This window comes from Ranitomeya imitator, chromosome 4 (assembly GCF_032444005.1).
Source record: "Ranitomeya imitator isolate aRanImi1 chromosome 4, aRanImi1.pri, whole genome shotgun sequence".
Classification (NCBI taxonomy): domain Eukaryota; kingdom Metazoa; phylum Chordata; class Amphibia; order Anura; family Dendrobatidae; genus Ranitomeya; species Ranitomeya imitator.
In genome coordinates this window covers 196930175-197506890 of record NC_091285.1, presented here as the reverse complement: position 1 = coordinate 197506890, position 576716 = coordinate 196930175, and the positions used below count along the sequence as shown (strand labels likewise).

The following is a 576716-nucleotide window of genomic DNA, read 5'->3' as shown; positions in this document are numbered from 1 at the left end:
TTACAGTGGTAACCAGGGTAAATATCGGGTTACTAAGCGCAGCCCTGCACTTAGTAACCCGGTGTTTACCCTGGTTACAAGTGAACACATCGCTGGATCGGCGTCACACACGCCGATCCAGCGATGACAGCGGGTGATCAGCGACCAAAAAAGGTCCTGATCATTCCCCAACGACCAACGATCTCCCAGCAGGGGCCTGATCGTTGGTCATTGTCACACATAACGATTTCGTTAACGATATCGTTGCTACGTCACAAAAAGCGTGACGTTGCAACGATATCGTTAACGAAATCGTTATGTGTGAAGGTACCTTAAGCCCAATCTTCCTTACAGTTTGCAACTTTATCTCTTCAGGTGGCTCTTTTCCTCCTCAGGCTCTATCCGCTCACATTACAGTGCTACCAAAGCCTGATAAGGATCTCTCCCTGTGTAATAATTATCGCTCAATATCTCTGATTAACCTTGACGTTAAAATATATGCAATGATGATTGCAAACAGATTAGGCCCCCTTCTTCCGAGTTTAATAAACCAAGACCAAGTGGGTTTTGTCCCAGGTAGGGAGGCGCGAGGTAACACCATACGGACCATTTCACTGATAGATCGAGTGGGGCGGGGGGGGGATCCCTTGTGCATCCTGTCGATTGATGCCGAGAAAGCTTTCGACAGGGTGCACTGGGAATTTTTATTCCAGGCCCTGAAAGGGATTGGCTTAGGAGAGAATATGCTCCATAGAATTATGGCCTTATATACCTCCCCTAGTGCTCAGATAAAGGTCAATGGCACCCTTTCTGATGCGTTTGCAATCAGAAATTGCACGAGGCAGGGGTGGCCACTTTCCCCTCTCTTGTACATCTTAACGATGGAATATCTGGCTACTGCAATACGCAATAACCCCTCTATTAGGGGAGTTGAGCTGCGATCGGAGGAGCATAAGTTGGCACTTTTTGCCGATACGTTACATCCCCGTTAACCAGCTTACCAAACATTATCCTAGAGTTGCAGAAGTTTGGTCTCTTAAGCAATTTTAAAATGAATTCTCATAAATCTGAGATCCTTAATATATCACTACAATTATCTGAGGTGAATCGGCTGCGTGCCTCCTTTCCCTTTAGGTGGCGCTTTGATTTGCTTACATATTTAGGAGTAACAATAACAGCGAAAATTTCTGGACTGTATGACACAAACTTTAAACCTGCATTACATAAAGCGGAATTAGACTTAGAGAGATAGAGATAGCACAGACTTCAGTTGTCCTGGTTTGGTAGAGTTAGTGTAATTAAAATGGACCTATTGCCTCGTCTCCTATATTACTTTCAAACAATCCCATTATATTTACCTGCTTCTTTTTTCTCGCGTCTTAAGAAGGCAATCACCCGATTTGTTTGGTCGCATACTAGATCACGTACATCATACTTTGTATTAAGCAGATCTAAGCAAATGGGGGGAATTGGACTACCAGATTTTATGGTTTATGGTCGTGCAGCAATAGGAACCTGTATCTTAGATCTATATCACAGTAGGAATAGCAAGAAGTGGGTTAATTTGGAGGCGACCCTCAAATAACATTATGGAACGCAAGGGGAGGAAGAGAGGGAGGGCTTTGCCTGCCCTTTATGACTAGAAATATGATCCTATTTATTCGGCAGAGCGGCGGGCGCCTACAAACCTCAACATCCCTTGGACCACTCACCCCAATATACGATAACCTTAACTTTCCTGCGGGGCTTCACAGGGAGACCTACCTGAACAAATGTAGAGCTTCAAGACCTATAATATATGACTACTTAAATCAAACTGGTATCAAACCTCTACAGGATATATACCAAGGGGAGGAGCCTCCTACAGGCACTTGGTTTTTCTATGAACAACTGAAAAGTTTCATATACACAACATCTAAACAAAATAACATTGTAAGAGCATTGACACCTTTTGAGAAACTTTGTATTGCTGGGGAACCTCCGGTCCACATGGTCTCTTTATTATATAATCTTTTCCAAAGGGGTCAAACCCCAACGCACAATTTTCCAATATTTTTTTCGAAATGGGAGAATGACTTGTGGATATCTTTATCTCAAGAGGAGAGGGACAAGATCCTATTATTTACTTTTAGGTTCTAGTTGTCCTCTGTGTCACAGGAGAGGAGCTATAAGATCTTGTCAAGGTGGTATAGATGCCCTTCCTTGGTACATACTATGTTCCCAGTGATTCCAGATACATGCTCAAGATACGCAGAGGAAAAGGGAACATATGTCCATATCTGGTGGGATTGTCGGCCCATGCAGAAATTATGGATGTCAATTTTTGATCTCTATAATAAACTATCTATTCATAAGGCCCGGCACACAGCAGAATTAGCCCTCTTGTCCTTATGTGACTTGTCGATATCTGGGTTTAAGAAGAACCTCCTCAGACATTTCCTGACGGCTACTAGGAACTTGATTCCCCGGTATTGGAAACAAGAAATATCCTCCTCATGTTCTGAATTTGTTGCAGAACTTAACGATATTTATAGAATGGAGCAATTGATAAATCAGACTACCGGGGATCCTACTAAATTCTGCAACACTTGGGCTCCATGGATTGCATTCAGAGAAACTCCAGACCTCACATGTAAAGCGCCATGGAACAAATGGCGCTATAACAATAAATAATAATAATAATAATAATAACTAGATATATGGCTATCTAGACCCTGATCTATATTTGGAATAGCTTCAGATGTTTTTACATTCTGAACACTGTTTATCTAATATAACCTGCTTCCATGATCTGAAACCAAATTCATCAATTTACCATCTTCTCCACCGTTGGGGGGGGGGGTTGGGGCTCACCCGAGGAAGGGAATCCGGCTCTCCTGTACCCAATTACCTATACTATATCTTCTTGTCCTTATCTTTATTCTTCTCTTCTTCTCTTCTTTCCTCCTTTCATTGCCTTTCCTTCTCTCAAACTCTCCTCATCTTATATGTAATATCTACTATTAATATATGTAATTTAGCATTTGGAGTTACGAATAGTTTTTCTGATGATTGCCTATTATAACAGTAACAACCAACGTTATTAAACTGGAAAAGAGTTAATATTGGCACTGGTCAATAAAACTTTGAAATTGTTGGGACACTAACTTTACGACAGAAATGTAGACTGAATTCTATTTATTAGACTGATTGTGTTCCCACTTTATTTCATTTCTGTATTGTTTATTTGCTTCAATTAACATGATTTAAACAAAATATGGTGATGCAAAAGTTTTTGCAATAAAAAACTTCTTTTGGTGTGTGACAGCAGCTAAACTTAAAAAAAACTGATATAAATCTGTTATCACTGTAATCGCACCAACCTGACGAATAAAGTCATCTAATTGCTTATACCTTACGAGAAACAGCACAAAAAATAAAGCCAATTCCTCACCTGCTGTTGATTTCTTCTTTTTGCCCCCCAAAGATTGCAGTAAGGTTCAGATCACATTTATCCTGTGCTCTACGCTGAGCGCTTACTCCGGGGTTTCTGTGTAAATCTCTGAAATACATGAGTCAGACAGAAACCCTGATGGAAGATTCCCTATAATGAGGCAGATTGGGTAAATAAATAACGTATCTTTATCTAGCAGTGTGCGACTGGCGAAAAGCCTGCAGAGGTACGCAAACGTCAGTATTTACCAGTAATGTGAAACGATACATTTCCCTGATGGTACACTGGGTGAACATGGTGGAGTCTGGGACATCACACATTTTACCCACACCAACAAAAGCGGGCCCAACTTCCATCAGGGTTTCAGTCACCTCGTATTTCAGTTCCTGTCTCTCCTCCTCATCATCATCATCAGCGGAACTAGTCTCCCCATCACACCTTAGCTGGGAGCTCTGCAGCACTGCCTTGGCAAAGCGGCAGCACGCTCTGCTGAAGCTCATATGTTTAGGTGAGAAAGCTCACAGCATAGCTGTTGAAAGGGATAAAAGACCAGACCAATCAGTGGCTCTCCCCACTGAACCTCCAACCAGGTCTGGTTGTGTGCGATAATGGGCGTAAGTTGGTGGCAGCTTTAAAGCTTGGCAAGCTGGTACACGTTCCATGCATGGTACACGTGCTGAACTTGGTTGTACAGTGGTTTTTAAAAACATACACTGACTTGCTGGACCTACTTGCCAAGGTACGCCGTGTCAGCGCCCTTTTACGAAAGTCATCTAAGGCTTTCACCGGTCTTTCTTTGCTGAAGCAGTGCTTTAATTTGCACCGTCACTGACTGATTTGTGATCTGCCCACATGGTGGAATTCGACTTTTCATATGTTGGGAAGGCTTAGTGAGCAGCAGAGGGCAGTGGCAGAATTTCAGCTTAACAATGCCTGTCAGAGTAACACTCAACCCCGACACACATCAACTGGGGAGTGGGTGTGGATTGCTGACGTACATGAGGTTCTTTAAAACTCTGAGTACTGCACCAAGATGGTGAGTGATGATGATGCTATTATCAGTGTAACCATCCCGCTGCTCTGTCTGTTAAAACGCTCGCTGCAGAATCTCAAAGAAGAAGCTTTGAATGTCAAGCAGGTGGCTATGGAGCAGAGGGGACTCCCAATTCGAGCTTCATGCCTGTCCAGCATGGATGGCCTGAAGAGGAGGAGGAAGAGGCAATGCATCGTGAGGACTAAAGGATGGTTAGGGCTCATCCTGGTGGGGACACTGAACATTTGACTCATTGTAGTCTGCAACACATGGCACAGTTGATGTCCAGATGCCTTTCCCAAGACCCTCGCATGAAAGACATTTTGTCCACCATGAAATACTGGATGTGCACCTTTCTTGACCCATGGTACAAGGAGAAATTTCCATCTCTCATATCGGAGGTAGACGTGCCATTTTCAGTCCATGCATGCCAGAGGGCCGTTGTTGAAAACTTCCTGAAAAGATTACCCTCAGACAACGCTGCTGGCAGAGGTTCCCGATCTTTTCACCCACAAGGATTACAGGGGAGGGACACACACACCAGGTGCAACTCGGGGGGTGAATGTCCACCAACTGGGCCATTTTCATGAAGCCGTCACATCAGCAAAGGCTATCTGTGGGTGTAACTGTGATAAAGAGGGAGAAGTTGACCAAGATGTTAAAGGAGTACTTAATTGATCATACCAGCGTCCTTCCTGATTCTTCAGTGCCACTTAACTATCGGTTGTCCAAGCTGCACACTTGGCTCAGCCTCTCCTTGTTCTCCTTGGAGGTGCTGCCATGCCCTGCCGCAAGTGTGTTGTCTGAGCGGGTTTTTAGTTCAGGCGGTGTAATCACAACTGATATGGGCACACACCTGTCAAAAGAAAATATAGACAGGCTGACTCTTCTAAAATTGAACAAGAGTTGGATTTCCTCCCACTTTGTAAGCTCTACGTATAACAGCAGCACAACGTAAATGCAACCCAAATGTTTTTTTTTCTGCAACAAGTACTTAGTGGTCATATACAGTATATACCCCACTTGGGTAATGTTTTTACATTTTGTGAAACCTTTGAACATTGTGCAATGGTGAAACTTGTATTGCCTATCTCTAGCAATTATAATTACTGCAAAATGTATTGTGAGGTCCCCATCACAGTCTCTTTCAGCGTGTCTGATACAGACCCCTTGGGTAATTTTTTGAAAACTTTGTACAGTACATTGTGCAATGGTGAAACTTGTACTCCCTATCTCTAGCTATTCTAATAACTGCAAAATGTAATGTGAGTTCCCCATTACAGTCTCTTTCAATGTATTTGATACAGTCCACTTGGGTAATTTTTGGAAAACTTTGTACATTGTGCAATGGTCACATTTCTACACTCAATCTCTATAATCTCTTCTATTATTATAATTTTTTTATTGTGTTGCCCTTCTCATGGTCTCTTTAAGCATGTATCTGGGAGCCTGATGTTGATTTTTGGGTCTGTACTTCGACATTGTGGAACATCAATGCATTAGTATGTTCCACACACTTCTTCAGTTTTCAGCCTTACACAGAATAATAATTTGAGGAATGAAACATGCTCTCTATATATTCTGCTAGTTTGAAAATTTTACCTACACATCCTTTTTTTTATAAAAGGAAATTCAACATAATGCCTGTTAGCATACGCCATATAATGCTGACATATGCAGCACCTGAGTAGGTAGGTGAAACACCTGTGTGCAAAATCTATGTCTCAGGGTGAAACCATTGGCCCTTCCCCTATTTTATGTCCTTTCCAATCTACTGTCCCGGAAGTAGGTGCTTATGCCTCTTGCCCACAACCTGCAGTTGCACAGACACAACAGTCAGCACCTACGTCCAGTTCGTTGTCCCAGTGCAGTGTTCACTTGTCCCTTGTCAGCATATATGTCTCTTCCCAAATTGTTACGTAGGGTATAGATATTTGTTAGAAATTTACATTGTCTGGTGCTGGGAAAAGACTATTCCTGGCCTTTCCAGGCTCCTAAATTAGACTTGTGACTCTTTATTGCTTCCTTTAAATTTTCTACATTTGGTAAATAAAAAAATGGTGGTGGGGTATTGGCCAGTTTCTGTACATTTTAAGCATGTCTAAGAGACTGAGTTCATATGCTCCACAGACCTATTCAGGCCGCACCCTTACACATATTGTAACATGGTCATTGGCATACTAAGGCCTTTAAATGTGCTCTGACTTTCACCTGGGTAGACCTAGTCACTAGGGTTGAGCGACCTTGACCTTTTTAGAGTCGAGCCGTGTTTCGCGAAACCCGACTATCTTAGAAGTCGAGTCGAGTGGAATCGGCCGATTATCGCGAAAAGTCGGGTATCGCCCGAAACACGAAACCCAATGCAAGTCAATGGGGGAGCATAGTCGGCAGTGAGTGGAGGCCAGGAAAACACCTACACTGCCCATTTTAATGGCAAAAACATCCATTCTTGTTAAAGAAGCTTGTCAATCGTAATTTACCTTATAATAATTGGAAGGCAGTTGAAATTGGGGGTCATTTGGCTAAAGTTGTGGGGGGTAGGGCTGGTTCAAGTAATTAGTGGGCCCAGTAAATCTGGACCACGTCACGGCAGTGGAGCAGGGAGAGGTAAGTATTTAAACTTTGCAAGTGCTGAGATCCTGAGCAAGCAGGGGGGGCCCACTCGTTGGCATTGGCACTGGCACAGGGCCCCTCAAAGTACAGCGGTGTGTTTGCACGGCGGGGGCGCCTCCCACCGGCAGCAACACTTTTGCGTACTATGAGAGGCCCTGTGCCAGTGACGTCGCCAACTAGTATTCCTCCCCCCACCTGATGAAGGAACCTGCACTTTCATCTGCACCTTCCTCTTTGTCCCCGTGTAAGGTGGTATGGTATGCGGGAAGAGGAACCTGACTTTCAGCAGGGTCACAATCTTGCTGTGTAGCGTGCACAGGGAATTTTGCGTTATTGGTCAATGTACCAGCAGACTCATCTATCACTGGCTGGGCAATGGGCAGGATGAGGAGGAAACACAAATACAGTATAAGCCCAAAGAATAAAGTGGGCTAAATGCAGTTCAAAATTGGTAACACAGGACTAACCAGGGGGCATTGCAGTGGAGGACAACTGGAATGAGAGGCTGACACAGAGAGTAGGCCCAAATCAGTAAGTAGTCGACATGCAGTTCAAAATTGGCAACCGTAGTAAACAGGCGGCCCAGCTTTGTTCAGTTGAGGAGAACAGCAAGGAGTGGCAGACACCGATAGTAGGCCCCAACCCAACTAGTAGGCCAAATGCAGTCTAACATTAACAACTACTTAACAAGAGCCTGAAAATGGAATTTCAGGACAGGAAACCAGGAGAACAGCAAGGAGTGGCAGACACCGATAGTAGGCCCCAAACCAACTAGTACGCCAAGTGCAGTTGTTCCATTTAACTACAATTTAATGAGAGCCTGAAGATAGAAGTTCAGGAAAGGCAACCTGGAGAAAACCTTGGAGTGGAACACACCATCTCTCTACACCCCATACCCAATTTGTAGGCCTAATGCAGCGTAGTTTCCAACAACTACTAAACGAGAGCATGAAGATTGAAGCTCAGGAAAGGCAACCTGGAGAACACCTTGGAGTGGAACACACCATCTTCTACACCCCATACCCAATTTGTAGGCTTAATGCAGCGTAGTTTCCAACAACTACTAAACGAGAGCATGAAGATCGAAGCTCAGGAAAGGCAACCTGGAGAACACCTTGGAGTGGAACACACCATCTCTCTACACCCCATACCCAATTTGTAGGCCTAATGCAGTGTAGTTTCCAACAACTACTAAACGAGAGCATGATGATCGAACCAATGGCGATGAAACCTGGGGAACACCTTGGAGTGGAACACACCATCTCTCTACACCCCATACCCAATTTGTAGGCCTAATGCAGCGTAGTTTCCAACAACTACTAAACGAGAGCATGAAGATTGAAGCTCAGGAAAGGCAACCTGGAGAACACCTTGGAGTGGAACACACCATCTCTCTACACCCCATACCCAATTTGTAGGCCTAATGCAGCGTAGTTTCCAACAACTACTAAACGAGAGCATGAAGATTGAAGCTCAGGAAAGGCAACCTGGAGAACACCTTGGAGTGGAACACACCATCTCTCTACACCCCATACCCAATTTGTAGGCCTAATGCAGCGTAGTTTCCAACAACTACTAAACGAGAGCATGAAGATTGAAGCTCAGGAAAGGCAACCTGGAGAACACCTTGGAGTGGAACACACCATCTCTCTACACCCCATACCCAATTTGTAGGCCTAATGCAGCGTAGTTTCCAACAACTACTAAACGAGAGCATGAAGATCGAAGCTCAGGAAAGGCAACCTGGAGAACACCTTGGAGTGGAACACACCATCTCTCTACACCCCATACCCAATTTGTAGGCCTAATGCAGCGTAGTTTCCAACAACTACTAAACGAGAGCATGAAGATCGAAGCAATGGAGAGGAAACCTGGGGAACACCTTGGAGTGGAACACACCATCTCTCTACACCCCATACCCAATTTGTAGGCCTAATGCAGCGTAGTTTCCAACAACTACTAAACGAGAGCATGAAGATCGAACCAATGGCGATGAAACCTGGGGAACACCTTGAAGTGGAACACACCATCTCTCTACACACCATACCCAATTTGTAGGCCTAATGCAGCGTAGTTTCCAACAACTACTAAACGAGAGCATGAAGATTGAAGCTCAGGAAAGGCAACCTGGAGAACACCTTGGAGTGGAACACACCATCTCTCTACACCCCATACCCAATTTGTAGGCCTAATGCAGCGTAGTTTCCAACAACTACTAAACGAGAGCATGAAGATTGAAGCTCAGGAAAGGCAACCTGGAGAACACCTTGGAGTGGAACACACCATCTCTCTACACCCCATACCCAATTTGTAGGCCTAATGCAGGGTAGTTTTCAACAACTACTAAACGAGAGCATGAAGATTGAAGCTCAGGAAAGGCAACCTGGAGAACACCTTGGAGTGGAACACACCATCTCTCTACACCCCATACCCAATTTGTAGGCCTAATGCAGCGTAGTTTCCAACAACTACTAAACGAGAGCATGAAGATTGAAGCTCAGGAAAGGCAACCTGGAGAACACCTTGGAGTGGAACACACCATCTCTCTACACCCCATACCCAATTTGTAGGCCTAATGCAGCGTAGTTTCCAACAACTACTAAACGAGAGCATGAAGATCGAACCAATGGCGATGAAACCTGGGGAACACCTTGGAGTGGAAGACACCATCTCTCTACACCCCATACCCAATTTGTAGGCCTAATGCAGCGTAGTTTCCAACAACTACTAAACGAGAGCATGAAGATCGAAGCTCAGGAAAGGCAACCTGGAGAACACCTTGGAGTGTAACACACCATCTCTCTACACCCCATACCCAATTTGTAGGCCTAATGCAGCGTAGTTTCCAACAACTACTAAACGAGAGCATGAAGATCGAAGCAATGGAGAGGAAACCTGGGGAACACCTTGGAGTGGAACACACCATCTCTCTACACCCCATACCCAATTTGTAGGCCTAATGCAGCGTAGTTTCCAACAACTACTAAACGAGAGCATGAAGATCGAACCAATGGCGATGAAACCTGGGGAACAGCTTGGAGTGGAACACACCATCTCTCTACACCCCATACCCAATTTGTAGGCCTAATGCAGCGTAGTTTCCAACAACTACTAAACGAGAGCATGAAGATTGAAGCTCAGGAAAGGCAACCTGGAGAACACCTTGGAGTGGAACACACCATCTCTCTACACCCCATACCCAATTTGTAGGCCTAATGCAGCGTAGTTTCCAACAACTACTAAACGAGAGCATGAAGATTGAAGCTCAGGAAAGGCAACCTGGAGAACACCTTGGAGTGGAACACACCATCTCTCTACACCCCATACCCAATTTGTAGGCCTAATGCAGCGTAGTTTCCAACAACTACTAAACGAGAGCATGAAGATTGAAGCTCAGGAAAGGCAACCTGGAGAACACCTTGGAGTGGAACACACCATCTCTCTACACCCCATACCCAATTTGTAGGCCTAATGCAGCGTAGTTTCCAACAACTACTAAACGAGAGCATGAAGATTGAAGCAATGGAGAGGAAACCTGGGGAACACCTTGGGGAGGCAGACACCGTTAGTAGGCCCTACCAAAGTTGTACACCCAATGCAGTTTTAAAATTCCTAGAGGCTGAAAACAAGACTATTGACGCTCAGCTTTTTTCAAAGGAACACAGCTGAATTGAGTGGCGCAGACAGACACAGGTAGTAGGACTCAAACCAAAAATGTGGCTCACTGCAGCAGAAAAAAGTTACAGGGGTACACAAGCTGCAGTGCTCTGGGCAGTGGAGGACAATTTCAATAGTGAACCGCAGACAGACTTTGTACGCCTACTATTAAAAAAAGGATGCTCTATGCAATTATAAATAGGTTCTAGGGGTACACGGGCAGCAGTGGTGTGGTCAGTGGAGGCCTAGTGGAAGGAGTGACCACAGACAGGCATCGAAGGCCTAAAAAAAAAAAATTGGGCTGGCTGTAGGCAATTTTAAATTGGTTCCAGGGGTACACGGGCAGCAGTGGTGTGGTCAGTGGAGGCCTAGTGGAAGGAGTGACTGCAGACAGGCATCGAAGGCCTAAAATAATAACACATGGCTGTAGGCAATTTTAGATTGGTTCCAGGGGTACACGGGCAGCAGTGGTGTGGTCAGTGGAGGCCTAGTGGAAGGAGTGACCGCAGACAGGCATCGAAGGCCTAAAAAAAAAAAAATTGGGCTGGCTGTAGGCAATTTTAAATTGGTTCCAGGGGTACACGGGCAGCAGTGGTGTGGTCAGTGGAGGCCTAGTGGAAGGAGTGACTGCAGACAGGCATCGAAGGCCTAAAATAATAACACATGGCTGTAGGCAATTTTAAATTGGTTCCAGGGGTACACGGGCAGCAGTGGCCTGGTCAGTGTAGTAGTAGTAGAAAGAACGGACCGCAGACAGGCATCGAAGGCCTAAAATAAAAAAATTGGGCTGGCTGTAGGCAATTTTAAATTGGTTCCAGGGTTACACGGGCAGCAGTGGTGTGGTCAGTGGAGGCATATTGTAAGGAGTGACCGCAGACAGGCATCGAAGGCCTAAAATAATAACACATGGCTGTAGGCAATTTTAAATTGGTTCCAGGGGTACACGGGCAGCAGTGGTGTGGTCAGTGGAGGCCTAGTGGAAGGAGTGACCGCAGACAGGCATCGAAGGCCTAAAATAAAAAAAATTGGGCTGGCTGTAGGCAATTTTAAATTGGTTCCAGGGGTACACGGGCAGCAGTGGTGTGGTCAGTGGAGGCATATTGTAAGGAGTGACCGCAGACAGGCATCGAAGGCCTAAAATAATAACACATGGCTGTAGGCAATTTTAAATTGGTTCCAGGGGTACACGGGCAGCAGTGGCCTGGTCAGTGTAGTAGTAGTAGAAAGAACGGACCGCAGACAGGCATCGAAGGCCTAAAATAAAAAAATTGGGCTGGCTGTAGGCAATTTTAAATTGGTTCCAGGGGTACACGGGCAGCAGTGGTGTGGTCAGTGGAGGCATATTGTAAGGAGTGACCGCAGACAGGCATCAAAGGCCTAAAATAATAACACATGGCTGTAGGCAATTTTAAATTGGTTCCAGGGGCACACGGGCAGCAGTGGTGTGGTCAGTGGAGGCATAGTGGAAGGAGTGACCGCAGACAGGCTTCGAAGGCCTAACATAACAAAAATGTCAATACAATGGTATTGTCAGTGGCAGGCATTGAAGGATGTCAGCGCATAGACTAAACATTGGTGGAGCTGTGAGATAATTTTGCAAGTGGTAGAGCACTGTTTGAGCTGGGGGGGGGGGAACTGTCTTGTGGCCGGCGGTACAGGCCCAGGGCCCCTCATATTACAACGGTGTGTCTGACGTTGGGTGCGCACCACCACCGCCAGAGACACTTTATTGTACTAGGAGGGACCCAGTGGCAGTGCCGTCGACCAAAAGCGGGCACACCCACCTCTTCAGACAAACAGCACTCTCACGGGTGCTGTCGCCAAGTGTCGATACCACGGCCCCGTGTGGGGAGTTTGGCCATTTAGTGAGGTGTAAACATGTCGTATGCTGGACAATCAGGTGCAGAAAATTACGAGATTGGAAAAGGCATTCAGAATAGTCCACAGGCAAGACCTTTTCATAGGAAAGCTAGGTGTCAGCCGGGCAAGGTGGGGCAAAAGATTTCGAAATCCAGTTGTGGTTCATTTTAATGAAGGTTAGATCATCTACATTTTGGGTAGCCAGACGAGTCCTTTTTTCTGTTAGTATTGAACCTGCAGCACTGAATACTCTTTCTGATAGGACACTAGCTGCCGGGCAAGCAAGCTCCTGCAATGCATATTCTGCCAATTCTGGCCAGGTGTCTAATTTTGATGCCCAGTAATCAAATGGGAATGACGGTTGAGGGAGAACATCGATAAGGGATGAAAAATAGTTTGTAACCATACTGGACAAATGTTGTCTCCTGTCACTTTGAATTGATGCTGCAGTACCTGTCCTGTCTGCGGTCATAGCAAAATCACTCCACAACCTGGTCAGAAAACCCCTCTGGCCAACGCCACTTCTGATTTCTGCCCCTCTAACTCCTCTGGTCTGCTGGCCCCTGCAGCTCATGTGAGAACGATCACGGGCGCTGTGTGCAGGGAATGCCAGAAGCAAACGGTCAACAAGAGTTGATTGTTTGGTTGCTAATATTAGTTCCAAGTTCTCATGTGGCATTATATTTTGCAATTTGCCTTTATAGCGAGGATCAAGGAGGCAGGCCAACCAGTAATCGTCATCGTTCATCATTTTAGTTATGCGTGTGTCCCTTTTGAGGATACGTAAGGCATAATCCGCCATGTGGGCCAAAGTTCCAGTTCTCAAATCTGCGGTTGTGCTTGGTTGAGGGGCAGTTTCAGGCAAATCCACGTCACTTATGTCCCTCCAAAAACCAGAACCCGGCCTTGCCGCGCCACCAATTTCCAGTGGCCCCGGAAAAGCTTCCTCATTAAAAATATAATCATCCCCATCATCCTCCTCGTCCTCCTCCTCCTCTTCGCCCGCTAACTCGTCCTGTACACTGCCCTGGCCAGACAATGGCTGACTGTCATCAAGGCTTTCCTCTTCCTCAGCTGCAGACGCCTGATCCTTTATGTGCGTCAAACTTTGCATCAGCAGACGCATTAGGGGGATGCTCATGCTTATTATGGCGTTGTCTGCACTAACCAGCCGTGTGCATTCCTCAAAACACTGAAGGACTTGACACATGTCTTGAATCTTCGACCACTGCACACCTGACAACTCCATGTCTGCCATCCTACTGCCTGCCCGTGTATGTGTATCCTCCCACAAAAACATAACAGCCCGCCTCTGTTCGCACAGTCTCTGAAGCATGTGCAGTGTTGAGTTCCACCTTGTTGCAACGTCTATGATTAGGCGATGCTGGGGAAGGTTCAAAGAATGCTGATAGGTCTGCATACGGCTGGAGTGTACGGGCGAACGGCGGATATGTGAGCAAAGTCCACGCACTTTGAGGAGCAGGTCGGATAACCCCGGATAACTTTTCAGGAAGCACTGCACCACCAGGTTTAAGGTGTGAGCCAGGCAAGGAATGTGTTTCAGTTGGGAAAGGGAGATGGCAGCCATGAAATTCCTTCTGTTATCACTCACTACCTTGCCTGCCTCAAGATCTACAGTGCCCAGCCACGACTGCGTTTCTTTCTGCAAGAACTCGGACAGAATTTCCGCGGTGTGTCTGTTGTCACCCAAACACTTCATAGCCAATACAGCCTGCTGACGTTTGCCAGTAGCTGCCCCATAATGGGAGACCTGGTGTGCAACAGTGGCAGCTGCGGATGGAGTGGTTGTGCGACTGCGGTCTGTGGACGAGCTCTCGCTTCTGCAGGAGGACGAAGAGGAGGAGGAGGGGGTGCGAACGGCTACAGCCAACTGTTTCCTAGACCGTGGGCTAGGCAGAACTGTCCCAAACTTGCTGTCCCCTGTGGACCCTGCATCCACAACATTCACCCAGTGTGCCGTGATGGACACATAACGTCCCTGGCCATGCCTACTGGTCCATGCATCTGTTGTCAGGTGCACCTTTGTGCTCACAGATTGCCTGAGTGCATGGACGATGCGCTCTTTAACATGCTGGTGGAGGGCTGGGATGGCTTTTCTGGAAAAAAAGTGTCGACTGGGTAGCTCGTAGCGTGGTACAGCGTAGTCCATCAGGGCTTTGAAAGCTTCGCTTTCAACTAACCGGTAGGGCATCATCTCTAACGAGATTAGTCTAGCTATGTGGGCGTTCAAACCCTGTGTACGCAGATGCGAGGCTAAGTACTTCCTTTTTCTAACCATAGTCTCATGTAGGGTGAGCTGGACTGGAGAGCTGGAGATCGTGGAACTAGCGGGGGTGCCGGTGGACATGGCAGACTGAGAGACGGTGGGAGATGGTATTGTTGCCGCCGGTGCCCTAGATGCAGTGTTTCCTACTACGAAACTGGTGATTCCCTGACCCTGACGGCTTTGGCCTGGCAAAGAAACCTGCACAGATACTGCAGGTGGTGCGGAAAATGGTGGCCCTACACTGCCGGAAGGGATGTTGCGTTGCTGACTAGCTTCATTGGCCGAGGGTGCTACAACCTTAAGGGACGTTCGGTAGTTAGTCCAGGCTTGCAAATGCATGGTGGTTAAATGTCTATGCATGCAACTTGTATTGAGACTTTTCAGATTCTGTCCTCTGCTTAAGGTAGTTGAACATTTTTGACAGATGACTTTGCGCTGATCAATTGGATGTTGTTTAAAAAAATGCCAGACTGCACTCTTTCTAGCATCGGATACCTTTTCAGGCATTGCAGACTGAGCTTTAACCGGATGGCCACGCTGTCCTCCAACAGGTTTTGGCTTTGCCACGCGTTTTGGGCAAGATACGGGCCCGGCAGATGGAACCTGTTGCGATGTTGATGCCTGCTGCGGCCCCTCCTCCTCCGCTTCAGAACTGCTGCCGCCTGCACCCTGTTCCCCCAATGGCTGCCAATCGGGGTCAAGAACTGGGTCATCTATTACCTCTTCTTGTAGCTCGTGTGCAACTTCGTCTGTGTCACCGTGTCGGTCGGTGGTATAGCGTTCGTGATGGGGCAACATAGTCTCATCAGGGTCTGATTCTTGATCATTACCCTGCGAGGGCAATGTTGTGGTCTGAGTCAAAGGACCAGCATAGTAGTCTGGCTGTGGCTGTGCATCAGTGCACTCCATGTCAGATTCAACTTGTAATGGGCATGGACTGTTAACTGCTTCACTTTCTAAGCCAGGGACGGTATGTGTAAAGAGCTCCATGGAGTAACCCGTTGTGTGGCCTGCTGCATTCTTTTCTGTTGTTGTTTTTGCTGAAGAGGACAAGGAAGCGACTTGTCCCTGACCGTGAACATCCACTAACGACGCGCTGCTTTGACATTTACCAGTTTCACGAGAGGAGGCAAAAGAGCTAGAGGCTGAGTCAGCAAGATAAGCCAAAACTTGCTCTTGCTGCTCCGGCTTTAAAAGCGGTTTTCCTACTCCCAGAAAAGGGAGCGTTCGAGGCCTTGTGTAGCCAGACGACGAACCTGGCTCCACAGCTCCAGACTTAGGTGCAATATTTTTCTTCCCACGACCAGCTGATGCTCCACCACTACCACTACCCTCATTACCAGCTGACAATGAACGCCCCCGGCCACGACCTCTTCCACCAGACTTCCTCATTGTTTTAAAAACGCAACCAAACTAACGGTATTTGTTGCTGTTACACAACTTACACTGTGAGCTATAACTTCAGTATGATTTAGCTACCCCTTTACAGGTGAGTGAGACCACAACGAAAATCAGGCACAATGTTACACACTCTGTTGTTGGTGGCAACAAATGAGAGAGATGCCACACACGCAGGACTGTCACTGAAGCACAAATGTAAATATTAATCTCCCACTGATTTGATTTTTTTTTTTTTCAGGGAGACTTTAGGAAAAAAAAAATAATAGAATAAAATGATTTTTTCAGGAAGAATTTAGAAACCAAATAAAATAAAATGATTTTTTCTGGGAGAATTTAGAAAACAAATAAAACAAAAAAAGGCTTTCTATGGCCCACTGAGTGAGAGATGACGCACACAGGAGTCAGGAGTGGCACACAAGCCCAGAGGCCAATATTTATCTCCCACTGATTGATGTAGTGATTTTTTCAGGTAGATTTTGGAACCCAAATCAAGCTAAAAAAATAATAGGCTTTCTATGGCCCACAATTGGAGAGAGAGAGAGAGATGGCACACCCAGGAGTCAAGACTGGCACACAAGCAGAAAGGGCAATATTAATCTCCCACTGATTTGATTTTTTTTTTTTTTTCAGGGAGACTTTAGGAAAAAAAAACAATAGAATAAAATGATTTTTTCAGGAAGAATTTAGATTTTTTCTGGGAGAATTTAGAAAACAAATAAAACAAAAAAAGGCTTTCTATGGCCCACTGAGTGAGAGATGACGCACACAGGAGTCAGGAGTGGCACACAAGCCCAGAGGCCAATATTTATCTCCCACTGATTGATGTAGTGATTTTTTCAGGTAGATTTTGGAACCCAAATCAAGCTAAAAAAAATAATAGGCTTTCTATGGCCCACAATTGGAGAGAGAGAGAGAGATGGCACACCCAGGAGTCAAGACTGGCACACAAGCAGAAAGGGCAATATTAATCTCCCACTGATTTGATTTTTTTTTTTTTTTCAGGGAGACTTTAGGAAAAAAAAATAATAGAATAAAATGATTTTTTCAGGAAGAATTTAGAAACCAAATAAAATAAAATGATTTTTTCTGGGAGAATTTAGAAAACAAATAAAACAAAAAAAGGCTTTCTATGGCCCACTGAGTGAGAGATGACGCACACAGGAGTCAGGAGTGGCACACAAGCCCAGAGGCCAATATTTATCTCCCACTGATTGATGTAGTGATTTTTTTAGGTAGATTTTGGAACCCAAATCAAGCTAAAAAAATAATAGGCTTTCTATGGCCCACAATTGGAGAGAGAGAGAGAGATGGCACACTGTTGTGAATTCTGTGGCTGAGTTCACTTCTGTGGTCACAAGTGGTATTGCAGTCTCTGGGCTTCCTCCCTCAGGTGTTTTGGTGAGCTCGTTGGCTGCCTTGCTATTTAGCTCCACCTGAGTCTGTCTTCCTTGCTCCTTGTCAATGTTCCAGTGTTGGATCTGAGCTACTGCATCTTTCCTTGGGCCTGCTGCTCTGCTAGATAAGTGCTTCTAGTTTGTTTTCTGTTTTTTCTGTCCAGCTTGCTATTAACTTTTGCTGGAAGCTCTGAGAAGCAAAGGGGTGCACCGCCGTGCTGTTAGTTCGGCACGGTGGGTCTTTTTGCCCCTTTGCGTGGTTTTCGTTTTAGGGTTTTTGTAGACTGCATAGTTCTCTTGCTATCCTCGCTCTGTCTAGAATATCGGGCCTCACTTTGCTGAATCTATTTCATTCCTACGTTTGTCTTTTCATCTTGCTAACAGTCATTATATGTGGGGGGCTGCCTATTCCTTTGGGGTATTTCTCTGAGGTAAGTCAGGCTTGTATTTCTATCTTCAGGCTAGTCAGCTCCTCAGGCAGTGCCGAGTTGCATAGGTAGTGATAGGCGCAATCCACTGCTGCTTATAGTTGTGTGAGGATAGATCAGGTACTGCAGTCTACAGAGATTCCACGTCTCAGAGCTCGTCCTATTGTTTTTGGTTATTGCCAGATCTCTGTATGTGCGCTGATTACTGCACGCTGTGTTGCCTGATTGCCAGCCATAACAGTACAAGGAGCCCCCTAATGATTCCCAATAGAGGGAAAAAAGAAATCCTGACATCATTTTTTTTTCTTAGCTCTGTCTTCAGTCTTTTTTTTCCCCTAGACATTAGAGTGCTTCAGGACACAGCTGTGGACATGGATATTCAGGCTCTGTGCTCCTCAATGGATAATCTCGTTGTAAATGTACAAAAGATTCAAGATACTATTGATCAGAAATCGATGCTAGAACCAAGAATTCTGATTCCTGATTTGTTTTTTGGTGACAGAACTAAGTTCCTGAGCTTCAGAAATAATTGTAAGCTATTTTTGGCCTTGAAACCTCATTCTTCTGGTAATCCTATTCAACAGGTTTTGATTATTATTTCTTTTTTGCGCGGCGACCCACAGGACTGGGCGTTTTCTCTTGCACCAGGAGATTCTGCATTGAGTAATGTTGATGCATTTTTCCAGGCGCTGGGATTGCTTTACGATGAGCCTAATTCAGTGGATCAGGCTGAGAAAAATCTGCTGGCTTTATGCCAGGGTCAGGATGATGTAGAAGTATATTGTCAGAAATTTAGGAAGTGGTCAGTACTCACTCTGTGGAATGAATCTGCACTAGCGGCTTTGTTCAGAAAGGGTCTCTCTGAAGCTCTTAAGGATGTAATGGTGGGATTTCCTATGCCTGCTGGTTTGAATGAGTCTATGTCCTTGGCCATTCAGATCGGTCGTCGCTTGCGCGAGCGTAAATCTGTGCACCATCTGGCGGTATTGTCTGAGAGTAAACCTGAGCCTATGCAGTGCGACAGGACTATGACTAAAGTAGAACGGCAAGAACACAGACGTCTGAACAGACTGTGTTTCTATTGTGGTGATTCTACTCATGCTATTTCTAATTGTCCTAAACGCACTAGGCGGTTCGATAGCTCTGCCGTTATTGGTACTGTACAGTCCAAATTCCTTTTGTCCATTACCTTAATGTGCTCTTTGTCATCGTATTCTGTCATGGCGTTTGTGGATTCAGGCGCTGCCCTGAATCTGATGGATTTGGATTATGCTAAACGTTGTGGATTTTTCTTGGAGCCTTTGCGGTGTCCTATTCCGTTGAGAGGAATTGATGCTACACCTTTGGCCAAGAATAAGCCTCAGTACTGGGCCCAGCTGACCATGTGCATGGCTCCTGCACATCAGGAAGTTATTCGCTTTCTGGTACTGCATAATTTGCATGATGTGGTCGTGTTGGGGTTGCCATGGCTACAAACCCATAATCCAGTATTGGATTGGAACTCTATGTCGGTAACCAGCTGGGGTTGTCAGGGAGTACATGGTGATGTTCCATTTTTGTCTATTTCGTCATCCATTCCTTCTGACATCCCAGAGTTCTTGTCGGACTTTCAGGATGTATTTGAAGAGTCCAAGTCTGATGCCCTACCTCCGCATAGGAATTGTGATTGTGCTATCGATTTGATTCCTGGTAGTAAATTCCCTAAGGGTCGTTTATTTAATTTGTCCGTACCTGAACACACCGCTATGCGCAGTTATGTGAAGGAGTCCCTGGAGAAGGGACATAGTCGCCCATCGTCGTCACCATTGGGAGCAGGGTTCTTTTTTGTAGCCAAGAAGGATGGTTCGCTAAGACCGTGTATTGATTACCGCCTTCTTAATAAGATCACTGTTAAGTTTCAGTATCCCTTGCCATTGATTTCTGACTTGTTTGCTCGGATTAAGGGGGCTAGTTGGTTTACTAAGATTGATCTTCGTGGTGCGTATAATCTGGTGAGAATCAGGCAGGGAGATGAATGGAAAACGGCATTTAATACGCCCGAGGGTCATTTTGAGTATCTGGTGATGCCGTTCGGACTTGCCAATGCTCCATCTGTTTTTCAGTCTTTTATGCATGACATTTTCCGTGAGTATCTGGATAAATTCTTGATTGTTTACTTGGATGACATTTTGATCTTCTCAGATGATTGGGAGTCTCATGTGAAGCAAGTCAGAATGGTTTTCCAGGTACTGCGTGCTAATTCCTTGTTCGTGAAGGGATCAAAGTGTCTCTTCGGTGTGCAGAAAGTTTCATTTTTGGGGTTCATCTTTTCCCCTTCTACTATCGAGATGGATCCGGTTAAGGTTCAGGCCATCCAGGATTGGACTCAGCCGACATCTCTAAAAAGTCTGCAGAAATTCCTGGGCTTTGCTAATTTTTATCGTCGCTTCATCTGTAATTTTTCTAGCATTGCCAGACCATTGACCGATTTGACCAAGAAGGGTGCTGATTTGGTTAATTGGTCTTCTGCTGCCGTGGAAGCTTTTCAGGAGTTGAAGCGTCGTTTTTGCTGTGCCCCTGTGTTGTGTCAACCTGATGTTTCTCTTCCGTTCCAGGTCGAGGTTGATGCTTCTGAGATTGGTGCAGGGGCGGTTTTGTCACAGAGAGGTTCTGGTTGCTCAGTGTTCAAACCATGTGCTTTCTTTTCCAGGAAATTTTCTGCTGCTGAGCGTAATTATGATGTGGGCAACCGAGAGTTGCTGGCCATGAAGTGGGCATTCGAGGAGTGGCGTCATTGGCTTGAGGGTGCTAAGCATCGCGTGGTGGTTTTGACTGATCATGAGAACCTTACTTATCTTGAGTCTGCCAAGCGCTTGAATCCTAGACAGGCCCGTTGGTCGTTATTTTTTGCTCGTTTTGATTTTGTGATTTCATACCTTCCGGGCTCTAAAAATGTGAAGGCGGATGCTCTGTCTAGGAGTTTTGTGCCCGACTCTCCGGGGTTATCTGAGCCGGCGAGTATCCTCAAGGAAGGAGTCATTGTGTCTGCCATCTCCCCTGATTTGCGGAGAGTGTTGCAGAAATTTCAGGCTAATAAACCTGATCGTTGTCCGGCCGAGAAACTGTTCGTCCCTGATAGGTGGACTAGTAAAGTTATCTCTGAACTTCATTGTTCGGTGCTGGCCGGTCATCCAGGAATCTTTGGTACCAGGGAGTTGGTTGCTAGATCCTTCTGGTGGCCATCTCTGTCACGGGATGTGCGTGCTTTTGTGCAGTCCTGTGGAATTTGTGCTAGGGCTAAGCCCTGCTGTTCACGTGCCAGTGGGTTGCTTTTGCCCTTGCCGGTCCCGAAGAGGCCTTGGACACATATTTCGATGGATTTCATTTCTGACCTTCCCGTTTCTCAAAAAATGTCGGTCATTTGGGTGGTCTGTGATCGCTTTTCTAAAATGGTCCATCTGGTGCCCTTGGTTAAATTGCCTTTCTCCTCTGATTTGGTGCCTTTGTTCTTCCAGCATGTGGTTCGTTTACATGGCATTCCTGAGAATATTGTTTCTGACAGAGGTTCCCAGTTTGTCTCGAGGTTCTGGCGAGCCTTTTGTGGTAGGATGGGCATTGACCTATCTTTCTCCTCGGCCTTCCATCCTCAGACTAATGGCCAGACCGAACGAACCAATCAGACCTTGGAAACATATCTGAGATGTTTTGTTTCTGCAGACCAGGATGATTGGGTGTCATTTTTGCCGTTGGCTGAGTTCGCCCTTAATAATCGGGCCAGCTCGGCTACCTTGGTCTCTCCATTTTTCTGCAATTCTGGGTTCCATCCTCGTTTCTCTTCAGGACAGGTTGAGTCTTCGGACTGTCCTGGTGTGGATTCTGTGGTGGACAGGTTGCAGCAGATCTGGACTCAGGTAGTGGACAATTTGACCTTGTCCCAGGAGAAGGCTCAGCTTTTCGCTAATCGCAGACGCCGTGTGGGACCCCGACTTCGTGTTGGGGATCTGGTTTGGTTATCTTCTCGTCATATTCCTATGAAGGTTTCCTCTCCTAAATTTAAACCTCGTTTTATTGGTCCGTATAGGATTTCTGAGATTCTCAATCCGGTGTCTTTTCGTCTGACCATCCCAGACTCCTTTTCCATACATAATGTATTCCATAGGTCGTTGTTGAGGAGATACGTGGCACCTATGGTTCCATCTGTGGAGCCTCCTGCCCCTGTTTTGGTGGAGGGGGAATTGGAGTATATTGTGGAGAAGATTTTGGATTCTCGTGTCTCTAGACGGAAACTCCAGTATCTGGTCAAATGGAAGGGTTATGCTCAGGAAGATAATTCCTGGGTTTTTGCCTCTGATGTCCATGCCCCAGATCTTGTTCGTGCCTTTCATGTGGCTCATCCTGGTCGGCCTGGGGGTTCTGGTGAGGGTTCGGTGACCCCTCCTCAAGGGGGGGGTACTGTTGTGAATTCTGTGGCTGAGTTCACTTCTGTGGTCACAAGTGGTATTGCAGTCTCTGGGCTTCCTCCCTCAGGTGTTTTGGTGAGCTCGTTGGCTGCCTTGCTATTTAGCTCCACCTGAGTCTGTCTTCCTTGCTCCTTGTCAATGTTCCAGTGTTGGATCTGAGCTACTGCATCTTTCCTTGGGCCTGCTGCTCTGCTAGATAAGTGCTTCTAGTTTGTTTTCTGTTTTTTCTGTCCAGCTTGCTATTAACTTTTGCTGGAAGCTCTGAGAAGCAAAGGGGTGCACCGCCGTGCTGTTAGTTCGGCACGGTGGGTCTTTTTGCCCCTTTGCGTGGTTTTCGTTTTAGGGTTTTTGTAGACTGCATAGTTCTCTTGCTATCCTCGCTCTGTCTAGAATATCGGGCCTCACTTTGCTGAATCTATTTCATTCCTACGTTTGTCTTTTCATCTTGCTAACAGTCATTATATGTGGGGGGCTGCCTATTCCTTTGGGGTATTTCTCTGAGGTAAGTCAGGCTTGTATTTCTATCTTCAGGCTAGTCAGCTCCTCAGGCAGTGCCGAGTTGCATAGGTAGTGATAGGCGCAATCCACTGCTGCTTATAGTTGTGTGAGGATAGATCAGGTACTGCAGTCTACAGAGATTCCACGTCTCAGAGCTCGTCCTATTGTTTTTGGTTATTGCCAGATCTCTGTATGTGCGCTGATTACTGCACGCTGTGTTGCCTGATTGCCAGCCATAACAGCACACCCAGGAGTCAAGACTGGCACACAAGCAGAAAGGGCAATATTAATCTCCCACTGATTTGATTTTTATTTTTTTTCAGGGAGACTTTAGGAAAAAAAAATAATAGAATAAAATGATTTTTTCAGGAAGAATTTAGAAACCACATAAAATAAAATGATTTTTTCTGGGAGAATTTAGAAAACAAATAAAACAAAAAAAGGCTTTCTATGGCCCACTGAGTGAGAGATGACGCACACAGGAGTCAGGAGTGGCACACAAGCCCAGAGGCCAATATTTATCTCCCACTGATTGATGTAGTGATTTTTTCAGGTAGATTTTGGAACCCAAATCAAGCTAAAAAAAATAATAGGCTTTCTATGGCCCACAATTGGAGAGAGAGAGAGAGATGGCACACCCAGGAGTCAAGACTGGCACACAAGCAGAAAGGGCAATATTAATCTCCCACTGATTTGATTTTTTTTTTTTTTTCAGGGAGACTTTAGGAAAAAAAAATAATAGAATAAAATGATTTTTTCAGGAAGAATTTAGAAACCAAATAAAATAAAATGATTTTTTCTGGGAGAATTTAGAAAACAAAACAAAAAAAGGCTTTCTATGGCCCACTGAGTGAGAGATGACGCACACAGGAGTCAGGAGTGGCACACAAGCCCAGAGGCCAATATTTATCTCCCACTGATTGATGTAGTGATTTTTTCAGGTAGATTTTGGAACCCAAATCAAGCTAAAAAAATAATAGGCTTTCTATGGCCCACAATTGGAGAGAGAGAGAGAGATGGCACACCCAGGAGTCAAGACTGGCACACAAGCAGAAAGGGCAATATTAATCTCCCACTGATTTGATTTTTTTTTTTTTTTTCAGGGAGACTTTAGGAAAAAAAAATAATAGAATAAAATGATTTTTTCAGGGAGAATTTAGAAAACAAATAAAACAAAAAAAGGCTTTCTATGGCCCACGGAGTGAGAGATGACGCACACAGGAGTCAGGAGTGGCACACAAGCCCAGAGGCCAATATTTATCTCCCACTGATTGATGTAGTGATTTTTTCAGGTAGATTTTGGAACCCAAATCAAGCTAAAAAAATAATAGGCTTTCTATGGCCCACAATTGGAGAGAGAGAGAGAGATGGCACACCCAGGAGCCAAGACTGGCACACAAGCAGAAAGGGCAATATTAATCTCCCACTGATTTGATTTTTTTTTTTTTCCAGGGAGACTTTAGAAAAAATAAAAAATAAAAAATAAAAATGATTTTTTCAGGAAGAATTTAGAAACCAAATAAAATAAAAATGATTTTTTCAGGGAGAATTTATAAAACAAATAAAACAAAAAATAGGCTTTCTATGGCCCACTGAGTGAGAGATGACGCACACAGGAGTCAGGAGTGGCACACAAGCCCAGAGGCCAATATTTATCTCCCACTTTTTTTTTTTTGTTCCAGGGAAAATTTATAAACCCAATAAAAAAAATAATAAATAGGCTTTCTATGGCCCACTATCTGAGAGAGAGAGATGGCACGCTTAGGACTGGCACACAAGCCCAAAGGCCAATATTAATCTCCCTTTTTTTTTTCAGGGAGAATTTATAAAACAAAAAAAAACAAAAATAAATAGGCTTTCTATGGCCCACTATTTGTGAGAGAGATGGCACGCTCAGGACTGGCACACAAGCCCAGAGGCCAATATGAATCTCCCACTTTTTTTTTTTGTTCCAGGGAAAATTTATAAACCCAATAAAAAAAATAATAAATAGGCTTTCTATGGCCCACTATCTGAGAGAGAGAGATGGCACGCTTAGGACTGGCACACAAGCCCAAAGGCCAATATTAATCTCCCTTTTTTTTTCAGGGAGAATTTATAAAACCAAAAAATAAAAAATAAATAGGCTTTCTATGGCCCACTATCTGAGAGAGAGAGATGGCACGCTTAGGACTGGCACACAAGCCCAAAGGCCAATATTAATCTCCCACTGATTGATTTATTGATTTTTTCAGGTAGAATTTAGAACCCAAATAAAGCAAAAAAAAAAAAAATAGGCTTTCTATGGCCCACTGAGTGAGAGATGGCACACACAGGAGTCAAGAGTGGCACACAAGCCCTGAGGCCAATATTTTTCTCCCACTGATTGATGTAGTGATTTTTTCAGGTAGATTTTATAACCCAAATCAAGCAAAAAAATAAATAGGCTTTCTATGGCCCACTGAGTGAGAGATGGCACACACAGGGATGGCACTCTAGCAGAAATGTCAATCTTAATCTCCCACAAAAAAAAAAAAAAAAAACAGGGAGTGTCCAACAATTACTATCTCCCTGCAGTAATCTCAGCCAGGTATGGCAGGCAGCAATAAGGAGTGGACTGATGCACAAATTAAATAAAAAGTGTGGACAAACAAAAAAGATAGCTGTGCAGAAAGGAAGGAACAAGAGGATTTGTGCTTTGAATAAAGCAGTTGGTTTGCACAGCGGCGTACACACAGCAATGCAGCTATCAGGGAGCCTTCTAGGGCAGCCCAATGAGCTACAGCGCTGAGGGGAAAAAAAAAATGTAGCTTCCACTGTCCCTGCACACCGAAGGTGGTGTTGGGCAGTGGAAATCGCTACAGCACAAGCGGTTTGGTGGTTAATGGACCCTGCCTAACGCTATCCCTGCTTCTGACGAAGCGGCAGCAACCTCTCCCTAAGCTCAGATCAGCAGCAGTAACATGGCGGTCGGCGGGAACGCCCCTTTATAGCCCCTGTGACGCCGCAGACAGCAAGCCAATCACTGCAATGCCTTTCTCTAAGATGGTGGGGACCAGGACCTATGTCATCACGCTGCCCACACTCTGCGTTTACCTTCATTGGCTGAGAAATGGCGCTTTTCGCGTCATTGAAACGCGACTTTGGCGCGAAAGTCGCGTACCGCATGGCCGACCCCGCACAGGGGTCGGATCGGGTTTCATGAAACCCGACTTTGCCAAAAGTCGGCGACTTTTGAAAATGAACGACCCGTTTCGCTCAACCCTACTAGTCACTCTCTGGGACATATCCTGTAATTACTTAGACTTGTGCAGATTTGTCAATGTGCGTAGACTTGTGCAGATTTGTCAATGGCACTCTTGTCTCTTTCCCTTGAGAAGGCTTGCTTCCAAGTAAAATGAGGTTTGTACATGTTCCTGACATGGGTTTCAGGCCTGACAGACTGACCACAATACAGGCTCTCGCTTGCATACATTGTATTCAGAATTTAATTCAAATGGTTTTGGTGTCTGATAGAATCCAATTTACTGACATTGATCATACAGCTCACCCATCTCCTGTATTATATTCACCTTACAGCAGCTTCACCCCCTATGACAGTTGCTCCAGTAGCCAAAATTAACTGTGGAGCTCACAAAACTCAGGTTTCACGTCACCTGCGGGCCCTCTGAAAATATCAAGAGAGGGCCACATAATGACATGGTAGTGGACGTGGTAGTGGTTGCGGGCGAAGCCCAAAATTCAAATGGGCATGTTTTAGCTGGCATTGTAAACTCATGGGGAATATGTATTCCACTATTTAGCTAAAAATTTTGAATGAAGGAGGGATCTCCCAAATGTGGGAGTGAGAGCTCTCCCAAATGAATGATACTGGTCCACCTGAGGGCCCTTCCCAAACTCAGGTTTCACGGCACCTGCTGGCCCTCTGAAAATGTCAAGTGCGGGCCGCAAAATTACGTGCCGGTGGATGCGGTGGTGTTGGCGGGCGTAGGCCAATTTTCATATGGGCATGTTTTAGCTGTCATTGTAAAGTGTTAAGGAATATGTGTTCCACTATCTAGCTAACAATTTTGAATGAGGGAGGGACCTCCCAAATGTAAAAGGAAAAACTAAAGCCAAAACACTCCGTGTGAACATATGCGAAAGGTGAGGTATAATTTTTTAATTATATTTATTATTTTTTTAATTTTGCGTTATGTACATGTAATTATGAAGGAAGAAATGTAATTTTTGGCATTTTCCCTTTAAAAAAATTTAGGTTGCATAGATGCCGATACAATTGAAAGCAATAATGGAGAGGAGAGAGTGTCAGATGACGCTCCCCGTCCCATTCGTCCCCTCTGCCTCTGCCACAGCCAGTGTGGGATGACATCACTTCATCTCTCACCCGCTGTGTGTCTGGCAGACGGCAGTGCAATTGCTGATACCAAAGCAGAGCTGGAATTAGCATGGGAACGAGGAGTAGAGGTGAGTATTGTGTTTGATTTTTTTTTATATACCAGAGATTCCTGGTTGAATTATACCCTATGAGGGGAGGGGTAGCATTATACCCTATGAGGGGGGGCAGCACTATACCCTATGAGGGAGGTGCATTATACCCTATGAGGGGGGGCAGCATTATACCCTATGAGGGAGTGCATTATACCCTATGAGGGGGCGTGCATTATACCCTGGGGGAATAGCATTACACCCTATGAGGGGGTTGCATTATACCCTATGAGGGGGGCAGCACTATACCCTATGAGGGGGGTGCATTATACCCTATGAGGGGGCAGCATTATACCCTATGAGAGGGTGCATTATACCCTATAAGAGGGCAGGATTATATCCTATGATGTGTCAGCATTATACCCTATGAGGGGTGCATTATACCCTATGAGGGGGCAGGATTATACCCTATGAGGGGGCAGCATTATACCCTATAAGGGGGCAGCATTATACCCTATGTGGGGGCAGCATTATACCATATGAGGGGGCAGCATTATACCCTATAAGGGGGCAGCATTATACCCTGTGCGGGGGCAGCATTATACCCTATAAGGGGGCAGCATTATACCCTATGAGGGGTTGCATTATACCCTGTGAGGGGGCAGCATTATACCCTATGAGGGGACATCGTTATACCCTATGAGGGGGCATCATTATACTCTATGAGGGGGGTGCATTATACCCTATGAGGGGGCAGCATTGTACCCTATGAGCGGGTGCATTATACCCTGTGAGGGGGTAGGATTATACCCTATAAGGGGGCAGTATTATACCCTATGTGGGGGCAGCATTATACCCTATGAGAGGGCAGCATTATGCCCTGTGAGGGGTGCATTATACCCTATGAGAGGGCAGCATTCTACCCTATGAGGGGGGTGCATTATACCCTATGAGGCGGGCAGCATTATACCCTATGAGGGGGGCAGCATTATACCCTATGAGGGGGAGCATTGTACCCTATGAGGTGTGGTGCATTATACCCTATGAAGGGGAAGCATTATACCCTATGAGGGGGCAACATTATACCCTATGAGGGGGGTGCATTATACCCTGTGAAGGGGGCAGCATTATACCCTATGGGGGGGGGGGACTGCATTACACAATATGAGGGTGCTGCATTATATTCTGTGTGGGATACATTATATTCTGTGAGGGCTGCATTATATTCTGTGGGGGGCTACATAATACTATATGAGGGGGCTGCATTATACCCTATGAGGGGGGCTACATTATATTCTATGGGGGGCTGCATTATACCCTATGAGGGGGCTGCATTATATTCTATCGGGAGGCTGCATTATACCTTATGAGGGGGTTGCATTATACTCTGTGGGGGGCTGCATTATATTCTATGAGGGGGTTACTTTATATTCTATGAGGGGGCTACATTATATTCTATGGAGGGAGCTACATTATACTATATGAGGGTGCTACATTATGTTCTATGAGGGGGCTATATTATTTTCTTTTCTCAAGAATGATTTTCTCTGGTGAGCCCAAGGTGCTCCAGTCCGACACTGAACCCCTTCATGACCTTGCTATTTTCTGTTTTTGCACTTATTGGCTTTTTCCCCCTTCTTTCACAAGCCCACAAGCCATACTTTTTTCTTATTTTTATCCCCATCAATATAGTTTTTTGCTTGATGAGTTGTACTTTTGAATGGCACCATTGATTTTACCACATAGTGTACTGGAAAATGGGAGTAAAATTCCAAGTGCAGTGAAATTGCAAAAAAAGTGCAATTCCACAATTTATTTTTTTATTTACCATGTTCCCTATATAGTAAAACTGACCTGGCAATATGATTCTCCCAGGTCAGGACGAATTCATAGATACCAAGGTTTCTTTTTCATTTAAGTGGTGAGAAGAAAAAAATCACAATTTTTCGGGATTTGGTGCTGGGTGAGGGATTATTTTTTGCAAGTCGAGCTGACATTTTTATTGATACTATTTTAGGGTAGATACAATATTTTGATCTTCTCTTTTTGCATTTTATTGCAATGTTGCTCTGGCCAAGAAAACATAATTCTGTTGTTTTGATTTATTTTCTCTTCATGCCGTTTGCTGATTGGATTAATTGTTTTTAGATTAGATTTTGATTAGGCATTTCTAAAAGCAGCGATACTAAATGTGTATTTTGTTTTTTGGTTTGTTTGTTTTTTTCACATTCTACTAACTTCCATAGTCCACATAGGACACTTGAAGCTGCGATATCTGATCGCTTGTTTTTTACATAGCGCACTGCTAGTAATAGCTTATGAACACTAGCCAAGGGCCGTCGTTCACAGAAGATTCACAATGACAGGCATAGGGGTCATCAGCAGACCCCCAGCTCTCATGACATCCCATCGCCACACAGCATTCACGTGACAGGGGCGCCAATGTGCAGGATTAATGACGCACTTCCGGACAACTTGGGTTAAATCCTGCTGTCGGTGGTGTTAACGGTAATTGATGGCTGATTAAGTCAGCCATCAAGTGAGGTGAAAGAAGTGGGCTTTGCCAATCAAAGGCAGGCACACAAACTTTGATGTAAACATGTGTCAAAGGTCAAGAAGGGGTTAATGTATAGCTATTGAGTATCATGGTTTCTTTAGGTCAGTCATATATTGGTTTTTTTTTTTGGTCTCTTACAGGAAATTTATACCATGGAGCTTGTACTGTTACACAACTCACACTTCCTACAATTGTTTTACAGAAGGAAACATATAGTTTTGCAGATTGGACGATTGCCAGGTAATAAACTGCATGTCACTGTTTTTATAAAAAAAATAAAAAACATTTAATAATACAATACAATAACATTGGTTTCTGTATATAATAGATGCCACAGCGCCATGCCAGATCTGTCACACTAGTGCCATCTGACATCGACATTTACTTGCGCCATTTTTTGGTTCGAAAACAGAATCTGTGTTGAAGGCTTCATAAACAGACGTGAGCATACAATAGCTATTTTGTGCAACATATTCTATAGCTTTACATGGAGGAATGCATTAGGGATTCTCTAACTAGAGCAAAATTCCAGACTTGGAGCGACAGTCATTGTGCACAGTACCATATGCATTGCTCATACTTGTTGTCTAAAGACGCCCCCGAGATGCCTACACAGCAGGACCCCCACCCCCTCCATAAGTGACCCCATTTTTCAAACTACACCTCTCATTGAATTCATCTAGTGGTCTGGTGATTATATTGACACCACAGGTGTGTTACAGAACTTTACTGGCCAGTGAAGAAAAAATAATTTACATATTTACCACCAAGATTGTGTGTTAGCCCTAAGTTTTACATTTTAATACTGGGAAATCGGTAAAAATGGCACCAAAATGTGTCCCATAATTTCTACTGAACTCCATATGTGGATGTACCGTACTGCTTAGCCATATGGAGAGACTCGGGGGGACTGAGCGCTATTTGTCTCCTGGAACGCAGATTTTCCTAAGAATAGTTTGCAGAGCCCCTAAGTGCTAGAAAAGCAGAATCTCCCCTCAAGTGACCCCATTTTGGAAATTATACCCCTCTGAGAATTTATCTACAGATGTAGTGATGATTTTGACATGGGTGTTTTCCAGAAACAGGCAGCAGTGGATGTTACTGAGTGAAAATTGCAAAATGTCGTTGAAGTGACCCGTACCTTATAGTGACCAGTATGTTATGCCCAGGCCGTGATTCTGGAGACACACACCCGTAAATTAGGCGGGCTCTCATCACCACAGAAATGTCAAACATGTGGGCGCTAAATATGGTTTAGGCTCACTGAGACTCAGTAGCGAGGTGGCATTTGGATTTGAGAGCGTAGAATTTGCTGAATTTGGGGGGCTAGGAGCTATTTAGCTTTTCCAGAGCCTTTGTGCTACCAGCAACATGGAAATCCCCTATATTTCCATTAATAGAAGACTGGCCTCTGTGAGTGCTTGCTTTTTTGTGTATTGAGTTGAAGCTTTTATTGGGAACATTTAACGTAGCATTTATGATCACATTTATCCATCCCTCTATGCTGATCACTTGCTTTGGGGTTTCATCTAAATCTCTGAGTGAAATGATTCAGGTGAAACCCCCAATGGATCCATTCACTATAATGAGGCAGCAGAGTTACTCTGGACTCTGTCTGGCCTCTGTTCAGCAGTGTCCTTCTTTTCAGAAGTGCACAAAACTGTGGCCACTGGCCCCTTTATTTAATCCTAAAAAGATGGACACCGCCAGATCACAGGTCCTATGGCATCCACAGTGCCTCCATATGCCTCATTATAAGGAATCTTCCGCCGGGGTTCTGTATGAATCACATATTTCAGAGATTTACACGGAAACTCCTGTGTAAGGGCTCGGCGTAGATCGCAGAATAAATGTGAGCCGAGTATTAGCATTAGGCCGGGGACACACACAACGTATAAAAAGACGGTCCGTTTTTGACGGACGAGAATCGCACAAATGTTCCCAAAACAGTGATCCGTGTGCAGTGCGAGAATGCGATTTTCTCGCATCAAATGATCCGTGTGACATCCGTGTGACATCCGTATGGCATCCGTATGGTGAGATTTTCTCACACACTTGCAAATTGAGCAAATAATGGCTGAGCCTTTCCTGTCACCTGCCCAATGCCTAAGAATTTCTCGCAAGTCACACTGATGGTCCGTGTGCTGTGCTATTTTTTCTCACCCCCATAGACTTTCATTAGCGATTCTCGGCCGAGAAACGCTGACAATCGCAGCATGCTGCGATTTCACTCGGATCCTGAATACGGCCGAGAAGATATCGGATGATGGGAGCTGCCCCATAGATTAACATTGGGACGAGTGCTATGCGATTTTTTATCGCATTGCACTCGTCCGTATTACGGTCTAGTGTGACCCCGGCCTTACTGCGATCTTTGGGAGGCAGAATGGAAAAATCAACAGCATGTGAAGAATTGATTTTATTTATTTTTTACACCATATAAGTAATTAGGGCACTTTATTCTTCGGGTCGGTGCAGTACTAGATTTATATTGGATTTTTATGTTTGGCTTTTTATTACTAGTTTTTGCATCAGAATATTTAGACAGCTATAATTTTTCCATATTTTGGCCAACTGAGTCATGTGAAGGTTTGTTTTTTGGCGGGACAATTTGACATTTTTATTGGTATCATATCGGGCACGTGACATTTTTTGATCGCTTTCTATTCTGATTTTTGGGAGACAGAATGAACAAAAAACAGCAATTCAGGAATTGGTTTTTGTTTTTGTTTTTTTTTTCATACCATTCCACGTGTGGTAAAATTAATAAGGCAGCTTTATTCTTCGGGTCATTACGATTACAACAATACCTCATTTATATTTTTTATGTTTTGGCGCTTTTTAAAAACTATTTATTATTATTTCTAATTATAGAAAAATAATTATTTTTGCGTCACTTTATTCTGAGAGCTATAACTTTTTTATTTTTCTGCTGATGGAGCTGTATGATGACTTGTTCCTTGCGGGACAAGATGACGTTTTCAGCGGTATTATTTCTATTTATATCTTTTTTATCACGTTTTATTGCACTTATTGTTTGGTGGTATGATGATAAAGCATTGTTTTCTGCCATTTTTTTCTTTTATGGTGTTCACTGAAGGGGTTAACTAGTGGGACAGTTTTATAGAGCGGGTCGTTAAGGATGCGGTGATACCAAATATGTGTACTTATATTGTTTGTTTTTTTATTTCATGTATTTATTGGAAAAATATATTTTTTTTGGGGGGGGATTTTTAAAAAATATTTTTACACTTTTTAAATTTTTTTTTACCTTGTCCAATCCTGGGATATCACTGTATAGTGACAGCTCGTTGATCTGATACTCTGCAATGCTTTTGCATTGCAGAGCATCAGAGAAGCGTCTGACAGGCAGGGAAGGAGGCGTCTGAGGTCCTGCTCTCTGCAGGCACTGTGAAGCCACCATCTTGCGGCTGAGGATCTCCATGGAGACCATCAGGGCAACGCAGTCACATTGCGTTCTCCTGATGGAAACACGCAGGGAGCCCACTCCGTGCGCGATGCTTCTCTGTCGCTGTCGCTAGCACCGATCCTGGGCATTACTGCGGGATGTCAGCTCTCACACAGAGCTGACACCCACACCCGATTGCCACGGCACTCAGCATGAGGCCGCGCGATCGCTGTGCCGTACATATACTGCTGTTTGTAGGAATGCATCTCTCGCAATGAGGTATATGTACAGCGCATGTCAGGAAGGGGTTAATTTTTGGAGACATGTCATCTGGTCTGATGAAACTAAAATTGAACTTTTTGAGCAGAATGACCATCGTTACATTTGGAGGAAAAAGGTTGAAGCTTGGAAGCCTAAGAACACCATCCCAACTGTGAAACACAGGGGTGGCAGCATCACGATGTGGGATTGTTTTGCTGCAGGAGGGACTGGTGGACTTCACAAAATAGATGTTATCATGAGAAAAGAAGATTATGTGGCAACACTGAAGCAATATCTCAAGACATCAGCCAGGAAGTTAAAGCTTGGGTGGAAATGGGTCTTCCAAATGGACAATGATCCGAAGCATAATGCAAAAATGGTAACAAAGTGGCTTAAGGATAACAAAGTCAATGTTTTGGAGTGGCCATCACACAGCCCTGATCTCAATCCTATTGAAAATTTATGGGCACAGCTGAAAAGGCAGCGAGCAAGGCGACCTACAAATTTGGATCAGTTAGGCTATGTTCACACTTTGCGGATTTTGCTGCGGATCCGCAGCGGATTTGACCGCTGCGGATCCGCAGCAGTTTCCCATGAGTTTACATTCCAATGTAAACCTATGGGAAACAAAAAACGCTGTGCACATGCTGCAGAAAAATCCGCGCGGAAACGCTGCGGATTACATTCCGCAGCATGTCACTTCTTTTCTGCGGATTTTCACCTGCTCCAATAGAAAACTGCAGATGAAAATCCGCAGAAGAAAACGCAGTAAAAACCGCGATAAATCCGCAGTAAAAACCGCAACGGGTTTTCACTGCGGATTTTGGAATTCTGCTGCGGAAAAATCCGCAGTGGAATCCGCAAAGTGTGAACATAGCCTTACACCAGTTTTGTCAGGAGGAATGGGCCCAAATTCCGACCAACTATTGTGAGAAGCTTGTGGAAGGATTTCACAAATGTTTGACCCACGTCATTCAGTTTAAGGGCAATGGTACCAAATACTAAAGAAATGTATGTAAACTTTTGACTTTGCAGTATGTAATAAAAATGCCTTAAAGCATTCTCTCCGTCTCATTATTCTGACATTTGGCAAATATTAATAATTATGGTAATCCTATTTGACCTAAAACGGGAAAGGTTTATCCTGATTTCATGTCAGATATTGAGAAAAACATGCATATGTGTCTTTTTTTTATAGTATATGTACACTTCTGGTTTCAACTGTGTATGTATATGTATAAGAGATATACTGTATATTTCCATTCGCTACCTCTTGTATAAATGTATTACTGTGTGATATTTTCTTACATTAAAGATTTTTCGCCAAGATAAATAATGGCTAGCACAGTTTTGATAATGATATTCTGTAATAATATTTTCTGATATGTTTGCACTAAAAATATCAACTTGAAATAATACACATGTTGGGATTGAGGTCATTGAGGCTGAGAAATTAGTGAGATCGATTAATATGGAGACAAATGGGCCTGCTGCTTTGTGCTGAGTTAGCAGTAGAGGTCAGAGAAGGGCCACTTGGTACTTTCAGGAAACACAATAGCCAGAATAAATCACTATGATTTATCCCCAGTGTGACTAAATATAGAATATCAGTGGGGGGTCCTTTAAAAATGGAGAGTGGATCACCCCTTGCCTGTACATGACTGGTGTAACCTTTTGCATTAATCTTTATAAGATTATGAATGTGTCTTCTGTGCTATTTTGAGCTAAAAAAATGCAAATATATAATAATTTTATAGAAAATATAACATTTTCCTGTGCATAATATTGTCTTAAGTACATCTTAAAGTGATTCCGCTCCACAGATTTAAAGAGCATCTATATGATACTTGTATGCTTCAGAGGCTTGTAATGCAGGCAGTAAGAAAACTAAATATTAGAACATTACAGATTTTCGTTAGACAGTGATTAAGCTTTATTAGGGTTATGCAGATACTGACGCCTGCCAGAGTTTATTCAGTTTATTGCTGTGCCGTTCCTTAGTAGTCGTGTGCTGGAGATCTTGTATTCTAGAAGCAATACTTCCACATTGCACCTAAGGGAAAAGGCTTTTATTGAGGTTTTTCTCAATATATAAAAATGATTGCCCAACCTATCACACAAAATTGTAAAATCTGCATATACAACGTTTTTGGGTTTCAGCGTTTTGCCTTTGTGTCTTTGAAATTTTTTCCAAAACACAGCATGGATGTTCATATTTTGGCTTCTCCAACCCCTTCACGACTGGTTCAATTTCCCTTTTTGCATTTGTTTTTTTTTTTCCTCCCGTTCTTCCCAAAGCCATAACTGTTATCTTTTATTTCTCTCCACATAAACATATGAGGATTTGTTTGTTTTATCTTGCAGGATGAGCTGTAATTTTGAGTGACATCATTCATTTTACCACATAATTTACTGGAAAATGGGGAAAAAATTCCAAGAGGGGAGTAATTGTCAAAAATGCTGACATTGTTTTTCGGGATTTTTTTTTTTTCAGGTGTACATTTTGTGGTAAAAGTGATATTATTATATGATTTTGCTCATCAATACGATTACAGTGATACCAAACATGTCCTGCTCTTTTTATTTTAGTGGTGAAAAAAATCAAAAGTTTTCAAACAAAATATCCTGGGTTGTGTCTCCATTTTCCGAGATACGTAACATTTTTTTGGTCGATATAGCTGTGTGGCAGCTTATTGTTTTCGTTATTAATATCATTTTGAGAAATATATAATGATTGACTTGTTACAGCTTTTTTTGGGGAATTGCAGCAACCCAGAAAATCTGATTTTGTAATTCTTGAATTTTTTTTAGGCTATGTTCACACGCTGCGGATTTTGCTGTGGATCCACAGCGTTTCTGCAGCTGCGGATCCGCAGCAGTTTCCCATTCGATCATAGTACAATGTAGACCTATGGGAAATGCAATCCGCAGTGCACATGCTGTGGAAAAAAAACGCGCGGAAACGCAGCGGTTTACATTCCGCAGCATGTCAATTCTTTGTGCGGAATCCGCAGCGGTTTTACACCTGCTCCATAATAGAAGACCGCAGGTGTAAAAACGCAGTGGAATCCCTACAAAAAACGCTGTAAATCCGCAGTAAATCCGCAATAAATCCGCAGGACAAAAGCAGTGCTTTTGCCCTGCGGATTTATCAAATCTGCTGCGGAAAAATCTGCAGCCCTTACAAGTACGTGTGCACATAGCCTTAGGGTATGTGTCCACTTTCAGGATTGCATCAAGATTTGCTCAGGATTTGACGCAGGTAAAATCTGCACCAAATCTGCACCTGAGGTCACTAGCAGGTCACCTGCGTTTTTCATGCGTTTTTTGATGCATTTTTTTCATGCGGTTTTGTGTGTGTTTTTGTAAGCTCAATAAAGATATACAAAAAAAAAAGAATTGCGATGTCATTTCTTGTCCAACCTCTTCATTTACATACTCCATTGAAGAATATACACACACAGCTAGATAGATAGATAGATAGATACGTTAGATGGATACAATAGATAGATAGATAGATAGATAGATAGATAGATAGATACGTTAGATGGATACAATAGATAGATACGATACATAACTATCGTATCTGTCTATCTATCATATCTATCTATCACATCTATCTATGGATCTATCTATCGTATTTATCTATGGTATCTATCTATCGTATTTATCTATGGTATCTATCTATCGATATATCTATCTATTATCTACCGATATATCTATCTATAAATATATCTCTATACAGATATATCGATAGATAAATATATTTATAGCTAGATAATAGATAGATAATAGATACATAGATAATAGATAGATAGATAGATAGATACAATAGATGGATCACACAAGCGAGAAACTTGGACGAGTTCTTAATACCCAACACTGCCGCCGATACTCAGGTGTGGAGCATGCAGCTGCATGTATGCGATTAGATCAGCAATCAAATGACCAAAGTCCGTATATAGTGACCACTTCAAATATACAACATCCATTCATCAGCCAGCTTACTCATAATAAGTCCAGACCAAACCTGCACCCAAGATGGCCCCTTATCTGCCTATTACTCCTGGAGTGGCTGCAGCACTATTTACAGTGGCTTTCTTTCCCTAGTCTCTTTACTTTGTTTGACCATTTACTCACCCCACGTATACCTCTTTGTCCTCCTTGGTGCAAACTATTGTATTTATATGGATTTGGTTTGACCTGTTTTTATATGTATATTTGTCTTAATAAAGCCTTTTTTGGTATTTTTTTATCTACATTGTGGCCTGTTGTTACTCTGTCTTTCTGTAGTTCTAAATATTGTATTTTGGAGTACTCCACAGTAATATTTTCTATATACTTAGGTGGGGAGAGTTTGACTACTGTCATGCACGCTCCCAGACTGGTTGGCGCGGGCATACGGGGGTGTGGCCCCACTGGACCACAGACCAAACTTCCCTGGAAGGGGCGTAACTAAGTAGCTTCCTAGGTGTTCGCTGGAGCCTCTGATGGTGAGGTCAGACTTGTGCACTAGGAAGCTACCAGGTGCCACTCCAAGGGTGATGTCTGGCTGTGGCTGCTGATCCCACTAAGGAACGGAGCGGGCACGGCTGGCACTCTGGCTGACAGGCGGGCAGACGGGTACAACAGAGACACTGGCGGGCAGGCGGACACGGCTGGCTCTCTGGTAGGCAGGCGGGTACGGCTGGAACATAGGAAGAACCGGTAGGGACCGGTCTGCAGGCAGGTATGTGAAACAGGTTGGAACCTGTTCAGACAGGAGGACTAAGTAACAAGTAGAGAAAGACCGCAAGAGCGGATGCAGAGCGAAAGCACAAGAGCTAGAACCAAGAACAGAAACGCAGGAGGCTGAGTACGAATAGAAGGTGGAACTAAGAGAAGAGAAGGAGAAGGCAGAGCCAAGGGCGGAGCCGCAAGAGGCGGAGCCAAGGGCGGAGACGCTGGAGGTGGAGCCAAGAGCGGAGACGCTGGAGGCGGAGCCAAGAGCGGAGACGCTGGAGGCGGAGCCAAGAGCAGAGACGCTGGAGGCGGAGCCAAGAGCGGAGACGCTGGGGGCGGAGCCAAGAGCGGAGACGCTGGAGGCGGAGCCAAGAGCGGAGATGCTGGAGGCGGAGCCAAGAGCGGAGACGATGGAGGCGGAGATGCTGGAGGCGGAGCCAAGAGCGGAGACACTGGAGGCGGAACCAAAAGCGGAGTGTAAGCAGACTGAGAACACAAGGAAAGACAAAGCAGGGAAGGAAGCCACAGACAAGGAGACCGAGAAAAGACAAAGTACAGACAAGGCAATGGAACAAGACACAGGGACAAAGACACAGGGACCAGGATATTCTGCCTCCTGGAGGGCGGACTACAAGATCAAGGCAATAGCACAGAGAAAAGCCTCCAGAGAGGGAGTAACTCAGAGCAAGGCCAGGCAAACTCAGCAGCTAAATACTAACTGAGCTAACACATTGCACAGGCCCAGACCACAGGGTGGAGCTGCACTATATACAGGAGGCCTCTTGATAATTGGTCAGGAACTGATTAGACAGATGCACCTGATTCCTATAAGAACCAGAGAGTTCAGGCGCCGGCCCCCTATACACATAGCCATGAAGCATGCACAGAGCAGAGACACAGAACATGGAGCTGGTATGAAACAGAAACCACATCATGGCCTGGAGCAGTGGGTAAGATTGTGTAAGATGTGAGGCCATGCTGTGATGCCAGCAGAGTTGTTACAACTACACTATGCTCTTGACCCCATTATTTCAAAGGTGCTTTTTGATTATTGTTTCAATATACCAGTAAAATTGTTCTGATGAAGGTCCAGATGTGAACCGAAAAACGTTCAAACATATCTTTTTGGATGCACATTAAAGGATCTTCTTTACACCAAAATTCTTCTTGAGTGCCAAGTTGTTTTCTTATTTTGGATTCCTGGGCTGGATACCCTACTTGAGCACCTATACTGCTTTTTAGTACGAGTGCCGTGTTGCTTCTTTTTCATACATGTATGGTGAAGCGCCCACTAGGGCCGTGTGGTACTCAGGCTGGGTCCGACAGTTCTTAAGGGGGTGGTCACGGCAGCAGGGACCCGGTCCGTGGCCATGGGCGTCCAATAAAATAAATGAAATGAGGGGGAAATAGAGTCTGTAGGGAGTTAGTTCGTGACGCCACCTGTGGTGTTCGGCAGTGGATGGCCGACGCTGCTTAGGGGTACCGCTGCAGCTGATGGTGATGCAACTGGGATGGTTCTGCTCCGGACAGGTGCAGTGGGGCCCCAGGGCTACCGATATAGTTGGTAAGGGATCGTAGATGATGGGGTGCAGGACTGAGGGTGCAGGAAATGACTGGAAGACACAAGGATTGCAGTTTTCTTTACCTTTACTTGGTGGTAGAAAGTGCAGCCCAGAGCACAGGCAACAGATGATGATGGGGTCGGGGCAGCCTGGAAGCAACTTGGGATCCACCTAGCCAGGTGAGTTTTTGTTCTGCACTATTCTTTAGATCCTTGCTGCTTTAAGCACTGCACTGTCCCTCTCCCATTCCCGCTCCTGTGTGTTGCTTCTAATCTGTATGGCAGGCAGTGTGAGCCTATCACAGGCACTGCCTTTTCACTGACAGCCCTGGCTCTTGGTCTGCTGCAGTGCCTCCAGGCGTTCAGTGTGGCCAAGGAGCTTGCAGTTCCCTGCCCTCCAGATTCGGCTGTCAGGGCGCACAGCACCCACTCAGCCAAGGACTCTGGCATCCTGTTTGTCAGCGCTCTGTTCTGGGTGAGCCTGGCTACAGCTTCACTCCCCAGGTTCTCTGTTGTGAATTCTGTGGCAGTGCTCCCTCCTGTGGTCACAAGTGGTACTTCGGCTGATTCTCTCTGGGAGCTTCCGTTTGTGGAGGAAACTGGTACTGCTGCTTCTGAGTTTCCTCCCTCAGGTGATCTGGTGAGGTCGTTAGGTGCTTCTCTACTTAACCCCACCTAATGCTTTGATTCATGCTTCCTGTCAATGTTCCAGTGTTGGACTTGTGTTTCTCTGGATCATTCCTGTGGCCTGCTGCTCTGCATAGCTAAGTGCTTCTTTGCTATTTGTTGCTATTTTTCTGTCCAGCTTGTCTATTTGTTTTGCTGGAAGCTCTGGGACGCAAAGGGTGTACCTCCGTGCCGTTAGTTCTGTACGGAAGGGTCTTTTTGCCCCTTTGCGTGGTTTTCTTTAGGGTTTTGTGTAGACCGCAAAGTTATCTTTCCTATCCTCGTTCTGTCTAGTATATCGGGCCTCACTTTGCTGAATCTATTTCATCCCTACGTTTGTCTTTTCATCTTACTCACAGTCATTATATGTGGGGGGCTGCCTTTTCCTTTGGGGTATTTCTCTGAGGCAAGGTAGGCTTATTTTTTCTATCTTCAGGCTAGTTAGTTTCTCAGGCTGTGCTGAGTTGCATAGGTAGCGTTAGGCGCAATCCACGGCTGCCTCTAGTTGTGTTTGGAGAGGATCAGGGATTGCGGTCTGCAGAGTTCCCACGTCTCAGAGCTCGTTCTATTATTTTGGGTTATTGTCAGATCACTGTATGTGCTCTGACCTCCATGTCCATTGTGATACTGAATTGCCTTTCATAACAGTTCTCCTCGACTTCTCTCCTCTCCTCTCAGACTCTTATTAACTAACTCCGCCTCCAGGCCAGAACTTATAGGGAAGCTCCCCTGAAATATGGTGCTAGAGCTCCCCCTTCTGCTCTGGAGCAGAAAAATGTTGGATGCTGGTGCTACCTGGTAAGTAATCCCTCCTTGCTTCCAGGCAAGACATCACCTTCTGTGAGGGAGGCAATGCCACTGTGGCAACCGGACTCCTGGGGTGTCACAGGATAGATAAAGGCTACATGAGGTTTTTGTGTATGGTTGAATTTTATAGCGAATTATGTTCAGAGAAGTAGAGAATTGGATATATACATATATATATATATATGCAGTACTTTTATTAGGGAACATGATCAGCTGCCCTAAACAGATGTGTTTTTAGTGAGCGCCTAAAATTGTCTAAGTTGTGATTGTACTCCTAATTTCATGAGTGATAAAGGGTAAGAGATGAGTTATCTAGTAAGAGATTGAACTGAGAAGGACAAAGATGAGATCAGGGGTGTTACCATCTTTGTGTGTCTCAGAGGTTGAAAGTTGTGAGAGGCCAAAAGAAGTGGCTGGGGCCGGGATAGAAGCTGGGATGAAGTTGCATAAAAGTGGTCAAGGAAGTGGGTGGCTGAGCCTGGGGAATGGTATATGACTGCTACTCTGAGGGAGAGGGGATGGAACACCTTGATGGTGTGAACCTCCAAAGAAAAATGGCGTCCAATTGGCCTGTATTTATTTATTTAGTTAAAAACAGGATTGATGTTGGCAGCGAAGAGTGTAGGGTTATCATGGAGTTAGTAGTGATCGTAAGACAGAATATACATATAATCTGCAGCGCCCCAGAGATCTGGTCGTTTCAGTATGACACTCTGCCACTAAGGGTAGTGATGGTACGTCTGATGGCACTGAAGGAATTCTACTAACCAGGTATCACCAGCACACATTACACTTCACACTCCGGCCACTAGGGGGAGCAAAAGGCTTTATTTATTTTGCCCCTCCTCACACTGGTAAAACTAGGGGTTGGATAGAAAGTTAGTCAGAAGCTGACTGGGTTGGATTCAGGCAACATCCCGTGGCAGGGGGTGTTGCAGGGAGAAGACACAGGGGGGTCCCTGTCAGGGGTGGGAACCTGGCAGGCACCTAGCGACCAGAATAGAATGTTACGGAACCGCGCCTGCACACCCCGCGGCGGTATCCTAAGAAAGAGACACGAAGCGAAGGATATTGTGAGACAATGAGAAACGAGATCAAGCACAAAGGAGAGCCAGTAGGAGTCGTGCCGTGAGACCGAGGCAACATCCTACTGAGGCGCGTAGCCGGTGGCCGGAACACCGAGGGAGTAACTGACTCTACGCCTTACTTCAAACTCCACAGGACAGTTAATTATAGGTTGGCTGTCTCACCTAAACACCTACGAAGACATAGGGGGCAACAGTGGGAGAGGGGCGTCTCTAGGGTCCCGGAAGACCTCCAGGCCTTCCCGTCATACGGGTGCGTCCTAGCCATAACATACCTGGGGGACGTTGAACTAGAAACATCTGGAACATATTAGAAAGAACGAACGAACGAACGAGAACAGAAGTTGTGAGGACTATTCCGAATGCTCAGCAGGGTAGCACTAAAACACACAGGCGCTATTGGTAGGCAACGATTTCCACCTGCAAAGGGAATTCTGGAAGTGCCCATCGGACCGGCCGGTCTCAGATAGCCCTGTTAAGCGTGCTCTGGATTGTGGATCCTGAAGTCTTCAGTAAAGAGGTAAAGAGACTGCAACCTTGTGTCCTCGTTATTGACTGCACCTCACACCATCACCACCCACCTTACTGGGAAGCCCTGGGGACATACTTCACCTGTGGGAAGGTATACCATCCAGCTGCCATTCCATCACCCCAGCGGACCCCACAGCAGCATCGGTCGCCCTGACCGAACACCACAGGTGGCATCACGAATCCCTGACAGACTGTACCACCTTTATTGGACGCCCCTTAGCAGGGTCGCGGACCGGGTCTAGCCACCGTGACAGCTCCAGAACCGTACCAGAGAGGCCCGGTGCCGAGAACGCGTGGCCCTGTGTCTGGGGGCGCTCCAAATCCATCTTTCCTAATCCGGAGGTGGATAAGCAATACGCTCACTATTACCTTTCAGAGAACTAATTAGTGTGAACTGACCTCCTCGGATGATCGTCACCCAATCGTGTCATCTGGACGATAGGGGCCAGCTGAGAGCTATTTGCTCCAAAGATCACAGCGATCTGCACAACACTATTAGCACAAACTACCTAGATGCTGGAAGGTCCATTTCACACAGGACAGATTCCTATCTAACCATTTGACAAGTTAACTAGTAGCAGCAGCAGGAGCGGCCTCTGTGCGCTGTTACACTGAGAAAATGGAGTCAGCAAAACATGTTCGCTTTTTATATGGAGAGAGATATGTGAATTCGGCAAGCAATGATAGAAGCTCTTGTGTCATGACGTTGTGGATGCATCTGCGCCCTGATTGGCTGCCTTAATGTACACACATTAAGATATTTAAAATAAAAAGAAAATCACTCCACCGCTCCTCTGACTTATATATGCAGCGCCCCAGAGTCCTGGTCGTTGCAGTAATGTCGTTCCACCAGGGGGAGCGATAATACGTCTGATGGCACCAAAGGAGCTCACCCTGCCAGGTATCACAGCCACACACACGCTTCACACGATGGCCACCAGGGGGAGCTAAGGGTTCTATCTACTAGGCCGCTCCTCACACTTGGGTAAAACTGGGGGTTTGGTTAGGAAGTGAGGTCAGTTGGAGTTGGAGGCAGATCTGACTGGAGGGAGAACGAGATAGTCAATAGGAGAGGAGAGGAGCAGACTGGGCTCGGCCCAGGAAGGAAAGAAGGATACGGAGCTGCGCCTGCAACCCATGCGGCAGCCTCGTAAGAGAGGACAAGAAAGGAAGTGTGTCGTAGTGAGTGAGCACTGAAGTCGTAGCAACAGGAGTAAAACACCAGTGGGAGACCAGCTAGAAGCAGGCTGCCTCCCACTGAGCGCAGATCCGGTAGCCGGAATACCGAGGGAGTAATAGACTCTACGCTTTACTTCAGAGACCGGCAGGACAGTCGATTCCAAGTTGGCTGCCCGACCTAAGAACCTAAGCAGACAAGGTGGCAACGCGGAGGAGGGGCGATGCTAGGGTCCCTATAAAATAGCCTCAGGCCACCACCGTCCTATCCATCTGGGGGACCGAGAGAAGAGTAACAAGAGTGAGGACCCTATGGGAGCTAATGCACGTAGGGACCTACTACGTTACTGTGCGCAAGGGGAAGGCTACTGATTTCCACCTGGATAAGGGGACTCTGGAATTGCCATCAGACCGGCCGGACTTTGCCTACCCTGTGATCCGGCACCCTGGACTGTGGATGCTGAAGCCTTCAGTAAAGGTAAAGAGACTGCACCCCTTGTGTCCTCGTTATTCACCGCGCCCAGGGAAGCCCTGGGGATATACTTCACCTGTGGGAAGGTATACCATCTAGCTGCCATTCCATCACCCCAGCGGACCCCTAAGCAGCGTCGGTCACCCTGACCGAATACCACAGGTGGCGTCACGAACACTACCATCATCTACAAACTACTTCCACTCTATTTAATTTGTGGCAACCCCCTCATAGGGCCACGGTCCGGGTCGGGCCACCGTGACATCCCAGCTGAGGGAACTGAAGGACCCGGTACCGAGTACCCCATTGCCCTTACGTGGGGGCTCAGCATGCACACCTCCTTCCAGGACCGGACTGACCAACTGGCAATTTTGGCAAATGCCAGAAGGGCCTGTCTGGTCGTGGGCTGCCTTGTCTGCTAGCTTGTTATCAGAATCTGCATCCTCGAGACGCCAATACTGTTAACAGTTGTGACAGAGCACAAAGTTGCTGGCTCCGTCACTTGCCCCAGCAGGCCGCTGGTGTCCTATCTGGCTGCGATCTGCTTGAGGCCAGCACCAACAGGTGACATTGGCAGTGCAATAAAGTCACTGCATTGCACCACCAGCATCCACTGCGAGAATGGATAGAAGAGGATTCAGACGCTGCCGAGGATGAGATGTCTGAATTAGGTGATTATAGGATTTATTTTTTATTTTTGGGTGGTTGTGGGGGACCATCACACTATATAGGGCATTGTGAGTTGGACCATCATAGTATATAAGGGGCTGTGTGTAGGACCACCATAGTAGTATATAACACAGAGACTGCTACGTCATCTGGTGAATTTCGCAATGCCTCGCTGGGAACGGAAGCTGCCGGCCGCATCGCGAGAAGCGGGACACCTTTGGTGGACGACGGAAGGTGAGTATATAACTATTTTTATTTTAATCCTTTTTTTCACAGGGATATGGTGCCCGCACTGCTGTATACTACGTGGGCTGTGTTATATACTACGTGGGCTGTGCTATATACTATGTGGCCTGTGTTATATATTACGTGGGTTTTGCTATATACTACGTGGGCTGTGTTATATACTACACGGCTGCTATATATTACAAGGCTGCTATATACTACGTGACTGCTATATACTACGTGGCTGTGCTATAGACTACGTGGCTGTCTGTTATATACTACGTGGCTGCTATATATTACGTGGCTGTGCTATATACTATGTGGGCTGTGTTATATACTACATCACCGTGCTATATACTAAGTGGCTGTGCTATATACTACGTGACTGCTATATACTACATGGCTGTCTGTGTTATATACTTCGTGGCTGCTACATATTACGTCACTGTGCTTTATACTACGTGGGCTGTGTTATATACTACCTGGCTGCTATATACTACATCACTGTGCTATATACTACGTGCCTGTGATATATACTATGTGGCTGTGCAATATACTACGTGGCTGTGCTATATGCTGCATGCGCTGTGTTATATACTACATCGCTGTGCTATATACTACGTGGCTGTGCTATATACTACATGGCTGCTATATACTACGTGGCTGTGCTATATACTATGCGGTCGACCGCGACCAATCAGCGATGTTGGCGCGGGATTTAAACACCGCTTCGGTGATTAGTCATGCCCGGCCAACCGTGACCAATCAGCAAAACGCAGTCCGGCCGCGAATTGGTGCGGGATTTCAACCACGCTTCGCTCATTCAGCGATATTGGCGCGGAATTTAACCCCCACTGACAGTGCGACTTAAGCCTGAAAAATCAGGTCATGTCCGCCTAAGAACTGTGCCAGAATCGTATTTGAACTGTTTGTGCTTAAAGACTGTGTACTGCCATTTACCGCCAAAATTCCCGCCAAAACCGCCGCCATTGTCATGCCACGAGGAGCGCTGGAGAAGAAGAAGGGCGGGCCAACATGGGACTACGACTGCAGGATGATGGTGAGCTCAGAAATCAAGGAGCTCGAACCCCAGAAAATGGAGGAGCAGCGTACGACCGAAGGTCCCGGAGTAGAGATGGCTACCGGTGGGGACCTGGAAGAGGGCAACCCGATCCACTGCAGCTTCAAGTCATCAGAGGAGGAGTGCCCGGGCATGCCGCCGCTAGAGGGAGTCGACTTCGTGCAGCTATGGGCAGAACAGCTGTCGTGGCACAACGGCTTTATGGCACTGAGGGGGGTGAGACCCACCCTATACCGGGAGAACGCCCAGGCAGAGCCGTCGTCCGGGCAGTCGTCAATTCCAACATCCCGGACAGTAGAGCAGATCGGCGCCGAGGGGACCATATCCAGTGCAGGTATGGAGAATGCCAGCACCCCAGGGACCAGGCTGACTCCAGCGGTCGCTCGTCGCCCCGCATCTGATCTGACCCCTGCGCTTCCAGTGTGATGGGAGGGTGGTAGTCTCTCCCCACCCGACTGGAAAGGGCTATATACAGGAGATAGAGCCAACAGTCGGGGCCTCCGCCACCGACCAAGAAAGACCATCTCCCGCAGAAACAGACTGTACTGACTATGAGGCGCAAAAGGGGGACATAGTCACGTACACCCGCTATCGGACAGATGATGGTTGGCGTGCATGGGAGGTAAGGAAAAGTGCCCCCTTAATGGTGTCACCCAGTGCCTGGCAGGCTGATCTGACTACCCCTGCAGCCACCCAGGACGTGACAGCACAAGCTTATGCGGTGACTAATCTGCGCACTCAGACCGCAATTGTAGCCCCTGACCTGACTGTGCCTGAGCAACTGACCCATGGGATCGACATAGACGAGGACATATACACGGATTGTCCGAGGCCAAAGGTTACCAGATATCGTACCGGGCCCTGGATGCAGTTATTTCAATAAATCTCGAAAACCTGAGGATTGTACATAGTTCAAAAACTTTTCCCTGTTTCTTTGCTGCTTGAACCCGTTTAGGGTTATTCCTTAAAGGGGTCCCCTGTTTAAAGGGATCCTATGTTTCGGTTGCACCTGTTTTTGCACAAGTTTTCTACTTTTATACCAAAGAACTGCAGAATCATGAACTGTGCATGATCACAAACTGTCCATTGTACATAGTTTGCACCTTCTTAAGGGTGCCCTCTACTGGTTTTACAAGAAGAGCTTTTGCGAAGAGACTGTTCCTGACGACATTGTGAAAGTTTCTACTGTTTTAAAGTTAATAAGTGACTTGTGTATTGATGCTTTGCACTACCTCAGAGAAAGACTTGCCTTTACCCTTAAAGGGATTGTTTACTAGTTGCACTGTGCTAAAAAGTTAATATAATAGATAGTAAGTTAATGCAATAAAGAGAAAGTAGATAGTAATAATGTTTACATAGCCGATAGTATGTAGCTAGAAAAGTTAGTGATAAAATGTTTGATAATGTTGAGAATAAAATGTTAAATGATGTACTTTAGATAAAATTGAGGTTTTAGGAAAGGAAATGCAGCAGGCCCGTGGGGGTAGACAGATAGTCCTGCATGTGTAGAAGACAGATAAGGAAACTTCTTTAAGGGTTAATGATAGTATACCCTTAGAAGGTACTTGCACTAAGTAGATAGAATACCTGTACGGGTAATTGTGTTTTATAGTCAGATAGCAATTGGTTTCAATTTGCCCTTAAAAGTCGTACGCACAATGTAAATATGTTATTGTTTGTAACGTTCAAGTGTTCTCACCTCCCATAAAGGGAAGCTTAGCATATATTAACTTATTTTATAGCATTTCAAAAATTTTGCATGTCTTTTGCTGATGTATTGTTGTTTTCTTTTTCCCAGTCCGGGAGTACTGGATTTAACGGGGGGAGGATGGGGGGTGCAGCGCCCCAGAGTCCTGGTCATTGCAGTAATGTTATTCTTCCACCAGGGGGAGTGATGTTACGTCTGAAGGCAATGAAGGAGATCTTCTGTCCAGGTATCACAACCACAAAACGCACTTCACACTCCAGTCCGCCAAGGGGAGCCATGCTTCTATCTATTAGGGCACTCCTCACACTTAGGTAAAACTGGTGGGTTGGTTAGGAAGTGAGACAGAAGCTGACTGGAGGGAGTAGGAGACAGTCAGTGCATCCCGACCAAGTTTGGCAGAGGCTGGTTGGAGAGGGTTCCAGCCAGCTCCAGACTGCGGCCTGCGGAAGGTGAGGGGACACGGAGCTGCGCCTGCATCCCATGCAGCAGCATCCCAAGAAAGAGACATTGAAAGGAATTGTGTTGCAGTGAGTGAGAAACAAAGTCATAGCAACAGGAGAGGAATATCAGCGGGAGACCAGCTAGAAGCAGGCTGCCTCCTTCTGAAGCGCAGTACCGGTAGCCAGAGCACCGAGGGAGTAAGGATCTCTATGCCATCACTTCAGAGATTGGCAGGACAGTTGATTCCACGTTGACTGCCCAACCATATACCCAGGAGGCAGGGTGGCAACTTGTGGGGGTCCCTATAAAAAGCCTCAGGCCACCAGTCATACGGGTTTGTCCTATCCGTCAGGGGGACAGAGAGGAAGAGACTTAACATCTACAATAGTTGTGAGGACCTTACCAAGTTGCTCAGCAGGGAGGTACTACAACGCCCAGGCGCTAGAGGAAGGCTATTGAATTCCACCTAGATAAGGGGACTCTGGATTTGCCTTCAGACCGGCCGGACTCTGCCTACCCTGTGGTCCTTACCCTGGACTGTGGATGTTGAAGCCTTCAGTAATCTAAAGAGACTGCAACCTTGTGACCTCGTTATTCACTGCGCCTTACATCATCCACCATCCACCATCTACACTCTGGGAAGCCCTGGGGACATACTTCACTGGTGGGAAGGTATACCATCTAGCTGCCATAACATCACCCCAGCGGACCCCTAAGCAGCGTCAGTCACCCTGACCGAATACTACAGGTGGCGTCACGAACATTATCCCTTTAAAGACCTTTCCCCCCCCCCCAATTTACAGCGGACGTTCCCATAGGGCCACGGACCGGGTCAGCCACCGTGACATCCCCACTGAGTACAGAAGAAGGGCCCGGATCCGAGTAACCCCTAGCCCTTGGGGGCGCTCCACATGCATATTCTAGAATACCCGATGCGTTAGAATCGGGCCACCATCTAGTAATATATAATGAGCTGAGGTGTGCCATCATACTATATGGGGGTGTTGGGACAACATCATACTAAATAGGGGGCTGTTGGAGGGCCCGTCATACTATATGGGGGACTGTGAGGTGGACCATCATAGTATACATGGAGCTCTGACCTGACCATCATACTATATAGGGGGCTGTGGGGGGACCGTCATACAGTATTTTGGCTACGGGGATCTCTATAGTGTATGACAGATCTATCATACTGTGTGGGGTGGCTGTGGGGAGGACCAGCTTACTGTGTGGGGTGGCTGTCATGGGCATGATGCCTTCTGGAGGTCTATGGATACATTATACTGTGTTGGGGCTGTGGTGACCATCATAATGTATGAGATGGTTACACAGCACATCATACTTTATATGTGCTGTGGGATGCTCATACAGTCTGGGGGCTTTGATAGACATCAGACTTTTTATAGGGGCCAGTGGTGGACATCATACTGTATGGGGGTCTGTGGTGCCTCAAATACTGTATATTTGGGGCTACGGTGGATATCATACTGTGTAGAAAGCTGTGGTGACAATCTTAATGTGTGGTGTGCTGTGGAGCATCATATTTTGTGTAAGGTTTGTGGGAAAATCATACTGTGGGGCCATCAAACTTTGTGGGCGCATAATATTCTACGGGGTCAATGTGGAAAAAACATTAGCACAATTGGAGGATGGTGCTCAAGTAGGTTCCCAAACCGTACAGATTTATGTAGAGAACTTGGCACACACCAGATTCTGCAGTATAGTATTTAATTCAAATGGTAGATACATGCAAAACCAGACGTTTCGGTCATATAGACCTTCCTCAATGTACCGAGTGGTAATTGGTGAGATTTAGGTGATCCCCCGTAAAGAAAAAGTAACTCAGTATAGATATCACTGGTATAGAGTGCTGCCAATACAGAGTGGCTATGTGGACCCTGTCCTAGTTAGTTATGTGGGGATTGTGTGTGAGGATTATGTGGGGAATACGTAGCTAACTAGGACAGTGGACATAATCAAGGTTTGTGCAGCATTATATTGGGTAAATGTGTCTATGGAGCATCTTATGGGGCCATTATTAACCTTTATGCAGGATTATATGGGACATATTTTAATATGGAGCATCTTATGGGGCCATCATAAACTTTATGGAGCATTATATGGGGCTCCTGATTCAATATGGATATTCAAAAACACTTAACCTACTGATGTCTCAATTAATTTTACTTTTATTGGTATCTATTTTTACTTTTGACATTTACCGGTAGCTGCTGCATTTTCCACCCTAGGCTTATACTTAAGTCATTAAGTTTTCCCAGTTTTTTGTGGCTAAATTAGGGGGTCGGCGTATAATTGGGTTGGCTTATACTTGAGTATATACGGTACTTTTGGGGTCCTCTAGGCTCCAGGGCCTGGGTGCAATGGCAACCCTTGCATCTACTGTAATTATGTGATTTGCAGACATGTGGTCATATGCTGACTAGACGTGCACGGCCTCTCTCAATACAAGTGAAACACACAAAGCCGAGTACAATGTGGCTGGAGGTGTGAAAATCACATATATGCGTCACATGATGGCCGCTCCCTACACCGGCACTGGAGAATCCTCAAAGTGTGCGCTATGAGGGTATGTGTCCATGTTCAGTATTACATCAGGATTTGCTGCGGATTGGACACTGTGTACAGCCGCAGCGTTCAACCTGAAGTGTCCAGATGTTACAGCATAGTGGAGGGGATTTTATGGAATCCCGTCTCCACTATGCGTGCGAAAACGCATCTGGCGGCCCTGCGTTAACGGACATGCGGCGCGTCTTTTTAGTACGCAGCATGTCTGTTTACATTGCGGCGACGCTCCATCGCCTCAAGGTAAATCACAGGGCCCTATGTATGGGGTACGGTGATTCCAGATATGTTCACTGAACACATCTGGAATCATTGCACGTATAGAAGTGGGCGGCGCTTTGGGTGGAGCGGGTTTTCCGCTCTGTCCAAAAGTGCCGACAAGCCGGCCTATGGATAAGGGGCCTGAGGATTCAGAAGTCTGAAGTTACATAGACTTTAACCTCAACCTCTTTAACGATCAGTACGGTGATGTTATCAATATTGTATATGCTGGTATTATTTGGTTATAGTCTGTTGGTATTTGTCTGTAATATTGCAATATTATTATTTTGATATATTTAATCTTATATAGCAATATTATTGGTATTATTAGAAATATTAATCTTGTAGTAAATCTTGATTTCCTCCATCCAGGGTAATATTAGTAATATATCCCCATCTGAACACCATGGGCCTGTGTGATTTCAAATGCCAGGGCTGGATTTCAGTCCCAGTCTGTCTCTTGTGGCAAGTAGGGGGTGCATCACATTCAGAGCTGCCACTAGAAATTTCGGGGCCCCATACTGGCAAAATTTTCGGGGCCCCCTTGAGACTCCGCCCAGGCTCCACCCCAGCCCCGCCTCCAGGCTCCACCCCTCGAACTGTCCACAGTCCCACCGCTCTCTCTTGGAAAAACTCCACTTCTCACCAATCACACATTAACAGTTCCCATCACCAGATCACACATATAGCAGGCAGCTTTTGTTTTGGCCAAAAGATTTTTTAAGCCGCCACCGTAACACGGTAGACACTTTTGGCCGGGCCCTACTCTGCTGTAACCTATTAAATATTTGTTAAAATATGCAATACAATTTAGGTATATTTTTATTTATTTTTCAATTTTTAAAATGCCCAATAATATCACATAGAAGGAACAAATACCACAACACCATGACCATATGACATATTACCACCACAGTGATCGAATAATATCACATACAAGGAACAAATACCACAACACCATGACCAGACCACATATTACCACCACAGTGATCGAATAATATCACATACAAGGAACAAATACCACAACACCATGTCCAGACCACATATTACCACCACATAGTGACTGAATACTACAATTCTGATCAGTAATTTTTAAAAAAGCACCATACTATCACCATAAGTGCCATTATACACAGGAGATCTGTACTTAGTATGCAGTGTCTGTGTACAGATAATATAGTGATCACTAGTGAAATTATACACAGGAGCTCTGTATACAGTGTATAGTGTCAGTGTATAGGTAACACACTGACTCACCAGTGACGTCTCTAGGTGAAGTCCTTCATCTTTCATCCAGCACAGACCGCCATCATTTCATCCAGCCAGGACTTCTCTCTGCAGGAAATAACACAGTTATCTCGAGCTCCGCTTGCAGAACACATTACTTAATTTTTCACAACTTCTACATTACACCACATGAAGAAGGCGACATAGTATCACTCTATACAGTAACAGGACCGCCCCCCATTTAAAACAGTATACTCAAAAAATAAAATAAATACATCACTGCAGTAATAATATCCCTAAATTAGCCCCTATGGTATTAATAATATCACCCAGCCTGGCCCCGTGTGTCTCATTCCTGGCGTCAGCCAGATATTCTCCCATCCTGCCCTCATGAGTATCCATTCTGCCCCATATGATCTCCTTATCCTGCCCCATATGATCGCCCCATGTGATCTCTCCATCCTGCCCCATCTGTCTCCATCATATCCATCCTGCCCCATGATCCTGCACGATCTGTCTCCAATTCTGCCCCCAGTGTCTCCAATCATGCCCCATGTCTCCATTCTGCCCCCTATGTCTCCAACCATGCCCCCATGTCTGCAATCCTGATACTTGTCTCCAATCATGCCCCCTGTGTCTCCATTCTGCCCCATCTGTCTCCAATCCTGCCCCATCTGTCTCCAGTCATGCCCCCATGTCTTTCATCCTGCCCCGTGTCTCCAATCATGCCCCGTATCTCCATTCTGCCCCGTGTCTCGCATTCTGCCCCTGGGTCTCACAGTCTGCCCCTGTGTCCAGCATTCTGCACCTGTCACTGTGTCCAGCATTCTGCCCCACTGTGTGTCCAGCATTCTGCCCCACTGTGTGTCCAGCATTCTGCCCCACTGTGTGTCCAGCATTCTGCCCCACTGTGTGTCCAGCATTCTGCCCCACTGTGTCCAGCATTTCTGCCCCTGTGTCCAGCATTTCTGCCCCTGTGTGTCCAGCATTTTGCCCCACTGTGTCCAGCATTCTGCCCCACTGTGTGTCCAGCATTTCTGCCCCTGTGTGTGTCCACCATTCTGTCCCACTGTGTCCAGCATTTCTGCCCCTGTGTCCAGCATTTTTGCCCCACTGTGTCCAGCATTTCTGCCCCACTGTGTCCAGCATTTCTGCCCCTGTGTGTCCAGCATTCTGCCCCACTGTGTCCAGCATTTCTGCCCCACTGTGTGTCCAGCATTTCTGCCCCTGTGTGTGTCCACCATTCTGTCCCACTGTGTCCAGCATTTCTGCCCCTGTGTCCAGCATTTCTGCCCCACTGTGTCCAGCATTTCTGCCCCACTGTGTCCAGCATCCTGCCCCCATTGTGTCCAGCATCCTGCCCCCATTGTGTCCAGCATCCTGCCCCACTGTGTCCAGCATTTCTGCCCCACTGTGTCTAGCATTTCTGCCCCACTGTGTCCAGCATTTCTGCCCCACTGTGTCCAGCATTTCTGCCCCACTGTGTCCAGCATTTCTGCCCCTGTGTGTCCACATTTCTGCCCCACTGTGTCCAGCATTCTGCCCCACTGTGTCCACCATTCTGCCCCACTGTGTCCGGCATTTCTGCCCCTGTGTCACTGTGTCCAGCATTCTGCCCCACTGTGTCCACCATTCTGCCCCTGTGTGTCCACCATTCTGTCCCACTGTGTCCAGCATTTCTGCCCCACTGTGTCCAGCATTCTGCCTCACTGTGTCCACCATTCTGCCCCACTGTGTCCGGCATTTCTGCCCCTGTGTGTCCACCATTCTGCCCCTGTGTGTCCACCATTCTGCCCCACTGTGTCCAGCATTTCTGCCCCACTGTGTCCAGCATTTCTGCCCCTGTGTGTCCAGCATTCTGCCCCACTGTGTCCACCATTCTGCCCCTGTGTGTCCAGCATTTCTGCCCCTGTGTGTCCATCATCCTGCCCCCCGGGCCCCCCTGGATCGCAGCAGCTCTCAAAGAAAAAAAAAAAACACAACTTCTTACCTGGCCAAGCTCCAGCGCCGGGTGAAGCTCCCTCTCCAGGCTCCACACAGACGCACTCGCCGCCGGGCGCGGTGGCTGACAATGACGTCAGACGCCGGCGGCGGCGAGTGCGCACTGCGGCCCTATTCAGCCGCCAGCCTCAGACTGGCTGGCGGCTGTTAACTATTGACGTGCGGGCACGGGCCCGCACGTCAATAGTGTGCCGCTGCCGCAGCGCCTGCAGGGGGGGCCCGGTGACCAGATGAGACGGGGCCCGATGCGGGCCCCCTCTGCTCACCGGGCCCCATACGCCAGTCACGGCTGTCATGCCCTGATGGCGGCCCTGATCACATTCACCTGTAGGCCGCAGTCCTCTGCTTTCTCTAGGTCTCACTCCTCAGGAGACATTGCACATAACTCAGGGAACACACAGTTCATTGTAACAAGCAAACAATTATTGGGCAGTTCACGTTCTTCAGACTGTAACCTGCAGTTTCGAGTACTTCTTATTCCTTGTTTCTTTAGTACAGTACGTCTCCAGCATCGCTGTCCATTCCTCTTGGACTATCCGCCTGTCACCCCCCCTGCACAGTGGAGCGGGTCACCATGCTCCTCGAAAGAAGTGCCAAAGTCTCGCGAGACTTCACTAATTTTGTGAGACATCGGCACTATCCTCAATGGAGCACGGTGACCCACTCCTCTGCGCAGGCACAAGATTCCCAGCCCTGCAGTGTGAATACATCATGACACACTGTGCGCAGGATCTGGTGCCTCCACAACACACAGGTGCGATATCCGGATGTAAGTTCCCTGGCAGCGCGCGCACAGTGCATACCCGAGGCGAGAACTGATTGCAGAGCGCAGGCGCTGGTGACTTCATGAGAAAGAGTAGAGGCGGCGCCCGGAGGCCAGAGAGGGATAATGGACGGCTGTGAGGCGGTTGATTCAGGGGGAGAAACCATGTGATACTGGTGTTTGCCTTGGCAATTCATGACCAAATAGCGGCCTTAGAGTCTGACGGCAGTTGTAACCTTTTCAGAAGTTAGCGATATTTAGGTGATAAAAATACACTTTTTCATTCCTATCATGACACTTAGCATTAATTCCTGAAAATCACCTGAAGGGTTAATAAACTACCTGACTGCCGTTTTCATTATGTCAGGGGGTGCTGTTTTTAAAATGGTATCATTTTTGGGTTTTTTCCAATATATGGGTCCCCTAAAGTCACTTCAAACCTGGATAGGTCCCTAAAAAAAATAAATTTTGTACATTTCCTTGAAAAAATGAAAAATTTCTGTTACATTTTTAAACCTCCTAAAATGCTAACAAAATAAAATAACATTTTACAAATGGTGCTGATGTAAAGCAGACGTGTGGGAAATGTTATTTATTAATGGTTTGCTGTGGTATCTCCATCTGGATTAAAGGGATAATCATTCAAATTTTGAAAACTGCCAATTTTTAAACATTTTTCCCAAATTTCTGATATTTTTTATAAATAAACACAAAGCACATCGATCTAAATTTACCATTATCATAAAGTATAATGTGTCACGAAAAAACATTCTCAAATCACTGGGATTTGTTGAAGCGTCCCAGACTTATTACAATGGAGATAAATGTGGTCTGCCTTCTGTAAATGGCGCCCTGCTATAATTCCTGGTTCAACTTGTAGAGTATTGAGGGTAGTAATGATCACTCCTATCATTGTAACTGTGTAAAAAGAAAGTGAATACAAAAACTCCCATGACACTTTTCTTTTTTCTTGTTATTTTTTTCATTTGAATAGCAATAAGCAACACTGTAATAAAAAATATTACCGGCATTTTAAGAAAATAAACCATGATCACAATGACTCTCAGGTCAGGCCCTATACTGACCACAGAACTAGCTGTGGGCATTGAGGACCGGCTGAGAGCCACTGGAGCGAAAGATCCAGAGGAAGGCGAAAAAAACCCCCGGAGAGTTCTGCCTCAGGGGGGAAAAAAATTCCTTCCTGACCCCAGTTGTGGCGATCGGATATTTCCCTGGATCACATTTGTCGTGCTGCATATTGCTGCATATCTACATGTATTATAAGCACAGGAGAGTCGATTTGGAAGGGAAAAGATAAATACACCTAGTTCTTAGGAGCTTACAATCTAATATACAATATACACCCTGCTCCTAGGAGCTTACAATCTTATATACAATATACACCCTGCTCCTAGGAGCTTACAATCTAATATAGAATATACATCCTGCTCTTAGGAGCTTACAATCTAATATAGAATATACACCCTGCACCTAGGAGCTTACAATCTAATATACAATATACATCCTGCTCCTTGGAGCTTACAATCTAATATACATCCAGTTGAGAGCATACAGAATAATGTACAGGTAAATGAGAGAGGGGAAGTATAAGAGCTCACTACATTGACTGCTTGCGATCTTCAGTTCAGCTTGGAGACATGCTGGTGAGTGCCGCACCCGCTGGTCATTAGGCCGGTTTCACACGTCAGTGGCTCCGGTACGTGAGGTGACAGTTTCCTCATGTACCGGAGACACTGACTCACGTAGACACATTAAAATCAATGTGTCTCTGCACATGTCAGCGTGTTTTCACGGACCGTGTGTCCATGTGCAAAACACGGAGACATGTCAGTGTTCGTGGGAGCGCACGGATTACATGGACCCATTAAAGTCAATGGGTCCATGTGAAACATGTACCGCACACGGACGCTGTCTGTGTGCAGTCCGTGTGCCGTGCAAGAGACAGCGCTACAGTAAGCGCTGTCCCCCCCACGTGGTGCTGAAGCCGCCATTCATATCTTCTTTCCAGCAGCGTTCGCTGGAAAAAAGATATGAAAAATCCTTTTTTTTTGTTTTTTCGTGTTTTAAATAAAGATCCATGTCCCCACCACCCTCCCACCCCCTGTGCGCCCGCCTGCTGTTAATAAAATACTCACCCGGCTCCCTCGCAGCGTCCTCTCCTTGCTGCACCTTCTCCTGTATGAGCGGTCATGTGGTGCCGCCCATTACAGTCATGAATATGCGGCTCAACCCCTATGGAGGCGGGCGGGCGCACAGAGGGTGGGAGAGGGGGTGGGGACAGGGATCTTTATTTAAAACACGGAAAAAAAAAGAAAAAAAAAAAGGATTTTTCATATCTTCTTTCCAGCGAACGCTGCTGGAAAGAAGATATGAATGGCGGCTTCAGCACCAGATGCAGGGGACAGCACTTATCTCTAGCACTGTCTCCTGCACACTCCGTGTGGTACCCAGTCGGCACACGGGCGGCACACATGTGCCGCACGTGTGCCACACAGATGGCCTACGTGAGCTCACGGACACACGGACACGGATAACTCCGGTACCGATTTTTTCGGTACCGGAATTATCGGGACATGTGAGACTGGCCTTAGAGCGATACTGAAATGACGAGATGGCATTTGTCGGCACATCCAACCAGGAAATAAAAGTTGAAATATTTATTCTTGTAACATTTAAAAGAGGTTACAATCTAATATACAATATACAGGCTGCCCCTGAGAGTTTATAGACTAATCTACACCCTGCTCCTAGTTTACAATATAATATACAATATACAAGCTGATGAAAGCATACAGACTAATCTACACCCTGCTCCTAAGTTACAATATAATATACAATATACAAGCTGATGAAAGCATACAGACTAATCTACACCCTGCTCCTAGGTTACAATCTAATTCCATGACTACTTTGCTGATCTAATTAGCAATAGGTATTCTGCTGCCAAAGGTACATTTACACTGCACGATTACTGCGAACAAGAGTTTCTTAGGGAAGCTCTTCACGATAATTGTACCATCTAAACAGGCAGCAGACCATTCAATAAATGAGCAAAACTCGTGTTCATCAGGTGAAATGATCTTTTGTGCTTAACGAAAAGATCATCGTTCTTGGTGGCACATCCTCCTGTGTAAATAGGACATGTGCTGGCGAGAATATTGCACACTGAATGATTTATTACAGATCGCTCATAGATTATCTGAAGTTGAGTCAGCCAGTGGGAATAAGCAACACATTGGGAAATTTAATGCACCACAAGGCTTCTAAACATTTATGCAAAGCCAGCATTAAGAGTGCAAACTTGACACTTGACCATGCACAAAGCAACTTCCTGCTTCTGCAGGCATACCAAATTTTTCAAATTATGAAACATACTTTTTTTCAGTCCAAATTTTGGAGGAAAATGAGTGTGTTTTATAATCTGAAGGTAGCTTACCGAAGTGGCAACTGCAGTGGAGGGAGGTAACAGGAAGCAGGGTCGTTGCTTCAGGAGCCTGGTGGAGGCCTCAGGAGTGGGCCGATGCTGCTGGCCCTAGGCTCTCATATGGTGACGTCGCAGGTGAGCAGTCTCCTTTTTCATTGATTTTCCTGCTATGAGCTTCGAAAAAGTGGCTGATGAAGGTGATGCATGCGCAGATTGAGATCTCTGGAGACGAGATCTCATCTTCCAAGATCTCGTCTCCCAAGATCTCACTCCAAGCATGCTCGGCCTCCAGCAGCAATTTTTCCCAAAGCCCACCACAGGGAAATCAATGGGAAAGGGGACTCCACTCACCGGCGCAAACATCTTATGAGAGCCCAGGGCCAGCAGCATTGGCCCACATCTGTTGCCACCGCCAGCCTGCTGAAGCAGTGACCCTGCCTCTTGTGATGCCACCCCCCCAGCAAGCTACCCACTATGCGTGCACCGACACCTGCGGAGACGGACATTCAGCGCCTCTTTCTAGACCACAAAATGTCTATTTATCTTGTGGTGATGCTCAGTCTCCGCAAGATAAATGTCACCCGCACAATGTATAGGACGCGGTGATTCCGCACGGTTCAATCAACACATGCAGAATTACTTGCGTTCAAAAGCTAGCAGTGCTTTGGACGGAGAGAACATGTGCTGCGTCCAAAGCGCTGCCTAATACTATGGGGTTATAGCCTTATAGTCCACAAATTACATATACATATATATATATAATATTAGAGTTGCAGACTTCGATCTGGCTTTGAGCAGAGTGCGATCAAAGTGGTATCCGTTTCTCTCACAGGTGGAGAGAGGAAAAAAAAGTTTCTCCATTTTGACAGTCTGTGAAAATCAGAGAGAATATATATAAATATATATGTATAAATATATTTATTTATATATATTTAATTTATTCATATATAGTATGTACATATGGCGCTGTAGAATTAATGGCGCTATGTATGCGAGTAAAATAAATAAATATCTATGTGTTGTGTGTATTTGTGCAATTCTATAAGCCTGTGCACAGAGTAGAATACAGGCTTTCTAGACTTTCTATCAAGCCAGTACATAGATTTGAGCCCGCTCAGGCAGAGCTCTGTGCTTCTGTCTGTTGAGCAGCATGCTACAGAGCAGCTGTTTGGAGCGATCAGTGGGTTTCTCAGGACCCAGTCGCCCACTGATCAACTCCACATAAAGGATCGTGCACATGACCAATTTTGTTATCTGAATGCCATCCATGGTTTTGACAGATAGTACTCGTAGCTATGATATTCTATGGGGCTGTGCAAATGTCAGATTTTTTCCTCGGACCCAGTGGTCCACAGAAAATATCGGAGACAAGTCAAAATCAACAATGCAAGTCTGTGGTCCTGTGAAAAAATTGGACCCCACTTGGATGACATCTGAGTGCGATCCGATTTTCACAGACTGACATAATAGAAAAGGTGGAGAAACCTTTTTATCCCCTCTCCACGTCCGAGAAAAACTGATGCAACTCTGATCAAACTCTGATCTGAGTCTTTAACTCTATTACACCAGTTTCCATTTAATCAATTCTGCTCATTATATCCTGTGGCTCCAGTTCTGGTCCTCCTGCTGGCATCAGGCCACTACGTTGTCCATTGTTTCTGCTCAGCCTTCCTGCTGCACCACCGTCATCTGTCCGTGCTTCATTACAGCTGCTCATCTGCACTAGATGAGACATAACACCTATCATTACAAAAAAGAGGATTAAATGGTAGGTCATATTTAAGGAATCATTCTGATACACAAGAGACAACACGTCAGAGATACTTGCTGACATTTCTTAAGGGTAAATGGTGCAGTTCTAAACATCACCACGAACAACCCAAAGGCACACAATGTGTGAATGGGGCCTTAGTGATAAGTGAGCTGCTACCTACCGGGACTTGATTTCCTCAAGCTGCTGCTTCTGGGGACACAAGGTGGTTCAGGATAATAACTTTATACATTCTGTACCAATTGTGAGGTCTTGTGATATCTATGATGTCATGTGCCCTGTGATGTCATGTCCCCTGTCGTAATAACTGCCACTGGTATGTTATGTATCAAGTTTCCAACATCAAGAGTAGAATTAATAAAACAAAATCACAGTCTTGACACACGTTAAAACCTAAACATTTCCACCATCTTATTCTAATCCGTATCACCTACTGTTCTATGAACTAAAGGAAAACACAGGACGCCATACTGCAATTCCTGATCACGATAAACTGTCAGCTCCGGGTCACCCCTGATCCGACAGGACCAAGACAGCTGACAATGGAGAACTGTGGCAGTCTGCAATTAAACTTGTTACGATAGCATTTTCACAACATTAATGGCAAAGCTACCCAAGCATGGAACCAAATGGAGTGGTCTCACCTGGCTCACCCCTTTCTATATGCTTTTATTAGAGAACATGGGTGTCACAGAGAGCAAACCGGATGATTGCTGAGGGTCTTCAAGACGAGTGACACATGACCAGTTGATCGCTAAGAAGCCCTCATTTGGGAAGGGGTTGTCCACATTGATAACCCCGGTTGGACAGGGCTCACACTGACTTAATAAAGAACCAAAATGTTCATATTTTCCTTGGAATCTAGTCAATTACATTTTTTTAAAATAATAGAATCATTATAACAATCACAGGACACATGATACAGCGGGTTTTGCTAAGATTTTCTTGTGAAGGATGTAGTTCTGAATCCGATGACTAAGGCTACTTTCACACTAGCATCGTGCACTGCACGTCGCAATGAGTCATTTAGGAGAAAAAACGCATCATGCAAAATTGCTTGCAGGATGCGTTTTTTCTCCATTGACTAACATTAGCGACGCATTGCGACGCTTTGCCACACGTCGCAACCGTTGTGCAATGGTTGCGCCGTGTTGTGGCGGACCGTTGGCAGCAAAAAACGTTACATGTAACATTTTTTGCTGCATTGTGTCCGCCATTTCCGACCGCACATGCGTGGCCGAAACTCCGCCCCCACCTCCCCGCAACTCACAATGGGGCAGCGGATGCCCTGGAAAAATGCATCCGCTGCCCCCGTTGTACGGCGCTTGCACAGTATGCGTCGGTACATCGGGCTGACGCAGCACGATGGCCCCATACCGACACTAATGTGAAAGTAGCCTTACCCCCCATCCATACAATTTGTGAGTAAGGTAATAAGTAAAAAGTTCCCTACCTGGACTTGTTTCCTTCAAGCTGTCAGGCTCTAATGACACAAGATGGCTCAGGTGTTGCACTTTGCACATTCTATGCTAATTGTGATGTCATATGATGTCTATGATCTTTATGTGCTTTGTGATGTCATCCAAACTGCCTGTTTAACCCCTTCCCACCCAATGACATACTTTGAATTTTTGAACAGGTTATTTGGAAGCAATGGCGCAATGGTAATCATCCAAAACTATTCATCTCTCTACCACAGAAAGGATATCTAAATATATGGATGCACATATATACAGCTCTGGCAAAAATTAAGAGACCACTGCAAATTTTCAGTTTGTCTGATTTTTCTCTTTATAGGTATATTTTTGAGTAAAATGTAAATTGTTCTTTTATTCCATAAACTACTGACAACATGTCTCCGAAGTTCCAAGCAATAAATTTTGTATTTATTTTCTGAAAATGAGAAATGGTCAAAAGAACAAAATATGAATTGCTTGCAGACCTCAAATAATGCAAAAAAAACAAGTTCATAATTATTTAGAAACAACAATACTAATGTTTTAACTCAGGAAGAGTTCAGAAATCAATATTTTGTAGAGTAACCATGATATTTAATCACAGCTTTCATGCGTCTTGGCATGCTTTCCACCAGTCTTTCACACTGCTTTTGGGTGACCTTATGCCACTCCTGGTATAAAAATGTAAGCAGTTTTTCTTTGTTTGATGCTTGTGACTATCCATCTTTGTCTTGATTACATTCCAGAGGTTTTTAATGGGGTTCAGGTCTGGAGATTGGGCTGCCCATGACAGGGATTTGATGTGGTGGTCCTTCATCCACACATTGATTGACCTAGCTGTGTGGCATGGCGCATTGTCCTTCTGGGAAAACCTGTCCTCAGAGTTTGGGAACATGTCCTGAGCTGAAGGAATCAACTGTTTTTCCTGGATAACCTTGCATGCGACTTGATTCGTACATCCTTCGCAAAGAAAATCCTGCCTAATTCCAGCCTTGCTGAAGCATCGCCAGATCAACACCGATCCTCCACCAAATTTCACAGTGGGTGCAAGACACTGTGGCTTGTACGCCTCTCCAGATCTCCGTTTAACCATTAGACGACCAGGTGTTGATTTGATGCTGTTTTTTTAATTATTTAAATAATAAAATATTTTTTGACAACCAGCCAAGCTAAAGATGACATCTGGGGGCTGGTATTCTCAGTCTGGTAAGAGGCCATGAATATTGACCCCCACCAGCCTAAAAATAGCAGCCCGCAGCCGCCCAGAAAAGGCACATCTATTAGATGCGCCTATTCTGGCTCTTTGCCCGACTCTTCCCACTTGACCTGTAGCGGTGGCAAGTGGGGTTCATATTTTTGGGATTGATGTCACCTTTGTATTGTCAGGTGACATCAAGCCCACTGCTTAGTAATGGAGAGGTGTCTATAAGGCGTCTATATGGTAAATAAAGACACAGCAAGTATAAAGTTCTTTATTTGAAATAAAACAAAACACACTAGTAGTGTAGCATCGGGTGGTTTCGTCAAACTCAATCTGACAGGTGCCCCGCCCCTATCAAAGTGTATCAAAGTATGTAACCCCTCCCCTCCTCCTGTCAGCCAGCTGTCCCTGAGGCTGGCTGATTTCCCCTTTTGATATCGTTTGATATGCTTTAATTTATTGCAGTTTGATATTATTCACGTATTTGTTTTATATTTTTATACGTAGCTCGAGTTTGATTCTGTAAGCTGTATTTTATTCACAGTGTATCCATATAGTTCAGAACTTATAACACACCAAGCTGTTTATTTGTGTCTCTACACGTATTTGTTTTATATTTTTATACGTAGCTCGAGTTTGATTCTGTAAGCTGTGTTTTATTCATGTATCCATATAGTTCAGAACTTAAAGCTGTTTATTTGGGGGTATCTGCGGGTCATGTGCCCAGGCATTGGTTTTTATAACGCAGAATGTTTGATATTTGCTTTCTCTTTTTTGTGTCTGTAGATGTCATCTGAGAAGTTATTTGTGTTTCAGCTGTGTTATCTGAGGGTCAGATATTTTTGTACAAATTCAGGGGCATTGTAAGCTGTGTTTATTCACAGTGTACCAGATTTTCTCCTTGTGTCTGTATATATATACAACACACGCAAGTAAGAAGCGGTGTGTTTTATACGAATAAAAAACCAAAGACACGATATTGTAAAAATGTAAAAAAAAAAATTTATTTCTCACAATAAAACAGCATCTCAAAGACATTTCAATACTATAAAAATTCTTACAGAATATAAAAAGTAAAAACATTAAATAGTACAATGAACATACATCATTACACTTCTTACAAAATAATTAATATAGCGTTACAAGGCGAGTACAGCATTTTAGCCAGTACATTCTTTACATCGTGAGCCACATGGTTTGTAGCATCGGTAGAGACCTTTTTTTAGGTAGCAAAGTTCCACGTGTGGTACCTAATGACGGGGAATGTAAAGATTGAATTGTACGGGGAGCCGCCGCTAACTTCAGCGGTGTAGATACAGACCGTGTCTCACTGTTGGTAATTTTTAATTCATCTAAAAGCTTCCTAGTAGCGGTGTTACCCACAACTGTAGACGGCATATTTAGCTCGGCCATAGCCTGCATAAATGAATCCCAACCCGGCGGTAAATTTCTACTGTTGAGAGCATGGCTCTGCGTTGTACTACGTACCAAATCCAGTAAGTTAGACCCTGGTATTACGGATCCTTTGAAAATAAATTCAGTTTTATTATTCCATGCTGTGACATTTTTATTCTGCAGCAGCCTGTTTAGTAAAAATTCAGCATTCTTTTTATATCTTTGGTTTATATGGCTGACAATTTCAGCGATCTCATGATTTTTATCAGAGTCGGTATTTGGTAATTGCTGCTGACCAGGATCAGGAGGGCTAACGAGATTTAAAGCCGTTACTTCTTTTGAGCTGTGTCGCGTATGTACCAAGTAGCGTTGCAGCACAGAGCTATACATTTTAATTTTCACATCATCGGGAATGTCACGACGCTGTAAAATGTCGCTAATTTCACCATCAAGGCGATGAATAACACTGTCGCGTATGTTATCTGTAGCACCGGGTCTTAGTTTGTCTAGCTCCTGTTTGGGGATTAGATACATTTTCGCTGCATGCTCCATTATCTTCCGGCGATCAGGCTTGTTATTATTGGAATTGCAAAAGCTAAAAGAGGTCCGATAAACCCGCCGGCCTGTTTTAGTAGTCGCTTCTTTTTCTTTATGGGCTGAGATCTGTCGCTCAGTGTTCTTATAGCTTTACGCCACTTCTTTAATATACCTTTTTGGCGCTCTTTCAGCGGAATCCTGCCTTTTAAGATATTTAAAGCAATCTCGCCTATGGCTGTAATTAAATCATTGCTTGCATCGCGCAAAATAGACTTTCTGACAGCGGGGGTTGCTTTCACTAGGGTTTTTAAGAGAACCCAGTTACGCCGGAGCCTCTCAGACATCTTTACATCACAACGCCCACAGCGTAGAATGTCTGATACCGGGTAAAATTCACTTTTTAGAAGTGTTTTTCTTCTGAACATAGACAGCGGGCAACGCGGGTGGAAACAACCCAGTCCTTAAACGCAGATCCTCAGGAGTATTAGCTCTCAAATCTACAAGCAAATACCCGTAAGGCTCCCGCGTGGCATCCTCAAAAGCTTCTAGGAAAAAACGTGTTTTTCCGGGATACATCTGACGAGCTAGAGTTAAAATTTGTAATTTATCTCGGGGGTTATTAAAAAGCACCATGTACTTTGTGTTTAAATTTATCGTACGGCTTTTCTTACCCTGACAAAATATGTTTTGCACCAGGTAGAAAATGCTGAGATTTCTGTGGTGCACATACTTGGTAAGGGCTTTTTCTATCTCACAATTCTCACTAGCACTCTCCATGAGATCATCAACAATCACCAAATTCACCTTCTCCGGTGGGAATAATTCGTCATCTACGAATGTATTCGGCAGACCCTCCACAAATCTGGCGTGGGGAGAGAGAGAGATTTCATCATATAGTTTTTGCCAACACGAATAAAACCATACAATATTATCAGGTTTCTGAGAAAAATTAGCTTCAATATTATATAGCAGCTGTTTTACAAAATAGCTCTTTCCAGAATTAGACGGGCCTGCTAGAATGCACGAGAACGGGTGTTGCAGACGCGTATCCATCACAATACTCGACTAATACCCAAAAGGTAATGTTGTGAAATCGTCTAATAGTCGCCGCTTTGTATAAACGCACTTTTGTGTTTTGCGTAATGGCCTTGTTTCAATATCCCAGTACTTTTTATTTCTCACAATGGACGCCTGCTGTACGACAATACGTTTCTGAGTTTCTGCGGCAGAATTGCGCGGGTAGTCCAGAACTAGATCTTTCAGACTGTTGAAATTAATAGATTGAGAGTTACCAACATTTAGTGTTATCCCCTTAACTTTTAAGACAGTTTTACCGGTGTTGAGTTTGTAGCCGTAAGTTTTGGGGCCCGCGGATACAAATTCTGTGATGTGTGTACCATCGGGTATTTCACTGGTCAGCTCCCCCAGGTAATCGCCTAAAGGTGGTTGCCACTCACCATCTCTCTGTACAAAAATAACTGAGTCTGTGTCGTGATAAAGGCACCTCTCCTGCAGCCGGTCCAGCAGCGAATAGAGCTCTAACCGAGCATACGCTGTTGTAAAACACGCTATAAAAATGTTTGTGTTTTTGTTGAGTGTGTGGTGGCTTGTTGCGGGTACACAGTAAGACTGATGTGGGAACATGAGTGGAATGAAATGGTTGAAAATGATTCTAACCTTCAAACATTTCTTCGCCAGATGGAATTCCCCGTTCCTTTAGACCCCCGTGATGCGCTTTATGGCGGGCGAACTAACGCCATTAAGCTCTATCACCATCTGGAAGAAGGGGAGACTTTACACTACTACGATTTCACCAGTCTGTACCCCTTTGTAAACAAAACTAAAACATATCCTGTAGGCCATCCAGACATCATCTACGACAATTTTGGATTCATTAAAAAATACTTTGGCATTGCTAGAGTCAAGGTCTACCCGCCGAGAGATTTATTTTTTCCAGTTCTACCGGTAAAACTCAACAAAAAATTTATGTTTCCCCTTTGCTACACATGCGCTGCAAATTCCCAGGCAGATATTTGTGCCCACAGTGATGAAGAACGGGCGCTGACAGGCACCTGGTGCACTATAGAGCTCGAGATGGCGATAGAAAAAGGGTATCGGATCGCTCACATCTATGAAATATGGCATTTTCCTAAAACCACTGATGATCTGTTTGCGCCTTACATTAAATTACATCTTATGGATAAGCAGGAAGCCTCTGGTTATCCTAGCTGGTGCACTGATGACGCCAAGAAACGGCAGTACATTGACTCTTTTCTTGAAAAAGAAGGTGTCCAATTACGGCCTGAAAATATAGCTGTCAATCCTGCTAAGCGACAGATCTCCAAGCTTTTCTTAAATTCTTTATGGGGAAAGTTTGCTCAGAGATCTAATCTATCATGTACCAGCATTGTTAGGGATCCAGATGAGCTTTATAAGTATTTGTTCCTGCCTTACTATGACATTTCGATGTTACATTTCCTTGATGATGACACCGCAACCATTAACTGGAAATATGCAAAAGGCCACCACACACTCAACAAAAACACAAACATTTTTATAGCGTGTTTTACAACAGCGTGTGCTCGGTTAGAGCTCTATTCGCTGCTGGACCGGCTGCAGGAGAGGTGCCTTTATCACGACACAGACTCAGTTATTTTTGTACAGAGAGATGGTGAGTGGCAACCACCTTTAGGCGATTACCTGGGGGAGCTGACCAGTGAAATACCCGATGGTACACACATCACAGAATTTGTATCCGCGGGCCCCAAAACTTACGGCTACAAACTCAACACCGGTAAAACTGTCTTAAAAGTTAAGAGGATAACACTAAATGTTGGTAACTCTCAATCTATTAATTTCAACAGTCTGAAAGATCTAGTTCTGGACTACCCGCGCAATTCTGCCGCAGAAACTCTGTAACGTATTGTCGTACAGCAGGCTTCCATTGTGAGAAATAAAAAGTACTGGGATATTGAAACAAGGCCATTACGCAAAACACAAAAGTGCGTTTATACAAAGCGGCGACTATTAGACGATTTCACAACATTACCTTTTGGGTATTAGTCGAGTATTGTGATGGATACGCGTCTGCAACACCCGTTCTCATGCATTCTAGCAGGCCCGTCTAATTCTGGAAAGAGCTATTTTGTAAAACAGCTGCTATATAATATTGAAGCTAATTTTTCTCAGAAACCTGATAATATTGTATGGTTTTATTCGTGTTGGCAAAAACTATATGATGAAATCTCTCTCTCTCCCCACGCCAGATTTGTGGAGGGTCTGCCGAATACATTCGTAGATGACGAATTATTCCCACCGGAGAAGGTGAATTTGGCGATTGTTGATGATCTCATGGAGAGTGCTAGTGAGAATTGTGAGATAGAAAAAGCCCTTACCAAGTATGTGCACCACAGAAATCTCAGCATTTTCTACCTGGTGCAAAACATATTTTGTCAGGGTAAGAAAAGCCGTACGATAAATTTAAACACAAAGTACATGGTGCTTTTTAATAACCCCCGAGATAAATTACAAATTTTAACTCTAGCTCGTCAGATGTATCCCGGAAAAACACGTTTTTTCCTAGAAGCTTTTGAGGATGCCACGCGGGAGCCTTACGGGTATTTGCTTGTAGATTTGAGAGCTAATACTCCTGAGGATCTGCGTTTAAGGACTGGGTTGTTTCCACCCGCGTTGCCCGCTGTCTATGTTCAGAAGAAAAACACTTCTAAAAAGTGAATTTTACCCGGTATCAGACATTCTACGCTGTGGGCGTTGTGATGTAAAGATGTCTGAGAGGCTCCGGCGTAACTGGGCTCTCTTAAAAACCCTAGTGAAAGCAACCCCCGCTGTCAGAAAGTCTATTTTGCGCGATGCAAGCAATGATTTAATTACAGCCATAGGCGAGATTGCTTTAAATATCTTAAAAGGCAGGATTCCGCTGAAAGAGCGCCAAAAAGGTATATTAAAGAAGTGGCGTAAAGCTATAAGAACACTGAGCGACAGATCTCAGCCCATAAAGAAAAAGAAGCGACTACTAAAACAGGCCGGCGGGTTTATCGGACCTCTTTTAGCTTTTGCAATTCCAATAATAACAAACCTGATCGCCGGAAGATAATGGAGCATGCAGCGAAAATGTATCTAATCCCCAAACAGGAGCTAGACAAACTAAGACCCGGTGCTACAGATAACATACGCGACAGTGTTATTCGTCGCCTTGATGGTGAAATTAGCGACATTTTACAGCGTCGTGACATTCCCGATGATGTGAAAATTAAAATGTATAGCTCTGTGCTGCAACGCTACTTGGTACATACGCGACACAGCTCAAAAGAAGTAACGGCTTTAAATCTCGTTAGCCCTCCTGATCCTGGTCAGCAGCAATTACCAAATACCGACTCTGATAAAAATCATGAGATCGCTGAAATTGTCAGCCATATAAACCAAAGATATAAAAAGAATGCTGAATTTTTACTAAACAGGCTGCTGCAGAATAAAAATGTCACAGCATGGAATAATAAAACTGAATTTATTTTCAAAGGATCCGTAATACCAGGGTCTAACTTACTGGATTTGGTACGTAGTACAACGCAGAGCCATGCTCTCAACAGTAGAAATTTACCGCCGGGTTGGGATTCATTTATGCAGGCTATGGCCGAGCTAAATATGCCGTCTACAGTTGTGGGTAACACCGCTACTAGGAAGCTTTTAGATGAATTAAAAATTACCAACAGTGAGACACGCTCTGTATCTACACCGCTGAAGTTAGCGGCGGCTCCCCGTACAATTCAATCTTTACATTCCCCGTCATTAGGTACCACACGTGGAACTTTGCTACCTAAAAAAAGGTCTCTACCGATGCTACAAACCATGTGGCTCACGATGTAAAGAATGTACTGGCTAAAATGCTGTACTCGCCTTGTAACGCTATATTAATTATTTTGTAAGAAGTGTAATGATGTATGTTCATTGTACTATTTAATGTTTTTACTTTTTATATTCTGTAAGAATTTTTATAGTATTGAAATGTCTTTGAGATGCTGTTTTATTGTGAGAAATAAAAATTTTTTTTTACATTTTTACAATATCGTGTCTTTGGTTTTTTATTCGTATAAAACACACCGCTTCTTACTTGCGTGTGTTGTGTATATATATACAGACACAAGGAGAAAATCTGGTACACTGTGAATAAACACAGCTTACAATGCCCCTGAATTTGTACAAAAATATCTGACCCTCAGATAACACAGCTGAAACACAAATAACTTCTCAGATGACATCTACAGACACAAAAAAGAGAAAGCAAATATCAAACATTCTGCGTTATAAAAACCAATGCCTGGGCACATGACCCGCAGATACCCCCAAATAAACAGCTTTAAGTTCTGAACTATATGGATACATGAATAAAACACAGCTTACAGAATCAAACTCGAGCTACGTATAAAAATATAAAACAAATACGTGTAGAGACACAAATAAACAGCTTGGTGTGTTATAAGTTCTGAACTATATGGATACACTGTGAATAAAATACAGCTTACAGAATCAAACTCGAGCTACGTATAAAAATATAAAACAAATACGAGAATAATATCAAACTGCAATAAATTAAAGCATATCAAACGATTTCAAAAGGGGAAATCAGCCAGCCTCAGGGACAGCTGGCTGACAGGAGCAGGGGAGGGGTTACACACTTTGATACACTTTGATAGGGGCGGGGCACCTGTCAGATTGAGTTTGACGAAACCACCCGATGCTACACTACTCACACTTTAACATTTTTATTAAAAACTAGCTGAAGAGCCCGGCGTTGGCCGGGCATAGTAACTAACTGTGGTTAGTTATAGCACTTCTCTCATTTTTCCCCTTACTCCTCTCATTTTTCCCCTCACTCCTCTCATTTTTTCCTCACCCCTCCCATTTTCCCCCTTACACCTCTCATTTCCACCTCACACCTCTCATTTTCCGGTCACTCCACTATTTTCCCCTCACACCTCTAATTTTCATCTCAAACCTCTAATTTTCATCTCAAACATTTCATTTTCCCCGCAGTATAAACCTGTATGTCATCTCCTGTATATAGTATATACCTGTATGTCATCTCCTGTATATAGTATATACCTGTATGTCATCTCCTGTATCTATAATATAACGCTGGGAGCGTCACTCTGTCCGAAGCCTTTATAGACTGCGCAGGCGCAAGCGCCGGCGCAGTCTGGGCCTAACAGAGTGACGCTCCCGGGAGATCGCGGTGTGCACACTGAACGCACACCGCGATCTCCAACAGAGAAGCAGGGACCGCCAGGAGGGTGAGTATCGCATATATTCACCTGTCCTCCGTTCCACCGCTGAGCACCGCCATCTTCCCGGTCTTCGGCCTGTGACCTTCAGTTCAGAGGGCACGATGACACGCTTAATGCGCGCCGGCGCCGCCCTCTGACTGACCAGTCACAGCCAGAGGAAGATGGCGGCGCTCAGCGGTGGAATGGAGGACAGGTGAATATAGTAAGTGCTGGGGGGCCTGAGCTGGTGGCGATACCGGCACCTGACCCCCACAGTGCGCCGGTGTCCCCGCCTGCTCAGGCCCCCCAGCACTCGGCGTCCTGTTTACCGTCACCGGAGGAAGAGGACGACAGGTACTGTAGGAGGTGAGGAGGGAATGGCGGCGGCCGCTGTGGCCCCGGGACGGTGCCGAGTGCAGGAGCGCGGCCCCTACGTGCACTGTGTGTGCAGGGGAACCGGTCACCACCTCCCGCCGCCCATCACTGCACAGGGCCACTGTACGGGGCGGGGGCGGGCTGTGGTCACTGATCCAGCTGACGGAGCCACACAAAGGACAACAAGCGCATGTGTGTCTCCCGCGGAGAATAAGAGTGGGGGGATGACAGGGTGCACACAACGACGGCTCTGTATAGTGTGTATATCTATGTGTGCACGCAGGGACTTCTACATACACTACATACACACTCTAGCTATATGCACACTATACCGTATATACACACACACTATCAGCCAGAGGAAGATGGCGGCACTCAGCGGTGGAACGGAGGACAGGTGAATATAGTAAGTGCTGGGGGGCCTGAGCTGGCGGCGATACCGGCACCTGACCCCCACAGCGCGCCGGTGTCCCCGCCTGCCCCCCAGCACTCGGCGCCCAGCGACTATAGGTGAGTATGTTTTTTTGTTTTTTTTATATTGCAGCAGCAGCATACGGGGGCATATAGAATGGAGCATGTTAAGGGGGCCATCAACCATAATGGAGCAGTGTACGGGGGCATATAGAATGGAGCATGTTAAGGGGGCCATCAACCATAATGGAGCAGTGTACGGGGGCATATAGAATGGAGCATCTTATGGGGGCCATAAACCTTTATGGAACAGCGTATGGGGCATACACTATGGAGCATCTTATGGGGGCCATAAACCTTTATGGAGCAGTGTACGGGGGCATATACTATGGAGCATCTTATGGGGGCCATCAACCTTTATGGAGCTGTGTACGGGGCATATACTATGGAGCATTTTATGGGGGCCATAAACCTTTATGGAGCAGTGTATGGGGCATATGGATGGGAGCAGCAAATTAAAGAATGGTGGCACAGAATGGGAGCAGCACATGACAGAACGGGGGCGCAGGATGGGAGCAGCACATGACAGAATAGAGCAGCACATGACAGAACGGGGGTGCAGGATGGGAGCAGCACATGACAGAATGGGGGCACAGGATGGGAGCAGCACATTGCAGGACGGGGGCGCAGGATGGGAGCAACACATGACAGGATGGGGGCGCAGGATGGGAGCAGCAAATGACAGGATGGGGACGCAGGATGGGTGCAGCACATGACAGGATGGGGACGCAGGATGGGTGCAGCACATGACAGGATGGGGACGCAGGATGGGTGCAGCACATGACAGGATGGGGACGCAGATTGGGTGCAGCACATGACAGGATGGGGACGCAGGATGGGTGCAGCACATGACAGGATGGGGGCGCAGGATGGGTGCAGCACATGACAGGATGGGGATGCAGGATGGGTGCAGCACATGACAGGATGGGGATGCAGGATGGGTGCAGCACATGACAGGATGGGGACGCAGGATGGAGCAGCACATGACAGGATGGGGACGCAGGATGGAGCAGCACATACCAGGATGGAGACCATATACCAATATAAATGCTCGCCACCCGGGCGTAGAACGGGTTCAATAGCTAGTATAGTATATACCTGCATGTCATCTCCTGTATATAGTATATACCTGTATGTCATCTGTATATAGTATATGGAGCGCCCCGTCAGGGCAGTGGGGTACTCGGTACCGGTTCCGGTCGGCTCAAAGGGGGATGTCACAGTGGCTGACCCGGTCCGTGGCCCTGGGACATCCGTATAAAAGGGAAAGGTAGTTAAAGGGATAAAATTTATGTTCGTGATGCCACCTGTGGTATTCGGTCAGGGTGACCGACACTGCTTTACAGGGTTCGCTGGGGTGATGTTATGGCAGCTAGATGGTATAACTTGCCACAGGTGAAGTGTATCCCCAGGGCTTCCTGGTGTATAGATGGTGAATGGTGAGTAGCATGGAAAAGAACGAGGACACAGGGTTCTCCATCTCCTCCATTGCCGGGGTCAGCATTTTCTGGCAAACTGTGTTGCACATTAAATCACACCACTTTGTATTAAGCCACAACCTCATTTCAGTAAAGCCATTACCACTTGTCGAGTAAGGCCGGGGTCACACTAGCGTATGGCATCCAATGCGAGAGCATCAGATGCGTTATGCTAATGACCCTCGGCTCCTGCTTTGCTGCGAACAGGAGCCGAGTGTTATGCGTCTGTGCTCCGAGCCTCCTGCAGAGAGCGGATCGGAGCACAGCTGCGGAGGAGGCGGAGAAACTACGTTCTCCATCTCCTCCATTGCCGGGGTCAGCATTTAATGCACATCACTCGGATGATATCCAAGTGAGGTGTGTTGTCTCACTCGCACCCATAGGCTTATATGGGTGCGAGTGAGCCGAGAGTTGGCCGAGTGTCCGTGACAATCGCAGCATGCGATTGTCTCGGACTGAGGAAAACGGCCGACAAAAAAATCGACTGGTGGGAGCTGCCCCATAGCTTAACATTGGTCCGAGTGCAATGCTATAAAAAGTCTGTTTAAGTCGCCATTGTGACCCCAGCCTAAGATGCAGAATTGTCTAAAATGCAACTGGGCCCAGATTCATCAAAAAGAGTGGGAATTATATTAGGCTTAATGAGGGGCTGTGTTGGTGTCATATGCTCCTGATATATTAAGAGTGAAAAGAGGCATGTGCCACTGTGCGCCTCCCTTCCAATCTTGCTTCATCTATACCAGAATTCTGGCGTAATTATTTTGATGAACCAGAAACTTAATAAATATGGAGCAAGTCATGAAAGCGTTCCAGCACATTTAGCTTGATTAAGGAATCATAACAGAATGACTGTTCAAACCAAGTACAGGCGCCCTGCATCATGGTGAGGCAATCATGTATATACACCTTCCAGGCTACTTGTTTTCCATCTATCTCTGCTCTTCTCTGGCTCTGTGACGCCAGAGCTATCAATCAAAGAAAGGGGAGATTGAGGGAAAACAAGCAGGTAGGAAGGTGTATATAAATGATTGGTCCCGCTATGATGCACCGAGCAGCGGAACTTAGTTTGAACAGTCATTCTGTGCTGACATTGTCCCTTTAAATCTTCCCCGTTGTCTACAATTTCATCATGACAAACAATCTACCTTAGACCTAATACACAAGGAGAGATTCTGCATAACTGAGCAACAGAAAAATGAATTGAGGATTATGAAAGCAGTAAGACGAGGTAAGTGGATATTAACTGGAGGTTACAGAAGTAACCAATAGAGCTAATTTAAAAAAAATTGAATTTTTTAAAAATCTATATGTTGTTCTCTTACATTGTGTGAATTAGATTTTTACATTTCTATTCAACACAATCACTAGGCAATACACAATCTATATCAAGATAATACTGCAAATCCTTTCCTCTGGCCAAAACAAATGGCTACCTGACATAATAGAATCGTGCACCTGTCTTATTTCAGACACTTGAGTCTTTGAGAAAGCTGAAAGAGTTATTCCCAACTTGTGTTCAGCATACTACCTTTCTGCTGCAGGTGGGTTAGCACTCCTCCTTCAGTGACAGTTCTTCTCCAGTAGCTTCGTCTTTAGGCTCAAATTATCCTGCTGCAGTAACACACTCAGGTCTGGCAGTGTTTGTCTTGGCTCTATATTTAATTGTAGGGCTTGAGAAAGTGAGAGTAGTGATGAGGAGAACTGCTCTGGAAACTGCCAATGATTGTGATTGAAGATTCCCGGAATTTGTTACTTATTACGCTGTGTGCTGTAGTTTCAAAGGTCACTTTTTATTAACAAATTTTTACAATAACGGAGGGAAGAAACATGGAAGGAAGACTGTACTGTGACATCACCTCAGTCTCCGGGAGATATAACGGATAGAATCAACCCCGGGGAGGCTCAGCCCCAAGCAATAGGTCTATAGCACAGTCGTAGGGGCAATGAGGCGGAAGGGTCTCCGCAGCCCTTTTGGAGAACACGTCCGCATAAGGCCAATATTGCTTGGGGAGAGAGGGTAGATCTGGGGGTCCCTCAGTAGTAGCAACCTGAACACATTCCCTCTGAAATCTACCCCCACAAGATTCACCCCATCAAAAAATTCTGCCTGGTGACCACTCAATATGAGGAGAGTGGTACCGTAGCCAAGGTATCCCTAACAGGACCTCATCAATTCCCTAAGGAATGACGAGCAGAGATATAATCTCCTGATGAGATGGTGACATGGACAGAGTGAAAGGGATGGTCTGGTGTTTTATCTGAGAGGGTAGTGTCGACCCATTCACCACTCATACAGTAACTGATTGAGCTAGCATTACCAGAGGAATTGCGTGACGTTGGGCGAAGGCTGAAGAAATAAAATTGCCTTCCGCCCCAGAATCCACGCAGAGCTCTACCGAGTGGGAGAATGAGCCTATAGTAATTGTCCCCATAAAGGACAATTTGGAGGCAAACGTCGCCGTGTCTAATGTACCTCCACTTACTACCACTAGACGCTGACGTTTCCTCGACCGCTGGGAACATCTGGTGGCAAGATGTCCTGCTTGCTGGCAAACATGACAGACCTTGAGTGTACGAGTGGTCCGGGACTTAGATCTCGCTCTTGACACCTCCATGGCCTCATGTGACTCAGGGACCAGGATCGGAGATTCCAAAGGTTTAGCAAAGGTGGGAGCCAACCGAAACCTCTGCCTATACTGGGCTCGCTCTAACCTCCGCTCGTAAAGACGTAGGTCAGTACGAGTGGACACAGCTATCAACTCCTCCAGTGTGGCAGGAATCTCCCTAGTGGTCAGAGCATCCTTCACGTGGTCAGCCAGCCACCTCCAAAATAATGGGATAAGGACTTTATCCGACCACTCCAACTCAGATGCTAGGGTATGGAAGTGGACGGCAAAATGGCTGACAAAGGATGAGCCCTGATTCAATGCCAACAATTGGAGCGCTGTATCATGGGTGACTCGAGGTCCTAAAAAGACCTGTTTCAGAGTGCTCCGGAACAGTGGAGCACTCTGCACCATATGATCGCCACGCTCCCACAGCTGCGTAGCCCACTCCAACGCCCTGTCCGACAGGAGAGGCACATTAAATCCCACCTTTGCCCGCTCTGTGGGGAAACTTGCAGCCAGAAGCTCGGGGTATATAGAGCACTGGCTCACAAAACCCCTACAAGATTTACTATCACCAGAAAAAAATTTTGGCAGCGGGAGGCGAGATAGAGTCGGAACAGGGGTGGCAGTGGATAAGGTTGCTGCAGCCACGCTAGCAGCCTGAACAGCAACTGCAGTAACATCCACACCTGAGACTGTGCACTTGAGAGCCGCCAACCTACCCTCCAGCTGCTGGATGTACCGCAAGGATTGCTGTTTGTCAGCTATTTACTAGCCAGACCCTGGTGCTAGTATTCTGTTAGGGTTGGCGGAACGCACCGAGTATATATATATATATATATATATATATATATGACAGCGGTCATGCAGTCAGCATAGCACACACAAAACTCCTCACCAGAGGTGTCGGTATTCTAGGGGCTTATTTCAGCCAAACCCTGAATCCACATACACAAACTCCTCACCGGAGGTGCCGGTATTCTAGGGGCTTAGTTCAGCCGAACCCTGACCACATGCAAGCATGACCACACTGGTGCTGAGCTCATAACTTAGGTTAATACTAGCCCATGGCCGTGCGACCATGCAAACCTTTTATAGCTGCAGCAACTTCAGGACCTTCCTAGAGGACCAATGGGAGCTGCTACAGTACCTGAGCAACTTCAGGACCTTCCTAGAGAACGAATGGGAGCTGCTTCAGTACCTGAGCATGTGACCCCCAACCTCCAATGAGAGGTCTTACCCTGGGCATGCTCAGAAGGGGAAAAGCAGGACTTAGTCCCAGAGATGTCTGATCGCCGCTGACCAGTACTGGCTACAATAGCTTAGCCTGGAAAGGCGGCAGTAATCATCTGCACCATATCAGGCTGAGCCAGATGCTGGGACCGACATCTCTACTGAGCAGGCTCCACTGCGGCTGGAGAAGAATGGGAGACCGCAGCAGAGATGGTTCGAGATTCCCTGTTGTGAATTCTGTTGTCGAACTCCCTCCTGTGGTCGTGAATGGTACTTCGGCGAGTTCTGTCCATGGACTCCCTCTGGTGGCTGTGAGTGAAGCTGCTGCTTCTGAGGTTCCTTGCACAGGTGACGTGGTTTATCCTTTGGTTGGCTGCTCTATTTAACTCCACTCAGATCGTTACTCCATGCCAGCTGTCAATGTTCCTGCATTGGTTCAGTTCGCTCTTGGATCTTTCTGGTGACCTGTCTTCTCCAGCAGAAGCTAAGTTCCTGAAAGTTATTATTTGTTCATTGTTTCCTTGTCCAGCTGGTTATCATGATTTTGTCTTGCTAGCTGGAAGCTCTGGGATGCAGAGTGGCACCTCCGCACCGTGAGTCGGTGCGGAGGTCTTTTTGCACACTCTGCGTGGTCTTTTGTAGTTTTTGTGCTGACCGCAAAGATACCTTTCCTATCCTCTGTCTGTTTAGTAAGTCTGGCCTCCCTTTGCTGAAACCTGTTTCATTTCTGCGTTTGTGACTTCATTTTTACTCACAGTCAATATATGTGGGGGGCTGCCTTTTCCTTTGGGGAATTTCTCTGAGGCAAGGTAGGCTTTATTTTCTATCTCTAGGGCTAGCTAGCTCTTAGGCTGTGAAGAGGTGTCTAGGGAGAGTCGGGAACGCTCCACGGCTATTTCTAGTGTTGTGATAGGATTAGGGCTTGCGGACAGCAGAGCTCCCACATCCCAGAGCTTGTCCTGTGTGAGTTTAACTATCAGGTCGTGCCGGGTGCTCCTAACCACCAGGTCATAACAATTCCCCCTGTGCAGAGGCGGGAACTCGATCCCTTACATGGGGAGTGCATTATACTATATGGAAGCCTATAGGGACTGCATTATACTATCTGGTGCATGCACATACAGTGGGGGAAATAAGTATTTGATCTCTTGCTGATTTTGTAAGTTTGCCGACTGACAAAAACATGAACAGTCTATAATTTTAAGGGTAGGTTAGATTTAACATTGAGAAACAGAATATCAAAAATAAAATCCAGAAAATCACATTGTATTAATTATATACATTTATTTGTATTTTGCAGTGTGAAATACCGTGGGGAAAAATAAATATTTAGTCAGCGACTAAGTGTGCAAGTTCTCCTACTTAAAAAGATGAGAAAGGTCTGTAATTGACATCATAGATAAACCACAACTATGAGAGTCAAAATGAGAAAACAAATCCAGAAAATCACTTTGTCTGGTTTGGCAAGATTTATTTAGCAAAATATGGTGGAAATAAGTACCGTATTTAGTCACCTAAAAACATGCAAAATTTCTGGCTCTCACAGACCTGTAACTTATTCTTTAAGAGGCTCCTCTGTCCTCCACTCATTACTTGTAGTAATGGCACCTGTTTGAACTTGGTATCAGTATAAAAGACACCTGTCCACAACCTCAAACAGTCACAATCCAAACTCCACTATGGTGAAAACCAAAGAGCTATCATAGGACACCAGAAACAAAATTGTAGCCCTGCAACAGGCTGGGAAGACTGAATCTGCAAAAGGCAAGAAGCTTTGTGTGATGAAATCAACTGTGGGAGCAATAATAAGAAAATGGAAGACATACAAGACCCCTCATAATCTCCCTCGATCTGGGGCTCCACGAAATATCTCACCCAGTGAGGTCAAAATTATCACAAGAACGGTGATCAAAAATCCCAGAACCATATAGGGGGACCTAGTAAATGACCTGCATAGAGCTGGCACCACCTTAAAAAAGGCTACCATCAGTAACACACTACGTCGCCAGGGACTCAGATCCTGCAGTGCCAGATGTGTCCCCCTGCTTAAGCTAGTACATGTCCGAGCCCATCTGAAGTTTGCTAGAGAGCATTTGGATTATCCAGAAGAATATTGGGAGAATTTCATATGGTCTGATGAAACCAAACTAGAACTGTTTGGTAGAAACAAAACTCGTCATGTTTGGTGGAGACAGAATGCTGAGTTACATTCAAAGAACACCATACCTACTCTGAAGCATGGGGGTGGCAACATCATGCTTTGGGGCTGTTTCTCTGCAAAGGGACCAGGATGACTGATCAGCGTACATGAAAGAATGAATGGGGCCATGTATCGTCAGATTTTGAGTGCAAACCTCCTTCCATCAGCAAGGGCATTGAAGATGAAATGTGGATGGGTCTTTCAGCATGATAATGATCCCAAGCACACCGCCAGGGCAATGAAGGAGTGGCTTTGTAAGAAGCATATGAAGGTCCTGGAGTGGCCTAGCCAGTCTCCTGATCTAAACTCCATAGAAAACCTTTGGAAGAGTTGAAAGTCTGTGTTGCACAGTGAGAGGCCCAAAACATCACTGCTCTATAGGAGATGTTTATGGAGGAATGGGCCAACATACCACCAACAATGTGTGCCAACCTTGTGAAGCCTTTCAGAAACCGTTTGACCACGGTGCCACACAAAAGGTTGATACATAACATGAGAACAATGGGAACAGGGGAAAATATGCGTAAGTGGGTTAAGAACTGGCTCAGGGATAGGAAACAAAGGGTGGTTATTAATGGAGCACACTCGGACTGGGTAGCGGTTAGCCGTGGGGTACCACAGGGGTCAGCATTTGGCCACTTCTTTTTAACATATTTATTAATGACCTTGTAGGGGGCATTCAGAGTAGAATTTCAGTTTTTGCAGATGACACTAAACTCTGCAGGGTAATCAATACAGAGGAGGACAATTTTATACTACAGGAGGATTTATGTAAACTAGAAGCTTGGGCTGATAAACGGCAAATGAGCTTTAATGGGGATAAATGTAAGGTCATGCACTTGGGTAGAAGTAATAAGATGAATAACTATGTGCTTAAAGGGACTCTGTCACCTGAATTTGGTGGGACTGGTTTTGGGTCATATGGGCGGAGTTTTCGGTGTTTGATTCACCCTTTCCTTACCCGCTGGCTGCATGCTGGCTGCAATATTGGATTGAAGTTCATTCTCTGTCCTCCATAGTACACGACTGCACAAGGCAAGATTGCTTTGCGCAGGCGTGTACTATGGAGGACAGAGAATGAACTTCAATCCAATATTGCAGCCAGCATGCAGCCAGCGGGTAAGGAAAGGGTGAATCAAACACCCGAAAACTCCGCCCATATGACCCAAAACCAGTCCCGCCAAATTCAGGTGACAGAGTCCCTTTAATTGTAATACACTGGGCAAAACTGTCACTGAAAAAGACCTGGGTGTATGGGTGGATCAGAAACTCATATTCAGTGGCCAGTGTCAGGCAGCTGCTACAAAGGCAAATAAAATAATGGGATGCATTTAAAGGTGGCATAGATGCTCATGAGGAGAACATAATTTTACCTTTATACAAGTCACTAGGGCGACCACACTTAGAATACTGTGCACAGTTCTGGTCTCCGGTGTATAAGAAAGACATAGCTGAACTAGAGCGGGTGCCGAGAAGAGCGACCAAGGTTATTAGAGGACTGGGGGGTCTGCAATACCAAGATAGGTTATTACACTTGGCGTTATGTAGATTGGAAAAACGAAGGCTTAGGGGTGATCTTATTACAATGTATAAATACATGAGGGGTCAGTACAAAGACCTTTCTGATGATTTTTTTACTTGTAGACCTGAGACGGGGACAAGGGGGCATTCTCTACGTCTGGAGGAAAGGAGGTTTAATCATAATAACAGACGCGGATTCTTTACTGTAAGAGCAGTGAGACTATGGAACTCTCTGCCGTATGAAGTTGTAATGAGTGATTCATTACTAAAATTTAAGAGGGGACTGGATGTTTTTCTTGAAAAATATGTTACAGGTTATATAGACTAGATTCCTTGATAGGTTGTTGATCCAGGGAACTAGTCTGATTACCGTATGTGGAGTCGGGAAGGATTTTTTTCCCAATGTGGAGCTTACTGTTTGCCACATGGGTTTTTTTTGCCTTTGTCTGGATCAACATGTTAGGGCATGTTAGGTTAGGATATTGGTTGAACTAGATGGACTTAAAGTCTTCCTTCAACCTTAAAAACAATGTTACTATGTTACTATGTTACTGTCATTGCCAACAAAGGATATATAACAAAGCATTGAGATGAACTTTTGTTAATGACCAAATACTTATTTTCCATCATAATTTGGAAAATAAATGTTGCCAAATCAGACAAGCTGATTTTCTGGATTTGTTTTCTCATTTTGACTCTCATAGTTGTGGTCTACCTATGATGTCAATTACAGGCCTCTCTCATCTTTTTAAGTGGGAGAACTTGCACGTTTGGTCGCTGACTAAATACTTTTTTTTCCCCACTGTAAATGGTCAAAATTGTTTGTGAGTGAACAAGTCCTGGAATTAACTGTCAGATGACCTGACTTTTCAGGAACATTTGTAGTGTCAACATTCGTAGGACAGCTACAGCCAAAAAGTACCAGACTGTTGCACAACTCTTAGGGTAAACAGTAGAAATAGCTAGAAGAGCATAACCCAATAGAATAAAACATAACTTTTACTGATAATGTTAAAAAGTGGACAAAACTATACAGAAAGAAATAAACAAGTGCTCACGCCGAAAACTGTGCTCAGATAAAAAAATGGTTTGATCTCACCAATCATGGACAAAGGGTCCCACTGCCAATGCTGAAGGTCCCTATAAGGTTCCAGTAGTTGTGGGCTAGAGAGATGGGGGGGGGGGAACGGGGGGCCTGTTCCCTAAACCACTGTCGTGCCCCAGTAATAACTCCTGTCCTCACAAGGACAGGCCCAAATCAGTCCCACTACGGACACCCTCCAAAAAGTGTTAGTTGCAGTAATAAATAGCGTCTCCCAACGCGTTTCTTCTCCGATCACAGAGATTCATCAGGGGAGTATTTCATGGCCAACCGGCCCAGATACAGCTAACAAGTCCGTAGGAAAATGAATAGTCCAAACGAGCAGAGCCCATACGCAGTGGCTGTATGGCTTCCCAAATACAGGCAGACCTGTGTGCTGTCTGCCGGCAATGGACGAGTGAGTCAGCTACACATGGCGTCTGCTGTTTCCTTATAAGCCAGAAGTCCCTCCCCCCTGACCAGCTGTAATAATCAACAGACACCCCCTTCAGCATTGGCAGTGGGACCCTTTGTCCATGATTGGTGAGATCAAACCATTTTTTTATCTGAGCACAGTTTTCGGCGTGAGCACTTGTTTATTTCTTTCTGTATAGTTTTGTCCACTTTTTAACATTATCAGTAAAAGTTATGTTTTATTCTATTGGGTTATGCTCTTCTAGCTATTTCTACTGTTTACCCTAAGAGTTGTGCAACAGTCTGGTACTTTTTGGCTGTAGCTGTCCTATTATTGATCTAGTTTTGGTATGGCTGGTTTTCTGGCAACAGGGCCGGATACGGATTTGTGGCTCACCGAAGCAAGAGACATTTTTTCTGAAAAGACCTTTGCGCAGAAAAAGTATACACCCACGTATAGTACCGTCTTTAAAGATCTGACTAGAACGTATAAAGAACAAATTGTGTCGTGGTGGGAGTTGCAGAGTTTGGAGAACTATATAGCTAACAACATTGTACCTAGGGGCCTTCGTATCTCATTATTACCAGCAGTACGCTGTAGAACACCACAGCTTTTGAGTTTATGGGAGAAAGAGGCCACATCTAGTTCTCTTAGACTTATGCGTATTTTGGCGAATGAGGAAAAGGCCAATTTGGAGAGATTGAATCTTAAATTAAAGGAACAGATTGATATAACAAAGAAATTCAATACAGAGAGCGACTTTTCCGTCAAAGAAAGTCAGCTGCAAAATACCATTGAAAAATTCCAGTACAATCTTAAGGAAAGGAAACACAAGCAATACCTTAGAGACCTACAGGACTTTAAGGACAATAGAATTTATCAAGTGGTGGGAGAACGACAGGAGAGGGTGGATAGGGACGTGGAGCTCTCCTCTACGGAAACTGATTTGTCTGACACTGAGGGGAGGGCTGGTCCATCCAAGACACGACAAAAGGGGAGAGGTAGAGGTTACCAGAGGGGAGGTAGATACCATTCCGTGAACCCCAGGCCTGGTTTTTTAGATCGCCCATACCAGCTGAGGAGTCACAACATATACGGCAGGGAATAGCCCCTCAGATTATTAATCTATCTAAGAGACCACTGGACCCTTTAGAAATGTCGGTCTTATCCAAAGGACTGTCGTTCATACCTACCACGGATTTTGCACTATTTGACATGGTAAAAGATCTGCACCTCTTTGTGAGGAGACTGAGATGGCATAAGCTCTTCAAGCAGAGGGACAAAAAGACTGCAGCTGATCTAGGTATTCCTCCTGATATGATAGAGGATGTTCGACTGCTGGCGGACCTGGACACCATACCACAGACAGAGAGGGGTCTCGGTCCGTTCACGCAGTTGAGGAATCCTAGTAAAAGAATGGCACCTGTAGGAGGAGATGTCTCTGCTATTGATGTTTTCCTTAATCTGGCTATGAGGGATATGAAACAAATTACACAGAAAGAATCAAGGCACAATCTGAGTAAAGCACAGATTACAGCTCTCCGCAACCTGGAAACTGATCAAACCATAATTTTTAAGCCCTCTGATAAGGGGGGCAATGTGGTTGTTATGGATGTGGAGAACTATAAAGACATGTGCCTGGCCCTATTAAACGATCAGACTACGTATACTCGGGTTGCACATAATCCAACAGTCTGCTGTAAGAGAAATCTAGAGGGCATTTTGGAAAAGGCCAGAAGTGATAAACTCATTAGCCAAGAGGAGTTTCTTTTTCTCCTCCCCCAGCACCCGGTCATGGCGACCTTTTATGCCCTTCCAAAGGTGCATAAGGGGGTTGACCCCCTAAAAGGAAGGCCCATAGTTTCGGGGATAGGGAGCGTCTGTCAGCATGTAGGGACCTATATCGATCAGATTTTGAGACCATTCGTCACCTCCCTCCCTTCCTATATCAGGGATACTATGGATCTCTTGCGGAGATTGGAGGGGATTTCTCTAGAACCAGGGACATTGCTCGTCAGCATTGACGTAGAGTCGCTGTACTCCTCTATTCCTCATGTTCATGGCATTCAGGGGGTGCGGCACTTTCTGGGGACGAAGGGTCAGCAACATGCCCCCCATAACGAGTTTGTGTTGAATTTGCTGAACTTTGTCCTCAATAATAACTATTTCTGCTTTGATGGGCGGATCCTCCACCAGCTCAGGGGCACTGCTATGGGCAGCCCTTGTGCGCCCAGTTATGCAAATTTGTTCCTGGGCTGGTGGGAGGACAGTATCGTCTTCTCGGAAAAGAATGAGGAGTTCACCGTCTATGTCGACCTATGGGTTCGTTACATAGACGATGTTTTTGTCTTGTGGAGAGGTACGAGAGAGACCTTTCAGAGATTCATGACATCATTGAATCAGAATAATATAGGTCTGAGGTTCACCTTCGAAATGGAGGAGAACAGTCTACCATTTCTGGACATTATGATCTCCAAGACGAGTAGGGGGGATGGCCTGGATACCACCATTTTTAGAAAGCCCACCTCCACAAACTCCGTACTAAGATGGGATAGTCATCACCCATACTCTCTCCGGAAGGGCATCCCGAAAGGGCAATACCTTCGCTTGAGGAGGAACTGTTCGGATGATACAGATTTTAAATCCAAGGCAAGGGACCTGAGATCTAGGTTTCTTGATAGGGGTTACCCTGACCGGGTGCTGAGGGAGGCATACCATCATGCCAGAGGACAAACCAGAAATAATCTATTGGTACCACGAGAGGGGAGGAGAGAGATTGACAAGACTATTAGAATGATCTGTGCCTTTGACAATGGGGCTCCATTGGTTAGGACGGTTCTCAAGAAACATTGGGGTATACTCGCTATGGATGATGATTTGAAGGATGTTGTGGGCACACAACCACAAATTACATACAGAAAATGCAAAACATTAGGGGATCGGTTGGTGCATAGCCATCTTACTACACCCAGCAAGACGACCTGGCTACCAAATAGACCTAAGGGGTGCTTCAGATGTGGCACTTGTTTAGCGTGTGAAAGCATACAGGTGGGCAGGGAGTTCCACAATATCCACACGCAAAAAACCTATACTATAAGAGAATTCATTAACTGCAAATCAAAAGGTGTCATATATAGAGCAGCCTGTATTTGTGGCATGACATATATTGGTAAAACCATCAGAGAACTCAGAAGAAGAGTGGGCGAGCATTTGGGGGATATCCGGAATCTGAGGGATACCCCCATTGCGAGACATGTTAACACCTGCCATGATGGAAATACCAGAGTCATGAGTTTCATGGGGATTGACAAGGTTGCCCCTCCATTGAGAGGAGGGGATTTTGATAAGATCTTGTTGCAAAAAGAAACAAGGTGGATTTTTATATTGGACACATGTCATCCTCACGGTCTAAACGATCAGCTCAACTTTAGTTGTTTCCTGTAGACTGTCCCAGCATTCTATGGTTATTCCCTCAGATCACCTTTATTGTCTATCTGGGCTTCTTCCTATATAGTATGTATTACAAGTCGGTGCTCGGTTCCTCTGTGCTAGAAACAGCCATAATAAACAAAACAATTGCAAAATGTCGCTATAGGGTCACTACCCTGTAACGGTGTACCCCTTATGATCTCCTCCTGACATCATATTTTGGGAATCTTTTTCTCTCTGATGGAATTTTCAGGAAGGAAGGGGTACCTTGGCCTTAAGTGGGCAATCTTTACAGCGTTTTTATTTCATGGCGTCTGTAATTGTCGCCAACTGGCGATAGCATTTTTTGCATTTAGACTAGCAGTGTCCGTTATCTTCTCCTCCGCTAGGCCTTTCCGGCCCCCTCCACTATACCTCGTTCCCTTTCTTTATCCACCATTGTCCCTATTGCACCCTAGTTTTTTCATCTGAATATTTCCAGCAGATATCTCTTTGATAATCTATATAGATCTTATTATATATGGGGATCTTATGGGTATATTATGTTGCATCAATGATTTTCCAGCTGGATTTGAATTTTATTATAGTTGGCATATACATATACTTTGCTCCTCCCTTTAAGCAATCATGGCTGGGAATTCACCTGGGAGGTTTTCTGGTCTGGACATTTCCGGCCATTATTCCCTTTTCTTTTTCTTTTATAATTTCTGGACACTTCCAGTGATTGTCAGCAGATACATATACCCTTTAATTATTACTGCTGTGAATGTACTATAGGGGTCTTCTAGTCCGGACACTTCCGGTAAGCATCCCCCTATCAATCTGCATATGGTAATTACATCTGCTGATATTATATTATGCTTTTTGTAGTGGAGCAGGCATTTTAGTGGAGGCACCGTTTGTTATTATTATTTCCCCGCTTCTACCTATCCTATATTGATGCATTAGATATTAGGAACCAAGGTTTTTATAGGTTCTTATATACCCTTTAATTATTACTGCTGTGTATGTACTATAGGGGTCTTCTAGTCCGGACACTTCCGGGAAGCATCCCCATGATAATCTGCATATGGTAGTGACATCCGCTGATATTACATTATGCGTCTTGTAGTGGAGCAGGCATTTTAGTGGAGGCACCTTTTGTTATTACTATCTCCCCGCTTTTACCTATCCTATATTGGTGCATTAGATATAAGGAACCAGGGTTCTTATAGTCCTCTTCCCCCCCCTCTAATGATAAGTGTTACCCCGTGTACCGACATTACTTCTAAGTGCTCTTTTGTTGGCCGTATATGGGTTAACCTTCTCCAGTCTTGTGTACGCTGGAGCGCTCTTTAGTTATGGCGCACCGCTATTCGGGTACGGATTTGAATGCTCAGGGTGGGTGTTCTGAGTAGCGCCGTATTTTGGCACTACTTTTGGGTGCGCCGAGGTCATATCCAGGCGCCCGGCGCTTGCGTTCCAGCTGTGGAGCGCAGTACACTGGTGGCGCACCGGAAGTCGGATTTTCAATATGGCGCCGACACTTCCGGCTTCGCCGTTCTGAGCGGCCCTGGCTTGTGTTCCGGCGGTGGAGCGCAGGACACCAGCGGTACACCGGAAGCCGGATTCTGAATATGGCGCGGACACTTCCGGTTTCGCCGTAAGTAGCGGCTTGTGGACATGGGGAAATCTGCACGTGTGCTGTATGAAGGGAGTGCGGTTGGGACCCTGTTCCAATTAGGGACTCTGTGAGAGGTTAGTGGGGGTGTCTGTTGATTATTACAGCTGGTCAGGGGGGAGGGACTTCTGGCTTATAAGGAAACAGCAGACGCCATGTGTAGCTGACTCACTCGTCCATTGCCGGCAGACAGCACACAGGTCTGCCTGTATTTGGGAAGCCATACAGCCACTGCGTATGGGCTCTGCTCGTTTGGACTATTCATTTTCCTACGGACTTGTTAGCTGTATCTGGGCCGGTTGGCCATGAAATACTCCCCTGATGAATCTCTGTGATCGGAGAAGAAACGCGTTGGGAGACGCTATTTATTACTGCAACTAACACTTTTTGGAGGGTGTCCGTAGTGGGACTGATTTGGGCCTGTCCTTGTGAGGACAGGAGTTATTACTGGGGCACGACAGTGGTTTAGGGAACAGGCCCCCCGTTCCCCCCCCCCATCTCTCTAGCCCACAACTACTGGAACCTTATAGGGACCTTCAGCATTGGCAGTGGGACCCTTTGTCCATGATTGGTGAGATCAAACCATTTTTTTATCTGAGCACAGTTTTCGGCGTGAGCACTTGTTTATTTCTTTCTGTATAGTTTTGTCCACTTTTTAACATTATCAGTAAAAGTTATGTTTTATTCTATTGGGTTATGCTCTTCTAGCTATTTCTACTGTTTACCCTAAGAGTTGTGCAACAGTCTGGTACTTTTTGGCTGTAGCTGTCCTATTATTGATCTAGTTTTGGTATGGCTGGTTTTCTGGCAACAGGGCCGGATACGGATTTGTGGCTCACCGAAGCAAGAGACATTTTTTCTGAAAAGACCTTTGCGCAGAAAAAGTATACACCCACGTATAGTACCGTCTTTAAAGATCTGACTAGAACGTATAAAGAACAAATTGTGTCGTGGTGGGAGTTGCAGAGTTTGGAGAACTATATAGCTAACAACATTGTACCTAGGGGCCTTCGTATCTCATTATTACCAGCAGTACGCTGTAGAACACCACAGCTTTTGAGTTTATGGGAGAAAGAGGCCACATCTAGTTCTCTTAGACTTATGCGTATTTTGGCGAATGAGGAAAAGGCCAATTTGGAGAGATTGAATCTTAAATTAAAGGAACAGATTGATATAACAAAGAAATTCAATACAGAGAGCGACTTTTCCGTCAAAGAAAGTCAGCTGCAAAATACCATTGAAAAATTCCAGTACAATCTTAAGGAAAGGAAACACAAGCAATACCTTAGAGACCTACAGGACTTTAAGGACAATAGAATTTATCAAGTGGTGGGAGAACGACAGGAGAGGGTGGATAGGGACGTGGAGCTCTCCTCTACGGAAACTGATTTGTCTGACACTGAGGGGAGGGCTGGTCCATCCAAGACACGACAAAAGGGGAGAGGTAGAGGTTACCAGAGGGGAGGTAGATACCATTCCGTGAACCCCAGGCCTGGTTTTTTAGATCGCCCATACCAGCTGAGGAGTCACAACATATACGGCAGGGAATAGCCCCTCAGATTATTAATCTATCTAAGAGACCACTGGACCCTTTAGAAATGTCGGTCTTATCCAAAGGACTGTCGTTCATACCTACCACGGATTTTGCACTATTTGACATGGTAAAAGATCTGCACCTCTTTGTGAGGAGACTGAGATGGCATAAGCTCTTCAAGCAGAGGGACAAAAAGACTGCAGCTGATCTAGGTATTCCTCCTGATATGATAGAGGATGTTCGACTGCTGGCGGACCTGGACACCATACCACAGACAGAGAGGGGTCTCGGTCCGTTCACGCAGTTGAGGAATCCTAGTAAAAGAATGGCACCTGTAGGAGGAGATGTCTCTGCTATTGATGTTTTCCTTAATCTGGCTATGAGGGATATGAAACAAATTACACAGAAAGAATCAAGGCACAATCTGAGTAAAGCACAGATTACAGCTCTCCGCAACCTGGAAACTGATCAAACCATAATTTTTAAGCCCTCTGATAAGGGGGGCAATGTGGTTGTTATGGATGTGGAGAACTATAAAGACATGTGCCTGGCCCTATTAAACGATCAGACTACGTATACTCGGGTTGCACATAATCCAACAGTCTGCTGTAAGAGAAATCTAGAGGGCATTTTGGAAAAGGCCAGAAGTGATAAACTCATTAGCCAAGAGGAGTTTCTTTTTCTCCTCCCCCAGCACCCGGTCATGGCGACCTTTTATGCCCTTCCAAAGGTGCATAAGGGGGTTGACCCCCTAAAAGGAAGGCCCATAGTTTCGGGGATAGGGAGCGTCTGTCAGCATGTAGGGACCTATATCGATCAGATTTTGAGACCATTCGTCACCTCCCTCCCTTCCTATATCAGGGATACTATGGATCTCTTGCGGAGATTGGAGGGGATTTCTCTAGAACCAGGGACATTGCTCGTCAGCATTGACGTAGAGTCGCTGTACTCCTCTATTCCTCATGTTCATGGCATTCAGGGGGTGCGGCACTTTCTGGGGACGAAGGGTCAGCAACATGCCCCCCATAACGAGTTTGTGTTGAATTTGCTGAACTTTGTCCTCAATAATAACTATTTCTGCTTTGATGGGCGGATCCTCCACCAGCTCAGGGGCACTGCTATGGGCAGCCCTTGTGCGCCCAGTTATGCAAATTTGTTCCTGGGCTGGTGGGAGGACAGTATCGTCTTCTCGGAAAAGAATGAGGAGTTCACCGTCTATGTCGACCTATGGGTTCGTTACATAGACGATGTTTTTGTCTTGTGGAGAGGTACGAGAGAGACCTTTCAGAGATTCATGACATCATTGAATCAGAATAATATAGGTCTGAGGTTCACCTTCGAAATGGAGGAGAACAGTCTACCATTTCTGGACATTATGATCTCCAAGACGAGTAGGGGGGATGGCCTGGATACCACCATTTTTAGAAAGCCCACCTCCACAAACTCCGTACTAAGATGGGATAGTCATCACCCATACTCTCTCCGGAAGGGCATCCCGAAAGGGCAATACCTTCGCTTGAGGAGGAACTGTTCGGATGATACAGATTTTAAATCCAAGGCAAGGGACCTGAGATCTAGGTTTCTTGATAGGGGTTACCCTGACCGGGTGCTGAGGGAGGCATACCATCATGCCAGAGGACAAACCAGAAATAATCTATTGGTACCACGAGAGGGGAGGAGAGAGATTGACAAGACTATTAGAATGATCTGTGCCTTTGACAATGGGGCTCCATTGGTTAGGACGGTTCTCAAGAAACATTGGGGTATACTCGCTATGGATGATGATTTGAAGGATGTTGTGGGCACACAACCACAAATTACATACAGAAAATGCAAAACATTAGGGGATCGGTTGGTGCATAGCCATCTTACTACACCCAGCAAGACGACCTGGCTACCAAATAGACCTAAGGGGTGCTTCAGATGTGGCACTTGTTTAGCGTGTGAAAGCATACAGGTGGGCAGGGAGTTCCACAATATCCACACGCAAAAAACCTATACTATAAGAGAATTCATTAACTGCAAATCAAAAGGTGTCATATATAGAGCAGCCTGTATTTGTGGCATGACATATATTGGTAAAACCATCAGAGAACTCAGAAGAAGAGTGGGCGAGCATTTGGGGGATATCCGGAATCTGAGGGATACCCCCATTGCGAGACATGTTAACACCTGCCATGATGGAAATACCAGAGTCATGAGTTTCATGGGGATTGACAAGGTTGCCCCTCCATTGAGAGGAGGGGATTTTGATAAGATCTTGTTGCAAAAAGAAACAAGGTGGATTTTTATATTGGACACATGTCATCCTCACGGTCTAAACGATCAGCTCAACTTTAGTTGTTTCCTGTAGACTGTCCCAGCATTCTATGGTTATTCCCTCAGATCACCTTTATTGTCTATCTGGGCTTCTTCCTATATAGTATGTATTACAAGTCGGTGCTCGGTTCCTCTGTGCTAGAAACAGCCATAATAAACAAAACAATTGCAAAATGTCGCTATAGGGTCACTACCCTGTAACGGTGTACCCCTTATGATCTCCTCCTGACATCATATTTTGGGAATCTTTTTCTCTCTGATGGAATTTTCAGGAAGGAAGGGGTACCTTGGCCTTAAGTGGGCAATCTTTACAGCGTTTTTATTTCATGGCGTCTGTAATTGTCGCCAACTGGCGATAGCATTTTTTGCATTTAGACTAGCAGTGTCCGTTATCTTCTCCTCCGCTAGGCCTTTCCGGCCCCCTCCACTATACCTCGTTCCCTTTCTTTATCCACCATTGTCCCTATTGCACCCTAGTTTTTTCATCTGAATATTTCCAGCAGATATCTCTTTGATAATCTATATAGATCTTATTATATATGGGGATCTTATGGGTATATTATGTTGCATCAATGATTTTCCAGCTGGATTTGAATTTTATTATAGTTGGCATATACATATACTTTGCTCCTCCCTTTAAGCAATCATGGCTGGGAATTCACCTGGGAGGTTTTCTGGTCTGGACATTTCCGGCCATTATTCCCTTTTCTTTTTCTTTTATAATTTCTGGACACTTCCAGTGATTGTCAGCAGATACATATACCCTTTAATTATTACTGCTGTGAATGTACTATAGGGGTCTTCTAGTCCGGACACTTCCGGTAAGCATCCCCCTATCAATCTGCATATGGTAATTACATCTGCTGATATTATATTATGCTTTTTGTAGTGGAGCAGGCATTTTAGTGGAGGCACCGTTTGTTATTATTATTTCCCCGCTTCTACCTATCCTATATTGATGCATTAGATATTAGGAACCAAGGTTTTTATAGGTTCTTATATACCCTTTAATTATTACTGCTGTGTATGTACTATAGGGGTCTTCTAGTCCGGACACTTCCGGGAAGCATCCCCATGATAATCTGCATATGGTAGTGACATCCGCTGATATTACATTATGCGTCTTGTAGTGGAGCAGGCATTTTAGTGGAGGCACCTTTTGTTATTACTATCTCCCCGCTTTTACCTATCCTATATTGGTGCATTAGATATAAGGAACCAGGGTTCTTATAGTCCTCTTCCCCCCCCTCTAATGATAAGTGTTACCCCGTGTACCGACATTACTTCTAAGTGCTCTTTTGTTGGCCGTATATGGGTTAACCTTCTCCAGTCTTGTGTACGCTGGAGCGCTCTTTAGTTATGGCGCACCGCTATTCGGGTACGGATTTGAATGCTCAGGGTGGGTGTTCTGAGTAGCGCCGTATTTTGGCACTACTTTTGGGTGCGCCGAGGTCATATCCAGGCGCCCGGCGCTTGCGTTCCAGCTGTGGAGCGCAGTACACTGGTGGCGCACCGGAAGTCGGATTTTCAATATGGCGCCGACACTTCCGGCTTCGCCGTTCTGAGCGGCCCTGGCTTGTGTTCCGGCGGTGGAGCGCAGGACACCAGCGGTACACCGGAAGCCGGATTCTGAATATGGCGCGGACACTTCCGGTTTCGCCGTAAGTAGCGGCTTGTGGACATGGGGAAATCTGCACGTGTGCTGTATGAAGGGAGTGCGGTTGGGACCCTGTTCCAATTAGGGACTCTGTGAGAGGTTAGTGGGGGTGTCTGTTGATTATTACAGCTGGTCAGGGGGGAGGGACTTCTGGCTTATAAGGAAACAGCAGACGCCATGTGTAGCTGACTCACTCGTCCATTGCCGGCAGACAGCACACAGGTCTGCCTGTATTTGGGAAGCCATACAGCCACTGCGTATGGGCTCTGCTCGTTTGGACTATTCATTTTCCTACGGACTTGTTAGCTGTATCTGGGCCGGTTGGCCATGAAATACTCCCCTGATGAATCTCTGTGATCGGAGAAGAAACGCGTTGGGAGACGCTATTTATTACTGCAACTAACACTTTTTGGAGGGTGTCCGTAGTGGGACTGATTTGGGCCTGTCCTTGTGAGGACAGGAGTTATTACTGGGGCACGACAGTGGTTTAGGGAACAGGCCCCCCGTTCCCCCCCCCCCATCTCTCTAGCCCACAACTACTGGAACCTTATAGGGACCTTCAGCATTGGCAGTGGGACCCTTTGTCCATGATTGGTGAGATCAAACCATTTTTTTATCTGAGCACAGTTTTCGGCGTGAGCACTTGTTTATTTCTTTCTGTATAGTTTTGTCCACTTTTTAACATTATCAGTAAAAGTTATGTTTTATTCTATTGGGTTATGCTCTTCTAGCTATTTCTAGTGTCAACATTCGGGAGTATACAGACATAGGCATGTGGACGAGAAGTTGTCCGATGCCGGGGTCACACTTGCGAATTCAATGCGGGAAACTCGCGCGAGTCTCTCGCATCAAGTCCCAGCACTGCCACAGGCACTGGAAACCGGAGTGTGCGGCTGCATGTATTTCTATGCCTGTAAGGCCAAATATTTAACTACAGACCGAAAATTTCCTCCCCCACTTAGGCTTAGTTCAGACACAGCGTTTTTGAAGCATTTTTCAACTTTAACATTGCTTTCAACCACTACAAATGCATTCACTGGAAAATGTCATTGCAACATTTACACATAACAGACCCTTCTTGTTTCATTTATGAAGAAGAGACTCTTAAAGTCACAGAGCCTATTTTTACTGGTGCATCAGGCAGCATTAATCTTCTTAAAGGGCCATTATGAAAGAGTGGGTCTCCAAAGCTGTTGTAGCCTATGCTGTGAGTGGATGGGCTGCCAAGAATTACGACGCACCACAATACCCCTGTCATAAGATGTCCAGGGGGTACTCCTGAAAAAGTGTTGCGTTGATTTCAAGGCTTGCCCTGCTACCAATTCATATGCACCCCAATAAGCCTTTTAACCACATAGTGGATGGACCCATGAAAATCCACTTCACAATATGCATTTTGTTCTCTGTATTCCTTTGTTTTACACATTGGCAGCAAGGCCAGCCCTGCTGCATAGTCAGTCATATGCACCCCATTACACCTTGGAACCCACATACTGGATGGGCCCAGGAAAATCCACTTCACAATATGCATTTTGTACTCCCGTACTCCTTTCTTTTACACATTGGCAGCAAGGCCAGCCCTTTTGCATAGTCAGTCATATGAACCCCATTACGCCTTGGAACCCACATACTGGATTGGCCCATGAAAATCTACTCGTATTTTTTAATGGTATGATGGTTTCCTCTTTGCAGAATTATTTACAGGAGAATTTGGCAATTTTATTTGCCATGTTTTTAACACTAAGGCCGGCGTCACACTGGCACTTTAAACGGCCGAGTGCAATGCGATAAAAAATCGCATTGCACTCGGACCAATGATAAGTTATGGGGCAGCTCCCAGCAGCCGACTTTTTGTCGGCCGTTTTCCTCAGTCCGAGACAATCGCAGCATGCTGCGATTGTCTGGGACCGAGGAAAACTCTCGGCTCACTCGCACCAATATAAGCCTATGGGTGCGAGTGAGACAGCATACACCACTCGGATAACATCCAAGTGATGTGCGCTATAAGCGGACCCCAGCAATGGAGGAGATGGAGAAATTAATTTCTCCGCCTCCTCCGCAGCTGTGCTCCAATCCTCCCTGTGCGAGAGAATCGGAGCACAGACGCATGACACTCGGCTCCTGCTCTGCTGCGAGCAGGAGCCGAGTGTCATTAGCATATCGCATCCGATGATCTCGCATCAGATGCAATATGCCAGTGTGACGCCGGCCTAAGGTTCAGATACGGCTTTAAAAAAGGCTAATGCTTGCAATACAGCGCAATTTTATTCCAAACTAGAAAATTCAAGGAATAGTATGATTGAATAGTGTGAGTGCGTACACTTTTGTATATGTTAACATACAAAGGTTAATAAGTATATATAAGGATTAAATAAATATAGTGATTATGTATATATGAAGATTAACTACATACAGTATACTTAGATCATCACCAAGAGGCTTTTAAACATCATCCGTCTGGAATATCAGAGAAGCAACACCAAGACAGAAAACCCCTGGGAGATTACCTACACTGCATGGGCATCCCCAATTATGCAGGTATCAGCACACTGTACATATACAGGTACCCCAGTTTTGGCATCTGTCTTAGTCATGTTTCTCTGGTCTTATATAGTGAGTTACACTATGTAGTAACTCTAGTTTCACCCAGACCTTCAAGTGGCCACTTTTCAAGATTGGATGAAACTGAGATATGATGGAGTCATCAGACGAGGGGCCATAAACCCCTAGAAAATAAAAGCCACAAGGATTTAGATCAAACCACCACAGGCATAGTTTCAGTAAACGTTAATGTTTTACAATGACAAACAGCAAACATATAGAGGCTTAGAACTGTTTATGAAGTGAATAAACAAACATTTATCAAGATTGTGTCACTATGAGCATTGTCTGTCACATCTGTAAATATTTTACAAGAAATGCAGCTATGTGATTGTCTGAATGCATTCGTATACAGTATTTTAATATTGTTTACAAATCGCCATTTGTATATTCGCCATTTGTACATTTGAGGCAGCCAAAGTTATGGCTCTCAAGGAGAGAAACTAGTATAGTGGACAAAGCTATGTTTTTAATGAACTACTGAGCCAAACTACCAGCATTGCTTTATCAAATTTATATGAAGTGTATTGTGTTTGGAGCAACACAATACAGCAGCCAAGCAACACAAAAAGTAGCTTTTTAAGTGAGCTCTTTAAGGTACACAAATGTTATGAAGTCTTTGCCAACAAGGTTGTGGTTTCACCAATGTGGGGTACCTTTTTTAAAAATATGCTATTGCCATCACAGCCCCCCTTGCTCAAACTTCACTGGCCTATAACAGTACAAAGCACGTTCACCCTGATGATCTAGTGGCAGTTAAAGAAGAGACATTGCAGGAAACAGAGTTAAGAAGTAGGCCCAATGTAGTGGTGTGCGTCTCTGAGACTTGTAATGCAGTGCATGAGCTGCCAAACAATTCCCCAATGGGGGTACCTTTTTTAAAAATAGACTAGTGCCATCGCAGGCCCCTTGCCCAAACTTCACCGGCCTATAACAGTACAGAGCACGTTCACCCTGGTGATCTAGTTACAGGTAAAGGACACATTGCAGGAGACAGACTTAAGAAGTAGGCCCAATGTAATGTAATGCCCAATTCCCCAATGTGGGGTCCTGTTTATACTAAATTAAATAGTGCCATCACAGCCCCGTGCCCAAAATTCACCGTACAGAGCACGTTCACCCTGGTGATCTAGTGACATTTAAAGAAGAAACATGGCAGGAGACAGAGTTAAAAAGTAGGCCCAATGTAGTGGTGTATGTCTCTGAGACTTGTAACGCAGTGCATGAGCTGCCAAACAATTCCCCAATGGGGGTACCTTTTGTAAAAATATACTAGTGCCATCACAGCCCCCTTGCCCAAAATAAAATTCAACGGCCTATAACAGTACAAAGCACATTCACCCTGGTGATCTAGTGGCAGTTAAAGAAGAGACATTGCAGGAGATAGAGGTAAGAATTAGCCCCAATGTAGTGGTGTGTGTCTCTGAGGCTTGTAATGCAGCGCATGATCTGCAACACAATTTCCCAATGGGGGTACCTTTTTAAAAAATATACTAGTGCCATCGCAGGCCCCTTATCCAAAATTCACCGCCCTATAACAGTACTGAGCATGTTCACCCTGGTCATCTATTGGCAATTAACCAAGAGACATTGCAGGAGACAGAGTTAAGAAGTAGGCCCAATGTAATGTAATGCCCAATTCCCCAATGTGGGGTCCTTTCTGTACTAAATAAAATAGTGCCATCACAGCCCTCTTGCCCAAAATGCACCGTACAGAGCACGTTCACCTTGGTGATCTAGTGGCAGGTAAAGGACACAATGAAGGAGACAGAGTTAAGAAGTAGGCCCAATGTAATGTAATGACCAATTCCCCAATGTGGGGTCCATTTTTTACAAATTAAAATAGTGCCATCACAGCTCCCTTGCCCAAAATACACCGTACAGAGCACGTTCACCCTGGTAATCTAGTGGCTGTTAAAGGACACATTGCAGGAGACAGACATAAGAAGTATTTACCTTAATATCAAAGAAAAGGAAATCTGTGTCCAGTGCTGACATGCGGAAAGGTCCTTCACTCATGCGCTGAAAGGTTGGTATCTGAAGCCTTCTCTGAATCTCTGTTCCAAAAATATCCAATATGTTGCAGAGCAAATAGTAGTATAGGAGACGCTGTCCCGGCCGGTGACTAGCGTGCTCCCCCAGAGCTTGGTAACTGCCGTGCTGATGGCACACTGGGTTGGCGTAGAGGAAGCCATGACCCAGTCGGACATTGGGAGACCATATTGCCAATGTATGGAGACAGGTTGTTGAAGGCTTTGTCTGTCAAAGTTAGGGTTTTGAACGGTAGCCTCTGGGCAATTGGAAGGCACTGAAGGGCCTGGCAGATAGGAGAGGCTGGAGAATAACAGTGGGACAGTTGGATTGCTCGGGCATCAGACTTTAGGATAGATTGGAGTGGTGCAAGAGTGCTAGAGGGGAGGCCAGAGAGTAGATGGTTGCAATAGTGGAGGTGGGAGATTATGAGGGCGTGTACAAACATTTTTGCAGTTTCTTGGAATGTACGGATCCTGGAAATGTTTTTGAGTTGCAGTGGGCAGGAGGAGGCAAGGGCTTGGATATGTATCTTGAAAGAGAGGGCAGAGTCGAGGATCACCCCGAGGCCCCAAACATGCAGGACTATTTGTACCGGTGTGCCATCCTGGCATTACAAAGGCACATTATTATTATTATTATTATTATACATTTTTATAGCGCCATTTATTCCAGGGTGTATTCACATGTTCCACAACATTACCTGTGCCCTCCACAATGCTGTTATTGGGAAAGTCCACCTAACCACAAACACGTGGACAAGTGCTTGTAGTCAGGGACGGTACATCTCACTAATGGCACACTGGGTTAACATAGTGGAAGCCGGGACCCAGTCTGATCTTGGGATGGTGCACGTCCTCCCAACCCCAAGTATTGCAGGCCCTATGTCAATCTGGGTTCCCACCACAGTCTACAGCTCTTGCACCTCCTCCTCCTTCGCATCCTCTTCGGTCTCCATCTCCGAAAGTAACACATCAGTCACAAGCTGGAAGCACTGCAGCACTGCCTCAGGCAAGCGGCAACAGGCTGTTCTGAAGCTAATATGCTTAGGTGACAAAGTGCACAATGATAAGAGTTGTGGACAGCTCTGAAAGAGCTGGCAGATGTGTGGCTGACAACACTGAACCTACAGCCAGGCATGGTTATGTGTGACAATGGCTGGAACCTGGTGGCTGCTCTGTGTCGAGGCGAGCTCACACACGTGCCATGCCTGGCCCATGTGATTAACCTCATTGTTCAACGTTTTCTGAAAAGCGACACGGGGGTGCCAGATCTGCTAGGAAAAGTATGAGGCTCTGCGTACCCATTTTAGAAAGTCAGCTAGAGCTTCATCTGCCCTTGCCATGCTTCTGTAGCGCTTGCAGCTTCTGGCTCACCGACTGTTGTGTGATGTCATCCCCATGCATTGGAACTCTACACTGCATATTTTGGAAAGGATTTGTGAGCAGAAGAGGGCAGTTGTTGACTACCAGCATCAACAAGGCCATTGGTATTCAGTTCTGACTTCACACATAAGATCTCAGGAGTGGACATGGATGTCAGACATACAGTTAGGTCCATATATATTTGGACAGAGACAACATTTTTCAAATTTTGGTAATAGACATTACCACAATGAATTTTAAACAAAACAATTCAGATGCAGTTGAAGTTCAGACTTTCAGCTTCCATTTAAGGGTATCCACATTAAAATTGGATGAAGGGTTTAGGAGTTTCAGCTCCTTAACATGTGCCACCCTGTTTTTAAAGGGAACAAAAGTAATTGGACAGATTCGATAATTTTAAATAAAATGTTCATTTTTAGTACTTGGTTGAAAACCCTTTGCTGGCATGACTGCCTGAAGTCTTGAACTCATGGACATCACCAGACGCTGTGTTTCGTCCTTTTTGATGCTCTGCCAGGCCTTCACTGCGGTGGTTTTCAGTTGCTGTTTGTTTGTGGGTCTCTCTGTCTGAAGTTTAGTCTTTAACAAGTGAAATGCATGCTCAATTGGGTTGAGATCAGGTGACTGACTTGGCCATTCAAGAATATTCCACTTCTTTGCTTTAATAAACTCCTGGGTTGCTTTGGCTTTAGGTTTTGGGTCATTGGCCATCTGTAGTATGAAACGACGACCAATCAGTTTTGCTGCATTTGGCTGGATCTGAGCACACAGTATGTCTCTGAATACCTCAGAATTCATTCGGCTGCTTCTGTCCTGTGTCACATCATCAATAAACACTAGTGACCCAGTGCCACTGGCAGCCATGCATGCCCAAGCCATCACACTGCCTCCGCCGTGTTTTACAGATGATGTTGTATGCTTTGGATCATGAGCTGTACCACGCCTTCGCCATACTTTTCTCTTTCCATCATTCTGCTAGAGGTTGATCTTTGTTTCATCTGTCCAAAGAATGTTCTTCCAGAACTGTGCTGGCTTTTTAAGATGTTTTTTAGCAAAGTCCAGTCTAGCCTTTTTATTCTTGATGCTTATGAGTGGCTTGCACCGTGCAGTGAACCCTCTGTATTTACTTTCATGCAGTCTTCTCTTTGTGGTAGATTTGGATATTGATACGCCTACCTCCTGGAGAGTATTGTTTACTTGGTTGGCTGTTGTGAAGGGGTTTCTCTTCACCATGGAGATTATTCTGCGATCATCCACCACTGTTGTCTTCCGTGGGCGCTCAGGTCTTTTTGCATTGATGAGTTCACCAGAGCTTTCTTTCTTTCTCAGGATGTACCAAACTGTAGATTTTGCCACTCCTAATATTGTAGCAATTTCTCGGATGGGTTTTTTCTGTTTTCGCAGCTTAAGGATGGCTTGTTTCACCTGCATGGAGAGCTTCTTTGACCGTATGTTTACTTCACAGCAAAACCTTCCAAATGCAAGCACCACACCTCAAATCAACTACAGGCCTTTTATCTGCTTAATTGAGAATGACCTAATGAAGGGATTGCCCACACCTGTCCATGAAATAGCCTTGGAGTCAATTGTCCAATTACTTTTAGTCCCTTTAAAAACAGGGTGGCACATGTTAAGGAGCTGAAACTCCTAAACCCTTCATCCAATTTTAATGTGGATACCCTCAAATGAAAGCTGAAAGTCTGAACTTCAACTGCATCTGAATTGTTTTGTTTTAAATTCATTGTGGTAATGTCTGTAACCAAAATTAGAAAAATGTTGTCTCTGTCCAAATATATATGGACCTAACTGTATGTATCATCCTCCTAAACTTTGAGGAATTCACCAAGATGGTGAGCGGCAATGATGCCATAATTAACATCTCCATCCTACTTCTCTGTGTTCTTATACTAATATTTATAGTTATTTATCTAGTGTCAACATATTTAGTGTCAAACACAGCAGTCCTAAGTAACAACGATAACAATAATACAATAATTAAACAGAAATAAAACAACCCTGCTCGTGACAGCTTACAATCTACACTAAGTAACAACGATAACAATAATGAAACCAAAAGAAACCATCCTGCTCGTGACAACTTACAATCTACAATGAGATGGGGGAGATAAAAACTACAGGGGAATGTATTTACAATTAAGTATTTACATTGATATTACTGAGGTTTGTTGAAAGTTGTGGAGGCCTGAGGACAAGGAGGAGGAGGAGGAGAGCATAGTCAGTTATCCTCTTGGTGATGACACAGAAGTATCGACTGTTAGCAGTCTTGCACGCATGGCTGAGTTTATGTTCTGCTGCCTTTCTCATCACCCTTGCGTTCTCAAAATTTTTGGTGACAGACAGGGAATACTGGTTGGTGGTGAAACTTCTAGACCCATGCTACAAGGAGAACTTTATTTCTCTTATTCCAGAGGCAGACAGGTGTACTACAATGTTGGAGGACCATAGGGCCCTTCTTGCTGAATTATGAAATCTGAAAATGCTGGCAGAAGAGGTCACAGTTTATTGGCCAAGCAAGGAGTACAGGTGAGAGAGACACAACTCCAATCCAGCAGAGGCAGTGGAACACTGACAAAGTTCGGGGAGAGTTTTCTCAGACCCTTCTATCGCCCTGGCCCTGAGGCATGGGGGACTCTCACAAGGAGTGCTTTGTTTGGGAAAATGCTGAGGGAGTACCTTGCTGACCATACCAACGTCCTCTGTCATTCCTCTGTGCCCTTTAATTATTGTTTTGCAAAGCTGAACACGAAGCATGAACTGTCTCTCTCTACTGCGAACGTGAGCTGTACTCATGGTCTTTGAGCGAATGGTGCCTCGCTCTCTGGCGGTCACTGTGAACATTGCTCCTCGCTTTCTGGCAGTAACGCTTTTATTGGCTGTAGCATACTCCTTCATAATACAGAGACAGAGTACAGCACCGCCCAAGCATTCACACTCTGCTCCTCAGACTTTCTGTGTGCGAAGTGACTGCCTCTAGGCAGAAGATGATGATGATAGTGGTAGTAGTAGTTGGAGCATTTAACACAGTCATGACGCAGCCAATAACAACTTGAAAGAGAAGTACTTTTAACGAGATACCACACTGTTCGATATGTTGCCTGCATTTGTTAATTTTTTAAACTAAAATAGTGTACCGAACTAGGGTAACAGACAGCAAATAAAGCTGAATGTAGGCCTGAATTCCACATTTTGTAGGCCACAAATACATCAGACGTCTGACAGCGATAACACACTGTCAAATATGTGACCTTTTTATGCTAAATAGTGCTGTATATAATTAGAGTATCAGACAGCAAAAAAGGGGTACACCGGCCTACAATGACCAAACTTGGAGCATGCAGATATATGAGGGCTGTCACGAAAATACCACACTGGAAAATATGTGGCCTTTTTATATTTTTATGCTAAATAGTGCTATATATAATTAGAGTATCACACAGCAAAAAAAAGGGGTACACCGGCCTACAATGACCAAACTTGGAGCATGCAGATATATGAGAGCTGTCATAGAAATACCACACAGCCAAATATCTGGCCTTTTTATATTTTTATGCTAAATAGTGCTGTATATAATAAGAGAATCAGACAGCAAAAACAGTGGCAAAACGGCCTAAAATGCAAAAACTTGGAGCACGCAGATATATGAGGCCTTTTTCGGTGAATTTAAAACAAACAAAAAAAGAAAAAGTTGCACAAGGCTAGCACACACAACTAGGTTATGTATGCCTGACAAACTATGATTTTTAAACAGGCCTCCTTCTGACAGAACAGACTGTATATTTTTTTGAGGGGGTGAATTTTTGGGGAAAAAAATGCAACTAGGTACAGTACAGACCAAAAGTTTGGACACACCTTCTCATTTAAAGATTTTTCTGTATTTTCATGACCATGAAAATTGTAAATTCACACTGAAGGCATCAAAACTATGAATTAACACATATGGAATTATACACTTAAAAAAAAAGTGTGCAACAACTGTTTTTCTTTACTTTTTTCTTGCCATAATGCAAATTCTAACAGTCTATTCAGCTGTGTATCCACCAGACTTCTCCTCAACACAACTGATGGTCCCAACCCCATTTATAAGGCAAGAAATCCCACTTATTAAACCTGGAAGGGGACACCTGTGAAGTGAAAACCATTTCCGTTGACTACCTCTTGAAGCTCATCAAGAGAATGCCAAGAGTGTGAAAAGCAGTCATCAAAGCAAAAGGTGGCTACTTTGAAGAACCTAGAATATAAGACATATTTTCAGTTGTTTCACACTTTTTTGTTAAGTATATAATTCCACATACATATGTTAATTCATAGTTTTGATGTGTGAATTTACAATTTTCATAGTCATGAAAATACAGAAAAATCTTTAAATGAGAAGGTGTGTCCAAACTTTTGGTCTGTACTGTATATAGTAAAGAAGCTGCAGTAGTAGCAGCAGACAGTTATGGAGCGTTGGGAGAGATGCAGGCCTTGCACTGATGTGGATATGCTGTGCCCTGCCTACCTAGCGCTGCAATATCGGGACTCACAAATTAGTCCTTAAAATGACTGTTGCTTTCTCAGGAGTTGTGGATTTAAGAGATGCAGACCTACACTAACTCTCAAAACCACAATTCTGACCCTACCTCGGCAGCAACTCTCCCTACTCTCGCTGAATCCGGAGCAGAATGCGGCTATCAGGGAGGTGCCAGGTCTCTTATACTTGGGATGATGCTGTGCGGCCAAGCCAATCACTGCACGGCTACAACAAAGATGGCTGCGGCATTTCATGGCCTGGCAGACAATCCCTGCACCTCGATTGGGTCTCTAATGTCCGCCAAAAACGCTGCGTTGAGAACCAGTTACCACCGAATAATCCCGGAAATGCTCGGTGCTCGCCGAGTAGACCGAGCATACTGATACTCGAGCAAGTAATGAGCAGTGGCGAACACGTTCGCTCTTAACTACTAAACACCTATGTAGAGCAAAAAGAAGTCCTCCAAACATGGTAATGCATCAAAAATAAATTTTATTGAAACATACACTTAAACATGTTGAAAAGAAGTGTTTTGGGGCTCAAAAAATGGATGGAGAATATCAAAAGAATAATTATATTGCATTCATAATTATAAGCAATCTGCAACTACCTACATAATAAGTTTTGGTTACAAGGTTCAATTGTAAAGAAGTATCTATCTATATATATAATTGCCTAAGGGTTTTTCCGTCTGTCTGTCTGTCTGTCTGTCCTGGAAATCCCGCGTCTCTGATTGGTCGAGGTCGCCAGGCCTCGACCAATCAGCGACGGGCACAGTATCGACGTAGATGTCATAATGGTTGCCATGGCGACGATGATGTCATAAAGGTTGCCTCGACCAATCAGCGACAACAATCTGCCGTGAATTCTGGAATCATCATTGTCCATATACTATGGGGACTGTTATGATAAGGTAATTCAGTACCACAATGGACATAGAGGTCAGAGCACATACAGTGACCTGACAATAACCCAAAAACATAGAACGAGCTCTGAGACGTGGGAACTCTGCTGACCGCAATCCCTAATCCTCTCCAACAACACTAGAGGCAGCCGTGGATTGCGCCTAACGCTCCCTATGCAACTCGGCACAGCCTGAGAAACTAGCTAGCCTGAAGATAGAAAATAAGCCTACCTTGCCTCAGAGAAATACCCCAAAGGAAAAGGCAGCCCCCACATATAATGACTGTGAGTTAAGATGAAAAGACAAACGTAGAGATGAAATAGATTTAGCAAAGTGAGGCCCGACTTTCTGAACAGAGCGAGGATAGGAAAGGTAACTTTGCGGTCAACACAAAACCCTACAAAAACCACGCAAACGGGGCAAAAAGACCCTCCGTACCGAACTAACGGCACGGAGGTACACACTCTGCGTCCCAGAGCTTTCAGCAAGCAGGAAAAAACAAATAGACAAGCTGGACAGAAAAAACAGCAAACAAAATAGCAAAGCAGAACTTAGCTATGCAGAGCAGCAGGCCACAGGAACGATCCAGGAGGAAACAGGTCCAATACTAGAACATTGACTGGAGGCCAGGATCAAAGCACTAGGTGGAGTTAAATAGAGCAGCACCTAACGACTTCACCACATCACCTGAGGAAGGAAACTCAGAAGCCGCAGTACCACTTTCCTCCACCAACGGAAACTCACAGAGAGAATCAGCCGAAGTACCACTTGTGACCACAGGAGTGAGCTCTGCCACAGAATTCACAACAGGGGACATGCATATTCTAGAATACCCGATGTGTTAGAATCGGGCCACAATCTAGTATCTATATATATAATTGTCTAAGGGTTTTTCCGTCTGTCTGTCTTTCTGTCTGTCTGTCTGTCCTGGAAATCCCGCATCTCTGATAGGTCGAGGCCGTCAGGCCTCGACCAATCAGAGACCGGCACAGCATCGACGTAGAAATCCCACGTCTCTGATTGGTCGAGGCCTATCAGCAACGGGCACAGCGACGATGATGTCATAAAGGACGTAGACATCCCGCGTCTCTGATTGGTCGAGGCCGCCAGGCCTCGACCAATCAGCAACGGGCACAGCGACGATGATGTCATAAAGGACGTAGACATCTCACGTTTCTGATTCAGCGACGGGCACAGTATCGATGTAGATGTCATAATGGTTGCCATGGCGACGATGATGTCATAAAGGTTGCCTCGACCAATCAGCGACGGGCACAGTCTGCTGCGAATTCTGGAATCATCATTGTCCATATACTACGGGGACATGCATATTCTCGAATACCCGATGCATTTGAATCGGGCCACGATCTAGTCTATATATATATAATTGTCTAAGGGTTTTTCCGTCTGTCTGTCTGTCTGTCTTTCTGTCTCTCTGTCTGTCTGTGCTGGAAATCCCGCGTCTCTGATTGGTCGAGGCTGCCAGACCTCGACCAATCAGCGACGGGCACAGCGACGATGATGTCATAATGGCTGCCATGGCGACGATGATGTCATAAAGGTTGCCTCGACCAATCAGCGACGGGCACAGTCTGCCGCGAATTCTGGAATCATCATTGTCCATATACTACGGGGACATGCATATTCTAGAATACCCGATGTGTTAGAATCGGGCCACAATCTAGTTAAGCAATAATCATCTATAGAGATAAATAAAGTGCAGAGTGCAAAAAATTGCAACAAAAGGGTGCAAAATAAGTAAATAAGTGAATATACCTGGACACTTCTGGGGTTATATCCCTGGCTTCCCCTAATGAGGCCTGCAAAGGGTTCATATTAGGAATGCAGTGGGTAAATACCTCAAAACATGAATCAAATAAGTAAACACCTAATGGGGGAAACCAGAGACAAGAGAAAAATGCATACCATGGCTCAAGGTGCAGAGTAGAAAAATCATTATCAATCATAAGCATATAATGAAGAGCCAGTGTACCCCTTGACACGCGTTTTGATGTCTTTCTTCCTCAGAAGGGATAAAGGAAGGAAGGAAGAAAGACATCGAAATGCGCATCAACGGGTACACTGGGAATAGTGATACTGATGATGACATCGTCAGCCCTAACCATTTTCAGTAGCCATATTGAAACTGTGCAGAAGGGTGCAGAGGTCTTTCACCTATGCCCATTCAATAAGCATGATTTGCACCACATCCGTACTATGATACTTTGGTCCAGGCTATGCAAAAGGACATACTGCACCAGGACTCCTTGCTGATGCCACAGTCGTTGCAACATGTGGAGAGTGGAATTCCACCGTGTCAGCACATCGCATATCAAATGGTTAACCTGTAGGCCAAAAGACCTCTGTAGCGCTGCAAGTCGTTGACCTAATGGGTGCAAAATGCGGAAGTGAGCACACAGCAACCGTGTTTTCTGCAGCAGTGCATCCAGGCCAGGATATTGGTGGAGAAATTGCTATACCACCAGGTTGAGGACCTGAGCTTTTGCAAGGCAGTTGTTGCCCCTATATAGAACTGACACCAGGTTCACACTATTATCGCACATGGCCTTCCCTTGCTTCTGGTTCAGTGGAGACATCCATTGCTCTATCTCTGCCTAGATAGCTGTCCACAACTCTTGAGCCTTGTGACTGCAATCTCCAAGGCATATGAATTTGAACACTGCCTGATTGCTGACTGCGCCATTTGGAGGTTGGGGGATATTGCCTGCACTGTTGGAACGCGTGTCTCATTAAGGAAGAGGTTGTGAGTGAAGGTGGAGGCCCTAGAGAAAGTGGAGGAGGCAGAAGCATTGGAGGAAGTGTTAGATACAGAGGATTGTCCCGCAAGCCTTGGGGTTCCAAAACCTGCCCCCACAGCAGCCAGAGTCACCAGTGTCCAGTCATTGAGATGTAATGCTCCTGGCCATGTTTGCTCATACAGGTGTCAGTGGTGAAATGCACCCGGGTACACATTGATTTTTTTCAAGGAATGAGGGATGTCTGTGCCATGCTGGTGTAGCGCGGGCACAGCTTTCTTAGAGAACTGATGGCGACTGGGCACCTGGTACAGGAGGACTGCAATGACCATCAGCTTTCGGAAAACGTCTGTTACCACCAGGTGGAAATGCAGCATTTCCGTGACCAACAGATTGGAGATGATGTAGTTCAAGCCCTTAACCTTAGCTTTGGCATGTGTAGGAGGAAACATTCTTTTACGTGACCATAACTTCGGGATCGAGGGCTGGCTGCTGTGCTGAGAAAGGGTGGAGTAGGGTGAACAAGACAAATTACTGGACTGTGAGTGAGGTGCAGGCGGAGATGTTATAGTGGATTGAGAAAGATGTGCTTGGTGAAACAAAAACAGCAGGCATCTAAGCTTCCATAACAGCTGACTGGCTATCACTCACCCTGACTGTAGAATGTAAACAAGTGGAGGTTCTGCGGCCCTCAGTTCCGCAGTTTTGGTCACGTAAAAGAATGTTTCCTCCTACACATGCTAAAGGTAAGGGATTGGACTCCATCATCAGTGAAGGAAGAAGCAGCAGATGTGGTTGATGGGACAGTCGGTGGTTAGAAAAGCCCACTAATCCTCATTTTTGCTCAGTGAGATTCCCAGACTTACAAATATTGACCGCACATGTGCAGGTTCATGAATGCAATTTTTCTTCTGCAACTTTGGCAGATAAAGTGTCATCCTCTACGGTCTCAAAAAAAGCCCCAGGCTAGGCAACCCTTGCCCCTCAGGGCCAGACTGGCTATTTGGCAATTCTGGCAAATGCCAGAAGGGCCTGTCTGGTTGTGGGCTGCTTTGTCTGCTACATTGTTAACAGAATCAGTGTTCTCAAGTTACCCATACTGTTAAGAGTTGCGACGAAGCATAAAGTTGCTGACTCCGTCACTCACCCCAGCAGGCCACGGGTATCATTAGATATATTGGTCTTGTAGTAAATCATGTTTTCCTCCATCCAGGGTAATATTAGTAATATATTCCATCTGGTGCTTGGTGACAGTGACAGCATGGCCCTGTGCAATTTCAAATGCCAGGGCTGAATTTCAGTCCCAGTCCGTACCTGCTTGCCGCCCCTCTGAACTGCATACTCGTGACCACTGCTGGCCACAGCCAGAGTTGTGGCTGAGAATGTAGTGCTTGTCATGGTTGCATCACTCCTTGTCTGTTCAGCAAGCCTTAATGTAACCTTCTCCTCCTTCCTCCTCCTCCATCAATAATGTGCCGCTGCTGCCGTATGTAAAGTAAAGTAAGTAAGTAATGCAGTTCAAATTTCTTGTTTTCAAGTTTGCATGTTTTGGCGCTGCAGTGTGCTGCCCTATTTACTTAACTATGTACGAGTTGGCGACTCTGGGTTCAGCACCTGTTCACACTCAGTCTATGTTTGGATGTGCAGGTCAGGTTTTTGAAATGCTGCTGCCGTATGTGTCCCTACTACTGTCCCTGACACCCCAATACTGAGCCGCTGCTGCTATATGTGTCCCTATTACTGCCCCTGATACCTCAATACTGAGCCGCTGCTGCCGTATGTGTCCCTATTACTGCACCTGCTGTGCGGTTCTCTGTGCCTTATAAATTCTAAAGCAACCCTCTATAATATAGTAATGCCAGGTGCAAGTGCCCTAGAAAACAGTGCCCACATTTTGCTCCCTAGAAAGTAATATTGCCACTTGTGCCCCTTTGATAGTCACAATAACCTGAGATCCCCTATAAGGCCGGGGACACACACAACGTATAAAAAAACGGTCCGTTTTTGACGGACGAGAATCGCACAAATGTTAACAAAACAGTGATCCGTGTGTAGTGCGAGGATGCGATTTTCTCGCATCAAATGATCCGTTTGACATCTGTGTGACATCCGTATGGCATCCGTATGGCGAGATTTTCTCGCAGGCTTGCAAAATGGACATATAACGGTTTTTCCACCTGAAAAAATTTAATTAATCACCAAGAACATTATTTAATGGCCCTAAACACAGGTGCCACCCACCAATCTATGCAGTAGAGTCCCTGCTTGTGTTGGTGCACTTCGGATTGATGAGCAACATGTCTGATCAACTGACTTTCAACACCACAGAGCGTGTGCTTTTCAACTGGGTACTTTCCAAACGTTTTGGCCAGCCATACCCAGTTATTGTAGATCCGAGGAGGCGGAGACGGATGTGGGTACATCCACTTATCAAACAACGTATCACTAAAGGCCATTTCAGCCGTCTGTATGCTGCTCTGAGGACTAATCCGGACAAGTTCTTCAACTATTGTCGGATGAGGATTCAAACCTTTGACATTTTGTTGGAGATTTTGCGTCCAGGGATCACGAAGAAGGACACCAGGATGCGCAAATCTATTTCAGCTGAGGAGCGCCTTATCCTTACCTTGCGGTATGCCTTAATATTAATTGACCCAATTTGTTACACATTTTTTGGTCGATCCCCCTTATTCAAATTAGATACTTAAATGGTTAAGTAACTTCAACATCATTTGTCCTTCTTTTCTTACATTAAATTTTGGCAAAGATCAAAGCCATAGCATGTCCTTAATGTTTTAATATATTTTTTTTTTTGTTTTATTGCCCCATATAACCCTGTATTGTGTTAATTTGATATTTGAAAACAATATTCTTTTGTCTTTTAGCTTCCTTGCCACTGGCCTATCATATGCGGCCCTGCATTTAGAGTTTTTATTGGGCAAATCTACAATTTCTGGGATTGTGCGGGATACATGCATTGAAATCTGGGGAAGACTCCATCAAGAGGTGATGCCTGAACCCAAAATTGCAGACTGGCTCAAGGATTTCAGGACACATGCCAGTTTCCGCACTGTATTGGGGCTCTTGACGGAAAGCACATCCGTGTGCGTAAGCCGCCAGGTTCAGGGACCCAATTCTATAATTATAAACAGTTTTTCTCTGTAGTGCTGTTGGCCCTAGTCGACAGCAACTACAGGTTTATAATTGTAGATATTGGGGCCTATGGGAGAACTGGAGACTCTAGAGTCTTCAGTTCTTCCATTATGGGTCGGCGGCTGCGCAACAATGAATTGGATCTCCCACCCCCAAGTCACATACCAGGGGCTAATTTGGAGGCGGTCCCTTACATGATGGTAGCAGATGAGGCCTTTCAATTATCAAGGAACGTCATGAGACCTTATCCACGGAGAGGCCTGGACTACCGGCGCAGAATCTTTAATTTGCGTCTTTCCCGTGCCCGCCGTCTGGTCGAGTGTTCATTCGGCATTCTCAGTGCAAAATGGCGGGTCCTTCAGTCTGCAATCCAACTGAGTGAAGGCAATGTAAATGGCGTGATTAAAGCATGGTTGTTCTTCACAACTTTACGAGAGACCATGATTGCCCATCATCTGCTGCAGATGACATTGATTATGCAAATACTGTCTTGACAACTACACGTGTTCGTCCTTCACGTCGTCAGCCCTCTGGCCTAAAAGTTCGTGATGTTTTAACCAATTTTTTTGTGTCACCAGAGGGATCTACGGTTTGGCAAGACAATGCTGTTTTGCCTTAATTTTGATTTAGATTCTAAGTTAATAAATCACATAATTTGCTTCATAAATTGGTGTAATATGTATCTGATGATGAAAAGATGTAAGTGTGTAAAGTTGACAAATCATGTATGTAGCTGGACCAATACATAACACTCTGTTTTCAGAACAAATTTTTACTGCTCAGCGCATATTTATATGTATTCAAAAAACATATTTCCATTCTCATATGTAATTTGAGCAAAATAAACAACACAGCTTTACATGCCAAGGTCACAAAAAACTTAGGCCAACAAAAAGCCCAAATGACAGCCAAAAAATAACATCAAAAACATTACAGGTTATGGTAGGTTTGGGGTGGTGATGGTGATGGCGGGTGTCCAGCATGTGCGGAACTTGGCCTGGGTGGTTGACCAACCACACTGTCTACCTGTGTTAGTGCAGATATAAATTGAGGGTGTTGCTGCAAGTTGCGATCATGTGTATGAGCTAACACTTGATGTGGAGGGTAGAAGGGTATCAAGTCCTGGGTACTGGATTGACCCATTTGGTCAGAACCCCCAATATGGCCATGTCGAGCAGACACATGTTGGGACCAGCCTCCAAACATGTGTCTGTTCAAGTGGTCAGATTGGGGATGTGCTGCAAAATCATAAATACCCCTGTTTTGGGCTTGTTGTGTGCTTTGTGCAGGCTGTTGTTGGGGAGCTATAGGTTGCGGGAGTGGTGCTGACACAGTTTGTGATTGGTCCTGTGGAAGGTCTTGCACCGCCAGAAGGTTTGTAGCTGACATTTGCCACCATTCAAGATAATTAAAAATATTAGTGGGGTTGTTTGGGGGTGTTGCCGCATCTAGCAAAATTTGGATGCAACCTCTGGTCCGCAGCCTGAGCGAGCGTGGAATGGGCCGTAAATAGCGGGCAAGACTGCGGAAGTAAGCTTCCTCCCCATCGTCATGGGCAGCTCGGGACAAATAGTCCAACACCCCGGTATCAACTTGCCTCCTGGTGCCAATGTTCAAAGCCACCCTTCTGCGACGACCACGGTTTGGTCTGGTAGTAGGCTGTGGTGATGTATCCAGAGCCAATGTTGGACTGCTGCTCTGGGCTCCTTCATCAACCTCAGGATTTGCCTCCTGTGGAGCAGAAGACTCTGCTGCTGGTTGTGGTGGTGGTGGTGGGTGGTTGCTGCCTGTTGCTTGCCCAGATGGTCCAGCCATTTCTGCATCTTCAGCAACAGGGTCAATCAGCAACTCTGAGTCAGATCCAGTCTCTCTTTCAGTCAGATTTGACTCTGTTCTGTATTTCACAAAAGATTATTTATATTAAAAAATACATACATATTCACATAATAAGATGTGTACAATATTTGGAGACATGCATGCACTTACGTTCGTAGCTCCATCACCGGGGCAAGAAAATTTAGACGATCATAATAAAGGTATTTCCTTTTTTGGGGGGCTGCATCACCACTCCGCCCATGAACTTGACGCTCACGCCGGTATTGGTCCCGGCAACTCCGCCAGCGTCTATTGACATCATTGACTGCAAATATACAAAATATTCGATATAAATATCACACACATAACTCAAACCGTTACAGGGTTTGCAAGAACACATGGGCCCAGGAGGCTAGGGGGACGTAAAATTCCTTTGGCCCTATATTAACGGACTATAGCTAAAATAAATTTCATCCATATTTGTGTCTCTTGGTAATGTTTTTGCATCTTCAACCAAGAGCATGGATGATTTACTCACATCATAAACAAAACACATATGATGGTTTCAGGCTTATTTTTTATTCCTGAAACCACTATTATTAAACAACTTTTTTTGGTGAAGAATGGTACTTACATATTTCTTGCTGAACCTCTTGAGGTCGCTCATCAAAATCGGGGAACATGTGGCGACATATTGACCTCCATTCTGCGTCTTTACGTGCACGGTCCGCATAATGTGCGTCGCGTTGGTCCCATAATTCGGGCCTATCATGGACCAGAGCAATGAGCATCTCCACATTAATATGCCTGGCCATGCTGCTACAACAGAACACTCCGTGGAGGCGTGCTTCCTGGTTTGCAATCCAGCGTGGGCCAGAAATTAGCATGCCAAAGCTTCCTGATAATGGATGATTCAATTTCCTGTCACCTGGAGAAGTCTTCCGTATTTCTCGCAATGCACACGCATGGTCCGTAAGTAATCCGATTTTTTCTCGCACCCATAGACTTGCATTGGCGATTCTCGGCCGAGATACGCTGACAATCGCAGCATGCTGCGATTTCACTCGGATCTGGAATACGGCCGAGAAAATATCGGATGATGGGAGCTGACCCATAGATTAACATTGGGACGAGTGCTATGCGATTTTTTAGCGCACTGCACTCGTCCGTAATACGGTCTAGTGTGACCCCGGCCTAACAAGAAGTGCCCACTTTACATTTAATAATGTCCCAAGTCTGCCCCCTGTACAGCTCCCCTACACAGTATAATGCCCCCTCACTGTATAGTACCATCCACACAGTATACTGACCTCTTAGTAGCCCACAAACTGTTTGATGGCTCCAACACTGTATGATGACCCTTTCACTGTAATCTCCACACTGTATGATGGCCCACTAGATGGCCTCCATATAGTATAATGCACCATATCATCCTAAATATAGTATAATGCACTCCCCATAGGTCTCCATATAGTATAATGCACTCCCCATAAGCCTCCATATAGTATAATGCACTCCCCATAGGACTCCATATAGTATAATGAACTCCCCATAGGCAGACTCTATAGCACAAGACAGCACCCCATAGGCAGACCCTGTAGTATAAGACAGCACCCCATAGGTAGACCCTGTAGTATAAGACAGTACTCCATAGGCAGACCTTGTAGTATAAGGCAGCACCCCATAGGCAGATCCTGTAGTATAAGGCAGCACCACTATAGGCAGATCCTGTAGTATAAGGCAGCACCCCTATAGGCAGATCCTGAAGTGTAAGACAGCACCCCCATAGATAGACCCTGTAGTATAAGACAGCACCCCATAGGCAGACCCTGTAGTATAATGCAGCACCCCTATAGGCAGATCCTGAAGTATAAGGCAGCCCCCCTATAGGCAGACCTTGTGGTATAAGGCAGCCCCCATAGGCAGACTCTAGAAAAAGGCAGCACCCCATAGGCAGACCCTGTAGTATAAGGCAGCACCCCATAGGCAGACTATAGTAAAAGGCAGCACCCTATAGGCAGACCCTGTGGTATAAAGCAGCACCCCATAGGCAGACTCTAGTAAAAGGCAGCACCTCATAGGCATATCCTGAAGTATAAGGCAGCCCCCCTATAGGCAGATCCTGAAGTATAAGGCAGCATCCCTATAGGCAAATCTAGAAGTATAAGGCAGCCCCCTATAGGCAGATCCTAAAGTATAAGGCAGCCCCTCTATAGGCAGATCCTGAAGTATAAGGCAGCACCCCTATAGGCAAATCTAGAAGTATAAGGCAGCCCCCTATAGGCAGATCCTGAAGTATAAGGCAGCATCCCTATAGGCAAATCTAGAAGTATAAGGCAGCCCCCTATAGGCAGATCCTAAAGTATAAGGCAGCCCCTCTATAGGCAGATCCTGAAGTATAAGGCAGCATCCCTATAGGCAAATCTAGAAGTATAAGGCAGCCCCCTATAGGCAGATCCTGAAGGATAAGGTAGTCCCCCATAGTCAGATCCTGAAGTATAAGGCAGCCCCCTATAGGCAGATCCTGAAGTATAAGGCAGCATCCCTATAGGCAAATCCAGAAGTATAAGGCAGCCCCCTATAGGCAGATCCTAAAGTATAAGGCAGCCCCTCTATAGGCAGATCCTGAAGTATAAGGCAGCACCCCTATAGGCAGATCCTGAAGTATAAGGCAGCCCCCCTATAGGCAGACCCTGTGGTATAAGGCAGCCCCCATAGGCAGACTCTAATAAAAGGCAGCACCCCATAGGCAGACCCTGTGGTATAAGGCAGCCCCCATAGGCTGACTCTAGTAAAAGGCAGCACCCCATTATCAGACTCTAGTAAAAGGCAGCACCCTATAAGCAGACCCTGTAGTATAAAGCAGCACCCCATAGACAGCCCCCCTATAGTCAGATCCTGAAGTATAAGGCAGCGCTCCTATAGGCAGATCCTGAAGTATAAGGCAGCCCCCATAAAAAAAACAATAAATAAATACTCACCTCTCTTCCTCCTTGTTCCAGCGGTGCTCCGACCTCCCGCTCATCTTCTGACAGCGGGCTCCGGGTGGTGACATCACCGTGCCCACTGTCAGTGTCAGCGTCGGTGATGCCAGACACTGACAGGGGGATGATGGGAGAAGGAGCGCAGCGGAGCGCTTCTTCTCTCATCAGTGCGGTGACGGGCGGGGGCCCACTACTGGCAACGGACCCCAGATCCTGTAGTATAAGGCAGCACCCCTATAGGCAGATCCTGAAGTGTAAGACAGCACCCCCATAGGTAGACCCTGTAGTATAAGACAGCACCCCATAGGCAGACCCTGTAGTATAATGCAGCACCCCTATAGGCAGATCCTGAAGTATAAGGCAGCCCCCCTATAGGCAGACCTTGTGGTATAAGGCAGCCCCCATAGGCAGACTCTAGAAAAAGGCAGCACCCCATAGGCAGACCCTGTAGTATAAGGCAGCATCCCATAGGCAGACTCTAGTAAAAGGCAGCACCCTATAGGCAGACCCTGTGGTATAAAGCAGCACCCCATAGGCAGACTCTAGTAAAAGGCAGCACCCCATAGGCATAACCTGAAGTATAAGGCAGCCCCCTATAGGCAGATCCTGAAGGATAAGATAGTCCCCCATAGTCAGATCCTGAAGTATAAGGCAGCCCCCTATAGGCAGATCCTGAAATATAAGGCAGCATCCCTATAGGCAAATCCAGAAGTATAAGGCAGCCCCCTATAGGCAGATCCTAAAGTATAAGGCAGCCCCCCTATAGGCAGATCCTGAAGTATAAGGCAGCACCCCTATAGGCAGATCCTGAAGTATAAGGCAGCCCCCCTATAGGCAGACCCTGTGGTATAAGGCAACCTCCATAGGCAGACTCTAGTAAAAGGCAGCACCCCATAGGCAGACCCTGTGGTATAAGGCAGCCCCCATAGGCAGACTCTAGTAAAAGGCAGCACCCCATTATCAGACTCTAGCAAAAGGCAGCACCCTATAGGCAGACCCTGTAGTATAAAGCAGCACCCCATAGGCAGCCCCCCTATAGGCAGATCCTGAAGTATAAGGCAGCCCCCATAAAAAAACAATAAATAAATACTCACCTCTCTTCCTCCTTGTTCCAGCGGTGCTCCGACCTCCCGCTCATCTTCTGACAGCGGGCTCCGGGTGGTGACATCATCGTGCCCACTGTCAGTGTTGGCGTCGGTGATGCCAGACACTGACAGGGGGATGATGGGAGAAGGAGCGCAGCTGAGTGCTTCTTCCCTCATCAGTGCAGTGACGGGCAGGGGGGCCCACTACTGGCAACGGACCCCTCCGGCCTGCTCAAGGGCCCCATAGTGGGCGTCAGAGTAGGGAGATCAGTCTGCCCTTGCCGATACAATTACAGTAGCGTAGCTCAGGGTGGGCCCCCTCTGAGCACCGGCCTGGGGCGATGGCCCCCTCTGCCCCCCCTGTAGCTACGCTACTCTCTTGGAGCATGGTGAGATTGTCGTCTCATGCAAAATCGGATGAGAAAATAATCACTGACCTGCACTGCCCCATTTTAGAACATTGGGCCGAGTGTTAAGCAAGTCATAACAATGTTTATTTTGTATTTTGTATTCTTTATTGTAAATTAGTGTTTGCATAGCTTATATAAATTATAATATGGCTTTTATCATATGAACATTGTAAACTTGTAAAAACACAACAATATCTGTCTGGAAAACAACAAATTCTCTTGCTTGTTTTAAATGGTCAAATATTCATGATGACTTTCAGAATAATAGGGAAAAGGAAGTAAAACAAGTTACTTCCTGATGAAAGCTTAACTGAATTTCCTATTATCTTTTAGCTTGTTTCCTTTTACATATGCAAGTGTATGAAAGTGCAGAACAGTGACCATAGTTTCCTGTAGATCCTGTTTGTTTTACTGCAATAATTCACTCTTTCACGTGAAGGTCATCTGTGTTAGAATCAATACTTTTCAGATAACTCCATTGAGACTTTGTAGTCCGAGTTTAGAATAAAAAAAAATTGCAGTTTAGTGTCTTTGTTCAATTTTTGTCCATGGCTTCAATAAAAGGTCATCAAAAACTATTACTAAAAAATTGCTTCAACTCTTATAGAAGGAGAATGAACCTCCAAAATCAGAGAAAACAGTGTGTCACTTAATATTGCAATACCAGTGGCATTCCTGGAATTTACAGGGCCCCATAGCAAAAGTATTATTTGGAGTCCATAGCAAAATATCATAGAAAAAATCCTAATATATTCGGGAGAGTGATATCTCCCAACTTTATAAACCAGGAGAATTACATATATTTTGGCAGCTACACATTTGTCCCTATTAACCCCCCCTTAGTGTTCTCACCAGCGATACCCTTTTTATTGCCATTATAGAGTGATGACTTTGATGACTCCACAGTGCCTTCAGCGAAGTATGATTTCCTCACATCACCACCACAGGATACTACCCCATTAATTCCACAAATGTGCCCCCTCCCCACAGTATGATATCCCCATGGTTGCCAAACACATACATAAAGCATCATGGCCCCCACAAATTATAATGGCTTGTCAGTATGATGGCCCCTATAGTGCCCTACTCAGTATGAGGGCCCCACATCTCCCCACTTAGTATGAGAGCTCCCATTTAGTATGGAGGGCCTCCACAGCCTCCCCCCCCCCAGAGAATGAGGGATCAAACAGTCCTCCACTCACTATTATGGCCTCCATATCATCTCATACAGTATGATGGCCCCCACAGTCACTCAGACAGTATAATGGCCCTCACAACTCCCACTTAGTATGAGTGCCCCCACAGTCCACGACTTAGCAGAAGCTTTCCACAGCACACCACTTGACATAAGGACCCTCACAGCTCCTCATATAGTATAATGGCCTCTACCAGACCCCCACTCAGTATAATGGCCCAGCACCAGCCTCTCACTTGGTATATTGCCCCCCACATCATCCCACTCAGTATAATGGCCCAATTAGTATTAGGTCCCCCATAGCTCCCTACTCAAAATGATGGCTTCCACATCCTCTCACTTAGTATAATGCCCCCTCAATTACTGACATTAAAAACCACTACTCACTTCATCTTATTCCTCAGTGCTCTGCTTGAGTCTGTGCGGTGTGAGCACTGAGGGTCCACACTACAGGTGCAATGTAGTGACGTCATCACACCTGTAGTGCATGGAGTCTCAGACTTGCAGACATAGTCTGGATATGGTGGATCATGGAGCCTATGGCTCTCTGGTCCACCACACTCTTCAAAGTATCTGCATCCTGGGGATTTGGATACTATTGAAACTGATGATGGGGGAATGGGTGCCTGATGCCGAATCCCAACTCATGAACCCCATAGCAGCTGCGTGGGCTGCCACTATGGAGGGACACCCCCTGACCACTTCAATTCTTACAGGGATTCTCAAATATTACTCCTACATTTTACATTGGTAAATGTGTCTATGTGTACAACTGCAGCTAACCCCATTTTTAAATGCCATATTAGTGCGTAGGCATTAATAGAGAAAGCAGTCTCCTCTTTGAGCCAAAATCCAGTGCCACTACTGCTTTTTGAGACCTGACACATGTATGCATTATATGAATGGGATCCATTAGATATAGCAACAGTTTTAGAAATCTTCAGCATCAGATTTTTCCCCTTTTTGGCTTTTAATGCTTTTATAAGATTTATAAGATATATATAAGATTTATATATATAAGATTTATATAAAGATTTATAAATAGTTACCTAATGGAAATAAAAGACATTAGAAGCATTAGCCAAAATTTTAATGACATTTGTGTTTTGTTGATCACTTATGGCAAGTCAGCGTTCTATGATTGGAAATGATCTTTTATGAACAAATTTCTTATAGTTTAATGGGGTTTTCCTTTGTATTTTGCAACAATATGGCATTACTTTATGCTCTGTAGGGGTCACTAGATCCATCTCAAATTCTGAATCACAGTACTGTAATAATTTAGATAATATAGTGTTTGCATATCCTAATTATATTCCATCACTGTATACAGTAAACCTAGAAAGCTTCTGTACAGTATTATAACAATACCATGAAAATAGTAGAAATTGAATAAGTTACCGTATATACTCGAGTACACCACATCAAAACCCTGTCATGGGCAGCCCAATCTCCAGACCTGAACCCCATGGAAAACCTCTGGAATGTAATCAAGACGATGATGGATAGTCCTAAGCCATCAAACAAAGAACTGCTTAAATTTTTGCGCAAGAAACAGTGTGAAAGGCTGATGGAAAGCATGCCAAGACACATGAAAGCTGTGATTAAAAATCATGGCTATTCCACGAAATATTGATTTCTCAACTCTTCCTGAGTTAAAACATTAGTATTATTGTTTCTAAATGATTATGAACTTGCTTTCTTTGCATTATTTGAGGTCTGAAAGCACTGTTTGTTTTGTTTTATTTTGACCATTTTTCTTTGTCAGAAAAACATACAAAATGTATTGCTTGGAAATACAGAGACATGTTGTCAGAAGTTTATAGACTAAAAGAACAATTTACATTTTACTTAAAAGTATACCTATAAAGAGAAAAATCAGACAAACTGAACATTTTGCAGTGGTCTCCTAATTTTTGCCAGAGCTGTATATATATATATTGTCTGGGTGACCCTAAACTTTTGAACGGTAGTGTATATACATCTATATATATGTATATGTATATATATATATATATATATATATATATATGTATATGTATATGTATATATATATATATATATATATATATATATATATATATATATATATATATAAATATATATACATACAGACACTACCGTTCAAAAGTTTAGGGTCACCCAGACAATTTTGTGTTTTCCATGAAAAACTCATACTTTTACTTTTATTAATCAAATGAGTTGCCACATGACTTGAAAATCTAGTCAAGACATTGACAAGGTTAGAAAAATGGATTTTTATTTGAAATAATAATTTTCTCCTTCAAACTTTGCTTTCGTCAAAGAATGCTCCCTTTGCAGCAATTACAGCATTGCAGACCTTTAGCATTCTAGTAGTTAATTTGCTGAGGTAATGTGGAGAAATTTCACCAGATGCTTCCAGAAGCCCCTCCCACAAGTTGGTTTGGCTTGATGAGCACTTTTTGCGTACCATACAGTCAAGCTGCTCCCACAACAGCTCAATGGGGTTGAGATCTGGTGACTGCGTTGGACACTCCATTATAGATAGAATATCAGGAGCCTGCTTCCTCCCTAAATATTTCTTGCATAATTTGGAGGTGTGCTTTGGGTCATTGTCCTGTTGTAGGATGAAATTGGCTCCCATCAAGCGCTGTCCAGAGAGTATGGCATGGTGTTGCAAAATGAAGTGATAGTGCAGCGCCCCAGAGACCTGGTCGTTGCAGTATGGCGCTCTGCCGCTAAGGGGAGCAGCAGTACATCTGATGGCACTAAGGAGTTCTCCTCACCAGGTATCACCAGAACACATTACACTTCACACTCCGGCCACTAGGGGGAGAAAAAGGCTTTATTTATTGGGCCACTCCTCACACTGGTAAAACTAGGGGCTGGGGAGGAAGTTAGTCAGAAGCTTACTGGGTTGGATTCAGGCAACATCCCGTGGCAGGGGGTGTTGCAGGGAGAAGGCACACGGGGGCCCCTGTCGGGCGTGGGAACCTGAGAGGAGCCTAGCGAACAGAACAGAACGTAACGGAACCGCGCCTGCACACCTTGCGGCGGTATCCTAAGAAAGAGACACGAAGGGAAGGATATTGTGGAACAGTGTAAACGAGATCAAGCACAAAGGAGAGCCAGTAAGAGTCGTGCCGAGAGAGAGAGGCAACATCTTACTGAGGCGCGTGTTATGGACCTGGTGGTTAGGAGCACCCGGAATGACCTGATGGTTAAACTCACACAGGACAAGCTTTGGGAAGTGGGAGCTCTGCCGACCGCAACCCCTAATCCTATCACACAACTAGAAATAGCCGTGGAGCGTACCTAACACGACCTAGACGCCTCTTCACAGCCTAAGAGCTAACTAGCCCTAAAGATAGAAAATAAAGCCTACCTTGCCTCAGAGAAATTCCCCAAAGGAAAAGGCAGCCCCCCACATATATTGACTGTGAGTTAAGATGAAGTCACAAACACAGAAATTAAACAGGTTTTAGCAAAGGGAGGCCAGACTTACTAAACAGACTGAGGATAGGAAAGGTATCTTTGCGGTCAGCACAAAACCCTACAAAAAGACCACGCAGAGTGTGCAAAAAGACCTCCGCACCGACTAACGGTGCGGAGGTGCCACTCTGCATCCCAGAGCTTCCAGCTAGCAGGGCAAGGTCATGATAGCCAGCTGGACAAGGAAACAATGAACAAATAATAACTAGCAGGGACTTAGCTTCTGCTGGAGTAGACAGGTCACCAGAAAGATCCAAGAGCGAACTGAACCAGTACAAGAACATTGACAGCTGGCCTGGAGTAACGATCTGAGTGGAGTTAAATAGAGTTTCCGTCTCAAAATATGAGAATCCAAAATCTTCTCCACCACATACTCCAACTCCCCCTCGACCAACACCGGGGCAGGAGGATCAACGGAGGGAACCATAGGCGCCACGTATCTCCGCAATAACGACCTATGGAACACATTATTGATGGCAAAAGAAGCTGGAAGGGCCAAACGAAATGACACAGGATTGAGAACTTCAGAAATCTTATACGGACCAATGAAACGAGGCTTAAACTTAGGAGAGGAAACCTTCATAGGAACATGACGAGATGACAACCAAACCAAATCCCCAACACGAAGTCGGGGACCAACACAGCGCCGGCGGTTAGCGAAACGTTGAGCCTTCTCCTGGGACAATATCAAATTGTCCACCACATGAGTCCAAATCTGCTGCAACCTGTCCACCACCGTATCCACACCAGGACAGTCCGAAGGCTCAACCTGCCCTGAAGAGAAACGAGGATGGAAACCAGAATTACAGAAAAAAGGCGAAACCAAAGTAGCCGAGCTGGCCCGATTATTAAGGGCGAACTCAGCCAAAGGCAGGAAGGACACCCAATCATCCTGATCAGCAGAAACAAAGCATCCCAGATATGTTTCCAAAGTCTGATTAGTTCGTTCGGTTTGGCCATTAGTCTGAGGATGGAAAGCCGAAGAAAAAGACAAATCAATGCCCATCTTAGCACAAACGGACCGCCAAAACCTCGAAACAAACTGGGAACCTCTGTCTGAGACGATGTTCTCCGGAATGCCATGCAAACGAACCACATGCTGGAAAAACAATGGCACCAAATCAGAGGAGGAAGGCAATTTAGACAAGGGTGCCAAATGGACCATCTTAGAGAAGCGATCACAAACCACCCAAATGACCGACATCCTTTGAGAGACAGGGAGATCTGAAATAAAATCCATGGAAATATGCGTCCAGGGCCTCTTCGGGACCGGCAAGGGCAAAAGCAACCCACTGGCACGAGAACAGCAGGGCTTAGCCCGAGCACAAGTCCCACAGGACTGCACAAAAGAACGCACATCCCATGACAAAGAAGGCCACCGAAAGGATCTAGCCACCAAATCTCTGGTACCAAAGATTCCAGGATGACCCGCCAACACCGAACAATGAACCTCAGAGATAACTCTACTAGTCCATCTATCAGGGACAAACAGTTTCTCCGCTGGACAACGGTCAGGTCTATCAGCCTGAAACTTCTGCAGCACACGCCGCAAATCAGGGGAGATGGCAGACAAAATTACCCCCTCTTTGAGAATACCCGCCGACTCAGGAACACCCGGAGAGTCGGGCACAAAACTCCTTGACAGGGCATCAGCCTTCACATTCTTAGAGCCCGGAAGGTACGAAACCACAAAATCAAAACGGGAGAAAAACAGCGACCATCGAGCCTGTCTAGGATTCAACCGTTTGGCAGACTCGAGATAAGTCAAATTCTTGTGATCCGTCAAGACCACCACGCGATGCTTGGCTCCTTCAAGCCAATGTCGCCACTCCTCGAATGCCCACTTCATGGCCAACAACTCTCGATTGCCAACATCATAATTGCGCTCAGCAGGCGAGAATTTTCTAGAAAAGAAGGCACAGGGTTTCATCACCGAGCCATCATAACTCCTTTGCGACAAAACAGCCCCTGCTCCAATCTCAGAAGCATCAACCTCGACCTGAAACGGGAGCGAAACATCTGGCTGGCACAACACAGGGGCAGAAGAAAAACAACGCTTCAACTCCTGAAAAGCCTCTACAGCCGCAGAGGACCAATTGACCACATCAGCACCTTTCTTGGTCAAATCAGTCAACGGTTTAGCAACACTAGAAAAATTAGCGATGAAGCGACAGTAAAAATTAGCAAAGCCCAGGAACTTCTGCAGGCTTTTCACAGATGTCGGCTGAGTCCAATCATAAATGGCCTGAACTTTAACAGGGTCCATCTCGATAGTAGAAAGGGAAAAAATGAAACCCAAAAATGAAACCTTCTGAACCCCAAAGAGACATTTTGACCCCTTCACAAACAAGGAATTCGCACGAAGGACCTGAAACACCATTCTGACCTGCTTCACATGAGACTCCCAATCATCCAAAAAGACCAAAATATCATCCAAATATACAATCATGAATCTATCCAGGTACTCTCGGAAGATGTCATGCATAAAGGACTGAAACACTGATGGAGCATTAGAAAGCCCGAATGGCATAACCAGGTACTCAAAATGGCCCTCGGGCGTATTAAATGTTGTTTTGCATTCATCGCCCTGTTTAATTCGCACAAGATTATACGCTCCTCGAAGATCTATCTTGGTGAACCAACTAGCCCCCTTAATCCGAGCAAACAAATCAGACAGCAGCGGCAAAGGGTATTGAAATTTGACTGTGATCTTATTAAGAAGGCGGTAATCAATACAAGGTCTCAAAGAGCCATCCTTCTTGGCCACAAAAAAGAACCCTGCTCCCAACGGTGATGACGACGGGCGAATATGACCTTTCTCCAAGGATTGCTTTATATAACTCCGCATAGCGGCGTGCTCTGGCACAGATAAATTAAACAGTCGGCCTTTAGGAAACTTACTACCAGGAATCAAATTAATAGCACAATCGCAATCCCTATGAGGAGGTAAGGCACCAGATTTGGGCTCTTCAAATACATCCCAGTAATCTGACAAAAACTCAGGGACTTCAGAAGGAGTGGAAGGCGAAATTGACAGCAATGGAACATCACCATGTACCCCCTGACAACCCCAGCCGGACACAGACATAGATTTCCAATCCAATACTGGATTATGGACCTGTAGCCATGGCAACCCCAAAACGACCACATCATGCAGATTATGCAACACCAAAAAGCGAATATCCTCCTGATGTGCAGGAGCCATGCACATGGTCAATTGAGTCCAGTACTGAGGCTTATTCTTGGCCAAAGGCGTAGCATCAATTCCTCTCAATGGAATAGGATACTGCAAGGGCTCCAAGAAAAAACCACAGCGCCTGGCAAACTCCAAGTCCATCAAATTCAGGGCAGCGCCTGAATCCACAAATGCCATAACGGAATAGGACGACAGAGCGCAAATCAGAGTAACGGACAAAAGAAATTTAGACTGTACCGTACTAATGGTGGCAGACCTAGCGAACCGCTTAGTGCGCTTAGGACTATCGGAGATAGCATGAGTGGAATCACCACAGTAAAAACACAGCCCATTCCGACATCTGTGTTCTTGCCGTTCAGCTCTAGTCAAAGTCCTATCACACTGCATAGGCTCAGGCCTATGCTCAGAGAATACCGCCAAATGGTGCACAGCTTAGCACTCACGCAAGCGCCGATCGATCTGAATGGCCAAGGACATAGACTCATTCAGACCAGCAGGCGTGGGAAATCCCACCATGACATCCTTAAGGGCTTCAGAAAGACCCTTTCTAAAAATTGCCACCAGGGCACACTCATTCCACTGAGTAAGCACAGACCACTTTCTAAACTTCTGACAGTACACCTCCGCTTCATCCTGACCCTGACACAAAGCCGGCAAGATTTTCTCTGCCTGATCCACTGAATTTGGTTCATCATAAAGCAATCCAAGTGCCAGAAAAAGCGCATCTACATCACGCAATGCAGGATCTCCTGGCGCAAGGGAAAATGCCCAGTCTTGAGGGTCACCACGCAACAAAGAAATAATGATTTTTACTTGTTGAACGGGGTCACCAGAGGTGCAGGGTTTCAAAGCTAGAAACAGTTTACAATTATTTTTGAAATTCAGGAACTTAGATCTATCCCCAGAAAACAAATCAGGAATTGGAATTCTAGGCTCTAACATCGGATTCTGAACCACAGAATCTTGAATGTTTTGTACCCTTGCAGTGAGATGATCCACACAAGAGGACAGACCTTGAATGTCCATATCTACATCTGTGTCCTGAACCACCCAGAGGTCTATGGGAAAAGAAAGACAAAAAACACTGCAGAGAAAAAAAAATGGTCTCAGAACTTCTCTTATCCCGCTATTGAGATGCATTAATACTTTGGGCCAGCTGTACTGTTATGGACCTGGTGGTTAGGAGCACCCGGAACGACCTGATGGTTAAACTCACACAGGACAAGCTCTGGGAAGTGGGAGCTCTGCCGACCGCAACCCCTAATCCTATCACACAACTAGAAATAGTCGTGGAGCGTACCTAACACGACCTAGACGCCTCTTCACAGCCTAAGAGCTAACTAGCCCTAAAGATAGAAAATAAAGCCTACCTTGCCTCAGAGAAATTCCCCAAAGGAAAAGGCAGCCCCCCACATATATTGACTGTGAGTTAAGATGAAGTCACAAACACAGAAATGAAACAGGTTTTAGCAAAGGGAGGCCAGACTTACTAAACAGACTGAGGATAGGAAAGGTATCTTTGCGGTCAGCACAAAACCCTACAAAAAGACCACGCAGAGTGTGCAAAAAGACCTCCGCACCGACTCACGGTGCGGAGGTGCCACTCTGCATCCCAGAGCTTCCAGCTAGCAGGGCAAGGTCATGATAGCCAGCTGGACAAGGAAACAATGAACAAATAATAACTAGCAGGGACTTAGTTTCTGCTGGAGTAGACAGGTCACCAGAAAGATCCAAGAGCGAACTGAACTAGTACAAGAACATTGACAGCTGGCCTGGAGTAACGATCTGAGTGGAGTTAAATAGAACAGCCAGCCAAAGAATAAACTACATCACCTGTGGAAGGAACCTCAGAAGCAGCAGCTCCACTCACAGCCACCAGAGGGAGTCCATGGACAGAACTCGCCGAAGTACCATTCATGACCACAGGAGGGAGTTCGATAACAGAATTCACAACAGGCGCGTAGTCGGTGGCTGGAACACCGTAGGAGTAACTGACTTCCGGCCTTACTTCAAACTCCGCTGGACAGTTAGTCATAGGTTGGCTGTCTACCTTACTACACCTACGAAGACATAGGGGCAACATTGTGAGAGGGGCGTCTCTAGGGTCCCGGAAGACCTCCAAGCCTTCCCGTCATACGGGTGGCATCCTAGCCATAACATACCTGGGGGACGTTAGAAACTAGTAACATCTGGAACCAAAGAACGAGAGAGAGAGCTGTAGAGAACGAACGAATGAGAACAGCAGTTGTGAGGACTATTCCGAATGCTCAGCAGGATAGGACTACAACACACAGGCGCTATTGGTAGGCAACGATTTCCATCTGCGAAGGAAACTCTGGATGTGCCCATCAGACCGGCCGGTCTCTGAGAGCCCTGTTAAACGTACTCTGGATTGAGGATCCTGAAGTCTTCAGTAAAGAGGTAAAGAGACTGCAACCTTGTGTCCTCATTATTGACTGTACCTCACACCATCACCATCCACCTTACTGGGAAGCCCTGGGGACATACTTCACCTGTGGGAAGGTATACCATCCAGCTGCCATTCCATCACCCCAGTGGACCCCATAGCAGCGTCGGTAACCCTGACCGAACACCACAGGTGGCGTCACGAACCCCTGACAGACTGTTCCACTACTTTCATTGGACGCCCCTTAGCAGGGTCGCGGACCGGGTCTAGCCACCGTGACAGCCTCAGAACCGAACCAGAGAGGCCCGGTACCGAAACGCGTGGCCCTGTGCTTGGGGGCGCCCAATAGCATTCCTTATTCAATATTCATTTTACCTTGTACAAATCTCCCACTTTAACAGCACCAAAGCAAACCCAAACCATCACATTACCTCTACCATGCTTGACAGATGGCATCAGGCACTCTTCCAGTATCTTTTCAGTTGTTCTACGTCTCGCAAATGTTCTTCTGTGTGATCCAAACACCTCAAACTTGGATTCATCTGTCCATAACACTTTTTTCCAATCTTCACCTGTCCAATGTCTGTGTTCTTTTGCCCTTGTTCTTTTATTAGCCAGTCTCAGATATGGCTTTTTCTTTGCCACTCTGCCCTGAAGGCCAGCATCCCGGAGTTGCCTCTTCACTGTAGATGGTGTCACCGGCGTTTTGCCTGTACTATTTAATGAAGCTGCCAGTTGAGGACCTGTGAGGCGTCGATTTCTCAAACTACAGAATCTAATGTACTTGTCTTGTTGCTCAGTTTTGCAGTGGGGCTTCCCACTTCTCTTTCTACTCTGGTTAGAGCCTCTTCTTGCTCTCTTCTGAAAGGGAGTAGTACACACTGTTGTAGGAAATCTTCAGTTTCTTTGCAATTTCTCGCATGGAATAGCCTTCATTTCTAAGAACAAGAATAGACTGTTGAGTTTCACATAAAAGTTCTTTTTTTCTTGCCATTTTGAGAGTTTAATCGAACCAGCAAATGTAATGCTCCAGATTCTCAACTAGCTCAAAGGAAGGTCAGGTTTATAGGATCTCTAATCAGCCAAACTGTTTTGAGCTGTGCTACCATACCTGCACAAGGGTTTTCAAGAGTATTCTAACCATCCATTAGCCTTCTTACACAGTTAGCAAACACAAAGTACCATAAGAACACTGGAGTGATGGTTATTGGAAATGGCAAAAAAAAAGAGAAAATTGAAAGGCACAAAGACAAAAAAATCGACTTACTGGTGGAGATGGTGATCTCTGAATCAACAACACCCTTCACAGTATATTCACGGTGTGTGGAGGTGCTTGCTGACAAACACATATGAAGTAATCCAATAATAAGAAAAAAACACCAGCACAACTCAAATCTTCCGTGGAATAAAAAAAAAAACCTTTGTCCTTTATTTCATTTGCACAAAGTGGACAAGGTTATAAGGGAGGGACGTTAGCAGAACACAGAGAAAAAGAGGACTACGGCCGTTTCGCATCTTGCACGCTTCAATGGGTCCTGTTGAAGCGTGCAAGACGCGAAACGGCCGTAGTCCTCTTTCTTTATTCCACGGAAGATTTGAGTTGTGCGGCTGTTTTTTTCTTTTTTTTTTCTTATTATTGGTTGTTGGAAATGGACCTCTATACACCGATGAAGATATTGCATTACAAACCAGACGTTTGCAGCTAGAAAAGTAATTTACCACAGTAACAATGTATAGAGTGTATTGCTGAATCATTTAATGTTAGCTTCATTGGAAAAAACTGTGCTTTTCTTTAAAAAATAAGGACATTTCTAAGTGACCCTAAACTTTCGAACGGTAGTGTGTGTGTATATATATATATATATATATATATATATACACGGTACAGACCAAAAGTTTGGACACACCTTCTTCTCATTTAAAGATTTTTCTGTATATTCATGACTATGACTATCAAGAGAATGCCAAGAGTGTGCAAAGCAGTCATCAAAGCAAAAGGTGGCTACTTTGAAGAGCCTAGAATCTAAGACATATTTTCAGTTGTTTCACACTTTTTTGTGAAGTATATAATTCCACATGTTTTAATTCATAGTTTTGATGCCTTCAGTGTGAATGTACAATTTTCATAGTCCTGAAAATACAGAAAAAAATTTAAATGAGAAGGTGTGTCCAAACTTTTGGTCTGTACTGTAAATATATATATATTTGAATTGTAGATGTAGGCCACATGCAGATCCAGTAAAAATTATAAGGGAAGGCATCATACACACCTGACAGAAAAATGAGAAACAAGTGTCGCATGATGACCCTCTAAAAATTATGAGCGAGAAGCTTCTGTTTACCCTTGAAAAATGATGAGCAATGGCCACATGATTACCTTTTTAAAATTTGGATCGAGGGACGCATGATGACCCTGTAAAAACTTGAAGCAAGGACCATCTGATGACCCTGTTGATATGGTAGATGAGGAAGAGGAGAAGAAAAAGAATGAACCTTGAACCACATATCCTTTTTTAGGTGGGAAGGGGTGTATGGTAATTCACCAAAAAAAGGAACATTTGAATTGACTTTATGTTCAGCTGCTGTCATCTGGTGTGGTTGAGAAGTCTGGGATAATCCAGGCCTTGCTCATTTTGATAAGCCAGCATTTTCAGTTGATGGGTGGATGCACCTATCAGTTGTTATGCCCCTGGTGGCACTAAAAATCCACTCCAACAAAACCCCACCGGCATGGCAGGCCAGCACCTCCAAGGCATAGAGGGACAGTTCATGCCACGTGTCCAGCTTGGATACCCAATAGTTTCATGGAGCAGAGAAATCACGGACAATGATGGTAAAATCCATTAGGTACTCCTTCACCATCCTCCAAAACTTTTCCCTCCTTGTCAGACTACCCCGTGCATCACAGCCTGGGCTACGGAAGAGTCTAATGAAACTGTCAGAGTCCTTTGATAGTTACTCTGTTGGACCTGGTATGTGTCTCCCTCATCTCTTCTTCTTTGTTGCCTAAGGATCTATGACCTCTGTCATCAGCATTGTCAGTTGGGAATTTTTGTACTAATTATTCGACTAGGGCCTTCTGGTATTGCACTATTTTACTAGCCCTCTCCGTCACAGGAAGGAGAGATCGAAAGTTCTCCTTGTAGTGTGGGTAGAGAAGGGTGAAAAGTCAGTAATCAGTGGTGATCAAAATGCGTATAACTTGAGGGTCACTGGAAAGGCCGGGGGATATAAAGTCAGCTATGTGTGTCAGACTCCCTGTTTTCACCAGAAGGGCGAGTCTGCCTCTCCTCCTCCTCCTCTTCAGCCCATGCAAGCTGAACAGACGGGATGAAGGTAAAGCGCGGGAGCGCTGCCATTATCTCCACACAGCACACCACAGCGACTCCAGGAAATTGAGGACAATACAGCTCTCAACATATATTCTTGTATACCTAGAAACACAATTCTATCTTCATATAACGACATAATGAATAAGGCTTGGACAGGCCGAAACGTCAACGGTTGAATATAGTCGCTCTGTAATGCTATAAATTTTTTCTGCGATTTGCTTCTTTTTTTTATGTCAACTGACTTGAATAAATATGTTTTTCTTGCATCACCGAAATGTTATAGTGTGCGGTAAATGCTAGTTACAAAGATTAGGGGTCTACTGGCCCGTTAAACCAGCACCTCGCTACTGGACAGAGTGCAGGCCAATACTCCTTTTTCATCACAGCACTAAATGACAAAGTGGGATATGGCATGCTGTTTCACATTTAGCTGGTGAAAAAACAAAGTTTAGAACAGTCTACTCGTGCATGGAGCACAATAGAAGCAGTGCACAAAATATTTGTATGACATGTGCCCTGCTGTCTTTGACCTCAGTAATGGTAAAAAAAATAAAAAATATTGCTGGAAGGTTGATTTCACACACACACAGGACACTACCTAGCTAAACTATCTGAGTAAGAAACAACCACCTAGCTAACTATCTTAAATCTAGCTGATAAAAGTGCCAGCGTGAGAAGCAGCCTCTCTGCCCTGTTACGGTGTCAAAATGGCGCTAAGGCTACGTTCACACTAGCGTCATGCTCCGCTGCGTCGGCGATGCAACGCACAACGCACGCAAAAACGCGGCAAAACGCACGCAAAAACGCTGCGTTTTGCGACGCATGCGTCGTTTTTTGCCGAAAATCGGACGCAAGAAAAATGCAACTTGTTGCGTTTTCTTGGTCCGACGCTTGCGGCAAAAAAGACGCATGCGTCGCACAACGCAACAAACAAAAACACATGCGTCCACTATGTTAAATATAGGGGCGCATGACGCGTGCGTCGCCGCTGCGTCGCCCGACGCTAACCCGACGCACACTAGCATAACGCTAGTGTGAACGTAGCCTAAGACAAGATGTCAGTCTTTATATGGAGAGAGACATGTGATTTCAGCAGCCAATGACACAAGCCGTTGTGTCAGGACACTGTGGATGTTTCTTGCACTCTGATTTGTTAGCAGCAATCTGCACACATAAAGTTAGAAGAAAAAAAAGACTTTTTACAGGCACGCCGCGCCTCTGAGGTCTGAAAACCCCCTCCCCTCATGAAACACGTGATCCAGGCTCATGATACACCACCATTATCACAGCAAAAGTCCTGAAAATACTTTTGTGGCAGCTCAAATATTTTCCGTGACTTTTTACAGAATGTTTCCGATTTTTCACAATTTTACAAAATTTTGCTAGTGTCTGATCACAAATCCGAATGTGCCATATTCGTGCCGAATTTATGTTTGGCGATCGTTTTTCAAACAAATTCTCTCATCACTACTAACATCATTCAGTAGGAGAGATCTCAGTTAGAAATTGTTTGGAGCATATCTTCTTTGTCATATGGGCCTCATTCACACTGAAACAATTCTCCTGTGACTAACGAGATTCATCACGCCATATTTCACCTTCTAATTTTGTGCCGCTGAAATTCAGCTGTGTGCAGAGGTGGTGCAGAGTAAAAAAATCAAATTTTTAGTTGCTAATACTGTGCTCCTAGCACACTATCTGACCAACATGGCTGGGAAAAAGCGAGGTCATGGTTAAAGGGAGACTAGGCTTGGTGTTTGCATTGTATGTGGGGTAGGTGTTAATGTTTGTGAAAGCACTAATGAATCAACAACATGACATCCTATCCAAAGACAACTGACAACTTCTGTTACTGGATGTTGTAGTTTTTAGTGTGCTGCATTGTTCTCGCGTAATTGCAGTCTGTGATATGTTTAGTGGGGCTTATGTGCCTGCTGTTAATGCTCCTACTGCTGGAGATGTTAACACTAATTTGTGGAAATGTGAACAGCCCTGGTTGGGTGTCCATCTGCTGGGTTGGCTGTAATGGAAGACCTGTCGTTCCCTATTATACTATTTCTATTGTGGTTACATTGATGCCAATTTGTTGGTGTATGCCACTAATTTTTGGAAATGTGAACACTCCTGGTTGGGTGTTCATCTGCTGGGTTAAGTGTAGTGGAAGATGTGTCGGTCCCTATTAGACCATTTCTACTGTGGTGAAATTGATGTCACTTTGTTGGTGACTGCCAATAAATTTTTGGAAATGTGAAGACTCCTGGTTGGGTCTCCTTCATGTGTGTTGCCTGTAGCATTTGGCTTCCGATACCGTCAGTCCTCCACTCTCTTTGAGTCATCTACCCGTGTTACTATTCTTAGATTATTCTGACAATAGTAATCACGAAACTTTTACAGGCGCACAATAAAACATACAAAAATGAAACCAAAAAAGATTTTCCTGTGAAATATGTTAAGGAACATCATTTCCAGGGTAATGACTTGTATATAAGGCAAAATAAATAACCAAAAACAAAAATGTTCCTCCACCACTTGGGCTATGTTCACATGTAGCGCTTTTGATGCGTTTTTGAACCTCAGCATTGCTTTCAACCAAGACAAATGCATACACTGGGAAATGGCATTTTAACATTTTACAACGTTATCTGGCCATGTGGTGTGTGACACATCATCAGACTCATCCTGTTTCATTTATGAAGGAGGGACTCTGAAAGTCACAAAGCCCATTTTTATAGGGCCATCAGGCGGCCTTTACTATTCTTAAAGGGCCAGCAGTCGGCCCTCACAATTCTTAGAAATCCATCAGCTGGCTGTGCTTTGTTGTTCCCATTATTAAACAGTGGGTCTCCTATACTGTTATTGAGTATGTAGTGAGTGTCAGGGCTGCCAAAATTAGGACGCACCCCAATACCCCTTTGAAGAAAAGTACAAGAGGACCTCCTGAAAACAATGTTCCCATTATTAGGAAGTGGGTCCCCATACTGTTTGCCTATGCAGTGAATGCAAGGCCTGCCCAAAATTTGGACGCACCCCAATACCCCTTTGAAGAGACATACAGGAGGGCCTCTTGAAACCAATGTCCCATTATTAGGAAGTGTGTCTCCCATACTGTTTCCCTATGCAGTGAATGTAAGGCCTGCCCAAAATTTAGACGCACCTCAATACCCCTTTGAAAAAAAGTACAAGAGCGCCTCCTGAAAACAATGTTCCCATTATCAGGAAGTGGGTCTCCCATACTGTTTGCCTATGCAGTGAATGCAAAGGCTGCCAGAAAATTTTCAATGCCCCTTGGAAGAAACATGGAGGAGGGCCTAAAAAAAATTTTGCCCATTAGAAAGGAGCAGGTCTCCTTTACTTGTAATACCCTGCACTAAGTGTATGGTCTGACAAACATTTACCACTGGGGGGTATACATGAACATACTGTATAACCATTATTTTTACTGGCATCGTAAACACCCTTTAAAAATTTTTGTGGGTGTTGCATCATGGTCACCCTGGTGATGTGGTGGAGGATGAGGATGAGGAGAAGGAGGAGGACAATAGCAAATAGTCAAAATCACGAAGCGTACACCCATGTGTGGGTGTGAAGAGATGCATGGGAATGGACCTCCCAAAAAAAACAGATTGGATTTGAGATTATGTTACACTGCTATCATTCAGTGGTGTTGAGAAGTCTGGCCCAATCCAGCCTTTGTTCATTTTTATAATAGTCAGCCTGTCAGCATTTTCAGTTGACAGGTGGATACGCTTATCAGTTATAATTCCACCAGCGGCACTAAAAACCCCTCTGACAAAACGCTAGCAGCCTGGCAGGCCAGGACCTCCAAGGTGTAGAGAGCAGGTTCATGCCACGTGTCCAGCTTGGATACCCAATAATTATAAAGCACAGAGGAATCACAGAGGAAGTTGGTACAGTCAGCAAGGTACTCCCTCAGCATCTTCCAAAACTTTGCACTCCTTGTGAGACTACCCCGCGCTACAGGGTCTGTGCGATGGGAGGGTCTGAGAAAACTCTCCCAGAACTTTGGTAGTGTTCCCCTGCCTCTTCTGGATAGGAGTTGTCTCTCACACCTGTACTCCTTGATTGTCCATTGAACTGTGACCTCTACAGCCAGCGTTTTCAGATGGGAATTTTTTAATACAGGTCCTTCTCAAAAAATTAGCATATAGTGTTAAATTTCATTATTTACCATAATGTAATGATTACAATTAAACTTTCATATATTATAGATTCATTATCCACCAACTGAAATTTGTCAGGTCTTTTATTGTTTTAATACTGATGATTTTGGCATACAACTCCTGATAACCCAAAAAACCTGTCTCAATAAATTAGCATATCAAGAAAAGGTTCTCTAAACGACCTATTACCCTAATCTTCTGAATCAATTAATTAACTCTAAACACATGCAAAAGATACCTGAGGCTTTTATAAACTCCCTGCCTGGTTCATTACTCAAAACCCCCATCATGGGTAAGACTAGCGACCTGACAGATGTCAAGAAGGCCATCATTGACACCCTCAAGCAAGAGGGTAAGACCCAGAAAGAAATTTCTCAACAAATAGGCTGTTCCCAGAGTGCTGTATCAAGGCACCTCAATGGTAAGTCTGTTGGAAGGAAACAATGTGGCAGAAAACGCTGTACAACGAGAAGAGGAGACCGGACCCTGAGGAAGATTGTGGAGAAGGACCGATTCCAGACCTTGGGGAACCTGAGGAAGCAGTGGACTGAGTCTGGTGTGGAAACATCCAGAGCCACCGTGCACAGGCGTGTGCAGGAAATGGGCTACAGGTGCCGCATTCCCCAGGTAAAGCCACTTTTGAACCATAAACAGCGGCAGAGGCGCCTGACCTGGGCTACAGAGAAGCAGCACTGGACTGTTGCTAAGTGGTCCCAAGTACTTTTTTCTGATGAAAGCAAATTTTGCATGTCATTCGGAAATCAAGGTGCCAGAGTCTGGAGGAAGACTGGGGAGAAGGAAATGCCAAAATGCCTGAAGTCCAGTGTTAAGTACCCACAGTCAGTGATGGTGTGGGGTGCCATGTCAGCTGCTGGTGTTGGTCCACTGTGTTTCATCAAGGGCAGGGTCAATGCAGCTAGCTATCAGGAGATTTTGGAGCACTTCATGCTTCCATCGGCTGAAATGCTTTATGGAGATGAAGATTTCATTTTTCAGCACGACCTGGCACCTGCTCACAGTGCCAAAACCACTGGTAAATGGTTTACTGACCATGGTATTACTGTGCTCAATTGGCCTGCCAACTCTCCTGACCTGAACCCCATAGAGAATCTGTGGGATATTGTGAAGAGAAAGTTGAGAGACGCAAGACCCAACACTCTGGATGAGCTTAAGGCCGCTATTGAAGCATCCTGGGCCTCCATAACATCTCAGCAGTGTCACAGGCTGATTGCCTCCATGCCACGCCGCATTGAAGCAGTCATTTCTGCCAAAGGATTCCCGACCAAGTATTGAGTGCATAACTGAACATTATTATTTGTTGTTTTTTTTGTTTGTTATTAAAAAACACTTTTATTTGATTGGATGGGTGAAATATGCTAATTTATTGAGACAGGTTTTTTGGGTTATCAGGAGTTGTATGCCAAAATCATCAGTATTAAAACAATAAAAGACCTGACAAATTTCAGTTGGTTAACATGTTCTTACAGACTTGTTCACTGTGCAAGTAGCCCATGTGTTCCTGTTTCCATGATTGTTCTCTTGTGTCTACAAGACTGGGGAGTTCCACCACTCCTCTTGGGCTAGCTGCACAAAAGCTGTTCTGCCCTGTATGCATACATGGAATTTTTCCTCTCTGAACCCTGTTCACACAGGTAATATACAGATGATCAGGTTTTTAAATACATCAGATAGGGATTGCATACATTAGTTAGGACTGCTCTGATATGGGTATACCGTGAAGATTGGTAGAGCAGCTTAGTATACATTTTTTGCAAAAAACGTATCAACCAAATACCCTGTTATTTACATCTTTTACTAGCACTTGCGGATTACTGCAAACATTTTTTCAAACTGAGTGTTTTTGGTTTTACCATTCTCTTTTGTGTCTTCAGGTTTCTTGGTGGTGTGTGAACATGTTCTTACAGACTTGTTCACTGTGCAAGTAGCCCATGTGTTCCTGTTTCCATGATTGTTCTCTTGTGTCTACAAGACTGGGGAGTTCCACCACTCCTCTTGGGCTAGCTGCACAAAAGCTGTTCTGCCCTGTATGCATACATGGATTTTTCCTCTCTGAACCCTGTTCACACAGGTAATATACAGATGATCAGGTTTTTAAATGCATCAGATAGGGATTGCATACATTAGTTAGGACTGCTCTGATATGGGTATACCGTGAAGATTGGTAGAGCAGCTTAGTATACATTTTTTGCAAAAAACGTATCAACCAAATACCCTGTTATTTACATCTTTTACTAGCACTTGCGGATTACTGCAAACATTTTTTCAAACTGAGTGTTTTTGGTTTTACCATTCTCTTTTGTGTCTTCAGGTTTCTTGGTGGTGTGTGAACATGTTCTTACAGACTTGTTCACTGTGCAAGTAGCCCATGTGTTCCTGTTTCCATGATTGTTCTCTTGTGTCTACAAGACTGGGGAGTTCCACCACTCCTCTTGGGCTAGCTGCACAAAAGCTGTTCTGCCCTGTATGCATACATGGATTTTTCCTCTCTGAACCCTGTTCACACAGGTAATATACAGATGATCAGGTTTTTAAATACATCAGATAGGGATTGCATATGTTAGTTAGGACTGCTCTGATATGGGTATACCGTGAAGATTGGTAGAGCAGCTTAGTATACATTTTTTGCAAAAAACGTATCAACCAAATACCCTGTTATTTACATCTTTTACTAGCACTTGCGGATTACTGCAAACATTTTTTCAAACTGAGTGTTTTTGGTTTTACCATTCTCTTTTGTGTCTTCAGGTTTCTTGGTGGTGTGTGAACATGTTCTTACAGACTTGTTCACTGTGCAAGTAGCCCATGTGTTCCTGTTTCCATGATTGTTCTCTTGTGTCTACAAGACTGGGGAGTTCCACCACTCCTCTTGGGCTAGCTGCACAAAAGCTGTTCTGCCCTGTATGCATACATGGATTTTTCCTCTCTGAACCCTGTTCACACAGGTAATATACAGATGATCAGGTTTTTAAATACATCAGATAGGGATTGCATACATTAGTTAGGACTGCTCTGATATGGGTATACCGTGAAGATTGGTAGAGCAGCTTAGTATACATTTTTTGCAAAAAACGTATCAACCAAATACCCTGTTATTTACATCTTTTACTAGCACTTGCGGATTACTGCAAACATTTTTTCAAACTGAGTGTTTTTGGTTTTACCATTCTCTTTTGTGTCTTCAGGTTTCTTGGTGGTGTGTGAACATGTTCTTACAGACTTGTTCACTGTGCAAGTAGCCCATGTGTTCCTGTTTCCAAAATTTCAGTTGGTGGATAATGAATCTATAATATATGAAAGTTTAATTGTAATCATTACATTATGGTAAATAATTAAATTTAATACTATATGCTAATTTTTTGAGAAGGACCTGTATTTCTGGAACAAGGGCCCTCTGGTACAGCCCCAATTTTACCAGACCTATCCGCCTCGGGAATAAGAGATAGAAAGTTTTCCTTGTAGCGTGGGTCTAGAAGTGTCACCAACCAGTAATGACTGTCACCCAAAATTTGGAGAACGCGAGGGTTATGGAAAAGGCAGTGTAACCTAAACTCATCCATGCGTGTCAGACTGCTAACAGGCAAGACTTCCGTGTCTTCACCAAGAGGACGACTGACCATGATCTCCTCCTCCTGCTCCACCTCCCTGTCCTCAGGCCATTCACGCTGAACAGATGATATGACAGTTGGGCAGGTAATACCGTCTATAGCGCATGAAAGTAGCTCCTGTTCTTCCTCCTCCGCCTGCAATGCATCCTCTTTGATTGTGAGCAGAGCGTTTCAGAACACAGAGAAGCGTGATGGTGACACTAATTATAGTGTCATCACCGCTCACCATCTTGGTGGACTCCACAAAGTTGTGGAGGATGGTGCATATGTCTGACATCCATGTACACTCCTGAGATCTTATGTGTGGAGTCTGAACTGAATACAGATGGCCTTCTTGATGCTGGTAATCAACAACTGCCCTCTTCTGCTCACAAATTCTTTCCAACAAATGCAGTGTAGAGTTCCAAAGCTTGGGGACCTCACACACCAGTCGGTGAGCCAGAAGCTGCAAATGCTGCTGAAGCATGGCAAGGGCGGCGGAAGCTGTAGCTGACTTTCTAAAATGGGCACACAGGGGGCGTACTTTCACAAGCAGATCCAGAAGCTCCGGGTAGCTTTTGAGAAATCGTTGAACAACGAGGTTATGCACATGGGCCAGGCATGGTACATGTGTGAGCTTGCCTCGCCTCAGAGCTGACACCAGGTTCCGGCCATTGTCATACACAACCATGCCTGGCTATAGGTTCAGTGGTGTCAGCCACAGATATGCCTGCTCTTTCAGAGCTGTCCACAACTCTTCAGCATTGTGCGTTTTGTCACCTAAGCATAATAGCTTCAGCACAGCCTGTTGCCGCTTGGCTGAGGCAGTGCTGCAGTGCTTCCAGCTTGTGGCTGATGTGGTCATTTCAGAGATGGAGGCTGAAGAGGCAGAGGAGGAGATGCAGGAGCTGTAGACTGTGGGGGCAACACTGATTGACATAGGGCCCGCAATCCTCTGCATCGAGAGGATGTGTTCCATCCCAAGGTCAGACTGGGTCCCGGCTTCCACTATGTTAACCCAGTGTGCCATCAGCGAGATGTACCGTTCCTGCCCACAAGCACTTATCCTCATGTCTGTGGTTAGGTGGACATTCCCAGTAACAGCATTGTTGAGGCCACGTCTAATGTTGTGGGACACGTGCTTGTGTAATGCAGGGACGGCACTCTGGGAAAAATAAAGGTGGCTGGGGACCGAGTACCTTGGGATGGCCACTGCCATCAGGTTGCAGAAAGCTTCCGTTTCCACGAGCCTAAAAGGCAACATTTCAAGCGCAAGCTGAAGAGAAATGTGTGAATTTAGTAGGGTGGCCTGTGGGGCATTGGCAGCGTATTTCCACTTGTGTTCCAAGGACTGGGGTATGGACAACTGAACGCTATTCTGGCACAAGGACGTGGATGTGCTTGATGATGGTGTTAGTTGAGTGTCTGCAACGACAGGGGCAGGGCAGGAGGCATCTTTGCAGGCTACATGGACAGGGGATTGGCTTCCACGCACAACAGCTTAAGAAGCAGTGGTGTCACCCGCAGATAGTGTTCCTGGACCCCGGGGTTTGGCCCACAAAGCCGGGTGCTTTGCTGCCATGTGCCTCATCATGCAGGTGGTGGTCAGGCTGGTAGTTTTGTTACCCCAGCTGATGTGGGTATGGAAGGTGGTGCACATGGACTGTTTGGGGTTATCGGCAGAGTCTAAAAAACAACCAGACTCGTGAAGACCTAACACTTGTACTGGCAACTTCCGTCAAGTTGGTGTTATGGGGAACGGTTGCCTTTTTTCTCCTGTCTATGGCCACCAAACTGTTTCTTCCTGCCTGTTGGGATGCTAAGGCTCCCTCCAACTGTGTGCTGCCGTCCTCGCTCTGCAGGTCCTCCTGCCACCCTGGGTCAGTTACTATATCATCCACCGCCTCCTCATCCACTTCCGCACCCTGATCCTCCTTCTGACTTTCTGGCAATTGTGTCTCATCATCGCCCATCTTTTGTGACACGTTCCCACCGTCACCTTCGTGTGAATGTGGCTGCTCAAATATTTGGGCATCACTACATGCGATCTCCTCTTTCCCCACTTCAAGTGCACCGGGATCAGTTGTCTCCGGGGGCTCTGCATGGTGGGAGGAAGGAGGATCAAGGTGAGGAATATGTGGTCCAGACATATGGCTACTGAGACTTGACCGTGTCGAAGACAAGGTGGTGGTGGCGGCGAAGTGACTGGAAGCATTACCCGCTATCCAACCAACAACCTTTTGACACTGCTCTGGTTTCAATAGTGGTGTGCAGCTGCAGTGCCCTAGTAATTTGACAGGAAGGTCGAGAAAGAAGATGTGGATGTTTGTTGTGGCCCAATTTCAGCTTGCCCACGTCCTCCGCCTCGCATGCACCATCACCATCACATCCATCCCTTGGCATGTGCCTTGCTCATTTTAAATGGACTACAATATTTTGCACGTTCACTAACAATGACTGGCTTTGGAGCAAACTTAAATGTGATCCGTGTGTGGAAAAACCATATTTTAAAATATATCACCTGTAGGTAACACCTTTTGTTAAGCAAACGGGTGTCAATAACTAGACTACGGCACAGCAAAAACAGTTCAATTGAGCCCAAAAAATGCCCCAATTTTTAGCCCACAGATAGCTGAGGCCTGTGACAGAGATCCCCCACTTTTAATTATCTGGCCTGTATTTTTTTTTTACAGCAAAATTGTGTCAGTAAGTAGACTAAGACACAGCAAAAAATATTCAAAGGATCCCTGAAATGGCAGAATTTTGAGCACAATGATAGGCGATCTGTGTGGCGGACGAAACATAGTGTAAAATATCTGCCCTATAGGTAAAGATTTTTTTTAAGCCAACTGGTGTCAAGAACGTGTAAAATACACTCCAAAATTTTTGACAGTATCACAAAAATGGCAGAATTTTATGCTCGCTCAGATGTGATTGCTGTGATGGCCAAACCTCTGTTTAAAATAACTGTATTTTAACGCTGTACTATGGAAAGGATCTGACTGTATTCTGCAGTGCCAACAAGCAAATGGAGAAAAAAATGTGTGCTCTGGACTGCTTTTAAATATAATAATCAGTATTAAGATGCAAAAAAAAATTATTCCTGGCCACTGATACGTGGGGCTATGCATATACAGTCAATATCTGTAATAAGCAGCAGCAGATAGTAGTGGAATGGACCCTCTTGCTGTATGCAATAAAGTATGCCACCCACACTGCCTGCCTACCTACCACTGTAATGAGCGGGACCATGTGACCGCTCACACAGGACCTGCTGCCAGCGGCCGCTGAGAGGACACATCGCGGGAGCTGGGAGCTGTGTGAGTATTTCCCGGCAGGCAAGCCGGGGGAAGGGGGGGAAGGCCGACGCACAGGGGATGGGAGGCGGGAAGGGACACACACACTTTATTTTTAAGGGAAAATAAATTAAAAAACATGGATTTTTCATTCCTTCTCACCAGCGAACTGCTGGGGAGAAGGGATGAATACCGGCTTCAGCACCACACGCAGCGGGGACAGCGCTTACTGTAGCGCTGTCTCTCCTGCGTGCGGTACATGCACACTGTTCTCCGTGTGCACGTGTGCTGTCTGTATTGTGGTCCATGCTGCCGGCAAAAAACTGACATGTCTACGTGTTTTGCACACGGACACACGGTCCGTGTGAAAACACGCACATGTGCAGAAACACATAGATCCTAATGGGTCTACGTGTGTCAGTGTCTCCGGTACGTGAGAAAACTGACACTACACATACCGGAGACACTGACGTATGAAAGAGGCCTAAGATGCCATTTTTAGGCTGGAGTCACACTAGCGAGTTTTACGGACGTAAGAGCGCAGAAAATACGTCCGTAAAACTCGCTAAACAAACGGCACAATTATTCTCTATGCCCCTGCTCCTATCTGCCGTATTTTACTGATCAGTATTATACGGCTTTCTACGGCCGTAGAAAATCGCAGCATGCTGCGTTTGTCACCGTATTGCGCAAAAAACCGCCAATGAAAGTCTATGGAACCCCCAAAAATACGGATTACAACTTTCCTAGAAAGCTCCCAGGCTCGAGTTCATATGAGGACAACCAGCAGAGGTTCTTATGAACTCGAGCCTGGGAGCTTTCTAGAAAAGTTCCCACGATCTAGGAACAACCAGCAGAGGGCGCCTCACCGCAAATGAAGGTAAATATAGGTCATTGACCTACTTTACCTTCATTCTCCGGGGTTTTGCAGCCAGGAACAACGCTGCATTAGCAGAGTTTGTGGCTGCAAAATATTTTAACCCCTTCAGATGGATTTACATCGTTGGACGTTACAGATCTGCAGAAGTATGGATATTGTTGGTTTATTATTTTTTTTGGTTACAGATCGAGGGTCTTCAGTGATTGGATTGAGCGTAGAATAAAATATTACAACAACCTTTGTTTTTATTTCATTAAAATAATTTTTAATAATGTGTTTGTCTTTTTTTTAACCCTTTACTAGTATTAGATTAATAATGGATAGGTGTCATAATTGACGCCTCTCCATTATTAATTTGGCTTAATGTCACCTTACAATAGCAAGGTGGCATTAACCCTTCATTACCCCATATCCCACCGCTACACGGGAATGGGAAGAGAGTGGCCAAGTGCCAGATTAGGCGTATCTTCCAGATGTGCCTTTTCTGGGGTGGCTGGGGGCAGATGTTTTTAGCAAGGGGGGGGGGGGGCAATAACAATGGACCCTCTCCAGGCTATTAATATCTGCCCTCAGTCACTGGCTTTACTACTCTGGCGGGGAAAATTGCGCGGGAGCCCATGCCAGTTTTTTCCGCCATTTAACCCTTTAATTTAATAGCTAGAACGGCCAAATTTTGCACATACACACTACTAACATTAGTAGTGTGGAATATGCAAAAAAAAAGGTGATATGAGATGGTTTACTGTATGTAAACCATGTCTCATATCATGTCGGGTTTTAGGAAGGAGATAGCAAAAGACGGCAATTGAATTACCGGCTTTAAAGTTATCTAGCGCTGTATGAAGTAATAATATATATACATATATGTGTCTACTGACATCTATAATATAACGCTGGGAGCGTCACTCTGTCCGAAGCCTTTATAGACTGCGCAAGCGCAAGCACCGGCGCAGTCTGGGCCTCACAGAGTGACGCTCCCAGGAGATCGCGGTATGCGTAAACACTGAACGCACACTGCGATCTCCACCGGAGAGTCAGGGACCGCCAGGAGGGTGAGTATCGGCTATATTCACCTGTCCTCCGTTCCAGCGCTGCGTGCAGCTCCGTCTCCCGTCTCCTCTGCTGTGACGTTCACAGTTCAGAGGGCGCGATGACGCGCTTAGGCCGCCGTCACACATGCGAGTTTTACGGACGTAAGAGCGCAGAATCTACGTCCGTAAAACTCGCAAAAAATACGGCACAATTATTCTCTATGCCCCTGCTCCTATTTGCCGTATTTTACTGATCAGTATTATACGGCTTTCTACGGCCGTACAAAATCGCAGCATGCTGCGTTTGTCACCGTACTGCGCAAGAAATACGCCAATGAAAGTCTATGGAAGCGTGAAAAATACGGATTACACACGGACAAGCAGTGTGACTTGCGAGAAATACGCAGCGCTGTTAGAGAGAAAAGCCGGTAATTCAGTGCGGTGTACAGTAAAATCACACTGACAGCTTACAGTAGAATAGGTAGAATAAATGTGTACACATAGAATAGGTATATATATATATATATATATATGTCAGTGAGACACATATATGTATATATATTAATATTTATTCCAGCGCTAGACAGCTTGAAAGCCGGTAATTCAATTACCGGCTTTTTCCTTCTCCTTCCTAAAACCCGACATGATTTGAGACATGGTTTACATACAGTAAACCATGTCTTCTCTCCATTTTTTTTGCAGATTCCACACTACTAATGTCAGTAGTGTGTATCTGCAAAATTTGGCCGTTCTAGCTCTTAAAATAAAGGGTTAAATGGCGGAAAAAATTGGCGTGGGCTCCCGCGCAATTTTCTCCGCCAGAGTAGTAAAGCCAGTGACTGAGGGCAGATATTAATAGCCTGGAGAGGGTCCACGGTTATTGGCCCCCCCCTGGCTAAAAATATCTGCCCCCAGCCACCCCAGAAAAGGCACATCTGGAAGATGCGCCTATTCTGGCACTTGGCCACTCTCTTCCCATTCCCGTGTAGCGGTGGGATATGGGGTAATGAAGGGTTAATGCCACCTTGCTATTGTAAGGTGACATTAAGCCTAATTAATAATGGAGAGGCGTCAATTATGACACCTATCCATTATTAATCCAATACTAGTAAAGGGTTAAATAAAACACAAACACATTTTTTAAAATTATTTTAATGAAATAAAAACAATGGTTGTTGCAGTATTTTATTCAACGCCCAATCCAGTCACTGAAGACCCTCGTTCTGTGAGTAAAAAAACCTAATAAACCAACAATATACTTACCCTCCGCAGATCTGTAACGTCCAACGATGTAAATCCTTCTGAAGGGGTTAAAACATTTTGCAGCAAGGAGCTGTGCTAATGCAGGCTGCTCCTCGCTGCAAAACCCCAGGGAATGAGGCTAAAAATAGATCAATGATCTATATTTAGCTTCATTTGCGGTGAGGCGCCCTCTGCTGGCTGTTCATAGATCGTGGGAAATTACCTAGAAAGCCAGGGAGCTTTCTAGGTAATTTCCCACGATCTATGAACAGCCAGCAGAGGGCGCCTCACCGCAAATGAAGCTAAATATAGATCATTGATCTATTTTTAGCCTCATTCCCTGGGGTTTTGCAGCGAGGAGCAGCCTGCATTAGCACAGCTCCTTGCTGCAAAATGTTTTAACCCCTTCAGAAGGATTTACATCGTTGGACGTTACAGATCTGCGGAGGGTAAGTATATTGTTGGTTTATTAGGTTTTTTTACTCACAGAACGAGGGTCTTCAGTGACTGGATTGGGCGTTGAATAAAATACTGCAACAACCATTGTTTTTATTTCATTAAAATAATTTTAAAAAATGTGTTTGTGTTTTATTTAACCCTTTACTAGTATTGGATTAATAATGGATAGGTGTCATAATTGACGCCTCTCCATTATTAATTAGGCTTAATGTCACCTTACAATAGCAAGGTGGCATTAACCCTTCATTACCCCATATCCCACCGCTACACGGGAATGGGAAGAGAGTGGCCAAGTGCCAGAATAGGCGCATCTTCCAGATGTGCCTTTTCTGGGGTGGCTGGGGGCAGATATTTTTAGCCAGGGGGGGGCCAATAACCGTGGACCCTCTCCAGGCTATTAATATCTGCCCTCAGTCACTGGCTTTACTACTCTGGCGGAGAAAATTGCGCGGGAGCCCACGCCAATTTTTTCCGCCATTTAACCCTTTATTTTAAGAGCTAGAATGGCCAAATTTTGCAGATACACACTACTGACATTAGTAGTGTGGAATCTGCAAAAAAAATGGAGAGAAGACATGGTTTACTGTATGTAAACCATGTCTCAAATCATGTCGGGTTTTAGGAAGGAGAAGGAAAAAGCCGGTAATTGAATTACCGGCTTTCAAGCTGTCTAGCGCTGGAATAAATATTAATATATATACATATATGTGTCTCACTGACATATATATATATATATATATATATATATATATACCTATTCTATGTGTACACATTTATTCTACCTATTCTACTGTAAGCTGTCAGTGTGATTTTACTGTACACCGCACTGAATTACCGGCTTTTCTCTCTAATATATGTGTCTACTGACATATATATATATATATATATATATATATATATATATATATATATATATACAGTGGGGCAAAAAAGTATTTAGTCAGTCAGCAATAGTGCAAGTTCCACCACTTAAAAACATGAGAGGCGTCTGTAATTTACATCATAGGTAGACCTCAACTATGGGAGACAAACTGAGAAAAAAAAATCCAGAAAATCACATTGTCTGTTTTTTTAACATTTTATTTGCATATTATGGTGGAAAATAAGTATTTGGTCAGAAACAAAATTTCATCTCAATACTTTGTAATATATCCTTTGTTGGCAATGACAGAGGTCAAACGTTTTCTGTAAGTCTTCACAAGGTTGCCACACACAGTTGTTGGTATGCTGGCCCATTCCTCCATGCAGATCTCCTCTAGAGCAGTGATGTTTTTGGCTTTTCGCTTGGCAACACGGACTTTCAACTCCCTCCAAAGGTTTTCTATAGGGTTGAGATCTGGAGACTGGCTAGGCCACTCCAAAACCTTGAAATGCTTCTTACGAAGCCACCACTTCGTTGCCCTGGCGGTGTGCTTTGGATCATTGTCATGTTGAAAGACCCAGCCACGTTTCATCTTCAATGCCCTTGCTGATGGAAGGAGGTTTGCACTCAAAATCTCACGATACATGGCCCCATTCATTCTTTCATGTACCCGGATCAGTCGTCCTGGCCCCTTTGCAGAGAAACAGCCCCAAAGCATGATGTTTCCACCACCATGCTTTACAGTAGGTATGGTGTTTGATTGATGCAACTCAGTATTCTTTTTCCTCCAAACACGACAAGTTGTGTTTCTACCAAACAGTTCCAGTGTGGTTTCATCAGACCATAGGACATTCTCCCAAAACTCCTCTGGATCATCCAAATGCTCTCTAGCAAACTTCAGACGGGCCCGGACATGTACTGGCTTAAGCAGTGGGACACGTCTGGCACTGCAGGATCTGAGTCCATGGTGGCGTAGTGTGTTACTTATGGTAGGCCTTGTTACATTGGTCCCAGCTCTCTGCAGTTCATTCACTAGGTCCCCCCGCGTGGTTCTGGGATTTTTGCTCACCGTTCTTGTGATCATTCTGACCCCACGGGGTGGGATTTTGCGTGGAGCCCCAGATCGAGGGAGATTATCAGTGGTCTTGTATGTCTTCCATTTTCTAATTATTGCTCCCACTGTTGATTTCTTCACTCCAAGCTGGTTGGCTATTGCAGATTCAGTCTTCCCAGCCTGGTGCAGGGCTACAATTTTGTTTCTGGTGTCCTTTGACAGCTCTTTGGTCTTCACCATAGTGGAGTTTGGAGTCAGACTGTTTGAGGGTGTGCACAGGTGTCTTTTTATACTGATAACAAGTTTAAACAGGTGCCATTACTACAGGTAATGAGTGGAGGAAGGAGGAGACTCTTAAAGAAGAAGTTACAGGTCTGTGAGAGCCAGAAATCTTGATTGTTTGTTTCTGACCAAATACTTATTTTCCACCATAATATGCAAAAAAAATGATAAAAAAACAGACAATGTGATTTTCTGGATTTTTTTTTCTCAGTTTGTCTCCCATAGTTGAGGTCTACCTATGATGTAAATTTCAGACGCCTCTCATCTTTTTAAGTGGTGGAACTTGCACTATTGCTGACTGACTAAATACTTTTTTGCCCCACTGTATATATATATATATATATAGACAGTATATATATATTTTCTTTTCTTTTTGGGACACATGGATCACTTCTATAGCGGTATGTTGGTTTTGCTAGCCTGCCAGAAAACCACGCAGTACGGATGCCATACGGATTACATACGGAGGATGCCATGCGCAAAAAACGCTGACACACCCTGCCTACGGAGGAGCTACGGACCACTTTTTTCGGGACTTTTCAGCGTATTACGGCCGTAATATACAGACCGTATTGTTTTACGCTGTGTGTGACGCCGGCCTTAATGCGCAGCGCTGGAATGGGACAGACAGGTGAGTATAGCAAGTGCTGGGGGCCTGAGGTAGCGGTGACTCTGGCACCTAACCCCCACAGCGCGCCGGTGTCCCCGCCTGCTCAGGCCCCCAGCACTCGGCGCCCAGCGACTATAGGTGAGTATGGTATTTTTTTTTTTTTTATATGGCAGCAGCATACGGGGCATATACCATGGAGCATCTTATGGGGGGCATATAATACAATGGTGGCGCAGGATGGGAGCAGCACATGACAGAACGGGGCAGGATGGCAGCAGCACATGACAGAACGGGCGCAGGATGGCAGCAGCACATGACAGAACGGGCGCAGGATGGCAGCAGCACATGACAGAACCGGGGGCGCAGGATGGCAGCAGCACATGACAGAACGGGGGCGCAGGATGGCAGCAGCACATGACAGAACGGGGCAGGATGGCAGCAGCACATGACAGAACGGGGGCGCAGGATGGGAGCAGCACATGAAAGAACGGGGGCACAGGATGGGAGCAGCACATGACAGAACGGGCGCAGGATGGCAGCAGCACATGACAGAACGGGCGCAGGATGGCAGCAGCACATGACAAAACGGGCGCAGGATGGCAGCAGCACATGACAGAACGGGCGCAGGATGGCAGCAGCACATGACAGAACGGGCGCAGGATGGCAGCAGCACATGACAGAACGGGCGCAGGATGGCAGCAGCACATGACAGAACGGGGGCGCAGGATGGGAGCAGCACATGAAAGAACGGGGGCGCAGGATGGGTGCAGCACATGACAGAATGGGGGCGCAAGATGGGTGCAGCACATGTCAGGATGGGGACGCAGGATGGAGCAGCTCATGACAGGATGGGGACCCAGGATGGAGCAGCACATAACAGGATGGAGACCATATACCAATATAGATGCTCGCCACCCGGGCGTAGAACGGGTTCAATAGCTAGTATATATATATATATATATATATATATATATATATATATATATAGACAGCATATATGTTTTTTTTTGTTTTTTTTTTACACATGGATCCCTTGTATAGCCGTATGTTGGTTTTGCAAGCCTGCGAGAAAAACACGCAGTACGGATGCCATACGGATTACATACGGAGGATGCCATGCGCAAAAAACGCTGAAACACCCTGCCTACGGAGGAGCTACGGACCACTATTTTGGGGACTTTTCAGCGTATTACGGCCGTAATATACGGACCGTATTGTCTTACGCTGAGTGTGACTCCAACCTTACTAATACCATTTGGGGATACATATAATGTTTTGATAACCTCTGATTGCATTTTATTGCAATGTTGCAGCGGCCAAAAAGCTGTAGTTTTGCTGTTTCGATTTTTTTCTTGTTATGCCATTTACCAATCAGATTAAATCAATTTTTATTTTGAGAGATCGGACATTTACGAATTTAGCGATGCCAAATGTGTATTTTTTACTTTTTTTTAGTTTTATTTTTAATAGGGCAAAAAGGGGGTAATTTGAACTTTTGTAGGGTTTTTTATTTTTTCATATTTTAAAAACCTTTTTTTACTGCATTCAATAGTCCCCTCAGGGGACTTGACACCTAGATCTTCTGGTAGTTTGTATTATACGTAGCGGTGCATCAGCACTCCAATGTATAGAGAAAATCACAATCTACTTTGAACCCCTGCTAACAGCTGGCTTTTACAGGATTGTCATGACAAGCACAGAGGTCTTCAGCTGACCCCCGGCTGTCATGGCAAGCCATCAGATCACATCAAATGGCACTGTCATTTATTAAGTTTGTTAGCTCCACTCTGCCAGCGGCTGTTAGATGAAATCAGCCAACATCTGCCGGAAAAGATGCGAGCCTGCATTAAAGTCAGGGACACAACATATGACATAAAAGTACGTCATATGTCGTGAAGGGTTAAGGCTGCTTCTAAAACAAAACGCATAATTTTTCCACATTTTTCAAAAACCATGGCAAAAAATGTTGTGGTTTTCATAGCAAGGAACCACACTACAGCTGCAACTTGTGAATGCATTCCAAGGGTTAACGCCTGAGAACGGTGTCCATGATATGGCAGTGAACAACAGTTGCCAAACGCCATTGGTGTTTTCAAATTGCCTATTAAATAATTATGTGATTTTGCAGGTGTAGCAAGCTGTGTTGTCCATAAAACTACATGACCTATTACGGATGATTCTTGGGGATAACAGAATGCTGCATTGGCGCTTTACCGCATCAGGCTTTACCGTGCACAAATAACATTTGGCGTAGTTTATATACCTTCCAGCAAAAAAATTAAAATGTTATTATCTAATTAGAAAGCAAAGTATCTATTAGAAATGCTTGTTAAGGTTTTAATAAAGTAATATTACATTCATATCATGTAATACAATATATTACATACAAGCCTACAACCTGCAGTAACCATCGATCGACCAAATCACTGCACGACCAGCTCTACCCTCACCTACTGTATCCTCACCCATCCCTTGTAGATTGTGAGCCCTCGCGGGCAGGGTCCTCTCTCCTCCTGTACCAGTTATGACTTGTATTGTATAAGATTATTGTACTTGTTTTTATTATGTATACCCCTCCTCACATGTAAAGCGCCATGGATTAAATGGCGCTATAATAATAAATAATAATAATAATATATCACAATAAATGTTGACTAATTTCTGTGTTCTGTGCTTTAATGTGGCACATGCCTGTATATCCTATTTATTGATGGAGCATGAGCTTTCCTTTCTTTAGCAATCAACAGGAATCTGATGAGTGTGCAGGAAGTTCTTTTGTTTTCACAGTTCCTACTGAAAAACTAGACTCTTTTTGGGGGACTGGATGTTCTAAAAACAAGTACATGCTGACAAATGACTTTCTCATATATGAAGCAATTGTGCTTAGTATCATTGTCCTGAAATGTTCAGGTAACCCCCAGGACCAGTTCATTCAATGGACAAGCAATTTAATAGGAAGTTGTTGATAAACCATGCAATTAAAAATCCATAATGGACTGACATGAAAAACTGAAAATGATTGTAATAATTTATGCATTTATAGAGCAACACAATATTAATAAATAGCTAAAAATATTATTACCACTATTCATAAAAGTGATATGAGGTGGGTAAAAAGGGTAGATTTTTTAAATTTACATGCACCTTTCAGGGTAGAAGCGAAGGCAGACACAAGCTCTGTTAATTTGGATAATATGGGGAGATAGCCAATGATCTTTCATTCATTTGTCTATATTCATAACTTTGGGACATACACTGTAAGAGTAGCTGTACTAGTTACCTTTAGTAGGTTTATTTAGTTTGGTAATTGTTTCAGGGACTCATTATGATCATAATAAGTTCAGTCTTTCCTTAGATCAATATCATATTGTTCCTTAGATCAAAGTTATATTAGTAGTACTTGGTAGACTTTTTCAACCTTTAAAGGGGTTGTGCACTACTAGGACAACCATTTATTGATCCAAATGTTTGCCCCCCCCCAGAAAATAATAAAGCTTATACTCAACACCTGTGCTGGCGCCATTTCAGCGGTGACAGCACTTGTTGTCCCTGAACTCGCGTGTGGTTGTTTTGACATGTGACGGTGAAGCCCAATCAGCGCTGGCGTCACTGTCACTACCTTTGGACAAATCGAACATAAAGAGGAAGTTCAGGCTACAGCTGATCTCAGATTTCCTCTTCCTACTCAATTCGAAAAGAGGCAGTGACAGTGACACTGGGGCTGATAGGGTAGCGGCGTCACGTGTCACAACAACAGCATGGGAGTCCTGGGAGATGAAGTGCCGACACTGCGGGAACAGCACCAGCACGGGAGGTGAGAATAAGCTTTATTATTTTATGGGGACCAAGCGAAGGGTATGAGAAAAAGTTGTCCCAATAGTGTACAATGTTACTATTGCTTTTACAGACACTGTGTTGACTACTCTAATGAAACCACCATCCCGAATACCCTAGGTTTATACGTAGAACCAATTTACAATGAGCTCCCTAGTTCTCGTTTTTTAATTTTGCAGGGGTGAACCATCCAAACACACTTTTAAAGGGAACCTGTCACCTGAATTTGGCGGGACAGGTTTGCGGTCATATGGGCGGGGTTTTCGGGTGTTTGATTCACCCTTTCCTTACTCGCTGGCTGCATGCTGGCTGCAATATTGGGTTGGAGTTCATGCTGTGTCCTCCGTAGTGCACGCCTGCGCAAGGCAAGATTGGAAAACGAGATGCTGCAAACAAAGATGACAATGCCGGAGCACAAGGCCCTGCAACCAGTGTTCCAGGGACCGCATCTGAAGCAGGTATGAGGAACAACCCTGCCCCGGTGACCGACCTCACTCCAGTGACTGCTCGTGCCACAGCTACTGACTCTGTTCCAGTGACTGACCTTACTGCGGCCCCTGACTGTGCCACACTGCAGGCCAACGAGTAGGCCCGCTCCCAGCATAAGAGAAAGTAAAAGAAGAATCTGAAAATGACTGTACATAGTTAAAAAGTAATTTAACTCTTTTGCTGTTTACAACAAGTTTATTAAACCCTATCAGGGTTTCCACTTAAAGGATCCCACGTTAAAAGAGATCCTATGTTTTGCTTGTTGCCTTTCATTCAAAGACACTGGAGTCATGGACAGTGAATGGCTCAAAAACTGTCACCCGTAAATAGTTTGCACCTTCTTAAAGGTGTTTTCTACTGGTTTTACAAAAGGAGCTTTTTGAAGAGACTGTTCCTGATATAATCGTGAAAATTCCTGCTGTTTTAGAGTTAATAATTGACTTGAGTATTGGTACTCTGCACTACCTCATTGAACTGGTTGAACCCTTAAAGGGAATATTATTGGTTGCACTTTCTTGAAGTGATAATGTTGGAAAGCTATATAGTATGCCAGTTGGTTAATATATTACATAGCTAATATGGTAGATAAATTTGAGACCTAAATATAGAAAACAATAATAAAATTGAGATTGAGACAGATAACTGGAAAATGTTAAATGATGCACTTTTGAGTAAATTGAGAGAGAAAATGCAGTGAGCCCGTGTGGGATTATACGCTGTCCTGCACGTGAAGAAGAATAGAAATAATCAGATGGTGATTTGCAGTTGAATAAAGAAAAATGCTTAATTTGCACTTAGAAGATAGTATACCTGTAAGGGTATTTGTGTTTCATAGCTAGTTTGTAGTTATATTGTTTTATGACTAATAGTGTGCGCACAATGTAAATATGTTTTTGTTATGCAACGTTCAAGAGTCCTCACCTCCCATAAAGGGAAGCATCAGTTTATATTAATTTGTTTCATTACATTTAAAAATTTGTATGTCTTTTGCTAATGTATTATTGTTTTCTTTTCCCAGTCCGGGAGTACTGGATTTATCGGGGGGGACTGCAGCGCCCCAGGGTCCTGGTCATTGCAGTAATGTCATTCTCCTCTAGGGGAGGGTGATGTTATGTTTGGAGGCAAAGAAGGATAACTGCATCCAGGTATCACAAACATGCAACACATTTCACACTCCAGGCCACCAGGGGGAGCTCTGCTCCTATTTATTAGGTCACTCCCCACACTTAGGTAAAACTGGTGACCTGAAGGGAAAGTTAGTTAGTTGCTGGCTGAGCTTTGCTCAGGTAGTTGGTCCCGGACAGGGGTGGGATCCTGTCAGAGATCAAAGAAGAAGGACACGAAGCTGTGCATGCCCTGAGTGCTGCATCTTCCAGAAAGAGACACTGAAGAACTGTATTGCAGAGAGGGTGAAAGAAGTCATAGCAAAGGAGTGGATATCAGAAGGAGCCCAGCCCTACACAGGCTGCTTCCTTCTTAGGCGCAGGATCCAGGTAGCCGGAACACCGAGGGAGCAACGACCCTTTATGCCTTGCTCCAGAGACCGGCAGGACAGCTAATTTCACGTTACCTGCCCGCCCTACACCCAGGAGGCACGGTGGCACCCCATAGAGGCTGGGGCATGATAGAGTCCCTATAAATTGCCTCAAGCCACCAGTCATACGGGTTTGTCCTATCTGGGGGACAGAGAGAGATAACATCTACAACAGTTGTGAGGACTTTATGAGAAGCTTAGCAGTAAGGGACTACAACACTGCAGCGCAAGGGAAGGCTACTGATTTCCACCTGGACAAGGGGACTCCGGACTTGCCTCCAAACCGGCCCGACTCTGCCTGCCCTGTGGTCTGGTGCTCTGGACTGTGGATGCTGAAGTCTTCAGTAAAGGTAAAGAGACTGCAATCTTGTGTCCTCGTTCTTCACTGCGCCTCTCACCATCAACCATCTACACACTGGGAAGCCCTGGGGATGCACGTCACCTGTGGGAAGGTATATCATCTAGCCGCCATAATGTCACCCCAGCGGACCCCTTAGCAGCGTCGGTCATCCTGACCGAATACCACAGATGGCGTCACGAACTATGCTTTTAAAGACCTTTCCCTTTTACACGGACGTCCCAGGGCCACGGACCGGGTCAGCCACCGTGACAGCCCCCATGATAACCGCAGGACCCGGTACCGAGTACCCAATGGCCCCCTGGGGCGCTCCACTATACTTCAGCATCTGGTGTGTGCCAAGTTCTCTACATTAATATTCTACAGGGTTTATGAATGGGGTATCATAGTGAGTGAGACCACTTCAGCAGGAAAAAATTAACTTTCTAAGTGCTGCAATACACTTCCTTCTATGTTTCTTAAAATGTTAGGAGATGTGTTCTTCTTTTACTGTGACGTGATAGAATTTTTTAAAAGGGGCGCCTGTTATTTATGTACGCCCCTGCCCAGGAGCATTATTACAATATAGAGGTACTGAGTGTCATTATTACAAGGAGGCACAATGGGGGAATCGTTATCATTATGGGGAAGCAAGGAGTCATTGTTAATAATGTAAGAAAGCACAGGGGATATTTTTATTATTATAGGGAGGTACAGAGTCATTATTATAAGAGGTCAAGGGGGAATTATTATAAGATATCACAAGTTGTGGTATATGTAGAGGTGGTAGAAGATGGAGGGTCCAGGAAAATCATTAAAGTCAAGATGTTTGTGTTTTACATTTTGCAGGGACGAATTATATATGAAATAAGAGATCATGATGGTCTGGACCGAATGCAAAGGAAAAAAGGGAAAATGATTGACAACAAAGAGCGAGAAGCGGCACAATATACACATACATATATGCTCTGCAGAGCACTGGTGTAAAATGGATATTACCATTATATGGTCACTGCATGGTGGTAATATCAGTGTTAGTACAGTGTTTTGGTTAGTGTTGTTGTCCAAGCTTGAAGCTAAAGTCTGCAGTGACTCTATGTGACTCTATGTGACTGCAGACTTCTGAATCTTCCAGAAGCTCGCTCGCAGTGAGAATTCTCTGCTGCTGGTACTGGGAGTTGGGAATCATTTGCAGTGTTGTAACTTGAACAGCATGGGCTCCAAAGCAAAAGCTCTAATGGGACCCTCAATTATTGCAAGTCTTTAATTAATAGCATTGGTCTTTTTATATAGGCAAAATGTAGTTTTGGGGTCCTCTAGGCTCCAGGGCCTGGGTGCAATGGCAACCCTTGCATCTACTGTAATAATGCGATTTGCAGACATGTGGTCACTTGCTGACTAGACAAGCACGGCCTCGCTGAATACAAGTGAAACACACAAAGCCAAGTACAATTAGTCAGAATGTGGCTGGAGGTGTGAAGTTACATAGTCATTAACTCCAACGCTGGTAATATTTGGTTATAGTCTGTTGGCATTTTTCTGTAATATTGCAATATTATTATTTTGATGTTATAATTATTTAATCTTATATAGCAATATTATTGGTATTGTTAGAGATATTAATCTTGTAGTAAATCTTGATTTCCTCCATCCAGGGTAATATTGGTAATATATCCCCACCTGGTGCTCGGGGGCAGGAACACCATGGGCCTGTGTGATTTCAAATGCCAGGGCTGGATTTCAGTCCCAGTCTGTCCCTTGTGGCAAGTAGGGGGTGTATCACATTCACCTGTAGGCCGCAGTCCTCTGCTTTCTCTAGGTCTCCCTCCTCAGAAGACATCACACATAACTCAGGGAACACACAGTTCAATGTAACAAGCAAACATTTATTGGGCAGTTCACGTTCTTCATACTGTAACCTGCAGTTTCGGGCACTTCTTATTCCTTGTTTCTTTACTACAGTACGTCTCCAGCATCACTGTCTGTTCCTCCTGGACTATCCTCACATTAAAGGGAGCCTGTCAACCCCCCTGCACAGTGGAGCAGGTCAGCATGCTCCTCGATAGAAGTGCTGAAGTCTCGCGAGACTTCACTTATCTTGCGAGACATCGGCACTATCTTCAATGGAGCACGGTGACCCGCTCCTCTGCGCAGGAGCCAGATTCCCGGTCCCACAGTGTGAATACATCATAACACACTGCGGGCGGGATCTGGGTCCTCCGCTACACACAGGCGCGATATCCGTATGTAAGTTCTCAGGCAGCGCTCACGGTGCATACCCGAGAACTGATTGCAGAGTGCAGGCACTGGTGACGTCATGAGAAAGAGAAGAGGCGGCGCCCGGAGGCCAGAGAGGGATGATGGACGGCTGCGAGGCGGTTGAGTCTAGGGGAGAAATCATACCTCCCTGAATCAATAGAGGTATGGCGGGAAATTTATAAAACTCATTATTTCAGCGTTCCTAGAGATAATAAACATAAGAGCCCCCTTCACAGAATGCAGCCTTAGTGCTACTGAACGTGGCTCTTTACTTAAATAGGCCCTAGGGGGGGACAGGTTCCTTTTAACTGGTTTTCCAGGGATTTCCTGACCTGGGGTTGGTTACTGGTGGATCCTTGGCACCCAAATCCTACACTACTTGTGTCTCTTGCATTCTGCAGCGCTGTGTCCTTGTCTTCAGTCTTCTATCAGGTAGTTTGTTGTGTAGGACATATGCTACTTTAGGGCACTGCCTCCATAACACGTTTAACCCCTTAATGACCGCCATTACGTCTTTTAACTGACCTGAGATACAAGAGAATAGCATCCCCATACAGGTGACAATCCAGCGGCTGTCAGCTGTACACTTTAGCTGACAACTTGCTGCATCAGCCAGATCAGTGTTTGCACTGCCCAAATCTGTTTAACCTCTTAGATGCTGCTGTCAATAGTGACTACATCATATAAATGGTTAACAGAGTGTGGGGGCTTTCTCTTTATCCAAATTGGTGCCCTCAGATCACGATTGTGTGGTCCTGGTATTTGCTATGGCAATTCATGACCAAATAGCGGCCTTAGAGTCTGATTGCTGTTGTAACCTGTTCAGAAGTTAGCGGCATTTAGGTGGTAAAAATACACTTTTTCATTCCTATCACGCCACTTAGCATTAATTCCTGAAAATCACCTGAAGGGTTAATAAACTACCTGACTGCAGTTTTCATTATGTCAGGGGGTGCTGTTTTTTACATGGTATAACTTTTGGAAGGTTTCCAATATATGGGACCCCTAAAGTCACTTCAAACCTGGATAGGTCCCTAAAACAAAATAATTTTGTAAATTTCCTTGAAAAAATGAAAAATTTCTGCTACATTTTTAAACCTCCTAAAATGCTAACAAAATAAAAAATAACATTTTACAAATTATGCTGATGTAAAGCAGACGTTGGAAATGTTATTTATTAAAGTTTTTCTATGGTATGGCCATCTGGATTAAAGGGATAATCATTAAAAGTTTGAAAATTGCCAAGTTTTAAACATTTTTCTAAAATTTCTGATATTTTTCATAAATAAACACAAAACATATCAACCTCAATTTAACATTATCATAAAGTATAATGTGTCACAAAAAAAACAATCTCAAAATCACTGGGATTTGTTGAAGCGTCCCAGAGTTATTACCACAAAGTGACACTGGTCAGATTTGAAAAATTTGGCTCTGTCACTAAGGGGTTAATCTTGGGACAGGAGTTGACATTATGATACCACAATGGGTGGAGATATATGTGGTCTGCCTTCTGTAAATGGCGTCCCCCTATAATTCCTGGTTCAACTTGTGGAGTATTGAGGGTAGTAATGAATCCTACAACTCGACCTCTAGCGGCCGCGAGGGTATAGACGCATGCACGGTGAGCGATATGGAGACATCCTCCTATACACTGATAATGATTGCCAACAGGAAGTTGGGATTCTAACTACATGTGCACGCCAAGGTATTTATATAGGGGAGTTTATTAGTGGAGGTAGCAGCCTTTTTTCTTCTGATATGGCAACATCGCCGATATGCTGACCAACTGATCTCTCCTGATGATCCCATGAAAGGGAGAAACGCGTTGAGAGTATGTGGAGTGTAACAGCGTGGATACAACCATAGCAAGATAAGCAGATTTATCGGTTCCTTATCTTTACATGTTTAGCTGCAATCATATTATGTATCTGCTTATACATTTAGTATCTGTGATTTGGGGTATCATGGCGCTTCTGGTTGCTAGCACAATGCATTTGCTGGTGAATTAGTGGATTAATTTACAGTTATGAGCATTGTTGGCTTTATACCCTGATAGGGAATCTTACAAAAACACACCTAGTTCAGTGGGCACCATCCAAAATTATCACATATAAGACAAATGGGTTCACTACCGAGCATGTATTATATACCTCAAAGTTTCAGAAAAGAAAAAGCACATGCCCACCAAAGGTTGGAACTCCACAAAAGAATTTTTGTTGCAATAACGTATCAAAGTTTATTTCTACAAAGTAATACTACACACAATTAAAAACAATTAAAATGACTCCAACGAGTAAATAGCTCCATTATTACAAAATCCACCATTATATGTAAAATACATTTACTTTATACAAACATATATTCTGGCATTAGAAAATATTGCACCAATTTATAACATCCAATAATGCTGCATTTGGATATCATATAACAATGTTATCTGTATCATGGGGCCTCTGGACTGGTGACCTTAGGTATAATGAGAGGGGCTGTATCTGGTATATTATGGTAAGTATTCACTTGGGCCCACAGGTTTTAAACAGGGCAAATACACATACACAGATGATAAAATTTGTAACTATAACTGGGGTTAGATCTCCAGAGATGTTCATATTAGCACCACCAATATTCTGAATCGATAATATCCATGCGGGGTGTACAATTAGTTAGCCCAAAGCAACTTAGTAGGAGAAAGCCGTATACTTATCCCCAAACAGTCCTCTACAGTCACTCTGCGGTCGCCCCCTGGTCCCTTAGAGCAGCGGTGCAGCCAGTATATGAAGGAGTGTGGAAGCTCACGCGTTCCGACACACAAAGGTGTCTTTCTCAAGGTGAGTATCTTTTCTGAAACTGATAGGGAATCTTGTTACCATAGAGCTATTGGTGAATTGGTAAATTATATCTGGAGGTTAAAGGCAACGTTATATCATGTGTCATCATTGAGATTGAGAGTTATTTGTATTATAGGTGTTTCACCAATGTATTGAAATTATCTATATAATCGTCTAAGGGGTGCTTCCGTCTGTCTGTCTGTTTGTCTGTCTGTAAGGAAATTGCACAGCGCTGATTGGTCGCGGCTGGCAGGCCGCAAACCAATCAGCGACAGGCTTAGTCCGGCCGCGAATTAGCCCCTCCCTACTCTCCTCCAGTCAGTGCCAGTGTGTCGCCCCATCCCGGACCAACTTTGTACTATTGATGCTGGCTATGCAGCATCAATAGTAAAAAGATATAATGTTAAAACAAAAAAAAAATCATGCATTCTCACCTTCCTTCATCTCCGCAGCTTTCCCACTCCTCACGATGCTCTTGGCAGCTCCCGCTCCCAGAGATGCATTGCGAAATTACCCAGATGACTTAGCGGTCTCGCGGGACCGCTACGTCATCTGGGTAATTTTGCAATGCATCTCTGGGAACGGAAGCTGCCGGCTGCATCGCGAGGAGCGGGACAGCTTCAGTGGACGACAGAAGGTGGGTATATAACTATTTTTTATTTTAATTCTTTTTTCACAGGGATATGGTGCCCACACTGCTGTATACTAGTGGGCTGTGTTATATACTATGTGGGCTGTGCTATATACTACGTGGCCTGTTATAAACTATGTGGGCTGTGTTATATACTATGTGGGCTGTTATATACTACGTGGCTGCTATATGCTACGTGACTGCTATATATTATGTGGCTGCTATATACTACGTGACTGCTATATACTACATGGCTGTCTGTGCTATATACTATGTGTCTGCTATATACTACGTGGCTGTGCTATATACTATGTGGCTGTGCTATATACTACGTGGCTGTGCTATATACTATGTGGGCTGTGCTATATACTATGTGGCTGTGCTATATACTACGCGGCCTGTGTTATATCCTACATGGGCTGTACTATATACTACGTGGGCTGTGCTATATACTACATGGGCTGTGTTATATACTTCGTGGCTGCTATATACTACATCGCTGTGCTGTATACTATGTGGCTGTGCTATATACTACGTGGCTGCTATATACTATGTGAATGCTATATACTACATGGCTGTGCTATATACTATGTGTCTGTCTGTGTTATATACTACATGGCTGCTATATATTACGTTGCTGTGCTATATACTATGTGGGCTGTGTTATATACTACGTGGGCTGTGCTATATACTATGTGGGCTGTGTTATATACTACATCGCTGTGCTATATACTATGCGCCTGTGCTATATACTACGTGGCTGTGCAATATACTACGTGGCTGTGCTATCTACTGTGTGGGCTGCATTATATACTACATCGCTGTGCTATATACTACGTGGCTGTGCTATATACTACATGGCTGGCCGCGACCAATCAGCGATATTGCCGCGGGATTTAAACACCGCTTTGGTGATTAGTCATGCCCGGCCAACAGAGACCAATCAGCGAAACGCAGTCCGGCCACGAATTGGTGCGGGATTTCAACCACGCTTCGCTGATTGGTCGCGCTCAGCTGGCCGCAACCAATCAGCGATATTGGCACGGAATTTAACCCCCACTCACAGCGCGACTTACATACATACATACATATTCTAGAATGCCCGATGCTTTAGAATCGGGCCACCATCTAGTAACTTATATCCATTATGCTCTTTTATGTCAGTCCACATGACTGTATTGTTGTTTTTGGCGTATCTGGGATCTTTAATGGGCCCACCTATGTATAATTTCTAAGTGTATGTGCAATCTTTGAATGCTTGATTATACTGTCTCTTTATAACATCTATAGTCTTCATCTTGTATCTGACCCCTACTTCTATCATTAGTATTAATTTATTTGTCAATCCATAAGTATTTGTATACCCACATGAATACATGCCAATCTGGCTTTCTGTTTCCTACTTTTATGCCTTGCTAGGTTGAGTATAGGAGTTGAGGGAGGGCCGACGCCAGAGCGGGGGCGCCATTTCTCGTTTTCTTAGGGTGCCAACCTCCGCAAATAGGTAGGTGATAAGACAGATACAAAGGAAGGGACAGTGCGCTTATATCAGCACCTCGAGTGTTTGTGCGTGTAGCAATTGGTGCACAATCACTTATTTTTCATACATCTGTGCTATCAGCTTAGATTTTTTCTAACAGGCCATTCTTTAGAGACTGTGCAAATATCTCATAGGTAGAATATACTTAGTACTGTATATTGGTCCAAGCAAGAATCTATATTACCTGGAGTGGGTTATCATAGATTTTAAGGATTTAATTGGGAGAAAGGAGCACTATTGTGGCCTCTCCATTGCTTTAATATATACCGCTCAGGGTTATCTACCTTTTTAATGCACTAATGCACCTTCACTGGTGGTAGGGTATTTTTACCTATTAATAAAAGTTAAATTTCAAAGGCTTTTCTTGTAGTTAGTTAGTAATGATCACTCCTATCATTGTATCTGTGTAAAAATAAAGTGAATACAAAAACTCCCTTGACACTTATTTTTTCTTTTAATTTTTTTTATTGGAATAGCAATAAGCAACACTGTAATAAAAATATTACTGGCCCTTTAACCCCTTAGTGACAGAGCCAATTTGGTACTTAATGACCAGGCCAATTTTTGCAATTCTGACCACTGTCACTTTATGAGGTTATAACTCTGGAACGCTTCAACGGATCCCGCTGATTCTGAGATTGTTCTTTCGTGACATATTGTACTTCATGTTAGTGGTAACATTTCTTCGATATTACTTGCGATTATTTATGAAAAAAACGGAAATATGGTGAAAATTTTTAAAATTTTGCAGTTTTCAAACTTTGTATTTTTATGCCCTTAAATCAGAGAGATATGTCATAAAAAATAGTTAATAAATAACATTTCCCACATGTCTACTTTACATCAGCACAATTTTGGAAACAAAATTTTTTTTTGTTAGGGAGTTATAAGGGTTAAAAGTTGACCAGCAATTTCTCATTTTTACAACACCATTTTTTTTTAGGGACCACATCACATTTGAAGTCATTTTGAGGGGTCTATATGATAGAAAATAACGAAGTGTGACACCATTCTAAAAACTACACCCATCAAGGTTCTCAAAACCACATTCAAGAAGTTTTTTAACCCTTTACGTGCTTCACAGGAACTGAAACAATGTGGAAGGAAAAAATGAACATTTAACTTTTTTTTGCAAACATCTTAATTCAGAACCATTTTTTTTATTTTCACAAGTGTAAAAACAGAAATGTAACCATAAATTTTGTTATGCAATTTCTCCTGAATACGCCAATACCCCATATGTGGGGGTAAACCACTGTTAGGGCGCACCGCAGAACTTAGAAGTGAAGGAGCGCCGTTTGACTTTTTCAATGCAGAATTGGCTGGAATTGAGATCGGACGCCATGTCACGTTTAGAGAGCCCCTGATGTGCCTAAACAGTGGAAACTCCCCACAAGTGACACCATTTTGGAAACTAGACCCCTTAAGGAACTTATCTAGATGTGTGGTGAGCACTTTGAACCCCCAAGTGCTTCACAGAAGTTTATAACGTAGAGCCGTGAAAATAAAAAATCGCTTTTGTTTACACAAAAATGATCTTTTTGCCCACAAATTCTTATTTTCACAAGGGTAACAGGAGAAATTAGACCACAAAAGTTGTTGTGCAATTTCTTCTGAGTACGCTGATACCCAATATGTGGGGGTAAACAACTGTTAGGGCGCACCGCAGAGCTTGGAAGAGAAGGAGTGCCGTTTTACTTTTTCAATGTAGAATTGGCTGGAATTGAGATTGGACGCCATGTCGCGTTTGGAGAGCCCCTGATGTGCCTAAACAGTGGAAACCCCCCACAAATGACACCATTTTGGAAACTAGACCCCTTAAGGAACTTATCTAGATGTGTGGCGAGCACTTTGAACCCCCATGTGCTTCACAGAAGTTTATAACGTAGAGCCGTGAAAAAAAGAAATTGCATTTTTTCTACAAAAATGATCTTTTTGCCCACAAATTTTTATTTTCACAAGGGTAACAGGAGAAATTAGACCACAAAAGTTGTTGTGCAATTTCTCCTGAGTACGTCGATACCCAATATGTGGGGGTAAACCACTGTTTGGGCGCACCGCAGAGCTTGGAAGAGAAAGAGTGCCGTTTTACTTTTTCAATGTAGAATTGGCTGGAATTGAGATCGGACGCCATGTCGCGTTTGGAGAGCCCCTGATGTGCCTAAACAGTAGAAATCCCCCACAAGTGACCCCATTTTGGAAACTAGACCCCCCATGGAACTTATCTAGATGTGTGGTGAGAACCTTGAATGCCCAAGTGCTTCACAGAAGTTTATAATGCAGAGCCGTGAAAATAAAAAATATTTTTTTTTTCCACAAAAAAGATTTTTTAGCCACCAAATTTTTATTTTCACAAGGGTAACAAGAGAAACTGGACCCCAAAAGTTGTTGTCCAATTTGTCCTGAGTATGCTGGTAGCCCATATGTGGGGGTAAACCACTGTTTGGGCGCACGGCAGAGCTCGGAAGGAAGGAGCGCCGTTTTGGAATGCAGACTTTGATAGAATGGTCTGCGGGTATTATGTTGCATTTGCAGAGCCCCTGATGTACCTAACCAGTAGAAACCCTCCACAAGTGACCCCATTTTGGAAACTAGACCCCCCAAGGAACTTATCTAGATGTGTGGTGAGAACTTTGAATGCCCAAGTGCTTCACAGAAGTTTAGAATGCAGAGTCGTGAAAATAAAAAATATTTTTTTTTCCACAAAAAAGATATTGTAGCCCCCAAGTTTTTATTTTCACAAGGGTAACAGGAGAAATTGGACTGCAATAGTTGTTGTCCAATTTATCCCAAGTACGCTGATGCGCCATATGTGGCGGTAAACCACTGTTTGGGCGCACGGCAGAGCTCGGAAGGGAAGGAGCGCCTTTTTGGAATGCAGACTTTGATAGAATGGTCTGTGGGCATTATGTTGCGATTGCAGAGCCCCTGATGTACCTAAACTGTAGTAACCCCCCACAAGTGACCCCATTTTGGAAACTAGACCCCCCAAGGAACTTATCTAGATGTGTGGTGAGAACTTTGAATGCCCAAGTGCTTCACAGAAGTTTAGAATGCAGAGTCGTGAAAATAAAAAATATTTTTTTTTCACAAAAAAGATTTTGTAGCCCCCAAGTTTTTATTTTCACAAGGGTAACAAGAGAAATTGGACCCCAGAAGTTGTTGTCCAATTTATCCCGAGTACGCTGATGCCCCATATGTGGGGGTAACCCACTGTTTGGGCGCACGGCAGAGCTCAGAAGGGAGGGAGCACCATTTGACTTTTTGAGCGCAAAATTGGCTGTCGTGTTTGGAGACCCCCTGATGTACCTAAACAGTGGAAACCCCCCAATTCTAGCTCCAACCCTAACCCCAACACACCCCTAACCCTAATCCCAACCTCATCCATAATCCTAATCACTAACCCTAACCATAATCACAACCCTTACCCCAAGTCAACCCTAACCATAACCCTAATCAAAACCCTAAATCCAACACACCCCTAATCCTAATCTCAACCCTAACCTCAAACCTAACCCTAATCCCAATACACCCCTAATCACAACCCTAACCTTAACCCTAATCCCAAACCTAACCCTAATCCCAAGCGTAACCCTAATGCCAACCCTAACCCTAACACGAACCCTAATCCAAACCCTAACCCTAATCCCAGCTCTAACCCTAACTTTAGCCCCAACCCTAGCCCTAACTTTAGCCCCAACCCTAACCCTAGCCCTAGGGCTACTTTCACACTTGCGTCGTTTGGCATTCCGTCGCAATCCGTCGTTTTGGACAAGAAACGGATCCTGCAAATGTGCCCGCAGGATGCGTTTTTTGCCCATAGACTTGTATTGCCGACGGATCGTGACGGATGGCCACACGTCGCGTCCGTCGTGCACTGGATCAGTTGTGTTTTGGCGGAGCGTCGGCACAAAAAACGTTCAATGAAACGTTTTTTTGTACGTCGCATCCGCCATTTCTGACCGCGCATGCGTGGCCGTAACTCCGCCCCCTCCTCCCCAGGACATAGATTGGGCAGCGGATGTGTTGAAAAACTACAGCTGCTGCCCACGTTGTGCACAATTTTCACAACGTGCGTCGGTATGTCGGGCCGACGCATTGCGACGGCCCCGTACCGACGTAAGTGTGAAAGAAGCCTAACCCTAAGTTTAGCCCCAACCCTAACCCTAAATTTAGCCCCAACCCTAACCCTAAATTTAGCCCCAACCCTAGCCCTACCCCTAACCTAACCCTACCCCTAACCTAACCCTACCCCTAACCCTACCCCTAACCTAACCCTACCCCTAACCCTACCCCTAACCTAACCCTACCCCTAACCCTACCCCTAACCTAACCCTAACCCTACCCCTAACCCTACCCCTAACCCTACCCCTAACCTAACCCTACCCCTACCCCTACCCCTAACCCTACCCCTAACCCTAACCCTACCCCTAACCCTACCCCTAACCTAACCCTACCCCTAACCCTACCCCTAACCCTACCCTAACCCTACCCCTAACCCTACCCCTAACCCTACCCCTAACCCTAACCCTACCCCTAACCCTACCCCTAATTTTAGCCCCAACTGCTGTTCTCCTGCCGGCCGGCAGATGGAGACAGATGGCGGGCGCACTGGGCATGCGTCCGCCATGTTCTGCTGCCGGCGGCCAGGAGGAGCAGCAAGAGGATCCAGGGACCTAGGTGAGTATGCTAGGGTCCCCGAATCCCCCTATTTCTCTGTCCTCTGATGTGCGATCACTGCACTGCGCACTGCGCATGCGCCCGCCATTTTGAAGATGGCGGCGCCCACCGGGAGACACGAGGAGCATCGGGGGAGCTAGGTGAGTATTGGGGGGCCACCTGGGACCCCTTTTCTCTGTCCTCCGATGTGCGATCACATCGGAGGACAGAGAAATTAAAAAGAGATCGCTTTTTTTTTTTTGCGATCGCCGGTAAACGGTTAATTACCGGCGATCGCAAATGCGGGGTGGGTTAAAAAACCCCCGAATCATGTTCTCTGGGGTCTCGGCTACCCTCGGCAGCCGAGACCCCGGAGAAAATCGGCCTCTGGGGGGCGCTATGGACTTTTTCCACAGCGCCGTTAATTAACGGCGCTGTGGTTTAAGTACCCTTAGCGGCCGCCGTTAAAAGGCGTATCGGCGGTCGCTAAGGGGTTAAACCATGATCACAATGACTCTCAGGTCAGGCCCTATACATACCACAGAACTAGTTGTGGGCATTGAGGACCGTCTGAGAGCCACTGGATCGAAAGATCCAGAGGAAGGTGAAGAAACATCCCCGGAGTGTTCTGCCTCAGGGGGGAAAAAAATTCCTTCCTGACCCCAGTTGTGGCGATCGGATATTTCCCTGGATCACATCTGTCCTGCTGCATATTGCTCTATATCTACATGTATTATAAGCTCAGGAGAGTCGATTTGGAAGGGAAAATATAAATACACCTTGCTCTTAGGAGCTTATGATCTACTAGATTGTGGCCCGATTCTAACGCATCGGGTATTCTAGAATATGCATGTCCCCGTAGTATATGGACAATGATGATTCCAGAATTCGCGGCAGACTGTGCCCGTCGCTGATTGGTCGAGGCAACCTTTATGACATCATCGTCGCCATGGCAACCATTATGACATCTACGTCGATACTGTGCCCGTCGCTGAATCAGAAACGTGGGATTTCTACATCCTTTATGACATCATCGTCGCTGTGCCTGTTGCTGATTGGTCGAGGCCTGGCGGCCTCGACCAATCATAGACGCGTGATGTCTACGTCCTTTATGACATCATCGTCGCTGTGCCGGTCGCTGATTGGTCGAGGCCTGGCGGCCTCGACCAATCAGAGACGCGGGATTTCTACGTCGATACTGTGCCCGTCGCTGAGACGCGGGATTTCCAGGACAGACAGACAGAAAGAAAGACAGACAGACAGACGGAAAAACCCTTAGACAATTATATATATAGATTATACAATGTACACCCTGCTCCTAGGAGCTTACAATCTAATATACAATATACACCCTGCTCCTAGGAGCTTACAATTTAATATGCAATATACACCCTGCTCCTAGGAACTTACAATAAAATATACAATATACACCCTGCTCATAGGAGCTTACAATCTAATATACAGTATACATCCTGTTCCTAGGAGCTTACAATCTAATATAGAATATACACCCTGCTCCTAGGAGCTTACAATCTAATATAGAATATACACCCTGCTCCTAGGAGCTTACAATATAACATACAATATACATCCTGCTCCTTGGAGCTTACAATCTAATATACAATATACATCCAGTTGAGAGCATACAGAATAATGCACAGGTAAATGAGGGAGGGGGAGTATAGGAGCTCACTACATTGACAGCTTGCGATCTTCAGTTCAGCCTGGAGACATGCTGGTGGGTGCAGCACCCGCTGGTCATTAGAGCGATACTGAAATGATGAGATGGCATATGTCGGCACATCCAACCAGGAAATAAAAAGTTGAAATATTTATTTGTGTAACATTTAAAAGAGCATATAATCTAATACACAATATACAGGCTGCCCCTGAGAGTTTATAGACTAATCTACACCCTGCTCCTAGTTTACAATATAATTCCATGCATACTTTGCTGATCTAATTAGCAATAGATATTCTGCTGCCAAAGGTGCATTCACACTGCACGATTACTGTGAACAAGAGTTTATTAGGCTGGGTTCATACTCAGTTATGGCTGTCCGTTAGACGGACTGCCTTACAGCATGGCATGACGCGGTGTAAGGCAGTCCGTTAATGCTGCCATTATCCCCTATCATCGGGTGAATCGCCAATGCATGCCATAATCGGCATGCGCTAGCAATGTGCAGTCATTCAGTGACGGAGCCTCGGACGCGGGCTGCAGCTAGCGGTATAGCATAACGCAATGGCATCTATGTCTATGCTATAACGTTAACACAGCCCGTCAGTGCTATGCGTTGAATGGACTGCCATAACGTTAAGGCCGGCGTCACACACAACGTCTTAAAAATCGGTCCGTTTTATACGGACGATAATCGCACAAATGTTTCCTAAACACTGATCCGTCTGTAATCCGATTGTAATGCGAGGATGCGATTTCCTCGCATGTGAGCGTCCGTTCGAAATCCGTTTGACATCCGTCTTGCGATTTTTTGTCGGCGGCTAGCAAAATGGACAAATAACGGTTTTTAGGCCTGTAATAAATTAAAAACAGCAGGCAGACACCTAGTAGTGTTTAGTTGTGCTTTGTGCCAAACATGACAGATAGACTGGCATTGAACCACCACTGAGCGTGTGCTTTTCAATTGTGTTTTATTCCGACGTTTTTGAGAGGCATACCCTGTGATTGTGGATCCGCGAAGGAGGAGCAAGAATGTGTGTCCATCCACTTTTGAGGCAAAGGCTAACTAAAAGGACATTTCCCCCATCTAGAATCATGTCTGCGTAGCCATCCTGACAATTATTTGCAATATTCTTGGATGGGCATTGTTTTTTTTTTTTTTGGTGATATTGGGCACCCCGAGGTCACGTTTCCGGACACCAGAATGCACAAACCTATTTCTTGAGAGGAGCGGCTTATCATTACGTTATTGTATGTCTAAACAATGATATGTTGGTGTTCCTAGAATCAGCATAGTTAATTCCCAGCCCTAGGACCCTCCCCCCCCCCATCGTCCCCTTGATGACTTAAAGTACGTGATGATTTAACAACTTATTTAGTGTCACCTCAGGGTGCTACTCCCTGTCAAGAGGATGCATTATCTATGTAGTGTTGTTAGATTTTCCGAGTATAAACTCTATTCTTTTTCAGATTTTTTGTATGTTCTTTTGCTATTGTTTTCCTGTTATTTTTAGCTAACAAATTACGTAACATGTCCTAACATTAACAAGGAGTCATTGTGCTTAAACATGGAACTTTTTATTAATTGTTTTGTATGAAAATTAGAAAACCATATTTCAAACATATGGTATAATGTTATCCTCACATATCAATGTCCAAATATAAAACAAAACATAAATATTTTTGATCAAAAAATAGAATGCACTCACTGTGTCACAAAATCAAAACTACAAATGATGGTAGGTCGGGGGTGGAGAAGGCGGTGGTCCAGATTGGGTTGCTTGCCTAGGTTGCTGGCCAACCTCAGTGTCAGCATGTGTGGTGGCAGACAGACCTGGATTCTGTTGAAACCTTCCAGGATCCAGTTGTGTGTTTTGGTATTGTAAATTTTGTAAATGTTGAGGGTTGTCCTGAGTGTAGGGCTGACCAAACTGACTATATCCCCCAATATGGCCATGTCGCCCATACCCATGTTGTGGCCAGCCAACAACATTGGGTATGTTCAAGTGGCCATATTGGGCATGTGTACTATGCCCCATATATTGGCCTTGATGAGGCACATTTGTGAGTGGTGCTAGCTGTGGCGGAGGTGTAGGCATCCGTGCTTGAGTAGGAGGAGGAGCTTGTGGAGGATGAGAGGCTGATTCACCTTGCACTTGATGGCTTACTTGTGACTGTATTGGATTATCATTTGTAAGCTGCCACCTTTCTAAAAAATTAAAAACAGGCCTGGGATTATTTGGTGGGGTACTGGCATCTAGGACTATTTGTATAGCCCCTCTTGTACGCAACCGGAACTCACGGGGAATAGCCCTGAGATACTGAGCCAGACTGCGTCCATATGCCTCCTCCCCATCATCACGAGTCACTGATGACAAGTAATCCAAAATCCCTCTGTCCACCTGAATCCTTGTGACAGAACCTGCTCCTTCTCTTCTTCGCCGGGCTCGCCGTGGGATGCCAGAAGCCTGGGGAGAGGCAGCCAGAGGCATGGTGGGGCTGCTACTGATGGCCTGTTCATCGGGATGTGCAGCCTGGCTTTCAGATTCCGGTGGTGGTAGTGGTGGTGGTGGTGCTGATTGGGTGCTTCTGGAAAGTGATGAGGAAGGACCAGCCTGTTCATCATCATCACCCACTGGATCAATTTGCACCTCTGATTCGGTACCCGTCTCCCTCTCTGTCAGGTTTGACTCAGTGCTATATTTAGAAATTAAATCATATAAATTAAAATAATTCAATTAAAAAAAATAAACAAAAACAGAAGAATAAAATTCACTTACGGTCTCAGATCCATCACCGGAGCTAGGAAATTCAGCCGGTCAAAGTAGAGGTATTTCCTCTTGGTGGTTCCATCCGCACCACTCCGGCTCCGCAGCTGTCTCTCCCTCCTATATGAATCCCTACAGCTACGCCAACGCCTTGTCACATCATTCACTGAAATGTAACACAAAACGCAAGTTTGGAAAACACAAATATGGTATGTTCAGAGCATCAAAAAATTGACTTTGCAAACAATAAAAATCAATTAATTAATTGATTAACCCACCAAAAAAAAAAGGGTGGAAAAGGACCTTCATCAGAACATAATTGAAAAGGAAAGTAACTACAATCATGATGTTTGGATTCACCTATATACTGGCTAAGATAGGGGCAAAACATCAACAAGAAATGGGTAAATTTTTGTGTGAAAAAAGTGGTAATTAATGCATAGCAAAGTAATGGGGACAACATACATTGCGGACCAAAATTTATGGGGTAAACATTCACACATAACAATGTGCCGTAATAGTTGTAAAAAGCTGTTTATCTGACAAGGAGGACACTTTTGCTAAATTCCCCCTCCCCCCCCCCCCCCTCAAACAACAAAAATACACATTTTACTGTGTTGACAAAACCAAAAAAAAAAAAATTACTTACTAATTCTCTCCTGGTCCTCCCGAGATCTGTCTGCATAATCTGGGAACATTTGGCAACATATTATTCTCCACGCTGCCTCCTTGCATGCCCGGTCGGCATAGTGGGCATCTCTCTGGTCCCATAGTTCTGGTCTCTCTTGGACCAGAACTATGAGCATCTCGACGTTAATTAGCGTCGACATGCTTGTAGGAATCCGTGGAGGCGTTGTTCCTGGTTTTTTTAACTCTCCCAGTGTAATTAGCATGCCAAAGCTTCCTGGCAATGCCTGATGCAATTTCCTGTCACCTGGCGAAGTCTGGCGATTTAATCGCAAGTCACACTTGTGGTCCGTTTGTAATCCGATTTTTCCTCGCATCCATAGACTTGCATTGGCGAGTCCGATCCGATAATCGGTGACAATCGCAGCATGCTGCGATTGTCTCGGACCGAGGAAAACGGCCGTCAAAAAGTCGGCTGCTGGGAGCGGCCCCATTTGTTAACATTGGTCCGAGTGCAATGCAATTTTTTATCGCATTGCACTCGGCCATTTTAAACGCCAGTGTGACGCCGGCCTAAGGGTGCAAACTTGACACTTGACCATGCACAAACCAACACCCTGCTTCTGCAGGCATACCGAATTTTTCAAATTATGAAACACACTTTTTTTTTCCGTCCAAATTTTGGAGGAAAATGAGTGCGTTTTATAATCTGAAGGTAGCTTACCAAAGTGGCGACTGCAGTGGAGCGAGGTAACAGGAGGCAGGGTCGTTGCTTCAGGAGGCTGGTGGAGGCCTCAGGAGTGGGCCGATGCTGCTGGCTCTAGGCTCTCATATGGTGACGTCGCAGGTGAGCAGTCTCCTTTTTCATTGATTTTCCTGCTATGAGCTTCGAAAAAGTGGCTGACGAAGGTGATGCATGCGCAGATTGAGATCTCTGGAGACGAGATCTCATCTTCCAATATATAAATATATATATGTATAAATATATTTATTTATACTGTATATATTTAATTTATTCATATATAGTAGGTATACATGGTGCTATAGAATTAATGGCACTGTGTAAGCGAGTAAAATAAATAAATATCTATGTGTTGTGTGTATTTGTGCAATTCTATAAGCCTGTGCACAGAGTAGAATACAGGCTTTCTAGACTTTCTATCAAGCCAGTACATAGATTTGAGCCCGCTCAGGCAGAGCTCTGTGCTTCTGTCTGTTGAGCAGCATGCTACAGAGCAGCTGTTTGGAGCGATCAGTGGGTTTCTCAGGACCCAGTCGCCCACTGATCAACTCTACATAAGAGCTCATGCACACGACCAATTTTGTCATCTGAATACCATCCATGGTTTTGACGGATAGCACTCGTACCTACAATATGATATTCTATGGGGTTGTGCAAATGTCAGATTTTTTTCCTCGGACCCAGTGGTCCACAGAAAATATCAGAGGCAAGTCAAAATTGACAATGCAAGTCTATGGTGCCGTGAAAAAATTGGACCCCACTTGGATGACATCTGAGTGCGATCCGATTTTCACAGACTGACATAATAGAAAAGGTGGAGAAACCTTTTTATTCCCCTCTCCACGTCAGAGAAAAACTGATGCCATTCTGATCAAACTCTGATCTGAGTCTGTAACTCTATTACACCAGTTTCCATTTAATCAATTCTGCTCATTATATCCTGTGGCTCCAGTTCTGGACCTCCTGCTGGCATCAGGCCACTACGTTGTCCATTGTTTCTGCTCAGCCTTCCTGCTGCACCACCGTCATCTGTCCGTGCTTCATTACAGCTGCTCATCTGCACTAGATGAGACATAACACCTATCATTACAAAAAAGAGGATTAAATGGTAGGTCCTATTTAAGGAATCATTCTGATACACAAGAGACAACACATCAGAGATACTTGCTGACATTTTTTAAGGGTAAGTGGTGCAGTTCTAAACATCACCACGAACAACCCAAAGGCACACAATGTGTGAATGGGGCCTTAATGATAAGTGAGCAGCTACCTACCGGGACTTGATTTCCTCAAGCTGCTGCTTCTGGGGACACAAGATGGTTCAGGATAATAACTTTATACATTCTGTACCAATTGTGAGGTCTTGTGATATCTATGATGTCATGTGCCCTGTGATGTCATGTCCCCTGTCGTAATAACTGCCACTGGTATGTTATGTATCAAGTTTCCAACATCAAGAGTAGAATTAATAAAACAAAATCACAGTCTTGACACACGTTAAAACCTAAACATTTCCACCATCTTATTCTAATCCGTATCACCTACTGTTCTATGAACTAAAGGAAAACACAGGACGCCATACTGCAATTCCTGATCACGATAAACTGTCAGCTCCGGGTCACCCCTGATCCGACAGGACCAAGACAGCTGACAATGGAGAACTGTAGCATTCTGCAATTAAACTTGTTACGATAGCATTTTCACAACATTAATGGCAAAGCTACCCAAACATGGAACCAAATGGAGTTGTCTCACCTGGCTCACCCCTTTCTATATGCTTTTTTTTATTAGAGTACATGGGTGTCACAGAGAGCAAACCAGATGATTGCTGAGGGTCTTCAAGACGAGTGACACATGATCAGTTGACCGCTAACAAGTCCTCGTTTGGGAAGAGGTTGTCCACATTGGTAACCTCGGTTGGGCAGGGCTCACACTGACTTAATAAAGAACCAAAATGTTCATATTTTCCTTGGAATCTAGTCAATTACATTTTTTTTAAATCATAGAATCATTATAACAATCACAGGGCACATGATACAGCGGGTTTTGCTCAGATTTTCTTGTGAAGGATGTAGTTCTGAATCCGATGACTAACCCCCCATCCATACAATTTGTGAGTGAAGTAATAAGTGAAAAGTTCCGTACCTGGACTTGTTTCCTTCAAGCTGTCAGGCTCTAATGACACAAGATGGCTCAGGTGTTGCACTTTCCACATTCTATGCCAATTGTGATGTCATATGATGTCTATGAACTTTATGTGCTTTGTGATGTCATCCAAACTGCCTGTTTAACCCCTTCACACCCAATGACATACTTTGAATTTTTGAAGAGCTTATTTGGAAGCAACGGCGCAACCAATGAAAGGACAATGGTAATCATCCAAAACTATTCATCTTTCTACCACAGAAAGGATATCTAACTATAGGGATTCACATATATACAGCTCTGGCAAAAATTAAGAGACCACTGCAAAATTTTCAGTTAGTCTGATTTTTCTCTTTATAGGTATATTTTTGAGTAAAATGTAAATTGTTCTTTTATTCTATAAACTACTGACAACATGTGTCTGAAGTTCCAAGCAATAAATTTAGTATTTATTTTCTGAAAATGAGAAATGGTCAAAATAACAAAAAAATGAATGGCTTGCAGACCTCAAATAATGCAAAAAAAAGTTCATAATTATTAAGAAACAACAATACTAATGTTTTAACTCAGGAAGAGTTCAGAAATCAATATTTTGTGGAATAACCATGATTTCTAATCACAGGTTTCATGCGTCTTGGCATGTTTTCCACCAATCTTTCACACTGCTTTTGGGTGACCTTATGCAAAAATGTAAGCAGTTCTTCTTTGGTTGATGGCTTGTGACTATCCATCTTCCTCTTGATTACATTCCAGAGGTTTTCAATGGGGTTCAGGTCTGGAGATTGGGCTGCCCATGACAGGGATTTGATGTGGTAGTCCTTCATCAACACCTTGATTGATCTAGCTGTGTGGCATGGTGCATTGTCCTGCTGAAAAAACCTGTCCTCAGAGTTGGGGAACATGGCCTGAGCTGAAGGAATCAACTGTTTTTCCTGGATAACCTTGTATGCGGCTTGATTCCAGCCTTGCTGAAGCATCCCCAGATCATCACCGATCCGCCACCAAATTTCACAGTGGGTGCAAGACACTGTGGCTTGTACGCAACTCCAGGTCTCTGTTTAACCATTAGACGACCAGGTGTTGATTGCTTTTTTAAAATTATTTAAATAATAAAATATTTTTTGACAACCAGCCAAGCTAAAGATGACATCTGGGGGCTGATATTCTCAGTCTGTTAAGAGGCCATGAATATTGACCCCACCAGCTTAAAAATTGCAGCCCGCAGAGCAGTTAGTGACAGACCTGTGCACTACACCTGGAGGGAAGGTAGAAAGTGACAGACCTCGCACTACAGATGGAGAGAAGGTAGAAAGTGACAGACCCCCGCAATACACATGTAGGGCAGGTAGGGAGTGAGAGAAACCTGCATTACTCATTGAGGGCAGGTAGGGAGCAACAGATCCTTGCACTATACATGGAGGGCAGGTAGATAGTGACAGAAAAGGCCAGACTGGCTATCTGACAAATGCCAGAAGGGCCTGTCTGGTCTTGGTCCAACTTGCCTGCTACATTGTTATCAGGATCTGCATCCTCAAGATGCCCACACTGTTAGCAGTTGTGACACAGCACAAAGTTGCTGGCTTCATCACTTACCCCAGCAGGCCACAGGCATCCCTTTTGTCTGCGACCTGCCAAGGCCAGCACCAACACGGTAACATGAAAAACTGTAAAGGTTGCACCATGAATTACCAAGAATGATTACTCTAGAATATTGAAACTGCATTACTACCATAAAAAATGTGAAAAAAGAAATAAAAGCGCTATATAGCGTATATATGACATATTCATCTGCAAAATTGCTATGAAAATACAGTAAGAAAGAAGATACTTAGCACATAGATTGTCCAATATATGTGAATCCAATTGCCACGCAAGACGTCCTTTAAAGTTGGGTCCCTGTCCTGATATGTCACCTTTCCTGGGCAAAAAAAGCAAAAGCTGTAATGGGGCCCTCAATGTATGCAACTCTTTAATAGCATTAGTCTTTTTATATTGGCCAAAGGGACTTTTGGGGCCCCCTAGACTCCAGGGCCCGAGTGTGATTGAAACCCTTGCACCTACTATAGTTTCACCCCTGATCATTTTACTGCAAGTATGCGATTTGTATAAATGCGATCGCGTGCTGACTGGATGTTCACGGCCTCGCTCAATGCAAGTGAAATTAGCCATGATGACCTGCTCTCATTGCCAGCACCAAAGATTCCTCACCGTGTGCACTATGAGGATTCAGAAGTATAAAGTTACATAGACTTTAAATCCAACTCCTTTATCGATCAGTACGGTGGTGTTATCAATACTGCATATGCTGGTTATATTTGGTTTAGGTTTGTTGGTATTTGTCTGTAATATTGCAATATTATTATTTTGATATTTTACTTATTTAATCTTATATAGCAGTACTATTGGTATTATTAGAAATATTGGTCTTGTAATAAATCTTGGGTAATATTCTAATATACTCCACTTGGTGCTCGGGCGTGGGGACATCATGGGCCTCTGTGATTTCAAATGCCAGGGCTGAATTTCAGTCCCAGTCCATCCTTGGTCTCGGCTCATGTCCTCAAAATATCTCTCCCTGACAGGTTTTCTAGAGGGAGACATAAATTTATGGCCTTCAAGGAACCCTGCAAATATTTTAGGCTCTGCCCTTGTTCCTCAGGCAGTGAGGAACAATGAGTAGGGATTGTGGTTTCCCTTCTTGGTGATCCCCAGTCCTCAGCCTTCTCGCTGACGACCGACACTCGATCTTTATGGTCGGTGGTAGTGATGAGCGAGCATACTCGATAATGCTCGGTACTCGCCCAAGCATTGCTTTACTCGCAGTGCTCGGCAAGCGCCGAGCATTTCTGGGATTATTCGGCGGGAGCTCGGGTCCCCGCCCTGCATGTTTGGCACTCTTTAGAGCACCAATAAACATGCAGGGATTGTCTGCCACGCACTGTAATGCCACAGCCATGTTGGTTGTGGCATTACAGTGATTGGCTGGCCGCACCGTGTCATCAGGTTTATATCAGACCTGGTGCCGCCCTGCTCGGCACAGTTAGCTCCGAAATCACCACTGTAGGGAGATTTGCTGCAGCTATAGGGACAGAAGAGGTGGTGTATCAGTTACTGTGGGTATACCATAATTTAATTCACAAATCCAGCTAAACCAACAGTCCTTCTTAGGATTAATTATGGGGTATATAGATTGCAGTGCTAGGTAGGCAGGGAGTGTATGTGGGTATATAGATATCAGTAGCAGGCAGGCATTGTATGTGGCATACTTCATTGCATACATCAAGAGGGTTCATTCCATTACTGTCTGCTGCTGCCTATTACATATATTGACTGTATATACAGTATGTGTCGCCCGCCAGGGCCGTGGGGTACCCGGCACCGGGTCCGATGTTCACAGGGGGATGTCACGGTGGTGACCCGGTCCGTGACCCTGGACGCCTATGTGAAAGAGATAATTGAATAAAGTTTATGTTCGTGACACCACCTGTGGTATTCGGTCAGTGGGGACCGACGCTGCTTTAAGGGGTCCTCTGGGGTGATGTTATGGCAGCTAGATGGTATAACTTCCCACAGGTGAAGTAAATCCCCAGGGCTCCCTGTGTGTAGATGGAAGATGGTGAATGGTGCAGTAAAGAATGAGGACACAGGTTTGCAGTCTCTTTACCTGGTTTAATGAAGACTTCAGGCAGCCACAGTCCAGGGCACCAGATCACATGGCAGGCAGGGCCCGGCCGGCTTGGAAGCGAATCCAGAATCCCCTTTACCAGGTGGAGTTAATAGCCTTCCTCTAGCGCGGTGGTGTTGTAGTCCCTTACTGCCTATGGCTTCAGATAAGGTCATAGTAACATAGTAACATAGTAACATAGTTAGTAAGGCCGAAAAAAGACATTTGTCCATCCAGTTCAGCCTATATTCCATCATAATAAATACCCAGATCTACGTCCTTCTACAGAACCTAATAATTGTATGATACAATATTGTTCTGCTCCAGGAAGACATCCAGGCCTCTCTTGAACCCCTCGACTGAGTTCGCCATCACCACCTCCTCAGGCAAGCAATTCCAGATTCTCACTGCCCTAACAGTAAAGAATCCTCTTCTATGTTGGTGGAAAAACCTTTTCTCCTCCAGACGCAAAGAATGCCCCCTTGTGCCCGTCACCTTCCTTGGTATAAACAGATCCTCAGCGAGATATTTGTATTGTCCCCTTATATACTTATACATGGTTATTAGATCGCCCCTCAGTCGTCTTTTTTCTAGACTAAATAATCCTAATTTCGCTAATCTATCTGGGTATTGTAGTTCTCCCATCCCCTTTATTAATTTTGTTGCCCTCCTTTGTACTCTCTCTAGTTCCATTATATCCTTCCTGAGCACCGGTGCCCAAAACTGGACACAGTACTCCATGTGCGGTCTAACTAGGGATTTGTACAGAGGCAGTATAATGCTCTCATCATGTGTATCCAGACCTCTTTTAATGCACCCCATGATCCTGTTTGCCTTGGCAGCTGCTGCCTGGCACTGGCTGCTCCAGGTAAGTTTATCATTAACTAGGATCCCCAAGTCCTTCTCCCTGTCAGATTTACCCAGTGGTTTCCCGTTCAGTGTGTAATGGTGATATTGATTCCCTCTTCCCATGTGTATAACCTTACATTTATCATTGTTAAACCTCATCTGCCACCTTTCAGCCCAAGTTTCCAACTTATCCAGATCCATCTGTAGCAGAATACTATCTTCTCTTGTATTAACTGCTTTACATAGTTTTGTATCATCTGCAAATATCGATATTTTACTGTGTAAACCTTCTACCAGATCATTAATGAATATGTTGAAGAGAACAGGTCCCAATACTGACCCCTGCGGTACCCCACTGGTCACAGCGACCCAGTTAGAGACTATACCATTTATAACCACCCTCTGCTTTCTATCACTAAGCCAGTTACTAACCCATTTACACACATTTTCCCCCAGACCAAGCATTCTCATTTTGTGTACCAACCTCTTGTGCGGCACGGTATCAAACGCTTTGGAAAAATCGAGATATACCACGTCCAATGACTCACCGTGGTCCAGTCTATAGCTTACCTCTTCATAAAAACTGATTAGATTGGTTTGACAGGAGCGATTTCTCATAAACCCATGCTGATATGGAGTTAAACAGTTATTCTCATTGAGATAATCCAGAATAACATCCCTCAGAAACCCTTCAAATATTTTACCAACAATAGAGGTTAGACTTACTGGCCTATAATTTCCAGGTTCACTTTTAGAGCCCTTTTTGAATATTGGCACCACATTTGCTATGCGCCAATCCTGCGGAACAGACCCTGTCTCTATAGAGTCCCTAAAAATAAGAAATAATGGTTTATCTATTGCATTACTTAGTTCTCTTAGTACTCGTGGGTGTATGCCATCCGGACCCGGAGATTTATCTATTTTAATCTTATTTAGCCGGTTTCGCACCTCTTCTTGGGTTAGATTGGTGCAGAGGCGTAGCTAGAGCTTTTGCCGCCCGGGGCTGATCCCGAGTTTGGCGCCCCCCCCCCCCTTCCCCCCCCCCCCCAGCTCAATACACACAAAGGTTACCAATAATGGTTTTCCTGTTTTATAGAACTTAAACTGGGCCTAATGGTGTCACCCCCACATGCCACACCTGTGACTTAATACCACCACACCATGACCAGGCCACATAGTGACCGAATAATACTACATACAAGGGACAAATACCACCGCACCATTTCCAGACCACATATTACCACCACATAGTGACTGAATACTACAATACTGATCAGTAATAAAAAAAAAACCACAGTACTATCACCATAAGTGCCAGTATTCACAGGAGATCTGTACTTAGTATGCAGTGTCTGTGTAGAGGTAATACAGAGATCACTGGTGACATTATACACAGGACCTCTATATAGTATACAGTGTATAGTGTCAGTGTATAGGTAACACTGACTCACCAGTGACGTCTCTAGGTGAAGTCCTTCATCTTTCATCCAGCACAGACTGCCATCATTCCTTCCAGCCAGGACTCGTTTCTGCAGGAAATAACACAGTTATCTCGAGCTCCGCTTGCAGAACACATTACTTAATTTTTCACAACTTCTACATTACACCACATGAAGAAAAAAAGGTGATATAGTGTCACTCTGCACAGTAACAGGACCGCCCCCCCATTTAAAACAGTATACTCAAAAAATAAAATAAATACATCACTGCAGTAATAATATCCCTTAATTATCCCCTATGGTAATAATATTCCCCACCCTGGCCCCGTTTATCTCATTCCTGGCTCCAGCCATATGTTGTCGTATCCTGCCCTCATGAGTATCCATTCTACCCCATATGATCTCCCCATCCTGCCCCACCAGCCTCCATCGTATCCGTCCTGCCCCATGATCCAATCCTGCCCCGTGTCTCCAATCATGCCCCGTATCTACATTCTGCCCATGCCTCAAGTCCTGCCCCCAGTGTGTCCAGCATATTACCCCCATGTTGTCCAGCAATCTGCCCCAGTGTGTCCAGCATATTACCCCCATGTTGTCCAGCAATCTGCCCCAGTGTGTCCAGCATATTACCCCCAGTGTGTCCAGCAATCTGCCCCAGTATGTCCAGCATATTACCCCCAGTGTGTCCAGCAATCTGCCCTCAGTGTGTCCAGCAATCTGCCCCAGTGTCCAGCATTGCCCCAGTGTGTCCAGAAGTCTGCCCCAGGGTCTCCAGCATTGCCTCAATGTGTCCAGAAATCTGCCCCAGGGTCTCCAGTATTGCCCCAGTGTGTCCAGCAATCTGCCCCAGGGTCTCCAGTATTGCCCCAGTGTGTCCAGCAATCTGCCCCATGGTCTCCTGTATTGCCCCAGTGTGTCCAGCATTCTGCCCCATGGTCTCCAGTATTGCCCCGGTGTGTCCAGCAATCTGCCCCATGGTCTCCAGTATTGCCCCAGTATGTCCAGAAATCTGCCCCAGGGTCTCCAGTATTGCCCCAGTGTGTCCAGCAATCTGCCCCAGGGTCTCCAGTATTGCCCCAGTGTGACCAGCAATCTGCCCCATAGTCTCCTGTATTGCCCCAGTGTGTCCAGCAATCTGCCCCATGGTCTCCTGTATTGCCCCAGTGTGTCCAGCAATCTGCCCCATGGTCTCCTGTATTGCCCCAGTGTGTCCAGCAATCTGCCCCATAGTCTCCTGTATTGCCCCAGTGTGTCCAGCAATCTGCCCCATGGTCTCTTGTATTGCCCCAGTGTGTCCAGCATTCTGCCCCATGGTCTCCAGTACTGCCCCAGTGTGTCCAGCAATCTGCCCCATGGTCTCCAGTATTGCCCCAGTGTGTCCAGCATTGCCCCAGCCCCAGACATAAAGAAAAAAAAAAAAAAGTAAAATCCTCACCTTTCCCGTTCCCAGCGCAGGTCCGGTGCAGTCAGCGTCTCTCCGGCTCTGCGACGCTCAGGACAGAGAGGCAGAGCGGCGCGCACAGTAGTGACGTCATCGCGCCCTCTGCTCTGAGACGTCGCAGAGTCAGAGGACGCTGCAGCTGCCGGCGCCGCAGGAACCAGGAGAGGTGAGTATAGAGCGGGGGGCGGGGGCGGGGGCGGGACCCGGGGGTGGGGGGAGCTGGCCCTGGTCGTGGCGGCGGACGGCGCCGCCCGAAGATTTAAAGGGGCGTCTTTTTTTTTTTTTTTTTTTTTATCTTCTCCTGCAGCGCCGGCCGCCCCCAGCATTGTGCCGCCCGGGGCGGACCGCCCCCCCCGCACCCCCCTTCCTACGCCACTGGATTGGTGACCCTTAATATAGGGTTTTCATTGTTTCTTGGGATTTCACCTAGCATTTCATTTTCCACCGTGAATACCGTGGAGAAGAAGGTGTTTAATATGTTAGCTTTTTCCTCGTCATCTACAACCATTCTTTCCTCACTATTTTTTAAGGGGCCTACACAGGTCCTCACAGTTCTTCTCACTGTCCCCCATATAGGATAGGACAATACCTGTATGACGGGTAACTCAAGCTTTTTTACAGGGACTCTATCACGCCCCGGGATCTATGTGTTACTGTGTCTTCAGGTGTGTGTGGCAGAGAAGTAACTTACAATTTAGCTGTCCTGCCGCTCTCTGCTATGTGTCTTAGAGTCCCACAAAAGCCTCGGTGTTCTGGCTACCGGTGATCTGCGCTTCAGAGGGAGATAGTTCATTCGCAGCTGGTCTCCCCTGATGTCACTCTCTTGTGCTTTGCTCTCCTGCACGCTCACTAAACGATGTTCTTTCCTTTTGTATGTCGCTTTCTCCAGGGGCTATAGTACCTCGGACTACAGGACCACTTCAGACCTTCTGACACTATGTCGGTCTGCTCCCTTCTCTGTCTGTAACTTTCTGAACCTTTCCCTCCAGATCAGAATGTATTTATGGGGAAGTTCACCCTAAACAAGGCTTAGAGCTCCCCCTTCTGGCCAGGAGTGTGGACATGTTGTGTGCATTGTAATTACCTGATAAAAGATATCCTTCATCACTTCCAAGCGTAACATCACTCTCTCCATGAGGAAAGCAGTGTCACTGTGATGACCAGGACCCTGGGGCGTCAAATATACATAGCCCCAGGCATCGTTGGCAAGTAATAATTTTTTTGCATCTTAATCCTGTTTATTTAATTCCAAAGCACTCCAGAGCCCATGTTTTTATCTCCATTTGTTTATTGGGACTGCAGAATACAGCTAGATCCTTTCCATAGTACAGCGCGAAAATACAGCTATTTTAAACAAGTTTGACCGTTCCAGCCATCACATCTGAGTGCGCAGAAAATTCTGCCATTTTTGTGGTACTGTAACATTTTTTGGAAGTGTCATATACAATTTCTTGACACCATTTTGCTGCCAAAAAAATATTTAGCTACAGGGCAGATATTTTACACTGGGTTTTGTCCATCACACAGATCGCATATCATTGCGGTCAAAATTGTGCCATTTCAGGCCTTTATAGAATTGTTTTGATGTGTCTTAGCCTACTTATTGACACAATTTTGCTAGTCAAAAAAAAAATAAAAATACAGGCCAGATATTTGAAAGTGGGCCATCTCCGTCAGATGCCTCATCTCTCTGTGGGCTACAAATTGTAGCATTTCAGACCTATATTGAACTGTTTTTGCTGTGTGCTACCCTAGATAGTGACACTATTTTGCTGTAAAAAATAAAATACAGGCCACTAGTGAGGAGCGAATATACTCGTTACTCGAGATTTCCTGAGCACGCTCGGGTGACCTCCGAGTATTTTTTAGTGCTCGGAGATTTCGTTTTCCTCACCTCAGCTGAATGATTTACATCTGTTAGCAAGCATAAGTGCATGTGGGGATTCCCTAGCAACCAGGCAACTCCCACATGTACTTATGATGGCTAACAGATGTAAATCATTCAGCTGCAGTGATGAAAACTAAATCTCCGAGCACTAAAAAATACTCGGAGGACACCTGATCGTGCTCGAGAAATCTCGAGTAACGAGTATATTCGCTCATTACTACAGGCCACATATTTTACAGTCTGGTATCTCCGTCACACACTTTGTCAATCTGTGGGCTAAAAATTGTGGCATTTCAGGCCTATATTGAACTGATTTTTCTGAGTGTTACCCTAGTTCTTGACACTATTTTCCTGTAAGAGAATAAAAATACAGGCCTCGTATTTTACAGTCTGGTATCTCCGTTACATACTTCATCTATCTGTGGGCCTATATTGAACTGTTTTTTGCTGTGTGTTACCCTAGTTCTTGACACAATTTTCCTGTAAGAGAATAAAAATACACGCCATATAGTTTACAGTGTAGTATCTCTGTCACATGCCTCTTCTATCTGTTGGTGACATTTGAGGCCTCCATTCAACTGTTTCCCGGTGTCTTAGCCTAGTTACTGACACCAGTTTGCTGTAAAAAAGAATTGTTAGCTACAGGCCAGATATTTTAAACTGTGGTTTTCCTGCACACGGATCACATGTAAGTTCGCTCCAAATAAAGCCATTTGTAGTGAATGTGGAAAATATTGTAGTGCATTTAAAATGGGCAAGGCGCATGGCAAAGGATGGGAAAGTGGACGCGATGGTAATGGTGCATGTGGATCGCCCCCAGAGTAGGGCAATGGGGTACTCGGCACCGGGTCCTGCGGTTTGGGGGATGTCACTGTGGCTGACCCGGTCCGTGGACCTCAGGGGTGTCCAGTAAAAGAGTTTATATATGGGCAAGGTGCAGTAAAGAACGAGGAGACAGGTTTGCAGTCTTTTACCTTGTTTACTGAAGACTTCAGATAGTATCCTCAGCCCAGAGCGCCAGATGACAGGGCTGGCAGAGTCCGGTCAGTCTGAAGGCAATTCCGGAGTCCCCTTATCCAGGTGGAAATCAGAAGCCTTCCTTCTAGCATCTGTGTGTTGTAGTACCTCCCTGCTGAGCTTCTCGGTAAGGTCCTCCTCACAACTCTTGTAGATGTTCTATATGTTATTTCTTCCTCTCTGTCCCCCAGATGGTGTGGATAGGACAAACCCGTATGACTGATGGCCTGAGGCTTGTTTATAGGGACCCTAGAGACACCCCGACCCCCACAAGTTGCCACCGTGTCTTCTTAGGTATTAAGGTCGGGCAGCCAACCAGGAATTGACTGTCCTGCCGGTCTCTGGATCAAGGCTTAGAGACAGTTGCTCCCTCGGTGTTCCTGGCTACCGGCTTCTGCACCTCAGAAAGGAGCAGCTTGTTCCTGGCTGATCTCCCTCTGGTATTTATCTCCTGTGCTCTGCTTTCCTGCGCACTCTCTGCAGTATGTTCACCTTTTAGTGTCTTTTCCCAGGAGTTGCAGCACGTCATGCCAGCAGAGCTCCTCTCCTTCTGACTGCCTGACAGGAACTGAACCCCTTTTCCTCCAGATCAGGATTTAAGTAGGGGAGCTCACCCTAAACAGGCTTAGAGCTCCCCCTTCTGGTCTGGAGTGTGAACATGTTGCATGTGTGTGATACCTGAATGTGGTTGTCTTTCATTGCCTTCAGACATGACATCACTTCTCCCCTGAAAGGATAATGATATCACTGCAACGACCAGGACACTGGGGCGCCGCACTCCCCCCCTGTTAAATCCAGTACTTCGGGACTGGGAAAAGAAGAACAACAATACATGTTAGCAAAAGACATACAATTTTGAAATGCTATAAACAACTTGTACAAAAGTGGTGCTTCTCTTTGTGGGAGGTGAGGACACTTGAACGTCGCAAAAGTCTTGGTCATGCACAGTTCATGACTCCCAGTTCAGTGAGTGCAAACTTGAAACAACAAGGATCCCGGGTAAACAAAGAGATCCCTTTTAAAAGTATAATGAAAGTTTTTGAGTAATTCACTGTCCATTACTCCATTGTCTGTTTTAAACCTGTAACAAAGATATATATACAGACATTTTCAAACAAACAGCAGCAACCATTAATATTTCCAAGTAGCGAATTTGGGTTTGATTTTTGGTGCTACGTGTAGACGTTTGCAGTACAGGGGTTGCTAGTGACCTAACAGGGTCTGCTGTGCTTGCTATCGCTGGTGTAGTGCACTGTCTTTTGGCTACACTTCTAGTGAGTCTAGGTAGCACTGGTAAGCTGGAGCTCTCAGGACTGCTTCTACTAACTGTAGGCATGGCAGATTCACCGATAGCAGAGGGTGGACTTGCCGATTCAACTATTGGCATGGCGTCCTCTGTTGGAGTCTACTGTTGTTGAGTTACGGCTGGGATCGCATCGGTTGTTGGAATCTGTTGGTGCAGAGTCTCTCTTGGCTCAAGATGATCTGGCATCACATTTGGTTCTGGCAGTTTCGGCTGACGAAACGTCAAAACAGGCACCACGATGGCCTGATTTATTTGAGTCCAAGACTGGGGAAAATCTCCAAGAACAGTGTGTATCACCTTCTCCTCTTCCACGGGTGGAGTTGTTCTTGGATCTGTTTCTCTATCTCTCAACTTATCAGGGCATACTTTGAGGTGGTCTCTGGATACTGCTGTTGAAGTTTCTCCTCCATCTTTGCTGATGAGACAGACTTTTGTATTGTCAAAGTTAGATGGCAGGATGGTATATGGTTCTGCTTCCCATTGGTCGTCAAGTTTGTGTAGTCTTCTTTTCCGTTTGAGTACTTGCTCACATGGTGACAAGGGAATTGCAGGAGCATGCTGGTTGTAGTCTCTTTCTTGTTTTGTCTGGCTTGGGCTAGACTTCTTTCCACGCATTCCTGTACTTTGCGATACTTTTGCTGTCTTTCTGTATCCCAATCTGCATCTGGTGAGATATCTTCTGGGGTTAGGACTCCCATGTCTAGATCAACAGGTAACTTACAGGATCTTCCTCTCATCAGGTATGCTGGGGTATAGTTGGTGGAATTCACTGGGATGTGGTTGTACATGTCTACCAAGTCGGGCAACTTTGCTGGCCATAAGTTCCGTTCCTCCACAGGCAAGGCCTTCAGTAAGTCGATTACCACTTGGTTCATCTTTTCACACATCCTGTTGGTTTGTGGATGATACGGTGTCATTCTGATCTTTTTACACCCGTATAAAGTGCAGAATTCCTGGAACACTTCCGCTTCAAAGGCTGGTCCTTGATCAGTCAGTACCCTTTCCGGGTACTCGTGGTCTACAGAAGTACTGCTGGAAGGCTTTGGCTGCTGTCCTTGCTGTCAGATCTTTGACAGGCACAACTACCAGAAATCTAGAGTAGTGGTCCACGATGGTTAGGGCGTAGACATAGCCTGACCAGCTGGGTGTTAGCTTCACGTGATCTAGCGTGACCAGTTCGAGCGGTCGTTTGGTGATGATGGGCTGTAGAGGAGCCCTTTGGCTGTCACGGTGCTTCCTGCGTAGGCTACATGGGCCACACTCTCGGCACCACTTTTCGATGGCTTTCTTTATGCCAACCCAGTAGAACCTTCCACGAAGCAGACTCTCCAACTGCCTCCATCCGAAGTATCCTGCTCCATCATGGTACGCTTCCAGAACTATTGGTGCATCTTGCTTTAGGACTACTATCTGCCATACCAACTCATGGGAGCGTGGGTCGATGCTTCTTCGGCACAGCTTACCGTCGTAGATAAACAGCTTGCCTCTCCCCTTCCACAGTTGTTGTGCCTCTTGTGGATCATCCGGGCCAGGGTGTGAACCTGCCTGCGTCAGGAGCTCTTTCACCCGACGGACCGCAGGGTCACTGTCCTGGGTCTCTGCCCATCCATGGTGGGGCAGGGGATTCAGCATGGCGTCCTGCTTGTTCCTGCACCCATTCCTCACGTGATGGGAATACTGAGTGGCTTTGGGGCAATGGAAAGCTGGCAACTCTATTTCTTTGAGTGCTTCCAAGTCTTCTCCCATTTCTGGCAAGTTGGGAATCCTGGACAATGCATCGGCATTCGCATTCTTGTGCCCTGCCCGGTTCTTGATGGTGAAATCATAATTGGACAACCGGGCCATCCACCACTGCTCCAAGGCACCAAGTTTTGCTGTGTCCAAGTGTGTCAGTGGATTGTTGTCCGTGAAGATGGTGAATTTTGCTGAGGCCAGGTAGTGCTTGAACCTCTCCGTCTCTGCCCAAACGATGGCGAGGAACTCCAGCTTAAAGGAACTGTAGTTGTCAGGGTTCCTTTCAGTGGGACGAAGTTTCCTGCTGGTGTAAGCAATTACCCTCTCTTTGCCTTTCTGGACCTGGGACAATACGGCTCCCAGTCCCATGTTGCTGGCATCCGTATACAGCACAAACGGTTGGTCATATTCAGGGTAGGCCAGTACCTCTTCTTCCGACAGCGCCAACTTCAAACAAGTGAAGGATCCCTCCAGTCCGTCGTTGCAGTCAAATGGGGTATTCTTATCCTTGGCTTTCTTGAATTGGCCCACTAACAGGTCTTGCAATGGTGCAGCTTTCTTAGTGAAGTCCTTGATGAATCTTCTGTAATAGCCTACCAACTCAAGGAACTGCCGGACTTCATGGAGGTTGCTGGGCTTCGGCCAGTCTCTGATCACAGTGACCTTGTCAGGGTCTGGGGCCACTCCTTCAGCACTCTCCACATGGCCCAGGTACTGCACTTTGGGCTTTAATAGATGGCATTTGGACGGTTTTACCTTTAGGCCAAAGTTGGACAGAGCTTCGAACACCTCTGCCAGGTGCTTCAGGTGGTCCTCATAGGTTTTGGAGAAGACGATGACATCGTCCAAGTACAGCAGGACGGTTTCAAAATTCTTGTGTCCCAGACAGCACTCCATCATCCTCTGGAACGTTCCTGGGGCGTTGCACAGTCCGAATGGCATGTAGTTGAATTCACAGAGACCCATCGGTGTGGTGAAGGCCGTCTTTTACTTGTCCGCCTCTGCTACGGGAACCTGCCAGTACCCACTGGTGAGATCCAAGGTAGAGAAGTAGTTAGCAGATTTTAAGGCAGCCAAGGACTCTTCTATTCTGGGCAGTAGGTATGCATCTTTATGTGTAATGCGGTTTATCTGCCTATAATCAACACACATCCTCATCGTGCCATCCTTCTTCCTGACGAGGACTAATGGGGCTGCCCAGGGGCTACAACTGTCTCTAACTACCCCAGCCTCCTTCATCTCTTGCAACATGTCTTTGGCACACTGATAATGAGCTGGGGGCACAGGACGGTATCTCTCTTTAATGGGTGGATGATTTCCGTGGGGATATGATGTTGAATCCCTTTTACCTGCCCAAAATCTAGGGGGTGCTTGCTGAATACCCGCTCACACTAATGAACCACCCTGTAAGCCCCTTGTTTTTTTTCAACAATAAATTTTTATTGAAACATTTCCAAGTTTACAAATTATGCAATAACTGATGTATCATAACAAACTGTAAATTCAAAGTATGCATAGAAAGCATGTAAGCGAGTAACACTTTATTCTTTAATCAAACAACTACAAGGGGTAGGAAAGGGGTAGAGTAAGGCATATAAGGGGAAAGAGGAAAAGGGAGGGGGAGGCCCGAGGATGGGATTGCATTGTATACAGCAGTTATATAGAGTTATTCTGAATCAGATAGTTCAGGGTTAGTTAAGTAAGGTGCAGGTACCGCAAAGGGAGTGTGGTTGGTGTATTCTGCCCAGGGGAGCCACACTCTTTCAAATTTACCAACATTGTCCGTGAGAATAGCCGACAGTTTCTCATTTATCATATACCAGGAGAGGCGAGACTTCACTGCGGAAAAATCTATAGCTGTTTTTTTCCAGGCCAAAGCTATTGTTTGCTTGGTTGCTAGAAATATAAATGATATAAGAGCCTGGGTGTGTTTGGGAATGTTGGGGATGCGTTTATTAAGTAGGGCCTCCCAAGGGTTCTTTCTGAGGTTAATATTTGTGACCGAAAAAACTAAATGGTAAACTCTAATCCACAATCTCCTGGCAGTCGGACATAGCCACCAGATGTGGAACATGTCTCTGGTGGAGTTGCATCCTCTGAAGCAGTTTGGGGGGTAGTTGGGCACTGCCCTAGCTACTCTCGCTGGAGTCAAGTACCAATGGGTTAATACTTTATAATTAGTTTCCAACATAAGGGTGTTTAAGATTCCTCCAGTGGAGGAGGACCAAATTTGGGACCATTCAGTTTCAGTCAGGGTAGATCCAATATCGGACTCCCATCGAGATGTATATTTTAAGCAATTTCTGTGTGAAGGGGAGTTGATTTGTGAGTAAAGGAGAGATATAGTACCTGAGGCGTGGGGGTTTTGGCGGCATCTTTGTTCAAATGGGGTGAAAGAGTATGGGGGATCAGAATTCTTCAATAGGGAGCTGATAAAGTTCTTAAGTTGCAAGTATCGAAATATCTCTCCGGGGGGGAAACCATATTTTTCTCTAAGAGTTGGAAATGGGATAATCCCGTCCACGTTAAAGAGGTGGTGGACTTTAGTTATCCCCGCTTCAACCCACTTATAGAAGTATCTTAAGGGACCCGTACCTGGAGGAAATAGGACATTGCCCCAAATTGGGGCGAGAGGCAAAAAGGGTGAGATTAAATTTGAAGAGTATTTGTGGGAGTCCCAGATTGCAAGGGAATGTTTTATTATGGGGTTTGAAATATGTTTGCGTTGCGTTGGGAGGATCCATAGTATTGTGTCTAGGGTGTCGGGCTGTAACTCTGCGGCTTCTAGAGAGAGACATAGTGGGGGTTCAGTGTAGGCATGATACAGGGTGTAAGCCCCTTGTTTTTGATGCGATGGGGTAGAGTCAGTGCCCATGTGTAATTTCTGACACCAATCTTCCGTTTGTCCTGCAGAGCAATTGTCCTCCGCCTGGTTGGACGGGACCAAGGGTTCTGTTGCCTGTATCACATTATTATCAACAGTAAACAGTTTGGCAAGTGTGACATATCTCGTTAGGTGGACCTCTTCCCCTCCACAGTTAAGGACATGTACTGGCACCCTCCCCTTGCGGACTTCAACCACCCCTCTGGCTGTCAGGAGGGTGGGCCTACTATCTGAATACACAGGTTCTACCAGGACTTGGTAATCTTTACCTCCGAGGCCTATTGCTGCCCGACACCATATTAACATTTCACTCCTGGGGGGTATTGCAATGGGGATTGAATCACTCACTGTTACACGGCCAATTTCTCCACCAGTCAGTTCTACCTGCTGTCTCTGCATCAGAGCTCTGATTTCTTTCCGCAGGGCACGTTGTTCACTGTAACCAGCTGTGTCTGCCACCTGCCGTAACAAGACAATAACCTCAGACTGACAATTTTCAATAACATTAGTGCCAATGATCATCATAAGGTTACATTCACGGCGATCAATATCAACAATCACGATCCCTTGGGACTGTAACTCTACCCTTCCCACTTTAATGGTGACCTCTTTGTACCCCACTTGTGGCAATGGCTGGCTGTTACTGGCTACTATGGTGAAATCATCATCAGGGCCACGAGTAATATCGGTGTCTTCCCAATAAAGTTTATAAAAGATGTAAGGCATAGTTGTCACCTGAGAACCGGTGTCCAACAGAGCGTTCATGGGGATACAGTCGACCACAATGGGGAGAACAGGTCGTCCTCCAATGTACTGGGCTCTCCAGTTTTGCGGGCCTGGACGTACTACTCCTGGGGGTCGGCCCTCTGCCCCAGGGGTTGCTCGTTTAAATGACAGTACCTTACAATGTGGCCTGCTTTATTGCAGCGGTGGCAAATGGGTCGTCCGTCCTGATGGTAGCGACAGTCGTCTCTCCCCTGGTCGGCGGGATCCGCTTCTGTCATCGCCAGGGAACATCCTCCGGTCCGGAAGCCAGCTTGATCTTCTCCTTGGGGCCTCCTGTAAGGACTGCACGGTCCGAGCTAAGGCAGCAACGCTCTTGGTCAGCTCCTGCATCTGGAGTCATAGTCCTGCAGGGGAATCGTCTTCCAGGATCTGGGCATTGGCCTTGGCAGAAACTTGAGGATCTGGCGCCACCTCCTGGTGGTACGTGAAGGCTTGACGCCTAGGAAATACTGCACGGCTGAGCTGTCGCTCCTGTAGCACTTGGATGGCCTTGTCTTTAAATTGCACAAAGGTCAGGTCAGGATTCTGCATGCCCAGGAGGTGCGGTTGGGCCCTTTGGTGATTGCACATGAGCCCCTCGATGAACCGCTCCTTTAGGAGTTTATCCTCATCCTGCATACTGTTTGGATCATCCTGCTTGATTGCCCGCAGTGCCTCCTGGAGATTAAGGGCATAGTCCCGTAAGCTATCCTGCGGCCTCTGCTTGCACCCATAGAACATCAATTTAATTTCTGTAGCGATGCGGGTGTCAAAGGTGGTTTTAAGCTTTGCAAAGACCTGCTGCACAGTCCCTTTATCAGCAGCGGGCCAGGATTTCACTTCTCTCAGAGCTGCTCCAAACAGTTGGCCCGTTACCATGTGAACCTTCTGGGGCTCTATCAGGGGATAGAACTCAAGCAGGCAGCAGATCCCTTCTTTAAAGTCAGTTAATGTATGCAATTCTCCAGAGTATCGCGGGAGCCAGGCTGCTCCAGGTATGTATGGCATGGAGAAGGGCATTATGGCCGCTGTAGCCGTGGCGGTGTCCGGCTGGCTGATGGAAGCGGCAAGCTCTGCGGGAACCGGTGGCGGTACAAGGCCTGCAGCTGCACCTATTGCGGGCCTGGAGGCGCATCTAAGTCTGCGGCTGCGACTGCCGCTACTCCCCTTCCCGGATCGGACATGGCCGTTCCTCCCCTCTGCTAACCTGGTGGAAGTCAGGGCTCCTCTCCAGAATCGGCACTTTGCAGCATCTCTTCTGGCAGGTCTGCTGCACGGCGTCTCCACTTCCAGCTTTTCAGGCAGCAGCACGGCACCCGTCTTCTTGCTTCGCGCTCTTTTTGGCTGGCTCTGCCCATGAAGGTATGACCCCTCCCCTCGCGCTCCACACGGTGCGGCAATGGAGGAGACAGGTTTGCAGTCTTTTACCTTGTTTACTGAAGACTTCAGATAGTATCCTCAGCCCAGAGCACCAGATGACAGGGCAGGCAGAGTCCGGTCAGTCTGAAGGCAATTCCGGAGTCCCCTTATCCAGGTGGAAATCAGTAGCCTTCCTTCTTTCTAGCGTCTGTGTGTTGTAGTACCACCCTGCTGAGCTTCTCGGTAAGGTCCTCACAACTCTTGTAGATGTTCTATATGTTATTTATTCCTCTCTGTTCCCCAGATGGTGTGGATAGGACAAACCCATATGACTGATGGCCTGAGGCTTGTTTATAGGGACGCTAGAGATGCCCCGATCCCCACAAGTTGCCACCGTGTCTTCTTAGGTATTAAGGTCGGGCAGCAAACCAGGAATTGACTGTCCTGCTGGTCTCTGGAGCAAGGCTTAGAGACAGTTACTCCCTCGGTGTTCCTGGCTACCGGCTTCTGCGCCTCAGAAAGGAGCAGCTTGTTCCTGGCTGATCTCCCTCTGGTATTTATCTCCTGTGCTCTGCTTTCCTGCACACTCTCTGCAGTATGTTAACCTTTTAGTGTCTTTCCCCAGGAGTTGCAGCACGTCATGCCAGCAGAGCTCCTCTCCTTCTGACTGCCTGACAGGAACTGAACCCCTTTTCCCTCCAGATCAGGATGTAAGTGGGGGAGCTCACCCTAAACAGGCTTAGAGCTCCCCCTTCTGGTCTGAAGTGTGAACATGTTGCATGTGTGTGATACCTGAATGTGGTTGTCTTTCATTGCCTTCAGACATGACATTACCTCTCCCCTGAAAGGATAATGACATCACTGCGACGACCAGAACACAGGGGCGCCGCACATGCAGAGGCCGAGGTCCTGGGCAAGCTGAAATTGTGCCACAAAAACACCCACATCTTCTCACCGACCTTCCTATCCGCTTAGGTGATCGCAGAACACCACTATTGAACCCAGAGCAGTTTCAAAATGTTGTTGGTTGGATAGCGGATAATGCTTCCAGACACTTTGCCACCACCACCACCCTGTCTTCCAAGTCTGAGTAGCCGTGAGTCTGGACCGAATATTCCTCACCCTGATCATCCTTCATCACACCATGCCGAGTGCCCGGAGACAACTGATCCTACACTTGGACCATCCGAAGAGCTGTTCACTTTTCCATTTATAGATTTGGGCCTCTCGCCCTGTCCACTTGAAGCGGGGCAAGATGAGATGACATGTAGCGATGCCCAAATATTTGAGCATGTAAAGAAGCTGCGGAGACACCATCACGTGTTTCTCGACGCAAGCAGTGAATAGTCAGGCCTTTCCCCGGGAAGGAACAACCACGGGAAGGGCAGCATCCTATGAAGGAAAGCCACCTATGCCAAGCATGGTATCCATCCACAGACAGCTGTTTCGGGGTTTTTGCCCCTCATCAGTGTGGAGTAGGAATCTGGCTATTAGGAGCAGTGCCTAGTAAAAAGGCTATAAAGGCACAGATGATTGGCCTCGGGGAGACCAAAACATCCAACACCGCGGAGACACCATCACGTGTTTCTCAACGCAGTGATTCCAGAACACTGCCCCCATCCCTTATGGGAAATATGCAGATGCATGTAAAGAAGCTGCGGAGACACCATCACGTGTTTCTTGACGCAAGCAGTGAATAGCCAGGCCTTTCCCCGGGAAGGAACAACCACAGGAAGGGCAGCATCCTATGAAGGAAAGCCACCTATGCCAAGCATGGTATCCATCCACAGACAGCTGTTTCGGGGTTTTTGCCCCTCATCAGTGTGGAGTAGGAATCTGGCTATTAGGAGCAGTGCCTAGTAAAAAGGCTATAAAGGCACAGATGATTGGCCTCGGGGAGACCAAAACATCCAACACCGCGGAGACACCGCGTCAAGAAACACGTGATTGTGTCTCCGCAGCTTCTTTACATGCATCTGCATATTTCCCATAAGGGATGGGGGCAGTGTTCTGGAATCACTGCGTTGAGAAACACGTGATGGTGTCTCCGCGGTGTTGGATGTTTTGGTCTCCCCGAGGCCAATCATCTGTGCCTTTATAGCCTTTTTACTAGGCACTGCTCCTAATAGCCAGATTCCTACTCCACACTGATGAGGGGCAAAAACCCCGAAACAGCTGTCTGTGGATGGATACCATGCTTGGCATAGGTGGCTTTCCTTCATAGGATGCTGCCCTTCCCATGGTTGTTCCTTCCCGGGGAAAGGCCTGGCTATTCACTGCTTGCGTCGAGAAACACGTGATGGGGTCTCCGCAGCTTCTTTACATGCATCTGCATATTTCCCATAAGGGATGGGGGCAGTGTTCTGGAATCACTACGTTGAGAAACACGTGATGGTGTCTCCGCGGTGTTGGATGTTTTGATCTCCCCGAGGCCAATCATCTGTGCCTTTATAGCCTTTTTACTAGGCACTGCTCCTAATAGCCAGATTCCTACTCCACACTGATGAGGGGCAAAAACCCCGAAACAGCTGTCTGTGGATGGATACCATGCTTGGCATAGGTGGCTTTCCTTCATAGGATGCTGCCCTTCCCGTGGTTGTTCCTTCCCGGGGAAAGGCCTGGCTATTCACTGCTTGCGTCGAGAAATACGTAATGGTGTCTCCGCAGCTTCTTTTCATGCATCTGCATATTTCCCATAAGGGATGGGGGCAGTGTTCTGGAATCACTGCGTTGAGAAACACGAGATGGTGTCTCCGCGGTGTTGGATGTTTTGGTCTCCCCGAGGCCAATCATCTGTGCCTTTATAGCCTTTTTACTAGGCACTGCTCCTAATAGCCAGATTCCTACTCCACACTGATGAGGGGCAAAAACCCCGAAACAGCTGTCTGTGGATGGATACCATGCTTGGCATAGGTGGCTTTCCTTCATAGGATGCTGCCCTTCCCGTGGTTGTTCCTTCCCGGGGAAAGGCCTGGCTATTCACTGCTTGCGTCGAGAAACACGTGATGGTGTCTCCGCAGCTTCTTTACATGCATCTGCATATTTCCCATAAGGGATGGGGGCAGTGTTCTGGAATCACTGCGTTGAGAAACACGTGATGGTGTCTCCGCGGTGTTGGATGTTTTGGTCTCCCCGAGGCCAATCATCTGTGCCTTTATAGCCAAATATTTGAGCAGCCATGGTCACACGAAGGCGATGGTGGGAACGTGTCACAAGAGGTGGACGATAATGAGACACAATTGCCAGAAAGTCAGGAGGAGGACCAGAGTTTGGAAGTGGAAGACGAGGTGGTGGATGATATAGTAACTGACCCAACCTGGCAGGAGGACATGCAGAGTGAGGTCAGCAGCACAACACATCGAGGGAGGGAGGCATAGTACCCCAAGAGGCAAGAAGAAGCAGTGTGTTGGGCGCAGACAGAAGGCGGGCAACTGTTCCCCTTAACACCAACATTATGGAAGTTGCTAGTCCAACTGTTAGGGCTTCCCAAGTCTGGTTGTTTTTTTAAAGAAAGCCCCAAATAGGCCATTTGCACCACCTGCCATGCCTGCATCAGCAGGGGTAGCAAAACTACCAGCCTGACCACCAAGAGCATGATCAGGCACATGACAGCAAAGCACCTGACTTTGTGGGCCAAACCCCAGGGTCCAGGAACACTGTCTGTGGGTGACAACAGAGGAAGAAGCAGTGGTGTGTGTGGAAGCAAATCTCCTGTCCACGTTGCCTGCCAAGATGCCTCCTGTCCTGCACCTGTCATTGCACACACTCAACTAGCACCATCATCAAGCACGTCCACGTCCTTGTCCCAGCACAGTGTTCAGTTGAACATACCCCAGTCCTTGAAATGCAAGCTAAATACTCAGCCAACACCCCACAGGCAACAGTACTAAATTCACACATTTCTCATCTGCTTGCACTCAAAATGTTTTAGGCGCGTGTAGATGGAAGCTTTTCACAACCTGATGGCGACGGCCTTCCCAAGGTACTCGGTCCCCAGCCACCACTATTTCTCCTGGTGTGCCGTCCCCGCATTACACAATCACGTGTCCCAGAACATTAGCCATGCCCTCAACAATGCTGTTACTGGGGAAGTCCACCTAATTACGAACAAATGGACAAGTGCTTGTGGGCAGGGATGGTACATCTTGCTGACGGCACACTGGGTTAACATAGTGGAAGCCAGGACCTTGGGATGCAACACATCCTCCCAACGCTGAGGATTGCGGGCCCTACGTCAATCAGGGTTGCCTCCACAGTCTACTGCTCCTGCACCTCCTCCTCCTCTTCAGCCTCCATCTCCAAAAAGACCACATCATTCACAAGCTGGAAGTACTGCAGCACTGCCTCTGCCAAGCGGTAACAGGCTGTGCTGAAGCTAATATGCTTAGGTGACAAACCGCACAATGCTGAAGAGTTGTGGACAGCTCTGAAAGAGCAGGCAGATCTATGGCTGACACCGCTGAACCTACAGCCAGGAATGGTCGTGTATCACAATGGCCGGAACCTGGTTGTGGCTCTGAGACGAGGCGAGCTCACACACGTGCCATGCCTGGCCCATGTGTTTAACCTCGTTGTTCAACAGTTTCTCAAAAGCTACCAGGAGCTCCCGTATCAGCTTGTGAAAGTATGCCGCCTGTGTGCCCATTTTAGAAAGTCAGCTACAGCTTCCGCCACCCTTGCCATGCTTCAGCAGTGTTTGCAGCATCCGGTTCACTGACTGGTGTGTGATGTCCACACGCCTTGGAACTCTACACTGCAGATGTTGGAAAAGATTTGTGAGCAGAAGAGGGCAGTTGTTGGCTACCAGCATCAACAAGGCCATCGATATTCAGTTCAGACTCCACACATAAGACCTCAGGAGTGGACATGAATGTCAGACATATGTACCATTGTACAAAACTTTGAGGAGTCCACCATGATGGTGAGCAGCAATGATGCCATAATTAGCATCACCATCCCACTTCTCTGTATTCTGAAAAGCTCTCTGCTCACAATGAAAGAGGATGCATTGCAGGCGGAGCACGATGAGATGGAGCATGGAACCATACAGGGTGATTACACAGAGCCCAGCCTCATGTAATCCCAACATGGATTGGTTGACAATGAGGAAGCAGAGGAGGGGAGAAAGAATAGGAGCTACTTTCATGCGCAATAGACGGTACTACAAGCACAACTGTCATACCATCTGATCAGCGTGGATGGCCTGAGGTCAGGGAGGAGGAGAAGAGCATAGTCAGTCGTCCTCTTGGTTAGGACACAGAAGCCTTGCCTGTTAGCAGTCTGGCACACATGGCTGACTTTATGTTGCGCTGCCTTTCCTGTGACCCTCGTATTGTCAAAACTTTTAGTGACAGTCATTACTGTTTGGTGACACTTCTAGACCCACGCTACAAGTAGAACTTTCAATTTCTTCTTCCAGAGGCAGACAGGTGTACTAAAATGGTGCAGTACCAAAAGGCCATTGTTGCGGAATTCTTAAAAAAATTCCCATATGAAAACGCTGGTGGCAGAGGTCACAGTTCATTGGACAACAAAGGAGTACAGGCGAGAGAGACACGACTTCAATCCAGCAGAGGCAGGGGAACACTGGCAAAATTCTGGGAGAGTTTTCTCAGACCCTCCCATCGCACAGGCCCTGAGGCGTAGGGTACTCTCAGAAGGAGTGCAAAGTTTTGGAAAATACTGAGGGAGTACCTTGCTAACCATACCAACGTCCTCCGTAATTCCTCTGTGCCTTTTAATTATTGGGTATCCAAGCTGGACACATGACATGAACTAGCACTCTACGCCTTGAAGTCCTGCCTTGCCGCTAGCATTTTGTCAGAGCGGGTTTTTAGTGCTGCTGGTGGAATTATAACTGATAAAAGCATCTGCCTGTCAACTGAAAATGCTGAGAGGCTGACTCTTATAAAAATGACCAAGGGCTGGATTGGGCTTCACTTCTCTACACCACTGAATGATAACAGTGAAACACAACCTCAAATCCAGTGTCATTTTTTGGGAGGTCTATTCCCATGCACCGCTTTACACACACATATGGGTATATGCTTCCTGATTTTGCCTATTTGCTGTTATCCTCCTCCTTCTCATCAACCACCACTAGATCGCCATGGTGACCGTGGTCCGTGATGCTATGCTATGCTATGTTTTTGATGCGCATAAAAAAAATGTTTACACATTATGTTGAGGTGTACCCCCCAGGGGGAAATATTTGTCAGCCCATACTCTTAGTGTATGGGCATTACAAGTATAGAAGACCCACTCCTTTAAATTGGGAAATAATTTTTAGGAGGACATCCTCCACGTCTCTTATGACACCAGCACTAAATCACCATGGTGAACGTGTTCCGTGATGCAACAGCCAAGTTATTGTGTTAAAGGGTGTTTTTGATGCACGTTTAAACATTTTTTTTTTACACACTATGTTGATGTGTACCACCCAGGGTGAAATGTTTGTCAGCCCATACACTTACTTCATGGACATTACAAGTATAGGAGACCCACTCCTTTAAACTGGGAAAACATTTTTAGAGGCCATCGTCAATATTTATTCCAAGGGGGTTGGAGTCCGTGCAAATTTGGGGCAGGCCTTGCATTCACTTCATGAGCAAACTTTATGGGAGTACCAAATGACTAATAATTGGATCTTTGTCTTCATGTGGCCATCCAGTATATGGGTTCAAAGGCTTATTCGGGTGCGTGTAACTTTGGGGCAGGGCAGGCCTTGCATTCAATGCATAAGAAAACAGTATGGGAGTACCAAATGAATAATGTGAACTTTGTTTTCCTGTGGCCATCCAGTATGTGGGTTCAAAGGCTTATTGGTGTGCATGTAACTTTGGGAGAGGGCAGGAACAGTATGGGAGTACCAAATGAATAATGTGAACTTGGTTTTCCTGTGGCCATCCAGTACGTGGGTTCAAAGGCTTATTGGGTTGCGTGTAGCTTTGGGGCAGGGCAGGCCTTGCATTCAATGCATAAGCAAACAGTATGGGAGTATGCTTGGAAAGCATCACCAAACCGCGCGCCGTAGGACATTATTGCAAGAAAGCTTGGCTGAGCAGATTACACAAGAAGGAAAACACACAGCAAGTCAGCAGGATCTAGGAGCAACATGGCAGATGTGACAACCTACATGGTGAGCTGCAGCATGTGCTACATGTTCACAGATCGACCAGAAGAAGAATCAAATTTCACCTGTCAGAAGTGTAGACTAGTGGCCCTTTTAGAAGAAAAGGTGCGAGGTCTGGAAGAAAGAATAGCAACTTTGAAACTCATCAAAGAGAATGAAGACTTCCTAGACAGAACAGAAGCATCTCTACTGGTCACAGAAGGTGAAAAAAGTGTCAGAGAACCTCCAAAAGCAGATGAGTGGAAGCATGTGACCAAAAGAAGCAAGAAGACCATGGAGAAATCACCAACCACACAACTGAAGAACCGATATCAAATCTTTGTAGAGGATGAAGATAGCACACCTAAGGATGAAGCAATACCAGCAAGCAAAAAAGAAAAGGGCACACAGCAACAAGTGACAGCAAAAAGTACAGCCAAGACAGCAAAAAGTACAGCCAAGAAGCAGCGAAGAGTGGTGGTGGTGGGAGACTCACTACTGAGAGGCACAGAAGCAGCCATCTGCAGACCGGACATAACCGCAAGAGAAGTATGCTGCCTTCCAGGTGCGATGATCAAGGATGTGACCGATAGGATACCAAAGCTCTTCAGCTCCAAGGACGTCCACCCATTTCTTCTGATACATGTTGGCACCAATGACACGGCAAGGAAGGACCTACCGACAATCTGCAAGGACTTTGAAGAGTTGGGGAAGAAAGTAAAGGAACTGGATGCACAGGTAGTTTTTTCTTTTATCCTTCCAGTAGACGGGCATGGCACCAGGAGATGGAACAGGATCCTTGATGCGAACAACTGGCTAAGATGATGGTGCAGACAACAAGGATTCGGATTCCTGGACCACGGTGTGAATTACTTGTACGATGGACTCCTCGCCAGAGACGGACTACACCTCAACAAACCTGGGAAACACACATTCGCCAGAAGACTCGCTACACTCATCAGGAGGGCGTTAAACTAGAAGAAGAGGGGACGGGAAGAAAAACATTAGACTTGAACAAAGAAGATCCAGGAAAACATACTCAGAAGGGAGGTAAGAACATTTCTAAAACAATCCACAGCGAGGAGATTGGAACAAAACAAAATCCTCTAAACTGCATGCTCGCAAACGCCAGAAGCCTGACAAACAAGATGGAAGAACTAGAAGCAGAAATATCTACAGGTAACTTTGACATAGTGGGAATAACCGAGACATGGTTAGATGAAAGCTATGACTGGGCAGTTAACTTACAGGGTTACAGTCTGTTTAGAAAGGATCGTAAAAATCGGAGAGGAGGAGGGGTTTGTCTCTATGTAAAGTCTTGTCTAAAGTCCACTTTAAGGGAGGATATTAGCGAAGGAAATGAGGATGTCGAGTCCATATGGGTCGAAATTCATGGAGGGAAAAATGGTAACAAAATTCTCATTGGGGTCTGTTACAAACCCCCAAATATAACAGAAACCATGGAAAGTCTACTTCTAAAGCAGATAGATGAAGCTGCAACCCATAATGAGGTCCTGCTTATGGGGGACTTTAACTACCCGGATATTAACTGGGAAACAGAAACCTGTGAAACCCATAAAGGCAACAGGTTTCTGCTAATAACCAAGAAAAATTATCTTTCACAATTGGTGCAGAATCCAACCAGAGGAGCAGCACTTTTAGACCTAATACTATCTAATAGACCTGACAGAATAACAAATCTGCAGGTGGTCGGGCATCTAGGAAATAGCGACCACAATATTGTACAGTTTCACCTGTCTTTCACTAGGGGGACTTGTCAGGGAGTCACAGAAACACTGAACTTTAGGAAGGCAAAGTTTGACCAGCTTAGAGATGCCCTAAATCTGGTAGACTGGGACAATATCCTCAGAAATAAGAATACAGATAATAAATGGGAAATGTTTAAGAACATCCTAAATAGACAGTGTAAGCGGTTTATACCTTGTGGGAATAAAAGGACTAGAAATAGGAAAAACCCAATGTGGCTAAACAAAGAAGTAAGACAGGCAATTAACAGTAAAAAGAAAGCATTTGCACTACTAAAGCAGGATGGCACCATTGAAGCTCTAAAAAACTATAGGGAGAAAAATACTTTATCTAAAAAACTAATTAAAGCTGCCAAAAAGGAAACAGAGAAGTACATTGCTAAGGAGAGTCAGGGCCGCCATCAGGGCATTACAGCCGTGACTGGCGTAAGGGGCCCGGTGAGCAGAGGGGGCCCGCATCGGGCCCCCTCTTACCTGCTCACCGGGCCCCTACCGGCAGCCGCAGGCTGAACCGGGCCCTTAGCGGCGGCCGGCGCTGCAGCTGTACGCTATTGACATGCGGGCCCGCGCCCGCACGTCAATAGTTAACAGCCGCCAGCCGCAGCGTGCAGGTCGCCGGCGTCTGACGTTATTGTCAGTCGCCGGCGAGTGCACAGTGCAGCTGCGTGGAGAGATCAGGAGCGCGGCAGGTAAGTAGAACTTTTTTTTTTTCTATTAAGAGCGGAGAGCGGCGATCGGGGGGGGGGGGGTTTGGGCAGAAGGCTGGACACAGAGGGGGCAGAAGGCAGCTGGACACAGGGGGGCAGTAAAGCTGGACACAGAGGGGGCAGAAGGCAGCTGGACACAGGGGGGCAGAAGGCAGCTGGACACAGGGGGGCAGTAAAGGTGGACACAGGGGGGCAGAAGGCAGCTGGACACAGAGGGGGCAGAAGGCAGCTGGACACAGGGGGGCAGAAGGCAGCTGGACACAGGGGGGCAGTAAAGCTGGACACAGAGGGGGCAGAAGGCAGCTGGACACAGGGGGGCAGTAAAGCTGGACACAGGGGGGCAGAAGGCAGCTGGACACAGAGGGGGCAGAAGGCAGCTGGACACAGAGGGGGCAGAAGGCAGCTGGACACAGAGGGGGCAGAAGGCAGCTGGACACAGGGGGGCAGAAGGCAGCTGGACACAGGGGGGCAGAAGGCAGCTGGACACAGAGGGGGCAGAAGGCAGCTGGACACAGGGGGGCAGTAAAGCTGGACACAGGGGGGCAGAAGGCAGCTGGACACAGAGGGGGCAGAAGGCAGCTGGACACAGGGGGGCAGAAGGCAGCTGGACACAGAGGGGGCAGAAGGCAGCTGGACACAGGGGGGCAGTAAAGCTGGACACAGGGGGGCAGAAGGCAGCTGGACACAGAGGGGGCAGAAGGCAGCTGGACACAGGGGGGCAGAAGGCAGCTGGACACAGGGGGGCAGAAGGCAGCTGGACACAGAGGGGGCAGAAGGCAGCTGGACACAGGGGGGCAGTAAAGCTGGACACGGGGGCAGAAGGCAGCTGGACACAGAGGGGGCAGAAGGCAGCTGGACACAGGGGGGCAGAAGGCAGCTGGACACAGAGGGGGCAGAAGGCAGCTGGACACAGGGGGGCAGAAGGCAGCTGGACACAGAGGGGGCAGAAGGCAGCTGGACACAGAGGGGGCAGAAGGCAGCTGGACACGGGGGCAGAAGGCCGCTGGACACGGGGGCAGAAGGCCTCTGGACACAGGGGGGCAGAAGGCCGCTGGACACAGGGGGGCAGTAAAGCTGGACACAGAGGGGGCAGAAGGCAGCTGGACACAGAGGGGGCACAAGGCAGCTGGACACGGGGGCAGAAGGCCGCTGGACACGGGGGGGTAGTAAAGCTGGACACAGAGGGGGCAGAAGGCAGCTGGACACAGGGGGGCAGAAGGCAGCTGGACACAGAGGGGGCAGAAGGCAGCTGGACACAGGGGGGCAGAAGGCAGCTGGACACAGAGGGGGCAGAAGGCAGCTGGACACAGGGGGGCAGAAGGCAGCTGGACACAGAGGGGGCAGAAGGCAGCTGGACACAGGGGGGCAGAAGGCAGCTGGACACAGAGGGGGCAGAAGGCAGCTGGACACAGAGGGGGCAGAAGGCAGCTGGACACGGGGGCAGAAGGCAGCTGGACACAGAGGGGGCAGAAGGCAGCTGGACACAGAAGGGGCAGAAGGCCGCTGGACACAGGGGGGCAGTAAAGCTGGACACGGGGGGGGCAGAAGGCCGCTGGACACAGAAGGGCAGTAAAGCTGGACACGGGGGGCAGAAGGCTGGACACAGGGGGGCAGTAAAGCTGGACACAGGGGGGGCAGAAGGCTGGACACAGAGGGGGCAGTAAAGCTGGACACAGGGGGCAGTAAATCTGGACACAGAGGGAGCAGTAAATCTGGACACAGAGGGGGCAGTAAATCTGGACACAGAGGGGGCAGTAAATCTGGACACAGAGGGGGCAGTAAATCTGGACACAGAGGGGGCAGTAAATCTGGACACAGAGGGGGCAGTAAAGCTGGACACAGAGGGGGCAGTAAAGCTGGACACAGAGGGGGCAGTAAAGCTGGACACGGGGGGGGCAGAAAGCTGGACACGGGGGGGCAGAAAGCTGGACACAGGGGGGGCAGAAAGCTGGACACGGGGGGGGGCAGAAAGCTGGACAGGGGGGGGCGGGGCAGAAAGCTGGACACAGGGGGGGGCAGAAAGCTGGACACATGGGGGGCAGAAAGCTGGACACATGGGGGGCAGAAAGCTGGACACGGGGCAGAGTGCAGGACAGAGATGGGGCAGAGTGCTGGACAGAGATGGGGCAGAGTGCTGGACAGAGATGGGGCAGAGTGCTGGACAGAGATGGGGCAGAGTGCTGGACAGAGATGGGGCAGAGTGCTGGGCAGAGTGCTGGACAGAGATGGGGCAGAGTGCTGGACAGAGATGGGGCAGAGTGCTGGACAGAGATGGGGCAGAGTGCTGGGCAGAGTGCTGGACAGAGATGGGGCAGAGTGCTGGACAGAGATGGGGCAGAGTGCTGGACAGAGATGGGGCAGAGTGCTGGACAGAGATGGGGCAGAGTGCTGGACAGAGATGGTGCAGGATTGGAAACAGATGGGGCAGGATGGATACGATGGAGACAGATGGGGCAGGATGGGGAGATCATATGGGGTAGAATGGATACTCATGAGGGCAGGATGAGAGAACATATGGCTGGAGCCTGAAATGAGACACACGGTGGCCAGGATGGCGAATATTACCATAGGGGCTAATTAAGGGATATTATTATTGCAGTGATGTATTTATTTTATTTTTTGAGTATACTGTTTTAAATGGGGGGGCGGTCCTGTTACTGTGTAGAGTGACACTATGTTGCCTTCTTCATGTGGTGTAATGTAGAAGTTGGGAAAATTAAGTAATGTGTTCTACAAGCGGAACTCAAGATAACTGTTTTATTTCCTGCAGAGACGAGTCCTGGCTGGATAAAGTGATGGCGGTCTGTGCTGGATGAAAGATGAAGGACTTCACCTAGAGACGTCACTGGTGAGTCAGTGTTACCTATACACTTACACTATACACTGTATACTATATACAGAGGTCCTGTGTACAATGTCACCAGTGATCACTGTATTATCTATACATTATATACAGAGCTCCTGTGTGTAATGTCACCAGTGATCACTGTATTACCTGTACACAGACACTGCTTACTAATTACAGATCTCCTGTGCATAATGGCACTGATGGTGATAGTATTGTGGGTTTTTTTTGTATTACTGATCAGTATTGTAGTATTCAGTCATTGTTGGTAATATGTGGTCTGGTCATGATGTGGTGGTAATATGTGGTCTGGTCATGGTGTAGCGGTATTTGTTCCTTGTATTTTATATTATTCGATCACTGTGGTGGTAATATGTCATCTGGTCATAGTGTTGTGGTATTTGTTCCTTGTATGTAGTATTATAGGTCATTTTAAAAATTGAAAAATAAATAAAAATATACCTAAATTGTATTGCATATTTTAACAAATATTTAGTAGGTTACAGTAGAGTAGGGCCCGGCCAAAAGTGTCTACCTTGTTGTGGTGGCGGCTTAAAAAATCTTTTGGCCAAAACAAAAGCTGCCGGCTATATGTGTGATCTGGTGATGGGAACTGTTAATGTGTGATAGGTGAGAAGTGGAGATTTTCCAAGAGAGAGTGGTGGGACTGTGGACAGTTCGTGGGGTGGAGCCTGGAGGCGGGGCTGGGGTGGAGCCTGGGCGGAGTTTCAAGGGGGCCCCGAAAATTTTGCCAGTATGGGGCCCCGAAATTTCTAGTGGCAGCCCTGAGGAGAGTAAAACTAATCCCAAACTGTTCTTCAACTATATCAATAGTAAAAGAATAAAAACTGAAAATGTAGGCCCCTTAAAAAATAGTGAGGAAAGAATGGTTGTAGATGACGAGGAAAAAGCTAACATATTAAACACCTTCTTCTCCACGGTATTCACGGTGGAAAATGAAATGCTAGGTGAAATCCCAAGAAACAATGAAAACCCTATATTAAGGGTCACCAATCTAACCCAAGAAGAGGTGCGAAACTGGCTAAATAAGATTAAAATAGATAAATCTCCGGGTCCGGATGGCATACACCCACGAGTACTAAGAGAACAAAGTAATGTAATAGATAAACCATTGTTTCTTATTTTTAGGGACTCTATAGCGATGGGGTCTGTTCCGCAGGACTGGCGCATAGCAAATGTGGTGCCAATATTCAAAAAGGGCTCTAAAAGTGAACCTGGAAATTATAGGCCAGTAAGTCTAACCTCTATTGTTGGTAAAATATTTGAAAGGTTTCTGAGGGATGTTATTCTGGATTATCTCAATGAGAATAACTGTTTAACTCCATATCAGCATGGGTTTATGAGAAATCGCTCCTGTCAAACCAATCTAATCAGTTTTTATGAAGAGGTAAGCTATAGGCTGGACCACGGTGAGTCATTGGACGTGGTATATCTCGATTTTTCCAAAGCGTTTGATACCGTGCCGCACAAGAGGTTGGTACACAAAATGAGAATGCTTGGTCTGGGGGAAAATGTGTGTAAATGGGTTAGTAACTGGCTTAGTGATAGAAAGCAGAGGGTGGTTATAAATGGTATAGTCTCTAACTGGGTCACTGTCACCAGTGGGGTACCGCAGGGCTCAGTATTGGGACCTGTTCTCTTCAACATATTCATTAATGATCTGGTAGAAGGTTTACACAGTAAAATATCGATATTTGCAGATGATACAAAACTATGTAAAGCAGTTAATACAAGTGAAGATAGTATTCTGCTACAGATGGATCTGGATAAGTTGGAAACTTGGGCTGAAAGGTGGCAGATGAGGTTTAACAATGATAAATGTAAGGTTATACACATGGGAAGAAGGAATCAATGTCACCATTACACACTGAACGGGAAACCACTGGGTAAATCTGACAGGGAGAAGGACTTGGGGATCCTAGTTAATGATAAACTTACCTGGAGCAGCCAGTGCCAGGCAGCAGCTGCCAAGGCAAACAGGATCATGGGGTGCATTAAAAGAGGTCTGGATACACATGATGAGAGCATTATACTGCCTCTGTACAAATCCCTAGTTAGACCGCACATGGAGTACTGTGTACAGTTTTGGGCACCGGTGCTCAGGAAGGATATAATGGAACTAGAGAGAGTACAAAGGAGGGCAACAAAATTAATAAAGGGGATGGGAGAACTACAATACCCAGATAGATTAGCGAAATTAGGATTATTTAGTCTAGAAAAAAGACGACTGAGGGGCGATCTAATAACCATGTATAAGTATATAAGGGGACAATACAAATATCTCGCTGAGGATCTGTTTATACCAAGGAAGGTGACGGGCACAAGGGGGCATTCTTTGCGTCTGGAGGAGAGAAGGTTTTTCCACCAACATAGAAGAGGATTCTTTACTGTTAGGGCAGTGAGAATCTGGAATTGCTTGCCTGAGGAGGTGGTGATGGCGAACTCAGTCGAGGGGTTCAAGAGAGGCCTGGATGTCTTCCTGGAGCAGAACAATATTGTATCATACAATTAGGTTCTGTAGAAGGACGTAGATCTGGGGATTTATTATGATGGAATATAGGCTGAACTGGATGGACAAATGTCTTTTTTCGGCCTTACTAACTATGTTACTATGTTACTATGTTACTAATATAGGCTGAACTGGATGGACAAATGTCTTTTTTCGGCCTTACTAACTATGTTACTATGTTACTATGTTACCAAATGAATACTGGGAACTTTGGTTTCACGTGGTCATCCGTGACGTCTGTTCAATGGGTTGTTGTGGTACTGCATGAGCAATAACAGTACACTGTTTAATAATGGGAACAACAAAGCATAGCCAGCTGATGGCTCTTTTAGGCTATGTTCACACGCTGCAAAAGTTAGTCAGAACGAGGAGAGGAGAGCAGACGGAGGTCTGTGGGATAACGAGGGTTCACGGAGTTGCGCCTGCCCCACGTGTGGCCGCGTCCAAAGAAAGGGACATTGAAAGGAATTGTGTTGCAGTGAGTGAGAAATGAAGTCATAGCAAAAGGAGAGGAACATCAGGGGGAGACCAGCTAGAAGCAGGCTGCCTCCTTCTGAAGTGCAGTAACCGGTAGCCAGAACACCGAGGGACCGAGGATCTCTATGCTTTACTTCAGAGACTTGCAGGACAGTTGATTCCACGTTGGCTGCCCGACCATATACCCAGGAGGCACGGTGGCAACTTGTGGGGGCCGCGGCGTCTCTAGGGTCCCTATAAAAAGCCTCAGGTCACCAGTCATACGGGTTTGTCCTATCCATCAGGGAGACAGAGAGGAATAGACTTAACACCTACAATAGTTGTGAGGAACTTACCGAGTTGCTCAGCAGGGAGGGACTACAACACTCAGGCGCTAGAGGAAGGCTATTGAATTCCACCTGGACAAGGGAACTCCGGATTTGCCTTCAGACCGGCCAGACTCTGCCAACCCTGTGGTCCCTACCCTGGACTGTCGATGCTGAAGCCTTCAGTAAAGGTAAAGAGACTGCAACCTTGTGTCCTTGTTATTCACTGTGCCTTACATCATCCACCATCCACCATCTACACTCTGGGAAGCCCTGGGGACATACTTCACCTGTGGGAAAGTATACCATCTAGCTGCCATAACATCACCCCAGCGGACCCCTAAGCAGCGTCGGTCACCCTGACCGAATACCACAGGTGGCGTCACGAACATTATCCCTTTAAAGACCTTTCCCTATACAACGGACGTCCCCTAGGGCCACGGACCGGGTCAGCCACTGTGACATCCCCACTGAGAACCGAAGGAACCGGTACCAAGTAACCCCTAGCCCTTGGGGGCGCTCCACATACAAATCATTACCCTGGAAAGTATGTTCCTCAACATATTTCCCAGGAAAATCCATTTTGTTTTTGTTTTGTAAGATTCTGACCACATTGTTCACAGCTGTGACCTGGGAGTCAGAAATGCTTCCCTGGGTCTTCCCCATGACGTTCCCATGTCATTTGAGCACTGTTCGCATTGATTTCAGACGTTTTTAGACCCTAAAAGGGGGGTCGCGGCAAAAATGCTTGGGTTTCCCATAGACTTACATTGGGCTCGTTGCTTGGGTCGAGCACCCGAGCATTCCAATTTGCTCGACCTGAGCAATGAGCACTCAAATAGTTTAGTGCTTGCTCATCTATAGTCAGTGGGCAAGTTTTTTGCAGCTTTGGCCCTGGTGTACAGTGATCCAGATGGCATCTCCGTAGCTGAGTCAAAACTCCATAGATCAAGAAGGGGACCGGGCTGACTGAGGAGTACTGCTCAGAATTCCAGAGATGGGCCATTGACACTTAGACTTAAAGGGACACTGTCACCTGAATTTGGAGGGAACAATCTTCAGCCATGGAGGCGGGGTTTTGGGGTTTTTGATTCACCCTTTCCTTACCCGATGGCTGCATGCTGGCTGCAATATTGGATTGAAGTTCATTCTCTGTCCTCCGTAGTACATGCCTGCACAAGGCAAGATTGCACAGCGCAGGCGTGTACTATGGAGGACAGAGAATGAACTTCAATCCAATATTGCAGCCAGCATGCAGCAGCAGGTAAGGAAAGGGTGAATCAAACACCCAAAAACCCCGCCTCCATGGCTGAAGATTGTTCCCTCCAAATTCAGGTGACAGCGTCCCTTTAAGAGTCATTTTTGTCAGGGTCTGTCATCTAGGCTTCAGGATTCTCTGGTGCGATATGCTACTTCAAGGTTGTTGGAGGCTGCCATGGCCATTGCTATCATGGTGAATGGATGCCTCAGAGAGAGACATACACCAACTCTGCTCCCTGTTGCTTGTTTTTGGGAGGAGGACACCAAGGAGGTGTTGTCTGGTAAACCCATGCAGTTGGGGATGTCTCCTCTCATACTAAGTTGCCTGCAGTTCACAGTGGGATGGGGGCATGTTTCTACTGTGGTTTTATGGATGATTACGTTAAAGTCTGTCCATCGCGCGCCAAAAATGGTACTCCATCAGCAGTGCCGTATTTGGCATTCATGCTGCCCTAGGCACTGTAAGTGGTCACTCCCCCTATTGGCTAGTCAGTCAACAGTCTTATGCAGCCGTCAGTGTTACACATACAAATTCTATCTGTGTTTTTCACAACTACAGGTAACCATTATAGTCTATGAAGCAGTCCATATATCGGTGATTTTTCATGGACTGCCCTTTAATGGTATTGGCTATATGTTTGGGCTCCTTGTCCTGCTGCAAAATTTGGAGCCAGATGCATCCTTGCCACCTGCCTAAACTAGGCGTATACAGCCAGAAATGATGCACCACAGAGCATGTGCTGACTCTGTCAGCATCAATGACCCAATCAGCGCATGTCACTGAATGCTGTTTTGTGGAGGTTCAGATCTAAGCACGACAGAGCTACTGAATGCATTTACACAGAATAGACGGTCAATCACACAATGCACAAGCAAAATGTTTGTCCATTGAGTGAAATAAATTCTAAGATTGTTTAAAGAGGCTACTACTCATCACTAGTGGCGGTGCAATGCCTGCCACTCCCATGAATCAACTGTCGTTGGTGGCTAGAACTGCACACACCCTGCACCCCTCTGTCTCCTGCACCCCTCTATCTCCTACACCCCTTTCTCTGCTGCACCTTGCTCCCCTCTCTCTCTGCACCCTGCTCTCACTGTTTCATACACCCAGCATTTCTCTGTCACAGTATGGACCTCTCTATTTCCCACAGCCTGTAACGCAACACATCCCTGTCAGTGTTCACCCCTACAGCACACAGAGCCTGCACCCCTCTATGGCTACTTTCACACTTCCGTTATCTGGGGTCAGTCGTGGTGCAGTAAAATGACGTATCGATGGACGTTATGAAAATAGATAAAAATGTGTGCGACGGATCCAGTATTATGACGGATGCGTCGTACAGAAATTCCGGGAATTAAATGTCCGGGGATGAGAGAGAGGGGGAGAGGGAGAGAGAGAGAGAAAAACTGGATCCATCGCTGGATTCCAGTGTGTGACGGTCAGCGACACTTAGGAATGAGTATGTTGTCTGTCCTTTAGGCCAGTCTCACACGTCCAGATAATTCCGGTACTGGAAAAATCGGTACCGGAATTATCCGTGTCTGTGTGCCGGTGCGTTTCTGTGGCACATCAGTGTGGCACACGTGCGGCACACGTGTGCCACCTGTGTGCCCACTGGGTACCACACGCTAAAGTTTAGCGCTGTCCCCTGCATCTGGTGCTGAAGCCCCATTCATATCTTCCCTGCAGCAGCGTTTGGTGTAGAGAAGATATGAATAATTGTGTGTAAAATCAAGATCCAGGTCCCCACCACCCTCCCACCCCCTGTGCGCCCCAACCCCCTCCTCCCGCCCCCCCCCCCCCCTTAATGTAGCGCTGTCTCCTGCACGGCACACGGACTGCACACGGCCAACGTCCGTGTGTGGTACGTGTTTTACACGGACCCATTGACTTTAATGGGTCCGTGTAATCCGTGCGCTCCCACGAACACTGACATGTCTCCGTGTTTGGCACACGGAGACACAGTCCACAAAAAATCAATGACATCTGCACAGATGCATTGATTTTAATGTGTCTACGTGTGTCAGTGGCTCCGGTACGTGAGGAAACTGTCACCTCACGTACCGGAGCCACTGACGTGTGAAACCGGCCTTAAGGAGAGTACCATCTTGTGCCAAGCGTACGTGTGGTAATAAATATTCCGATCTTGACCTGTGTATGAGTGTGGGTGTCCACTAGAAACATCAGGTGGAGGTACGCATCAAGGGCTCTGAGTTGTGGAGTGATAGGGCCATATAGGGTGGCGGCCGTTCTCAACCCTTGGACCTTCCAGTTGGAGTTACTACCAGTGATGCATGTACATCAGAGGTGTCAAACTGCATTCCTCGAGGGCCGCAAACAGGTCATGTTTTCAGGATTTCCTTGTATTGCGCAGGTGATAATTTAATCACCTGCACAGAATGATTCCAGCACCTTGTGCAATACAAGGAAATCCTGAAAACATGACCTGTTTGCGGCCCTCGAGGAATGCAGTTTGACACCTCTGATGTACATAACGTGTTCCACAGGTCATCACTAAGGAAATGTGTTGCACCTCTGGAGCCTATGTTATTACCATCTCCATCAGTCTACATTTACTATGACCTTGAGGACCAGGTGACAACGGAGGTGAATACTAGTGGTTTGATGTGTTCTTGTCATACGTCCTTTCCAGTCAAGTCTGGTCATAAGGGTCCAGAGGCCCCTCATAGAAAGGGGGATACTGTCAAAAAACATTGAGGAATTTGTGACAGTTATTTTTTCTTTGGTCCAGCAAGAGTTAATGTCAGTATCTTGATGACAGTTTCATTTAGGATGGTCAGCTGATGTTATTTGCAACCATTCCCACCACCCTTTAAATAGTCACATGACTAATCAGCTGGTCGTCGATTATAGAGTTATATTGCTCTATGCAGACCAGCTAGATGTTTGGAGCTCAGCTGTGACAGTGCTTTTGCTGTTGTGGGAGTTCTGCTATTCTGGTGCCGATTTCTCTGCTGCTGTGAAGCTTAGCATCCATGCCGGATCTGAAGTAGTTTCCTGTTTTTCTCTTCCCATGTGTGTTTTCATCTGCGGTGGTGAGGCTAGAGTCCTTGCCGGACAGTGCACTAGCCAAAGTTAATAAAGGTGACAGTCAGGGGCTAGGCAAGTGACAGCAGCAAGGGGAGGGAAGGACCCGCTTAGGACATTAGGGAAGCTTAGGGACAGGACAGGCATAGGTTGGTGTCAGGAGGTGAACCAATAGGGCCTTACTCACCTTTTTCCATCCCATCGTATTTATATGCTGTGTCATCTGCCGGAATTGCCTGTGTCTGAGCATGACAAAAGTGCAGCTGCAGCCATATTGCAGAAAGCGCACCTGCCATATTGCAGAAAGCACAGCCATATTGCAGAAAGCACAGCCATATTGCAGAAAGCATAGCCATATTGCTGGAAGTGCAGCCATATTGCATACTATTTGAATCAACCTGCAAGTTAATAATGAGAATAATTAAATCTAGTTATATTAATATCAGGATTAAGCTCACATATTTGACAATGCTCATTTTCAAAGGCCCCAGAAAAGATAACAACAATGTGAATTTGATGTCAGCGGCTACTCAGCTTCTTCACCCCATTGCTCATTTAGGATATCCTGCCATTTCGCAGTATCAATAGGCAGCTTTTAACTCAAATAGTGAGACTTTTCATGCTTTACTGTGATTGGCAGATTTCACATGCTCTGCTGTAAACCCCTGTACAGGAAAGAGAGGTGGGACTAATGTAATTATTTAAGGACGCAATCAACACACTGCACTCAGCGAAATGGAAAACCTCTGCAACTATCTATCATATTTATGAATCCATTCAATAGTAACCCAGTAAAAGTTTCATTATGACAGAGAAAAAGATGGCAATGTTTCTTTTCCCAGCTCTTCTGGGTTTCATCTGCATTTGTACGGGGTCTGAGATGCTCACAGTAAGAAATAACTAAGCATGTCTTATATATGTTGATCTTTGTTGCTATATTTGTTTGGAGGTTATTATTATGGGCTTTTTTTTGTATGTTTGTGTTTCAGCTTGTGAGATATTATTGAGACCAGTTCAGACTTTATGTAAGGCGACTGTTTTTTGTAGGAATGCAAGGGGAGGGAAAGTTGGTATTATCTACTGCTCTTTTCTTCTTTAAATTATTTCAAGTTACATAATAACATTTCCTATGTGTTACATCATTATCTGAAGCTACTAATATTGGTGTAGCAAATATAATATGTATATATTATGTGTGTATGTACTATTATATATATATATATATATATATATATATATATATATATATATATATATATTCTATTTAATCCAATTAGAACTATTCTGCAATGACGTCTATATTATGCTAGGCTCCCATGATGAGCTTTTGTTACATTTTTGATGTTGCTAAATTTCTGCACCATTTCTGTACCTATTATTTAAATTGTTACTTGTGTTTTTTACTGAGCTTCTGTGTGCATTTTTTTACATGCATTTTTATTGCATATTTGACTCTTTTTGGTGTGTCATGCTTTATATAAAGCCAATTTGTTTTTTATTCTTCCTGGAATTTGTCTTTGACAAAACTTTATTGCTATACTAAAGGTGCGGATTACATTTGTTCTTGTTGCATTACTGCAGCGGAAACGCACTTAAAACACATGTGCATTTTTCACTTGCGTAATTTCCGCACCTAATGTAAGTCTCTGGAGAAAATCCGCACAGAAAACTGAGCGTACCCACAAGAGAAATTGACATGTTGTGGATACGAAACACCCACCGCAGGTCAGCTTAGGCTGCGTTAAAAAGAAGCACAATGGCCATGAGATTTCTAGAAATCCTGTCCATTTTGCTGGAAATATAAAACACTGCGTTTCTGGTGAAATAAAAATATGCAGCGTCAAAATCGCACAAAAAGCTTTTTCACTCACTCCTAGTTTTGGCTTACAAATACTGAGGTAAAAAAAGACCACATTCTGAACATGTGTGCGTGGCCTTAGACTCCTAGTTATTTTTTACATGGACTTTGGTTTAGCACTTTTAGAGTGGTGTTCATTCGGGCCAGCCATGTTCACACGTTGGGTATTTGGTGACATTTTTACCTCGGTATTTACAAGCCAAAACCAGGAGTGGAAGAAAAATACAAAAGGGGTGCAGTGTTTCTCTTATACTTTTCCCCTCCTGGTTTTGACATACAAATATTGAGGTGAAAAACTCACCAAATGCTGAACTTGTGACCGTGGCCTTAGACTCCTAGTTATTTTACATGGCGTTTGGTATAGTGCTTTCAGAGTAGTGTTCCTTTACCAATGCTCTTTCTGTAAAGCTCCAATCACACATACGTTGTACACATCCATGTGCTGACCCATAGTTTTTCAATGATCCGGTCATGCAATCCATATAAAAAACGGATCCATGTGTCCGATCCATGAGGCTCAGAGCATGTCCTTTTCACATCCATTTTGCAGATCAGACTCCGCCATACAAGTCTATGACTGTTTTTCACTTGTTAAAAATCAGTGTCTGAACTTTTATTTATCCAATCCACCTGCTTCAATTTTCAAAAACAAATGCATCATGGAGGCAAAACGGATAAAACATAGGAGAAAACAGTCCATTTACATGGATGTAAAAAATAGAAATGAATGTGATAATATTGCCGAACCATCACATGAGATTTAGCTGAAATTCCATAGCACTGCACAATAAAAAGAACTTTAGTGACATGCGGCAAATACTTGCAGACATTTCCGAGGCTTTAAGGCTAAAACAACCCCATATGAATGGAGCTTATCTGCCCTGTGTGAATATACACTAATTGATCACTCACTAATTTCCACTAATAGCACATAAATGCAAAAAGTGCTAATATAGCATTGCAAACACATAAATATTAAACAATGTCCATTTGTCCCTGAGAATAGTGCATATAATAGAATAGAACAAGAATAGTGCATATGTCTCTAAGGCTTCTTTCACACTTCCGCTGGTACGAGGCATCCGTTGCCCATTCTAAAGTCCCGGGGAGGAGGGGGCGGAGTTCCAGCCGCGCATGTGCGGTAGGAAATGCAGGACCCGACGTACGAAAAAACATTCCCTTGAACATTTTTTCGTGATGACGGTCCGCCAAAACACGACGCATCCAGTGCACGATGGATCCGTCGGCAATACAAGTCTATGTGAAAAAAACGCATCCTGCGGGCACATTTGTAGGATGCGTTTTTTTCTTAAAGCGACGCATTGCGACAGACAGCAAACGACGTTAGTGTGAAAGAAGCCTTAGCAGTAACCAGTTTTAAGCCGTGGTCTGCACTGCACATGGGGGTCCAAGTCATGTCATAAAGATTTATCAGAGCAGGTGCAAATAAGAGCAGAAATCTGTCCGCTACGGGCAACTGCTTGTCTTTTCTTTTGCACCATTTTTAACAAATGTCTGTGAGCTCAGTGCTATGACTTGGCTAAATTCACAAAAGAGATTGTATGTTCATCTGTTGTATTGTTTATTAGCTGCGGAAAAACTCATCAGCTCTTGCCATTTTTTATCTCATGGATTATACACAGTTGTACTGTTGCCACATTGTCATTTTTGCCATGACACCCTTCTCTTTAAAGGGACACTGTCACCTGAATTTGGAGGGAACAATCTTCAGCCATGGAGGCGGGGTTTTTGGGTTTTTGATTCACCCTTTCCTTACCGGCTGGCTGCATGCTGGCTGCAATATTGGATTGAAGTTCATTCTCTGTCCTCCGTAGTACATGCCTGCACAAGGAAATCTTGCCTTGCGCAGGCGTGTACTATGGAGGACAGAGAATGAACTTCAATCCAATATTGCAGCCAGCATGCAGCCAGCCGGTAAGGAAAGGGTGAATCAAAAACCCCAAAACCCCGCCTCCATGGCTGAAGATTGTTCCCTCCAAATTCAGGTGACAGTGTCCCTTTAAGGGATTTGTCCAAGGATGACAACCCTCATCATAAACCTACTAGGGCATATAGCTGTCATGGGTCGGGTTCGTGTGTCCTTACATCTAGTAGATGGCTAGTCAGTTGATTTGCCTTCCATATTAGGCCGAAATGTATTTTCTCAGCAATAATAGCTGATTGACCTAGACTAGCGCAGAGTAGTGAAACTCCATACCATCCTTAATATCAAACGTGTTTGATATATTATCCATCACTTTTATTGTTTTGCATATGGTTTGATTGATATAAATGTAACAAAAATAAGTGCTGCTTTCAATGACTTTCTTTTCTTTGCTTATGTCATTCATTGTCATAAAGTATTATGTAGAGTTAGGTCCAGAAATATTTGCACAATGACAGAATCTTCGTGATTTGGGCTCTGCAGGCCACTATTTTTTATTTACAATGAAACAACTGAGAGGCAATTGAAGTGTAGACATCAAGGTTTAATTAAAGGGTACAAACAAAAATTTCCTGTGAAACATTTAGTAATTGTAACCATTTTTCTGCAAAGCCTCTTCATTTTAGGAGCTCAAAAGTAACTGGACAAATTAACTTTACCATAAATAAAATGTTTATTTTTAATACTTTGGGCAAAATATTTTGCAGGCAATAATTACCGTACCTGAAGTCTGCAAGCCTTCAACTTCACCATAGCATAACTGTTATTATATTTGATAATAATGTAGGGCAAGCGATTTTAATAATTTTTCAAAAATACCCTTAGAAATGAAATCTGATAGAAAACCTTTCAAAAACTTGAAGCAAATCCATATTCAACTCCACACATATGAATACAGCTTTCTAAGGGTAGAAGCAGAGCCTCCTGGCTGAATCCCATACACTGTATGTCAGCACAGCAGCAGGTTACCTCAGTCACACATTGCACAGCTTTGAGCTTTGTCAGCTGTTGGTTATGGGCACACAGCTCCTCTGCCTATCAGCTGGTACTTGGGTGCTCATTGACATTGGCACTTATCAGTGTATAGCACAGACATACAGGATAATCAGCTGACAGGGCAGAAGGAGCTCTGTAACACTGGCAGTTCCCCTCAGTGTTTACCACACAGCTTCTTCTGCCCAGTCAGCTGGATCATGTATGCTCAGTGACATTGGCACTTCTCAGTTTTATTCATCTTCCTGAAGCATATTTTCAGGAATTTTCATCACTCACAGGCAACACAGAAGCCAACAGCTGACAGAATAAAAAACACCGAGAAGTGCCGATGTCACTGAGAACACAGGAGGCAGCGGACAGGGCAAAAGGAGCAGTGCTGTAAACACTGAGGAGAAGTGCTCCTTCTGCCCTTTCAGCTGATTGTCCTGTAAGTCTGTGCTATACACTGAGAAGTGTCCATGTCACTGAGCACACATGAACCAGCTTACAGGCAGAGGAGCTGTGTGCCAACAACTAACAGGTGACAGAGCCTGTGCACTGTGCACTGTGTGACTAAGGTAATGAAATAGGGGATGGTATGTGCCAATCCGCTTTCTTTTCTATGGACATACAGATTCTTTTTCTTTGGAAGTGGCACCCGTAATCCCTCGTGTGTGTGCAGCTTCATCAACCCGAGGTCATACAGCTGTGCCTTTGTCCTGCTTCTCTCCCATGGTATGTATCTATGAGAATGTCATAACCTTACATTTATGATTGTTAAACCTTTTTGCAAAAATCAAGCCGCTTTACAGTTACATCAGCGGAAAAATAAAAGTTATGGCTATTTATATAGCAATGCAAAAATAATATTTTTTTTCTATAAAATAGTTTTTATTGTGTAAAAGCGCCAAAACATAAAAAAAATGACCCAAGTAATAAAGCTGCCTTATCAATTTTACTACACGGGAAATGGTATATAAAAAAAAATTTCCTGAATTGCTGGTTTTTGTTCAATTCAAAATTGTAACAGAAAGAGATCAAAAAATGACATTTGCCCAAAAATTGTACCAGTTAAAACATCAACTCGTCCCACAAGAAACAAGCGATTACACTACTCTGTCATACGGAATATGGAAAAACTATACCTATATCAAAATATCGTTGATCATTAAAAAGCATCTATTAATGCGTGATAGCAGCCAAACATAAAAAAAATAGATCTAGCATCTCTGTAATCACACCGACTCGAAAAATAAAGTCGCCTAATCACTTATAATACCACACAAGAATGGTGGAAAAAATAGATAAAACCAATTCTTTACCTGCTGTTGATTTTTTCATTCTGCCTCCCAAAGATCACAGTAAGGCTGCCATCACACTAGCAGTATTTGGTCAGTATTTTACATCAGTATTTGTAAGCCAAAACCAGGAGTGGGTGATAAATGCAGAAGTGGTGCATATGTTTCTGTTATACTTTTCCTCTATTTGTTCCACTCCTGGTTTTGGCTTACACATACTGATGTAAAATACTGACCAAATACTGCTAGTGTAACATAGTAACATAGTTAGTAAGGCCGAAAAAAGACATTTGTCCATCCAGTTCAGCCTATATTCCATCATAATAAATCCCCAGATCTACGTCCTTCTACAGAACCTAATAATTGTATGATACAATATTGTTCTGCTCCAGGAAGACATCCAGGCCTCTCTTGAACCCCTCGACTGAGTTCGCCATCACCACCTCCTCAGGCAAGCAATTCCAGATTCTCACTGCCCTAACAGTAAAGAATCCTCTTCTATGTTGGTGGAAAAACCTTCTCTTCTCCAGACGCAAAGAATGCCCCCTTGTGCCTGTCACCTTCCTTGGTATAAACAGATCCTCAGCGAGATATTTGTATTGTCCCCTTATATATTTATACATGGTTATTAGATCGCCCCTCAGTCGTCTTTTTTCTAGACTAAATAATCCTAATTTCGCTAATCTATCTGGGTATTGTAGTTCTCCCATCCCCTTTATTAATTTTGTTGCCCTCCTTTGTACTCTCTCTAGTTCCATTATATCCTTCCTGAGCACCGGTGCCCAAAACTGGACACAGTACTCCATGTGCGGTCTAACTAGGGATTTGTACAGAGGCAGTATAATGCTCTCATCATGTGTATCCAGACCTCTTTTAATGCACCCCATGATCCTGTTTGCCTTGGCAGCTGCTGCCTGGCACTGGCTGCTCCAGGTAAGTTTATCATTAACTAGGATCCCCAAGTCCTTCTCCCTGTCAGATTTACCCAGTGGTTTCCCATTCAGTGTGTAATGGTGATATTGATTCCTTCTTCCCATGTTTATCATTGTTAAACCTCATCTGCCACCTTTCAGCCCAAGTTTCCAACTTATCCAGATCCATCTGTAGCAGAATACTATCTTCTCTTGTATTAACTGCTTTACATAGTTTTGTATCATCTGCAAATATCGATATTTTACTGTGTAAACCTTCTACCAGATCATTAATGAATATGTTGAAGAGAACAGGTCCCAATACTGACCCCTGCGGTACCCCACTGGTCACAGCGACCCAGTTAGAGACTATACCATTTATAACCACCCTCTGCTTTCTATCACTAAGCCAGTTACTAACCCATTTACACACATTTTCCCCCAGACCAAGCATTCTCATTTTGTGTACCAACCTCTTGTGCGGCACGGTATCAAACGCTTTGGAAAAATCGAGATATACCACGTCCAATGACTCACCGTGGTCCAGCCTATAGCTTACCTCTTCATAAAAACTGATTAGATTGGTTTGACAGGAGCGATTTCTCATAAACCCATGCTGATATGGAGTTAAACAGTTATTCTCATTGAGATAATCCAGAATAACATCCCTCAGAAACCCTTCAAATATTTTACCAACAATAGAGGTTAGACTTACTGGCCTATAATTTCCAGGTTCACTTTTAGAGCCCTTTTTGAATATTGGCACCACATTTGCAATGCGCCAGTCCTGCGGAACAGACCCTGTCGCTATAGAGTCCCTAAAAATAAGAAATAATGGTTTATCTATTACATTACTTAGTTCTCTTAGTACTCGTGGGTGTATGCCATCCGGACCCGGAGATTTATCTATTTTAATCTTATTTAGCCGGTTTCGCACCTCTTCTTGGGTTAGATTGGTGACCCTTAATATAGGGTTTTCATTGTTTCTTGGGATTTCACCTAGCATTTCATTTTCCACCGTGAATACCGTGGAGAAGAAGGTGTTTAATATGTTAGCTTTTTCCTCGTCATCTACAACCATTCTTTCCTCACTATTTTTTAAGGGGCCTACATTTTCAGTTTTTATTCTTTTACTATTGATATAGTTGAAGAATAGTTTGGGATTAGTTTTACTCTCCTTAGCAATGTGCTTCTCTGTTTCCTTTTTGGCAGCTTTAATTAGTTTTTTAGATAAAGTATTTTTCTCCCTATAGTTTTTTAGAGCTTCAATGGTGCCATCCTGCTTTAGTAGTGCAAATGCTTTCTTTTTACTGTTAATTGCCTGTCTTACTTCTTTGTTTAGCCACATTGGGTTTTTCCTATTTCTAGTCCTTTTATTCCCACAAGGTATAAACCGCTTACACTGTCTATTTAGGATGTTCTTAAACATTTCCCATTTATTATCTGTATTCTTATTTCTGAGGATATTGTCCCAGTCTACCAGATTTAGGGCATCTCTAAGCTGGTCAAACTTTGCCTTCCTAAAGTTCAGTGTTTCTGTGACTCCCTGACAAGTCCCCCTAGTGAAAGACAGGTGAAACTGTACAATATTGTGGTCGCTATTTCCTAGATGCCCGACCACCTGCAGATTTGTTATTCTGTCAGGTCTATTAGATAGTATTAGGTCTAAAAGTGCTGCTCCTCTGGTTGGATTCTGCACCAATTGTGAAAGATAATTTTTCTTGGTTATTAGCAGAAACCTGTTGCCTTTATGGGTTTCACAGGTTTCTGTTTCCCAGTTAATATCCGGGTAGTTAAAGTACCCCATAAGCAGGACCTCATTATGGGTTGCAGCTTCATCTATCTGCTTTAGAAGTAGACTTTCCATGGTTTCTGTTATATTTGGGGGTTTGTAACAGACCCCAATGAGAATTTTGTTACCATTTTTCCCTCCATGAATTTCGACCCATATGGACTCGACATCCTCATTTCCTTCGCTAATATCCTCCCTTAAAGTGGACTTTAGACAAGACTTTACATAGAGACAAACCCCTCCTCCTCTCCGATTTTTACGATCCTTTCTAAACAGACTGTAACCCTGTAAGTTAACTGCCCAGTCATAGCTTTCATCTAACCATGTCTCGGTTATTCCCACTATGTCAAAGTTACCTGTAGATATTTCTGCTTCTAGTTCTTCCATCTTGTTTGCCAGGCTTCTGGCGTTTGCGAGCATGCAGTTTAGAGGATTTTGTTTTGTTCCAATCTCCTCGCTGTGGATTGTTTTAGAAATGTTCTTACCTCCCTTCTGAGTATGTTTTCCTGGGTCTTCTTTGTTCAAGTCTAATGTTTTTCTTCCCGTCCCCTCTTCTTCTAGTTTAACGCCCTCCTGATGAGTGTAGCGAGTCTTCTGGCGAATGTGTGTTTCCCAGGTTTGTTGAGGTGTAGTCCGTCTCTGGCGAGGAGTCCATCGTACAAGTAATTCACACCGTGGTCCACGAATCCGAATCCTTGTTGTCTGCACCATCGTCTTAGCCAGTTGTTTGCATCAAGGATCCTGTTCCATCACCTGGTGCCATGCCCGTCTACTGGAAGGATAGAAGAAAAAACTACCTGTGCATCCAGTTCCTTTACTTTCTTCCCCAACTCTTCAAAGTCTTTGCAGATTGTCGGTAGGTCCTTCCTTGCCGTGTCATTGGTGCCAACATGTATCAGAAGAAATGGGTGGACGTCCTTGGAGCTGAAGAGCTTTGGTATCCTATCGGTCACATCCTTGATCATCGCACCTGGAAGGCAGCATACTTCTCTTGCAGTTATGTCCGGTCTGCAGATGGCTGCTTCTGTGCCTCTCAGTAGTGAGTCTCCCACCACCACAACTCTTCGTTGCTTCTTGGCTGTACTTTTTGCTGTCACTTGTTGCTGTGTGCCCTTTTCTTTTTTGCTTGCTGGTATTGCTTCATCCTTAGGTGTGCCATCTTCATCCTCTACAAAGATTTGATATCGGTTCTTCAGTTGTGTGGTTGGTGATTTCTCCATGGTCTTCTTGCTTCTTTTGGTCACATGCTTCCACTCATCTGCTTTTGGAGGTTTTCTGACACTTTTTTCACCTTCTGTGACCAGTAGAGATGCTTCTGTTCTGTCTAGAAATGAGTTTCAAAGTTGCTATTCTTTCTTCCAGACCCCGCACCTTTTCTTCTAAAAGGGCCACTAGTCTACACTTCTGACAGGTGAAATTTGATTCTTCTTCTGGTCGATCTGTGAACATGTAGCACATGCTGCAGCTCACCATGTAGGTTGTCACATCTGCCATGTTGCTCCTAGATCTTGCCGACTTGCTGTGTGTTTTCCTTCTTGTGTAATCTACTCAGCCAAGCTCTCTTGCAATAATGTCCTACAGGCAAAAATTAGCGCGCCTTAAGGCGCGCGGTTTGGTGATGCTTTCCAAGCAGCTGGTCCCGGCTGTACCCAACGATCTTCTAGCTTAGGGAGACTCTTCGCTTTTCCCAGAAGGCACCTGGAATATGCAAATTAGCCTCCTCAAGCTTGAATCCCTGGTAGTGTGACGGCAGCCTAAGGCTCAGCTCACATTCATCCTGCACTCTGAGCCGAGCGCTTACACTGGAGCTTCCGTGTAAACTACTCTCTAAACTACATGATTCAGACAGGATTCACCGTGAAAGATTCCCTATAATGAGGCAGATGGAGGCACTGTGGATGCCATTTGTCCTATGATCCGGTGGCGTCTGTCTTTTTAGGCATGCATGAAAGCGCAGTCGACCACAATTTTGTGCACTTCTCAAACGGACAATGCTGAACAGAGTCCAGACGGAGTCCAGAGTAACTCTGCTACCTCATTATCGTGAATGTATCCCACAAGAGTTTCCTTTGAATCAAGTCACTTAGAGATTTAGATGGAAACTCCGATATAAATGTTCAGCGTAGCGTGCCAAATAAATGTGATCCCAAGTTTGGCATTTCTGTAGCGAAGAGATCCCGCCTTATTTACAGGTGCATGTCTCCAGAATCACAAGCTAGACATAATGTACTGGGGAATACAAAGTACTGGTGGCTCAATGTATTGGGCACTACAATGGCAGTTTGCAATTTTCACTCAGCATCATACACTGGTACTTGTATCTGGAAAACACCCATGGATTCAAAATCGTCACTATACCTGTAGATAAACTCCCAAAGGAGTATAATTTCCAAAATGGGGTAATTTGAGGGGAATTCTGCTTTTCTAGCACTTGGGGGTTCTGTAAAATGGCATTTGCAAACTATTCAAGGAAAAGCTGGGCTCCAGAAGAGAAATAGTGCTCCATTCCTCCTGAGTCTCTCCTTATGGCTAAGCAGTACAGTACCACTACTTATGGGATATTTCTATATTCAGCAGAAATTGCTGGACAAATTTTTGACATTTTTACCACTTTCTTAGTGTGAAAATCTGGGGCTAATACAAAATTTTTGGTGGTAAAAATTTTAATTTTTTTTTCACTGCCCAATTTTATAAAATTTGGTGACCCAGCTGTGGTGTCAATATAATCAAAGCACCCCTAGATGAATTTGTTGAGAGTTGTAATTTGTAAAATGAGGTCACTTATGGGTTTTTTTGCTGTTCTGGCATCTCAGAAGTAGTTTTTGACCACATATGGGGTATCTGTGTACTCAGGAGAAATTTCACAACAATTTTTGGGGTTCATTTTCTCCTGCTTTCCTTGCAAAAATGAAAAATGTGGGGCTAAAAAAGATCAACAGATCAACGTTGTAAAATTCTTTAAAGCACCTGTTGGTTCAAGGTGCTCAGCACATGTCTAGATAAATTACTTGGAAGGTCAAGTTTCCAAAATGGGGTCATTTTGGGAGGTTTCCACTGTTTAGGCACATCAGGTGCTCTCCAAGCGTGATATGACACCCACAGACCATTCCATCAAAATCTGCAATCCAAAATGTCACTCCTTCCTTTCTGAGCCTGGCTGTGCACCCAAACAGTAGTTTTTTCGACATATGGGGTATACTCAGGAGAAATTGCACAGCAAACTCTGGGGTCCATTTTCTGCTGTTACCCTTCTCAAAATAAAATGTTTGGAGCTAAAAGAACATTTTTTTTTTTATTTTACCAGCTCTACGGTACAAACTTCTGTTAAGCACCTTTGGATTCAAGGTGCTCACCACACAACTAGATACATTACATAGGTGTCATAGGTACATAGGTGCTGTTGTGCACACAAGCAGTAGTTTTCCTCACATATGAGATATCTGCGTATTCCTTCTGTGAAGCACCTGGGGGTTCAAGGTGCTCAACACACAATAAGTTCCATGAGGGGTCTAGTTTCCAAAATGGGGTCCCTTGTGTGGATTTCCACTGTTTAGGCACATCAATGGCTCTCTAAACTCCGCAGATTATTCCAGCAAATTTTGCATTCAAAAAGTGAAATGGCCCTCTTCCATTCTGAACTCTGCAGTGCACCGATACAATTTTTTTCCTTCAACTATTGGGTATTGGCGTACTCAGGATTAATTGTAAAACAAATTGTATGGGGAATTTTCTCCTGATACCCTTGTGAAAATGCAAAATTTGGGGGTTAAAATACATTTCTGTGAGAAAAAAAGATTTTTGTTTTATTATTTTCATGGCTTTACATTATAAACTTCTATGATGCACTTGCGGGTTCAAGGTACCCACCACACATCTAGATAAGTTTCTGGAGTGGTCTAGCTTCCACAATGGGGTCACTTGAGGGTATTTTACACTGTTTTACACTGTGTAGGCACAACAGGGGCTTAGCACATTAGAAGCTCTCCAAACATTATTGAATCCAGCAAATTTGCATTCAAAATGTCAAAGGGCGCTCCTTCCTTTTCAAACCCTGCATCCAAACAGTAGTTTTCCCCCACATTTGGGGTATCTGCTTGCTGAGGAGAAATTGCACTTCATATTTTCAGGTCCAGTTTCTCCTGTTACCATTGTGAAAATAAAATTAGGTGTAAAGTTACTTTTTTGTGAAAAAAAGTTAAATGTTCATTTTTTCCTTCCATATTGTTCCAGTTCCTGTGAAGCACCTGAAGGGTTAATAAACTTTTTGAATGTGGTTTTGAGGACTTTTAGTGATGCAGTTTTTAGAATGGTGTCACTTTTGGCTATTTTCTGTCAAATAAACCCCCTCAAAGTCACTTCAAATGTGATGCGGTCCCTAAAAAAATGGCTTTGTAAATTTTGTTGTATAAATGAGAAATCGTCTGTCAACATTTAACTAGAGATGGGCGGACACCGAATATGGACTTCAGGAAGTCCGTGTTACTATTCTGTTTAGGCCCCCAAACACAAGGTATTTGTCGCACTGTCATGTACATGACAGCGCAGCAAACACTGCTTCTAATCAGCATGAATCCCCAGCTGTGATCGGAGGTATAAAGCTTTCCTCCGGTCACTGTCTTCAGATGATGAGACTACTGCTCCCATTTCTCACAGTGAACTATCTGAGTTCAGCGCTGCCCCTTGAGACTTTCTCACTGTGATGGCAGGAATCTCACCAAGGAACGTCACCGTTAGTCACTGATGCTGCGCTCGCAGCAGCTGATTCTCCCAGTGGTTCTTAGTCTGGACAGTCACATCTTGGCACCGTTTAGGTTAAAAACTGTTTATCCCCAGACATGGATTACAACGCGGGACAGAACGACTGACAGGTGAGGGACATGGTTGTTTTTATTTTATTACAGTAGACGATGGCTTTAATGGAATGAACAATGATGTGAGCATGGTTTCATTTAGAATCATTAAAGGAGTGTGTGTCATTCTTTCAATTAAAGCACTTTACTCTGGCTGTGTGTTTACAATATAACTATAGAATCAGTAATGGAGAGGCGTCCTGTATATAGACGCCTCTCCATTACTAAGCCGTGGGCTTGATGTCACCGGACAATACAAAGGTGACATCAACCCCACAAATATGAACCCCACTTACCACCGCTACAGGGCAAGTGGGAAGAGTTGGGCAAAGCACCAGCATTGGCGCATCTAATAGATGTGCCTTTTCTGGGTGGCTGCGGGCGGCTATTTTTAAGCTGGGGTGCAATATCCATGGCCCCTTACCAGCATGAGAATACCAGCCCCAGCTGTCTGCTTTAGCAAGGCTGGTTGTCAAAAATGAGGGGGACCCCAGGTCATTTTTTAAAATAATTTATTTCAATTATTTTTAAAAAATAGCGTGGGGATACCTCTATTTTTGATAACCAGCCTTTCAAACGCTGACAGCTAAGGGTTGCAAACCCCAGCTGTGAGTTTTTTGCCTGGCTGGTTATCCAAAATACAGGGGAACCACACCATTTTTATTTTTTAATTATTTATTTAGAGTGCAGGTGCCGGATGATGAATACTACGATTAGCCACCCCTGCTCTCGCTGTTATTAGCAGCAGCAGGCATAGGTTGGTGGGAGCAGTAGTCCCAACAGCCCATGCCAGTGACCAGAGATAAACTTTATACCTCCGATCACAGATGCAGGCTCACGCTGTCATTTGACAGTGTGGGAACCGTGGCTCTCTGACCAGCAGTAATGATTTTACTGCCAATCAGAAGCAGTGTTTGTCGTGATGTCATGCACATGACAGCATGGCAAGAATTGGATGTTAGGGCCCCCTATTCAAGTCAATGAGGTTCGGGTTCGCATCCAGGTACTGTTCTGGTACTCAAGCCCAAACCTTTTTTAACTGTTCAGCCAAACTTGGCAGACCTGAACATCTAGGGATCTGCCTATCTCTACTTTTAACCCTTCTAATTTCCTAACAAAAAATATATATGTTTCAAAAAATGTGCTGCTGTAAATTAAACATGTGTTAATTGTTATTTATTAGCTATTTTGTGACATAACTTTCTGACTTCAGTACAAAAAAAAATTGAAAATTGCAAAATTTTCAAAATTTTTGGCCATATTATAGATTTTTCCACAAATATAATCAACAAATTCTACCACTAATGTGAAGCATTCTATGTTACGAAAAATTAATCTCAGAATCAGTGGCATCTGTTGAAGCGTTTCAGAGCACATAAAGTGACACTGGTCAAAATAGTAAAATTTAGCCTAGTCATGAAGGTGAAAACGGGTTTGGGGGGTGAAGGGCTAAAAGGGGTTTCCTACAGCCAAAGTTAATTTAATCAACATTGTAATCTATAGATCTAAAAAGTTCCACAACGTAATGTGTTTTAATAAAAAATTGTTGTGCGCGGAGATAATCTTATAAATGTGCCCCTGCTGTGTACTGTGTAATGGCTGTGTCTGACTGTGCAAGGACATGGTCTGATCATACCACAGCTCCTGGGCAGAGGAGGATGGAAAAGAGATTATACAGACAGGACAAGATGGCTGGCAGATGATTCTTTTTTTGTCGCCTCTTGCCACACCCCAACCCACAGCCATTTACCACTTCTTTTTTTAACATTTCTCGGCAGGCACACTGCGCATGCACCCTCCATTTTTTTTCCAAGAAGACGATGCCGGGCTGGAGCACTGATCAGGAGGAGAATGGCAGAGGTATCAGGGGGTCTTGGAGGGCATCACGACAGAGGAGAGAGAAAGCATTGATACAGCAGCCACACTTTTTTTTGTGATCACCGTTATTCATTGAATAACGGTGATCACATGATTGGACATGGGCAAATCCAGCCTTAATCATGTTCTCTGGGGTCTCTGCTACCCCAAGTAGATTTTCCCACCCTGGGGGGCGCTGCAGCCTTATTCTTGATTGCCATTTTAAAACTGTAATGAGGGAATAAGTACTCTTAGGCTACGTTCACACTTGCGTATCGGGGCTTTGCGGACGGCTGCGTACTTCCTCCCTGAAGCTCCGCCCACTTCTGCACTTCTTCCATTTAGGTCCACCTACGTCTGTATGCGTCCTGCGTACCTATCTTTAACATTGGGTACACAGGACATGCGGATGCATGTGGATGCGTTGTTTTGATGCGCCCGCCGACCGCACGGGAACACAAACTTACCATCTATATGTAGACTTTGTGTATAATCTATGTCCAATGAGAGAACCTTTTACAACTTGCAGGAACTGACCTTCATTTTTATATGCATATTTAACTAATTCGCACTATTTATGGTAATGTCATCCAGACATAGATTATACACAAAGGCTATATATAGTTATATATAGCTATATAATGCTGCAAATGTGGTGAAACATGTTAGAGGGACCAGTGCTTTAATCTTGTTTGTTCTATTCTGCCAATAAGTGTTAGCACCTCGGGTGTCATCCAACGCTTATTCCTACACATAATTACAAGAATTAATTTCATTAAGAGGCAGATTAGGGACAATTTTAGACTTTTTCATACCCTAAGTATTTTTAAATGTCTACTGATTAAAAGTTAAGTTATATGGTTTAATAGAAAGGGATTTTTTTAGGGTTCTCAACATTTTGTTAATACTATATGGTTATATGCTTATGTGCCTTTTTCTTAAATTCTATTTGCAGGTGTTGCCACAATTTTTATAACAGTTCTGCAAAAAAAATGTATATTGTTGCTAGAGCACTATAGTAGCACAGACTGGCCAACGTCTGTGTTACTCTCTAAGCTTGAAATGCAACAAATAGGCTGCGGTCACACATTCAGTATTTGGTCAGTATTTTACCTCAGTATTTGTAAGCCAAAACCAGGAGTGGAACAATCAGAGGGTTAGGGTTAGAGCTAGGGTTAGGGTTGAGCTAGGGTTAGGATTGGTGCTAGGGTTAGGGTTGTGGCTAGTGTTAGGATTGGTGCTAGGGTTAGAGCTAGGGTTAAGATTGGGCTAGGGTTAGCATTAGTGTTAGAGCTAGGGTTAGGGTTGGGCTACAGTTAGAATTGGTGCTAGTTTGGGTTGGTGCTAGGGTTAGAGCTAGGGTTAGGGTTGAGCTAGGGTTAGGATTGGTGCTAGGGTTAGGGTTGTGGCTAGGGTTAGGATTGTGCTAGGGTTAGAGCTAGGGTTAGGGTTAGTCTATGGCTAGGTTTGGGGCTAGGGTTAGGATTGGGTTTAAAGCTAGGGTTAGGGTTGGGGCTAGGGTTAGTGTTGGAGCTAGGGATGGGGTTAGGGTTTTGTTGGTGTTAGGGTTATGGACCGGTGTTGGGGGAAGGGTGGTGTTGAGGTTAGGGTTGTGGTTAGGGTTATGATTAGGGTTGGGATTAGGGTTAGGGGTGTGTTGGGGTTATGGTTGGGTTTAGGGCTGTGTTAGGGTAGGAGTTAGAAATGGGGCGTTTCCACTGTTTAGGTACATGAGGGTGTCTCCAAACACGACATGGCCATTGATTCCAGCCAATTTTGCGTTAAAAAATAACCAGTGCTCCCTCCCTCCTTTGCCCTGCCATGCTCTCAAACAGTAGCTTTCCCCCACATTTAGGGTATCGGCGTACTCAGGAGAAATCGAACAACAAATTTTGTGGTCCATTTTGTCCACATACCCTTGCGAAAATAAAAAGTTTGGTTCCAAAGTAAATATTTAGTGAAAAAAGTAAAATGTTCATTTTTTTCTTCCACGTTGCTTTAGTTCTCGTGAAGCACCTGAAAGGTTAATACATTTCTTGAATGTGGTTTTGTGCACCTTGAGGGGTGCAGATTTTAGAATGGTGTAACTTTTGGGTATTTTCTGTTATACTGAACCCCAATCTCACTTCAAATGTGAGTTGGTCCCTAAGAAAAATGGTTTTGCAAATTTTGTTGGAAAAATGAGAAATCGTGGATCAACTTTTAACCCTTATAATTTCCTAACAAAAAAAAAATGTTTTCAAAATTGTGCTGATATAAAGTAGACATGTGGAAAATGTTATTTACTAACTATTTTGTGCAATATGACTCTGATTTAAGGGTGCTAAAATTAAAAGTTTGAAAATTGCTAAATTTTCAAAATTTTTGCCAAATTTCTGTTTGTTTTTTTTTATAAATAAACGCAAGTAATATCGAAAAAATTTTTACCACTAACAGTACAATATGTCATGAAAAAACAATCTCAGAATCAGTGGGATCCATTTCGGCGTTCCAGAGTTATAACCTCATAAAGTGACAGTGGTCGGAATTGTAAAAATTGGCTTGGTCATTAAGTACAAATTGGCTCTGTCACTAAGGGGTTAAGTTATAATTTACTTGGTTCAGCAGGGAGTGGTGAAAGGTTAGCGGGAAGGTTTGGGACTTATGATTTATTATACATGTATTTGCTGAGCATAAAAAGAATTAAAGAAAAATGTTAAAAAAATTGATTTCTTTTCTTTGCTCATAACTAAAATGTATTTACTGTTCTAACACAGATAAAGAACCGGTGTGATGAAAAACAGATAATTACTACCAAAACAGAATGCAAGTCATGTTCCTTTAGTGCTGGAGTGAATTGCACCAGTGGTTTTAGGAAACTCAGTATTGGGATTGGATTAAGAGACTGCAGGTAATTTTCCTTTGCTATATGTGGATATTATTAATATAATTTGATAGTGCTATCTGAATAGCAGTTGTTTTTCCTTCTGTACATTGTTTTTCTCTTCTTTTATTTTTACACCTTCTTTTTACGCCTCTTTCTTTTACACCTCTTTAGGTGTCAACTAAAACAATTGTCTTTTGTGAAAACTGATGATCTCCTATCCAATAAATATATAACAACCAGTAATAGGGTTTTCTTACAAAAACATAGGCCACCTGGACAGACTGAAGAAATGGATGAACTTTTTTTTATATCAGATGTCTTTGTTCGCAAAAAAGTATGACAGTGATTATGGGAGATTTTAAAGGGACACTGTCACCTGAATTTGGAGGGAACAATCTTCAGCCATAGGGGCGTGGTTTTCGGGTGTTTGATTCACCCTTTCCTTACCCGCCGGCTGCAATATTGGATTGAAGTTCATTCTCTGTCCTCCGTAGTACATGCCTGCACAAGGCAATCTTGCCTTGCGCAGGCGTGTACTATGGAGGACAGAGAATGAACTTCAATCCAATATTGCAGCCAGCATGCAGCCAGCGGGTAAGGAAAGGGTGAATCAAACACCCGAAAACCCCGCCCCTATGGCTGAAGATTGTTCCCTCCAAATTCAGGTGATAGTGTCCCTTTAAGTATCCAAATATTTGTTGGGACTCTCTCTCAGGTCAAAGTAATGGGTCCAGAAAATTCTGATCTTCTCTCGCTGACTTTAACTTTCAAAACATAGAAGAGAGAACAAGAGAATGTGGCATCCTGGTCCTAATTCTTACTAACAGGGTGGAAATGGATGAGGAAGTAAAGGTGGCTGGGAATGTAGAAGGCAGCAATCTTGCTATCCTTGAATTTTGGATTACAAGTGGAGGAAGATCTGTGAGGACTCAGACTTTCAGGTTGAACTTCAAAATGGCAAATTTTAATGAACTCAGAAAGAGGGTAATAATGGTGCAATGGCTGTATGTTCTGAAGGACAAAAATGTCCAAAAAAGATTTGAGATTTTGCTAAATGAAATTCTCACTGCAGAATCAGTAACAATCTCGAAAGAAGGGAAGAATTTGAACCATTTAAAGAAACCAGGATTGATTAACACGAAGCTTAAACACTTGCTAAAAAGGAAAAAAAATGTATATCAAATGAAAAGATAGGGTCGTATCTAATGAAGAATATAATGCTGCATGCATAGAAAGCAGGGCAAGCATTAGAAGAGCTAAAGCCAGTATTGAAATGAAGTTTGCAAAGGAGACCAAAAGCAATAAAAGAGGATTTGGGTGGTATGTCAAAAGCAAAGTCAAAGTCAAAGATGCTATAGGATTTTTACAGGATGAAAAGGGCGAAGTGGTCCAAAATAATGTTGAGAAGGGCAACTTTTAAATTCCTATTTTGCATCTGTGTTCTCTAGAAAGGAATAAAATAATCCACACTATCTATGAACAAAAAGATGGCGAGGGAACACTTAGCTAATTTAGTTGAATTTAAATCTGGTCCAAATGAATTACTTCCCAAGGTACTGAAGGAGACAGCAGAGGAAATTGCAGAACCACTATCCAGAATCTTTGAAAAATCCCTGAGTACAGGAGAAGTGCCAGAAGATTGGAGAAGGGCAAATGTTGTCCCTATCTTCAAAAAAGGAAAGAAGATGGAGCCAGGAAATTACAGGCCAGTGAGTATTACTTCTATATCAGGAAATTTCTTTGAACAACTTATTAAACAGCATCTATGTAAGTACTGGGATAAGAATACAGTAATTAGCTAGAGCCCACATAGGTTTGTAGCAAACAAATCATGCCAGACTAATCTAATTTCCTTCTGTGATGTAATCCCTGACTGGATGGATCAGAGAAAAGCTGTAGATATAGTATATCTCGACTTTATCAAATGCTTTGCTGAGGTATCTCATACTATCCTTGTTGAAAAATAAGTATGGGATTGACAAAGTTACGGCTAAGCAGATTCATAACTGGCTGAGTGAACACTCTCAAACAGTGGTAATAAATAGTTGCACTTCCAATTGACCCTTGCCCCAGTGTTGTTCAACTTTTTTTATAAATGATGTAAGTAAGGGAACTGAAAGTAAGCTAATAATATTTGCAGAGGATGCAAAGCTAGGAGTGGTAGCTAATACTGATGAGCGATCGTGCTCGGATAAGATGTTACCCGAGTGTTCTCAGATACTACTTGAGTGTCTTCAAAATGCTCAAATAATATGTTTGAGTCCCCGTGGCATCATGTCTCATGGCTGTTAGACAGCAGCAACACATGCAGGGATTGCCTAACAAACAGGCAAACCCTGCATGTGTTGCGGAGGTCTAACAGCCGCGAGACATGTAGCCGTGGGGACTTGAACATATTATTAGAGCACACTGAAGACACTCTGATAGCATCCGAGCATACTCGGATAACATTTTATCCAAGCACGTTTGTTCATCATTAATAGCTAACAGTAGAGAAGACAGAGAAAGGATTCAAAAGGATCTAGATAAGCTTGAACAGTGGGCAGCGACTAATAGAATGGTATTTAAGAGGGAGAAATGCAAGATTCTACATCTGGGCAAGAAAAACAAAACTTACATCTACAGAATGGGAGCAATAGAACTAAGCAATAGTACGTACAGTATAAAAAAGACTTGGGTGTACTGATAGATCACAGACTGCACATAAGTCAACAGTGTGATACAGCAGCAAAAAAGTTCTGGGATGTATTAAGAGAAGCACAGAGTCTAGATCTTTTGAAGTAGTTATCCCCCTCTACTCCTCCTTAGTCAAACCTCATCTGGAATACTGTGTGCAGTTTTGGGCATCACATTTTCAAAAAGACATTGAAAGGTTGGAGCAAGTTCAGAGAAGAGCTACCAGGATGGTGAGCACACTGCAAGCTATGTCTTACAAGAAATGGTTAAAGGATCTGGGAATGTTTACCTTGCAAAAAGAAGGCTAAGGAAACTTAGAAGCTGTCTACAACTGAAGGGATGTCACAGTATAAAGAGATCATCCTTATTCTCATTTGCACATGGAAACATAAACTGAAATAAATAAATAAACTGAATAAAACTGAAAGTGAGAAGATACAGATAAACTTCTTGACAATGAGGATGATCATTGAGTGGAACAGACTGCCGCGAGAGGTGGAGAGTTTTCCTTCAATGGAAGTCTTCAAACAGAGGCTAGACAGACATCTGAAGTGGCTTAGTGAATCCTGCATTGAGCAGGGGGTTGGACACTATAACCCTGGAGGTCCCTTCCAACTCTAACATTCTATGATTCCATGAACATATACCCTATTAAAGGAATCTGTCACCAAGTTTTTGCTACCTCACCTGAGAGAAGCATAGTGTAGGAAAAGAGATTCTGAATCCAACAAAGCATAACTTAGTTTACTGTGTGCAGCAGTTGTGACAAAATCATAGTTTTTAGATTTAGAATGGAGCAGAGCTGAGAAAGCCAACTTCACACACACCAGGCTCTTTGTATACAATGTCCATAGACAGTAAAATGCTTATCACAGGGGAGGGTTAAAAAAATTGTCATGTGCATATGTATTCACCCCTTTTAATATGAAGCCCCTAAAAATTTCTGGTGCAAGCAATTACCTTCAAAAGTCACATGCTTAATGAAAGGAAGTCCACTTGTGTGCAATCTAAATGTCCCATGGTCTGTCAGTACATACACACCTTTTCTGGCCACATATGCTACAACATCATGAAGACCAAGGAAATCTCCAAACAAGTCAGGGACAAAGTTAAGCTGCTGATAAGTCAGGGTTGGTTTATTAAAAAATATCCCATTCTCTGATAATCCTCCAGAGCACCATCAAATCCATTATCATCAAATGGAAAACATTTCCACAATAAACCTGCCGTGAGATGGCAGCCCACCAAAATAATCAGCCCGGGCAAGGAGGGCATTAATCTAAGAGGCAATACAGAGACTAAAGGTAAGCCTGAAGGAGCTGCAAAGTTCCAAAGCAGAGACTGGAGTATCTGTCCATACGACCACAATATGACGTACACTCCATAGCCGTGGCCTTTAAGGAAGAATGGGCTGAAAAAAGCCTTTACTTGCACACAAAAATTGTAAGGCTTGTTTTGAGTGTGCCAAAAAAATATGTTGGAAACTCTGCAAATGTATGGAGGAAGGCAATCTTGTCAGATGAGACCAAAGTTGAACTTTTTGGCCACCAAGGTAAATGCTATGTCTGGCGCCAAATTAAAACAGCTCATCACTCCAAAAGCACCGTCCCAGCAATGAAACATTATGGTGGAAGCATCATGCTAAGGGGATGTTTTTTGACAGCAGTGACTGGGTAAATGGGCCGAGTCAAGGGGAAGATTAATGGTGCGAAATACAGGGATATTATTGAGCAAAACCTGTTTGTTAGTGATTTGAGACTGGGATAGAGGTTCAACTTTAAACAGGACAGTGACCCAAAGCTAAAGCAACACCCAAATTGTTTGAGGGGGAACCAGTGAATGTTTGAGTGCCCTAGTCAAAGCCCAGACCTTAATTCCATTGAAAATCAGTAGTCAGATTTAAAGATTGCTGTTCACCTAAGGAAACCATTTAACTTGAAGGAGCTGGAGCAGTTTTGTCTGGAAGAATCGGCAAAAATCCCAGTGGCAAGATGTGGAAAGCTCACAGAGACTTATCCAAAGCAACTTGCAGCTATGATTTCCGCAAAAGGAGGATCTACAAAGTACTGACTTTAGGGGGTGAATAGTTATGCACACTGAAGTTTTCAGTTCTTTTGTCCTATTTGTTGGTTGTTTCACAATAAACAGAAAAACAAATGTTCACAGTTTTAGGCATGTTCTCTACGTGAACTGATGCAGCCCTCTAAAAAAAGTAAAATTCCAGGTTGTGAGGTTGCAAAATGCGAAAAACGCCAAGGTGGTGAAAACTTTTGCCATCCACTGTAAAGTGCAAAGACCAAGGAGGCATCTACACCCCCATATGTACTGAATACTAGAAACTTAAGTTTAACCCCTTTCTGCCACTGGACGTACTATTCCGTCCATGTGGGGTGGGCCCTACTTCCCAAGGACGGAATAGTACGTCCAGCGCGATCGGCCGCTCTCACGGGGGGAGCGCGGCCGATCGCGGCCGGGTGTCAGCTGCCTATCGCAGCTGACATCCGGCACTATGTGCCAGGAGCGGTCACGGACCGATCAAACATGATCAAACATGATCGCGATGTGCCGGTGGTACAGGGAAGCGTAGCGCAGGGAGGGGGCTCCCTGCGGGCTTCCCGGAGACCCCCGCAGCAAGGCGATGTGATCGCGTTGCTGCGAGGGTCTCCCTACCTCCCTCCCTGCTCCAGGCCCGGATCCAAGATGGCCGCGGCATCCGGGTCCTGCAGGGAGGGAGGTGGCTTACCAAGTGCCTGCTCAGAGCAGGCGCTTGGTAAGCCTGCAGCGCTGTAAGTCAGATCGGTGATCTGACAGAGTGCTGTGCAAACTGTCAGATCACCAATCTGTGATGTCCCCCCCGGGACAAAGTAAAAAAGTTAAAAAAAAATTCCAAATGTGTAAAGAAAAAGAAAAATAAAAAAATTCCTAAATAATGAAAAAAAAATATTATTCCCATAAATACATTTCTTTATCTAAATAAAAACAAACAAACAATAAAAGTACACATATTTAGTATCGCCACGTCCGTAACGACCCAACCTATAAAACTGTCCAACTAGCCCACTAGTTAACCCCTTCAGTAAACACCGTAAGAAAAAAAAAAAAAACGAGGCAAAAACAACGCTTTATTATCATACCGCCGAACAAAAAGTGGAATAACATGCGATCAAAAAGACAGATATAAATAACCATGGTACTGCTGAAAGCGTCATCTTGTCCCGCAATAAAACGAGCTACCATCCAGCATCATCAGCAAAAAATAAAAAAGTTATAGTTCTCAAAATAATTATTTTTTCGATAAAATAGTTTTTATCGTATAAAAGCACCAAAACATAAAAAAATGATATATATGAGGTATCGCTGTAATCGTACTGACCCGAAGAATAAAACTGCTTTATCAATTTTACCAAACGCGGAACGGTATAAACGCCTCCCCCAAAAGAAATTCATGAATAGCTGGTTTTTGGTCATTCTGCCTCACAAAAATCGGAATAAAAAGCGATCAAAAAATGTCACATGCCCGAAAATGTTACCAATGAAAATGTCAACTCGTCCTGCAAAAAACAAGACCTCACATGACTCTGTGGACCAAAATATGGAAAAATTATAGCTCTCAAAATGTGGGAACGCAAAAAATATTTTTTGCAATAAAAAGCGTCTTTTAGTGTGTGACGGCTGCCAATCATAAAAATCCACTATAAAAAACGATATAAAAGTAAATCAAACCCCCCTGCATCACCCCCTTAGTTAGGGAAAAATTAAAAAATTGTATTTATTTCCATTTTCCCATTAGGGCTAGGGTTAGGGTTAGTGTTAGGAGTCGAGTTTCCTCTGCTGCACAGGGGGAATCTCGATCCGTCTCCACTGCGGTCTCCCATTCTTCTCCAGCCGCAGTGGAGTCTGCTCAGCAGGGACGTCGATCCCAGCGTCTCGCTCAGTCTGACTCTGTGCGAAGAGTTACTGCTGCTTTTCCTGCTTCTGCCATTGAAGCCAGTGCTGGGCAGCGGCGAGTGGACGTTTCTGGATCTAAGTCCTGCTTTTCTCTGTCTGAGCATGCCCAGGGCAGGATCTCCCGTTGGAGATCGAGGGTCACATGCTCAGGTACTGCAGCACATCCCATTGGTCCTTTTGGCAGGTCCTGAAAGGGCAAAACTTCTGTAGCTGTTTCCTGTGCTGCAGCTATATAAACTGCGCATGACCGCACGGCCATGCGCTAGTATTGTCTTGTAAATATGTGTGTGTGTTGTGAGTGAAAGTCGCTCTTTAAATAACCCTCCCTATTGAATGTCTGTTTGCGGAAGGTGTATGTTTGCTATCTAGTGCCCGACTTATCCAACAGCACGAAACACACATTACAGCTACCAGTTGCTGTGTCCGCCAGTACGGCGCTGTGCGCTTGCTCTGCGCTTTCCTGACCCAAGCCTGGGTAATTAGTGGCGTCCGTCAGTGCGGCACCGCACGCACTCTTGTGCCTTAATATTATTATTTATGTTCCTCTGACACACCCAGTTGCGGTGTTGTGCCAGCAAGTGTCTAATCGGACTTCAATCCTGTGTAGGGGTTGAGTCCGCTGACTTCTTGCTCGCGCTTTATGTGCGGTACTGCGGTCCTGTGATGCAACAGGATCGCTTCCTTCACGCAGGGTGAAGTTAACCCATGTGTGTATACTTAGTACCGCCATATAGTCCGTCTTACTAGCAGCAGGGTCTTTTACCTGCACGGTGGACCTCGGACTGCGAACGCACCTAATACCATAACATCTGATTCTTGGTGCGTTCCGCCAGTCCTTAACAGTTAGGGCTAGGGTTAGGGCTAGGGTTAGGGCTAGGGTTAGGGCTAGGGTTAGGGTTAGGGTTAGGACTATGGTTAGGGTTAGGGTTGGGGCTAGGGTTAGGGTTAGGGTTGGGGCTAGGGTTAGGGTTGGGGCTAGGGTTAGGGTTAGGGTTGGGGCTAGGGTTAAGGCTACAGTTAGGGTTGGGGCTAAAGTTAGGGTTAGGGTTGGGGCTAAAGTAAGGGTTAGGGTTTCGATTACATTTTCGGTTGGGAATAGGGTTGGGATTAGGGTTAGGGGTGTGTCTGGGTTAGAGGTGTGGTTAGGGTTACTGTTGGGATTAAGGTTAGGGGTGTGTTTGGACTAGGGTTTCAGTTATAATTGGGAGGTTTCCACTGTTTAGGCACATCAGGGGCTCTCCAAACGCGACATGGCATCCGATCTCAATTCCAGCCAATTCTGCGTTGAAAAAGTAAAACAGTGCTCCTTCCCTTCCAAGCTCTCCCGTGTGCCCAAACAGGGGTTTACCCCAACATATGGGGTATCAGCGTACTCAGGACAAATTGGCCAACAACTTTTGGGGTCCAATTTCTCCTGTTACCCTTGGGAAAATACAAAACTGGGGGCTAAAAAATAATTTTTGTGGGAAAAAAAAAAGATTTATTTATTTTCACGGCTCTGCGCTATAAACTGTAGTGAAACACTTGGGTGTTCAAAGTTCTCACAACATATCTAGATAAGTTCCTTGCGGGGTCTAGTTTCCAATATGGGGTCACTTGTGGGGGGTTTCTACTGTTTAGGTACATTAGGGGCTCTGCAATGTGATGCCTGCAGACCATTCCATCTAAGTCTGCATTCCAAATGGCACTCCTTCCCTTCCGAGCCCTCCCATGCGCCCAAACGGTGGTTCCCCCCACATATGTGGTATCAGCGTACTCAGGACAAATTGGACAACAACTTTTGGGGTCCAATTTCTCCTGTTACCCTTGTGAAAATAAAAACTTGGGGGCTACAATATCTTTTTTGTGGAAAAAAAAAGATTTTTTATTTTCATGACTCTGCATTCTAAACTTCTGTGAAGCACTTGGGCATTCAAAGTTCTCACCACACATCTAGATAAGTTCCTTGGGGGGTCTAGTTTCCAAAATGGGGTCACTTGTGGGGGGTTTCTACTGTTTAGGTACATATGGGGCTCTGCAAACGCAATGTGACGCCTGCAGACCAATCCATCTAAGTCTGCATTCAAAATTATGCTCCTTCCCTTCCGAGCTCTGCCATGCGCTCAAAAGGTGGTTCCCCCCCACATATCGGGTATCAGCGTACTCAGGACAAATTGGACAATAATATTTAGGGTCCAATTTCTCCTGTTACCCTTGGAAAAATACAAAACTGGGGGCTAAAGAATAATTTTTGTGGAAAAAAAATATTTTTTATTTGCGCGGCTCTGCGTTATAAACTGTAGTGAAACACTTGGGGGTTCAAAGCTCTCACATCACATCTAGATGAGTTCCTTAGGGGGTCTACTTTCCAAACTGGTGTCACTTTTGTGCCCATAAATTTGGTTCCCCCCCACATATGGGGTATCAGCGCACTCAGGACAAATTGGACAACAACTTTTGGGGTACAATTTCTCCTGTTGCCCTCGGGAAAATTCAAAACTGGGGGCTAAAAAATAATTTTTGTGGGAATAAATTTTTGTTTTATTTTTACGGCTCTGCATTATAAACTTCTGTGAAGCCCTTGGTGGGTCAAAGTGCTCACCACACATCTAGATAAGTTCCTTAGGGGGTCTACTTTCCAAAATGGTGTCACTTGTGGGGGGTTTCAATGTTTAGGCACATCAGTGGCTCTCCAAACGCAACATGGTGTCCCATCTCTATTCCTGTCAATTTTGCATTGAAAAGTCAAACGGCGCTCCTTCCCTTCCGAGCTCTCCCATGCGCACAAACTGTGATTTACTCCCACATATGGGGTATCAGCGTACTCAGGACAAATTGTACAACAACTTTTGGGGTCCAATTTCTTCTCTTACCCTTGGAAAAATAAAAATTGGGGGGCGAAAATATAATTTTTGTGAAAAAACGATTTTTTATTTTTACGGTTCTGCATTATAAACTTCTGTGAAGCACTTGGTGGGTCAAAGTGCTCACCACACCTCTAGATAAGTTCCTTAGGGGGTCTACTTTCCAAAATGGTGTCACTTGTGTGGGGGTTTCAATGTTTAGGCACATCAGTGGCTCTACAAACGCAACATGGCATCCCATCTCAATTCCAGTCAATTTTGCATTGAAAAGTCAAATGGCGCTCCTTCGCTTCCGAGCTCTGTCATGCGCCCAAACAGTGGTTTACCCCCACATGTAAGGTATCAGCGTACTCAGGACAAATTGTACAACAATGTTTGGGGTCCATTTTCTCCTGTTATCCTTGGTAAAATAAAACAAATTGGAGCTGAAGTAAATTTTTTGTCAAAAAAAGTTAAATGTTCATTTTTATTTAAACATTCCAAAAATTCCTGTGAAACACCTGAAGGGTTAATAAACTTCTTGAATGTGGTTTTGAGCACCTTGAGGGGTGCAGTTTTTAGAATGGTTTCACACTTGGGTATTTTCTATCATATAGACCCCTCAAAATGACTTCAAATGAGATGGGGTCCCTAAAAAAAATGGTGTTGTAAAAATGAGAAATTGCTGGTCAACTTTTAACCCTTATAACTCCCTAACAAAAAAAATTTTGGTTCCAAAATTGTGCTGATGTAAAGTAGACATGTGGGAAATGTTACTTATTAAGTATATTGTGTGACATATCTCTGTGATTTAATTGCATAAAAATTCAAAGTTGGAAAATTGCAAAATTTTCAAAATTTTCGCCAAATTTCAAGTTTTTTCACAAAAAAATGCAGGTAATATCAAAGAAATTTTACCACTATCATAAAGTACAATATGTCACGAGAAAACTTTGTCAGAATCACCAGGATCCGTTGAAGCGTTCCAGAGTTATAACCTCATAAAGGGACAGTGGTCAGAATTGTAAAAATTGGCCCGGTCCATAACGTGCAAACCGCCTTTGGGGGTAAAGGGGTTAAGCAAAACCAAAAATATAGGCTAGCACACCTATTAGTATACTGTAAGTGTAATAAGCAAGTGCACCACTCACACTTATTAATAGACAAATATAACTTAATACGAGTAATAATAATACGAGTAATGCATAGAAATTCTCCAGTAATTAAAGACTTCATGGAGAGCTAGTCATACTGTAGCAGACCTGAATCATCAATGTACTACATGAACAGGCATGTATTCAAATTAATGACCACCATTCAATACTACTTTGCTATTGCTATTTAAATTGTGAGCCCCATTGGGGACAGCAATGATAATATGTGCAATGTGTGTAAAGTTCTGCGGAATATGTTAGCGCTATATAAAAATAAAGATTATCAAGATTATTATTACTTTGCTAGTATTTGTTGTATGCATTGAAAAAACAAGCAAAACTTGAAATTATACTCTAACAATATAGGATAGCTCTACACAAAATCTTGTTTTACTTTATGTATAATATGCAATGGTCAGTCTGACCCTGAATGACAGTTGGATCTTTTTTCTTCAAGGTATTACTTGGAATTATCGACATACTCTATCTCGCTTCCTGGTTGCCGACACATATGTGCCACAGATAAACTTCTGCCCAAGTGTTGCCCTGGGTTCTGGGGACCTGACTGTACAGGTAAGAGTTTGAAGTTTTAAAATCTATAACAAATTCTCAACTACCGAACATTTGTCTTAGGTATAAATATATTGTAAGTGCTTGGTGGATTCCATTTCCACTTATTCATTGTGTACATTGTAAAACTTTTAATTAGAATCTTGAAAGTTTTTTGTAAAGCAATAAACACTTAATAGATGATTGTGTGACCAACAGCATGACCATCTCACTACCATGCACATAGCTCTCAACCGTCCCAAATAGAGTGGGACATTCCTGATTTGAAGATGTCCTGCTGTCCCGAAAAGGTCAAGGCCCAACTTTCACCCTATGTTTGCGATGTCTCCTCACCTTGCCATGCAAGCTTTACCGTGTGTGTTATTGAGGAGTTCATTGCTCAGCAGTTCCTCCTCTTCTCTGACATCCGTCTTCTGAGTCCTGCACATATTTGCTTTCTTTTATTTAAGTAGCAAAAATTTAATTAAGTGTCAAAAAATAAATCCATTGATCCAAATGGTCCCGGATGCAGTGGGAAAGTCTCTCATTTGGGTTTATGCCCCACTGTCCTGGGGGTTTGCTGAACGTCCTTCACTGCCCCCTCTGACATCTACTCCTGCCAGGGTAGAAAGAAATGGTAGATGGGTGTGTCTAGGGGTGCAGTTAAGAGCATGGCTAAAATTTTGAAAGCTGCAAGAAACACTAGCGTCTTCCAAAAGCTTAATATTTCTAATTCACCCAATTAAGGACTATTTTGCTCATTTGTTGGTTAATTGTCAACCTGTTTACACTGGCCAATTAGCAGTAAATGAGTGATCCCAGGACCTTTATGTTATAGGAAGTTTACAACACAAAGAAGTTTTACTTAAAACATGACATTCGTGATTACAAACATGAAAAAACACAATGAAGGAAAATGTAAGCTACGGTAATTAGTGCAGAAATGCTGCAAAACAAATCTGTAACATCAAAAACTCCCCAAATGCTCAACGTGGGATCTTACCCTAAGGACTCGTTTGCACGACCCTATTCTCGGTCTGACTACTGTCAGTAAAAAAAAAAACAGTACTCAGGCCAATGTTATTCAATGGAGCTGTAAAGATGAGCAATTTTTTTTCGCTGACAGAATCTGAGTGTGAAAAAAAATCACATCATACATTAGTTTCATCCGTAACTCTTATGAGACTTAGGCCTTCAAGTCTATAGGTGTGCAAATATAATGGGATGCCGCACAAAGCCACAGTATAGAATCTGTTTATTATAGATATATTGCAATTTTGTAACATAGGAAACTGTAAATGGTCTTGTAAATGATTAATAGCTGGTACTGTAAAAGAAAAAAAAAAAAAGAAAAAACCCCAAACAGATTGCACATGGATGACAAGTGAGAAAATAGTGTCCAAGTTTTCTGGGAAAAATTTTGAATGAACCATGCAGTATATAAAGAAATATCCATGCAATTTATTCACCCACCTATTAGACATTTATGGCATAATGTATTCCATAAATATCAACCATATTCCTTTAATGCTCTGTCTAGTTAAAGGGAACCTGTCACCCCCAAAATCGAAGGTGAGCTAAGCCCACCGGCATCAGGGGCTTTATCTACAGCATTCTGTATTGCTGTAGATAAGCCCCCGATGTATCCTGAAAGATGAGAAAAAGGGGTTAGATTATACTCACCCAGGGGGCGGTCCCGTTGTGGTCCGGTCTGATGGGCGTCGCGGTCCGGGGCCTCCCATCTTCTTACGATGACGTCCTCTTCTTGTCTTCACGCTACGGCTCCAGCGCAGGCATACTTTGTCTGCCCTGTTGAGGGCAGAGCAAAGTACTGCAGTGTGCAGGCGCTGGGCCTCTCTGACATTTCCCAGCGCCTGCGCACTGCAGTACTTTGCTCTGCCCTCAACAGGGCAGACAAAGTATGCCTGCTCTGGAGCTGCAGCGTGAAGACAAGAGGAAGACGTCAGTGTAAGAAGATGGGAGGCCCCGGACTGGACCGTGACACCCATCGGATCGGACCGCCCGCTCAGGTGAGTATAATCTAACCTCTTTTTCTCATCTTTCAGGATACATCAGGGGCTTATCTATGGCATTCCAGAATGCTGTAGATAAGCCCCTGATGCTGGTGGGCTTAGCTCACTTTCGATTTTGGGGGTGACAGGTTCCCTTTAAAGGGGAATTTTACAACCAACTGTCATGCAATAAGTGCATGGGAACATGGGAGTGAAGAAAAACGAGCAATAACTAGCCAATTTTGCCCTGGTGACACACAACATCTTTTAGACGCTGATGGATCTGCTGAGTTTTTCAAACAAAAGACACATCAGAGAAAAAAATCACACAGCACTCGGACCATGCTAGTGCTGTCTGATTTTTACACACTGATCGCATTTGAAAAGCTGGCAATTCATATGCAGGTACAGTAAAATCACACTGACAGGTTAGAATAGAATAGATAGAATAGATATATAAACATAGAATACATATGTATATATATATATATATGTCAATGACACACAAATATGTACAGTAACGGTTACTTTTTTTAACCAAGAATAGGGGGACAATTATGGAATCACTCAATTCTGAGGAAAAAATTATGGAATCACCCTGTAAATTTTCATACGCAAAACTAACACCTGCATCAAATTAGATCTGATTGTTAACGTGCATCTAAAAGGGAGTGATCACACCTTAGAGAGCTGTTGCACCAAGTGGACAGACATGAATCATGGCTCCAACAAGCGAGATGTCAATTGAAACAAAGGAGAGGATTATCAAACTCTTATGTTGGTTGTTCACAGTCAGCTGTGTCTAAAATCTGCACCAAATACAAACAAGATGGGAAGGTTGTTAAAGGCAAACATACTGGTAGACCAAGGAAGACATCAAAGCATCAAGACCATAAACTTACAGCAATATGTCTCCAAAACAGGAAATGCACAACAAAACAGATGAGGAACGAATGGGTGGATACTGGAGTCAACATCTGTGACCGAGCTGTAAGAAACCGCCTAAAGGAAATGGGATTTACATACAGAAAAGCTAAACGAAAGCCATCATTAACACCTAAACAGAAAAAAACAAGGTTACAATGGGCTAAGGAAAAGCAATCGTGGACTGTGGATGACTGGATGAAAGTCATATTCAGTGATGAATCGTGAATCCCATCAATTGAAAGGATGTTTGGGGATGATGAAATCATTTTTCAAGATGATAATGCATCCTGCCATAGAGCAAAAACTGTGAAAACATTCCTTGAAAAAAGACACATAAGGTCAATGTCATAGCCTGCAAATAGTCCGGATCTCAATCCAATTGAAAATCTTTGGTGGAAGTTGAAGAAAATGGTCCATGACAAGAATCAGAGAAAGTTGGAGCCAGATTGATGAAGAGTACTGTTTACACTCATTAAGTCCATGCCTCAGAGACCGCAAGCTGTAATAAACGCGAGAGGTGGTGCAACAAAATACTAGTGATGTTTTTAGTGTTTTTTTGTTTGTTTGTTTTTCTTGATTCCATAATTTTTTCCTCAGAATTGAGTGATTCCATAATTTTTTCCCCTATGCTTGGTTAAAAAAGTAACCATTTCTGACTACCACATTTCTTGTTCTTGATTTCTTTTAGTGTTTCTTAAAGCCAGAAAGTTGCCATTTGCAATGACTTTAGTTTTGTGCCATGTCTGTGATCTGCTTTTTTTCTACAAAATTAAACAACTGAATGAACATCCTCCAAGGCCGGTGACTCCATCATTTTTGCCAGGGGTTGTAGCTGCATTCACACTTTGGAGCCATGTTGTTGTTTTCTTTTACTTTGTTTTGTTGTGATTTACTAAAATTGTGGCAAAAAAATAGTGATTTCAAGAAAAAAATGCACCACAATTTGTGAGCACATCCTAACTTGAGAAACTGAAAAATACATGCAATTATCTAATAAATAATTTTTTTTTATTACACACTCTGCAGCAATCAGCAGAGAAATTGGCACAAAAAAATTATTTTGGATTTTAGAGTTGGTTAAAAATCATATTTCTTTTTCGATAACTCTATTTAACCGCACTAGACTATGTACTTTTCATTTGCATAATTGGCATAAAGTATATCAAAAGTTAATATTCACTTGACGGGTCATCCGAGCTGCATCTTCTAAGGTTTGGGTTCATGCTCCCTTTCCTTTTCCTAAACTTCCTGTACTTAAAATTGAAAGCCTGTTTGTTAGAATAGCATTTGCACATGGTTTCTGTTGTCATCTCTTTGAGGAAAAATAGCATGTCTGCTTATCTTAAAAGTCAGCTCCTTCCTCAGGCAGACAGTGGCTGCCTGCATAGCTCTAAGGTGATGACAAAGTAGTTTTATCTGAGTTTTCTAATAAATCATTCCAATTAGTTTCCTGTTGAAACAAACACACATGAAAGTAGGTCAAAAACTGCTGTTATCTTAGCAGAATTGTGGTAGAGCTTGTGACCGTTGACAGATACACACGCTATGTATTCTCTAAAGATGGCTAAACACATTAGATAGCAGTCAGCTATTAGATAGCAGTTAGCAGACATTTATCTATACCAACTCTCCCATTGACAGAAAAACTTGGGCTGAATTCTCTGGCTTATCTTTGCGCCAAGCAAAAGGATCAAATGTTAGAATTCCAACCACCTGTTCCTTTTGTCCCCTGTCATAATCTGTCAGGGAAGAGTCAGTTGGCCCCCATACACTTTAGATGGTGTGTCAATCTCACCTAAATCATCTAAATGTTACTTAATGTGCATGGGATACTTCACTGTTGCAAACTAGTCAAAGTATGCAAAGGATGTAGAACAGTGCAACAACTTTATGGAATAGGTTATAGCCAGCCATAAATACTAGATACTCTTAGACTGGCTTCACACATCTTGATATTTCAAGTACCGGAAAAATCAGTACAGAAGATATTCGTGTCCATGTGTCTAATACTTGTGGTATACGTGTGGCAACCGTGTGTCACATCGGCAACACATGCACTGGCGCCAGGGAAGCAGCGGTACAGTTACTGCAGTTCAGCTCAGTGAATTCACCGCAGATCACTGTGAGAACCCACGCCAGTTTTTTTAATTAATTAATTTATTCATTGCAAGCGGTGTCTGATGAATACCCCCTGCTCTCACTGTTATTAGTGGCAGCAGGTGTAGGCTGATGAGAATAATAGTCCAATCAGCCGCCACCTGCTCTCACTGTTATCACTTGAATATAACTCTCCTCATTCTCCTCTGCTCGCGCTGATCGTCGGCAGAGCTGGGGAGAATGATGGCAGCTGTCTTCAGCACTCAAAGTCGGGGAACAGCGCTAACTGTACCGCTGCATCCCTGGTGCCGGTGCTTGTCACACTGATGACACACGGGTGTCATCCATGTGTCATAAGTATGCACATGTGCGGGACATTTTGCGGCCCATGCTGTTGTTCAAAAATGGCCATGTCAATGCATTTTGTGTTATGATCTGGTGGCCTAGGAGCAGCATGTGACGTACTCTGGAGAAGGTGGTACCTGTACTGACCGCAGACCCTGAACTTAGCACCGCAACTAGAAGTAGCCGTGGGATGTACCTAACACTCCCTAGACACCTCGACACAGCCTAAGGACTAACTTACCCTAAAGATAGAAATGGGAAAACTATCTTATCTTGCCTCAGAGAAAATCCCCAAAGGATAGACAGCCCCCCACAAATATTGACTGTGAGAGGAGAGGGAAATGCCCTACGCAGACTGAAATCAGGATTTAGCAAAGGAGGTCTTTCTAGCTAAAAAGAAAGAATAGGACAGAGAACTATGCGGTCAGTATTAAAACACTAGAAAATATCCACCACAGAAAATACAAAACTCCACATCTGACTAAAGACATGGAGGTAAACACAAGCCTACGCGAAACGCGCGTCAGGGGGGTTGATTTGGTACCTCGGCACTTTACTTTTTTCCACCATGGGTAAGACAACTTTTTATTAGACTCACTTAGACTGCTCTATTTTCCTTTTGTGTGCTGGTCACCATGACAAATACTAGGGCACACGTTTATATGTAGGCATTCAGTGATCTCCATACACACGCTGATATACTTACTGGGTGCTATATAATCATTATTGAGCAGTATACATTTTGTACCTGGGTGTGAATACATATATATTTATTGTTGTGCTGAGGCTTTACTTGTTTTCCAACTAGGTGTCTTTTGTCCTTTTTTCATTCATATTGTTGTACGTCTTTTGTATTTTTCAATAAAGTTTACTTACTTTTTATCATATTTGTGTATGGAACTCCATTTCTCTCTGTGTTTACATATGTTTTGGGAGTATACACCTACTAGTCCTTTAAATATATGGGTATATACATCTAGTCAATTCGACTGTAATTGGTCATTATATGGGACCCATGTTCTTTTCTGTGAGTTTATATATATCACTAAAGACATGGAGGGTATATCTGCATCTCCAGAGATACAGCTTGGCTGCAAAAAATCCTTACACAGACAAAGCTGGACAAGACAAAACATGAAAATGCACAGAACTATAAGGCCCACAGCATCTGGACAGCAAAAACAAAGCCAGAACTTATCTTTGTTGAAAAGAACAGCAAAACAGGAGAGACCAGTCAGGGATGTGAATCCTCCAAAAACAATGGACAACTGGCACTGACTAAAGGATCAAGCAAGACTAAATTCCTCAGTCCAAATTGCAATAAGTGGACACACCTGATAAATGCTGGGATCCAAAGACAGCAGCACTACCAGTCATAACCACCGGAGGGAGCCCAAGAGCAGAATTCACAATAATTTTGCCCACAGACACACGGTCCGTGGAAACACACTGACAATACCGTGTGTGTCTCCAGTACGTGTGAAAACTGTCACCACATGTACTGGACACACTGATTTTTGAAAGAGGTCTTAGGCTGTATCTCTGGCTGTTTTGTTGTCTATTGCAAGGAAAAATACAACAGGAGTGAAATGAACTGAAAGGCCCCAAATCATCAAGATGGGCGATTTTCTTGCGGGTCTTGATGAAGGGGCGTGTTTGAGTCAGAAGCTCCTGATTCACTAAGATGCATGTACCTGTCAATGAATTAGGAACGTCTGACAAGTGATGTGCCGCACCCCAAAACTTACTACACTTAGTGACTGGAGAAAGATTTCTGGCTTATGGAATGCCACAGCTCATCATGTGGTGTCGCACCCCATTTTCATACCAGATCTACCGATTTGGTAGGGAATGGGAGAAACTGGTGTAAAAATTCCAAAAGATGCAAATTTGTTTGAGCAACTGCTAGTTACGAAAACATTTTGCAATTCTTCAAAGTAATTTACACTAGAATTTCTGTCAAATTGCTTTGATGAATTGGGGCCATAGTGTTCTTCTGATCTTCTCATGTAACAATGCTCTGCTCCCCAGCCCCCTGACTTCATAATTTATTAGCGGACATTCACTTCTGCTTCAGTGACAGTTCAGGAAAACAGCACTCACACCGCTGACCTAAACTGTGCAAGCTTCTGATTCATCTATTTGAGGCTGCCTTCCCTCTGCAATATCAAAGGTTGTGGTTTGAGAAAAGTGGCCATGATTAGGAGCAACCATGCTCCAACAATCTTGGCCAGTCTGAGTACAGTGCTTATAAGCTCAATAGTAAAGAGCTTGGAAGACGTCCACATGTTCTTCCACCGTTTCTAGTCTGCAGTAGTCTTGAGAGTTTGGAAGGAAATCTGAGAAAATTAGATAATTAGAAATGATGATTTAGGTTTATGCAATCGTTTGTGGGCTATACAGCCTACGAGTTGAAATATCAAAAAGCTCCAAACACCCAAATCTGCATACATTGAGATAGCTGTACTTTAATGGATTTATATTATTCAATGTTAAATAAGCTGATGTATCGTAATTTATTCACAGAATGTCCAGGAGGAGCATCTTCCCCATGTAGTAATCGAGGAACATGTTCTGATGGTCTGGAGGGTAATGGTATCTGCTCCTGTCAGGTATGCCAGCAATTTAGTTCTGTTCACTTAACATCCTCTTCATGATATTTTAGGATCATTCACAATAGTCTAGAATTAACTTTTCCGAACAGTTTGACTCCCCCGTTTTTTAAACCTTCATATTCAACCTTTTTGCCCACCTTCTCACAATCAGAACCTAAAATTTACAATAACCCTGCAATGACTTAAATAGTAACTGTCGTTTTACATTTTTATTTCATAAATCAATAGTACACGTAAAAAAGTAACTTTGAAATAAATCTTATCAGAAAAAAAATAACATTTTTCTCTGCTAAAATTGATCAGTCATTATCAAAATGTCAGTGCTGAGGTAAAACTGTATTCAGTGAAGACAGACTTTCCCATTACTGAGATAGGAGATGGCAGCTGCTGCTGATGAGATTCTATGTAGGAGGGAGGAGCTAGAGGATCCTCATATCTACATAGAATCTCATCAGCAGCAGCCGCCATCTCCTGTCGCAGTAATGGGAAAGTCTGTCTTCACTGAACACAGGTTTTACCTCAGAATTGACATTTTTGATAATGACTAATAAATTGTGGCAGAGAAAAAAGCAGATTTTTCTGATCAGATATAATATAAAGTTGCATATTTTCATGGGTACTATTGATTTGCGAAATTAATCCCTCACATATTGTCCGCATCACCTTTTCCCTGGCAGTCTCTTTGTTTAGCAGTTTGTCACATATGTATTAATGTTTAGGCCAAGTGCACACATTGAGTATTTGGTCAGTATTTTCCTTCCTAGTTGTAAGCCAAAATCAGGAATGGAACAATCAGAGGAAAAGTGTAATAAAAACACGTCACCACTTCCGTATTTATCACCCACTCCTGGTTTTGGCTTACAGATACTGAGGTAAAATACTGACCAAATACTGAACGTATGACCGTGGCCTAAGTGTACTTGTTTTTTACTTTTATGCTACAAACTTTTTTCACATGTACAGTGTGCAGGAATTAATCCTGCAATTTCACCACTATCAGCGCATGCCACGAACCTGTAGCCCTATGTTGTGAATTCTGTGGCAGAGCTCCCTCCTGTGGTCACAAGTGGTACTTCGGCTGATTCTCTCTGTGAGCTTCCGTTGATGGAGGAAAGTGGTACTGCGGCTTCTGAGTTTCCTTCCTCGGGTGATGTGGTGAAGTCGTTAGGTGCTGCCCTATTTAACTCCACCTAGTGCTTTGATCCTGGCCTCCAGTCAATGTTCTAGTATTGGACCTGTTTCCTCCTGGATCGTTCCTGTGGCCTGCTGCTCTGCATAGCTAAGTTCCGCTTTGCTATTTGTTTGCTGTTTTTTTCTGTCCAGCTTGTCTTTTTGTTTTTTCCTGCTTGCTGGAAGCTCTGGGACGCAGAGGGTGTACCTCCGTGCCGTTAGTTCGGTACGGAAGGTCTTTTTGCCCCCTTTGCGTGGTTTTTGTAGGGTTTTGTGTTGACCGCAAAGTTACCTTTCCTATCCTCGCTCTGTTCAGAAAGTCGGGCCTCATTTTGCTAAATCTATTTCATCTCTACGTTTGTCTTTTCATCTTAACTCACAGTCATTATATGTGGGGGCTGCCTTTTCCTTTGGGGTATTTCTCTGAGGCAAGGTAGGCTTATTTTCTATCTTCAGGCTAGCTAGTTTCTCAGGCTGTGCCGAGTTGCATAGGGAGCGTTAGGCGCAATCCACGGCTGCCTCTAGTGTGGTTGGAGAGGATTAGGGATTGCGGTCAGCAGAGTTCCCACGTCTCAGAGCTCGTTCAATGTTTTTGGGTTATTGTCAGGTCACTGTATGTGCTCTGACCTCTATGTCCATTGTGGTACTGAATTACCTTATCATAACAGCCCTAGCCCACAATCACATTTGCTATCTAAAAATGTAATTGATCCTTTATAGTTGAGGTGTCTGAAATCAGCTACTATAAGAATCCTAAATGTAAATGCGAGTTTTCCCAGTTTTCCCCATGGTGTCAATGAAGGAAAACTGAAAAATTATATAATTCCTATTGAAATCAATTGATGGCGGTCAACTCAGTCTTCAGATGTTTCGAGCCACAAGTATGGCAACAGTAGTCATTTGCAATGAAAGAAGAGTTCTCCATTGGAAATCCCCTGTTATCATTCTTTTTACATATTTGTATCAAACCGTAATGTTTCATAATTCAGTTGACGCACTAAGTAACTCCATATGTGTATTGCTGACCAGCTTATTGAAAGCGTTTGTCCACATTATCTTTATTTTACAGAAGATACAGGGGGCATGATGTTGTGGCAATTACTATTATATACGGTAGGTATGACAGGTTCTTCTCCTGCCCTTGTTGGTGTAGTCTCCTCACAGACTGCAAAGCTCTCCTGTTCTTCAAAATGGCTGCTGGCGGAAGAGCATGTGAGCAAACCTGTCCATCAGCCTCCTCCAATTGAAAAACACTATATATGGGGAGGCTGTTTTCCAACTATAGAAGGCTGATGGACATGTCTGGCCATACACTCCTCCACCAGCAGCCATTTTATGGACAGAACTTTGCAGTCTGTGATGAAAGCTGTAATAACAAGAGCAGGAGGAGAACCAACCTGTAGCACTTAAATATAAGTAAATGTCACAAAATCATGTCCACAACACATTTGTTAAAATAAAGTGGACAACCCCTTTAAACCTGCGCCAGGCGCAGTAGGCCTGAAAGGCATAGCTCACACATTTTTGTTTCGGCCTCCTTTCCATGGCAGCAGGGGATCCCGCCCCTCCCGGTACCTTCCTAATTTTAGGTGCTGCTTGAAACCTCTCCACTCAGTTTTACCACCGTCCTTGTGGAGAGCAGATGTGACCTCTGTGGTCTCTCAGGCTCATTGCGCCTGAGGGTTGTCACTTTTGAAGGTTCATGCTTTCTAGGGTATTTTTCATCATAATTGTTTATTTTTCTTGTTTTATGAATGAATAATGCAAAGTTTGTGGACATTTTGTACAAATAAGTAGCGTTTTCTTAGAAATGGCCTCTAAGGCACATTGCGCCCGAACACAAAGTAATAATGTCTGATATTATATGATAATATGATCTGCCAACCTTGAATTTCTCTCTACCAATGTGTCACTTCTGCTGCGCTTTTAACTCCTGAATCTGAGTGAACTTGACTCCAGTAGCATCTAAGTACCTTACAATTAAGTTTTTTTTACTTCATTTTAGTGTTTAGTGATAGTTATGTTCTGAAAACTGGAGGCTATTTTGGTGTGGTTGTGAAATTTGGGTACTTTTTGCTTTATTTGGTTTATGGTTAGTAAATTAACTTTTTTTAAACTTGATTTTGTGTACTCTTTTTTAATACATCCCTATGAAGGTCACTGATTACGTTTAGAGCCCTAAAATTGTGATAACTAGATATTATAGGCAAAAACACGAAAAGAGAAAAAACTGCACCTGAAAAAACTCCAGTTGGGTGCAACGCTTCATAGGTACAAACCAGTCCTTATAACATAAAAAATAAGGAAGCAACACACCATTCCGTTTGTGCAAAAAGACTGTTTTAATGGCCCATTAGTGTGACGTTTTGGCTCTGTGTGTGAGCCTTTTTCAAGCAAATAATCTTTTTTTTTAATTGATTTTGCATACTCTCCTTTAATACATCCCTATGAAGGTCATTGATTACTTTTAGAGCCCTAAAATTGAGATAACTAGATATTATAGGTGATTTTCTATCATGTGCCTGTCAGGCGCAATGCGCCCAAACGCTTGTGCGCCAGAGATGTATGAAACCTGCTCCAACTCATACATTGCTTATAAATGTGGTCTCCAAGTTCCAATTGTGGGGGCTGTATGGGGACTGCCCATTGCAAACTTCTGCTGACTATTTCTAGTTTATGTTTAGGATGGATTTGGTGGAGCAGCCTGTGAGAAATGTGCTGATAACAACATGTATGGTGCTGACTGTCGATCCGGTAGGTTCAAAATGTATTCATTCCTGTGAAACAAAAAGTTAAAGATGTATACTTATATCATTACAACCATGGTAGCAAAATAGTAAAATATTTTCACAAATAGTATTATGCAATGAAAATCTTAAAGAAATTCCATTTTATCAGTATTTGGACTCCCTCACACTAGCATTTAATAGCATTTAATAAAATCGCTCCAATATTGATCCAGACATGAATGCCATGGAAGTGTCATGTGAGTGTCATGGAAGTACAATGCTATTTTTCTCACATAGCATATGCAATGTGTTTTTTTGTCTACAACTATTATTCTACAATAATTTACAGAACCAGTTACAGTGTTCTATGCTACACAATGGTAATGTATCAGTAAATGTGGGACGGAAAACAGCTGGTCCATGTGCCGTCCGTTTTTTTTCTCACATCCATTGACTTTTATTGGCGAATCTCATCCGACATACGCAGTCAACTGCAGCATGCTGCAATTTTTTTCCTCAGTCCGATTACAGCAGGGTAAAAAATCATAGATGAGCACTGACTCATTGAATAACATTGGTGAGAGTGCAATGCGATTTTTTTTTTTTCTATCATTGCACTCGCCAAGTTTATACGCAAATAGGAACGAGGCCTAGGGTCTTATACTCATCAGCGTAAACAAAAATTGTTATGATGTTGTTCCTGAAAATTAAGACGAGTGTCATGCAAGTGTAATGTGAGCACAATGCGATTTTTCTCACCTAGCATCTGTAAGAGATCCATATGACATGCGTATGCAATCCAGTCAATGCATTTTTAACATCAGCTTTTAAATGCAGTAATTCTCTGTAATTCTAAGCAGCCAGCTGTGAGCTGATACTAATTAACAAGGGGGACCCCCCAAAAAATGACATTGGGTCCCCCTAGAATTAATAACCAGCATTTCAAGCTAGCTTACTAACTGATAAAACAATCGTATATACAGAGATAGATAGATAGATAAAAAAGAAAACAAAGTAGCACTCCGTGAAGGGCAAGATATCTGAAAACATTGGAAATATTAAATCTAAGCTGTATTGTTACTCAATAACATGTACTTACAAAAAATGAAGGTTCGCATGATTTGGCCAACTCATGTGTGCCCATCAACCATGTCAAGGTGACACTTCTCTGATGGGTCCTCTCCTATTGGATATACCACTTTCATATCCTACTGAGCATGCCACTCTTGGGCTAAAATGTCTACAATTAAATGAATAAAAATGTCTCTCTCAGGCTATAAGCCTACAACTTAAAGGGGCAAGAAGAACTGATTAAAATCACAAATAGGTTAATGGGAGGAGTGCAGAGTCAGACAAGGGGCAGTCAAAATCTCCAATAGTAAACTATAGTAAAAAATCTGACCAGCACCTCCTTAGTGTGAACAGGTGCAAGCTGCAATGATATGATATGCATGATATAAAAAAAGAAAACACTGCAGCACTCTGTGGGGGCCAAGATATATGAAAATACACATGGGCACACATAAATTAGCCAATTCATTTTTTTTTTAATAATGGAGAGGCGGCAATAAGACGCCCCCATTACAAACCCCATAGTCACATTGTATGAAAACACAGACACCCAGAAAAAAGTCCTTTAATTGAAAGACACACACTCCTTTAATAATCTTAATTAAACCATACTTATGACCTCGCCTATTCCTCCAATGCCTTCATCATCTGCAAAAGAGATAAAAAAACAACAATATTCCTCACCTTTCCGCAGAGATGCTGCTAATCCATTTGTCCCATGACGGGTCTAGCTCTTCTACATCTAGATGGCAGGCTGCATGTTTGGATGATGCGAACAGCAGCCTATCATCTAGTAGACATTGAGCACCATGTGCTCAGTGTCTGCCTGTAAACTGCTATTCCCTGTCTGAGGGCACCGCGAGCGTGAGAAAGTTCTCCAGCTCGCGATGCTGTCAGACAGGTCCTGCGAGTTCATAGTCAATGAACGCACTTCACCTTTCTGACATCAATGTGAACGCCGTTCTGGTTGTGAACTCGCAGAACCTGACGGCATCGCAAGCAGGAGTACTTCCTCATGCTCGCGGTGCCCTCAGACAGGGAATTCTCATTGTGATCTGCTGTAAAGTCACAGATCTTGAACTGCGGTGACCTCATCACTGACTTTTTCCCACGGTGCTGAGGCCAGGGTAGTTCAGCCCTGCTGGGAACGCAGCCTCAGTGACTGGAGGTAACTACGATAACGTCACCGCTAGTCATTGAGGCTGCGCTCGCAGCAGCTCATTCACCAGTAGTTCTCAGCCTGGACGGTCGCATCTTGGCATCGTCCTGGTTGAAAGCTATTAATCCCCCAGGCATGGATTACAGCATGGGACAGAATGACCAACAGGTGAGAGATATTGTTTTTTTATTTTAATTTTATTACAAGAGACCGACGGCTTCAGTGGAAATAGGCGTTAGGTGAGTATAACTGTGTTTGTTATTTTATAAATAAAATGGAAAACTGTGTTTAGTCTTATTTCTAATAAAGACTTTATTCTGGCTGTGTTTTTATTTACAATGTAACTATAGGATTAGTAATGGATAGGTGTCTTATAGATGCTTTTCCATTACTAAGCCATGGGCTTGATGTCACCTGACAATACAAAGATGATATCAACCCCACAAATATGAACCCCACTTGCCACCACTGCAGGGCAAGTGGGAAGAGCCAGGCAAAGCAGCAAAATTGGCGCATCTAAAAGATGTACTTTTTCTGGGTGGGTGTTATTTTTAGGCTGGGGGGGTCAATATCCATGGCCCCTTACCAGCCTGATCTTTAGCAAAGCTGGTTGTCAAAAATGGGGTGGACTGTTTTTTTAAATTATTTATTTAACCTCTTTCTGACCTCGGACGTGATAGTACGTCCGAAGTCAGATCCCCTGCTTTGATGCGGGCTCCAGCTGTGAGCCCGCATCAAAGCCGGGATATGTCAGCTGTTTTGAACAGTTGACATGTGCCCGCAATAGCAACAGGTGGAATCGCGATCCACCCGCCGCTATTAACTAGTTAAATGTCGCTGTCAAAAAACGCTGACAGCTGCATTTAACTAACACTTATGGCCATCCGGCCGGAAAAGCGCTCATCGCTGACCCCCGCCACGTGATCGGGGGTCAGCAATGCATCGGCATGACAACCAGAGGTCTCCTTGAGACCTCTATGGTTGTTGATGTCGGCTTGCTGTGAGTGCCACCCTGTGGTCTGCGCTCATAGCAAGCCTGTAATTCAGCTACATACAGTAAGAGCAATCTCATGATCACTCCTATGTAGCTGATCCGATCGGGTTGTAGCAGCTTCTAGCCTCCGATTGAGGCTAATGAAGCATGGCAAAAGTAAAAAAAAGTTTAAAAAAATATGAAAAAAGTAAAAAAAAATATAAAAAGTTTAAATCATCTCCCTTTCGCCCCATTCAAAATAAAACAATTAAAAAAATCAAACATACACATATTTCGTATCACCGCTTTCAGAATCGCCCGATCTATCAATAAAAAAAAGGATTAACCTGATCGCTAAATGGCGTAGCGAGAAAAAAATTAAAAACGCCCGAATTACTTTTTTTTGGCCGCTGCAACATTGCATTACAATGCAATAACAGGCGATCAAAAGAATATATCTGCACCAAAATGGTATCTCTAAAAATGTCAGCTCGGCATGCAAAAAATTAGCCCTCACCCAACCCGAGATCATGAAAAATGGAGACACTACGGGTATCAGAAAATGGCACCATTTATTTTTTTTTTGCAAAGTTTGGAAAAAATTTTTCACCACTTAGAAAAAAAAGAACCTAGACATATTCAGTGTCTATGAACTCATAATGACCTGGAGAATCATAATGGCAGGTTAGTTTTAGCATTTAGTGAACCTAGCAAAAAAGCCAAACAAAAAACAAGTGTGGGATTGCACTTTTTTTGCAATTTCACCGCACTTGGATTTTTTTCCCATTTTCTAGTACAGGACATGGTAAAACCAATAATGTCATTCAAAAGTACAGCTTGTCCCGCAAAAAATAAGCTCTCACATGGCCATATTGACAGAAAAATTAAAAAGTTATGGCTCTGGGAAGGAGGGGAGCAAAAAATGAACACGGAAAAACAGAAAATCCCAAGGTCATGAAGGGGTAAATAATTAAAAATACGGCATGGGGACCCTTCTATTCTTGATAACTAGCCTTGCTAAAGGTTGCAGCCCCCAGCTGTGAGTTTTGCCTGGTTGGTTATCAAAAATGCAGGGGAACTTACGCAGGTTTTTTTTAAAGGGACACTGTCACCTGAATTTGGAGGGAACAATCTTCAGCCATGGAGGCGGGGTTTTGTGGTTTTTGATTCACCCTTTCCTTACCCGCTGGCTGCATGCTGGCTGCAATATTGGATTGAAGTTCATTCTCTGTCCTCCATAGTACATGCCTGCACAGTGCAATCTTGCCTTGCGCAGGCGTGTACTATGGAGGACAGAGAATGAACTTCAATCCAATATTGCAGCCAGCATGCAGCCAGCGGGTAAGGAAAGGGTGAATCAAAAACCACAAAACCCCGCCTCCATGGCTGAAGATTGTTCCCTCCAAATCCAGGTGACAGTGTCCCTTTAAATTACTTATTTACAGCGCAAGAGCTGCTATGAATATTCCCATCCGCTGCTCCTGCTCTTACTGTTATTAGCCGCAGCAGGTGTCGGCTGAAGGGAGCAGTAGTTCCATCACCTGACACCAGTGGCCGGAAGTAAATGTTGTACCTCCGATCACAGCTGAGTAGTGATGAGCGAATATACTCGTTACTCAAGATTTCTTGAGCATGCTCGGGGGTCCTCCGAGTATTTTTTAGTGCTTGGAGATTTAGTTTTCCTCACCTCAGCTGAATGATTTACATCTGTTAGCCAGCATAAGTACATGTGGGGATTCCCTAGCAACCAGGCAACCCCCACATGTACTTATGCTGGCTAACAGATGTAAATCAATCAGCTGCGGCAAGAAAAACTAAATCTCTGAGCACTAAAAAAATACTCTGAGGACCCCCGAGCATGCTCGAGAAATCTCGAGTAACGAGTATATTCACTCATCACTACAGCTGAAAGCTCACGCTGTATTTTGACAGTATGGGAATCGCAGCTCCCTAACTGGCGGGGATGATTTCACTGCCGATCAGAAGCACTACGCCAGTGTTTCCCACGCTGTCACACAGCGTGGGAAACACTGGCTTTTGTGCTGTGTATGATTGACTATATTTGATTATTAAATCAACGATTAAATCTGCAAATATTGCAAATTTGGCAATCGTGAGCCGAACTGAGTATTGAAATGTTCACTCATCTCTAGTTCTGTCATGTACAATTGCCAAACTTGTAGATTACACTAGGTGGAAGCAGATAATAACATGTCTTCAAATTCAGAATTATCACAAAAATTGGGACATCCACTTAAATTTTTCTTCAAAATTACAAAATTTAGAAACCGCAATCCTGGATCAATTCTTCCTTGTTTAATTAAATGCAAAAGATTGCTTTGTAGCAAAGTAAAGGAGCCAAAGGATAAGAAGCCTGGTGTAAGTGTGCAAATATCACAGACCCAGGGTATTTATTCAAGGACTGTGCCGTACTACAGCTTTTCATCTTTGCCATTTCTAGTGTCGAAAATTTGCGCATACCTGTCACTGGAGAGCCAGAGATTCACTTGTTAAGCTCTAATTACGGAATAACTTGATTTAGCAATCATGTATTCTAAAGACATATAGTAGTAGAACAGCTATAAACTATCTTAACTGAGTCCTAATATTAAACTGATGCATCATTGACCACTGATGACCACTGAATTTCCACATATGACCACTAGATCATTATATATTTACATCGGTCATTGGTGGTGGAAAATAAACCACTACACAATAGGAAAACTAAAATGAGCAACTGACCCAAGGATGGGTCTGTAGTTTAGTAAGTGACCGAATGGTGAATATGGGATCACTCCGTACTTCTGAATATAATACTTAATTTAAAGAATACTAGTCAGTTCTCATGAGAAGTCTGTTACCATAAAACCTTGCATTAAAGGGTTTGTCCAGCACCAATCACTTCCGCTTTGGTACCGTGAACCTATACATTTGAGCAGCACAATAGCTCCTGATCTTGTACACGTCCTACTAGGTATCTGTAGATCAAGATCATGGATGCTGCTCTTCTCCACATGCTGGAATCATTGGAAAAGGAATTTAAATATAGAATTCTTGGGAATCTTCTCTTAAAACCCTACATTGTGGCATACCTCTGTTATTTATCCTGGAAATAAAATAATAAATCAACAGCTGTATGTTGCCATTTCCCTGCTTCAGATTTAAGCTTTCAAAAATATTATTTATTGATGAATTATTTTACTTGTTACATGCAGAAACCATCGTCATCATCATCATCATCATCACAACATGGTGGATTAAAGGAGAGAACTGACGCAAACAAACTAGAGAGGCCATACAGTACACTATTATCAAACTCTAACAATTAACACAGCGCCACAGCATCTGCCCAAGATGGTCCCAAGGGCATAACCCTGCAGCTGTTGTATACTCCAACATCATTGCTGACAGTGTTGCGGTACTGTATGTGGGGACACACCCTATTAACAAAGAAAATGACAGTATTCAATTCTATTCTTCAATAATTAGGAGGAACAGTACAATGTAAAGCTCCAAAAAGAGATGCCCTGGAATATTTATTTTATGGAAAAAGCTAGGATTTTTATAAAACAGATATATCAAGAGATTTTTTAACAAAATCCTACATAAGCCAATGACACTATATATTCTAAGTCCATGTAAAAACAGGGTTAAATATTTGCAATAAATAATTTTATTTGGTAATGTAGGGTGTTACTTATACAAATGTGTGTATCTGACTAGTGATGAGCGAGTATGCTTGTTACTCGAGTTTCTCCGAGCACACTCGAGTGGTCTCCGAGTATTTCGGCATGCTCGGAGATTATGTTTGTGTTGCCGCATCTTCATGATTTGCAGCTGCTAGACAGCCTGAATACATGTGGGGATTCCCTAACAAACAGGCATTTCTCACATGTATTCAAGCTGTCTAGCAACCGCAAATCATGCAGCTGCGTGGACAAACTAAATCTCCGAGCACACACAAATATTCGGAGACCACCTGAGCGTGCTTGCAGAAACTCGAGTAACGAGCACACTCACTCACTAGATCTGACATTGCTATTGGCTAGTGTCTGTACTCTGTATAATACCTCTTTCATCTCCACAGCCTGCTCTTGTGTACATGGGATCTGCAACAATGGCATTGATGGGGATGGTATATGTTTGTGCTTGTCCGGCTATGGTGGTCCTAAGTGTGATGAACGTAAGTAAAGTAGAACGGGGCACTGGGTAGGGAAGGGCTGGCATTTTATAGAGCAGAGGAATAGATTTTAGCTTCTTGTAATGTCATTGATGTAGACTATCTCACACCCTAAAAGTAATATTTCTGATTACTGGGTGTAAATGACAAGTAAGTTGCTGCTATCTAGAAAGAGTTGTAATATATTCATTTTATCATCTCAGCTTTGCCAGAATGTGCAGCATTAACCTGCAAGGAAAATATGCGATGCGTGAGGTCACATACAGGAGCAATGGAGTGTAAATGCTTACCAAATTTTCAAGAGAAAGGCTCACTCTGTGAACGTAAGACTTACTGAATGAACATGACATGAAATTAATGTAATTATGTAAATATTAATACTGCTCATTGCCAGACTAAAAAATTTTACCAAGTGGGGGTTGTTCAAAATGAAGAACATTTTTCTAGCAGTGATTTTATCAAATTCATCATGTGGTTAAAATGACACGGAAACATGATTGTCCCTATCAGTCACATTACACCAATCTACTATATAATTGTCTAAGGATCACTTCCGTCTGTCTGTCTTTCTGTCTGTCACAGATATTCATTGGTCGCGGCCTCTGTCTACCATGGAAATCCAAGTCGCTGATTGGTCGTGGCAAAACAACCACGACCAATCAGCGACAGGCACAGTCTGACGGAAAAATCGCTGCTCCTTCCTCCGCGCAGTCAGTGCCCGCTCCATACTCCCCTTCAGTCAGCGCTCACACAGGGTTAATGGCATCGTTGACCGCGGTGTATCGCACTCGGTTAACGCTGCTATTAACCCTGTGTGACCAACTTTTTACTATTCATGCTGCCTATGCAGCATGAATAGTAAAAAGATCTAATGTTAAAAATAATAAAAAAATATAAAAAATAGTTACATACTCACCCTCCGTTGGCCCCCGGATCGAAGCGGTTACCGACGCTCCTCGTGACGCCCCGGTGACCGCTCAATGCATTGCGGCCTTGCGAGATTATTACATGCGGTCTCGCGAGACCGCTACGTCATCATCTCGCGAGACCGCAATGCACTCTTCAGACCGGAGCACACGAGGAGCATCGGTCACCGCTTCGATCCGGGGGCCAACGGAGGGTGAGTATGTAACTATTTTTTATCTTAATTCTTTTTTTTAACAGGGATATGGTGCCCACATTGCTATATACTGCATGGGTTGTGCAATATATTATGTGGGCTGGGCAATATACTACGTGGCTATGCAATATACTGCGTGGGCTGTGCTATATACTACGTGGGCTGTGCAATATACGCTGTGCAATGTACTGCGTGGGCTGTGCAATATATTACATGGGCTGTGCTATATACTACGTGGCTGTGCTATATACTATGTGGGCTGAGCAATATACTACGTGGGCTGTGCTTTATACTACGTGGGCTGTGCAATATACGCTGTGCAATGTACTGCGCGGGCTGTGCAATGTACTGCGCGAGCAGTGCAATGTACTGTGCGGGCTGTGAAATGTACTGCACGGGCTGTGCAATATAGTACGCGGGCTGTGCAATGTACTACGCGGGCTGTGCAATGTACTACGCGGGCTGTGCAATGTACTATGTGGGCTGTGCAATATACTGCGTGGGCTGTGCTATACACTATGTGGCCTGTGTTATACACTACGTGGCCTGTGTTATACACTATGTGGCCTGTGTTATACATTACGTGGCCTGTGTTATACACTGCGTGCGTGGTACTGCGCGGGCTGTGCAATATACTACGTGGGCTGTGCAATATACTACGTGGCTTGGCAATATACTACGTGGCAGGGCAATATACTAAGTGCCGGGGCAATATACTACGTGACTGGCCAATATACTACGTGACTGGGCAGTATACTACGTGACTGGGCAGTATACTACGTGACTGGGCAGTATACTACGTGGCTCTGTGCTGTATACTACGTGACTGGGCAATATACTATGTGGCTGGGCAATATACTATGTGGCTGGGCAATATACTACGTGGCTGGGCAATATACTATGGGGCTGGGCAATATACTATGTGGTTGGGCAATATACTGCATGGCTGGGCAATATACTATGTGGCTGGGCAATATACTACATGACTGGGCAATATACTATGTGGTTGGGCAGTATACTACGGGCGATCAAAAGATCATATCTGCACCAAAATGGTATAATTAAAAACATCAGCACAGCACACAAAGAATAAGTCCTCACCCAAACCCAGATCACGAAAAATGGAGACGCTACGGGTATTAGAAAATGGTGTAATTTTTTTTTTAACAAAAGTTTAGAATTTTTTGCACCACTTAGATAAAAAAGAACCTAGACATGTTTGGTGTGTATAAACTCATAATGACCTGGAGAATCCTAATGGCAGGTCAATTTTAGCATTTAGTGAACCTAGAAAAAAAGCCAAACAAAAAACGAGTGTGGGATTGCACTTTTTTTGCAATTTCATCCCACTTTTTCTCATTTTCCAGTACAAGATATATTAAAATCAATGGTGTTTTTCAAAAGTACAACTCGTCCCGCAAAAAACAAGCCCTCACTTGGCCATATTGACCGAAAAATAAAAAAATTATCACTCTGGGAAGAAGGGGTGCAAAAACAAAAATGCAAAAACGAAAATACCTCTGGTCTTGAAGGGGTTAAAAGGTGGGAAAGAGGGGTGATTTGAACTTTAATCATATTTTTAAAAATGTTTTTCTTTATTTTTTTTACACTATGTTTTGGTTCCCTAAAGGAACTTGAACCTGCGATCATTTGATCGTTTATACTACAGTATATACTGCAATACCACAGTATTACAGTATACAGTGAAGATCTTGGTCTCCCATGGGGCTCAGCCTATGGCTGAGCATCACAGGGGGGCCATGATGACATAGCAACAGAGGTCTTCAGCAGACCCCCATCTACCCTTGTAATCCAGCGGTCCATTACGATCACATCATGGGAGACCTTTGGGAGATGGTGCGCATGGGCACTGTTGTGTATTCCATTGAAATGCTGCTGTCAGAGATTGACCATGCCATTTAAATGGCCAATTGCTGCGTCCGGCACTTTGTGCCAGTCACAGCTGTTAGTGCGAGTTGTATATTATAGCCGGTATCTGCCCTGTGTAGAGGGAGTTTAGCTTCTGAGACCGCTCCATGCATGCAGGCCCCTTCCAATGATGTGAATACAACAACTTTTGCAGGAAGGCTTTAATAGAGATTGCGATATGTGCAAAAAAAAAGTCAAACATTTTAAAAAATTATCATGAAAGACTGAATGAAACAATAAGTAATTTTCTGATAATTGCTTCCCTATAACTCTGGCCAGCACTATTACCTGTAAGGTTTGGGGTCCTGAATCCACCTAATGACAACATCTGAATTGAATTTCTACGTTCTCCCCATGTGTGGGTCTCCTCCTAACATTGCTGTGTGTTCTTAATATAATAATTCAGATTCTCGGCCTATTAAGCAGAAATTTGTTAATGATAAAAAATACCGACTTGTTATAATTAGTACTGTACCATATTAATGGTGTAGTATGATGGGAGTTCTTCTTTTACTATTTGCATGTTCGATTCACACTCATTTTTCTTTACAGCCATTAATCCTTGTTTGAAGACTGTTTGTCATGCGGCAGCACACTGCATCTATATTGGCCCAAACCAACACAACTGTACATGTAAAGAAGGCTACGGAGGTGATGGCGTTGTGTGCTTACCCATCGATCCCTGCCAGACAAACTTTGGAAATTGCCCCACACCATCTTCTATCTGCAAATATGATAGTCCTGGAAAAGTGAGAAAGCAATGCACTATATATAGAGAGAACAAGTAGCTTCCAAAAACTAATAATACTAGACACATGCATACTACAGCCCCAATGTTGCATTCTTGATTTTTCTGCAGTCTCATTGTGAATGTCAAGAAGGTTACAGTCACTTTCACCCGGGAATTGGGTGCCAGCTGGAAGATGTGTGTGCAACTAAGAATACGTGCAGCAAAAATGCTAACTGCAGCACTGTTGGTCCTGGTAAAATTGAGTGAGTATTTTTCTTGTATGTATATTAACCCCTTTACCCCCAAGGGTGGTTTGCACGTTAATGACCAGGCCAATTTTTACAATTCTGACCACTGTCCCTTTATGAGGTTATAACTCTGGAACGCTTCAATGGATCCTGGTGATTCTGACATTGTTTTCTCGTGACATATTGTACTTCATGACAATGGTAAAAATTATTTGATAGTACCTGCGTTTATTTGTGAAAAAAATGGAAATTTCGCGAAAATTATGAAAATTTCGCAATTTTCCAACTTTGAATTTTTATGCAATTAAATCACAGAGATATGTCACACAAAATACTTAATAAGTAACATTTCCCACATGTCTACTTTACATCAGCACAATTTTGGAACCAAAATTTTTTTTTGTTAGGGAGTTATAAGGGTTAAAAGTTGACCAGCAATTTCTCATTTCTACAACACCATTTTATTTTAGGGACCACATCTCATTTGAAGTCATTTTGAGGGGTCTATATGATAGAAAATACCCAAGTGTGACACCATTCTAAAAACTACACCCCTCAAGGTGCTCAAAACCATATTCAAGAAGTTTATTAACCCTTCTGGTGCTTCACAGGAATTTTTTGAATGTTTAAATAAAAATGAACATTTAACTTTTTTTCACAAAAAATTTAATTCAGCTCCAATTTGTTTTATTTTACCAAGGGTAACAGGAGAAAATGGACCCCAAACATTGTTGTACAATTTGTCCTGAGTATGCCAATACCCCACATGTGGGGGTAAACCACTGTTTGGGCGCATGGCAGAGCTCGGAAGCGAAGGAGTGCCATTTGACTTTTCAATGCAAAATTGACTGGAATTGAGATGGGACGCCATGTTTCGTTTGGAGAGCCCCTGATGTGGCTAAACATTGAAACCCCCCACAAGTGACACCATTTTGGAAAGTAGACCCCCTAAGGAACTTATCTAGATGTGTGGTGAGCACTTTGACCCAACAAGTGCTTCACAGAAGTTTATAATGTAGAACCGTAAAAATAAAAAATCATATTTTTTCACAAAAATTATCTTTTTGCCCCCAATTTTTTATTTTCCCAAGGGTAAGAGAAGTAATTGGACCCCAAAAGTTGTTGTACAATTTGTCCTGAGTACGCTGATAGCCCATATGTGGGGGTAAACCACTGTTTGGGTGGATGGGAGAGCTCGGAAGGGAAGGAGCGCCGTTTGACTTTTCAAAGCAAAATTGACAGGAATTGAGATAGGACGCCATGTTGCGTTTGAAGAGCCACTGATGTGCCTAAACATTGAAACCCCCCACAAATGACACCATTTTGGAAAGTAGACCCCCTAAGGAACTTATCTAGAGGTGTGGTGAGCACTTTGACCCACCAAGTGCTTCACAGAAGTTTATAATGCAGAGCCGTAAAAATAAAACAAAATTTTTTTCCCACAAAAATTATTTTTTTAGCCCCCAGTTTTGTATTTTCCTGAGGGTAACAGGAGAAATTGGACCCCAAAATTTGTTGCCCAATTTGTCCTGAGTGCGATGATACACCATATGTGGGGGGAACCACTGTTTGGGCACATGGGAGGGCTCAGAAGGGAAGGAGTGCCATTTGAATGCAGACTTAGATGGAATGGTCTGCAGGTGTCACATTGCATTTGCAGAGCCCCTAATGTATCTAAACAGTAGAAACCTCCCACAAGTGACACCATTTTGGAAACTAGACCCCCTAAGGAACTCATCTAGATGTGTTGTGATAGCTTTGAACCCCCAAGTGTTTCACTACAGTTTGTAACGCAGAGCCGTGAAAATAAAAAATCTTTTTTTTCCCACAAAAAATATGTTTTAGCCCCGAGTTTTGTATTTTCCCAAGGGTAGCAGGAGAAATTGGACCCCAAAACTTGTTGTCCTATTTGTCCTGAGTACGCTGATACCCCATATGTTGGGGTAAACCCCTGTTTGGGCACACGGGAGAGCTCGGAAGGGAAGAAGCACTGTTTTACTTTTTCAACGCAGAATTGGCTGGAATTGAGATCGGACGCCATGTCGCGTTTGGAGAGCCCCTGATGTGCCTAAACAGTGGAAACCCCCCAATTATAACTGAAACCCTAATCCAAACACATCCCTAACCCTAATCCCAACAGTAACCCTAACCACACCTCTAACCCTGACACACCCCTAACCCTAATCCCAACCCTATTCCCAACCGTAAATGTAATCTAAACCCTAACTGTAACTTTAGCCCCAACCCAAACTGTAGCCCTAGCCCTAACCCTAGCCCTAACCCTAGCCCTAACCCTAACCCTAGCCCTAGCCCTAGCCCTAGCCCTAGCCCTAACCCTAGCCCTAACTCTAACCCTAGCCCTAATGGGAAAATGGAAATAAATACATTTTTTTAATTTTTCCCTAACTAAGGGGGTGATGAAGGGGGGTTTGATTTACTTTTATAGCGGGTTTTTTAGCGGATTTTTATGATTGGCAGCCGTCACACACTGAAAGACGCTTTTTATTGCAAAAAATATTTTTTGCGTTACCACATTTTGAGAGCTATAATTTTTCTATATTTTGGTCCACAGAGTCATGTGAGGTCTTGTTTTTTGCGGGACAAGTTGATGTTTTTATTGGTAACATTTTCGGGCACGTGACATTTTTTGATCGCTTTTTATTCCGATTTTTGTGAGGCAGAATGACCAAAAACCAGCTATTCATGAATTTCTTTTGGGGGAGGCGTTTATACCGTTCCGCGTTTGGTAAAATTGATGAAGCAGTTTTATTCTTCGGGTCAGTACGATTACAGCGACACCTCATTTATATCATTTTTTTATGTTTTGGCGCTTTTATACGATAAAAACTTTTATAGAAAAAATAATTATTTTTGCATCGCTTTATTCTCAGGACTATAACTTTTTTATTTTTTTGCTGATGATGCTGTATGGTGGCTCGTTTTTTGCGGGACAAGATGACGTTTTCAGCGGTACCATGGTTAGTTATATCTGTCTTTTTGATCGCGTGTTATTCCACTTTTTGTTCGGCGGTATGATAATAAAGCGTTGTTTTTTGCCTCGTTTTTTTTTTTTTTTTTTTCTTACGGTGTTTACTGAAGGGGTTAACTAGTGGGCCAGTTTTATAGGTCGGGCCGTTACGGACGCGGCGATACTAAATATGTGTACTTTTATTGTTTTTTTTTTTTATTTAGATAAAGAAATGTATTTATGGGAATAATACTTTTATTTTTTTTTTCATTATTTTGGAATATTTTTTTTTATTTTTTTTTACACATTTGAAATTTTTTTTTTTTACTTTGTCCCAGGGGGGGACATCACAGATCAGTGATCTGACAGTTTGCACAGCACTCTGTCAGATCACTGATCTGACATGCAGCGCTGCAGCCTTCACAGTGCCTGCTCTGAGCAAGCTCTGTGAAGCCACCTCCCTCCCTGCAGGACCCGGATCCGCGGCCATCTTGGATCCGGGGCTGGAGGGAGCAGGGAGGGAGGTGAGACCCTCGCAGCAACACGATCACATCGCGTTGCTGCGGGGGGCTCAGGGAAGCCCGCAGGGAGCCCCCTCCCTGCGCAGTGCTTCCCTGCACCGCCGGCACATCGCGATCATCTTTGATCGCGGTGTGCCGGGGGTTAATGTGCCGGGGGCGGTCCGTGACCGCTCCTGGCACATAGTGCCGGATGTCAGCTGCGATAAACAGCTGACACCCAGCCGCGATCGGCGGCGCTCCCCCCGTGAGCGCTGCCGATCGCATATGACGTACTATTGCGTCCTTGGGAAGTAAAGCCCACCCCACATGGACGCAATAGTACGTCTAATGGCAGAAAGGGGTTAATATTATGAGAAAATAATCGTATATAGATAATAATTGTCATGTTTGACAGATGTGTATGCAAAAAGGGTTATTCTGGTGATGGCGTTGTCTGCTATGGAAACATCTTGGAGCGAATGAAACAAATTAACCGTGAACCAGGACAGTGGCAAGGAAAACTTTCCACTGCGATAGACTTGTTTGGTAAGTACTGATATCTATAAAACTGTTAACTGTTTTCTAAAAAGTGTAATCTAATCACAAACATATATTTCCTGTTCCCTACATATGTGATGATTAGTGATGAGTGAGTATACTCGTTGCTTGGGTTTTCCCGAGCACGCTCGGGTAATCTGAGTATTTGTTAGTGTTCGGAGATTTAGTTTTTGTTGATTCAGCTGCTTGATTTACAGCTACTAGACAGCCTAAGTACATGTGGGGGTTGCCTGGTTGCTAGGGAATCCCAACATGTAATCCAGCTGTCTAGTAGTCGCAAATCATCTAGCTGTGGCAAGGGAAACTAAATTTCTGAACACTAACAAATACTCGGAGACCACCTGAGCGTGCTTGGGAAAACCCGAGCAACGAGTATATTCGCTCATCACTAGTGATAATGTTATATTGGTGGGTGGCGAACAACATGGACCTTCTCCCATTTATGTCAAGAAAAGTGGAACCTCATCCAATCCCAACCCTGATATTCTACTCTCCACTCAGATGGGAATTTCATAAAGGGATATAAGGATAATATGGAGTTATTGTACATTTTAGCAACACACCGGTTACATTTTCGAGATCTTTGTAATGGGCTGAACACCTTCCAATGTCTCGATCCATTCTAGCACCCCAGGGTGGGGAGCTATTCAGAATGGCTAGCATAAGCCAGATTGTGAAGCCGTGTTTGATCTCCCAGCTTAATGGGGGTCCAGCCGGATTCGATGGCGCCAAAACCGCTGCCCTATGAGCTTCCATTGGGAAGTTATGATCTTTCATAAGTTTTAGTAGTTTTAGCTACAATCCTTCAGGGGAGGGGGATTAGGACCATCCAGGTGGCAGAACAGGGAGTAACCGACCAACCGGTTAAATGCTTGTGCAAGGCCATGTGCTCTCTCTCTCTTTGCCATGTTTGCTGTTCACTTCTAAAGGGGGGCCATGTTGGAAGGAACTGGAACCAGCTCTCAGCCCCATACCCCCATGTGGCCCAGCACACATGGTCTAACACAAAAACTGTAACTGGCATGATTCATCTGCTTATATTTTTTTTGCTTCACCTGCATTTTGGACCATCATCTATGCATAATCATTGTGCACATAGTGTTTTGTCTAGAGTGCTGTTAAGGAGATTAAATATATCATTTAACCTTGGGGTGCTCTTTTATCTCAATCCACTAATGTACACATCTTGTTCTCGGTTTTAACTTCACATGCTACCAGGGCTGGTTTCTGTCCTGATATTATCCCGTTAACAGACAGGGCTAATATCTAAGGAGGAACTGGTGGCAATGCTACTGGGCTGGCAGGGCTCTGTTTCATTGATGCTAGTAGTTTGAAAGTCGCACTCTCTTGAGATTATGGTGAAAACAAACTTCATTTATTTCAATCCATATTATAAAATCAATGATTCAAGGAAACAAAGCAAGTGATCATATACAAAGCGACTATAGTTACACAGATGTTTCGACCCGTCCTGTTATGATCAGGTGACCTTGGAGCAGCATGAAAACTTTCACTGGAGTAGGTGGTAACTATACTGACCGCAAATCCTGATCTTAACACTGCAACTAGAAGTAGCCGTGGGGTGTGCCTAACAAATCCTAGACACCTCGACACAGCCGGAGGACTAAATACCCCTATAGATGGAAATAGGAATTCTACCTTGCCTCAGAGCAGAACCCCAAAGGATAGGCAGTCCCCCACAAATATTGACTGTGAGTAGTAAAGGAAAAGACACACGCAGGCATGAAATAGTATTAAGCAAAAGAGGTCACTCTAGCTAAAATAGGAAAGGATAGGACAGGATACTAAGCGGTCAGTATTAAAACCCTTCCAAAAATATCCACAGCAGAAAATACAAAAACTCCACCATCTAACTAAAGATGTGGAGCGTATATCTGCAACTCCAGAGAATCCAACAAGACTGAGAAAACACTGACACAGTCTAAGCTGGACAAGAGAAAACAAATGAATAGCACAGAATATAAGCACACAGCTTGTGTGCCACAGAAAAAGAAACAGACACTTATCTTTGCTGAATTGGCAGCTAAGCAGGAGAAGCCAGACAAAGATCCAACACTTCCCAAGAAACATTGACAACTGGCCTAAATACCCCAGTCAGAATTGCAATCAGTAGATACACCTGTCCAAGACTGCAGCCCAGGGACAACTGCATTACCACCTACAACCACCGGAGGGAGCCCAAAAGCAGAATTCACAACAACGTCCCAGGTCTAACTCAATGAGTCGCTGTTTCTAATAGATGGGTAGCATAGTAGGGAGTAGGGAATTTCTTAGGATATCCACAGAAGGTGTGCTTTGTATGATGGCTGTCAGTAACGCTGGTGACATGGCTGTCAGAATTAGAGTAGCAATGCTCCCGCGCCTTGCTGTTCTGCTACCAACCTACTAGATACAGTAACCCAATGAGAAAGACCCAGGATGGGTCGAAACGTCTGTGTAACTATAGCCGCTTTGTATACCATCACTTGCTTTGCTCAGTTGTATCATTGATTTTGTGATTTGGATTGTAATAAATTAATTATTCTGGCTGTGATTTTAATTGTATATCCTATGACTAAGGGTGCTGCATGCACCTGAAACGCGTAAGGCTTTTCATGTTTTTAATATGGCTTGCTATGCCTGAATAAAGTTTTTTCCATTTTTTCATCAGTGGTGTGCCGCTATCCTCTCAATTTTTCACTAGCCTTGCGAGCACCCACCTGCCTTCTGATTTGGCTCTACCCATTTGGTGTTTCATGTAGATCCCGTTGAAGCTCCCAGACTGCCTTCTCCTGTAATAAATTAAGTTTATTTTCACCATAATCTCATGAGTGTGCGGTGAACTTTTGATCCTCTATCAACAGGGACTCTCCAGCCCATTCCACTGTCACCTCGCATGCCAGACAGAGTGCACACTAAAAATTGATCCTTTGTCATTGGTGCTAGTGAAAGAGACCTCTCAGCCTGTCAGGGTTGTGAGCGAGTGTGTTGCCGCCTTCTCTCACCCCCCATGCCTCCCTGGGCCCATGTTCAACAGGGGGTTTCTGTGTAAAACTGTGCCAAGCTAACCTTACGTGTCTCTGGGGGAGCGGAACATCACGTTGTTTCAAGTGAGGAGACCGTACTGCGTGATCCCTCCAACGTAAAAATGACGTCAGGCTGGGTGCTAATTAATTACAGTCTCAATTCAACTTTTGTAGTTTTTTAGCTCACTTTCCTTCTTTGTCTGGTAGTATAAGTTGCTGTTTTTGCATCAAAATGACGCACGCAATTCATGAATTTGGGGTCATGTCAGAAGTAAATTTTCTTCTGACTTGAACTGTTTTTGAGACTTTTGGTCTCAACCAAAAGTTGCACTTTGGCACCAAAAATTGCAAAAAATGAACAAATATTCAGTGTACTCAAAAATACACCTGGGGACAAGTGAAGTGAATTTGCACGAAAATTTGGGATTTTTTTTTTATTTAAAAGTCACAATTGATGAACCAGGCTAAAACATCTGGAATTGCTGGACTCCACCGACAAAGTGGGAAAAAAATAACAGACAAGCACTTATAAATTAGACTTCAGAAAAGGCAAAAATAGAATAATGAGCTGGGTGGAAACAAAAAAAAGGCACAAAACACACAAAACTAGACCAAAAATGATTGCAAAGGCCATTATGAACTGTGGCCTATATCTTATGTTTAACTGCTTGTACTTTTTATGTTACCTAGAACATTAATAAATGTATCTGTTCCTTTTTCCTAAAGAGGAATATTCATGGCCACTGTCATCACTAGGACCATTCACTGTCCTAGTACCTATAAACAGAGGAATCAAAGCAAAGGATGTAAGTATATTAATATATGTAAAAAAAAGAGAGAGGTTAAAATGACAACTTGTGACATCCCAATTAAAACCACTTACAGATGTAGCAAAGGTTGTCCTGACTTAGGCACCATTTTAATAACTTGACAGCTCTCATTTTAAGTGTCAAATTACACTTTTTTATGTTCTGATGTCCCAGTGCTTTGTTACATGAGTCAATTTAACCTTTGCTACATCTGCACATCCATTTTTCCTTTGTTTTGTTAAACGAGCACTAAACGAATAGTAAAAATGAGCGGCTGATAACATTCACAAACAGACTGAGGAAAGCTGTTGTTTAGACTAGTTAGGCCTCATTCTCACGTCAGTTTTTTTAGTCAGTGTTTCTTCAGCATTTGTAAGCAAAAATCACAAGTGGAACCTGTGAGAAAAAAATAAAAGTTAAAAGAATAGGACCTGTTATGTGTTTTGGAGCCACTCTTGGTCTTCACTTTAAAATACTCAAGAAACGCTGACCAGAAAAATTGATGTGTGCAATAGGCCTTAGGCCACGTTCACACTTTCAGTATTTGGTGAGTTTTTTACCTCAGTATTTGTAAGTCAACACCAGGAGTGGGTGATAAATACAGAAGTGGTGACCTGTTTCTATTATACTTTTCCTCTAATTGTTCCCCTCCTGGATTTGGCTTACAAATACTGATGTAAAAGACTGACCATATACTGAATGTGAGAATGTGGCCTAACACACATAGTACACACAGTATTTGAGGACCAAAATGTGTAGGACTTATACACATAAATACAGTATTTGTGGACCAAAAGTTTTCTCAGCTGACAGTTATCTTAGCGATACCCTAATATACATGCACACTCGGATCTGCAATGCGTTCGTGTTCATTTTACCAGAGAGGGGAACATAAGCTGCCATTAGGCACTTTTAGAAGCAGCTTTTCTCCTGACACGAGCAGATGACAGACACAAATTCATAGACCGGAAATTTTGACTTAAATTTGAGCTGCATTCATAAATCAATAAATGCATTTTTGCTTCCAAATGTATACCATTCCAAAGAATATTTGTCAAATAAATATAATCATTTTATATTGCTGTAAAGTACCATTTTGCTGTATGTGGAATTAGCTGTACGTAAGACTTCTCTCTTCTATCTCAGGTAAGGAATCTTAAATCAAATAAGGAAAATGCTCTGTACTTTATTAAGCTCCATATGATTGCTGGGCAGCTGAATGCTGAAGATTTCAACAGCACAGATTTAATTTACACACTGACCGGAAAATCAGGGGAAATAACAGCAGACGATACGGTGAGATTATGCACATCCTAGGAATAATAATAATAATAATAATCTTTATTTATATAGCACCAACATATTCCGCAGAGCTTTACAGTTTAACAGCTTCAATCACAACAGTCATAGGTAACAATGTTAACAATACAATAATTAAAGCAAAATAAGACGACCCTGCCCGTGCAAGCTTACAATCTACAATGAGGTGAGAGAGATACAAAGTACAGGTGTGTATTTACAATGATGGTCCAGCCATCTTCAGGGGGTGCGGGATAGATGGAAGTAGTGAATGGACTACACACAAACATAAAATTACTTTGAATAGGGAATGTGATAGGCCGCTCTGAACAAATGTGTTTTGAGGGAGTGCCTAAAACTATGCAAATTGTGAATGGTCATAATTTCTTGGGGTAGAGCATTCCAGAGTCTTGGAGTCGGGTGTGGGAGGTACGGATTAGTGCAGAGGTTAGTCGAAAGTCATTTGCAGAGCGCAGTGGTCGGCTAGGCCGATAGACAGAAATGAGGGAGGAGATGTAAGGGGGTGCTGCACTGTGGAGAGCTTTGTGGGTGAGAACAAGTACTTTGAATTGGATTCTATAATGAATGGGCAGCCAGTGTAACGACTGGCAAAGAGCGGACATGTCTGAATACTGATTAGCGAGGTAAATGACCCTGGCTGCTGCTTTAAGAATAGACTGGAGAGGGGAAAGTTGAGTGAGGGGGAGGCCAATTAATAGAGCATTGCAGTACTTCAGGAGGGAGTGGATCAAGGCGACAGTGAGGGTTTTTGTTGTTTTCATGGTGAGAAAAGGGTGGATTCTAGAGATGTTCTTTAGGTGTAAGCGGCAAGAGCGGGCAGGAGATTGTATATGGGAGGTGAAGGAGAGAACGGAGTCAAACATAACACCCAGACAGCGCGCCTGCTGCCGGGGTGTTATTATGGTGCCACCCACGGAGAGGGAAATGTCAGATTTAGGGAGGTTAGTAGATGGCAGGAGCAGAAGAAGTTCAGTTTTGGAGAGGTTGAGTTTCAGATGGAGAGCGGACATGATGTTGGAGACTGCAGACAGACAGTCAGTGGTGTTCTGTAGTACTGCTGGGGTAAGGTCAGGGGATGACGTGTATAGTTGTGTGTCATCAGCATAAAGATAGTACTGAAAGCCAAATCTGCTGATGGTCTGTCCAATTGGGGTTGCATGGAGGGAGAAGAGAAGGGGGACAAGAGCTGAGCCCTGAGGTACCCCAACAGTGAGAGGAAGAGGAAATGAAGTGGAGCCAGAGAACAGAACACTGAAGGAGCAGCCAGAAAGATAGGAAGAGAACCAGGAGAGAGCAGTATTCTTAATGCCTAGTAACTGGAGCCTAGAGAGTAGGAGAGGGTGGTCAACAGTGTTGAAAGCTGCAGAAAGGTCGAGAAGAATGAGCAGAGAGTGGTCACCTTTACATTTTGCTGTCAGAAGGTCGTTGGTCACCTTGATGAGTGCAGTTTCTGTCGAATGTAGGGGGGGGGAAACTGGATTGTGAAGGGTCTAGGAGGGAATAAGTGGAGAGGTAACAGGTAAGGCAGGAGTATATCAGGCGCTCCAAGAGTTTAGAGATGAAGGGGAGATTGGAGACTGGTCTGAGGTTATTTGTGCAAGATGGGTCGAGGGCGGGTTTCTTTAGTAACGGAGTAATGATAGAGTGTTTGCAGGAGAAGGGGAAAATGCCAGAGGAGAGAGATGAAAGATTGTAGTTAGGAGAGTTGGGACGACTGGAGAGAGAGACTGGAGGGAATGGGGTCGGTAGTGCATGTAGTCGGAAGAGAAGAAGAGAGGAGCTTGGAGACTTCTTCTTCTGTGATGGACCAAATGTGGAGAGTGAGCCAGGGGAAATGCAGGGAGGGATGGGAGTTACTGCACTTGGTGACTGGGAGCGGATTTCCTGACGGATATTGTCTATTGTCTCTATAAAGCGGGAGGCCAGGTCATCAGCACAAATGTCTGTGCTTTCGGCCTGAGGAGGGAGTGAAAGGTGTTAAAAAGTTTCTTGGGGTTGTTGGATAGTGAGGAGATCAGGGTGGTGTAGTAGGTCTGTTTGGCGAGGTGAAGGGCAGAATTATAGGTTCTTAACATAAATTTGAAATGTATGAAGTCTTCTGGTGTGCGAGTTTTCCTCCATAAGCCATAGGAATCTCTAGACTTAAAGGGGTATTCCCATCGCCAAGATCATATCCCAATATGTAGTAAGTGTAATAATAATATTAGAAAATACCTCCAATTAGAAATGTAGTATAGTTCTCCTGACTGACTATGTCGCTTGACCCATCTGCAGGGCATTGCAGTAGTTTAGGTATTCATGGTTACGACCACTAACAACTAACTGTCACTATATCAGTGGTCGTAACAATGGATACCTAAGCTATCGCAATGCCCTGCACATGGGGTTAGCGACATAGGTTATCAGGAGAGCTATACTACATTTCTAATTGGAGGTATTTGCTAATATTATTGTTATTATTACTCCTATGACATGTTGGGTTAGAATTTTGGAGATGAAAATATCCCTTTAATGTCATAAAACAAAGTTCACAATATAAATAAGAAACTACAAATCTACTTTTACTTGGTGGAAATTAAACCTGATTCAAATGTGTATAAAAAAACAGCCCAAGTATGGAGCATGTTGTATGGACTGGTCGCAGGTCTCCCGACTCAAACTCAAGAGCTTCATCGTCAATTTCGAGTGAAGAAATTCAGGTCATCAATATGAATGGACTTTACATTTTACTGTAATTTCTAGGATAATGAGATGAAGATAAGGATTCGGGGAAGTAAGAAAAGAGGGAGATTTTTACAGAAAAATATAATTGCCTCCAATGGAATCCTACATATCATAGACAAGGCTATGGATTTTGTGGAACCGACTCTGGAAAGTAATACTAAAGTAAGTAACCAATTTTCTATAAGTGTATGTTCACACTAAGTTTTTTTTCTTGAATTTTGAAGCGTATAAAAATCCATATTAAAAATATTGAAAGGGTATTTGGGTTTTAGATCTGCTTCAAAATCCAAATAAAAGTATAAGCATACCATACCCTAAGTTTAGGTTGTGGCCCTTCTGGTGGGGGCAGACATACCATTGGTGCAGGTGCCCAAGATGTTAGGTGAATTGTGGATTATGATGAGCTATTAGACTGCCAAGGGACCACATATTTTTCATGCACAGAGGCCCTCTTCTGTCTGTGTCAACTTCTGCCTTCTGAAGTTATGTGATCACTACGGATTCTCATGGTTGTTTTTTGGTCATAAGCACAATAGATAGAAAAGGTTCCTATATTATAGATTATAAGGTATCCCACTTTTAATGATGGTTCACATCCCTAAATACTTGAAACAGGAGGACTTGATGCTTGTTTCCTGCATCTCCTTTACGTGATTACTCCATTTATTCCCCTACTCTTGCCTGGTAAGGTGGTTGGGCCTTAGGAAAAAAGATCCTTGCATAGGATCATACTGCCAATTAAAAGGATTAAGGCACATCTAGGCTCAAAATATCTCTCCATGGGCCGGAAAGGAGCCACATGAACTTTCTCTATGGTATGCACAGCCTTGTTATGGCCGGCAATCAGGCAACACAGCGTGCAGTAATCAGCGCACATACAGAGATCTGGCAATAACCAAAAACAATAGGACGAGCTCTGAGACGTGGAATCTCTGTAGACTGCAGTACCTGATCTATCCTCACACAACTATAAGCAGCAGTGGATTGCGCCTATCACTACCTATGCAACTCGGCACTGCCTGAGGAGCTGACTAGCCTGAAGATAGAAATACAAGCCTGACTTACCTCAGAGAAATACCCCAAAGGAATAGGCAGCCCCCCACATATAATGACTGTTAGCAAGATGAAAAGACAAACGTAGGAATGAAATAGATTCAGCAAAGTGAGGCCCGATATTCTAGACAGAGCGAGGATAGCAAAGAGAACTATGCAGTCTACAAAAAACCCTAAAACGAAAACCACGCAAAGGGGCAAAAAGACCCACCGTGCCGAACTAACAGCACGGCGGTGCACCCCTTTGCTTCTCAGAGCTTCCAGCAAAAGTTAATAGCAAGCTGGACAGAAAAAACAGAAAACAAACTAGAAGCACTTATCTAGCAGAGCAGCAGGCCCAAGGAAAGATGCAGTAGCTCAGATCCAACACTGGAACATTGACAAGGAGCAAGGAAGACAGACTCAGGTGGAGCTAAATAGCAAGGCAGCCAACGAGCTCACCAAAACACCTGAGGGAGGAAGCCCAGAGACTGCAATACCACTTGTGACCACAGAAGTGAACTCAGCCACAGAATTCACAACACAGCCTTTCATATAGTTACCATAGTAATTTTACATAATACATTCAGCTGTATAACTCCATTTAATGCTAGGAATAATAAAGAAAAATGTACGGTCTATACCTGGGAACCTGTCAGCTGATACTTGCTGCTAGAACCATGGTCAGTATGAATTGGATGCTGACTTCTACCTTCGCTATGTTTATATATAGGGACAGTCCTGCCAGTCTACCTGAGCAGACTGGGAGAAGCCAGCGAGGACTTGAGGTATAGGGAATGAGCAGTCACTATGCATCTTGTTTTATTACTCTTTCTTTTTACCAGAAATATAAAAAAAATATATGTTCATATTATTTTTAGGAGACTATCATGGAAATTCTTCAGGAAAATGGTAGATACAATCGTTTCAGAGCTTTACTAGAGGTAATTTTTAATGTTTTAAAAAAAATTTAATTTTTTCTCTTATAAAATGGATTTTGAGTATTGCAATTCTTTATATCATGTGTGTTATGTTTAACAGAAATCTAACCTTGGGCCAGATTTAGAAAAGGACGGACCCTACACAGTCTTCGTACCCAACAATGCTGCCTTGTCTGAAATGGAAAATGGAACATTGGACTACCTGCTATCCAGAGAGGTGTAGATACTTTCTTACATCATCTTAGCACATGACTGGACAACCCGCTGTAGTTTAACGGTTACAATGTTGAATCATATAATTAACAAGCTATTTTTTAGTGGTTAGGGCTGCCCATGACCAGTCCCGTGTGGGCGGGGGGGGGTTGAAGTTTATTGAGGCACAGAGATGTGTCTCCTTCCATCAACAAGGGCATTGAAGATGAAACACGGATGGGTCTTTCAGCATGATAATAATCCCAAGCATACTGCCAGGGCAATGAAGGAGTGGCTTCGTAAGAAGCATGTGAAGGTTCTGGAGTGGACTAGCCAGTCTCCCGATCTCAACCCCATAGAAAACCTTTGCCCCATAGAAACCTTTGGAGATAGATGAAAGTCCATGTTGCCCAGTGACAGGCCCAAAACATCACTGATCTAGAGGAGATCTGCATGGAGGAATGGGCCAATATACCACCAACATTGTGTGCCAACCTTGTGAAGACTTACAGAAAACGTTTGACCTCAGTCATTGCCAAAAAAGGATATATAGCAAAACATTGCGATGAACTGTTGTTAATGACTAGTGTTGAGCATTCCGATACCGCAAGTATCGGAATTCCGATACCGAGATCCGATATTTTTGTGATATCGGGTATCGGTATCGGAAGTGTAAAATAAAGAATTAAAATAAAAAATATTGTTATATTCACCTCTCCGGCGGCCCCTGGACATCAGCGGGAGGATCCGGCGTCCGGCACGGCTTCTTTCTTCAAAATGCGCGCCTTTAGGACCTGTGGTATGACGTCCCGGCTTCTGATTGGTCGCGTGCCGCCCATGTGACCGCCACGCGACCAATCAGAAGCCGCGACGTCATTCCTCAGCTAAAGTCCTAGAATGAGCGCCTTCTAGGACCTGAGGAATGACGTCGCGGCTTCTGATTGGTCGCGTGGCGGTCACATGGGCGGCACGCGACCAATCAGAAGCCGGGACGTCATTCCACAGGTCCTAAAGGCGCGCATTTTGAAGAAAGAAGCCGTGCCGGACGCCGGATCCTCCCGCTGATGTCCAGGGGCCGCCGGAGAGGTGAATATAACAATATTTTTTATTTTAATTCTTTATTTTACACTTTAATATGGATCACAGGGCCTGAAGGAGAGTTTCCTCTCCTTCAGACCCTGGGATCCATGAGGATACATTCCGATACTTGATGTCCCATTGACTTGTATTGGTATCGGATATCGGTATCGGCGATATCCGATATTTTTCGGGTATCGGCCGATACTATCCGATACCGATACTTTCAAGTATCGGACGGTATCGCTCAACACTATTAATGACCAAATACTTATTTTCCACCATAATTTGCAAAATAAATCTTGCCAAATCAGACAAGGTGATCTTCTGGATCTGTTTTCTCACTTTGACTCTCATAGTCATGGTCTACCTATGATGTCAATTACAGGTCTCTCTCACCTTTTTAAGTGGCAGAACTTGCACAATTGGTAGCTGACTAAATACTTTTTACTTTTTACCCCACTGTATATATATATATATATATATATATATATATATATATATATATATATACTAGATTGTGCCCCGATTCTAATGCATCGGGTATTCTAGAATATGCATGTCCCCGTAGTATATGGACAATGATGATTCCAGAATTCGCGGCAGACTGTGCCCGTCGCTGATTGGTCGAGGCAACCTTTATGACATCATTGTCGCCATGGCAACCATTATGACATCTACGTCGATACTGTGCTCGTCGCTGAATCAGAAACGTGAGATGTCTACGTCCTTTATGACATTATCGTCGCTGTGCCCGTCGCTGATTGGTCGAGGCCTGGTGGCCTCGACCAATCAGAGACGTGGGATGTCTACGTCCTTTATGACATCATCGTCGCTGTGCCCGTTGCTGATTGGACGAGGCCTGGCGGCCTCGACCAATCAGAGACGCGGGATTTCCAGGACAGACAGACAGACAGAAAGACAGACAGACAGAAAGACAGACAGACAGAAAGACAGACAGACGGAAAAACCCTTAGACAATTATATATATAGATAAATAAATATTTATCTATATATATACATACTAGGATGGGGCCAGAATGAGGCACATGTACCAGGATGGGGACTGGACCTGGTCCAAATGGTGCACCAGGGCTTCTCGGACTCTAGTTATGCCACTGTAAGCAATGCATAACAAGAAAAATATGTGGCAGTCCCAGCAGGTTACTATAGCTCAATTGAGTTACAAACCATCTACTGTACTTAAAGGGTTTTTCTGCACTCTGATATTGATGATCTATCCTTTCAGTTGTCAATCATTTTCAGATTAGAGTGGATCCACTACCAAGATCACAGATCTCTGGCTCCATTCACTTCTGCATCATAAACTTGTAAAAATGTAAAAACAGTTCATGGTATTCTATATTGAATTGTTTGCATTGTATATGTACGCAGGGATCTAGGAAACTTCTGGAGCTGTTGAGATACCACATTGTATCATCTGCTCAGGTTAGTGATCCTTCTTTCTGTATCGTCCACCATGCTGCTGTGCATTTGCCACTCAAGTCCACTCATGTCTTTGTAGCCATCTCTTCTTTACTCTCAGTATTGATTGCGACCATATTGTTATACAACAAACACTATATCTGCCGTCACTGAATAGTGGATGGATAGGTGCACTAAAAGCATGGAAAAGAGTATTTACCATAAATAAATTAAAGGGGTTTTTAGGCTTGAGGCAAAAGTCCATACTCATTCTATCTGACTGCAAGATGCCGAATCGTGAAACTGTTCAATGGAACAGGATGAGTCTATTCAGTAGGTACGCAAATTGCAAACATGTGGCCAATCACTTGCACGAGAAATACAGAGGTATCGTGCGTACCGCACGGAGTTAAGAATCAGAAGTCACAAAGAGTGACTGCAGACTTTCATTCCAAGCCTTGATAACCCCTATTATAGGACCAGTGTATGATGTAGAGCGGGGAAGTTATACCACTGGTAAACTGTTAGCCACGGTGTAGACTTTGTTCTTCTTGTCTAAATATTTGTTACAGACCACTTTACTTTTCTTCTACAGCTCGATGTTGCAAATATCATCTCTTCTACTAAAATTATGAGCATGGCAAACCAGTTAATCCAGTTTAATACAACAAGCAACGTAAGTATTGGAGATGTGCTACTCACATGTAACATGTTGTGGCACATATGACATGGAGGCTCCCATCTGACCAATGCATCCTATTATCGATATTAGGTTTTTCTCTATTATATATTTTGAGCATTTCCAGGCATGAGAGCATAACTGACCTTCGGAAGTGTAGAGAATTGTTCACATATATGGACAAATATCATTGGAGCTTCCACAGGCAGGATTTAAGCTATATATATTTGGACACACCTTCTCATTTAAAGATTTTTCTGTATTTTCATGACTATGAAAATTGTACATTCACACTGAAGGCATCAAAACTATGAATTAACACATGTGGAATTATATACTTAACAAAAAAGTGTGAAACAACTGAAATTATATTTTATATTCTAGGTTCTTCAAAGTAGCCACCTTTTGCTTTGATAACTGCTTTGCACACTCTTGGCATTCTCTAGATGAGCTTCAAGAGGTAGTCACCGGAAATGGTTTTCACTTCACAGGTGTGCCCTGTCAGGTTTAATAAGTGGGATTTCTTGCCTTATAAATGGGGTTGGGACCATCAGTTGTGTTGTGCAGAAGTCTGGTGGATACACAGCTGACAGTCCTACTGAATAGACTGTTAGAATTTGTATTATGGCAAGAAAAAAGCAGCTAAGTAAAGAAAACGAGTGGCCATCATTACTTTAAGAAATGAAGGTCAGTCAGTCCGAAAAAATTGGGAAAACTTTGAAAGTGTCCCCAAGTGCATTGGCAAAAACCATCAAGCGCTACAAAGAAACTGGCTCACATGAGGACCGCCTTAGGAAAGGAAGACCAAGAGTCACCTCTGCTTCTAAAGATAAGTTTATCCGAGTCACCAGCCTCAGAAATTGCAGGTTAACAGCAGCTCAGATTAGAGACCAAGTCAATGCACACAGAGTTCTAGCAGCAGACACATCTCTATGGAGCGCCCCCAGACACAGGGCCACGAGTTCTCGGTACCGGGTGTTAGGGGTCGAGTTCCCGCTTCTGCACAGGGGGAATCTCGAGCCACCTCCGCTGCGGTCTCCCATTCTTGTCCAGCCGCAGTGGAGTCTGCTCAGCAAAGACGTCGGTCCCAGCGTCTTGCTCATTCTCACTCTGTTCAGAGAGTTACTGCTGCTTCTCCAGTCTCTGCCATTAAAGTCAGTGCTGGTCAGCAGCGAGCGGACTTCTCTGGGACTAAGTCCTTGTCTGCACGTACTGAGCATGTCCAGGGTAAGATCTCCCGTTGGAGATCGAGGGTCATGTGCTCAGGCTCTGCAGCACATTCCATTGGTCCTTTTGGCAGGTCTTGGAAGGGCAAAGGTACTGTAGCCACTTCCTGTGCTGCTGCTATATAAACTGCGCATGACCGCACGGCCATGCGCTAGTATTGTCTTACAATTGAATACGTGTGTTTGTTGTGAGTGCAAGTCGTTCATTAAATACCCCTACCCTATTGTATGACTGTTCGCGTATGGAGTATGGCTGCTATCTAGCGCCCGACTAATCTCTCAACGTGTCACACACGTATCAGCGTCTATTGCTGTGACCGCCAGTGCGGCGCCACGCGCCAGTAGTGCGCTTCCTGACCCACGTTTGGGTGCTTAGTGGTGCCTGCCAGCACGGCACAGTTCGCACTTCAGTGCTCTAATTATAAGAGTTGCCTTACACACCCTGTTGCGGTGTTGTGTCAGCAAGTGGTCTAATCGGACTTCAATCCTGTGTCTTGGGGTTGTGTTCGCTGACTCCTTGCTTGCACTCTTTAGTGCGGTATTGCGGACCTGTGGTTTTACCGGGTTCGCTTCCACCGCCATATTACGCTGCCATTTACTAGCAGCAGGTTTTTACCTGCACGGTGGACCCCGGACTGCGAACGCATCTATTACATCTTTCTTGGTGCGTTCCGCCAGTCCTAACAGAATACTAGCGCCAGGGTCTGGCTAGTAAATGGCAGACGATCAGCGTTTACAGCGGTACATCCAGCAGCTGGAGGGAAGGTTGGCGGCTCTAGAGCGTTCAACCTCAGCTTTGGATGTCACTGCTGTCGCTGTTCAGGCTGCAAGTGTAGCCGCAGCCAGTTTGTCCGCTGCCACCTCTGCCCCGACTTTATCCCGTCTCCCGCTTCCTGACAAGTTTGCTGGTGACAGTAAACAATGTCGCGGATTCGTAAGCCAGTGCTCCATACACCTTGAGCTCCTGGCGGCGCGTTTCCCTACGGAACGGGCGAAAGTGGGATTTATTTTATCTCTCTTGTCGGGCAGGGCGTTGGAGTGGGCAACGCCACTTTGGGAGCGTGATGACCGTGTGGTACAGAGTGCTCCGCTCTTTCTGGACGCTCTGAAGCAGGTCTTTTTGCGACCCCGTATTACACACGATACCGCGCTCCAGTTATTGACAATCACTCAGGGTTCGTCCGTGGTCAGTCAGTTTGCCATCCAGTTCCGGACTCTAGCCTCGGAGTTAGAGTGGTCGGATAAAGTTCTAATTCCGGTGTTCTGGAGGGGACTGGCAGACCACGTGAAGGACGCCTTAGCCACCAAGGAGATACCCGCCACACTGGAGGAGCTTATTTCTCTATCTACCCGCATCGACCTCCGTTTTCACGAACGAAGGTTAGAGCAGACCCAGTGTAGGCAGAGGTTTAAACTGGCTCCTACCTTCGCCAGACCTCTTGAATCTTCCGTTTTGGCGTCCGACTCCCATGAGCCCATGGAGGTTTCTCGAGCGGTACCTAAGTCTCAGGCCGCTCGAGTACCCATGGTTTGTAAAAATTGTCACCAACGAGGACATTACACTAATAAATGTCCACGGCGGTCGGAAAAACGATCGTGTCTAGTAACCTTAGGGGGAGGTTCACTAGACACAGCGGCTTTTTCCTCCAAATTGTCCTTTAAAGGGACAATCCTGTTTGACTCATCCACTCTACCAGTCGAGCTTTGTGTGGATTCAGGAGCAGAGGGAAATTTCATGTCCTCTGCTTTTGCTCTGCGCCACGCTGTACCACTTGTTATGCTCGCCAAACCTGTAACTGTTAGAGTTGTGAATGGGTCGACACTTCCACAACAAATCACACACCAGACTGTTCCATTCTCGTTGTCCATGTCCCCTTCCCACCAGGAGATTATTTCCCTTCTAGTCCTACCCGAGGGAATGGATGAGATTTTACTGGGAATACCCTGGCTCCATTACCACTCCCCACATATTGAGTGGTCCTCTGGGAGAATATTGGGTTGGAGTAAGTCTTGTATGGGCAGGTGTGTGAGTGACTGTGTACAGGTCTCTACTACCGAGGTACCCGCAGACCTTTCATCTCTTCCAAGGTACTATTGGTGCTATGCAGATGTATTCTCTAAAAAGGCAGCAGAGACTCTACCGCCTCATCGCCCCTATCACTGTCCTATTGACCTCTTACCTGGAGCTGAACCTCCTCGGGGAAGGGTATATCCCCTCTCTCTCCCTGAGACGGAGGCTATGTCTCAATACATCCAGGAGAATTTGGCAAGAGGATTCATTAGGAAGTCAGTGTCTCCTGCAGGGGCGGGATTCTTCTTCGTACAGAAGAAGAACGGGGAATTACGTCCTTGCATTGATTACAGGGGTCTCAATGCTATCACCATTAAAAATAAGTACCCGTTGCCCCTGATATCGGAGCTCTTTGACAGGCTAAGGGGAGCAAAGATATTCACCAAACTAGATCTGCGGGGTGCCTACAACTTAATTCGCATCCGTGAGGGGGACGAATGGAAAACGGCTTTCAATACCAGGGATGGGCACTATGAGTACCTAGTGATGCCCTTCGGGCTCTGTAATGCCCCAGCCGTTTTTCAGGACTTTGTCAACGATATCTTCCGGGATATGCTTTCCACCTCGGTTGTAGTCTATCTGGATGATATTCTCATCTTCTCTCCAGATATTAACTCCCACCGGAGAGATGTTGGCAGAGTCTTCGAACTCTTACGGGCGAATTCCTTATATGCAAAGTTGGAGAAGTGTGTGTTTGAACAGGAGTCCTTGCCTTTCCTGGGCTATATCATCTCGGCCCAGGGATTGGCTATGGATCCTGCCAAACTACAAGCAGTGATGGACTGGCAGGAACCCCATTCTCTTAAAGCGGTGCAGCGCTTTATGGGGTTCATAAATTACTATCGCCAGTTCATTCCCCACTTCTCAACTTTGGTAGCTCCCTTGGTATCCCTCACCAAGAAGGGAGCGAATCCCAAATCGTGGTCCGAAGGGGTCTCCAAGGCCTTCTCTTCTATAAAGTCCCATTTTGCCAGTGCTCCTATCTTACATCGTCCCGATGTGGGTAAGCCATTCCTTTTGGAAGTGGATGCCTCATCCGTTGGTGCTGGAGCAGTCCTCTATCAAAAGGATGCTCAGGGTCGGAAGCACCCATGCTTCTTTTTCTCAAAGACCTTCACACCAGCGGAGAGAAATTACTCCATCGGGGATAGAGAGTTGCTGGCAATGAAGTTGGCCTTTTCGGAGTGGAGACATCTCTTGGAGGGTGCTCAGTTCCCATTCCAAGTTTTCACGGATCACATGAATTTGGTCTATTTACAAACAGCCCAACGGCTGAATTCTCGTCAGGCCAGATGGTCCTTGTTTTTCTCCCGGTTCCACTTTACACTACATTATCTCGCCGGGGAGAAGAACATTCGTGCTGACGCTCTCTCTCGCTCCTTTGTGTCAGCTGAGGAGGAGGAGGACGAGCCTCGGCTCATTGTCCCTTCGGAGAGTCTGAGAACTGTAGCTCCGGTTTCGCTGGAGTCTGTGCCCCCGGGCAAGACTTTTGTTCCCATCAATTTGCGTCCGGAGGTTCTCGCTTGGGCTCATTCATCCAGAGTGGGTGGACACTTTGGGGCAAAAAGGACATCTGAGCTACTGGCGAGGACGTACTGGTGGCCACATATGGTTCGTGACGTCGGAGACTACGTTCAGGCATGTGTCTCTTGTGCCAAGAATAAGTCTTCCTGACAACGGCCAGCTGGTTTGTTATACCCTCTGCCGGTGGCAGACAGGCCCTGGGAGATGGTCGGGATGGATTTTGTTGTGGGTCTGCCCAAGTCTCGTGGCTGTACCATTATTTGGGTAATCACCGACCATTTTTCTAAAATGGTGCATTTGGTGCCGCTTCCCCGGTTACCTTCTGCACGGGCCTTGGCAGCGTTGTTTGTCAAACACATCTTTCGTCTTCACGGTATGCCAGACAAAATTGTCAGTGACCGAGGTCCCCAGTTTGCGTCTCGGTTCTGGAGAGAGCTTTGTCGTCTTCTCAGTATCGAGTTGAATCTCTCTTCGGCTTATCATCCCGAGATGAATGGGTTGGTAGAGAGAGCCAACCAGACATTGGTCACATATCTGCGACATTTTGTTTCGGCTAAGCAGGATGACTAGGCATCTTTGCTACCGTGGGCGGAGTTTGCTCTTAACAATGCCGTCGCTGATTCCACTGGACAGACTCCATTCCTCCTTAACTATGGTCAGCATCCGCGGGTACCTGTGCCCATGCCCGTGTCTTCCGCCGATTCCAGGGTGGCAGACTGGGCTGTGGAGGCACGGGACATTTGGGATCGCACTCAGGATGCCATTCAGGCTTCCAAGGAGAGAATGAGGTCCTCCGCCGACGCACATCGGCGCCCCGCTCCAACCTTTGCTCCTGGCGACTTAGTGTGGCTCTCCGCCCGTAACATCAGGCTGCGAGTTGAGTCTACCAAGTTTGCACCTCGCTACTTAGGTCCTTTTAAGGTCCTCGAACAGGTTAATCCTGTGGTTTACCGTCTGGCCCTTCCTCCACGCCTAGGTATCACCGACACCTTTCACGTGTCCCTCCTTAAGCCCGTCTACATGTCCCGGTTTTCTGAGTCATCTACTGGGACATCGGGTTCGTCTACGGACGATTACGAGGTGAACGCTATCTTGGGGTACAAGGTGGTTCGTGGCAAAAAATTTTATTTGGTGGATTGGGGGGGTTACGGTCCTGAGGATAGATCCTGGGAGCCTGCTGAGCACATTCAGGCTCCGCAGCTCATTGCTGCCTTCGAACGTAGCGAGGCCCAAGGAGGGGGGGGCCATGTTAGGGGTCGAGTTCCCACTTCTGCACAGGGGGAATCTCGAGCCACCTCCGCTGTGGTCTCCCATTCTTGTCCAGCCGCAGTGGAGTCTGCTCAGCAAAGACGTCGGTCCCAGTGTCTTGCTCATTCTCACTCTGTTCAGAGAGTTATTGCTGCTTCTCCAGTCTCTGCCATTAAAGTCAGTGCTGGTCAGCAGCGAGCGGACTTCTCTGGGACTAAGTCCTTGTCTGCACGTACTGAGCATGTCCAGGGTAAGATCTCCCGTTGGAGATCGAGGGTCATGTGCTCAGGCTCTGCAGCACATTCCATTGGTCCTTTTGGCAGGTCTTGGAAGGGCAAAGGTACTGTAGCCACTTCCTGTGCTGCTGCTATATAAACTGCGCATGACCGCACGGCCATGCGCTAGTATTGTCTTACAATTGAATACGTGTGTTTGTTGTGAGTGCAAGTCGTTCATTAAATACCCCTACCCTATTGTATGACTGTTCGCGTATGGAGTATGGCTGCTATCTAGCGCCCGACTAATCTCTCAACGTGTCACACACGTATCAGCGTCTATTGCTGTGACCGCCAGTGCGGCGCCACGCGCCAGTAGTGCGCTTCCTGACCCACGTCTGGGTGCTTAGTGGTGCCTGCCAGCACGGCACAGTTCGCACTTCGGTGCTCTAATTATAAGAGTTGCCTTACACACCCTGTTGCGGTGTTGTGTCAGCAAGTGGTCTAATCGGACTTCAATCCTGTGTCTTGGGGTTGTGTTCGCTGACTCCTTGCTTGCACTCTTTAGTGCGGTATTGCGGACCTGTGGTTTTACCGGGTTCGCTTCCACCGCCATATTACGCTGCCATTTACTAGCAGCAGGTTTTTACCTGCACGGTGGACCCCGGACTGCGAACGCATCTATTACATCTTTCTTGGTGCGTTCCGCCAGTCCTAACACCGGGCCTCTCTGGTTCGGTTCTGAGGCTGTCACGGTGGCTAGACCCAGTCCGCGACCCTGCTAAGGGGCGTCCAATAAAGATGGTGCAGTCTGTCAGGGGTTCGTGACGCCACCTGTGGTGTTCAGTCAGGGTGGCCGACGCTGCTGTGGGGTCTTCTGGGGCGATGGAATGGCAGCTGGATGGTATACCTTCCCACAGGTGAAGTATGTCCCCAGGGCTTCCCAATAAGGAAGATGGTAATGGTGTAGGGTGCAGTCAATAACGAGGACACAGGGTTGCAGTCTCTTTACCTCTTTACTGAAAACTCCAGGATCCTCAATCCAGAGCACGCTTAACAGGGCTATCTGAGACCGGCCGGTCCGATGGGCACATCCAGAGTTTCCTTCGCGGATGGAAATCATTGCCTACCACTAGCGCCTGTGTGTTGTAGTCCTACCCTGCTGAGCATTCGGAATAGTCCTCACAACTGCTGTTCTCGGTCGTTCGTTCTCTACAGCTCTCTCTCTCTTTGGTTCCAGATCTTTCTAGTTCAAAGTCCCCCAGGTATGTTATGGCCAGGACGCACCCGTATGACGGGAAGGCCTGGAGTTCTTCCGGGACCCTAGAGACGCCGCTCTCCCACTGTTGCCCCCTATGTCTTCGTAGGTGTTTACGTGAGACAGCCAACCTATAATTAACTGTCCTGCGGAGTTCGAAGTAAGGCCTAGAGTCAGTTACTCCCGCGGTGTTCCGGCCACCGGCTACCAGTAGGATGTTGCCTCGGTCTCACGGCACGACTCCTACTGGTACTCCTTTGTGCTTGATCTCGTTTACACTGTTCCACAATATCCTTCCCTGTTGTGAATTCTGTGGCTGAGTTCACTTCTGTGGTCACAAGTGGTATTGCAGTCTCTGGGCTTCCTCCCTCAGGTGTTTTGGTGAGCTCGTTGGCTGCCTTGCTATTTAGCTCCACCTGAGTCTGTCTTCCTTGCTCCTTGTCAATGTTCCAGTGTTGGATCTGAGCTACTGCATCTTTCCTTGGGCCTGCTGCTCTGCTAGATAAGTGCTTCTAGTTTGTTTTCTGTTTTTTTCTGTCCAGCTTGCTATTGTCTTTTGCTGGAAGCTCTGAGAAGCAGAGGGGTGCACCGCCGTGCTGTTAGTTCGGCACGGTGGGTCTTTTTGCCCCTTTGCGTGGTTTTCGTTTTAGGGTTTTTTGTAGACTGCATAGTTCTCTTTGCTATCCTCGCTCTGTCTAGAATATCGGGCCTCACTTTGCTGAATCTATTTCATTCCTACGTTTGTCTTTTCATCTTGCTAACAGTCATTATATGTGGGGGGCTGCCTATTCCTTTGGGGTATTTCTCTGAGGTAAGTCAGGCTTGTATTTCTATCTTCAGGCTAGTCAGCTCCTCAGGCAGTGCCGAGTTGCATAGGTAGTTGTTAGGCGCAATCCACTGCTGCTTATAGTTGTGTGAGGATAGATCAGGTACTGCAGTCTACAGAGATTCCACGTCTCAGAGCTCGTCCTATTGTTTTTGGTTATTGCCAGATCTCTGTATGTGCGCTGATTACTGCACGCTGTGTTGCCTGATTGCCAGCCATAACACTTCCCTTCGTGTCTCTCTCTTGGATACCGCCGCGGGGTGTGCAGGCGCGGTTCCGTTACGTTCTGTTCTGTTTGCTAGGCACCTGCCAGGTTCCCACGCCTGACAGGAACCCCCTGTGTCTTCTCCCTGCAACACCCCCTTCCACGGGATGTTGCCTGAATCCAACCCAGTCAGCTTCTAACTAACTTCCTCCCCAACCCCTAGTTTTACCAGTGTGAGGAGTGGCCCAATAAATAAAGCCTTTTGCTCCCCCTAGTGGCCAGAGTGTGAAGTGTAATGTGTTCTGGTGATACCTGGTCAGGAGAACTCCTTTAGTGCCATCAGACGTACCATCACTCCCCTTAGTGGCAGAGTGTCATACTGCAACGACCAGATCTCTGGGGCGCTGCACTCCCCCCCCGGTTAAATCCAGTACTCCTGGACTGGGAAGAAGAACAACAATACATTGCAGCAAAAGACATACAAAAGTTTGAAATGCTTAAAACAAGTAAATGGAACAATGCTTCCCTTTATGGGAGGTGAGGACACTTGAACGTTACAAACAAAAACAAGGTTAAATATTTTTAAATAACTTTCTGACTATAAATAACTCTCAGTACCCAGCTGGGTATTCTACCAAGTGCAACTCTGAACAATGATTTAACTTTTCCTTTAAGGGCGTATAAGCTGAACCCACTAAAGGCCTACTATAAAATACTATATAAATAACTCAACTTCTCTTTCCGTTCTAGCTTCACCAATGCAGGACCGCCTAGCTCCTTGGCTGGGCCTACTGTCATTGTACCGACGATCATTCTACGGTTCTCAGGAGGACTCTCTCTCTAACCCCTACGGGTTCACTTCAAGCTTTCCTGTCCTCAATCTTTATTAACATTATTAACTTTCAACATTATTAACGTTTCAATCTTTTCCGAAGCAACATGTCAACATTCCCTTTAAGAGGGAACCAAGTCTCTAAGCAGTAATGCAGATTCTCTCTGTCTGCAAGTCCACTGAAAGCAAGACCTTCTGCGTCATGTCCAGAAGCATTATCTTCGCAAAGTCTTCTTTCGCTTGTAAAACCAGTAGGGAGCACCTTTAAGAAGGTGCAAACTATATACAAAACAGTTTTGAATCATTCACCGTCCATGATCCGGCAGTCTTTTTAAACAATGATGAACTTGTGCAAAAATAGAAAAAGAACTATAAACAGTAGGGATCCCGGGTAAACAAAGGGACCCCTTTAAGAAATAACCCTGGACGGGTTTAATGCAGCAGCAAAAGCAGGAAACAGTCAACTATTTACATATTCAGGTCTTCGAGGTTTAGTTCTATACTAGGTTGCAAGGCATCCAACGGTAACGAACACTTCCCGGCCGTGGAAGCCCTGGTTCCGTGTTCTCGCCTGATGCGGTGTCAGTGTCGTTGGCTCGTCTCTCAGGTGCGGCCAGGTCACCCGGTGTCTGGATCCGAATGTCAGCTTTGGTTGCAAATTCAGTAGCGGTGATAATGCACACTGTGGTGACAGGGGTGGAGTTCATCAAATCAGGGTTCGTCGTAGTCAGGACAGCAGGTGGCGCAATTACCGGCTCGCATCGGTAGACATTTCGAGCGCACCACCCTTGCGCACTCCGATGGCGAGTGTACGTCACCTGGTCCCCTCTGTGTAGCAGCTGTCCGTCACCTCTATCGCGGCGCGGGGCCTTCACATTGTAGCTAGTAAAGAAGATTTCCGTCGGTAGCCCCGGTTCCTGTATATAGCCCCAACCCCGCTTCGGGTGAAAGGTTAGCACAGTTCCCCGCTTTACCGGACTCCCTTTACTGAGTTCTGTCTTTGGTCCTTGTACTTTCGGTGGGTCACTTTGTTCTGTCTCTTTTCGGTCTTTCCAGTGTAAAATTAGACATTGTTTATATTGTTCCCAAGTAAGCGCAGCGATGCTGAGGCCCTCCTGTCTAGTTCCGTCTGGCCCCATCCTTGGGGTGTCCCATTGGAAGATCACCCCCTCTGAGCTTTCTCCCAGTGGTGTCCCCATAGTCGTCGGTAGCAGAGGCACCAGCTTCTCCATGGTGCCGGAGGCTATAACCACCAGCTCAGGAGCAGGGAGTCGGTCGCTGTCAGGACGGGGAGCAGTCACAGGAGCCGGATCAATCAGGAGGGCAGGGGCGTTTTCCATACCTCCGTCTGATGTGGTTCCACCGATACCGATCGGTTCCATTGATGAAGACGCTGGAGTCGGCTGCAGCTCGGACCACGTTTCTCCCGGTGCGGCCCTCAGTGACGGCTCCGATCTCCATTGCTTCACATCAGCTGGCTCCACGCTCGGGATAGACTGACTCGGCTCCTCCGCCCGCGGCTCCAAGAAATTCGAGCCCTCCAGCCGTGGCAGATTCGAGTTCCGGTCTACCTCCGGCTGACGGGGACAGGCCAGGATCACTCCTTCGTCGTTCGGGCACCCGCCGGTCGTCATCCCCTCTCTGGGGTCTGCAATGGCACTCAAACGCTGCTCCTCTATTTCCTGGGGCTGTGGCTCCTTCTTGTCTTGGTTCCTGCTGCTGCAAGTCAGGGGGCGGTTCTCCTCTGCTTTGGGGCAGATCATCTACCCGCAACAGTAATCGGAGGGGGCGGTCAGCACTTCTGGCACCACTTTGATAGTCTCCTCCCATGGCACGCACTCCTTCTTCTCCTGCGCTCCTCGTGGCGTGGCAATGGCGGCAGTTTTGGTGGGAATCTTGCGGCAGATAGCAATACACAGTCTTTGCAATAAATCACAGTCCAACACGTTTCAGTCACAGTTCCAAGGCACACATGACCTGCTTCTCAGGCTTAAGTAGGATCCTATTCGTGACGCCAAGTTGGAGCGCCCCCAGACACAGGGCCACGAGTTCTCAGTACCGGGCATCTCTGGTTCGGTTCTGAGGCTGTCACGGTGGCTAGACCTGATCCGCGACCCTGCTAAGGGGCGTCCAATAAAGATGGTGCAATCTGTCAGGGGCTCGTGACGCCACCTGTGGTGTTCGGTCAGGGTGGCCGACGCTGCTGTGGGGTCTGCTGGGGCGATGAAATGGCAGCTGGATGGTATACCTTCCCACAGGTGAAGTATGTCCCCAGGGCTTCCCAATAAGGAAGATGGTAATGGTGTAGGGTGCAGTCAATAACGAGGACACCGGGTTGCAGTCTCTTTACCTCTTTACTGAAGACTCCAGGATCCTCAATCCAGAGCACGCTTAACAGGGCTATCTGAGACCAGCCGGTCCGATGGGCACATCCAGAGTTTCCTTCGCGGATGGAAATTGTTGCCTACCACTAGCGCCTGTGTGTTGTAGTCCTACCCTGCTGAGCATTCGGAATAGTCCTCACAACTGCTGTTCTCATTCGTTCGTTCTCTACAGCTCTCTCTCTCTTTGGTTCCAGATCTTTCTAGTTCAACGTCCCCCAGGTATGTTATGGCTAGGACGCACCCATATGACGGGAAGGCCTGGAGTTCTTCCGGGACCCTAGAGATGCCCTTCTCCCACTGTTGCCCCCTATGCCTTCGTAGGTGTTTAGGTGAGACAGCCAACCTATAATTAACTGTCCTGCGGAGTTTGAAGTAAGGCCTAGAGTCAGTTACTCCCGCGGTGTTCCGGCCACCGGCTACGCGCCTCAGTAGGATGTTGCCTCGGTCTCACGGCACGACTCCTACTGGTACTCCTTTGTGCTTGATCTCGTTTACACTATTCCACAATATCCTTCCCTTCATGTCTCTCTCTTGGATACCGCCGCGGGGTGTGCAGGCGCGGTTCCGTTACGTTCTGTTCTGTTCGCTAGGCACCTGCCAGGTTCCCACACCTGACAGGGACCCCCCTGTGTCTTCTCCCTGCAACACCCCCTGCCACGGGATGTTGCCTGAATCCAACCCAGTCAGCTTCTAACTAACTTCCTCCCCGAACCCTAGTTTTACCAGTGTGAGGAGTGGCCCAATAAATAAAGCCTTTTGCTCCCCCTAGTGGCCGGAGTGTGAAGTGTAATGTGTTCTGGTGATACCTGGTCAGGAGAACTCCTTTAGTGCCATCAGACGTACCATCACTCCCCTTAGTGGCAGTGTCATACTGCAATGACCAGATCTCTGGGGCGCTGCATCTACAACAACTGTTAAGAGGAGACTTTGTGCAGCAGTCCTTCATGGTAAAATAGCTGCTAGGAAACCACTGCTAAGGACAGGCAACAAATAGAAGAGACTTGTTTGGGCTAAAGAACACAAGGAATGGACATTAGACCAGGGAAGTCTGTGCTTTGGTCTGATGAATCCAAATTTGAGATCTTTGGTTCCAACCACCATGTCTTTGTGCGAAGGTGAACAGATGGACTCTGCATGCCTGGTTCCCACCGTGAAGCATGGAGGAGGAGGTGTTATGGTGTGGGGGTGTTTTGCTGGTGACACTGTTGGGAATTTATTCAAAATTGAAGGCATACTGAACCAGCATGGCTACCACAGCATCTTGCAGCGGCATGCTATTCCATCCGGTTTGCATTTAGTTGGACCATCATTTATTTTCCAACAGGACAATGACCCCAAACACACCTCCAGGCTGTGTAAGGGCTATTTGACCAAGAAGGAGAGTGATGGGGTGCTACGCCAGATGACTTGGCCTCCACAGTCACCAGACCTGAACCCAATCGAGATGGTTTGGGGTTAGCTGGACCGCAGAGTGAAGGCAAAAGGGCCAACAAGTGCTAAGCATCTCTGGGAAATCCTTCAAGATTGTTGGAAGACCAATATCGGTGACTACCTCTTGAAGCTCATCAAGAGAATGCCAAGAGTGTGCAAAGCAGTCATCAAAGCAAAAGGTGGCTAATTTGAAGAACCTAGAATATAAGACATAATTTCAGTTGTTTCACACTTCTTTAAGTATATAATTCCACATGTGTTAATTCATAGTTTTGATGCCTTCAGTCTGAATGTACAAATTTTCAAAGTCATTAAGAAAAATCTTTAAATAAAAAGGTGTCCAAACTTTTGGTCTGTACTGTGTATATATATATACAGTATGCCAAGAGTGTACAAAGCAGTCATCAAAGCAGAAGGTGGCTACTTTGAAAAACTTAGAATATAAGACATAATTTCAGTTGTTTCTCACTTTTTGTTAATTCATAGTTTTGATGCCTTCAGTGTGAATGTACAATTTTCATAGTCATGAAAACACAGAAAAGTCTTTAAATGAGAAGGTGTGTCCAATACTGTATATATGTGTGTATATATATATATATATATATATATATATATATATATATATATATATATATATATATAATATGTAGTCTTCAAAATGCAAGAATGTTAACCTGTTTCCTGGTTTCAGATTGTATCTTTTAGTTTTGGAATGAATGCTTTACATAGTGAAAACTGAACATTATTGGATAGCACACAAGTTTGTTTGCTTTTAAAGGGACAAATTCTAGTTAACGGTGAAGAGGTTGAGGAAGCTGATGTTGCCGCGAAGAATGGCCGTATCTATACTCTGGATGGCGTTCTTATTCCACCTTCTATACTACCCATACTACCACATAGATGTGATGGGACGGAATATGAAATAAATCTAGTGAGTAGGTTTGAAAATTATTTATATTTTTATCATCAGCCAGAATCTGAAAGGAAGCTCTATAATGTACCATTAAAAAGGCACAACAAATTCAATGTTAAAACAAAATTACTAATATCACTATAGTTTTAAACAAATCTCCTAATTGTGCTTTTTAGTCAAGTATCTGCTTATAAGCTCATGAAATTCCACAGCATATCAAGGTTTTGTGTACAAAACCATTCTCAGATTATCAGACATTTGAGTACTGGATTAATTTACTTTTATACTACCGTTCTGCATACTCCTTACAGCTCTTTTTTTTACATAGGGGTCCTGTGTCTCTTGTGCGTTGGTCCTCTACAGTAGATGTCCACTGGGGAGTACAGAAACCGTAAGATCTACGTCACTAACAACGTATTGAAACTTCTACAGGTTGTGGACTGGTATAACATATATCTTATTTGATTGCAGTCTGTCTTTTCACATAAATGTACTTACCAAAGATCTGTTATGGATAGCGAGATTGTTTTTGCTGGATGCTCAAGATTCTGCAACATATCTGTGCCAGTAAGTCTGCTCCTTTGATACCGGTATTTCCCCTATATATGTAATTGTGTGTGAATTAATAAAGCAATATGTTGAAAATGTGTCTTTAAACTGGTTTAATGTTGTGTTGCTTATGATCCTCTTCCAGGTACCAAAGTGTTGCAAAGGATTTTATGGCCCTGAATGCAGGCCTTGTCCTGGTGGCTTTACTAACCCATGCTCAAAAAATGGAGAGGTAGAATGCATGTCTTAAAATGTTTGAGTTATACATATATAACATTCTATTACTTATCATGTTCTGTTCCTGAGTTCTTCCAGATCTGCATTCTAATTCTGCAGGTTTTAGGTTAGGAGCACTGTGAATCTGTACAATCGACCTAAAGTATAGTTCCTTAACTTTTCTCGACGTACACTTCTCATAGACCCATTCACCAGACAGACAGCAAAAGTGTGCTCTTTGACCTTTGCCTTGCCAGTATCACTGTGCATTTTGTTTAACTGTAAAGGAAAGCAGAGCAAACCGGGGTTTTTTATACAGCAAGACCCCAAAAAGAATATATACCATTTGGTGTATGTTTTTTTTCATTATGGTCCCGATTCATCAAGACCAAAGATTTTCACGCTCGTCTTGATGAAGGGCACGTTAGATCCAGATACTGGAGTGAGATTTCTGGCTAAAAGGATGCCACAGCTTGTCATGAATTAGGTGAGCTGTGGTATTATGCCCCCACTGCACCCCTGTCCAGACCCAGCTCTCCCCATTTTGGCAGATCTGGAAGAAAATGTCGTGAAAATACCTAAGATGATGATCGTTAAATTGCAACTCCAAATTGCAAAAACCGTTTGTGACTTTTCAAAGCAATTTATACTCAAGAAATTGGTTTGATGAATTGGGGACAATGTTCCTAACATTAACATATGTCTAGGTATCCATCCTGACTGTCAGACTTGTATCACATGAGCCTAGGTATCCGATAGTGGCCAAAAATGCACTGTGTCCTTTACCTAAATTATAAAATGTATTCACTTGTATTAGTCTCGAATTTTCCCTAAGCTGTGTGCTATGCATTATTTTTAGTGATGAGCCAGTGTACTCGTTGCTCGGGTGACCTCCTAGTATTTGTTAGGCTTGGTTCAAATTGCGATAATGCAGCCTGTTCAACACATGCGTTAAACGGGCTGCGTTAATGCAAGTGCCGACTTGCCATCATGCTAGCGCAGATAGAGCTAGCAGATGCTCTATCTGTGCTAGCAGTGACGGACCCGGAAACGCTGCAGCCCGCGTCCCAGGGTCCGTCACTCAATGACAGCATATCGCTAGCTCACGCCCATTATGGGCGTGCGCTAGCGATGCGCCCGAAATAGAGCTCAATGGGAGCGTTAACAGACTGCGTTACACCTAGTTATTTTATATAGAAAGGGCACTTGTTCCACCCTTACTTTATTCCTCATGGGTAGCTCATACTAATGCTGCCATTTCATGCTATTGCCTTTCAGTGGCATGTTCAGCTGGCGCCTTTCTGAATATATTTAAGGGGGTTATTTAACTCACTCCCCGTGTGAGGTTTTTTTCACTTCTGATTTGTACTCAGTGTTTGTTATGTGGCTATTCAGGCTCCTTTGTAAGCAGGTACATCTCAGGGAGACACACCATTTTGTGTGAATACTGTGAGTATGGCTAGTTACAGAGTCATGTGATGTCTATTTGGTATTTTCAATGCATATTTATTTAACTACTGGGTTCTCTGTTATCAGCCAGCTATTGGAATACTAAATCTTTCTATAATCCTGTTTTTTTCAGCTCAAGGTGCTTAGCATATAAAACATAGTTTGGATAGTCTGTTCATATAGGCAGCACAATTTTGCACATGGTATTTACACATTGTCTTTGAGGGTAATTAAAGGGAACCTGTCACCTGAATTTGGCGGGACTGGTTTTGGGTCATATGGGCGGAGTTTTTGAGTGTTTGATTCACCCTTTGCTTGGATTGAAGTTCATTCTCTGTCCTCCGTAGTACATGCCTGCACAAGACAATCTTGCCTTGCGCAGGCTTGTGGTACGGAGGACAGAAAATGAACTTCAATCCAATATTTCGGCCAGCATGCAGCCAGCGGGTAAGCAAAGAGTGAATCAAACACCCGAAAACTCCGCCCATATGATCCAAAACCAGTCCCGCCAAATTCAGGTGACAGGTTCCCTTTAAGGGTGGCAGGTTCTATTTTGAACCTTTTGTAATATGGATGCCATGTCAATTGTGTGACAAAGTTTTAGGTTTTTTTAATGTTTTTTGCTTGTTCACATGTGTGTTTTTCAAGTAAAAATTGTATTGATTATATGTTTAAATCCAGCCTCAGGTGATCCCTCCGTTATGGCCTATTCCTTTCTTTCCTTTTCTGCATGACATTTGTTGTTTAGGCCGGGGTGGATCCCTTGTATATTGGTCTGTGGTGCCCCCTAAATCTATACTGTTTGTAATTATTTTATATAGAAATTGTAATGAAATGTATATACAGGAAATACTAGACATACGGTAATTCCTAATGACTAACAAAACCGGCATCTTAGAATTGTATGCTGAATATATCAGGAAACCTTACATTGTATGTACACTCCAAACACGCTCTGAATTTAGACTAAATGAATAAACACCAAACCTCTGCACCATGGACACATGGAAAGGGGAGCCACAATGGTCTCATGCCTATTGTAAAAGTTGTTTTTTTTTTCTTTTGCTGTGTTTGGAGGAATACCTTACCATTTTCCAATGAACTCTAAGATTTTATGTGCCCTTCATGAGAAATATATCAGTCCATACATGCAATGGAGTTGATAGCTAATTTATCTGGTCACTCACCATGGATATTGGCTTTTATTATAGGTTTATATTATAAATTATATATATTATTTATTATATTATTTTCTATGTTTCAGTGTGTGGATGGAATGACAGGGAATGGGACGTGCATCTGTGATGAGGCATTTACTGGCTCCAACTGCCAGCGTTGTATGGATGTAGAGAAGTATGGCCCTCGCTGTGACAAAAGTAAGTTCTATATAGTAATTTATTAATGTATGTATTAATGCAGCTAGAAGGTTTATGAAATTAGGAGCGCCTGTCATAATGCACAAATATATGCATTCTATCTCAAGATTCTCTATATCATATATGTTCATCTCTATGCTACGACACACAGATCTACATCTCTGGACCAGATATTACCACCCTACTAACCAGAATCCCTCAATGTCTGTCCACTATTTCATCCTTCTTCTCCACTAGATTTCTAAAACTTAACATGGACAAAACAGAATTCATCATCTTTCCCCCATCTCACACGACCTCCCCAACGAACCTATCCATTACAGTAAACGGCTGCCCACTCTCCCCAGTCCCACAAGCCCGCTGTCTTGGGGTAATCCTTGACACTGATCTCTCTTTTAAACCACATATCCAAACCCTTTCCACTTCCTGCCGCCTCCAACTCAAAAATATTTCACGGATCCGCACATTCCTAAACCAAGAATCTGCAAAGACCCTAGTCCATGCCCTCATCTCCCGCCTTGACTACTGTAACCTCCTGCTCTGTGGCCTCCCCTCTAACACTCTTGCACCCCTCCAATCTATTCTAAACTCTGCTGCCCGACTAATCCACCTGTCCCCCCGCTATTCCCCGGCCTCTCCCCTCTGTCAATCCCTGCACTGGCTCCCCATCACCCAGAGACTCCAGTACAAAAGCCTAACCATGACATACAAAGCCATCCACAACCTGTCTCCTCCATACATCTGCGACCTCGTCTCCCGGTACTCTCCTGCACGCATCCTCCGATCCTCACAAGATCTCCTTCTCTACTCCCCTATTATCTCCTCTTCCCACAATCGCATACAAGATTTCTCTCGTGCATCCCCCCTACTCTGGAATTCTCTACCACAACATATCAGACTCTCTCCTACCATCGAAACCTTCAAAAAGAACCTGAAGACCCACCTCTTCCGACAAGCCTACAACCTGCAGTAACCACCAATTGACCAAACCGCTGCACGGCCAGCTCTACCCTCACCTACTGTATCCTCACCCATCCCTTGTAGATTGTGAGCCTTCGCGGGCAGGGTCCTCTCTCCTCCTGTAACAGTTATGACTTGTATTGTTCAAGATTATTGTACTTGTTTTATTATGTATACCCCTCCTCACATGTAAAGCGCCATGGAATAAATGGCGCTATAATAATAATAAATAATAATAATAATATGTAGTTCATAATCACCTCAATACTGTTGTCTGCTACTCAGACCACCCATTCTTAAATATTATATGCCCCAATATAATATAAAAATACCCTATACTCCTCTCCCATACTGGCGCCATACCAGCAATGTCGGCGCCAGGTCTCTCGAGGATTGCATGACATGTGAGCCCTGCAGCCAATCAGTGGTCATTAATGGGCTGCTGCCCTCTCCTTCCTTTAAAATGTCTGAGGTTTGTCCGAAGGAAGTTAGAGCATAGCAGCCCATTAGTGACTGATTAACTGCAGACCTCATACCACATAACGATGTCATGCAAGCCTAATGATATGCAACGCCAACATAGCTGAAATGACGCCGGGTTGAGAGTAAAGTATAGTGTATTTGTATTTTACATCGGGGACTATAGTATTTAAGAAGGAGTTGTGCTAGTAGTAGACATCCACTTTAATGGGGCTTGTCCAGCTCTAGGCTACACGTTTGCAGTCACTCTATGAGACTGCAGACTTGTAAGTCCTCAGATCGCACACTGCGATGAGGATACTCCGACTCCAGGAATAGCAGGCGCATTACTTCAAGTAGGTGATTTGCATACATGTGGTCAAATGCCGATTAGACGTGCGTTGTCTCACTCACAGCAGGTGTATTGAGCGAGGCCTGACACGTCTAGTGGAAATGTGGTCGGAAATATGCAAATCTCACTCTTGCCGTCACATGACTGGCGCCGGAGAATCCTCACAGCGTGCAGTGCATGCAATGTGAGGATACACAAGTCTGCAGTCCCTTGTAGCCTAAGGTCAGACAACCCCTTTTACTACAAAAATTATAGTATTTTACTATGTATATCGCCTATGAATGGTAAGTAGATTCAATAGATTATATACACTGTATATGCATTAATGTTTAATTGAGGCATTTGCGCTACATATACATTATTGCACAAAATAGCTGGAACATTAAGCCTTGGTTATTAAGCCTTGGTTCATATCAGAGAGGTAGTTTTTAATCTGCAAAAAAACATTTATTGCTAAAAAATAAGAATCAAGATATTAATTATTGTTACTTGGCCTCAGAATGTGGATGTGTCCATGGAAGATGCAATAACCATATAGACAGTGATGGTAGCTGCCTGAGTGGATCTTGCAAACTGGGGTATGCAGGACAATTCTGTGATAGCAGGACTACTACTTGTGGACCTCTTATTCCCTTCTGTCACGCTCATGCAGACTGTGTATACAGCAACGGATTGCCCAGGTACTCTTAAGTCTGCTAATATTGTATTCATGAAGTGCTAAAGATCTGTGCTATATACAGTATATACACACACAGTGGGGGAAATAAGTATTTGATGCACTATTGATCATGCAAGTTTTCCCACCTACAAAGAATGGAGAGGTCTGTAATTTTTATCGTAGGTATACTTCAAGTGTGTGAGACGGAATCTTTAAAAAAAATTATTTTTACATTATTAAATTGCATTTTATTGCATGAAATAAGTATTTGATCACCTACCAACCAGCAAGAATTCTGGCTCTCACAGATCTGTTAGTTTTTCTTTAAGAAATCTTCCTATTATCTGTATTAATTGCACCTGTTTGAACTTGTAATCTGTATAAAAGACACCTGTCCACACACTCAATCACACTGCAATCTCTCCACCATGGCCAAGACCAAAGAGCTGTCTTAGAACACCAGGGACACAGTTGTAGACCTGCACAAGGCTGGGATGGGATGCAGGACAATAGGCAAGCAGCTTGGTGAGAAGGCACAATTACCGGTATTAGAAAATGGAAGAAACACAAGATGACTGTCAATCTTCCTCGGTCTGGGGCTCCATGCAAGATCTCTTCTTGTGGGGTAAGGATGATTCTGAGAAAGGTCAGGAATCAGCCCAAAACTGCATGGGAGGACCTGGTCAATGATCTGAAGAGAGCTGGTACCACAGTCTCAAACATTACCATTACCATTGATTCTACATCATATATAAGATCTTTGCTTCCTTTTACTGAATGAAAAAATACTATATTTTTTCTAGTGGCTTGTTCACTTGAGTCTTGTTTCCTTTGTCAAAACCGCTATGTGTTAATCTAAAATTGAGTTGGAAATATGAGGTTGAATCTAGGATTTCTGCAGCAGTTGTAATGGCAGATCCTCATACATATTAGTCATATTCTTACTCAGAGAGACTGAATGGAGAGAGCCATGCATGTGCTGTGCTGCAACCTCACCACTCACAGCAGCTGAAGATAGTAATCCCCATGGACAAGCTATAAATGTCTGAGAGGAGAATAGAAAAATATTTAGAATTGAGAGTCCTCAGTGGTTGATACCTTTTAATGGCTAACTGAAAAGATAGTAGCAAATTGCAAGCTTTCGAGACTACTCAGGTCTCTTCATCAGGAATAGACTATTAGTGCCTTGTTGGACACGACTTGTTATGACAGAGGGACCGCTTTCATAAATTTCTGTACAAGTACTCTGATAAACCCGGGAGAGCTCTAGCGAGGTTTTTGCACCCCCACCACTTATATCCCTACCATGAGGTCTGCTACGGGTGAACTGGTCCATTTTCCTGAGCAGATTGTGGACTCATTCAGAGCATATTACGACTCTCTCTACAATTTAAGTGGCCCATTGTCTGATATGTCACCTTCCGAGTTTCAAGCACGGGTGGACGACTACATCCGGGACACTGAGCTCCCGCCTATGTCGGTGGAGGAGTCTGAGGCCCTGGAGAGTCCTCTCTCGGAACAGGAGGTTTTAGACATGATAAAATCTTTGGCTAATGGTAAAAGCACAGCAGGACTGCGAGGAAGCTCCGTAGAGCCAGGGAAAGCGCCGCTGTGACGTCACACGCCAGGCATCTCCGCCAGCCATCTTTTTTCCCTGCTCTTATCCAGGGATGCCACCGGCATCCTGGAAAAACAGTTGATTCCTTCTGTTCAAGCAATGTTTCCCAACTCTGAGGACTGGTTTTTCCAGCAGGACAATGCGCCATGCCACACAGCAAGGTCAATCAAGGTGTGGATGAAGGACCACCACATCAAATCCCTGCCATGGCCAGCCCAATCTCCAGACCTGAACCCTATTGAAAACCTCTGGAAGGTAATCAGGAGGAAGATGGATTGTCACAAGCCATCAAACGAAGAAGAACTGCTTACATTTTTTACCAGGAGTGGCGTAAGGTCACCCAAAAGCAGTGTGAAAGACTCGTGGAAAGCATGCCAAGACGCATGAAAGCTGTGATTAAAAATCATGGTTATTCCACAAAATATTGGTTTCTGAACTCTTCCTGAGTTAAAACATTAGTATTGTTGTTTCTTAATAATTATGAACTTGTTTTTTTTTTTGCATTATTTGAGGTCTGCAAGCAATGCATTTTTTTGTTATTTTGACCATGTCTCATTTTCAGAAAATAAATACAAAATGTATTGCTTGGAACTTTGGAGACATGTTGTCAGTGGTTTATAGAATAAAAGAACAATTTACATTTTACTCAAAAATATACCTGTAAAGAGAAAAATCAGACAAACTGAACATTTTGCAGTGGTCTCTTAATTTTTTCCAGAGCTGTATATTATAAATTTGCATAATTTTTCTTTAGATATACAGTACAGACCGAAAGTTTGTATGCACCTTCTCATTTAAAAATTTTTCTGTATTTTCATGACTATGAAAATTGTAAATTCACACTGAAGACATCAAAATTATGAATTCACACATGTGGAATTATATACTTAAGAAATAAGTGTGAAACAACTGAAAATATGTCTTATGTTCTAGGTTCTTCAAAGTATCCACCTTTTGCATTGATGACTGCTTTGCACACTCTTGGCATTCTCTTGATGAGCTTCAAGAGGTAGGGAATCAATTTGTTAAGGCTTCAGCATATAAGAGACATTATAGTATCTAGTCTCCACTCACCAGCTCAGAGTCAATTGCTAATTAGATATAAGGCCTGGAGAGAGGAAACTGATTTTAAAAAATGGAGGATTCAAGTTATATAATGGCCAAATATTGTATTATTCTTCGTGTGTACACACAGGGCAACTTATTCTGAAAAGTTACCTGAAAGTGCAATTCCCTTTTCAGAATCTATTTTATTCACATGATACCATTACTATGTTACTTACTAATAATCTACCTAATAATATTCTTATTATCTTATATTAAAATTAATGTGTTTTAATACAAGCTCATCAAGAGAATGCCAAGAGTGTGCAAAGCAGTCATCAAAGCAAAAGGTGGCTACTTTGAAGAACCTAGAATATAAGACATATTTTCAGTTGTTTCGCACTTTTTTGTTAAGTATATCATTCCACATGTGTTAATTCATAGTTTTGATGCCTTCAGTGTGAATGTACAATTTTCATAGTCATGAAAATACAGAAAAATCTTTAAATGAGAAAGTGTGTCCAAACTTTTGATCTGTACTGTACTTCCATCCAGCTAGTGATCTGCATAATACAGTAAGTAACAATAATCTTTGTGTTTTTCTTCTAGTTGTGTTTGTAAATTAGGATATGATGGAGATGGTATAAATTGCAAAGAAACAAATCCCTGTATGGTTTCATCCTGCAATGCTAATGTGAGTTGATCTTACTCTTAAATGGATATTTGTGGTGCTTATTCCTTACTGCATTCAATAAAAACTTTTATAGGTATGCACCTTGCTTCAAATGAAGGTATTTCTGATTCCTGTTTATAACAGTGTATTAACAGAGTTTTTAATTGTTTCCTTACTGTCCATATATTTTTGGTTCGTGTGAATGCATTTTATATGGAACTGCACTTTGCAAATATAATTATGTAATAATATTTTATCAGAGAAATATGCTTCTTTCTTTCTCCACTTTTGAGCCACTTCTTTCCATCTACTCTGTCTCCTGAACTCACCATCCACTTTTTGAAAAACCGCTCAAATCCAGCACATTGAAGGGTCAGGTTACACCACAAATTGAAGGAGAAAAGAGGAGAGTGGAGCAAAGAGAAACGTAAAATACAAAACAGAGAAATAAATTGTGTAGATTCTAGCTGGGTAATCCAAGTGTAGGATTCACAGCTACACTTCTCAGTACTGTTGTAAAATATTCTCCATGCTCCTGCTGGTTCTTTGTGTGCTATCAATAGGGCAAAGAATAGGGAATCAATTTGTTAAGGCTTCAGCATATAAGAGACATTATAGTATCTAGTCTTCACTCACCAGCTCAGAGTCAATTGCTAATTAGATATAAGGCCTGGAGAGAGGAAACTGATTTTAAAAAATGGAGGATACAAGTTATATAATGGCCAAATATTGTATTATTCTTCATGTGTACACACAGGGCAACTTATTCTGAAAAGTTACCTGAAAGTGCAGTTCCCTTTTAAGAATCTATTTTATTCACATAATACCATTACTATATTACTTACTAATAATCTACCTAATAATATTCTTATTATCTTATATTAATATTAATGTGTTTTAATACAGGCTGAGTGCATTCCAACAGGTCCAGGAAAATTCAAGTGTGTGTGTCGTGCAGGATGGACAGGTGATGGCATAGATTGCTCAGAGACTAATAACTGTCTTCTTGCTGACAAAGGAGGATGCCACCCAAATGCCACCTGCTTATATATTGGTCCTGGCCAGGTACATAGCTGCCTTGTTGTTCATTACACGCTATATATCATATGACAATGGGACATATGTAATAATACCACTGACCAGTATGTTAGTATTATTTTAGCTGCTATTCTTGAAGTGAATGAACGGGGTCTCCCACTATGGGGCTTGCAAGCTACATTCTTTTTCTCCAACACTTCACAAGTGTCAGAAAATGTGTTGGGATTGTTATGGTAGTTGAAGTTTAGTGAAGTTGTGTCACGTGACATATTGTAACGCATGGTGATTAACCACCACGGTGATATTAGCAGAGTATGTTTCCCATGGAAGACAGTTTGAAGGGTTATTCCCATCGCCAAGATCCCATCCCAATATATAGTAGATATAATAATAATATTAGCAAATACCTCCAATTAGATATGTTGTATAGTTCTTCTGATTAGCTATGTTACTGACCCTATCTGAAGAGCATTTGCAGTAGCTTAGGTATCTATGGTTACAGCCACTATTAATTAGCTAGCTAATTAACTAACTGTCACTATATGAGTACTCATAACCTTGGATACCTAAGCTACCGCAATGTTCTGCACATGAGGTAAGTGACATAGGTTATCAGGAGAACTAGACTACATTTCTAATTGGATGTATTTGCTAATATTACTGTTATCGGAAATACCCCTTTTAACATAAGTGTAATATGGGCTAATTTACTGTATGTACCTATGTCATGGCTACAAATCCTAGCCCTACTGTGGGTGTAATCACCTACATGACAACATCATTTCCATATGATACAGTTAGTTGAGTTCAGGTTAATACTAAAGATGAGGAAGTTAATTTGAAGGACCTTGGTCCAAGACGGGAGCCCTGAAAACCGCCTTATGCTAGCCGGCATCCCCAGCACCTCTCCTAATTTGTAGGAGAGACACAACATCATGTGGGCATCACGCTGCAGCAATGGGTCTACAAATCAGAAGAGGCGCCGGGATTATGGCAGGTAGGAGGCGGTGTTCAGCGGACACAGAATATTGGTGTGCCCATGGGATCAGAGTCCTGCAATATGTCCTCATCTCTAATCATTAGCTTATCATTAAAACTGGCCATAAATCAGCCAAGCATGGCCTTCTTTCATCATAAGGAAATAGGGAAATAGGGATCTAACAGCCATAGAGCTTTAGGTTTCTGGCGGATCCCATTATAAAGTGACGGAATCTGCCTACACTTTTTATGACCAGCTCTAGCCCAGTTTTCAGCTTTTCCGAACAGAGAAGGAGTTATGTTACAGATATTTTCCAGCTTGGGTCCGGTCGTAGAATTCGGCCTTGTATTGCCAGCAGTGGCGTAACTTGAAACTCATGGCCCCCCATGCGAAAGCTCCAACGGGGCCCCCAAATATTTTAAATCTTTAATAGCAATAGACTTTTTCTATAGGCCAAAGGGACTTTTAGGGCCCCCTAGGCTCCCGGGCCCGGGTGCGATTGCAACCCCTGCACCTGTTGTAGGTACACCCCTGATTGCCAGCATTAGGTTTTGGTGATGTATCTGCCATTCATTTTGTACACGTGATCACATGTAAAATGGATTTTCTGCCGAGTAATATGTTGTAATAAGATTTTATTCCGCACAATTAGTACAAAAAGATTGATAACCAGACACTGTGACTACAATATGTTCCCACTCTTCTGATTGCATCTCATGCAGAGTGACTGTGAGTGCAAAAAAGGCTTCCGAGGTGACGGACTTCAGTGCGAGCCTGTGAATACTTGCCTTGGAGAAACCGAAAAGTGCCATTCTCTGGTAGGCTACATAAACTAAGAATGATTTTACATGTGAGTTTATCACTTGCATTTTGAATGTAGTAAACCATGAATGCTTTAACGTGATGTGTATTATTGCTAGACAGAGAAATATTTGCTAAACGTTCAATCATTTTTTTTACTATAGGCAAAATGTCAAAAAGTAGCATCGGGTTTCTGGGAGTGTGTTTGTACAGAAGGGTATCAAGGTGACGGAAGAGTCTGTTATGGAACTATAGCAGATGTAAGTTTTCATGTATCTGAGATATCTACAGTTATTAATGTTATTGATCACAAGATGAACATAAAGATTTTAGTATCAACCCAAACATATTTTAATTGAAATTATTCTTATTTTTACACATGCATTTTTTATATTCCTCTTTTTTTTACATGCAGAACGCTTATTTATTTTTTTTTTTTTACACAAACACAATATAACATTATCATCTGTTTGGTCTTAGGTGGTTGCATCACTTCCAGAAGCCTCAGAAATGTATAAATTGCTAGATGTAAGTTGGAGATTATGATTTGATAATGTTGTTATAGGCCTGTGTAAGTAAATGGCTCATATACCTGTATTTTATTTGGATTAGGATGCACCTAACTATAAGACGCACCCCAGGTTTAGACAGCAGAAAATAGGAAAAACATATTTCCTGCTAATTAAAAATGTCACTAATGTTAATGCGCTATTGTAGAGTGGCCAGGTAAAAAATCTATTGTTAGTATTTCTCTGCATGTGTATTATACACATATAGCTTTACAGCACTCACATTATCCACACTGTCTCCACATACACAGCTCTGCTGCATGCACTCTACATGCACACTCAGCTCTGCTATATAAACACACATCACAGATTCAGCACATTCACCCAACTCTGCTAAACACACAGTTTTACATCAACACCCTGACACAGGGGTGTCAAACTGCATTCCTCGAGGGCTGCAAACAGGTCATGTTTTCAGGATTTCCTTGTACTGCACAGGTGATAATTTAATCACCAACTCATTATTTGTGTAGGTGATTAAATTATCACCTGTGCAGTACAAGGAAATCCTGAAAACATGACCTGTTTGCAGCCCTCGAGGAATGCAGTTTGACACCCCTGCCCTGACACACACATCTGCTGCCGCGTACACACTGTGTATATACTAATACATTTTGAAGTTCCTTCTAGGCATGTGACAGCACATGAAATGTCCTTCAACTAGTCAGGACCTGAAGTATCTGGGCAGCTTATGAGACATACAGGTCCTGGTAGCTTTCTTTCCTGTCCTGCACCAATTAGACTGATCAGTGTCAGGTTCGTGGAGAGAGAACTATTCCTCCGCATAGTTATCCCAGTCATTGGAAAGGGCTCTGTGTCAGTGTTCTCTTTGACTATAAGTGGCTACATCCAAACTGTAAGATACACACATACTTTTTAGCAAGATTTTTTCTTGCTAAAAAGTGCATCTTGTAGTCCAAACGATACAACTATTAGGAAAAATAATGCAGTGTGTCTGTCATATGTCATATCAAGGAGATATATTCCACATCAAAGCTTCTAGAGCAAAATATGGTGCCTCCATGCATCCTTAACGGAGTCTGTGTGCCACTGTATATTGTGTATGTGACCAAGCCTTGTGAATGATCACTTAAGAGAATCTTGTGTCCTTTTCTACTATAGGTTGTCTGATTAACAGTTTATCAACCAATTTGTAAACTACCCCCCCATTACCTGAATAATATTATCAGATATCCAGAACAACTTTATCAATTTCTTCATAGTGGCCATCGTCCGATTCATCGCACATCGTCTTACCCATGAGTGCTAAGTGTTCATTTCTCTGTACAGTATATAGTACTATTGGTCCTCATTAGATATAAAACATTTGATGAAAAGCTGTTTCATATTCAGTCACTTCTGTTTCAGGATCCCAGTATAAAATCCTTGGTTTCTCAATCTGCAAATGTCACTTTGCTTATCCCATCACAACGTGCCTTTGACATTATGAAGAAGGAAGATAAGATTTACTGGACGAAAAAAGAAAATGCACCATTCTTACTAAAGTAAGCAAATCATTTGGTTCTTATTTTCAGTATCTGCTTTACACCAATTTATTGAATTAAAATTTTGAATATAATTTTATTTTTTACACATGTTGTAGTTTAAGCTTGGGCCTGCTACAGCGGCGCTTGAAAGTTTGTGAACCCTTCCACATTTTCTGTATTGCTGCATAAATGCCACCTAAAAATATGCGATTTTCACACAAGTCCTAAAACAAAATAGTAGACTTTCTCATTGTTTTAATGAGGAAAACTAGCAAGTATCACATATCTGTGAGTAGCAAAACCATGTGAACTTTTGCTTTCACCACTTCACGTGACCTCCTTGTACAGAAATAACTGTATCTAAACGTTTCTAGTAATTGATGATTAGACTTGGAGGAATTTTAGTCCATTCTCCCTATAAAACAGATTGAACTCTTGGTGGGTTTTCTCCATGAACTGCTCAATTCTGGTCCTTCCTCAACATTTCTATAGGATTAAGGTCAGAACTTTGACTGAGCTGTTCCAAAACTTCTAGTTTTTTATTTAATCATTTTTGTATAGCTATTTATGTGCTTTGAGTTGTTGTTTTGTAGCTCATATATACACATGTCCTGATGTTTTCCTTTAGAATTTTCTGGTATAACTCAGAATTCATTATTCCATCAATGATGGCAAGTCTTTCTGGCCCAGGTGCAGCAAAACAGGCCCAAACGGTTATAATACCACCACTGTGTTTGACAGATGGTACAAGGTTTTTATGCCATAGTGCAGCATTTAACTTTCTCCAGGTGATCTTTAGCAAACTGCAGGTGGCAACAATGTTCATTTTGGAGAGCAGTGGCTTTCTCATTGCAGTATTGCCATACACTCCATTTTTGTTCAATGTCCTACCGATGGTGGTCTCATGAACATTAACATTAGCCAATGTGAGAGAGGCCTCACGTTACCTAGAATCTTCCTTGCGTTCCTTTGAGAACTTGTGGATTATTGTACATCTTGCTCTTAAAAAGATGTTTCTCGGTAGGCCACTCCTGGGGAGGGTGTTAATGGCCTTGAATTTCCTTCATTTATATATATATATATATATCATGTGTCTGACTGTGGATTGGTAGAGTCCAAACTCTTTAAAATATGTGTAATCTTGTCCAGTATGATGAACATCAACAACTCTTCTTCCTCAGAAATCTTCTTTGAACGTAACATTATAAAGTTCCTCAGATGTTTTGTGAAAATCAGACTTTGATAGATCCCTGTTCTTCAAATATAATAGGCTACCCACTCAAAACTGATTCTCATCCTGTTGATTGAAATTACCAGACATTAATTTCACCATTAAATCTGCTAATCTTAAAGGTTCACATACTATGAAAATGCGTATGTATAAAAACGGATGCCATACGTGTGACAATATAGATGAAAAATTGTCATTTTTTTATGGATGCAAATCGTACAATTTTTTTTTAGACGAAAACGAAGAGATATCCAGCTACCATGATGCAAATAAATAATCAATGGCTTTTTGAATAATTAAGTAAAAATATGAACAAGACACAGAGTGTAGATACAGTGGGAAAATAAGTATTTGATCCCTTGCTGATTTTGTAAGTTTGCCCACTGACAAAGACGTGAACAGTCTATAATTTTAAGGGTAGGTTAATTTTAACACTGAAAGACAGAATATCAAAAATAAAATCCAGAAAATCACATTGTATAAATTATATAAATTTATTTGCATTTTGCAGTGAGAAATAAGTATTTGATCCCTCTGGAAAACAAGACTTAATACTTGGTGGCAAAACCCTTGTTGGCAAGCAGAGCAATCAGACTTTTTTTAGTTGATGATAAGGTTTGCGCACATGTCAGGAGGAATTTTGGTCCAATCCTCTTTGCAGATCATCTGTAAACCATTAAGATTTTGAGGCTGTCGCTTGGCAACTCGGAGCTTCAACTGCCTCCATAAGTTTTCTATGGGATTAAGGTCTGGAGACTGGCTAGGCCATTCCATGACCTTAATGTTCACTCCTTTGTTGCCTTGGCTGTATATTTTTGGTTATTGTCTTGCTGGAATACCCAGCCATGACCCATTTTTAATGTCCTGGCAGAGGGAAGGAGGTTGTCACTCAGGATTTTATAATATGTGGCTCCATCCATTCTCCCATTGATGCGATTAAGTAGTTATGTGCCCTTAGCAGAGAAACACCCTGAAAACATAATGTTTCCACCTCCATGCTTGACAGTGGGGACGGTGTTCTTTGGGTCATAAGCAGTATTTCTCTTCCTCCAAACACAGCGAGTTGAAGAAGAGAAATACAGTTGAGTTAATGCCAAAAACCTCAATTTTTGTCTCATCTAACCACAGCACTTTCTCCCAATCACTCACAGAATCACCCAGATATTCATTGGCAAACTTCAGATGGGCATGAGCCTTTTTGAGCAGAGGGAGCTTGCGGGCACTGCAGGATTTTAAACCTTTACGTCATAATGTGTTTCCATTGGTTTTCTTAGTGACTGTGGTTCCAGCTGCATTGAGATCATTAACAAGTTACCCCCGTGTAGTTTTAGGCTGATCTCTCACCTTCCTCATGATCAAGGATACCCCATGAGGTGAGATTTTGCATGGTGCCCCAGATCAATGTCGATTGACATTCATTTTGTATTTCTTCCATTTTCTTACTATTGCACCAACAGTTGTCTTCTTCTCACCCAGCGTCTTACTTATGGCTTTGTAGCTCATTCCAGCTTTGTGCAAGTCTATGATCTTGTCCCTGACATCCTTATAAAGCTCTTTGGTCTTGCCCATGTTGTAGAGGTTAGAGTCTGACTGATTAATTGAGTCTGTGGACAGGAGTCTTTTTATAACGGTGACTATGTAAGACAGCTGTCTTTAATACAGGTAACGAGTTGATTAGGAGCGTCTGTCTGGTCTGTAGGAGCAGAACTCTTAATGGTCGGTAGGGAATCATATACTTATTTCTCACTGGTAACAAGACCAGGCAACATAATAGATACACGAGGGGAATATACAGCACTAAATAGTGCAGAAAGACCCCTCACCAAACACAAGAACCAACTCCATAGAACTTATAAGAGAAGGAGTAAAAAAGGAGCATATAGGTAATAGAAAATAGTAACAATACTTTATTAAATCACATACGTTAATACAAAAGTGTGACCAATATCATCAAAATAGTATCAAAAGGCACAATGTGCAAGGATGATAAAAACATGAGTGGGTATCATCTCCCCTTGATAAAGCTATCAAATTCGTGGGCGAAACGCGTGTCGGGGGTTTTGTTGGTGGATCGCTCCCGGTGCGCCTGGCTCTGGGACCCTATATTGGTAAGTGCTGCTCTGGTTAACTCTTTGATTGCCATACCACTGGGTTTTGTTGACCTATTAGTATATATCTGACACAGCCATAATTACAGCAGCACGTGTTTATCCTTTAACTGCTATATCGGCCCCATAGTTAGTGCGCACCCGGGGGATACCCACTCATGTTTTTATCATCCTTGCACATTGTGTCTTTTGATACTATTTTGATGATATTGGTCACACTTTTGTATTAACGTATGTGATTTAATAAAGTATTGTTACTATTTTCTATTACCTATATGCTCCTTTTTTACTCCTTCTCTTACTTATTTCTCACTGCAAAACGCAAATACATTTATATAATTTATACAATGTGATTTTCTGGATTTTTTTTTCTGTTCTATCTCTCAATGTTAAAATTAACCTACCCTAAAATTATATACTGTTCATGTCTTTTTCAGTGGGCAAACTTACAAAATCAGCAAGGGGTCAAATACTTATTTCCCCCACTGTATGATATGCATTTTAAGCTCAATTATGATCCTTCTTTATGCCATGAAGAAGAATCACAATTGATCTGAAATGAGTAGCATATCTACACTCTATCTTGTTCATATTTTTTATGGCTTATTCAAAAAAGCCATCAATTTATTTTTCATTTGGATCGTGGGAGCTGGATATTTCTTCGTTTTCCTCTGGCTACACACAGACCGTGTGATCCGTGCACCTGGTGGTGAGTGACCTGGACTTTTCTTTGTTACTTTTTTTATACACTCATGTGAACTTAGCCATATATAGATAACTCAGGTTCTACTGTTCACAATAGGTAATGATGACAACTCACCTCCTCCCAATCCCTGTACATTGACCTCTGCACAAACCACAGAGCATGCCTAGAAAATTATACAATAAAAGTCATAAACATCTCGATGTAGCTGCTGATAAAAAAAGGAGGCAAGATGGCAGTCCCCATGATGTGTGGAAAAAAATATAAAGACATTTTATGATAAGTAAATAAAAATAGATTAGTAAAAGCAAGAATATATATCACTATTTTGTTTTATTTAGTAACAATTAGAGGTGATACATTCCCTTTAAAATGTATATATTCTTACATGCTATCATGCTATTATTATTGTCTAAAATTCTCAGTAACACTATATATGACTTGATATAGAGGAAATGGATGGACAAAAGATGTAGTTCTTCTTTTCAGTAATCAACTCTAAAGAAAATTTGCAAAAAAAAAGTACCTAATGAGATACGTTCAAATTCTTTAACTTTTTAAAGAGATAATTAACCCAGATGTTTCATGTTTATATTTGTAGACATCACATTTTGTCTGGAATTTATAGATATGATGATATTAAGAAATTATCGTCCTCTGATGTATTGGTAACCTCTCTCAATCACAATCTTCTTCAACTTTCTAAAGAAAATGGGGTAAGTTACAAGCTGAATAAGTCAAACAAGTATTAGTTGATCATGTAAAATATTCGATAGAGAGATAGAAAGATAGATAAATATAGAGCAAAAACTTGGAACAGCACACATATAAAAGTACTATGGGTGCAGGGCCTCTCAGCCAGAGAATGCTACACACGTGTACCTCTAGAAGAAAATTTTAATGTTTAAGCCTAGAAGTTTGTTTGTCATAATTAGTTGACAGAAATTATTTCTTTCATTTTAGAATATTACTATCGGAGGTGCTAATGTTGTTGTCAGTGATATAGTAGCTACAAATGGAGTTATGCATCTTATTGATAAGGTAAGTCTTCTATTTCTTTATCGAATCATTAGAACACCAACAATACCAATATAAAGAAATATCATTTTATGTCATATTGTGGATAGCAGATTCCATTTTTAGTTGATGACTATTTCCAGTTCCAGTTTTCCACAAATGATATACGGTATATATACCCTATCTATATAGGATAAATGTCTGATAAATGGGGATCTCACTGCAAGGGGTAAATTAAGGATAAGTCAGTCTTGTGAAAATTTTCTGTAGACTTAAAATATCCATTTCTAAAGGATAACTCAAGATATTTCTTTATCAATTTTTTATTATATCCTTTATGTCAGTTCGTCTTAAATCTAAGCTATTTGGGTCTTCCTGGTTAGAGCAATTTATGATTTTTTTCCATGTAGTGGTCATATGGCCATAACTTTTTATTTTTTAGGTTGGGGTGCTTTAAAATTGCGTCTATGCACCTGTTCAATGGCCCTGTCAGGGCCTACTACGTCTGAGTGTCCGCCTCCGCCTCCAGTAGGCGTACACTCCCAAAAATGATGCTTGTTAGATCGCACGTTCATCCTGCCGGCACATTACAGTCTATGGCTTCATTGGTGCATACGTCCGGATTCCGTTTTGCAGGGGTCGTTTGAACTTTTGCCCCAATGGGGCCTTTAAACGCAATGTGACTGTTTCACACACACCACATGCACAAATAAGGTAGTAAAATGTTAACAGTTACTACTGAGGGGTTGTAGATTTATTTCCTCCTCTACTGTGAGCTATCTACTGTAGTCATAGGCGACTGCGAAATACGGTGAGAAATGTCCCGACTATTAAGGGATGAAGGAGGTGTTTTTTTTGTCTTTTTAATTTTGCCTTTTATATACAAGTCATTATACAGAAAAGAATGTTTTCCTGACATATTTTTCCAGGAAAATCCATTTTAGCTTCGGTTTTGTATGTGTTATTGTCAGTCCGTAAAAGTGGAGTAATACTCTGACAACATTGTTCCCAGCAGTGACCTGGGAGTCCGAGATGTGTCCAGGAGTCTTCCCCATGCTGTTCCTATTCCATTAGAACACTCTTTCCATCCATTTTAGCTGTTTTCCTGTCTCCCCAGCCCTCTTTTTAAGGTGTTCCGAAAAAATGCTTGAGTTTCCCATTAAACTTTGTTATACTTTATACTCAATTCAAGTAAATCCAAGAGCACGACCTGCTCGATTCGAGTACCAAGCATTATAGTGCTTGATCACTAGAAAGCACCCTTATTAAAGAATTTTTTGTTTGCTTACTATCAGTATATTTTAAGAATATTTTTCAGTCCCATAAAAAAATATCTAAACATAGAAATATAATAGAAATATCAGAATAGCACATTCACTAAATAAACATAAAATAAACTGTAAATGCTCTGATATGCACAAAATGAAACCTGCCAAATGTCTAATAGGACAAGATGTAATAAACAACCATATGCATATAGAGATAAATGTTGTACCTACTTATAACTGTGAATCACCTTGTAGATAAATAATGATGCATTGTGATTCCCTGTGTAGGTGTTGTTCCAATACTGTGGGGTAAAATTCACAATTTCTCTGGTCGCAATAGAAAGTGAAGTAATATCCTTGGCGCTCTAGCCAGTGGTGCTAACCAGACTTACAATAAAAAACTGCCGCTCAAGCAATATAACGTCATCTGCTACGGAATAATGGAAAATACCAAACATACAAATATACACATACAACAGAGGAATGCATCGGGGAGTGGAGAATGGGGTTAAATCAAAGTAGGAGAAGAAAGGGAACCTGTTGTGAATTCTGTGGCCAAGCTCCCTCCTGTGGTCATGAGTGGTACTGCGGCTGGTTCTGTCTATAAGCTTCCTTTGGTGGATGAGAGTGGTACTGCGGCTTCTGAGTTTCCTTCCTCAGGTGATGAGGTTAGGTCGTTAGGTGCTGCTCTATTTAACTCCACCTGGTGCTTTGATCCTGGCCTCCAGTCAATGTTCTAGTATTGGTCTTGCTTCCTCCTGGATCGTTCCTGTGGCCTCTCTATCCTGCATAAGCTAAGTTCTGCTTGTGTTATTTTTTGTTTGCTATATTTTCTGTCCAGCTTGCTATTTTGGTTTTTCTTGCTTGCTGGAAGCTCTGAGACGCAGAGGGAGCACCTCCGTACCGTTAGTCGGTGCGGAGGGTCTTTTTGACCCTCTGCGTGGTTGTTTGTAGGTTTTTGTGTTGACCGCAAAGCTATCTTTCCTATCCTCGGTCTATTCAGTAAGTCGGGCCTCACTTTGCTAAATCTATTTCATCTCTGTGTTTGTATTTCATCTTTACTCAGTCATTATATGTGGGGGGCTGCCTTTTCCTTTGGGGAATTTCTCTGAGGCAAGGTAGGCTTTTTTTCTATCTTCAGGGCTAGTTAGTTTCTCAGGCTGTGCCGAGTTGCATAGGGAGCGTTAGGCGCAATCCACGGCTACCTCTAGTGTGGTGTGTTAGGATTAGGGATTGCGGTCAGCAGAATTCCCACGTCTCAGAGCTCGTCCTTTGTTTTTGGTAATTGTCAGGTCACTTTGTGTGCTCAGTACCTCTATGTCCATTGTGGTTCTGAATTACCTGTTCATAACAGTACTGGAGGCCCAAAGTACTAATGCTTCTCAATAGAGGGAAAAGAGAAGTTCTGAGACCATTTTTTTTTCATTGCACTGTGTTCTGTCTCTCTATTCCCCTTTACATCAGGGTGGTTCAGAACACAGGTGTGGACATGGACATTCAAGGTCTGTTCTCTTTGATGGATAATCTCGCTATAAATGTACAGAATATTCAAGATTTAGTGGTTCAGAATCCTATGTTGGAACCTAAAATTCCTATTCCTGAGTTATTTTCTGGCGATAGAGCAAAGTTTTTGAATTTTAAAAATAATTGTAAACTATTTCTGGCTCTGAAACCCCGCTCCTCTGGTGATCCTGTTCAACAAGTTAAGATCATTATTTCTTTATTACGTGGCGACCCTCAAGACTGGGCATTTCCCCTTGCGCCAGGAGATCCGGCATTATGTAATATTGATGCGTTTTTTCTGGCGCTCGGATAGCTGTACGACGAACCCAATTCAGTGGATCAGGCAGAGAAAAATTTGCTGGCTCTGTGTCAGGGTCAGGATGAGATAGAGATTTATTGTCAGAAGTTTAGAAAGTGGTCCGTGCTCACTCAATGGAATGAAAGTGCGCTGGCAGCTATTTTCAGAAACGGTCTCTCTGAAGCCCTTAAGGATGTCATGGTGGGATTTCCTATGCCTGCTGGTCTGAATGAGTCTATGTCTTTGGCCATTCAGATCGGTCGACGCTTGCGCGAGCGTAAATCTGTGCACAATTTGGCGGTATTATCTGAGCATGAACCTGAGCCTATGCAGTGCGATAGGACTTTGACCAGAGCTGAAAGGCAAGAACACAGACATCAGAATGGGCTGTGTTTCTACAGTGGTGATTCCACTCATGCTATCTCCGATTGTCCTAAGCGCACTAAGCGGTTCGCTAGGTCTGCCACCATTGGTACGGTACAGTCGAAATTTATTTTGTCCGTTACTTTGATCTGCTCTTTGTCTTCCTATTCTGTCATGGCATTTGTGGATTCAGGCGCTGCCCTGAATTTGATGGACTTGGAGTATGCTAGGCGCTGTGGGTTTGTCTTGGAGCCCTTGCAGTGTCCTATTCCATTGAGAGGAATTGATGCTACGCCTTTGGCCAAGAATAAGCCTCAGTATTGGACCCAGCTGACCATGTGCATGGCTCCTGCGCACCAGGAGGATATTCGCTTTCTGGTGTTGCATAATCTGCATGATGTGGTCGTGTTGGGGTTGCCATGGCTACAAGTCCATAACCCAGTATTAGATTGGAAATCAATGTCTGTATCCAGCTGGGGTTGTCAGGGGGTACATGGTGATGTTCCATTTCTGTCTATCTCATCATCCACCCCTTCTGAGGTCCCAGAGTTCTTGTCTGATTACCGGGATGTATTCGATGAGCCCAAGTCCAATGCCCTACCTCCGCATAGGGATTGTGATTGTGCTATCGATTTGATTCCTGGTAGTAAGTTTCCTAAGGGTCGACTGTTTAATTTATCTGTACCTGAGCACGCCACTATGCGGAGTTACGTGAAGGAGTCTTTGGAGAAGGATCATATTCGCCCGTCATCGTCGCCATTGGGAGCGGGTTTCTTTTTTGTGGCCAAGAAGGATGGTTCGCTGAGACCTTGTATTGATTACCGCCTTCTAAATAAAATTACGGTCAAATTTCAGTACCCCTTGCCGCTTCTGTCTGATTTGTTTGCTCGGATTAAGGGGGCTAGTTGGTTCACCAAGATAGATCTTCGTGGTGCGTATAATCTTGTGCGTATCAAACGGGGCGATGAATGGAAAACAGCATTTAATACGCCCGAAGGCCATTTTGAGTTCCTGGTTATGCCATTCGGGCTTTCTAATGCTCCATCAGTGTTTCAGTCCTTTATGCATGACATCTTCCGAGAGTACCTGGATAAATTCCTGATTGTATACTTGGATGATATTTTGGTCTTCTCGGATGATTGGGAGTCTCATGTGAAGCAGGTCAGAATGGTGTTCCAGGTCCTGCGTGCTAATTCTTTGTTTGTGAAGGGGTCAAAGTGTCTCTTTGGTGTTCAGAAGATTTCATTTTTGGGGTTCATTTTTTCTCCTTCTACTATCGAGATGGACCCTGTTAAAGTTCAGGCCATTTATGATTGGACTCAGCCAACATCTCTAAAGAGTCTGCAGAAGTTCCTGGGCTTTGCTAATTTTTATCGTCGCTTCATCGCTAATTTTTCTAGCATTGCTAAACCGTTGACTGATTTAACCAAGAAGGGTGCCGATGTGGTCAATTGGTCTTCTGCTGCTGTGGAAGCTTTTCAGGAGTTGAAGCAACGTTTTTCTTCTGCCCCTGTGTTGTGCCAACCAGATGTTTCGCTTCCGTTCCAGGTCGAGGTTGATGCTTCCGAAATTAGAGCAGGGGCTGTTTTGTCGCAGAGAGGTTCTGATTGCTCGGTGATGAAACCATGCGCCTTCTTTTCCAGGAAACTTTCGCCTGCTGAGCGAAATTATGATGTTGGCAATCGAGAGTTGCTAGCCATGAAGTGGGCATTCGAGGAGTGGCGTCATTGACTTGAAGGAGCTAAGCATCACGTGGTGGTCTTGACTGATCACAAGAACTTGACTTATCTCGAGTCTGCCAAACGGTTGAATCCTAGACAGGCTCGTTGATCGCTGTTTTTCTCCCGTTTTGACTTTGTGGTTTCGTACCTTCCGGGCTCTAAAAATGTGAAGGCGGATGCCCTGTCTAGGAGTTTTGTGCACGATTCTCCGGGTTTGTCTGAGCCGGCGGGTATTCTCAAAGAGGGGGTAATTTTGTCTGCCATCTCCCCTGATTTGTGGCGGGTGCTGCAAAAATTTCAGGCTAATAGACCTGACCGTTGCCCAGCGGAGAAACTGTTTGTCCCTGATAGGTGGACGAATAAAGTTATCTCTGAGGTTCATTGTTCGGTGTTGGCTGGTCATCCTGGAATCTTTGGTACCAGAGAGTTGGTGGCTAGATCCTTTTGGTGGCCCTCTGTCGCGGGATGTGCGTTCTTTTGTGCAGTCCTGTGGGATTTGTGCTCGGGCTAAGCCCTGCTGTTCTCGTGCCAGTGGGTTGCTTTTGCCCTTGCCGGTCCCGAAGAGGCCTTGGACGCATATCTCTATGGATTTTATTTCGGATCTCCCCGTCTCTCAAAGAATGTCGGTCATTTGGGTGGTTTGTGATCGCTTCTCTAAGATGGTCCATTTGGTGCCCTTGTCTAAATTGCCTTCCTCCTCTGATTTGGTGCCATTGTTTTTTCAGCATGTGGTTCGTTTACGTGGCATTCCAGAGAACATCGTTTCTGACAGAGGTTCCCAGTTTTTTTCGAGGTTTTGGCGAGCCTTTTGTGCTAGGATGGGCATTGATTTGTCTTTTTCCTCGGCTTTCCATCCTCAGACAAATGGCCAGACTGAACGAACCAATCAGACCTTGGAAACATATCTGAGATGTTTTGTTTCTGCTGATCAGGATGATTGGGTGTCCTTTTAGCCTTTGGCTGAGTTCGCCCTTAATAATCGGGCCAGCTCTGCTACTTTGGTTTCGCCGTTTTTCTGCAATTCTGGGTTCCACCCTCGTTTCTCTTCAGGGCAGGTTGAGTCTTCGGACTGTCCTGGTGTGGATACTGTGGTGGATAGATTGCAGCAGATTTGGAGTCATGTAGTGGACAATCTGACATTGTCCCAGGAGAAGGCTCAACGTTTCGCTAACCGCAGGCGCTGTGTGGGTCCCCGACTTCGTGTTGGGGATTTGGTTTGGTTGTCATCTCGTTATATTCCTATGAAGGTTTCCTCTCCTAAATTTAAGCCTCGTTTCATTGGTCCATATAGGATTTCTGAGGTTCTTAATCCTGTGTCTTTTCGTTTGACTCTTCCGGCCTCTTTTTCCATCCATAACGTGTTCCATAGGTCATTGTTGCGGAGATACGTGGCACCTGTGGTTCCATCTATTGATCCTCCTGCTCCGGTTTTGGTTGAAGGGGAATTGGAGTATATTGTGGAGAAGATTTTGGATTCTCGTGTTTTGAGACGGAAACTCCAGTATCTGGTTAAGTGGAAAGGTTATGGTCAGGAAGATAATTCCTGGGTCTTTGCCTCTGATGTCCATGCTGCCGATCTGGTTCGTGCCTTTCATGTGGCTCATCCTGGTCGGCCTGGGGGCTCTGGTGAGGGTTCGGTGACCCCTCCTCAAGGGGGGGGTACTGTTGTGAATTCTGTGGCCAAGCTCCCTCCTGTGGTCATGAGTGGTACTGTGGCTGGTTCTGTTTATAAGCTTCCTTTGGTGGATGAGAGTGGTACTGCGGCTTCTGAGTTTCCTTCCTCAGGTGATGGGGTTAGGTCGTTAGGTGCTGCTCTACTTAACTCCACCTGGTGCTTTGATCCTGGCCTCCAGTCAATGTTCTAGTATTGGTCTTGCTTCCTCCTGGATCGTTCCTGTGGCCTCTCTATCCTGCATAAGCTAAGTTCTGCTTGTGTTATTTTTTGTTTGCTATATTTTCTGTCCAGCTTGCTATTTTGGTTTTTCTTGCTTGCTGGAAGCTCTGAGACGCAGAGGGAGCACCTCCGTACCGTTAGTCGGTGCGGAGGGTCTTTTTGCCCCTCTGCGTGGTTGTTTGTAGGTTTTTGTGTTGACCGCAAAGCTATCTTTCCTATCCTCGGTCTATTCAGTAAGTCGGGCCTCACTTTGCTAAATCTATTTCATCTCTGTGTTTGTATTTCATCTTTACTCACAGTCATTATATGTGGGGGGCTGCCTTTTCCTTTGGGGAATTTCTCTGAGGCAAGGTAGGCTTTTTTTTCTATCTTCAGGGCTAGTTAGTTTCTCAGGCTGTGCCGAGTTGCATAGGGAGCGTTAGGCGCAATCCACGGCTACCTCTAGTGTGGTGTGTTAGGATTAGGGATTGCGGTCAGCAGAGTTCCCACGTCTCAGAGCTCGTCCTTTGTTTTTGGTAATTGTCAGGTCACTTTGTGTGCTCAGTACCTCTATGTCCATTGTGGTTCTGAATTACCTGTTCATAACAGGAACCATCACACAAACAAAACCTAGCAACAGTCACAGATACATCCACCAAACAGTTTTCTCCAATAAGAACCAACAACAACCTCAAGCCACGCAGCATAAGTTATCTCTGACAATGAGTGCTAGCCAGGACCCAGTTTATATAGGAGATGGGAGTGACTAACAGTGCACAGCTGAGAGCCTTAATGCAGAAAAGCTGCTAAAAGAAATTTTGCACTGTTTAATATGAGGATGAAATGCTTCTAATCAGTGCAGGAGTAGGAGAAATCAGATGCTGCGGTCATCTTGCTCATCTTTGTCGCGTAAACCCATGACATGTGATTTGTGTATAGTGTGTTACATACACTTTGAGGTTGGAGATTCCTCGGGTCCTATGATCCCACATCCGGATGCCACCACACAATCAACGATAGACTTGTTTTCCTTTCTTCTGTAACTAAACCTTACTTAATATCAGATGATTAATTGCAGATACAGCACAGAATGTGTCCACTTCTTCATCCTGAGCTCTCCCTTCACTTTCTGGCATCACTGGCCCCAGAGACGCTCTGTCAACCCCTGCAGCTACCATATTTTCGGGCCTACTCTTCTGACATGGTTTCCCATCTGGCTTCTCCTTATGGAAGATGAATAAGGCATCCGCTTTCATGCCTGATTTGGGCCGTAGGCTCCAGATATCCTTGAAAGACCCGCTGAAATTAATAGTGACTGCTCACATGCTGCTTCCTTTAGTGTCCTGTTCTCTTCAATGCTATCCAGCCCAGTGACTTAATCTGCTTTCCTTCTCATCGCATTATCTCTTCAACTAACTAATTAGCTACCAGGAAGTGTCCTACTCTTTTTCCTGCTCCTACCTTTCCCAACTGGGAAATTCCCTAAACTGGGTGTTAGGTGTCGAGTTCCCACCACTGCACAGGGGGAATCTCGAACCATGTCCTCCGCGGTCTCCCATTCTTCCTCAGCCGCAGTGGTGCCTGCTCAGCAGAGACGTCGGTCCCAGCGTTTGGCTCAAGCTGATACTGTGCGTCTGGTTACTGCTGCTGTCCCAGGTTAAGCCATTGTAACCAGCATCAGCACCATGTAGGACATCCTTCTTATCCACAGTGGGACAGGAAACCAAAAGAGCTTAAAAGGACCCTCTCCCTACCACCCATCAGTGTTTTTCCTGTCCCACTGTGGATAGGAACGGTGAGAGAACAAAAAGTCTGACTGTTCCGAGCGGGGGGTAGATCGGGGGCTTGGCTCTTCCCTTCCTACCGCAAGATCCCCGCAGGCTGACATCCACTCTGAGGGTCCTTCAGCTTACCAGTGTAGCACTGCTCCTGGTTTGTGGGTCGCTTCCTCCTGTCAGGGGCTCTCGACCCTAGACTCGCCCCCACATGTACTGGACTCCGGGCCATCTCTGCTGATGCCGCTGCGTCTCCACGCGGTCCCTGGAGGAAAGTGGTTGGTGGTACATTCTAGTGTCGTTCCGGCTGCGGCGCTCATCACTTCCATGTCGCAGCCGGCAGAAGGCGCAGAGGAATACTTCCAGAGCAGGTCAGATGGCACGGGAGTGCTGCAGCATGAAGATAAAGACGCAAATGGAATCGATAAGATCCACGATTCCCCTTTTAGGGAAGGGGTGGTAATGTGCACTCTAGACTTAAAGAGTGCATATACCATGTACCATGAGCGTTTCTCCCAAAAGTTGCCTCAGATTCAAATATGAATCAAGAGGTTGTACTTCCCTCTTTTTGCCAACTCCCTAAAAATCAGAAAGAAAGTTTTTACCATAATCTGGATGTGAGGGAAACCGAACTCAGATACTTAGACGCAACTAGACCCTGGAGATAGGATAATAACCTATTTGTTCAGTACAGAGGCCCAAATAAGGGGAGAAAAGCATCAAAATCGACTATTGTGAGATGGATCAGATCCACAGTTAGCTTAGCCTATGAGGCGCAGGGAAACAGTCCCCCAGTTGGTCTTAAAGCGCATTCTTCTAGGGCCATGGCCACTTCATTGGCAGAGAAAGGGGGGCTTCGGCAGAACAGATCTGCAGGGCTGCATCCCGATCCAGCCTTAGTACCTTCTCTAGACATTATAAACTAGATGTGGTGTCGACACAATTAGCTTTCGGCAGAAAGGTGCTTCAGGCAGTAGTCCCACCCTAGTACCAATCTACTTTGGTATTTCTCCATGGTGCTGTCAGGTGGTGACCTGGAAAACGGTAATTAGACCTACCGGTAATTGTATTTCCAGGAATCCATCCTGACAGCACTGTTAATTCCCTCCCTACTGTAATCTTTCCGTACTAATGTGACGGAACATTTTTATGATAAATTGTTTGGTTGAATAAATCTTCTTTTTGCATACATCCAGATGTGTTACTTTTAAAATCACTGATGGGTGGTAGGGGGAGGATCCTTTTAAACTCTCATGATTTCCGGTCCCAGTGTGGATAAGAAGGACGTCCTCCATGGTGCTGTCAGGATGGATTCCCGGAAATACAATTACCGGTAGATCTAATTACCATTTTTCGTCTACTGAGCATGCCTGTGGGACAACCTTTCATTGGAGGCCGGAGGTCACATGCTCAGGTCCTGTAGCGGCTCTTATTGGACCACTGGGAAGGTCCCGGAAGGCTGCATCTTTAAAAGGTTCGCATGGCTGCTCGGCCAAGCGCTAGTATAAACATAATATCGCGTGTGTGTGGATGTGTGTATGTTATCTGGTGAAAGCTCCTAATGATCCCCTTCCCTAGTGTTTTTGTATGTGGTTGGGTGTTTGGAGCTGACTAGCGCCAGATAGTGCAATCCAGCACAAGAGCACAAAATACTGCATCATTTCAGCAGCGTTCGCCATTGCGGCACCGTGCGCAACTAGTGCCCTTTATAGGCCCTAGTTAGGGTGGTTAGTGGCGTCCGCCAGAGCAGCGCTGCGCGCACCTAGTGCGGTAAATCTATTAGCACTTCGTTCTCTCCTGGCACCGCAGTTGCGGCGCCGAGTGCTAGTGGGTCTAGAGGGACTCTAACTCTGTGGCCTTAGAGTAGAGTCCTGTGACCAAACACTAGCATTCACTCTGCGGTATTGTGGCTCTGTGATGCAACAGGGTTCGCCTCCTTACATAACCGGGTGAAGCTAACCTGTGTGTTCACATTATACCGCCATATACTGTCCTCCACTACTGAGCAGCAGGTGTCCTCTCTGCACCGTGGACACCGGGCTGCGAACGCACCTTATATCTTCCTTAGTATTTTTTGGTGCGTTCCGCATGCCATAACACTGGGACTCTACTCATCTCTACTTAACCCTTAACTAACTGCATATAACTACTTCCTAACCTAACTAGGTCCTCATCTTTTTCATCTAAGTCCTAATTCCTTACCTTAACACCTTTCTCTAATCTTATCACAATATCAAAACTGGCAAAGTAGTTAGAAAACCTAGACACAACATAATAATCACATTATTATAGGCAAGGTACACATAAGCAACATTTACATTACAATACATTATCTACACACATGGTCAAAATTGTTCATACCCCTTGCTTAATAACAGAAAAACCCACAATGGTTGTAGAAATAACTTGAATTTGACAAAAGTAATAATAAATAAAAATATCTATGAAAATAAACCAATGAAAGTCACATTGCTTTTCAACCATGCTTTCACAGAATAAAAAAAGGAATTTTTAATATAATTTATTTACATTTTCATGTCCTTATGGTATACTTAAGCAGAGAATTTTATGATAAAAAAAAAAACAATGGAAAGGGGGAAACTTTATACATCAGATATCCAGGATTGAAAACTGTTGGCATTTTTGATACTTTAAAACCAGTGGGTCTTAATAGCAAGGTAGAACTGTTTGTTTTTGTGGATTAGTTTGATGGATTTATCGCATCGGCATACTATTGGTCCAAGGATGTCCATACTAACCTGTAAAGGGAACCTGTCAGCAGGGTTGTTCACAGTAACCTACACACAGTGTCTGGTCGGCACCGTTATACTGATTACAATGATACCTTGGTGATGAAATCTGTCTTATGATTGTTCTTTAATCTTTATTTTTAGTTTTGTGTTAATGATATGTTCGTGCCATAAGGCGGGGTTCATGTATGTGGTGCTCTGCTTAGATATTCATAATGCAGACTGCTGAGAGGTCATTGATTGCTCAGTAACCCGCCCCCTAGTTTGCATAATGAATGCCTAACATACTGAAGAAAGATACAAAAAATACTTCTGCAGGCAGATGGCAGCTGTGGTGCCTGCTCTGCAGCATAATCGCATGGTTAGTGTGGCAATAATACATTTTCTTGATGTTATCCAGCTAGGGGGGAAAAAACAATTGGAAAATGGCGCTGACCGCGCCTGCGCAGTAGCAGCTCTCGGTGTCGATAGCTGTGATCCGATAGCTCCTACTGTGCATGCGCCTGCGGCACCATTTTACTGGAGAAAAAGAAAAAATCCTTCTCCAAGATGGCACCGCCCACGCCTGTGCAGTAGCAGCTCTCGGATCACAGCTATCGACACCGAGAGCTGCTGTTGGTGCGAGGCTTCGATTCTCTAGTCTAAGGAATCAATGACTATTGTGAATTTTGACCCACTCTTGTCTAAAACTTCACTAATTGTGACCATAATTTAAAAAAAGGTTAGAAATAAAATACAAGTTTTAATCACAGGGATTTGTTACTGAAGGTATCTTCTGTTCAATTTTTAACTTGATAACATCATGAGATTAATATTTTATGTAGGTCTTGACCCCTGATCCATTTCTTACTGGGCAATCACCAGACTTGATAACCAGGCTTGATCAGATGCCTGATTACTCTATCTTCCGAGGCTATATAATTGTGAGTAATATACATAAGTGGTTGTTTTGTCTATTCATAAACTTTATTATCATTTTTTATAGAGAGGTACAGACACAGAATATTATTTTTAAAGAATTTATACAAAAGGTTAAAGTTCACCAGATTAAGGTCGGGGTCACACTAGCTTAGAATACGAACAAGTGCTATGCGAGAAAAGATCACATAGCACTCGGACAAGTGTTAATCTATGGGGCAGCTCACATCACCATATATTTTCTCAGGCGTATTCGATGTGTGTGTAAAATCGCAGCATGCTGTGATTGTACGTGTGTATCGTCTGAGACTCGCCAATGCAAGCCTATGGGTGCAAGAAAAACTCGACCATCCATGTGACTTGCGAGAAATGCGCGCACATTTTCATCATTTCAGAACATTGAGCCATTAAATTCAATGGGGAAAATCAGTGAGCAATGTAAAGCCATACGCATGTCATATGAATGTCATATGGGTACATGGGTGGGAGAAAATCGCATAATCGCATTGCAAACACATTACACACGGATGACCATACGGAGAACACTTGTGCGACTCTCAGCTGGGAGACTCGGACCGATTTTCCATACATTAAGTGTGACCCCAGCCTTAAGCATGAACTATAGTACATACATATCTGGAGGCATATTCGTACAACATAAATTTTACAATGACTATGAGATAATTAATTGGAAATCCATATGTATTGCCCTATAATGGGAATACTTAAAGGGAATCTGTCAGCAAGATTTCATATCCAATCTATGTAAATGTGTATGTAGCTCTTTCGTAGTCCGGCAATACCTTTACATGGCCAGCTTGTTCCTCTATTAATAAGAAACCAGCGCTTGAATTGATATGCAAATGAGACTGAAGAGCTATTTATAGATCTAAAGCCTCTGTCACTCCAGCTCTGTTCCCCGCCCAGAGCTGCCTCCTCCTGATTGACTGACCACTCCTTTCCCTAACGTCACATTGTATAGAGGCTGTCAGTCAAGTGGGAAGAGATGAGTCTGGGGGGCTAATATAGCTATAGCGACAGAGGCTTCAGATGAAGGAATAGTTCTTCAGCCTCAATCACATATCAATCCAAATGATGATTTATCTGTAACAGAGGAATGGACTGGCCATGTAAAGGTATTGCTGGTCTTGTTAAAAGAGCCATATGCACATACAGTATAGTTTATTGTATGAAATCCTGCTGACAGATTGCCTTAAATTCATTGAAATTCACTTGGGTAAAAAAAGAATTGACGTAGTGTGAATTCCAAGCAGAATTTATCTTGGGTAGTAATTTAAAAACTGCAGGTGTAATAGTATATTGGTGATATTTTTTTATGCAGGAATATCGCCTGTCAAAGCTTATCGAATCTGAAGATTCCTACACAGTGTTTGCACCTCACAATGATGCTATCAACAGTTTTATCCGGAATAAAAGTCCAGCCACTGTGGTAAGTAAACTGAATAATGGGACACTTTCTCCAAGTATATATTTTCTGCCATAAACTAAACAGACTCCCAAGACAAGCAGCACATAGTTACAGCATGTAAGATTCAACACCATGGGCCAGTTTGTGCGTATGTGCTCAGTTGTCCATTTACCACATATATTGTAACATCATTTACAATAAAGTACTTTCTAATACTTTTCAGGATGAAGACACAATAAAATATCATATCATACTAGGTCAGCAGCTCATGAAGAATGATCTGCTTGAGGGCATGCATCGGAGAACCATGCTGGGAATCTCATTTCAAGTTGGATTTTTTATGCATAATGGGCAGGTACAGACAGAAAATAGTATCTTCAAAGGCTTTGTACAAAAGGTCAAAGTTTAAGGCATGAGCTATAGCACATTCTTATCTGGAGGTGTATTCACACAAGAGAAATTTTCATTGAAAATACTTAATTCATTTAAATTTCCTGGTGAAAAAAAAGAATTGGCATATTATGACAATAAATAAAATAAATTCCTAATTTGATTCTGATTTTAAGTAATTAATAATGTTACCCATCTCATCTGTATTAATTTAGGTAATCTATGGTTCCCAAGAAACAACAATAGCTCTATGACTGCAATGACAGAAAGTTCTGTATCTACAGTTGTGTGAAAAAGGGTTTGCCCCTTCCTGATTTCCTATTCTTTTGCATGTCTGTCACACTTAAATGTTTCAGATCACCAAACAAATGTAAATATTAGACAAAGATAACACGAATAAGAACAAATTGCAGTTTTTACATGAAGGTTAGTGATGAGCGAGTATACTCGTTGCTCGGGTTTTCCAGAGCACGCTCGGGTAGTCTCCGAGTATTTGTGACTACTCAGAGATTTAGTTTTTCTTGCCTCAGCTGAATGATTTACAGCTACTAGCCAGCCTGAGTACATGTGGGGGTTGCCTTGTTGCTAGGGAATCCCCACATGTAATCAAGCTAGCTAGCAGCTGCAAATCATGCAGCTGCGGCAAGGAAAACTAAATCTCCGAGCAGTCACAAATACTCGGAGACCACCCGAGCGTGCTCTGGAAAACCCGAGCAACAAGTACACTCGCTTATCACTAATAAAAGGTCTTTTATTATTAAGGTAAAATGAAATCCAAACCTACAGAGCTCTATGTGAAAAGTGATTGCGCCCTAAACCTAATAACTGGTTGGACCACCGTTAGCAGCAACTGCAATCAAGCGTTTAAGATAATTGGCAATGAGTCTTCTACTTGGGCTGAAAGGTGGCAGATGAGGTTTAACAATGATAAATGTAAGGTTATACACATGGGAAGAAGGAATCAATATCACCATTACACACTGAACGGGAAACCACTGGGTAAATCTGACAGGGAGAAGGACTTAGGGATCCTAGTTAATGATAAACTTACCTGGAGCAGCCAGTGCCAGGCAGCAGCTGCCAAGGCAAACAGGATCATGGGGTGCATTAAGAGAGGTCTGGATACACATGATGAGAGCATTATACTGCCTCTGTACAAATCCCTAGTTAGACCCCACATGGAGTGCTGTGTCCAGTTTTGGGCACCGGTGCTCAGGAAGGATATAATGGAACTAGAGAGAGTACAAAGGAGGGCAACAAAATTAATAAAGGGGATGGGAGAACTACAATAACCCAGATAGATTAGCGAAATTAGGATTATTTAGTCTAGAAAAAAGACGACTGAGGGGCGATCTAATAACCATGTATAAGTATATAAGGGGACAATACAAATATCTCGCTGAGGATCTGTTTATACCAAGGAAGGTGACGGGCACAAGGGGGCATTCTTTGCGTCTGGAGGATAGAAGGTTTTTCCACGAACATAGAAGAGGATTCTTTACTGTTAGGGCAGTGAGAATCTGGAATTGCTTGCCTGAGGAGGTGGTGATGGCGAACTCAGTCGAGGGGTTCAAGAGAGGCCTGGATGTCTTCCTGGAGCAGAACAATATTGTATCATACAATTATTAGGTTCTGCAGAAGGACGTAGATCTGGGGATTTATTATGATGGAATATAGGCTGAACTGGATGGACAAATGTCTTTTTTCGGCCTTACTAACTATGTTACTATGTTACAGTGCTCTGAGGAATTCTGGCCCACTTCTCTTTGCAGAATTGTTGTAATTCAGCCACATTGAAGGTTTCCGAGCCTCAACCACCTTTTTAAGGACATGCCACAGCATCTCAATTGGGTTAAGGTCAGGTCTTTGACTAGACCACTCCAAAGTCTTAATTTTGTTTTTCTTAAGCCTTTCAGAGGTGAAATTGTGTGTGTTGGATCATTGTCCTGCTGCATAACCCAAATGCGCTTCAGCTTGAGGTCATGAACAGATGTCTGACATTTTCCTTCAGCATTTTTTGGTAGACAGCAGAATTCATGGTTTCATTTACCACAGAAAATCTTCCAGGTCCTGAAGCAGCAAAATAACAGCAGACCATCTCACTACCACCACATTTTACTGTTGATATTCTGAAGTGCTGTGTTCCATTTACGCCAGATGTAATGGGACATACCCCTTCCAAAATTCACCTTTTGTCTTGTCAGTCCAAAGAGTATTCTCCCCAAAATTTTGGGGATCATCAAGATGTTTTCTGGCAAAATTGAGACAAACCTTTATGTTCTTATTGTTCAGCAGTGGTTTTCATCTTAGACGTATGCTATGCAGGCCATTGTTCTCCAGTCTCTTTCTTATGGTGAAGTCATAAACATTGACCTTAACTGAGGTAAGTGAGGCCTGCAGTTCTTTGGATGCTGTTGTGGGGTCTTTTGTTACCTCTTGGAGGAGTCGTTGCTGCACTCTTCGGGTAATTTTGGTCATCCGGCCACTCCTGGTAAGTTTCACCACTGCTTCATGTTTTTGCCATTTGTGGATAATGGCTCACTGTGGTTTACTTGAGTTCCAAGGATTAAGAAATGGCTTTATAACCTTTTCCAGATTGATAGCTCTCAATCACTTTGTTCCTCACTTGTTCCAGAATTTCTTTGGATTGCGGCATGACCTCTAGCTTTTGATGATCTTTTGTTCTACTTCACTTTGTCAGGCAGATCCTATTTAAGTGATTTCTTGATTGAGAAGAGGTGTGGAAGTAATCAGGCCTGGATGTGGCTAGGGAATTTGAACTCAGCTTACCAAAGATGTGACAAAACCACAGTTAATTTATGTTTTAAGGGGAGGGGGCAACCACTTTTTCACACTGTGGGCCCTGTAAGATTGGATTTCCTTTTCCCCTAATAAAAAGACCTTCATTTAAAAACTGCGTTTTGTGTTTACTTCTGTTACCTTTGTCTAATATTTCAACTGTTTGGTGATCTGAAACATTTAAGTGTGGCAAACTTGCAAAACAATATGAGGTCACGAAGGGGGGGATACTTTTTCACACAACTGTATGTATAAGCAATATATAGTAGCATTCAGTTAAAGGTAATATGTCAGCTATGAGATGTAATAGCAGTATAATGTTGAGACAGAAAGCCCTATTCCGGCAATGTATCACCAGCAGTTTTGATATAATCCCTGTTTTGTCTGATGTAGGTGTAGTAGGACCAAGACTTCTGGGCAATATATAACCATGTTCACATGCTTAACTGGCAGATTCCTGTATACACTGTGAATTGTTAGCAAGCTCCTAATGAGTGTTTACACAGATTACCCTGACTGGTGTGCATGTGAGATCTAGTCATGTAGTGATACTTTCCTGGTGATAAAACACTCATTCTATTGAAAATACAACACACAGCCCAATAAGTGGAAATCCGTGGAATCAAGCTCTCTGCTTCTATATTATACTGCTCTCAGATTAAATAGTGAAATCCTGCTGACAAATTCCCTACTTTTAAAGCTGCCAACTGTCTCTCCTGATTCCACCAGACACATCAACACTTGGCTTGGCCAAGTGTTTACATGTTCTGTAGAGAGAAAAGAGAGAACGTCAACATCATAAATCACGAGGTAGAGCACGATTAGATGCTTCAATTCAAACTGCCAATTCTTCTGTCACCTGGAGGCCCTTATACACATTATATAGTTTTACCTAATGTAAAGCGCTGCGGAATATGTTGGTGCTCTATAAATAAAGATTATTATTAATATTATTATTATATGTCGGCCTTTTGTCTTGTGCCCGAATTGTTTATAGATGTCAAATAATATTTAACCTTCATTTTCTTCACCAGCTTTATGTTAATGATGCACCGATAAACTACACCAATGCAGCAACTGACAAAGGAGTCATCCACGGCCTAGGGAAAGTATTGGAAATTCAGAAGAACAGATGTGACATGAATGATACTGCTGTTACACTGGTAATGATGACTTGTAAACTCTACAAGTCATATCAGCTTGTTATATGATCACAATCTGTGCTACCACTTTGCTATCAAGAAGAGTTATGGAAAACTGGTCCGATAATTCATGGTTATGGTTAAACATTTTTATCGTTATCTATGTGTAATCTAAGAAATTATTATGGGCATAGTTCATTATTGTATATGTGCTTTTTGTTGTGTAATTTTTTTTCTCTTGTTTATTATTTGTTCCTTTCTTCTTTAATTTGTGCCTTTTCTAAGGTCTATTTTATGTGCTTGGATGTTTGGGGCTTTTTTATGTTCACTATTGTGAGCAGGGTTTGAGGTTTTCAGATGTTTTCAACTGATTCATCAATTATGACATCTTAAGGAGAAACTGTCATCAGGATTATGGGTGTGACACTAAAGGTATGGCTATAATGTCACATACTGATTTAATAGATACCTTCAGGGAAGAAAGCTGCAGCCTGTTGGTTTTTTTTTACTGAATTTTGATTGAATTTTAAAACCTAAAATTACAGAATGACAATCTAAAACTCAAAATATTAGCAAACCATACTACATAGTTTAATTTAATACTCTATCAGTAACAATGGATGAACTCAACCCTGAAGCATTCACGTCTTGTAATTGCCGTATATACTGTATAAACATGAACAATGACAAGACAGGACAATGACACAGAAGGAAAGGAGGAAAACGAATTATAGAACATTTCTAAATCAACACCTACTACATGAACTACTTTTCATAACAGTGTTCATTAATAGTGATGAGCGAATATACTCATTACTCGAGATTTCCCGAGCACGCTCGGGTGTCCTCCAAGTATTTTTTAGTGCTCGGAGATTTAGTTTTCCTCGCCTTAGCTGAATGATTTACATCTCTTAGACAGCTTGATTACATGTGGGTATTCCCTAGCAACCTGGCAACCCCCACATGTTTTTATGCTGGCTAACAGATGTAAATCATTCAGCTAAGGCGATAAAAACTAAATCTCCGAGCACTAAAAAATACTCGGAGGTCACCCGAGCATGGTCGCGAAATCTTGAGTAATGAGTATATTCGCTCATCACTATTCATCAACAGTCACCTTGCACCCAATATGTGCCCTAAGGAGTCAATACCACTTAAAAGCACTCGGTTGTGTTATTTAATAGGGCCATGAGGTATTCCATGCTTGGCATACCTTCTTTATTCACATGTGTAACTCATTAATTGTGACACTCACAACACACAGGCTCTCCATGCGTGTATTGTGACTGTCACACAGCCGTGACACATGCAGCTGCGGAGCCGAACAGCTGATTATCAGGAGCGCTCCAGGTATCCAGGTTCCTTCTGTAGCTTATTCAGTAAGCGCTATAGCTTGACAAATAAGCAGGGACCCAATCAAATTCACTGATCTCTAGTCATGTGCTTCTAACAGCTGCAGGTGGAATCGCGATCCACCCACAGCTGTTACCATGTTAAATGCCGCTGTCAGTCACTGACCGCGGCATTTAACACAAGCGTGTGACTAATCCGCCCATCGGTGCACCTGTCAGATGACTGCGGGGAGCCGATGGGTTGGCATGACAACCGGGGATCTGCAGAATACCCCTGTGCTTGTCATTGCAGATCTCATATGAACGCTGACCTCTGGCCAGAATTCATTGGAGGAGATGATTTTAGCAGGGTTAAACCCCCCCAAAAAATTGTGAAATTTCACTTTTTTTTGTAATTTCATCGCACTTGGAATTTTTTCCCCGTTTTCCAGTACACAATGTGCTAAAATCAGTGATGTTCAAAAGTAAAACTCATCCCGCAAAAAAACAAGCCCTATTGACTAAAAAATAAAAAAGTTATGGCTCTTGGAAGAAGGGGAGCAAAAACCAAAAAACAGAAAATCGCAAAGTCGTGAAGGGGATAAAAGAGAAAAATAAGAAGCATTTTTGATTTTGCAAAAAATGAATGAACCATGTGCACCATTTTGAAGAATGGTCAACAAATACCGCAAGAAAAAGAATGAAAAATGATGTTAACCCCGGCAGAAAGGATGAATCGCGTCCTATATTTTTTCCTCCAGGAGTGGTATTAGGCCTCTACGTCTGCCGAACCCTTGGGCGGGTGTGCAGAAAGTATAGATAGTAAATTCCCCCAGTATTCCTACATTGCAGGAGGGTCTTCTGGTGTCCTATAGTCAGCCAGATGAGGAATAGACACGGCTGTCATAATCTTTGGATGATATTAATGCAAGGTGCCTGCTAATATTTATGTAATAATAGGTATTTATATTATACGCTATGCCTAGTCTGAAGATAGAAAGCAGGCCGAGCATTGTCTACATATTTTACATTGTAAGTAACAGATGAGCTATTGAAAGATGCCTTTAATCTTGGGGAAAGGAATTCTGCAAACAGCCGGACTTGCTCATTGTCACCTCGTAACGACTGCCTGGTCCTGGCCCTAACAACACTGGATACATTTATATCATGCCAACATTAGTCTACAGCTATATCGTCATTATGACATTTACAAACCAAATACCAAAACCTCCGACAGAACAGGGTTATTTTTATTTTTACCCTTCATGCTCATTTGAGCCGAACGGCGGAAACAATTTTCTTGTAACCGGAACACACCTGCTTTAGAGAGCAAAAATTTTGAAAATGTGGGAAAAACGAACCGCAAAATTAATTAGAGAGTTATGCAATGAATAAGTACTTAAAAGTTTAACACCATGTGATTTTTTGTTTCTAGAGCAAATGTGGTGACTGCTCATTATCCCCGATCTGTGACAAAAATATGCAGCCTATGATGGTAAGGATACCCCAAATGGCTATGCTCACTGGCAGAACAGTGCAGAACACAGAAGGATAAGTCATGCTTCTTTGTGACTAATATAATTTTATTTTTTTCATTTCAGGCAGGTGCAAAGAAGGCCTGTATATACACAAAATACAGCTTGGGGAAGAGATTCATCTTCATTGGGTGTCAGTCCAACTGTGTTAAAACTTTAATTGTAAGTTATTACTTTTAGTCCTGGAATCCGCTTTGTGACTGTATACTATATATTATAAATACTTGACATTTATTTCGCATATTTTTGCTTTAGTAAAGACGTGTAAAAATCACCATATATGATAGGAAATGCTGATCGTATGGTTTTCTCTCCAGACCAAAGAGTGTTGCTCGGGATTCTTTGGTCAGCAGTGTTTAGCCTGCCCTGGAATAGCTGGAAATCCATGTTTTGGAAATGGAGTGTGCATGGATGGTGTTAATGGCACTGGAGTATGCCAGTGTGAAGAGGGCTATACTGGCACCGGATGTGAAACCTGCATTACAGGGAAATATGGGATGCGGTGTGATCAAGGTATGCACAGTAAAGGGAAAAAAATTACATGGAAAAAGATACACAAAAGTTCCATGAAAACAAAAAACACACAAACAGTATAAATCTTTATAACATTAAGAATTGTTTCTGGATACTGATAATATACACTAGTGTAAAACATAGCTTCTGACAAAAAGTCCCCACAGTTGTACAAATAGCCATCGTTCATCACTCTGGCACTAAACGACCATTTCTCTTGATACGCTTACCAAATATCGTCTTTATATATCATTTTTCCAGTTTACCATGTTATCAAGATAAATGTGCTTGCACTGGTTCTCCTAAGGCACACTAAGCAAAATATGGGAGAAATATCGCACAACTTGCTAAAAAATGCAGAATTTGTCATTCATCAAATAAATTGTTAGAAGTGTAAAACACTTTCTGCACTTTCCCGCACAATTTCAAGGGAATGGCTCCGAAGAGCAGTAAGATGCACCAAATCCATTGTCAGCGTGATTGAAGGCAAGCCAGTCATGAGGTGGCATAGGAAAAAGAAAATTGACAGTTCTATAACAGAGAATATGTCAACAGGATTTCAATGTCTAGCTATTTATATGCTATTTATATTTTTTATCTCTTTCAAAGACAGGTCTGTCCAGCAAAACCTTTACATGGCCAGTCTGTTCCTCTATTGCTGACAGATCAACATTTGAATTGATATGCAAATAAGGCTGAAAGAGCTATGTGTACATCTAATGCCTTTGTCACTCCAGCTCTATTCCTGCCCAGTGCCGCCTCCTATTTCTGTTATGGAGTGACCTGGGTTGGAGTAGTGGCATCGCAACCACTAGGGGCAGCGCCGGCAGGTAAGGTAGTCAGGGATATCCAAGGAGTCGGTACACAGGATCATCAATGTAGTTTAAAGGAGCAGCACGTAGCATAGTCAGTAATAGCCAGGGGTCAGTACACAAGAGCAACGATGTAGTTTTAAGGAGCAGTACGTAGCGTAATCAGAGATAGCCAGGGGTTCGGTACACAGAAGCAGCAGTATAATCTTGAGGATAAGCAGCAGGTGAAAGGAAGCTTGACTAGAGGCTGGTAGGTAAATAATCTTGCAAGAAAGGTAGTGCAATGCCAGGTTTAAATAGGGCGTTTAATCAGGGTGGAGCCAATCAGGACCAACACAGGCACAGATATTTTGGTTAGCATGCTGAATGGCTGTGAGCAGGTTGCGAGATGCAGTGAGGCACGAGAGGCAGAACAAGGGTTAACAATTTATTTTAACAATGAGATACTCCACGCAGTGAGGCAAACAGTTAAATGAGGAAATAAACAGTTAAATTGTAAGGGATATGCAGAGTTAATGAACAATGAACAAGGTACCGGAAGTTCTTTCAAACACTTATCGGGTCAGATGTTCCTCAGGCTGCAGATGATGCTTGGGAGTCAGCAGTGCCAAAAATGTCCAGCACGATGCTTGTCCAATAAGGTTCTGCAGGCAGCGATAGTCCATCTTCTGACGGCAGCGGTTGGTCTCCGGTACCTTCCGCTGAGCCCCTAGTCCATAATTGGATGTGGCCAAACCAAACAAGGCCACAGTACTGTCAGGGTCCTGGTCGAGCAGCATGGCAATGTCCGGGAACAAGAGCAGCAGCGTGCAGTCCTGCACTCTTCTCTGGCCCTCAGGCTTATGTGCTGCGCACACACATTGCCTCTGTCACTGCTGGCCGGAAACTGGCTGATGCTTTGCGTGCTTTCACTTTTAACAGCGCCCCCGGCTTCCAGGTCAGGGCATCTGTCTGGGCCTTTTTGTCTTCCCCCTGACAACATGGGACACAGCCTCAACAGTTGCGGACCCAGTTTAGTACAGGTACCAACGGTCTGGTCTTCCCCCTTACATAGCTCAGAGGGAAGAGCTGCCACCTGGTGCACAAGAACTGCTGGGTTTGAGTCCTGACAACAGCTTGACTAACACCCTCTATGCTATGTGACTTCCAGCAAAGGATTTGTCAGTCAAGCAGGAGGTGGTGGCATTGGGCAAGAAATAGAACTGCAGTGACAAAGGAATCAGATCTATAGCCTTATTAATATATCAATTTTACCAGTGATTTCTCAATGGAGGAATGTATTGGCAATGTTAAAGGGACACTGTCACCTGAATTTGGAGGGAACAATCTTCAGCCACGGAGGCGGGGTTTTCGGGTGTTTGATTCACCCTTTCCTTACCTGCTGGCTGCATGCTGGCTGCAATATTGGATTGAAGTTCATTCTCTGTCCTCCGTAGTACATGCCTGCACATGGCAATCTTGCCTTGCGCAGCCGTGTACTATGGAGGACAGAGAATGAACTTCAATCCAATATTGCAGCCAGGATGCAGCCAGCGGGTAAGGAAAGGGTGAATCAAACACCCAAAAACCCCGCCTCCATGGCTGAAGATTGTTCCCTCCAAATTCAGGTGACAGTGTCCCTTTAAGTTATTGCTGGACTTGTCTTTGAAAGAGCCACATGTGCATATAAATAGTTTAGGTGAAATCCTGCAGACAGAGTCCCTTTACATTTATTATTTTGTGTGTGCCTAACTGGTAGAATTGCTCAGAACTTCTAGTAGCGTTGGATGTTGTGGCTGACTCTTCCATGAGAACAAAGTAGCTGCAACATCCAACCCCACAGACAAGTTAGATTCACTTTCTCTGCAGGAATCACAGCAACAGCGTTGTTAGTTGTTGTGTCCTTACACAATACAAAAAGGTGAGAGCGCAATTTTCAAATCTTCCTTATGCCTACTAAGTATGTTATCACCCAATGAGCGCTCTTCTTTCTCAATAGTACCTTGATGGAAAAAGTGGTGCATTTTCCATCTGTTTGGTCTATCTTTTTCATACCTAAATTTATAGCATAATAGATCTGTCTTTGTAGGCAGCAGGTTAATCTTTGTACTGTCCAGCCATTCAACAGTGCATATATGTTTATTCAGGAACAAAGATAACACAGCTTACAACTGTTATTTCTTATAGCTTAGGATCTTGGCCCTTTCACGACATGCGCCGTACTATTACTGCATATACCGTGTCACCCCCTTTGATGTGGGCTCCGGCGGTGAGCCCACATCAAAGTCGCGACATGTCAGCTGTTTTGTACAGCTGACATGTGCGCGCAATAGCGGCAGGTGAAATCGCTATTCACCCGCCGCTATTAACCTGTTAAATGCAGCTGTCAAACTCAGACAGCGGCATTTAACTGACGCTTCCGGCCGGGCGGCCGGAAATAATGTCGTCGCCGACACCCGTCACATGATCGGGGGTCGGCGATGCATCAGGAAGGAAGGTAACCATAGAGGTCTTTGAGACCTCTATGGTTACTGATACCGGCCTGCTGTGAGCGCCCCCGTGTGGTCGGCGCTCACAGCACACCTGCATTTCAGCTACATAGCTGATGATCGCTGCTATGTAGCAGAGCCGATCAGGCTATGCCAGCTTCTAGCCTCCCATGGAGGCTATTGAAGCATGGCACAAGTAAAAAAAAAATGTTTTTAAAAATATGAAAAAAATATAAAAAATGTAAAAAAGTTTAAATCACCCCCCTTTCGCCCCATCCTAAATAAAACAATTTTAAAAAAAAACCTACACGTATTTGGTATCGCCGCGTTCAGAATAGCCCGATCTATCAATAAAAAAAAGCATTAACCTGATTGCTAAACAGCGTAGTGAGAAAAAAATCCGAAACGCCAGAATTACGTTTTTTTGGTTGCCGTGACATTGCATTAAAATGCAATAACAGGCGATCAAAAGAATGTATCTGCACCGAAATGGTATCATTAAAAACATCAGCTCGGCATGCAAAAAATAAGCCCTACCCGACCCCAGATCACAAAAAATGGAGACGCTTCGTGTTTCGGAAAATGGCACTTTTTTTTTTTTTTTTTAAAGCAAAGTTTTGAATTTTTTTTCACCACTTGGATAAAAAATAACCTAGACATGTTAGGTGTCTATGAACTCATAACGACCTGGAGAATCATAATGGCAGGTCAGTTTTAGCATTTAATGAACCTAGCAAAAAAGCTAAACAAAAAACAAGTGTGGGATTGCACTTTTTTGGCAATTTCACCGCACTTGGAATTTTTTTCCCGTTTTCTAGTAAAAAGACATGGTAAAACCAATGGTGTTGTTTAAAAGTACAACTCGTCCCGCAAAAAATAAGCCCTCACATGACCATATTGACGGAAAAATAAAAAAGGTATGGCTCTGGGAAGGAGGGAAGTGAAAAATGAAAATGCAAAAACGAAAAAGGGTCGCGACTTGAAGTGGTTAGCATCTTGTCTGACAGCTTGCAAAGTGAAAGTAAAAGGTGCTCCAGTTACACATGGTGTCACCAGAGTGAAGCGGAACTTCCTATTTATTTTTTTTAACCGTGTATTATTGGCTTTATAACTGTTGTGAGTTCTGTTTTTGGGCTCCCTCTGGTGGTTACTGATGGTACTGGGTGATTTGTGTTCTGCTGTCTCTGGTGTCCACCTGTTCTATTAGGATTTGGGAGTTTCCTATTTAACCGGGCTTTCTTGTCATTTCCCCGCCGGCTATCAAGGTTATCAGAGTGTTTTGTTACCTCAGCTTCTGGCTTCAGTAATCTTCAGGACAAGCTAAGTTTTTGATTTTCTTGTTCCACGTTTTGATTTATTTTTGTCTTGTCCAGCTTGCATATAATTGTTTCTTTGCTGCTGGTTGCTCTAGCGGGCTGTAATTGCTCCTCATGTTCCATGAGGTGGAACATGAGTTCAAGTAATTACAGGATGGTTTTTTGAAGGGTTTTTTGCTGACCGCGCAGTTTACTTTTGTATCCTCTGCTATCTAGTTTTAGCGGGCCTCATTTTGCTGAATCTGATTTCATACTGTGTATGTGCCTTCCTCTCATTTCACCGTCATTATATGTGGGGGGCTGCTATTTCTGTGGGGGATTTCTCTGGAGGCAAGAGAGGTCTGTGTTTCTTCTAATAGGGGAAGTTAGATCTTCGGCTGGTGCGAGACGTCTAGGATCAACGTAGGCACGTTCCCCGGCTATTGTTATTTGTGTGTTCAGGTTTAGGGTCGCGGTCAGCTCAGGTTCCATCACCCTAGAGCTCGTTGGTGCTTGTCCTTTTGTGATTCCCTGCCATTGGAATCATGACAGTATAGCCGGCCCAAAATGTTTGGGCTGAAGTAGGAGGAAAAGTAGTCTGAGGAAGTTTTTTTTTTCTCCTCTGAGGTTGCTGCCTAGCCCTAATTGCAGCCTGGCTGATTTTTTTTTTTTTTTTTTTTTTCCTCCTCTTAATCCTTGAATGGCTCTGACCTTAGCTGTTTATCATGGACGTCCAGAGTTTAGCTTCCAGCTTGAATAATCTTGCTGCTAAGGTTCAAAATATACAAGATTTTGTTGTACATGCTCCTATGTCTGAACCTAGAATTCCTATTCCAGAGTTCTTTGCTGGAGATAGATCTAGTTTTCTGAATTTTAGGAACAATTGCAAGCTGTTCCTTTCTTTGAAATCTCGCTCTTCTGGAGACCCTGCTCAGCAGGTTAAGATTATTATATCTTTCCTGCGGGGTGACCCTCAAAATTGGGCATTTGCATTGGCACCAGGGGATCCTGCGTTGCTTAATGTGGATGCGTATTTTCTGGCATTGGGTTTGCTCTATGAGGAACCTAACCAAGAGATTCAGGCTGAAAAAGCTTTATTAGCTCTCTCTCAGGGGCAAGATGAAGCAGAAATATATTGTCAAAAATTTCGGAAATGGTCAGTGCTTACTCAGTGGAATGAGTGCGCCCTGGCTGCAAAGTTCAGAGATGGCCTTTCTGAGGCCATTAAAGATGTTATGGTGGGGTTCCCTGCGCCTACGGGTCTGAATGAGTCTATGACTATGGCTATTCAGATTGATCGGCGTTTACGGGAGCGCAAACCTGTGCACCATTTGGCGGTGTCTTCTGAACAGGCACTTGAGACAATGCAATGTGATAGAGTTCAGTCTAGAAGTGAACGGCAAAACTATAGGCGGAAAAATGGGTTGTGCTTTTATTGTGGTGATTCAGCTCATGTTATATCAGCATGCTCTAAACGCACAAAAAAGGTTGATAAGTCTGTTGCCATTAGTACGTTACAGTCTAAGTTCATTCTGTCTGTGACTCTGATTTGCTCATTATCATCCATTTCCGTCGATGCCTATGTAGATTCAGGCGCTGCCCTGAGTCTTATGGATTGGTCATTTGCCAAGCGATGTGGGTTTAGTCTTGAGCCTCTGGAAGTCCCTATTCCTTTGAAGGGAATTGACTCTACACCTTTAGCTATGAATAAACCTCAGTACTGGACACAAGTGACCATGCGTATGACTCCCGTTCATCAGAAGGTGATTCGCTTCCTGGTGTTGTATAATTTACATGATGTTCTAGTACTTGGTCTGCCATGGTTACAAACTCATAATCCAGTCCTTGACTGGAAAACAATGTCTGTGTTAAGCTGGGGATGTCAGGGGGTTCATGATGATGCACCTCCGATTTCTATCGCTTCATCTACTCCTTCTGAGGTTCCTGTATTTTTGTCGGATTATCGGGATGTTTTTGAGGAGCCTAAGCTCAGTTCGCTTCCTCCTCACAGGGATTGCGATTGTGCTATAGATTTAATTCCTGGTAGTAAATTTCCTAAAGGTCGTTTGTTCAATCTGTCAGTGCCAGAGCATACTGCTATGCGGGATTATGTTAAGGAGTCCTTGGAAAAGGGACATATCCGTCCATCTTCGTCCCCTTTGGGAGCAGGTTTTTTTTTCGTGGCCAAGAAAGATGGGTCCTTGAGACCTTGTATAGATTATCGTCTTTTGAATAAGATTACCGTAAAATATCAGCATCCTTTGCCTTTGTTGACTGATTTGTTTGCTCGCATTAAGGGGGCTAAATGGTTCACTAAGATTGATCTCCGGGGTGCGTATAATCTTATACGAATAAAGCAAGGTGATGAGTGGAAAACCGCATTTAATACGCCTGAGGGCCATTTTGAGTATTTGGTAATGCCTTTCGGACTTTCTAATGCTCCTTCAGTCTTCCAGTCCTTTATGCACGATATTTTCCGTGAATATCTGGATAAATTTATGATTGTGTATTTGGATGATATTTTGGTTCTTTCTGATGACTGGGAGTCTCATGTTCAGCAGGTCAGGAAGGTGTTTCAGGTCCTGCGGGCTAATTCCTTGTTTGTAAAGGGCTCAAAGTGTCTCTTTGGAGTCCAGAAGATTTCTTTCTTGGGGTATATTTTTTCCCCTTCTACTATTGAGATGGATCCCGTCAAGGTTCGGGCTATTTGTGACTGGACGCAGCCTGCATCTCTTAAGAGCTTGCAGAAGTTCTTGGGCTTTGCTAATTTCTATCGTCGTTTTCTAACTATTTTTTCTAGTGTTGTTAAGCCTTTGACGGATTTGACTAAGAAGGGTGCTGATGTTGCTGATTGGTCTCCTGCGGCTGTGGAGGCCTTTCAGGAACTTAAACGCCGGTTTTCTTCTGCTCCTGTGTTGCGTCAGCCTGATGTTTCGCTTCCTTTCCAAGTTGAGGTTGATGCTTCCGAGATTGGAGCGGGGGCGGTTTTGTCACAGACAAGCTCCGATTGCTCGGTGATGAAGCCATGTGCGTTCTTTTCTAGAAAATTTTCGCCCGCTGAGCGGAATTATGATGTGGGTAATCGGGAACTTTTGGCCATGAAGTGGGCATTTGAGGAGTGGCGTCATTGGCTGGAGGGTGCTAGACATCGTGTGGTGGTCTTGACTGATCACAAAAATCTGATTTACCTTGAGTCTGCCAGGCGTCTGAATCCTAGACAGGCTCATTGGTCACTGTTTTTCTCTCGTTTCAATTTTGTGGTTTCATACTTGCCAGGTTCAAAGAATGTGAAGGCGGATGCTCTTTCTAGGAGTTTTGTGCCTGACTCCCCTGGAAATTCTGAGCCCACTGGTATCCTTAGGGATGGGGTGATTTTGTCGGCCGTCTTCCCAGACTTGCGACGTGCTTTGCAGGAGTTTCAGGCGGGTAAACCTGATCGTTGTCCGCCTGAGAGACTGTTTGTTCCGGATAGTTGGACCAGTAGAGTCATCTCTGAGGTCCATTCTTCTGCGTTGGCAGGTCATCCTGGAATATTTGGTACTAGAGACTTGGTGGCCAGGTCTTTTTGGTGGCCTTCCTTGTCTAGGGATGTGCGTTCTTTTGTGCAGTCTTGTGAGGTTTGTGCTCGGGCTAAGCCTTGCTGTTCTCGAGCCAGTGGATTGTTGTCACCTTTGCCTATCCCGAAGAGGCCTTGGACGCACATTTCCATGGACTTTATTTCGGATCTCCCTGTCTCTCAAAAAATGTCCGTCATCTGGGTTGTGTGTGACCGCTTTTCTAAAATGGTTCATCTTGTACCCTTGCCTAAGTTGCCTTCCTCCTCTGAGTTGGTCCCTCTGTTTTTCCAGAACGTGGTTCGTTTGCATGGGATTCCGGAGAACATCGTTTCTGACAGGGGATCCCAGTTTGTGTCTAGATTTTGGCGGACGTTCTGTGCTAAGATGGGCATTGATTTGTCCTTTTCGTCTGCATTCCACCCTCAGACGAATGGCCAGACGGAGCGAACTAATCAGACCTTGGAAACTTATTTGAGGTGTTTTGTTTCTGCTGATCAGGATGACTGGGTTACCTTTTTGCCGCTGGCCGAGTTTGCCCTTAATAATCGGGCTAGTTCTGCTACCTTGGTTTCTCCTTTCTTTTGTAATTCGGGGTTTCATCCTCGTTTTTCCTCTGGTCAGGTGGAGCCTTCTGATTGTCCTGGAGTGGACATGGTGGTGGATAGGTTGCATCAGATTTGGAGTCATGTGGTGGACAATTTGAAGTTGTCCCAGGAGAAGGCTCAGCAGTTTGCTAATCGCCGTCGCCGCGTGGGTCCTCGACTTCGTGTTGGGGACTTGGTGTGGTTGTCTTCTCGTTTTGTTCCTATGAAGGTCTCTTCTCCTAAGTTCAAGCCTCGGTTCATCGGTCCTTATAGGATCTTGGAAATTCTTAACCCTGTGTCGTTTCGTTTGGATCTCCCGGCATCGTTTGCTATTCATAATGTGTTCCATCGGTCGTTGTTGCGGAGGTATGAGGTACCTGTTGTTCCTTCGCCTGAGCCTCCTGCTCCGGTGCTGGTGGAGGGATAATTGGAGTATGTTGTGGAGAAGATCTTGGATTCTCGTGTTTCCAGACGGAAACTCCAATATTTGGTCAAGTGGAAGGGTTATGGTCAGGAGGATAATTCTTGGGTGGTTGCCTCTGATGTTCATGCTGATGATTTGGTCCGCGCTTTTCATAGGGCTCATCCTGGTCGCCCTGGTGGTTCTCGTGAGGGTTCGGTGACCCCTCCTCAAGGGGGGGGGTACTGTTGTGAGTTCTGTTTTTGGGCTCCCTCTGGTGGTTACTGATGGTACTGGGTGATTTGTGTTCTGCTGTCTCTGGTGTCCACCTGTTCTATTAGGATTTGGGAGTTTCCTATTTAACCGGGCTTTCTTGTCATTTCCCTGCCGGCTATCAAGGTTATCAGAGTGTTTTGTTACCTCAGCTTCTGGCTTCAGTAATCTTCAGGACAAGCTAAGTTTTTGATTTTCTTGTTCCACGTTTTGATTTATTTTTGTCTTGTCCAGCTTGCATATAATTGTTTCTTTGCTGCTGGTTGCTCTAGCGGGCTGTAATTGCTCCTCATGTTCCATGAGTTGGAACATGAGTTCAAGTAATTACAGGATGGTTTTTTGAAGGGTTTTTTGCTGACCGCGCAGTTTACTTTTGTATCCTCTGCTATCTAGTTTTAGCGGGCCTCATTTTGCTGAATCTGATTTCATACTGTGTATGTGCCTTCCTCTCATTTCACCGTCATTATATGTGGGGGGCTGCTATTTCTGTGGGGGATTTCTCTGGAGGCAAGAGAGGTCTGTGTTTCTTCTAATAGGGGAAGTTAGATCTTCGGCTGGTGCGAGACGTCTAGGATCAACGTAGGCACGTTCCCCGGCTATTGTTATTTGTGTGTTCAGGTTTAGGGTCGCGGTCAGCTCAGGTTCCATCACCCTAGAGCTCGTTGGTGCTTGTCCTTTTGTGATTCCCTGCCATTGGAATCATGACATATAACACTGTTGCTGCAGACAGAAACTCTTGCGATTACAAACAGTAGTTAATAGTAGTTCTTGCAATATCTAATATATAATTGCCTAGAATACTACTTCCTGCAATTTGTGCCAACTTCCGTGGCTTTGTCCGGAGCTAATGTCCGGAGCTAATGTCCGGAGCTAATGTCCGGAGATTAATTGCCTAGAATACTACTTCCTGCAATTTCTGCCAACTTCCGTGGCTTTGTCCGGAGCTAATGTCCGGAGCTAATGTCCGGAGCTAATGTCCGGAGCTAATGTCCGGAGATAAGTGACGTCAACAGTGTCCAGTGTCTGATTGGTTGCCGCCTGCTGCGAGCGACCAATCAGAAACGTGCCGTACTGTGACACACTCCGCCCGCCATTTTGGTGTGATTTTTGAATTTTTACCTCACAGCAAGTTTCTACTGCGTGGAGGCGGGCCCAGTGACGTTGCTCTTCAAGCTCCTGCCAAATTTCGTCAAAAAAATGATAATACCATTTACCAAAACTATATATATTTAGTTGTGAAGTGGTTCAGTGACATTTTCACACCAATTTTGAACTTTTGTTTGGTGTTTTCTCCATATACTGCCTATTATTTTTGTTCTTTCTTACTATTATTTATTAATTGTATTATTCTTACATTTGAATAAATAAAGTATATATGGATTCTAGACTCCCGATTCTTTAGAATCGGGCTGCCATCTAGTATACAATAATACGCATTATTCCGATACCACTATTCAACAACTACATATTTGTTAGTCCCCAAGTGGTTCTGAATTCTTCAAACTTGGCTCTTGGAAGTGGTTTTGTCATAACATCAGTTATCATCTGGTCAGTCTCACAACAAACTAACTCAATTATGCCACGTTGCAAATCACTCAGAGGGTGATGTTTACTGCCAATGTGTTTGGTTCTCACATTGATCTTGTCACATCATGCAAGTTCAATGCATCCTTTGATGTCTTCATAAATCACCGCCGGTTAAGTTGATGGCTTACCAAGATCGTCCAACAATTGGTTTAACCAAATGACAAGATGACAAGGCTAAGGACACCTCTTTTCTGCTAGACCAAGCAATTCTCCAAGCTTGAACAAATAGACGCTTGTCAATTTATGATCACTTATCCCCTTTCTGCCAGCTCACAGAATAGTACGTCAACTGGCAGAACCCCCGCTTTGAGGTGGGCTCCGGCGGTGAGCCCACCTCAAAGCCGCGACATGTCAGCTGTTTTGTACAGCTGACATGTGCGCGCAATGAGCGTGAGCGGAATCGCAATCCGCCCGCGCCCATTAACTAGTTAAATGCCGCTGTCAAACGCTGACAGCGGCATTTAACTAGCGCTCCCGCCCACACGGCCGGAAGTGCTCGCGCCGCTGACCCCCGTCACATGATCGGGGGTCAACGGTGCATTGCCATAACAACCAGAGGTCTCCTTGAGACCTCTATGGTTGTTGATGGTTGATTGCTTTGAGCGCCACCCTGTGGTCGGCGTTCAAAGCAACCCTGCATTTCTGCTACATAGAGGTGATCTGTGCTTCACCTCTGTGTAGAAGAGGCGATCGAGTTGTGCATGCTTCTAGCCTCCTATAGCAAAATGTAAAAAAAGTGTTTCAAAATATAAAAAAATAAAAAATATATAAAAGTTCAAATCACCCCCCTTTTGCCCCAATCAAAATAAAACAATAAAAAAAAATCAAAACTACACATATTTGGTATGCCGCATTCAGAATCACCCGATCTAACAAAAAACAAAGGATTAACCTGATTGCTAAATGGCGTAGCAAGAAAAAAATCAAAACGCCAAAATTATGGGGTTTTTGGGTCGCCGCAACATTGGATTAAAATGCAATAACGGGCGAGCAAAAGAACATAACTGCACCGAAATGGTATCATTAAAAACGTCAGCTCGGCACGCAAAAAATAAGCCCTCACCCGACCCCAGATCACAAAAATTGTAGACGCTACCGTTATCAGAAAATTGCGCAATTTTTTTTAAGCAAACTTTGGAATTTTTTTTACCACTTACATAAAAGAGAACCTAGACATGTTTGGTGTCTATGAACAAAAAAGCCAAACAAAAAACAAGTGTGAGATTGCACTTTTTTTGCAATTTCATCGCACTTGGAATTTTTTTCCCATTTTCTGTTACACGACATGGTAAAACCAATGGTATAGTTCAAAAGTACAACTCGTCCCACAAAAAATAAGCCCTCACATGGCCATATTGACGGAAAAATAAAAAAGTAATGGCTCTGGAAATAAAGGGAGCGAAAAACGAAAAAGAAAAAAGCTTCGGGGATGAAGGGGTTAAAGGGAACCTGTCACTCTTTTTTGCGTGAGATTCTTGGTATGGGAATATGTACAATTAGTTTACTTCTGAATATTCTTATGTGTTGTAGTTCAGGCTTCTTGCTGTTCCATTGCTCAAATGGAGTTTTCTCAGTTGCTTTACCTGATAGTCCGCTACACCATTTTGTTCATGGTTGTATGGTACAGTGGTCTGAAGCACAATCACATTTTTCCTTAAAAAGCTTTGTGTCTCATTACTTGTATACTGTATTACTTGTGTATTCAGCATCCATTATCGGCATGCAGAATTTCCGAGATATATTTCAAGTTTCTCTGGAGCTTAATCTTTGCTGTGAAGCTGATAGTCAATTGTATATCTTGAGCTGCTGTTAACCTGCGATTTCTGAGGCTGGTGACTCAGATAAACTTATCCTCAGAAGGAGAGATGACTCTTGGTCTTCCTTTCCTGGGGTGGTCCTCATGTGAGCCAGTTTCTTTCTAGCGCTTGATGGCACTTTCAAAGTTTTCGCAATTTTTCGGACTGACTGACTTTCTTTCCTTAAAGTAATTATGGCCACTCGGTTTTCTACTTAGCTGCTTTTTTCTTGCCATAAAGCAAATTCTAACAGTCTATTCAGTAGGACTATCAGCTGTGTATCCAGCAGACTTCTGCACAACACAACTGATGTCCCAACCCCATTTATAAGGCAAGAAATCCCACTTATTACACCTGACAGGGCACACCTGTGAAGTGAAAACCATTCCCGGTGACTACCTCTTGAAGCTCATCAAGAGAATGCCAAGAGTGTGCAAAGCAATCAAAGCAAAAGGTGGCTACTTTGAAGAACCTAGAATATAAGACATATTTTCAGTTGTTTCACACTTTTTTGTTAAATATATTATTCAACATGTGTTAATTCATAGTTTTGATGCCTTCAGTGTGAATGTACAATTTTCATAGTCATGAAAATGCAGAAAAACCTTTAAATGAGAAGGTGTGTCCAAACTTTTGGTGTGTACTGTATGTGCAAGATGCCTGTGCCATACATTAATTCAACTCTTGTGCTGTTCATGTTTAGCAGTTTATACACTTTCCTTGCATTTTACCTGGTACAACTCATCATGGATTTTTCCTTCTGCTAGTGTATGACTTTTTTTTAGATGATACAGCTGTCATCTTTAAATGTAATTTAATTTCCTCTGTATTGTGAGTTTCTTCACAGATTGTTTCCAATACATGGGACATAAAGAACATTCTTTACTGGAATCTTTCTGCTTTGTGTTGGGGACACTTGAAAACTAATGTAACCATCTCCTATTCCCTCTCAATTCATATACTGACCATTTGCCAAGATCACTTTCTATGAAAATGCAGCTTCAGTACTTTGTCATATTCTTCAATAATGGCATTTTTAACCCTTTGATGATTATTTTTTTCAGCTGATTCATTCTTGCTTTCCATACTCTGCAGTCAGCCTGTAGGTGCCCTGATGTCTTGCAGACAAAACACTCACATGTTTCCTTCAAATAACGTTTATTTTTGGGTAGATCTTGGATTTTTAAAACTGATTATGCTTTGGATGCCCCATTGATGCTTACACTTTCTTACTCTTATACTTATCTACAAGCTTTCCTCTGACATACTCCAATGTAAGCTCATAATCTGGGTATGTATCTAGTGCAGTTACAAGTGTGTCATGGCTTTCTAGTAAACCGTTGAGTAGTAGTGCAGCAACATGAAAATCTTTTAGTTCTTCCCCAATGTCCGTACATGCTTTGCAATGCCCACAGTATTTCTTATATAATCCTGCTTATCTTGGCGCTTATTTAGCTTATTTAGCTTAGACTGATACCACTTTATCATTAAGTAGAACTTATTGCACTTTCTGCATCTGTTACCACCTTTTTTTTTTGCAGTTTCACCATTATATACATGTGCAACCTGATCACCATCTATACCAAAGGAGACAGTGCTTAGTGCTTATTGATCTTTATCTATCCAGTCTTCTCGTAGTGGGTCAGGTCAAGACTTCTGTGTTTATTTCCAGGTACCTTCTCTTATCAGCAGCATCTTTACCTTGAATTTCCAGGATAGATAGTTATGGTTAGTCAGATTTGGCACTGTGAACTTCGTAGAGTTGCTGCTGGTGGCCATCTTTGCTTCTTCTGCTTAGTGCACTGTTGTTCTTTCTCCTTGGGTCTTTTCTCTGTGTCTTTGATTTTCTGGACTCATAACCTGTTAGCAGCAGATTAATCTCTGTACTGTACAGCCGTTCAACAGTAAATATATGTTTATTCAAGAAGAAAGATAAAACAGCTTACAACTGACATTTCTTATAACTTAGGATCTTAGCATCTTGTCTGTCAGCTTGCAAAGTGAAAGTAAAATGTGCTCCAGCTACACACCATGTGTGAACAGGAACTTCCTGGGTTTTTCCGTTGTTGTTTTTTAACCAATGTATTATTGGCAATATAACACTATTGCTTTAGACAGAAACTCATGCACTATTAAACAGTAGTAAATAGTACTTCTTGCAATATGTACAATAATAAGCATTATTCCAACAGTCTGTATGACTACAAAATTACAAACCCAAGAAGAAAACACAATATACAGAAAAAAACATAAACCTGCTTGCCCAGTACTATTAAATAACAATTCCCATACCATGCCATCTTAAAATTGATAAACTAAGTCTGTGTGTTTGTTTGCAAAATTTTACTCTTTATCTACTTGAAAATGTTTAACTATTACTATATTACTATAGTATAAGATTGTTTGTTAACCTATAAAATGCCTAATTTTTTTTTCTTTTCTTGTACATTTTGAAACATTTTCAATAAAAATTACAATTTAAAATAAATTGATAAACTAGCTTAGAAGAAGGCAAAGCTTTGCATTATGGGATTTAATTTTTATGGAGCTTGAGTAATGTGATCTTTCATCTGATCAGGATTTTGGCATGCAGAGGGCTCTGCTTCAAATCTTTTGCAAGCTCCTTTTTCTAATGCTCCATGCCCCTTTAGACTTTCTCCATAGTTGTGCCTTTTTCATACATGAAGGTGCTACTCCACCTCTTTGCTTTGCTCTGGTTAGAATGAGTGCTGAGCGAATCTACTCGTTACTCGAGATTTCTTGAGCATGCTTGGGGGTCCTCAGAGTATTTTAGTGCTCGGAGATTTAGTTTTTCTTGCCACAGCCGAATGATTTACATCTGTTAGCCAGCTTGATTACATGTGGGGATTCCCTAGCAACCAGGCAACCCCCACATGTACTTATGCTGGCTAACAGATGTAAATCATTCTGCTGTGACAAGAAAAACTAAATCTGCGAGCACTAAAAAATACTCGGAGGACCCCCGAGCGTGCTCGAGAAATCTCGAGTAACGAGTATATTCACTCATCACTAGTTAGAATGTATGTTGACCATTAGAGAGTGTTCAAGAAATATCTATAGTGCAAGCTCTGCATCTGCTCACCTCTTTTTATACCTAGTGAAGAATCCCTGCCTAAGGAGAGAGCAATCATAGATGACTAACCATAACCAAAAGTAGTATCAATAATAGCAATATGTTACAAGCACTGTAGAGTACTATTTCTTCTGCTAATACCATATGTTACTGTGTTTAGAATGTACTTGTGTCAATGGAAAATGCAATGATGGGATAACTGGAGATGGGACTTGTGAATGTGATGTTGGCTGGAGAGGTGTTAAATGTGACTCAGGTAAGTTCAGCCCTCACCCTTGGTTTGTAGGGTAAATTTTAAGATGTGCAAACTATGCACTGTATATCCCAAGAGTGTTATTCATTAAACTTGGTTGTTCAGTATTCTCCATTATATGAATAGTTAATGAAAAATGGGTGTGGGATGCTCAGACGTAGATTTGGATTTCTCTGATACTTGATAGGAAATCTCGAGGCTTACATGCATAAAATTAGATATTTGTTCAGATAGCAAATATAGCAAAGGACGAAATAGCAAGCATCACGGGCTAGTAGTCCTGATCAACATCCGATTCCCAAAACTCGCATATTCATGAATATATAGCAGCAGAATGAGATTAATACAAAAACTTATCTTTTAATCTATAAGTATGAAAATCAAATGGTGTAGTATAAAAATTAAAACAAAACCTGGTGGTGGACAGAGTCTCTGTAAAGATGATAGAAATGAATGGAAACTCCACAAATGTGCATAAAAATGACAGTGGTCACAAACAAAGCATACAACATAAAAAGAAAAGTACCATTACCACTGCCCACCCTGCTGGTTATAGAATAGTGTGGCCGAGAACATGTTCATTCAATCTCTACAAATACCAGGGTATCCCATGTGACCTGACTTCACCTGTGTACAATCCAGATTATAGGACCTGAACCCCCACATGCCGAGTCCAGGAAGTGTTATTTCAAGAACACCTGATCCATTGCGTGTAGTTGCTAAGATGCCGAGTGCTTAGCAACTTCCAGTCTCAAGCCGCAAAGCAACATATCGGTGTTCATTATGTTGCATCAGGTGTTCTTGAGTTAACACTTCATTGGCATGGCATGCTCGTGCTCAGGTCCTATAATCTGGATCGTACACAGGTGAAGCCAAGTCACGTGGGACTCCTAACCCGGTATATCTAGGGATTGAATGAACCTATTCTCTGCCACATTATTCTGACAACTAGCAGGGTGGGCAGTGGACACTCAGCCTTTATTTCATCTGATGCATTCACATGTCTACCCCTGAAGATCTATTAAAGGGAACCTGTCACCCCCAAAATCGAGGGTGAGCTAAGCCCACCAGCATCAGGGGCTTATCTACAGCATTCTGGAATGCGGTAGATAAGCCCCCGATGTATCCTAAAAGATAAGAAAAAGAGGTTAGATTATACTCACCCAGGGGCAGTCCCGGCCCGGTCCGATGGGTGTCGCTGTCCGGTCGGGCGCTTCCCATCTTCATAGGATGACGTCCTCTTCTGGTCTTCACGCTGCGGCTCCGGCAGCTCTCTGACCTTTCCCGGCGCCTGCGCACTGCAGTACTTTGCTCTGCCCTCAACAGGGCAGACAAAGTACGCCTGCGCTGGAGCCGCAGCATGAAGACCAGAAGAGGACGTCATCCTATGAAGATGGGAGGCCCTGGATCGGACCGCAACGCCCACCAGATCGTACCGTCCGCCCAGGTGAGTATAATCTAACCTCTTTTTCTTATCTTTTAGGATACATCAGGGGCTTATCTACAGCATTCCAGAATGCTGTAGATAAGCCCCTGATGCCGGTGGGCTTAGCTCACCCTCGATTTTGGGGGTGACAGGTTCCCTTTAAGGGAAACGCATTGGGAAGCATGCAGGGATTTTTTTAGGGCAAGTCAAACTTAAAGAAAGATGTGAACTGCCCTTGTAAGGGCAGGAGTCTTGGGCATTTATGCTAGCCCACAGGGCATATTAGGGCTAATGCTCCTGCCTCTCCCCATTTTAGACCTGATGAGGATTTGCTCTTTGATGTATCAAATGAAGAATTCTTTATTTTCACCCTATGGACGAGATACACTGGGAGAGAGATTTCCATTTTTTCATCCGACATTGTGACATAACGGTACTTCTCTTTTTGTTGTATGCTTTGTTTGTGATCGCTGTCGGTTTTATGCATATTTGTGGAATATTTGGTTTTATACTTATACATTTTATGCTATACATTTGTACAGATAGATAACAATATATTGCTCATCAATAGGACAACTGTTTTCATGAATGGCAGGGGAATGATGGCCCATGGACTACATGAGACCCCCTAGTGCTCCCCTTGTGGCCTATGACTTCCTCTTTCAATCTTTGCACAGGCATTTATTTGGAGTGGGGACGTCATGATAACAAATTGATTTTCCACTATGGATAATTATTGCAAATGTTTGATATTAATGGTCTCGACTCCTCCATACACATGAAAGTTTGGCTAGACCAAACTTTCATGTGTTTCAAAGGGAAGAGAGTAGAAAGCTGCTGCCAGAGCTGTTTTGCAATGGCTTTCTGCCTACCACCTCCTGAATTACAATAGGGGTCTGGGGTTAAAATTCAAACTGCACGACCCTTAGCCCTACTGGCATCATCTGACAGAAGGCAACTATGCACATTAGATTGCGACTAATCCTACGCATATCGGAAGGCTCAGCTGACTGTGTTTGGGAGCCCTTACTGTTATGGATATTGCTCTGCTGCCACTAGAGGAAGAAAGACATTTAAAGGGAACCTGTCACCCCCCTCAGGCGTTTGTAACTAAAAGAGCCACCTTGTGCAGCACAAATGCTGCATTCTGACAAGGTGGCTCTTTTAGTTATGATGCCTGCACACGCTGAAATAATCACGTATAAAATGTGCCCCCACATACCCTGAAATGTTCCCGGAGGCGGGTCTTTCCTTGCTAATCAGACGCAGCACAACCGTCACTCCGGACCTGTGTGCATCGGGCGCTGCCTCCTCAGCACTGTTTTCAAATGAGCCGGCACCTGCGCTCTTTTCTCATGCCTTGGGCATGCGCAGTGAGCGCTGCCCGTCCTCTGTCCTCATTTGCAGTCTAGCTGACTGCGTCTGTGCGGCCGCCCTGCCAGACATCCCGCCCCGCAGTGTCTTCTGATTTATTCACATTGCGGCAGCCGCACAGGCGCAGTCAGCTAGACTGCAAATGAGGACGGGTAGCGCTCGCTGTGCCTGCCCAAGGCATGAGAAAAGAGTGCAGGCGCCGGCTCATTTGAAAACAGCGCTGAGGAGGCGGCGCCCGGCACACACAGGCCCGGAGTGACGGCTGTGCTGCGTCTGATTAGCAAGGAACGACCCGCCTCCGGGAACATTTCAGGGTAAGAGGGGGCACATTTTATAAGTGATTATTTCAGCATGTGCAGGCATCATAACTAAAAGAGCCACCTTGTCAGAAGGCAGCATTAGTGCAGCACAAGGTGACTCTTTTAGTTACAAATGCCTGAGAGGGTGACAGGTTCCCTTTATTAAAATGTGCAGCCCTTGGCTGGACTCAAAATCTTCTTCTGAAAACCTTATAATATATAGTAAAATGCACTAAACAGGGTGCCTGATCTAGTATAACCTGATGAATCATGTCGGTATCTGCATAAGACACGTTTCAAAATATTTCCTTTTTTGCTTCCATGAATCAGTGACCATCAGGGTAATGATGATTAAATGAGTACCTTGGCTGAGCCACAAAGTAAGCAAAGTGTACGCGTGACTGTGATCAAACGGATTTTTTGGCAACTATCATTTCACACTGGCATCCATTTAGTCTTGTTAGCTAAATAAAGGCAAACTGGCACATTGACAATGATTTTCCATTGGCAAGAACAGTCACCTATTCCATTAATATTATATCTATGTCTTTACTAAAAATATTACAGCTACAGATCTGTCTGTCTATCTTTCTATCTATCTATCTATCTAATCTTTATCATAGTCATCCAGCAATTCCAGAATTATAGGTATACCCATGTTGAGTTTAATAATGGTTATAACTCGGGATGAGTACAAGATAAGAAAGTCCATTTGTGCTAAATGATGACTGTATTGCACATTATCTTATTCTTGCCCTTTCATTTATTTTTCAGCAATCACAGAAGACAAATGCAATAAAATCTGCCACACTAGTGCAAAGTATGTACTTCTTACCCACTTATTGTAAAACGTGTAAATAATTGAATGACTGTCAGTTAATGATTTGGGGAAATGGTATACATATGGCAGCTTTATATGACACCTTAGATGTGCAGAATAGATCATTACATTGCATTCAAGAGTCAGGTATTTTTTTTTATTGCAGACCAAATAATATATTCCAAGAAATGGCAAAATCAATATATATTAAAAAAAAATTGTTTGATTAATTAAAATATGTTACAAGGACCCCATTTAATTATGTTTATATTTGATTAAAATTAATACAATCGTGGTTTAGCTAGCTCTTCCCATTTTTATCATATATTTTTGTGTTTGTTTTTATTGTAGCCTTTTCATTAATAAAATTAATTTTTGGAATATATATATATTGATTTTGCCTTTTCTTGGAATATATTATTTTGGTCTACAACTATATGGTATTCCATGGAATTTGTTGTGTTGAATATTTGGAAATATTAGTGGTATTTCTTTCTAATATAAGTTATCCATTTTTTAAAATGCAGAGTACTGTATTTTTTTCATAAAAAACACCAAAACTCTGAGAGAATGGCTTAAATTAAAGCTGTTGATGTAATATATGATTTTTTTTTACTATTGGCTATCATTTTCACACTAGCAAACAGATATTTTAAAACCAGAGGTGTATTTAGGTTTTCGAGCTACCGGGGCAAGAATTCCCCATGCCCAGCGATTTACACACAGTCACATCCTGACTAGCTGCTTTTCCTAATTCTCTCAATGTTTGGTGAAAACTGAAAGAAGTAGGAAGAAAAGCTAGTTATCACATGAAAGTAAGAATTAAAATTGCATATGAGTGAAGTGGCCATGTGATGACTGATGGAACCAGCAAGCTGAGCTGAACCCTGCCAGTGAGTATATTACACGCTGTTAGGATTGGCATGCTACAGTGCTTCATTTTATCAATTTATGGGCTTGTTCAGGTTTGTGATGAAAGTCTGCCGTCATTCTAGGTGACTGCAGGCTTCTTAATTCTCACAGCGCATGCACTGCAGACTTTTCCCTTGCCAGAGGCAATAGTGGACAGTCCTGTGAGCACAAGTATGCGATGTGTATACTTCTTGCCCCATTCTGATTAGACATGTCCAGTCTCGCTCAATTCATTTTCATTGAGTGAGGCCACGCCTGTCCAAGGACCTTGACCGCATGTATCTAAATTGCATAATTGCGGTTTTGTGACCTCCCACTCTCATTGCTAACACCAGAGAATCCTGACAGCATGCAGTGCGCACTGTGAGAATTCAGAAGTCACATAGTGACTGCAGGCTCAACACGAACTTAGACAACCACTTTAATGCTTCTAGCATAAATAAAAACATAGTAACCCTTTACTTGTCAGCCAGCACAACACTTTTTAAGCACAGCCTTGTATCACATAATCTTACAAGTTATGGGGTTTTACATGTCTACAGAATCAGAACCAATAACAGCACAACAATTCGTCACCAGAACAAACAGTAGTACAGAAATACATCAATAAAAGCCCATTAGTAGAGAAACAGCATCATAACACTCATCAGTACAGAAATACATCATCAGAACCAACAACAGTGCAGAAATTCATCATCAGAACCAACAGCACTACAGAAATTCATCCTCAGAACCACCAACAGTACTGAAATACTGTGCATTTGGATAACCCCCTTCAGTACAGAAACACAGCATCAAAACCCTTATCAGTACAGGAATACGTCACAAAAACCACCATTAGTACAGGAATACATCACCAGGACCACCATCAGTACAGGGTACTGTACAATCAGGTCAGACTAGTGATGAGCGAGTATACTCGTTGCTCCAGTCTACCCGAGCATGCTTGGGTGATCTCCGAGTATTTGGATGTGCTCCGCTAATTAGTTTTCATCGCCTCAGCTGCATGATTTATGGCTGCTAGACAGGCTGAATACATGTGAGGAATGCCTGTTTGTTAGGGAATTCCCACATGTATTCAGGCTGTCCAGAACCCGTAAATCATGCAGCTGAGGCAAAGAAAACTAAATCTCCGAGCACATCCAAATACTCAGAGATCACCCAAACGTGCACGGGGAGACCCGAACAACAATGCTACTCGCTCATCACTAGGTCAGACCCATATACATTTGTATCGCATGAACCTACAACTTCTAGTATGTCCTTAACAATGGTAAGGATATACTGGAAGTTGTTACTATCAGTCATCAGACTTCGGACCATACAGGAATCACAGTACTGATGATAATTAGTCAATATCACACAAAAAATTACATCCAGGTACCTATAGATGACGTTGTCTATGATTGGAGTCGTTCTTTCTTTTCTTCATCTTATCCACACACTATGCTGACTTTTCACAGCCACAGCTCATCTCGGCAGACTTCCATCTTCTCTGGTTTTGTGCAGCACATCTGGACACGATACCCTTAAAAATAACAGTATCATTATAATGATCCTAAATTAAAATATCTGCCCTATGCTGAGCCCCTGAATAAATAATTGCTGTCACTGTATTTCCTGCACAAAATATGACCCACACACTGTCCCTCCCAAACTGCAGTCTCCTTTCCATACTGGGCCCCCTCTTTACACTGTCCTCTCACACTGAGTCCCCCCTCTAGGACCTACTGTTTATACTGTGCCCCATCATCACACACCCCCTCCTTGGCATAGTGTCACCCATGCTATCCAATCTCTATTCTGTGCCCACACACACTTTTATGACCCTGTACTGTTTCCTCACATTATTCCCCTCAATAGTCTCCTCACACATTTCCCCTTCCATCCTCATGCTGTCTAATCTGACATCCCTCAGCTAACCATACTGTCTCCTCACATATTAACCCTCACTCTCTCCATACTGCCTCCTCACACATCCCCCAACTCCCCATACTGTGTCTGCACCTATTCATCACCCTTGCTCCCTATACTGTGTCAGCATACATTCCCTCCTCGCTCCTCATACTGTCTGCACCCATCCTCCCACTCACCACACTGTGTCTGCACGCACCTATCCCCTCCCTCAATCCCATTCTGTGTCCGCATATATTCCCCGTCAAGGACAGCATGAGGTAAGGGTTAAAATACATAATTCCGCTATGTGTCACTTTTCAGGGTGTGTGCTGTTGCTTGCTTACAGTGAATATTTTATCACTAGGACATTATCATTGCTGAGACCAGCTGACACCTGGATACTCATGCAACCCCAACCCCTCCTGTGATAAGCAGTGTACTGTCAATAGACAATGTACATAGAGCCCCTGGTGGGGGGCAGGGTTCGTTTTTTCAGCTCTGCTGCATTGCTAAATCTAAAAACTCTGATTGTGTCAGAACCGCTTCACCCAGTAAACTAAGTGATACATCATTGGCCTCTTTGTCTCGTTGCCTACATCATGCTCAGACTAGGTAGCAAAAACCTGCTCACAGATCCTCTTTAAAAAGAGAAGATACAAAATGTTCAGACTATTTAAATTTCATAGTGAAATAGTAATACTTGTCAGGAGTCAGGACATCTGCAAGTTGCACATTCAATCATAGACTGATACATACCAAAGTGGTTAGGGGTTGTATTCATTATTTTAATTAGTGTATATGGTCTTAAAGGGGTTACCCACAACTAGGACAACCCCTTCTTAATCTGAAAATGCACCTGCGTTAAAATCTGCCATATAAACAATTGTCCTTTTACTGAGCAGTCAGTAAAAAAGTCGGGTTACAAATGATCGGCTGAGACACTCATTCTTATATCTGTTTCTTCAGCTGTCTTGTTAAAACTGATGGCACCGCCTACTGTCAATGTGCTTTTGGATTTGAAGGAAATGGTACAATGTGCACAGGTAACCTTCCCATAAATTCTTTCCCATCAATGTATTCCTCAAATATCCCATACAATTGTGATTTAAAGCCGTCATTTTTTGTAATATCATTTGTTATGTAACACACTTTAGCTATTGACGCCTGTGCAAAGAGCAATGGGGGTTGTTCAGCAAGTGCAGAATGTCGAAAAAGTGCTCCTGGAAATCGGATATGTGTTTGTAAAGCAGACTATACTGGAGATGGGATCATTTGTATGGGTATGTATTCTTCCGTATTAGAATATAATAAGCTGCAAGCCGAAAGTGTTGGTGCCCTTGAAATTGTTCCAGAAAGCATTTCTTCCAGGTAATGATTGTAATTACACATGTTTTGTTATATACGCCAATTTTCTTTGTGTGTATTGAAACAATTTAAAAAAAAGGCAAATTGGACATAACCTTCACACAAAACCACCAAAGCGGACAGGACAAAATGGTAGTCAGCTTTCCAAAATTCAAAAATTGTGGGTAAACAACTTTGTTTGAAGCATATGATGCTCGTTCAAATGCAGCTGTGACAAGTAACAGGTATGGGCAATAGGAAAATCACACCTGAAACCAGAGAAAAATGGGAGAAGTTGATTCAATATTTTCATTGTGTGTCTGTGTGTGCTACATGTAGAGCAGAAAGAGGAGAGGAGAACTGTCTGAGGACTTGAGAACCAAATTGTTGAACAATTTCATTAATCTCAAAGTTACAAGTTCATCTCCAGAGATATTGAAGTTCCTGTTTTGTACAGCTGACATGTGCCCGCAATAGCGGCAGGTGGAATCGCGATCCACCCGTCGCTATTAACTAGTTAAATGCCACTGTCAAACGCTGACAGCGGCATTTAACAAGCGATTCTGGCCATCGGGCTGGAAATGCGCGCATCGGTGACCCCCGTCACATGATCCGGGGTCATCGGTGCGTTGGCATAACAACCAGGGGTCTTTTGAAGACCTCTATGGTTGTTGATGCCAGATTGCTGTCAGCGCCACCCTGTGGTCAGCACTCATAGCACTGCAGTAATTCTACCACATAGGAGCGGTCTGAACATCGCTCCTATGTAGCAGAGCCAATCAGGCTATGCCAGCTTCTAGCCTCCCATGGAGGCTATTGAAGCATGGAAAAAGTAAAAAAAAGTTTTAAAAAATATTAAAAATATATATGTATACAAAAGTTTAAATCACCCCTCTTTCGCCCCATTCAAAATAAAAAAATAAAATAAGATCAAACCTACACATATTTGGTATCACCGCGTTCAGAATCGCCCGATCTATCAATAAAAAAAGAATTAACCTGATCGCTAAATGGCTTAGCGATAAAAAAATTTCAAAATGCCAGAATTACGTTTTTTTGGTCACTGTGAAATTGCATTAAAATGCAATAACGGCCGATCAAAATAACATATCTGCACTAAAATGGTATCATTAAAAACATTAGCTTGACACACAAAAAATAAGCCCTCACCCAACCTGAGATCCCAAAAAATGGAGACGCTACAGGTTTTTTGGGTTTTTTTTCAACTGGTCCAAAATTCCAGTTGAAGGTGTAAGAAGCTTGTTGATTGGTATAGGAAACGAATGATTAAGTTGAGGGTGCCAACAATTTTGTCTGGATCATTTTGGGGGTTTTGGGTGAAATGATGTCCAATTTGCATTTTGTTATCTGTTTTTTTTGTGTTGTTCCAATACACACAAAGTAAATAAACATGCGTAGAACAAAACTTGTGTAATTGCACTAATTTTCTGGTAGAAATTCTTCATTTATTCGGACTCCCATGACAGCACACGAGAGAGGGGATCCGCCCTTCAGGAACAGGAAACCTACAGATACAAAAGGGCGGCACCTCTCCCCATGCATCAGTTGGTTTCCTGTTCCTGGAGGGACTGGATCCTACAAGAAGATTGCTAGCAGATTCCAGGCCGGCCGGACCGATTCGGGTAGCGAGGGGGTCTCCTACCTCGGCCGGTGCGGAGTACCTGAAGCAGACACGGTGGCTCTGGCAGGGCTGCACGGCAGTGTCTGATCAGCGTGGAACGGTCGCCAGGGGGTGTCCTGTCTCCGGAAGCCGCGCGTGGTATGTATAAAGGTCCTCCTCCCTTGAGGCTCTGGGGGGTCGGCAGCATTGTGGGGGCGCCCTCGGAGTCTCCCGGCATGGTCTCGGCGTCCCACGCTGTTCACAGCGCTGACAGGAAGCGCTGTGGACTAGGGGTGACGTCGGGGGGCGGAGCCGGCGGTGACTTCCGGGTCGCGGAGCTTCTGCGCATGCGCAGGGGCTCCAAGATGGCGGCGCCCACCGGTAAATGTGCGCCGATCACCCTCAGGTGTCGGCTGATCCCCTGCAGCTGCGAGGGGGGGTGGAAAGTGGCTACAAGCGCGGCATAATTACGCTGGCCGAAGGAGGGGCTATATATCGGCTCCAGGAGCGCGATCCTTGCTCCTGGTCTCCTAACTGAAGATGGAGTCTGTTCAGGATCAGCCGCCTCTGCTGCTGGATGAAGTGCCTCAGAAATCCATGGAGAAGGATCGTGAGAAAAAGAGCGATGGGTCTGGCCGCAGAAGCTCCTCCAGACAGGGGTCTGGAGCGTCAGCCAGAAAAGATCCCCCTCGTACTTCGGTATCTTCTGGGTGTGGGGCAGCCACTGGTAAGTGACCTTCGAGAAAGTTCACTTAGTGACTAGTGTCCCCTCATATGTTTTATGCAGGGAAGGAAAAACGTCAGTAAGGCGAAGCATAGGGAATGTGCCATCTGCGGGGTTCCCTTGCCTGACTCACACCCTAAAAAACTGTGACCCCTGTATCCAGCAGACGGTGAGGTTCTGGAAGGAGGGGAGGGGGTATAGCATGTAGATCTTACACTCTAGTCTACCTTGCTTATCCCCGTAGGTAGCCGAAGAATCCTCCTCTATTACGGCCAGTCTCAAAGAGATGATTAGAATGGAGGTTAAGGAGTCCTTTAAAAACCTTTCACAGTCAGGAGGTTCTAGGCAGAGAACTGAGTGGGCATCTGATTCATCTGTGGAAAAGGACAAGTCTGAAGAATCGGACGATTCAGCAGCATCATCCTCCTCTTCGGAAGAAGACGCTGCTCGGTTTTGCCTACCCCTAGAAAGAATAGACAAATTGGTAAAGGCGGTCAGAGGCACTATGGGTATATCTGAACCCAAGCCTCAACTATCCAAAGAACAAATGATGTTCAGTGGATTGGAGCAGAAAAAGCGCAGAGTGTTTCCTTTAAATGAGAAAATACAAGATCTTATTAATAGGGAGTGGAGAAAACCGGAGAGAAAAGGCTCCTTACCACCTGCGCAAAAACGTCGGTACCCTTTTGATGACCCAGCAGTAGGTAACTGGGAGAAAGCACCAAAGCTGGATGCAGCAATTGCCAAGGTAGCTAAACGATCTTCTCTCCCATTTGAAGATATGGGAACACTTAAAGACCCCCTGGATAGGAAAGTGGATACCTTCCTGAAGGGAACCTGGGAGATGGCAGCTGGCTCCTTAAGACCTGCGTTAGCTTCAACCTGCACGGCAAGGTCAATGATGGTCTGGCTGGACCAGTTGGAGACCCAATTAAAGCAAGGGGCCTCTAGAGATTCCATACTCGCAGCATTACCTGTAATCCAGGAGGGGGCGGCTTTTTTATCAGACTCCTCAATTGACTCCGTAAAGTTGGCAGCTAGAGCAGCAGGACTTTCTAATGCTGCAAGGAGAGCCCTATGGCTGAAATGCTGGCCGGGGGATATGCAGGCAAAAGCAAAGCTCTGCGCTATCCCTTGTAAAGGCGAGTATTTATTTGGGCCTACCCTGGATGAACTCCTGGAGAAAGCAGGAGATAAGAAAAAGTTTCCCAACCTGTTCAATCCATACCGTCGTCCCTTCAACAAAAGAAGGTTCAACCGGGGAGGAAAGCGCGCCTTTTCACCAGGGAGAGATCGTCCCAGATGGGAGGATAGGCGAAAACGAGGTACAGGTCTCATGTTTCGCCATAACCAGACGGAAAATAAAAAACAAGACCAATGACTGGCAATTCCAGTGGAAGGGAGACTATTGCAATTCTCGGCAGAGTGGTCGAAAATCACAAACAGCGTTTGGATAAAAGACACTGTTTCCCATGGTCTCAAGCTGGAATTTGTTCATATTCCACAGGACAAATTTAGTTTAACACCCTGGCGCTCATCTCCCACTGAACAATTTGCCCTAGAAGAGGAAGTGAGGACTCTTTGCTCCAAAAATGTTTTGGTAGAAGTGCCGTATTCTCAGGCAGGGAAAGGGTTTTACTCTCCCCTGTTCCTAATCCAGAAGCCTGATAAATCTTACAGGACCATTATAAATCTTAAGGGTCTCAATAAGTTTTTGGTGAAACATACTTTCAAAATGGAGTCCATCAATTCGGCAATAAAAATGCTTTTCAACAACTGTTTCATGGTAGTAGTGGATTTGAAAGATGCCTACTATCATGTACCCATTCATGCTGATTTCCAACGGTACCTGAGGGTAGCGATACTAATGGGGGGTAGGATTCAACATTTTCAATTCAGAGCGCTCCCTTTTGGGATCACCTAGGGTGTTTACTAAAATAATTGCGGAAGTCATGGCGCATTTAAGGGAGTCAAATGTCCTTATAATCCCCTACTTAGACGATTTCCTCATTGTAGGTAACTCGGTAGATCATTGTCTGTCACAATGGGAGATTGCTAAAACCAAACTAGAACGGTTGGGTTGGATCATAAACTTTGAAAAATCGAAATTACAGCCCCTAAATGTTCAAAAATTCCTGGGGTTAATGTTGAATTCAGTGACACAGCAGTGTCTCCTCCCTATAGAGAAAATAGACCAAATTCAGAGTTTTGTATTAAGAGCAATCAATACACCTTCCATGACACTTAGACAAGCAATGTCTCTACTTGGGTCACTCACATCTTGCATTCCAGCAGTTAAGTGGGCTCAGTTCCACACCAGGTCCCTGCAAAAAAGTCCTGTTCCATGACAGAGCCTTAGGAGGCGCATTGAATGGGAAATTGACGTTGAGGCCGATAACATTGAATTCCCTTAGATGGTGGCTAGATAAACAGAATTTATCAGCAGGGGTTCCCTGGATGGTGGATGTCACCCACGTGATAACCACGGATGCCAGCTCTTCAGGGTGGGGAGCCTATATGGGGGACATGGTGGTCCAGGGACAGTGGGAACCCTTCACAACATTCTCATCAAATCAAAGAGAGTTGTTGGCGGTTGAATTGGCTGTTAAAAAAATTCCTCGTATATCTGCAGGGCCAGCACGTCAGAATTCTGTCGGACAACAGAGTGGCGGTCGCTTACATAAACCGGCAAGGGGGAACTCGTTCCGAAACTTTAATGCAGATCACGGATCGGTTGTTCCAGGTGGCAGAGCTCAATTTTCTATCTTTGACAGCTCTTCACATCAAAGGAAAAGAAAATGTGGCAGCAGATTTCCTCAGCCGAAATGTGTTAAAACAGGGAGAGTGGTCTCTCAACGAGGACATTTTCAATCTTGTCGTCCGCAGATGGGGTCAACCAGTGGTGGATCTATTCGCCACCAGAAACAACAGAAAAGTAAAACTTTTTTGCTCCCTAAATCCCAGGGAGAATCCCCTGGCGGTGGACACGTTTCTGATAAAATGGGATTTTCCACTGGCCTATGCTTTCCCACCACTGAACCTGATACCTCTAGTGGTGAGGAAAATCAGGGAGGATCGAGCGAAAGTCATCCTTATCGCCCCCTTTTGGCCCAGAAGAACCTGGTTTGCCTGGCTCAAGACAATGTCCGTAGCGGTCCCCTGGGTACTGCCAGAGATCCCGAACTTACTTTCTCAGGGACCGATCTCCCATCCACAAGTGGCGGGGCTCCATTTGACGGCATGGAGTTTGAACGGTCACTATTAGTGGGGAAAGGCTTCTCTCCAAACTTGGTAGAGACACTCCTAAAGAGTAGAAAGCAAATAACTACGAGAATCTACTCTAGGACTTGGAGAAAGTTCTTGACTTGTTCAAAATTTAACATCCAAGACGGGGTGCCAATACAACAAATCTTAGAGTTCCTACAAAAGGGGTTTGAGTTAAAACTCTCCTAGTACCCTTAGAGTACAGGTCTCAGCTTTAGGTGCCCTGTTTTCCTGTAATATAGCTAATAACTACTGGATAGCAAGGTTTATTAAGGCAGTTAGTAGATCCACACCAGTGCATAAAGACAGAACAGTTCCATGGGATTTAAATTTAGTTCTGTCCTCTCTCACTAAACCCCCCTTTGAACCTCTGCAGGAGGCCTCGATCAAAATGTTGACACTCAAAACAGCCTTCCTGATTGCCATAACCTCAGCTCGCAGGATAGGGGATATACAGGCGCTTTCCAGAGCTCCTCCATACACTGAAATCTTGTCAGACAGAGTAGTCCTTAGACCAGACCCAGCATATCTACCAAAGGTGGCGACACGTTTCCATAGATCACAGGAGATAGTTTTGCCGTCCTTTATTCCTAATCCCTCTAATCCTAAGGAGCAGGAGCTTCATACGTTAGACGTCAGGAGATCTCTTCTTCAGTATATTTCAGCTACTGATAATTGGAAGAAAGATGGGGCTCTGCTTTCCTTCCAGGGTCCAAAGAAAGGGTTTAGAGTATCAAAATATTTACTGGCTAAATGGATTAGGGAAACTATCTCTCTAGCTTATACAGCAGGTGGGGGGCCAGCTCCGCAGAATCTAAAGGCACATTCCACCCGGGCCATGGCGTCATCCTGGGCGGAAAGATCTGGAGTGTCAGTGGAGCAGATATGTAAGGCGGCCACATGGTCATCCCCTTCCACTTTCTTTAAACACTATCGGTTGGATTTGGGGTCCTCCTCTGATCTTTCCTTTGGGTTAAGGGTGCTACAATCTATAGTCCCTCCCTAAGGTAGCTTACATCTCTGTAAATCTCTCGTGTGCTGTCATGGGAGTCCGAATAAAGCATTAAGCTACTTACTGGTAGCGGCATTTTTCGGAGGCCCATGACAGCACCCTTAGTTCCCTCCCTATTCACGTTGGGGTAGCACTTCCTATAGTGTATATAATGATAGATTTCACGAGTGGTATCTAGTTCGATACAATAGGATTGTTTTGTATATAAACTGTATATAATGTATATTTGTGTACCACTAACCGCGGTAGTCCTCTCAAGCTCTGAAATACAACTGATGCATGGGGAGAGGTGCCGCCCTTTTGTATCTGTAGGTTTCCTGTTCCTGAAGGGCGGATCCCCTCTCTCGTGTGCTGTCATGGGCCTCCGAAAAATGCCGCTACCAGTAAGTAGCTTAATGCTTTTCTGGAACAATTTCAAAGATGCCAAAACTTTCACCCATGACTGTATATTACAAAATGGGAAGAAAAACATATTAGCATTAATTTATATATACAATATGAATTACCAATAAAACGCTATCATGTTTATGATGTGTTAGTGCCTTTGCTGTTTTCTTTACAGAGATTGATCCATGTACTGTGAATAATGGTGGTTGTGATCAGCTTGCTGAGTGTACCAAAACTGGCCCAAACAAGGTAAAGTGTATAGCTAAGCATTACTTTATGATTTTTAGCAAGTTATTACTAATGGTAAAATATGTAGAATATGTCCTGTTGTACATACAATAAAGGCTGTTAGGGGAAACCAACAGGTAGAGAGCCCAGCCTATACTAACCCCATCAACTTTAAAAACAACCTATCACATTGAACATACAGCCTCTCTGTAGGCATGAGGTTTTAAATGAGAACATTGATATATAGGTTAGTGTGTTAGTGTATAAAAATTCAATATAATTTGGCTTTTATTCATTTAAGGGGAATCTGTCACCAATAGAGATGAGCGAACCCGGACTGTAAAGTTCGGGGTTCATACCAGGCACCTAGTGTCCGCTGCTGAACTGTTCATGTTTGGATTCCAAACAAAGTTTGTTGAAAGGCTGCAGCACAGCCAATCAAGAAGCTTTTAGGCTGTGGACACTTTCAGAGCCATCATAGCCATGCCGAGTATCGGTATGGCTGTGATTATCCAACACATCACGTGACCTGGCCAGTATAAACACCGGATGGTGTCATGGTGCTGCTGGTAGTGTAGCTGCTACAGGGAGAGGATGTGGTTGTTGAGTGCCTTCTATGCGCCCAAATACATTACTTTCCTCTTGTTTATGCAGGCGACTGGATTTTCTGTGCAATTTTGTAGGCCCAAGTTCGGCTGGACAGATGGTGAGGCCAGAACATGTTGAGGTGCTTTTAGAATGGATAGCTGAGAGTGCCTCCAGTTGCTTTGCCTTGTCTTCCACACGGTCCCCTGCTGAAATCGCAGAGTTGGCAACTGCAGATGTTGGGCATCTGAATTCCACCTCGCCCCCTTGCAAATCAGCCAAGCAGTCTGTGCCTCTAGTCGTCCATCATTTACTTCTGCTTTTTGATGACTCCTCTGGCTGGGGTTCTGTGAGCCATCCACCTGGCGCTGTCCCACGAGTGGAAAACATTGAGTGCACTGATGCCCAACCACTTGTTCAGTTGGAGGATAAGTATGTCGGAGGGGTATTTCACAGTCAGTGGACCAGATCTTTGATAATGACGAAACACAGGTTCCAACTGCAGTGGCTTTCTACATGGTGCAGACCAGCAAGGAGGGCAGGGGTGAGGAGTAGGTGAAAGGTAATGCTGGGGATGATGAGATCCTAGACCCCACATGAAGTGAAGGCCATCCGTATGACATGTGCAGTACAGAGGAAGAGGAGGTGATCACGCTGCCCCAGATGCACAGCAAATAGGGAAGCGGGTTACAAAAGCACAGTAGCCTACCCTAGCCAGTACTTTGGCTGCTACTGCCCACTGTGCCAATGAACTGAGCACAACAAAACCAGCTTAAAAGAGCTCCTTGAAGTGTAATTTCTTCAGGCAATGTGCTGGCGACAAGAGACGGGTGGTTTGCAGGCTATGCCGTTAGAACCTATAGCAAGGCATAAATGTTCTTAACCTGAGCACCACCAGCATGACAAGGCATCTGAATTCAAAGCGCGAGCTGCACTGGAGTACACGCCTTCCTCCTTCTCCCAATCAACAGGGCCACCTGGCTCACCGCAAAGAGAGGATGTGACAGCACCACCAGCAGTGTCATCCAGCATCGCCACACCGTCTCATAGAAGCATTCAGATGTTCATCCCTATAACACAGGAGAGAAAGTACCCCTCTACCCACCCACGAGCCTAGGTCTTGGCATTTGAAATGTTTCTATTCCGGCTGGAGGAGATGGACAGCTTTAAAAAACTAATGGTGGTGGCTGTCCCACAGTATGTGGTTCCTAGCCACCACTACTTTCCACACATGCCCTGCACACACATGTTTTGGACAAAATCTGTTGTGTACGTCGCAACTCCATCAGTGGCAAGTTCCACATAACCACTGGTATCCACATAAGCAGTAAGCATGGGCAAAGATGTTATACCTCCCTAACTGCCCTCTGGGTAAGTGTAAAGTTGACTGGGCTTGAGGCGGAAGGTGTTCTGATGCATATCCTACCATCACTGAGGATTGATGAATGTTTCTCTGTTTATGTTCTTTCTCCTTCTACTCCGCTTCCTCCACCGCCTCCTCATCCAGTCAGACTAACACCAGCACCAACTTTAGCACAGCCAGGGGGAAATGACAGCAGGCTGTTCTGAAACTCATCTGTTTGGGGGAAAGCTCCCACAGCACGCAGGAGCTGTGGATGGGGATGAAACAGATCGATGAATGGTTGGTGCCGATGAACCTCAAGCTTTGCCTGGTAGTGTGAGATAATGGTCGAAATCTCATAGTGGCTCTTGGCCTAGCTGTTGTGACGCACATCTCTTGCCTGCCACATGTTCTGAATTTGGTGGTGCAGAGCCTCCATAAAAATTACCCTGATATATTAGAGCTGCTGCAGAAAGTGTGGGTTGTTTTTGCACGCTTTCAACGTTCTCACCCTGCCTCTGCTCGACTGTCTGCGCTACAGCGTCACTTATGCCTTTCGCTCACCGCCTCTTGTGCGACGAACCAACAAGGTGGAACCCCACCTTGCATATGCTGGAGAGACTGCTTTACTATCCCCCTTCTTTGCCTCCTTGAACAAATGCTTCAGGCAATGATGGATAACGTGGTGCCACAGGAGGAAGAGGCCAGGCCAGTCATCCACATATGGCTCAGAGGGAGAGTTTCTGTACCAACAGAGGGCAGGTACACAACTGTCCAGCTAGAGGACAGTTTTGGAGGATGAAGAAGAGGAGGAGGAACAGTGTTCACAGTAGGGTGGCACTCATAGAAGCTCACAGGCTTTACCGTTGTGTTTCTGGGGAATACAGAGGACACAGACAATATATCTCTCACCAAGGACAGCTTGTCGTTGCCTCTGGTCCACCTGGCACATATGAGAAAATACATGCTGCAGTGACTGCGCAAACACTTCCGAGTTGCTCGTATTGTTACCAGTGATGATAACTGGGTGGCCAGCCTGCTGGATCCCCTCTACAAGGAGTACTTGCCATCCTTACTTCTTTCACTGGAGCGTTATCACAAAAAGTTGTGATACAAGCACACGTTGGTAGACCCACTACTGATGGTGTTCCCATCTGACAGCAGGTGGCTCAGTGGAAGCACAAGGCGGAGGAGGAAGTTGCCAATGCAGCTGGAGCACCAGCACCACCCCAGAAGGGAAAGTTAGCCTGGACAAAATGTGTAAAAATCTTCCACAACACAGCACAACATCCAGAACCACTATCTGATATGGTGCGTATTAGCAGGTTATAAAGCAGAAAGAACAGAGCAAAATGATACACCGATTTATAAGGAAAAGATTCAGCTACTACGAGATTTCACCCATTATCACACAACACCAGTCCAGGCTTGAGGTTCAGTGGGACCAACTACTCATCGTTCTGTTGTGTCCTGCGCGGTGTGGGATCTTTCCCCCGAACAGATAAGTATCAGAACAGCCCATTTTTGTTTTCCCCTGGCTGTGCTGAAGTTGGTGGTTCTGGTGTTATACTGACTGGATGAGGAGGCATTGGAGGAAGTGGAATAGGAGGAGGAGGCAACATGGACAGAGAAACATTAAAAAAAATCCATCAATCCTCGGTGGTAGTAGGACATACGCCAAAACCCTTTCTGCTTCAGGGCCAGCTGCCACTACATTTATCCAGTGGGCAGTAAGGGAGGTATAACATTCCTGCCTGTGCTTACTGGTCCACGTATCAGTAGTTATGTGGACCTTGACACTGATGGTGTAGTGCATACCTGATTTTGTCCGCAATATATTCCTGCAGTGCAATGATGGCCTGCCTGGAAAAGTACTGGTAGCAAAGAACTACATACTATGGTTCCCATGATCCCAACGTATTGTTACCTCTCCAAAAAAGGAACAACAAATAATACAATATTCATTGCCATATTGCACATCTAAAGGAGTTAAGACAACTGATTTAAGGAGTATAGAACAATAGAAGTAAAATAAATTATGTTCATATAGAACCAATAGCTTCGCATCGAGATTTCAATTTAGTTGTAGAGGAAAAGTTGCCAAAGGTTTAGAATGACTACCAACCAGATGCAGGTCTAGGAGCTTAACGTGCAAGGAAGGCACATACATAAAGACTATATATATATACTAGATGGCAGCCCGATTCTAAAGAATCGGGAGTCTAGAATTCATATATACTTTATTTATTCAAATGTAAGAATAATACAATTAATAAATAATAGTAAGAAAGAACAAAAAATGGCTGCACTCACCAGCTCTTGACAATTCTTGTTATTTAAGGTACAGTTATACACACATTAGTAAAATAGCCAAGGCAATAGTTCTTTGCAGGAATGCAGATATTAATAAATAGGCAGTTTATATTGCAGAGAAATTGCTGGGCAATAATGGACAATGTCCTTATGTGGCAAATAATAGAGCAATATACCCAATGTGGCAAAGAAGAGGTTAATAAACGGCAGTCTCTCAGTATAACAGTCAGTGAATAATAGGCAGTATATGGAGAAAACACCAAACAAAAGTTCAAAATTGGTGTGAAAATGTCACTGAACCACTTCACAACTAAATATATATAGTTTTGGTAAATGGTATTATCATTTTTTTGACGAAATTCGGCAGGAGCTTGAAGAGCAACGTCACTGGGCCCGCCTCCACGCTGTAGAAACTTGCTGTGAGGTAAAAATTCAAAAATCACACCAAAATGGCGGGCGGAGTGTGTCACAGTACGGCACGTTTCTGATTGGTCGCTCGCAGCAGGCGGCAACCAATCAGACACTGGACACTGTTGACGTCACTTATCTCCGGACATTATCTCCGGACATTAGCTCCGGACATTATCTCCGGACATTATCTCCGCACATTAGCTCCGGACATTAGCTCCGGACATTAGCTCCGGACAAAGCCACGGAAGTTGGCACAAATTGCAGGAAGTAGTATTCTAGGCAATTATATATTAGATATCAAATAATTAAATAGTACATGATGAAAGGTACCGTTAGGAGTCGAGTATCCTCTGCTGCACAGGAGGAATCTCGATCCGTGTCTGCTGCGGTCTCCCATTCTGCATCGGCCGCAGTGGAGTCTGCTCAGCGGAGGCGTCGCTCCCAGCGTCTTGCTGGGACTGATTCTGTGCAGAGGGTTACTACTGCCTTTTCTGGCTCTCCTGTTGTACCCTGCACTGATCTACGGAGAGCAGACTTCTCTGGGACTAAGTCCTTATTTTCACACACTGAGCATGCCCAGGGCAAGATCTCCCGTTGGAGATCGAGGGTCACATGCTCAGGTACTGCAGCACATTCCATTGGTCCTCCAGGAAGGTCCTGAAAGGGCAAAACTTCGGTAGCAGCTTCCTGTGCTGCAACTATATAAACTGCGCATGACCGCACGGCCATGCGTGTTATGATAAGGTAATTCAGTACCACAATGGACATAGAAGCCAGAGCACATACAGTGACCTGACAATAACCCAAAAACATAGAACGAGCTCTGAGACGTGGAAACTCTGCTGACCGCAATCCCTAATCCTCTCCAACCACACTAGAGGCAGCCGTGGATTGCGCCTAACGCTCCCTATGCAACTCGGCACAGCCTGAGAAACTAGCTAGCCTGAAGATAGAAAATTAGCCTACCTTGCCTCAGAGAAATACCCCAAAGGAAAAGGCAGCCCCCACATATAATGACTGTGAGTAAGATGAAAAGACAAACGTAGAGATGAAATAGATTTAGCAAAGTGAGGCCCGACTTTCTGAACAGAGCGAGGATAGGAAAGGTAACTTTGCGGTCAACACAAAACCCTACAAACAACCACGCAAAGGGGCAAAAAGACCCTCCGTACCGACTAACGGCACGGAGGTACACCCTCTGCGTCCCAGAGCTTCCAGCAAGCAAGAAAAAACAAATAAGCAAGCTGGACAGAAAAAAAACAGCAAACAAAATAACAAAAGCGGAACTTAGCTATGCAGAGCAGCAGGCCACAGGAACGATCCAGGAGGAAGCAAGTCCTATACTAGAACATTGACTGGAGGCCAGGATCAGAGCACCAGGTGGAGTTAAATAGAGCAGCACCTAACGACTTCCCCACATCACCTGAGGAAGGAAACTCAGAAGCCGCAGTACCACTCTCCTCCACCAACGGAAGCTCATAGAGAGAATCAGCCGAAGTACCACTTGTGACCACAGGAGGGAGCTCTGCCACAGAATTCACAACAGTACCCCCCCCTTGAGGAGGGGTCACCGAACCCTCACCAGAGCCCCCAGGATGACCAGGATGAGCCATATGAAAGGCACGAACAAGATCGGGACCATGGACATCAGAGGCAAAGACCCAGGAATTATCTTCCTGACCATAACCCTTCCACTTAACCAGATACTGGAGTTTCCGTCTTGAAACACGAGAATCCAAAATCTTCTCCACAATATACTCCAACTCCCCCTCCACCAAAACCGGGGCAGGAGGATCAACAGATGGAACCATAGGTGCCACGTATCTCCGCAACAATGACCTATGGAATACGTTATGGATGGAAAAAGAATCTGGAAGGGTCAAACGAAAAGACACAGGATTAAGAACCTCAGAAATCCTATACGGACCAATGAAACGAGGTTTAAACTTAGGAGAGGAAACCTTCATAGGAATATGACGAGAAGACAACCAAACCAAATCCCCAACACGAAGTCGGGGACCCACACAGCGTCTGTGATTAGCGAAACGTTGAGCCTTCTCCTGGGACAAGGTCAAATTGTCCACCACATGAGTCCAAATCTGCTGCAACCTGTCCACCACAGTATCCACACCAGGACAGTCCGAAGACTCAACCTGCCCTGAAGAGAAACGAGGATGGAATCCAGAGTTGCAGAAAAACGGCGAAACCAAGGTAGCCGAGCTGGCCCGGTTATTAAGGGCGAACTCAGCCAAAGGCAAAAAGGACACCCAGTCATCCTGATCAGCAGAAACAAAGCATCTCAGATATGTTTCCAAGGTCTGATTGGTTCGTTCGGTCTGGCCATTAGTCTGAGGATGGAAAGCCGAGGAAAAAGACAAGTCAATGCCCATCCTAGCACAAAAGGCTCGCCAAAACCTCGAAACAAACTGAGAACCTCTGTCAGAAACGATATTCTCTGGAATGCCATGTAAACGAACCACATGCTGGAAGAACAATGGCACCAAATCAGAGGAGGAAGGTAATTTAGACAAGGGCACCAAATGGACCATCTTAGAGAAGCGATCACAAACCACCCAAATGACTGACATTTTTTGAGAGACGGGAAGATCTGAAATAAAATCCATAGAGATATGTGTCCAAGGCCTCTTCGGGACCGGCAAGGGCAAAAGCAACCCACTGGCACGAGAACAGCAGGGCTTAGCCCGAGCACAAATCCCACAGGACTGCACAAAAGAACGCACATCCCGCGACAGAGATGGCCACCAAAAGGATCTAGCCACTAACTCTCTGGTACCAAAGATTCCAGGATGACCAGCCAACACCGAACAATGAACCTCAGAGATAACTTTATTTGTCCATCTATCAGGGACAAACAGTTTCTCCGCTGGGCAACGATCAGGTTTATTAGCCTGAAATTTTTGCAGCACCCGCCGCAAATCAGGGGAGATGGCAGACACAATTACTCCCTCTTTGAGAATACCCGCCGGCTCAGATAAACCCGGAGAGTCGGGCACAAAACTCCTAGACAGGGCATCCGCCTTCACATTTTTAGAGCCCGGAAGGTACGAAACCACAAAGTCAAAACGGGCAAAAAACAGCGACCAACGAGCCTGTCTAGGATTCAACCGCTTGGCAGACTCGAGATAAGTCAAGTTCTTATGATCAGTCAAGACCACCACGCGATGCTTAGCTCCTTCAAGCCAATGACGCCACTCCTCGAATGCCCGCTTCATGGCCAGCAACTCTCGATTGCCAACATCATAATTTCGCTCAGCAGGCGAAAACTTCCTGGAAAAGAAGGCGCATGGTTTCATCACCGAGCAATCAGAACTTCTCTGCGACAAAACAGCCCCTGCTCCAATCTCAGAAGCATCAACCTCGACCTGGAATGGAAGCGAAACATCTGGTTGACACAACACAGGGGCAGAAGAAAAACGACGCTTCAACTCTTGAAAAGCTTCCACAGCAGCAGAAGACCAATTGACCACATCAGCACCTTTCTTGGTCAAATCGGTCAATGGTTTAGCAATACTAGAAAAATTGCAGATGAAGCGACGATAAAAATTATCAAAGCCCAGGAACTTTTGCAGACTTTTCAGAGATGTCGGCTGAGTCCAATCATGGATGGCTTGGACCTTAACAGGGTCCATCTTGATAGTAGAAGGGGAAAAAATGAACCCCGAAAATGAAACCTTCTGAACACCAAAGAGACACTTTGATCCCTTCACAAACAAAGAATTAGCACGCAGGACCTGAAACACCGTTCTGACCTGCTTCACATGTGACTCCCAATCATCCGAGAAGATCAAAATATCATCCAAGTATACAATCAGGAATTTATCCAGGTACTCTCGGAAGATGTCATGCATAAAGGACTGAAACACTGATGGAGCATTGGCAAGTCCGAATGGCATCACTAGGTATTCAAAATGGCCCTCGGGCGTATTAAATGCAGTTTTCCATTCATCGCCTCGCTTAATACGCACAAGATTATACGCACCACGAAGATCTATCTTGGTGAACCAACTAGCCCCCTTAATCCGAGCAAACAAATCAGATAACAGCGGCAAGGGGTACTGAAATTTAACCGTGATCTTATTTAGAAGGCGGTAATCTATACAAGGTCTCAGCGAACCATCCTTCTTGGCCACAAAAAAGAACCCCGCTCCTAATGGCGACGATGACGGGCGAATATGCCCCTTCTCCAAGGACTCCTTCACGTATCTCCGCATAGCGGCGTGCTCAGGCACAGATAAATTAAACAGTCGACCTTTTGGGAATTTACTACCAGGAATCAAATCGATAGCACAATCACAATCCCTATGCGGAGGTAGGGTATCGGACTTGGGCTCATCAAATACATCCCGGTAATCAGACAAGAACTCTGGAACCTCAGAAGGGGTGGATGACGAAATAGACAGAAATGGGACATCACCATGTACCCCCTGACAACCCCAGCTGGACACAGACATGGATTTCCAATCTAACACTGGATTATGGACTTGTAGCCATGGCAACCCCAACACGACCACATCATGCAGATTATGCAACACCAGAAAGCGAATAACCTCCTGATGTGCAGGAGCCATGCACATGGTCAGCTGGGTCCAATACTGAGGCTTATTCTTGGCCAAAGGCGTAGCATCAATTCCTCTCAATGGAATAGGACACTGCAAGGGCTCCAAGAAAAACCCACAACGCCTAGCATACTCCAAGTCCATCAAATTCAGGGCAGCGCCTGAATCCACAAATGCCATGACAGAATAAGATGACAAAGAGCAGATCAAGGTAACGGACAAAAGAAATTTTGACTGTACCGTACCAATGGTGGCAGACCTAGCGAACCGCTTAGTGCGCTTAGGACAATCAGAGATAGCATGAGTGGAATCACCACAATAGAAACACAGCCCATTCTGACGTCTGTGTTCTTGCCGTTCAACTCTGGTCAAAGTCCTATCGCACTGCATAGGCTCAGGTTTATGCTCAGATAATACCTCCAAATGGTGCACAGATTTACGCTCACGCAAGCGTCGACCGATCTGAATGGCCAAAGACATAGACTCATTCAGACCAGCAGGCATAGGAAATCCCACCATGACATCCTTAAGGGCTTCAGAGATACCCTTTCTGAAAATAGCTGCGAGCGCGCCTTCATTCCATTGAGTGAGTACGGACCACTTTCTAAATTTCTGACAATATACCTCTATCTCATCCTGACCCTGACACAGAGTCAGCAAATTTTTCTCTGCCTGATCCACTGAATTAGGTTCATCGTACAGCAATCCGAGCGCCAGGAAAAATGCATCAATATTACTTAATGCAGGATCTCCTGGCGCAAGAGAAAATGCCCAGTCCTGAGGGTCGCCACGTAAAAAAGAAATAATGATCCTAACTTGTTGAACTGGGTCACCAGAGGAGCGAGGTTTCAAAGCCAGAAATAGTTTACAATTATTTTTGAAACTCAGAAATTTAGTTCTATCTCCAAAAAACAAATCAGGAATAGGAATTCTTGGTTCTAACATAGAATTCTGAACCACAAAGTCTTGAATATTTTGTACTCTTGCCGTGAGCTGATCCACACATGAAGACAGACCTTTAATGTCCATCGCTACACCTGTGTCCTGAACCACCCAAATGTCTAGGGGAGGGGGAAAAAAAGGCAAAACACAGTGCAGAGAAAAAAAAATGGTCTCAGAACTTCTTTTTTCCCTCTACTGAGAATCATTAGTACTTTGGGCCTCCAGTACTCTTATGATAAGGTAATTCAGTACCACAATGGACATAGAAGCCAGAGCACATACAGTGACCTGACAATAACCCAAAAACATAGAACGAGCTCTGAGACGTGGAAACTCTGCTGACCGCAATCCCTAATCCTCTCCAACCACACTAGAGGCAGCCGTGGATTGCGCCTAACACTCCCTATGCAACTCGGCACAGCCTGAGAAACTAGCTAGCCTGAAGATAGAAAATAAGCCTACCTTGCCTCAGAGAAATACCCCAAAGGAAAAGGCAGCCCCCACATATAATGACTGTGAGTAAGATGAAAAGACAAACGTAGAGATGAAATAGATTTAGCAAAGTGAGGCCCGACTTTCTGAACAGAGCGAGGATAGGAAAGGTAACTTTGCGGTCAACACAAAACCCTACAAACAACCACGCAAAGGGGCAAAAAGACCCTCCGTACCGACTAACGGCACGGAGGTACACCCTCTGCGTCCCAGAGCTTCCAGCAAGCAAGAAAAACCAAATAAGCAAGCTGGACAGAAAAAAAACAGCAAACAAAATAACAAAAGCGGAACTTAGCTATGCAGAGCAGCAGGCCACAGGAACGATCCAGGAGGAAGCAAGTCCTATACTAGAACATTGACTGGAGGCCAGGATCAGAGCACCAGGTGGAGTTAAATAGAGCAGCACCTAACGACTTCCCCACATCACCTGAGGAAGGAAACTCAGAAGCCGCAGTACCACTCTCCTCCACCAACGGAAGCTCATAGAGAGAATCAGCCGAAGTACCACTTGTGACCACAGGAGGGAGCTCTGCCACAGAATTCACAACACATGCGCTAGTATTGTCTTGTTAATATGTGTGTTGTGAGTGAAAGTCGCTCTTTAAATAACCCTCCCTATTGGATGACTGTTCGCGGAAGGTGTATGTTTGCTATCTAGCGCCCGACTTATCCAACAGCACGTAACACACATTACAGCTACCAGTTGCTGTGTCCGCCAGTACGGCGCCGTGCGCTTGCTCTGCGCTTTCCTGACCCAAGCCTGGGTGGTTAGTGGCGTCCGTCAGTGCAGCACCGCACGCACTCTTGTGCCTTTATATTATTATTTATGTTCCTCTGACACCCCAGTTGTGGTGTCGAGTGCATGGGGTCTTCTGAACTCAAATCCTCAGTCTCGGGTTTGAGATTAGTGACTCCTTGCTTGCGCTCTATGTGCGGTACCGCGGTCCTGTGACGCAACAGGGTCGCTTCCTTCACACAGGGTGAAGATAACCCATGTGTGTATTCTTATAGTACCGCCATATAGTCCGTCTTTACTAGCAGCAGGGTTTTTACCTGCACGGTGGACCTCGGACTGCGAACGCACCTAGTTCCATTTCATCTTGTACTTGGTGCGTTCCGCCAGTCCTTAACATAATACTAGCGCCAAGGTCTGGCTAGTAAATGGCGGACATTCAGCAATCTTTGCGGTGTATCCAGCAGCTGGAGGGTAGGTTGGCGGCTCTCGAGAGCTCAACTTCAGCTGTGGATGCTACCGCAGTTGCTGTACAGGCTGCTAGCGTGGCTGCAGCAGCCTTGTCCACTGCCACCCCTGTTCCGACATTATCTCGCCTCCCGTTGCCAGAAAAATTTTCTGGAGATTGCAAGACTTGTAGGGGATTCATGAGTCAGTGCTCTATCCATCTCGAGCTCCTGGCTGCACGTTTTCCTACAGAGCGGGCTAAGGTGGGATTTATTGTGTCCCTCTTGTCGGACAGGGCGTTGGAGTGGGCTACGCCGCTGTGGGAGCGAGGTGATCATGTGGTGCATAGTGCTCCGTTGTTCCTGAGCACTCTGAAAAAGGTCTTTTTAGGACCTCAAGTCACCCATGACACAGCGCTCCAACTACTGGCATTAACTCAGGGTGAGTCCTTGGTCAGCCATTTTTCCATCCGCTTCCGTACATTAGCTTCCGAGCTGGAGTGGTCGGATAAAGCCCTTATCCCCATATTTTGGAGGGGCCTGGCTGATCACGTTAAGGACGCTCTGGCCACTAGGGAGATTCCTGCCACACTGGAGGAATTAATAACTGTCTCTACTCGTATTGATCTCCGCTTTAACGAGCGGAGGTTAGAGCGAGCCCAGTGTAGGCAGAGGTTTCGGCTGGCTCCCACCTTCGCCAAACCTTTGGAATCTCCAGTCCAGGCATCCGAGTCACATGAGGCCTTAGAGGTGACACGAGCGGGATCCAAATCTCAGTCCGCCCGTGCACATAATGTCCATCATGTTTGCCAGCAGTCAGGACATCTTGCCTCGAAGGGTCCTCAGCGGTCGGGGAAACATCAGCGTCTAGTGGCAGTTGGAGGAAGTACACTAGACACGGCGACGTTTGCCTCAAAATTGTCCTTCAAGGGGACAATTACCATAGGCCCATCCACTCTTATGGTCGAGCTATGCGTGGATTCTGGGGCAGAGGGTAACTTTATGTCTTCCGCTTTTGCCCAGCGTCACGCAATACCCTTGGTGATGCTCGCCAAGCCAGTAACCGTTCGAGTGGTAAATGGGTCAACACTACCCTCACAGATTACCCACCAAACCATTCCTATCACGCTTTCTGTGTCTCCATCACATCAAGAGATAATCTCCCTATTAGTCATTCCTGAGGGAATTGATGAGGTCCTGTTGGGGATACCATGGCTTCGCTACCATTCTCCTCATATTGAGTGGTCCTCAGGGAGAATTTTGGGATGGAGTAAATCCTGCGAGGGTAGATGTCAGAGGGAGTGCGTTCAGGTTGCTACTACACAGGTACCCGCAGATCTTTCCTCTCTCCCCAAGCACTATTGGCCCTATGCTGACGTGTTCTCCAAAAGAGCTGCGGAGACCCTTCCGCCTCACCGCCCCTACGACTGTCCTATTGACCTCTTGCCTGGTGCTGAGCCTCGCCGGGGTCAAGTCTATCCGTTATCTCTCCCGGAGACGGAGGCAATGTCTCAGTACATCCAAGAAAATCTGGCAAGAGGATTCATTAGGAAGTCAGTGTCACCGGCAGGGGCTGGGTTCTTCTTCGTACAGAAGAAGACTGGAGACTTACATCCATGCATAGACTACAGGGGTCTTAACGCCATCACCGTTAAGAACAAGTACCCTTTACCCCTGATATCTGAGCTGTTTGATAGGCTACGGGGAGCGAGGGTATTTACAAAGTTAGATCTGCTGGGTGCTTACAACCTGATTCGCATCCGTGAGGGGGATGAATGGAAGACGGCTTTTAACACCAGGGATGGGCACTATGAATATCTGGTGATGCCCTTCGGGCTCTGTAATGCCCCAGCCGTTTTCCAAGACTTTGTGAACAACATCTTCCGGGATATGCTCACCACCTCGGTGGTAGTCTATCTGGATGATATTCTCATCTTTTCTCCAGATATTAACTCCCATTGGAGAGATGTTCGCAAAGTCTTCGACCTCTTACGGGCAAACTCCCTCTACGCCAAGTTGGAGAAGTGTGTGTTTGAGCAGGAGTCCTTGCCCTTCCTTGGTTATATCATCTCTGCCCAGGGATTGGCTATGGATCCTGCCAAGCTACAGGCTGTAATGGACTGGCAGGAACCCCATTCTCTTAAAGCGGTGCAGCGCTTTATGGGGTTCATTAATTACTATCGCCAGTTCATTCCACACTTCTCAACTTTGGTAGCTCCCTTGGTTGCCCTCACCAAAAAGGGAGCAAATCCCAAGTTGTGGTCAGAGGAGGTCTCCAAAGCCTTTCTCTCGATCAAGTCTCATTTCGCTAGCGCTCCCATCCTACATCGCCCCGATGTTGATAAACCATTTATCTTGGAGGTGGATGCCTCATCTGTTGGTGCTGGAGCAGTCCTTTTCCAAAAGGATGCTCAAGGTCGGAAGCATCCTTGCTTCTTCTTCTCCAAGACCTTCACACCAGCGGAGAGGAATTATTCCATCGGGGACAGGGAGTTGCTAGCCATGAAGTTGGCTTTTTCAGAGTGGAGACATCTCTTGGAGGGAGCTCGCTTTCCCTTCCAAGTCTTCACTGACCACAAGAACTTGGTATATCTACAAACGGCCCAGCGGCTGAATTCTTGCCAGGCTAGATGGTCCCTGTTCTTCTCCCGGTTCCATTTTACTCTCCATTTTCTCTCCAGGGAGAAGAACGTTCGTGCTGACGCTCTCTCCCGCTCCGTAGTGTCATCTGAGGAGGAGGAGCCTCAGCTTATTGTCCCTTCTGAGAGCCTGAGAACTGTAGCTCCGGTTTCGCTAGAGTCTGTGCCCCCGGACAAGACTTTTGTGCCAGCTAACTTGCGACCGGAGGTTCTCTCTTGGGCTCACTCCTCCAGAGTGGGTGGGCATTTTGGGACCAAGAGGACATCTGAGCTTTTGGCGAGAACATACTGGTGGCCGCATATGGCCCGAGATGTCAGGGACTATATTCAGGCGTGTGTTTCTTGTGCCCAGAATCGGTCTCCTCGGCAACGGCCTGCTGGGTTGCTTTACCCTCTACCGGTGGCAGACAGGCCCTGGGAGATGGTCGGGATGGACTTTGTGGTGGGCTTACCCAAGTCGCGTGGCTGCTCCATTATTTGGGTTGTCACCGACCATTTCTCTAAGATGGTGCATTTGGTGCCGCTTCCTCGGTTACCTTCAGCACTGGCCTTGGCGGTGTTGTTCATTAAGCACGTTTTCTGATTGCATGGTATGCCTGATAAGATTGTCAGCAATCGGGGTCCCCAGTTCGCGTCTCGGTTTTGGAGAGACCTCTGCCGTTTACTCAGCATAGAGTTAAACCTCTCCTCTGCATACCATCCCGAGACGAATGAGTTGGTGGAGAGAACCAACCAGACTCTGGTGACATATTTGCGTTATTTCGTCTCTGCTAGGCAGGACGACTGGGCATCTTGCTACCTTGGGCGGAATTTGCCTTGAACAACGCCGTAGCCGATTCCACTGGTCAGACTCCTTTTCTCCTTAATTACGGCCAGCATCCGCGTGTCCCTGTGCCCATGCTCGTGTCATCCACCGATTCTAGGGTGGCAGACTGGGCGGTGGAGGCACGTGACATCTGGGACCGCACACAGGATGCCATCTGGGCCTCCAAGGAGAGAATGAGGGTTTCGGCTGATACACACCGGCGCCCCGCTCCGGTCTTTGCTCCTGGCGACTTAGTGTGGCTCTCTGCCCGTAACATCAGGCTGCGAGTTGAGTCCACTAAGTTTGCTCCTCGCTACATTGGCCCGTTTAAGGTTCTGGAACAGGTCAACCCTGTGGTCTACCGTTTGGCTATTCCTCCACGCCTTGGTATCACCGATACTTTTCACGTTTCCCTCATAAAGCCCGTTCGTTTGTCCCGGTTTTCTGAGTCATCTGCTGGGACATCGGGTTCATCCATGGATGAGTTTGAGGTGAATGCTATCGTGGGGTGCGAGGTGGTACGTGGCAAGAAATTTTATCTGGTGGACTGGAAGGGTCACGGCCCAGAGGATAGAACCTGGGAGCCTGTGGAGCACATTTTGGCTCCGCTGCTTATTGCAGCTTTTGAGCGTAGTGAGGCTCAAGGAGGGGGGGGGGCCTAGGAGGGGGGGAGTAATGTTAGTAGTCGAGTATCCTCTGCTGCACAGGAGGAATCTCGATCCGTGTCTGCTGCGGTCTCCCATTCTGCATCGGCCGCAGTGGGGTCTGCTCAGCGGAGGCGTCGCTCCCAGCGTCTTGCTGGGACTGATTCTGTGCAGAGGGTTACTACTGCCTTTTCTGGCTCTCCTGTTGTACCCTGCACTGATCTGCGGCGAGCAGACTTCTCTGGGACTAAGTCCTTATTTTCACACACTGAGCATGCCCAGGGCAAGATCTCCCGTTGGAGATCGAGGGTCACATGCTCAGGTACTGCAGCACATTCCATTGGTCCTCCAGGAAGGTCCTGAAAGGGCAAAACTTCGGTAGCAGCTTCCTGTGCTGCAACTATATAAACTGCGCATGACCGCACGGCCATGCGCTAGTATTGTCTTGTTAATATGTGTGTGTGTTGTGAGTGAAAGTCGCTCTTTAAATAACCCTCCCTATTGGATGACTGTTCGCGGAAGGTGTATGTTTGCTATCTAGTGCCCGACTTATCCAACAGCACGTAACACACATTACAGCTACCAGTTGCTGTGTCCGCCAGTACGGCGCCGTGCGCTTGCTCTGCGCTTTCCTGACCCAAGCCTGGGTGGTTAGTGGCGTCCATCAGTGCGGCACCGCACGCACTCTTGTGCCTTTATATTATTATTTATGTTCCTCTGACACCCCAGTTGTGGTGTTGAGCGCATGGGGTCTTCTGAACTCAAATCCTCAGTCTCGGGTTTGAGATTAGTGACTCCTTGCTTGCGCTCTATGTGCGGTACCGCGGTCCTGTGACGCAACAGGGTCGCTTCCTTCACACAGGGTGAAGTTAACCCATGTGTGTATTCTTATAGTACCGCCATATAGTCCGTCTTTACTAGCAGCAGGGTTTTTACCTGCACGGTGGACCTCGGACTGCGAACGCACCTAGTTCCATTTCATCTTGTACTTGGTGCGTTCCGCCAGTCCTTAACAGGTACTATACCTTAAAAGTAGTTACTGGGTACCCACCACACCCAACGCGCGTTTCGCAATGAAATGCTTCCTCCAGGGGATATGGCAATGACTATTGTATTATTTTTTGTTCCTTTTTTGGGGAAATATAATACATGCACTAGGATCCATGTGAACATAGTATATTTAAGACTTTTTAAGTACTTGTCTACATTTATATACTACCTGGGTGTACCCACCCCTTTCCTGTTACCTGAGGTGTTTCCTTTTTCACATACTGTTTTTAATATATTCAATAAACTTTATACCCTTTTAATCACTTATAAGCTGGCCTGTTGTAAAGTTTCTTTGTCTTTGGTGTTCTTCTTCTAAATCACTTGTGAGCGGGAGAAAGACACCGAGACTGTAGCAGAAGAAGGAGGCTCAGATCTTTCCTGATTTTTCAGGTGTGTACTCCACTGCAGATTGTGTTTTCCATTCAGATGCCTGATCATGCACATGGTGCTCAGGTTAAGAACATTTATGCCTCACTTCAGTCTCTGATGGCATAGCATGCAGACTGTCTGAGTCTTGTTGGGGAACTTCTTTGAGCTGGCTTTGGTGTGCTCAATTCGTCAGTATTGTGGGCAATAGCAGCCGAGGTACTGGCTAGGGACCAGCAACTGTGAATTTGTACCCTGCTTCCTCTTTTGCATCCTGTTCCCTCTTTTCTTGTGCAACTGGGACAGTGTGAACACCTCCTCTTCCTCCGAACCGCCCACATCATTCAGATGGCCTTCAGTTCATGTGGGGTCTAGGACCTCATCATCCCCTGCATGATCTTCCACCTAGTCCTCACCCTCGCCCTCCTTGTCAGTCTGCACACAGCAGAAAGCCGCAGCAGTTGGCACCAGTGCTTCATCATCATCATCATCAAAGATGTGCAGTGGTGGTCCGCTCACCGTTTGCACTACCCCTCCCACTTACTCATTCGCAAGCAGAACAAGTGTTTGGGCATTAGTGCACCCAATCACTTCCACTTGTGGGGCAGGACCAGGTGAATGGCCCACCGAACCTCAGCCAGAGGGGTCATCAAAAAGTAGAAGTGACCACTGCAATTCAGCACTTTAAGCAGAGGATTGGGTGGAAGACAAAGTGAAGGAACAGAAGGCACTTTCAGTCATCCAATCTAAAACCATCTCCACTTGTTCTGGCCTCACCATTCACCTGCCTGCACCAGATGAAGGTGTCTCATTTGGCCACATAACAGGCACAGATCGACCATATCTTCTCTCTCCCTGCAACACCACCACCTCCAGCAGCACCATGGCCACATCCCCTATTTGATGCTCTTCTCAATCTTTGCATGCCATAAAAGTGCAGAGTATTACATGGCCTGCATACAGAGAGGAAGTAGCCAGTAGATTATTACACTACCTGGATGCATAGTGCCCCACAAAAAATAAAGGAAAAAAAAAACACAAAAACAGTGTTGGCTACCTCCTCCTCCACTTGGATCTCTGCCTACTGGTTCAAGATTATTATTTTTTTATTCTATGTTATTTTAAGTCATTTTCCTATCAACAATTTGCTTGTAGGGCAATTGTTCTGCTCTTATCCCCATATTACAACATTAAAGTTCGGGTCCCAATTGACTTCTATTGGGTTCGAGTTCGGAGCCAAGTTCGGGTCAAGTTCTGATGCCCGAACCAAAGTTTGGACTACAGTTCAACCAAACTCAATGAACCCAAACATCCATGGTTCCGCTCATCCTTAGTAACCCTAGACTACTTACTGAGGATTTCCCCCTCAACATCTGTTGCAACAAAACGAGGATGATGAAGAAATAATTTTGGGTACCAAGCAGTTGTCCCTACTGTGTCAGATATAGATAATTAGATAATATGGTAGCACACACTAGAAGTCTATATTGTTTCCTTGTATCACTGACTCCCGAAGACTTCCCTGTGGACATTCCTATGATAAGAGGGATTTTATCTCTGGAGCTGAAAATAAATGAAATGTACCAATTATGCAAAAAATTCTGTGAGGTCACATAATTAATGCTGACCACGTTTGTGTTCCTTGTTTAGTCTGTCTGTAATTGTTTGCAAGGATACAGTGGAGATGGTAAAAAGTGCAGTCCTATTAACCCATGCTTAACTGTGAGTATAATACTTCATTTATTGATGTGTTTGAGTAATGAATACCGTATGTTCTGTAGTTTATATGGGTATAAATTAAATACAGCATTGAATATCTTTGTAAAATCATTATTGTCTTGTACTGATCCTGAGTTACAATCTGTGTTATAGCTCACAGCTCTTTGTCACTACACAGCTGAAATGTCTAAGGCCATGTTCACATGCAGCTTAAACGCTACATTTTTTCATCAGCTTTTTTTGTGTGCATAAAATCTATTGCATTTAACACTCCAACAAAGCTGACGTCATTTCATGAAATTCATACCCAGTGTGAGGTTAGAGACGCTGTGTGTTTGTGGCGCGTTTTCTCTCATTAGGTTTCTATGGAAAGTACGGTATATATTTTAGCGCAGAATCAAAATATTTTTGTAGATTAAAAAATGCACTAAAAACGCTGCTTTAGATCTGCACCCAAAATACATCAAATAAGGGGAAAATGTAGAAAAAAAGTACTGCAAAATACAATTATCAAAGAAGATGGTTATTGTGTATTTTGGTGTGGATGTGGTCACCTGCAAAAAACAAGAGGATAAAATAGCACCAAAAAAAACCGTAGCTTTTAGGCTAAGTTCACACTGGGCATTTTGGCTGCTTTTTTCTGCATGAATATGCGCATATTCATCAATGTAATGAGCGGTACCACATGACCGCTCACACAGGACTGGCTGCCGGCGCTGAGAGCATACATCGCAGGAGCTGGGTGACTATTTCTCGGCAAGCGGGCGGGGGCACAGGGGATGGGAGGCGAGAGGTGACCCCAAACTTTATTTTTAACACAAACAAAAAAAACCTTGATTTTTCATTGCTTCCTTCCAGCAAACGCTGCTGGGGAGAAGGAATGAATGCCGGCTTCAGCACCAAAAGCAGGGGACAGCGCTTAACTGTAGCGCTGTCTCCTGCACGGTCCGTGTGGTCCTCAGTCGGCATGTGTGCCACACTGATGTGCTACGTGAGCACACGGACACGGATAACTCCGTACCGATTTCTCCGGTACCGGAATTATCTGGACGTGTGAAACCGGCCTTATAGTTTCTTGCTAATTTAGCATTCGCACGGAGTTTACTCCGGATATTTACATTCTGGTAAATATAATTTTTACATGAATCAATTTCCTTTTGGAGAAAAAAAACTCTTTTGACCTAAGTGACCAAGATATATTTACCATGATGAAAATGTATTTACACAGCATTAATTCAGACAGATGTGTACAGTCCCTTCCAGATATCATGGTTATCTTGTTTTGGGGCGAAATGCTGTATAACATGATTTTCAGAAAATCCTGTAAATAGAAAAGTGCCTTAGGAGGTAAATGCTTTAAATCCGAGCCACACATGCAGTTTCTGAAGTAGTTTTGTATGCAATTAAAGAGAAAGTATAAAAGATGCGTGCAGTGGGCCACTATAGTAATATACTGAGATCCAGAACTAAAAATTATCATAAACACAAATTATCCACACGCATTTTGAGCCTTTACCTAATCTTAGTTTTTGCGGCAGTTTTGTTTTAACCAATGGCATGAGTGGATGCAAAAAAAGTGGATTTTTTTTCCTATATAGATTTTGCTTTTGTCTATTGTATATAATTATGTTTATGGCTCAAAAATCTCTATTGTAAACTGCGTGTGCCGTTTTCCTGAATTTTGGCAACAAAGGGAGATGTAGTGAATTCGCTGCTTCCCGATCTAAGTTCTTTGCAGCATTTATTTTTATGGAAGTAATATTGACCGTAATATTTCTTTTTATTTTTATTTTTTTGTATCATTTTATTTCATTTATTTTAATTTATATATATATATTTTTGTATAATGTTATTTTTAATTTTTTTTTTACTTTTATTTATGATGTAGTGAATTCGCTGCTGCCCAATCTCAGTTCTTTGTAGCATTTATTTTTATGGAAGTAATATTGACCATAATATTTATTTTTTATTTTTTTTTTGTATAATTTTATTTTATTTATTTTATTTTATATTCATTTTTGCATAATTTTATTTTTTTATTTTTTTACTCTATTTTTATTTATGATGTAGTGAATTTGCTGCTGCCCAATGTCAGTTCTTTGCAGCATTTATTTTTATGGAAATAATATTGACCATAATATTTCTCTTTATTTTTATTTTTTTATTTTTTTTATAATTTTATTTTTTTATTTTTTTACTTTATTTTTATTTATGATGTAGTGAATTCGCTGCTTCCCTATCTCAGATCTTTGCAGCATTTATTTTTATGGAAGTAATATTGACCGTAATATTTATTTTTATTTTTATTTTTTTGTATCATTTTATTTTATTTATATATATATTTTTGGTGTAGTGAATTTGCTGCTGCCCAATGTCAGCTCTTTGCAGCATTTATTTTTATGGAAATAATATTGACCGTAATATTTCTCTTTATTTTTATTTTTTTTATTTTTTTTATAATTTTATTTTTTTTATTTTTATTTATGATGTAGTGAATTTGCTGCTTCCCGATCTCAGTTCTTTGCAGCATTTATTTTTCTGGAAGTAATATTGACCGTAATATTTCTCTTTATTTTTTTATATAATTTTATTTTTTTATTTTTTTACTTTATTTTTATTTATGATGTAGTGAATTCGCTGCTTCCCGATCTCAGATCTTTGCAGCATTTATTTTTATGGAAGCAATATTGACCGTAATATTTCTCTTTATTTATTTTTTTTATTTTTTTACTTTTTATATAATTTTATTTTTTTACTTTATTTTTAGTTATGATGTAGTGAATTCACTGCTTCCAGATCTTCTTTGCAGCATTTATTTTTCTGGAAGTAATATTGACCGTAATATTTCTCTTTATTTTGAGAGCTGAAAATATTGAGCAGGACTAACGTTCTGTATTATGCTCTAGAAGCATTATGCTTAAATGTGTTCTCAGATGTATTAATGAAGACTGTGTTTTTCAGAAAAATGGTGGCTGTAGTGAAAAGGCCACGTGCAATCATACCGGTCCAGCAGAACGAACCTGCACGTGCAAGGCTAGTTATATTGGAGATGGAGTCATTTGTAGAGGCAACATCTATGAGGTACTACTAGGAGAACAAGTCATGTACTCTGTGAATAAGAAGGTGTGCCCGTCATTTTGGCTTAGAATGATGGAGATGGTGAAATCCAGGACGTTCTTCCCTCGATTACTCTGGAATTGGAGACAACACCTCCAAATGACCAGCTCCACCTTCATCTGTACCATCGAACAATATTCCCTATACAAAGTATTATAGTACATTTTTATTCATTTTTCCTTTTTTTTCCCGCATAGGAATTACGAAAAAACCCAAAGACATCAAATTTCTTTTATCTATTGCAGGTAATGTATTGTAACAAAATTATGTAAAAACATTTATACATAAAAGCATAAAGTGTTCATGTAATTGAAGAAGGTGACTGCTCATTATGGATCTGATATTTTAAAGGGAATCTGTCAGCAGGTTTTTCCTACTCTATCTGATAGCAGCATGATGCAGGGACAGAGACCCCGATTCCAGCTATGTATCAGTCACTCAACTATTTGCTGCCGTTTTTGATAAAGTCACTGTTTTATCTGCTGCAGATCTATCAGTCCTCTGAATGCTGAGCTCTGTATATCCCCGCCCACACACCACTGATTGCCAGCTTTCTGTGTGCACTGTGCTTAGGCAGAAAGCTGCCAATCAGTGGTGGGAGTGGGAATATACAGAGTTCATGAATATGGAGGACTATATGGCAGCCGGTTTACAAATCCTCCAGTAATAATGTCATGTTAAGAAAACAGTGATTTTATCACAGCTACAGTAAGCAGCCCAGTAAGTGACACATGACTGGAATCAGGGTCTCTACTCTTACATCATGCTGCTCTCAGATGGGGTAGCAAAAACCTGCTGGCAGATTCCAATTAAAGGGGTTATTAGATGAAAAGAAAGCTTTATTTTTCAGTAATAGCGCCACACTTGTTTCTGCAAGAATGGCACTGTATGTTAAATAATGATAGACCTTTTTACTTAAATAATGTTTCATACTTTTATATTGCAAAATCTGCATATACTAACGTAATCATTTAATTACGAAACTTTAATTGTAATATCAGTCTTATCATATCGCTGATGTGTTTTTTTTAGTCAAATCTCATTAATGAGCTGTCTGGATCTGGCCCATTTACAGTTTTCGTGCCAAGTAATGATGCTCTGAAAAATGACCCTCGGGTAAGGAAAGTTAATCATGGGTTTTGTTACAGTTTTCTATTATCTTATATACAGACGATTTACACATTTTGCTCTTCTGTTCAGGCTAAAGAATGGACACTTAAAGGGATGATGGAGCAGGTTCTCTTATATCACATTGTGACCTGCACACAACTCACCAGAGAGGACCTCTCATCAATGACATCCTTCACCTCACTCCAGGGTGATGCAGTGAGGATCTCATTCTCCCAGGTAGTGGTCACCAGTGTTTTCAGAATAGATGATTATCTGTACTAATATATAGTAATCCATTGGATGCTTCCGTTTCTAGAGGGCGGATTGCAGAGAAAGCATGGAAGCACAAAATACTGTAGACCGGCAGCCATAAGCCTAGCTACAGATAAAAAATAAGCTTGTTTAATGGCAATCACAGTAGTCATATCCTAAAGTTTAGGATAGAATCTTTAATGGACACTAAAAACCGTGGGCATACTAATAAGATAAATATCACCCAAATCAGCTGAGCTTGGTGGGAAGGGCCAACAATTCTAGAAGCGTAAAAAAGCCTCTGACCTTCCGGGGAGGCGTGCTATAAGATTGTGGTGTGTCTGCTGGAGTTTTGGTGTTGAGGTCAATGATTTGTGAGGCCAGTCTAGTTCTTACACACTGAACTGGCGCAAAACATGCCTTTATGTGTAAGGGGCTCTAATGACTGATACTTGCCCCTACCCCTTTAAGAACCGACCCGCTCTCGTTGTAATGTGTGGATGTTTTATATTATTGTAGTTGCTGTTATGTTCCTGTATGCTGCTATGCATATCCATAGTGTCTTGTTATGCATTATAGGGACAGTGCAGTACTGTAGTTTGCCCACTAGATGGGTACCTTAAAATAGTGTACATAGTTTTCTAATAGGAGGAGTCTGCTGTGGGTAAGCAAGGAGAATTTCCTGATTTTAGTCAGTCAAGCCAGGGAGCTTGTACAGCTCGGAGAGGCCAGGGAGCCCCAGGCGTCCTGTGGGGCTTTAAAGCCCGGGACAGCACAGCAGCTCTGGAACGTTTATGAAAGGGCCCAGCTGTCCAGTGTCAGTGGGCCAAAAGGTTGCAGCAAAAGGATTGCAGCAGGAATAGGAAGCAGGTCGCTCCAAAATGTGGCAGCTAGATGGATATACATGGCCAGACGACCTTCTGTCTGGTGCGAAACAGATAAGGGAACACCTAAGAGTAGTCATGCTGAACAGGGAGGACGCTGCAGTACCAACCGGATCCGGATGAACCGGGTACAAAGTGAAAGACATAGAAGAGAGCACAGGGAAAGTACAGGATGTGAACGGTGCCGTGTAACTGATGTGGATGTGCTGTGATTGGAACCAAGTAAAGTTCTTCGTTTAAAGTTTGAAATGGACTCTGTCTCTTTGTGCTCAACAACACCAGCAGCCGAACTTCAGCAGCCCCGATGGGACCCCGACGGTGTAGAGGGTGCAGCTGAAGGTATGCAGGAAAAGGGACATTGTTTATATGTGACGGGAGGCAAGGGCGCGTATAGCCAGATATACTCAACCATGACTACGGCCCTGGCACTGCCTCTCACATATGCACCTTGCCTTCTGCCTTAGGGCACAGTGATGCTGCAGCATAGTAGGATTGTTCCAACAAATTTGAAGTTGGAAGCATACAATTGTCCTAAATGTATGCTGAAGAATTAAGATTTCCCTTCAGTGGAATTATGAGCTTCTCCAAACCCTTGGAAAACATCCCCAGAGTATTATTTTTTTACCACCATTTGTACAGTTGGCACATTGCAGTTTGGAAAATAACATTTTCCTAGTATTCACCAAATTCAGAATCGTTCTCAAATTGCCAGGTAGAGAATCCATCATATCACAGAATAACATTTCCATGGAGTCCTGTGGCATCGTGCTTTGCACCACTTCATCTGACACTTTGCCTTGTGCTTGGTGACATAAGGCATGCATGCAGCTGCTTGGCAATGGAAGCCCATGTCATGAAACCCCCAGTTCCTGGTGCTTAATGCCAGGGGATGTGTAAATTTAACAGGTATTTAGTCTGAAGAATATTGATTACTTTTATGCCCTACGCGCCGCAGCACTCGGTGACACCATTCTATAGCTTTACATAGTCTGCCGCTGTATTTTCTAAACACTTCCAATATTCAATAATACCACCGAGACTTGATCATGGAATATTTAGGAGGGAAGAAAATTAATGGACTGATTTCTTGCAACAGTGGCATCCTATTACAGGATAATGCTCAAATTCATTTAACTCCGAAGTCATTATTTCAGAATTGTTTATCACAGCAGACTACGTGTCTAAGGATAGGACGTGTGGCAATGGGATTGGATGAAAAACCTGAATTTATTAAGAAATGTGTCCAAATACATTTGCCTATCCACATAGTATGTGGGTGCAAGGCCAGCTACAGGTTTTCGTGGGCCCCGGGCAAGAATGTCAGTGGGCACCTTGAACACATATCACGATTCATACAGTGGACAAAATAAGTATTTGATACACTGCCGATTTTGCAAGTTTTCCCACCTACAAAGAATGGGGAGGTCTGTAATTTTTTTCATAGGTACACTTCAACTGGGAGAGACAGAATCTTAAAAAAAATCCAGAAAATCACATTGTGTGATTTTTACATAATTAATTGGCATTTTATTGCATGAGATAAGTATTTGATACAATAGAAAAGCAGAGCTTAACCCCTTACCGGCATCGGACGTACTATACCGTCCGATGCCGGCTCCCCTGCTTTGATGCAGGGCTCCGCGGTGAGCCCGCACCAAAGCCGGGACATGTCAGCTGTTTTGAACAGCTGACATGTGCCCGTAATAGGCGCGGGCAGAATCGCGATCTGCCCGCACCTATTAACTAGTTAAATGCCGCTGTCAAACGCAGACAGCGGCATTTAACTACCGCTTCCGGCCGGGCGGCCGGAAATGACGTCATCGCCGACCCCCGTCACATGATCGGGGGTCGGCGATGCTTGTGAATGGTAACCATAGAGGTCCTTGAGACCTCTATGGTTACTGATTGCCCGTCGCTGTGAGCGCCACCCTGTGGTCGGCGCTCACAGCACACGTGCAATTCTGCTACATAGCAGCGATCAGCAGATCGCTGCTATGTAGCAGAGCCGATCGGGTTGTGCCTGCTTCTAGCCTCTCATGGAGGCTATTGAAGCATGGCAAAAGTTAAAAAAAAAAGTTAAAAAAAATGTGAAAAAAATAAAAAAAACATAAAAGTTTAAATCACCCCCTTTTCGCCCCAATCAAAATAAATCAATAAAAAAAATATCAAATCTACGCATATTTGGTATCACCGCGCTCAGAATCGCCCGATCTATCAAATAAAAAAATGTATTAACCTGATCGCTAAACAGCGTAGCGGGAAAAAAACTCGAAACGCCAGAATTACGTTTTTTTGGTCGCCGCGACATTGCATTAAAATGCAATAACGGGCGATCAAAAGAACATATCTGCACCGAAATGCTATCATTAAAAACGTCATCTCGGCACGCAAAAAATAAGCCCTCAACCGACCCCAGAGCACGAAAAATGGAGACGCTACGAGTATCGGAAAATGGCGCAATTTTTTTTTTTTTTTTTTTAGCAAAGTTTGGAATTTTTTTTCACCACTTAGATAAAAAATAACCTAGTCATGTTTGGTGTCTATGAACTCGTACTGACACAAAATATACCGTGTGCACTACTGGAAAGGGAGGTGCTAAGGTTAGGTTCCCACACCTTAGTAAATTGTAAAAAAGAACCTAGCACTCAACTGATGCTTAAGTGCAGCTTTTATTGTAGTGGTACCACTACAATAAAAGCTGCACTTAAGCATCAGTTGAGTGCTAGGTTCTTTTTTACTATGAACTCGTACTGACCTGGAGAATCATAATGGCAGGTCAGTTTTAGCATTTAGTGAACCTAGCAAAAAAGACAAACAAAAAACCAATGTGGGATTGCACTTTTTTTGCAATTTCACCGCACTTGGAATTTTTTTCCCGTTTTCTAGTACATGACATGCTAAAACCAATGATGTCGTTCAAAAGTACAACTCGTCCCGCAAAAAATAAGCCCTCACATGGCCAAATTGACGGAAAAATAAAAAAGTTATGGCTCTGGGAAGGAGGGGAGTGAAAAACGAACACGGAAAGATGAAAAATCCCCCGGTCATGAAGGGGTTAATATTTTGTACAGAAACCTCTGGTTACAATTACAGAGGTCAGACGTTTCCTGTAGTTCTTGACCAAGTTTGCACACACTGCAGCAGGGATTTTGGCCCACTCCTCCATACAGAGCTTCTCCACATCTTTCAGGTTTTGGGGCTGTCGCTAGGCAACACTGAGTTTTAGGTCCCTCCACAGATTTTCTATTGGGTTCAGGTCTGGAGACTGACTAGACCACTCTAGGACCTTGAAATGCTTCTTAGACCAGGGTCACACTACCGTAGAATACAGCCGAGTGCTTGGCGAGAAAACATCGCATAGCACTCGGCCCAGTGTTAATCTATGGGGCAGCTCACATCACCGTATATTTTCTCAGGTGCATTCAGCGTGTGTGTAAAATTTCAGCATGCTACGATTGGCACCGAGACTCGCCAATGCAAGCCTATGGGTGCTAGAAAAAAAAGTCGCAAAGCACTCAGACCATGAGAGTTCTGTCCAATTTGTATGCACCAGTGTCCTTTGAAAAGCCGTCAATTCATGTGACGCATATAGTAAAATCACACTGACAGGTTAGAATAGAATAGATAAAATAGATAAAGATACATAGATATTTTTCTCTTTGGCCCAGGTAAGATGCTTCTGGCATTGTCTGCTGGTCATGAGTGGCTTGACATAAGGAATGTGACACTTGCAGCCCATGAAAGGCCGGCTTGGGTCAGGCAGACCAGGCAGACACCTGGGGCCCCCACCTACAAAGGGGGCCCCATGCATCTGCAGCCCTTTTATGAAGTGCCCAAAGGGTGTACAGCAGTGAATAATGCTGTGCATTGCTCTGTAGTCCCGGAACGTCTCTCGCAAACCCCCCTTGACTGTAGTCTCGGAGCTCTGTGCTGATTGCTGTAGGATCAGGTTTCACAGTCACATACAGCAGCCATCATCATGGGCTCTGACCACAGTCACTAAATCACTGCTTTTAATCTGACAGGGTGACCTCCTGTCACTACTGTCTGGATGACACAAGACAGGAATATTGTCTGCAGAATTAGGGTATTTATGATATAAACATAATTGAATTTCCATGTGAAATTATAAGGGTAATCCATACACATATATAGTATAGGTGTGCATAGGAATCAGCATTTTTGGTGCATTTTTTTTTATTTGCAGCCAAAGCCTGCTCTCTTGGCAGTAAAAACACTGCTTTCAAAACACCCATTTGTTTAGGGTATGTGCAGACGATCCGGAAATGGCAGCACTTTGGACGCAGCAGACATGCGCTCCATCCAAAGTGCTGCCATCTTTTGAACGCAGGTGATTCCGCATGTGTTCATTAAACTGTGCAGAATCACCACGTCCTATACATTGCACGGGTGAGATTTCTCTTGCGGAGACTCGCATCTACGCAAGATAAATAGACATGCTGCGGTCTGGAGAGACGCGCTGCATGTCCGTCTCTGCGGGTGAGGTGTGGGTGTCTGGACACATAGTGAAGATGGAATTTCTTGAAATCCCATCCACTATGCTGTAACATCTGGCCGCTGCAGGTATGACGCTGTACAAGTACACAGCAGCTGACCCGCAACGTTTACTGATTGTGGGCACTTACCCTTAGAGCTTTTGCTGTTTGTGTTTTTACAGTTTGCATTTTGTCTACAGTACATGTTTAATAAAGTTAGTTTTATTCACCAAAAATGCAGCGAACGTTGCGACATTTGCAGCTTCTATTAAACTTTTTCACTGCTTTCTAGGGGTGCAAAAAATTGCTGAAAGTGACACGCTGCAGATTTAAAAAAACACTGCAGTTGTGAAATTCAGTCAGGAGAAAATAAAAGGGCGTGCAGGAGATTTCTGAAAATCTCAGGTTTTGCCTGTGCTGTAAAATGCTGTAAACTTCTTATTTGCAGCAGAAAAGCTGCGAAAAGCTGCTTTTTAAAGTGCCAGCAAAAGATATGAGATTTCCGAAATCTCCTGTATGCGCTTGTTTTTTTTCTGACTGAATTTCAGAACTGTAGCGCTTTTTAAATCTGTAGCGTGTCACTTCTTTCAGTGTGTTTTCACCCGCAGAAAGCAATGAAAGAATTTTAAAAAAGCTGCAGATATTGCAACGGCATTTTTCACTGCAATTTTTTAAGTGGTTTTGGTGAATTAAACTATTAGGTCTCGTTCACATGTTCAGTATTTCACATCAGTATTTGTAATACAGAAACAGCAGTGGAACAATGAGAGGAAAAGTATAATAGAAACACGTCACCACTTCTGGATTTCTCACCCTCCTTGCTTTAGCTTACAAATACTGATGTGAAATACTGACCAAATACTCAACGTGTGAACGTGGCCTTAAATACTGTAGACAAAGGAAACATCCTCACTCCAAAAAAAAGCTGAAAAAAAAGTGTAAAGAACACCACAAAACAAGCTGAAAAACAGGAGTTTTCAATGCAACATTTTTACTGCCAATAAAAAAGGTTTTGGTTACTGGAAAAAAATGCTGCATGTGAACATAGTCTTACTCTGAAACGCTATGGCTATCTGTGGTGTTACACAGGACTACAGGTGACATCTACTACATTATCTGTGCTCAGAGACATATAACTGTGTTATCTGTGGTGTTACATAGGACTGCAGGTGAAATCTACTACACTATCTGTTCTCAGAGAGGTATCACTGTGTTATCTGCAGTGTTAAAAAAAAAAAAATAAGAGGAGGTTGGGGGCAACCCTTTGTCTTGGGGCTTGGGCCCCCAATCTTTTCTGACCCTAGCAACACCCCTGCGTACAGCTAATAGTGGCAGACCCGTTGGCCGAGATAAGGCCACAGTGCAAACACTGGCTCCAGGCCACTCCGCCAACTGTATCCGCATCCTGCTCATGTAATGTAACCTAAATGTTTTTGTAATTTTACAATGTTAGCATTTGGGGCCCCACTTTAAACTTTTGCCTAGGGCCCCACTTTGTCTAAAACCGGCCCTGAGCCCATGTCCTGGATACGTCTATTTGCAGTGGCTCTTGAAGCAATGACTCTAGCAGCAGTCCACTCCTTGGGAATCTCCCCCAAATTGTTGAATGGCCTTTTCTTAACAATCCATTCAAGGCTGTTGTTATACCGGTTGCTTGCGCACCTTTTTCTGCCGCACTTTTTCCTTCCACTCAACTTTCTGTTAATAGCACTCTGTGAACAGCCAGCTTCTTTAGCAATGACCTTTTGTGGCTTACCCTCCTCCTCACTGAACACTTACGAAGCCTTAGCAGGGTGTTTTTTGTTAATTATTCTAATTTACTGAGATAATGACTTATGGGATTTCATTGGCTGTAAGCCATAATCATCAACATTAACAGAAATAAACACTTGAAATAGATCACTCTGTCTGTTATGACTCTGTAGAATATGAGTTTCACTTTTCGTCTTGAAGAACTGAAATAAATTAACTTTTTGATGATATTTTGGGATCCTTTTGGGATTTTCTCTGAGGCAAGATAGTTTTCCCGTTTCTGTCTTTAGGGGAAGTTAGTTCTTAGGCTGTGTCGAGGGGTCTAGGGAGTGTTAGGTACCCCCCACGGCTACTTCTAGTTGCGCTGCTAGTTCAGGGTTTGCGGTCAGTACAGGTACCACCTTCTCCAGAGTATGTCTCATGCTGCTCCTAGGCCACCAGATCATAACACTTTCCCCCATCTCGTATATATCCCTCTACCTGATCTGTCTATTATGGTAAACGGCATCACACTCTCTCCCGCACCTGAAATCCACTGCCTCGGGGTAACTCTCAACTCTGCCCTGTCCTTCAAACCGTAAGTCCAAACTCTTGCCACCTCCTGTCGCCTCCAACTCAAAAATATTGCCAGAATCCATCCCTTCCTCAGCCCACAATCTACTAAAACTCTTGTGCATGCCCTCATCATCTCCCGCCTTGATTACTGCAACACCCTCCTCTGTGGCCTCCCCGCTAACTCTCTTGCACCACTCCAGTCTGTCCTCAACTCTGCTGCCCAGCTAACCCACCCCTCTCCTCGCTACTCCTCTGTTTCTCCCCTTTGCAAATCCCTCCACTGGCTCCCAATTTCCCAACAAATCCAGTTCAACTACTAACACTGATGTACAAAGCCATCAACAACCTGTCCCCTCCCTATATCTCTGAACTATTCTCTTAATATCTTCCCTCACGTAATCTTCGATCCTCCCAAGACCTCCTACTCACCTCCACACTTATTCGTTCCTCATACAACGCTTCCAAGATTTCTCCCGAATATCCCCCATCCTCTGGAATTCCATGCCTCAGCACATCCGATTATCCATCACCCTCGGATCCTTCAGATGGAACCTGACAACCCATCCCTCCAGGAAAGCCTACAGCCTGCAATAACCATTCTGCCGCCTCAGCACCACCCAAGCTGCCACCTCACCACCACCCGAGCTGCCGCCTCACCACCACCTGAGCTGTCGCCTCAAAACCACCCGAGCTGCCGCCTCACCACCACCAGAGCTGCCGCACCCCTGACCTTCTGCCGCTTCCCTATTACCCTAAAGAATGTAAGTCCACAAGGACAGGGTCCTCTCCCCTCTGTATCAGTCTGTCATTGTAAATTTGATTACTGTACATGATATCTATAAATCTGTACGTAACCCCTTTCTCATGTACAGCACCATGGAATTAATGGTGCTATATATAAAAATAAATTATTAATAATAATAATAATAAAGTGGCTAGATATCAAATTAAATATTAACATTGACCATAAAATTTTTACAGATCTTGAGTTACGATATAAGTGCTTCCATTTCTGAAGAAAGCCAATAACATATTTAACCATAGTGAAATTTTAAAATGGAGTCCCTCATTTATTCTACCGCACTTTCTATTTTCTATTCAGAACACCGTTTTTTTAAATGAAGATATAAGAATCGTGGCAGATGAACAAATGTTAGCCCTCACAAATGGTGTTGTGCACTTCATTGATAAAGTACTTGTTCCCAAGAAAATGCAAGATAAATCTGAGAAAACTATGGTAAGTATTGATTGTGTGCAGCAATATAATATGGATAATGTGAGTGATGTAGCTAAACTTACAGTACATTCACTATTATCTTCTGTTACAAAAACAAATTCACCAGTGCGACACAGAAATCAGTGGGCTCCATAGCATAATTAAGAATATGCTTTATCCACTACTGAGAGTTTCTACTTTCACCACTGAAAGTAGCACTACAATTAATTTTAACCTTAATGTACTGTATATAGCAGCCAGAGATATGTTTTTCCAATGTAACACTTTCAGGGCTAGACTGGGACTGTCTGTCTGTTATTTGAAAACACACAGGCATATACTTCTCCCCCACACCCACTTCCCAAGATGGGAGTATTTATTACAAATATGACCCTGCCAGACACTGGAGGAAATCGAAATTGACTACGAGACCAATATTGCAAATAATAAAACTGTTTATGGGTAAACAATACCGCCACGTTATGACCATGTGACCATATGACCACGTTCCACCATTTAGTGACAGAATATTGCCATCGTACTGATCATGAACAAACATCTCACATCACAGGCACAGCGCTCTTTGAGATTTCTTCAGTGACGGCGTCAGGAAAGGTCGATCATGTGACTGCAAGTATAGGATTTGCATACTTCTGACCACATTCCGACTAGACGTCTCCTGCCTTGCTCAATAACGTTGCATTGAGCACAGTTGTGCACGTCTAGTCGGCACATGACCACATGTTTAGAAACTGTATAATTGCAAGTCATGTGTCTGCCGCTCCCAGTGCCAACACAGGAAAATCCTCACAGCGTGTTGTGCCTGTGCTATGAGGATTCACAAGTCCGTACTCACATAGAGTGACTGCAGACTTGTAACCTAAGGCTGAACAATCCTTTTAATACTGCCCCCTGCCCCTTTATAATAATAATATCCCCTAGGCTTCCTTATAATAATAGTAGTGTCCCCTTGGCAACTTTATAATAATAATAGTGCCCCTTGGGGCTCCATATCATAATAATAGTGCCACCCTGGGCCTCCATGTAATAATAGTAATGCTTCCTGGGCCTCTTTATAATAATTATAGTGCCCCCTGGGTTTTTTAAAGTAATGATAGTATTTATTCCGCATGGGTTTCCTTATAATATTATTATTATTCCTGGGGGAATTATTATTATTAATAATAATAATAATAATAATAAAAATAATAGTTCCCCAGGAATAATAATAAGAATAATATTTCCCCCCCTGGGCTTCATATTAAAAGTGCCACTTGCGCTTCCGTAAAAAAAATAGAGCCCCCCGGGCATCCTTTTAATAACAATAGTGCACCTTGGGCTTCTTTATTATAGTAATAGTGCCGCCTGGGCTTCCTAATAATAAGAATTACAATAGTGCTCCTTGGGCATCCTTAAAATAATAATAGTGCCCTTCTAAGACTTCTTATAATAATAGTGTTCCATTAGGCCTCCTTATTAAAAATAATGTTCCCCCACTGGACCTCATGTTAATAATGGTGTCCCCTGGACCTCCTTATAATAATAAAAGGATCCCCTTGGGCATCCTTATCATAATGATATTGCCCCCTGAGCCTCTTTATCATATTAATAGTGTTGATATCGGACTTCTTATCATAAATAATGGTCTCCCCCTATGCCACCTTTAATAATAATAGTGCCCCCATGGGCCTCCTTTTAATGATAATAGTGTCCCCAGGGGCTCCTTGTAATAATAATAATAATCGGACCCCCATGGGCCTCATAATAATAATAATAGTGCCTGCCTGGGCCGCCTTATAACAATAATATTGCCCCTGCAGTTCTTGGCAATTAATAAAAATAAACTAAAACTCACCTCACCCCACTCTCACGCCGATTGATGATGTGATGCTCCTCACTACAGTCTCCAATCCAGCATAGGTGGCACAATGAAGTGATGTCATCGTGCCACCTGACCTGCACTGCCTGTCACCGAGCTATTGAAGGCTGTAGGCCTGAAGCAGCCTAAGCAGTGAATGCAGATACTGTTAAAAGACCATTGAGCATGTGCCCAAATTGCCAAATAACCAATCCGGACCTCAATATTTTCATATATCCCACAAGAAAAGTGTGGATGATGAGGTATATAAAGGAGATGTCCTATTAAAAAAAATACTTGTGAGCAGGATTTAGCCCTATAAATTAAAGGCATGGCCATAATGGTGCTGTGATGCTGAATAATCTGATACCTTGTAAAAGGATCCAATCAGTGACTGTTGAATACTCACCTTGCGAAGATTTCATGAAATGGCATCTTTTGGGGTTTGGGCAGGGTGTGGGGGCAGGTTCTTCTTCTGGTTCTCCGCCTCCTCTGCTTCTTGCACAGATCACTGATTGTACAGTGACCTGCCTCCTTTTTGAAAATCCGTGCCGCCGCCACCATAATTATGTGGGCGGCACATGCGTAATGTGAGTCGGCGTCCTGTGAGCAGATCTTCAATAAAATGGTACCGGATGCGGTGCTTGCACAGAACAAGATTTCGGCTGAGTGAAAAATTTACTGAGCCAAAATCTCAATCTGCGCATGTGCCGCCTACAGCACCATTTTATTGAAATCCTGCACGCAGGACGCTGACTCACATTACGCATGTGCCGCCCACATAATTATGGTGGCAGCACGGATTTTTAAAAAGGAGGCAGGTAATTGTACAAGAAGCACAGAAGGCTGGTGAGGTGGCGGAGAACCAGAAGAAGGCCCTTACCCCACGTCCACATAGAAGGCGTCATTTTATGAAAACTTCACAAGGTCAGTATTCATCAGCCACTGAGCGGATTCCTTCACATCCGGTATCAGATTAACCCCCATCACAGCACCATTATGGCCATGCCTTTTGTTTAAAGGGCTGAATCCTGCTGGCAGCTTCTCATAAAGGCCTACATAACAATCAGCAGGTCTAACGTTAGATACTTCAAACAACCCAATGAAATCGATGGCTCAAGTCACCATGTATTACATAGATGTGCTGGGTCTGCCAGAGTTATATATGCATGGCAATCTCAAATGCAAACCGAGTACTCTGAAATATTCCACTGGTGTTACATCTAATGTACATAAAATTAATGTAATAATTTACCTTTTTTTCCCCACAGGATAATTTAAAAAACATTGCAGATACAAATGGATACAATTCAATGTTCAAGTTATTACAGGTATGTTTATAGGGAACATATCTGCTTTGGTTTTCTTTTCAGGTTCAAGTACAGATATAAAAACATCTACTATAATTTATGATGAAGAAACAGAACATGTAAAAAATGTGTACACCTCGTGACATTAATAATTATACATTTGTACATTCCGGGAAATTGGAATATATAACTATATGGTGTCGTAAAGCATATTTTATTTATCTCTTCAATTTTTTGTGTAAAGATGTTCCATATAGCACACTGGTAAAAGTCTTGCTATATCTTAGCTGTTGTCTGTTCCTTGCATTAAAACCATGTTTATTTTAATTTGGAGGTGAAAATAAATCTGACCCTATGGGAAACAAAAGGTCAGTCAGTGAATGGTGTCAGGGTACCCCTATACTGATTACAATATTATCCAATCCCACCACAAGCTGCTGCTCAACCAAAGTAGTGTTGTGCATTGGCAAAAGAACAGGAATGTTTCTAAGCCCATATACAAAGCATTATTTGAGTCATAATTGAAGGGAATGCGATAACACAAAATGATCTGTTGGTTTTTATATTAAGTATGTAACATTTTTTATTCAATTTTACACATTTTCACCTTTTTATTAGCTAAAAAATTCTAACTGGGTACGTATTTTTCATTTTGCAAGTACATCAGTACATGTTCACTCAACTATCAGGAAAGTTGAACATTGAATAGGACATTTTTCCCTGCAGATTGTTTATACCTGAGCAGTCGAAAGAATTTCTAATGAACCTATTTCTAATTGACAGGATGCAGAGATCATGAAGTTCATAGATGATCCAGTACATCAGCCAGTCACTGTGTTTCTGCCATCAGACCAAGCACTAAAAATGTTACCCAAGGAACAAAGTGATTTTCTGTATAATAATCAGAACAAAGATAAACTGGCACAATACTTAAAGTATCACATTATTAGAGATGCCAAGGTAAGATAGATATTCAATGTGTAAATGTGTCTTATTCTGATGCCCCAATAGAGACATTGAGGTTTTTAAAATAATGCTGCAGCTTTTATGCTGGATTTTTCAAGAACCCTCCTAGTCACCTGAGCAAAGGACAAAATACCACCAATAATGAAGTGATAAAGTATCTTAAAGCTATACCATCTAGAGTTGGTGTGAATTGATTCGCAGTCCAGCAACCAGATGATAATCTAGGACTGGAGGACCGTAGCCCTGGGAACCGCCTCTTAACTCCTGGCTGCCGCAGCTCTTCTTTTGATTTACAGGCCTGGCATGGTGTGACACACGTGATCTCGATTACTGATCTGGCCACTGGATTAGGTCCTGAGAATCAATTCACTTTAACTCTGATGCTATCCCTTCTAATCTCAAGGCCATCCCATTAATTTAGTGTATTTCCATTCTTCCCCAATTCACTTTAACTCTGATGCTATCCCTTCTAATCTCAAGGCCATCCCATTAATTTAGTGTATTTCCATTCTTCCCCAATTCACTTTAACTCTGATGCTATCCCTTCTAATCTCAAGGCCATCCCATTAGTTTAGTGTATTTCCATTCTTCCCCAATTCACTTTAACTCTGATGCTATCCCTTCTAATCTCAAGGCCATCCCATTAATTTAGAGTATTTCCATTCTTCCCCAGAGTTGTAAAACAGAGACCTAGTGATACATGAATCATTTTCCAATATACTAATAATAGATGACACTCCTTAGACTTCTTCTATAAACCTTGACATTACAAGACAAAATCAATGCTTAGACTGTATCTGCTTTCCAGTCAGATGTATCTAAGATGTATTTTTTCTAATTATAGATTGATGCTTATGACCTTCTCATTAGAGGATCAATTAAGACACTACAAGGCTCTGATCTCAGCGTAAAATGTGCTGATCAGGATTCTCCAATTGTAAGTGGATGACATTTTCTATTTATATGTAATTATATTAACATCGTGTAAATGGACATACCATAGTTAACCCCTTCATGACATTTGACATACCTATACGTCATGGTCAAGAAGGGGTTCCCTACTTATGACATATAGGTTAGTCATGGTGATCATGTGACCACCATGTCTAAAAGCACAGTGATCGCCTGATGGTGCCTGCTGTTTCTGACAGCAGAGCACCGACACTTGCCGCAACGGGAGTTTTCGCCACCCCCATGCAACTACGATCGTGATCATTGGCTGTTCAATTATGAACAGCCACTTACAGCAATTACAATGTTTAGATAAATAGAATTGCCTGAAGCATTCATGTCCTGCTATGATCGGTGCTAGAACAGTACCAATCATAGGCTAATGCTAGGGAACAGCAACGTCACCAGCCCCACTACTGAATGGTGCGATCAGACGATGACGTCCGATTGCACCAATCAGTGAGCATAGTCTGACCTCTCGGTGACCCCCTCATTCCAGCATGGAGACAAGTACAGAGCGATCACTGTGTTGTTCTGCTTCCGAACTGCTGGACCTTCTGCTGTTGATGCCGCTGTTGCTGATAGAAGACTAGAAGAAAGAAGATCAGTTCCTGACTTGTTCCTGTTCACTTCTTCTTCTGAGTGGGGAAATTATGTTGGAATTGGTGCACCCACTGCTGGATATCGGTTATCACCTACGTGAAAAACTTATACACCAGCATCCCGCTGTTCAAAACCCTCTCTGCTGTCCGTTTCTTGACCACCAAACATGGTAATGGCAGCACCCCCACTGCTGCAGATCATACGACTACACAGGTACCCAAGCCATAGTGTGTCCTGTGGTTCAATAAGTACATGGGGGGAGTTGATCTCTTTGATCAAGTCCTCCAGTGCCATGCAGAAGGCTATGGTGTAATACAAAAATCTGGCATCACACATTGTACAATTGTACATTGTACAGGCAATGTAAAATGCTTATGTCCTATCACGATCTGTAGGCGATACTGAGACCTTTCTTCAGTTTCAGGTGGTAGTGATCAAGGCACTAGTATTTGGAAATTAGGAAGGGGAAGGCCCCAGTACTTCTGAAATTGAAGGTGCCCATATAGTTCCAGAGCAACATTTCCCTAATGCACTATACACAACTTACATATGCCAACCTGATGCACTGTACACAACTTAGATATGCCAACCTGATGTACTCTACAAAATTCTCGTATGCCACCATATTATAAAATTCACATACCAGGAAAACAGTAGATCAATACCAATGTAGGGTACTGGTGTTTTTTTTTTTTTTTACTGTTTAGGCACTTCAAGGACTTTGCAAATCGGCATTGCACCTGAAAACAATTCCATCAAAGTCTGCAAGCTAAAACATCACTCCTTCCTTTTGGAGCTCAACAGTCTGTCCAAACAGTAGTTTCCCACCATATACAGGGTACTCGCATACTCTGGACAAATTGCACAACAAATTTTGGGATTCATTTTCTCCTGTTACTCTTGTGAAAATGAAAAACTGGGGCTAAATCAACATTTTTTGAGGGAAAAATGTGATTTTTTTTTATCTTCACTGTTCAAGTTATAAAATTCTGTGAAGCACCTGGGGGTTCAAGATGCTCACCATACATCTACATAAATTCATTGAGGGCTCTAGTTTCCAAAATGGGGTCATTTGTGGGGGGTTTCCACTGTTTAGGCACATCAGGGGATCTGTAAACACGACATTGTATCCGCTATCGTTTCCAGACAATTTTGCATTCAAAAAGTCAAACGGTGCTCCTTCCCTTCTGAGCCTTGCCATGCACCCAAAAAGTAGTTTTCTATCACATATAGCGTACTCAAGAGAAATTGCACAACAAATGTTGGGGTCCATGTTATCCTGTTACTCTTGTTGAAATAAAAAAATTGGAGCTAAAGTAACAATTTTGTGAAAAAAAGTTAAATGTTTATCTTTTCCTTCCACATTGTTTTAATGTGTTTTCGTGAAAACAGGCTTGGTAGTGAAGGGGTTAAAAATACAATAAAGATAAATGGGAGGAATAGAAAGGTCAGACATTTATTAGCCAAAAATCAATTGTTTGATGGGTGCACAGAAAGTTGAACCCATTGTGGTTGTTCTTTTTTATGCAATATTTTTGTATAAAAATAACATAAAACCTAAGCCTCATGTATCACAAAAAAAGATGCAGCAATGATTTGAATATCATAATGAGAGTAAAAATGTTCAACTCCAACTCCTTCACGACATACTACGTACATTTACTTCATATTTCGTGCTCCTGGCAGATATTTCCTGGCAGGTGATGGCTGATTTAATTTCCACCCACGACATTTAACCCCTTCATGACCTTGGGATTTTTCGTTTTTCCGTGTTCGTTTTTCACTCCCCTCTTTCCCAGAGCCATAACTTTTTTATTTTTTCGTCAATTTGGCCATGTGAGGGCTTATTTTTTGCGGGACGAGTTGTACTTTTGAACGACATCATTGGTTTTAGCATGTCGTGTACTAGAAAACGGGAAAAAAATTCCAAGTGCGGTGAAATTGCAAAAAAAGTGCAATCTCACACTTGTTTTTTGTTTGGCTTTTTTGCTAGGTTCACTAAATGCTAAAACTGACCAGCCATTATGATTCTCCAGGTCAGTACGAGTTCATAGACACCTAACATGACTAGGTTATTTTTTATCTAAGTGGTGAAAAAAAATTCCAAACTTTGCTAAAAAAAAATAATTGCGCCATTTTCCGATACTCATAGCGTCTCCATTTTTCGTGATCTGGGGTCGGTTGAGGGCTTATTTTTTGCGTGACAAGATGACGTTTTTAACGATAGCATTTTGGTGCAGATACGTTCTTTTGATCGCCCGTTATTGCATTTTAATGCAATGTCGCGGCGACCTAAAAAACGTAATTCTGGCGTTTCAAAATTTTTTCTCGCTACGCCAATTGGCGATCAGGTTAATGCTTTTTTTTAATTGATAGATCGGGCGATTCTGAGCGCGGCGATACCAAATATGTGTAGATTTGATTTTTTTTTTATTGATTTATTTTGATTGGGGCGAAAGGGTGATTTAAACTTTTATATTTTTTTTATTTTTTTCACATTTTTTTTAACTTTTTTTTTTACTTTTGCCATGCTTCAATAGCCTCCATGGGAGGCTAGAAGCAGGCACAACTCGATCGCCTCTGCTACATAGCAGCGATCTGCTGATCGCTGCTATGTAGCAGAAATGGAGGTGTGCTGTGAGCGCCGACCACAGGGTGGCGCTCACAGCCACCGGTGATCAGTAACCATAGAGGTCTCTAGGACCTCTATGGTTACCATCCTGACGCATCGCCGACCCCCGATCATATGACGGGGGCGGCGATGATGTCATTTCCGGCCGCCCGGCCGGAAGCGGTAGTTAAATGCCGCTGTCTGCGTTTGACAGCGGCATTTAACTAGTTAATAGGTGCGGGCAGATCGCGATTCTGCCCGCGCCTATTACGGGCACATGTCAGCTGTTCAAAACAGCTGACATGTCCCGGCTTTGATGCGGGCTCACCGCGGAGCCCTGCATCAAAGCAAGGGATCTGACCTCGGACATACTATCCCGTCCGAGGTCAGAAAGGGGTTAACCTATTAAATGTCAATCTTCACCAGCAGAAATTAACATGGGCCGTCAGGAGGGGGTGTAATAGGATGCAGGTACTGAGTGTGTCACCACGGAACAGACAGACCAACAGTTGAGGGGTTTATTAACAGGAATCAGGTTCTCCTCGCAGGGAAGAAGAAGTGGAATATAACTAACAATATAACAGTGCAAAAGTATGTAACAGTAGAAAATGGAATTTCTTGGGAAAAAAACACTTATCAATCTGATGAGGACTTGCTTGAAGGGTCATCTTCTCCAACGTAGGTGCCGAGATACAGCGGCACTTGTCGTCCCTCTGTTGTCCATGAGCTGAGTAGTCTGTAAGAACCTGTTGCCTGGGGATTCGAGAGTTAATGTGCTATACACCAGCTCTGAGTCTTTAACTTTTACAGCACAGCCTATTCCGGGAAAACGATGGTCAGTCTATTAATAAGTCTCTCAACAGGAATCAAGGGCTCTGCACTGGTAACGTGGGTACCAGGGGTCACAGTCTCTGCACATGCAACTGTCTCCGCATGGGTGTCAAGGTGCCCCTCTTCAGTCACAGCAGAGTCTGCTTTCATGTACTCACAAGATGTAGTCTTTTTGGGCGATCTCCCTGTATTTGTCCTCTGATGGCAGCTCTCCCTCTTTCCCGGAGTGCAGCTGCGTCCTGCTCTGACCACTGCTCACGCTGCTCTGACCGCTGCTCTGACCGCTGCTCACGCTGCTCTGGCCCTTGCGCGCACACCTTTCCCGCTCTCTGCCCGGCTTCCTTCCTGTCCCGGTCTCTAAGTCTGCCCCCTGGTGAACCTGTAGCACAGCTCAATGGTTCCAGGCACGGAGCCGAGAGGTAACCACCCGGAACTCTTCTTGTGCTTCACCTCCTTACATTCCCCCCCTCTTTCTGCTCACCATTCCACGGGTGAGATTTTCAGGAGTTCCTGTTGGCAATCTTCCAGTCCTTGCACAATCTGCTGCCAGATGAACTCGTCCTGATTGTAGCAAACGGGGGATACACCAGCCGTTGAACGTTCAGAGCATCTCAAATCAGCTGGGGCGGTGGTGTCAACTGCTGTGGGAGGAGTCAAGGTTTTCTCTGATACGTTGGTAGTTTCAGGCACCAGCCCTGTTTCTGGGTTCCCTGGGAGAGATTGGGAGTCTTCCTCGTCTTCCACATCAACATTGATCACTGGCGCAGCCAGTGGGGGTGCTGGAGCCAATTGGACTGATTCAGGATCTCGAGACAAACATGGACGCAACATATTCCTGTGCAGTGTGCGGGTTGGAGTCCCCTCTTCCGTTTTGGGCTGGACCTCATAAACGGGACCCCCGTTGCCGAGCCGCCACTTCACTCGGTACGGCCTTTTCTCCCACCAGTACTCTAGTTTGTTGTGTGGGCACTTTTCCCTCACTAAGACTCGGTCTCCAGGCCGCAGGGCTGTCCCCTTTTGAGGAGCTACCTAGGGATGCTCCAATTCTTGCAGCCGGTTCTGCACTAGACGTTGAATTGTCCGCAGCCGACGACGATGTTCTTGAACCCAGGAGTACACCCCCGTCCGTAGGTAGTCCTCCTCAGGTTCCAGCTCCAGCTCTGCCAGCCCCTTCCCAGGTTGGCCAAACAACAAAGAGTAGGGGGTGAATCTGGTGGTGCTGTGTTTCTGATTGTTATATGCCCACACCAATTCAGGGACAGACTCAGTCCATTTTGCCTTCTGTTCCTCTTCCAGTGACCTCAGCATTTGAATCAGAGTGCGGTTAAATCTTCCACAAGCCCCATTCCCCTGTGGATGATAAGGGGTGGTCCAGGACTTATTGATTTTGTACAGCTGGTGCAGCTCCTCCATCACTCTAGAGAGGAAGCGGGCCCCTTGATCAGAATGGATGCACTTGGGACACCCGTACACCTGTATGAAATGTTTGCAAATTGCGTGAGCAGCAGACTCGGCAGTCTGGTCGTGCGTGGGCGTCACTGCAGCTAATTTAGTAAAGTGGTCTATCATCACTAAACAATGCTCATAGCCTTGGTGTGCTGGTCCAATTGTAAAGTAACTAATTGCCAGTAGGTCTATGGGGCCAGAAGACCTCACCGTCTCTGTGGGAGCTCGTTATTATTGGTGCCGCATCCCCGGTGGGTATCTCGTGGGTGATGGCCGTGGTACGTCCAAAGTCATCTTCATCTTTGGCGAACACCTCCTGATATTTCCCCAATAAGGCTTCCACCTGAGGTACCTACTGCGAAGTAAGTTCTGAGAGCTCCGCCCTCATGCGTTCCAGTATCTGGCGCCCTTCTTGCAGTAATCTGGGGTCTGGAGCTGCCTCCGCTTTGATGGTCACCAGCCATGGATCTTCTGGCCTTGCAATCAGCTGTACCGCCTCAGTTGGGACCAACTCGTCTGGGAGGCCCAGGACTTGGACGACTTCGCTTCTGAGAGGCAAAGTTGCATCTGTCCCCCCAAAATTTATGCAGCGCACAAGGACAGTTCCAGTAGCCAGGGACCGCGTGACCAATATTCCTGACGGCAGCTGGTCGACTCTGCTGGGCTCAATTTGGACTTTGACCCCTTCCAGCGGTATGCCAGTTCGTATAGGCAGGGGAAGCACCGTCTGCCCAGGGGCAACACTCGATTGACTGAGGCGGGGGCGATGACTTTGCCGAGTTACTTTCCGTCGCTGTATGCTTCCCGGACCTGGGCGGTCTGTATCAATTGTTGAAAGACCCTTCTCTGGGGGGTTTGGTCGCTCCATTGTTGCAGGAACTGTTACGGGGCTCGTTGAAAACCAGGCTTCTAAGGTCTTTTAACACATTCATGCCCAGGGTCATGGTATGGTCTTTAGCTACCTCTCCATCCACCAGTACCACTCCTCTTCTTCCGATGTCTTTTCCGCAGTCCTCTATGTTCATCCATACCACCCCTGCGACCGGGATGGGCAAGTGATTTGCCGCCATAAGTTTGATCACATAAAGGCACAGATGATTGGCCTCGGGGAGACCAAAACATCCAACACCGCGGAGACACCATCACGTGTTTCTCAACGCAGTGATTCCAGAACACTGCCCCCATCCCATATGGGAAATATGCAGATGCATGTAAAGAAGCTGCGGAGACACCATCACGTGTTTCTCGACGCAAGCAGTGAATAGCCAGGCCTTTCCCCGGGAAGGAACAACCATCACGTGTTTCTCGACGCAAGCAGTGAATAGCCAGGCCTTTCCCCGGGAAGGAACAACCACGGGAAGGGCAGCATCCTATGAAGGAAAGCCACCTATGCCAAGCATGGTATCCATCCACAGACAGCTGTTTCGGGGTTTTTGCCCCTCAACAGTGTGGAGTAGGAATCTGGCTATTAGGAGCAGTGCCTAGTAAAAAGGCTATAAAGGCACAGATGATTGGCCTCGGGGAGACCAAAACATCCAACACCGCGGAGACACCATCACGTGTTTCTCAACGCAGTGATTCCAGAACACTGCCCCCATCCCTTATGGGAAATATGCAGATGCATGTAAAGAAGCTGCGGAGACACCATCACGTGTTTCTCGACGCAAGCAGTGAATAGCCAGGCCTTTCCCCGGGAAGGAACAACCACGGGAAGGGCAGCATCCTATGAAGGAAAGCCACCTATGCCAAGCATGGTATCCATCCACAGACAGCTGTTTCGGGGCCTCCAAGGAGAGAATGAGGGTTTCGGCTGATACACACCGGCGCCCCGCTCCGGTCTTTGCTCCTGGCGACTTAGTGTGGCTCTCCGCCGATAACATCAGGCTGCGAGTTGAGTCCACTAAGTTTGCTCCTCGCTACATTGGCCCGTTTAAGGTTCTGGAACAGGTCAACCCTGTGGTCTACCGTTTGGCTATTCCTCCACGCCTTGGTATCACCGATACTTTCCACGTTTCCCTCTTAAAGCCCGTTCATTTGTCCCGGTTTTCCGAGTCATCTGCTGGGACATCGGGTTCATCCACGGATGAGTTTGAGGTGAATGCTATTGTGGGGTGCAAGGTGGTACGTGGCAAGAAATTTTATCTGGTGGACTGGAAGGGTCACGGCCCAGAGGATAGAACCTGGGAGCCTGTGGAGCACATTCGGGCTCCGCTGCTTATCGCAGCTTTTGAGCGTAGTGAGGCTCGGAGGGGGGGGGCCCTAGGAGGGGGGGTAATGTTAGGAGTCGAGTTTCCTCTGCTGCACAGGGGGAATCTCGATCCGTGTCTGCTGCGTTCCCCCATTCGGTATTGGCCGCAGTGGGCTCTGCTCAGCGGAGACGTCGCTCCCAGCGTCTCGCTGGGGCTGATTCGGTGCATAGGGTCACTACTGCCTTTTCTGGCTTTCCTATGGTACCCTGCACTGATCTGCGGCGAGCGAGCCTCTCTGGGACTAAGTCCTTGTTTACTCACACTGAGCATGCCCAGGGCAGGGTCTCCCATTGGAGGTCGAGGGCCACATGTTCGGTCACATGCTCAGGTGCTGCAGTACATTCCATTGGTCCTTCTGGAAGGTCCTGAAAGGGCAAAACATGCTCAGGTACTGCAGCACTTTCCATTGGTCCTTCTGGAAGGTCCTGAAAGGGCAAAAACTTCAGTAGCAGCTTCCTGTGCTGCAACTATATAAACTGCGCATGACCGCACGGCCATGCGCTAGTATCGTCTTATGCTATATGCTTTGCGCCAATGTGGTCATGTTTTTGAATGTGTTCAGGGACCCGGCTGAAATAAGCCCCTAGAATGCTGGCACCTCCGGCGAGGAGATTGTGTTCAAGTGTGTTCAGGGACCCGGCTGAAATAAGCCCCTAGAATGCTGGCATCTCCGGCGAGGAGTTTTGTATGCATGCATGACCACTCACTGCTCACATCTGGGTAGTTAGCCTGTGCCTCTGTGAAAGTCTAACAGGGCACAGAGCTTTCCTCTCGCGGTTACTCTGTGAAGCTAACAGAGTTGGTATATACTGCCATATAGAGCCGCCATTATTTAGCAGCAGGTGCTTTCCTGCACGGTGGATCCCGGGTTGCGAACGCACCAATTCCATTTAATAAATTATATATTTGGTGCGTTCCGCCAACCCCAACAGTGTCTCCGCGGTGTTGGATGTTTTGGTCTCCCCGAGGCCAATCATCTGTGCCTTTATAGCCTTTTTACTAGGCACTGCTCCTAATAGCCAGATTCCTACTCCACACTGATGAGGGGCAAAAACCCCGAAACAGCTGTCTGTGGATGGATACCATGCTTGGCATAGGTGGCTTTCCTTCATAGGATGCTGCCCTTCCCGTGGTTGTTCCTTCCCGGGGAAAGGCCTGGCTATTCACTGCTTGCGTCGAGAAACACGTGATGGTGTCTCCGCAGCTTCTTTACATGCATTTGCATATTTCTCATAAGGGATGGGGGCAGTGTTCTGGAATCACTGCGTTGAGAAGCACGTGATGGTGTCTCCGCGGTGTTGGATGTTTTGGTCTCCCCGAGGCCAATCATCTGTGCCTTTATAGCCTTTTTACTAGGCACTGCTCCGAATAGCCAGATTCCTACTCCACACTGATGAGGGGCAAAAACCCCGAAACAGCTGTCTGTGGATGGATACCATGCTTGGCATAGGTGGCTTTCCTTCATAGGATGCTGCCCTTCCCGTGGTTGTTCCTTCCCAGGGAAAGGCCTGGCTATTCACTGCTTGCGTCGAGAAACACGTGATGGTGTCTCCGCAGCTTCTTTACATGCATCTGCATAAGTTTGATCACAGCGCCGCATTCGTGTCGTAGCGCCTCTGTGAAGTGACCCCCGGACTCTTCTTGTGCTTCTCCTCCTTACAGGAGCGCATAATTCTATGTGCCCATTGACACACACCCGTGACATGATCACATGGCAGCCGTGCTTGTAATGAAAATTCCCCTGTGAAAGTTAGTGATGCACTGCTATGTATAGTGAAAATCACAATATGCTATGAACTGCTATGTATGGTACAAGAGATCAGATGATCGCAGGTTCAAGTCTGCTAAAGGGACTATTAAATACAGTAGCAAGTGAGAAAAAATGTTTTTAAAAATATGAAAAAAAATACAAAAGTTCAAATCATCCCCTTTTGCCCCATTAAAAATAAAACAATTGAAAAAAAATACACGTATTTGATATTGCTGCGTTCAAAAAAGTCTGCTCTATCAAAATAAAAAATAAATTCATCTGATGGGTAAATGGCATAATGAGGAAAAGAATCAAAACTCCAAAATTACAGTTTTTTAGCCGCCACTACTTTGCAATAAAATGCAATAAGAGACTATCAAAACATTGTATTTCACCAAAATGGTATCAATAAAAATATCAGCTCAGGGCACAAAATAATAAGTCCTCATATAGCTCCAGATCCAGAAAAATGAAAACGCTACAGTCTCGGCAAATGGCGACATAAGCAAAACTTTTTTTTATTCGTACAAATTCTCGATTTTTTTTTCACCATTTAATTAAAAAAATAATTATACATGTTTTTGGTATCTGCGTAATCGTAGAATCATACTGCCAGGTATAATGAACAGGGTACATAATAAAACAATTGTGGAATTGCACTTTCCTTGCTATTTCAACGCAATTGGAATTTTGTTCTCACTTCCAGTGCATCACATGATAAAATGAATGGTGTTGTTCAAAAGACAACTTGTCTCACAAAAAACAAGCCCTCTCATGGTTATTTGACGGAATAATACAAAATATGGCTCTTGGAAAAAGAGAAGGAAAAAATGAAAATGAAAAAACGGAGAATATCCCGGTCATGAAGTGGTTAAACCTCATGTACGGGGATTGAAGAGGGGAAATGTTACTGTCAGGAATGGGGTAAATGGCCCATACCAGAAATTGTAAATAAATGTTTTTTGAGAAAACGTCGTCCTCTTATCTCCTATAAGAACTTTACATTGTAATAACTCTTTGTCTAGGGAGACATTCTTCTGGATAATCGACAGTGCAGAATTATCCAGCGGCAGCTTACTTTTAATGGAGGAATAGCGTACGGCATTGACTGTCTGCTTGCACCATCTACATTGGGGGGACGATGTGACAATTTGGTTACCTTTGACATGTCGGTAAGTTTCAGTTTACATTGTAACATTGATAAGCAGCATAATTTTGGGTTTTATTGTGTTGTGCTGCAATTTCTTCCCCATGTATGTTAATAAGAATGACAAATGGGTGACAGTGTTAGTAAAAATACCTAGGCTGTAGGTGCAGTGACATAATGAGAGCTTTATTATTGATTTCCAACAGGGGCAATGTGGCCTGTGTTTTAATGTTCCAAAGTGTCCTGCGGGAAGCAAGCCTAAGGTAAAAATGCCATAAAGTCTTTGTATTTCATCAATTCTGTTCCTTTAAGTTTTTTGCTAAATTTGAGCTTTCTCCATATGTAGTAAAAGCTGTGTAATGGAATTTTCACTATAGATTCAGCATGTTACAAGATGGCGGCAGCAATGAGTCCATTGTGAGAAAAGTGTAATATAAATGTTTTTTTGTGTTGTTTGGATGTCTACTTTGTTATCCATGACTGTCCATCTTATTAACAAATGTATTATCAGAGACAGAGAAACAGCAGAAATACGTAAAAGTTGCCATGCCATGTGACATTTTTTTAACGATGTGGGCCCTCTCCTTTCTGTACAAGTCTGCCATTGTTTCTCTGTTCATTGTAATTTATATATGCATCTTGTATGTACCCCCATTTTACATATACAGCACTATGAAATCAATGATGCTGTAAACATAAATAATAATCTAAAGTGGAAAAATGCTTTTAAAAACAGGCAACTTTGCAGTTTATCTCTTATTTAAAGTAATCTATATTCTTAAGAATGATGTTTTTTTTAATTTTAAAGTTTACTGATCGTTGTTTAGGTTTCTGACCACCGCTATAGTCTATCAGCGGTGGCCGGTCTCCTAGGCAAGGAGCACAGCGCTTACAAGCTCTTTCTATACACTCCCTGACAGAAGTTTTGTCACTTATCCATGTTATGTAAATAAAAAATTATAACCTGACGTTAAATTCATCCATTGTTGTATAAATTATTCTTTTGAAAGCTGAAACCCTCCGAAATGTGGTTTAGGTTAAGAAAATAAATTGGCATCAATGCAGAAATATTGATCAGTTAATGGACACAGAATGGTCAGATTTTGGCAAGATTAAAGTTTTGTCGCCTACAAAAAGTAATGTGATATTCAAACAAATAATTAACTTAAAATACAAATATATGTTGCATAACATTGGTGAATGAAGTTGTGGTGCTATTAGAGTCATATTTAATATTTTGTGTGACCTCCATGAGCTTGAAGGACTGCATCCATGCGGTTCAACAATGATTCATACAATTTATTAATGAAGTCATCAGGAATAGCAAAGAATGGAGTCTTACATGCCTCCCAGAGTTCATCTAGATTCTTTGGTTTTGTCTTCCAAGCTTCCTCTTTCATCCTACCCCAAACATGCTCAATGATGTTCATGTCTGGTGACTGCGCTGGCCAGTCCTTGAGCACCTAGATCTTTTTTGCCTGGAGGAACTTTGTTGTAAAGATGGATGTATCAGATGGAGCACCATCCTGCTGCAGAATTTGACCCCTTTTATGATTTGGAATATAAGAGGTAGCTAATACTTCTTGATATTTTATTCTATTGATATTAACTTCCACCTTGCAAATGTTTCGCACATACTGAATGTAACCCCAGACCTATTTGCCTTTTGTTTAGTGCTGGCTTCTGGGCACTGATTCGACCATGGAGGCCATTTTGAGACAGAATCCTACAAACTGTTCTAATTGACACAGGGGCTTGAAGTGACCAGGCCTGTTGGAGCTCTGCTGCAGTGAAAGAGGGGCTTGCTTTGGATTTTCTAACTAACAAACGCAGTTGTCTTGTGGGCTCTGCCGGACCTGGGCTTGTCAAACACATCTCCAGTGTCTTCAAATCTTTTTTTAATTCTTTGTACTTGACGCTGAGACACATTAAAGGTGCCAGCCACCTCTGCAGTGGATCTGGTCTTCAGCCTCTTGATAATCCAGGCTTTGGTTGCAGGGTGAATTTTTGGCATGTTGTCAGAGCTCAAGTGGCAGTTCAAGTGAAGGTCTGGGGTGCTGGGCTTCTTTTTATACACACACACTAATTAACCGATCATTTACTGAACACAGGTGAGGATGTAAACTAGGATTGGGTGCATTATATGACCAGGTGACAAAACTTGTGTCTTGCCAAAATCTGACCATTCTGTGTCCATTAACTGATCAATATTTCTGCATTGATGCCAATTTATTTTCTTAACATAAACCACATTTCAGAGGGTTTAAGTTTTCAAAAGAATAATTTATACAACCAATGGATGAATTTTACGTCAGGTTATAAGCTTTTATTTACATAACATGGATAAGCAACATAACTTCTGTCAGGGAGTGTAGAGCTTGTAAACAGAGTCAGGAAAAGGTGTTCTGGTGATGTAGGCAGATAAAGCCAATGGCGTGAATGCAATTGAATGCAGAGAGGGAACAATGGACGGGACACAGGCGGTGAGTGGTGTTGGTGACTCACTGACACTGCTAACCTGTGTGCTGAAGCTCTGGCTATTAGTGTGCTGAATGCCTGCAGCTGGAGGAAGGTGACGGACAGCTGCAGACTTAGTCCTGTCAAGCTTTGTTTTTTTTTTTTGAAGCATCACTGCCCTCAAGAAGGCAAAATACATTTCCCTAGGTGGGTGCCTACCCTTCCTATCCCTCATGCCGGCCCTGCTTGTAAGCACTACTCTGAAGCAGGACAGATAACCGAATCTGGGCAACCTCAGTGCACATTCCCTCCTTTGTTGCTGCAGTGGCAAAGCGGACTCTGACACATTGGACTGCACTCAGTTCAGACCAGGGGTACGACCATGCAGCTGGTTTGAACTGACAATCAGGAGCGCACCCGCCCCCAGGAAGCTGGGAGGCAAAAGAACCCACCCCTTCTGAAGATTAGATAGCCCCACTATTTGTAATTTGGCTGTATGCTATAGGTTGATGGTCAGCAGTTGCTACTGATTTAATTGCAGTTGGGTTGTTATATTGGGGTATTTTTACCTTGTTATTCTACAGTTGCATTTATTATCATTTTGTTTAGCAAATGAGTTAACATTTCTACTGTTTGAAACGCATTTGATAAAAAGACAGTTTATGAATAAATAAATTAATAAATAAAGGAATAAAATGTAAAAGTTGTCAAATGCCTACACACGTGTTAAAAAAGAAGTACAATTATTCACCCAGACCCAAAAGACAAAGTGTCAGTATGAAATTGCCGCAAGGAGAATTACAGAGGGCTGTCGCCAGGAGTGCACCATGGTCCTATGGATGTCTCAGTGTTGCAAAGGCTACTTTGGGAGTGATTGCCAAGGTCAGTGTTGTAACATTTGATTACTACGACTATTTCTTTTCCTTGCTACCAATTTAAAGGTTGTATGTAAAATTACCCCAAATGTTATCATTACAGCAGTAAATATACCCTGAAAAAGTGATGGTGTACTTTACATAGTCATACCAGTATGTACAATCTTCTTGTGTATTTGCAGCCTGTCCAGGGAGTCCTGAAACGCCTTGTAATAATCATGGAAAGTGTAATGATGGATATTCGGGCACTGGAGAGTGCACATGCACAGCAGGATTTAATGGGACGGCTTGTGAGTCTTGTATGCCAGGAAGATATGGATCAGAATGTAAATGTACGTACAATGCAATGTTTGTTGCAAAGCTTCTTATTGTGGCTAATATTCCATAAGTCTCTCACACATAAGCTGTATTCAGTGCCCTTAGTCACAGCCCTTAGGATCCACTCTCCATTTGTCCCTAACATGAACACTTTTAACTGTTTGTAAACATTGATGTTACCATTGTTCACACAGGACATATCATCATTAAGATTTAGTTAGTTATTTGGGAACAAATATAGTTGTCTTCTGCTGGACATTTTCGGTACATTACTGCGTCTGAGCCTAGTCTCACTGAAAGATCCTCTGATGAGCCAGTCTGACTGTGACAATAGCACAATCCTCCAAACTTTATATTTCAATGATACATATGATTTGAACTTCAGTTCTTTTGTTTGTTTGCTTGTGTTTTTTTTTCTTCATTTAATTGATCACCAATCCAACAGCACAAGACACTGACATTTAGAAATGTTTTGGAGTGGATGATCTAGGTTACATTATATAGCACTTAATAGATCACCCTTTATTTGTTACTTTTTTTTTGTTTGCATTTGTAACATACTGTATGTATTCATTATTTTTTTGCCAGGCAGAACTATCATTTTAGCATAAATAATACCAGTGAACATAGTCCACCAGGAAATAACAGCTGCCCCCTTCCAAAATGCTTCCATTATTAGGTTTAAAAGTTTTTGAGAGTTAAAATAATATCATGTAACTGTATAATTCAATAAGTAGTTGCAAACTAGACATAAAATTAGACAAAATGTATACAGTGCAAAGGATAGCATTAATTAATAAACTTATAACACAAGAACAAGAAAGAGGAAAGAAAAGAAAAATGAGATGAGATACTCTCGTCTCAAGATAATATAACAATGTTATATAGAAATATATCAGTGGATGATCCTATCAGTTTAAAAGGAAGAATCCAACATCTTGGTCAAAATAAATATGACAGCAGAGCCAGAGAAAAGAAGGAGAAGAAAAGTCACAAAGTAAGCAGAAATAGGAGTGAAAAAGTTTCTGGACCGCTGTGTGTTTTCTAGTAGTGTGGCAAAGAAGTAAATCTCATCAGCCGTCTTGGTGCCACTTGTAGGGCAAACAAATAATTTTTCTTGACCGCTGTGTCTTTTCTAGTAGTGTGGCTAATAAATAATGGATGAGATCATTCTGTGTCTGCTACATGCCCAAATACAACACCTTTCTCTGGTGCACAAAGGCGACAGATAGGTATGTGTCCTTTTGTAGGGCCGAATACCGCTGCACGAATGGTAAGGCCATAACATGTGGAAAATGTATTAGATTGGATGGCTGTGCTTTGCCTAACTTCCTTCGCATTATCTTCCACCCGGTCCACTGCAGAAAGTGCAGAGTTGGCATCTGAGGACCATTGTCACCCGGGTTCCACCTCTCCCCCTTGCAAATCATCCAAGTAGTCAGAGCCTCAAATCCTGCAGCACTCACTCACGATCAACAGGGCCACCTGCCTCCCCGCAAAGGAAGGATATGACAGCACCACACCACCACCACTAATTGCACTGACCATCTCCACACTGTCCCATAGTAGTGTTCAGCTTTCCATCCCCCGAACCCTCGAAAGAGAAAGAGGGATATCGCCCTAGCCACCTGAGAGCCATGGTCCAGAATGACAGTATTTACAGATTACTGGCCTTTGAAATGCTGCTATTCTGGCTGGTGGAGATGGATAGCTTTAAAAAACTGCGCTGCAGCATCACTTTTGCCTTCCGGCTCACCAGTTCGAACTCCACTTTCCATATGCTGGGGAATCTGTGTAAGAAGCAGCAGGCAATAGTGGAGTTTCAGCAGCAGCACACAAGGCTGAGTCGCTCTGCAGAACAACACCACTTCACACCATTGATTGGGCCTCCATGTAGGATGTGTGTGCAGTGTTGCGCGGCTTTGAATATTACACCAATATAGCCAGAGCTGATGACACCATCATCAGCTATACTAAAACACTTATATGCCTGCTGGAAAAAAACAATTCAGGCGATGATTGATGAGGTGGTAGCACAGGAGGAAGAGGAGCAGGGCCAATTCACACTGTTATCAAGCCTGACATCCACACATGGCTCGGAGGGTTGGTTACTGTCCCAACAGTGCAGCCAGAGGACAGTTTGGGAGGATGAGGAGGAGAAGGAATAATAGTTTTCACAGTAGGGTGGCTTTCAGATCAGCTCTCGGGCATCACTGGAGCGAGGGTTTGGGGATACAGAGTACCCAAGCAATACACCTCCCACTAAGGACAACTGTTCATTGCCTCTGGGCAACCTGGCACATATGAGCCAATACCTGCTGGTGTGCCTTTGTAAAGACCGCCGAGTTGCCCGTATTGTTAACAGTAGAGATTACTGTCTGGCCACCATTCTGGATCCCCACTACAAGGACAATGTACCATCATTACTCCGTCACTGGAGCGGGATAGCAAAATGCGGGAATACAATCACGTGCTGATAGAGAAACTACTGATAGCTTTCCCACCTGACAGCAGGGGTTCAGTGGAAGAACAAGGCAGAGGTGGAAGAGGAACTTCAACTTCAGCACCACGGAAAGCAGGGTTAGCATGTCTGAAATGTAGAAAAATGTTATGAGCAAGGCACAACATCAAGCACCACTATCTGATACGGTCCGTATTAGCAGGAGTCAGCTTTACAACAGCATGGTGGGAGAGTACTTGTTTACACATCTCCTCATAATAACTTATGGGTTTACCCCATTTAGCTTCTGCGTGTCTCTAAATTGGACACAAGGCCTGAGCTTGCCCTTTATGCCTTGGAGGTGCTGGCTTGCCCTGTGGTAAGTGTACTGTCATATTCAGGCACCTCTGTCTGTCCTCATCTAACATGGGGAGGCCAGCATTCCTTAAAAAGAACCAGATGTGGCTCCCACAGGACGTGTCCATATCTTTGGACGACTAGACAACTATTACAGCCACACCCAGTTCATCTTCAACTCTATTTGCCATTTGTTTCATTTGGGCGCCTCCTCCCGAACTAAAAAAACTGTGTTGGCTACCTCCTCTTTTGCCTCTTTCACCTACACCACTATGTCCAGTTCCTCCATTTCCTCCTCCAGTTGAATCTCCATTCCCTGGTTGTAGCTTCTTAGTTTATTTTCGGTTCATTCTATGTTCTGTTATGTAAGTTCCCTAAAAAAAAAACAGTATTGGATTATTCCTCCCTTTCCTCTTCCACCCATACCACCATGTCCTCCTCTTCCTCCACTTGAACCTATGCCTCTTGGTTCTAGATTGCTATTTTTAGTTTTGTTAATTCTAGGTTGTTTTAAGTCAGTTACATGAAAAAAAAACTAATAAAAAAATATAAAAAGATACACACAAAATAAATAGCGTTGGATTACTCCTTCCTTGCCTCTTCCACCTATAGAGCCACATGCACCTCATCCTCCACTTGGGCCTGTTCCTCCTGGTTCAAGATAATTAATTTTTATTTCTTCTCTGCTTAGCATGGAAAGAGGAAAATGTACCGTACTTTTCGGATTATAAGACACACTTTTCTCCCCAAAATTTTGGAGGAAAATGGGGGTGCATCTTATAATGTGGATATACCTTACAGGCCATAGGCTGGGATGAGGAGATGTGCGGTGCGGCGCGCCGCTGCAGGTGTTCAGTGCTGTGGGTGTCCGGTGCTGCGGGGGGCTCTGCCGACATCTTGTGAAAGCTCAGAGCCCCCGCAGTGGTTTCCTCTACGGTGGACTGGACTTCTAACGGCGCAGACGGAAGAAGTTAGAAATACTCATACTGGCCTTCTGCACTTCTAACCTGAGCTTGACAGCTGCATAGAAATACATCACACTGTCTTACTCAGGTCAGGAGAGGTGCCAGGCCAGTCCGTGCAGTGCGATGCAACCATCGCACGAGTTATTCAGCCGTTTGTCTGCACCCTTAGTGTGGCTGTGGTATTTTGGATCTTTGTTATATATTTCTATTATTTTGTTCTATTGCACTGCAGTTTATAACTCATATTTGTAAAAAACTAACTCATATTAAAAAAAAATAATTCCAAATAATGATTCTTGTTTTAATATTGTTTTCAGGAAAATGTGTTACATCCATTTTATTTTTGTTTTTCAGCTTGCGACTGCACAGATAATGGTCAATGTGATGAAGGCATAGGTGCAAATGGACAATGTACCTGCGATAATGGATGGACTGGAAAACGCTGTGAAACAAAATTAGGTTTCATAAATTTTTTTTTCATATTTTTGCACTAGTTTTATTATCTTTACATACTTGACTATGCTTTCTTAAACTGATTGTAACCAAACACAAGAATAAAATAACAACTTGGATCAAAAAGGGGGTCTTGTGTGATACCTAGAGATTAAAAGGGGGCCAACAAACAAGATGTGGCAAAGATCAAATGTGGGCTCGGATACTACACATTTGTACACTACATACAGTATATATATAAAACTTTCCCCTTTATTACTGATAAGATTGACATACCTATGGTTATCCTATACAGTAGAGCATTCTCACAGAAAAATTTGCCACTTAAGAGCCCCTATATTTCAACAGTAGTTGGATAACTTCGTAGAGCTGCATTTCAACTAATGTAAAAATGAATAGTTTATATGCGCAAGTATTTAATTGTTTTAATGTAATTATAAGATGTGACTTCAGAAGAGAAATAATGTTCTAGGTTTCTTTTAAATGTATTAAACAAAGGCTATAACTAGCATAAAAACTGGAAAACGTTACATCAAACAAAGAACCAACATGTTTTAAAATTACTCTCTGTTTCTAATTAAAATCTGCTTGAAATAATCGGTCATATATCCCCTGTAATTACACTCAAATATATATAGATCTTGCAGTTTCCCTTTCTGGTGTGCTTGCTACTGCGCAACACTGCAAGAAAAATCCTTTTACAATAGGGTTGATATTAACATCTTAGAACTGTAACCTATATTTAATACAATCTTTTATTATCACAGTCCAGCCACCAGTTTGCACGCCTCCATGCTCTAGCAATGCTGTGTGTAAGAAAGAGAACGCTTGTGAATGCAAAATATTTTATGAAGGAGATGGAAGAACGTGTACAGGTAACAGCTGACATATAATGATATATGATAAGACCATAATTCCTAAACGCAAGTTCTAGGTACATAGTTTGTTCAAGAGAATCTGTCAGCAGGATTTCACACCCCAAGCTATGTATATGCACATGTAGCACTTTGAAAGACAAGTCCACCAATACCTTTATATGGTCAGTTTGTTCCTTCATTACTGAGAAATCATGGTTTGAATTAATATGCAAATGGGGCTGTAGGTCTGAAGCCCTCTGTCACTCCAGCTCTATCCCCTGCCCAGCACTGCCTCTTCCCACTTGACTGGCAGTTTTCATGTTGTGTGACATCAAGGTGCCATCAGTCAAGCATGAGTTACCGGCGCTGGGCTGGGAATAGAGATGGAGTGACCAGGCTTCAGAATTGCAAATAGCTCCTCAGCCTTATTTGCATAGCTCTGATCTCTCGGTAATGGAGCAATGGACTGGCCATGTAAAGGTATTGCTGGAGCGGTCTTTGAAAGAGCTACACACATATAAATTATGTTGGGTGTGAAATCCTGCTGATAGATTCCCTTTAACTAGTGACCAGTGTTGCTGATACTCTATCTCTGCTGTCTGAATATTAAAAGACTGTATCCATGATTACTTTTGATTTCACTAGAACTTGCTCATGATATTCTAATTTTTATGAAAAAAATGGTTCCTTTGACTTTTTATATGTTGCTACTTTTCAATAATAAGAGCTTTTTCCTTGTCCGCTAGTGGTGAATCTTTGCCAGGCAAATAACGGTGGATGTGACAAGAATGCTAAGTGTTCACAAAACGGTGTTAAAGTCAGCTGCAGCTGCTTAAAGGGATACAGTGGAGATGGCAAAGTCTGTACAGCCATAAACCCTTGTGTTGATGGACTGAATGGCGGTTGCAGTGAACACGCTATCTGTACCATGATTGGTCCAGTAAGTCTTATCTTGTAGCTTAATGTAAGAAAACATGATGAGGTCAATATCTGCTGGGCTCAGTAAGGGTACGTCCACAGGGGATAGCAACGTCCCAGATTTTCCATGCAGATTTGCACATGAATAATCCACAGTAGAATTCAGTACCAAATCTCATCTACATGATGCTGAACTTTCCTGTGAGGATTTTTAAACCTGAAGCTCAATAACTTGTAATGCAGATTTTAGCACCAGACTTCACCCCTTTCAATGTAGCGGAGGGGGGAGGGGGGGGGTTCATAGTAAATCCGGGAAAATCTGCAGACTATTTTGTGCCCTAACACTTGAAACCATAAATTGATGTTGGACTTGGAGATTATGTGCTTACAGTAATGTTCTACCATCTAAATTATGTTTATTTTCTTCAGTATTATTCAGTATAATTCCATACAGATACAAAACTATTAATCTTGGTTGTTCTTTTCTAGGATAAACGGAAATGCGAGTGTAAAGACCAATATGTAGGTGATGGTGTAGCCTGTGAATTGAAAAGTTTGCCCATTGACCGTTGTCTGCAGGATCACGGGCAGTGTCACACAGATGCAATATGTACTGATTTACACTTTGTAGGTAAGCCCTTGCTATAACATGCAGGGAAAGTGGTCACCTATAATAGGATATTAGAATAATTGCCCCTTTTATCTTGAATTTCTGTTTCATGATGGAGAACAGCTTATAATGACAATATTTTGTCAGTTTTGTGATACCAAAAATAATTTGTGCTCCTACACCTAATTGGCACATAAAGGACCCCACTCACAGTAGTGTAAAGTTGTCCGAACCCATCGATATCGACCAAGAGTCTAATTTGTGTGAAAGCCTCCAGAGAGATGATGGTGGGGAAAAGAAGGATCCAGAACAATGAATTTCCAAAGGTCGGTCCTTTTGTTCTTTGGGAGATAAGCCAACAAATGATCATTTGGCCAACAGCTATAAAATGTGTATCGGGTCTAAAGTGTGTTACACACTATGTGCAATTGGAAATTTAGGAAAATAATAGCCTGGCAGATAAGATAGTGTGTGCTGCTGATAATGTAAATGACTCTGAAATTAGAATTTACAGGAGTTGTCTATAAAAATAGCCATGTCTGTCCTTGAGCTGAGGGCAGAATAGCATACCAGGTACAGCTGTGAGCAGGTTGCGTAATGCAGTGATGGACAAGAGACAGAGCAAGGGTTAACAAATTTACTGAACACAGGGATACTCCACGCAGGAAGGTAAAAAGTTAAATGGGGACAAAATAAGCAGTTTGGATGTAAAAGAATATACTGGTTGAAGGAACAACGCATATAGAAGGGGTAATAGTTCTGATAGGGCTAACTTATCCAGTCAGTCGGTTTTCAGGCTGTGGGGGTTGCAAGGCAAGCAGTGGCACCAACAACAGCTGGCGCAGGGTCGGTCCGGTGAAGTCCTGTAGATGGAGATGATCCGTCTTCTTGCGGCAGCGGTTCATTTCTGTTACCCTGCGCTGAGCTCCTAGTCCATATACTGAGGCTGTAGAGAAGGTACGGGCCACAGCAGTGTTTGAGCCTAATGTGGCTTGGCAAATATACACCCAGGGGTCAGGGCGCAGATAATGGTCACACATGCGGTGTCTCTCAGGCGGCCCACGTGCAGTTCTCACGGGCCCGAAGTGTTAGGCGCTTTGCTCTGTCAGGGTCAGCGGGCACACTGCACGTCTCTGTGCAGAGCCTCTGTGGGGGGCCACGGGGATGCTCGGGCCAGCGTTGTCGCCATGCTCAAGGGACGGAGCACTCACTTCTCCCTGTTGCGCGCTGTCTGTTACCGCCAAGTCTGACCACTTCTCTGCGCGTTGTGGCCTTTTTAGCTTAGCCACACCCCCTGCTCCCAAATGCAATTCTAGGTCGGTCCCCTAAGCTTTCCCCCAGACAACAGAGATGACAGCCCCGACAGTTCCGGACCTGGCACAGAGCAAGTACCCACGGCCCGGTCCTCCTTCTTACACAGCTTATTAACTAAGGTGTCACTCACTGCTTCTGAAAAATATTCATATCATGGACAACCCTTCTTAGTATTAATGTAAAAAAGATTTAATTATTTTACCCCCAGTTTGCTTAGTGCTTGTCCCAATAATCCGGCAGCTATTTACTGCATATCACAACTCACATTTCCCTCATTACAACAATTATTTTTTCCCACAGATGCAACAGTGGGAGTGTTTCACTTATCTTCCTCAAAAGGCCAGTACAAGTACAATTTCAGTGAGGCCATCCAAGCATGCAAAGATGAAGACGCCACCATGGCTACATATAACCAGTTGTCTTATGCTCAAAAGGTATAACACTAGTAATGAATCATGAACAAAAGTCTCATATTCCAAAGTTTGTGTACAGCCCTAACCAAAAGTTTTGAGACTGACACAAATTTTGGCTTTCACAGTTTGCTGCATCAGCGGTTTTAGATCTTTTCTTCAGATGTTTCTATGGTTAATGCACTACAATTATAAGCATTTCATAAGTTTTTACAGTTTCATTGACAAATACATCAACTTTTTACAAAGACTCAATATTTACAGTGTTGACTATTATTTTTAAAGACTTTTGCAATTGTACCTGACAGCCAGATATCAGCTTCTGGGCCAAATCCTGGCTGATGACAACCTATTCTTCTGTAATCACAGTGCTTGGAGATGATCACAGTTTCTATGTTTCTGTTTCTCCACCCGCTTTTAGAGGATTGACCAAAGGGATTGCGATATGGAGAGTTTCCTGGACAAAAAATGTCAATGTTTTGTTCACTAAGTCAGTTAGTTATCACGGTTGCCTTGTGACATGGTGCTCCAAGCGGAAAAAAGCATTGTTCATCAGAAAATTGCTCCTAGATTTTTGGTCAGGAAAATCCCCAGATCTCAATAACAATGAGAACTTGGGGATAATCCTGATAAAGCGGCAGGACAAGCAACAATATAGAAATTGTGATAAACTCCAAGCATTGACAAGACAACAATGAGTTGTCATCAGCCAGGATTTGGTCTAAAAGCTGATATCTACTATTCCAGAGGGATTTGCAGAAATTTGTAAAAATAAGTGTCAACACTAAAAATATTTAGTCTTTGCATAAACGTGATGCATTTGTCAATAAAATCTTATGAAATGCTTATAATTGCACTTCAGTAACCACAGAAACAACTGGCTAAAACATCTAAAAACACTGAAGCAGGAAACTTTGCAAAAACCAACATTTGTATCAGTCTCAAAACTTATGTCTACAACTATGTACATTTTATATGCATTTTTATTGCAGTATTCTGTATTTTTTACATGAACTGGAAGTACAAAGTTTCAATTACACACTCCATATGTGCAGCTATCATTATTCACATGGATTCATTTTGGATACTTATTTTCATTCTGACTGATGCTAAAATAGTCCCATTCATTGTCCTGCTATGTTATTTCATGTAGGCCAATTACCATTTATGTTCAGTGGGATGGTTAGTTGGAGGAAGAGCGGGCTATCCAACAGCATACTCAAGCCTAAACTGTGGAGCTGGACATGTAGGGATTGTGGATTACGGGATTCGGCCCAACATGTCTGAGACCTGGGATGTTTTCTGTTATAGAGTCAAAGGTAAAGTTTTCTCCAAAATACCATGCCATTGTGCATTCCATTACTATTCTGATTCTTCAAGGCAGTATGAGTCTCTAAATCCTTAGCCATCAATCACTCAGATAACTGTATGATTGTTGTACTCACATGCCAGGCTTCCTCAGACTGTGCCAACTCAGTCGTACTGACTTGTAATAAGAGTCCAGGAGAAACAGAGTTGATATTCTCTGAAATCTTGTATTAAGTACAATGCAGCAGGTGGAAAGAGTAATCCCAAACAGAGAAATATACATGTGCATCCAAAGATGGATACAGCAAACCGATAATGAACAAGAAGGACAGACAAAGGGACAAACTTAGAGGGCAGAGCTTCTCCATAGCAACAACAAAATGCAATGCATTAGATAGAAATACATAACAAGTTGTTCCCATTCATGGGACACAACAATTACCAAGATCTTACGTTCGTATGATACTCTTTAAGTAAAAGTCAATGATTCACTGTAAATATCCGTGAACGCAGAGTTTGTAATTGTAGGCAGAAATCAGCATATTATGCCACCAATATTATATTCCTGGCCCCCTTATAACAATACCAAATTTACCACCCCCATTTATATGACAACAACAATATACATTGGGTGAAATAAGCATTGAACAAGTCACCAATTTTCTAAGTAAATCAATTTCTAAAGGTGCTATTAACATGAAATTCTCACCAAATGGCAGTAACAACTCATCCAGTCCACAGAGGAAAAGAAATCAAACCATAGATGTCCATAAATTAAGTTGTGTATTATTGAGAAATAACACAAGGAAAAAGCATTGAACAAATGAACAAAGAGAGGTGCAAAAAGCCTTGAAAGTCATGACGCCAGCTGAAATCTATGAGAAATTTGAAAGCAATCCTGAACATACAATAGGCTTGTTTTCTGTAATTAAAGGTTACACATGCATGCTAGTGAATAGATACTACTATAGGTATCACGGTAGCAAATCATAGTTGATTATGCTAGTATTAATATGCACTTGTCGTTTCTTAGCCTTTTTATGAAATACATATGTTTGCTATCCTGTAGATGTACAGTGCACCTGCAAACCTGGCTATATAGGAGATGGCTACACCTGCAATGGGAACCTGCTTCAAGTCCTAACGACATTCCCTGAATTTTCAAACTTTGCATTGGTAATGTTAAAATCAGCATAGAATATTGTCTTCCATTTTGTAGATGAAGTAATATCTACCACAATATACATAGACCTTTATTGGGAATTAAAAATTAGAAATAATGTCTGATGTATGTCTATATGCAGGGCTGCCATTAGGGAGAACAAGACTAGGCAATTGCCCAGGGCCCCCAAGCGTTTACCTCAAAAGGAACACTGACAATAGCATTATCAGTGAAGTTTCTGATGAGAAGACTTCTTCAGGACCTTTGGTGAAATCATGATCATTTGACCATGATGTAACCACAGGTCTTGTACTCTGCGAGACTTCAGCACCATTGGTGACATCACGAGCACGTGACCAGTTATGTGACTGGGATGTCACCACAGGCCAAGTCCTCTGCAGGAGTCATAAGGAATTAAGAGAAGATATACACACGGACTTACCGCCAGTCTATGTGTCTGTGTGTGTCTCTATCAGTCTCTGTCTGTGTGTGGCAGTCTGTGTGTGTGTGTGTGTGTGTGTGTGTGTGTGTGTGTCTCTGAGTGTTTGGTTGAGCATAGAATGTATGGGCTCCTCATAGGTCCTCTCTGCAGCCCCTACAGATGGATATTTGTTGATGAATGTTCTTCCGTTACTAGACTTAACCCCCTTCACGACCTTTGTCATACATTTAAGTCATATGTTATGTCCCTGCATTTGATGCGGGCTAACACTCCAAGCCTGCATCTTTCCTGGCCGATGATGTCTCTTTTAAACAGACATCATGTGCCTCTAACAGCTCCAGGGGGAGTCCACAACTGTAAACCTGTTAAATGCCGCTGTCAATCTCTGACAGCGGCATTTAACACACGCCAGTAGGGATTGCCCATCAGTATGCTCAGGTCTGATGAGGACCACCGTGCTCGTCATTACGATTCTACTGTGAACGCCGGCTTATAGCTGGTGTTCATAAGAGATCGTCATTTCTGCTATACATAACAGTGCTGATGCAATGCTATTTATAGCTCAAGTGATCAGATGATTGCAGCTTCAAGTTCCTTAAAGGACGATTAAATACCGTAAGAAGAAAAAAAAAAGGGGTTTTAAAAATATGACAAAAAACACAAAAGTTCAAATCACTTTCCTTTATGCCCCATTAAATATAAAACAATTTTTCAAAAAATTTCAAACACATATCTTTGGCATCACTGCGTTCGTAAATGTCCGATTTATCAAAGCATAAAATAATCAGATTGGTAAACGTCGTGAAGAGAAAAAAAAATAAAAACGTTAGAATTATGTTTTTTTGGTCACCACAACATTGCATTAAAATACATTAAGAGGCAAATGAAAACATCATATCTACATCTATCCTAAAATGATATCAGTAAAAACATCAGTTCAGGGCACAAAATTTAATCCCTCACACAGCCCCATATCCCGAAAAATGAAAATGTTACTGATCTCGGCAAATGGCGGCAAAAGAAAAATATATATATTTTTTTACAAATTTCCACATTTTTTTCACCACTTACCAAACATGCATAATTTTGTTTTTATCTGAGTACTCATATTGCCCAGTCAGTTTTACCATATAGTGAGCATGGTAAATAAGTCCCAAAATAACTGTGGAATTGTGTTTTTTTTGCCATTTCAACGCACTGGTAAATTTGCTTTACAATTTTCCAGTACACTATGTGGTAGAATGAAAGGTGGCATTCAAAAGTACAGCTCGTCTCGCAAAAAACAAGCCCTCGTAAGGCTATGTGGATGGAAAAATAAAGCTTTGGCTCCTGGAAGAAGAGGATGAAAAAACAAACGAAAAAAATGGAAAATCGCCTGAGGGTGAAGGGATTAAAATCCTTGTTCTAGCCATGTAATAGCAGCATTAGCGCACCCTGCAGGCATCATTCTTCAGGCTTTAAGTTCAACATTTCCACTGGGGACTAACCTAGTGATTCCTCAACAACACAAGACAAAAAGTGTTGTCATAGGGATTTGGGAACACCAGGATTGTGCTTAATATTTCAAATTGAAATCTTTTTTAAGTAATATGTATATGTAATAAGTGTATGAAGTATATAGGAGCTCTTTGTTAAAAATTAAATTTAAGTAGATGATCCTATGAAAATATTTTCTTTATTCTCCAGCTTGTAAAACCTAGTTTACTAAACATTTTGATGTAATTCTTAATATAAGGAGTCCTGTGATCATAATCTTCATCTCTTGGTCTGAGTATAAGTGGTTACAGTGAGCGTCTCTCTGGAGGACCTGTCCTGTATGACACAGACAGCCCAATGATGTGAATGGGTGTGTGTGTATGTATGAGTATGTATGTGCGGTTGAGCCTAGAATGTATGGACTCTTGTTGGTATATATGTGAAGACATATATGTGTATGTATATGCTCTGTATATACATATACAGTGGGGCAAAAAAGTATTTAGTCAGTCAGCAATAGTGCAAGTTCCACCACTTAAAAAGATGAGAGGCGTCTGTAATTTACATCATAGGTAGACCTCAACTATGGGAGACAAACTGAGAAAAAAAAATCCAGAAAATCACATTGTCTGTTTTTTTATCATTTTATTTGCATATTATGGTGGAAAATAAGTATTTGGTCAGAAACAAAATATCATCTCAATACTTTGTAATATATCCCTTGTTGGCAATGACAGAGGTCAAACGTTTTCTGTAAGTCTTCACAAGGTTGCCACACACTGTTGTTGGTATGTTGGTCCATTCCTCCATGCAGATCTCCTCTAGAGCAGTGATGTTTTTGGCTTTTCGCTTGGCAACACGGATTTTCAACTCCCTCCAAAGGTTTTCTATAGGGTTGAGATCTGGAGACTGGCTAGGCCACTCCAGGACCTTGAAATGCTTCTTACGAAGCCACTCCTTCGTTGCCCTGGCGGTGTGCTTTGGATCATTGTCATGTTGAAAGACCCAGCCACGTTTCATCTTCAATGCCCTTGCTGATGGAAGGAGGTTTGCACTCAAAATCTCACGATACATGGCCCCATTCATTCTTTCATGTACCCGGATCAGTCGTCCTGGCCCCTTTGCAGAGAAACAGCCCCAAAGCATGATGTTTCCACCACCATGCTTTACAGTAGGTATGGTGTTTGATGGATGCAACTCAGTATTCTTTTTCATCCAAACACGACAAGTTGTGTTTCTACCAAACAGTTCCAGTTTGGTTTCATCAGACCATAGGACATTCTCCCAAAACTCCTCTGGATCATCCAAATGCTCTCTAGCAAATTTCAGACGGGCCCGGACATGTACTGGCTTAAGCAGTGGGACACGTCTGGCACTGCAGGATCTGAGTCCATGGTGGCGTAGTGTGTTACTTACGGTAGGCCTTGTTACATTGGTCCCAGCTCTCTGCAGTTCATTCACTAGGTCCCCCCGCGTGGTTCTGGGATTTTTGCTCACCGTTCTTGTGATCATTCTGACCCCACGGGGTGGGATTTTGCGTGGAGCCCCAGATCGAGGGAGATTATCAGTGGTCTTGTATGTCTTCCATTTTCTAATTATTGCTCCCACTGTTGATTTCTTCACTCCAAGCTGGTTGGCTATTGCAGATTCAGTCTTCCCAGCCTGGTGCAGGGCTACAATTTTGTTTCTGGTGTCCTTTGACAGCTCTTTGGTCTTCACCATAGTGGAGTTTGGAGTCAGACTGTTTGAGGGTGTGCACAGGTGTCTTTTTATACTGATAACAAGTTTAAACAGGTGCCATTACTACAGGTAATGAGTGGAGGAAAGAGGAGACTCTTAAAGAAGAAGTTACAGGTCTGTGAGAGCCAGAAATCTTGATTGTTTGTTTCTGACCAAATACTTATTTTCCACCATAATATGCAAATAAAATGTTAAAAAAACAGACAATGTGATTTTCTGGATTTTTTTTCTCAGTTTGTCTCCCATAGTTGAGGTCTACCTATGATGTAAATTACAGACGCCTCTCATCTTTTTAAGTGGTGGAACTTGCACTATTGCTGACTGACTAAATACTTTTTTGCCCCACTGTATATATAGCCAAAAGTGTTGGCACCCTTGAAATTATTCCAGAAAATGAAGTATTTCTCCCAGAAAATTATTGCAATTACACATGTTTAGTTATACACATGTCTATTTCCTTGGTGTGTTTTGGAACAACAGAAAAAAAATGAAAATTGAACATAATTTCACACAAATCCCCAAAAATGAGCTGGACAAAATTGTTAGCACCTTTCAAAAATTGTGGTTAAACAACTTTGTTTCAAGCATGTGACGCTTGCTCAACATTACCTATTGCAAGTAACAGGTGTGAGCAATATGAAAATCACACCTGAAACCAGATAAAAAGGGGAGACGTTGACTCTTTGCATTGGGTTGTCTGTATGTGCCACACTGAGCATAGACAACAGAAAGATGAGAAAAGAATTGTCTGAGGACCATAATTGTTGAACAATATCAACAATCTCAAGGTTACAAGTCCATCTCCAGAGATCTTTATGTTCCTTTGTGAACAGTGCCCAACATAATCAAGAAGTTTACAACCCACAGCACTGTAGCTAATCTCCCTGGATGCGGATGGCAGAAAAAAATTGATGAACGGTTGAAATGAAAGATAGTCCAGATGGTGACTAAGCAGCCCCAATAAAGTTCCAATGAAATTCGAACTGTCCTGCAACTTCAGGGTGCATCAGTGTTAAGTTAGCCATCGTCATTTGAATGAAATGAAATGCTATGGCAGGAGACCCAGGAGGAAACCACTGTTGACACACAGACATAAAAAAGCTAGACTGCGATTTGCCAAAATGTACGTGACTAAGCCAAAATCCTTCTGGGAAAGTGTCTTGTGGACAAATGAGACCAAGACAGAGATTTTTGGTTAAGCACATGATTTTTTTGTGTACCGAAAATGGAGTGAGGCCTACAAAGAAAAGAACACAGTACCTACAGTCAAATATGGTAGAGATTCAAAGTTGTTTTTGGGTTGTCTTGCTTCCTTTTGCATCGGGTGCATTGACTGTGTGCAAGGCATCATGAAATCTGAAGACTACCAATGGATTTTGGGTCGCAATGTAACGCCCAGTGTCAGAAAGCTAGGTTTGCGTCGTAGGTCATGGGTCTTCCAGCAGGACAGTGACCCCAGACACCCTTCAAGAAGCCCCCAGAAACAGATGGAAACAGAGCTCTGGAGAGTTCTGAAATGGCCAGGAATGAGTCCGGATCTAAATCCCATTGAAGACCTGTGGAGAGATCTTAAAATTGCTGTTGGGAGAAGACAAATGAGACTTGGACTAGTTTGCAAAAGAAGAGTGGTCTAAAATTCCAGTTGAGACATGTAAGAAGCTTGTTGATGGCTATAGAAAGTGATTGATTGCAGTTATCTATTCCAAAGGGCGTGCAACCACATATTAAGTTGGGGGTGCCGACAATTTTGTCCAGCCCATTTTGGGGGTTTTGTGTGAAATTAAGTCCAACTTGCCTTTTTTTCTCAGTTTTTTTTTGTGTTGTTCCAATACACACAAAGGAAGTAAGCATGTGTATGATAAAATATGTGTAATTGCATTCCTTTTCTGGGAGAAATACTTCATTTTCTTGAACAATTTCAAAGGTGGCAACACTTTAGGTCTTGCTTTTATAGACATATGTGGGTGTAACGTACTGCGCGTGTATCACCCATATTTACAAATACTCGCGTTGCAGACGAGGTGTAAAAATATCAACAATTGCCCAATGAATGCGCAAAATGCTGCTCATTCATCAGGTGATTGGATTAATTATGGTGAACAAAACTAATTGTTCTCGGCAGCACATCGCCCCGCTGTAAACTGCAGATGTGCTGCCCATAACATGATGTGTATGGGGACAGATTGATCTGCTAGTGATTGTTCTGTGCCATCATGCTTCATCAGCCTCTCTGAAGAAGTCAGCAAACCACTTCAATCGATCAATAGCGCTCATTTATTGGTATGGACTCAATGCATGTAAATGTTTGTGTGTGATGGAGCAATATGTTAGCATGTGGGCCCCCACTTTAAACTTTTGCCCAGGACCCCACTTGTCTAAAACCGACCCTGTCTATATATCTCCAGTTATTCTTGAAGGCATTTTCCTGTAATGTGGTTACAGATACAATGTGCTCACAGGTATTCGCTGAATATTCACATGGTCTTATCCTCTTATCCACAGAAAATTTTCAAATATTCCAATACTTCAGCAAAAGGCAAAGAATTTATTAGTTATCTCACTGACTTGTCCATACAAGCTACACTTTTTGCACCTAGTAATGATGGCATTAATGAGAATGTGGTAAGTGACATAATTTGTTATGACCAATTAAAAGCAAGAGCATATGTAGGGGTTCCTTGGCAAGACATGTACCCTGGATGACTGGGGGAGGGGGACACAGCAACCCATGCTGACTGGGCTATAGTTTTTACATGCATGACAAAGGCATCTTATTGAATATTTAATAAGGACAACAATAAATGTAAAGCATAACTTAAAGGGAATCCGTCAGCAGGTTTTTGAAATGTTATCTGAGGACAGCATGAGGTAGGGGATAAACACAGATTTTAACGATGTGCCACAAGCGACGCTGTATGCGGTTTACTTACACTGAAGGTTTTATCACCTGGTGATAGTCATTGCCTGGACTACAGCAGGGCCTCGTCCTGTGATAAGCAGTTCACTGTCTATATAGACAATGTAAATCAGAGCTTAGGTTAGCTTTTCAGCTCTCCTACATTGCTGTCGGGTTGTCTATAAGTTACATGAGTTCTTAGAATAAGCGCTCAAGTGTCTACACTATGGTTAAAAATGTTAACATGAGGCCCATCAATGTCTGAGTGCAACAACCGGCACGGAATGCTGACCAACGGTCCCCGGTGCCGGCAGCGGCCTGACCTGCTCAGTTATGGAGCTGCACAGTTTCATCGAATGTATACTGCCCACGGCGGGTACTGCACATCCCCTGCTTATTCAATGCATAGGGGGTGGATGTGCAGGACCAGGCTGTGGCCAATATTCTGACCACATAGCTACCAACACCAGGGACAGCTCATCAGTGGGGGCGCCTAGTGTCGCACCCCCGTCGTTCAGACATCGATGGGCTACCTAAGGATAGGCCATCAATGTTAAAGTCCCAGACAACCCCTTTAACATTATTTGTGGCCATTATATGACTTGTGTCCTCTATTTTTCATTGTTTTCCCCCCTCTGTAACGTCCATATCGAATTGTAAGTTTTCTCGGAGCTCAGCTGCAGATTGACTCTAGCTGCTCAATGTTTCCCATGCACAGCACACAGAGAGGGAAGTATGATCTCCTCTTCTCTGTCATACACATAGATACAGCAGAAGAATGGAGGACATTATATTGTAGTACAACAGTATTAACAGTATTTGGTGAATGCAGCTCTGGGCCGAAATAGGAGAATACAGTGTCTCTGCCTCTCCCTCCGGAAGCTCTCTCCTTCTCCCCTGTCCATAGACTTCTGTGAACTGTAACCTGATTCCTCACTACGTACAGATTTTATCAATAAAGTGAGTGATCAGTGCAAGACACAGGGAAGGAGTCTGATGAGGGCAGAAAGAATATTGCAAAGTTTGTTATCTTTTCTTGTACTTGTATTGATTTATTGGAAAAAAAATTAAGTTTAGTCATTCTATAAGAATGGCTGCTATCCAAGCTATAAAATAGTAATACATTAATAAATCAGTCGTTAGTCGCTAGTATTGCTTTATGTTTATTTTTCTTATCTAGATATTTGCAATGTTTTCAGCTCTTTCCACTTGTCATGGATATTTTAGTAAAAGTGATATTACAGTTACATTGGTTGCCTCCTTTTAATTATGCTTCTTAGGAACTAAATGTAAAATGTTCTTACTGTTAGTTAATTTTTTGAATTATGAATCGGTAAACTACGGTAAGTGATAATTTACCAAGAAGCTACCATAATTCAAATATATATAATAATCCTCAAACTGTGGAAACTGGTTTAATTTCCACTTCACTGATATTTATGGCAAATGTTGTGTGTTGGGGTGAAATTCTTTTTAAAACCTCACAGATTTTCGTATTGGTGGTAGATTAGATTGACAATAAGTCACAATTATTGTAACTTTCCTGCTTTCTTTATTTTCAAAGACGCTCTCGGGACGTGACATTGAATATCACACTGCCAATGTCAGCACGGTATTCATCAATGACCTCACCAACGGAACACTACTCCAGACCAGGATTGGCAACAAGCTACTTGTTTCTTTTGAAGAAACCTCGTCAGACACAGAAAACAACGTGAGATATCAATATAATAATATAATAAGCAGGTCACATCTCTTTTCTGTGACTATTACGAGTTTATTTTACATTTCTGGCTATAAAATATGCCAGGGAAGTTGGGACTAGGTTTACAGAAGAGGGTGGATATGGTGCAGGGGCAGGGCCATGTGGCATTGACCCCATCCACCTCCAACTCACTGGTGCTATAGCGGTTGAGTGGTCTGTCTCCATTGGAGGAGTGCCACTGGATACTTCTATGAAAGTAGAGTGGGGATCCGTTCTTTGGTATTACGGATGATGCTGATAATATACAGATATTTGGTATTACTTTGTGCAGCAGAGAGGATTACTATTTAGGTAACTTTTATTCCTTGCAATAGCTGCAATAGAGTAAATACTAAAAAACAACACGATGGGATCAATCCAATAATGTTGTTATACTGAATTCTGGAGTAAACACTTAAATAAGTCATAATATTATATAACAGCTCTTGGTGTTTACACCCCAGTCCCGACCAGCTTCACCATTAAGAGTGAGCATGGAGGGAAAATAGGCCTGACGAGGCGTCAAATTTATCATAAGTTACGTCACAAAGGTGGTGCCCCCAGCTGGCCTACATTACTGGGGACGGCGCATGCTGCATATCAGATGTGGCTGATTCTGCATTTTCCTTTCATGGTCTTAGTAAAATGAGTCAGGCAGTGCAGCACATTTAAAAATTGTTTCTTATAAAAAAAAAATATAATAATTAGATACTAAATAACCTTGAAACCATCATCAGAAAATGTGTTATTGATTAAATAATGTTTTTGTTTTTGTGTTAAAAGGAACCAGTCACCAGGTTTGGCCGATTAGAGATAGACCCATCACCTGACAGGGCTGATATACAACATTCTATAATGCTGTATATCTGCCCCCAACCCGACCTGTAAAAATAACTTTTGTTATACTCAACTTAAACTACCGGTTTTGATGGGCGTCGCTGGTCTTGGTCCGGTGCCTCCCTTCTTCTTGCAATGCCACCCTCCCATTTCCTTCGTGTGGATGACGCGCCTCCTCAACACCACGCTTACGCAGGAATACTTCTCTGCCCTGCTGAGAGCAGAGCAAAGTACTGCAGTGCGCAGGTGCCAGGAAAGGCCAAACAGCCCCGGTGCATGCGCCCTGCAGTACTTTGCCCTGCCCTCGACAGGGCGGAGAAGTACGCCTGCGCAGGAGTGCTGTGCCGAGGAAGCTGTGTGGATGTTGAAGGGACTCATCATCCACATGAAGCAAGCAGGAGGACGGGGATCGTAAGAAGATGGAAGGCGCCGGACCAAGACCAGCGACCCCTTGGACCGGACCACCCCACCCCGCAGGTGAGTATAATAAAAGTTCTTTTTCTTCTCTTGCAGGTCGGGTTGGGGGCAGATATACAGCATTATAGAATGCTGTATATCAGCCCTGAAAAGTGGAGGCTGTATCTCTTATCAGCCATACCTGGTGACAGGTTCACTTTAAATGTATTTTTTAAAAGGTCATTTTAGAAATAATACAATCTGCTTAAAAAAATAAAAACTTTAACCTCTTGCAATTTTCACACTGGCCACTGGGGCTTTATTTAGATTCATACTTCTTTTTTGTTTCAGGAAACAACACTTGTACAAAGCCGTAATGGTAACTATGAACGGGAAGGGTGGGGGAGAACAGAGGGTTTCAGCAGGGTGAGCTGTGACATCACCTATTGTGAATGGTAGATGCTACATTATCAGCAGTTTATAGAGGTATTTGCTGTGATTGTAATCCTGCTTCTCATAAACAGCCTTGCTGTAAACCCTTCTTGAACGAACAGGGAGTAGGAGTCTAAAAACTAAAGTAAGCGGTCAGTGCGAAAAATGCAAGACTACTATTTTTTTCAAATAAAGAATGTAATGTTAAATAAAAAACACAATCGCCCCAAAATTAAAAAACAAACAAATTTAACCTAAAAACCTGATTTAAACAGTGGGTCATTTTCTGATGATAGCTTCTCTTTAAACCGGTTTTACAGGTATAAAACTAGGCTATTATATAGGACCTCATTTTCTAAAAGGCCAGTAAGGACAGAAACAAACTTCAATCACACAGTACTACTTAGTGATTTAGAAATGGAGTTTGTGGTATTATTTGGCATATGTGTATAGTGTACATTTTTATGTTGAATGTTGTAGCTGGATATAAAAGTATGATTCAGAGGTATTCTATATTAGTTAAAATTTGTTTTATTATTTATTCTTTTCAGAATAAAATCAGATATGTTGATGGAAAACGTATAGTACAGGGCAACTACATTGCTTCAAATGGAGTGATACACATGATATCCGAACCTCTAAAAGCCCCTCCTGAGCCATTAGTAAGTATATTTGTAGGTCCACGTTTACAAGCACAGAGCTGCCACTAGGGCAGTGGTACATGAAAAGAAAATACAATTGTTTTATTAGAGGAAGAAAGTCACACTCGCAGCAATAATAAATTAAATCATTTTATTCTGAGCTGAAAAAACGGCTGCAGTTAGTGCAACAGGGAATATCAATGGATTTCACAAACCCCATTATTTTAGTTTAGTGTTTTGGATCATTGTACATTGTAAGAACTACCATGGATGTAGCTTCACTTTTCTGGAAAATATTGTCATGTTTTACTAAATGTTACATGACTGAGGGGTTTCACGGTACAGTATGGTGCTGTAGGGATTTTGGGGGCCATCAGTCAAGGTCCATACTTGCGGCTTTGCTATGTACCTGGAGCCTTACACCAGTGGCGGACATAGACACAACAGGGCCATTTGCAGACCAGTAGCTCCTCATAATGCACAATTCCACCTGCATTGGAGGTAGAAGTGGCCTCCTTACCTCCTGTGTGATGCCACCACCAGTATGTATGTCCATGTAATGACATGTAGTTAAACTTCATCTTACTTTTCCACCTTCTCATCGTGTTCTCTTTGGCTGTACTAGGCTCTACACGCCGGGCATGGAGCCGGAATATTCTTTGGCATTGTCCTCGTCGTTGGATTAGTGGCACTGGCCATATTCGCATATAAGAAGTTCACCAGAAAAGACTTTCAGTTTCAGCAGTTTCATGAGGTAATTGTCAACTAAACTACTGAGCTGATCCATAGTGCCAAGATCAGAAGAAGCCATAAAGCAGATGTCTGTGTGGTTTACAGCCAGTCTGTCACGTACACATCCTCTAGACTTTAGTCAGACTCCACACCGAGCCTGTGACCTTTATAATCCCATCCTTTAAATAGTTTTTCTCTTCTTTAACATCAGTTACTTTGTTGTGCTGACAGCAACAAAACACATGGGAATTTGTGAGTATGTGATATGTGAACAAAAAAAAATCGCTATGTCCCTCCAGTAAGGGTTGGCATAAAAACTAAAAAAAAAAGGATCCATCTATTTATCTATCTGACAGATAGACAGGTGTATTTTTTCATAGATGCACTACATTTATCAATGATTATGCTAAGCGTTGAGCTACATTTTGAGCCAATAAAAGGGATGCGGTCAAAAGCAAAACAAACTTCGATATCTCTTATATAGTACGGTAATAGCTGCTACATAAAGCTTCAGTTAGATCAAGTGGAACTGTATGTGTACAAGTGCCCACATTCATTACCTTACCCTCTCCAGTCAGTTATAAGACTTAACCACGAGCAGGCTGGAAAAAGGGCAGAGGGGATTATGCCCCACGAGTCAGCAGGCCAGCACAGCGCTATTAAGAGAGTGTGTGTTTGTCGGCCCTGCCAAGTCACAGTTAAGGTACCATCACACATAACGATATCGTTAACGATATCGTTGCTTTTTGTGACGTAGCAACGATATCGTTAACGAAATTGTTATGCGTGACAGCGACCAACGATCAGGCTCCTGCTGGGAGATCATTGGTCGCTGGGGAATGATCAGGACTTTATTTCGTCGCTGGATCACCCGCTGACATCGCTGAATCGGCATGTGTGACGCCGATTCAGCGATGTCTTCACTGGTAACCAGGGTAAACATTGGGTTACTAAGCGCAGGGCCGCGCTTAGTAACCTGATGTTTACCCTGGTTACCATTGTAAAAGTAAAAAAAAAAAACACTACATACTTACATTCCTGTCACGTCCTTCAGCGTCAGCTTCCCTGCATCCCCCAGTGTCAGCGCCGGCCGACAGTGTGGAGGGCATGCACCATAAGAGGGGTAGTATGTGGATCATATTTTGTAAAGCGAACACAGTGGAGGGCAATAATTTATTCAGGGGCACAGCATATGGCAGATATGTTTATTCAGGAGCATTATAATCACAATGCTGTTGTTAAGGACACAGTGTTGGAATGTACTGCAGAAGACGGGAAAAGATAAAAAGTCTGCAGAGATGAGCTGTGGATGTGAGAAGTCATCATGACGTCTGAACAAGATGGAGAAGAATAGAAAGAGAATGTAAATGTTTATTTGTGACTAGATGGCAGCCCGATTCTAAAGAATCGGGAGTCTAGAATCCATATATACTTTATTTATTCAAATGTAAGAATAATACAATTAATAAATAATAGTAAGAAAGAACAAAAATAGTAGGCAGTATATGGAGAAAACACCAAACAAAAGTTCAAAATTGCTGTGAAAATGTCAATGAACCACTTCACAACTAAATATATATAGTTTTGGTAAATGGTATTATCATTTTTTTGACGAAATTCGGCAGGAGCTTGAAGAGCAACATCACTGGGCCCGCCTCCACGCAGTAGAAACTTGCTGTGAGGTAAAAATTCAAAAATCACACCAAAATGGCGGGCGGAGTGTGTCACAGTACGGCACGTTTCTGATTGGTTGCCGCCTGCTGCGAGCGACCAATCAGACACTGGACACTGTTGACGTCACTTATCTCCGGACATTAGCTCCGGACATTAGCTCCGGACATTAGCTCCGGACAAAGCCACGGAAGTTGGCACAAAATTGCAGGAAGTAGTATTCTAGGCAATTCTATATTAGACTAGATGGCAGCCCGATTCTAAAGAATCGGGAGTCTAGAATCCATATATACTTTATTTATTCAAATGTAAGAATAATACAATTAATAAATAATAGTAAGAAAGAACAAAAAATGGCTGCACTCACCAGCTCTTGACAATTCTTGTTATTTAAGGTACAGTTACACAGGATCCATGAACATGCTTATGAGGGGAGGGATGAAAGACATCAGACGACAACTTTGCGTGTTTAGTAGGAAAATAGCCAGTTAATAATAGGCAATAGTTCTTTGCAGGAATGCAGATATTAATAAATAGGCAGTTTATATTGCAGAGAAATTGCTGGGCAATAATGGACAATGTCCTTATGTGGCAAATAGAGCAATATACCCAATGTGGCAAAGAAGAGGTTAATAAATGGCAGTCTCTCAGTATAACAGTCAGTGAATAATAGGCAGTATATGGAGAAAACACCAAACAAAAGTTCAAAATTGGTGTGAAAATGTCACTGAACCACTTCACAACTAAATATATATAGTTTTGGTAAATGGTATTATCATTTTTTTGACGAAATTCGGCAGGAGCTTGAAGAGCAACGTCACTGGGCCCGCCTCCACGCAGTAGAAACTTGCTGTGAGGTAAAAATTCAAAAATCACACCAAAATGGCGGGTGGAGTGTGTCACAGTACGGCACGTTTCTGATTGGTCGCTCGCAGCAGGCGGCAACCAATCAGACACTGGACACTGTTGACGTCACTTATCTCCGGACATTAGCTCCGGACATTAGCTCCGGACATTATCTCCGCACATTAGCTCCGGACATTAGCTCCGGACATTAGCTCCGGACAAAGCCACGGAAGTTGGCACAAATTGCAGGAAGTAGTATTCTAGGCAATTAATCTCCGGACATTAGCTCCGGACATTAGCTCCGGACAAAGCCACGGAAGTTGGCACAAATTGCAGGAAGTAGTATTCTAGGCAATTATATATTCGATACTGCCTGCATCTCATCAGCATGTGGTTCCTGTATGGTCTGCAGTCTGATGATGACTGATAACAATGGTAACGAGATGCTGGCAGTTGCTGTCAAAGGGGTTTTCCCACGAACAAAGTTAAGGTACCTTCACACATAACGATATCGTTAACGATATCGTTGCTTTTTGTGACGTAGCAACGATATCGTTAAGGAAATCGTTATGTGTGACAGCGACCAACGATCAGGCCCCTGCTGGGAGATCGTTGGTCGCTGAACAAAGTCCAGAACTTTATTTTGTCGCTGGATCTCCCGTGGACATCGCTGGATCGGCGTGTGTGACACCGATCCAGCGATGTCTTCACTGGTAACCAGGGTAAACATCGGGTAACTAAGCGCAGGGCCGCGCTTAGTAACCCGATGTTTACCCTGGTTACCAGCGTAAAAGTAAAAAAAAAAAAACACTACATACTTACCTACCGCTGTCTGTCCCCGGCGCTGTGCTCTGCACTCCTCCTGTACTGGCTGTGAGCGTCGGTCAGCCGGAAAGCAGAGCGGTGACGTCACCGCTCTGCTTTCCGGCCGCTGTGCTCACAGCCAGTACAGGAGGAGTGCAGAGAAGCAGAGCGCCGGGGACAGACAGCGGTAGGTAAGTATGTACTGTTTTTTTTTTTTTACTTTTACGCTGGTAACCAGGGTAAACATCGGGTTACTAAGCGCGGCCCTGCGCTTAGTAACCCGATGTTTGCCCTGGTTACCCGGGGACTTCGGGATCGTTGGTCGCTGGAGAGCTGTCTGTGTGACAGCTCTCCAGCGACCAAACAGCGACGCTGCAGCGATCCGGATCGTTGTCGGTATCGCTGCAGCGTCGCTTAATGTGAAGGGGCCTTTAGTTTTAATCAATAGATCTTGGAATAATAATAACTTCCACAATTGGGTGTGTTTAGAAAAAAAAATGTTCCTGTGTTGAGATAATCTTATAAATGTCCCCCTGCTGTGTACTGTGTAATGGCTGTGTCTGGAATGTGCAGAAAAAGACTGACCAGCACATCCCTACTGGTGTGAATAGGTGCCAGTTAACATAACAATTCTAAGAAAATATAAAGCTGCACTCTGAATCGTTTAGAATGGTACATCTAGAAAATTCGAACTGCATTACTACCGTAGAACATTGGTTAAAAAACTGCACGATAAATTTTTGTGGAAAAAAATAAACGTTCATTTTTTGCTTCTTTAATGCGGTTTTGAGCATCTTAACATGGGTGTAGTTTTTCACTTTTTGGCATTTTCAGGTATATAGACCCCTAAAAGTCATGTAATGTAGTCTCTAAATTTTGTTGAAAAAATGAGAAATGACTGGTCAACTTTTAACCCTTATAAATTTTAAACAAAAAAAATTGTTTCAAAAATTGTGCTGATGTAAAGTAGACATGTGGGAAATGTTGTTTAATTTTTTTTTTGCCAAATTTCTGTTTTTTTGTTTTGTTTTTTTTTTTTATAAAGACAAGTCATATCTAAAAATGTCACCACTGTCATGAAGTACAATGTGTCACAAAAAAACAGTCCCAGAATCAGTGGGATCCGTTAAAACGTTCCAGAGTTATTACCACAAATTGTAAAATTTGGCCTGGTCATGAAGGTGAAAACAGGCTTGGGGGCTAAAGGGGTTAATAATTTCGGTAGGTCAAATATGGTGACAGATTTCCTTTAAGGACATACTGGGAGTTGTACATTCATGTAATACAGTTCTATAAGGGTATGACCTGACCTTACAGTTGAGGTTTCATGTACTGATTTTGGTTCAGTTAATGCATTCATGTACTAATGTCTGCATTTGTGTGCATGTCTGTGTATATGCCTGTGCATCAGGACTTGTATCTTTGGAAGATGCGTGTATGTAATAGTGTAATGTGGTGTGTAAAAACATTCATGTTTGGGCACATTTACTAAATTTATAAGGGCTCTTCCACATCTGTGTTATGGATTTCCATTTGCCTTTACAAGTTTAGGAACAGACAAGTGAAATTAATCCCTTTGCAAACCTGGATATAAATATGTCACCATACGGATGTGGATGTGCTTGTACGAAACAAGTTCTGGAACCGAGCCTGTGCCATACCAGGCAAATGTCTGATGTGATACATATCCAGCATGTGATCAGAGCTCACTTTGATTGTTGTGGTTTTCAGTATGAAAATGCCCTTGTCAATCACAGTTGCATTTAGATAGCACATTGGCTGCTGCATGCCCTCACCAGCCCCTCTGTGATGCAGTTGTGGGTTGCCCTGTGCTGCTGCCATGTCAGTGGTTCTATGAAGCCCAGTCTGAGGTTGGACTCCTTGGAAGAAGTCACAATCAAAGTGATGAGAATTGCTTATAGCACGCTTACTTTGTAGTTAGGGGCGACTGCATCATCTCCTTTGCACTGATGTTATGACAGGAAGCGAGTGGCAGCAGGGAGAATAAAACTTAATTTTCTCCCTGTAGCCAAGGATTTTCCAGTAAGCTAGATAACCAGGATTTAAAAAATGCTATTTACCTGCAGATTAACCCTATGTATGCAGATAAAGTGTTTCCTGAGGTGACAAGTCACTCTTAGAAATATTTTTAAGTGTACTGGACACCTCTGACTCCTAACATTGTGTAGTATATTATTAGGATTCGGCTGTCTTCACACTCTCTGCGCTCCTCACATTATAGTTCCATCTGCACTTTGCATAGACACAATCACATGCCACCCACTTTCTCTTCTGCTTCTTTCATTGTTTAAAGGGACTCTGTCACCTGAATTTGGAGGGAACAATCTTCAGCCATGGAGGCGGGGGTTTTGGGGTTTTTGATTCACCCTTTCCTTACCCGCTAGCTGCATGCTGGCTGCAATATTGGATTGAAGTTCATTCTCTGTGTTCCATAGTACACGCCTGCGCAAGGCAAGATCAATCAGCGATGGGCAGAGTCCGGCAGCGAATTCGCCTTTCCCTACTCCCCTTCAGTCAGTGCCCCCATTGCGGTTTAGCAGTCTGTTAACGGACTGCGTTATACCGCGGTGTAATGCAGTCCGTTAACACTGCTATTAACCCTGTGACCAACTTTTTACTATTGATGCTGCCTATGCAGCGTCAATAGTAAAAAGATCTAATGTTAAAAATAATAAAAAAAATAAAAAATCATTATATTCTCAACTTCCGGCACCTTTCCCGCTCCTCGCGATGCTTCGATCCCAAGAATGCACTGCGGCAATGACCAGAAATGACGTAGAGGTCTCGCGAAACCGCTACATTATCACGTGTTACTACCGCAGTGCATTCTTGGGACCGGAGCGTCGCGAGGTAAATGCCTGGGCTGAATCCGAGGGCCGCCGGAAGGTGAGTATATAAATATTTTTTATTTTAATTCTTTTTTTTTAACAGGGATATTGTGCCCACATTGCTATATACTACGTGGGCTGTATTATATACTGCGTGGCCTGTTATATACTACGTCTCTGTGCTATATACTACGTCTCTGTGCTATATACTACATGAGCTGTGCAATATACTACATGGCTGTGCTATATACTACGTAGCTGGGCAATATACTACGTGGCTGTGTTATATACTACGTGGGCTGTGTTATATACTACATGGTTGGGCAATATACTATGTGGCTGTGTTATATACTACGTGGGTTGTGTTCTATACTATGTGGGCTGTGTTATATACTACATGGGCTGTTATATACTGCGTGTGCTGTGTTATATACTACGTGGGCTGTGTTATATTCTATGTGGTCTGTTATATACTGCGTGGGCTGTGCTATATACTACTATACATATTCTAGAATACCCGATTCGTTAGAATCAGGCCAACATCTAGTGTATATATATTTTTTTTTAAGTGAAGTGCAAACGGGCCTCCCTCTTTAGCTTTTGTATTTTTCAGCTTTCATCAAAATAGCTTCTTGTTTGATGAAGTAGGAAAACTGAGAGTAAATGCAATTTCCAATTCACAGACTTTTTGCTCTGACATGGTGTTCTGTTCCCATATCTCTGTAGTAAGTTTGATTTTGCTCCTGTATGTATGCAGTAAGCTTGGTTCTGCTCCTGTATAAGTGCAGTAAGGTTAGCTGTAACCGTATCTATGTAGTAAGCAAAGTTTCGGTACCATATTTATGCAGTAAGCTTGGTTCTGTTTCCATAGTGATATACCAAGCTGAGATCTATTCTCTTCTGTGCAGTAAATTTGTTTACTACAGTGGATATGGGAATAAAAACACAGTTCTACTCTTTTATTTATGCATTAAGCTCCTTTCTGTTCCTGTATGTATGTAGTAATCTCAGTTTTTGTACCATATTTATGCAGTATGCTTGGTTCTGTTCACCCATATTTGCTGTAGTTTCTTGATTACCTCACAGGTCAAAAATTGCCAGCCCTTCAACATAAATCAATTTGGTTTATCACTCCAATAAAATAAATTATGATATGCTGGAAATAATGTGTCTGACACGTAACCTCTGTTATGTTTTACAGTATGATGAAAAAGAAACAGTGTCTGATTTTAACAGAGTCCCATCTTCAAACATTGCAAACCCCATGTATGACAGCGTTGAAACAGCCAACGACCCTCCTGAACCATCAAAGGAGCCAACATTTAATCCATTTTCAGTAAGTTTAGTTTTTTCCTATTCTAATTTGTAAACGTTAATAACTTTTTATTAAGGTCTATAAACTTGTTTATTCAATCATATTCATAGTGGCCATCTTTTGACAGAAGGGTGCAAAAAGATTCTAAATAGATTTTGGCACCTGATTCATCAAACTATTTAATCTAGAAAGCTGGTGCAAAAGGCTTTAGAAAGAAGAAAAGTTTTGGTGCAACACAGATTTGCGCCAAAATTTGCGACCTTGGCGTGTTTACACCAGTTTCTCCCAGCTCAACTAAAATTGGAAAAGCAGGCAGGGACAGTGCATGGCGATGCCCGCATGTCTAACTCAGAATGCTCTGTGGTGTTCCTTATAATTCTGACTGGAGTAAGATTCATGATGAGGCACATACCACTATTAAAGGGAACCTGTCACCTGAATTTGGCGGGCTCTGTTTGCAATCTTGCCTTGCGCACGCGCAGTATGCTTTGCCCAACTGTGGGCAAATCCGAAAAGCATGTGCACTATGTCCCGAACACAGCGAAATACTTCCGGGACAGTGCGCCGGCGCATGCGCACTAATGCTTTTCAGCTTTGCCCGCAGTTGGGCAATGCATACTGCGCGTGCGCAAGGCAAGATTGCATTGCGCACGCGTGTACTACGGAGGAAACTGAATCAAATTCAAGACCATATTGCGGCCAGCGGGAAAGGAAGGGGTGCATGAAAGGAGAGAAAACACCGCCCAACGGACCGTAAACAGAGCCCGCCAAATTTAGGTGACACAGTCCCTTTAAGATGCACTTGATTAAGAGGTGCAGCTCTTAAAATGGTACTTCAAGGAGATAATAAAAAGTGTTGTACTGTCCCTGCCCTATTAAAAAATTAAAATGCACTGGGCTTCTCATCTTTATAGTCTTTAGAACACTTGTAATTCAGTGTGACAGTAGCTGTTCCTCACTGTTCCCCCCTCCTGTCACACAGCAGTTCAACTCCACACCCTCTCCTCTAGGACTGACTGTTACTCACAGTGGGGAACTGCACACTGCTGTGTGACGCAATGCACACTGCTGTGTGACGCAATGTCCCAGATGGGTGGGGGGAGCAGTGAGGAGCAGCTCCTGTCACATGGAATTACAAGTGTTCTAAAGATAGTAAAAGTGCACTGGGCATCTCATCTTTATAGTTTGAGGGCAGGAACAGTACAAAATATTTTTCTCTCTCCAAAGTACCACTTTAATCAATTAGGCTACATTCCCACGATGAGCTTTTGGAGTGCTTTTGACCCTGTGTCAAAAATAGTAGTGTCTTACCGTTTCAGCAAAGTGGATGGGATATATAGAAATTTCATGCCAACTGTGCTTTTAACGCTGCAAAAATTGACCAGCAGTGCGTGTTTGAAATCCACAGCATGTCAATTTCCCTTGTTGGTACATCCGAATTTTCCTTGTGGATTTTCCCCATACACTTAGGAAATGCATGAAAAAGGTATGAAATCTGCACCTAAGTGTAGCAATGAAGTTTTGTCAAAATAAAAAAAGGTAAGTAGGTACATATGTATATATAGGCTTCTCTGTGTCATAGTTACTTAATTTCATGGTGCGATTATTATTATTTATTTATATAGCACCATTGATTCCATGGTGCTTTACATGAGAAGGGGTTACATACAAGTTACAGATATCACTTACGGTAAACAAACTAACAATGACAGACTGATACAGAGGGGCCCTTGCGGGCTTACATTCTACAGGATTATGGGGAAGGAGACAGTAGGTTGAGGGTTGCAGGAGCTCCGGTGTTGGTGAGGCGGTATCTCCGGTAGTGGTGAGGAGCCAGCGGGGTCAGTGCAGGCTGTAGGCTTTCATGAAGAGGTGGGTTTCCAGGTTCCTTCTGAAGGATCCGAATGTGGTTGATAGTCGGACTTGTTGGGGCAAAGAATTCCAGAGGATGGGGGATATTCGGGAAAAGTCTTGGAGGCGGTTGGATGAGGAGCGAATAAGTGTGGAGGAGAGAAGGAGGTCTTAGGAGGACCGGAGATCACGTGAGGGAAGACATCGGGAGATTAGTTCAGAGTTATATGGAGGAGACAGGTTGTGGATGGCTTTGTAGGTCAGTATTAGTAATTTGAACTGGATACGCTGAGGGAATGGGAGCCAGTGAAGAGATTTGCAGAGGGGGGAAGCAGAGGAGTAGCGAGGAGAGATGAATTAGTTGGGCAGCAGAGTTAAGAATGGACTGGAGAGGTGCAAGGGTGTTAGCAGGGAGGCCGCAGAAAAGGATGTTGCAGTAGTGAAGGCGGGAGATGATGAGGGCGTGCACAAGCATTTTAGTCGATTGACGGTTGAGGAAAGGACAGATTCTGGAGATATTTTTGAGCTGGAGGCGACAGGAGGTGGAAAGAGCTTGGATGTGCGGTTTGAAGGACAGGGCAGAGTCGAGGGTTACTCCGAGGCAGCGGACTTCCGGTACGGGGGAAAGCATGATGTCATTGATTGCGATAGATAGGTCAGGTAAGGAAGATCTATGGGATGGAGGAAAGATGATGAGTTCAGATTTGTCCACATTGAGTTTGAGGAAGCGAGAGGAGAAGGAGGATATGGCTGATAGGCACTCTGGGATTCTGGACAGCAGAGCGGTGACGTCTGGGCCAGAAAGGTAGATCTGAGTGTCATCAGCATAGAGGTGGTACTGGAATCCATGGAACATTATGAGTTGCCCCAAGCCAAGTGTATAGATGGAGAAGAGTAGGGGTCATAGAGCAGAGCCTTGGGGGACTCCAACAGAGAGAGGGTGGGATGAGGAGGTAGTGTGGGAGACGCTGAATGTGCGGTTGGAAAGGTACGAGGAGATCTAGGATAGGGTGAGGTCTTTGACGCCAAAGGAGGAGAGGATCTGTAGTAAGAGGCAGTGGTCATTACATGTCATTCATGTAATAAATACGGATCAAGAATGTTAAAGGGACACTGTCACCTGAATTTGGAGGGAACAATCTTCAGCCATGGAGGCGGGGTTTTTGTGTGTTTGATTCACCCTTTCCTTACCCGCTGGCTGCAATATTGGATTGAAGTTCATTCTCTGTCCTCCATAGTACACGCCTGCGCAAGGCAAGATTGCCTTGTGCAGGCATGTACTACGGAGGACAGAGAATGAACTTCAATCCAATATTGCAGCTAGCATGCAGCCAGCGGGTAAGGAAAGAGTGAATCAAAAACACAAAACCCCCGCCTCCATGGCTGAAGATTGTTCCCTCCAAATTCAGGTGACAGTGTCCCTTTAAGCTTCTGTTGCATAAAACATATCTTTAAAGGGAACCTGTCACCTGAAAAAATGCTATTAACCGGCAGATATGGGGTAGTCAGCAGGTTGACAGCGCTGTCAACCTGCCTGGCACTTAATTTCCCCTCTGCAGCGCAAGTCTAACTTTATTCCCACCAGCAGCATTTCAGTTTCAGTCACGGATCTATTGCATAGTGACACCCCCGGCATGGACTGACAGCAGCTTTGCACCAGGGCCAGCCGTCAGTCAGTGCGGGGGTAAGGGGAGGGCACAGCTACCTTCGCTACTCTCTATACACAGAGCGGTGACTAAGCTGGTGCTGCCTCCGTGACTGAAACCAGGTCGCTGGCGGGGGAGCAAATAAAATTAAATTCCTCCCAACAGTGTGGGTCTAAAGGTACCTTCACACATAACGATATTGTTAACGATATCGTTGCTTTTTGTGACGTAGCAACGATATCGTTAATGAAATCGTTATGTGTGACAGCGACCAACGATCAGGCCCCTGCTGGGAGATCGTTGGTCGCTGAATAAAGTCCAGAACTTTATTTCGTCGCTGGACTCCTGCTGACATCGCTGGATCGGCGTGTGTGACACCGATCCAGCGATGTCTTCACTGGTAACCAGGGTAAACATCGGGTAACTAAGCGCAGGGCCACGCTTAGTAACCCGATGTTTACCCTGGTTACCATCCTAAAAGTAAAAAAAAAACAAACAGTACATACTTACCTACAGCCGTCTGTCCTCCAGCGCTGTGCTCTGCACTCCTCCTGTACTGGCTGTGATCGTCGGTCAGCCGGAAAGCAGAGCGGTGACGTCACCGCTCTGCTTTCCGGCCGCTGTGCTCACAGCCAGTACAGGAGGAGTGCAGAGCACAGCGCTGGAGGACAGACGGCTGTAGGTAAGTATGTAGTGTTTTTTTTTTTTTTACTTTTAGGATGGTAACCAGGGTAAACATCGGGTTACTAAGCGCGGCCCTGCGCTTAGTTACCCGATGTTTACCCTGGTTACCGGCATCGTTGGTCGCTGGAGAGCTGTCTGTGTGACAGCTCTCCAGCGACCAAACAGCGACGCTGCAGCGATCCGGATCGTTGTCGGTATCGCTGCAGCGTCGCTTAATGTGAAGGGGCCTTTAGCATCAGTGCTGGGCAGCTTCACGAAGCTATTAACCTGCAAATCAATCCCATATCTGTAGGCTAATAGCATTTTTTTCAGGGGACAGGTTCCTTTTAACAAAAGGAAAGTGATTACTGTGGATTCCCATCTTGAACATTAAGCATTAGTGATGAGCGAATATACTTGTTACTCGAGATTTCTCGAGCATGCTCGGGGATCCTCCGAGTATTTTTTAGTGCTCGGAGATTTAGTTTTTCTTGCCGCAGCTGAATGATTTGCATCTTTTAGCCAGCATAAGTACATGTGGGGGTTCCCTAGCAACAAGGCAACCCCCACAAAACTATAGGGACTGACTTTGCAAAAATACATAATTCAGTGATTTATGAAGTCAGTCCCATTGCCACATATACCCTCCCTTTCCAGCCATGCAATCTGCCTTTAAAATATGTTTGACGTATTAGGTCATTCTAAAAGAGCTCACTGAATGTGAGCGTGGTACTGTAATCGGAGGTCACCAATGTAGCAAGTCTGTATGTGTGAAATGCTTAGGAGAGAAGAAATTTAACAGTGAACCATATTATTGACAAGTGGAAACATTTAGGAACCACAGCAGCTCAGCCACAAAGTAAAGACCATGGAAAGCTACAGAGGTTGCCGAATGCGGAGGTGCATAAAAGTTCCCAGTGCTCTGCCGACTTGGTAACTGCAGAGTCCAAAGCTCCTCTGGCATTACCATCAGCCAAAACATTTGTGCGCTTCATGGCAAGCCTTACATTGCTAATAGAGCAATAGGTCCCTGCTTATTCGGCAAGTTATAGCGCTTACTGAATAAGCTGCAGAGGGAACCCGGATACCTGGAGCACGCCGGATGATCAGCTGTCCAACGCCGCAGCTGCATGTGTCACGGCTGTGTGACAGTCATGAAACATGCATGGAGAGCCCAACAAACAGGTTCTCCATGCATGTGTTGTGTCGCGGCTGTGTGACAGTCATGAAACATGCATGGAGAGCCCAACAAACAGGTTCTCCATGCATGTGTTGTGTCGCGGCTGTGTGACAGTCATGAAACATGCATGGAGAGCCCAACAAACAGGTTCTCCATGCATGTGTTGTGTCGCGGCTGTGTGACAGTCATGACACATGCATGGAGAGCCCAACAAACAGGTTCTCCATGCATGTGTTGTGTCGCGGCTGTGTGACAGTCATGACACATGCATGGAGAGCCCAACAAACAGGCTCTCCATGCATGTGTTGTGTTGTGGCTGTGTGACAGTCACGACACATGCCACTGCGGCGCCGGACAACTGATCAGCCGGCACGCTCCATGTATACGGGTTCCCTCTGCAGCTTGCCGAATAAGGGACCTGATCAAATTTGCTCAACTCTAATTGCTTAGCACAATGCCAAATGTAGTGGTATAAAAGCATGCCACCACTGGACTGAAACATTGGAAATGTGTTTTGTTAATGCTAGAGAATAGTACTTTCCAAATTCCAATTCTCCAAAGGTTGGAAAAAGGATAATAGAGGGGTCGTTTTCAAGAGATTGAGCTAGATCCCTTGATGCAAATGAAGAGAAATATTAATGCTTCAGCAAATGAAGCCATTTTGGTCCAATGTAGCTTTCACCTTTGAGGGAAGACCTGTTATTGTTCTAGCATGACTATGCCCTAATGCACAAAGCAGCTAAAGGCATGGTTGTTGTGAAAGAACATGACTGGTCCACAAAAGGCCATGACCTTATCCCCCATCAAACACCTTTGGGATGAACTAGAACTGAAAATGTCAGGCCCTCTCATGGTGTAGATTATGTCGAATTTGCACAATTTTGGATACATACTTAAGTGTGGCCAATATTTGTAAGTTATATATGTTACTACAGTCTTCAAGAAAAATATTTAGAATTGAGTCCTCAGTGGTCGATGCCTTTTAATGAAAAGATGGTAACAAATTGCAAGCTTTCGAGACTGCTCAGGTCTCTTCATCAGGCAAAGACTAATACAAAATCTGAAGAGTCACATATTTATGCACAACACAGTCTTCAATAAATTGTATAGAAATCTTTCCTTTTTTTCAGGATTCGGGCGATCAGCAGCTAGTGAACTTCAGCGGCCAAAAATGATTATAAATGTGATCCATTCAGCAGTGTCCGCCCTAGATCATGGCAGCATCAGCATTCACCCAGTGGAGATGCTTACCGTTCATAGTCTCCAGCTGTGATCAGAACGTGTGTGAAGCAGATGTCAGCCGATTCTACAGCTATCCTTCTATACTATGTACAGTTTTCATGCCTGCAGAGATGAATGGAGCCGGCTTTGGTGCAGTTTACTTTGACTCTTACTGTGAACATGTAAATAAAAACATTTGAATCTGTAATGACATCCTATCCCCTTATTCTCAGATTTGAGGGAGGGTGGGTGAGGGGGTCAGAAGAACTTGCAAGTCTTCCTTGAGAAATGCTTGACTACATCTTTTCCCACACAATGATTCATCAAAATGGAATGGTTCTGAAAAGGAAATAATGTGTACACTCCTGCGTTATAGTCCTGATAGTAGCCCAAACCATAGCTATATGTGAAGGCTAGAACATCCTAGAAATATGATCCAGCGAGAATAAGTGCAGAAGAATAGCACTGCATAAAAAATCCCTTATGGCACTGTAAGGTGATTGCTGTTCATAGACAGTCAAATAAGACCCGGCAGGTAGTAATAGACTAAAGAGTTACTAAACATCTGGGAGCGCCAATGTGTGTATTGGTTGTTCTTAAAAAGGATTTGTCCTACTGCAGCCTCCCAGCTGACTACTACGATGGACATGTGATTGCTCTAGCCAATCCGGTCCTACAGCAGTGTGTGTATATATATATATATATATATATATATATATATATATATATATATATATATATATATATATATATATATATATGTATATGTGTATGTATATATATATATATATATATATATATATAATTTTTTTTTAAACTAATACAGCCACTAATTTGGTAAGGTACTCAAAAGGTCTGTCTGTATTAGTGTTTCGCCAAACCCTGTCTTCACGGCCCCCAAACACGTTTTCAGGATTTCCTTAGTATTGCACGGGTGAGAGAACCTGTGGCAGTTCCTCCAAGAGCACCACTCAAAGGCTGCTGCCTGGCCATAGCCAGGATCTGCTCTGATTGGCACGATCGATGATTACTTTGATTGCGCCAATCACAGGGCACAGTCGCGGTGTGACTGCGCTGTGTCCTGGCTATGACCTGCCTGAGATCGGAGCTGTAAGAGCTCCAATCCTAGGCTGGTGCCTGGCAACTCCAGCGTCACCAGGCCCAGCTCCGATTTGGTGTGATCGATGTCATCATCAATCGCACCAATGACCGGGCACAGCTGCGGTGGGTGTGACCGCTCGGTGACCTGTCTGTAACCGCGCTGCAGGTCCGCACAGTAGCTGAGGATTTCTGCAGAGCGATCACGCTACAGGATCTGCGCTGTGCTGGGCCTTGTGGTGCCATAGAAGCCTGTGACACCACAATCCCTCACTGCTGAAGAAGGAAGAACAAGGAACAGAGAAGACGACAAGACATAAGAAAGAAGAGAAAAAACAACTGTGTTTTGATCCCTGCCCAATCTTTCCTCATCCACCCCAATCCCCCTCTTTTTACCCTCCTCTACTCCCCTTTTCGTCTCAGAGCTCGTGCCTGCTGTTTTACACTTTTTTCACCGACTTTTTTCTCCCCGATTGTCGCTTTTTTCTTTTAACTTTTTCTTTTCAAACAAAAAAGTTTACACCAAGCACTATCACACACACTACTAAAGTAGTGACACAATCACTACATACATAAGAAAAAAAAAATGTTGTCCCGCTTGTCCCAAAAATGCTATTCAGTATATGCATATGCTTTCCTTGCCTCCGAAATTGATAGCGAAGGAGAGGATCCCACATATTTTTATTTTTCATATTCGTCCTCTTCCTCCTCAGGTGCTGCTGAACTACCATGCAGACGTCCCAGGACAGAGGGTGAAGCATCGTCCCCCATTCCAGAAGATGAACCAGTGCCCCCCATTACTGACCCCGTATGGACCCCCAAAAAATTATGAGCCACTGATTCCTGATTTTGTGGCACAATCAGGGATCAAGTTTGACACCACCAGCCTCAAAGAAATAGACTTTTTCAAAATCTTTTCCTCTGAGGATTTTGTTAACCTCATGGTGGGCCAAACTAATTTGTACGCCCATCAATTTTTGGCACAAAACCGTGATTCATCATTTTCTAACTGGTCTCTTGTAGACGCAGTTGAAATTATGCAGTTTTGGGGCCTGGTCCTTCACGTGGAGAACCTGAAGAAGCCAGAACTTCGGCAATATTGGAGATGACCCTAACTTTGACTGTTCAATGTCAGGCCAGTCATCAAACACTTCAACAAAAAGTTTGCTGAATTGTACGTGCCTCAAAAGAGACATCTGCATGGACGAGTCCTTAATCCATTTCAAGGGGAGGCTCAGATTCCGTCAGTACCTGCCCAGTAAGAGGGCCAGGTGCGGAATTAAACTCTATAAGCTGTGTGAGAGTACCTCAGGGTACATCCACAGGTTTAGAGTTTATGAAGAGGACACCAGGATTGAACCCCCTGAATGCTACCCTGTCCTGGGAGTGAATGGGAAAATTGTGTGGGATTTGGTGCAACCACTGCTGGATTAGGGTTATCACCTCTACACCAAGAACTTTTATACCAGCATCCCACTCTTAAAATCCCTCTCTGCACGAGGTACCGCAGCCTGTGGTAGTGTCCACAAAAATCAGAGAGGCCTCCTGAAAACGCTACTTGGGCAGATGCTCAGAAGGGGTGACAGCAGAGCCCAATGTGGCAACCACCTGCTGGTGATCAAGGACAAGTGGGATGTCCTTCTCTTGACCACCATATGTGGCGCCCCAGTGTCCTGGTTGTCGCAGTGATGTCATTATCCTTTCAGGCGAGAAGTGATGTCATGTCTGAAGGCAATGAAAGACAACCACATCCAGGTATTACACACATACAACATGTTCACACTCCAGACCAGAAGGGGGAGCTCTAAGCCTGTTTAGGGTGAACTTCCCTATTTAGCATCTTGATCTGGAGGGAAAGGGTTCAGTTCCTGCCAGGCAGACAGAAGAAAAGGAGCTCTGCTGGCATGACGTGCTGTAACTCCTGGGAAAGGACCCAAAAAGGTGAACATCCTGCATAGAGTGTGCAAGAAAGCAGGGCACAGGAGAGAGAAATACCAGAGGGAGATCAGCCAGGAACAAGCTGCTCCTTTCTGAAGCGCAGGAGCCGGTAGCCAGGGACACCAAGGGAGCAACTGTCTTTAAGCCTTGCTCCAGAGACTGGCAGGGCAGTCAATTCCAAGTTAGCTGTCCGACCTAAATACCTAAGAAGACACGGTGGCAACTTGTGGGGGTCGGGGCGTCTCTAGTGTTCCTATAAACAAGCCTCAGGCCATCAGTCATACGGATTTGTCCTATCCACACCATCTGGGGGACAGAGAGGAAGAAATAACATCCAGAACATGCACAAGAGTTGTGAGGACCTTACCGAGAAGCTCAGCAGGGAGGTACTACAACACCCAGGCGCTAGTAGGAAGGCTACTGATTTCCACCTGGATAAGGGGACTTTGGAATTGCCTTCAGACCGACCGGACTCTGCCTGCCCTGTCATCTGGCGCTCCAGGCTGAGGATACCATCTGAAGTCTTCAGTAAACAAGGTAAAAGACTGCAAACCTGTCTCCTCATTCTTTACTGCACCTCGCCCTTTTACTGGACACCCCTGAGGGCCACGGACCGGGTCAGCCACCGTGACATCCCCCCAAACCGCAGGACCCGGTGCAGAGTACCCCATTGCCCTACTCTGGGGGCGATCCACATACATAGTGATGGCAGCATCCTCAGCACTGTACGAGGTACTTCTGCACAGGTCTGTAAACCGTATTGTGTACTGGGGTACAACAAAAAACATGGGGGGAGGCGGGGGCGTTGATCTCTCGGATCAAGTCCTCCAGCTTTAGGCCTGTCCCACACATCCAGATAATTCCGGTACCGGAAAAATCGGTACCGGAAGTGTCCTTGTGCTCACGTGGCACATCAGTGTGGCACACGTGCGGCATCCGTGTACCGCCTGAGGACCACACGGACAGTGCAGGAGAGACAGCGCTACACTAAGCGCTGTCCCCCTGTGTGGTGCTGAAGCTGGCATTCATCTCTTCTCCCCCGCAGGAGAGAAGAGATGAAACATCAAGTTTTTGTTATTTTTTGTTAAAAATAAAGTTTGCTGGTGAGCTCCTGCCTCCCATCCCCTGTGTGCCGCCCAGCCCCTTCCGCTTTTACAGTGATGAATATGCGGCTCCACCCCTATGGGAGGTGGAGCCGCATATTCATCACTGTAATGTGTGGCACCACGTGACCGCTCATACAGGAAGAGCTGCGACGCTGAGAGGATGGAAGCATCGAGGGAGCTGGGTAAGTATTTTAATGCCAGTGGGCGGGCGCACAGGGGGTGGGAAGGGGGGAGATTACCGGGAACTTTATTTAAAAAAAAAAAAAAAAGATTTTTCATTCCTTCTCTCCAGTGAACTCTGCTGGGGAGAAGAAATGAATGGGGCTTCAGCACCACAAGCTGGGGGGACAGCGCTTACAGTAGCGCTGTCTCCTGCACAGCACATGGACAGCATCCGTGTGCGGTACGTGTTTTACACGGACCCATTGACTTTAATAGGTCCGTGTGATCCGTGCGTTCCCACAAACACTGACATGTCTCCGTGTTTTCCAAACGAACACACAGTCCGTGAAAACACGCTGACATGTGCAGAGACACATTGATTTTAATGTGTCTACGTGAGTCAGTGTCTCCGGTACGTGAGGAAACGGTAACCTCACGTACCGGAGCCACTGACGTGTGAAACCGGCCTTACAGTGCTTTGAGAAAGGCCAAGGTGTGATGATACAATAAGCTGGCCATGCACATCGTACAGATGGCAATGCTCAACACTTTCCTGCTTTCACGATGTGCAGGCCAGACCGCCATGTTATACCTTCAGTTCCAGGAGGTAGTGATCAAGGCCTTAATGTTTGTAGATCAGGAAGGAGTGGACCCCAGTACTTCCGGAACTGAAGATGCTCGTATCGTACCAGGTCAACAATTCCTGGGGGAGGTCCCTCAAAGGGGAAAAAAAGGAAGGTCACAAAAGAGGTGCCGAGTGTGTTACAGAAGGGGAATATGCAAGGACACCATTTATCATTATCAATGCAACACCTGCCCTGACAAACCTGGCCTGTGTATGAAAGAATGATTCAGACTGTACCACAAGTCCATGCACTACTAAATTCATTTCTGACTTACACACCTGACGTGTAGTGTTTGTCAGGTTGTCATACAACTCATGTATGCCAATACTTTTAAAAAATTCACATACCAGGAAACAGTAGTTAGTTTAAAAAAGGGTGCACTTGTTGGGCATTGCCACTGTTTAGGCACATCTACATAAGTAAAAAAACAAAAATTGAGCTTGGTTTGAGTTGGTACACATGCAGCACATAAATGCATGTTCACATTGACCATAAAACATACAAAACCTTCAAGAAACAAAATTAGCAAAAGCCCTGCTGTAACTAAATAAATAAAAAGCAAAAGTGCATTTAAATAACACAGAGTTCTTAGTAATACTGTCAAAAATAGCATAAAGCCATCTCACCATCGACAAAGTGACTGTGATCGGGATGGTCCTACACTGTCAGTGTGTGAATAAGGGCAGACAAAAGGATCGGGTCCCACCAGTGGACACAAGTCTGGGGAAGCCTTTAAGGCTATGTGCACACGTTGCAGATTTGACTGCGGAATTTTCTGTGCAGATTCTGCATTTCTTGGCAGAAAACGCAGGTTAGAATCTGCGCTTTTTTTGGTATGTGCACACGTTGCAGATTTTTGTGTGGATTTCTTCCTTTTTTACCCCTGCAGATTTCTATTATGGAATGGATGCAGAAACGCAACAGATCTGCAAAAATAATTGACATGGTCCTTTTTTTTGAATCTGCTGCATTTTCCGTGCAGATTTTTCCACAGCACTAGCACAGCATTTTTTTTTGCCATTGATTTACATTGTACTGTAAATCACTTGTGGATCTGCAGCGTTTCTGCGTGGAAAAAAATGCTGCAGATCTACAGGAAATCTGCAACGTGTGCACATACCCTAAATGGAATTTCCAGATCAGGAGAGGGAGGCCACACCCGGGCTTGCACATAATGCAAAAATACAAAGGAAAAACACAAAAATTGAGCAAGGATTGAGTTGGTACACATGCAGCACATAAATGCATGTTCACATTGGCCATAAAACATACAAAACCTGCAAAAAACAAAATGAGCAAAAACCCTGCTGTAACTAATTAAGTAACAAGCAAAAGTGCATTTAAATAACACACCTGGTCCTTTCTTGTAGGTTTTGAACATCTAGATAAGTTCCTTAAGGGGTCTAGTTTCCAAAATGGTGTCACTTGTGGGGGGTTTCTACTCTTTAAGTACATCAGGGGCTCTGCAAACGCAACATGACGCCCACAGACCATTCCATCAAAGTCTGTATACCATCCCAAAACGTCACTACTTCCCTTCCAAGCCCCAACGTGTACCCAAACAGTTGTTTTCTCCCACATATGGGGTATCAGAGTACTCAGGACAAATTGCACAACAACTTTTGGGGTCCAAATTCTCCATTTACCCATGGGAAAATAAAAAATTTGGGGCAAAAATCATTTTTGTGGAAAAAATGTGATTATTCATTTTCATGGCTTTACATTATAAACTTCTGTGAAGCACTTGGGGGTTCAAAGTGCTCACCACACATCTAGATAAGTTCCTTGGGGAGTCTACTTTCCAAAAAGGGGTCATTTGTGGGGTGTTTCCACTGTTTAGGCACATCAGGGGCTCTCCAAATGTGACATGGCGTTCGTTCTAAGTTCCAGCCAATTTTGTGTTGAAAAAGTCAAACAGATTGTATATATATATAAAATTGTCAGCTCACCTCCTCTTCTGGTTAATATGTCCTCCAGGCTGCACGGATCCACTGGGTGAAGGTTGATATGCATAAAATAGTTGACATCCACCTCTTTGGACGAATGAAAGAAATCCAAGGTCTCTTAAAACATCTATTTATTTCTTCATATTAAAAACAGGTAACAAGAAAGGTCTCCATGAATAACCTCATTCTGCCAGCTGACGGAATAGTACGTCAGCTGGCAGTATCCCCCGCTTTGAGGTGGGCTCCGGCAGTGAGCCCACCTCAAAGCCGCGACATGTCCACTGTTTTCCACAGCTGACATGTGTGCGCAATGGGCGCGAGTGGAATCGTGATCCGCCTGCGCCCATTAACTAGTTAAATGCCGCCGTCGAACGGACAGCGGCATTTAACAAGCGCTCCTGGCCGAGCAGCCAGAGGTTCTCGCACCGCTGACCCCCGTAATGTGATCGGGGGTCATCGGTGCGTTGCTATCACAACCAGAGGTTTCCTTGAGACTATGATTGTTGATGGCAGATTGCTATGACGCCACCCTGTGGTCGGCGCTCATAGCAAGCCTGCAGTTCTGCTGCATAGAGGTGATCTGTGAAGCAGAGGCGATCGAGTAGTGGATGCTTCTAGCCTCCCATGGAGGCTATTGAAGCATGCCAAAATAAAAAAAAAAAAACTTAAAAAAAATATATAAAAGTTCAAATCACCCCCCTTTCGCCCCAATCAACATAAAACAATACAAAATAAAATAAACCTACACATATTTGGTATAGCTGCGTTCAGAATCGCCCGATCTATCAATAAAAAAAAGGATTAACTTGATCACTAAACAGTGTAGCGAGAAAAAAAATCAAAATGCCAAAATTCCTTTTTTTGGTCTCCGACATTGCATTAAAATTTTTATTTTTTAGCAAACTTTAGAATTTTTTTTCACTACTTAGATAAAAGAGAAACTAGAAATGTTTGGTGTCTATGAACTTTTAATGACCTGGAGAATCATAATGTCAGGTCAGTTTTAGCATTTAGTGAACCTAGCAAAAAAGCCAAACAAAAAACAAGTGTGGGATTGCACTTTTTTTGCAATTTCATCGCACTTGGATTTTTTTTCCCGTTTTCTGTTACACTAAATGGTAAAACCAATAGTGTCATTCAAAAGTACAACTCGTCCCGCAAAAAATAAGCCCTTACATGGCCATATTGACGGAAAAATAAAAAAGTTATGGCTCTGGGAAGAAGAAATCTTTGAGTGCAGTGTTTTTCCAAGGCGGTCAGAGCAGTGGATCCTCAAAAGGTGTAGATAATGAGTTAATAATGCTGATTAAAAACTTGGAGCATAAGAAGTCTAAAGACCCCGTCACACATAGCGAGATCACTAGCGAGATCGCTGCTGAGTCACAAGTTTTGTGACGCAACAGCGATCTCGCTATGTGTGACACGTAGCAGCGATCAGGCCCCTGCTGTGAGATCGCTGGTCGTGTCGGAATGGCCTGGGCCATTTTTTGATCGTTGAGGTCCCGCTGACATTGCTGAATCGGCGTGTGTGACGCCGATTCAGCGATGTCTTCGCTGGTAACCAGGGTAAACATCGGGTTACTAAGCGCAGGGCCGCGCTTAGTAACCCAATGTTTACCCTGGTTACCATCGTTAAAGTAAAAAAAACAAATGCTACATACTTACCTACCGCTGTCTGTCCTCGGCGCTCTGCTTCTCTGCTCTGGCTGTGAGCGGCGGGCAGCCAGAAAGCAGAGCGGTGACGTCACCGCTCTGCTTTCTGGCCGCTGTGCTCACAGCCAGAGCAGAGAAGCCCAGCGCCGGGGACAGACAGCGGTAAGTAAGTATGTAGCGTTTGTTTTTTTTACTTTAACGATGGTAACCAGGGTAAACATCGGGTTACTAAGCGTGGCCCTGCGCTTAGTAACCCGATGTTTACCCTGGTTACCCGGGGACTTCGGCATCGTTGAAGACAGTTTCAACGATGCCGAAGTCTTTCCCCTGATCGTTGGTCGCTGGAGAGAGCTGTCTGTGTGACAGCTCTCCAGCGACCAAACAGCGACGCTGCAGCGATCCGGATCGTTGTCGGAATCGCTGCAGCGTCGCTAAGTGTGACGGGGCCTTAAGGAAACAAGACAGTGGCTTGATGTGAAATTTTTTAAAATGTATTTGAGCAAAGAAATGGTGCCCAGAGGGTTAAGAATAAGAAAAAGTTGCACTTACAAATATCCATGGGACTTTGAAAGTGAATAGAATCAGATACGATCTACATGTTCCTTAAATTTGATTGAACTAATTATAAAATATGAGCAGGAGATTGTGAAGATCAAGGAAGAAATTGATATTATCTATACCCTTAAAATTAGAATCGATGTGCCATATTTTTCGCTTTGTAAGACGTACTTTTTTCCCCACCATGTAGGGGGGAAATGAGGGTGCGTCTTACAATTCGGATATACCGCTTACCGGTACCGTTGCAGGCTGGGATGAGGGGGGTGTCTGCCGCTGTGAGGTGGGCTCTGCTGACATTTCATGAAAGGCCAGAGCCCCCCTGGAAGTTCTGTGGTTTCCTCCTGTGCAGTGGTTCCAGGAAAATGGCTTCCGGAGGCAGCACATATGGTGATCTCGGGACCAAGATCTCGAGAGATGAGATCTCCGCGCTGAAATCTATTCTCCAGAGATCTTGGTGCCGAGATCTCCATCTGCGCATGTGCTGCCTCCCGGCGCCCATTTTCCCTGAAGTCCACCACGCAGGAAAGCATGGACGAACTGTCAGGGGCTCTGGCCTTTCACAAAATGTCGGCAGAGCCCCCCCCCAGCAGCACCAGAGACACTTCCGCAGCACAGGAGCCCCCCGCAGTACAGGAACCCCCCCGCAGCACAGGACACCTGCACACCCCTTCATCTCAGCCTGCGGCCTGCAATGCTCCACTCCTGTAGCGACCCTGGGACCCCGCTTCACCGCAGCCAACACCCTTGTAAGCAATAAGATGCATGGATTATAAGAAGCACCATTTTATTAAAAAAAGTTTTTTTCCTATTTTGCTCGAAAGTTGGGGTGCGTCTTATAATCCGGAGCATCTTACAAAGCGAAAAATACAGTCATGGCCAAAATTTTTGAGAATGACACCAAAATTATATTTTCACATGATCTGCTGCCCTCTGGTTTTTATTAGTGTTTGTCTGATGTTTATATCACATACAGAAATATAATTGCAATCATATTATGAGTACCAATAGGTTATATTGACAGTTAGAATGAGTTAATGCAGCAAGTCAATATTTGCAGTGTTGACCCTTCTTCTTCAAGACCTCTGCAATTCTCCCTGGCATGCTCTCAATCAACTTCTGGACCAAATCCTGACTGATAGCAGTCCATTCTTGCATAATCAATGCTTGCATTTTGCCAGAATTTGTTGGTTTTTGTTTGTCCACCGTCTCTTGATGATTGACCACAAGTTCTCAATGGGATTAAGATCTGGGGAGTTTCCAGGCCATGGACCCAAAATCTCTATGTTTTGTTCCATGAGCCATTTAGTTATCACTTTTGCTTTATGGCAAGGTGCTCCATCATGCTGGAAAAGGCATTGTTGGGCGCCAAACTGCTCTTGGACGGTTGGGAGAAGTTGCTCTTGGAGGACATTCTGGTACCATTCTTTATTCATGGCTGTGTTTTTAGGCAAGACTGTGAGTGAGCCGATTCCCTTGGCTGAGAAGCAACCCCACACATGAATGGTTTCAGGATGCTTTACAGTTGGCATGAGACAAGACTGGTGGTAGCGCTCACCTCTTCTTCTCCGAATAAGCTGTTTTCCAGATGTCCCAAACAATCGAAAAGGGGATTCATCAGAGAAAATGACTTTGCCCCAGTCCTCAGCAGTCCACTCCTTGTACCTTTTGCAGAATATCAGTCGGTCCCTGATGTTTTTTCTGGAGAGAAGTGGCTTCTTTGCTGCCCTCCTTGAAACCAGGCCTTGCTCAAAGAGTCTCCGCCTCACAGTGCGTGCAGAAGCACTCACACCAGCCTGCTGCCATTCCTGAGCAAGCTCGGCACTGCTGGTAGTCCGATCCCGCAGCTGAAACAGTTTTAAGATACGGTCCTGGCGCTTGCTGGTCTTTCTTGGGCGCCCTGGAGCCTTTTTGACAACAATGGAAGCTCTCTCCTTGATGATGCGATAGATTGTTGAAATCTTTGTAGCTGCGATACTCTTCCCTGTTAGGCCATTTTTGTGCAGTGCAATGATGGCTGCACGTGTTTCTTTAGAGATAACCATGGTTAACTGAAAAGAAACAATGATACCAAGCACCAGCCTCCTTTTAAAGTGTCCAGTGATGTCATTCTTACTTAATCATGACTGATTGATCGCCAGCCCTGTCCTCATCAACACCCACACCTGTGTTAATGGATCAATCACTAAAACGATGTTAGCTTCTCCTTTTAAGGCAGGACTGCAATGATGTTGAAATGTGTTTTGGGGGTTAAAGTTCATTTTCTGGGCAAATATTGACTTTGCAAGTACAGTAATTGCTGTTAAGCTGATCACTCTGACATTCAGGAGTATATGCAAATTGCCATTAGAAAAAATGAAGCAGTAGACTTTGGAAAAATTAATATTTGTCTCATTCTCAAAATTTTTGTCCATGACTGTACAGTAAATTATGAAGATTTGAGGGAGATAATAAGTAAAGGCATGGATAAACTGGAAAATAAGATACTAAAAATCAAAATTAAAGAGAGAGACTATAATGACTGAGAAGAATGAGGTACAGTATATACATGGAAACAGCATAGATACATTTTACAAAAAGAACCATGAACAACTAAATAAAATTCAGAAAGGAATGTTTCTCAAATCCGGTTACATCCATTGGCTCCATGTCTTCTGTGAATTCCATTGACACCATTGATTGTACAGGAGAACCAATAGACAAGGATAACCAGAACAATTCTAGAAGTATTGTGTCAAAAAAGGAGGCGCAGGGCAGGGAGGAAACATGGGAGGAGGAAGATATCGTAGAAGAAAGAAAAATCATTATCAATCTGCCCTGTCTGGAATTTGACTGCCTATATACTACCAGAGGAGGAAATTTCCGTCCTTGCCAAAGGAATGGGTTTTGCTCCCACAAATAAATTCAATTTGTTCAAGACCCTATTAGACGTAAATAAATTTGTCTGAAATCTCACGTTAAAAATTCCATTTTCTAGAATCTACAGCGGAAGATCAATACTAAGCCTGTACAAAAGCAGCTAACATAGAAAAAAAAACACAACATGAAGAGCAGACTCACGAAAACCTTGTCAAATGACAAATGCACTCGCAGGGTGCAGCAGGCCCCCGATAATAAATGCTAAAGCAGCACAGGTGCAAGCTACTGATGAGAGCAACCACCCACACGCCCAAACATTAGAGGGGTTGACTGCCTAGTAGGAAAAAATGCACACAGGTAAGGCTTGCATAAGACACTATTCACACAGATAAATGTGATGCACAGTGTCTGGACATCCTATTGATCACGCCCATAGTATTAGCAGGCGGGCCGTCCAGCACTATATATATATACATGCAACACACAAGGAACAAAATATAGGGGCCCTGCCGCACCATGCAAATAATAAAAAGTGCAAAAGGGATGAAAATTTAAATAATGTACATTTACATATTTACATGCTCTTCATGTTGTGTAAGCCAGTACAGACAATGAGAATAGCAGTATATTGTACAATCCTGTGTCTAATTTTCAAGAGTTAATAAGCACTGTGAATTTAAGACAACTAGAGGCAGAAACAGAAAATGTATTAGAGGAATTGAAGGTTTTGTGACCAGTAACCCATTCTACTCCCCAGTGCAATCAAGACCACAAGTCCTTGACCATTTTCAAGAGGTAATAGAGCAAGATTTGGTCCAACTGGAAAAAACAGCTGCATTAAAAAAAAAGAAAATAAGGAATTTAACTAAGGCTGGTTTCACACGTCAGTGGCTCCGGTACGTGTGGGGAGTTTCCTCACGTACCGGAGACACATATGCGGTTATGTTTTTTTCTATGCCACGTAGACACGGCCATATATATATGTAGTTTCCGGTTTTCCTGCATTTTTATAGGTTAAGTGCTGCAAGTGTGTTTTTATACTATTGGTTGAAGTATAACTTGCTAAGTACTATATAAAGTGTGACAATAAACGGGGTTAGAGATCTATCTGCTTTGAGTACTATATAAAGTGAGTTATTTTTTACAACAAAGATCAACTGCGTGCAGGAGCATAATGATTTTGTACTCACACTACTTCGGTATATTCTCACCCATAATGCATTCACGTTTGATGGCAAATACTTCCACCAGCTCAGGGGCACTGCAATGGGGTGTCCCAGCGCCCCGTCGTATGCAAATTTGTTCCTGGGCTGGTGGGAGGAGACTGTCGTTTCGGAGATGACGTTAGATGGTGGCATGAATATATATCTATTTTGTATAGGTATATTGATGATGTTTTTGTGGTGTGGACAGGGTCTAAGGAAGAATTTGAAGCATTTATGGGACAGTTAAACATGAATGAGGTGGGTCTAAGATTTACATCAGAGATCACCGATGCAGAACTGGCATTCCTCGATCTAAGAATTGCTAAAGAGGCTAATGGGGGAGTGACAACTAGCATTTACAGAAAGCCGACAAGCACTAACAGCCTGCTACACTGGCATAGCCATCACCCGGCCCCCCTTAAGAGGGGGATTCCGAAGGGTCAATTCCTGAGGTTGCGAAGGAATTGTTCCAGATATGACATGTTTAAAAGCCATTAATGGTAACAACGCGTGCACTATTAGTAATGGTGCAAAAGGTAGGTTCCCACACCTTATAGTACATAAAATGATAAACCTTTGCACTCAACTTAATGCTCAGGTGAAGTTTTATTGTAGTACTAAATTTAGTACTACAATAAAACTTCACCTGAGCATTAAGTTGAGTGCAAAGGTTTATCATTTTATGTTTAAAAGCCAGGCGGGAGACATGTTTAATAGATTTGGTGAGAAGGGCTATCCTAAACATATCCTTAATGGAGCCTATGAGTTTGCTAAAAAGGCAGATAGACAAAATCTACTGCAGAAGCGTACCAGGGAGGATTCTAATGATACTCTGAGGATCATAGGCATGTATGATACGCAGCATAAGGACGTTAGGAAGATATTCACAAGACACTGGGATGTGCTCAGGTTTGAACCTGACCTGACGGAGTTAATGGGTGAACGCCTGAATATAACGTTCAGGAAAGGAAGATCTATCAGAGATATGCTGGTGCATAGCCAGTACCAGAGACCTAAGCCTGAGGGCACCTGGCTGGATAGGAGACCATGCAGCTTCTTTAAGTGTGGTGATTGCAGTCTCTGCAAATGGACGAGACCCTGTAAACAATTCCAGAGTTCCGCCACCGGGAAAATCTTCTACTAGCGTGATTTTTCAAACTGTAGGACAACAGGTATGGTGTATTTGGCATCCTGCTCCTGCCCTAAGGATTATGTAGGGAAGACGAAGAGGGAGCTGAGGAGAGTGGGGGAACATATGGGTGATATCCGCAATAATAGAGATACTCCATTGGCCACATGCATGCCTGTCACGGTGGTGATCCTACTGAGGTTAGGTTCTCGATTATAGAAGTTGTCAAGTTGAACCCAAGAGGGGGGAACCTAGACAGAATGATCCTCAGGCAGGAGTGTGAGTGGATCTTCAGGTTGGAATCACGTGAACCAAAGGGAATAAATGAACAGGTTTCATATGCCTGTTTTCTATAACCTCTGTCTCTTTCTTCTCATCAGTATTTGTGGGTCCGAACTTGGAAATTTAGCCATGCTGAACTTTCGATGTATTCCCCTTATCTGGGGGATAACATGGATTTCCATGATTTATCCTATATATTTTGGTCTATAATTATCATTTTTTTGATTTATCTGCTTTTTGAGTGTCAACCGCCTCCTACAAGTATTTTTAATCAGCCGAGTCGGAATAGGGATATATTTAGCCGTCATTTTTGGATTCCTTGGGGTTTAGCGGTCTGTGGACATTGCCAGCGAGTTTGACCCCTTAAAAGTATATGACCCTGATGAGTTGTATTATTATTTTTGAGCGGCACATATCTTGGCTTAGAGATGATGGGTCTGTGCCCTGTACATCTTTCTTTCCCCCCCTCCCCCCATGAGGTGGATGTGCCCTCTATCGCTAAGGGTATGTGTCCACGTTCAGGATTGCATCAGGATTTGGTCAGTATTTTTCATCAGTATTTGTAAGCCAAAACCAGGAGTGGGTGATAAATGCAAAAGTGGAGCATATGTTTCTATTATACTTTTCCTCTAATTGTTCCACTCCTGGTTTTGGCTTACAAATACTGATGAAAAATCCTGACCAAATCCTGATGCAATCCTGAACGTGGACACATACCCTAACAATTAATTAGACATGAGGCCGTATATCTCCGGGGGTTGATGTATACTATGAGTGGGCTGTTCCCTCTGCGCCCGTTCATGACATGTGCTGAGATAGGTCTTTTTATAATACCCTCCGTGAGATAGTGTCCTAGGTTGCTTGGCAACAAGTAGCTGGCGCGCATTTATGACGTGCATGCAGTATCCCTGTGCGGCGGAGAGGCCGGCATTATGGATACATAAGGGCATGATTATTCATCATGAGCGCCGGGAGGATTACAAGTGTGTGTACACGGATGACGTATAGCTAGTAAGCTCCTACATTTAGACATTAATGCGCTGAGATCACTGAGGGGTACATACTCCTATGACAAATGTATTGTGTCACGTGATCTAGGCAGCCCCGTGGCATTGTTGTTATCGGACCTTAAGGGGCTGTGCACTGGTATATGGGTAGTGGCAATTTGCGGCCTGCTTGCGGTTCACAAGGGGCATGCGCAGTAGCGCCCAGAGTGCGGAAAGAGACCTCGGCCCTGCGTCACCAGGGGAGGAGTTTTACCTCGTCGGTCTTTGATTTACAATAGACATGCGCAGTAGTGTGAAGAGCACGGAAAGTGGCTACAGCCCTAGGTTATCAGGGGAGGGAATATACCGCATTTGTTTGTGTTCCAGTATAGACACGCGCAATAGACCGGGGAGCACGCCACAGGAAGTGGAGGGGTGGAACCTTACATGCCGAGGAGTTGGCGGTGACTATAAAAGTAGGTTAATTTCATACGGCAAACAGCTATCCATCATATGTAATGACACTGGTTATCAAGATATCAGGCCTCCTGATGAGCCTTATCTGGCGAAACGCGTTGAGGCGCGATTTTTGAATGGCGAATGGTGAACCAGTGCGAATGCACTAAAGGGATGAGTATTCTCCATAATTATATGCTTGTATAGAGCAATTAATGCTGCTTTGATTTGTTGGCATCTGTGTTTTATCAAGTGAAGGAGGTACTCCCTATATGTATGTGGAAAATATAAGTGGACAAGCTCACACTATAAGTGCCAAGTGTTGGCTATTTGTGGTATAAACAGTGAGAGTATCTATATCCAAATAATATTGTCCACCGCAAAAGTGGTTGTCACCTACTATCCACAAGCTATGTGTCGCCATGTGTTCATTCAATGTTTTTAAAATGTACGTGGGGACCTAGGTCTTCCCTAGTCTAGGTATTACACTGTCTAGTGACAGGGGACCCTCTAGTTCATGGGTAGAGGCTCTCATTAGTGGCTGCAGGGTGCATCAGGGCCTCCAGAGTCAGCCATCGTGGAGCGGGGGCGCCAATACGTTCCCCCCTAGGGCGTCTACCTCCGCAGCCAGGTAGGGGCGATATAGGTGCCTTTACTAGGATGGTCTAGATATCCCTACTATATAAAGTGTGACATAATAAACGGGGTTAGAGATCCATCTGCTTTGATCCTCCCAAAAAGAGACACGTCTCCGTCTGGTCATTCTCAGTTGCTAGCAACGCCCTGTGGATTAATTTGGAAATCACTTGGTCAACCGTGAAGGGTCACTCCAGATCCTCCCCCAACACTGGAAATATCTGGACGTGTGAGACTGGCCTATAAAGGAATTTGAAGCACTCAACAAGTTGAAAAATTAGTGGACTTTTTGTATGTGCAATTCCCGGTAACACCAATCTACCACGCGTTACCTAAAATTCACAAGAATGTTTTTCCACCAGTGTTTCGAATAATTTCAGGTATAGGGTCATTAACAAAAAGACTAGGAGTGTGGATAGATCATCTACTGCAGCCAATATAGTAAAAGATATTCCGGGGTTTATTACAGACCCCAAATCAGTGATACAAACCTTTGAAAATTTTAAGTGGGAAAATAACAAGTTGGATTACAGCAGATGTGGTAGCCCTATACCCCTCAATTCCCCATAAAATAAGCTTGGAAGCTTTAGAATATTTCCTAAAAAACTATAGTGGTTTAAAACAAGAAATCCAAACCTTTGCCATCCAAGCAGTGGATTTTTTTTAACTAAAAACTATTTTTCCACTCCATGATTAAGACCTGCCTGGGTCAAAACATTTTGGTTTCTATGCCTTTTTTAAAATCATGAGTGTATCCAAACTGCCTGACCTTTTTTGTTACCTGTTTTTAATATGAAGAAATAAATAGATGTTTTAAGAAACCTTGGATTTCCTGGGATCATTTATCCAAAGAGGCGCTGGATGTCAACTATTTTATCTACTAGCTAACACGGTACCAAGATATATATATCTTTCCTGTAATTATTTGATGAAAGTGTCAAACGGCGCTCCTTCTCTTCCAAGCTCTGCTGTGCACCTAAACAGTGGTTTTTCCCCATATATTGGTTATCGGCATGCGCAGAAGAAATTACATTACACATTTTGGGGTTCATTTTGTCCTGTTACCCTTGTGAAAATAAAAATAAAATATAGTCTAAAGTTACATTTTAGTGAAAAGAGTTAACTGGCACGGTCATTAACGCGCAAATCACCCTCGGGAATAAAGGGGTTAAAGTAGACAGATACTGAAACACCTACTACCTGGAGCATGTTCTTCACTTGGGTGCATGTTGTGAAAGGGTTTTCCTTCACCATTCAAAGGATTCTGCGATCAGCCACTACTGTTGTCTTCCATGGATGTCCAAGCCTTTTTGAGTTCCCAAGGTGGTCTATTTTGCTTCCATTCTTGACCGCATGTTGTGGGTTCACAGCAACAGCTTCCAAATGCAAATGCCACACCTTTTACCTTCTTAATTAATGATGAATTTACAAGGTAATAGCCCATGCACCCCAATACACAGCATTTGAGATAATGGTCCAATTACCTTTGGCCCATTATAAAATAAGCAGCTACATATTAAAGAGCTATAATTCCTAAACCGTTACCAATTAGGATGTGAACACCCTCAAATGAGAGTCTGCACTTTAAGTCCATATAAATTACATAACTATCTTAAATATGTTTTGTTTAACAGCTAAAATGCCAAAACCATTTGCCAGAAATATTTGGATAGTGACACAATGTATATAAAGAAGTAATGGAATTGCAAATTCAATGTTTACATACATCATAGAATAACGAGTTTGGCTTTATAAGCTTTTAGATCCAAAGTTGCCTTTGATAAACTGCACTTTCTTAATAGCCACAACTATAAAGCAAATGCATGTTTCTATATACAACAACATGTGATGCAGATTGTTTTTTGGCTTTCACTGCAGACTTTCGAATCCTCAGTCTATACATAGCACACTGAGAGGATTCCCTGATGCAGAGAGCGGGTGGTTACCTGACTAAGTATGCAATTTGCAAAGTTCCAAACACATTCCAACCCGGTGTCAGGACTCGCTCAAGTCACTTGTACCAAGTGACGTTGACACATAACTATGTATGCAAATCGCATACTTGCAGTCACATGACCACCCGCTCCCAGCACCAGTAACTAGTGTGCAGTGCACGCGCTGTGAGGATTCAAATAGACGCAGTGTGACTGCAGACTATGGCCTCAAGCCGGGACAACTCCTTTACACTCCACTTCCCAGCTTCCAGGCTACACACTAACAGCTTTACTTCAGAATGACAGTTTTTGGTTATGATTGTACACAGTGATGATCATTTTACTGATGGTTGTTCCACACCATTTTCATATTGAGCAATTATCAAATAAGTACTGAATTTCTATTGCTGTAGCCAACAAAGCCCATATTTCTAATATACAAAAATAGTTAAAAAAACAAAACAAAAACATGTTGATCATGCTGTGGCACACACACTGCAACAGGTCATTTCTCGCTTTTGTGCTTAGTGAGATTATATATACATATACACACACACACACACTTCTCTGGGAAAAATTAAGAGACCACTGCAACATTTTCAGTTTGTCTGATTTTTCTCTTTATAGAATAAATGAACAATTTTTACATTTTACTCAAATATACCTATAAACTACTGACATGTCTCCAAAGTTCCAAGCAATAAATTTTGTATTTATTTTCTGAAAATGAGAAATGGTCAAAACAAAAAAATGCATTGCTTGCAGACCTCAAATAATGCAAAAAACAAGATCATAATTATTTAGAAACAACAATACTAATGTTTTAACTCAGGAAGAGTTCAGTCCTTATGGTCTTTGGCAAACTTCAGCCTGGCTCGCCTTTGCTTCTCATTGATGAAAGGCTTTTTTCTAGCTTTACATGACTTGAGTCCTGCCTCTAGGAACCTGTTACGAACTGTTCTTGCCATGCACTTCACCCCAGCTGCCATTTGCCATTCCTTTTGTAGGTCACTTGATGTCTTCCTGTGGTCGCTGAGTGACGTTCAAATATGATGACGCCATCCCGGTCAGTGGAGAGTTGTTTTCGCCCACTGCCGGTCTGTAGCTTTGTTGTCCCCAATGTCTGCTGCTTGACCTTGTTGTAATGGACTGCCGTCTTAGAAATTTTAAGGATGGAGGCAACATGACGCTCACTGTGTCCCTCTGCTAGTAAAGCCAGAATTGAGCCCTTCTTTTCCTCACTCAAGACTTTCCTTTTCAACTCCTTTGGCATGGTTGTTATTTTTCATTCCTAATACTTTTGGGATATTACTAGCACTTGTTTTGCGGTCCAGCTTGTCCTATTGCAAGAGGATTGTGAACACCACAGCAGTGTTATTATCCTTTCCTTTGTTAAATAAGATTTGGTTCAGGTGATCACCTAATCAGAAGCACATTAAGTAGGATGAGATGTCCTCTGGTTGGAATTCAACTAACACTGGAATGGAATGGCTGTCAGACATAAAGAGAAGCTGATTTTTATAAAACTGTGCAGTGGCCTCTTAATTTTTGCCAGAGCTTATTTGCTGTATAGCAAATAAAACATTTAGACACAGCAGGTATTATTCTTCTAAAATCATTTTTATTAAAACAGAAATATGAACTCCCACATACATGTATAATACAATAAGTATTACATAGTTTCATCATTTTACCTGTCATAAATAGACATTCCACGGGATCTTACTGAAATACATTGTGGAAATCAGCTGGTGCCATTTAGAAATACTCTAAAGCAGCAATTACTTATTATAAAATGTGCAATAAGGCAACAAAATGTATTTACAATCCTACAGTAGCCGCTGTACTGCTTCTCTACATTAATGTATAGTGCTAAAAGCTGCAAACAAACAATACCATTAGTTTAAACTTCTGCAGTGTAAACATACTTCACAGTCTGTATCGGACCACAAGAAATATAATAAAATCAATCGCCGAGTGTATTGTCAGGGAAAAAAACAAAACCAATAACTAAAAAGACTGAAACGTCACTCCACACAAAGAACAGAGCTTGTATTCAGATGTTGCAGGATCACCAGACAGTGCTTTTTAAATCCATTTTTGTAAAAAATAAAAAAAAATCCACAAACAAAAACTCCCCCTTCCCATAGCCTGTTCCTACTGTGTAAAAAATGAAATGTGTGATTGAGTAGAAAACTGCAAATACATATTTAAAAACAAAACACAACATCCAAGCAATAGTTCATGATACTTTTATAGATCACACGTCCAGTTTTGGGAGCGTGTACTTTATTTATTCTGAAGGGGTCATGAAGGGGGTCTGGTCATTTTTACACACATCTTAATAGAAGAGGGAGAACCGATTTGCTACATTCACAAATTTCAGAGGTTACACTTCTCCGCCCTTAATGTTGGGTTGATTGGAACAAATGACCTATAGGGAAAGAATTGAACTAGCGTGAATGTACGCTATACCCTCTACTAGGATATATAGATCATACGTGGTCTGATAAGCCAACAAGGCTGCGATAGAATACAGGGTTAATTGTAAATACCTACTTTTGTAGAACAAAAAAAAAGTGCACCATTTCTAGTAAAAGATTAGGATATTCAACATACATGCAGGATCTAAGTGTTTGCCATGTCAGTATACTTAGGAAATGTAGTGACGGTCACATACATGTAGAAGACAAGTACATAACGCAGCAAAATCAACAAAATAGCTTCCATTTTACAAAGCAAAGCGCGGTGTCACAGTAGTGTGTAAACAGAACTCTATGGGGAGCCTTCAAGGACCGGGTGAACATTTCGTGCTGATACAATTGGCCACCGTTTACAACTCCGCTATCTCAAGATTGCTATTAAGGCAAGCTACATAGGGAGTAAATTTAATGAATATGATTTACTTTGCTAATGTTTTAAAAGAGCATACAAAATTAGCTACTGTAAAACAAATCTTAATAAAATGTTTCCAAACTACTAAAACTCAATATACAATTGTAAAAATAGCTGCATCATGAAGAGAACCATAAAAAAGGAATCACTCTCACGCAGATGGACCAGTAACAGTTCTAAACACCAACATAAAATCAATGTCCGCACTCATGTTCAGTCCTACATACAGTGTCACTGTAAAACAAAGGGATACAAAGGTACAGAAAATGACTTCTAAAAGCTCCATTAAGCCATAACTGAGTGCAGAGGAGTCATTTCAGCTGAGCAATTTCCTGTAAGAATGGGATCCCAAAGGTGCCGGGGTACTGCTGATCAGACCACACGGGAACTTCATGCTGCAGAGGCGTTCTTTTTGGATAAAAAGTGTGATGCAGGTTATAGTTCAGTAAGCAGCTTAATGATTCCATGTAAATATCAGCAAAACGAGACAGACGCCTCAAGAAGTAGGTTGGATTATGATCAGTCCGGAATATGCTACCAAAACGGGGGTTGAAGATTTTTCGTGCCATGTCCCTAATGTGAACAGAACAAACCACAGTTATTAGATTGCAGAGAAAGCATTTGTCGCATTAGCTTAAAAGTATTGTCCAGTTAGAACAAGTTATCACATTTCTATAGGACCCTGCCGATTGCCAGAATGGAGCACTGATAGCCTAATAATGGAGCGACAGTACAACTGGGCTATGTGCACACGTTGCAGATTCTCTGCGGATCCGCAGCGTTTTTTGCCGTGCAGAAACGCTGCAGATCCGCAATTGATTTACAGTACAATGGAAATCAATGAGAAAAAAAAATGCTGTGCACACTTTGCAGAAAATCCGCCGCGGAAACGCTGCGGTTTGAAAGAAGTAGCATGTCACTTCATTTTTGTGAATCTGCAGCGTTTTTTGTACCCATTCCATTATAGAAAACCGCAGGAGTAAAAAACGCAGCAAATCTGCAAAAAAAATGCAGCAAAAACGTACAAAAACCCGCAACAAATCCGCAGGTGCGTTTTCTGCCAGGAGTGGCAGAATCCGCACCAGAAATTCCTAAGCCTAATCCGCAACGTGTGCACATAGAGAATAAATGGAGCCGAGGTCGAGCATTTAGGCTATGGGGCTGTTGGAGAACACCAAATGCAGCGCTCCAGCAGTTTCATACAGAACGAGTGGAGATAACCATTTTAACAGATAAAGGTGCCCCATTCTGGTGATCTGGAGCACCACCAGCAGAGAGACCACTACAGATTCAGAAGTTACCGACTATCCTGTAGATGGCGATACCTTGCTCAAACAAACAGACAACCGCTGTAACCTATATCTGTATGCTGAATGGTAAGAAATGGTGATAAACACTTTCCATGTACGTGAACCTACATTTTGGAGAACACGGGAATTTCAAATGTTGCCACTCCTCCAAAGTTCTGCTAACTGCTAATGTCCGATTATGAGCTTTGTGATTTACTGTATTTTTCAGACTATAAGACGCATTTTTTTAACAAGAAAAACTTCCTGTGACTGAGGGGAATGCTGACACCATGTCCTTCCTGACCATAGAGAGCTGCTCTCTTCTCCTGTCTGATGCTGATTTAGGTGATTGATGCAGGGCAGGAGAGGAAGCTTACCAGGACCTGAACAGCTGCAGGACCTTGTTCATGAGTAACTCCAGGACCTTTCAGATCAGGTGACTAATCACAACTTTAAAGGTGCTTCAGATAATCAAGTAGAAGGTCCTGCAAAGGCTCTGCTGCAGCTTCCCACAGGTCCCAATCAGTAACTGCAGGATGTGGTAATATATAGTGAGTCTATATGGGCATGTAGCGTGCTGGCAGCAGAGGTGTGAATATACAGTGGGGCAAAAAAGTATTTAGTCAGTCAGCAATAGTGCAAGTTCCACCACTTAAAAAGATGAGAGGCGTCTGTAATTTACATCATAGGTAGACCTCAACTATGGGAGACAAACTGAGAAAAAAAAATCCAGAAAATCACATTGTCTGTTTTTTTAACATTTTTTTTGCATTTTATGGTGGAAAATAAGTATTTGGTCAGAAACAAACAATCAAGATTTCTGGCTCTCACAGACCTGTAACTTCTTCTTTAAGAGTCTCCTCTTTCCTCCACTCATTACCTGTTGTAATGGCACCTGTTTAAACTTGTTATCAGTATAAAAAGACACCTGTGCACACCCTCAAACAGTCTGACTCCAAACTCCACTATGATGAAGACCAAAGAGCTGTCAAAGGACACTAGAAACAAAATTGTAGCCCTGCACCAGGCTGGGAAGACTGAATCTGCAATAGCCAACCAGCTTGGAGTGAAGAAATCAACAGTAGGAGCAATAATTAGAAAATGGAAGACATACAAGACCACTGATAATCTCCCTCGATCTGGGGCTCCACGCAAAATCCCACCCCGTGGGGTCAGAATGATCACAAGAACGGTGAGCAAAAATCCCAGAACCACGCGGGGGGACCTAGTGAATGAACTGCAGAGAGCTGGGACCAATGTAACAAGGCCTACCATAAGTAACACACTACGCCACCATGGACTCAGATCCTGCAGTGCCAGACGTGTCCCACTGCTTAAGCCAGTACATGTCCGGGCCCGTCTGAAGTTTGCTAGAGAGCATTTGGATGATCCAGAGGAGTTTTGGGAGAATGTCCTATGGTCTGATGAAACCAAACTGGAACTGTTTGGTAGAAACACAACTTGTCGTGTTTGGAGGAAAAAGAACAATGAGTTGCATCCATCAAACACCATACCTACTGTAAAGCATGGTGGTGGAAACATCATGCTTTGGGGCTGTTTCTCTGCAAAGGGGCCAGGACGACTGATCCGGGTACATGAAAGAATGAATGGGGCGATGTATCGTGAAATTTTGAGTGCAAACCTCCTTCCATCAGCAAGGGCATTGAAGATGAAACGTGGCTGGGTCTTTCAACATGACAATGATCCAAAGGACACCGCCAGGGCAACGAAGGAGTGGCTTCGTAAGAAGCATTTCAAGGTCCTGGAGTGGCCTAGCCAGTCTCCAGATCTCAACCCTATAGAAAACCTTTGGAGGGAGTTGAAAGTCCGTGTTGCCAAGCGAAAAGCCAAAAACATCACTGCTCTAGAGGAGATCTGCATGGAGGAATGGGCCAACATACCAACAACAGTGTGTGGCAACCTTGTGAAGACTTACAGAAAACGTTTGACCTCTGTCATTGCCAACAAAGGATATATTACAAAGTATTGAGATGAAATTTTGTTTCTGACCAAATACTTATTTTCCACCATAATATGCAAAAAAAATGTTAAAAAAACAGACAATGTGATTTTCTGGATTTTTTTTTCTCAGTTTGTCTCCCATAGTTGAGGTCTACCTATGATGTAAATTACAGACGCCTCTCATCTTTTTAAGTGGTGGAACTTGCACTATTGCTGACTGACTAAATACTTTTTTGCCCCACTGTATATTACATATACATATACATAATAATAATAATAATAATTTTATTTATATAGCGCCAACATATTCCGCAGCGCTTTACAAATTATAGAGGGGACTTGTACAGACAATAGACATTACAGCATAACAGAAATACAGTTCAAAACAGATACCAGGAGGAGTGAGGGCCCTGCTCGCAAGCTTACAAACTATGGGGAAAAGGGGAGACACGAGAGGTGGATGGTAACAATTGCTTTAGTTATTCGGACCAGCTATAGTGTAAGGCTCAGGTGTTCATGTAAAGCTGCATGAACCAGCTACCTGCCTAAGTATGTAGCAGTACAGACACAGAGGGCTAATACTGCATAAAGTGTATGAGAACATGATGCGAGGAACCTTTTTTTTTTTTTTATTATAAATAGGCCACACAGGGATCGTTAGGTTAATGCATTGAGGCGGTAGGCCAGTCTGAACAAATGAGTTTTTAGGGCACGCTTAAAACTGTGGGGATTGGGGATTAATCGTATTAACCTAGGTAGTGCATTCCAAAGAATCGGCGCAGCACGTGTAAAGTCTTGGAGACGGGAGTGGGAGGTTCTGATTATTGAGGATGCTAACCTGAGGTCATTAGCGGAGCGGAGGGCACGGGTAGGGTGGTAGACTGATACCAGGGAGGAGATGTAGGGTGGTGCTGAGCCATGGAGTGCTTTGTGGATGAGGGTAGTAGTTTTGTACTGGATTCTGGAGTGGATGGGTAGCCAGTGTAATGACTGGCACAGGGTAGAGGCATCGGTGTAACGGTTGATACATATACATATTATATATATATACACACACACACACACATACACACACACATATATACACATATCTACACACACACTACAGACCAAGTTTGGACACACCTCATTTAAAGGTTTTTCTGTATTTTCATGACTATGAAAATTGTACATTCACACTGAAGGCATCAAAACTATGAATTAACACATGTGGAATTATATTATTTAACAAAAAGAGTGAAACAACTCTGAAAATATGTCTTATATTCCAGGTTCTTCAAAGTAGCCACCTTTTGCTTTGAGGACTGCTTTGCACACTCTTGGCATTCTCTTGATCAAGAGGAAGTCGCCGGAAATGGTCTTCCAACAATCTTGAAGGAGTTCCCAGAGATGCCTAGCACTTGTTGGCCCTTTTGCCTTCACTCTGCGGTCCAGGTCACCCCAAACCATCTTAATTGGGTTCAGGTCTGGTGACTGTGGAGGCCAGGTCATCTGGCGTAGCATCCCATCACTCTCCTTCTTGGTCAAATAGCCCTTACACAGCCTGGAGGTGTGTTTGGGGTCATTGTCCTGTTGAAAAATAAATGATGGTCCAACTAAACACAAACCGGATGTAATAGCATGCCGCTGCAAGATGCTGTGGTAGCCATGCTGGTTCAGTATGCCTTCAATTTTGAATAAATCCCCAGCAGTGTCACCAGCAAAGCAACCCCACACCATCACACCTCCTCCTCCATGCTTCACGGTGGGAACCTGGCATGTAGAGTCCATCCGTTCACCTTTTCTGCATCTGACAAAGACACGGTGGTTGGAACTAAAGATATCAGATTTGGACTGATCAGACCAAAGCACAGATTTCCACTGGTCTAATGTCAATTCCTTGTGTTCTTTAGCCCAAACAAGTCTCTTCTTCTTGTTGCCTGTCCTTAGCAGTGGTTTTCTAGCAGCTATTTTACCATGAAGGCCTGCTGCACAAAGTCTCCTCTTAACAGTTGTTGTAGAGATGTGTCTGCTGCTAGAACTCTGTGTGGCATTGACCTGGTCTCTAATCTGAGCTGCTGTTAACCTGCGATTTCTGAGGCTGGTGACTCGGATAAACTTATCCTCAGAAGCAGAGGTGACTCTTGGTCTTCCTTTCCTGGGGTGGTCCTCATGTGAGCCAGTTTCTTTGTAGCGCTTGATGGGTTTTGCAACTGCACTTGGGGACACTTTCAAAGTTTTCCCAATTTTTCAGACTAACTGACCTTGATTTCTTAGGCCGGCTTCACACTCAGCGTATGAAAATACGGTCCGTATATTACGGCCGTAATACTCTGAAATGTCCCGAAAATAGTGGTCCGTAGCTCCTCCGTAGGCAGGGTGTGTCAGCGTTTTTTGCGCATGGCATCCTCCGTATGTAATCCGTATGGCATCCGTACTGCGTGGTTTTCTCGCAGGCTTGCAAAACCAACATACCGCTATAGAAATGATCCATGTGTCACAAAAAGAAAAAAAAAAAAATATATATATATATATACTGTCTATATATATATATATACTGTCTATATATATATGTCAGTAGACACATATATGTATATATATATTACTATTTTTTCCAGCGCTATACAGCTTGAAAGCCGGTAATTCAATTACCAGCTTTTTCTTTCTCCTTCCTAAAACCCGACATGATTTGAGACATGGTTTACATACAGTAAACCATGTCTTCTCTCCATTTTTTTTGCAGATTCCACACTACTAATGTCAGTAGAGTGTATCTGCAAAATTTGGCCGTTCTAGCTCTTAAAATAAAGGGTTAAATGGCGTAAAAAATTGGCGTGGGCTCCCGCGCAATTTTCTCCGCCAGAGTAGTAAAGCCAGTGACTGAGGGCAGATATTAATAGCCTGGAGAGGGTCCATGGTTATTGGCCCCCCCCTGGCTAAAAATATCTGCCCCCAGCCACCCCAGAAAAGGCACATCTGGAAGATGCGCCTATTCTGGCACTTGGCCACTCTGTTCCCATTCCCGTGTAGCGGTGGGATATGGGGTAATGAAGGGTTAATGCCACCTTGCTATTGTAAGGTGACATTAAGCCTAATTAATAATGGAGAGGCGTCAATTATGACACCTATCCATTATTAATCCAATTGTAGTAAAGGGTTAAATAAAACACAAACACATTATTTAAAATTATTTTAATGAAATAAAAACAATGGTTGTTGGAGTATTTTATTCTACGCCCAATCCAGTCACTGAAGACCCTCGTTCTGTGAAAGAAAAAACATAATAAACCAACAATATACTTACCCTCCGCAGATCTGTAACGTCCAACGATGTAAATCCTTCTGAAGGGGTTAAAACATTTTGCAGCAAGGAGCTTTGCTAATGCAATGCTACTCCTCGCTGCAAAACCCCGGGGAATGAGTCTAAATATAGATCAATGAGCTATATTTAGCTTCATTTGCGGTGAGGCGCCCTCTGCTGGATGTTCATAGATCGTGGGAACTTTCCTAGAAAGCCTGGGAGCTTTCTAGGTAAGTTCCCACGATCTATGAACATCCAGCAGAGGGCGCCTCACCGCAAATGAAGCTAAATATAGCTCATTGATCTATATTTAGACTCATTCCTCGGGGTTTTGCAGCGAGGAGTAGCATTGCATTAGCAAAGCTCCTTGCTGCAAAATGTTTTAACCCCTTCAGAAGGATTTACATCGTTGGACGTTACAGATCTGCGGAGGGTAAGTATATTGTTGGTTTATTATGTTTTTTCTTTCACAGAACGAGGGTCTTCAGTGACTGGATTGGGCGTAGAATAAAATACTCCAATAACCATTGTTTTTGTATAAATCATGTTTATTGAGTGAAGCAAAAAGAGTAAAAGTGAAAGGTACAATCAAGTAGATCAACAGGATACCAAGTAGAGTTACATGTTAATCAAGAAATGCGTTACAACAACATCATGTATCTTGCGCTTTAACAAGCTGATGAATAATACTACTGATTGGTATTATAAAATATTAACAATTAAGAACCACTTGAGTGGTTAATAACCAATATAATTCTCATTATGATTATTCAACAATCGCAATGTTTATTCAAACTAAAGGAGGGGAGGGAGACAAACAAAAAGATTAAGATTAAGAAGAGAAAGGGGTGTACAAAGAAGAGGAGAGGATTGGATAGGGTAATGGGGTAGGTTGGGGAGAAATATGGCTACCATCCCATCCCAGCGGTCAGAGCGCGAGCCGAAGAATGAACTAGTAATAAACAAGAGCGAGCCATGTACTGCATCAGGCTCCAGAAATCCAGAGATCCAGGTCAGGGGTTTCCCTGAAAGCTATCCAGGGGGCCCATGTAGTATAGGTTTTATCTACACTACCTGGGGATTGATTTATTAGTTGTTCCATTCTATAGACGTCATTGAGTTCTGCCACGAACTCCGCACGTGAAGGAAATTTTTCTTGTTTCCAAAAGCGTGGGATCAAGTTCCTAACTGCGGTAAGAAAGTGTCTGAGGATGCCCTTCTTATATCGAGAAATCGACAAATCACATAGGGATAGTAATGCTAGGCTTGAAGAGGGTTGAATCTGTGAGATAGACATCTTGTTGTGGAGCTCAAAGACGGCCAACCATAAGGCTTTTATGGGGGGGCAGTCCCACCAAATGTGGATATAAGAACCAGTCTCCCTTAAGCATCTCCAACAAGTGTCAGGAGTCGTGGGGAACACCGCATGCACCATAGAGGGACATCTGTACCATCTTGTCAAGATCTTGTAGCTCCTCTCCTGCGACACCGCACATAGTGACGATCTAAACGTGAAGAGAAGAATTTTCTCTCTATCCTCAGGCAGTAGTTGCCTTCCTAGGTCGCCCTCCCATTTTGAAAAGAATACTGGTGAACCCTGCAGTGGAGCCCTTCCCCCCTGGAATATTTTGTATAACAGCGAGACAGTATGATCCGGAGGGTTCGGTGATGTACAAAGCGTCTCAAAAGGAGTTAGCGGTCTGCCAATATTGGTTTGTTTAGAGATCGTGTAAATAAAGCTTTTAAGTTGTTCGTAGAAAAACCAATTGGCGGAGGGTGCTTCCTCCTCCGGGAATAGTTCCTGAAGGGATTTCATCCCGGTCTCTTTTAAATAATCATGAAGAATGGGTTTGGAATCTTTTCTTTTGTTTAAGTACATCTCTCTATTTATCCCTGCAGGGAAGGCAGGGTTGTCATAGATTGGGATCAATGGGCCCGGGAGAGTTGTGATCTTAAGGTCTGAGTTTCTATTTTTAATGAGAAGCAATATGTTTCGTGTAAGGAAGGGCAAGTCAGCGCCAGACCCCATCCTCCTACCCCCTGACCAGAGAACAACCTGAGAGTCACAACCATTCAGATCACTCTCTAGCTTTACCCACTTCTTACTATTTTTGTTATGGTAGAGGTCCAGTATGCATGTTCCAATTGATGCGTAACTATAGATCGCAAAATCTGGGAGGCCCAGACCACCTGTTAGCTTTGATCTGCTTAATGACGCGTAGGAAATGCGCGCCCGACTGTTAGACCATATGAACCGGGTGATTATTTGTTTAAGGCGGTGAGAATAAGGAGGCCGGCAAGTATAGAGGTATTGTTTGGAAAAGGTATAGAAGGCGTGGTAGGAGGTCCATTTTAACTGCGTTGATACTGCCTAGCCACGACAATTGGAGTTTATGCCATTTCTCTAGATCCAAGTTGACCTTTCGTAAGGCTGCTGTAAAGTTGGCCTCGAACAATTTGGATGTCTGGCTGGTAATTTTAACGCCTAGGTAGGTGAGGAAGTCAAAACGCCATCTAAATGGGAAGGTCGTCTTTAGTTGTTCGACCAAGGGGAGTTGTAATGAGATGTTTAAGATTTCGGATTTGTGGGCGTTCATTTTAAAATTACTTAGAAGGCCGAATTTGTGCAGTTCCGAGATTAATTTAATTAAAGCTGCCAAAAAGGAAACAGAGAAGCACATTGCTAAGGAGAGTAAAACTAATCCCAAACTGTTCTTCAACTATATCAAATAGTAAAAGAATAAAAACTGAAAATGTAGGCCCCTTAAAAAATAGTGAGGAAAGAATGGTTGTAGATGACGAGGAAAAAGCTAACATATTAAACACCTTCTTCTCCACGGTATTCACGGTGGAAAATGAAATGCTAGGTGAAATCCCAAGAAACAATGAAAACCCTATATTAAGGGTCACCAATCTAACCCAAGAAGAGGTGCGAAACCGGCTAAATAAGATTAAAATAGATAAATCTCCGGGTCCGGATGGCATACACCCACGAGTACTAAGAGAACTAAGTAATGTAATAGATAAACCATTATTTCTTATTTTTAGGGACTCTATAGCGACAGGGTCTGTTCCGCAGGACTGGCGCATAGCAAATGTGGTGCCAATATTCAAAAAGGGCTCTAAAAGTGAACCTGGAAATTATAGGCCAGTAAGTCTAACCTCTATTGTTGGTAAAATATTTGAAGGGTTTCTGAGGGATGTTATTCTGGATTATCTCAATGAGAATAACTGTTTAACTCCAAATCAGCATGGGTTTATGAGAAATTGCTCCTGTCAAACCAATTTAATCAGTTTTTATGAAGAGGTAAGCTATAGACTGGACCACGGTGAGTCATTGGACGTGGTATATCTCGATTTTTCCAAAGCGTTTGATACCGTGCCGCACAAGAGGTTGGTACACAAAATGAGAATGCTTGGTCTGGGGGAAAATGTGTGTAAATGGGTTAGTAACTGGCTTAGTGATAGAAAGCAGAGGGTGGTTATAAATGGTATAGTCTCTAACTGGGTCGCTGTGACCAGTGGGGTACCGCAGGGGTCAGTATTGGGACCTGTTCTCTTCAACATATTCATTAATGATCTGGTAGAAGGTTTACACAGTAAAATATCGATATTTGCAGATGATACAAAACTATGTAAAGCAGTTAATACAAGAGAAGATAGTATTCTGCTACAGATGGATCTGGATAAGTTGGAAACTTGGGCTGAAAGGTGGCAGATGAGGTTTAACAATGATAAATGTAAGGTTATACACATGGGAAGAGGGAATCAATATCACCATTACACACTGAACGGGAAACCACTGGGTAAATCTGACAGGGAGAAGGACTTGGGGATCCTAGTTAATGATAAACTTACCTGGAGCAGCCAGTGCCAGGCAGCAGCTGCCAAGGCAAACAGGATCATGGGGTGCATTAAAAGAGGTCTGGATACACATGATGAGAGCATTATACTGCCTCTGTACAAATCCCTAGTTAGACCGCACATGGAGTACTGTGTCCAGTTTTGGGCACCGGTGCTCAGGAAGGATATAATGGAACTAGAGAGAGTACAAAGGAGGGCAACAAAATTAATAAAGTGGATGGGAGAACTACAATACCCAGATAGATTAGCGAAATTAGGATTATTTAGTCTAGAAAAAAGACGACTGAGGGGCGATCTAATAACCATGTATAAGTATATAAGGGGACAATACAAATATCTCGCTGAGGATCTGTTTATACCAAGGAAGGTGACGGGCACAAGGGGGCATTCTTTGCGTCTGGAGGAGAGAAGGTTTTTCCACCAACATAGAAGAGGATTCTTTACTGTTAGGGCAGTGAGAATCTGGAATTGCTTGCCTGAGGAGGTGGTGATGGCGAACTCAGTCGAGGGGTTCAAGAGAGGCCTGGATGTCTTCCTGGAGCAGAACAATATTGTATCATACAATTATTAGGTTCTGTAGAAGGACGTAGATCTGGGTATTTATTATGATGGAATATAGGCTGAACTGGATGGACAAATGTCTTTTTTCGGCCTTACTATGTTACTATGTTACTAATGTTTGGTAGGCTTGTAGATGGGGACGTGATGTAAAGCAGCATATCGTCTGCAAAAAGTGCTATCTTGTGTTCTTCGGAACGCAATTTTATTCCTTTAATTGAGGAGTTATTTCTTAATGCCATGGCCAGATGTTCCATTGTTAGTATATATAAGAGGGGAGAGAGTGGGCACCCCTGCCTTGTACCATTTCTGACCGGGAACACATTTGAGAGTGCGCCGTTGACCTTGACCTGAGCACTAGGAGAGCTATATAGAGCAGAGATCCTGCGCATCATATTTTCCTTTAAGCCAATTTCCTCTAGGGTTTGGAAAATAAATTCCCAATGAACCCGGTCAAAAGCCAACAACCATTGTTTTTATTTCATTAAAATAATTTTAAATAATGTGTCTGTTTTATTTAACCCTTTACTACAATTGGATTAATAATGGATAGGTGTCATAATTGACGCCTCTCCATTATTAATTAGGCTTAATGTCACCTTACAATAGCAAGGTGGCATTAACCCTTCATTACCCCATATCCCACTGCTACACGGGAATGGGAACAGAGTGGCCAAGTGCCAGAATAGGCGCATCTTCCAGATGTGCCTTTTCTGGGGTGGCTGGGGGCAGATATTTTTAGCCAGGGGGGGGCCAATAACCATGGACCCTCTCCAGGCTATTAATATCTGCCCTCAGTCACTGGCTTTACTACTCTGGCGGAGAAAATTGCGCGGGAGCCCACGCCAATTTTTTCCGCCATTTAACCCTTTATTTTAAGAGCTAGAACGGCCAAATTTTGCAGATACACACTACTGACATTAGTAGTGTGGAATCTGCAAAAAAAATGGAGAGAAGACATGGTTTACTGTATGTAAACCATGTCTCAAATCATGTCGGGTTTTAGGAAGGAGAAAGAAAAAGGCGGTAATTGAATTACCGGCTTTCAAGCTGTATAGCGCTGGAATAAATATTAATATATATACATATATGTGTCTCACTGACATATAGATATATATATATATATATATATATATATATATATATATATATCTATATCTATATCTATATATATATATACCTATTCTATGTGTACACATTTATTCTACCTATTCTACTGTAAGCCGTCAGTGTGATTTTACTGTACACCGCAATGAATTACCGGCTTTTCTCTCTAACAGCGCTGCGTATTTCTCTCAAGTCACACTGCTTGTCCGTGTGTAATCCGTATTTTTCACGCTTCCATAGACTTTCATTGGCGTATTTCTTGCGCAGTACGGTGACAAACGCAGCATGCTGCGATTTTGTACGGCCGTAGAAAGCCGTATAATACTGATCAGTAAAATACGGCAGATAGGAGCAGAGGCATAGAGAATAATTGTACCGAATTTTTTGCGAGTTTTACGGACGTAGTTTCTGCGCTCTTACGTCCGTAAAACTCGCAAGTGTGAAGCCGGCCTTAAAGTAATGATGGCCACTCGTTTTTCTTTACTTAGAATTTGTATTATGGCAAGAAAAAAGCAGCTAACAGTCTATTTAGTAGGACTATCAGCTGTGTATCGACCAGACTTCTGCACAACACAACTGATGGTCCCAACCCCATTTATAAGGCAAGAAATCCCACTTATTAAACCTGACAGGGCACCCCTGTGAAGTGAAAACCATTCTCGGTGACTACCTCTTGAATCTTATCAAGAGAATGCCAAGAGTGTGCAAAGCAGTCATCAAAGCAAAAGGTGGCTACTTTGAAGAACCTAGAATATAAGACATAATTTCAGTTGTTTCACACTTTTTTGTTAAGTATATAATTCCACATGTGTTAATTCATAGTTTTGATACCACTGTTGTGGGTGGTTCAAATATACAGAAGAAAAAAAGGAAAACAGCACAACCAAATGAAAAAAAGCAGACTTTAATGCCTGAACGGCGTGGCAACGTTTCGGATGTAATATCCTTTCTCAAGCCAATGAGAAAGCTTGAAAGCTTGAATGAAAGCATATTCCATCCGAAACGTTGTGTCATGTATTGGTATTGTGTATAATACACACTGCAGAGTCACACTACACAATAGATTTACTATTATTACCTCCCTATTCTACCTTAGTACAAACAACAAAAACAAAAAACAGTAATATAAACCTCACTGGTAGTGTGCAGTGGAGAGGTCGTTATCAATAGGAAAAAAACTTTATCATTTTCTTCTGTTTACACCTGGGGTGCATCTTATGATAAGGTGCGTCTTATAGTCCGAAAAATACGTTAACTATGTTATGGCTGCCCTCCTCCAAGTATCACATTTTGTGAATAGAGATGTGACTATATGTAATGCAGGTCACTGTAAGGCCCCCCTTCACACGTCCATATAATATTGGTACTAAAAAATAATAAAAAAAAAAAAAAAAAAGTACTGATATCAGAGTTTTGGATCAGTGTGCCATCCCTTTTTCCCCCAAATATGGCTAATAAAGTCAATTAGACAGCTTCTCTTATACTTTGCAATGTTAAACACGTACAGCACATGGAATGCACAGATGCCATCCGTGTGCTGTACACGTTTTACACGGACCCATAGGTTGTATTGGCTGCTGGTAAAAACACGGGCATGTGCAGCACCATAAATTATAATGGGTATTTGTAGCATCTGTGAAAAAAAGGCGTAATGAGTACTTTCAAACTGGACTCAAAAATGAAATAATCAGTACAAACCATCCTAAAATGAACCAAGGAATAACTTAGCTGCTAAAAAGGCCCAATTTTAAAAATGTATTATATATGAGGGCAACTGGAGCCTGAATCTGGTCATCTGCGTTCAAGAAAAAAAAAAATTACCTCATTTCTTGCCTCTCTTTTATCCAATCACGTAAGACCATTTGTGACTCCGCATCTCTGTAAACCTATTTTAGAGACGGAATTTGAGCTTATTTTAGCACATTTCCTTTTACTCTATTGCATGACTGTAGGTAAGGTAGGGCAGTGATGTATACATACAACATTAATACTGTGCCCTTTTTTTCACTGAGCAAATGGCTTAGTCCCTGTGTCTGACACCCAGAAATCTATGGAGCATCTTCTGAAAGCAAAATCTGTGTGATATTTTCCTGAATGCAGGACTGTCTCGAGAGCTCAAAAGACATGAAGAGAATCCGCGACCTGTGCCTTCTCCGAAAGTTTGTGTATACAGTTAAACGGTGGATTAAGGGGCTCTGACCACTAGATCACAATTAACAATTATAATGTAATGTCTCCCTATCCCCACATAGAGATGTGTGCCTTGCAAACCTGTGCTCGAATAGAAATAAAGCATAAAACGCAGAACCAAAAAAAAAAAAAACAAAATGGGAAAAGAAGCCAACACTCCTCCTCCCATCAAAGTTTTTCTCCTCGTAATATATTGCAATCATCATATTATATGTGTCCTTACAATTGCTAATTTTCCCTTCTACCCAGCTAATTATTCTAATGATCCATTAGATCTATGACATCACATGATTAAATGCGGAGTAACTGAAACCTTACAAGCTATGTAGAATAAGGAGGTCAATTTTCCCTGTAGGAGTCATGAGTCACTGCAAAAGTCACTAGCAGAGGGGAGGAGGGAACAGCTGGGTCAGGAGTGGAAGAGGGGAATGATTTTTGCAGGGAAAATACACTTCCTGCTTCTACAAAGAGAACAGAAGAATTAGCTGGGTAGAAAGGTAAAATGAGCAATTGTAAGTACACGGTGTTATATAATATGATGATTGCAAAATATTAAGAGGATAAGAAGTTTGATGGGAGAAGTACATACCTATCTGAATGGACACATCGTGAATGTTAGACACTTTGTGCAACATGAACACGTTTTCGTTTGGGCGTCAGGTGCTCATACATTTTTTATGTTCATATTCAGAAAGTATAATTTTCCCAAACAGACTGTTAAACGGTAACCCAGGCACCAATTCTGTCAGCAGGATTCAGCACAGAGCAGGAAATAGACCTGGAGTGATAGAGTCTTTATATCTAGCAAAACCATTGCTTATCAATTCAAATACTGATCTCTCAGTAATGGAGGAACGGACTGGCCATGTAAAGGTATTGCTGGACTTGTCTTTGAGAGAGCTAACCAATTCCATTTAAGGCGCACTACATGACCACCGATGTGTACAGATTTACACAATCGGTGGTGGTTTCATAGTCTGTTTTACACAAGCATGCTGCACTTAAAAACGCATGTCGACTGATCTGGAATAGATCACTTAGTGCGCATAGGCTGCCACTGATCACACAGGACAATGTGCTGCTGAGAATAAATGATCTTTTGCACGAACCAAAAGATCACTTCACCCAACGAACAAGCCTTTTTCTCACTCTTTGGTTGATCGGCAGGCTGTTTAGACGCCACCATTAATGTGAACGAGTGTTCCTGTTCCTAAGATGACTTTTCACCCCTTCTAAAACATGTTATCTAAAGGAGATTTTTTTTCTTTAGTTTTAAATAAAAGGAAATTTGTACTTGTTTCTACAGGAACATTACAGCATACAGGAGAGGTGCCTGTTTGTCACCGAGAGCCCCCTCTTTCTGTATAATTGCATAGTATACTTGGATCATCGGCCAAGTCAGTAAGTTGTCGCTGCTCGATGGGAGCCTTCAAAGCCGCCTCTAACCTAACGACATCTGCAGATGTTCTTTTGATCAGCCAGCCTGGTGTGGCGTCATCGTTGCGGTGCCAAGTAAAAGTAACATTGAGCCAGGCTGTTTTCAGGGCTCCCGTTCAGCAGCTACAGATTACTGACCTGGCCGATGGTCTGGGACCTACCAGTTGATTTGCACCAGCTCTACTGCTTAATAGTCACTGTCGCTACAGCATGTATGGAATTGAAAAACTAGGAACAGAGGTCTCTCTGATCTCAGCTGTCACCCCCAGGTTCCCATGAGAATAGCACAGGCAAAGCTTCTGAGCCAGTGCAATCAGCATGGCATGCTTATACCGTACATGACAAATGTACAAGCAAGTCAGGACGCATTATGGGGTCATGGCTCACATGTAAAACAATTTGGGCAGCCAACACTTTGCTACTAGGGATGAGTGAATAGCTTTGGAAAAGTCCTTATCCGAATAGCTATAGCGCTTCCCGAAGAGCTGCAGAGGGAACCCGGATACCTGGAGCGCTGCAGATAATCAGCTGTTCGGCTCTGTAGCGCCATGTGTCACGTGGCTGTGTGACAGTCACATGCATGGAGAGCCTGTGTGTTGGGTGTGCGCGCGTGCACGCATTAAAAATATTGCATGGACCTGGAGAACCATGTTGACAGTTCCATTTGTTTTTTTTACAGAACAAGGAACACCACCATAAAAGCAAAACCCTGAAGGATAAAAAAAAAAAAAAGGCAGCAGAAAAGCCATGCTCCCGCAAAATAATGAACTTCTATTTGGACACCAATGTGTTCTTCAGATCACTGGAGTTAACCACACTGATAATAGCTGCCACCATTTGGACTGGAACAATTTATTTTGTGTAAGGTTGCCAGTATACAGACTTCGGGCTCACTAACATTTGCGAAAGGAACCGGACGAGTGCAATTTGATCATTTAAAAAAAAAAAAAAAAAAAATTATATATATACCGTATATACTCGAGTATAAGCCGAGATTTTCAGCCCATTTTTTTGGGCTGAAAGTCCCCCTCTCGGCTTATACTCGAGTCATACCCAGGGTCAGCACGGGAGGGGGAGCGGGGGCTGTGTAATGATACTTACCTGCTCCCGGCGCGGTCCCTGGACGTCCCTGCTTCTTCCAGTGCTGCAGCTTCTTCCTGTATTGAGTGGTCACATGGCACCGCTCATATACAGTAAGGAATATGCAGCTCCACCCCCCATAGAGGTGGAGCCGCATATTCATTACTGTATATGAGCGGTGACGCTGCCCGCTCAATACAGGAAGAAGATGCAGCGCTGGGGAAGAAGCAGGGATGCAGCGTCAGGACCAGGTAAGTATACGGGGAGAGGGAGCGTTGCGCTGCGCGATAGTCACCTGCTCCTCGGTCCGGGTGTCGCTCTGTCTTCAGCAGTGACGCTCAGGTGAGAGGGCGCGCACTGACTACGTCACCGCGCCCTCTCACCTGAGCGTCAGTGCCGAAGACGGAGCCGCACGAGAAGCAGGTGACAGTGCCGGGGTCCTGAGCGAAGACAGGTGAGTATGTGATTTTTTATGGCAGCCACAGCATATGGGGCAAGTGACTGTGCAGAGCATCTTATGGGGCCATACTTGTGCAGCATTATATGGGGCAATTAGCTGTGCAGAGCATCTTATGGGGCCATACTTGTGCAGCATTATATGGGGCAGGTAGCTGTGCAGAGCATCTTCTGGGGCCATAACACTTGTGCAGCATTATATGGGGCAAGTAGCTGTGCAGAGCATCTTATGGGGCCATACTTGTGCACCATCATAAGGGGCAAGTAGCTGTGCAGAGCATCTTATGGGGCCATACTTGTGCAGCATTATATGGGGCAAGTAGCTGTGCAGAGCATCTTATGGGGCCATACTTGTGCAGCACTATATTGGGCAGGTAGCTGTGCAGAGCATCTTATGGGGCCATACTTGTGCAGCATTATATTGGGCAAGTAGCTGTGCAGAGCATCTTATGGGGCCATACTTGTGCAGCATTATATGGGGCAAGTAGCTGTGCAGAGCATCTTATGGGGCCATAATTGTGCAGCATTATATGGGGCAAGTAGCTGTGCAGAGCATCTTATGGGGCCATACTTGTGCAGCATTATATGGGGCAAGTAGCTGTGCAGAGCATCTTATGGGGCCATAACACTTGTGCAGCACTATATGGGGCAAGTAGCTGTACGGAGCATCTTATGGGGCCATAACACTTGTGCAACACTATATAGGGCAAATATCTCTATGGAGCATCTTATGGGGCCCTTATTACCCTTTATGCAGGATTATATGGGCCATATTTTAATATGGAGCATCTAATGGGGCCTATCAAACTTTATGGAGCATTATATGAGGCTCCTGATTCAATATGGATATTCAAAAACACCTAACCTTCTGATGTCTCAATTAATTTTACTTTTATTGGTATCTATTTTTGCTTTTGAAATTTACCGGTAGCTGCTGCATTTCCCACCCTAGGCTTATACTCGAGTCATTAAGTTTTCAGTTTTTTTTGTGGCAAAATTAGGGGGTCGGCTTATACTCGAGTATATACGATAGAGAATATATATAATATATATATATATATATATATATATATATATATATATATATACATATATATACATACATATATATACATATATATATATATATATATACATATATACATATATACATATATACATACATATATATACACATATATGTATATATATATATATATATATATATATATATATATATACACACACACACATCAGATTGCACCCACCTCAATGCTTCTCCATGGTGAAGCTCACATCTGTGATTATTTTTTCATGCAGATTCGGCATGCGAAAACAATGGCAGTCTGCTGCGATTGCACCCGAAAATCTGATTGCACGCACCCATAGAAATCTATGGGTGCACGTGAAACATCCCACTGCACTTGGACATCATCCGAGGGCGCTGTGATTTTGGACGATGCCAGCAGCAGAGGAGATGGAGAAATTACTTTCTCCATCTTCTCTGCACCTGTGCTGCGATTCTGCCATGCGAGAGGATCAGATCACAGAGCACTGACACTCGGCTCACCCTTGCAGCAGAGCAGGAGCCGAGGGTCATTAGGATATCGCATCCCATGCTTTCACATGAGAGAATCATCGGATGTGAAATGCTAATGGGCCCCAGCCTACGTAATATAGAACTTATATTTTCCACATACCTGCATTCGTTCAAGTAAACCAGTTAAAGCCTGAAGCCAGGCCATAGTCTGAATATACTGAGATGTGTTCATGATGGTAAGTTCGGATTTCAGCTCAGGAATAATGGCTCCTGTTCTCCAGCCATGCTTTAATGTAAGGTCCTAGATGACAAGAACATTATGGTAAAGCCTTATTTAGAGTTGCTGAATTGAAAAGGTCATATTCACTAAAGAAACAATGGTAACAAGAAAACAAGTGCTGGGCCAATATAAATTGCCTAGATGGACTACAAATCAACAAATATCAAATGGTATTTAACACCTTATTGACATATGATGTAAAAGTATGTCATATGTCAAGTGCTGGTGTATGGAGCAGGCTCAGGAGCGGAGCTCGCACCATACCAGGGAGATGCCGGCTGCGATACACAACGCTCATCTTGCAGAATTAGCAGCGACTGGAGTTGGCTACGGTTACGCTATTTACCCATCACGATGCCGCAATCAGTGACCGCAGCATTATTATAGCGCGATCGCTGGTCACCTGAAAACCGGCTCCCATCGGACTTATGGGATCTGATCACAGGGCGCCAATAGTTTCTCAAAGCCTACCGAAGCCCCCCAGCACGGTCATCTTTAGCTTACTGTTGAGCTCAACATTTTGCTTCCATTGTTATTAATTTTTTTAATACAATTTGCATATTACTAACATGTATCTTGATCCTGTGACAGTCATAATTCCAAGACTTTTACTGTTGATGCAATTTCAATGTTGAGTAAGTTTTTGAAAAAAAAATAAAAAAAATAAATAACTTTACCCTTTAAAACGCCCAGACGTTTTTCAGTTTTACACATTTGTTTTTTTTCTTTCCCTTAATGTTTATTGTGGGTGGAGTTATTTTTAATGACAATATTCATTTTAAACTTTGAAACTGTTAAACTGTAAAGCGCTGAGGAATATGTTGGTGCTATATAAATAAAGATTATTATTATTTATTATTATTTTAAGAAAAAAAAACATTCTGAAAAAAATAAATAAATAAAAATGTAATGGTCAGTTTTATTTTATCTTTTATTCGGCTTCCATTCTGTAATAAAGATGACCCTCTAGGTTAGTATGATTACACCAAACATTCTCTCTCTCACTGGAGTATAACACGGCCGCGTGCTCTCCGATGTTTTATCTCTAAGCACTCGGCCCAATGTTAGACTATGGGTCAGTGTAGATCTGCGATTATTTTCTCAAACCAATTGCAGCATGCAGTGAGTGCATCAGATATTAGGCTCACGTGCACCCATACAAGTCTATGGGTGTGTGTCAAACATTGGACTACACTCCGATGACTTCAGAATGCCGTCCAATATACACGCATAGAGGGCAATCTCCATCTTCTCCGCACTTGTGCTGTGATTCGCGCATGCTAGAGAATCGGATCACACTCAGATGACACATTGGGTGAAATAAGTATTGAACATAATCACCAATTTTGTAAATTAAATATATTTCTGAAGGTGCAATTGACATGAAATTCTCACCAGATGTAGATAGCCACTCATCCAATCCACAAAGATTGTAACTTAAAGGGAACCTGTCACCTGAATTTGGCGGGACAGGTTTGTGGTCATATGGGCGGGGTTTTCGGGTGTTTGATTGACCCTTTCCTTACCCACTGGCTGCATGCTGGCCGCAATATTGGGTTGAAGTTCATGCTGTGTCCTCCATAGGTCCGGGGAGGAGGGGGCGGAGTTCCGGCCGCACATGCGAGGTCGGAAAAAGCAGACCCGACGGACAAAAAAAAAAAAAAAAAAACGTTGCAAGCAACGTTTTTTTGTCCCGATGGACTGCAAAAGCACGTCACATCCGTCGCACGACGGATGCAACGTGTGGCAATACGTGGCTAATTAAAGTCTATGGAGAAAAAACGCATCCTGCAGGCAACTTTGCAGGATGCGTTTTTTCTTCAAAACGATGCACTGTGACGTGCGTCGAACATCGCTAGTGTGAAAGTAGTCTTAACCATAGTCACATGTGAATGATGAGACGCCTCCAGCCCCAACGCGTGTTTAGTGTCCGCTTCCTCAAGGGGAACAGTGAAGTTTGAAAGCGGGAACATAATTGCGTGAGGCTGCTTTTCAACATAAGGCACTGGAAAACTTCATGTATTTGACAGAATGATGAATGGACAAATGTACCATTCTTGAAAAAAAAAAAAAAAAACCTGCTGTGGAGTAGTTGGAGGCATGTGATAGAGCATTGTCCTGCATGAAAATCATGTTTTTCTTGAACAATACTGACTTCTTCCTGTACCACTGCTTGAAGAAGTTGTCTTCCAGAAACTGGCAGTAGGTCTGGGAGATGAGCTTCACTCCATCCTCAACCCGAAAAGGTCCCTCAAGTTCATCTTTGATGATACCAGCCGATACCAGTACCCCACCTCCACCTTGCTGGCGTCTGAGTTGGAGTGGAGCTCTCTGCCCTTTACTGATCCAGCCTCTGGCCCATCAAGAGTCACTCTCACTTCATCAGTCCATAAAACCTTTGAAAAGTCAGTCTTAAGATATTCCTTGGCCCAGTCTTGACGTTTTATGTTATGTTTCTTGTCCAAAGGTGGTCGTTTTTCAGCCTTCCTTATCATGGCCATGTACCCGAGTATCGCACACCTTGTGCTTTTTGTTACTTCAGTAACGTTGCAGCTCTGAAATATGGCAAAACTGGTGGCAAATGGCATCTTGGCAGCTTCACGCTTGATTTTCCTCAATTCATGGGCAGTCATTTTGCACCTTTTTTGCCCAACACGCTTCTTGCGACCCTGTTGGCTATTTGCCATGAAACACTTGATTGTTCGGTGATCACACTTCAAAAGTTTGGCAATTTCAAGACTGCTGCATCTCTCTGCAACACATTTCACAATTTTGGACTTTTTTGAGCCCGTCAAATCTCTCTTCTGACCCATTTTGCTAAAGGAAAGGAAGTTTCGTAATATTTAAGCACACCTTTTATAGGGTTTTGATGTCATTAGACAACACCCCTCCTCATTAGAGAGATGCACATCACCTGATCTACTTAATTGGTAGTTGGCTCTCAAGCCTGAACAGCTTGGAGTAGGACAACATGTATAAAAAGTATCATGTGATCAAAATACAACTTGCCTAATAAATATAAATTATATACACACACGAAGAAGTAAAATACCGTATATACTCGAGTATAAGCCGAGATTTTCAGCCCAAATTTTTGGGCTGAAAGTGCCCCTCTCGGCTTATACTCGAGTCAAGGTGGGTGGCAGGGTCGGCGGGTGAGGGGGTGAGGGCGCTGAGGCATACTTACCTGCTTCCAGCGATCCTGACACTCCCCCTGCCGTCCCACGGTCTTCGGTGCCGCAGCTCTTCCCCTCTTCAGTGGTCACTTGGGACCGCTCATTAGAGAAATGAATAAGCGGCTCCACCTCCCATAGGGGTGGAGCAGCCTATTCATTTCTCTGATCAGCGGTAACGGTGACCGCTGATAGAGGAAGAAGCTGCGGCACCGAAGACAGCTGTCCGGGAGAAGGAGCCGGACGCCAGGACCAGGTAAGTATGTCATAGTTACCTGTCCACGTTCCAGCCGCCGGGCGCCGCTCCATCTTCCCGGCGTCTCTGTGCTCTGACTGTTCAGGTCAGAGGGCGCGATGACGCATATAGTGTGCGCGGCGCCCTCTGCCTGATCAGTCAGTGCAGAGACGCCGGGACCGGACGCCGGGAGCTGCAAGCAAGAGAGGTGAGTATGTGTTATTTTTTTTTACTGCAGCAGCAGCAGCAGCGACAATGGCAGAGCTTTCTATGGGGCAATATGAACGGTGCAAGAGCACTATATGGGGCAGAGCTATAGGGCAATAATGAACGGTGCAAGAGCACTATATGGGGCACAGCTATAGGGCAATAATGAACGGTGCAGAGCACTATATGGAGCAGAGCTATAGGGCAATAATGAACGGTGCAAGAGCACTATATGGGGCACAGCTATAGGGCAATAATGAACGGTGCAAGAGCACTATATGGGGCACAGCTATAGGGCAATAATGAACGGTGCAGAGCACTATATGGGGCACAGCTATAGGGCAATAATGAACGGCACAGAGCACTATATGGGGCACAGCTATAGGGCAATAATGAACGGCGCAGAGCACTATATGGGGCAGAGCTATAGGGCAATAATGAACGGCGCAGAGCACTATATGGCACAGCTATGGGGAAATAATGATCTATTTTTATTATTGAAATTCACCGGTAAATGCTGCATTTCCACCCTAGGCTTATACTCGAGTCAATAAGTTTTCCCAGTTTTTTGTGGCAAAATTAGGGGGGTCGGCTTATACTTGGATCGGCTTATACTCGAGTATATACGGTACATATATGCCACTTTCAGAGACTAACCACAGCATTTAGAGTGCCTTGCGAAAGTATTTGGCTCCCTGGAACTTTTCAACCTTTTCACACATATCATGCTTCAAACAAAGATACCAAATGTAAATTTTTGGTGAAGAATCAACAACAAGTGGAACACATTTGTGAAGTTGAACAAAATTTATTGGTTATTTTACATTTTTGTGGAAAATCAAAAACTGAAAAGTGGGGCGTGCAATATTATTTGGTCCCTTTACTTTCAGTGCAGCAAACTCACTCCAGAAGTTCATTGTGGATCTCTGAATGATCTAATGTTGTCCTAAATGCCTAATGATGAAAAATATAATCCACCTGTGTGTAATCAAGTTTCCGTATAAATGTACCTGTTCTGTGATTGTCTCAGGGTTCTATTTAATGCACAGAGAGCATGATGAAGACCAAGGAACACAACAGGCAGGTCCGTGATACTGTTGTGGAGAAGTTGAAAGCCAGATTTGGATACAAAATGATTTCCAAAACTTTAAACATTCCACTGTGCAAGCGATCATATTGAAATGGAAGGAGTATCATACCACTGCAAATCTACCAAGACACGGCCGTCCCTCTAAACCTTCATCTCAAACAAGGAGAAGACTGATCAGAGATGCAGCCAAGAGGCCCATGATCACTCTAAATGAACGGCAGAGATCTACAGCTGAGGTGGGACAGTCTGTCCATAGGACAACAATCAGTCGTACACTGCACAAATCTGGCCTTTATGGAAGAGTGGCAACAAGAAAGCCATTTCTTAAAGATATCCATAAAAAGTATCGTTTAAAGTTTGCCACAAGCCATCTGGGAGACACACCCAGTGTCGGACTGGGGTGCCAAGGACCCACCAGTAACATTGACTTTGAGGCGCCCACTTGTCGCCTACATACAAATATTACACTACCCTTGTCACAAGTTTACTTCCATCTCTATTTATTAATAAAATGGGTAGTTTGGTTAATGAATGATGAGATGCTGCTTTTTTCTGTACAGAGTGAATCAAGTGAATTATGCCACGTACTACCCATACAGTGAGGTTGGTGGCCCAGGTTTGCACAGGGGCCCATCCGGGGATTCCCCTGTTACCCTGTGGGCGAGTCAGAGCCTGGACACACCAAACATGTGGAAGAAGGTGCTCTGGTCAGATGAAACCAAAATAGAACTTTCTGGCAACAATGCCAAACGATAGGTTTGTTATAAAGGCAACACAGCTCATCACCCTGAACACACCATCCCCACTGTCAAATATGGTGGTGGAAACATCATGGTTTGGGCCTGCTTTTCTTCAGCAGGGACAGGGAAGATGGTTAAAACTGATGGGAAGATGGATGGAGCCAAATACAGGACCATTCTTGAAGAAAACCTGTTGGAGTCTGCAAAAGACCTGAGACCGGGATGGAGATTTGTCTTCGAATAAGACAATGATCCCAAACAAAGCAAAATCTACAATGGAATGGTTCGCAAAAACATATCCAGGTGTTAGAATGGCCAAGTCAAAGTCCAGACCTTAATCCAATCGAGAATCTGTGGAATGAGCTGAAAACTGCTGTTCACAAACGATCTCCATCAAACCTCACTGAGCTCGAGCTGTTTGCCAAGGAAGAATGGGCAAGAATTTCAGTCTCTCGATGTACAAAACTGATAGAGACATACCCCAAGCAACTTGCAGCTGTAATCACAGCAAAAGGTGGCGCAACAAAGTATTAAGTTAAAGGGGCCGAATAATATTGCAAGCCCCACTTTTCAGTTTTTGATTTTCCACAAAAAATTAAAATAACCAATACATTTCATTCAACTTCATAATTTTGTTCTACTTGTTGATTCTTTACCAAAAATGTACATTTGGTATCTTTATGTTTGAAGCATATGTGAGAAAACGTTGAAAAGTTCCAGGGGGCCCAAATACTTTCAGAAAGCACTGTAATTGGTTAAAACTGCAGCTAAAGGAGCAAAATTATAGTCACTGCAGTTTACAGATAAATAGCAAATATGCAACACAGCTGGCACTTGCTGGTATGAACGTGGTTCAGCTCTTGAACCGGCTGCATACGTTGCTTAGCGACCAATGATGAAAGGGTCGTTAAAGGACCTGCAAATCAAATGCTTTATGGCAATTATCAAAGCATAACAGAAGCTTGCAGATGCTGCACCAAGACACTTTCTATATAGTTCAGTAATTAGATATGTCTTACGGCCAGATCACTGTATATATGGTCACCAAAGTATAACACTTTTGATCCTCGCCAGCCAGTGAGCTTCAAAAATTCAAATAGGTTGCCCTATAGAAGAGAAAGGCAGAAAACAGTAAGAAATTGCTCTAGCATATACTACATGCTGATAAAACCCCTATTTAAAAAAAATAAAGCTTCAAAACAAACCTGCTTGTATATCTTGCCTTTTTCTAATTGGTGAATTTTATCCCACAGTAGAACACCTCGATTTGTAACCTTACGGAATGGTCTAAAAGAAGGATAATAACAAAAATTACCTTTGGGTTCAAGGAATTTTACAGGAACGCTAAGTGCATGGTTGGCTTAAGGAAAAGTAACTTAAAGAAAAATGCCAGACAGTTACAATACTAGATTTGTTGCATCATAATATATCTACCATCTACACACAAAATAGATTTATAGATAAAAAAAAATAAATAAAAAAAAATTGAATAAACTCATGTAACAGTGGAGTTATGATTGGGATTTTCCTACATTGTCTGTGCCTTTATCATAAATAATTTTAGGTCCAAAGGCTACCATTAGCAGCTTGTGTTTAATCAATACTATTGAGCAAGAAGCACAGTATGAGAGACTGAATGAAACCATCTGTGCCAAGCCTTGATTATAATTATGGTGCTGGGTGCATGCAAACTGATGCCTAGATGCAATGAGTGGGGCATTTGATGGCAATGCTCCTATTTGAATTAGAATTTGATCCAATAGAACACTACATGATGCAAGCAACAAAGCAGGATTAGCTCCTGTGGTAAGAAAGTTATCTAAATGCAGGCCTCCAAAAAGGGACACTTCAAAGGCACTCTTCAGGAATAGCCCAGTTCTGTGCTCAGCAGTCTCTGGCACTCCAAATAAGAATAATTGTAGCCGAGGTGTACATGCTCAATTTTCGCTTCAGTCACACTGCAGAGCCCTATTCTTGGGATCAGAGGGCGAGAACGATGGGATGGGGTAAAGGCAGTGTTTGGATTCCTAGCAATGGGGATGTTACTTCTTAGTCGACAGACAGGGGATAACATTCAAACTTTGCACAACCCCTTTATTAAACTGTACATGATGTAACACTAATTAACTAATTGCTGGATACAGTACTTCTGTGACAATACTTTAGTTTTACAACCAGCCTAAAGTAGCAAACATTTCCTTGAGCAATCTAGTGATTTCATTTTGATTAATATAATATACATATAGTACAGACCAAAAGTTTGGACACACCTCATTTAAAGATTTTTCTGTATTTTCATGACTATGAAAATTATACATTCACACTGAATAAGTTCCCAGAGATGCTTAGCACTTGTTGGCCCTTTTGCCTTCACTCTGCAGTCCAGCTCACCCCAAACCATCTCGATTGGGTTCAGGTCTGGTGACTGTGGAGGCCAGGTCATCTGGCGTAGCACCCCATCACTCTCCTTCTTGGTCAAATAGCCCTTACACAGCCTGGAGGTGTGTTTGGGGTCATTGTCCTGCTGAAAAATAAATGATGGTCCAACTAAACGCAAACCGGATGGAATAGCATGCAGCTGCAAGATGCTGTGGTAGCCATGCTGGTTCAGTATGCCTTCAATTTTGAATAAATCCCCAACAGTGTCACCAGCAAAGCAACCCGACACCATCACACCTCCTCCTCCATGCTTCACGGTGGGAACCAGGCATATAGTCCATCTGTTCACCTTTTCTGCATCTCACAAAGACACGGTGGTTGGAACTAAAGATATCAGATTTGGACTGATCAGACCAAAGCACAGATATCCACTGGTCTAATGTCAATTCCTTGTGTTCTTTAGCCCAAACAAGTCTCTTCTGCTTGTTGCCTGTCCTTAGCAGTTGTTTCCTAGCAGCTATTTTAGCATGAAGGCCTGCTGCACAAAGTCTCCTCTTAACAGTTGTTGTAGAGATGTGTCTGCTGCTAGAAATCTGTGTGGCATTGACCTGTTCACTAATCTGAGCAGCTGTTAACCTGAGATTTCTGAGGCTGGTGACTCGGATAAACTTATCCTCAGAAGCAGAGGTGACTCTTGGTCTTCCTTTCCTGGGGCAGTCCTCATGTGAGCCAGTTTCTTTGTAGCGCTTGATGGGTTTTGCCACTGCACTTGGGGACACTTTCAAAGTTTGCCCAATTTTTCGGACTGACTGACCTTCATTTCTTAAAGTAAAGATGGCCACTCATTTTTCTTTACTTAGCTGCTTTTTTCTTGCCATAGTCCTACTGAATAGACTGTTAGAATTTGTATTATCAGCTGTGTATCCACCAGACTTCTGCACAACACAACTGATGGTCCCAACCCCATTTATAAGGTAAGAAATCCCACTTATTAAACCTGACAGGGCACACCTGTGAAGTAAAAACCATTTCCGGTGACTTTGCTTGCTAAATTCAAAGTTGAGCAACAATCTAATAATTGGGAAAAAAAAATTATGTACCAAGCCTTAATGATACTTTTTTTCTAGAAATTAAATGTTGGCTTTTTTTCTATGTTAAACTAGCTAGAACTGATGAAATAATGCAGATTTATGAAGGTTTGTCAGCCAAGTGAAATGTGAAAAAAAAAATCAGAATGAAATATTTACCTCCTTTTATCATTGAAAAAGTTTGGCTTATCAGCTTGAACAATGACAACATCAAAGAGATCTCTCCAATCTTTCCCCACAATGAAATTCATTCCCTTGTCTCTGAAGAGAAAGTATACAATTACACAAGTCTATTTATTTGTACACACCAACCTTGCAAGTTACTAGCATTTGCTAAAGATATTTGTACAATTATAAACATTTGAGCCTTGGTGCCCAAGTGATATTTGTGGTCAGGAAAATGAATTATTTTTCTCCACGTTTGCAAAATGCAGATGTATGAATCCAGCCTGAGGTGTGCTTTCTGAAGGTGCGGGTCTCCTGACCCAAACTCAACAGGCTAATATATGCCTATGTGCAAAAGAAAAAAAAATATGCACTAATCATCCTTTGAAGAATGTTTTATTCAACAAAAATTAAAAACATGGATGCAGGAGAGTTGTGTCCTTGTAATGGACACTTTCCTGAGCTTCAACGGGACCTGTCGAAGTGCAGAAAGGTGCGAAATGACTGTGGTCCTTAAGTGTTCACAATTCTCCTACATCAAAGTTTTCATTTTTGTTGAATAAAAGATGCTTCAAGTGATGGAGAGTGCCACTTTTCTTTGGTACATTTTGCATTGACTTCATTTTGGTGTTGCACCAGAGATCCCTAATGTCTGGTGAAAAAACAAGTCCACAGGTAACAGGATGTTGAAGCGGACACATGATATATGGTGCCGGAATTATTGCCATTTCCCTCATATATTCCTATCAGGCTGTCGAGTTCAGGACAGGAGAGATGAGAATCTGGCCTTAGATACATTTTATACAGATACTAAAATGTACGCGATGGTGGGTTTAAAGCATGCAGTGTCCATACTGTTAGGCCATGTTCACACGTTCCCGATTTCCCTGCTGTTTTTTCTGCACTAAAAACCGCAGCTCTTGGCAGAAAACGCAGGTCCTTTTTTTGGTGCTTTTTTGGTGCGTTTTTTGATGCGTTTTTTTGTGCAGTTTTCTATGCAGAGTCTGTGTTTTCTAGGAAGTTTTTTAGGGTTAAAATGGCTGAAAATACCCTAACCCTACCCCTAACTCTATTCTAACCTTAGTGGGAAAAAAAAAAAATTTCTTTATTTTTTTATTGTCCCTACCTATGGGGGTGACAAAGGGGGGGGGGGGGTGTCATTTACTATTTTTTTTATTTTGATCACTGAGATATAACCTATCTCAGTGATCAAAATGCACTTTGGAACGAATCTGCCGGCCGGCAGATTTGGCGGGCGCACTGCGCATGCGCCCGCCATTTTGCAAGATGGCGGCGCCCAGGGAGAAGACGGACGGACGGACACCGGGAGGCCGGGTAAGTATAAGGGGGGGAGATGAGGGCACGGGGGGGGGGGGGGGCAGCCACACTGCAGCGGTTCTGCACCACAAACCGCAGAAAACCCGCAGATATTTTTTTCATCTGCGGGTTTTACTGCGGGTTTGACCTCACAATGGAGGTCTATGGGTGCAGAACCGCTGCAGTTCCGCAAAAAGAAGAAGTGACATGGTACTTCTTTTTTACCGCGGCTATTCAGCGAGGCTTTTTTCGCGATTTTCCGCAATGTGGGCACAGCAGTTCCTGTTTTCCATAGGGTACATTGTAATGTACCCTGCATGGAAAAACAGCTGCGGACCCGCAGCGGAAAAATCGCGGCGGTTCCGCATTAAAAAAAGGATGGTGTGAACATGGCCTAAGTGTACAGAGTGAAGGAAAAGTCAGATACAGCCTTATTTTGTTGGCCTCTCAACCCCATAGTGAAGGCCACCATTTAGGCATGGTGGCAGTGTGCTTGATACACAATTTCTTAAATACAGTTTGTCAACAATAACATTGGCATTTAAAATGCTTCAACATGGTGGCAAATACAGGTGCTTCTCACAAAATTAGAATATCAAAAAGTTAATTTATTTCAGTTCTTCAATGCAAAAAGTACTCATTATATAGAATTACTTTTTAGTATTTCGAGTGTTTATTTCTGTTAAGGTTGATGATTATGGCTTACAGCCAATGAAAACCCAAAACTTATTATCTCAGTAAATTAGAATACTTTATAACACCAGCTTGAAAAATGATTTTAAAATCCGAAATGTTGACCTACTGAAATGTATGTTCAGTAAATGCACTCAATACTTGGTTGGGGCTCCTTTTGCAGCAATTAGTTCATCAACGCAGCGTGGCATGGAGGCGATCAGCCTGTGGCACTGTTAAGGTGTTATGGAAGCCCAGGTTGCTTTGATGGCAGCCTTCAGCTCATCTGCATTGTTGGGTCTGGTGTCTCATCTTCCTCTTGACAATACCCCATAGATTCTCTCAGGCAAGTTCGCTGGTCAATCAAGCACAGTGATATTGTTGTTTTTAACCCAGGTATTGGTACTTTTTGCAGCGTGGATAGGTGCCAAGTCCTGCTGGAGAATGACATTTCCATCCCCAAAAAGCTTGTCAGCAAACGGAACCAAAAACTGCTGTAAAATTTCCTGGTAGACGGCTGCTCTGACTTTGGTCTTGATAAAACACAGTGGACCTACACCAGCAGATGACATGGCTCCCCAAATCATCACTGACTGTGGATACTTCACACTAGACCTCAAGCAGCTTGGATTGTCTGTCTCTCCACTCTTCCTCCAGACTCTGGGACCTTGATTTCCAAATGAAATGCAAAATTTACTTTAATCTGAAACCAACATCTTGGACCACTGAGCAACAGTCCAGTTCTTTTTCTCCTTGGCCCAGGTAAGACACTTCTGGCGTTGTCTACTGGTCATGAGTGGCTTGACACAAGGAATGCGATACTTGTAGCCCATGTCCTGGATACGTCTGTGTGTGGTGGCTCTTGAAGCAATGACTCCAGCAGCAGTTCACTCCTTGTGAAGCTCCCCCAAATTTTTGAATGGACTTTTCATAACAATCCTTTCAACACTGCGGTTATCCTGACTGCTTGTGCACTTTTTTCTACTACAGTTTTTCCTTCCACTCAACTTTCCATTAATATGCTTGGGTACAGCACTCTGAACAGCCAGCTTCTTTACCAATGACCTTTTGTGGCTTATCCTCCTTGTGGTGTGTGTCAACGGAAGCCTTCTGGACATGTGTCAAGTCAGTAGTCTTCCACATGATTGTGGAGACTACTGAAACAGACTAAGGGACTTTTTAAAACACTTAGGAAGCCTTTTAAGTGTTTTTGCTAATTATTCTAATTTATTAATGACTTGGGTTTTCATTGGCTGTAAAGCTATAATCATCAACATTAACAGAAAAACACTCGAAATTGATCACTCTGTTTGTAATTACTCTACATAATATAGGAGTTTCACTTTTTGTATTGAAGAACTGAAATAAATTTTGATGATATTCCAATTTTGTGAAAAGCAGCTGTACGTCTGACAGCTATCAGCAACCTGTGCGATGCAATCGTGGGGTATTAATCAGCCATGGCCATTGGGTTTTCTGAATGTCTCCGTGCCTGCTATGTTAGCCCTCCTATGAAACCCAGCATCATAGGAGACAAATATACAAAAAAAAAAAAAAAAAAAAAAACAACAAACAAAAAAAAACAAAACACATATTTGGCATACCTGCATGCATAGTTGCTTGACCTAATAAAATATTTTATTCTATGCAGTGAAAGCCAAAAGCAAGAAAAAATTGAAACACCACAATTTGCTAATGGAAAGAAAAATTAAAAAAAATAGTAATTCAGTACCAGATGTGCCAATTACTTACACAAAGCTACTGGGGCTATTTGTAATGAGAAACATCTTTTTTCCATGATTTGCCAACTTTGCCAAGACTGCTCTTGTTTTCTCACCATAGCGAATATATCTCTCTAGGAAAAAAATAAATTAAACATATTTACTCAATACTAAAACATTCTGACAGTCTAAAGAAAAAATGTATATTTTTTTAAAGATCTGGCACAATTCTGGAGCACTGCAGTATAAAGGCACATAATGTGAATACAGCTCTGCACAATTTTCAGTTTGTCTGATTTTTCTCTTTATAGGTATATTTTTTGAGTAAAATGTAAATTGTTCTTTTATTCTATAAACTACTGACAACATGCCTCCGAAGTTCCAAGCAATAAATTTTGTATTTATTTACTGAAAATGAGAAATGGTTAAAATAACAAAAAAAGTAATTGCTTGCAGACCTAAAAAAAAAAAAAAAAAAAAACAAGTTCATATACTGGGGTGTGTATATCCACTGCAAATGACAGCTTTACTTACATATTAAAGTTTGAGCTTCAGCTTAAAAGGAATTGTGTCAGGTCTCAACTTAAAACTGGAACTGTATAAAGTTCATTCTACAGGGCTTTCATAACAGACATAAAGACGTATAATCTCCTTTCTGAGCCTAATAAAACACGGAGCAGTCAAGCAGAACGTAGCAAAGCTGATAAATTGCTTCACAAGCAACCCATGACATTTTTACAGATCAGCAATTCACGTGCCTTGTCTCAACAAGAGAATTGATATAGGCCTTACTTACCAATGTCGGCCTCCACAGCTCTGTACAACAGTCCTTTTACATGGACATCTCGTATTGCATCCTGTCAACAACAACAAAAAAAACACAGCTAAAATGTAACAAACGTTAAATCTCCATAGCGTCGCTATTTGGAGTGTGACCTTGTCCTGTAAGAAATTCCACACTCGAAGGTCTACTGATGTACAGCATACGAATGGTCGCTAGTGCAGTGATTCAGTGTAATTTCAGGGTCTGTAACAACAGGCTGGTTTAATCAAACACCTAAAACTTCACTGGAATGAAGCTTTATTAGAGACTCATGTGTCAGGACTGGTGAGTCAGAACCAGGGTAAGTGGCGGGGTCCTGGACAAACGGGGGGCCCCATTCACTGTGGAACACACCGGCACTTGACGTGTGGGGCCCGTAATTCGGGTGCAGCTGCCCCTCCCCTGCATTGTACTTTTAACTGTTTTGGCATTCTGGATGCAGGTACAGCTGAAAACAATGAAGGGAGAGGGAGCATCAGCTGACACTCCCTCTCCCACCATTCCCCCTCGGAGTCTCAGCTCTGTGACATCTTGGCATACAGGGTGCGCTGTAGCGACCTCATCGTACCCTCTGCGCAACGGAGCACAGAAGGTCAGAAAACGCTGAGGAGACTGGAGCAGAGGCAGTGGTGAGCATTTGATTATTTAATTTCAATGTATGGAGCATTATGGGGGGCACATAATACTGCATGGAGGAATAAGTGTTGCTCATAATACTTAAAAAGGTGCCCACTGAGACTTGCTTGAGACCCATGAACACCTGTAACCAGCCTAGTCATAATTCCCATACACCTACTAATATTTATAATATATATCTTTGTTATTTGTGATGCAACCCAAGTATAAGCCGAGGCACCTAATTTTGCCTCGGAAAACCTTGGTAAGCTTATTGACTAGACTCGAGTATAAGCCGGGTGTGCATTGTCCCCTCATCCCTGTCCTGATATGCACAGCTCCCCGTCCTGTCCTGGTATGCATGGCTCCCCAGGTCCCATCGGTGTATGCATGGCTCCCCTGGTCCCATCGTTGTATGTATGGCTCCCCCGATCCCGTTGCATCGTTGTAAGCATGGCTCACCTCCTCCGTCCTACTCACCCTCCTTGCACCATCGCTGCATCTCTGTTGTCCTGGTGCGGCAGCTGTTCCTGGGCTGAGCGGTCACATGGTACTGCTCATTTAGGTAATGAATATGCACTCCACGGCTATGTGAGTGGAGATGCGTGCATATTCATTACCTTAAGCGATACCACGTGACCGCTCAGCAAAGGAAGAGCTTCCGGCGCCGAGACTATCAGAGATGCAGCGACGGCGAGTATGAGGTCTTCGCAGCCACCAACTCATGCCGCTCCTCCTCCCCTCCCTCGACAATGACTCGTGTATAAGCAGAGGGGGCGTTTTCAGCACAAAAAAAAAAAAAAAAAAAGTGCTGAAAATCTTGGCTTATACACGAGTATATGCGGTATGTATAATAGAGTTACACATCTACTATATAATTGTCTAAGGGTCACTTCCGTCTTTCTGTCTGTCCCAGATATTCATTGGTTGCGGCCTCTGTCTGTCATGGAATCCAAGTCACTGATTGGTCGTGGGCGTTTTGCCACGACCAATAAGCGATGGCCACAGTCCGGCGGCAATTTGGCCGCTCTTTCCACCCCGCAGTCAGTGCCCGCTCCATACTCCCCTCCAGTCATCCCTCACACAGGGTTAATACCAGCGTTACCGGAGCGTGGTGTAACGCACTCTGGTTACGCAGCTATTAACCCTGTGAGACCAACTTTTTACTATTGATGCTGCGTATGCAATATACTACGTGGCTGGGCAATATACTACGTGGTTGGGCAATATATTACGTGGACTGTGCAATATACTACGTGGACATGCATATTCTAGAATACCCGATGTGTTAGAATCGGGCCACCATCTAGTACAGTTTATCAAGGGGGTTTCATACTCCTATTACATTATCAAACATTTATCTGATTTTAACAAGCATTAATAAAGAGGTATTTTCTTAATTCAGTTACTTGCCATTACATGTTTTTCTGTGTTCTAGTGTCGGATTTATTACATACCTTTACATCTTTATATAAATGCACAGGCTCATAATCAATGTTGTTTTTCAGGAAATAATCATTAACACAGGACAGCAGAGTCATCTCTGGTAGCGAGAATATGTCCATAAATTGCTTCAAGCTGTTCCCTTCGGAGCTCTGCAAAAAAAAAAAAAAAAAGAAGGAAGACAAAGCAGTACATTAGTGATCACACCCCAAAAATATGAAAGGGCCCACGTAGGTAATAAATACTAGATAGTAGCAATATTAGAGGAGATCAATATCAGTTCTAGTTCTCATACACATGGCCTTTGTGGTCTAAAAGAATTTTATTTTTCTGCTGGATTTCTATGAACAGCTGAGGCAATTAACAAATGCATTGTTGTAAATAAAATTTTTTAAAGAGAGTCAGCGTTGCTGCGGGGGGTCTCATGGAAGCCCGCAGGGAGCCCCCTCCCTGCGCGATGCTTCCCTGCACCGCCGGCCCATCGCAATCATGTTTGATCGCGGTGTGCCGGGGGTTAATGTGCTGGGGGCGGTCCGTGACCACTCCTGGCACATAGTGCCGGATAAGCAGCTGACACCCGGCCGCGATCAGCCGCGCTCCCCCCGTGAGCGCGGCCGATCGCCTATGACGTACTATTCCGTCCTTGGGAAGTAGGGCCCACCCCACATGGACGGAATAGTACGTCTAATGGCAGAAAGGGGTTAATACAGATGTACATCTACGGAATGGAGTTTATTAATAAAGTTTACCTTTCCATAAAAGTCACTCATCTGTTCCAGTGGTACATGGGAACCTTGATACATTTCAATGACCTCAGAATCTGGTACTACATCAAAACCTCTGAAAAACAGTGAAAATTGTGTTACACACCGAATAGAAGGTTTTTTAAGTCAAATCTCAAGCCAATTACAGGAAGTTGAAAGCTGTATATTAAATACTGACTTTAGCAGAAATCAAACTAATTGTCGTTAGTTACAATGGGAGTTGGTGCATGTAGCAGTTTTGTAACCGGTTCCCACCCAAAAAAAAAAAAAAAATCCGATCCTTTATGGAATACACACACCCACACACTTTAAATATACACATTGTAGGAACAAAAATAAGAGTGAAAAAAAAAATGGTAGCCCTACCATTTTCAATGGGTCATTATAGTCTAATGACCACATGATCATGTGGTCAGTCCTATGTAATACTAAGATTTGGGCTCAAGGACCACATTTCAGTACAAGCAGGTTACAAAACTTCAGCAAACAAGCCTTCTAGCTTGTCCGAGGTCACTGATGATATTACGGTACACTGTACTGTAGTTTCTGGTTAATGAGCCTCTGCAATTACAGCAGCCTCAATGCTCAGTTGTGAAGTATGTAAAAGTATTAAAGAGGTGGGGAATTACCACTTCTAATGGAAGCTAGCAGACACAGTGACCATGACCAGCATGAAGTTGCCCTATATATGTAACATAGCTCATAGTAACCATGCAAATGTTCAGCTAATAGCAGTAGAGAATCCTTTTTTAACTAAACTACTCAGGGTCATAGCCATAACAATACCAATTCTTGCATGCCGCACAATTGCTAACCACAAAAGACCTTAGAGCAAAAAAGGTTTAAAAGAAAAATACATTTTATTTTTTTGGTAATATATATATACCATTAGATTCATGCTGCTAGAACCATGAATCAGAGCATGGCTGCACAACTGCAACTAGGCATGTTTTTATCTGGAACCCTGCTACTGGCTGCCCCGCACAGGTCACTGATTTCCTTACATTGAGCCTCTAGGGCCAACTCCCACTGACTTTGGCTTCATCTGGACCAACATGTTATGCTATAGGTTGAACTTGATGGACTGAAGACAGTTTCATAGTTTTTCGAGAGGAGTATAATAAAAGTTATAGAATGCTGTAGATAAGCTCTGAAAGGTAGTGGCGTAACTCGTATGGGCTAAACCTGGGGACAGGTTTGCTTGAGGCCAGTCTCACACGTCCAGATAATTCCGGTACCGAGAAAAAAAAAAAAAAAAAAATATCGGTACCGGAGTTATCCGTGTCCGTGAGCTCACGTAGGCCATCCGTGTGGCATACGTGTGCCGCCCGTGTGCCAACTGGGTACCACACGGAGCGTGCAGGAGACAGCGCTAGAGATAAGCGCTGTCCCCTGCATCTGGTGCTGAAGCCGCCATTCATATCTTCTCTCCAGCACCGTTCGCTGGAAAGATGATATGAAAAATCCTTTTTTTTGTTTTTTCGTGTTTTAAATAAAGATCCCTATGGGAGGTGGAGCCGCATATTCATGACTGTAATGGGCAGCACCACGTGACCGCTCATACAGGAGAAGCTGCGGCGAGGACAGGACGCTGCGAGTCGGGTGAGTATTTTAGTAACAGCGGGCGGGCGCACAGGGAGTGGGAGGGGGGCGGGGACAGGGATCTTTATTTAAAACAAAAATAAAAAAAATAAAAAAGGATTTTTCATATCTTCTTTCCAGCGAACGCTGCTGAAGAGAAGATCTGAATGGCGGCTTCAGCACCACATGTGGGGGACAGCGCTGTCTCCTGCACGGCACACGGACAGCATCCGTGTGCGGTACGTGTTTTACACGGACCCATTGACTTTAATGGGTCCGTGTAATCCGTGCGCTCCCACGAACACTGACATGTCTCCGTGTTTTGCACACGGTCCGTGAAAACACGCTGACATGTGCAGAGACACATTGATTTCAATGTGTCTACGTGAGTCAGTGTCTCCAGTACGTGAGGAAACTGTCACCTCACGTACCGGAGCCACTGACGTGTGAAACTGGCCTTAAAGTGCAGACTCAGCTTTAATTTAAGGGTATTTATATCCCAATTGCAGCAAGGGTTTAGAAATTACCACTCTAAGGGCTCTTTTCCACTTGAGAGAAAAAAACGGTCCGATTTACAGACCGAAAAAAACGGAGGAAAATCATGCGAGTGTCATGCGATTTTCTATCGCAACATCCGTATTGCTTTTAATCCTACAGAGAAACTATGGAGTATCAATAAACCCAAAAAGCGTAACAGGCTAAAAAAGCGTAACAGATTTTATTAGATATCATATAAAATAACAGACATGACACACAAGGGACATTATTAGGGTTATTTTATATGATATCTAATAAAATCTGTTACGCTTTTTTAGCCTGTTACGCTTTTTGGATTTATTGATACTCTATAGTTTCTCTGTAGGATTAATCTCATATAGGAGTTTTACCCTGTTATTCCTTATGTCCATTATAGGGTGTATCCCTATGAATAGGTTGCATTGATATGCATCAGTGGTATCTGTATTTTGACATCCGTATTGCGGTCTGATTTTTACGCACCGGTGTCAGGGGAGTGGGAAGAGAGTGGCCAAGTGCCAGAATAGGCGCATCTTCCAGATGTGCCTTTTCTGGGGTGGCTGGGGGCAGATGTTTTTAGCCGGGGGGGGCAATAACCATGGATCCTCTCCAGGCTATTAATATCTGCCCTCAGTCACTGGCTTTCCCACTCTGGCAGAGAAAATTGCGCGGGAGCCCACGCCAATTTTTTCCGTGATTTAACCCTTTATTTTAACAGCTAAAGCCCCCAAATTTTACACAAAGACACTTCTTACATTAGTAGTCAGGAATATGTAATAAAATAAGGGATATGAAATTGTTTATCCTGTCGCGCTGAATTGCTGGCTTTTCAAAGGGCACTGGTGCATAAAAATCGGACAGCACTCGCATGGTCCGAGTGCTGTGCGATTTTTTTTTTTTTTCCTCGCACCCATTGACTTACATTGGCGAGTCTCGTCCGATCGCATGCTGCAATTTTTTTTTCTCAGTCCAACTTCAGCTGAGAAAAAAATAAATCTAATATATAATTGCCTAGAATACTACTTCCTGCAATTTGTGCCAACTTCCGTGGCTTTGTCCGGAGCTAATGTCCGGAGATAAGTGACGTCAACAGTGTCCAGTGTCTGATTGGTTGCCGCCTGCTGCGAGCGACCAATCAGAAACGTGCCGTACTGTGACACACTCCGCCCGCCATTTTGGTGTGATTTTTGAATTTTTACCTCACAGCAACTTTCTACTGCGTGGAGGCGGGCCCAGTGACGTTGCTCTTCAAGCTCCTGCCGAATTTCGTCAAAAAAATGATAATACCATTTACCAAAACTATATATATTTAGTTGTGAAGTGGTTCAGTGACATTTTCACACCAATTTTGAACTTTTGTTTGGTGTTTTCTCCATATACTGCCTATTATTTTTGTTCTTTCTTACTATTATTTATTAATTGTATTATTCTTACATTTGAATAAATAAAGTATATATGGATTCTAGACTCCCGATTCTTTAGAATCGGGCTGCCATCTAGTAAATAAATAATCGCAGATGAGATGTCACCCATTGAATAACATTGGTCCGAGTGCAATCTGATTTTTTAATCGGACTGCACTAGTCCCTTTTTCTAGCAAGTGGAAAAGAGCCCTAAGGCTGCCGTCACACTAGCAGTATTTGGTTAGTATTTTACATCAGTATCTGTAAGCCAAAACCAGCAGTGGGTGATAAATGTAGAAGTGGTGCATATGTTTCTATTATACTTTTCCTCTAAGGCCATGTTCACACAATGCGTTTTTTACTGCGGAACGGCCGCGATTTTGCCGCTGCGGGTCCGCAGCTGTTTTCCATGCAGGGTACAGTACAATGTACCCTATGGAAAACAGGAACCGCTGTGCCCACATTGCGGAAATTCACTAAAAAAGCCGCGCTGAATAGCTGCGGTAAAAAAGAAGGACCATGTCACTTCTTTGTGCGGAACTGCAGCGGTTCTGCACCCATTGACCTCCATTGTGAGGGTCAAACCCGCAGACGAAAAAAATATCTGCGGGTTTTCTGCGGTTTGTGGTGCAGAACCGCTGCAGCAGGAAGTGCGTGGGCGGAGTGTGGCTGCCCCCCCGTGCCCCAATCCCACCCCCCCATGCTCCGACGCCCCCCTAAACCCCCCCCCCCCCCATGCCCTCATCTCCCCCCCCCTTATACTTACCGGGCCTCCCGGTGTCAGTCCGTCCGTCTTCTCCCTGGGCGCCGCCATCTTCCAAAATGGCGGGCGCATGCCATTTTAACCCTAAAAAAACTTCCTAGAAAACACACAGACTCTGCAGAGAAAACTGCATTAAAAAACCGCACTAAAAACCGCATCAAAAAACGCACCTGCGTTTTCTGCCAAGAGCTGCGGTTTTTAGTGCAGAAAAAACAGCAGGGAAATCAGGAACGTGTGAACATGGCCTAATTGTTCCACTCCTGGTTTTGGCTTACAAATACTGATGTAAAATACTGACCAAATACTGCTAGTGTGACGGCAGCTTAAAGCTGGAGTCACACGCAATGTATAAAAAAAAAAAAAAAAAAAATATGTCCGATTTTGTCTGCTGAGAATCGCACAAATGTATGGTGATCCGAATGTCATCCGTGTGCAATGCCAGGATGCATTTTTTTCCTCAAAAAGTATCCGTGTGTCATCCGTATGGTAAGATTTTCTCACACATTTGCAAAATGAGCAAATAATGGCTGAGCCAATTTCCTGTCACCTGCCCAATGCCTGAGAAATTCTTGCAAGTCACACGCATGGTCTGTGCTGTGCAATTTATCGCACCCATAGACTTGCATTGACGTTTCTCGGCTGAGATATGCGGACAATCGCAGCATGCTGCGATTTCACTCGCAAGAATAATACAGACGACAAAAAAAAAAAAAAAAAAAAAAAAAAAAAAACGGATGATGGGAGCTGCCCCATGGATTAACATTGGTCCGAGTGCCATTTGATTTTTTTATCGCTTAGCACTCGTCCGTATTACGCTGTAGTGTGACCCCGGATGACATACGGATACTTTGAGAGAAAAAAAAATGCATACTGGCATTGCACATGGATGACATACGGAGAACATTTGTGCAATTCTCGGCAGACAAAATCAGACAGATTTTTTATACATTTTGTGTGACTCCAGCCTAATATGTAGCTGCCTCTTTAAAAGGAACCTAAAGTACCATAATTGGAAAATTATCTCAAAAGCTTTTTAATGGGCATCAATTAAGCTGAAAAAAGGTCTGGAGATGATTCCAGGCGTGACATTTGCATTTCAAAAGCTGTTGCTGTGAACTCAGAACATGCAGTCAAAAGGAGTTTCCAATGGAAGAGAACCAGACCATCATTGGATGGAATTAAAAGAAGAAATCCATCAGAGAGATAGCAAACATTTTAGAGGTGGAAAAAAAAAAAAAACAACTCAGTTTTGGTACCCTTTGCAAAGAAAAAAAAAAAAAAATGGAAAAGGCCATATTAACACAAGAGCCTCATCTAAAAGAAGCCAGCACAGTTCTGGAAAATTATTCTTTAGACAGATGAAACCAAGATCAACCTGTACCAAAACAGAAGTATTATTATTATAGCGCCATTTATTCCATGGTGCTTTAACATGTGAGGAAGGGTATACATAATAAAAACAAGTACAATAATCTTAAACAATACAAGTCACAAATGGTACAGGAGGAGAGAGGAGCCTGACCGCGAGGGTTCAATCTAAAAGGGATGGGTGAGGATACAATAGGTGTGGGTAGAGCTGGTTATGCAGCGGTTTGGTCGATCGGTGGTTACTGCAGGCTGTAGGCTTGTCGGAAGAGGTGGGTCTTCAGGTTCTTTTTGAAGGTTTCGATGGTAGGCGAGAGTCTGATATGTTGTGGTAGAGAGTTCCAGAGTATGGGGGTGATGAGCGGGAGAAATCTTGGATGCGGTTGTGGGAAGAGGAGATAAGAGGGGAGTAGAGAAGGAGATCTTGTGAGGATCGGAGGTTGTGTGCAGGTAAGTATCGGGAGAAGAGGTCACAGATGTATGGAAGAGACAGGCTGTGGATGGCTTTGTATGTCATGGTTAGGGTTTTGTACTGGAATCTCTGGGTAATGGGGAGCCAGTGAAGGGACTGACAGAAGGGAGAGGTTGGGGAATAGTGGGGGTACAGGTTGATTAGTCGGGCAGCAGAGTTTACAATACATTGGAGGGGTGTGAGCGTGTTCGAGGGGATGCCACAGAGCAGGAGGTTGCAGTTGTCAGAGCGAGAGAGGAGGGCATGGACTAGGGTTTTTGCAGATTCTTGGTTTAAGAATGTACGGATCCGTGAAATATTTTTGAGTTGAAGGCAGCAGGAAGTGGAAAGGACTTGGATATGTGGTTTGAAGGAGAGATCAGTGTCAAGGGTTACCCCGAGGCAGCGAGCTTGTGGGACTGGGGAGAGTGGGCAGCCGTTTACTGTAATGCATAGGTTCATGGGGAGGGGGTAAATGGGAGGGGGGGGGGAAGGGGGAGGGGGTCACGTGAGATGGGGAAAGATGATGAATTCTGTTTTCTCCATGATAAGTTTCAGAAATCTAGCAGAGAAGATGGGTGAAATAGCGGATAGACATTGAGGGATTCTGGTTAGTAGGGAGGTGATATCTGGTCCAGAGATGTAGATCTGTGTGTCATCAGCATAGAGAGGATACTGAAAACCATGAGATTCTATGAGCTGTCCCAGGCCAAAAGGTGTAAATGGAGAAGAGCAGGGGCCCTAGGACTGAACCTTGTGGGACTCCAACAGATAGGGGGCGAGGTGAGGAGGTGGTGTGTGAGTTGGAGACGCTGAATGTCCGGTCTGTTAGGTATGACGAGATCCAGGATAGGGCCAAGTCTGTGATGCCAAGGGATGAGAGTGTCTGTAGTAATAGGGAATGGTCAACTGTGTCAAAGGCAGAGGACAGGTCCAGGAGGAGGAGGATAGAGTAGTGTCGCTTGCTTTTATCGGTTAATAGATCATTGGTGACCTTAGTTAGGACACTTTCAGTGGAGTGATGTGACCGGAAGCCAGATTGTAAGCGGACGAAGAGGGAGCAAGAAGAGGGATGGGAGGACAGTTCAAGATGGATGTGTTGTTCCAGTAGTTTGGAGGCATAGGGGAGAAGTGATATAGGGCGATAGCTAGATACAGAGGATGGGTCAAGAGAAGGCTTTTTGAGGATAGGTGTTGTGAATTCTGTTATCAAACTCCCTCCTGTGGTCATGAATGGTACTTCGGCGAGTTCTGTCCATGGACTCCCTCTGGTGGCTGTGAGTGGAGCTGCTGCTTCTGAGGTTCCTTCCACAGGTGACTTAGTTTATTCTTTCGCTGGCTGCTCTATTTAACTCCACTCAGATCGTTACTCCATGCCAGCTGTCAATGTTCTTGTACTGGTTCAGTTCGCTCTTGGATCTTTCTGGTGACCTGTCTACTCCAGCAGAAGCCAAGTCCCTGCTAGTTAATTATTTGTTCATTGTTTTCTTGTCCAGCTTGCTATCATGATTTTGCCTTGCTAGCTGGAAGCTCTGGGATGCAGAGTGGCACCTCCGCACCGTGAGTCGGTGCGGAGGTCTTTTTGCACACTCTGCGTGGTCTTTTGGTAGTTTTTTGTGCTGACCGCAAAGATACCTTTTCTATCCTCAGTCTGTTTAGTAAGTTTGGCCTCCCTTTGCTGAAACTTGTTTCATTCCTGTGTTTGTGACTTTCATCTTAACTCACAGTCAATATATGTGGGGGGCTGCCTTTTCCTTTGGGGAATTTCTCTGAGGCAAGGTAGGCTTTATTTTCTATCTCTAGGGCTAGTTAGCTCTTAGGCTGTGAAGAGGGGTCTAGGTAGAGTTAGGTAGGCTCCACGGCTATTTCTAGTGTGTGATAGGATTAGGGGTTGCGGTCAGCAGAGCTCCCACTTCCCAGAGCTTGTTCTGTGTTAGTTTAACCATCAGGTCGTTCCGGGTGCTCCTAACCACCAGGTCCGTAACAGATAGGTGTGAATGAGGCATGTTTAAAGCTTGAGGGGAAAACACCAGTTGTTAGTGATAGGTTGAAGAGATGGGTTAGGGTTGGGATGAAGATTGTGGCGAGGTTTGAGATGAAGTGGGATGGGTTCGGGTCAAGTGCACAGGTGGTGAGATGCGATCTTGAGAGTAGAGTGGAGAGTCGATCGAATTGAAAAGGATTGGAACAGCTCATGAACTAAAGCACACCACATGCTCTGTAAAACATGGTGGAAAGTTTCAGTGATGGCATGGGCATGCATGGTGCCCAATTGCACTGGGTCACTAGTGTTTATTGATGTGAATGAAGACAGAAACAGCCAGATGAATTCTGAAGTGTACTGGGCTATAGTTTTTGCTCAGATTCAACCAAATGCAGCAAGGATGATTGGAAGGCACTTCACAGTACAGATGAACCATGACCTAAAAACATACTGAGAAAGAAACTGAGGAATTTAAAGCAAAGAAGTCAATCACATCAAGCATGCATGTAACATGCCCAAGACAAAACTTAAGGCAGAAAGACTCAAACAAAAAATAACGGAAGCCAGTTGCAGTAAAGCCCAGGCAGAGAAGCCCAAAGGAGGAAACCTAGCGTTTAGCGACATCCATGCATTCCAGACGTTAGGTAGTCATTGCCTGCAAAATGATTCTCTACAAAGGGTTAAAAAATGAATATTTGTTTTATGGTAAAGTTAATTTGTTCAATTACTTTTGAGACCAATAACTTTTGTAAAATATACAATCATTTAACCTCCCCTATACCACCTTACAAATTGCTGCTATACAGTTTGGCAAAAAAGTATTTAGTCAGTCAGCAATAGAGCAAGTTCCACCACTTAAAAAGATGAGAGGCGTCTGTAATTTACATCATAGGTAGACCTCAACTATGGGAGACAAACTGAGGAGAAAAAAAATCCAGAAAATCACATTGTCTGTTTTTTAAACATTTTATTTGCATATTATGGTGGAAAATAAGTATTTGGTCAGAAACAAAATTTCATCTCAATACTTTGTAATATATCCTTTGTTGGCAATGACAGAGGTCAAACGTTTTCTGTAAGTCTTCAGAAGGTTGCCACATACTGTTGTTGGTATGTTGGCCCATTCCTCCATGCAGATCTCCTCTAGAGCAGTGATGTTTTTGGCTTTTCGCTTGGCAACACGGACTTTCAACTCCCTCCAAAGGTTTTCTATAGGGTTGAGATCTGGAGACTGGCTAGGCCACTCCAGGACCTTGAAATGCTTCTTACGAAGCCACTCCTTCGTTGCCCTGGCGGTGTGCTTTGGATCATTGTCATGTTGAAAGACCCAGCCACGTTTCATCTTCAATGCCCTTGCTGATGGAAGGAGGTTTGCACTCAAAATCTCACGATACATGGCCCCATTCATTCTTTCATGTACGCGGATCAGTCGTCCTGGCCCCTTTGCAGAGAAACAGCCCCAAAGCATGATGTTTCCACCACCATGCTTTACAGTAGGTATGGTGTTTGATGGATGCAACTCCGTATTCTTTTTCCTCCAAACACGACAAGTTGTGTTTCTACCAAACAGTTCCAGTTTGGTTTCATCAGACCATAGGACATTCTCCCAAAACTCCTCTGGATCATCCAAATGCTCTCTAGCAAACTTCAGACGGGCCCGGACATGTACTGGCTTAAGCAGTGGGACACGTCTGGCACTGCAGGATCTGAGTCCATGGTGGCGTAGTGTGTTACTTATGGTAGGCCTTGTTACATTGGTCCCAGCTCTCTGCAGTTCATTCACTAGGTCCCCCCGCGTGGTTCTGGGATTTTTGCTCACCGTTCTTGTGATCATTCTGACCCCACGGGGTGGGATTTTGCGTGGAGCCCCAGATCGAGGGAGATTATCAGTGGTCTTAGGGAAGTGTCATTTTTCGAAGACCAGTAGCATCTCCATTTTTCAGGATCTGGGGCAGGCTGAGGGCTTATTTTTTGCGCACCGAGCGGATACCATTTTGGTACAGATACAATGTTTTGTATCCAATTCTGGGGTTTGATTTTTTTATTTTTCGTTACACTTATATTTTGATATAGATCAGACATTTCTGAACGAGGCAATATCAAATGTGCGTATATTTAAATTTTTTTATTTATTGTTTGCTTTTGAATGGGGTGGCGTTTTGAACTTGAACTCTCCTGCAGACCCCGGGTTGTCATGACAACCCATTGGCGACCTGCGGTCATGTGACACGGGCACCGATGGGGAGGGTTTACGATGCGCTTCCGGAGTGAGCATGTTAAAATGCTGCTGTCAGAGATTGACATAGGCATTACAGCTGCGAGTGGATCGCGATTCCACCCACGGCTATTAGGGGCACATGTCAGCTGATGTGTGCTGGAAAATATAAATCCATACACAAACACACAATAATAAAGGTCGTGGGGATTCTGACAGCTGACCCCCACCAATCAGAGCCCCTAGTTTATGAGAATGCTCTGCCTGCTTCTGTTGTGCTAGATTGTATACAGCCATGATCGTCACTACATGGGACAGTGATCATTGCCTTATTTAGGATACAGTGGGCTCCATTCTAATAGTGTACAATATAATATTGATTTTGAATCAGCGCCATTCATGGAATATATTTATAAAAAGTGAATTCTTAAGAATTACAGTATGTATGCCTTCAGTTTCTATACCAAATTTGGGCTTTTCCAAGTTATGTGCTCTTCCTTGGCTAAAAATACTTCTCAAAAATACTAAGTAAAAAATGTAGTATGACCTCTAATTGGGAGAGCTTGGTGTAGAGAAACTGGAAGGTCTACACAACTAGTATTTTATACACCAGATATCCGTGGGATGAGTTGGAATGCTGATTTGGACTCTGGCCTTCTAGTCCTTCAGTGCAATAAGCCTTACCAGGGGAGGTTAGGTGGTTGTCCGTGGGTTCCACTTCTGATAAAAACAGTTATGTTTATGTAGGCGCCACGCCTGACAAATTTTTAGACATGAAACATATACAATGTGTGCACATACTCTAATGATTCTGCATTCAGTGCATCAGCAGCTTCTGGATTATCCACCCTTCCCACCAGACTCACCGATACACTGTTCCTAGCTGGATGTAATGAAAGGAATCAATCTTCATTAATAACGCCTTAAAAATAGAAAAAAAAAATAGTTACGAAAAAAAAAAAAAAATCATAGAAATACAGTTAACATTCTCATCGTAAGCACAGAATAACACATGTACTTTATAAAGAAAAATGTTTAGATAATTGTTGGCAAAAAAAAAAAAAAAATATACACAGCAAAATCCCCAACCCACTTCTAAATGTGTCAGTAATGTAATATCGGTGCACTGAAATATCAATTGCAGTCTTCTCCAGTTTCCAGCGCCTCTCCAGTCCTCTTCTGGATCATGCTCCTTCTCAGCGTGAGGCTCCACTGATTTACATTACTAAAGTGACTTAAGGTACCGTCACACTCAGCGACGCTGCAGCGATATAGACAACGAGCCGACCTAAACTAGATCGCTGCAGCGTCACTGTTTAGGTCGCTGTAGAGACGTCAAACACAGCAACTCCAGAACGATGCAGGAGCGGTCCAGTGACGTAACGGCGACTCACTTCTCGTTCTCGCTGGTTGTTAGCTCCATGTCAAGCAGCCGGAGTGTACCGATCCAACACACATCTAGGGGCCCTATGCTCGTTGCTGGCATCATTGCTTTTGATGTCAAACATGACGATACACGCCGACCTGGCGACGAAATAAAGTTCTGGACTTCTAGCTCCGACCAGCGATGGCACAGCGGGATCCAGATTGCTGCTGCGTGTCAAACACAACGAGATCGCTATCCAGGACGCTGCAACGTCACGGATTGTTGTCGTTCTCTTTGCAAAGTTGCTGAGTGACGGTACCTTTACAGTCCACACAAATCTCTGATATGGCTAATCCGATTTGAAGTCATGTGATCCAGGAGGACCAAAGCAGTGCTGGAAACCTGGGAAGACCACAATTGTCAAGTATTTTAATGTATCACATTTATTTTTAGTAAATATTAGGGGATAACATCTTTGCAGGCAGTGGTTCTTTAAAAGCTGTATATCAAAGATTTAGGCAAAGATAACTTGGGTGACTAAGGGGGTATCCTACAATGGTTTGGTCGGATGCTAGGTCTTCCAACTCCTCAATATACATGAACACTTGCAGAGCGCTCCTGTGTTCTCAGTGGTTCACATTGCGTTAGTGGGTATCCGCTAATGGAATCCGTTACATAGCGCCACTAACGCAATGTAACGGATCCGTTAGCGCACCCATTGATTGCAATGTATGTAACGCATCGTAACGCATGCCATTTTTCGCATGCGTTAGTGATGCTCCATTGTTTTGTGATAGACCTCGAACGCTGTCTGCAGCATTTTTGGGTCCGTTCTCGCTAGCGCAGATCGGGCATCTGCGCTAGCGTGATCGCTTAACGCAATCCCTTTTTGGACATTGCGTTAATGCAGTCCGTTAGCGTATGCGCTAAACGGACTGCACTAACGCAATGTGAACCTAGCCTTAGAAAAACGCTGTCAGACTCCTCAATCTGCAACTTGTCTCATTGAGCACAAAAGGTTCAGCAGTCTGAAATCAGACATGTCGGAGTCTCATCTCCCCTGACATCTGCTGAGGAATAAAGTCATGAGGCACACACACACACTAAATGAACATCTAAGGCCCATGGTAGTCTAATGTGCATGGGGCCTTAAAAAGGGTTTCCCCCTAAACAAAGTACATTTTACTCAATGGATTTTGGAATAAAAATAAAATTCCACAATTGGTCTTGTGCTGAGAAAATCTTATAAATGTGCATAGGACTTAAACATAGGACTTAAGTGTCTGCTACATTACTGCGGAGGCCATCATCAAGCCACACATGCTACTGCAGCAAATCCCTGTTTTATTGTAATACAACAGAGTTATCATCATCATAATAATAATAATGTGTGCAAACTGTAAAGCGCTGCGGAATATGTTAGCGCTATATAAATAAAGATTATTATTATTAATCATTATGCACCATTTTTTGCAGACGCACCTGAGACTAAGGTTAGTAAACCAGGGATGGACAGTTTATACAGAATGTGCGAATGTTTCAATCAACCCCTTAACGACCGCTGATACGGCTTTTAACGGCGGCAGTTAAGGGTACTTAAACCACAGCGCCACTTTTTAACAGCGCGGATGAATAAGGGTATAGCGCCCCCCCAGAGTCGGAATTTCTCCAAACTCTCGGCTACCAACCTTAGTGTTGTGATCGCCGTTATTAATGGTATAACAGTGACCGCAAAAAGAAAAGTCCTATTTTCCAATTAATTTCTGTCCTCTGATGTGATCACACATCATTACTGCTAAGGTGATCATCAAGCCACACATGCAGTACACAAGCTAGTAAATCCCCATTTTATTGTAATACTACAGAGGTAGACCCCATTTCTCTCTCCTCTGATGTGATCGCACATCAAAGGAGAGAGAAATAGGGTCCCCAGATCCCCCCGTTACCTACATTGTCCCTGCAGCCCCCACGTGAAGTCCCCCGGTGTCTTCTTCCGGGAGGAAAAAAAAAAAAAGTGGTGGGTGCATGTGCAGTGCGCCCGCCGAGATCTGCCGGCTGGCACCAGGAAACAAGAGGATTTTTTTTTCTATTGGTTAATTTTGATAAAGTATCACAGTGATTAAAATTTAAAAAAAAAATAAAAATAATAATAGTAAATCAAACCCCCCTTTATCAACCCCTTTGTAAGCTAAAAATAATAAAATATATATTTATTTCCATTGGGGTTAAAGTTGAGCTAAAGTTATGGTTAGGAATAGGTGTGTTGGGGTTAGGGCTGGAGTTAGAATTGGAGGGTTTCCTCCGTTTTAGGTACATCAGGGGGTCTCCAAAAGCAACATGGCGCCACCATTGATTCCAGCCAATTTTGCGTTCATAAAGTCAAACGTGCTCCCTCCATTCTGAGCCCTGCTGTGCACCCAAACAGTAACTTTTCCCCACATATGGGGTATCGGCATACTCAGGAGAAATTGCACAACAAATTTTGTGGTCCATTTTCTCCTGATATCCTTGTGAAAATAAAAACAATTGATCCAAATAATTTTTTTTGTGAAAAAAGTAAAACGTTCATTTTTTCCTTCCACATTGATTAGTTCTCGTGAAGCACCTGAAGGGTTAGTAAACTTTTTGAATGTGGTGCAGTTTTTAGAATGATGTCACTTTTGGGTTTTTGGGTATTTTCTGTTATATTGACCCCCTAAACTCACTTCAAATGTGACGCGGTCCCCCCCCAAAAAAGAAGAAGATTTTGTTGGAAAAATGAGATATCACTAGTCAACTTTTAACCCTTATAACGTCATAATAATTAAAAATTCCATTTAAAAAATTGTGCCGATATAAAGTTGACATGTGGGAAATGTTCTTTATTAACTATTTTGTGTGACACTCTCCGATTTAAGTGGTGCAAAAATTAAAAGTTTGAAAATTGCAAGTTTTAAAATTTTTTGCTAAATTTCATTTTTTTTTTTCACAAATAAACGCAAGTTATATCAAAGAAATTTTACCGCCAACATAAAGTACAATATGTCACGAAAAAACAAAAATGTCAGAATCAGAGGGATCCATTGAAGAATTCCAGAGCTATAACCTCATAAAATGACAGTAGTCAGAATTGTAAAAAAAATTGGCTCAGTCATTAAGTACCAAATTGGCTCTGACACTAAGGGGTTAAACCATCTCTGTATCTTTCTAGATTCGGCTTTCATATGGTGAAGGAAATATATAATTGCAAGGTAAACTACATCAGTAAAATAACTAGGTAGGGCTGCATCCAAATGGATTGCCTCCACACAAAGGATACAGCATATGCCTACTCTTATTGCAGGAACTCAGAACCTCAGGGGGGGGGGGGGGGGGGGCGGGCGTCTTTTGGGAGAATACTGAGAGGTGTCAAACTTAGCTCCTGGATCCTGAACTTCAAAGGAGCTAGCAGATAGTTGTAACTGGGCAGAATATTTCCTAGTGGCTGTATAAGGCCAGTCTCACAAGTCCAGATAATTCCGGTACCGGAATTATCCATGTCCGTGTGTCCGTGAGCTCACGTACGCCATCCGTGTGGCACACGGCGTGCCGACTGGGTACCACACGGAGCGTGCAGGAGATAAGAGATAAGCGCTGTCCCCTGCATCTGGTGCTGAAGCCGCCATTCATATCTTCTCTCCAGCAGCGTTCGCTGGATAGAAGATATGAAAAATCATTTTTTATTTGTTTTTTTGTGTTTAACCCCTTTCTGACATCGGACGTACTATCCCGTCGAGGTGGGGTGGGACCCTATGACCACGGACGGGATAGTACGTCCAGCGCGATCGGCGGCGCTCACGGGGGGAGCGCGGCCGAGTGTCAGCTGCCTATCGCAGCTGACATCCGGCACTATGTGCCAGGAGCGGTCACGGACCGCCCCCGGCACATTAACCCCTGGCACACCACGATCAAAGATGATCGCGATGTGCCGGCGGTGCAGGGAAGCATCGCGCAGGGAGGGGGCTCCCTGCGGGCTTCCCTGACCTCCCCGCAGCAACGCGATGTGATCGCGTTGCTGCGAGGGTCTTACCTCCCTCCCTGCCTGCTCCAGACCCGGATCCAAGATGGCCGCGGATCCGGGTCCTGCAGGGAGGGAGGTGGCTTCACAGAGCCTGCTCAGAGCAGGCATTGTTAAGCAGCCTGCACTGCTCTCAGATCGGTGATCTGACAGAGTGCTGTGCACACTGTCAGATCACCGATCTGTGATGTCCCCCCCTGGGACAAAGTAAAAAAATTTTTTTCCAAATGTGTAAAAAAAAAAAATAAAAAAAAAATATTCCTAAATAATGAAAAAAAAAAAAAAATTATTATTCCCATAAATACATTTCTTTATCTAAATAAATAAAAAAACAATAAAAGTACATATATTTAGTATCGCCGCGTCCGTAATGGCCCGACCTATAAAACTGGTCCACTAGTTAACCCCTTCAGTAAACACCGTAAGAAAAAAAAAAAAAAACGAGGCAAAAAACAACGCTTTATTATCATACCGCGGAACAAAAAGTGGAATAACACGCGATCAAAAAGACATATATAAATAACCATGGTACCGCTGAAAACGTCATCTTGTCCCGCAAAAAACGAGCCGCCATACAACATCAGCAAAAAAATAAAAAAGTTATAGTCCTGAGAAAAAAAGCGATGCAAAAATAATTATTTTTTCTATAAAATAGTTTTTATCGTATAAAAGCGCCAAAACATAAAAAAATGATATAAATGAGGTATCGCTGTAATCGTACTGACCCGAAGAATAAAACTGCTTTATCAATTTTACCAAACGCGGAACGGTATAAACGCCTCCCCCAAAAGAAATTCATGAATAGCTGGTTTTTGGTCATTCTGCCTCACAAAAATCGGAATAAAAAGCTATCAAAAAATGTCACGTGCTCGAAAATGTTACCAATAAAAACGTCAACTCGTCCCGCAAAAAAACAAGACCTCACATGACTGTGGACCATAATATGGAAAAATTATAGCTCTCAAAATGTGGTAATGCAAAAAATATTTTTTGCAATAAAAAGCGTCTTTCAGTGTGTGACGGCTGCCAATCATAAAAATCCGCTAAAAAACCCACTATAAAAGTAAATCAAACCCCCCTTCATCACCCCCTTAGTTAGGGAAAAATTTTAAAAAAATGTATTTATTTCCATTTTCCCATTAGGGCTAGGGTTAGGGCTAGGGTTAGGGCTACAGTTTGGGTTGGGGCTAAAGTTACAGTTAGGGTTTAGATTACATTTACAGTTTGGAATAGGGTTGGGATTAGGGTTAGGGGTGTGTCAGGGTTAGAGGTGTGGTTAGGGTTACCGTTGGAATTAGGGTTAGGGGTGTGTTTGGATTAGGGTTTCAGTTATAATTGGGGGGTTTCCACTGTTTAGGCACATCAGGGGCTCTCCAAACGCGACATGGCGTCTGATCTCAATTCCAGCCAATTCTGCGTTGAAAAATGTAAAACAGTGCTTCTTCCCTTCCGAGCTCTCCCGTATAGGTACATTAGGGACTCTGCAAATGCAATGTGACACCTGCAGACCATTCCATCTAAGTCTGCATTCAAATGGAACTCCTTCCCTTCCGAGCCCTCCCATGCGCCCAAACAGTGGTTTCCCCCCACATATGGGGTATCAGCGCACTCAGGACAAATTGGACAACAAATTTTGGGGTCCAATTTCTCCTGTTACCCTCGGGAAAATACAAAACTGGGGGCTAAAAAATAATTTTTGTGGGAAAAAATTTTTGGTTTATTTTTACGGCTCTCCATTATAAACTTCTGTGAAGCCCTTGGTGGGTCAAAGCGCTCCCCACACATCTAGATAAGTTCCTTAGGGGGTCTACTTTCCAAAATGGTGTCACTTGTGGGGGGTTTCAATGTTTAGGCACATCAGTGGCTCTCCAAACGCAACATGGTGTCCCATCTCAATTCCTGTCAATTTTGCATTGAAAAGTCAAACGGCGCTCCTTCCCTTCCGAGCTCTCCCATCCGCCCAAACAGTGGTTTACCCCCACAAAAGGGTATCAGCGTACTCAGGACAAATTGTACAACAACTTTTGGGGTCCAATTCCTTCTCTTACCCTTGGGAAAATAAAAAATTGGGGGCGAAAAGATAATTTTTGTGAAAAAACATGATATTTTTACGGTTCTGCATTATAAACTTCTGTGAAGCACTTGGTGGGTCAAAGTGCTCACCACACCTCTAGATAAGTTCCTTAGGGGGTCTACTTTCCAAAATGGTGTCACTTGTGGGGGGTTTCAATGTTTAGGCACATCAGGGGCTCTCCAAACAAAACATGGCGTCTCATCTCAATTCCAGTCAATTTTGCATTGAAAAGTCAAATGGCGCTCCTTCGCTTCCGAGCTGTGCCATGCGCCCAAACAGTGGTTTACCCCCACATGTGGGGTATTGGCGTACTCAGGACAAATTGTACAACAATGTTTGGGGTTCATTTTCTCCTGTTACCCTTGGTAAAATAAAACAAATTGGAGCTGAATTAAATTTTTTGTGAAAAAAGTTAAATGTTCATTTTTATTTAAACATTCAAAAAATTCCTGTGAAGCACCAGAAGGGTTAATAAACTTCTTGAATGTGGTTTTGAGCACCTTGAGGGGGTGTAGTTTTTAGAATGGTGTCACACTTGGGTATTTTCTATCATATAGACCCCTCAAAATGACTTCAAATGAGATGTGGTCCCTAAAAAAAAAAAAATGGTGTTGTAAAAATGAGAAATTGCTGGTCAACTTTTCACCCTTATAACTCCCTAACAAAAAAAAATTTTGGTTCCAAAATTGTGCTGATGTAAAGTAGACATGTGGGAAATGTTACATATTAAGTATTTTGTGTGACATATCTCTGTGATTTAATTGCATAAAAATTCAAAGTTGGAAAATTGCGAAATTTTCATAATTTTCGCCAAATTTCCATTTTTTTCACAAATAAACGCAGGTACTATCAATGAATTTTTACCATTGTCATGAAGTACAATATGTCACAAGAAAATAATGTCAGATTCACTGGGATCCGTTGAAGCGTTCCAGAGTTATAACCTTATAAAGGGACAGTGGTCAGAATTGTAAAAATTGGCCCGGTCATTAACGTGCAAGCCACCCTTGGGGGTAAAGGGGTTAAAATAAAGATCCCTGTCCCCACCCCCCTCCCACCCCCTGTGCGCCTGCCCGCTGTTACTAAAATACTCACCCGGCTCCCTCGAAGTGTCCTCTCCGCACCGCACCTTCTCCTGTATGAGCGGTCACATGGTGCCGCACACTACAGTCATGAATATGCGGCTCCACCCCTATGGGAGGTGGAGCCGCATATTCATGACTAATCGGCGGCACCACGTGACTGCTCATACATGAGAAGCTGGCGCTGAGAGGAAGCTGCGAGGGAGCCGGGTGAGTATTTTAGTAACAGCGGGCAGGCGCACAGGGGGTGGGGACAGGGATCTTTATTTTAAACACGAAAAAAAAAAGGATTTTTCATATCTTCTATCCAGCGAACGCTGCTGGAGAGAAGATATGAATGGCGGCTTCAGCACCACACTGGGGGGACAGCGCCTACTGTAGTGCTGTCTCCTGCACGGCACACGGACAGCGTCCGTGTGCGGTACGTGTTTTACACGGACCCATTGACTTTAATGGGTCCGTGTAATCCGTGCGCTCCCACGAACACTGACATGTCTCAGTGTTTTGAACATGGACACACGGTCCGTGAAAACACGCCGACATGTGCAGAGACACATTGATTTCAATGTGTCTACGTGAGTCAGTGTCTCCGGTACGTGAGGAAACTGACACCTCATGTACCAGAGCCACTGACGTGTGAAACCGGCCTAAGGAGGAGATGGAGGGGGGTGGGGGGACACAGAATATTTGAAATGCCAAAACTTAGCCAATCATCCATTTACCAAACTGCAATTTATAAAATAGCCCAATCAGGTGATCCTGGAGATATGATTCTTTGGTAAGGATTATAAAAAGTTGGGTGACACCAAAGAAGCTGTGCACATGTGAGGGCTGCCTAGGAGGCTGATGTGATCCATAATTCATTTTGCCTTCCCTCAAGGAAACAGAAGATAAATGTTTCCGTCTACAGTTAGGTATTTCTATTATTTCTCCCTTTTTGTTTTAGAACTGTTTTGCATACTTGGGTGTAGTTTTATTTTTATCTCGTTAAAAATATTTTATTGTAAGCACTGTATATTTTTAAATTAAAGCTTAAAATCTTTAATAAGTTTGATCCTTGTATGCACTATAGAATCTATAGCCTTTCAGAGAGTGACCTTTTTATCGTCAGACAGTAATACTTTGAGAATCATCACCCCGTGCTTGAGAAGTAGTGGCAGCAGCGTTAAGAAATCTGGGTGTGATTTATGCTCACTTTTCAGACGAAAATAGAGGTTGAGAGCTGGATTGAGTAAGAGGAGATAAATTAATTGTTGAGAAGTGTGTACATGACATACTCAGAACTGCTAAGTGAAATGGGCCTAACAGTAGTCAAGAACCTTGGCACCTTCATCATTGCCTAATGTACAGTTTGAGCATAAGACCACCAGAACATGAATTAATTTCAAAATACTAACCTTATGAATATCATAATGAAGACCCCGAATTGCAAAGTTAGGATCATACTCATATCTTCTCAATTCACCTGGATACTAAAAAAAAAAATAAAAAAAAAAAAGTAAGTTATATACATTTGCATAATTACTAATACTTCAGACAATCCAGTTTGTGTTTCACCAAGTTTTGATCAGTTATTTGTCTTTATCAGTGATTTTCTCATACAGGTAAAAACACACACCTATGACTGGCGTCAAACATGCAGTCTATGGCACCACAGCCAAGAATATTTTCAAATGGCATGGGAAACTATAAAGAAGGACTTCTATTTGCTGGATACACTGCTGGATTTGGGTTAAAGAAAAAAAAAAAAATTCTGTTCCCAGCCAAGGGCAACTGCACATAACATTTAAATCAGAGCGATCGTAGCCACAGGGGGGGTGAAGCCACCCCCCACCTGGGCTAAAGTACAACTCCTCCTGTCCCTGCACGCCGGGTGAAATTACAGTTAACCCTTTCACCCGGCCTGCAGGAACGCGATTCTGCCATGACGCATACGCTGCGTCATGGGTCGGAATGGCACCGACTTTCATGACGCAGCGTATGCGTCAAAGGTCGGGAAGGGGTTAAATAAATACAAAAAATTAAATAAATTCTGTAAAAAGCAAATCAAGGCAGCAAAGATTCAGACAGACTCATTGCCAGAGAGTAAAAATAATCCTAAAATATTCTTTAACTACATAAATAGTAAGAAACTAAAAAATGATAGTGTTGGCCCCCTTAAAAATAGTCTGGGTGAAATGGTGGATGAGGATGAGGAAAAAGCCAATATGCTAAATGACTTTTTTTCATCAGTATTTACACAAGAAAATCCCATGGCAGACAAAATGTCTAGTGATAAAAATTCCCAATTAAATGTCACCTGCTTAACCCAGCAGGAAGTGCGGCGGCTAAAAATCACTAAATTGACAAATCTCTGGGCCCGGATGGGATACACCCCCGAGTACTGTAGGAATTAAGTACAGTCATTGATAGACCATTATTTTTAATCTTTAAAGACTCCATAATAACAGGGTCTGTGCCACAGGACTGGCGTATAGCAAATGTGGTGCCAATATTCAAAAAGGGGACAAAAACTGAACTCGGAAATTATAGGCCAGTAAGCTTAACCTCTACTGTGGGTAAAATCCTGGAGGGCATTCTAAGGGACGCTATACTGGAGTATCTGAAGAGGAATAACCTCATGACCCAGTATCAGCACGGGTTTACTAGGGACCGTTCATGTCAGACTAATTTGATCAGTTTCTATGAAGAGGTAAGTTCCGGACTGGACCAAGGGAACCCAGTGGATGCAGTGTATATGGACTTTTCAAAAGCTTTTGATACGGTGCCACACAAAAGGTTGATACATAAAATGAGAATAATGGGGATAGGGGAAAATATGTGCAAGTGGGTTGAGAGCTGGCTCAGGGATAGGAAACAAAGGGTGGTTATTAAAGGAGCACACTCGGACTGGGTCGCGGTTAGCAGTGGGGTACCACAGGGGTCAGTATTGGGCCCTCTTCTTTTTAACATATTTATTAATGACCTTGTAGGGGGCATTCAGAGTAGAATTTCAATATTTGCAGATGACACTAAACTCTGCAGGGTAATCAATACAGAGGAGGACAATTTTATATTACAGGATGATTTATGTAAACTAGAAGCTTGGGCTGATAAATGGCAAATGAGCTTTAGGGCCCCTTTCCATTTGTGAGGAAAACGGACGAGTGCAATCCAATAAAAAAAAAAAAAAAAAAAATCGGATTGCACTCGGACCAATGTTAATCAATATGTGACACTCCATTTGCGATTTTTTTCCCAGCCAAAATCGGACTGAGAAAAATCTGTGTCGGCTGAGAAAAAAAAAAAATCGCAGCATGCTGCGTATTGCTGAGATTCTCGGACGAGACTCGCCAATGCAAGTCAATGGGTGCGAGAAAAAAAACGCACAGCACTCGCACCATGCGAGTGCTGTCCGATTTTTACGCACCCGTGTCCTTAGAAAAGCCGGCAATTCAGCGCAGAGTACAGTAAAATCACACTGACAGGTTAGATGAGAGTAGATATATACACATATATATATGTATATATACCTATTCTATGTCAGGGAGACACATACATATACATTATATATATATATATATATATATATATATATATATATATATATATATATATATATATATATATATATATATATATATATATATATATATATATATATATATATATATAATGCAGCGTGAGATAGCTTTAAAGCTGGTAATTCAATTACCGGCTTTTGCTTTCTCCTTCACAAACCCGACATGATATGAGACCTGGTTTACATACAGTAAACCATCTCATATCACCATTTTTTTGCATATTCCACACTACTAATGTTAGTAGTGTGTATATGCAAAATTTGGGCGTTCTAGCTATTATATTTAAGGGTTAAATGGCGGAAAAAATTGGCGTGGGCTCCCGCACAATTTTCTCCGCCAGAGTAGTAAAGCCAGTGACTGAGGGCAGATATTAATAGCCTGGAGAGGGTCCATGGTTATTGGCCCCCCCCGGCTAAAAACACCTGCCCCCAGCCACCCCAGAAAAGGCACATCTGGAAGATGCGCCTATTCTGGCACTTGGCCACTCTCTTCCCATTCCCGTGTAGCGGTGGGATATGGGGTAATGAAGGGTTAATGCCACCTTGCAATTGCAAGGTGACATTAAGCCTAATTAATAATGGAGAGGCGTCAATTATGACACCTATCCATTGTTAATCCAATTGAAAGAAAGGGTTAAAAAAAATACACACACACACATTATTAAAAATTATTTTAATGAAATAAAAAAAAAGGTTGTTGTAATTTTTTATTTAACGCCCAATCCACTCAGTGAAGACCCTCGTTCTGTGACAAAAAAAAAATAATAAACCAACAATATACTTACCTTCCACAGATCTGTAAAGTCCAACGATGTAAATCCTTCTGAAGGGGTTAAAACATTTTGCAGCGAGGAGCTTTGCTAATGCAATGCTACTCCTCGCTGCAAAACGCCTGGGAATGAGTCTAAATATAGATCAATGAGCTATATTTAGCTTCATTTGCGGTGAGGCGCCCTCTGCTGGCTGTTCATAGATCGTGGGAACATATATATATGTGTCTCCCTGACATATATATGTATATATACCTATTCTATGTGTATATATCTACTCTAATCTAAGCTGTCACTGTGATTTTACTGTACTCTGCGCTGAATTACCGGCTTTTCAAAGGAGACCCGTGCGTAAAAATCGGACAGCAATACGGATGTCATACGGATGTTGCGATAAAAAAAAAACAAAAAAACGCATGACACTCGCATGACACTCGCAGACGTTACATCAGTTTTTTCGGTCTGTAAATCGGACCGTTTTTTTCTCACACAAGTGGAAAGGGGCCCTTAATGGGGATAAATGTAAGGTCATGCACTTGGGTAGAAGTAATAAGATGTATAATTATGTGCTTAATTCTAAAACTCTGGGCAAAACGCTCAATGAAAAAGACCTGGGTGTATGGGTGGATGACAAACTCATATTCAGGGGCCAGTGTCAGGCAGCTGCTACAAAGGCAAATAAAATAATGGGATGCATTAAAAGAGGCATAGATGCTCATGAGGAGAACATAATTTTACCTCTATACAAGTCACTAGTTCGACCACACTTAGAATACTGTGCACAGTTCTGGTCTCCGGTGTATAAGAAAGACATAGCTGAACTAGAGCGGGTGCAGAGAAGAGCGACCAAGGTTATTAGAGGACTGGGGGGTCTGCAATACCAAGATAGGTTATTACACTTGGGGCTATTTAGTTTGGAAAAACGAAGACTAAGGGGTGATCTTATTTTAATGTATAAATATATGAGGGGACAGTACAAAGACCTTTCTGATGATCTTTATAATCATAGACCTGAAACCGGGACTAGGGGGCATCCTCTGCGTTTGGAGGAAAAAAGGTTTAAGCATAATAACAGACGTGGATTCTTTACTGTAAGAGCAGTGAGACTATGGAACTCTCTGCCGTATGATGCTGTAATGAGTGATTCATTACTTAAATTTAAGAGGGGACTGGATACCTTTCTGGAAAAGTATAATGTTACAGGGTATATACACTAGATTCCTTGATAGGGCGTTGATCCAGGGAACTAGTCTGACTGCCGTATGTGGAGTCGGGAAGAAATTTTTTTCCCCAATGTGGTGCTTACTCTTTGCCACATGGTTTTTTTTTGCCTTTCTCTGGATCAACATGTTAGGGCATGTTAGGTTAGGCTATGGGTTGAACTAGATGGACTTAGAGTCTTCCTTCAACCTTAACTATGTAACTATGTAACTATACAGCTCCATCAGCTAAAAAATTTAAAAAGCCATCGCTCTCAGAATATAGCGATGCAAAAACAATTTTTTTTTCTATAAAATGGTGTTTAAAAATCAGAAAAACAAACTTAAATATAAAATAAATGTATGATGCAAATGTGAAATCGCTGATGTACACTGGCATCTGAATGAGGGCTTAGGATGCAGAAAGCTGCAGTACAAGCTTGAGATCTCCCAGGACTATACAACCCCTTTACTTTTTTGATTATACACAGCTAGGTGTCCTAATGGAGCACCAGACTAGTTCTTGTTGTGTACCCATTGTTTGACAACCCTAGATGCCATTTTCTTTCCTAATTTACTATGAAGCATATTTAATGACCATCAGTGATTTCTGAGGAAAGTCATAACAAACCAGAAACACTTACATAAACCTCATTCTTCTCATTCACCTCATTCGCAAGATATCTGACAGTTACCAAATCCACAAGAAATCCATCCATAAAAGAACGCAGCACTTCACTTTAAATACTCACTCCTAGGCTATGTTTTGACAAAACTAATTCCAGCCCTAATGCAATATGCTAGCTCTAACAAAAGATCGGCTAATTGGACAGAAGGTCCATGGGTGTATTAAGAAAAGGTCAAAATAATACATTTTTGCAGCAAGCACTAGTTTGTCTGGTTAACAAACATGGATAGTCTCAATTTTGCAGAATAGCCAGCTACATAAAAGGAATTGCACAGGCTCTACAGAAACAAAATGGTAGGATATTTTAATGAAGACCAAAACTTTCAGTGTTTTTTTTTCTTCCATATTTGGCACCCTAATTGGCTGCATATTGATGGGGATCAGTGTTCAAAAAACCCCACGCTCGCTCAGTAGAGCCCCAAAAAGTAGGAACAGATCCATCCTCCCCACGCATATATTCAATACAAAGCCTAGCATTTGTACCTTTCCTCAAGAAGGAGCCATGTCTGCTGAGCTACACAATGTTCAATGGAGAAAGTGCAGGGTGGGGAGTGAGGGGGGTGTGAAGGACCCACTCCCATGATCTGCAGGTAATTAAAGTGCCTGCTGCTAAGCACCACTCAACTGGGGGTCCCAGCGGTCAAACCTCAAAGTTCAATTAACCTCTTCATGACCCAGCCTATTTTGACCTTAATGACCTGGCCGTTTTTTGCAATTCTGACCAGTGTCCCTTTATGAGGTAATAACTCAGGAACGCTTCAACGGATCCTAGCGGTTCTGAGATTGTTTTTTCATGACATATTGGGCTTCATGTTAGTGGTAAATTTAGGTCAATAAATTATGTGTTTGTGATAAAAACGGAAATTTGGCGAAAATTTTGCAATTTTCACAATTTGAATTTTTATTCTGTTAAACCAGAGAGTTATGTGACACAAAATAGTTAATAAATAACATTTCCCACATGTATACTTTACATCAGCACAATTTTGGAAACAACTTTTTTTTTTGCTAGGAAGTTATAAGGGTTAAAATTTGACCAGCGATTTCTCATTTTTACAACGAAATTTACAAAACCATTTTTTTTTTAGGGACCACCTCACATTTGAAGTCAGTTTACGGGGTCTATATGGCTGAAAATACCCAAAAGTGACACCATTCTAAAAACTGCACCCCTCAAGGTGCACAAAACCACATTCAAGAAGTTTATTAACCCTTCAAGTGCTTCATGGCAGCAGAAGCAACATGGAAGGAAAAAATGAACATTTAACTTTTTAGTCACAAAAATTATCTTTTAGCAACAATTTTTTTGATTTCACAATGGTAAAAGGAGAAACTGAACCACGAAAGTTGTTGTCCAATTTGTCCTGAGTACGCTGATACCTCATATGTGAGGGTAAACCACTGTTTTGGCGCACGGCAGGGCTTGGAAGGGAAGGAGCGCCATTTGACTTTTTGAATCAAAAATTGGCTCCACTCTTTAGCGGACACCATGTCACGTTTGGAGAGCCCCCGTGTGCCTAAAAATTGGAGCTCCCCCACAAGTGACCCCATTTTGGAAACTAGACGCCCCAAGGAACTTATCGAGATGCATAGTGAGCACTTTGAACCCCCAGGTGCTTCACAAATTGATCCGTAAAAATGAAAAAGTACTTTTTTTTTTTTTTTCACAAAAAAATTCTTTTAGCCTTATTTTTTCATTTTCACATGGGCAATAGGATAAAATGGATCCTAAAATTTGTTGGGCAATTTCTCCCGAGTACGCCGATACCTCATATGTGGGGGTAAACCACTGTTTGGGCACACGGCAGGGCTCGGAAGGGAAGGCGCGCCATTTGACTTTTTGAATGGAAAATTAGCTCCAATTGTTAGCGGACACCATGTCACGTTTGGAGAGCCCTTGTGTACCTAAACATTGGAGATCCCCCACAAATGACCCCATTTTGGAAACTAGACCCCCAAAGGAACTTATCTAGATGTGTGGTGAGGACTTTGAACCCCCAAGTGCTTCACAGAAGTTTATAACGCAGAGCCATGAAAATAAAATAAAAAATTATTTTCTCAAAAATGATCTTTTAGCCTGCAATTTTTTATTTTCCCAAGGGTAACAGGAGAAATTTGACCCCAAAAGTTGTTGTCCAGTTTCTCCTGAGTACGGTGATACCCCATATGTGGGGGTAAACTACTGTTTGGGCACATGCCGGGGCTCGGAAGTGAAGTAGTGACGTTTTGAAATGCAGACTTTGATGGAATGCTCTGCGGGCGTCACGTTGCGTTTGCAGAGCCCCTGATGTGCCTAAACAGTAGAAACCCCCCACAAGTGACCCCATTTTGGAAACTAGACCCCCAAAGGAACTTATCTATATGTGTGGTGAGCACTTTGAACCCCCAAGTGCTTCACAGAAGTTTAGAACGCAGAGCCGTGAAAATAATAAATATGTTTTCTTTCCTCAAAAATGATGTTTTAGCAAGCATTTTTTTATTTTCACAAGGGTAACAGGAGAAATTGGACCCCAATAATTTTTGCGCAGTTTGTCCTGAGTATGCTGGTACCCCATATGTGGGGGTAAACCACTGTTTTGGCACACGTCGGGGCTCGGAAGTGAGGGAGCACCATTTGACTTTTTAAATACGAGATTGGCTGGAATCAATGGTGGCGCCATGTTGCGTTTGGAGACCCCTGATGTGCCTAAACAGTGGAAACCCCTCAATTCTAACTCCAACACTAACCCCCCCACACCCCTAATCCCAACTGTAGCCATAACCCTAATCACAACCCTAACCCCAACACACCCCTAACCACAACCCTAATTCCAAGCCTAACCCTAAGGCTATGTGCCCACGTTGCGGATTCGTGTGAGATTTTTCAGCATCATTTTTGAAAAATCCGCGGGTAAAAGGCACTGCGTTTTACCTGCGGATTTACCGTGGATTTCCAGTGTTTTTTGTGCGGATTTCACCTGCGGATTCCTATTGAAGAACAGGTGTAAAACGCCGCGGAATCCGCACAAAGAATTGACATGCTGCGGAAAATACAACGCAGCGTTTCCGCGTGGTATTTTCCGCACCATGGGCACAGCAGATTTGGTTTTCCATGGGTATACTTGGTACTGTAAACCTGATGGAACACTGCTGCGAATCCGCAGCCAAATCCGCACCGTGTGCACATGGCCTAATTCTAAAGGTATGTGCACACGCTGCGGAAAACGCTGCGGATCCGCAGCAGTTTCCCATGAGTTTACAGTTCAATGTAAACCTATGGAAAACAAAAATCGCTGTACACATGCTGCAGAAAAACTGCACGGAAATGCAGCGGTTTACATTCCGCAGCATGTCGCTTCTTTCTGCGGATTCCAGAGCGGTTTTACAATTGCTCCAATAGAAAATCGCAGTTGTAAAACTGCAGTGAAATGCGCAGAAAAACCGCGGTAAATCTGCCATAAATCCGCAGTGGTTTAGCACTGCGGATTTATCAAATCCGCAGCGGAAAAATCCGCAGAGGACCAGAATACGTGTTCACATACCGAAACCCTAACCCTACCCCTAACCCTAGTTCTTACCCCAACCTTAGTGGAAGAAAAAAAAAAAAAATCTTTATTTTATTATTGTCCCTACCTATAGGGGTGACAAAGGGGGGGGGGGGGGGGGGGGGTCATTCAGTATTTTTTTTATTTTGATCACTGCGATAGGTTTTATCGCAGTGATCAAAATGCACTTGAAACGAATCTGCCGGCCGGCAGATTCGGCGGGCGCACTGCGCATGCGCCCGCCATTTTGGAAGATGGTGGCGCCCAGGAAAGAAGACGGACGGACCACGGGAGGCTCGGTAAGTATGATGGGGTGGGGGGGGGGGAGCACTGGGGGTGGATTGGAGCACGGGGGTGGGGCGGTGCATTGGAGCATCGGGGGGTGGATCGGACTGCATGGGGGCGGACAGGAGGACGGAGGGGAGCGGAGCAGTGTAAAGGACAGATCGGAGGGCTGGGGGGGGCGATCGGTGGGGTGGGGTGGGGGCACATCAATGTTTCCAGCCATGGCCGATGATATTGCAGCATCGGCCATGGCTGGATTGTAATATTTCACCAGTTATAATAGGTGAAATATTACAAATCGCTCTGGTTGGCAGTTTCACTTTCAACAGCCAATCAGAGCGATCGTAGCCACAAGGGGGTGAAGCCACCCCCCTGGGCTAAACTACCACTCCCCCTGCAGATCGGGTGAAATGGGAGTTAACCCTTTCACCGGATCTGCAGGGACGCGATCTTTCCATGACGCCGCATAGGCGTCATGGGTCGGATTGGCACCGACTTTCATGACGCATACGCTGTGTCACAGGTCGGGAAGGGGCTAAACGATCTAGTTGCAAACATAGGACAAACTGCTGTTTAAAGATATACACTTGTCTACACAAACACTATTATGGGAACAAAAAAAATAAATAAAAATAAATTCCATTCATTAATCTAGCACATGTATTTTCAGTGTTGATGTTTCTTTTTAAAAGGCAATCTGTCTAATTTTTGCTAATCCATCTGAGAGCAGCATAAAAGGTAAGTACAGAGATATGTCACTTACTGGGCTGCTTGATGTCATTGTGATTTTAAAAAAACCAAGCAAATAAATACAAAACAGTTTTGTCTGCAGCAGATCTACCAGTTCTCAGAGTGCCGAGAGCTTTACAAACCCACGTATAGAGCTGATTTTCTGCCCATGTGCCGTGTACACAGAAAGCTGGCAGTGGTGGGAACAGGTTTATACAGCGCTCATGAATATGCCGGACTACCTGGCAGCAGGTTTACTAGTTCTCGAATGATATTCTGCTACTGATAAAATAGTGATTTTATCAAAACGGCAGCAATCAGTCCAGTAAGGAACACACATCGATGGAATGCGGGTCTCCGTCACTACACCATGCTGCTCTCAGATTAGCTGGCAAAAACCTAGTACATTCCCTTTATTTATTTATTTTTTAAAGCCAAGAATCTGGGAAAACAATGATTACATCTCTTAAAACCATAAAAAAAAACTACACAACACAATCATTCTCAGCGTGCATTTATGACCAGGAGCTGCTGTTTAGAAATCATGTGAAAGGAAATACTTTACTTGTACAGTAAAGCAGATCAAAACTACATAGGACTGGAATGCTGTGAAAGCACGGCCTACTTCAGACATCCCCATATTGCACACCAGGACCCCACTCAATCAGGGGTAAAATATTTTACCTAAACATAGCTCTTAATTATGTAGAAGTGCCAAGGCCATTAAATTCAATAGATGAGCATTTCCAAGTTCTAAAACAAAACCCTATAAAACTTTACTTTTAATTACTCATATTAAAATTCACAGATATGTATGTATGTATGTAGATTTATTATGAGGCAGTGACTCGTGTCACAGGAAGGGGTCGCTGTGTGTTCTCCCCAGGTTGTGCATGGAGACAGATGAAGTCCATAGCAGTCACGGATTTGGTCCGGGTTTTCCATGTGGCTGAAAGCCCTAGGTTTGTTTGTTAAAAACCCTGCGGTAAGGGGTGTGTCAGGTGCAATGTCAGTGTCAGTCTGGTGTGTGCGCTCGTGCAGAGCAGAGGCCTGCAGAGCGCTGGCTGAGTGTTTGAAGCAGCACAGGTCAGCAGCTACGGCAGCTGAATAGCCTGGCACCCGCAGCGTATACAGCGATGCAAGTCGTCCATGGCAACTGGTATGGGTTGTGGACAGTCCTGTGCCCAAAGGTGGATGTCCTGTGCCCGAAAGAGGACTGGCATGTGTAAATATTGCCAACAGGTGGATATGGTGCCCGGCTGCTATTTGGAGGATATCCTGGGCTGTGTAAGTAAAGAGTCTGTGATACAGCAGTGCAGGACACCTGTTGTGAATTCTGCTCTTGGGCTCCCTCCGGTGGTTATGAGTGGTAGTGCTGCGGTAGTTGGATCGCAGCATTTATCAGGTGTATCCATTTTTTGTAATTTGCGCTGGGCTATTTAAGTCCTGCTTTATCCTTTGTCAGTGCCAGTTGTCCATTGTTTTTGGAGGATTCACATCCATTCTTGGTCTCTCCTGGTCTGCTGTTTATTTCTTCAAAGATAAGTTCTGGCCTTGTTTTTGCTGTCCACCTGCTGTGGACCTTATAGTCTGTGCATTTTCTTGTTTTGTTTTGTCCAGCTTTGTCTGTGAAGGATTTTTTGCAGCCTAGCTGTGTCTCTGGAGATGCAGATATACCCTCCATGTCTTTAGTCAGATGTGGTGTTTTGTATTTTCTGTGGTGGATATTTTCTAGTGTTTTTATACTGACCGCATAGTACTCTGTCCTATTCTTCCTTTTTAGCTAGTATGGCCTCCTATGCCAAATCCTGATTTCATGTCTGCGTATGTTATTTCCCTCTCCTTTCACAGTCAATATTTGTGGGCGGCTGTCTATCCTTTGGGGATTTTCTCTGAGGCAAGATAGTTTTCCCGTTTCTGTCTTTAGGGGTAGTTAGTTCTTAGGCGATGTCGAGGGGTCTAGGGAGCGTTAGGTACCCCCCACGGCTACTTCTAGTTGCGCTGCTAGTTCAGGGTTTGCGGTCAGTAAAGGTACCACCTTCTCCAGAGTACGTCTCATGCTGCTCCTAGGCCACCAGATCATAACAGACACCCACAGGAACAAGTCAGAGGAGGACTGGCGTGTGTAGTGTCTGCAAGATGTGAAGCTTTGTTTGGAGACTAATATGGAGTGTGGTGACCCACAAATACTGGATAAAGTAGAGGTCCAGCGTGTTTAGGGACTGCAATTTAAAGCCGTATGATGTGTAGTGCTATGAAACGGGCACTGAGACGAGATGCAACTGTGTGTATTTAACGTTGATGTTGTGTATTGTAAAACGCTATGCACCTTTATATGTGAAGCAACACTGTAAAGAGACGGTTATTGAACTTTGTGGGTCACTGCCTCTTTACTGCGTACGGTGCTACCGCAGTGTATAATTTATACACTCTTGGCATTCTCTTGATGAGCTTCAAGAGGTAGTCACCGGAAATGGTTTTCACTTCACAGTTGTGCTCAGTCAGATTTAATAAGTGGGATTTCTTGCCTTATAAATGGGGTTGGGACCATCAGTTGTGTTGAGCAGAAGTCTGGTGGATACACAGATGATAGTCCTACTGAATAGACTGTTAGAATTTGTATTATGGCAAGAAAAAAGGAGCTAAGTAAAGAAAAACAAGTGGCCATCATTACTTTAACCCTTTCACGACATGCGCCGTACTATTACTGCGCATGCCGTGTCACCCCCTTTGATGTGGGCTCCGGCGGTGAGCCCACATCAAAGTCGCGACATGTCAGCTGTTTTGTACAGCTGACATGTGCGCGAAATAGCGGCGGGTTAAATTGCTATTCATCCGCCGCTATTAACCTGTTAAATGCCGCTGTCAAACGCAGACAGCGGCATTTAACCGGCGCTTCTGGGCGGAAATGATGTCATCGCCGACCCCCGTCACCTGATCGGGGGTCGGCAATGCATCAGGAAGGTAACCATAGAGGTCCTTGAGACCTCTATGGTTACTGATGCCGGCCTGCTGTGAGCGCCCCCCTGTGGTCGGCGCTCACAGCACACCTGCATTTCAGCTACATAGCAGCGATCTGATGATCGCTGCTATGTAACAGAGCCGATCAGGCTATGCCAGCTTCTAGCCTCCCATGGAGGCTATTGAAGCATGGCACAAGGAAAAAAAAATATGAAAAAAACAAAATATATATATAAAAAGTTTAAATCACCCCCCTTTTGCCCCATCCTAAATGAAACAATTAAAAAAAAAAAAAAAAAACCTACACATTTGGTATCGCCGCATTCAGAATCGCCCGATCAATAAAAAAAAAAAAAGCATTAAACTGATCGCTAAACAGCGTAGCGAGAAAAAAAAAAAAAAAAAAAAAAAAAAAAAAAAAAAAAAAAAAAAAAAAAATCGGAAACGCCAGAATTACGTTTTTTTGGTCGCCGTGACATTGCATTAAAATGCAATAACGGGCGATCAAAAGAACGTATCTGCACCGAAATGGTATAATTAAAAACGTCAGCTCGGCACGCAAAAAATAAGCCCTCACCCGACCCCAGATCACGAAAAATGGAGACGCTTCGGGTATCGGAAAATGGCACTTTTTTTTAACCCCTCTGTGACCTTAGACGTACTATCCCGTCGAGGTGCCCTGGGCTTATCTGACCCTGGACGGGATAGTACGTCATAGCCGATCGGCCGCGCTCACGGGGGGAGCGCGGCCGAGTGTCAGCTGCTTATCGCAGCTGACATCCGGCACTATGTGCCAGGAGCGGTCACGGACCGCCCCCGGCACATTAACCCCTGGCATACCGCGATCAAAGATGATCGCGATGTGCCGGCGGTGCAGGGAAGCACCGCGCAGGGAGGGGGCTCCCTGCGGGCTTCCCTGAGCCCCCCGCAGCAACGCGATGTGATCGCGTTGCTGCGAGGGTCTCCTCACCTCCCTCCCTGCTCGAGCCCCGGATCCAAGATGGCCGCGGATCCGGGTCCTGCAGGGAGGGAGGTGGCTTCACAGAGCCTGCTTAGAGCAGGCACTGTGAAGGCTGCAGCGCTGCATGTCAGATCAGTGATCTGACAGAGTGCTGTGCAAACTGTCAGATCACTGATCTGTGATGTCCCCCCCTGGGACAAAGTAAAAAAGTAAAAAAAAAATTTTTTCCAAAAGTGTAAAAAAAAAATAAAAAAAATATTCCAAAATGATGAAAAAAAAAAAAAAAAATATTATTCCCATAAATACATTTCTTTATCTAAATAAAAAAAAAAAAAACCAATAAAAGTACATATATTTAGTATCGCCGCGTCCGTAACGACCCGACCTATAAAACTGTCCCACTAGTTAACCCCTTCAGTAAACACCGTAAGAAAAAAAAAAAAAAAAACGAGGCAAAAAACAACGCTTTATTATCATACCGCCGAACAAAAAGTGGAATAACACGCGATCAAAAGGACAGATATAAATAACCATGGTACCGCTGAAAGCGTCATATTGTCCCGCAAAAAAAGAGCTGCCATACAGCATCATCAGCAAAAAAATAAAAAAGTTATAGTCCTGAGAATAAAGCGATGCAAAAATAATTATTTTTTCTGTAAAATAGTTTTTATCGTATAAAAGCACCAAACCATAAAAAAATGATATAAATGAGGTATCGCTGTAATCGTACTGACCCGAAGAATAAAACTGATTTATCAATTTTACCAAACGCGGAACGGTATAAACGCCTCCCCCAATAGAAATTCATGAATAGCTGGCTTTTGGTCATTCTTCCTCACAAAAATCGGAATAAAAAGCGATAAAAAAATGTCACGTGCCCAAAAATGTTTTCAATAAAAACGTCAACTCGTCCCGCAAAAAACAAGACCTCACATGACTCTGTGGACCAAAATATGGAAAAATTATAGCTCTCAAAATGTGGTATTGCAAAAAATATTTTTTGCAATAAAAAGGGTCTTTCAGTGTGTGACGGCTGCCAATCATAAAAATCCGCTAAAAAACTCGCTATAAAAGTAAATCAAACCCCCCTTCATCACCCCCTTAGTTAGGGAAAAATAAAAAAAAATGTATTTATTTCCATTTTCCCATTAGGGCTAGGGTTAGGGCTAGGATTAGGGTTAGGGCTAGGGTTAGGGCTAGGGTTAGGGCTAGGGTTAGGGCTAGGGTTAGGGCTAGGGTTAGGGCTAGGGTTAGGGCTAGGGTTGGGGCTACAGTTAGGGTTGGGGCTAAAGTTAGGGTTAGGGTTTAGATTACATTTACAGTTGGGAATAGGGTTGGGATTAGGGTTAGGGGTGTGTCAGGGTTAGAGGTGTGGTTAGGGTTACCGTTGGAATTAGGGTTAGGGGTGTGTTTAGATTAGGGTTTCAGTTATAATTGGGGGGTTTCCACTGTTTCGGCACATCAGGGGCTCTCCAAACACGACATGGCGTCCGATCTCAATTCCAGCCAATTCTGCGTTGAAAAAGTAAAACAGTGCTCCTTCCCTTCCGAGCTCTCCTGTGTGCCCAAACAGGGGTTTACCCCAACATATGGGGTATCAGCGTACTCAGGACAAATTGGACAACAACTTTTGTGGACCAATTTCTCCTGTTACCCTTGGGAAAATACAAAACTGGGGGCTAAAAAATAATTTTTGTGGAAAAAAAAATATTTTTTATTTGCATGGCTCTGCGTTATAAACTGTAGTGAAATACTTGGGGGTTCAAAGCTCTCACAACACATCAAGATGAGTTCCTTAGGGGGTCTACTTTCCAAAATGGTGTCACTTGTGGGGGGTTTCTACTGTTTAGGTACATTAGGGGCTCTGCAAACGCAATGTGACGCCTGCAGACCATTCCATCTAAGTCTGCATTCCAAATGGCGCTCCTTCCCTTCTGAACCCTCCCATGCGCCCAAACGGTGGTTCCCCCCCACATATGGGGTATCAGCGTACTCAGGACAAATTGGACAACAACTTTTGGGGTCCAATTTCTCCTGTTACCCTAGGGAAAATACAAAACTGGGGGCTAAAAAATAATTTTTGTGGGAAAAAAATTTTGTTTTATTTTTATGGCTCTGCATTATAAACTTCTGTGAAGCACTTGGTGGGTCAAAGTGCTCACCACACCTCTAGATAAGTTCCTTAGGGGGTCTACTTTCCAAAATGGTGTCACTTGTGGGGGGTTTCAATGTTTAGGCACATCAGTGGCTCTCCAAACGCAACATGGCGTCCCATCTCAATTTCTGTCAATTTTGCATTGAAAAGTCAAACTGCGCTCCTTCCCTTCCGAGCTCTCCCATGCGCCCAAACAGTGGTTTACTGCCACATATGGGGTATCAGCGTACTCAGGACAAATTGGACAACAACTTTTGAGGTCCAATTTCTTCTCTTACCCTTGGAAAAATAAAAAATTGGGGGGAAAAAATATAATTTTTGTGAAAAAATATGATTTTTTATTTTTACGGTTCTGCATTATAAACTTCTGTGAAGCACTTGGTGGGTCAAAGTGCTCACCACACATCCAGATAAGTTCCTTAGGGGGTCTACTTTCCAAAATGGTGTCACTTGTGGGGGGTTTCAATGTTTAGGCACATCAGTGGCTCTCCAAACGCAACATGGCGTCCCATCTCAATTCCTGTCAATTTTGCATTGAAAAGTCAAATAGCGCTCCTTCCCTTCCGAGCTCTCCCATGCGCCCAAACAGTGGTTTACTGCCACATATGGGGTATCAGCGTACTCAGGACAAATTGGACAACAACTTTTTGGGTCCAATTTCTCCTGTTACCCTTGGTAAAATAAAACAAATTGGAGCTGAAGTAAATTTTTTGTGTAAAAAAGTTAAATGTTCATTTTTATTTAAACATTCCAAAAATTCCTATTAAACACCTGAAGGGTTAATAAACTTCTTGAATGTGGTTTTGAGCACCTTGAGGGGTGCAGTTTTTAGAATGGTGTCACACTTGGGCATTTTCTATCATATAGACCCCTCAAAATGACTTCAAATGAGACGTGGTCCCTAAAAAAAAATGGTGTTGTAAAAATGAGAAATTGCTGGTCAACTTTTAACCCTTATAACTCCCTAACAAAAAAAAAAATTGGTTCCAAAATTATGCTGATGTAAAGGAGACATGTGGGAAATGTTACTTATTAAGTATTTTGTGTGACATATCTCTGTGATTTAATTGCATAAAAATTCAAAGTTTGAAAATTGCGAAATTTTCAAAATTTTCGCCAAATTTCCGTTTTTTTCACAAATAAACGCAGGTACTATCAAAGAAATTTTACCACTATCATGAAGTACAATATGTCACGAGAAAACAATGTCAGAATCACCAGGATCCGTTGAAGCGTTTCGGAGTTATAACCTCATAAAGGGACAGTGGTCAGAATTGTAAAAATTGGCCTGGTCATTAACGTGCAAACCACCCTTGGGGGTAAAGGGGTTAAGCAAAGTTTTGAATTTTTTTTCACCACTTGGATAAAAAAAATAACCTAGACATGTTAGATGTCTATGAACTCGTAATGACCTAGAGAATCACAATGGCAGGTTAGTTTTAGCATTTAATGAACCTAGCAAAAAAAGCCAAACAAAAAACAAGTGTGGGAGTGCACTTTTTTTGCAATTTCACCGCACTTGGAATTTTTTTCCCGTTTTCTAGTCAAAGACATGGTAAAACCAATGGTGTCGTTCAAAAGTACAACTCGTCCCACAAAATATAAGCCCTCACATGACCATATTGACGGAAAAATAAAAAAGGTATGGCTCTGGGAAGGAGGGAAGTGAAAAAACGAAAAAGGGCTGCGACTTGAAGGGGTTAAGAAATGAAGGTCAGTCAGTCCGAAAAATTGGGAAAACTTTGAAAGTGTCCCCAAGTGCAGTGGCAAAAACCATCAAGCGCTACAAAGAAACTGGCTCACATGAGGACCGCCCCAGGAAAGGAAGACCAAGAGTCACCTCTGCTTCTGAGGATAAGTTTATCCGAGTCACCAGCCTCAGAAATCGCAGGTTAACAGCAGCTCAGATTGGAGACCAGGTCAATGCCACACAGAGTTCTAGCAGCATACACATCTCAACAACAACTGTTAAGAGGAGAATTTGTGCAGCAGGCCTTCATGGTAAAATAGCTGCTAGGAAACCACTGCTAAGGACAGGCAACAAGCAGAAGAGACTTGTTTGGGCTAAAGAACACAAGGAATGGACATTAGACCAGTGGAAATCTGTGCTTTGGTCTGAGGAGTCCAAATTTGAGATCTTTGGTTCCAACCACCGTGTCTTTGTGCGACGCAGAAAAGGTGAACGGATGGACTCTACATGCCTGGTTCCCACCGTGAAGCATGGAGGAGGAGGTATGATGATGTGGGGGTGCTTTGCTGGTGACACTGTTGGGGATTTATTCAAAATTGAAGGCATAGTGAACCAGCATGGCTACCACAGCATCTTGCAGAGGCATGCTATTCCATCCGGTTTGCGTTTAGTTGGACGATCGTTTATTTTTCAACAGGACAATGACCCCAAACACACCTCCAGGCTGTGTAAGGGCTACATGACCAAGAAGGAGAGTGATGGGCGCTACGCCAGATGACCTGGCCTCCACAGTCACCAGAGCTGAACCCAATCGAGATGGCTTGGGGTGAGCTGTACCGCAGAGTGAAGGCAAAAGGGCCAACAAGTGCTAAGCATCTCTGGGAACTCCTTCAAGATTGTTGGAAGACCATTTTTGGTGACTACCTCTTGAAGCTCATCAAGAGAATGCCAAGAGTGTGCAAAGGAGCCATCAAAACAAAAGGAGGCTACTTCGAAGAACCTAGAATAGAAGACATATTTTCAGTTGTTTCACACTTTTTTGCCAAGTATATAATTCCACATGTGTCAATTCATAATTTTGATGCCTCCAGTGTGAATGTACAATTTTCATATTCATGAAAACACAGAAAAATCTTTAAATGAGATGGTCTGTACTAATATATATATTTTATGTGAAATATACATGGACTAGTAGTATATTTACAGTTGTGTTCAAAAGTTTACTTAACCCAGCAGAATTTTTGCTTTCTTGGCTTTTTTTTCTTCCAGAGACTATGAATGAACACCGAAACTTTTTCTCCACTCATGGTTAGTGGTTGGGTGAAGCCATTTATTGTAACACTACTGTGTTTTCTCTTTTTAAATCATAGTGACAACCCAAGTCATCCCACAGCCAGATGGTAGCGGAATTTGTCGTCACTGCTGAAGCTTCAGAGGCAGGACCAAGTACCGCAGTAATTTTCCCCTCAATTTCCCCCTTTTTCTGCAGCCCCTGGAATAAAATTAGATGTCACCAATTTTACCTCCCCCATTGATTTTTCAAAATTTTGTTTAGCCCAGAAGCCCTACAATTGATTGCCCACCAAACAAACTTATATGCCCGACAATCCCAAAAACCCACTGCCTTTCATTCCCGTTCCTGGATCCCCACAAACGTCCCCTAAATAAATGTTTTGGGTTTTTCCCTGAATATGGGACTGGTTAAAAACAAAGACAAAAAAAAAAAAAAAACCACACACACCACTCCGCTCCTAATGGGCAAAAAAAGCTGTCCACAGCACCCCTGTATTTGTAGCCATCATGTCCCGAGTCCGTTTTGAAGCCCTAATGAGATTCCTCCACTTCAGTGATAATTCCCAAGCCCCCCCCCCCCAAAGAAGTTACCCCAACTATGATCGGCTAAACAAAATGGAGACCCCTGATTAACCTCCTACAACATTTATTTCTTAATTCCTATATCCTAGAACAAAATGTGGTAGTCGATGAGTTACAAGGGCAGTCTGTCATTCCAACAATATATCTCCTCCAAGGGAGCCAGATACGGCAATAAAACATGTGAGAGCTCATGAGGCTACACATCCACCTTCTGCCAAATTAGCCCTCCAAACAACTGGCATCCCGGGTAAAATTGTCTGGGAGCTAATGACACCCTTTCTACATTAAGGGTACCACGTGTACACAACTAATACCTGAGACTCCCCCTTCACAAATCCCTCCACACTGCAAATACAGGGCCTGTGGGACAGTCAGGAAAAACAGAGTGGGGTTTCCATCACAGTTGGTGTAGAGACATTTGGAGAAGGGGGAAATAACTCCCCCTTCTCCAAATGTCTGGACACCAACTGTTATTCTCACTCGCAAGTGACCAACTTCTTGCAGTGAATTGGAATGACATCTACATTCTGACAACACTGCATGTGGACACCATTGTGACGGTATGAGAGGGGCGCCACCAGTGACAAACAAACTAATCTGCTTCACAGATTGTAACAAATGTATGGGTGGCACTGACCTGTCATACCAGGTTCTGCAACGATACCTTGTGAAGCGGAAGACCAGGGCCTGGTTCAAAAGGTGGCAATCTACCTCATCCAGATTGCTACCTATAACAGTTTTGTACTGTACAAAAAAAATCCCAGCGACTGCTCACTTTCCTCCAACTCAGGAAAAAAAAAAAAAAAAAAAAATTGTTGAAGATCTCATATTTGAGTCAAGGGCAGAGGGGGGAGCCTTCGAGTCTCAGGATGTCCAGAGACTTGCAGAGTGCCATTTTCCTTGTCCTGTCCCTGTCACTCCCACCCAAAAAAGATGCCGGGTTTGTAGGAAGCATGGTAGACAGAGTGATTCCTGGTACTATTGCCCCACAAGACCATCCCAACCAGGCCTTTGTATCTCCCCCTGTTTTGAGACCTACCACACATCTTACAATTATTAGGTTTTTTTTCCAATAATTTATATTTTCTGCTTAGTGGCCCCAGTAGAATAATTTTTATGGCACAAGTAATGGAGAGAATATTTTCATCAGTAAGTCCCATTTTACCCCATTTCACAATTAATCCCAGGACTTGATCAAACACATACCAAACTATTATTCCTACAAATTCTCATCCACGTACCCACGTCTGTACACTCCCCACAAATGTTCTTGAAAATGGTAGTTACCTGCCGATAACGGTATTTCTCTGATCCCGTGATGGCACCACGGAGAGAGGGGTCCGCCCCCAGGGACAGGAAACCTACAGATGAAAAAGGGCGTACCTCTCTCCCACATCAGTTGGATTACAGAGCCTTATACAGAACTTCAGCTGCAACTCAATATTTGTACAAATTAAACTTAACCAATTTAACTTAACAGAGGCACCGTGACTAAAACTAATTACTGGTACATTACCAAGTGCACACCTGTGTGAAAAGGGAGGGAATATACGGGTGCCATCATGGGATCAGAGAAATACCGTTATCGGCAGGTAACTACCATTTTCTCTATCCCCATGATGGCACCACGGAGAGATTTGAATAGATAGAGCTATTAGGGAGGGACCACTGCCTCTAGAACCCTTCGCCCAAAGGTAGTATCAGAGGAGGTCAAGTCTAAGCGGTAATGCTTGAAAAATGTAGACTGGGAAGACCAAGTGGCCGCTCTACATATCTGTTGTATCGAAGCGCCAGCTCTCTCCGCCCAGGATGATGCCACTGCTCTGGTCGAATGAGCCTTTATATTCTCCGGGATGGCTGTCCCGCAGGATGAGTAGGATAGGGCGATGGCGTCTCTTATCCACCTTGCTAACGTGGCTTTCGATGCTTTTTGTCCCTTCCGTGGACCCTGGAAGCAGACAAACAAAGCCCTATCCTTCCTGCACTCCCTAGTGGCTGACAGATATTGGATCAGACATCTTTTTACGTCTAGGGTATGCAGTGTTTTTTCCCCCTCATTTTTAGGGTTGGGACAAAATGAGGGCAAAGAGATTTCTTGCGTTCTATGAAACTGTGACGATATTTTAGGGAGGTAAGCCGGGTCAGTTTTAAGAATGACTTTGTCATCAAGTATCTGAATAAAGGGTGGACATGAGGATAACGCTTGTATATCGCTGACACGACGAGCCGAGGTTAGGGCCACTAGGAGTGTGGTTTTTAGGGATAAGCTCTTTAAAGGAACTTCTGTCAGGGGCTCAAAGGGAGGTTTGGTTAGAGCGTTTAATACAAGGTTTAGATCCCATGGAGGAGAGTTGTGGAGGGGAATGGGTCTGGATCTAGATGAGGCTTTAATGAAACGCATGACCCATCGATTTTTGGCCAAGTCGTAATTATACAGTGCTCCTAAGGCTGCCACCTGGACCTTTAGAGTGCTTGTAGCTAAACCTCTTTCCAGACCTTTCTGTAAGAACTCAAGTATTTTCCCTATTGGGATCTCCCCGGACGGGTCTGCCCCTGATACCGACAAACTTTTTCCACACTTTCCCATATATTCTAGTGGTTACGGGTTTTCTACTCTGTAATAGAGTGGACACCAAGTTGGGAGAGAACCCTTTATCCCTCAGCAACCTCCTTTCAAAAGCCATGCTGTCATGTGTAAATTTTTTACATTGGGGTGAAATACTGGACCCTGGGACAGAAGTTTTGGAGAGTCTGGTAGAACCCAAGGACTCGATATGGACATGTTTCTTAGCCAAGAAAACCATATTCTGCGGGGCCAAAATGGCGCTATTACTATCACTGTAGCTCTCTCCTCCCGAATTTTCCTTAACACTAAGGGAATGAGCGACATTGGAGGGAACGCATAGGGAAGATGATAGTTCCAAGGAATTGTTAGCGCGTCTAGAGCCACAGGGTTCCCCCGGGGATCGATTGAGCAGAATGTTTTCACTTTGTGGTTTTGGCTGTTCGCGAATAGGTCCATTTCTGGTAGACCCCAGAGATTCACAATTTGATCGAAGACCAACTGATTTAGCTCCCACTCTCCCTGCTTTAAGCATGTTCTGCTCAGGAAGTCTGCAGTCTGGTTTTCTGAGCCCTTTAAGTGGAGAGCTGTCAAGGACTTTAGACTGTGTTCCGCTATGTGGAAGATGGATTGGGTTACCTCCATCAGTGCTCGACACCTGGTGCCCCCTTGGTGGTTTAGATATGCGACCACTACTTGGTTGTCCGAGAAGACTTTTACATGATGCCCGTGAAGGAGATATAGAAAATGTGTTAGGGCCAGCTTTACCGCTAACATTTCTTTCATGTTGGAAGAGTCTAGCTCTTGACTCCTGTCAATTCCCCTGTGCCACTTGATCGTCTATGTGTGCTCCCCAACCCCAGGGGCTTGCATCTGTCGTTAGAATTTTTTCTGTCGGTAGAGCCCAAGGAACCCCTTTGGTTAGATTCCCTGGGTCCGCCCACCATGCTAGGGAGTGTATCGTGTTTGGTGATATACTTAACTGCTCGTCTAAATTCCCGTGCAGAGATATGCCTGAATCTAAAGTCTCCCATTGTAGATCCCGGGAATGACATTGTGCCCACTGTACGGCCGGGATACAGGCAGTCATGGAGCCCAACAGGGACATTGCTTTCTTCAGGGTAGTGACTGGGGATACCGTCAGCTGTAACACTGCCTGTGTCATTTTCTGAATCTTCTCCTGAGGAAGATAGCATTTCTGGGTGATTGAGTCTAGGACTATCCCTAAGTACTCCTGTACCTGGGATGGTACCATCTTGGACTTGGCTATGTTTAGCAGCCACCCTAGACTCGACAGTGAAGTCATGACCTGATTCAACTGTTGTTCGCAATGTTGGAATGAGTTCCCTACTACAAGGAGATCGTCCAGATAGGGAACTATTAGGATGTTCTGCTCCCGTATGTGGGCCATTACTTCTGACATTATTTTCGTGAATACCCGAGGAGCAATAGCTATCCCGAAGGGGAGAGCCCGGAATTGGAAGTGTTTTACCTCCCCCTGGATATTCACTGCCAGTCTGAGATATTTTTGATAATCTCTGTGGATGGGCACATGGTAATATGCGTCTCGTAAATCTAGAACAGTCATGAAACACAAGGGAAAGCGTATTCTTACGCAAGATTTTATTGTCTCCATTTTGAAATGTTGTATCTCTAGGAAACTGTTTAATTTTTTTAGATTGATGATCGTTCTGTATGATCCGTCCGGCTTCTTGCGGAGGAAGAGGGGAGAATAGAAACCTGTGCCTCTTTCCTGGTATGGGACTTCTTGCAATACCCCTTTCTGGACTAGGTTCAGAATTTCCTTCTGGAGAGCTGACTGTTCGTGTGATTGTTTTTGAGGCGTTATCATGAAGAAGTTGCCGGGAGGGACACGAAATTTGAATTTGAGGCCTTCTCGTATAATGCCTAAGATCCAGGGGCTGTTTGAAATTCTTTCCCAGGCTGGAAGAAACTCGGCTAGTCTCCCTCCGACCTGGGGAATACCTTCATTGGGATTTTTTTTATTATCAGGAGGGGGGGGGGATTTGTTGAACAAGAAGCCCCTATTTTTATTTCTTCTGTCTTCCCATCCATCCTGATTTCCTTTTGGGGGTCTTCTCCGCATAAACTTTCTGTTCCGAAAGGAACGTCTATATGACTGGTTAGGGAACCCGGGGAAAGATTTCTTTTTATCCCCCGCTTTGTCGAGGATGTCATCTAATGTTGATCCAAACAGGAATTCCCCTTCGCAAGGTATTGAGCATAACTTGGTCTTCGTTTGCAAGTCCCCCGGCCAGCACTTTAGCCACAGAGCACGTCTTGCTGCGTTAGAAAAAGAGGCCGACCTGGCTGCTAATCTCACTGAGTCCACCGAAGCGTCCGCCAGAAAAGCTGCTGCCCCTTTGATCATGGACACTGACTTTTGTATTGTGTCTCTTGAGACTTTTCCCTTTAGCTGGGAATCCAAGTGTTCAAGCCATACCATTAGAGCACGGGCCGTGCAAGTGGCTGCGATGGCTGGTTTTAGACCACCTCCTGCTGCTTCCCATGAGTGTTTTAAGAAAGTGTCTGCTTTTTTGTCTATCGGCTCTTTTAGAGTGCCCATGTCCTCGAAGGGCAGGGCAAATTTTTTGGAGGCCTTTGCTATGGCCACATCCAGTTTGGGTGCCTTGCTCCAGGATGAGCAGGCTGGGTCGTCGAACGGGTATTTTCTCTTGGGAGTCAAGAGAACTTTTTTTATCCGTTTTTTTCCATTCTTTCTTGATTAAAGAATGAATCTTCTCATTTATCGGGAATACCCTTCTTTTCTTCTGTTCTAATCCGCTGAACATTATGTCCTGTGCTGTTCTTTTAGGACGTTCATCTACCAGACCCATGGTTGTTCTAATGGCCTTTACCAGTGCGTCTGTCTCTTCGATGGGGAAGCAACTGCGTCCCCCTTCTGACGATAGTGAAGGGGTCTCGGATGTTGATGAATCATTAGAGTCAGATGTTTCACTTTCTGATTCGTTTATGCTGGGTTCAGGAGACTTATGACCTGATCTACGTTTTTCCTTCGGAATTTTAATGCCTTTGAGGGCACTCTCCACCTGATTTTTTATTAATCTTTTCAGGTCTGCTGCGAACGCCGGGGACTCCTCCTGAATGGTTTTTTCTATGCAAGACCCGCATAGCTTTTTTTCCCCGGAGGAAGGTAGTTCTTCCGAACATATCGCACAAACTTTGTGCTTTGATTTAGTTGTACACTTCCTTCCCTAGAAGAAAAAGTAATCTCGTATTACATTATTACTTTCACGTAGATCACTCACCCCTTGTGAATGAGAGATACCGTCTCTGGCCTCGGGACTACATCCACTGGATTCGTCGCCGGTCGTGTAGATTTCCCAGAGACTTGGCTGCATTGTGACCCTGAGCGACCACTGCTGCTGCGCTGCTGGGAAGAAGCATTTCCCTTCCGCTGATGCTGTGAGCGCGGGTGCCGCTGCACCTGTAATTGCTCAGGTGACAGTTGTGCACACTCCTGTGCCTCTTGCTCCTCTCTACCACTCATAGTGGCTCCACTCTTGCAATTTTTTAGCAAAGAGGGGATTTCCACGCTTACTCCTTAGGGAACGCTGTTTTTGAATCTGCCGCCGGCAGAAGCGACCATCTGCGCAGGCGCGCGCGTCACTTCCTGTTCGCGGCACAGGCGTCCTATAGAGAAGATATTATTGGGGACGCCTGTGCGCGCGATCTCTCGTTCCGCCTGCCCCCACACTTCCGGTTTGGGCGGCGGTGATCGGCGGTGCTGTGGGGCGCTTTCTGCTCTAGCGCTCCTGCGCCCGCCATGGAAAGATAGCCACCGCTACCTCCATGTACCGACTAGCTGCACAGAGGCTGAATCGGTGACCGCCGTCACCTTCCTCCCCCTTTTTTTTTTTTCCCACGGGGAAGGCAGGCTGGAACCTCTTCACTGCCTTCCCCTGGCACACTCACCCACAGGGCCCGCCGACCCCAGCGGTGGTGCTTCAGGGTCGGAATAAAAGGGGGGAGAAAACCCGCTGTAACCAGCCGTGACAGGGCGCCCCCTGTCAGGAACCGACCGGCCAGCTCCCTGGAATCCCACGAAGAATCCTTCAGGTACGTGCTGTAGGTTCCCCGTCAGGGACAGGAAACCAACTGATGTGGGAGAGAGGTACGCCCTTTTTCATCTGTAGGTTTCCTGTCCCTGGGGGCGGACCCCTCTCTCCGTGGTGCCATCATGGGGATAGAGAAAACTCAGGTCATCTGAACATTATTTCTAGGACTTGATTACTCACAAACATTTTGACCATTTATCTAACTTTGACTGTTTTTATGTCTTGCTACACAAAACTTTTGTTTGTGGAGCCGCATATTCATGACTAACGATCGGTAACTGTGACCGCTCAATACAGGAAGAAGATGCAGCGGTGGAAGAAGCCGGGACTGCAGGGACCGTGCCGGGAGCAGGTAAGTATACGAGGAGCGCTGCGCGATATTTACCTGCTCCTCGTTCCGGTGTGGCTCAGTCTCTCCAGCGTCCTCTAGCAGTGACGCTCAGGTTAGAGGGAGCGGTGACGTAGTCAGTGCGCGCCCTCTGCTGAGCATCAGTGCTGGAGACGGAGCCACACGAGGAGCAGGTAAATATTGAAAGCGCTGGCGTCCTGAGCGAAGAGAGGTGAGTATGTGATTTTTTTTTTTTTATTATTGCAGCAGCAGCAGCATTCTATATGGCACAACTTTATAAGGAGTATCTATGGGGCCATAATGAACGTTGCAGAGCATTATATATGGCACAGCTTTATATGGAGCATCTATGGGGTCATAGTGAACGGTGCAGAGCATTATATGTGGCACAGCTTTATGTGGAGCATCTATGGGGCCATAATGAACGGTGCAGAGCATTCTATATGGACAGCTTTATATGGAGCATCTATGGGGCCATAATGAACGGTGCAGAGCATTCTATATGGACAGCTTTATAAGGAGCATCTATGGGGCCATAATGAACGGTGCAGAGCATTATATATGGCACAGCTTTATATGGAGCATCTATGGGGCCATAATGAACGGTGCAGAGCATTATATATGGCACAGCTTTATATGGAGCATCTATGGGGCCATAATGAACGGTGCAGAGCATTATATGTGGCACAGCTTTATGTGGAGCATCTATGGGGCCATAATGAACGGTGCAGAGCATTCTATATGGACAGCTTTATAAGGAGCATCTATGGGGCCATAATGAACGGTGCAGAGCATTATATATGGCACAGCTTTATATGGAGCATCTATGGGGCCATAATGAACGGTGCAGAGCATTATATATGGCACAGCTTTATATGGAGCATCTATGGGGCCATAATGAACGGTGCAGAGCATTATATATGGCACAGCTTTATATGGAGCATCTATGGGGCCATAATGAACGGTGCAGAGCATTATATGTGGCACAGCTTTATAAGGAGCATCTATGGGGTCATAATGAACGGTGCAGAGCTTTATATATGGCACAGCTTCATATGGAGCATCTATGGGGCCATAATGAACGGTGCAGAGCATTCTATATGGACAGCTTTATATGGAGCATCTATGGGGCTATAATGAACGGTGCAGAGCATTATATATGGGGCACAGCTTTATGTGGAGCATCTATGGGGCCATAATGAACGGTGCAGAGCATTCTATATGGCACAGCTTTATAAGGGGTATCTATGGGGCCATAATGAACGGTGCAGAGCATTCTATATGGACAGCTTTATAAGGAGCATCTATGGGGCCATAATGAACGGTGCAGAGCATTATATATGGCACAGCTTTATATGGAGCATCTATGGGGCAATAATGAACGGTATGGAGCATCTATTTTTATTTTTGAAATTCACCGGTAGCTGCTGCATTTTCCACCCTAGGCTTATATTCGAGTCAATAAGTTTTCTCAGTTTTTTGTGGCAAAATTAAAGGGGTCGGCTTATACTCGAGTATATATGGTACTTATATTTATATTGGTGATACGGGCATGATCATTTTATTGGAGAGTTTCTAATAATGAGGAAGTTCCGTACTTATACACTGTGGTTCATTTTCTCTTTTTACACTTGTGACTATAAAAAAAATGGTTATGAAGTAAAATGTTTGTTTAAAAAAACAAACTTAAATGTTAATTTTTTCCTTCCACGTTGCTTCAGTTCCTGTGAAGAATGTGAAGGGTTAATACACTTCTGGAATGTGGTTTTGAACACCTTGAGGGGTGCAGTTTTTAGAATGGTGTCGTTTGTGGGAATTTTCTGTCATGTAGACCCCTCAAAGTGACTTCAAATGTGAGGTAGTCCCTAAAAAAAAATATGGTTTTGTAAAAATGTTAACCCTTATAACTTCCTAACAAAGAAAAAACAAAAAAAAAATGGTTTCAAAAACTGTGCTGATGTAAAGTAGACATGTGGGCAATGTTAAGTATTTTGTCTGACACATCTCTTCGATTTAAGGGCATGAAAATCCAAAGTTTGAAAATTGCTAATTTTTTTGGCCACATTTTAGATATCAAGCTAAATATTTATGACTAACAAATTACAATGTGTCACAATAAAGCAATGTCAAAATTTCTGGGATATGTAGATGCATTCCAGTGGTATTACCTCAAAATGACATGTCAGAAATGGAAAAACGTGGTTTGGTCACAAAGGGCAAGATTGGTTCCTTCATTAAGACATTAAAGGCCTCCTAATCTCAGCCTAAATAATAACAAATTTTTTTTTTTTTTTTTTTTTTAACAGGGGAAAATTCTATGGAAAGACTTACCCTATGCTCGTTAATCAGAAGGTCACGTGCGGTGTTGAAAATCAAAGTGTGAAGGTCTTTTGAGTAGAAGGCTAAAGTATAATCGTAATCAAAGCCATAAATTTCAATGTTCTCTAGGCTCATTTCATTGTTGGAAAATATAGCACTTGGATTCAGCATATTCGCTGAAATAGAAGGGATAATCTCTGCAAAAGAAGAAAGGAGAAAAAAAGCTCTATAAAGATATCTGAGTAACAATCTCACGTCATAATTCAGATCCCCAGGAACCGAGAGGCTGTGTAGTGTCCAACAACCAGCTACAACGCAGCAACTGAGGACACAACCCCTACCTTAAAGGGACCCTGTCATGTCATTGTAGCATGTAAACTGTCCCCAGTGCATTGCTAGTGATGCAATGTGCATCAACACATTTTTTCCTTCATTAAAATCGGCGCAGTAATCATGTGCAAAAAACCTTTTATATGGTTAGATCTCATATGATCAGTTAGTCAAAGGGGTGCTATTTTAATGAAAAAAATGTAAAAAAAAGTCTTAGTGATGCACATTGCATCACTAACAACAAAATGGGGACAGTTTAGATGATAAAAATTATGTGACAGGTTCCCTTTTAAAAAAAAGTCTGCATGAACTTAAAACCAAATGTGTTTAGGATTTAAAAAAAAAAATAAAAATAAAATAAAATCTATTTACTACTACATAATATATCCGCCCCCCCCCCCCCCCCCCCCCATCATTTTTACAAAACACCACCCACACATATATGGTGTAATAAGTATCATCACACTGGAAGTAAAGTCCATTGAAAGATGATCTGCATATCTAATCAAAATCTACAGTGCAGACATGACAGATGACAATGGCAAGTAGACAGAGCTGCGGGGAATCTGTAGGAGTTTATCTCATGGTGTGCCAGGGTTGTCTTGTGTAGGAACTTCATCTCTTATACTGGACAGGATTAAGTATACAATATACAGTCCATAGACAACCTACAATTTGTACTAACTGAAAAGTGTATACCATCTCAGCAAGCCCAAAATTCATAAAGATGCTCTCATGTCAAATCCCATAGGCTGAAAGTCTCTGTTCACACCACGTTTGACCACATAAGAAGCCTAGAAAACCAGACTGACAAAACAGAAATGGAAGCCCCGATGGAGAAGCAAATGGCAAACCTATTGGATTGGAACTTTCCCCTAGAAACACTGCATACAAGAATAACTTTTTTTTTTTTTTAATCTGTTGACAGCAAATTGGGTTCCTTTAAAATAGGATCCAATTACAGTGTCCGACTTTATACTCATGGGATGGAATATGTTGCACTCTAACATTGCGAATATATACAGTATATATTGCCTAGAATACTACTTCCTGCAATTTGTGCCAACTTCCGTGGCTTTGTCCGGAGCTAATGTCCGGAGCTAATGTCCGGAGCTAAGTGACGTCAACAGTGTCCAGTGTCTGATTGGTTGCCGCCTGCTGCGAGCGACCAATCAGAAACGTGCCGTACTGTGACACACTCCGCCCGCCATTCTGGTGTGATTTTAGAATTTTTACCTCACAGCAAGTTTCTACTGCGTGGAGGCGGGCCCAGTGACGTTGCTCTTCAAGCTCCTGCCGAATTTCAAGTATATATGGATTCTAGACTCCCGATTCTTTAGAATCGGGCTGCCATCTAGTGTGTATATATATATATATATATATATATATATATATATATATATATATATATATACACACACACACACACACACACACACTGTTTCCAGCCAGCTAACGCTCAGCACGTTCATTGCTATCTAAAATAAACCTTGTGATATCTCTCTGTCCTTATCAATCTGCTCAGGTGTTCGTTGTTATTGTCGATATTGTTGTTGTCAATCAGCTACTGCATCATTGTCCGGATTTTCCTGCGGCCTGTGAGATGGACCTGGTGACTTTTCTTGGCTCATTTTGTTTGGGAGAATGCAGATGCAATTAAATGTAAGTTTACCTTGGCTGAAGTGGTTGAATTACATAGAAAGGAAGTGCTGCTTGTGGTAATGTGTGGGAACGGAGCCTCGTGTGGTAATGTGTGGGGAAGGAGCCTCGTGTGGTAATGTGTGGGGACGGAGCCTCGTGTGGTAATGTGGGGGGACGGAGCCTCGTGTGGTAATGTGGGGGGACGGAGCCTCGTGTGGTAATGTGTGGGGAAGGAGCCTCGTGTGGTAATGTGTGGGGACGGAGCCTCGTGTGGTAATGTGGGGGGACGGAGCCTCGTGTGGTAATGTGGGGGGCGGGATTGTGTGTGGTAATGAGGTGGGGGGCGGGATTGTGTGTGAGATTATATATATATATATATATATATATATATATATATATATATATATATATATATATATATATATATATTCTACTAGCTGAAGAGCCCGGCGTTGCCTGGGCATAGTAAATATCTGTGTTTAGTTATAGCACCTCACTTCTCTTATTTTCCCATCACGCCTCTCATTTTCCCCCTCACATCTCTCATTTTCTCCCTCACACCTTTCATTTTCTCCCTCACTCCTCTCATTCCCCCCCTAACACTTGTCATTTCGATCTCACATCTGTCATTTTCCGATCACTCCACTATTTTCCCTCACTCCTCTCATTTTGCACTCACACCTTTTCATTTTCACCTCAGTATATACATGTTTGTCATCTCCCTTATATATAGCATACACCTGTATGTCATCTCCTGTATATAGTATATACCTGTATGTCATCTCCCCTGTATATAGTATATACGTGTGTCATCTCCCCTGTATATAGTATATACCTATGTGTCATCTCCCCTGTGTATAGTATATATGTGTGTCATCTCCCCTGTATATAGTATATACCTGTGCGTCATCTCCCCTGTATATAGTATATACCTATGTGTCATCTCCCCTGTGTATAGTATATATGTGTGTCATCTCCCCTGTATATAGTATATACCTGTGTGTCATCTCCTCCTGTATTAGACCTCGTTCACACGTTATTTGCTCAGTATTTTTACCTCAGTATTTGTAAGCTAAATTGGCAGCCTGATAAATCCCCAGCCAACAGGAAGCCCTCCCCCCGGGAGTATATATTAGCTCACGCATACACATAATAGACAGTTCATGTGACTGACAGCTGCCGTATTTCCTATATGGTACATTTGTTGCTCTTGTAGTTTGTCTGCTTATTAATCAGATTTTTATTTTTGAAGGATAATACCAGACTTGTGTGTGTTTTAGGGCGAGTTTCGTTTGTCAAGTTGTGTGTGTTGAGTTACGTGTGGCAACATGCATGTAGTGACTTTTGTGAGATGAGTTTTGTGTGGTAACATGCGTGTAGCAACTTTGTGTGTCGAGTTGCATGTGACAGGTTAGTGTAGCAAGTTGTGTGCAGCAAGTATTGCGCATGGCGAGTTTTGCGCGTGGCGAGTTTTGTGTGGTGCCTTTTGAGTATGTGCAAGTTTTGTGTGAGGTAACTTTTGCATGTGTTGCAACTCTTGTGCATGTGGCAATTTTTCCGCGTGTGGCAAGTTTTCCATGAGGTGAGTTTTGCACTTGTGGCGAGTTTTGCGTGAGCCTAGTTTTTGCATGTGGCGAGTTTTGCGCAAGGCGAGTTTTGAGCGGTGACTTTTGTGTTTCGACTTTTATGTGGCGAGGTTGGTGTATGTGTGGTGAAATGTGTGCTGAGAGTAATATGTGTTCAAGCATGTGGTAGTGTGTGGCGCATTTTGTGTGTGTGTGTTCATATCCCCGTGTGTTGTGAGTATCCCATGTCGGGGCCCCACCTTAGCAACTGTATGGTATATACTCTTTGGCGCCATCGCTCTCATTCTTTAAGTCCCCCTTGTTCACATCTGGCAGCTGTCAATTTGCCTCTAACACTTTTCCTTTCACTTTTCCCCATTATGTAGATAGGGGCAAAATTGTTTGGTGAATTGGAAAGCGCGGGGTTAAAATTTCACCTCACAACATAGCCTATGATGCTCTCAGGGTCCAGACATGTGACTGTGCAAAATTTTGTGGCTGTAGCTGCGACAGTACAGATGCCAATCCCGGACATACATACACACATTCAGCTTTATATATTAGATTTCGCCTAAGGTCCATTTCCGTCTGTTTGTCTGTAACGGAAATGCTGCTTCGCTGATTGGTCGCGGCCAGCCGCGACCAATCAACGATATTGAGGCGGGATTTAAACACCGCTTCACTTTTTACAATTGATGCTGCCTATGCCGCATCAATAGTAAAAAAGATATAATGTTAAACATAAAAAAAAAAAAAAATTATATATGATTCTCACCTTCCGGCGTCCCCGGCAGATTTTCCCGCTCCTCGCGATGCTCCGGTTCCAGTAATGCTTTGCGGTAATGACCCCAGATGACGTAGCGGTCTCGTGAGACTGCTACATCATCACGGGTTATTGACACAAAGCATCACTGGGAACAGACCTGGCAGGAGCATCGCTAAAGGCCTAGGCTGGATCCGAGGGCCGCTGAAAGGTGAGTATATAACCATTTTTGATTTTACCGTAATTCTTTTTTTTTTTTTAACAGGGATATGGTGCCCACACTGCTATATACTACGTGGCTGTGTTATATACCACGTGGGCTGTGTTATATACCACGTGGGCTGTGCTATATTTCTCTACTGTATCTGTGCATCATGAATCGTGGTATGTGTTAAAGGGGGGGGGGGGGGGCACTGAGACTTTCGCCAAGAGCCCTCAAAAACCTGGAGCCGGCCCTGGCTCAACCAATCAGCGTCAGGCGCAGTCCGGCTGCAAATTGGCGCGGGATTTGAACCACGCTTCGCTGATTGGTCGCGGCCAGCCGTCCGAATCCTGTGTATTCATTGCATTATTGTTAAATCTTCATAAATAAACTACATTCATATTCTAGAATACCCGATGCGTTAGAATGGGGCCACCATCTAGTATATTTATAAACATCCAGCTATACCTAAGCGTAGTTTTTTTTTTTTAACATAGTACAGTACTGTATAAGGCTCTGTTTCACTAAGATCCAACAGTTCAGTAGTAAAGCACAGCAGAAACTCCAGAAAAAGTAACGTTAAAAGGAATCTGTTAGTAAGATTTTCATGTAGACCAGTGTCTGGCCCACAGCCTGGAACAGCTCAGTTACATAGAAAAAACGTGGATTTGTCTGGAAAAAAGCATTTGATTGCAGATACCAAGGTACAATATTATTCCGCTTGCTATGACCTGCATGCCCATAATGACGACTTGTATGGCTGATCCTACTGGCAGATTCTCTTTAACATTCTGCATGTTAAGGATTCGAACAATTACAGAACATAATGACATATTTCTGGCTGGAACACATGCATTAAGTCCCATCTGTTAGAGAAGAGAGAAGAGAAAAAAAAAAAAAGTGTACGATAGGATATTATTATTTCACCCCAGTAGGGCACACATTATAGAGTTAGATTTCACCACTGTTGATGGCAATGCAGTTGTGTATACTTGCACCTCAAGAAGTAACCAGCTATTTATTTTTCCACTAAACAATAGGATTTGTGAAAACATGAAACTTTGTAATATACCTTATCAGAGAAATTCACTTTTTTTCTCCTCCTGAACTGAATATTCATTTTCTATATTCGCAATTCGTGGGTAAAATCTGTATTCAGTGAAGAAGGCCTGAGATAGAACCTTCTGAGCATCAAGTGCCATCTTCTATGGAGAACGGCATTTGTGGTTTCCAGTGAACTTGCAGTAGAAGTGTGTCCTCCTCTAGCCCCTCCATACAATCTTATGAGAACCAACTGTCATCTATCGCAGTAATGTGAAAATCCGTCTTCAATGAATAAACATTTACCCATACATAAGGTAGATCAATTCCAAGAGCTGAAAATAAAATCTCGGATAGGATATATCACAGAGTTGCTTACTTCCACAGATATGATTACGGTAATTTGTGAAATAAATATTAAAACTGCATTTACTCTATAAGCAAAGAGGAAGAAATGTGTGTATTAAACCAGTGGGGGTATCTGGCATAGGAAATGCTAACTACTGTACTCAGGACAACCTCCATCTAAAGGTACCTTCACACATAACGATTTCGTTAATGATATCGTTGCTTTTTGTGACGTAGCAACGATATCTAACTAAATCGTTATGCGTGACAGCGACCAACGATCAGGCCCCTGCTGGGAGATCGTTGGTCGTGGGGAATGATCAGGACCTTTTTTTGGTCGCTGATCACCCGCTGTCATCGCTGGATCGGCGTGTGTGACGCCGATCCAGCGAGGTGTTCACTGGTAACCAGGGTAAATATCGGGTTACTAAGCGCAGGGCTGCGCTTAGTAACCCGATATTTACCCTGGTTACCATTGTAAAAGTCCCCCGGCGTCAGCTTCCCTGCACTGACTGTCAGCGCCAGCCGTAAAGCAGAGCACAGCGGTGACGTCACCACTCTGCTTTACGGCCGGCACTTACACAGTGCAGGGAAGCTGACGCCGGGGGACGTGACAGGAATGTGAGTATGTAGTGTTTTTTTTTTTTTTTTACAATGGTAACCAGGGTAAATATCAGGTTACTAAGCGCGGCTCTGCACTTAGTAACCCGATGTTTAGCCTGGTTACCCGGGGACTTCGGCATCGTTGAAGACAGTTTCAACGATGCCGAAGTTGTTCCCCTGATAGTTGGTCGCTGGAGAGAGCTGTCTGTGTGACAGCTCCCCAGCGACCACACAACGACTTACCAACTATCACGGACAGGTCGTATCGCTGGTCGTGATCGTTGGTAAATCGTTTAGTGTAACGGTACCTTAAGTCTCCAACCTGACAATCACAGGAGGTGTTTATGCTCTAAGGACCTACCTCCCGCTATAAGTCAGGATGGAGACCATGGCGAAAGCCCCTATATGACCTTATTTTACATGGTTTCCTGCAATCTCAATAGGTGTATCTAAAGCTCTGTGCAAGAACCATACATGGATCAGGGGCCTTCCGCAAGGAAAAAGTGCAAGTCTGGCTGCACAACTCCTCCTGCATAGTACATTAAAGGGAACCTGTCACCCCCAAAATCGAAGGTGAGCGAAGCCCACTGGCATCAGGGGCTTATCTACAGCATTCTGTAATGCTGTAGATAAGCCCCCGATGTGTCCTGAAAGATGAGAAAAAGATCAGATTATACTCACCCAGGGGCGATCCGATCCGATGGGCGTCGCTGTCCGGGGCCTCCCATCTTCTTCTTGTCTTCCTGCCCCTGCTCTGGTGCAGGCGTGCCTTGTCTGTCCTGTTGAAGGCAGAGCAAAGTACTGCAGTGCGCAGGTATCGGGCCTCTCTGACCTTTCCCGGCGCCTGCGCACTGCAGTACTTTGCTCTGCCCTCAAAAAGGGCAGACAAAGTACGCCTGCGCCGGAGCCGCAGCATGAAGACAAGAAGAGGACGTCATCGTAAGAAGATGGGAGGCCCTGGACCGGACCGCGACACCCATCGGACTGGACCGCCCCTGGGTGAGTATAATCAAACCTCTTTTTCTCATCTTTCAGGATACATCGGGGGCTTATCTATAGCATTACAGAATGCTGTAGATAAGCCCCTGATGCCAGTAGGCTTAGCTCACCTTCGATTTTGGGGGTGACAGGTTCCCTTTAATATATCACTACATTTTCAGAAACATTCTGGACATCTATAGATTAAATTAAAACTTATTCATTGAGCGTCTGTTACAGTACACCCTCTGATCAGGAGAATGGTACACCTCAGATTACCTGTCTAAATGCTCTTTTCCTCTGAAGTCCTTTGCTATGATTTCCCATAGGAGACTTGTCATGTCAATTAGAAGATGTATACAATGACTTGGCACCAGTGATGAGCGAACGTGCTCAGGTATCATGTTATCCGAGCATGCTCGTGAGTTATCCGACTATCTGGGTGTGCTGGAGTAATATGTTCAAGTCTCTGCAGCTGCTAGTCGCAACGCATGGGAGGATAGCCTGTTTGTTACGTAATCCCCGCATGTGTTACGGCCATCTAACAGCCTCGAAACATGCATTCACGGGGACTCGAACATGTTATTCCAGCACACCCAGATACTCGGATAACACCAGAGCACGCTCGCTCATCACTACATGGCACATTCCCTCAAACATATCTATAGGGTCCAAGGCGCTGAGCGTTTACCAAGAGAGCGTCCCTTATGCATTTGTTGGGTTGGTATGTGATTATGTAGATTAACTTTATAGAAAAATGTAGTATGCTGACATTTTCTACCCAGAGATAAAGTGAAAATGTCATATCCTTCGATGCCTACACAAGGAAAAACATGAAGGCAAAATCAATTGAAAAGGATATAATCATTAAAATATACAGGCAAAGGTGTGTGTGTGTGTGTGTGTGTGTGATTATATACATATAAATACATATACATATATATATATATATATATATATATATATATATATATATATATATATATATACACACACTTAGCAATGGGAATCAAAATGGGGCTACATTGAGGTTGCATACGTCCATCATAAGTACACAGTGGAGAATATTTTCAATGTATATGTCTGAATGGAAGAAATATATATGTTATTATTAATACACAGCTTGTGCAGCCATGTACCATAAGCTATACTCCATATTTCAGCCGCATTCATCTTCTGACTAACGGACATAGAAATCTCCTTTTTATGAGCATTTCTAAGTAAGGTGGAGCAAGTACTACAAGCATCTATGGCTCCTGTATGCAAGTTACCACAATAAACTGAAGACAATGTCATTTCTAATATGTTATTTATTGACACACTATCCAGGTATGAATGACAGGCAAAGAACAACGCAGCGGCGTCGCCTGTAGTAAAGCGAGTAATCTACTTAAGACTGGGGTAATGTCCTCTGCTCACAAGCGTGGCGCTCCATCTGCAGAAACCAGCGCTTTTACCTTCTATAGGGCCCGGGTTATACCACATAATCCCCCTGTGGGCTGCAATACCATTGTGCCTTCTGGCTGGCACCATTGTAGGGGGGACGGTGTGGTTGGTACTGACTATGGGGTAAATATGGGGACGTCCCAGATCTAGATTAAGCAATGAAAAGCGTCATGTTGAAAATGGTATCTGCCGGTAGGATGTTACACAGCAGGAGGAGCCGGTCAGATTATGCATCTTTGAGGGAACAGTTTGATTAAAATATGTATTTTATTCATTGCAATCTGGAGTTTTAATATTAGGAGTCCAGTGGGCGGTCCCATCAGTGATTGACAGTCTTCCCTGTATGACTGACATCTCTACAAGGACCGCTCATTACACAAACACCAAGATTTCAGTGAATAAATACAAGTTAGGTTAGATCTTTTCCCACAAGCCTATACATCATCCTGCTCAAGATCTGTAAGCCACAACCAGGAGTGGGTGATAATACAGAAGTGGTGACGTGTTTCTATTATACGGGTCCTCTGACTGTTCCACTCCTGGTTTTGGCTTACAAATACTGATGTAAAATACTGTCCATGTACTGAGCGTGTAACCATAGGCTTATTTTTGTTTATTGGTTTACATCACAACCTACAGATAATTGGGGGTCCTGCCCCTAGAACGCCCCAATCTTTATAGGGACGAGAATGGCATCCGAGCTGTGCAGAACTATAACACAGCCTCAATGTAGAGCAAGACCTAAGCAGCCATACCCGTGTAACAGAGGGCAAATATCTGACGGGCCATCTGGGGCACTCTATAGCGATGGCTGGGGGTCCGAGTGGTACAGAAATGGCCGGGCAAATCTCTGACGGGCCATCTGGGGCAATCTATAGTGGTGGCTGGGGTCCGAGTGGTACAGAAATGGCCGGGCAAATATCTGACGGGCCATCTGGGGCACTCTACAGTGATGGCTGGGGGTCTGAGCGGTACAGAAATGGCCGGGCAAATATCTGACGGGCCATCTGGGGCACTCTACAGTGATGGCTGGGGGTCCGAGTGGTACAGAAATGGCCGGGCAAATATCGGACGGGCCATCTGGGGCACTCTATAGTGATCGCTGGGGGTCCGAGTGGTACAGAAATGGCTGGGCAAATATCGGACGGGCCATCTGGGGCACTCTATAGTGATGGCTGGGGTCCGAGTGGTACAGAAATGGCCGGGCAAATATCGGACAGGACATCTGGGGCACTCTATAGTGATGGCTGGAGGTCCAAGTGGTACAGAAATGGCTGGGCAATTATCTGGTGGGCCATCTGGGGCACTCTATAGTGATGGCTGGGGTCCGAGTGGTACAGAAATGGCCGCTTATTCTGCACGCTCCAGTTTCATGCCTGTGGTGCAGAAACTTTCCACAAGTCATCCTCGGTGCCAGTATCAGCGGGTGTTCAGACATATGGAGCAAGATGGCAGAACTGCCCTGGTCCAGCTCTGCACTGCTAGGTGGCTGGTGCGCTGCACAGTGCCACGTGTGGCCAGTGACCCCAGGATCACGACCCCTCACCTGCCCTGTCAGTGCCAGGCGCACACACATACCGGCACAGCCACTCACTCTCACCGTTGATGCCCCTCCTCGCCTCGCTGTAGTGCGCACTCAGATACCTCTTCATGTCGCCGTCCTCGGGGCCGCTGGATGACAGGTGCCGCAGCCAGCCATTCCGGCCCCTGAGTGGTGGCCCGGGGCTCCCTGCCACCCTCCTACCCAGGGCCAAGCGGCAGCCTCCGAGAAATGCCCGAGCAGGAGACATGTCTGGGCTGTGTGAGGAGCGCGGCGCCTCTATATAGGAGGCCGGTCACTTCCTAGTGACGACACTGAGGAGAAGGCGGCCCGGGGAAGCCGGCAGGGAGGGCGCCGGCAGGGAGCGGGGAGGGCGCCGGCAGGGAGCGGAGAGGGCGCCGGCAGGGAGCGGGGAGGGCGCCGGCACCTCAGGGGGCACTCGGCGTGTTCTAGCTCCTCTGTGGGGAAATGTCGTCATATTATCCCCTCACAGAACTCCCACGTCTCCGCCATCAGTTTACAGTTATGGTGTATAGTGTTCTCTCACTCTTCCAGTGTGAACATGCTAAGGCCGTGTTCACATACTGCTTTTTTTGCAACGTGTTTACAAAAAAACAGATTTTACAGCATTTTCCAAAAATCATAGCGATAAAACATCAGTTTTTGTTGTGCCTGTGCTGTCCATTTCTTTCTGGAACGCTCCCGGCACCATAAGGCTATATTCACATGTAGCGGGGTCAGTGAGCCCACCCTGAGGTTTACATGCTGTGTATTTCAGGGTCTTACAATTGCAGCAATGTGGGGGGATTTATAGAAATCTCATGCCCACTATAGGGGGGGGTTTAAGCAGTGTAAAAACGTAATAAAAATGCAGGTTAAAAAATGCACAAAAAAGGCAAGTGACCTAATTTACTTAATAGAAATTGCACAGAAAATCTGCAAGTTCAAAAACCCACCATCACTGAGTTTTTTTTATGCTGTGTATTTTAGAAAAAATGCAAGTACAGCTATTGATTTGACTAGGAGGCAGATCTGCCATAAAAATATAAACAAGTATATTACTTACCGGTAATGTGTTTTTTCGGGACCCATGACGGCACCACGGAGAAAGGGGATCCCCCTTTGAAGGACAGGAAATCTCCAGGATAAAAGGGCGGCACCTCTGTCCATATCAGTAGGTTTACAGAGCGTGAGAAGACATCCTATAGTTAGTGGACACACACAAAAATCATTTCTAAACTTCCATCGGTGAATAACATAGAAAAAAGAACCCACCAACCAGAAGGTGCAATTCTTAGTAACGAGAGGGAATATAAGGGTGCTGTCATGGGTTCCAAAAAAAACACACATTACCGGTAAGTAATATACGTGTTTTCTGTCACCCATGACAGCACCAATGAGAGAATTACAGAGCATTATTAAATATATTAGGGAGAGAGCACAGCCTGCAGAACCCTTCTCCCAAATGTGAGGTCAGAGGAGGAAGATAGACCTAGTCTATAGTGCTTACAAAAGGTAGAATGGGAAAACCATTCTGCCACCTTACAGATTTGTTCGATGGCTATTTCCAATCTTTCTGGCAAGGACGCTTCCATCGCTCTCGTAGAGTGAGCTTTCAGATCTTCTGGAACCGCTCTTCCTGCCCCCACATAGGCTATCTTGATGGTTTCTCTTATCCACCTTCATAACGTACCTTTCAAAACCCTTGACCCCTTTCTAGGGCTCTGAGACAAATACCACAAAAGGCATCTCCTAACATCTAAGGTATAAAATATTCGTTTTATTTTTCTAGATTTAAATGCCATCCCAAGCTTGTTAAGGTGCTGCTTACTCCCTTCACTTGTCCCTGACAATGATCGAATGACTTTCCTACCATCAGGAATATTAACTTCATAAACACCCGAGGTGCTACTGCCCGACCCAAGGGAGGGCCTTGTATTGAAAATGCCTCCTGACTCCCCCTATCGTTACTCCCACCCTGGGAAACCTCTGGAATGCCACATATATTTGGAAATGGTAATAGGCGTCCCTTAGATCCAGTACTGCCAAATAACATTCAGGAAAAAGCAGCTTTACGGCTGATTTTATTGACTCCATCTTGAACGTGGGGATCTTTAGGAATCTGTTTAAGTTCTTTAGATTGCTCATCCTGTACAAGTCGTTGGTTTTTTTTTTTAATGAAAAATGGAGGGGAGTAGAATCCCTTCCACCTTTCCCTTGGTGGAATTTCTAGTAAGACGTTCTTTTCTAATGGATTTAAAACTTCTGTCTCTAATACCAGTTGTTCTAGTGGAGATGCCCATGGCAATGTCCTGACAAATCTCTTGTGGTGGATGCTTTTAAAATTCCAGCCGCATCCCTGATTGTATTTGATTGAGGAGCAAAACACTAGAGGAAATTTTTTCCCAGGCTATGTCCCAGAACACAGAGAAATACTTCTGGAACATAGTGCGCCGGCGCATGCGCAGTAATGCTTTTCGGCTTTGCCCGCAGATGGGCAAAGCCTACTGCGCGTGCGCGAGACAAGATTGCATTGCGCACACACGAACTATAGAGGACACCTACTCCAATTCTGGAAAATATTGTCGACAGTGGGGAAGGATGGGGTGGAGGAAAAAAGAAGAAACACCGCCCATCGAACCGAAAACGGGGCATTTACATAGCCCGCCAAATTCAGGTGACAGAGTCCCTTTAATGAAGACCGCACTTGTTGACGCACGTAAATTGTTAAGATGCTACTATGCTGTAATGTATTACTATGAAGCTATAACATAAGGTTCTTTATAGAAGGAATATGGTAAGAACCTGGCACTCAATTAAATATACAAGCTTAAATTTGTATTGGTCAGTGCAATTCTCTTCAATTATCATGCTTCGGTCAAGACTCTAACCTTCATCAAATAAACTGTGGAAGAAATACAAATAAAGAATCAAAAAGTGTTCATGTATATTTGGGATTAATTGCTGGAATTGCTAGAAATCATGGTACGTATATTAATAGCAAAGTGATGGTCACCCAATCAGGTTCATCTTTGAGTGCCAAGTTCTTACCATAATTTTGCATAAGGGGTAGGACTCTACTTAAGAACCACCTTCAGTGCCTAGTTCTATTGACACTTTTATGGAAAGAAGCTGTATGGTGCATTTTTAATTGTGGATATATTACTTGCAAGCCATCAAGAAGCCTGAAGGTTCTTGTTGCGTACATTGAAGTGAGCAGATAAGCCCATTTCTTGTATGCCGTCTCATGGTCATGGCAGACCTTAAGGCTTTTGTTAGACCCCATGCTGCCAAGGAAATTTATCAGCACTTTGTGATCTTGTC

General features: G+C 43.8%; 2 protein-coding genes across 4 annotated transcripts; one reads left to right on the top strand and one right to left on the bottom strand.

Moving 5' to 3' along the window:
• The first annotated feature begins 213670 nt into the window (after positions 1-213670).
• On the top strand, positions 213671-457657 carry STAB2 (stabilin 2). Its single transcript, XM_069764255.1, has 69 exons — positions 213671-213830; positions 231184-231317; positions 242351-242466; positions 250350-250435; positions 254293-254362; positions 261631-261726; positions 261927-262046; positions 265325-265521; positions 265632-265765; positions 269634-269764; positions 273529-273608; positions 274758-274907; positions 277674-277817; positions 279569-279631; positions 279729-279845; positions 282293-282346; positions 282918-282998; positions 297000-297152; positions 297463-297525; positions 297606-297701; positions 297829-297915; positions 300613-300724; positions 302995-303175; positions 306425-306509; positions 307395-307553; positions 309228-309323; positions 309471-309566; positions 309787-309834; positions 311244-311380; positions 316006-316120; positions 316368-316445; positions 328797-328895; positions 330233-330340; positions 330543-330674; positions 334543-334671; positions 337417-337476; positions 337583-337678; positions 337834-338029; positions 354056-354151; positions 358022-358067; positions 361842-361918; positions 362030-362155; positions 369403-369476; positions 388451-388522; positions 391481-391600; positions 391834-391881; positions 392669-392752; positions 392837-392983; positions 401788-401922; positions 405031-405090; positions 405853-406029; positions 406880-406972; positions 417502-417648; positions 417830-417886; positions 420836-420962; positions 421138-421287; positions 425390-425494; positions 426256-426363; positions 427092-427285; positions 427753-427894; positions 429488-429621; positions 430751-430916; positions 431975-432081; positions 438228-438347; positions 440186-440335; positions 442582-442692; positions 443297-443425; positions 450775-450909; positions 457359-457657. The coding sequence occupies exons 1-69, from the start codon at positions 213747-213749 to the stop codon at positions 457401-457403; spliced, it is 7665 nt and encodes a 2554-aa protein (XP_069620356.1). The 5' UTR covers positions 213671-213746; the 3' UTR covers positions 457404-457657.
• Positions 457658-477619: 19962 nt separating this feature from the next.
• NT5DC3 (5'-nucleotidase domain containing 3) lies at positions 477620-573780 on the bottom strand. Of its 3 annotated transcripts, none has more exons than XM_069764252.1 (14): positions 573453-573780; positions 562948-563132; positions 534603-534677; positions 525514-525569; positions 514355-514445; positions 513620-513757; positions 511521-511581; positions 510756-510858; positions 507009-507110; positions 504588-504669; positions 504402-504488; positions 497818-497958; positions 492797-492861; positions 477620-479488 (listed from the first exon to the last, which is right to left on the bottom strand). In XM_069764252.1, the coding sequence occupies exons 1-14, from the start codon at positions 573640-573642 to the stop codon at positions 479227-479229; spliced, it is 1638 nt and encodes a 545-aa protein (XP_069620353.1). In that variant the 5' UTR covers positions 573643-573780; the 3' UTR covers positions 477620-479226. The 3 variants fall into 3 exon arrangements, with proteins under 3 accessions (XP_069620353.1, XP_069620354.1, XP_069620355.1); XM_069764253.1 differs by having other exon boundaries at positions 573497-573708; XM_069764254.1 differs by lacking the exon at positions 573453-573780 and adding an exon at positions 568509-568525.
• Positions 573781-576716: the final 2936 nt, after the last annotated feature.

What these genes read in the sequence shown, in the direction of transcription:
- STAB2 (XM_069764255.1), top strand. Translation starts at nt 213,747, where the DNA reads ATGACAGAGAAAAAGATGGCAATGTTTCTTTTCCCAGCTCTTCTGGGT. An exon ending in TTATGCATCTTATTGATAAG is followed by an intron (nt 316,446 to 328,796) that starts GTAAGTCTTCTA and finishes TATTTTATGTAG; the next exon opens with GTCTTGACCCCTGATCCATT. An exon ending in TGGGATGCGGTGTGATCAAG is followed by an intron (nt 338,030 to 354,055) that starts GTATGCACAGTA and finishes TACTGTGTTTAG; the next exon opens with AATGTACTTGTGTCAATGGA.
- NT5DC3 (XM_069764252.1), bottom strand. Translation starts at nt 573,642, where the DNA reads ATGTCTCCTGCTCGGGCATTTCTCGGAGGCTGCCGCTTGGCCCTGGGT. An exon ending in CAGCTAGGAACAGTGTATCG is followed by an intron (nt 514,446 to 525,513) that starts GTGAGTCTGGTG and finishes ACTGTTTTTCAG; the next exon opens with AGGTTTTGATGTAGTACCAG. An exon ending in AAGGCAAGATATACAAGCAG is followed by an intron (nt 504,489 to 504,587) that starts GTTTGTTTTGAA and finishes TCTCTTCTATAG; the next exon opens with GGCAACCTATTTGAATTTTT.